The sequence below is a fragment of the Rhipicephalus sanguineus genome, chromosome 2 (genome assembly GCF_013339695.2).
Source record: "Rhipicephalus sanguineus isolate Rsan-2018 chromosome 2, BIME_Rsan_1.4, whole genome shotgun sequence".
NCBI classification, from domain to species: Eukaryota; Metazoa; Arthropoda; class Arachnida; order Ixodida; family Ixodidae; genus Rhipicephalus; species Rhipicephalus sanguineus.
The window spans coordinates 68,624,246-69,191,494 of NC_051177.1; the positions used below are offsets into that span (position 1 = coordinate 68,624,246).

Below are 567,249 nucleotides of genomic sequence, written 5' to 3' on the forward strand. Positions count from 1 at the left end.
AGTGTTGTACCGTCATAGAAATGAAGAAACGCGCCTGATGATAGAAGCATGGCATATCGAGAATAGTGGTAACGCATGCGTGAGCCAACCGTCGATTAACTTGCATAAAGATGAAATCAAATGCCTTAACAGTTATCTTCAACGTAGACCGCCACGCGTGCAGGATTGATAGGTTCGCCTGTTGCATGGGCATGCGCAGATAAGTTTTCGTGCCTTCTTTCTTTTCAGCCGTTGTGCGTCTCTTCAGTTGTTAGTCGGCGTTTGTGGTGTCCTGACTTCTTTCTTGTGTCCTTGTTTGCACGCCCTGTCTTTTTAGAATGAATACTTACCAACTAGCTCAGCTCTCTGTTATTCTAAGCTTCATTTTATAGTGTAGTTGCACGTTTTCTTTTTTCTTTTGAAAAGCCTATGTATGTGTATGGCAAGCTTTTTAGCGGCCGTAGAACAAAATATGCGTTCAAAATATACTCGTTATGCAATTTTTACCTATAGCTTTCTGCACAGGCAATTACTCATTGAAACCAAGATTTAAAATGTTGCTCTTGGCTCGCAGATTTGCGGATGTCTGGTCAAGGTCATCACAAAAAAAAAAATTAGCTGATGGCGTAGAGCGAAGCCATTTCTTCAGACAAGGATCATCATAGCAAATAATTTTCTAATAATTTGCGATGGTATACATACCTCTTCTGTTCAACGCTCTACACAGGTGAAGCCAATCGGGCATGTTGTTCGTATCTTATACTTAAAGGGAACTGCTGCATCCGTCACAAGAGCTTTGAAACGTAGCTTCTGTCTTAGCATAAACAACACTGTTCTCGTATGACGCAGTGAGAAGTGAGAGCCATTTTGCAGCGCCCATAACGAAAATCTCTCTACAAACTATACGAGCACATTCGTATGAGTGAGTGAGAGGCAGAGCCGTGGCAGTTTAAACAGTGTCCCATTGACCATGCCGACTCAAACACTTATTTCCCACTGGGGGGCTTCAAGTTCCGCGACCCCTTTCAATTTCCTGCAGGGAACCAACGTTCGCGCGGAGATACGGGGGACACGATCGCGTGAAGTGTCGCCGCTACCGTCGGCGTCAGGTCCCTAATCCTCGGCAGACGTCCGTGCGCTCCCCAAACGTCGCCGGCTGACAGCGAGCGGTACACAGTGGCGGTGCGGTCCTCGCGGCATCACGTTCTCGAACGTGCGCACGGACGCTGATCCTTCTGCAAGAGAACGACGAAAAAAAAAAAAAGAAAGAAAGAACACGCACATCGCGACGGCACGCGACCTGCTTAGACTGCACCGGAGACAGCGAGAAAGACAGAGTAACATAATCAAAAGGAGCTCCTGCCTGGCAGAAGCGACGTTCCAGGACCCGCCCGGTGTGGCTTTCGCTTCGCTACGCCCTCCACTCTCTGTACGTACATGCGACGCGAAAGAGCGCACACACAAGCGTGCGAGGTCCTGCGTACGGCCGTGCACGCGTTTCCTGCTGCTGCTGTTGCAGTAGCAAGTGTAACTAGCTTGGAGCGCGTTCCTTTTGCCCGGCACCGCCGAAAGCGAGGGGTCGCCGAGGGGATTAGCCGGCATCAGACGACAGCGGCCGCGTGCGGCTCGCTATCGCTCGCTTGCCGTTTCGAAGTATACAGGCAGGCGGGAAGGAAGGAAGGAAGGAAGCAAAGAACGCCTGTGCGAGTAGCGTGGCACTGTCGACCGTCGAGCGGCCGCCGGTCTGCCGCGCCGACCGTTGGCTGCTGCAGGCCCCGCAGAAGCGGTATCTCCCCAACCCCTCCCAATGCCGCACGCGGTTGCAGCAAGTTTCGAGTCCGGATCGCGTCGCGCGCGTCCCCTGTCGCGGGTGCCGCTCGCTGGCTGCTATAGGGGCTGTGTAATTTAGACGTCGCAACCCACCCACCCACCTCTCTTTCCTCCCTCGAGCGCGATCCGCTTTCAGGCAGCACGTGCCCGCGCTGACGACGCCCGCGTTCGCGCGCACATTGTACAATGGCGGTCATTTAAAGATGACTTCCTGCACAACGCTCGCGCGCTTCGGGGTGACGTCAGCTATGTACAGCGAGAATCGCTGGGGGCGCACGTTCGTTCCCTCACGAAGGGGACATCGCTCTCTGCAGGACTCGCTTATCTGCGGCGACGCGGCTTGGCCGGGGTCGCGATCGAGCTCGCCGTTCCCCGGCGCGGACTGCAGCATCCTCTCTCGCGCCTGTCGCAGCCAGATCGCTCGCTTGCACGCCGCCGCGCGCGTCTCTACACCGAGAGACAGCGATCGCAGCCGCGGCAGGTCTTGGCGGAGAAGCGCCGGCAATTTATTGCCTCCTCGCTGTCGTTGACAGGCGATTCCTGCGCCGGCTGCTGCAACCACTGCGCCATCGTTCTCTGCACGCGGGAAAGGGGAGCCGAACGACGCGCGGGGGACAAGCCGATAAATGCGCCGCGCGCGTGACACGCGCATACAGACACTCGGCTCTCTGATTAGCCCTCGTGCCCGGCTGTTGTTGCTGTTGCTCGCCGCGCGTCGTTGTAGAACACCGTTGTAATGGTCTCGCCGCGGCAGCCGCACAATGGCCACTGCCTACGCGCTCGAGCCTCCCGTTTCGGGTTTGCGCACGTATACATACGGCCGACAACGCGGCGCCCACGACGGCATCCCTCGCTTTTCAGCGTCCCCGCGGCCGGCTGTTCTTGACGCGCCCGTGACGCGCACGAAGTCTTCCCCGCCGTGCTCTCTCCCCGCCACCGGTGTAATGTATAACTGCTCCGGGCAACTTTTACAAGGGCCAGAAGCGAGGAGGGAAAGCGGGCGTGGTGGACGCTAATGTTTTGTACCCGGTATTTATCGCTGGCAATTACAGCCACCCAACGCCCCTGTCCTCCGTGGCACCCTCCGTGTAGCTCCCTCCTGCACTCCGTCTTTTCTTTTCGCGCTCAGGCATATCGTTAGGTCGTCGGTGACGGCTTCTATTTGAATGCTAATAGGAGGTGCTGTTCCGACTATAGCTGAAGCTTTCTCGTATGGTGTATGATTTTTGTCCCGACTGCTTGTCTGAATATATGTTCGGTTTTGTGCGCCACCGTGCGGGCGCGCGCGTGCTGGCGCGGCCGTAAAAACGTGCGTCAGCGCCATTAAAGTACACGTGTGAACGTTGTCGAGTATATATAGGTATATTGCCTAAGCAGTACGATCAAATATCGCAGCCTTTCTCCAGCTCTTTAAACGCACTGTGAGGGACGCGTGATGGGAGCCCGCTTTGTTCATTGCATATTTTGCATGTTGTACTGCAGAAGCCCGAAGTCACAAAACACACGACATTATCTATCTATCTATCTATCTATCTATCTATCTATCTATCTATCTATCTATCTATCTATCTATCTATCTATCTATCTATCTATCTATCTATCTATCTATCTATCTATCTATCTATCTATCTATCTATCTATCTATCTATCTATCTATCTATCGTAAATGATGGCTAGCGGCCTTCTTAACGAAGCACTAAATGGCCACACTCTTGTTTTAAAGGACATTACTTGTAAATGATCTACGGTCGTCAGACGCTTCAAGAGAGATATACCAGGATTATCCCACATAGTATTCTTTCTCCGTGGTGTATATAGAGTTTTCATGAGAATTCCGTGACAGCCGAGCTCCTGGACTCATTTTCGTTGATGAACTTTATGTCGAGGCGGGAATACTTCGCTGCTGCTAAAATGACATTGACGCGACTGACCAACTAGAACTTGTTAATTAACTTTCTAATTATTTATTGAGGGCAGTCATTTATATATTAGAAAGTTGTAGTGCGTGCTAATTTACGGCATACCCATTTTTTTTTAGAAATCACGAAAGTTGCACGTAATTCGAGATAGAATTTTAAGGACAATATCTAAACCGAAGCAGGATCAGGTGAGTGAAATCAGCAAGCATTCTGAAATACACGAGTAGACAGCTTTTTTTTAAATTATTGATATGATGTAAAACAATATATTGACGCACAAATAATTCCCCGGCTACTGCTTACCTCTTGAGTCAGTAGTACACGAAAAATAAACACACGAGCCCACATATGTAAAAACACACGCACACATATCAAACAACACCATTGTTGCGTAAAAGAAAATGTCCGGAAGGCAATTAATAATGTGTCTTGTCAACATTGAATTGATTCCGCACATATGGGCAGCATAACAGTCAACATGTCATAGATTTTGGGACATACGTGCAGTAAATATAATATAATAATACATGATAATAAGTAAGACTTTGGGTGCGATGTGCGGCCTGTATCGGTTTCTGAACAGGCGTGAAAAACTATTTGACCTGTCTACAAGAAGAGCCGCATTGGCTGACCCTGAGTTTTATGCTTCAAAGAGAAAGAAGTAAGACTGATATTGTTGTTTTCTAGCGCACAGCTCGAAAAAAAAAAAAAACAGATAGGCACCAAACACCACACGCAGAGGTAAAGGGATGCGATTTCGCAAGTGAGATGACTTGCCGCTTTTCGCGAAAAGATACGACCGCGACGTGCCTTCCCTGAAATTTCGTCACTTCCTTGTCACGTGTAGTTCCGGTCTAACGTAACGGAGTGGTCGCGTTTCGTGCGCACAGGGCGCGATCAGTTTCGATATCGCCCTAAAATTCGATGATAAATATCTCGAATTACGTACAATTTCTTGGTTTCTAAAAAAAATAGGTATGGTATAAATTGACCCGCACTACAACTTTCTGATATAAATGATTGCCCTCAAGTCAATAATTAAAAAATAATTAATTCGCGAGATTCTGTTATGTGTTCCCATCATTGTCATTTTAGCTGCGGCAAAGTATTTCCGCCTCGACGTAGACGACGTGTGCCTTACTGCGATAGGACTTTTACATAAAAAAAAAGAAAACTATTTTCTTTAAAAAACTCTGTATTTCCATAACGATTGTTTCGTCAGAGCTGGCTTCGCCGCAGTGAGATGCTTTGAGGGGAGAAAACCTCCTTGTGTCATTTTCTTTTTGGAATAAACTAGCCGGCTCATTGAAGTGCATGACAATCGACAACGTGGCCTGCATTACTATCATATTCCGAGACACTCTGTACTGTACGTCTCAGAAGAGACAGCTGTATATATGTTTCTTTTTTTTTTTTTACCTTGTAGGAAAGGTGTCAGGACACACGACTCATTCTTCCCACCAGCGTTACACAGCAGCTACCAGGCAAAATGTGGCCCTATTGTCACGAAAATGACGCGATAAAAGCACAGAAGGCATATATATACCTTCACAATATTCCGAACGAATGAAACCGATAGCTCCGATTTCCTACGCATTCCTACAACTAATGTGCCCCGGTTTACTACAAGTAAGTGTTTCTCACTCTCTCTCCATCACTTAAACATCGTTACTTCAGTTCAAAAACAATGTGTACTAACGGCGGTCTTCACTTAACACCGTGGCAGTCTATAGGTCGAATTGAAGCACGATACATAGAATTAACATTGAACACGTTGGTAACGGTTCGTGTTGTCATGAAACACGCTACTTCACGCTACTGTTCAACCCTATCAGTAACCTTCCCGGCGAATATTCTCGCTTTGAATGACAAAAACGGACTTTTGTTTTCGGTATCCCAGCACTGTCGTTATTCTGAGCAAACACGCAAGGCTACAGTATCGCAGTCCCCTTCGCATCCCCAACTTCCTAACAATCAGCGTAATGAATTCAGCAGCTTGCCCTCGCTAACACCAGACATATATACTTCACCTCGCTGCAGCGCCTCCGCTAACTGCCTCCCTGCAACCAAAATCGAATCAGCGGCGCTCTGCCCAACACACGAGATAACGACTCTTCAAACACCTGTAATCGCGACCTGCTTTCTCCCATTGTCGCGCAACTTGTTCCTGGGCGCTATACAGTTTCGCACCGCGTCCACCGTGTGCAAGCCCATTTCACGCCCGACACGCTCATTAATAGCGCGGCCTCTCCCATTCTCCCTGTATCCGGGCAGGTTGATAGACTCGTTACACGGCGCCATTCATATTCTAATCAGCTGTTTTGTGCCTCACGTCGCATTCACCCGCGTCCACACCCCGCATTGGAGGCTGCAGACTTCCGTGTGATGAGACGGGCGCGCACACGTCGCGCATCGAAAGCGTGATAGTTCGCGTATAAGCAGCGTGGCTGGCAGGACCTTTTCTCTATTCAGGGGAGTTTATTCGATCGCGTATAAATCGGGTTAACTCAATAGCTTTCCCTTTCACTATTTCATTTTCTCGTATCACGTCATCTCCTTCTGAGCGGCAGGAACCCGACACCGCGGAAGAACACGAAGTGTGCGCAAACAGCGGCCCGCTATAATCAATGCGATTGCGTAGAGGTGTTCGAAAAACGTGGTCCGGAACCATCTATTCTGAAGCTGAAGCACGCCGTGTGTGCTGCGCGATTAGTTGCGCAAGCTCCTCGTATTATACGTTATACAAAACGGACACGCGTGGCAGGCTCTGACAAGGATGCAAGCAGGAGATGACGTCGTCTCTTGGCGTTCGCCCCCGTGTTCACCCATTGTTCGACACGCATCGGAACACGGTTCAGGCCCTGTCGAGTGGAGAGGAGGAAGGCCATGTCCGGACAAGGGACACGCTATCGTCAGTCCCCCTCACCCGCTTCTTTACGCATTGATTCTACCACCACCCCTTCTGGACTGGGGTCTCATCGGACGCCTCATGTCACTTACTGGTGTTGAAGGTCGTCATACAGATAAAATGACAAAGGGAGGGACTGTCGAAGAGCGAGCAGAGGCGTACACTGGAACTTTATGTAGTAGTTGTGCAAAAGCTGCGCGGAACGGCGGGGGAAGCCGCCCGCCACCCCATCGGCCGGTGACGTTCGACAACACGTTGTCGTGGCAGGGCCAGCAAGAATCATGGCCTATAAGGATAACGCACGCACAGCAACGAAACGCACCGGCACTGCACGGGTCCTCATAACACGCAAGCACTCGCAAACAGACATCGGTGGGGCGGAGGCGTTGAAGACCATTTTGTCGTCTATCTCCCCCTTCACCCCGGCCCGAGCCACCGCCGCCTTCTCCCGGACGCTCGAGCGCTTGCTCCCGCACTGCATCCATATGGATGCGTGCCCGGGGGCCGACGCGAGGCAAGCGAGCAAGGAGCCAGCGCTGGAGGATGGAGCGCTTATATAGTATTCCGCGGGCGCGCGGAGCCGCACCGCAGCGCATAGAAGGACGCGCGCCGCGCGTGAAACAGCGCTCGGCCGCTGCATAATGTGTAGAGATTACGTTGTCGCGGGGGACCGCGCTGGACGCGCCCGGCGACGCCGCCGGGGACACGCGGTTCAGCGCGCTTTCGCACCGGCGAGCCTCCCCTGACCGCGCTACCGCTGCTGTCGGGGTCTGCCTCGACGAGCGTGGAAAAGAGATGTAAAAGAGAGCGCGCGAAGGTGCGACGGTCGTGGTCGCCGCGGGCCCCGCGCCGCTCCTAGCCGTGGCATCGCGCGGACGCCCGCACGATCGGCCCAGATGCAAATCAGCGGGCTCCCGCGATGCAAATCGGCGGCGCGGCCCTCATTTCCATGGGGACCGGGAGACACCGCTTCTCAGCCAGGGTGTGCGCGCGTCGGTCTGCAGCGCGCACGCCCGCTCGCGGCCCTAAAACCAGGTGTGACGCGGCCAGGAGCGATGCGCGTGTGCAGTATACAGCAGCGCGTCGGCAGCATCTGGTGCGCCTGTGCGCGCGCCCAGCGCTCGGCGCTATAAACCGGGGGTTCGATTCCCCCGAGGCTCTCTTTCCTGGGCCTGTATAAGCGGTGCAACAGCGGGTTTGGCTGTACACGGCGCCTCTGTGGTTCGATACCGCGGCACGTGCGTTGCGGCTTGGACCGCAGGGACCGGGCTCGTGTTGCACGTTTATCTCGCCCGCGAACCGCGTGGGGTTACAGGCGTGTGCACCTGTATACCGCAGCTGTTGCGGTGCGATACCGTCCTGGCTCGTTTCTCTGCGGTACGCAGCCCTGCGGGTTGAAGTTCTTGCTGACTTGTAGCAAAGTATGTAGCAATATGCATAGCGTTACCATATTAGGTGCATTAGATGTCGCACGTAAGGTGTCGGCTTGTCATAACGCTGCCTATGTGTTTGCGGCAGTATACTTCAATTCCAGAATGCTACAACTTTATAATATCACGACACTGTGGAGCGTGTGTTCTTGTTCTCCATCAATGAATGAGCTTGGGATAAATGAACGAATGTCCTTGCTTACTTCACTGCATGCAGACCTGGAATGACCGGACGAAAAGAAAAATACAGAAGAATGACACAGCGCTGTGCACTGCTCTTCTGTCTAAACACGCTGTTTTCTGCGTCGAACAGCAACGCATTATAACATACAAGAAAGCTTAATTGCCAGCATTCCTAAACTATAGCTTTTCCTACGGATGAAGGCGATAGAGATTCGTACGGTAGACAAGCTGGCCAATGGAAAATGCAACCGATTATCTCAACTTCCGCTCGTAGCGAACTGGCAAACTGGGCGAAACTGGTTCCCGTCACTGCCTTTCTTTGATTTTTCTCTCTCTTCTCTCCTAGTTTTCTGGTTATAGCTGTCACTTTACCCGGAGTCTGATTAAGAGCGTACCGTGTCTCACACAAGCAACATCTCTCCTCTATTCAACTTTCCTGACGACGACAATCGCGCGGACATACATGTAGAGCACTATACGAGCTTAAAGGCAGTAAACGCACGCCCTCACTGATTCTCGTCTGACTACCGCGGAGAAAACAACCACGATTATTCAAAAAAAAAAAAAAAAAAACACCGAGCAGCGAGCGAGAAGTATGATCACCTGGATATTAACAGCGGTTGTTTCCAGACATACTTTCCTTCACGAAAACGTGAAGAAAAGCCGAAACTTACGAGCTCACTAACGAGCACTCACATTTATAAGCGGGCACAATATCAGCAAATTACGTAACGATCAAACAACCCGTTTTCCAACAGCACAGTGCAGCGCTCGATAAAGCGCGCTCCTCGTCAAAGAAAGCGGAGCATAAAGCGGTTAAGTTCAAAGAACGAAAAAAAAAAAAAAAAAACATTGGTCGAAGAGAGAACACCGCGCAACTACCACGAACACAGCAGCGCAAGATACGGAAAGGAAGGAAGGGGTGGGTGAGGTTCCGGGGCACCAGCCTACATAGCTCTCGTGGCTATATACACATCGCGGCAAAAGATGGCAGCTTGGCGCGGCAAGGGCAGCGGCTTCTACGTAAACCTACACGTAACAAGAGCGAAGATCTCTCCGCCGTTTTATGTATGTATAACACGTGCAAGCGCATACTATATACGATCGCATCGGCGCACGACCCAACCATGGCCTCGGGCGAACGGGGAAGATAAAGGACCGCGGAAGATGACGGAGAAAGAAGCGTCGCTGCGCCGTCGGCAGCAGCATCAACAACAGCGCAATGCAGTCTCGCTACCACGTGGAGAGGAGACGGCGGCGACGGAGGCAGTGCGCTCGCGCAGCATCGGCAACGACGACACAGGCAGCCGCCGCATCCCGCGTCTCTTCATCCTCCTCAGCTTCCGTTCCTTCTTTTTATTCCTCGCGGGGGTTTTCTTCGTTGCCACACACGCACGCGCAGCCCGCCGTCGGCGGCGAGCTCCGCTCGCTGCATGATAAGCGAGCGCTCGGGCGTGATCCTAGCGTTCCTTGCGGCATAAAGCAGCAAAAGGAAGGCGCCCGTGCAGCCACCAGCAGCAATGTACGGTCTTGGAGGCAACCGCCGCTTGCTACTGTCTTCTTGTGAGCGCTTGTACTTTGTCGAAGCAAGCGCCCTCGCGCGCTACCGCGCGCACGCGAACGGCAAGCGTCGGCGGTGACGCCGATGACGTTGGAGCGCCGTGCCGATCTATAGGTTCGTCAGCCTCGTCGGGGTCCCGTTTTATTTTGTCGTTTCTAGCTTTCTGTTCGTTCCATTCTTTCAGTTCCTTGTATACATCTCCTCCTAACGCTTCCTTCTTACTTTTTTGTGTTCGTACATTTTGTGTTTCTTTAGGAATCACCCTCGCTCTACTGTCTTCAATTTCTCCGTTTTACTATACATATATACGTTCTCTTGTGCACAAATTTTGAAACGTTCGCTTTCACGTACACCTCACACTCCAGCGCTGAACGAAGCGCTTCTGTGCATTGGCTCCGCGCGTCGCACCATGCGACGGAGACGACGAAGACTCATTCGCCAATTCATTTCTCCCTTTCGACAACTGCCGCTTTCTTTTCTTTCCCAATCTTTTCGTTTTCCATCCTTCTGCGCTCACAGTCCCCCTGGTTTGAAATTATTGCTTGCATCTCTGTGCGTTTATTTCGGCCTCCTCGCTCGCCAATCTCATACATTCTCAGTGTTGTTACTTCTCCCTGCGTGATTAGGAATTTCTCTAAATTCTCTGTCTCTGTGCTTCATTTGTCCTGTAGTTTAGTTTGTTTGTTTTTTTTTTTCGCACACTTAGGAATCCGGGGACGCTATGTGAGGTACAAGAATATTTCGAAACGGGGGCAAGAGAAAATATATACGATGCGTTACAAAGCCCGTCACAAAAAAATAAATAAAGACGAACAAACAAAAATAGCGGAAAAATAGAAGCGGTTGAGAAAGAAACAAAATGGGCTCGCGAGCGAGCGAGCGAGCGAGTGAGAGCGCCGTTCCGGCAGCAACGTGTATGCATCACTGAGCGGGCCTCGGTCTCTCTCATCCTCGGGCTCATTCTTTTCCTCATCTCGTCGTCGCGTGCGTGCTCGTCGGCGGCTCGCCGAGACAACAGAGAAATGCCCGCGGGATGTGCCGCCGCCGCCATTGAGTGCTCAGACACGCGCGCCTCGTGTCCCACGCAGAGTTTTGTTTGCGAGGAGAACGCTGTCAGCGCCTGTATATATGTGCTCCGTGCCTCCTTTTATATACGGGCCACGCTCAGACACACGCGACGACCGAGAGAGTGGAAAGAGCGTTTCGAAGACGACGCCGACTGTGGGTCATATACAACATCTCTCGAATGACGAGAATGGCTGATGGTTGTGCAATGTTTTGTGTTCTTTCTTTCCTTCTTAATGCGGGCTTCGACAAGTAACACCCTAGAATTTATTATTATTATGATTAGTAGTACTCGTAGTAGCAGTAGTAGTAGTAGTAGTAGTAGTAGTAGTAGTAGTAGTAATAGCAATAGTAGTAGTAGTTGTACTACTACTACTGCTGCTAGATAGATAGATAGATAGATAGATAGATAGATAGATAGATAGATAGATAGATAGATAGATAGATAGATAGATAGATAGATAGATAGATAGATAGATAGATAGATAGATAGATAGATAGATAGATAGATAGATAGATAGATAGATAGGGGGGAATTTGGGATGTTAGCCAGGCAGATCCCAGTTGGCTGTACCCAAAACGATAAAAAATGTTTGTAATCCTCCTAGGGGAACCGAAATATGCGAAGAAGATAAGCTCACAGCTTGTCCGGGGACACAGACAATGCGCGTTATTCGTTCCGTTCATCACAAGCGGTCATATTGGCATGTGCACCTCAATAAACAGAACAGCGCTTCAGCGGTCTTGTGCATATCAGAAGCGCATGGCCATCGTCCCAGGATATTGTGTGCTAAAGGAAGACCGTCATCCAAGTGCTTATAACTCGTACCAAGGGCAAGGCTGTTGTATTTGAATGGCTTCCACCCGTGACAGCGCTTTCTGACACAGCGCCACAATCTTGTCTTCTTAAGGCCCGGTGCGTATACGGTGCGTATTTTCGAGCGACGGTGACGAGCGACAGGATTTGCTGTCGTGGAGGGCCATCCGTCGCCGTCGCTTGTCGCAGCTTTCTGGGAAACTAGAAAAAATCGCTTGTCGCCCGGAAGTGAGCGTGACGATTTCCGGCAACATGGCAGCATCCCTGATCCTCGCTTCGGTTGCAATTTGCTCTTGATGCTTCTAATCGGTGCGTACTTCAAGGAATGCAAGTTATAGCCTATACCTTCTTTACAGACCCATCTCAAACGGAGAGCGAGGCAGCGGTCGTATTTTATCGTTAATTTTGATCGACGGTTCGTTTTGATGTTTCGGTGGTAGCTTGCTGCAATGTCAACATCGTCGTCATGTGAGTGTGCCCTTTTCCTTGCGAGGCAGCGATATGAGGCGCTGGAGCTTTTCTTAAACGTTCCATGACAGCAAGAGGAAACGTTGTCGAGATGCGCCTCGTGGTAGTACTAACCCTAACATAGCGCAGTTTGCAAAGTGCGACGTATAGTAGAGTAGGCGCGTAGGTATAGCGTACGCTTCCGGGCGCCCCCTCGAGATCGCAGCACATACTACTGTCACGGTTAAAAATAAAATTACGAAAAAAGAAAGTCACGAAACGCTTTTATGGCTTCCTTATCTCACACAAGACGATAATCAATTTGGCATGTTTTCATTCAGTTCAGTTCAGTGCAGTTTATTAACCTTAAGGGCTTCCCGAAGGAAGCATTACAAGGGGTGGGTTACAACTTCTCACATGGATATTTCATATTTGATTACTTATACGCTGCTGAAACAGTGATGGGCATGTGATGCCGCGGCAATGTCAACAGGAAGGCCGTTCCAGCCTTTGGAAGTTCGGGGGATGAACGACGCGGAGAAGTGAGCAGTTCGGGCACGTGGGCGCGCGACCTGCTGCGGATGATTGAATCACAATCCACTTTGTAATTCTTTTGTAGCGTTAGCTACACTTGCGTAGCCGGAGCCAATTTCGCGTGGATCCGCATGAGCCGTGCTGCGCATACGCGAGGATCAGTGATGTCACACAGCTGGCTCACCGGAGCCGGCATCTCACGCGCTCTCCGCCCCCACCGCGCGCGACTTGCCGTTGCTGGTCTGCGCATTCGAGAGGAGTGACGTCGTAGTCATGGCAGACACACTGGCGCCGGCGCGAACGCAGCTATTCGCCTTCGCTGTGCAGTCGCCGTCTGACACTGCGCTGGAGCCGCTTGATATTATAGCGCCTCTGACTGGCGTTAGCAGGTGGGTAACGCCATGGAGAAGGAGAGCGCAAAAGATGCTCAACGGCGCAAAAGAGCCGAGAAGCTTATCTCATCGGACCTTGAAGTTGTTGCCTGGGAATTAGCGGTTCAGCGTACGAAGAATGAACAGAATAAGGCTAATATAATCCTAGACAGTCTGGAAAGCTAAGAATAATCAGCTGAACCTTTGCTAACGCTACGTATATCCTGGCATAGCCGAGCTAAGTCAGTGCAATTTTTTTTTTCTAAACACGCTCCAAATGCGGACAGATGATGAAAATTAGTGTCTCGTAGTCACGCATAAGGACAGCTAGCCACTCTCTCGTGGTCGGATATATAATACTCTAAATCTTTTGTCCCTTTTCTTTTCTAAGTGCAAACCGAAAACATAATACCTTGCCAACCGCAACTCATGTAAAACTGAGACATGGAATGTGCCACTCCGTGTCATGCGTTTCGAAGCGTTTCATGCGTTGCGAAACGAAGCTTGTTATGACTCGCAGATTTCGATGGCGCTGCCGTACGCGTAAAACCCGGCGCCGGCGAGCGCACAGAAACGCGGTCGTTCTAGGTGCACCGATCCCGTGCGCGTTGGTATGCGCCGTTTTTCTTTGACTGATGCTCGCTCCAACGTGTGCTTGTCGGCGATCAACCGTTTCATACATGGCATTCCGATCTTTTATCGAGGTCACTTGTAATTTCACGTGGCCACATTTCATACTTGCCTGGATGTGAACGCATGACCGTTGTCGCGACTGGGAGACCGGGAGCTGGGGTGCCGAGGCCACCACAACGGGTAAGGAGACCTTTGAGCGTGGGGGCCGGCATTCAGGAACCATGTGATCTATAAAATCAACTGTATTTACATATATATACAGAACATCTTCAAATGCCGACTGGTGACTGTCGAGTCCAAGCCACGAGTGACCGACTCCGTGACTGCAGTCCTCCTTCCTCCAAGTTGCCCTCCTCCTCTAATGGTCGTGGCCTCTCGCGATTCCGAGCCTGAATGTCCAACGAGACTGAATGTCCAATCTAGACGGAATGTCCAACCGAGACGGAACGTCCAACCGAGACGGAACGCCCAACGAGACTGAATGTCCAACGGGACGGAATGTCCAATTTAGATGAGATAAACGCGCCCTAGTTTAAAATTTCTCAGATAACTCATTCATTGGGTTAAGATATAGAGTACATTATTTTCCTCTTGCTCAGTGAAGGCCCTCTGCACCCTTCGGGCGCGGAAAACTAATCGTGGCTTCGCCCTCGCTTCGCGAGTGCGGCCATTTCGCTAACGCTCAATGGCCGGTTGGCAGGGTCTCCGTCACGCGCTACTGGCCGCTGTCGCGGCAACGCGCTGTTTAGCCCGCGCGCCTTCCCCTTCGGGGCAGGCGCCCGTCCGTGCCAGCCTCCGTGGTGTGCCCTTGTCACTGGGGCGTTCAGATGTAACTGCATAACGGCTCCTATCGTTACGTCTAGACGTAACGCTGGACACTGCCAAACGGAAAAGCGAAATTTGTGACCGAGACGGAATGTCCAACGAGACGGAATGTCCAACCGAGACGGAATGTCCAACCGAGACTGAATGTCCAACGAGACTGAATGTCCAACCGAGACGGAATGTCCAACCGAGACGGAATGTCCAACGAGACGGAATGTACAACGAGACTGTACAACGAGATTCGCGTACAACGAGATTCGCGTAGCACAACGAGATATTCAGGCCGCAAGCGGCCACTCGCGAGGGGGCAAGGAAGCTCGTAACTCTTGTGCGATGCCGTCCAAGCAGCGCCGGGTTGGACGCGGCGCCCACCCCTCTGATCTCGCCGTGGCCACGCGGTTCACACACCAGGCTTCTCCCTCGAAGCTGTCCGTCTTCTAAGAACCGGCGGCGTCGGCCGCTCGAAAGAGGGCGGGGTAGCACGTGTTCGTCGTCGCTTCCGCGCGTGGCCGCCACAGCAGAGGAGAGCACATCTGTGCATCTCCGCTCCGATGTCCGAACTCCGAAGCTCCCCTCGTCCACTCCGAGAAAGGCAGGCACGATCACAACACCGTCGTTGTTGCGTAGCAACTGCGGCGTTGCACTGCTGAGCACATGGATGAAGGTGCAGTTCCCGCATGGAGGAAGGAAACAGTTAAGAGGAAGCATTGCGCAATGAGAAAGAAAGGATAGAAGGAGGGAAAGAAAGAAAGGATAGAAGGAGGGAAAGACAGAAAGAAACAAAGAAGGAAAGAAAGAAAGAAAGAAAGAAAGAAAGAAAGAAAGAAAGAAAAGAAAGAAAGAAAGAAAGAAAGAAGGAAAGAAAGGAGAAGAAAGAAAGGAAAGGAAAGAAGGGGGAAGGAAGAAGGAAAGAAAGAAAGAAAGAAAGAAAGAAAGAAAGAAAGAAAGAGAAAGAAAGAAAGAAAGAAAGAAAGAAAGAAAGAAAGAAAGAAAGAAAGGACAGAAGGTGGGAAGGAAGGAAAGAAAGAAAGGATAGAAGGAGGGAAAGAAAGAAAGGATAGAAGGAAAGAAAGGAAGAAAGAAAGAAAGAAAGAAAGGAAGAGAGAAAGAAAGAAAGAACAGAAGGAGGGAAAGAAAAAGAAAGAAAAAGAAAGAAAGAAAGAAAGAAAGAAAGAAAGAAAGAAAGAAAGAAAGAAAGAAAGAAAGAAAGAAAGAAAGAAAGAAAGAAAGAAAGAAAGAAAGAAAGAAAGAAAGAAAGAAAAAGTAGGCCAGTCACGCAAACTTCAAGCTTCGCTTGCCCCCATTGTCGCGTTCGAGGAAGGGCTCTAGAATTTTTTGTTTTAAATGCAAACGGAAAACGTAACGCCTTGCCTACAGCAGCTCATATAAAACCGATATATAAAATGTGCCACTTCGTGTATTGTGTTTCAGTGCTGTTCTTTTTTCCTTTCCAGGTTCTTCTTCTGGAGGAAGAACCGTTCCATGATATTGGTTTCCCTCGCATTACCCTAAACGGCTGGGCACAACTACATTCTGGTCGAGGCAAACACCGATCACGATATATATATTATAACACTAGCGTTCCTGCTGGGTTGTTTTCTGGTTGATACAGTCAGCGAAACTCGCGTGTGCAAGGGAGTCTAAGGCATTACCACTGCTGTGCTCCTTGTGGTCAGTGTTCGCCTTTAGAATCGATCTTGTTCGTACCTGACTTATGTCACACGGACGGTTTCAAGTACTCCAGAGAGAATGCGGGGAGATGACAGTGCTGAGAATTTAACAGAACGGCGCGACAAGCTAACCTCTTTATAATCGGCTATACCATAAGAATATACACAAGCTCCGTCTCCAGCCATCACTGTCCCACCCAGAGAGAATTTTCGCAGACGTTCCACCCAATCACATTTGCGCATTTCCATGACATCAAGTACTTTTCGAGTGCTTCAGATTTACGGTGTTCCCATACAGACACATGTCCGTGTCGCTGGTTGTAACTTGAAAGCTTGAACGTCCTGGCAAACTTCATCACAGATTCTGTCACTATAGTGCTTAGCCAAAGGTCATATTTCAGGTAGGAACGGGGTACTTTTAACAAAGCAGGAAACTGGGCAAATTGGTACGGCTTCCTCATTACCGGAAAGCGCGCACTCAAGACGAGACACAGAGAAGAACGCACCACATCAAGCGCTCACTTTCTACTGAAGCTTAATAAAGAAGACGGAAGCAGCAGCAGCAGCAGAAACCTTTATTGAAGCAAGTGATGCTATAGATAGCCCTTATCCCCACCGAGCTGGTAGACATTCCTAGTCCGGGACGTCACTGGTCGAAGCCGCCACCCTAGCCCGTTGGACCAAAGTCTGCTTTTCCTCTAGTTCTGAGCTATTGAGCGGGGTCGCTTCCCATAGTCCTGTTTGGTTGGGTTGGGAATCGGGGTTAATTTTGGGTTCACTTGGTCGTCTCCGTCTTGAGTGCGCAATTTCCGGTAATGAGGAATCTTTAGCTTTGTATATGCGCGGTATTTACGTTGGCTCAGAAAAAGTACTTACGGTTCGAAATGAAGCCAGTTTGCACGAGCCTCTTGCACAGGTGATTGACAAGCGCGCCGCGGTTTTGCGGACGGAGCATGTCTATCCTTAGGTGGCAACCGAGTGCAGTGGTGACTGATGAACCATGCCTGATAGGGCGTCTGTGACCGCCTATACCTAAGTGCTGGCTATGGAAGGCTGCTCTTTGCATTTAAACTTCCAACATATATATACTCGTTCATCTTCGCGTAACCACGGTATCGATTAGGAATGGCATGCTCTAAAATATATAGCGCTCTGTGAAAAGTGATGCTGAAACGGGAAGTAAAAACTTCCTTGGCTTGCGTCTCAAAGATCTGTTCATTGTAAGACGGTGTGACTATACGCGCGCAGTTTACACGAAGTACGCAAGCTGGGCTTAAGGTATATAGAAACAACCATCACTTCGAGAACGCATCCCGCAGCCTTCGACGGATACATTGGTCGTTGGCTGTATAGCCCAGCTTAGACATAAAATAATGTGGTGGGAAGGGCACCCTGTTCCCACATATCTACGTATAGGGCATCATTCTAATCGAACTGCAGAAACCAACCAATCTGCGGCTGCGCACTGGGTGGGATTTATCGATTATAATAATATCTGGGGTTTAACGTCCCAAAACCACGACATGATTATGAGAGACGCCGTAGTGGGGGGGGCTCCGGAAATTTCGACCACCTGGGGTTCTTTAACGTGCACCTAAAGCTAAGTACACGGGCCTCAGACATTTTCGCCTCCATCGAAAATGCAGCCACCGCGGCCGGGATTCGATCCCGCGACCTTTGGGTCAGCAGTCGAGCGCCATAACCACTAGACCACCGTGGCGGGGCGGGATTTATCGACCGCCTTCGTATTGCTTTACAAGGTTTGTTTACACTTCTTTCTTTCTTTCTTTCTTTCTTTCTTTCTTTCTTTCTTTCTTTCTTTCTTTCTTTCTTTCTTTCTTTCTTTCTTTCTTTCTTTCTTTCTTTCTTTCTTTCCTTTCTTTTTCTTTCTTCCTTTCTTTCTTTCTTCCTCTCTTTTTTTCTTTCTTTCTTTCTTTCTTTCCTTCTTCCTTTCTTTCTTTCTTTCTTTATTCTTTCTTTCTTTCTTTCTTCCTTTCTTTCTTTCTTTCTTTCTTTCTTTCTTTCTTTCTTTCTTTCTTTCTTTCTTTCTCACAAAAGAAGTTGCCTCTCTCCCTTTGTTGTGCGTCCCCCGAGGCAATGGATTTCGTTCAAAATCAGTCTTCGAACGCGAATGCGCGAAAGCGGAAAATTTCTACCATATATTGCGAACGGCGACGTGCAATTATTATTGTTTTTTTTCTTCTTATACGCAGGGATGACATGCGTCATAACTGCATTGTGTGTGTTCGGGGGACAAAATTGAAGCGACCAATATCTTTCGTGGTCTTCTTCAAGTCACCTTTGCCTATCTCATATCCTGCTTCTGCATATATATAGCGCAAGCGCAGTGATGCTTACGCACGATATTTGTATAGGGAGTGATTGAAGTACACATTGAAGGAAGACGCTTTGCCAGCAGATGCGATCCCTTGTGAACTTGTTATTCAGATGAGCACACCGAATTGCAAAGAGTGGTCCTATAAGAAAGGGACGATACAAGGAGGTTAACTTTTAACTGTGTTGCATTGGAAAACCAACCACTGGACTATGATTCATGGCTCTATGGATCCAACCATACAGTACTGTTGATGTATATTGCGGCAACCGGCCTTAATTTATAAATTTAATTGCGTATGCCGTTAGGCAAACTTTCGAGTTATAAAAAAGAAAAGGAAGAAATGAAGACAAATATAAAATCGCGAAACAATGTGAAAGAAACAAAGTGTTCTGTTTACTTATTTATTCTCGTTACATCAATCCAATGTTGTTTTTTGTTATTTATAGGGGACTGCGGACTGACGCATGCTTATGATACAGACTGCATTGCTTGTGTATACATATTTTTATAAGGATAGCTTTTCACGCAATTTTCATATCAAGTACGCTGCTTAAGGTCGACGTACGTCAGGCACGTAGCCAGGATTTTTTTTCGGGGGGGGGGGGGGGGGGGGCCCAAGGCCTAATTGTTCGCAAGAAAGTCTTTTCATGGCAAAAACAAAAAAAAAAGTTGCCTGGGAATATAGAAGGCTGGAAAAATTTCGGGGGGGGGGGGGCGGGCCCCCCGGGCCCTCCCCTTGCCTACGTGCCTGACGTACGTACATAGTCTGCAACGCACTTAAATTATCCCTATTGTTATTTTCTCGTTACGTATTGAAAGTTTTGGCAACAAGAGAATGTTTCGCCCTCTACATCCCGACGATGAATGCTACTACTACTACTACTACTACTACTACTACTACTACTACTACTACTACTACTCCTCCTCCTCCTACTACTACTACTACTACTACTACTACTACTACTACTACTACTACTACTAATAATAATAATAATAATAATAATAATAATAATAATAATAATAATAATATAATAAATAATACTTACGGAGGAAGCATCTTGGCAGCGTTCATCGTGGCAGCGTTCCTTACTGTTCGCTTTCAAACGAGGTGACTTCCAATAAGGAAGAAGGAAATGCAATGCTATAACGTGTTCAGCATACTCTGAGACTGCAAAAAAAAAAAAGCCTCATTTGTGACGTTAGTGCAGCCGTCTTGACTTGCGGAGGAAAGATGGGACGACAGGCGCGATATAAGGGAAGTGAAAGGGAAAGGGAAAGCTGGTATTCGCATGGACGTTTCGGAGAAATGCAGTAAAAATGAGCAAGGAAGCGATAGAGAGAGAGAGCGGTAGCGTGAAATGAGGCGAACAGTGGGAGTGTTCGATTGCATTTTAACGAGGCCATCGAAACGGGATTAAGGCGCTCCTCGTCCCGCTATACGAGCAAGATGGTGCCGATCGGAGTTAAAGGGACGGTCGACACCCTCCGCTGCTGTGCCTTACCCGGTCGCACGCATCGCTTAGCTGTAGTCCCGCGCCTGTGTACGACTCCCTTCTCCACCATCCTCGTTCGATCGACGCGCCGCATCTTCTGATGTATAGCATGCCTGCTAGATTGTAAAGAAATCCCCGTTGTAGCGTATACAAGAAAGCTGCGCCGATCTGCTCGCGTATGCATGAAGGAAGCTGACGTGCGCATCTGTCAGTGAGAGTCGCGAGGCTGGCGGGAGAAAACAACCGCATCAACACCATGCTGAAAACAAACAAAAATGCGAGTATAAAAACGAACAGGATCTTCGATGCGTGCAGATGACACATGCGCATTTCTCTCAAACCGAGCCAGTTGCGTTCCTTCCTGTTTTCATGCAAGGTCTTTCATTTTCTCTTTTATTTCTAATTTGCCATCATCTTCTGCACTCGATTAGCTAGCTCGCCGCGCGAAATCTCCTCAATCTGCAGGAGGAACAGGATCGATTGAACAGACGCTCTTACTTTTCTATAGTTGTTGAGGCAGCCTGCGAGAAAGAGAATAAACGAAAGAACGAGTGTGGAGGAAGTGGCGTAAAAACATGAAGAACCAAAAGGAGTGTATAACGCGGAAGCATCTGACTAAGGAAACAAAGAAACAAATGACCTCACAGGGATAACGTAAGCAACTTTGATTTCTCGCAAGCTTTAATTTCGCGCTCCCTCGCTGCTGTGTTTGGCGTTTTTCAGTATGCTGTCCACAACACAGCGATTGCTTCCCTGCGCTTGTTGTTGCTTGCATCCACGATCGCGATGCTCAGAAGCTCATCTTCTCTTCGACACCATACCCAACTGCCATGCAGACTGGTCCTAATTTTTTGTTTATAATTTCTTGTTTGTGATGCGTGCCTGCTGAGGCGGCAACGCGAAGGTACAGAACTTTCCCTTCAGCTTTTTTTTAATATTTTTTTTGTTGCGCAGTTTTACCCATGCAAGGTGGGGGAAGAAATGGAGTGAAGATAAGCTAATTGCATAAAAAATCGAACAAATTAAAATCTCGGCCCTGAACGCAGTCGATCGAAGCGAGCTTTTTGGGACTAAGCACAGCATGCATGAGTGGCATGCATATACAGCCACTTGTTTATTTGCTCCTTCGGATTGTAAATGCAGCCTGCAGCTGACAGTGAGGCCTGTTTCTCGCTTAACATGCTTCGGGGTACACAAGAATAATGACAGAAAGAGGTATGGCAGCTTTTCGCGAGTAAATGCTTCCAAACGACTTCCTGAGTTTTTCTTTTCGTTCTTTTTTTTCTGTTCGGGCACCTCTCTTTCGCAATTTTCTTTTTTTTTTTAATTTTCGTCTCACCTCGGCGGAATAAATGGCTGATGATTGTGACAGTTACTGGCCTCGTTCTAACGACAAACCTTTGGCGAAGTTCTTTGCAAACAAAAGTAGAGGTGTGCGAATATTCGAGTTTCGAATTCGAATCGAATAGTGCCTAATCGAATAATTCTATTCTATTTTCGTATAGCTAGTATTCGAAGTTTCGAATAATTTGACAGGACGAATATCTAAAACGCGACAAAGGCCAATGGGGCAACTTGGTTAGGGTATAGGGTGGCTAAAACTAACCCTAAGGTCGCAGTTACACTATCACTGACTCCGCACGTATACACATGATAACTTCACAACTTCGCTCCCGAAACGAACGCACGGACTCCTTGCGTAGTTCGGTCGCATATGCCGCAAGCGCCGTAAAACGACCTGACTTTGAAACCCTCGGTGATTGTCCTTGCATGTAAAAATTTGTTCACGCTGGGCAGTCGCCACTGCCTCCCCGCACCCCTATAGAAACTCCCATCGTTCCGGTGCGCAGTTAAAACGCTGCTGTGGGCTGGCGCCCGAACACTTTTGGAGCCGGAGCACCCGTGGCGATGAAACACAACATTACCGTCGTCAGATGAGCCATGTTACGCGACCATAGGGATCGAACACCTGGGTTTCGAACACCTGGGTTTCTTTAACCTGCACCTAAATCTAACTAAGCACACGGACCTCTAGCATTTTGCCTGCATCGAATCGTGGCCACCGCGGCCGGGATGCGATCCCGCGTCCTTCGAGTCAGCAGTCAAGCGCCATAACCACTAGAACCCCATGACGGGTCTCCTTGAACTTCGAAGGATGGGAAGTGGCCCAAAAGCTGTTCAGGTGTCTTATCACAGCCGCACATGTTGGGCGTTCATATCAGAAAAGAGAATGCATGCATATGTATACGTGCCGCGCTCATGGATTGAAACGAGGCATCAAAACTTTTAGCCTAACGACTTGTATGCACTATTGCTCGAAATAGCTACATCATTGAGCTGAAGTCTGGCCGATATATGTTAGGTTTGATGTAAGTGTTTGAGTCAAAGTTACGCCGGTGCGACACATACTAAAAACGGTGGAAACGAAAGTACACGCATTATTTATCCCTAAACTGTTAAGTTTTAATCTGTGAATACTGCACGTGCCATTCCCAAAACATGCAATTAAATTAGGAAACTTCGCGACTGTAAACACCTGGTGGCAGACAAAATCGCAGGTATGGGTGCACCCGGTGCATTATAGCGTGTATACCTTAACATGGGCAGTTGTTTCCCCAACTGTGTTGTACAAGCCCATGTTTGGTGCAAGCCGTTGTATTCTAATGCAGAAGTGTCATTTGGCTAGCAATGAATGAGCTACGGCTTGTATATATCGAATGAATATCCACTCTCGTGAGCTGGAGATGGCATATGCAAAAAAAAAAAAAATGCATGGGTGGAATGAAAACAAGTATTTTTCTTTATACGCGACAAGCTAAGAAGGTACATCGGAACTCACGCCAAGTAATTTCGCAAGTGCAAATATGCGCGCACATCAACACAGAGCGTCAAGAAACTGAAAGATGCGCGAATTTGCGCCGCATGTGCACCTGCAGCCCGCATGCGAACTTTCTTCTTCTCTTTATTTTTCGCAAGAAATACAGAAATAGCTTTTTCAGTGCACGTCCACCAATTCAGATGTCGGCAATTGCATGAAAATGAAAAAAAAAAACAGCCTATTTAAATACATTAGAGTAAGTTCGAACTTAACAAATAAAATATCTCATATTTTTGTTTCACTCTTTTACGAATTCCGTACACCTGTATTATACGCATTTCCGGTCCGGTGTATACTCAATTTAACAAAATAAAATAAAATCAAAACTCACAACCTATGACAATACAACGCGCACAAAGATAGTATAGTAAACACGTCGAACGTGCGGCAGAACAAGCGACGTACTAGCTTCATTCTTTGTTCTATTTTGCGAGCTTTTTCGCGAATATCAGAGCATGCTTGTTCCGTGTACAAAATGTGTGTAGAGATTAGAAAGAAGTAAGTGTTTAAAAAAATAAAGGAAGATTTGGAGAGAAGTGTGCCGGAGGAGGTTCATGAGGAAGAGGAGAAAGGGAAAGAAATAAAATGGTCCCTAATCGCCCCGTTTCCCATTTTCGCCCACTTTTCCCTGTGCATTTCCCAAATGCTTTCCCGCAAATAACTCGGGAAAGCTAAAAGACGCTGCTGTTCTCCCCGATCCGCAGCAGACATTTTTTTCTTTCTCTCTCCCTCTTTCTTCACATATGCATCGTGAAGTATGTGCCCGCCAGCGCATAGGAGGACAAGTTCTTTACGACCTTCTATTCTCTTTGTTATTACTTTGTTCGCTGCCTTTCAACAACCTTTATTGCGTGCACCACGCAACGACTGTCTTAACACGCGTAACAGAACGAGCCGGCATTCCGCATTTTATTGTTTTCTCTCTCTCTCTTTAGCATAACTGCGTGGAACACTGAGGACGGCGTGAAGCAAGCTATAAGATAGGGGAATATGAAAGAGAGAAACAAAAATATGCAACAAAAAAAAAGGGGGGGGGGGTCCCGTTTCAGAAGCTGCTAAAGAATTGCATAAAAAAAGAAAGAAAGATGGTTGCATTAGGGAGCGGAGGGTGTGAAAGCGGTCCCGGAAAAACAAGGAGAGAAAAAAAACCAACGTGCAAATGAACAAAAAAATGAACGAAGCAGCCGAAAGGCGCTCGAAGAAACGCCCCCTCCGTCCGTTTTTTTTTTTTTTTTTTTTTTTTTTTTTGCGCGTCTCGCGAGCGCGATGATGGATTGATATGGCCCGCAGTGACGATTAATGCTTCAGAGAACAGGCGCCAGATTACGATGGGAAAAAAAGTATCGTAAGATAAAAAAGATAATAGCGTCGCCAGATTGCACTTGAAAAGGATACTGCACGGCCCGACGAACATCTCTCATTTCCTCCTATTCCTCTGTTCTCTGTCCGCTTTCTTTTCTTGCGACGGTTTTAATTTTGTATCATCGTACTGTGTTTCACTTATTCTTTCACTCTTTTGTTTCGTATGTTTTTGTTTTTTTTTAACTATATAGCATCGCTCCCTTTTTCCTTCATTTTTTTAACTACACATCAGGCCTAATGGTTCCATCTCGCACTTTCGCCGCTTTGTCTCTGCGGGCCCTTATTCGTCCCATCTAAAGCTTTTCTAGTGCTTTCGAAATTCTCGGTGTTGTGACTTCTTTTTTTTTTTGCTTGATTTCTCGTCTCTCTCGACGCATGGTTTTAGTCGTTTCAACTGCGAGCCCCGCTCTTCGCTGCGCAGGCTCTTTAAAACGCGAGCTTGCTATTGCCTTGTGCTTGGCGCGACACGCGTTGTACGACACAGTGTGGTGCGAGGCTCGAGAGTGGCGCCATTGTTTCACACGAGGTGCCGGTGAAGGGTTGCGCAAATGAAACACACGGTGGGTGCTAAACGCGCGCCACGCGGCGAATGGGTCATTTGGCGAGTGATTATGCCACGAACGCCGAGCAAGGATCGCGCGCATGCGCATGGTCCATCACTCGTTGTGAAAGGGAGGGCGTTATGTCCTCCTCTCTCCCTCTCTCAAATCCCGAATTCATAGAATTGTCTTGTTCGTTTGCTTTCTATGATTCATTTTCTACTATTTAATTGTTCTTTTTTGCGTCTTTTATTTTTCCTCTCCTCGAGTGACACAAGGACAAAGTATATTACAGTCAGATACAGTTCAAACGGCAACAATTCCGAAACTATAGTTCAGTGTTTTTTTTCCTTTCCAGGTTCGCGTGTATACTTAAACAAACACTTTAAAAAATATTCCATTGTTACAAATTGGCTGCGGAGGAATTACGCGCTGAAATTACGTTAAATTACGTCTGTTTAATGGCGTTCTGGTCTGTTATTTCCTGTTAGCATTAGAATTTAAGTTTGAGGCCCCGACTTAAAGCACTGACAAATACCGTATCTGAAAAGTGTAGCCCACACTTTAGGCACAGGGCAAGACAGACTACATCAACTGTATGATTGTTACGAATGTGCAAACACCACTTGGAGTTGCGCGACCAGAGACAGGTCAACCTGGATGGCAACAATGTACAGCGGAGAAGATAAGTAATTTGAGGAGAAAAACCAGCCCCATGAACATTGTTCTTTGTCACCGGTAAACAATTTGTGAGCTGGCTCTTCATGGCTGATTTCTTTTTTGTTTTCGAGTTTTCTTTTTGTGACAGAGTTATTTGCATATAAAGCTTCGTGTCCCGTCAATGTTATACAGCAAAAAGTTCCTCTAAATGTAAAGGAATCCTGCGGAACGCGTCCTACCTTACAAGGACGGTTGATTTATTCCTGTTATTGGTGCACAGTTTCGGTGCATGATTCCTTTGATCAAATCAGTAATGTGAGCAATGCCTACCACATGTTAATAAAAGGGCTTTTCGGCAACACGTGAGCTCATCGACAACGCATCGTCGAACAATGTAAGTACCACGGCAGGAGACAACGAAAGGGCATGCTCGATATACATAGTTGACGCATGTATAGCCACAAAAAAACTATAGTTGGTTAGAACCTTTTTCAGCTCCGTCTACTCGAAGAAAGCCGTGTTTAGTAATAAAATGTGATAATGTGAATACTCTGCTATGGCAGAGAGCTACAAGCTATCGCTATCCTTACGGTCATCTCAGTTGTGTGTGTTTAGGAATATTGGAGACGATTTAGAGTATGCTGAGAGCTCTTATATGGGAGAGAAATAGGCAGTTCCAAGCGCCAATGTTCGAGTAAATAGTGTGTTTAGAATTAGCAGATAGACGATTAAGAGTACGAAGTACTCTGCTGCATGGACGAGGGATAAACTGTCCCGTAAAATTGGCTCACTTACCGGCTCGTTAGAGTTGCTCAGAGTTATCACTTTCGCTCATTTGCGCGATGTCAATCGCTTTCGCGAAATTAACAACGCTGATTTTATAATACGAAGATGCGTTTATGTCACGTGCTTTTAGGCAGAAAACTTGAACGTTCCGACAAATTTTATCGGAAATTCTGACATTAGTACTAATCCAAACGTAGCATTTTAAACAAAACCAAGGAACTTTTATTTTATGATGTGCTAGTAGACGAGATCGGCGCGCTTCGAAAGAAAGTTCGCTGGCACAGATCTGATCTACAGAGTTGGGCGGCAGCCGCACCGCGTATCTGTGGGTGGACCTTAATTGTTAAGGTGAAAGCCTCACATGCCTCATCCAAGGCCGCTGCCTCATCCCTCATCAAACGTAAAAGGTGACCGTCAGCGTGGGTGGCGTCAAGAAGGATGCAAAATATCCTCATGCGATGTCGCCATCGCCAAAATTTCTGACATCACCATGACGTCATTGTTACGTCACATGATGACGTCACCGCACGATGTCAAAGATGAGCCGATCGTGGAGGCACTGCAAAACTACGTGAGGTGCAGAGACCTTCCGATTCCTCCGATCCCGGAGGCAATGCAAAACCACGTTGGGTGCTGAAAGCTTTAGGGTATTATCAATACAATTGACTGAGAACATAGAGTTTCTTACTATAATACATATATAGAGGGGAATCTGGCGCTAGTGTCTACGCGGGCTCCTTGAGTGGCGCTTTAACCACCATGGGAATGATGGGAAGTACAGGCTTCGGATCTGCTTCGGACGGCTTGCGTTCTTGAGATTCGCGACGCTTGTTTGCTGAGGATAAAACAAAGTGATATCACATTATTTCCTATTAAGATTTGCTTCATTCTTTTGTACGTAAGGCTTACTGGAAAAAGTTCGCTTGACCGTGAGATTGAAGTGAAACCTGGACAAATTCAACCACCAGGGTGTGCATTGCTCTGCAATTGTGTTCCAGATTTGGCATCACCAAATAATGAATTATTTGTTTACAGCACTTGAAAACAAACACGCTCGTTTTTGCATCGAAAGTACGCATTATCTACTTATGGAAATAACAGTACTGTGTTGAGTTAGAAACACTTAACGCATCGTCTGCTGCGATGCCAGGTGCGTCTGTCAAGGTGGTCTGCCTTGACATGCAAACCACCTTGACAGACCTACCCTTGACAGGCAGACAGGCTTGAAGGCTGGCAGCTAACTCTTTTGGACCCGATCTCGCGTAACTCGACAAAACGCTGGTGTAAGAGTATACGGCCGCTCCAGGAAGTGCAGCTGTTTTCGTGCAGTCTCTTCGCATTGAGAGCGCAGCACGTAGAAGGGTATACGAGCCGTTTGGTGATGCCTGCCGAGATAGCGCGCTCGCCAGCGATCGCACCCTTATAATCAAAGTTCACAGTTGCTTAAGAGTATACGTTGTTGGGCTAGTTGGTTCATAATCTTCAAAATTGGCTAGCGCGAAAATTGGCTAGCGTGCCTGTGAGCCAGTGCTGTCTAGCATTCGAATTCTGGGCAGAAGTGGGAATGCGCTGGCCAGAGAACTAATGGAGGCTTATCATATTAAAAAGAAAGACCGTGAATGTATCAGTGACACTTCTGTTGTTCTGCGCAGTAAGGAAAGACTGTTCTTAGACACTTGGTTATAATGCGAATATGTTTTGGTATCCCGGTCCTGATTAGCATGTCGACTGTCATGTGCATTGCGCCTGCTCGCGCCACTCGGCTGTGTATATATGTAAGAAGACGTTTCTGAATAAAGTTTAGTTGCGAGTAGCGCCTGTCCTGTACATCAGTGTTCCTTCTTAGTCCTTGTCGATTTTCGCGCTAGCCAATTTTGAAGATTATTCACAGTTGCTGCTCGAGCTACACAGCCCCGCTCCCCTCCCTCGGCGTCCTACCATGCTCCTTCAAGACGGGCGCGGCGTTCTCTGCTTCCGCCGCGTTCGTCGCCCGCTCGCGCACTTTTACCGACGGTTATACAACGTACGATCCGCGGGGTGATATTATCGATTTGGACTTTATACGTAACATGACGGCGGCGGCAAAAAACGTCGAGAGTGTTCGTATAATTGATATCGCAATAAATAGAGTCAAATGACTATTTTGTTTTTCTTAGAGTACATCGGCTTCCGACAGCATTCTGAAATTTTCGATCGCTCACGGTACGTAGGATGCTATGTAGAAGCTTCTCGTACCTCCTCACGGCGTCGGTTGATCAGTCATCTCTGGCGCGACGGTGTCATGTTGCGATGAGTCGAATGATCTCCGTGTTTCACGCCCGATCGGTTCGAAGCACGAAAACTGTGTCCTTGACGAGATTCATGGCTGCGATATATAAACACGGACAACAGATGAGACGGACAACAGAGAGAAATGGGCTGCAGCCGCTGATGCCCTGCAAAAGAAACATACTCGTATGTCTGAGGCGGAGTTTATAGAACCTCTCCATCTCTCTTTGTTTGGTGCTGCTGTTACCGACAGAGTGGGCGAAAAACAGTGAAGGCGGGGAAGTCAACCACGTCGAACATCGCATGCCTCGGCCTTCTTGACTCGCCGATGGCACAGTACTTTCGCCAGCATAAATTGGATATGCTGCTTGAACTTCGACATAACTTGTAAACAGTGTACGGCGAATGGCAGTATAGCAAGTCCCCATGGTATTAATGGAACCCGTGAGAAATTTAAAATAAATATTGTATGAGATTACATGTTGTGTGCACTGGTAAAAAAAACGGATGTGGGGGGGGGGGGGGATAGTTTTACGCGCAGCATTTATTTGCGTAGAATTGACTGTATATAGGCACGCAAATATACTCACGGCTGCTGAGCGATTCATGGAAAGGCTTCCATATGGGCAACATAAGGAAGATAAGGTAGTTAGAATGCTGTGCTTATAACAATTCCAGGCCTGTATTGCGTAGTTATTACCCCCCCCCCCCCCACACACACAGACACTTACACATACATAATTACAGACAAGGAATAGTCATATTCAGATAAATAATAGTTATACAATTAAGGAATAGTTATTATACAGATAAGAAATAGTTTAGTTATACTGATAAGGTATAGTTAGATGAACAAGCCACATTACCCGTCTTATCTAAAGCATGTCCATGCAAGTAGTACGTGCGAAAGGCATTCGATGCACGGGTGATAAGCATTTCAAGCTATAGTCAAGCCATTGCTTCATGCCGTTAGTCACGGATCCCGTATCAGTCGTGGAACGGATTACAGTGTATAGCTAGATGCGGGGTTCGATTGCGAAGACATCACGAGCAGCGCGTCGAGCGTCAGAAGACAGGCTCAGAGACTGCCACGATGGAACTTCACGAGTGGTTCTCTCTCTCGCCTTGCCTACTTTCTATTCTTTCTTTTTATCATCTGTCACTCGTGCTAGTTCGCGTTTGTCGCGACTCGGGGTCCCGACCGGCAGCTGCCGTGCGACGGGCGACAGCGGCGGCAAGCGCCCAACGCGAACCTCTAGCGCGCTGCTCGGTGCTTCCATATATTCCCTTTTGTTTAATATATTTCTTTTCCAGCGTTTCGGCCGGGAGCTAGCTCGCGGCGTTGGCGGCGGCGGGAGGGAGACGAAGAAGCCAGTGTAGCGGAAGTGAGCGACGCTCCCCCCGCGGCGGCGGCGGCGGCGGCGGCGGCGGGGCCCCGTCTGATGAGAACCAGGCCAAGTGGTGCAGAATTAACGTGATTCGTGGAGGACCCCCGCCGCCGCCTCCTCCCCGTTTTATTCGTCATAAAGATGGCGCGCGCTAGCGAGTCCTCCTTGCCCGGCGATAAGCGGCCGGGTGGATGTTGAAGCCGCCGCACCGTGGCTGCCGGAGAAAAAACGAGGAGGAGGCCGAAGAAACCAGGCATTCGCCCCCGCCCTCGCTGCCAGGCCGATCGAAGAAGAGAGGACCCCGCCCGTCTTGCCGGCGCGGCCGGCCGTTTCATAACGAAGCCGCGGGCCCGGAAAGAACCCTCGGCTTCTTCTCTTCGCAGTCTCGTCTCGCAGTCTGCGCTGTGAGCGTGCTCGGTGAACGTACTGTACGACGGCCGTGAAGACAGCGTGCTAGAGGCGGTCGGGACACCTGGCGCGCGAGCGCGCTCTCCTCTGAATTGAGCACACAGCGCGGCAGTGGATGATACACAGCAGCCAACCTTTCTCCATTCGTTTCACGAACGCGGTGACACACGGTTCTGCTGCGCCATCTATATGACTCGGCTTCCGGCTCTAAAACGGATGACAGCCTCCGGAAGCCACAGAAGTTACACAACGGTGTCGCCAGGCCTCGTGCTGCAGTAGAGTGCACTTGTTATAGGGTGCTCTAAATGAAGACGTGCACTATACCGCGCTTCACTTTTTTCTAATTTCTATCCTCCTTTCAAGAAATGGATTTCGCGCCACAGTCAAGCATACCTAAGCAACAACTCGTCCAAAAAGTTCTTTGGTATACCGCCATTACTAAGGAGTAAAAAACTATGATCCGTTTAGCGTTCATTAGCCTTCGGCATACTAATGAAACGAAGGATACGGTGCTTGCTTTGACGTCAGTGACTGCGATGCTTGAGGCTACTTTCTATAAATTGAGTAGGAGACGCCGTGACGAGCTGGCATTCACGCTGAAGAGACGCGTCCATTCGCTTCACCGTTTTCGTGATTGTCTAACGAAAACTGCACCTTCCCTTTCAGCGCCTCGTCAAACAGTGGGGCGCTGAAGTATTGCCAAACAGAGCATAACGCTTGACTCAGTGAAGAGTCGGGAAACACGTAAGTGGCTACATGTGGCACTGGATTCTATTGTACCAGTGCGAGTAACAACTCCACGACGCAAATTATTATGCAAAAGAGGAGTAGCCGGAGCCACATGTAGGCACCAACCTCTCCTTAAAATCATTTAATAATAATATAAAAAGAAACACGAAAATTACACACTAACGAGCTGATAAGTTTCACGCGTTTAGCCGCTTCCCAAGCCGTTGGAAAAATTGACTTTGGGGCTTGACGTGACAGTCTGTAGGTACGCTGTATGAAGATTAATCTATAAAACTATAATTATAGTTTTCAGCGCGCACACGCAATCACAGCGACGTGGAAAACAACTTAACATCAGACGGTTTCTGTACCGTACCCAGGGCATGGATGCTCACAGTATACTCATTACGTTACTGTTACAGAACTCAGCATGTCCACATCCGTTAGAAGGTTTTTTTTTTTCTCTCTTTGTTTCTATTCTAGTTCAATGACGTTGAAAATACATGGTGCCTGGTAGTTTGTGAGAACAATTGAATAGAACTTGTCTGTGAGGTCCGAATATATGGAGGCGAGACTGCTTCTATACAGCTGCGATGAGATTGCATTACAATAATTCTTACAAATTAGGTGGAATGTTCACTGCCGATGTACGTGTCGCCCAACCATCACTGCAATTTAAACCATGTAATTTCTAGGTTTAGAATAATTTTAAACGCTACACAGTATAGGAGGTATGTTTAACACAATGTAGCAGGTATAGCAGGTTTAACCGATTGAGTCTGTTGAATTACACGCAGTGCGGAGGTTACGTCACTTGCCGGGAGCATTTCTTACAACACGTTCGCTACGGCGAAAAGCGATATATCTACATTCCTTCTTTGTACGCTCGACACGACGAAAGCAGCGTACCGCGAACTACGCCAAGCGTTCAAATATTTGCACAGAAGGTGAAAAAAGACGAGCCCAGCCAGCCAGCCAGCCAGCCAGCCAGCCAGCCAGCCAGCCAGCCAGCCAGCCAGCCAGAAAGCCGGATTGTACATGCATGCAAGGCCCCCCTTAAAGAAAGGTAGAGAAAAGGGTGGGGACGCATTATTACCCGAAAGAAAAGCATTCTCTCGAGCTGTGCGCCGCAGACCATAATAATTAATCGGGCCACGGCACTTCCTTTACGGGCCGCCGGTGTCCTCACTGGCTTTGTGCCGAGCCGCCGCGGTGAGCGCACGAACAATGAGACGACGATGCGATGAGAACGCTGCCCCTTCGCGCTTCCGGCGGCGCTCGCTTCTGCTGCCGTGCTAGGCACGTGTGTATTGCGGCGAAGCGCTTGCTCAGGCAGCCCTCTATCTCGGGGCATGTGCGTGGAGAAGGTTCTCGAGGGCAGCAGCAGCGCGGGCAGTCGCTTCTCCGCGGATCTTCGGCGGCGTATGTAAAGTTAGTTGCTGGCATCTATCTATAAAGCGGTCGTGATCCGCGGTCGTGGCTCAGCGGCTACGTCGTCGCGCTGCTGAGCGTGAGGGAGCGGGTTCGATTCCCAGGTTTGGCGGTCGAATTTCGAGGGGGGGGGGTGGTCAAATGCAAAAGCGTTTGTGTGCTTACATTGAGGTGCATGGGTTAAAGAATCCCATGCGGTCGAAATCAACATGGCGTCCTTCACTACGGCGTGCCCGGCATAATCATATTCTTGTTTTGTCACGTAAATATCAGAATTTATTATTATTATTAGTAGCAGTAGTAGTAGTAGTAGTAATAGTAGTAGTATTTTGAATTTATCGTTGGTTCTTTGTCGCTCTTCTACGAAATAGAGGGCCACGTCAAACAATCCTTCATTTTAACCGAACGAAGACAAAAAAAAAATAAAAAAACGCCGAGTCTCTCAGTCATGTGTAGAGCCGACAAAATGCGATAGCGGACAACGTAAACAGCGCGATCAAAATTCGACAAATGCCTGAAGTCTAGGCTTTTGTCGTCCTTTCAATACCGCATACATTCGTGTGGCTTACGTTCGTAAAACGAGTAGAGTCGGGTTAGCCTAATCGCGTTGCAAAGTTGGAGCAAAAAATGGCTTCTCAAATATTTTAGAATAAAGCAAATGAAATGAAACAGTGTAAAAAAACAAAATTATGATATCACCATATGAGAATAATACACGGGAAGCTAACGATATAGCCAACCGAACGCGTGGCCGTTGACTCAGCTACTTACTTGGTGAAGTAAAAAGAAATTAAACAAAGCGAAGGTCACTATACTATTCCCCGGCTTTAAAACTCATTCTTGCGCACACAATGTGATGTGAGATCCGGTAACTTGAATAAGTCTACTAATTAAGTATTCACGACAAAATCGTTATTTTTCTGTCTTTCATTTTTTTTGTAAGATATGGTCATATTTCCTTGTGGTCGAACAACGAATACCACGCCTTTGTACTTCCCATAAGAAATTCTTTGCCAAGGGACTCCGCTAAAGTTGAGGGGGGTGGGGAATGAGAGAGTTCATAGCTCACGTGTATTATATCACGGCCGCTCGCACGCAAAAGAGGAAAAGTCGATTACATGCACGAAGCCCACGCCCTCCAAAACTTCCTCCGTCTATCTCTTTTGTTCTTGAGCCACAAGAGGAGAACGGGGACGGAGCAGAACAGAGTGGAGAGCAGAGGAGACGGCGGCTCTAGGGCTGACGTTTTGAGCCGGCCTGATAAAGTGTGCCATGCTCCGACGCTTGGGATAATCTGGGATTTGGCGCGCGCTGCGCTGCCGTCTGAACAGCGAGCGACGCTGCAGCCCCCGCGCTCTCCGACGAGAGTTGACGCTTTGTTCTCGCGCCAGCAAGGGCGCGATTTCGCTGCCCCCCTCCTCCACTCCCACGTTGCTGCAGGGCTGCTTCTTCCTTATACCTCTTCTGCAGTTTCCGGATAGCGCTGGCTACTCTTAGCGTCTCGCGTTCTCTCCTCTCTCTCCGCTATTTCGTCTCGTCTTGCGTTGTTTCTGGCTATCATCCGTCCCTCCTCCTTTCCTCTTCTCCCTATTCCAAGCCAGCACTCACACTTTCCACAGCGAACGCCCTTCAGGTTCTCTCTCAATCTGAACGCTTCCTCCCGGCGTTCTGACTTCTGAGCGCCGCTGTTTTTCTGCAACTTAGGGGCGCGCTCTCGACTTTTTCACAGCTTTAGCTGCCAGCTTCTTGCCATCTCGATTTCTATCCCTTCTGTCTTTTCCCGCGCCCTCTAACTCTCTCTCTCCACGCCTCTTTCCACCCCCTCTAATGTGCCTTCGCTTTTATATACTTCCCTATAATACCGTACATACACTTTCCTTCCACATAACCCTCTCTCGTTACACTTCCACTCCACGATTATGTCGCTATCCGCGTTTTTCTTTCCAACTGTCTTCCCTCTCGCTGCTGCGGCTTTTCAGAAACTTCACCGTTTCGTCCTGCGCGAGGTGTTCGCGATTTTTCTTGGGAATTTCAAGACGACGGAGCCTCCCAACGGGTCGGCGTTTACGCTGCGTTTACGTCTTTCGCTGACCTCTCTGTTCATGCTCGACCGCCGAAGTCTTCGTATTTTGTCTTTCTCGTTCTGTCCCCGTTTTTCCTCGCTCTGATCTAGCAGCCTCATATCACGGAGTCGGGAAAGCGCCGTGCCACTACGGCCCGTACTAGGCTTGTTCTGTATATTCGTTTTTTTTTTTTTGCTTTTTATTCGCCAAGCGCTGCGAATTTCAGTCTTTCCTCTCATCAGTGCGCTCAATTTGCCTGTTCAGCCAAACGACGGCAGCAGCAGCAGCTTGCGAGGATTTGAAACTGCTTTTCAAACTTACCCCCATGCATGGCTATCTTCGCTGTACTTTCTTTCCTTTCCTTCGTTTCAACTCAGAAAAAGATCACGACATATACCGACTTCAGAGTCCAAACATGGCTTTACTGAAAATGCCGTAAGCAAATTCGGCAGTTCACGGTTCACCACTCACACTCACGTGAACGGGATTACTGCCTCGGAAACGCTCGACAGCTCTCTATTACCAAGTCTCATACATTCACCCTATAGTGGTTGCGAGCTTTTGGTGTATAAGTTCCAGCTTTTCGGTTTTCGGCGAGCTTGTCCCACGATAGCTTAATGCGTTCTAAGAAGTCTGTAGTCGATATCGCGTGTTTGTATTATAACTATTTTCAGCCACGGAGCTCTACTATTACCGCGGTGTCGTTCATGTAAAGAGAAATATAGAAATGGACGGGAAAGACAAGGCGGTTAATCGTGAAGAAATCTCCAGACTCTGTACTTGGGAAGAAGAAAGGGTTTGCGAAAGAATGAAAGATAATATATAATAATTGTTGAGGTTTTATATCCTAAAACCACGATATGATTATGAGAGACGCCGTAGTGGAGGGCTCCGGAAATTTCGATCACCTGGGTTTCCTTAAAGGGGTCATGAACCACTTTTCCAAGTAATGATCTAATGGCCTCAGTATCGGAGTGTACTGCCTCCCGAATCGATTGCCGCAAAAATTTCTCGAATCCGTCAAGAATCAGCGGAGTTACGGGGGTTTGGCGCACGCTCCCAGCGCTTTCTCTCTTTTCTCGTGCCGGCGAGCGCACTGGAAGCTAGACAGGGAGGGATGGCATGGGGGAAAGAAGTTACGCCAGCGCGCGTCATGAAACGCGATCGCTCTCCCGCTGTGATTCGCTTGCGCGAGTGCGGCTACCGTGTACTGAGGAGTGCGGCGCCGGCAAGTGGCGGCACCCCGCGGCAAGAAGCGCATCTGATCCGAACGCCGCTCTCGATTTACGTCGGCTATCGGCCAATAAGCATGCTATGTCTCTTGCGACGTACAGCGGACAGACGCCCCGCCCACCGACGAGAGTGAGAACCGGCCTCTGTTTGAAAAGAGGGTGCCTGGGGAAACGGCAACTTCGCGCTCCGCTTGTGGCCATTACGCGGCGCGCACGACTGTAATATTTGGCAGAGCAGTTCATAGCCGTGTCAGCTTTCCGCACGATGTGTTTTTTCAATCAGCCCAAGGGGTGCTTCATGACCCCTTTAACGTGCACCTAAATCTAAGTACACGGGCCTCAAACATTTTCGCCTCCACCGAAAATGTGGCCGCCGCGGCCGGGATCCGATCCCGCGACCTTCGGGTTACTATAGTCGAGCACCATAACCACTAGACCACCGTGGCGGGTAAAAGAATCTAACAGAAGACTCGGAAGATTGTATCAATACACCACAAAGTAGTTACGACTGTGTCACGGTCCAGCTAATACACAGAAAAGTTATCAATGCACAGTAGCAATGTGTCGTTTAATCCAGTTTCATATAGATTGTTTTTACATGCAGGATGTCACGTGCCGGCCTTTGCATTTCTCTTCTTTATTTCCTCCTGTGCTAGTGAAAAGTTGCGAGAGACAACTGTTAGCCGGTTGAGCTCTCTCTTGTGTCTGACCGTTACGTGTCCACGTAAATTAATGACAACGCTGTTTGTGAATCGGTAAGCACATTAATTAAGCAGTGCAATCATGGTTGCGCAAGCCGTCTGGTGCGTTTTTAACCTCTCGCAAGCGGGCGGCCCCTCATTTCACAGCAACTGTGTATACCCTCTAAAGTACTAAATTAATATAATGTGAACAGAGATGAGAATCTTCCAAGTCTATTGACCTACGGGTATACTATTGAGAAAACTATTATTTTATCTCCAGCCAAAGTTGTGTAAACACGTAAGAACCCCACGTTTCGGAACCGTACTCTTGCAGCTCTTGCAAGATAATTTGATCTGCCCTCAGCCTTTGTCTGTGTAAGTTCTAGTGCAGCTATATTTGGACTTCACTTCTGTTATACCCAATTCCGGTAAACGGTTTTCAGACTAGCGATGATACTACTTATTTCGCAGATTGTTTTTTTTTTTTTTTGCAATTATTACTGTTCCTGTAAAAGCAGTAGTCGGCACCGTTATGTGTGGCTAGGTTTATTGCCATTATATACATTCAACAAAACAATAATGAAGTTTTGGACCGGTCGGCACGTCACGAAATCGAGAACGAATAGTAATAATAAAGGACGCAAATATGTGAAAGTATAATCATCTCAAAGCTTTTCTCTCTGCCTTGCGAATTCTCGGGCAATAACTTGCATACCCCATGCTGCAGGTATAACTTGGAACATTTTAATTGGGATATGTTCTACCGAGGGCCGCACCCAGGAATCTTTTTCGGGGGGTGTTTGTGTGCAGAATGGCTAACTTTGGCAACTGGTGGTTGCTGTGAAGGCGTGCAAGTATTTTATTGTCACCCGAAAAGTTAAAGCATGAAAAAATTTCGGGGGGTGTCAGAACCCCCTTAACCCCCCCACCCCTTAGTTATGGCCCTGGTTCTACCTATAACTTTGAAAAGCCGTCAAATATTCGTCATATATTACAATAAACGCTTTGATGCTTTGGCGAGGCAGGTATGTGAACGCTACAAGTTCGCTCACTCGCGGTCTCAGTCTTGTACACATCGCTTTCCTGAACCCCCCCCCCCCTACAGCCCCCCCCCCCCCCGCCCCGTCCCCGAACGCTCCCCCAGTTCCTATACGACCCTTGCACCTCACACGGCACAGGCGCAGAAATCTCTCGCATCGCGCGGCTTCCGACAGCTCCCAGACGGAGCGTGGCTCGTCGTGAAATTAATGAGCGCGTCCTGTCTACGACGAGCGGGCCGCCCCTAATGATGGCGGAGGGGGGAGAGGCTCTGGTCGACTCGGTTTCGGCTCCCGACGGCCGACGAGCAAGTAAGAAAAAAAAAAGATAGGCGATGGGGGAAGAGGAAAGTTAACGACTCCGTGACTTACTGAAGGATTTCGTGTTCTTGGCGGCCGCAGTCTGTTGTGATTGTGCGCGACGCTTCTTACTTATACCTTCCCTCTCTTCCACCACTTCTGGTCTGCTCCTCTTCCTTCCCAGCGCAGGACTTCCTCTGGTCGAGCGGCGGCCTCTCCTCTTCTTGACGAGTCTGAGGGAAGAGCTTATGATACGCTCGTTTGCGGATGCGGTGACGGCGTCGGTGAGCCAATTTTGGGGAATCGTGTCAAGGCTCTTATTCTCTGCGTACCGACTCTCTCTCTGTGTCGGCGTCGTCTTGCTTTCTGAAATAACCTTGCATTTTTTTTGTATTTTTGTACAGGAAAACTAAGTAAATACAACCCCTCCTCCAGACCAAGTGGCGGGGTTGATGAACTTTGTCTTCAAGTATACACCAATTCCACAAGGAGGCTGCCATTTTTAAAGCACTCCACCGCCGCAGCGCCGTCTATCGTCTGCGACGTTTCGCCGCCCTTCCGGTGTGTGGGGTTCCGCGGCGGTGTATGCCGCGTATGCGCTCGGTACACAAGGTATTGCTGTTCTTCGCGGTGCACGGGCAAAACAGGGCAACGCTTTTCGAGTGTAAAGGCGCTGATAAATAATCGCTAAGCTTTCAGCTTCAAAACGGCTGAAACAGCAAGCAGCGGCGGCCCACGAGACGTTCCCGCAGCAGCGCCGACGATGAGAATAATGCCAATGCAGTTCTTAAGCAGCATGCGTAAATTGTTAATTGCTTTGTATGTTTTGTTATAGCTGGCCGGGTGAGGTTCTTGGAATAATCACTATAAAGGAGCGTGAACATTTAGGACAACTGTCGAAGTATAATCGGAGAAACGTAAATGGAGACGAGCGAACACGTAGGCCATTATCCGGCTGCGTGCTAGGTGCGCGCATTAGTGTTTAAGATGGCTCCCGGGTTTCCGTGCCGTGATTATTCAAGTTCAACGTAACTCTAATCCCTAACAGACCATTTTGGTTCCGCTTGGCACGTTGCAATACAATGTTCACAGAACGACAGGAGCACAAACACCGATGCCTGTGTTTATTCGTGTCGCCGTCGTAGCTTGTGGCCTCTGATCCTTGCACAGGATAAGGAACAGAAGTACGACGTGTGAGCTCAAAATTCGGCGTTGAAACAACACCGATGATAAAATAAAAATAAGCCTGTTGCACATCTGGAAGCGTGGCATATGGCGTAAGTTCGCTTCGGCGCGAGCCGCCGCCACTAGCGATACGCCGAAAGGGCGCTCGTTTTTGGTAACATTATTGTCAATTTGTTTTCTGGCGAGTATTTCAGAGGCATTACGACGAGCGCACGTGTCCAGGTAACGACCTGGCTTTAACGAACGTGGGCCGATTATTCACGACACCCAGGCTGCCGCGCGAAAAAAAAAAGTGCGGTTGTCATAACGCTAACCCAGTTATCGTCACAAAATTGACAAGTCGAGAAAGAACGTGCTGTCGACGAAACGTTAGAAACGCGTACCTACGCCAAAGAACACATCTCATGCGGGCCTTTCTGTCATGTAGATTGAAAAGTGCTCATTCAATAATCTTGAAATTGCACGCACTAAGATGGAACATTTTCTAGCCGCAGGCATTGTAAATCATGTGCTGTAGCATAGAAATCAGAGAGGTTCATGAGAACAACTCTTGGCCAAACATTTTGTGTATTAATCGTCAGCCTTGACATTGGTTCTCTTTGGTGCAGATGATAAAGTGTACCAGCACCCAAGCACAATCACAAGCTGGTGTGGTGACTTGGAGAAATGACCATAAGTACAGACACCACATATAATAATATACTATTTGTCGGAGAAGAAGGCGTGTGACCTGAGAGAAGCGAAGTCATTTAAAAACATTGTGCACCTCGCATGCCTTGGCTGCCAGTCTTTCAGGCTTCCGTAGCTGTTGCCGCAGCCAAACACAGCGCAGTGGTAGCTTGTCGACCTGTTCTCGTCCGACATTTCGATTTGCGGCAGCACAATTGTTTCAGCGCGTCGAAAAATGGAAACACGCTGACCTGTCACGCACCACGCAGTGCAAAACTCGGGAATCCGCACACACCAGCGGCAGCGGTCGGCCGAGGTGGAGAGAGAGAAAGCGGTGAAAATACACCGGTTCGAGGCTACGCTCCTCCTCTCCGTGAAAACGGTCTATAGCCGGGCCAAAACTTTACTTTCATCGCAAGCTTAGTTGCGACTTTGAGTCGCTTTATCGTAGCACGCTAATTACGCAACGTTTTTTCTTTTTTTTTTTCATAGCGCTCTTCTCTTCTTTCCCTTTCTTGAGTTTTCTATCACGCGTCTCATTTTCTTTAATGAGGTAATGTAACACTTTTCTGGTGGATGTTCAGGCGACTGCGCCATCCTTTTCTTCAGCTTCATCTTCCTATTTTCATTATTACTTCACTTTTACACTTTTTTTCTTCGTTACTTTAATATCGCGGTTGGGATTGATTAAAGTTATGATATTGGAGTAATCGGGTTCCATATGCAACAGTAGGATTTCCACTGTTACGTCACCTTCTCTTTTTAAAAGAAAATGCAAAGAACATTTCGCTTTTAATCAATCTTAACACACAGTGTAGTATGTATTTGTCTTATTTCGCTTTTGTAAATAAAATACGAGGAAGATGCTTATGTTTTACCTTGTTAATAATAAACTACCACGGGTAAATGTGTCGGATTTCTATCGGGAGTGCTCTTAATGCTGCAGATATTTTGCTTCTGTACATGCGAACCTTAGTTTAAATAAATTGCGTTATCTTAAAAAGTTTATAGGTCTTGATCATGCAGGCAAGTCGCCGAAAGTAATGCACGATGTGTAAACAAATTGCGTGTTCTGATTTAACCTTAATGAGAGTTCCTGACATTTTTACTGCCTTTTTTTCATATGGTAAACCACCCTCTTGTTGGGCGCAACTCTTCGGCGTGTACCTTGATGCGAACACTCACGCCGTGTCTCTAAACATAGCTCATTTATTTTGCTGCTTTCTGTGCTATAAAAAAATGCGCATTTCGCGTTAACGTGAAAATACGTGCTTTCTTGCTTTCCTCTTTATTTCTTTGTACCAAGCATTCCATCGCTTGCGTGAGGTTTTTAGTTTATTCTTTAGAACAATTACTTGACCTTTCAAAGTTATGTGTCTTACTATCTCCTTACCACATAACCACGCACCCATCGAGAAGCGCAGTCAACATGTTAAAAAAAATGGTCGAATGTATTTGATCTTATAAAAAACACCTATTTCCTTTGACCTAAATACAAACAAAAATATCTTTGAAAAAATGCTTTGTTTTATTTCTTTGCGACCCTATTGTGCGGGAGTTCAGTATCGTCATGTGTACAGTACGCCTGACGAAACACTTCGGTACCATATGCAAACATATGGATATGTAATACGCGTCCGCGATAATACGAGCGCAGTTGCTTGTATACTTCTACAGCTTAATCTCATGCCGCATAATCTGAGTAAATAAGAATATCTGCACGCATTACCAGGCCACACGGTGATACAAACCAGGTTGATTACCATCTTGAAACAGGTACGCAAAGCAAAAGGAGCGCTACATTTGAGTGCCAATTGGTCCGAGTGAAGTACCTAACGGCAGCAGGGATCACACGCTTGTGAATTAGCAATAAAACTTAAAATAGCACCACAACAGTCTTTGTGACAAAAGCGACACTACCGCAATAAATTCTGCGGTAAATTTGAACACAACCGTTAAACTGAGGAGCAACGTTATAAACCTTTCTTTGTTTTTGTTTTTTTTTCTCTCTTGTGAGCATGTATTTCATGTGAAGACACACAGCCGAACAAATGTGGGCTTCGTTTGTAGACACACCAGCTTGATAAAGGTAGGAAAATTAAAAGCGGTGAGCTCGCGAGAGCCCATAATGAACATTGAATGAACTTCTTTCTTTTGGTAGCGTTAAACGAAATAGAAAAGTAGCAGTGCAAAAAATACAACAAGCGTGACCGCAAACGTCGCTATTCCGACGCTCAACTCTACCCATTTATAGAAAGAAGTAAAAATGCACGATATGCACGAGAACGATATGGAGTCCATTCATTTTGAAGCGCCAGCTGCACTTGGCGCGTAGCAAATCGCGGGAACGGTGAGGCGGCTTCGCGAAGCGCAGTATACAGCGGCTGTTCAGTGTATATACAAAATGATAACAAAAATAAAAAAAAGTCGTTTGTGGAAAAGTGTGGGGGAGATTTTCTAATGAAGGCCACAATAACGTAATGAATCTCTCGTCAACCCATCACGTCACAGTTTCGCAGATATGGAAGCTGACGACGCATGCACAATGAACACAGCCTCCCCCGCCTTTTTTGCTGTTCCCACTCCCCGAGCGGGCTTCCCTGCGCGACGCACATATGCGCGCACGGAAGCGTCAACCCCACGCCGCGCTTTGCAGGCAAGCGTGCATAACCGCATCGCGTAACAGCCCTGCGCCACGTAAATTGAGCTGTGCCTTCTGTGAACACAGAAAGAAATTTCGACGAAATCTAAACTAAAAAAAAAAACTGAAACTTGCTGGCAGGCGCCTCCGTTAAGTGCTGGGCGCAGAGTATGTTTTACAGCGAAACCAAAATTAGTCCATCCTATACGTACGCAAGAAAGCCCAGCGCGCATGTGCGACAAACATTGGGCAGGCTCCACCACTGGTCCACTCAAACATGAAAAAGGGAACACGGGGGACAAGCACCACTTCTGGACAGACGTAACCAATAGCTGATAAAGACATTAACGAACCTTGGGGATTAACCCAGGGATAAGCACCGGGCAAAACTGCAATCCGGCCTAGAACAAATTCATCCTTCACTTACTCACGCAAGACACACAGGGACAAGAAGAGACTTACAAGGACAGGCGCGACGTTTCAGTTTCGCTCGTTAACCATCTGTACGGAGCACTTAAGCAGCGATTCTTTTTTTACGTCTAGGTATAAGATTGTGATATGTGCAAATGTCGAGATGCTCACCCTTCTTGCTGGTTTACGGTCCCCTACTCTGTATTCACATCTGTCTACTATGTCACATACTATAGATAGGCGCATACTAGATAGTATGTGGCATACTAGATGATTCGATTGCACCGTTGCGTGCTAGTATATATGCGCCGTTTTTAACACTTTGCATCGTTGTGGAATTCATCAAGTTTAGCACTTTCTTGTAAGTATGCGTGCAGACTTACTGGGCTGTTTTTCTCTAAAACGTTCTCTCATAGATTTCATTTTAATGCGCGGTGAGAACAGAGAGGGTGTTTAGAGCGGCCTGCTGTCATCGACCGTGCTGCGTGAGATGCGAACGACTGTCTGCTCTCTCGCAAGATACCACTCGCAGCATCTATAGGAGCGATATGTGTACAATATAAGCTGAAACGTTTATCAGGGCCTGGTGTTCGGCGCAGTGACAGTCCCAGCATCACGTGCCCTCATTGGACGATGCACTCATATGAAACCATGAAAGGACAAAGACGCGAGGAACGTTGTGTAAGGAGGCGTGAGTTACGCGAGGGAGCAAGTCGCGAATGACGAGTCTCAAGTACCATTATTATGCATAGATCTTTTCTCCATTGTGCAGTTTCTGTTGCCTCTAGCTTTTCGTGGAAAGTCACTCTTTGTTTTTCGCGATGGGCCGCCAAGGAAAATACTCGTGGGAAGCACACATCTCGGGTCTCCATAAGACAACCAACCAGCATAACGCATGAGCTACGGTATTCGGAAACAAGAAAGAAACTAAACGCACACAAAAAAAAGAAAGACCTTCACCACGCGTGCCGGTCACACGCGACGATGGAGCGTCGAGCGCGTTGCTCAACCCTGCATCGCGGCTCGGTGGTGAAGTGGCAGATGCGGAACGAAACGGCTGGCAGCAGCAGCAGCAGCAGTAGTAGTTCTCCTCTGACGCTGCTGTCGCTGTTGCAGCCAGCAAAGAAAGCAGCAGCAGCGTCAGAAGAGCAGCAAAGGCACAGCAGCTCAGTGCAACGTGCACCGGCTTCCCCTGCGTCGGGAACGCCGCGATACACCCTCCTCCTCTCGCGTCCTCCAGAGCAGCCATTGTTCCTGTGTCGCGCCGCCGCCGCCGGAGGAGCAGGCACGGCGAAGCAGCACTAATCCGGCCGATCTTTTACGCTTTGCGCCGCCGCTGCTGCCGCTAGCGCGCCGTGGGGAAGGAGGGGGGAGAACGAGGCGGCAAGGGGTCTCCATTGCGAGCACAATGCTAGTTAATAAAGCCGGCACCGCTAGAACACTCCCCAAATAAAACGCGCCGGCCGCACCGTTGCCTCCATCTCGGCTTTCACCCGGAGCCTGCGGGAGAACGGCCGGGCGAAGGGACGGGCGGGCGGGGGAGGAACTTTTTAACGAGCTCCTAGTTAGGGCAGCCGGATCCAATTGATTTTGCGGCCGCCGCGGCACGGCGCAGCTTGATCGCGGAATCCGCCGCTGCTGTCTCCGTGGCACTGAACGCCTTTATATAGTCTCTTTTTTCTTTTTTTCGCTTCTGGACTTGTCCTTCTGTTTCGTTTATTGGGCGTGTCTCGGTCACTCTCCTCCACTTTATCGGATGCAGTGAACTGCGCTCCTCATCTGTCGACACTGCCTCCTCTACTTTCCTCCTCACTGAGGAGGAAGCAGAGAGTGCTCCAGGTGTCGTTTCTGTCATCGGATGAAACCGATGGTGAATTACCAGTCAGGCATGCGCATGACCCCGAATGACAGTTTGTTTTCAGCTCTAATAATGCGACTGAAATCGCCGATGTAATAAGAAATGACCTTTTCAATTCAGTCTCCCCGCTATCTTGTAGGCTGCTCTGTGTCTGCTCGTATTGTCTTGCGTGACGCAGCACACACACACACACACACACACACACACACACACACACACACACACACACACACACACACACACACACACACACACACACACACACACACACACACACACACACACACACACACGCACGCACGCACACACACACACACACACACACGCACACACACACGTATGCATACATGCGCGAACACTCATAGATATGAGATGCATGACCGTCGCACGATTCAATGATTACCCTGACACGAACTTTTATAATTGTTTTCTGTTTTCGAACGAAACTATATGTTGTGAAAGTACTGTGAAATTGGGAAGAAACGTTGTCTACTTTCCTTCCTGGCCTCGATAGAACTTTTGCTGAGTTTTATAGTTCAAGGCTTGCTTCCTAGCACTCTGTTTACATTGTTGTTTGGCAGTCTGACGTAAGAAAAAGGCGAATGGCAAGCACGCTATAGCAATATCTTTTTAGAACGAAATTGTAGTGAAATGGAGAAGTGATGCTTTGTGCCGCAACTTTCGTCTTCTTTGGGAGTCCTGTGTCTTTTTATAACGTGGCAGGGTAAATATCATGGCACTTTTATCCTAGCGACAAGAACAACGAGGAAAGGGCTGCCGCTCAATCTGTTTTGCGGTGTACATCGAAAATTGAAATGACGACACGCTATAATTGACAGACGAGTGTTCAAGCGAACTCCTAGTTCACGCGTACTAAGTTTCATTCCCCACTGAAACGACACTGCTACACTTCATGCCTATGTGATCGATATTTTTATTAGCTCTTTTATTTCCTAATACATATTTAGTTTCTTCATTAGCACCTACATCTATACTACAGGTAGTTACTCCTGCAACGTCTCCGCTTTTATCAATCTTTTTCTTGCTTTTTTTCCCCACACCAATACTCTAACCATCTATATCTCATCTCGGACAGTTGGCCATATTAGCACATGCATGCATCCATTTCGAATCCCAGTGCTTCCACGAGGCGCACGTTTCATACAGGCCATATAGTGGACGAATATCTTCGCACTCATTACGATGCAATGAGTTGTCTTCGAACATTTCCTGCAATTTACATGCGCTTCATCCTCCAGTCAGAAAAAACTCACACGGTCCCTTACGCACCTATACGACTCGAAGGCGAAAGCCATCTTCTTTTTATTCTCAGTCGATGTATTGATCCTGCCCCGCCACTCCCCGAAAGATTTCGGCACCTAACGTGGTTTTCCACAGCCTCCACGATCGGTGGCACCTCACCTGGTTTTGCACTGCCTCCGTGATCGGCCCACCGCTGACCAAGTTACGATGTCACGTGATGACGTCACAAATTCTGGCGATCTGTGACGTCATGATGACCAACGTTTATAGAACCTGTTCCTGAAACGTTGTTCTGGAAAGTAGCTCCAGAAACGTTGATGATGACGGCGTCATTAGTGACGCCATGACGTCATGACATTTTTGCCTCATTCGTGTTGACGCCGCCTACGGGAGGCGCCGACGCGGGACGCCGGTCAGTTTTCGCGTTTGATGAGCCATCTAAGGCTTTCGCCTTAATATTTGCTTCGGTATGTTTTCGTCCTCAGTCTTGCTGCAGCTCAACTCTGAAATAGCGAGGCACATGATTTTTACATTATCGCTCTTCCCCGATTTCATTACCCCGTATCTGCAAATCTTCAAAGACACCTTTTTTTAATCCTTTGCACGCATGCAAATGCTCTCTGTTACTCTCACGTTCTTATTGATGACCTCGGGTTGTCTGTTCGATGTTGCACTCATACTGTACTAATCATTCTGTACATAAAAATAAAGGAAGACAGCTCGGCAAGCTGCCCTTCTGGTATGCGCAGAGGTTGATATTCTTGCTTGCTTATGCGTGATTTACCGCGTAAAGTAAGCCCGTTCTCATTAAATTTCAACGTTCTTGTTGCTTCCTCGGATTCGATGGCGTACATATGGGCGATTTCAGACTGCTCCTTCAAACGAGTATTGGTTGATGTTTACTCAAGTTGAGTAGATCCACATTTTATAATGTTATTAGCGCAGTTAAGCTAGCGATTCATGTATCAAGTAGCGCCAACACGTTCATTAATCGCTGAGGAATCTTACGCACGTACAGCACGTTTTAGCACCAAATGACAGTCCTTCTGGGAAGCATGGAAGCTTTTCTGTTTCTATTTTTTTTCCAGCTATCAGTAACAATGCACAAAAACATTTCACCTGCAAGAGAAAGGCAATAGTGCTAGCCATTGGAATCGACACTACTTTCCAGGAACCCGTCTCCAATAGCATGGTAGAGAACCATGCATTTTATTTGTCATATTATTTTTCTTTGCCAGTAACATAATCACACGAAAGGATATCTTATACTTTTTTTCAAAATGCAGTCACTGTTTTACTCACAGATATTTGATTTGAATTTTCGCCTCGGAATTTGGGCACAAGAGGCTTTGTCTGATCGAAGGAGATGCGCCTGCCCGAGATTCTCGCGTTTCTCAGAATAGAAATGTTTCGTACAAGGAGACGAAACAGAAAAATAGATGCAGCAAGAAAGACAGAAAATATTCAACTGTTTAATATTCGTGAGTATGTACATTGTTGAATGTATAAATAAACATCGACATTATACTTAATGCCCGTTTACTTAATGATCGTTTGTCGATCCTATAGTTCACATGGTCGGCAAACTCACTAGTGAGGCGACTCACTCAGACTCAGATCGAGCCGTGAATCTGAGTCACAGTGAGTCTGGGTGAATAGTATTTTGTTGAGCTTGAGCCCGAGTGAGTTCGGTTGAGACAAATTTTAGAAAGTCTGAGTCCGAGTGAGTCCGGTTGAGGCATATTTTGATGAGTGTGAGCCCGAGTGAGCCCTGAGCACAATATATATTTCTTGAGTGAGTCTGAAGCTCCACATTTTTTTGCGGACCTCTGGTGGTAACTACTCAACTTCAGCATTACTATGAGCCTTATGACGGCTCACGTCGATACTCACTTCTACTCACAGATACTTCAACGCACTACAGTGTTCATACTTTAGCTCCATATATTTATTGATGAGAGGTGTGCCTTGACCCCCCGTCCCCCTGCAAAATTTTTCAAAAAAGGTTCTTGATAAGAATATCTCGTGTTAGTCATATCTTTCAATAAAAATGTCGTTACTAGATTGCCGTGACTGATGACTCGTATGTGAAAGTACGAGATCAAAATGCGTATCATAGAGCATCGATTATGCGATATATTGGCGTTTAAGTGCGTTGACATCCTGATCGAAAAAGCTAATTATACGGTAACGGACTCATGAGTCGACTCACTCAGACTCATATTGAGTCGTGAGTCTGAGTGTGAGCGAGTTCGAGTAAGTAGTATTCAGGTGAGTGAGTTCGATTGAGTCCAGTTGAGAAAAATTTCAGTGAGTCTGAGTCCGAGTGAGTCCAGTTGAGGAAAATTTTGGTGAGTCTGAGTCCGAGTGAGCCCTAAGGCCTAAATGTGTTCCATGAGAGAGTCTGAGTGAGCTCCACAATTTTTGCCGACCTATGAACCTTTTGGAAGGACTTGCAATTAAGGATCTAAGGATAGTACTTTCCGATCTGAAGGTATTTATTCTTGCATTTGACCTACACTGTTGCAGATCATGACAAAGGCTGGTTTTCATCTTCTGCACATTATGTTGACGCCCCATCAAATATCTATATGCAGATACTGATAGAGAGAGAGGGGGAAACAACATTTATTGAAAAAAAATGTGGTTCATTGCGGGTGGGGCCTTTCTTCCAAGGCTCCACTCGCTATAGCGGCTCGGCGGGCCTGACTTATGGTTGCCAGTTGGCTTCCCAGAGTCCGTTCAGCGAGTCGCGCCTCCCACGACCACGTGTGTATTGGGTGCGTATGTCCTGTGTCAACTGTAGCCGGTCGCCCGGGACAGCGGTAGGTAATGTGTGTGAGTGTTGGAATATCTCCGCACCACGGGCATGCGTTGGGATATCGCTCTGGGTACATGACGTGAAGCTTATGCAGATTCGGAAAGATATTGGTCTGCAGGCGGCGCCAGTCCCGCGCTTGGTGTCTGTCTAGGTCTTTGTGAGGAGGTGCCCCGATGCGGCGATCTAATCTTTGCTTGTCTAGGATGCCACGCCGTGTCACCCCATCATCTGTGTCCTCTTCAGTGTCGGGTGGTCCCATGGGGCTCGGCCGCTGAGTACTCGAGCTTGGCAATGAACTAGTTCATTGCCATCCTGGCCCGTATGGGCCGGACACCAGACTATCCCGTGATCAAAGAGGAGTTCGCTTCCCAGTAGCTGGATGGCCTTCGTTGGTAATATGCCCTTGAGGTACATTCGACAAGCTGCCTGCGAGTCTGAGACCACGTAGGCAGAGAGTACCTTGTTGGTCTGCCATTCGAATGGCGAGAGCGATAGCAGTTGCCTCGGCTGCCGCGGAGGATGAGGTAAGTATGGTCGCGGAGTTGGCAAGTTTGCCCCGGTTGACTACAGCGAGAGCGTAGGCGGGGGCTTGCCCTTGCTGCTTTGAATAGGGACAAGCGTCTGTATAGTAAACGTCAGGGTGGTCCTTTAGTCGTTGCAGCTTCTGTACTCGAGCTTTGCGGCGTCCTTTATGGTGGTATGGATGCATAGAGAGAAACCAGAAACATTATGAACTCATATTTTCAATTGCTGACATGCCCTTATCTACACGTATATTTAATAAAAGACTGGGCCCTCTACGCAAGCAAAGGGTAGGGCTATGGGGAGTTTTGCAGGAAGGTTCCTTATATGTTCAATGAAACTGTATTCAAATGCAGTTAGTTTTCCAATGCCCACCATGTAGCTATTCGAAAGGTTACAAAGTCCACACTGCGGCAAACGAATGATACGAAAATTCCTGATCTAATTGTCTAACGTTTCTGAACGGCGACAGCGGTACGACTGACTGTTTGCCCCCTCCACAGCCGTCCCCTATCGAAAAATCTCACATGACACGTATGGCACATATACAATAATCTCGTGTGATCATGCGATTCATATGTGTTCATACTAGATTGTTGGATACGAGGCATATGTGTCATATGAGAATTTTCGACAGGGTCAATATATACAGAGAAAATAAGAGATATCGCGGGATACACTGATGGATGTACTTCAGATGGTATCGAAGCCGACTGATGCGGTGGGAACCCTTAAGCATAACAATAGATCCAAGACAGCAGTTTCATCAACTCACAAAAATTTATAGATATGCGCGTTTATATATAACGGTTTCCTTTCGACGTGTAAGTTTGATCACGTTGTAGCATATAGGGACTTCTCCTATGTATCGTTCCACCGAATAAATAAATAAATAAATAAATAAATAAATGACGACACTTCATTCATAGCGAAACAGGAATGATGGGTAAATATTATAACATAAAGCCGTCGCATAAGTTTCTCCTATGTACGCAGTGACGTGTGCGAGGGGCCCTGACGCGGCGCTGACGTAAGTCGAAAGATAAACACGCAAGCTTGCCGTATACGTAATCACCCCGTGTATACGTATAAACGCCTGCGCAAATCCCATTCCACGCGTTCTCCAAATGCGGGCGCACGTTCGTTCTTTTAGTTTACCTTCCAACTGCATGCAGTACCGCGCGACTCCTTCTCCCCTCCTTCCCGTTTGAGGCAGTTGCTTCAAAATGTGGCGACGTCAGCAGCGTCGTCGTTGCCGCTTTTCTTGGCAAACAAAAGGGGCGCGTGATCCAGGCGCCCAGGCCACGGTTCGCACTTTCGCGCGTACACATTTTATGCGCCCTAAAAATGCCGACAACAGCAAAAGTATAGCGCGGCTATATAGCAACACTGGCGGCGATTGACGCTGCGAGTTCGAACGCGTCGAGGTGCAAGTCCCTGATTGAATCGTGCCCAGCGTGCAAAGTTTCAGTCCGTTCTCTACATTATACACGAGCGCCGGATGCGCGTTTGCGCTGCCGCTTGGCGCGCGCCCACGTCAGCCCAGGAGCGGGAAGAGCATAACCGTTTCTGCGAGGTGTTTGCTGCTGAATCTCAATTGACTTCCCCTCTTTCAGGAGTCTTCTTTCTTTATTTCTTTCTTTCTTTCTTTCTTTCTTTCTTTCTTTCTTTCTTTCTTTCTTTCTTTCTTTCTTTCTTTCTTTCTTTCTTTCTTTCTTTCTTTCTTTCTTTCTTTCTTTCTTTCTTTCTTTCTTTCTTTCTTTCTTTCTTTCTTTCTTTCTTTCTTTCTTTCTTTCTTTCTTTCTTTCTTTCTTTCTTTCTTTCTTTCTTTAATATGCCTCAACCACTTCTTCCCTGTGAATAGGGTAGCAAACATGATACGCATATATATGGTTCACAGCAGTCACCAATATGGGCCTCTTTACAAAATTGATCCATCGTGTGCCTTCAATATGCCGCTAGAGCTCAACAGACAAGGGGAAACATGCTTGCACCGCATCAGACTAAACGTCGCCTACACTCATTACTTCAAGAACAAAATCAAGTTGTCGGACTCACCGTTATGCGCTCAATGTAACGAAGACCTAAAACACGTTCTCTGCGAATGCAGGCGATACGCAACAGAAAGACGATCTCTGAAGGCGGCTTTGCACCTTCAACAGGACTCGTGTTTAGAACTGCGGCACATTCTGGGCCCATGGCAAAACAGCACCTGTGCGTTACACGCAACGAAAGCGCTGCTGACTTTCTTGCGGGCCACAAGCCTGACCGCAACTTTGTAAACAGTGTAGTCTTTGTATGTATGTGTGGTTGTCAGTGTATATATCATAATCATCACCCTGGAGCACCTGGAGTAGCATGTCAGGCGAATAGCCAGGCAAACATCTCCAGCTTTTCATTAAAACATTTCTCTCTCTCTTTTCCTTCCCTCTCTCTCCCTCTCTCACACACACACAAAGGCGTGAGCAAGAGAGGTTACATGAAGAGAAACCACAAAACTTATATCAGATAAAGCTCTAATTCACTTCTCTACGTAACGCGAAGATGTCCCTACGAAAAGTGGTTGTGCGTGCATGTGCGTGTGCATGTGTGCGTCTTGCTGGCGTGCCGAGTGACTCAGCGTCAAAGGTTTATGAAGAGTGTCACATATCACATACGCACGCGCGAACTTTCCAGGCAGAAGAAGTATAATACGAATCTTCGGGATCGGTCCGCATTTTATCAAGCAGACTACGCTATATCTGATATTGATCCACGGAGACGCCGGCAGATTCAGTACCGATAACCGGTACTCGAGCATTCACCTCATTAATTAAATCAATGCAAGAGAATGCTTGCGTGTGCGCCCGGGGAAGCATTCGTATGTATGATAACACGATGAAAACATTTAAAAGTGAAGCTACAGCTCTTATGCAACTTTGGAATTCATGACACGTGTGACATGGCCGCTTTACTTAAATGGGAGTTAAGTGCGGTCGGCGTATATATACATTTAACACCGATGGCATGCGCTTTCTCTTGCAAACAGTGAGACAAACACGCGCTGTATCTATACTTGTTTCTGTGTGAAATGCCCCGCGGTCATCGCGCGTGCCTTCCAGCCAGCGTCAGTGTAACGGAACGACGCTTCAGCAACGATAAATTTGTAGAACTGTACGCCAAAGCCACGGCGAAATTTGGCAGTATATATATCGTATAAGTGTATGTGGTGCTGCGGGAAAGGTATAACACATTTCGTTTCAGCGCAAGACCAAAGAGAAAAAAAACCTAAAAGAAGAAAGTTATTCGATCCTGCACGAGTGATCAGAGAGTTGAAGGGTGTTGCGTGGCGCTTGAGAAGATGTAAAAAAATATATATATAGTCCACGGAGGAGGGATATTGGGTCCCACCGCGAGTGGCGAATTTCACTCTTCACGTGCGGCGCCGCTATCGACATATCTCCCCTGCGCACACTCATCGGGCTTGGAAAGCCTGCCGGGCCGTTTTTCTACGCGACACCCTCGTCCCCTGTCGCCAGCTTTCGCTATTAAGATCTAACTTGATATCTCGGTCTGATAAGGAAGAGCGGAAATGTTACGCACAGAAAAGGATCGAGGGACCAGAGGGGAGAGGGCTTCGTTGAGAGCCAGGAATTCTCCTCTCGTTTCTTTTCATTTGCAGTCTCATCATATGTTACACCACTGACAGGTGTTCGTTATCTACTGCGACGTGTATAGCAGCATATGCGACGTGTTGAGCGTGAGTACAGCCGTTCGATATACATCAAACAGAATTAGTTTTCCAGTTGTCCTTGGCAATCACTTACCACTTTTGTGGAGACTCCGCAGTGGGCGCTGAAGTTCTGTGAAAGATACCTATTCTTAACCTACCATTCGGCTTCTGTAGATGTCATGTGCTGCATGTGCTGTGCATTTCGGGTCATTCGGTGGCAGCTAATAACAACAACATTGCTGGCGATTTGAAGCCGTGCTTGGAACAGCAAACAGCTTCGAGGATTGAGAGCTTGCCGGTTAAGTCGACTTATAAACTGGCCACATTTAACTAGCAAAATATCATGTGCGAGCGGCAGATAAATGGTAAGTGAGATGGTGCCAGTGCACGATCACGTGATAGCGTACCCCTTGCTTCTTTGTACGTGATGCAATCCCTAAACTGCGCATCCGAAACCAAACAAAGTTGATTTTGCATTCACAGCGCAAAGATTTCGCCATCAATATTTATTCGTATAGTGGGAAACCCGACAGTATTATGACAATACTGAAAGAGGCGGTCTCGTTCGGGTCTGCATGCGAAGTAAACTTTAACATAAGATATGAGAGGGATATAGAACGCACCGGAAATGAGAGAGAGGAAGAGAGAGTGTGTGAAATACGTTTTATTTACAGGAATCACAAAGAGGAATGCCCCAGCTGGTGCACTGTAGCCTGTTTTCTCTACACTGAAACCGCGAAAGCAAATTAACTTCATAATCGTAGTGCATATGACACACAAGACCGAACAGCTCCGACTCCTCTGTGTCACTTCATCTTGCAAGAAAAGAGGGGAGCAACAAAGATGAAATACGTGCTACTGCGGATGCGTTCAAGCCTGCTTTAAAAGCTTCTCTACCCGGCACCCCAACTTCACCTATATGACACCGCTTTGTCAAAGCCCATAAAAGTGAAAGGATTTAACGGTAGTAATCGCAAGCACTCTACCGTAATAACGTGTCTCAAATCCAGTCCTCCACTTCTAAGCAAACTACATCGAGGGACGAGTGTTTGTTTGTTTGGTCGTCATCTTCTGTACTCGACTCAGCGGCTCACACACACGCTATACTACGACTACGGTGACCTCGGCTCGCCTTTCGTCTCGTAATAAACATGTTCTCCCTGCCAGGAACCCCTCTTTTTCTCCCCAGGGGGAACCTTTTAACCCCCGTGCCTTTCAGCTGTTTCAAAGGCCTCGGCTCGTCCATATATCCCTTGCCGGGTCAACACGCGGCTACTGAGAAAGCCGCAGCAGTACACGTAGTTCGGGCACCCGGAGCTTGCCGAATTAACTCGATAGGCTCCCCCTTATATGGGTCCGGGGCGAGCGAGCCAGCTTGGCCGTCTTTTCCGCCCCCTTCCCTCTTTAGACCTATAACAAATGTGACCGGACCATGCTGCTCCTAAACGGAGAGGCATATACAGATGCAGTATAGGCCCAATACCACTTCCTTCCTTCCTTTTTTTTTTTTTTTTTCTTGGGTGCATCGCGATTGATCGCCGGAGCCGGCCGAAAAGGAAAACACCAAATGCGACAGGCTACTCCAACAGGGAGCTACACTAAACTGCGCCTCGGTCGGCAGCGCGCCGTGTGCGCACACGATCGCTTTTCTCCCTTTCGCTCGCCCTTTCTCGATATAACGCTTTCGCGTCCGAAATAAAAGAATAGAAAGCGCACCGCAGAAGAAGGCGGCGGCAGCAGGGAAAAACGCGGAGCAGCCTTCTTCGGGGGACCACATTGCACCGCGCGCACAATTGACGCCTTTGTGCGCGCCCCGCCATTAGGACCCGCGGCGGCAGAGTGGTGGCTGCGCTCCACTGTGCTGTATACGTGCGCAGTCGCTTAGCAGTCCTCTGCGACCCCCCCCCCCTTTACTTTTCAGAGCTATAGCATAAAACCTCGGACTGGGTGAAAGGAAGCCGCCCTTTTTTTTCTCATTCCTCGCCTCGCTCCGGCAATCATGCCTGCGATGCTGCCGCTCCGCGGCTATTGAGACGTTTATAAGCGGCGACGAGAGGTTCTCCGCAGACACCAAAGGCAATGGCGACGACGTCGCATGCGACGGCGACAACGATGACGACGCCGCGGAGTATTGAGAAGTGCCGCCGGGCCGAGGGGTCGCGGCGAGAATAGGGAGACTTGCGCGAGAGAAGCGTCGATACGGGGGCGCTGCTGCAAAAGAGTGAAACATCGGCCTGAGAGGGCGGGGAGAAAATGCGTAAAAACCTCTTAAGCGGTGCCGACGACGCTTTCTCTCTGGGTTTCTTTTTTTTCAAGCAACATCGAAGCACCCGCCGCAGCCCCCCGAGGACAAATAGCGGAGGCAGCCACGACGGCGGTTTGCGGTCGGTTGACTCTGGTCTAAAGAGCAGCCGCCGGCTGCTTTTTGCTCGCCTTTTACCCCGGATCCACGGAAAAGGGAAGCGAGGAACGATTCTTCCCGATTTTTTTTTTTTTCTTTTCCGCGCGTAGGTTACATAGCATCCGCTTCTTTCGTTCGCGCTCCTCTATTTATTATTATCTTTCTGGCGCGCGTGCAGTACAGATATCGATGCAGTATGCTCCATCTGCCGCGAACTGAGGAACAGAGAGAAGAAATTTTTTTAAACTAAACAAAACGGGGCGAGGAGTTTTAGGGAAAAGTTTCTCGGGGTGTCTAAAGGCGAGCGTGTGTAGTAGAGTCCCGAGTAAACGGGGGAGATGGCAGTGGAAGCGGAGTACACGCGAAGTCTCCGGAAAAACCGACGCTTTTTGCGCTAAAAGGTCGCACTGCGCTGTAACAAAGCAGCACATTGGGAAAAGCACCGCGACACTCTCCATTTTCTTTCCTCGTTATTTTTTTTTTCTATTTGGAGCCCACATTATCAGGCGCCCTTTCCCGAATACCAACAAGGGAACGACAGCTCGGGTCACGCGGACTGTGTACCACATTTGCGGTCTTTGCTTTCGGTCAAAGAAGGAAAGCAGTGCTGTCTTTTTCCTCTTTTATTTTCTTTGTCCAGGAACACTCAATTTTTCTTCATCGGGGATGCGTACAGGGCTAGCGCGTTTGTCCTTTAACGTTAGGGAAGCGGCGATGGCCAGAGGCTCCTGCATGCGGAAATATGCGGCAAGGGGGTATGCGGGGCAGAATCGCGGAACCACTGAAGCGAAATGCCACGCTGGTAAAATGTAGACGACAGTAATGACAAATGCGTACGCATAAACGCGGACGCTTAGCATGGCAAACAGTTTAAAGGCGGGAGGGTAAAATGAGACAAGAGGTGAAAGATGCCGTGGAGGTGAGGATAGTCGAGAGGGGGAAAAAGAGGAAGCTGGTGAGGACAATTGTGGTGAGAGAGGAGGATAGGTTCGCGCTCCAATGTGCTCGTTTCTGGGGCCTCTCTACATTGCGTATAATACGTAGTTCCTATATACGGGGGCGCGTTGTGCTAACGCTCCTGAATCGGCCATGTATAGCGAGCCGGATCGCTATGGTGGCAAGCCAGCGACTCGGAAGGTGACAGAGTGGTTTTGCGGTCTGTTACGCGCACACCGCGTGCTCGATCTTGTTTCACTCTCGACTTTTCTTTTTCGCTACGCAGCCTTTGCATCCATGGCTGTCGCGTAGCCCGACACAGACCCCCTACGTGACCTCAGGCGCTTTTCTATCCTCGACACGAACTCACCGCCACCAATGGTCTTTATATACGTGGCCGGAATAAAAAGGCCGTGTTGTGCGCGTCTCGCTTCTCTTTCGGCTCCCTTTTCTCGCGCCATTGTTTGCGGCGCGCGCGACGCGTTGCTGCGCAGCCGACGTCACGTTGTGGTCTTTTTCGCCCGCTGCGGTTTGCGAATAATGGCCGCATCACGCGGAAAGTAAAATGAACGAAAGGCCAAAAGGGGATGGCGTTGATAGTGGATGAGGGTGGCAAGAGGCAAGCGTATATCGAGGAAGGCTCCAACCGACTTTTCTGTGGCGCCGCCTCATTCATTACAAGCGCACAGTGACTCCGTTTTGGCCACTATGCCCCTGCTGCTCTTGTATATGGACTGCGACGTCGCTGCGTTGAAATAGAGACGTATATATACAGGAAGAAAGGTTGAGAGATGAGGAATAGTGGTGAGGAGGACGGTGCAAACGGAGCGGCGCTTAAAGAATTATTGTTTCGATGGTTTGTGAACTCTATGCGTAACGTGTAGACTCGTTTGTTTACTGGGAGAGCGTCAGTTGCTGGAAAGACAGTCAGTGAGAGAGAAAGAAGAGATGGGTAGGTAAAAAAAGCCGTGCACGTTTGCATGCCAACAACTGAAAAGCTTTAGAACACATGCGTAACACATTTTTGAATGTGGTGCATAGCGAAGGTGTGGTGTGTGCAAAAGCCGTGAACGTGCTGTACACGTAATCGAATTCAGTGTTGACATTGAAAGAGCGAGAGAGAGATCAAACCGCGAGTATGGGATATTTGATGACAGGAAGCTGCGCAAAAGTGCTCGACATATAATTACAGGAAAAAGTAAACAGAAAGGCGAGTTACTGGACATCTGTTCATGCGCGTACGTGAATGTATACTATAGTGCATCCGAATAATTGTCTGGCTGACATATTGGGCGGCTGCGTACATGGAATGCGAAACACACACCGTGGCATGCCGTGTCAGTTACCCTATCGACATTTTCAGTGACTTTTTAAGGACTATACGGGCCTGTGTGAACGCTTGTGAGCGCTTGGGACTATTTTTTACAGTGCCACCGCCACATACGTGTCAGTGCATTTATTGATCATTTTCTTTTTCTTTCGCTCCTCTCTCTTTCTGTCTCTCCCATCTTTCCACTCCCCTTCCCTTTCCCCCGGCGTAGGGTAGCCAACCGGACTGCTGTCTGGTTAACCTCCCTGCCTTCTCCCTTTTGTAGTCCCTTCCTTCCTTCCGGTAGAAGGACATAATATTGTACCTGTATAGAAATGATAGGTGTAACCTTAAGGCAGGTACGTAGCCAGGATTTTTTTTCCGGGGGGAGGGGGGGGGGTATGACCTAATTGTTCGAAAGAAAGTCTTTCCATGGCAAAAAAAAAAAAAGAGTTGCCTGGGAATATAGAAGGCTGGACGAATTTCGAGGGGGGGGGGTGGCCTTCCCCTTGCCTACGTGCCTGCCTTAAGGGACAGGAAGAGAGCAGAGTTGGCCTGGGAGCAAACACGTGTTAAGGACATCTTAGTCGAAATCAAGATGATATGAGCATGGGCAGGGCATGTAGCGCGAAGGCAATAAAGCCGCTGGTCATTAAGAGTAACAGACTGGATTCCAAGAGAAGGCAAGCGTGCGAGGGGGAGGCAGCAGTTTAGGTGGACAGATGTGATTAAGAAGCTTGCGGGGCTAACGTGGCCAAAGCAAATACAGGGCAGCAGTCCAGGGCTGACTTCCTCATCAACCCACGGGTTGAGTGGCGAAACATGGGAGAGGCCTTTGCCCTACAGTGGGTGTAATCACGCTAAGGATGATTACGATGATGATATCCTTTCTTAAATGGAATATATACTTGAATTTTGACCATATGGTACCTTCCACTGTGATTCAATCGACTGTTCTATAACCGCCTCCTTGCAGGACCCACAGCCAACTTCGAAGCTTCGAAATTGGCTCTTTGACACCGTTTCATTCAAAGACCAGATAACTGAAAGTGACAGTATAAGCAGCCATTTAGGCACATTCCGTCTCCTTTCTTGTCCGCCAAGAGGGAATAACAAATTGGCATCGTCGCACTATAGTATTACCCACATCACTACAATTTCATTCATCAAGTTTGCTTCTCACGGTCCCGCTTGCCCGCAGCTTCGGTAAGACAAAAAACGAAGCAAGGCCCCAGCAGTGCGCGGGGTCCGAGAGGTGCAATTTCTCGCCTCTCAGTGCCGCTCGGCCCTCCGATCTCCTGCGTCGTCATCGAGTGGGCAGTGTCGATGGGCGAAACAACCGCTCCTGGTGCACTTCGATAGCCGAGCCGTCGACTTTCTGGGGGCAAGCGAGGACACAGCGGGCAAGAAAGATTGATGCGTGTGCGGTAACGTTACCCACCACCCCGAATCCCCCGACAATACAGAAAGTCGAGGAAGTGAGATGAAGAACGGGAGCCGAGGAGAGTTGCGGGCGTTGTAAGCCAGTGGAGGAACGAATTTGCCGCCAGACGCTGCCCCGCTGTTCGCGCGACTCTGACACTCGATTCTTGATGATGACGGGTCCAGTGTGCCTTTGTGCCTAACGCCTAGTAAGGAAGAAATTCTCGATAATTCCCGTCCGGCTAGCTGGCATTGTCCGCTTTGTATGCATACATCACTTGTTTTTTTTTCCTTTCAGGAAAAGCTGTTGTTTGTGGGGGTCATGTGGTATGCGGCTGGGCTCGCTCATCTCATCTGCCCTGGTGATAGCAATGTGTGGCTCGTCTTCCTCCCGTCCTTGTTTAGAGGCGGGCTTTGTTGTGGCGCGGCTTGCGGTAAACAGGTCATTATGGCCGCCCCCGCGTCATTGCGCGAAGCTCGCTCGGTCGCGTCGCGTCAATGGCCAGCAGTCCGGCGTCAGCGATTTATGGAGTTGCTGAGTTGTTGGGTGTGGCTGTTGTTGTTGACGGCTATGCGACCCGTTAGCGTCCTGAGATTTTCTTGCCATGCTCCGCGGATTATCTTGATGTCGTTTGATTCATAAGTTCGGGGAGCCGAGGCATTAGACGCGTGACGTCTGATTTCGTAGAAAAATTTGCTGTGAATTGTTCTCTATATGTAAGGGGAAATGTTGCAATGCGTGATGTATTGTATTGATTGAGGCAGAGTACTATATACGCGTTATTTTATTACGTTGCTATAAGAGTAATAATATAGCCAACATCAGCCAACAGTTAGCCGACACCGAACAGTTAGTCAGTGCTGGTAATACGTGAGTTAATACTTCCGACTTCCCATAGCAGGCGTCATTCAAACTCACACACTTTTAATTTTCGAGTGCATATTTCATACTGACTGCAGCTTTGTATCATCACGTAGGTGACGGTGAGCTGGTGGGCGCACAGGCAGAAATGGAGGCTACGTCGGCAGTAAACTTAAGGCAAGTTTATTGGGCGAACTTGTGCCCGAATAATTGAAGGAACAACTCGGGGAGGCGAAAAAAAGCGTGGCCGAATGGCGGCCTTCAGACTGACCCAGAATCCAAGTCCATTAGTTAAGCCGTCGTGGGACATTCCATGGCGCACGCTGGCATCTCGAATGTTGGCGTGTCGAATACGTTTCGAACTCAGACGCAGGCTGACGTCCGAAGACGCTGCTCGCAGACAAAATGATAAGCGCGGACGGCAACACAAGAAATAAAAGCGCGCGTAAATATAATTGTTTTCACAGCATAGTGAGAAAAGAAACCAGGGTTGGAGTCGAAATCGAAACCGCGGTATTTTGCTCGGCAGCCAATCAAGTATTCTGGCACAGAGCCATGCCATGCAGTGCTTGAAATTGCTACGGAAAAAGACCCTATACGGGTGTCACGTCGGGCGAGGAGTCATGTTGGCTGTTATATGCAAATATTGCGTGTCAGAAGCGCAGAATCTCGCTAGGCGTCGCACCATTTGAATTGCGTAACGATGAGGAGTTTAAAGCGGCCCACCCATTACAAAGGGCTCAGCTGTAATTCTTCATCGTGATCAGCCACAGCACCAACAAAGTGCGCAGTTTTGTATAGGTGCGTTTAGAAGAAAAAAATGTGTTAACGGTTGAGAGTTCTGCGCACTTTACTATAAGAGAGCTGAATTCAGTTGTTTCTGTACTTTGAAAGTGCTTAGGGGAAAAAAAATGTATATTTCAAGCAATATGTACAAGGGGTGTGTGATTGTCGAATTTGGCACTTCGAAGCAAATTCGGCTAGTGAAAAGCAAGTGCGAACCGAGTAAAATATTTTTCGTATATTTTGGGGTACATGCAAATAGTACATACAACTACTTACTTTTGCAAGCAAAACTAATTTAGTTTGTCACCAACAAGACTTGAAAAAGTAAGTTTGTTGTGCAGCAACTAATATACAGAAAAATTTATGCATTGCACAGCACTGTTGCTTAACAGTACCACATTATGTTGTTATTTAATGTTGGGATGAAGAATGAATAGCTGCTAGGTATGTTCGGGAAGCAGCGACACTGTTGTGCATGTCGCCATTCCTTCGGCAACGAAAACAACCGCTCACTACACGCTAAAGTGCTCATTGGTGTAGCCAGTGGTGGTTGAGGGTGGGTTTAACCCCACCCCTCAACTTTTTACACATACAAAAGTTTTGCGTTCTGTATGTCTATATATTAACGCGCACATTCAAGCACACACATACAAATAGGGTCACCCCCCCCCCACCCCACTCCGAAAATTCGTGCTACGGCCCTGCTAATGCTCACGTGTTCATCTAGTCGTCACCATAAGTCGGCAAACTCATTCATGAGCAGACTCACTGAGACTCTGGTCGGGCCGTGACTCTGAGTCTGAGTGAGTCCGGCTGAGTGATACTTTGGTGAGTTTGAGTCCGAATGAGTCCGGCTGAGAGAGAGAGAGAAATAAACGTTTATTTGTGAAACAGTGTTCCGAGCGATGCTCGGTATCACCCTAAGGTGGGAGGGCTCCCTAGTCCAGGAACCCTCTGGCTTCAACTGCCCTCTTGGCCCTGATGACAAGTTGTCGCTGGTCTTCCAGGTCCTCGAGGGCGAGCTTGGCCTCCCACGTTTCGGTTAGGTGGTCGTCGTTCGTGTTTAATGCTGGATTGACGTCCGTCTCCGGTTGCATACTGAGGTCTACATGACACGGGCATTCCAGGAGCAAATGTGCCAGGGTGTCCGGTACGCCGCAGAGCGGGCACATGTAGCTATGTTTCGTTGGGTAGAGGCGGTGCATTAATATTCCATGTATGTGTGTGTTGCTTTGCAGGCGTCTGATGATCACGCTTTCTTCTTTAGTCAGTTTTGGATGTGGTGGAGGGTACACCCGTCGCTCCAGTCTGTAGTGTTGAAGTAGCGACGAATAGGTGTTCTGTACCGCCTCCACCTCTTCAGCCATGGGTCGGGTATCCTGTGGGTCAAGGACAGCCCGGCTGACGTGCTCGCGGGCAGCGGCATGGGCCGCTTCATTTCCCTGTAGACCCTCATGTCCTGGCACCCATATTATACAGGCGTATGGGAGTGGAGTGCTTCGCCGTTTTATGATGTTAAGTGCATCGGCTGAGATGCGGCCCTTCGCATAATTCCTGCAAGCTGCTTGCGAGTCGGTGAAGATCACCGCGGCGTCTGTACATGTGGTTGTGGCGAGAGCGATTGCCGCTTCTTCCGCTGCTTCTGAGTTGTGTGCCTTGACCGTGGCCGACGCTAACTCTCGGCCTCGAGAGTCTACGGCGCTGACAGCGTACGCGTTTCTGCGCGGATACTTGGCAGCGTCGGTGTAGCGGGCGTCCGGGTCTTCCTTGAACTTTCGTTTAATAGCGTCAGTTCGAGCCTTTCGTCTACCTTTATGGAATGTCGGATGCATGTTGCGCGGAATAGGCGCGATGAAGAGGGACTCTCTAACGTCCAGCGGGATGCGCTTTTTCCGGTCTGCATCGGCGATGTACGTCTCGCTGTACTTGAGGTACCGGAGCACTGACCTCCCGGTAGGCGTGAGCTTTAGTCGTTCCAGCTGGCTGTTCTTGTGAGCTTCGGCGAGCTCTTGCCACGTGTTGTGGACGCCCATTTTAAGAAGACGTGTAGTTGAAGCCATGGGGGGTAGTCCCAGGGCGACTTTGGTTGCCTTTCTTATCATAATATTAAGTTTTTCTATTTCTGCGGTCTTCAGTGTGAGATACGGCGTGCCGTACGTGATGCGGCTGGTGAGCAGAGCTTGCATTATTCGTAGGGTGTCATGTTTCTTGAGCCCGTTTCGTTGGTTTGCGATCCTCTTGATGAGATGCGTGAGTTGCGAGAGTGTCCGTTGGAGTCTCGGTAACGTGGCCGCTCCCGATCCATCCTTGTGGATGTGAAGTGCAAGCACTCGTAGCGTCTCGACTTTTGGAATTGCTGTCCCATTTAGGGTGACGTTAGGGTCGGGTTCTTCGTATATGGGAGGCCTGCCTCTCGTTCTTGCTTTGAGGACAAGGTGCTCGGACTTCTCAGGGGCACAGTGGAGGCCGCAGTTTCGTAGATACCTTTCGATAGTATCTACGGCATCTTGTAAGCAGCTCTCTTGTCTTCCGATGTTCGAAGCCCTGGTCCAGAGCGTGATGTCATCAGCGTACATAGCGTGACGCACATCTGGTATTTTATCGAGAAGTTTTGGCAGATTGATCATGGCCACGTTGAACAGTAGCGGTGAGATGACCGATCCCTGCGGCGTACCTCTTTTTGGTAGTTGAAAGCTTGTGCTGCGGATGTTCCAGATGCCCACAGTTGCCGTACGGTCCGTCAGAAAGTTTCTGACATACGTGTAGGTCCTAGTGCCACAGCCGGTGCCTTCGAGGTTGTTGAGGATCGCGTCATGGCTGACGTTATCGAAGGCCCCCTTGACGTCGACTCCGAGTATTGAGTACTTGCTTCGATGGCTGAGGTGATCAAGGAGGTCTTCTTTGAGGAGTAAAAGCACATCGTGCGTCGAGAGGTGCTGCCTGAAGCCGAACATGGTATCAGGTAGGTGTCCACCATCTTCTAAGTACTGCGTCAATCGGTCATGCACCATGTGTTCGAACAGCTTTCCCACGCACGAGGTGAGGGAAATGGGGCGCAAGTTCTCAATACCGATAGGCTTGTTAGGTTTGGGGATCATGGTGATCTCCGAGTGCTTCCAAACCGCAGGCAGCTCTCCTTTCTCCCAGCAATCGTTGTAGTATCGGAGAAGAGCCGTGGTGGCCTGGTGCGGTAAGTTGCGTAATTGTTTGTTGACTATCCGGTCTTTGCCGGGGCTCGTATTTCTTGTCAACTTCGATAGGGCTGCGTATAGTTCCGCCTGCGTGAAGGGCTGGTCGAGCTCAGGGTTTGGTGTCCCAGTGTATTCTTTGATGTGAGCTGATGCGACAGCAGGGGCATCACCAGAAAGCTTTTTCTGTATTTCTTGTAGGAGATGTTCTTCCGACCCGGCGTAGTTGTGGATAATCTTTTGAAGATGCTGCTTCTGTGCCGCTTTGGATGGTTGCGTGGCTAGAAGAGCGCGTAGCAGGTGCCAGGTCTTTTTGGTGCTCAGTGTCCCCTGTAGCTTGTCACAGAAAGCGTGCCAGTTCTGTCTGGCGAGTTGGTTCGCATATTCTTGAGATTGCTCGGTAAGGATAGCGATGCGTTTTTGTAGCTTCCTGTTAAGTTTTTGTCGCTTCCACCTCTTTAGAAGTCCTCTTCTAGCCTCCCAGAGGTGGAGGAGATGCGCGTCGACTGCGGGTGTATCGGCGTCGAGCTGTATGTCTTTAGTATGACGTTCGGCTGTATCTAGCACATTCCTGAACCACTCGTCAATGTCGGTTATAGTGGTTTCAACATCAAGGTCATCCCTAAAGAATTTCCAGTCCGTTAACCGTGCTATTCCAGTCTTGGTCTGTCTGCGAGTGTGCGCTACGTCAAGCTGGAGGATGTGATGATCGCTACCTAAGGTTTCCGGTAGCACACTCCACTCTGCCCCGGTGACGTTCGCCGTAAAGGTGAGGTCGGGATTGGTGTCTCTGGAGACGCTGTTCCCGATTCTCGTCTTCTGGAGAGGGTCGTTCCAGAGTGTTAGTCTGTGGTGCTGGGCGGCATCGTGCACCCTAGAGCCCTTCTTCGACGTGATATGATAGCCCCATGCCGTGTGCGAGGCGTTGAAGTCTCCCACTATAACGACCTGGTGACCATTCGTGCGCTTCCTGATTTCTCGTACGAAGTGATCGAAGTCCGGTAGCTGGTCTCGAGGGGGGCTGTACACGTTAGCTATGAATAGACTTTGCTGCGTCTTTCGTTCCGGCAGAATCTCTATCAGGGTGTGTTCTGTCTGGGTTTGCTCGATTTCGTGCTTTTGCACTGAAAGCGCTTTCTTGACAAGAATGGCAGTACGTTGGGTTTGTGCGCAGGTCATGTATCCTTGGAGACGGACGTTCTGCGTGTTGGTTTCCTGGAGTGCGATGATGTCGGGTTGGTTAGGCTTGATGAATTCTTGTAGGCTCGTATGTCGAGGGCGGTACGATCGACAGTTCCATTGCCATATTCGTAAAGTTGAATGCTGTTTCTTAGACCTGTGGTTAGGGGTTGCCATCTTCGACTGATTCGATGTCACGCCGGCGATCACGAGTGGGTGAGACTGAGCGAGAGGCGTTGTGGCTGTTCGCCCGCGCCTTCTTCCGAGTCACTTGGCGTGGGTTGCTGAAGCTATCGAACTGTGCTATGGTGACGTAAGTTTTCTTCACGTGTGCGATAAAATTGTTGACTTGTGCAGCGATCCCGTCAATCTTGGCATTTAGCGTGGTGATCTTCTGTTCGAAGGTTGCGGCCGTTTTTTCGATTGCTGATTGGACAACCTTTTCCATCGTGGCATGAATGTTGCTCATAAAAGCTTCTTGAAGTATCTTGCACCTTGCATCCACTATGGCTTGGACATCCGCCTTAGGCAGCGTCTTTCCCGGCTGCGAGCTTGTGTCTTCTAGATCTTGGCGTTGTTGATGCGTATTGTATGAAATTTCTTGCTGTACCTTGCAATTTTCAAGTAGTTTGTCGATGAGCTCTTGTTGTCTTTTCTGACTCTGAAGTAGCTTGTCTATAAGGTTTTGTTGGTTTTGCAGTTGGCTATGCTGATTCTGGAGCTTTCTCTGCTGGTTTTGCAGTGCATCTTCGAGGACCTGTATGGACGCGGTTTCGGCCGACGAGAAGGTCGAGCTGCTGCTACCACTCGAGCCGCTTGCCACGGCGGCGTAGCTCGCGCGTTTGACCGAGCGCGAGCGCGTGCGAGAGCGGGAGTGCGAAGTAGACCGCAATATTGACTTGGATCTGCTGCGCCTGGTGGAGCTGCCGGCGCTGCTACTGCTAGATGTAGCGGCCGATGTGCCAAGGCCGGGGTACTCTTCTCCGCTGCAGCTCCAGTGGTTGTCTATTTCTTGAATCCTGTTGAGACGCTGTTGTCTTATATTGTAGGGTGGTGGGTTTGGCTTTAGTCTCCTTTTGCAATCTTTACTTGCAGTTTCGTGCCCTTCTCCGCAGATCTTGCAGGTGGGTTGACACTCGTGTCCCTGCGTTTGGCCGGCTTTGCCGCATTTGTAGCAGAAATCCGGGATAGGCCTCGGACAGATGTCTTGACGGTGTCCCGTGTTGCCACAGGTACGGCAGTACTGAACTGACTTGCGATATGGTCTGCAGCGGAAGTCTACGCTCTGGAAGATTATGTAGTAGGGAACGTGCGGTCCTTCAAAGAATACGACTGCCGCGGTCGATTGACCCAGCATTCGGGCGTGAAGAACGGTGTATCTTGCCGGTGCGCGGATTCCAGCCATGAGTTCTGCGGTGCTCGTTCCGGGTATCAAGCCACTGATCACGCCTCTGGAGACGTCGTCAGGGGTTGGTACGTTGCCGTTCACATTGTAGAAATTGCCTCCAAGCTGTATTCTCTTGATGCTTACCAACTTCTTTGCGTCTTCCTTGGCGGCGGTGCTCGCGAGGATTAAGTTTTCTGTTCTCTGGACTTGTACGCGTACCTTGTCGTTGAAGTCTTGCTGCGATAGTCCACTCGCTCTTCCGATGGCATGCATGACGGCGACTGTGTTCCATTTGGCGAGTTCAAGACCTGCTTGCGGGCGGTAGACGATCTTAAAGTCGTCGAGAGGCAGGGGTGGCATCTTGGGCCTGCGCTGTTGCTGCGACGGTGATGGCTTCAGCGTCTGCCCTGCGATGGGCGGGTTCCCTGTGGGTGGGTTTTCCGGTGGCCTTGCATTGGCGGTATTCTTCTTCTCTTTCTTGTTTCTTGTGATCCAAGCGCTTTCCGTTTCAATTGTTGGAAAATTTTATTGACTCTGAGTCCGAATGAGTCCGGCTGAGGAAAACTTTAGTTAGTCTGAGTTAGAGTAGGTCCGGTTGAGGAAAATATTGGTGAGTCTGAGTGAGCTCCAATTTTTTTGCCGACCTATATATGCCCGTCATAGATAGTTTAATCCTCTAAGCATGCTTCCTCCACTGAGAGGAGTGATGACAAGTGATCGGAGCGATATTCACTGCAGGAGCTTCATCTTAGAATAACCCATAATAATGCTGGGTTTTCTTATTTTTATACATTTCTTTTTAACTTTGCAAAGGCTCCCTATTGTTTCAATGGTTCAGCATGATTTCGGCACTCTATTGCAACAACGTACGCGGCCTCGTACACAATGGCATGCTCTGGCCACTATACTGGAACAACATTGGCAAAAGGGCGATAGGTGGGGAAGGGGGGGTTGGATGTGGCAATTTAAAGTAATTTATCTATTTGTGCATCACATTTGACGAAAATGAGCACAGGTTTGTCATTATTTGCGGTTACTTAAATGTTTCTTAAGAATTTGTGCGTTGTTCGAATATATCGAATAATAAAAATGCTTCGCAAATCGAATAGAATATTGAACTATTCGAATTGAATATTCGAAGTTTCGAATATTATTTTGATTCTGCGAGTATTATTTGCTTCATAATCAGCATAGGTCGGCAAACTCACGGATGAGTCGACTCACTCAGACTCATTGAGGCTCAGATCGAGTCTCTGAGTTTGAGTGAGTCCGGGTGAATAATATTTTGGTGAGTTTGAGTCCGATCGAGTGAGTCCTGCTGAGAAAAAAGTTTAGTGAACCTGAGCCCAAGTGAGTCCGGTTGAGGAAAATTTTGGTGAGCCTCGGTCCGAGTGAGCCATAAGCGAAGAAAATATTTCGAGAGCGAGTCTGATTGAGCTCCATTTTCATTGCCGACCTATGATTATGAGATAGCAGAAAGCTGTCCCTAGAGACAAAACGGCATCGTTGTTTGGTTGCACTGGCTTACAGGCGCATAGTGGGCAATTCACTACTTCGCAAATTGATGATGAATTATGGCGTAGTGGGTAGCTCGCAACTGTACTATAGCTGTAGGCTCCCTACACTCTAAAAAATACTATGCTTAATGTCACGCTAAACTGTAAATTTAAGCGTGATGCACATGTAAATGAGCCGTGGATGACGTTTCAAGCCCCACGTGACCAATAGTAAGCGTGCGGTTCCTTCAGGTCAGCGTGAGGGCAAGGCTGCGTGCCGTGATTCTGTCATGTGCAAGCGTGGGCCAGCCGTGTACGCGTGTGCAACGGATATCACACGCTTACAATCCCGCGGCGAACACGCGTAAACATTTGCCGTCACGCATATAGAAATCCTAATATGGGAGCCGCGATAAGCGGCGCCGTCTGCCCGAAGGGCGAGCGTTCTCAACGATGAACAGCGGCGAATACGGGACTTTACTTCGGAAGGCTCTCGAAGGGCACGCTTCTGAAAGACTGCGTTTGTTGCGGGTTCTTTGTGTTGTAACACCGTTCAGGCACTGCAAGGCAGAGATTTCTGTCATGTTTACTTCCGTAGACATTCTTGGCGTGCAACGCGGGCGTTGCAAGCGCACGGATTGTGATTGTGCCGAGTTCACGCGAGAAAACCCGCCACGGTCTGATGGTTCTGGAGCAGCCATTCCCCACAGATGGTGTGTATAGTGCGGCCACTCACCTGCGATTCACGGACGGTTGGAGTATATAGGTAAGAACGTTAGTTATCTTTCTGTCGTACTCAATGACAGCAAATATTAAGGATTTGCAACGGTTTCTTGTGTCAGCTTATCACATGGGTTGTGCGAAATGTGCATTTTTTGTTTAATGCCTATCTGCCAACATGTGCCTATTTTGCTTAGCGGGGGGCGAGAACTTCCTATGGGAGCAATAACTGTGTTCGAAACAAAAATTATAATCGTCATCATGCTTTTGTAAACAGTTTCAAGGCGGAACCAGTGAATTCCTCAGAGGTGTGTTTGTTGTGGTCAAGTACCGAACGGAAAAGTAAGAAAACAGCGCGTTAAGGCACTTTATTTCCGAAAACGTGTGCGTTTTTTTTTCTTTGTGTCACTATTGTGTTGCGCACATGTCACTTGCCTCCTCGCTCATTGATATCTGCGATTTTAATAACAAGTTGTCTTTTGGAAGGCAGCACTTAAGGTATCTTTTTCTTTTGTAGTTCGTGCCTTGTCTTATTAGGTTTCACTATGGTATAGCATGCAACAGGCTCAACGTTCCGTCCTGTTCAAGAACCCGACTGTCACGATTGGAACGCGAGGTTATTTGAGAAATTTTTTGCGCAGCACATTATCCTGTTTGCATTTACAGAGGCTATGCTATGTGTCTATGCAGTTCACAAAAATTGATCACTGACGCATCAGACGCTGTCCGGCGATGGAAGTACAACGATCTCGGCAGGTGCATTGCTGAAAAATATCCAGACATGGCGTGGGACGTTTCAAGCCCTGGAACACGTCTTCGGTTCAGTGGAAGGAATAAATGGGTAAGCAATATAGCACACGTATAGAACTGCTCGCAACTTTCGTCTTTTTATCTGCTTTTTAGGGCATGTTTATCCCTCGCCTGTCAGAGGCGAGGCGAGGAATGACGTACAAGCAACGACAGGCCGCGGAGAAACTGAAGCAGCTAAGCACCAAAGCTAGAGCAGAAACGAGAGCTGAAGAGTATTCTTCGGAATCTGCAGTTCTGATTTTGCAGGCAAGTAAAATGGTATAAATGAGGCTGAGTTGCTATAAGCTATATTTGTAATATTTCTAAGACTAATTATGCCTTATTATAATATTTTATATTTTCTTTGTAAAAAGCATTTCAAGAGCTTTTACAACTGCTTGCATGTATCAGTTGCAAGGCAGCGTATGTTTGAGGGGTGTGAAGGCATCCAGTCTCACTCTGGATGCCATTTGTTCTATAGAACAAATGGCTACTACTGTACACAAGTATACTTGTGTACAGTAGTAGCTCGTTATGAGTTACTGGAGTCTGTTATTTTTAGCTCTTTTACCCGTGGAGCAAGTAGTTATTTCAAAGATCAAACACATGCTTTCTCAGCAAACAACGCTATTTAAGAGTAAAGCTTCTAAAGCTAAGTAATTTTAATACGTTTTGGGCAACTTCGTACAATTTTCTTAATTCACAGAAAAAAAAATCAGATTGCAATTTTCCCCTGTTCATTGCAAAAAAGAAATTCCATGGTTTGATGTCCTCTATAGCTGAACGTAGAGGCGCTGAAAATGTGACCTTCACTGTACAACTTTATTGCAGAGGTTCGTTTTGGATTTCCCTTCACTTCTGTTTATATTTTTCTTTAACAGACCTTAGAAAGAGAAGCTGCTTCTGACACAGATATATCCATTGAGCGTATAAAAATGCTGATGAAGGCATCGTTTACCGTCCGACGTCAGGAAGCACTGAGAGTGATGCCCACATATATGCTACACGAAGAATTGGTATGGAAAACATTTATATCGTTTGGGACACCTTATGTAGCCGATATGTGATAGTGTTCACAGCTTGTGATGGGCAGCACGGTACACAGAAAACACATCTCATGTTCGGAATTCATACAAACATTCTGCTTCAGCATGCCACCTAAAACATTTTTCAGGCTTACTGCGGTTTTCGCACATAGCCTATGACAAAATGTAAACGCAATTACTTTTTATTCGTAGCTGATCGTGCCCAGATAAGTGCATGCAGGATAACATTGCGGTCAAATTATAAGTTTCTTTCTATATTGCGTTAAGAACTGAGCATATGTATTTTAGCGCATTCCCGGTTGAAGTGAAAACGTTTTGTTCAATACGTAATACGTGGTCGGTTATGTTTGTACCTTTAACCTCCGTTTTTAAGGCACACATGAACTGAAGTCACAAACTGCTTTTTGTCTCGCCTATACGCATTTCGTGCACTGTTCTTTTCTTTTTCAGGTTGCATTTGAAAGCGAATTGATGTTTGGACGCAGGATTGAAAAAAATGAGCAAAAATCGAAAAGGTTCCTTGAGGTCGCATCAAAAGTACTAAAATTTACTGAGCCATCACACGTCTCTTTAGACACGTAGCTGCGACCAAGGTTTGCGAAGCATGCCCTCATGGCTACGGTGAGTCGAGCTCACTCTCTATACTGGTTACCTTTAAGTGCTTCCGAACTGAAACATTGTCAAAGCAGTTACCAGCAGAAATTCGAGAAACGGATTCAACGTTAATGCGGTCAAAAAAGTTGGCACAGCTTGCACCAAGTCCCGTAAGATTGTGTCATAGCAGAGCTCTTATTATCTTTATTTTTTGTCTGTGTCTTTCTATGTATTTCTCTGTTGTGCCTGAATGCAAACCTCGACCATAACAGCCTTGTGTAAAACTGCTATAGCGCGTATGTGCCACAGATATTGCGGGAATACCTTCCCTCACCGCACTGGTACACTAGAATTTAACCAGGGAACATACGGGCAGCGCAAAGCGATTAGAGGGTGGCTTTGCAGCTTCTCTTATTAAAATTGCTTGGGTGAGGGTTGAGCGCATGCCGGTTCATGATAATTATCGATTTCTGTACGACAGACGGCAAACCTCGACCATAACAGCTCTACCGTGAAACCTAGCGATCAGTAGTTTCATTTACTGCGTAATTGAGATGTGTTTGCCACCTATGAAGCATTATTGTTTGTTTAATGGGATATTTTCTTACAGACATCTCCAAGTGGTTATATTGGACCGTGCATAGTCTGGGGGGAAAGGAGACTCTTTATTTGCGGCAGAGAGAAGGAAACCATTGAAATGAGTAAAGACACGTCTCTAGAGAAGACACTTGTGATGTGCCTTTGTCTTTACTATAAAAGACCTCACATATACAGCTGTGTATGGCCAACTGCTTGGATTCGTCCAATCGATCAGTAAGCCGGGCTGCAGCAAGGAAATGTCATGGGCCAACACAAGATTGAGGAGTTTGTTCACTTCGTTGAAGATATAAGAGAGAGAATAAACGTTTATTAACTGTTCTTAAATTTAACTAAATTGGGTGGTGCCCTTCGTCCAGAGCTTCACTGGCTACAGCGGCTCGCCGGGCCTGGTCCAGGGTTGCCAGTTGGCTTCCCAAGGCCTGATCCGAGAGTCGCGCCTCCCACGACCAGTGTGGTAATGTGTGTGTGTTTTCATGAGTGCAGAGTTCGCCTCAGCAGGACGCGAGGGAGAGCTGTATGTAATATGCATGAGTGTTGGTATCCCTCCGCACCTGGGGCACTCGTCGCGATATTCAGAGAGGTATATCTTCGAAAGTGTGTGTAGGTTGGGGTATGTGCTAGTCTGCAGGCGGCGCCAGTCTCTAAACTGCTCTCTGTTCAGTTTTGGGTGAGGTGGTGCCATGGTGCGTCGCTCGAGCCGTTGATTGCAGATATAAAGAGACGATGTATGCCAACTTCAGCATCCTAAACATTATGAAAATGTTTCAGCGCTCACCTCTAGCTATACTTGAGCCATAGTTTATTTTAGCCATCGTTTCGTTACATCAGATTTTTGGAACAAATAAAAGAATATATATATATATATATATATATATATATATATATATATATATATATATATATATATATATATATATATATATATATATATATATATATATATATGTATATATATATATATATATATATATATATACATTGGTCGCATTTCTTCTGTTGTTCATAACCTTCGCGTTCCTTTGAAGAAAACGCCAGGGAAAAATAATTTCGAAAGGTATTTTTAGTCAAGAACGCGAGAAACTGAATGTTTAATGGGAAAAATGCTGTAATGTCGTCCGAGACATAGTGCGCATGGTTCGCTATCTTTGAACGCGCAGCGTGTCACAGCGTGAACTTGTTTGAGAGGGCATTCGCCCCTTCGGACAAAAAAAAAAAAAAAAGAAAGGTTGGGGCTTGTTCACACCTTATATTGTTTTGCATCCTTCAAATGGACCACCGCTTACCAAAAGCGCTTGTTAGTAAGTTAGTTTCAGCATCCTTCGCGGTATTATCTCGCGCAATTTCTCTGCAGGACATTCAGCACTTGTCAAGTTCACAAGGTGGAGAGGAAAGAACAGCTTTCTGAGCAAAGCTTGCTTCGAAGAAGTGGCCCTCGCCGGCACCGACCGGTGCTTGAAGCAGACCGCAAGGGAGAGACGGGAGAGGGAGTGGCGTCACTCCGCCACTCTGTCTCTTTCCTCCTTTGGCGAGCATAATCGGTGCCGTTTTTAAGCGTGCACAGCCGTCACGCCATGATAAGCGCGGGAAAAGTGGTTCGTATGTCACGCCTGCTATGCGTGAAGAGTATGGCGCTCATCACTCTTAGTAGGCGTGATCGGTAAGCGTGGAGAAATATCACGCATACTTTAGGCGTGTAAAAAAACCTTAAAACACACGCTTAGGTAAGCATGGGATTTTTTAGAGTGTATGTATAATATAGTGCAAAATAGAGCACTGCACGGGCCGCGATTCTCGGCCCGGGCCCGGCCCGGGCCCGGGACTCGTTCAAATTTACCCGCCCGAACCCGGCCCGGTGACTCGAAACGAGACCCGGGCCCGGCCCGAACCCGACAAAAAATTTCGCCTACCCGGCCCGGCCCGGCCCGACCACAGATCAGGCCCGACTGAGGCCCGACCCAGTAATCTAGGTGGTGTTGCCCGAACATGGAATCGACAGCAAGGTGTTTTTAAGTAGCACATATCTACGCTTTGTTGGCGCATGTTTCGCTAATTATTATACTTTAACGTAGTTACGGTAATTTCTTGTAAAAAGGGACTCACGGTGCAAACAGTTGAGCGGACATACTGGATACAATGAATGTTTGTTCGGCAGTGGTATAGCGTGCCCATTTTTTCTGCAAATGCACAGCGGATCATGAAGGGCCTTTTGTAGCAGACATTGTCGCAAGAAAAGTGATTTGCAGCACAAGTTCAGTTTCGATAGGGAGCGCAATAACAACAAAGGATGGATTTATGAATGGATAAACTTTATTATGGTCCGTTGGAACGCGCTCTAGCACGTTGCGGGCCGCTCCGACATCGGAACAGAAAGACCAAGTCTCTCTTCTGCGTCGCGCGCCCGTTGGACTGCCCATATAGCTGTTCTTATAGCGCGTATCTGGTAATAGCAGCCTCCCATTTGGACAGCGTGATGACTTCGCCGCCGCGTAACACGGAGCACTGCCAGAGCATGTGTTCTAGATTGGCTTGGCAGAGAACAAAACGCTCACTTCACTTTGTTTTTATTGCACTCTATAGCCTATTGAAATTTATAACATGCTCTAAACATAATGTCAACCGTGCACCCTTCTCGATATGTAGCACCTGTCTGCACCATTGTATAGTACCTTACCACAACAAGAGAAACAGAGGGAAAAAAAACAAATTTGTGGCCGTTGTTGTAAATACACTAATCTATGTAAAGGTATGGAACCGCGTGCACCACGTGTATGCGTATAGTCAGCCGAAAGGAAGAAAAAAATCACAGCATATCCACGGAGTGAATGATGATGAGTGGGCGAAGCTGCGGAGGTTCATCGGTAAACCGTGAATCTTCCGTGAATTCTGCCCAGTACATCATCACCGACGTGAGATCGGGCGCGTTTATACTAAAGGTTCGATGAGTTATGACGACTTGCAGCTCACTTTAATTTTACATGTACGCTGTGAATTTTCATTGTTTAGAAAACCATTGCTTTAGAAAACATCTGGCGTCTTTCGTTAAGCAGCTGGCGTCTTTTCGTTTTGCTTTAGAAACATCTGGCGCTCTTTCGTTTTGCTTTTACAAAACATCTCGCGTCTTTCGTTGGTTTATTTCATCAATCAACGGCGTTTTGAACAAAAATTTTTATTGTTTAATCACGCACAGGAGAAATCTCACCAGGCACTACCTTGGAGGTAAACAATGGCTGCTAATGGGAATGAGAGACAGAAGAAGTCGGCTTTTAGCTAACACTTACACTTCTACTTCTACTAACGTTTCCTACTGGAACATGCCAATGGCTGCTAATGGGGAATGAGAGACAGAAGAATTCGGCTTTTAGTTAACGCGCACGCTGCGAATTTTTTATTGTTCAACAACGCACAGGAAAAATCTCCCACCTGCACCACCTTGGAGGTCAAAGCGTAAGACTGGTTACGCACTACGACTACTACGACTACGACTACGAGGGACGAACGGGTGCCGCCTTAAGGAGCTTCGCCCCTAAAAAACTATTTGTCATAGCATTATTTTCATATACCACAGCACTGCTAGTATATACAGTCTATAAGTTTCTTATGGCATAGTTTATAGTTTACTTCTTCACATGTTATTGTGCGAAAAATCAAAGTATCAAGAGGTTCCTGCTTTACGCATGCCATGCGCTGTTGCATCACATATCCTGCCGCGCTAAAGCTTCTTGCACTGCTCGCGCTAGCCGCACGGGCGCACCACATCTGCCTTGCCAACTGCGAAGGCGTCGGCAGTCGTTTTTCTTAACTTCAACCACTGGAGCAAATCTAGGATGTCTTTGTGGACCTCTGCAGAATGACCATAGCTGTCCAGCTCATCCATTCACTCCTCTCGTTCCCGAACGTCGTGTTACTCTTAATGTGATCTATAAAACTCCACTTTGAGGGCTTCCGAGTCCTTGCAGTTTTCAGCAGTGTATGTTATGCACGGTTTGCACCGTGCTCGTTTTTTCCATACTATAATGGTTTATGCCTTCCCAGCGATGTTGTACCGGTAGAAGGTGGCCATTGGACAACGCTGTTAAGACTGGCAGGAGGTGGACGACGCGATTTCGATATATTTTCGGGGTTCGTTCGAGTTTTAAATTGGTAATCAAGGCGCGACTAAGCTTCTCGAAGCTTAGTCATTGGATGCATATGGTTCGAGGAAAGGGGACATCACCCGGCACGGAATCTGTCATTGTCATTTTTGAAGCCAGATATTTCGTCAAGCGAATATACTTCACCCCACGCCTTGTTTAATGGACCTATTCTATTCCTGCACATTCCAACGCTGTTGCGGCAGTATCATGTAGCTCTCGCACTATATAGCGTACTATATAGGGCCTCAAACACACGGCTCGCGGACCTCTCGCTAGCTGCCCTCCGCCCGCACATGACTGTCTTCATCCCATTTTTTTTTCTTTATAAGTATGTTCTTGAGATACACAGGCATGACAGATCGAAAGCATATTTTTCGTGAGGCACCCCCTACGGTCACCGTGTGTTGACACATAACCGTGAAACAAAGCTATATTTCAGAATCGGCGTCCAGATTTTAGTCATTATGGGTGATACGAAATGACTGGTTCCCCAGACGTGGAAGAGAGACGTTCGTTTAATGGCAATACTGAAGGCGAACTGCTGCGCCGGCCACGTGCATGTGCACGTGCCCTCGATGACCATCGGTTTCCTGTTCTTCGATATAGAGTCTGGCACGCTCCAAGTTGCTCCGTTCCGCACTATATTGCAACAATGGGTATCGATATGTTGTGGGAATCCTGCCGCCAAATCTCCTTCAGAAGTGATCCCGTATATGACATATGGGAAAGGTCTGCTGTTAAATGATGGTAGTTTTAAAACCTGTTCCCCCTTCCCACGCTCCTACCTTCGCCATTGCCCTAGCCTTTGCGGGAGTAAATTTTCGTGAATGGGGTCCGTTAGCTGAGGTGAGTTTTAGACCCCTGATATGGTGGAACAATACGAAAGCTCAGACATTAACAATGTAGGCACACAAAGCAGGCTGTGCATGTCCATCTCGCGCCACATAACCACTGGGAGCCGTCACAGAGTCACAGAAAAAGAATGTGCCTTTATGGGGACTCTACGAGTATGTATCAAGACTCCGTGCAGTCCTTTCGTTTTAGAGGGGGGCTCTAACTTTCAAGAACGTTTTCCCGCTTTGGAGCTCTGTGATCGCTATTGCGATGACATCTCATAGGTATAATTTTATTATATTACATTTATTACTGCGATTACAGAGTAGCATTTGGGATATAAAATAATAACGAAAGAAAATAAAGCACGGAATAGCGAGATGTTACATATAAGCGGCTGGTCTATTTACTTTTAGCTCGCCCGTTTCAGATAAATCAAGAAGCTCATATGCAAGAAGCAAAAGAAGTTCAGTACTTATCCCTCATAAAACTTCTCCAAAGAGCTTAACCCACATAGAAAAAGCGTTTTTTAGAGATAAAATGTGGGGCTTATATGTATGCACAGCGTAAGCGGAACAAGGCACATTAAAGAGAAAAACGATTTTTCTATTATCAGTAAATTACTCTTTTACCATTCCAAAAGCACCACGCTCGCCGCGACAAGACACTTGGTAAGAATGAAAACCCGCAGGAAAATGCAGGTAACGACGCCAACTTGAAATTCACGCAGCACACGCCGTTACGTCATAGATTCTGACGGCACCTACTGGGCCCTACGTAGTTTATAGTGGGTAAAGATGAAGTACATTGACCTCTGAGGGGGGTCATAGACTTAAACATACCAAGTTTCTGGAAATTTCGTCGAGCCAATGTCCCCAAAATACGACGAATATAGTTTGAAATCCGTGACGTCACGTGCGGAGATTTCAGCGCGAAATTTCAAAATGGAACTTTGACCTTGATTTTCTCCATTATTAATAAACTCATTGATGGTGAAATTAATGACGTTCGAGTTCTCAGAGTACACTTTATAAGTCTAAACCGATTGAGTGTTTCACTTTAGTGACCCTTTAAGAACGGAGCAAAGTCAAAGCCCGGCCCGACCCGAGCCCGCCACCTCAAACCCGGGCCCGGCCCTAAGCCCGGAGCTTCAGGCCCGAGCCCGGCCCGGGCCCGCCGTGAAAACTATTTTGCCCGGCCCGGCCCACGGGCCGGGCCTGGCCCGGGTTCTCGGGTCGGCCCGAGCCCGTGCAGTGCTCTAGTGCACAGTACCCTAAGGGAGTTTACAAAGGGCTCTGAGCATGGGCGTCCGGAGGGGGGTGCAAGGGGGGCAGTTGCTCCTCCCTGGAATTGGGGATAATATTTTTCTATGCAGTAGCAATGAGCTACACAGCTTGATTAGCAACACTCAGGTCCCGACCTTCTCTATTTCCAACCAATTTCGCACGTTGCACACTACTGACTAATCTTGCAGGTCATGTCGCGGCAGTGAAAGCTGTCAGTGCTGGATCTCCCCCCCCCCCCCCCCACTGCACCCCCCTGCAATAAGTTCTGCGGACGCCCTTGGCTCTGAGAAGGCCGCTCCCCCGGCTTACGCTGTGACTCTGCTGCGTGTTCCGCGCAAACGTGGAGCTTTTGTGCCCTAATTTACATGACTACAGTTCTTCCGAAATTTTGTCGGCCGAAACGGGATCTTTATTTCTATGCTGACAAAACAGAAAAAGTCGATCGCAGGAAATTTGAGTTTAATTCCTGCATTTATTCCCATTAAAGGCTCATTCACACCGGCGACTAGCAATGGTCGCGCGACCGTTTGCGACTGGAAGTCAAAAAGCTACTCAAAGCGACCGATGTTCACACCTGCGTGCGACTTATAACAGTCGCCATATAGAATTCACGTCTGCTCGTATACAGCTTGCATTGCCGTTGCCCCGTAAAATAGGCTGACGTCCTGTTCCTGCGCATCTGATTGGTTCAGAGGTTTGCGACTGCAGTCGCGCGACTGAAAAATCGAGCAGCGAGCGACTGAGCCAAAGCAGTCGCTTTGCGACCAAAACGGCCATTTGCGACCGTTTGCGACCAGTCGCTTTGCGACTAACTTAGTCGCGCGACCGTTGCTAGTCGCCGGTGTGAACCAGCCCTAAGGCTCATTCACCCCTGCGGTCGCGCGACCCTTTGCGACTGGCGGTCAAAAAGCGACTCAAAGCGACCGATTTTCACACCTGCGTGCCACATATATAATACGCTGCCACATAGAATTCTGGTCTGCTCTTTTATAGCTCGCATTGCCATTGCCCCATAAAATAAACTGACGTCTTGTTCCTGCGCACGTGATTGGCTCAGAGCTTTGTGACTGCAGTCGAGCGACTGAAAAATCGAGCAATGAGCGACTGAGCCATAGCAGTCGCTATGCGACCAAAACTGCCTTTTGCGACCATTTGCGACTATAACTTAGTCGTGCGACCGTTGCTAGTCACCGGTGTGAACGAGCCTTTACAGCTACAAATCGCGCTCTTAAACCTGCGCCCTTGCGCATGCTTCTTATATCGTCTGAGTTTCGGCGTACCTTCGTTCAACGCAAAAGATAGATCGAAGATATTGTTTCAGTATTCTTCTAAAGGGCCCGTGTTCTTACAGAAGTGATCTTTCGTGTTGGCTCTTGTTTCATTGAGTGGTAAGTTTTCTGAAGGAATACTTATGTGACATCTCAACCATTTCCAGGTGAAGTGTATGTGGTTTGCCGGGGATATATATGTATATAATAAGGCAGAGGTCCCAGGAGCGGGGTCGTTACAGCTTTTATTTGCCATCTTCGGACATGCTATATTTGTGCTGGAAGATTAACAGCTTACTGTTCTCCCATAGTAGAGTACTTAGTACTCTGAATCATTAAATGTGTTAACTTATAGCAGTTATGTCTCGCGTTGTTGTGACGCAGTCTCACTTCTCGCGTTGAGGTCACGCAGGTCCCACGTCCGATACATATAAGCAGAGCATGCTGCACGTCTGGAACGGCCGTGCTTGCTTGCCCGTGAACGCCAGCGTCGTCGAATGGCTAATTCGTCCGTCCGCGCCGGCGAAACGCCAGCGTCCGGAGTTAGACACAGATCTACGGAAGAGAGAAGCGTAAGCTGTAATGAGCTCAAAACGACCGATTCTGGCGGCGATGGCCCCGACGTTTATCAATGCTTTAATCCCGACGGTTTATTGAAGTCTTTCTCAATTACTGGCTGCGTCTCTCCACTGAAACCTTAAGTGATGTTTGCCGCTCATGTGTTCCCTTCATTTTAGATGCGAAACAGCTTTTGAACTGGGCTTTGTCCGTAGTTCCATTAGCGACCGTCCACTTTCTACCACCTAGCATAGCCATCTGTAACATTTGAGCGCGCGCTCGCGCCAAGGAGAAGTCTTCTTCCTCTTGTTCTTCGACCACCTTGATGATGATACGTGCAGAGCACTTTAGGGACCCTGGCTGCCGTATGCTGTAATAGCTTGGCGTAACGCAGACAAAACCTTGTGTGCCGGCACGCGCTAGCGCGTTCGGGCCAGTGTAAGGGGCTGGGTATGACGCTGTGGCCTCTCCCCCTTACAATCTCTCAGCAATCACGTGATGGCGTCGACGAACGAGATTCTGCAGACGCGCGATGAACCCGCGTGGCGTGCTCCAACAAGAGTTCGGGACGAGTAAAACAAACAGCAACTACCGTGAATTCATGGTGTGCTCCACTTGCAAGGACGCATTAACATCGGTCAAGGGGCCCGTGATGAACGGAACTTTAAGTCGACCCATGCGCTCCTTTGCATCCCCACATGGTTCCCTTTAGTGGGAGATGGTGAAATTTTTTTGGTCGACCAACGTTGAGTGAGATTTGCCCAATTTCTATGGCACATAGACTCTACGCGAATTTTTCTGGCGAATTTCGGTTTCGCCTTGCCATGTGAAGCTTCGTTGCAAAAGAAAGGAAAAAGAAGCGGCGTTTGCGTCGCTTCCTCTTTTGCGAAAGCTTGAAACCGAGGTGATGACGACGAAGATGGCGATCCCCTGGCGCAGCAGATGTTAAATTAGTGAAAGATAATTATACGATGATGTGACTTAATTAGGCACCATACAGTCGAGTTTTCCAATGCGACTGCAGCGCCAGAACGCAAAATGGAACGCGATGAGTGGGCGGATCGTGGCCGGGATACACGGGGGACGTGTGCGCGCCTCTGTTTTCTGGGTGCCCCTAATGGCCAATGTCATCGAACTTGGGACGGGCTAGCGCGAGCAACGCAGCTCGCTCTGGTCAGTGGACGGTGCCAACAGGTCGCGTCATCATAGATCGCGTCGCCATATTTTTAAACTCTGACTATAGAGGTAGCTAGGGCACCCTGTATTTTATTCTAAACACACTTGAAATTGTGTACTGTCGTCAAAGCTGTAGAGGCAGCTTGCCGCTCTCTCAGTGTGAGCCTTGCCCCAATTTTTCCCACAATAGCCCTTGTATACTTCAGAAACACATTTAAACTGAAGCAAGTACCCACATAGTACTCTCGCTTGTATGCATAGTTGCTCTGAACACACTAAACATGGACTATTAGCATCCTCCTCATCGTCGGGGCAGCTTACCGCTCACCCATAGTATAGAGTACATAGTTCTTTAAATCACCAACCACTTTTTTAAACCTCATGCAAAGAGCCGAGCAGGTAGCTGTTTTCGAGACAGATTATTGCCTTCCTATAGCAGCCTTTTGGCCTTCAGGCAATGGGGGACTTTAATGAGGAAGCTGCCGTCAAAACAAATGGCAAGGTATAGCCGTCAATGGGAAACTTCAAAAATGCTTTTCTTACTTAAAACAGAGAAGTGTAATGATAAAACTTGCCATATAAGAATACCTATTTATTTGCTTTCGATTGAGGTATAAAGCTGGTTTTTATTTGGTGTGTTCCACGTGGTATAAACTGCGTCTCAATGTGGACCAAGGTCTCGAATTTTCTCAAATTCGAAATTTTTTTTTCTCGTAATATTTACAATTTTCAGGGGTCTGAACATAGATTTAATGCAGTATACACCTTCCGAAGAGTAAGTATTGATTACTCAGACATTCATACATAGCACTATATTACGAGGGAAAAAAATACAAACACAGAATATTTTGCCAAAATTTCTGAAGGCGAATATGGCAGAAAAGTCGCAGTAATATGACTGAGCTTTGAACGCCTTCCGCGAACGCCTTTGCTTAACATATAAATCCAATTTGGGATGAACACAAAAAAGAATACTCTCAGAATAAATTGTCCGACGAACATCACTCAGACCACATTCTGCGAAACTGGGAAGGTTCGCACGCGACCAAAAATTTTTTTCTCTCCGAAATCTTCTAGCAATTCACTGTTTTTCAAAGCGATGCATGAGCGCAATTTTTTTCTTCCAAATACATTTCAAATGGTCGCCGAAAAGGCTGGGACATTTGGCGTGGAACGACTGACCCATGTCGATTCTATGTCAACTAGCTCAATCATCCAGCGTGGTGGAAAGTGAAAGCTTTCTCCCACAGCATGGACAGCGAAGAACGAGGAGGAAACATGTGCAGGTGTGACGATGAAATGCGTTTATTTATTAAACTGCGAGGCACTAGAGCGTTCGCGCCAGAAAGTGCATCACGTTGCTGCAGCACGGGGGAACTTGCTTCACCAGTCTCTTCCGCTCACTCAAAACACACAATCAGCGCGCACACACAAATACGCGCACAAAGAAACGTTCAAGAGTCTCTTGTTCGAACGTCTTTGCACACCTCCGATTCACTGCTTGAGGTATACGCGGCTCTGAAAAAAAAATCATGCGGTTTGACTCTTTTTCACCCTCTGACTCGTCGACTGACACTGTATACAACATCGGGCTGTGCGCTGCGTCAGCAGTTCTCATGCTTCTAGTTGCTGTTCTGCCATTAGATAACGATTTGGATACGTCCCGATAGTGGACATCATTGTAAATAGTCTACATTGACGGCTTTGAAGACAGATTTAAAGGGGTCACGAACCACCCATCGAGCTTGGTGAGAAAACGCGTCCTGCGGATAGCAGGCATTGCTATGAACATCTCAGCCAAATCATGCAGTCGTGCGAGGTAAAAAGAGTTTAGAAGCGGAGCGCGAAGTTGCCGTTTTCTCAGGCGCCCTCGTTTCCTAAAGACGCCTGCGCTCGCTCTCTTCGGTGCTGGCGGCGACTGCTTTTTGACGTCGAACGGCAGATAGCGTGCTATTGGCCAATAGACAACATAAATAAAGAGCCGCGTTTCGATCATTTGCGCGTCTTGCCACGAGGTGCTGTCACGTGCCGGCGCAGCGCTCCATAGTCTGCTAACATTACACAGTGAGTCACACTCGCGCACAGGAATCGCAATGGGAGAAAGCGATCGCGTTTCACTACGCGCGCTCAAGGTCATGATTAGCATGACGTAATTTCTTTCCCCCGTGCCATCCCTCCCTGTGTAGCTTCCAGCGCTTTCGTCGGGACAAGAGAAGAGAGAAGGCGCTTAAAGCGCGCGTCAAACCATTGTAACTCCTCTTTCTCTTGGCAGGTTCGAGGAATTTTTGCGGCAATCGATTCGTGTGGCCTTAAACTCCCGATACTGAGGTCACTCCATTATTACATGGAAAAGTGGTTCATGACCCCTTTAAGTCAAAGCGACGGAGCACACCTGGAGTCACCTGGAAGACGTCTCTATATGCGACGTGACGCCACCTCGCGTCGAAATTTGGATGAAAAAACAAACGAAAAGAACACTTTATCGCCGTGAGCGTGCGAACGTATTAGAAACGGAAATTCGTCTGCATTTGGCGCGTAAGAAATGATGTATATGTTTCCCTGTGAGCTGGCGACCTTCCTATCGATTTTTCGAGCCCTCTGCGCAGCCGCCATCTTGGACAGCATAGAAGTCTGCATATCATTTATTTATTTTTTACTTCGATTCTATCATTTAGAAGCTGCCTCCTTCGTCAGTTTCGTCAGAATTGGAACGAGACTTAAGATGGGCGCTGTCGACTTAGCTGCCTATTCGGCCATCTGTGGCAAATATAAGAACAGAACCTTGGATTGCTTGCAAGCTTGAGCTTTTAGAAGCGCAAACGGAAAATGACATAAGGAAATGCCACATTATAAACACAGGCTCTGTTTGCTATTAGAAGGCTGGCGCAAACAGACGCAAAAACACAAAGTGAAATGAAATGCGGTAAACGCGTGTCTCTTTGCACCTGTCTTCTGTATAAATAGCTACATTTCCCGTCCTGGCACAACAGAAGATCCTTATTTATGTACTACAAGCTGAGGAGCATGCATGGTCATATTGTTTCACGTATGATGTTTTCTGAGGACTCGACTTTTCGTTTCTCACCGCTTAATTCGTTTCTAAGTTCGAACATATTCCTGATCCGCTATGCCGACTGATGAGGAATGACTATACGTGCTTACAAATGTGTTGCACCTATTCACAACCATAGCGGCAATATGTATATTTCTTTGTTCATTCTTCGAATGGAAGGGCATTGCTTGCTAAACAAGTGGTCAGAGCACAGGTTCAGAATTCATATGTTGACAGTTATCCTATACTTTTTACTGGGTCTGCTTTTTCGTGTTTTGATGATCAGGAAACGCTCAATGATATTTCAGAAGACCTATATATGGTCCTAACTGCGTATATCTTTACGAATAAAGTTTCCGCAAAAACAGGACGCCAAGAAGTATATGCTACGAGCGCGAAAGTCTCCACATTCGACTGTCTCGAGTGCCATTAAAATAGCCTTTTAAAAATGTCCTTCATTCAATTATATCGTGCGAACATGTGACAAATCCAGGAATGAAGAGGCTGTTCAATCCTTGTGTTTTTTTTGTTTTGTTTTTTTATATGACTACAAGATTCTCTCGCCATCATTGCGCAATCACGGGCTTCTGAATAAAGTTTATAAAGTGCATCTCCTAACTCTCAATTCTTACTTTCTCTCATCCCGCATCGAGTTCACCGATCACGTCATTAAACCGGCAGCTGAAGCGTCATCCCAGTACGACGTCTCGATGTGCGGTGAGTCGGAGCAGAAAATCGATTCGACGGCTTTCGTCAGACGGATCACAAACGAAAACTGCGCAAAGCACACGCACAATTGTCACTCCGTGGGTTTCTTCGTCGTCGGTCCAATATATATAGTTTCACAGCACAAGGGAGGTTCAGGCGACGAGCACACCCTGCACTGTCCTCATGGTGACGTCTTGCCTGTCCGTGGAATGTCGTAGGCGGCGGATGCCAGTGAGAGCCGCCCAGACTCTGCGGCTTTTACTGTTCGTCCTCTTGAGGCGACGGTGGTTGAACGTGCAAAGATGGCTTGAAGCAAACTTCACGTCCGAGTTGGAGCACAGTTCGGCAGCGCACGGAGGAGAGGATGGGTAAAGGGGGCGGAGGCGGCTGAACGAAAGCGAGGGCCCAAATGTGGTTGGACGGACGCAACGCGGACATATCACACACGTGTGTATAGGCCACGGCGGTTGTGGTTCGATTAGAAGCTCTATACTTTGATTTAGTTGATGACCGAGAAAAAATGAATTGGGAGGGGACGGCTTTTACCTCTTTTTTCACTTATAAGCGCCATTCCTTATTTAACTTTATCTCTCGAAGTCGGCATGGTGGTTCGGTTCACGTGGAAGCCCATGCACAGCATATCTGGCCGACCTCCACAACGTGACTGCACGGTCTTCTCGTTACATGGATGACAACGGATCGAACGTTCAAGTGCAGAAAAATGCGCCACCCCTTACGAATTATTAGGAATTATGAAATATTTCCTTGTCTCGTGCTTCGATATACAAATTGCAAACACAAGCCGTCTTTAAGATTTCGATTTCGAACCGAATGTCTGTTATACCGTGCGAACGGCATTAGTTTTGTTACAGGTGCTGGAGCTGTGCGGAAGCACAGCCATGGCGCAACAAGGCACGCGAAAGCACTTTTCTTTTTTTTTTTTTTTTTGCGCGATATGAGCAGGAAATGACCTCGCCTCCACGAGACGAATGCAGTGCCGAACTGTGCTTCGCTTCCAATTCAGAACTTTCTTTATGCAGGACGACGATGATGATGATCCCGGTGTAGCGTTTTGTAGCGCCCCGGTCATCATCAGAAGTATCCCAGCCGCTGGGGCATGCGTCCGTTCGCCTCTGCCGCAGAGTCAGGCGGCGCCTACTGGATCCGAGGCCAGTAGCTGGACGCCAGGTGGTCGCCGCTGTTGTGGCCGGGCACTTGCACGGGCACCGACACGCCCGGAGAGATGAGCCCTGCGCATGCAGAGAACACCGATGTTTATATCTTATGTATACTCCCGGGAACGCGTGTGTGTTAAGCTCGACAAAGCGAGTTCGATTCCAGGCCTCGTCGGTCGCGTTTAGATCGGGTCGCAACGCCAGAACGATCGTGTACTTATGGTGGTGCATTTAAAGAGCACGCGGTGATCAAAGCTAATTCGGAGTCCCTAACTACGGTGTGCCTCATAATCATATCGTGGTTCTGGCAAATTTATTATTATTATTATTATTATTATTATTATTATTATTATTATTATTATTATTATTATTATTATTATTATTATTATTATTATTATTATTATTATTAAATTTCACATTTAGGAAGCTTTGTTTTATATATATTTCAATCAATCAATCAAAAGAAAATTCTGTATGGTCTTCAGGGCTAAAAGCTGCACTACACTAGGCTGCTCTTGACTGGGTTCCTGAAGACCCTTACACTGGCAGCATGCGACGTTCACAGCACGAATATGCACATCAGATTATAATTACAACATGCGTGAGTAACACTGTAAGAGTTTCAGTAAAGGTCCCATCAAGTAATAAACATAGAATACAGAGAGTTACAGTAGGATACGGGTCAAATGTTTATTACAGCATATAGAACTCCACGGTATAAAGAAAGGAACTGTAACTGCAAGAAAAGAAAAAAGAAATTCCCAAGGATACCCTGGAAAAAACTTGGTAAGGTGCTGCTCCGATGAAACGCGATCACGGCATTCTCTAAAAGACTATTTCTCGGCTCCCAATTAAGCCCTTCAGAGACTGGTCACTCGAGACTATTGGCACTCACCCGTGGATCCGGCTCCGGCCAGCTGAGCGTTGAGATGCGAAGGCCTGGACGGGTAGGGGCCCGTGATCGAGTCGTACGGCGACCTTGCGGCTGTCGCCGCGCCTCCCGACGGGCCCAGCACGCAAGGCGCGTACGGCGACGTGGGCGGTGGTGGCACCGTCGCCGAGCCGTGGTGCGACTGCTGGTGTTGCTGTTGCTGCTGCTGGTGATGCTGTTGTTGCTGCTGAAGGCACGACGCGGCCGCCGCAGCCGCCGCCGCGGCAGCCGCGTAGCCCGTGGCCGGCGAGCCGCTGCCGTACACGTCGGGCACGACGCCGCCGGTGCCCCCTCCGCACCCGGACGGCGCGTGTAGGGACGGGTAGAGCGGGCTTGCATAGCCGGGACTCGGTCGTGGAGGACTACATCCGGTGCCGAGACCGGTCGCGCCGCCGCCGCTGCCTCCATTGCCGTCGCGTCGCTGGCTGCGTAGCTTTTCCTCGCGCCGCCACTTGGCCCGCCGGTTCGAGAACCAGACCTGCGTGCGCAGAGAGGAAAGAAAAAAAAAAAGAACAATAAAGCGGCGTCAATCCTGCGCGGGGATTAACGTTCGACTATGGGCGACGTTTGACTCGGACTCGTTTTTTTGTTCCTCCTCGTCGTGTACAATGGCTTAGCTCGCACTGTTGTTGTTGGAACTGGGTGCATACGCGTACATCCAGCGCTCTGGTACAGGACAACGAACTATGTGATCTTTCCTTTGCTAGTCTTTTTTTTTTTTTCGGACGTACAAGCAAGTGCGGAACATGGAAAAGGGTTAAAGCCGTTGGGGCTGGCGTACAGCTCCGTAGTGCTACAGTTGACAGTAATAACTCATGCTTAAGCGTGCCCTGACCCGTCCACTTTTTTCATGAACAAATTAAGCAAAAATTAAGCCAGTCAGTATGCTAGGGACTAACTCCGCAAGAATTAACGCTGCATTAAATGAGCGCACGAAATGACCTACGAAGTATATCAAGTTAAAGCGTGAACTTACAAGCGCTTACTTGTGGTTCATTGTTTCATATGTGAAACAAACCAGCCGTTGTCTGCTGGTCAACGTTTTTTTGACGTCATGAGAAATGTCACTCATTTTCAGGTTGTCATCTCCAGCACAGAATGGTACACATCTTTTCCAGAAGACATCGGTATCTTAATTCTCAAATCTTAAATTCAAAACTTTCTTTCGTCTCAGCTTTATTTGTGAAATAGCGCCAGCTCGTTCGCCCGGACATGCAAGCAATTGCGGAACATGGAAAAAGGTTAAAGCATTATTCGCAGGAAGTGAGGAAGTAAGTGTTACGAAAAAGTGAGAGAACAAGTTCGTTGAAGGCGGTTAAAGTAGTAAGTGCCAGCATGCGTCTCCGAGAATTCAGCAACGGTAGAGTAAAACGATACATTTAAAAGAAGAATCAAGGATAAATTGCTGCGAGAGAATGAAGGTGGCTTGATGAAGGTTAATCGATTCAAAGAACAACCAAACTCAACTTCGAGACGCGAGGATTGTGTCTTGGCTGCTCACATTCTACGGTTTCGGAACGATGACTAACTCACAAGTCGACATGTATACTTGATACTGTGACATTACGTGCGCCCATCTTGACCTCACAAGCACAATCAGCGATAATCCAGCGAAGTTTACGAACCACGTATACAATGCTTCAAAGCCGGTCTTGCTGCAGCTCGGCCATCAAAACAGCTGCGCACATCCATTCCCTAATGGGCCTTTATAGGTCACGACAATGAAAATACTCAATCTGGACGGGGTAGAAAACGCGTATTGGAAGGAGAAATGAAAAAGAAGAAGAGTGGGTGAAAATCATACACATGTAAAGCATAAGCAGTCCAAACAAACACTCGGTCGATCGCGGGCCACGCGTGGAATAAATCTCCGCGCATATTCAATAAGCGAACCCCCTCGCCCGTTCCTCGCATCGAACGTCTGTCGAGTTCGTCATCGCTATGCCCCGCTTTTCTTTCCTCCATGCGGCGTGGAGCGATCCCGGCTCTTCTGCCGTTCGAAAATGGTTTCCGCCGGCGCGTGCCTTTGTTTGGAGCACGTGCTCGCGTTTCGTCGATGGCTTTCCGCGACAACGAGCACTCCCTGGCACCACCAGCGCCGCCGCATCGCTGCACCAACTCAATGGGCGCGCCATGACGCCCACGTCGAGGAGGGTGTCCCCCCTCTTTCTTCCCGCACGAGCAAGCGATTCGTGCGCGCGCGACTCTCGCGCACGAGTTATGTGTATAGCCTGAGCGTTCTATAGCTTTCTTTTCGCTTTGTTGCGCTTACTTGTCTTTTTTGTTCCGTTTTGACGCTAAAAAAGCGAAGAAGCGTGCTTTTTATGCGCCAGCAGTCATAACTGCGCTCATTAGGCACAGAAATGCGCTCTGGTTCGCACTACTGCGCTTCGGAGGTGATCCTGGCGCGCCGCGCGCCATTGCGTCCTCAAAGAACTCGACTGAAAGAGAAAAAGATAGGGTTGAGCTTCTGCATGCCAGTTGCAAGCTCGATTGTGCGTTCAAAATCAGTGCGCGTGAGTTCATGCGTGTAATGAATAGAGCTGAAGGTCGCCTGCAGCTGAACCCTGTATACGTCCGTTTGCATCGGCTGCATTGATGAGGAATTCACTTTACGTATATATATGCTACCGCATTCGCCTCGAAATCCACATTTGTATACTCTTTGTATAGCGTGTGAAGCGCTTCAAGTACCCGTAAAAATAGGAATAGTCTGCGTTTTTAAGTCTCACTCTCGCTCTCTTTTTTGAGCATGTTGAATCAAACTTGGCGCCTCTGAAAGTTCTCTAGAAAAGCAAGCTGCGAGTTTTAGACATACCAACGAAAGCCCACTTCTGCAGTCTTATAAACAACCTGCAGTCATATAACCAAAACACAAGATTACGTTGTCCCTATGGGACGTTAGCCGCGGGTAATGAAAGATAAACGTATGACCCCGAAAAACGTACACTCTAAGAAAAAAAAAAAGGTTGTCTTTTTACTCTTCCTTTATAATGTGAGAGTCGCTTGTGCAGCACTCTTTTAGAGAGTCACATCGACTATCTTTTGGAATGTCGTGCGTCCCACTATACTCTCCTAAAGGGAGTCAATGTGACTCTCTAAAGAGAGTTATACATTCCACGATCTTTTTTTTCTTTCTTAGAGTGTAGTATGTAAATAGTACCTATGAAATTCCTCGTATGGCGTAAGCAATCGCTATAGTTGGTTGTTGTGGTTTAGATGGCGTCCAGAACGTAGCGTCCCGAAGTCAACGTCGCGAAGTTAACATCCTCTAGATAACGACCTGTAGATAACGTCCCGAAGTTAGCATCGTGATGACAACTTCACGTCCCGAAGACGACGTATAACGTCTATGCGGCTCATCGCAGCGGAGAGCTCTTACTTTCCACCAACTGAAGATCTTTCACTCGACCACACGTGCTCAGCTTACGAGCAATTTTTACAGTCCACAGGCATGGAAATGCGGCCGCTCGTAGCAAGCAGTCGACCCCACCATATTGTGTTCGGCAGAAGAAAACAACATCCAGCCAAACAGCGTATGCGCAAAGGGCGAGAGTGTGATAGCGATAGAGAGAAAGAAGAGAGAGAGAGAGCAGAGGGCTGCAGTGCATGCCGAAGCCTGCAGTGCTCACCTGAATACGTGCCTCGGGCAGGTCGATCTTGGCGGCTAGCCTCTCCCGCGCGAAGACGTCGGGGTAGTGGGTGCGCTCGAATTCTGCACGTGAAGAAAAATAAGCACCATCATATATATATATATATATATATATATATATATATATATATATATATATATATATATATATATATATATATATATCTGGTGTCTTTCTTTTTTTTTTGAGTGGCGCTAACACCGAGTAAAAGTAAAACTGGTACTAAATCGATGGTTGTGGTTCCAGTCAGAAGTTATAATGGATACACATGATATCTGAGCATAACTTGACTAAAGGTAAGGGTCAATTAAGTGACAGGGTAATGAGTGAAAACTAATTTATTCGATTCATTGAAAGATTGTGAGCAGGTGGAATTGTTGCGGCACCTGGCGGAGCAGAGCTCAACCACGCACTTACTTCTGCGTGGCCTCCGAGATCCGCCTCGGCAGCGCGCGAAACGTAAACCCGAGGAATACACCAGGGCACACGAGTGCCGACGTGGACAGATATTTACATGGGCAGATATTTTTCCCAAATTGATATAAGCAGATGACAGGATACTATATGTATGTATGTATATATATATATATATATATATATATATATATATATATATATATATATATATATATATATATATATATATATATATATATATATATATATATATATATATATATATACTCAGTCTGGTTTGCTCTAAGCAGCGTAACCAATCTCTGGGTCAATCCTCCTTTTTTGGGAGAATTAAGTTTTGATCATCATTGCTATATAAAAAGCGCACAATATAACTGGGCGAGAAATTAGAATAATAGTGTTACCCTATAAAAAATGTTTTTCAAGCTTTCAAGTGACACATTTAGGCTGCGGAAAAACTGCGATTTACGAATTGGAGCCTGTTATAATTGAGCTCGCAATGGCGAACCTATGTCATTTATTATTATTTGATTACCTTAAAAACCCCGTTCGAACTATTACAGTGGGACTTCTTAGATGTATACACAAAATCAAGCAGGTGTTAGACGGCGAAATAGAAGTTTGAAAGAGAATTATGAGTGACATAAGTTACGCGATATCCGTTCCTAAAGCGTGCTATGAAAACCTTTATGTCTCGGATTTGACAATGAAAGAGAGTTCAACTTGTATAAATAGCCCTGCAGTCGAAACCCCCGCGATATTTCGTTCAGCAGAGAAAAAAATCACAGCATATCCACGGAGTGAATGATGATGAGTGGGCGAAGCTGCGGAGGTTCATCGGTAAACCGTGAATCTTCCGTGAATTCTGCCCAGTACATCATCACCGACGTGAGATCGGGCGCGTTTATACTAAAGGTTCGATGAGTTATGACGACTTGCAGCTCACTTTAATTTTACATGTACGCTGTGAATTTTCATTGTTTAGAAAACCATTGCTTTAGAAAACATCTGGCGTCTTTCGTTAAGCAGCTGGCGTCTTTTCGTTTTGCTTTAGAAACATCTGGCGTTCTTCCATTTTGCTTTTACAAAACATCTGGCGTCTTTCGTTGGTTTATTTCATCAATCAACGGCGTTTTGAACAAAATTTTTATTGTTTAACCACGCACAGGAGAAATCTCACCAGGCACTACCATGGAGGTAAAGAATAGCTGCTAATGGGAATGAGAGACAGAAGAAGTCGGCTTTTAGCTACCGCTGCGAATTTTTTATTGTTCAACAACGCGCAGGAAAAATCTCCCACCGGCACCACCTTGGAGGTCAAAGCGTAAGACTGGTTACGCACTACGACTACGACTACGAGGGACGAACGGGTGCCGCCTTAAGGAGCTTCGCCCCTAAAAACACCACAGCCACTTCGCCACGGCATTCGAGTGCAACTTCGCCATAACGCCATATTCAGCATTCAACACCATATATCATTCGAGCGGACGCTTACATATAGGGGATGTACTTATATGTAAATGATGTCCCACCTTTCTCTAGCGCCTCTATCTGCTCCATGGAAAAAGAGGTTCGGTTCCGTTGAAGCTTGCGCTTGAGTCGCAAACGTGCCGCCGCATCGTCATCGCCACTCTCTTGGGACTCCGGGTCCAGCTCTGCTGCAGTAGGAAAGAGAAACGAGTTCATTCATTCATTCATTCATTCATTCATTCATTCATTCATTCATTCATTCATTCAACGACTCCTGACTGTCACTATAACCATCCGTTCTCTATACATCGCACTAAATACACCATTTGAGCTAAGAGCAAATATATACTTTGAATGATGAGACCGAAACCACAATTCGCTAGTTGGCCGCTTGTATGTGAAACTGTGCTTGCGGCGCGAACTCCGACACGCTTTATGTGGCGTTGCTAATCGGGATATCTAATTAATAACTATTTGTATCGACTGATATCGTGTAGGTTTTCTTTAAATGTATTAATATAGCTACGGAAGATATTGCAACAGGTATAGTGCAAACAATAGTTTTGCCTCCATCGCGGACTTTGAACGAAATCATAATGAGAGATCGTTGGGATCACAATCAAAAGATTTCGCTTTGCAAAAGCTACGGGCGTGGAGTCTCGTCACGCTGTATATAGAGCGTGCAGGGTAACAAAACTTGCAACAAGCTGAAAATGAAGCAGCACCTAAAGCAAGTGTTTATAATAATAATATCTGGGGTTCTGAAGGGGGTTGTGTACAAGGAAATCAAAGCGAAGCGATTAAAAATGTAATTTACTGCATGTGGAAGAAAATATCTGAGCGGTTGCGCAGAACTGTGCTCCACAAATTATACCAAGTATAATATTTTCATCCATAGAAGTGCCCTATGCAGATGCCAATGCGAATATTTTACGGAAGCCCACTGAGGAGTTAACATGCATATATGTACGATTTGCTCAAGCTTTGCGCAGCTGTCGCGAAGTTGCTCGCAGGATATAGTTAAGACAGTCTTTTCGGGCGCGCCTTTCTGACATACTTAATTTACGAACAATATTAAACCAACAATGCTTCGCTCACTGGAGGACAAGTGCTGCACCATTCTGTGGGTATCCACCCAAACGTGAAACTCAGTGACAGTAATGACTTATGATACCTTGGTACTAACGTAGCTGGTAAAAAATCATGGGCACCCTACCACAGCATGCTTTAGGCTGTTGATCACACCTTCCGTGTGCTGTCGTTGAGCAATTTCACGAATGACTCCCCTTACTGGCCACGTCCACTATTAAGAATGCTTCTGCTATTAATTACTTTGACTTGAGGAGAAGGTATTGAACAAGGACTGTGGCTGAAGCCAACGTTTCGACAAGGAGGCTTGTCTTCACCGCTCTGACAAAGACAAGTTGAACTTCGTATCAATTCTAACTCGCATGAGTTATTAGTTCATACGTTTTGGTAACTGGTACGAGACGCTTCCAGATGTGCATGCGTAACCGAAGGTTCCGAGTGGGTCTCGGTATCTGTGGCCTCGAGGTGATACACTCTGTGTCTTGTATAAAACCCCGTATACACCACAATGAATGCCGCCCGCCAGTCCCAAGCTCGGGCTCGCGCACCGGCGCACTGCGGCGTGGGCCCCCTTCCAGCGATTGCACCCGTGGCGACACGCGACAACCGCAACAGCGACCCGCGCACCCGCTACAACAGCCAACTGCGTATACTGCACACACGTAGAACACAGAAGCGCAGACCCCCCTGTTATAGTTCCAGCACGTAGGCTAGGCCCAAAACATCGAGAAGGGAGGGCACAGACACACACACTGTAGACAGAGAAAGGATGTAGAGGAAACGGGCGTTATCGGCTCGTTCCGCTCCAGCGCGGCCCAGGAGAGCGCCGCGTCCTTTGGCCCAATCTCGCGGGCCGATCCTCTAGCTGCGTGCGTCGGCAACCAAACGCGGCTAGCCGAGCCAAAACTCGGCCCGACCACTGCGGCCGCGGTGCGAGTTGAGCGAACCCCGCACGGCACACACACCAGGGTTGCTGGCGGCTGCGCTTCTCTTATCGGCGGTGCCGCCCGAGAGGAGAAAAACCGCGGAGCCGCGTCGCTCTCGCATCGGCAATGCGGAGGAGAGAGAGAGTTGGCGACGTCGTATACTCATCCGCCTCCTTTCTTCGATAAGGGAGCCAGGGATGCGCACCACTGAACTAGCGCTCTGCGACGTCTTTATAGGGGGATAAAAATGCGAGGTGGGGGGGAGGGTGTACAGTCGGCGCAAGAACACCAGAACGCTGCGCGTGGCGCCCTCGCACGGCAGCCGCTATTGCCGCAACTAGGGCGCAGTCTATACAGTCACCGCAACAGAACGCGACAACTGCGTGAGGAGATGGTTGTTAGTTTTGACCTCGTAATCACGCTTAAACCGTGACTCGTGTTAAATTTGCATAAAGTAATTCCAACTTTATATCGGTAAAAATGATACTTAAGTTAATTTCTTTTATAGGGTGTACTGGATAGTAGACAGCGTAAATCGGGCTAGACATTTGCAGGCGATACCTCACTTTTTTTTTTGTGTGTGTACAGATACATTAATTCCAGCAGAGGAGCAGAGGATGCCTCGCATTTTAAGACCTGAATGAAGCACAACATTCTTTCCAATTCATTTTTAAATTATGAAATGCGCCACTTAACTCTCATATCAGCCCTATCACTATTCTCTTTTCGCTCATTATCATCGTTGACTCACGTCAATGCATTCAACTTGACACTCCTCGTTTTCCAGTCTCCGAGGCCAAGGGGCCGCCGCGCCTTCACCTCCGCTCGAATGGTTTGACGACCACGACTCTTGACAGCGAGGACGACCGGCGGCGAAACTCAATGCGAGGTTATCGCGCTATCGCTTTCCTGTCTCCCAGCGCCCGAGATATTGACGGCCTTCATTCACCTGGTTTGTTTTCCGTGAGTGCGCCTGTATTCGTGCATGTATATATGAACGTGAGTGAGTCACTTTTCGTTTTGTTTTTATCAATGTATATAACTTCCCAGACTTGAAAGAAAAGCTCTTTCCGCGCGTCTCGCGTGGTGTTCTCACGGATATATCTTTAGCCGCTTCCCAAACTGCGCTTGCAGTCGAAAACCGCGCAATGTAAACTGAGTGCTAAGTGTTCTGATAACATACAAACAGCACCGAAAACGGGCAAGATAAGGCTAAATTTGTTTTAAAGTATACATAAGCACATTGTGGAAGGCAGGAACACGGGGAAGGAATTGGGGTTGTGGGGAGAAACACTACATTAGAGAGTTTTAGCAAGTTACGGAAATACGGTACGCAAATACGCTACCGTGTGACGGTACCGCTCCTCCTTTCCAGGTCGTCGACCTTTTGCCGGTGAAGGCACCCATACACCACAAAAGCTTTTTCAAAAATTACTGTGGGGTTGTCACGCCTCATTGTTGCCCGTCAGCCTACGCATTGTTAACGAGACACCTGTCGCTTGGGGTACGCATTGTCACTGGAACGGGGAGCGGCAAAAGCACAACCAGCGGGAAAGGAGGAACGCTACCGTACTGCCTTACCGTATTTGCGTACCGTATTTCCGTAACTTGCTAAAACTCTCTATTGATAAACTCAACTCACCGAAGCTTCTGTGCCTTTGTATAAAACTGCTTGCTGCAGGGTCTTGTGCTTTAAACACAAGTAACATTCCCCAGGCCCTCTACAGCGGTGCACATACCTATACTACTATAAGATGCGCAGTTTTAATACATCACACAGCTCATAAGACGAAGCGGAAAGGTACACACACGGCGCGCAGGCTGGGCACTTGACAACACAAATAGCACAGCTTACTGCAAGGCTATTGAAATGCCGTGCACTTCAGTCTCTTGCCGGCGTGATAACTATACGTAATCTCCACGATGAATGAAACAGTTTCCCCTTAACTGCTCGTGGTGGCGTCGTGCTATCTGACGAATATAAAAAAAAAAAGGATTGCCGGCCAGAAGTGTTGGAGGATAACAGTTCCAGCTATTCCGTGAGCGTCAGAGAATACCAGAGAGTACTCGGTGAGCAGAATCAAAGACTCAACGTAGACGAGAACCACAGAATAACAACAGTCTATAGTGACAAAGGCCAAAGCTGTTTGCGTTCGCCTCGTTGGCTGAGTTGTCCACGTGACATTTCAGTATACTCGTGTGTATGTGTGTTGCAGCTTCCTTGGTGTTCAAACAGTCATTGTCACTCTTTCATGTTTCATTGGTACATTAGTGTATACGACTGGCTGCTTTTCTTTGGCGTGCTTGTCCGCGTAATAGATAGCACGGGTGTGAATGGCATCTACTTGGTCATAACCCTCGCGTATTTGCGTGCACAGTTTTCTATATCTATCCGCTTGTATACACACAAATGCCGAGGCGCCAGCGTGCAGAGTGATTATACATGGCGCACGCAGTTGACAGGTGGGTCGCGGTGTCTCCGATCTGTGACGACCACGACGACCGCGGCGCGGGACACTAGTCGGGACTGGAGGGTCGCGGGGATGGGTGATTTTGACGAGAGCCGAGGGTGCGTCCCGTTTTTTGACGGACGGGCCACCCGGAGGGCCGACGCATCGCGGGAAGAAGCGGCACGCTAGAAGAACGACGCAGTCTCCTTTCATCGCTTGTGCGTCACCTTCCGTGGGAGCCGCGCACACTTGCCGACGCACATCCCGAACACGGGAAAGCAAACAGCCGTACAAAGCGGGTCCGAGGCGACCTCCAACGGCGCATTTGTTCTCCCTTGTCTGATCCGAGAAGCGGAGGACAGTCCTCCGAATAAAGGGAGAAGAAAGACACGCCGACTCCCTCTTTTAATCTGTTTGCGTTTTGCCCGACGTTTTCCTTTTCTTTGTGTTCCTTTTTCACAGTCTTCGTCGTCCAGCCGTTTTCGTGTGGCACCCCCCCTCCCCCCCTCCCCCCTTTACTCCACCTCTCCCGGCCCTCAGTAGCAGCGCGGCTTTGACGTTTCCGACGATCACGCTGTGTGTTCTTCCCCGTGGATTTCTACGACGGGACTGTCGTCGCTTGTGGCGGCGGCAAACATCCACACATCCATGCATGTGGGAGATCGAGATGCTGTATGCACACACACACACACACACACACACACACACACACACACACACACACACACACACACACACACACACACACACACACACACACACACACACACACACACACACACACACACACACACACACACACACACCACACACACACACACACACACACACACACACACACACACACACACTGCGTATAAGGCATCCGCGCACGTGCAGTGCATGGGTGTCTCGCGAACGTTTTGAATCGTGCGTCCTGCCAAATTTGACGCAGCCTCGAAGCTTTCGGCGTCCGTCCGGAAAAATAGCGCTTTCTCAAACGCTCGCGGCGAGTCGCCGCGCACTTTATACTCGCCTCGATTTTAGGAATAAAGGGCGCTCCCAACGCAGGGGAGCCGCAATGACGTCCCGCTGCGAACATTTGTGCGCACCTTGCGAAGTGAAGATGGCGAAAACGGGAAGAATTCTTTTCTGCACTTTACTTCGGTACCTTAGTACCTCTTCTCTCTAAGCAGAGAGAGGTTTACCCTGGGCTTTCGAATGTGGCACGGGAATTGTGGTTTCTTTTTGAAGAGCGCGCGGGGCATTTTGTTTTGTTACGACCCAGGGTGAGCGAAGCGGGGAAGCACACTCGTGATTTGAGAATAAAACGTCCTTGTGTATGCGCTTGAGTGACATTTATGTGTAACCCCGCGGCGCACAGTCAAGCACTCAGACCGCGGCTTTATTATCCGTGAATTGCTCTGCGTGTGTCCTCCGCCGCCTTTCGGGGCACCACGAGTGGTGCGTATATACATACGCGAGGTCAAGCACACGCGTGCACATATATCTGTGCGGACGTCGCAGGTGCGAGTTGCCACATGGAGCTATATAGCGGATCAGAAAGTGAAGCCTTCCCATGCAAATACACGAGGTAGACGAGGTTAAGTGTTGAGCATATTACGAAGTGAACCAGTGCTCAGGAGAGCACATGACCGTGCGCTTCTCTCTGTCGAATGTGCATTGGTTTAATAAGATTCTTGGGTTTTGCGTACCACTTTCACGATATGATTATAACGCACGCCGTAACTTTGAGGGACTGCGGATTATTCTTGAGCAACTGGAGTTCTCAGATACGCATTTAAGCCTAAGTAAGCGGAATCGACTTTAGAATTATTCGTGGAAAGTGTTCTCGCGCGTAATGAGAGTGTAACGATGTGCTCGTTTTGGATTTTTTTTCAACACTTCTCACCCTGTGCCTAGCCAAATATTTCAAATAAAGATGCTTCTAATCTACACCCAACATTATAAGAGTTAGTCCTTAACTTATGCGCCTTCCTTTTATCTTATGGCGGAAAAAGGGTCTTTCCTTACTCTGACATAACTTAAAAACACGCTTTCCGCTTCGGTGTTAGAGAGTGATAATTTAAGAACCGGAAGTTTCTTGGGGTACAACACATGCTGCTACTATCGCAGTCTTGAAACCGTCTATACGGAACAGTGTTTCCCCAATGTTTCCCCTTTCCCAAATGAGCAGGCAGGCGTTGTGCCCCTTTAGGTGGCCGTTGTCAGCCTGTTCCCTCCCTATTTCCTCTGTGTCTTCGTGTTTTCTATGCATCCAAACCAAATAATAATAATAATTCACAGCCAATCGAGTCCGTTGTCTGCTTCCCTTTCATGAGTTCGTCGTTTTTTGCGCTATACTCTTTTAGTGTTCATGCATTGAGCAAAAATGATACACGCTTTCAGTGTTACTCTGTTCATGCATGCAAAAAACAATGTTGCTGCACCATTAAAAACCGATGACGCCAACACCGGAATTTCTGCGAAATGAGCTCTTTACGTTTTTATATATAAAAAAACCTAATGCCTGTTCCTTTGTGCTTGTTTATGTGTGTTCGTCGTGCATCATGTGCATAAGTGCACGGTTAGTGAACTAAGCAAATTTCCTCACACATACAAAAAAAACTGAAAGCTGCTGCAACCTTGGCACGCGTTCTTCTGTGTTATCCGATATAGGGTCCTCAGTTTCGGCGACATCAATGGTCACGCCGGGCCGGTCGTTTTCTATGACTGTCTACGATGCATATAAACCTACATGCGGTTAAGTTGCACTTACAGGAGGGGCCTTTTCGACCAACGCGCGGCTTTTTTATACTCCTATATTTTTTTCCCTTCAAGGTACTTTTGAGGTAAAATAAAAAAGAACACTTATTCCGGATTAAGGTTTCGAAAAGGCCCTCACTATATCTCTTTCAGCGTTTTTTTTTTTTCCTCCACAATAAAGAATGGGCACAACTCAAACACTCGAAGCCGACGTTGTGAGCCGCCGTAAACCTTGTCTAAGTGACCTTCCTGCTTACCGCAAAAAACCGCAAAGCCAAGCAGACTTCGGAACGGTCAAACCGGAAACGACCTGCATATCCTCGGTCGATCGACCACCTATGGTACTACTCTTCAATGGGCGGCTGTAAATACGGCGCATACGTGTTAGTTTCTATAGCGGTGGCTTTAAAAACCGTCGAAAGAATGACCCCCTTCCCGAGACCACCCCAAATGTCCTTTATGGGCGAAGTTATAATCTTTACTTCTAGTTCACTTCTTTTTAGGCCGTTCATAAAGGCTTATACCGTAATCTTTATGTTGTTACTATTGTTGCTTTTGTTGTTACTGATTTTTTTTTTTTTTTTTTTGCTAACTTCTGGTAGGTGAATCTGCCAGAAGAAAGAAATCATAGCAAACTTTATGATGCGCTAAATACATTGTTCGAATGTTCTTAGCGACGAAAGACAACTTTCCACGAGTCGTGCGTATATACGAGTGGCACTTAACTTTTGGCGCTGCACAAGCCATAATGTTGTACCTAACCGGACTGCTCGTTAAGCTATTGGCCGCGAGATCGAGCAGAGTCGCCGCCTGGCGGCTACTGGCTGAAGCGCGCCTAGTGTGGATTGCTCCTTGCGTCGTCTGCTAGCCACGTAGCGATTGCATGTGCACGTACGTCAGGCACGTTCTCAAAGGGCGGCTTGTTCTGTTGTGTTAGCGCGAGTTTAGCTGCTCGTACGTATACCTAACATGGTGTACAGAAGCAAATGGGCTTGCTCGGCTGCATGCGCATTGTAATAAGATCAGTGAGTGTGACTTTCGAGAGGGCTGTTTGTTGGTGTGGTACCCTTCGTTCGCTAGAATCATTTCCGTGTTGGTGCCGCTTTCTGGTTCAAGTGCACCCTAAAGTGCGCTTGGCATAGTCCCAAACATGAGGAGCATTAAACAGTGTGTGAAGGCAGCGTTTTAGCGACTCGTTGATAAACAAACATGAGGCTCTAGGCCATGCACTTTCGCGTTGTTGTTAGGTGTTGTTAGGTGTTAGGTATATAACTGCGGCACTGCAGTAGTTCATCGGTTATGCGACGAGCTTTAGTTGTGTTTAAGATGTCCTTTTATTGTAGGTCGTGGTCCTGCTTCAGCGAAATATTTCTATCAAGTGAAGTCTGCCACTTCGGCATTCAAGCTGTCCCCTAAAAAAACAGACAATGGAATGACACGGCAGTGAAAAAACGGAGTTGCCGCGCGCAATTTTAACTTGGGGCGAAATTTACGCAGAACCACCCGTGTGTTTAGATTTAGGTACGCTTTGAAGAACCCAGATGTTCAAAATTAATCCCGACGGTGTGCCTTACATTTCAGTCGTATAATTTCACGCAAAACCTCATCCTTTTTTTTTTACATTATCTTGAGCTTTCGTGTTGAGTTGTTATAAATTGATGGATGGCGGCGAACATTATTTGTTTAAAAAAAAGACACTTATTCCATAAAATAACCGGACCTTTGTTGCATCACTGTCGTGCATGTAATCAATCGATGAAAGCTCTGTGCTAAACTCTAACCTTTTTATTCTGTTACTGGGGCAAGAACAAGTGCATACGCGTTGAACGTCTCCGTGGCGCTAAAGCGCTGTCGATCACGTAGCTTTCCTGACTAAACTTTTCAACTGTCCTACATTTCATAGAGAACTGAACAACAATAATAAAAAAATGCGTATTCGCGCGAGCAGTGCTCATTGCACAGGAATATGGGCTGGTATGCAAATGAACAAGAAGTAAACATTTAAGTAGTTCAGTCGTGCTACAGCTGTGTACACATAACACAAGCCTAACACGTACAGAGAAAACAACCAAAAACGTCATAAAGTGCGTAAGCGCAGACTGTCATCCAGGGCGAGCATCCCTTTCATCGGCAGATTGCGCTTCTCTCACTAGTAATAGTAACATTGGATGACCTTCGTGCATCGATTCAACCATGAAGAGCGGATATATTACCAGTAAGCTGCAATCAACAGATTTTATTCGCATAGAATCGACTCAAACCGCTCACAACGAAGCGCCGCTGTGTGCATTTCTATACGCGCCTCCGACGGTCTCTCCACACTAACGCGGCGACGGTGCTGCCACTTATAGGTCGATCTCACGGCCAATAGGTGAACAGTGGTGAGGTTTAGCAGCGTATTCGATAATCATAACAATAGTCCATAGGATAATTACATTTAGCGCGAAAGAGGCGGAGAGAGAACGAACGGGGATACAGTGCTTATAGGATTGCTTATGAGAAAAGGGCCATGCTTAACGACAATGCCGCTCTAGAAATAAGTACATGGAGTATATAGTATATAACGCCTTGTCTACTTCTCTAATACTCCTCCATAGTTTTTGCGCTGATCTTGTTGTGAAACATGCGCCCATCCCAAGTTCCCAATCACGCCCATGTCACATTGCAGCTGTACTGAAGAGAGAGCCTTATTGGCCTAAAAGATTAAGGAGTTATGCGCGTTAAACGTGTTAACCGTCCTACATATATGCATGCAAGCCGATGTAGGCCTAAATTGCGGCTGAGAATTTAGGCTTAGAATTTAGGCTTAGCATTTAGGCTTACCAGTTAGACTTGGCATCTAGGCTCACCAGCGATATGAACGCGTTGCCGGCGAAAGAATGACGCAGGCGAAGGGGTCATGAAAACTCTGAAGGCGAGCCGCTCACGCGTATGCCGTTGCCGTTCAGCGTTTCGCCCCGATGTATGAGTGAGCCGTAACGTTCCGCGCACTATACACGGCGTATACAAACGACGCATCTTCCAAGCACTGTCGTGGACAATACTGTCACGCCGTCAAATCTACATGAAATGAACGACATCTCACCGGTGGCTTTGTTATGCTGCACCGCATGCAGCGTGGTCGAGGCTGCTGCGGCCGCCGCCACGGCCGCGGCCAGTGGACCCTGTGGTTGCGTGGGCGTCGGCTGCGCGGGCTGCCACGGACCCCAGCATGCGGCCGCCGCAGAGCTCAGCGGGGAGGCTCCGCTCAGCACGCGCAGCTTGTCGTACACGCCCTGCACGGCCGCCTGCTGCTGCTCCTTTTGCGCCGCCAGGTTGCGAAGCACCCGGTTGATGGAGGATACCTGCACAACAGAGGTGGGAAAATTAATCCATGAGTAATTAAGTTACATTACTACTTACGTTTCTAAACTTATTTAAACGTAACTAAATTACATGACATATTACAGCTGCGCGAAAGTAATGAGTCATGACTTAAATCACTATTACTTTTGAAAAGTAATGAAATTGTTTCAAAATTACTTTAACAAAAGTTCATCATTCATGCGCAACTGAAGAACACTTTATTTACAGCACATACACATCGAAATCTGAGATATCTTTCCACGCTTGAAGTTTGGCACTCAGATTCAGTCGTCTTTGTTATTTTACTTTCCTTTCTTGATCAATTTTTTATGCCATAAGGGACGCCATAACAGAATTTTAGACAAAAGTAATCGGAAAAGTGACGCGCAATTTTTTTGAAATCAAATTATATGCATTACTTAATTACCAACCCACAAAACTAATTCATTACATTGCGCCTCACAGTCAACTTTAATTCAATTAGCGCAGTTTCATTACTGCAATTTTATTATTGTCATGTCTGCTGCTCGGTCACTGTGAACGACACATGTGCGTTATCAAGGACGATATGAAACTGTGTGCTTTACGGAAAACTCAACGTACAGTGGGGATGGAAAGAAACGCGAACATAGCGGTATCGACATTCTCCGCTGTTTCGCATTTCTTTTCAAGCGGCTGTAGCCTGGACGGCAATAAAAAGCCACTATAGAGTCATCCATGGTACAATCAAGAACCATTCTTGCATCTTTTTATTGCCACCAAGGTCAGATCATGAAGAAAACAGCGTGCAGCGCTGTTCGCGTCTCTCTCTCTCTCCCCCCCCCCCCCCCCCCCCCCCCCCCGTACGTGTGGCATTGAAAACGTCTTGAAACTCGCGGCCTGTATCTGTTTCCTGCACCGCCTTCGATCAGTTGGGTTCACTGAAACAGTATGCTAATCCAACGACGCTAACAGTGAGATAACAGTTGAGATACTGATATGTTCTGTCAATTATACCACAGTAATGAGAGCGTTACTAATTTGCCCCGATCCTGGCTCTTCTATAGGTGCAGCACAGCAAAGACTACAGACGGTCTACAAGCGCTGCGCGGATGTTTGTAAACAAGGCGAAAAAGCGCGACCAAAGCTTCGTCTTCATCTCAAATCACAAATGGCTTGCAAGGCAGCCTCCTTTACGACTATACTCTACCAAGGCGTGCTTTTAAAAAAAAAAAATTGGTTCAGGTTTAACTCTTGTAAACCTAGTCATCACAAGCGAAAGGTATGTTTGGCTTGGTTTTGCAGACTTTGCGCGGTGTGTTTCGTTAAACCTTCGCCTGGTCACGTGGTACCGCAGCAACGAGGCTCACAGCGAGCGCAGCTGCAACGCCTCTTCGCAGCGGATCATGTGACGCGACGTCATGCCTGCCCGCACTTGCGATCTGGCGGCACAAGGTCAATGCGACGGGATGAATGACCTTGGGAGACATGGTGTAGTAGAGCTTTCGCTCTAAAAAAGAAGAAAAAAAAAAGAAGAATAAAAGAATTAAACTTTCGGGATAATTGTCTTTCAGATAACGTTCTTTCAGCGTCATGTCTGTCTGTGCGTTTGTTGGGGCGTGCACAGGCGTGCGCAGGGTTCCCCTTCAGGGGGGGGGGCGAAGATTCGTCGCAGCGCCCCCCTCCCAATTATGTCAATGTATGGCGCTGACATTGCGCCCCCCCCTCGAGTCGCAGCGCCCCCCCCCCCTATTACGTCAGTGTGTGGGGCTGACCTTGCGCCCCCCCTCCTAGGTCAATAGGGGGGCGCCCCCCCCCCCTGCCCCCTCTGTGCGCACGCCTATGAGGGCGTGGGTACCTCAGAACTTTTTGTAGGAGCTGAACGCGAGCGCCGCAAGAGGACACTACAGGCCCTCAGCCATCGCAAAGGCTTTCCTTCCTAAGTGCTTTCTTGGTGTTGGACGCTTGACTTCGCTAATATATATGTCTATGTACTTCTCTCTTATACGAACAGTTCCATATAGCGTGCTAACATTTTTACAAATACGGGCCCGGATTTCTTTCGGGTACAAGTGCGTTACTCGCTCTATCGTTCTTGCTTGGTCTGTGAGAGATTCAGTTTGCGTAAGGGAGTTACTTAATCGGAGAATTGGCAACATGCCCTTCACGAACACGGACACTCTCGACTTAACGTATCGAATACCGCGCAGCATCCGCTTCTGTGTGCGTGGGCTATAGACACGTCCGCCGGTGCAAATGATGATGCATAGGGTAGCGTGAGACTCTAGCCGGTTTCAAAGCGAAAATTAACGCCGAAACGACGAGTCGATTGCAGCGTCCGTGCTTTGTCACGAGACGCTGGCTGGTTGCGCAAACTGAGCCGCCCTGCATGTAATTACAACGCCTCCGCCTCACAATGCAATCATCACGCGATAGCTAGGTGAACCTGTTTTGTCTTAGTTTCTTTATGCCCGCAAGAACGGTTCTGTATACGAAGAAAGGGTAGACGACGGCGAGGCGGCAATGGCAGCGGATGTCCGTGAGACATTATTATGCATAATCATTCGAGCGTCTACAGGTAACGTTCACCGCAGCGGTGACGAGAACACGCGCGTCTTGTGAATGTGAGGTATAACATGCAGAAGATATTCTCATGCAGTTATCATTAAAGTAAACTTCATCATCAGCGCTACATCCGTCGCCGTAGCCACCGTTGTCGTCGGTGTAGGGATTACATGCTCAGCAGAACCTTCGGCTACAGATATAGTAACTTATAGGGTCAATGTCGTGGACAAACAGACACAAAGAAAAAAAATGAAAAGCGCCTGTCGGCCGCATTGCCATAAGTTCATTAGCACAGTCTGAAGGCAAGGCAAGCGAGCCTCGAAAGTCAGACCTTTTTAAACATGCAGCAATGCCCAGACAAAAAAAAAAACAAAAAGAACAATCAGATTACTAACACAACAGAAAGTTGGTGCTGATGGCTCCGGAAACACGAGCGCTGCCTCTCGACGATAACAGAATTTGTCAACGAAAAGTTTCCACCTCTGCATCGTCTGCGTTGTGAAAGCACGGCGGGAATAACCAAGACGTGTCTATACACGTGAAAGAAGGAAAACAGGAGAGAGAGGAAAGGCAGGGATGTTAACCAGTTTAGCATAACCGGTGTGCTAACCGGCTCGAGCTTGAGCTGCGCACCTTCTCGGCCCGTGGCAAGACAACGGTTGTGCGATGCGCAACACAAGAGCGCTGTTGGTGTTCTTGAAGAACACTCGACTTAACCAAAGTTTGTGAATGGCTCTTTTGTGTATATATATATGTGCGTTTGTGACTGTACGTATACCATTTGTGTGTATATGTGATCATGGTATATACCATAGTCATCACCCGACACCTGGAGTAGCAAGCCAGGCGACAAACCAGGCTAACATCTCCGCGATTTTCATTAAAGATTATTATCTCTCTCTAACCTGAACTGGTATACCCTCTACGTGAAGGAAGTAAAAAAGTCACAAGGTCCCTTACGCGTTCGATGACTCGAAGGCGACAGCCATCTTCTCTTTCTTTTCATTCGATTGCATAGGTTGGCAAAAAATGTGGAGCTCACTGAGACTCACTGAACAAGTATATTTTGCGCTTAGGGCTCGCTCGGACTCAAAACTCACTAACATTTTCCTCAACCGGACTCACTCAGACTCAGACTCACTAAAAATTTTCTCAACTACTCGTTCGGACTCAGACTCACCAAGTCACTCAGACTCACGGCTCGATCTGAGTCCGAGTGAGTCAACTTATCAGTGAGTTGGCCCACCTATGGTTGATTGTATTGGCCACCCCCCTTCCCCCCCGTCCCACCTCTTCTTCCCCTGAGAAGCTTTCTACACCTCATGCGGTGTTGCACTATATGATGATGAAAACGTTCCTTTAGAGAGGCCCTTTCTTGGCCAAGCGACGATACCATGCGATGACGTCGTCATAGGACGTCATCCTACATGACGTCGGGGTGATGTCATAACGTCACAATATTTTCGATCGTGACGTCATCATGACCTCACCTGTGAACACGGGACTTCTTGCATAGTTCGTGTTCACGTCGGCGGTCACTTCTCGCACTTGATGAGGCATCTAAGGCTCTCGCATTAATATTGTCCTTCGATACAATTTATCCACCTACCGCACTCCGTATGTCATTTCGTTCGTTGTTTTCCTTCGTTTGTTACCAATACCGCTATGGTACAACATATAAAAATCGCGTGTTAACCTGTGTGAATGCCTCGCGCCTCTTATGATTCGCATTAGTTTGAGCCGGTGTATACTTCCAGGGCAGGTTAGTTTGTTAATAGACGCTCCTTTCAATCTTTCTATGTATACGAGTGTGCTTGCAGCCATTTCTCACCCATATTAATTTCACAGCTTACAACCTATGAGCATCAAATACAGCGAGATTCCTTTTCAAGCGAAGCTCGTATTGACTGGCATCTGTCTGTAGGTAGTGGTATTCAAAAAAAAAAAAAAAAGAAAAACCATCCTCACCCACAAAAAACCTTCCGCATCCACAGCTGGCGCGCGAGCACCAAAAAAACAATAAAAACAAAATAAATTTTCTTTCTGGGGCTGGGGTTTGAATCCGGGTCCCCGCTGACCGAAAGCGAGTGCCTTGAACGCTAGACCACGTAACCCTTTTTTTTATTTATTAATTTCCATACGTTGGACACACTTTCCCACCGCACTACTTTCGGCGTGCGGTTGAGATTACAAAGCTTTCATTTTGACCAGAGCATCCATCAATAACGACCCTTCTTCGTCATATTCCAAACTCCGAAACACTTCGCGTATAGTCTGCTCACCAACTCGGGTAAAGTAAGAATTCACTGGTTTCGGATTTATGTCACAGTTTCTTACAGCCATGCGGTTTCTCCAGATACTGTGAAGGCCGAGGAGAAAGAACATGTCATGAGGCACACTGCCTTGACCTGTAGCTAAATAACGAATACCGTGGGGCGTGAGCAGTAATTCTTTTTTAAGGATTCTTTGCATAATATCCCAAAAGAAAACCGGACTTCAACAGTCCACAGACACATGTTCTGTAGATTCAGGTTTCCTGCGAAGTATAATGCTTGCAAGAACTGAAGCATACGAATGCTTTCTACCGATGATGCAAAAAATCGATTGGGAAGCATGTATACACTTGCTGTGGGCGCTTCATTGGAATATTTAGTTTTCGCGGACGAAACATTATCTACTGGACAACGCGTAAGGTCAATATCAGGAATTGCACAGTTCAGGAAAATTCCGACTTCCGAACCGCGTTTCCTCGATCGTGTAATGGTCCTTTCGTTGATCCATTAGGCTGACGAATGCTGGAAAGAACATGAAAGGCGCCACGCCGATTCCGCCCGAAAACAACGTTCCGGGGATGACCGCTACCTACAAAGAAAGAAAGAAAGAAAGAAAGAAAGAAAGAAAGAAAGAAAGAAAGAAAGAAAGAAAGAAAGAAAGAAAGAAAGAAAGAAAGAAAGGAAGAAAGAAAGAAAGGAAGAAAGCAAGCAAGAAAGAAAGAAAGAAAGAAAGAAAGAAAGAAAGAAAGAAAGAAAGAAAGAAAGAAAGAAAGAAAGAAAGAAAGAAAGAAAGAAAGAAAGAAAGAAAGAAAGAAAGAAAGGCAGTACGTCCACGCCAACCCTCGCTTGCCTCCCTTTCTCCGATTGGGGAAGAGCTCCTGCATTTTATTTTCGCCCATATTAATTTCACAGCTCACAACCTATGGACATCAGATACAGCGAAATAAGTAATATGCTTGTCACGTTTTTTTGCAATTTTTTGCATATGCGCACGCTGTAGGTATGTGGTTGAAACGTTTGCTACATATAGCGCATGCAGGAACAAGTACATCCGTGACACATTAATCAGTTTTCTTCGTGAAGCCTCATTCTCTTCATGGAAACCAGCGCTAATAGACAGGACAGGAAAAAAAGTAACTACACGAACAGCACTTTGCTTATGTAGCTTCTTTGATTGCCATATTTTGTGCCCTGATTTTGGGATCATAAACCTAAAGCCCAGCAATTTATATCTTAGTGGAAACACTTTCGCGAGTCGTTTGGGAGCCTATCATTCATGTCGCATGCAGGTATCATCATTACCGTTGTCATGATCGTTATACAAGCGGCGCATAACAACGGATCATTTCTTACAAAAATAAAACTGAACTGTGGTGCTGCAACTTTCAACTCTGTATCGCAGGAGCAATTGGTACAGCATATGTATTTGTATAACCTTTCGTAATTGTGAGCGCCGCCACGGTGGTCTAGTGGTTGTGGCGCTCGACTGCTGACCCGCAGGTCGCGGGATCGAATCCCGGCCGCGGCGGCTGCATTTTCGATGGAGGCGAAAATGTTTCAGGCCCGTGTACTTAGATTTAGGTGCACGTTAAAGATCCCCAGGTGGTCGAAATTTCCGGAGCCCTCCACTACGGCGTCTCTCATAATCATATCTTGGTTTTGGGACGTTAAACCCCAGATATTATTATTTCGTAATTGTGATTTGCATATTTATCATATTCGTGAACATTGCGAACTGTTGCACTTATTGCGCAATACCTCGTTCAAACAAAGCCACGCGGCCGTTTTGAAGTAAGGTGAATTATGTTTACGCGAACTCGCTTGTATGTCCTGCATTTCCATGCTTTCATGGAAATGCGGGACAGTACTTTGATGGAAGATTTTGACGGAGGTGAAATGCTAGAGCTCCATGTACATATATAGGTGCACGTTAAAAGACCCCAGGAGGTCGAAATTTGAGGAACCGTCCACTACGACGTGCCTCATAATCATATCGTGGTTTTAGGACGTAAAATCCCAACAATTATTATACTATTATGCTCGCAGGCCTTTTAAACACCCATATCTCCATGGTTCCCTCCGGTAATTCTTTGCAGAAAATTGCCAGGCGTCGCCGAATGCAACACTCAGCGAGTTCGTCGATTTCACGACACCATATACTACACATTGCTCACAGAATATATAGACGACGTCAGAAGCTCCCTGGCTGATTAGAGTTACTGTGTATTGTTGCTATCCGTATATGTATCGATAGGGTAACCCCAGCTCTCCGTCCTTTGGTAACGCGCGCACGCACCTCAGCGACCGTTGTGACCATTTAAGCGGCATTTCCTGCAGCAGTCCTTAACAAGGCCCGTACAGGCGACAGCAGGCTCGGCGGCGTCGCCCGATCAATCTCCGCACGAGCGACCGGACCGTATTCCCCGAAACGCAACTGCCCTGAAATCCGCCACTCCCGAGCCGCGCTAACGAGGAGAAAACTTGTTACGGACTGTGAGCCAGCTTGTCATAAACAAACCCCTCCTACCTCCATCTAGAAGGGCAATGAGAAGAAACACACACACACACACACACACACACACGCGCACGCATGCACACATGGGAGCGCGCGCGCTGCCGATTTAAATCCTCGACTATCGCCGCAACGCAAGGCGCCAGGCCGCGACGCTCGCAGTAATGCGGAGAGGGCGAGCTTATAATTTATGCTCCGCGTTATGAGTCGGTCGGGGACACGGGCCGGACCATGTTTCGCGCACTCGGCCTCTCTGTACACTGCGGCCTGGACTTAAGGCGGTTGCTCCGAGCGCCCTCGGAACCCGCGCATACGCTGCGCTGTGCCGTAGTTCAGTACAGCGCGTTTATACGGGCTGTACTAAAGTGTATAGCGCCCGCTCGTGTACTGGTAAAGCTCAGGAGCTAATCAGAGTGCACCCACTGAGTGTACGTCCGAACTATGCATGTGTGTATAGTCATGAGCACTGTATGAATGGCAACAACGCGCTCGTTTTCAAGAATACAGCATTTTCAATATGGGGGTTCTATTCTGCATCGTGTTGGAACGCAGCCAGTAGCCTTCCTGTTCAACATTTTTTTTTCTCTCTATGAACATTATGTGTAGGGCAGGTGTCCTTTGCCGCTGGGGCTTTAATGTAATGTGGGTGTTCCCACTCTTTTTTTTTTTTTCTGACTAAGCATATACGAGCCTGCAGCTAGAGCACACATATGATGAGCTTTTCGATAGCATTCATTGTAAAATTCTGACCACAAATGTCGCTAATAATTTGTTCGCAGTTTCTGGAAGCTTGAAGTCTAGTACCGCCAACCACTGTCAAATAAAAGCATGCGCGTACTTACTTCCATGAAATGCTGCGCTTTCGACGCGAGGATTCAGCGGTGTTGATGTCAGCCTACTTTCCTATATACGGGGGATGAGACGATTCGTAGGCGTTTGGATTTACGGAAAATCCGGGTGCTGATTTTTCAACGATGAATTATACTAAAAGAATTTCCGGCGGACCGATGCAACTACTCCGAGTTGTAACCCCACCTCAGTGTATCTTACGAGACTGACACGAACACGGTCCACAGAGGATGTTTTTATTCCAAATATGCGCGATTGCGAAAGCGCGCATTGTTCAAATTACAGCTTTAATGACTCGAAATGAGGATTTGTTTTTCGCAGTGGGTTGACACGCCCTCCGTCTCGTAGCCAGGCTGCCACTAACGCTGCACGCAACTATAGAGCGAGACGGAACGCTGCGGATAGATGGGAGGAAGTGAGGGTGCAGGCGCATGCCAGGGCAGGCATCGAATGACGCGCAGCGCCTGCCACGGCTGCTTTAGCCCCGCCAAGCGAACGCACGCGAGCTAGCTCTCTTTCTCGGCCAACGAAACGAGCGGGGAAACTGCAGCGCGAGCCCGCAGTCCTGTGCCGCCGCGCGACGCCCTGTCGACGTCCAGGGAGCCTGCACCGGCGGCAGCCCTCCCCTCCAGGACTCCCGTCTCTTTCCCTCGTTCCTGCGCCGTCACCGCGTTGGGTCGGGCTGGCGCCACATCGCAACCAATTTTCCGCGCTGCTAAAGACAGGAGCGGATTAACGCTTTGCGTCCGCCGCCGCCACCGAGCTTCTCTTGCTGCCCCGGGGGAGAATTCGTCCGCCGCTGCTGCCGGGAGAAGAAGAGATACGCAAGCAGTGGTATTGGCGGTATTTCCATGCCCTCCTCCTCCACCACTTCTATTCCTCGAGATGGGATGATGCGCGCACGTGCGCGCTTGTGTGTGCGTGCCTTGTGGAGGGAGACGAGCGTTGCAGAGCAGGGCCAACGTGTCTGCGGCTGCCCCCGGGGTGCTTGCTCGCTGCCATCATGAATGGATGGATGGCGGAGGGAACGCTATGATTCGCTCGTTTGCGGCCAAAATGGGGAAGAGAAAGAAGCGGCGGTGGCGTGCCTAGTGCGCTTCTGCCGCTGTTCGCGAAGTTTATATATCGTCAGCTTTTCATTCTTCTCGCTTTTTTAATTTTTTTGCACTGGGATGGTTTCGTTGTTTCGCGTTTCTTTTGCTGGCGTGTCTGCGAATTACGTCAGTGCATGCAACGGTGTTCGTTAAAGCGGCATGTCCGTTCGCATGTCCTAGAAGCGGAATATTGAAATCGGTATAGCCTCTTCGTCGGCAGGGTTGACGACAATGAAGTAGTTATGACTGTCTGGTCGGGCCACCTGTTCATATATGTATAAGGATTGAGAGCTGTACAGATATCAACTACGTCTAATGTAAAAAGCTAAGTATTAAAGAAGTTTTGAAAAATTAGTAATGGGCAAGTAGAGACGGAGAGAAATTATTACGCCTGTACGCCTTATTTATTTATTTATTTATTTATTTATTTATTTATTTATTTATTTATTTATTTATTTATTTATTTATTTATTTTTACGATGAATCACTGTACAAACTAGCTCAGCTATCTGTCGTCCCAGAGTTTGGGCACGTGTTAGTACAGCAGAGCAATAATCTTTTTGCCTAAACGCTCTCTGTGCCTAATATAAAACACAACTTACGAGCTGTAGAGGACTTGCGTGTTGAGGAATATCTTCCCCGTCATGACTCGCCGTGTCACGAATAACCGCAGTGCGAGGCCTTCAGAAGCCCCGAGATGAACATCGATACAAGAACCGTGCGAGCGAACGCGCGCGGCACATTCGATTCTTCTGCTTGAGCAGCTCGCTTCACCGAAGCTTCGCACTGTGGTGCGATGGCGGCGTTCCTTGTCCATGCACCGCGGTCCTGCCCAGGTTTTTACTTTCTGCATAGCCGCGAAGCCACGCCGCCACGACAGTTCCTGAGGGAGCCGAGATAACGCGTCTGCGTGCGTGGCGGGAGCCTGCAGCATGCAGAAGCGACGTGGCCACCCCTGCTTATATGCTTCGAAGATAAGCGAGCCATCTTCCAGCTCCTATAGCGCGGGCAGCCTCCCCCCACCGTCAGTGGACTGTCAGTTACAGGCGAGCAGACAGGAGGTAGAATGTGTATGCATGTTCGGCTTGTGTTCTTTTGGGCATAAAAAATATAAATGGGCCCAATTCAAGCTGGTTTATACACCAACGTAGAACACATAATAGAGATTATTCTGCTATGACGCATGCATATATATATATATATATATATATATATATATACACACGTTAAGGAACGTCGACTCACTCCGCCACTCCCCCCCTTCCCACCGTGGCACGTATTTTCTTCCTTCTATAGAGTTAATTTACGGCTAAAAAAAGAAACGGTGCAACACTTCACAGTGGCTGCGCGTAATCGCGTGTATGGACACAGTTAAGGTCATCATAAACGGAGCGCACACCTGCATGCAAGGACGACATACCTTTCTGATAGGAATATAGACGAATTATGATGTTAATAATATCTGTGATTTTACGCGCCCAAACCACGATATGATTATATAAGGCACGCCGTAGGGGAGGGCTCCAGAAATTTCGACCGTCTGGTGCTCTTTAACGTGCACTGACATCGCGCAGTAGACGGGCTTTTAGCCTTTCGCCTCCTTGGAAATGAAACCGCGGCGGCCCGGATCGAAACCGTGACTTTCGGGTCAGCAGCCGAGCACTGTAACCACTGTATACCGGCGCGGCGGAGAATGGTTACGTGGTTTATCTTTGATAAAGGACAGTTCCCGGTCGAAACGTCAGAATAAATGTTTTTCACTGTAACCTTTATTCATAGATAGATAGATAGATAGATAGATAGATAGATAGATAGATAGATAGATAGATAGATAGATAGATAGATAGATAGATAGATAGATAGATAGATAGATAGATAGATAGATAGATAGATAGATAGATAGATAGATAGATAGATAGATAGATAGATAGATAGGATAAAAGTGCTGAGCAACACTCACACTGGGCACGTTGTCGCCGGAGCACATGCCTTCGGAGAGTAGCCGGTCTCGAATCTCCCAGGCGAAGATGGAGGGGCACTCGCGCTTGAACGCTGCAATCTTGCCCACGACGTCCGGGGTCGCCACGCGCGGCTTGCTGCCACCGATCGCTCGCGGCCGGATAGAGCCCGTCTCGTAGTACCTGCACAGTGTATACCTTGCTATATACACCACCGGACCTTATCGCGAGGCTGAAAGGGTTACCGTATAGAACGCATTATGTATCTCGTCAATCTTTTCGCGATTTTAATTTTTACTTCTCATTTCTAAATTGATTGATTGATTGATTGATTGATTGATTGATTGATTGATTGATTGATTGATTGATTGATTGATTGATTGATTGATTGATTGGTTGATTGATTGATTGATTGATTGACGCCGCTATAGCAAGCACCTATGTTTTTTTCCCTGCAGAGAGGCTCGAGACTTGCTACGCCACAAAGTAATCACAAGTGCCCGCATTGTAGCCACTTTGACGTCGCAATTATTTCGTGCTTTTACATTTTTACCTTTCTCAGTCTTTTCCTCACTTCAGGGTCGCTTAACCTGCCTATACATTTGCTATTTTTCTGTCTGTCTCTTTCTTGACATTCCGGTTTTGCTAATGTAATATCGCTAAGGAAGCACATGCAGCGTCAAGTGCAGTCCTCACCGAGTGGCTTCTAAGAAGTTTCGCTATGCCAGAAACGGAACAAAGAGAACATATTTTAAAATCCGTTTGAACATCTTCCTGGCGTTTACCGATATACTGAGGCTCTGGAGTGAAATTCTAAAACGACTTATCCTGGCAGTGGCGTATACTATGTCATGACTAATAAATGCACGCCGTCCAGTCGTGACGGTTGTCTCTGAACACTGCCTTCATGGACTGTCGCACGATTCGATCAAGCAGCGAAGGTGGGCGTGACGTAAAGAGCGGTGTGCAAACGCCATTGTTGTTTCTATCGCTGTTCACAAATTCGCATTAAGCATGCAAACGGAATATATAGTCCGCGTTACCGCTTAAACATACTTCGACGTGCCTTTTTGTGCCGATGCCGATGTTTTTAAACTGACCTTCCGAGTATCTTGGAGACGCATCCGTTGGAGACTTGGAGGATGCGCGAGATGTCACACGGCCGGGCCCCGGAGTGCGCCAGCTCGACGATCTTCTGTCGCGTCGAGTCCGGCAGTGGCCGCCCGTTGACATACACGCCTCCGAGCTGGTTGACGCCGCTGTGCCCTGCGAACGCGACACGACAAGAGGACACGGACGTTGCATGAAACGAAGCGAATTAATAACGTTGATTCACGTTTATAGAAGATAAGAGAAAGGAACAAACAGCAGCGCAAGAATGCATGCACATGAGAAACCATCTGTCCAAACTAAAAGGCCGATCGTCTTAAATTCTTCCGCCTAATCCGTTAGCCATAAAAGCTGCATGGCGCGATTAAGTTGCATTAATTGTGCACTGCTGTACATACATATGGGTCCACATATGTTCGGCTGATATGCTGAAGTTCGCTTAGTACAATGTTCAGTTAATTAACTAATTTAAGTGTTTAATTGTCGCATATGAGTCTGTACTCGGACTGATGTGCTCAGACGTGTCGTATTTGAGATAGGCTACAAATTTTTTACTCGAAGGTGTAGCCATAGATTTTTAACGAGGGGAGGGGGGGGGGGAGGCTGCCTGACCACCTTCCTAATGGAGCCCACCGTACAAAAAGTTTCGCTAAATCTCGTCAAACACAGCGGCGTGCTTGGACCCTGGGAAGCCAATTGGCAACCCTAAGTCAGGCCCGCCGAGCCGCTATAGCCAGTGGAGCCTTGGAAGAAGGGCCCCATGCACCCGCAATGAACCACTTTTTTTCTTTTTCACTAAATGTTGTTTCTCTCTCTAGCCGGAGTGGTTAGTTCTAAAAGCGATGCATATGCAAACCGATGATAGTTGGTCTGCCATTTTAATGGCAGACCAACCCGTCATAAGCATATTACTCTTCCAACACTAATTGCTTCAAATATTCATTTTTCCCTCTAACCATTTATGATTGGAACTCCCTGAAACGTACCCTAACCGCCGAATCATCTATTAAATTGTTTACAACTGCGATTGAAAGCGAATGGCTTGCCTCACAGAGAGCACTAACGACATTACAACATCAATAAGCCCGCTAAGCGATGAGTCTATGTCATGTTACTAATACATATATTTTCTCTGCTACTTCTATGAAGGTATTATTTTAAGCGACATTTTCTTCTATTAAGTATGTTGTTCATAAAATTTTTTGAATAATTTTTTCATTAGTATTGCGTGCTTGCTGAACATACGCTAAGTTACAAATGTATACCTTATCTTTTTGCAGTTGTTTTTAGCGATAATCTCACCGTTGATTTTGTTACTAAAATTGTCTTATTGCGTGTTCTTCTATCGCAATGTATAATATATGATTTTGTATGTCACTTTTTTTACTTTTTTTGTGATTTTAACCATATATGATTTTGCGTAAACATATATTATTTTTCACGTGCCTTCCCTGCTATAATCTCTGAAGAGATTGGCAGTATTGTTAAATAAATAAATAAATAAATAAATAAATAAATAAATAAATAAATAAATATCATCATGCAGGTCGGACAAAAGAGCATTTCTGCGAAACTTTTGTCTGTTTTGTTCTTGTATGTGATTTGTAAAAAGAGGAGTAAGCTGTATAAGTTATGCTTCGGCTTGTCTCACGGGCTGTATATATAGTATGTACAATCTAGTTAGGTTATCCTGTGAACATAGGAAACGAAGCAAAGGCGACCCGCGCAGAGCGGAAATAATTCACTAGGCGAGAATCAGCACACAGATCACACATTCGATATGAGAAGCTTTTTCTTTATCTCTCTCTCTGAAGAGCAGGTATCACGCGAACTATACGTGTGAATAAAAAAGAGAAAGAAAGGAGAGAACCAATAAGGCAGCTGTTATTTAAACCATGTCTACATACGCTAACCTGTGCCGTGAAACTGACGTAAAGAACAGCTGTGCCTGTTTCGTGGGAACGCACACGCAGACACGAAAGTGTTGACAGACCAGACCCACCCCGCCACATCATTTCAAATATCAACTCCTCGCAATTGAGCCTCATTACTTCTTACCGTTAGCAAGTAATCATCAGGTCGTATGCACAATGGTTCGCGCTCGGCCAAGGCCGATTTGTTACCATTTATTTTTCCCTTTCTTCTCAACCCCTTCCGGTTTTCTTATCTATGTTTTTTTTTTTAGGCATGCGCAATCCAAGGACCTCCCACAACGCCTGACCAGTTATATACAGTTGCACATTTTAACTGGCGTCGCCGTCGCGTCTCGTCCGCAGGTTCACAGATGCTAACTCGTGTGTCGCCAAAAACCGTGCATCCACATAACCAGAAACCGCCGCGTTCTTCGTTCTTCTCCTTGATCTCACGACGCTCACCGCAAGCGGTGGCGGCGACCTCCCGCGGCGTAGCCAAAAGGCTTCTTCTCCGTTCGAGGACCTTAATCTGCTAAGCCCTCTCGAGCGGAGCCATAGAGGCAGACACAGACACACACACACACACCGTGCGTTTTTGTCGTCATTGCTGCAGCCACAGGCCGTCGCCGCATCGTTGTCGGTGTGTACACCCCTGCCTTCCTTCGCGGTCGGCTTCCTTTTTTTAAAAAAAATGTACATTTTGTGTGTTTGTACGCACCCTCACGTATACAACGACGACGCGCCGCTGTAATTGGGGGCCCGACCGTGGCAGCGGGAGACGAAAAATGCGCCGCTTTTGTTGGGCGCTTCTCCCCCTCGATCCTCGACGATCCCGCGGCATGTATGGAGACCCATGCCCCGAGGTCGACCCTGTGACTCGATGATGTCAAACCTTTCGCCCCGCGGCCTGTTTGAGGGTGCGCAGGGAGTGCTTTCGCAGGTGCGGCATCCCTGGGTCGCGAGGTAGTGCTACTACAGAGCCGGAACTGCATTGATGCTCCATGGTGCCCTTCGCAACAACCGGAAGGAGCGAATTTCTTAAAACCTCGATTTTTTTTTTTATTTCGAAAGTTTGCCCAACGGCATGCACAGTTAAATATATATAAATGGAGGCCGGTTTCCGCAATCTTGTGAAGAAAAAAGAGCATAATGAATATAATGTTATACCCACACGGTACTGCGTGTATACACTCGATGGAGTCACTTATTGCAACAGCAACACGATCTCGTAGACAACGCCTGTCTTTTCGAGAACAACTCTGCGATTAGCCGCAACGTCGGGATCACTAAGTGTATATATATATATATATATACAATGAAGTGAACTCTAAGAACGGTGGTGTCTTTTCAGTGGTCGCTGTATGTGCAGCGGTTGCCTCGCAGTGATTGCAGCGATTTGCAATGATCATTTCGATAGACACTGCTATTCTGAGAAGTTGCGTGACGCGTATTTACACTGCAGCGATGAAAGTTGAGAATGTTGCGCGCCATCTCCGCTGTTTACTTGCTTAGTCCCTGAGTGCATAATAAACATTAATTTCCCGAGTTTTGTGCGACAAAGCCACTGTGAGGCATGCCGTAGTGGGGAAACTCAGAATCAAGTTTGCACATCCGTGCTTCTGTAACGTGCACCTCAATCAGTATATACACGTGATCTGCGGACAATTCAATCAAACGCAGCTCATGCGTGTCTCTTTTCCCGAGTCCTTCTCACAGCAGCGGCGGCGTGAAAGGGTCCCCTGGGTCCAGAACGGCAGGGCGACACGAAAAGCTAACAGCACGAAGGCAGCGAATCGAAAAACAAAAAACAAAATAAAAAGGACAAAGAAATAGAGCATGCGGCTGAGAGAAGCCGCACGACCCAAAGCGCCGCTTGCCATTGTGGTTAGCACAATGCTTGGCGGGGGCAGCTTTAATGCCGGGCAACCTCCAAAAGAACCGAAAACCGCGAAGGTGGAGGAGGAGAGACCGCATTGCCGCCTGTATACCTTTGGCCTCACCGAGTACCGCCCACACGGCCATCATTCGATGCGCGCGCGCACACACGCGCTCTACAGCGCCGAACTGGTCTATATACCGTATCAAACGCAGGCCTTCCTGCTCGGTGCGTGTGATCGCCCGTATATGCCTCGATCGTGTGTCTATAGGGCGTCTCAGATGAGGTTAGTACGTTTGCTCGTTCACGTATCTAATTAGTGTTCTTCAATTTATCTGAGAAATTACTACACGAAAGTTTCGCTGAGGGCGGGAGTTGACATGTGATTAAACACCGTGTAGTTCACATGACCGTATATCTGTACCGAGTGTTATTTTAGTTCGGTTAACGTGAACAGAGACATCGCATATACGTTTGTAATGAATATTGCCACGTGGCGATGAAAAATAATTCAACGCTGCTTATACTGCGTGCAAATAAGATATGTAGCCATTCATACGGCGAGCACATGCAGTCGTCGGCTGTCGAATCTGAATTCACAGGTTCAGCATGCGCCCGCTGTCTATGCATGATTTTTTCGTTGATTCCAGAATAAGCGCCGGTGCTTGAATACATCAGAAAATGTTTAAAGCACTATTCGCGACGCGGTCATCATGTGACCAAACGTGCTTCGTTTACCACAGAATTCGCTACAACGTCCAATAAATTTCGAAGGTGTGAAACAGCCATGGTTTGGTGAATTCAAGCACCGACGAAAAGCAAAACACCAGCGTTCATTGCAATATTACCACGTATATTGCGACGCCTTATGAAAGAAAATAGACATGATAGCCACCTTTTTAATGCTAATTTTTAAGCATAAATACACGGTTGCTTCCCGGCAATACCGCAACACCCAGAGGGAACGCCTGACATTGCCGACGGCCTGAGCATGGAGAAAATAGATGTGGATATCATGAAAGTGGGGCATGAGGTGAGAAGCAGGAGGAGGTAAAACTTTATTCGACCAAGGGATTCGGGCACGTACGTCCCAGGGTCCCCGCAGTATGTCGCGAGACTTTGACGATTGCGCTGGTGTAACAAAAGACAACTGTCTCAGAAATAGCGCGCGCGGCGTGGCGCTTCAAGTTATCGCAAGGTGCGCGGCGCATAACTGTTTTAGAGGCATTGAAGCCCCCCCCCCCCCCCCCCCCTTTTTTTACACTTTATTTATCGCTTTACTTACAAAAGTGTGCTGCACAGCAGTTTTCTTTCTTGACACAGAAACTCGGTATCTCACAGTGGTGTGATTTTCTTGAGATTTTTTTTCTTTGTTCGGGACATGAATTCAAAGACTCATGCGCGCAGATTTGTCTTATACGGGGGAATATACGGTATACGTGCGTTTCGAACGTCGCGTATGATACTTCTTTGAGCGTGCGTGTGCGGTGAAAAATACCAGGCTTTTGGTTGTAAGGGGGGATTCGGAAGAGGGATAGAAGCAACGAGAGATTGAGATACAATAGTCGGTTCGCTACAGGAGAAAAAAGCTCTCTTCCAACGTCCTTTTTTTTTTTCCTCTACTTGGACTCCCCCCTCCCCCGATCTACCATTTAGCGGTGTCCGAACAAGCGTCGCCAGAGAAAGGTGCGTTCACATCGCGGACTACAGTGGACGAGGCACGCCAGCTGCGGCTGCACAGCTCCCGTCTTTCGAGTATGTATGACTGCGGCGGTGGGGAGAATGGCGAAGCTCGATGGCAAGCGTGACGAGCGCGCCCCGAGGAAAACGCCCCGTTTAGCGCACTGATTGGCGCTCGTCGAGAGGTTTGCTTTCTTCCCGTTTTTCACTACCCCCTCCCCCCCTAACTTCCAAAGTGCTTCGCGTGGAACTGGGTTTTAGCCACCGCCAGGAGGGCGGGGGGGGGGGGGGGGGTCGTCATCCCTGACAATCATGAATGGCCCCGCGACGCTCAGTGCGCGCAGGCCTGCAGTCAAGAGTTGTAAACCTTTCTCGACGCTCCCGCAGGAGTGTCGAGAAGGTTTACAACACTTGACCATACATGCATGTGCGCGAGCCACCGTTCCGAGTGCTGTTTGTGTGTATATAGTAGGGACATATATGCGGACAAATATAGGGCTAAAGGCTTAGCTCGAAAAACATTTTAACTCCGTAGCAAGGTTCGTATAGCAAGCACTCCTCCGAGAGTTGAATGTCGAAGCAACGGGACTGGGGGAGGGAAAGGAACGGACGTATATGGGAACGTTGTTTTTGGTGCCTTATGAAAGCGCCGTCATTATAATACGTCCCAAGAAAACACCATCGAGAGGGGGGAGAAATGAGGTGATCAGCAGGCTGAAAACAACCAACATCGATTAATCTTCCGAGTTTATTCCTTTTCGCACTTTCGCCGCTTCGTCAGTGCTCGTGGAGCGATGCTCCGACCGCGTTATCGGTGGGATTAGTTATCAATTATTGCAGAACGGGTACACATTTGATAAGAGATAGCACGTAACTGAGCGGAAGGCATCGTTAGAACTGCAGAAGTATGCTGGAGTTCGTTGCAGGGAGTACGTATACGTTTATTGAAATGAAGGAGATCCGCAAGGTATACAACGCTCACCCTTTCGCGGACGAAATACACCGCATAACTGTACAGATGACCGGCCAGCTACGGGTACAGTGGATACCACGGGACACTATTTCTGCTCACATACAAGCTGACACCGCCACCCACAGTGAGCTGCCACCCACTCTGAAAGCACCTTTCCCAAGTGATTCCCGGGGTGATTTCCACCACTGCAAGGAAATTCTCCGCCGCACCACACGAGATTTAATTCCACCGTGTGGTTCAAACCTCCCCGGCGGCCTTACCCGCCAGGAGAAGATGGTGTTGCGGAGACTTCGTGTGGGGGCGGCACGTACTCCGTCGGTCACATATGCCTGGCCACAACATCTCCATGGGCCGTTTCGTGATACTTGCCCATATGTATACAACTGAAGCGTCCGTGGCTACCATCAAGCACTTGTTGTGGGCATGCCCTGGCCTCAACCAGACACGACGGCGCTACCTGATGACAGTGGGCCTTCATCCGACGAGAACCCCGTACTATATGATTTGTGGCTCTATGGGCCCCACCATAGAGCACTGTTGATGTATATAGCGGAAACCGGCCTCTATCTGTATATTTGGGACGAACAGAACAGTTCCGTCTGGAGCGGCTTTACAGGTCAGGGCTACCAGGGTGGACGTTTTCGGGGCTATATCTGTGTCCGCAGCAACGACAAGTTTGTAAGCCTCGGGAAGGGGATCCACCGAAAGAGCAGTTTGCAGCGGCGTAAGGGCGACTTCTGCACGGGAGCAGTCTATGAGGGCACGATGACGCGAAAGGAAGTCCCAGCCGAGAATAACGTCGTGGGAGCACTATGTATGCCGTGGGGCAAACTTTCGCAATTAAAAAAAAATATATATATATACATATAGCTATACAAGGTCGCGGCCATGCGCTGGCGAAGGTTGAAACCGATGTCATTCATGTTGACTACGAGTGCACGGCTGTTAATTTGCCATGGCACATGTATAATACCATAAAAGGCTGAAATGAGAGGTCGCAATAATGGACTTTACTAAGAAACCAACAAAAAATCTAGTATTCAGAAATATAAAGAGAAAGTCGGGATGCCGCGGCAATTTTATTCCAATTCAATTCCTTTTCGCGATTAACCATTTAATGGTCCGAGTGGTGCTCCGCTCACGTTATCAGCGGGAATGCCGCACAACCTCACGTTGATATCGCTTCGTAACAATACCGTTGAGAGAGCGAGAAATGAGGTGATTAGCAGGCTGAAAACAACTAACCGCTGGTCGCGCGAACCATATTTGTTGGCAAGGAATGCATAGAGGCTGAAGCAGAATAAGTCCATATATATATATATATATATATATATATATATATATATATATATATATATATATATATATATATATATATATATATATATATATATATATATATATATATTATGCCCGACAAACGTTGTTACACAGAAATCTCAGAAAGACAACGGCGTATAATTATCTAATACAGGACGTCGTCTGAACCGGTTCTCTTTATATAAAATTAACTGAAGCAGTTGTTCTTCTTCAACGTTTGACGCTCGAAAAGCTACTCGGACCTTGGCCCTAGAAAGCCTCACGTTAGGAGAGAATGTGAAGAAACAAGAATATAAAAAGAAACAGGGATATTAAAAGCCCGGGCACTATAGGTATAACAGGCTTATACCGTCGTGTCATCCTCATATATATAGGACATTAAAAGGGTACGGGTCTGAGCTTCTTGATAAGGCTTCATGGGTTCGAAACAGCGCGAAAATTACGAGGACACAGTAAGAAACAGAAATGACCAAGCGATACCAACAAAGCTTTTCATTTGTCATCTCATGTGAAAAGCGTATTTATTCATGTTCGCACAAATAAAAAGTTTCGCTGGTAGGTAGTTCAGCGCTTGGTCCTGTTCGCTTCTTTCTGTGTCCTCGTATTTTCTGCGCTCTTTCGAACCCATGAATCCTCATAGGAGCAACGCGATGGAAAAGTGTTCGTTAACCAACAAGCGTATACCACTGCCAATACGTGCAGAATAGTTCACAAAAACTACTTCCATATGCAGGGCTGCTACTGCAAGAACTCAATTAACTTTGCTGTAAAAGTAACGCAAAAAGTGCTTTGAAACTTGAGCATTAATGACGCTTTTACGAAGCGACATGCAAGAGAAAGCCGGTTAGCATTTGTATGCAGAATGAATTTCCGGCAGCCGCTGTAAGTGGCAACGGTTGAGCTGTGATGGAAGCTAGAAGAAGATCTCGTTTCCAACTTCCATGCACTCATGATGCACACCCTCGCATAATAATGCCTTCTTACATTAGCTACAAACGTCGAGCCAAGCTCGGCGATTAATTATAACCGTTTAGCAACAAAATACACGCAATTAGGCTTGTAAGCGCTGCATACGTAATGACTAAAATGACGCACGATAATGCGCATCCGGTGTTACACAATGTAAGAATTTCAACACACTGCCTTGCAGCACGTCTGGAAGCTGATCTTGCTACAATCAACTATGTTTTTTTTTTTTTTTTGGCGCTTCGCATCAATTACAGTTACAGGCACGCGATGCGAGTGTGAAACACTTTACACGTATAGTGTTGCGGCTGCGTGCATAGTGATTAGCGACTTGCGCTACAGTCCAAACGCCCCATGAAGACGCGGTTTCTTCTTCTTCTTCCCTCCAGCACTTATAACGCTCAACCCACACACACACACACCACTTAAAAACCAATGCGGCTCCATTTCGTAACTTCTCCTCGCCTTTCTCGCGCGCTTCGAGCGAAGTGAATCGGGAAAGCGCTCGCGGTTTCAGTGAATGGCGCCCCGCGGCTGCATATTATAGTTGGTGCGGTTTTACAGGGCGCCCGCGGGCTAGACGGCACATAAATTACGCCGCAGATAAGGAAGGCGGAGCTTGCAGCGCGATCCTCCGACGCCACGCCAACCGACCGACCAACGCAAAGGCTGCGGCGGAAGAAAGATTAATCCCCGCTCTTGTGGCAATGCCACGGGGATACGTGAAAGGCAAGCGATAGACTGGCGGGAACGAAGAAAGAAAGACCTTCGTTCGTTCTTTATGTACACGTTGCAGGCACTGTAACGGGCTAATTCTGGGCAGCAAACGAAAGTACATATGGGACATGGCTGTACGCCATCCTCGTACGTCCTGATGCACCGCCGAAGTATAACATAGTAACAGCCTTCGCTAACTCCTTCAGTTTACGCTGCATTGCATGGAAATAACCTGGAAAAGCACTGCCTCCAAGCTTCTTCCAAGACAACGGCGATACAAATTACATGCATGAACCATAAGGAAGAGGAGGACACGCGCAGGCACAGAGGTCCCGTTCTTGAGCGCTATAGTCCGGCGCCTTCGCAGCCCGCATAACTGCACCTTTTGTACAAATATTGCAGACTTGTAGCATCAAAACGCACTTCCCTTCAGCAAATTCGAGCTTCATTGAGGAAAGACTGGTGCTCTTCTAAGTGTTCGAGCCCGTTTCTCTTCCTCGGGACCTTAGCTAACATCTTTCTCGGCAATGCACAGAATTAATAAGGGCTGGTGCTTAGTGACGCGGGGGACCAAGCTCGCTAAACTCGCCGCCAACCTTCTTTCCCAACCACCGGCCTCTCTCTACGCTGATCTCTCTCTCTCTCTCTCTCTCTCTCTCTCTCTCTTTGCAACCATTATAATCCTAAGTTTTGTCCCTCTGCCAGGAGGCGTATTCAGCGAGATCAGGGGGGAAGATCCTTTTTTTTTCTCACCTGGTTCAGGAGGTGGAATGGCGAACCCCGACCGCAGCTGGCACACATCTGGGCACGAGGGTAGGCAAGGGGGTGAGGGGGAAGAGAGAGAGACAGCGTATGCGTTGTAGAGGAAGAGGTGGAGACGGGTATAAGCCCACACTCAACAAGCGACAGATTCATGTATGTGAAGTTACACATGCATGAGTGAACGCCATGGAGCAAAGCTAGTACCCAAACCATGTATATTGTATATACATGGCTTGATTGAATCATAGTATTTGATAACGCCTATTAAAAGCAAAAAAAAAATGTTATCCATTTCCGTGCCGCTGTATATATAACTAAGTTGCGTTCAACACTTCGGTCGCTGTGCCCTCACAAAGCAATCACCGTAAAATACCAGCAAGAAACGAGAAAAAAAAAAATAATACCGTTCCCTAATTTATTTCTGTAATTTACCAAGGAAAGAAACACATAATAGACTACATTATCCAGTCAGACGGAGGTTGGTGGCTCAGCTTCTACAAGCGGCAAGTTACATCGTCCACTTACACTTTGAGCTATCTTATAACATCGATACATCAATTAAAACATATATGCAAATAACATTTCGCATGCTTTTATTGGCTTCATTATATCCGGTGGCTTCAAACGGAAGTGTCTTACAAAAACAGGCCTTTCGTCAATTTCTGCTCGTCTGGTTTTCCTTTCTCTAAAGGAGGAATGCGACGCGAGAATTCGAATATGCCTTTAAGATAACCGCTTTATAGAAATTAAAGCGAAACACACGGACGCGTGTGTCTTAAAACGATGGCTTCAGGTTACACCCTAATACCGTAATCTGAACATGATTTACACAGGGGTTAATAAGACTGTGCAGTGTGTAGTTTCGTTTTCTTTTACCACCCTTAAAAAAGCTTGCTCACTTTGAGAACGTGTGTACACATATATACATTTACGTATGCGTAAATATTCCCTGGCATCAAACCAAGCGTTACATTTGGCAAAACAACCCTCCCGTCCTTTCTTATTTCGCCGTCCCTTTTATATCACACAGTCGAATTCACGCATGTCATCTGCAATAACACTGACATTGGTGCATTTGCTCTTTCGTCGCATGTGTCTGTGTCGTATAGGATTTACAAAGCGTTGAACGCTGTCCAATTCGTTCTTTTGGTGACTTTCTCGCGCTTTCCATATTTCAGCGCAGGGTATATAGCAAAGCAGTCATTGCTATCAACTTCCCTACACCTTCTTTCATTACTCTATATTTTAGAACACTCACATTGAGCTCCCTCTTAATATTGAGGACTGTGCGAGACCTTTCCAAATTGCAGAGTAAAACACACGACACTGCGGCATCTTATATATATATTGTCAGAGAGGGAAAGAGAAGAGTTGTGAGGAGTTCATTGCGTCTATAGAAGATAGTGCAGCCACGCTTGAAGGTGCCTGCGTCTATCGATATCCCTCCTCGTATACAGCTATATCACATCGACAAAACGATCCATCTTTACGTGCGCGATTTATTCGGAGTACAACAGCGCGCGGACCATGGTCAAGTTGAGCGTGTGTGCACGGTAATGACAAACCAGAGAGTATCACGTATCTCTTACTTATGAAAGCCGTGCGTCTATACGATATCTACGTTTATACTTCTCACAGTGCACCATTACGAGCCTCCGAGGTCAAAATTGCAGGCGTGTATTTCCTTCTTCGGTATAGTGCTCGCTGCTTTCTTCCAGTGGCAACGATGCTTGCGGACTAGCAAGGCGTGAAGAGAGCGCACTTATAGACGCGATCATCTTGATTGTGTTATAACTTAACGCTTGATTAAAGCAGCGACTCACCCGAAAGAAGTTGAGGAGAGAGAGAGAGAGAGAAAGAAAGAAATGGCTGACTGCATGCTGATAATATAGGAAATGAGAGTGAGAAAAAAGAAGGAGGGGGAAGGATGAGCGGGAAAGATTAGATGGCGCTTATGTATACGTATATGTTGCGCCGATTTATAAGTGGAGCCCGTGCCGCTACATTTCCGCCATATTGATTCCGTATTTGCTCTATTTATAGGGCGGCACCCGCGCGCGCGCGCGCGCTTCTGCGATGGGAGTAATTGCCCAAAAAAGCGAAGCGTCTTATGTATAAACACTTTGCGCACTGCCGCGCTCGGAACTGCTGGCTGCAGTGCGAGGTATAATGGTGCGTTACAAACGAGGGCTTCTATTTAGTACGCTTCCACGAAAGCCGAGCGAAAGGTGCATTGCGATATGGTTGTGTGTGTGTGTGTGTGTGTGTGTGTGTGTGTGTGTGTGTGTGTGTGTGTGTGTGTGTGTGTGTGTGTGTGTGTGTGTGTGTGTGTGTGTGTGTGTGTGTGTGTGTGTGTGTGTGTGTGTGTGTGTGTGTGTGTGTGTGTGTGTGTGTGTGTGTGTGTGTGTGTGTGTGTGTGTGTGTGTGTGTGTAATTAATATCTGGCTGATATGTTGGCTCAATTATGACTATAATTTAGGCCTGTAATGGCTAACATTGGCTCTATTGTTGATAGCTTGCACGTGACGTCGTGGACGCACACCATGGCTCCAACACGACGGCTTAGATGACGCGAAGGCAGCATAATCACGCGGCGATTAACCTGCTTTAGTGTGATAAGTACTATAGAGACCGGATTTTAGGCAAATGTCTATTTTGCTCCTTACGCTCCTATCGCGCCACTTTGATATATGAGCGTGAATTAGAGGCTATAAGGAGGGTTTTTATAGTGTTTTTATAGCGCCTATAAATGCCTATTTTTGGCGTCCGTGCCTATATGCCTATAAGTGCCTATAAATGCCTCTTTTCAAAACTATATGAACACTATTTAACCTCAAGTTTCCCTTCCCGGTGCAGTGTGAGCCCGTTATTCATGTTACCGCGCAAAATTCACTGTTCGGAACTCTATCGGGTTCAACCTTGTCCTCTGGTTCAACCACCTCCCGGAAACAACCTATAGCAGCAATGAAGTGATGCGCGCCGGCGAGAATATATACGCTGCCGCGCTGACATATGGCGCGAGCGGTTGGCGAATGCGAAATTGCGGAAAGCCGTCAGGGGAGAGCAAAAGAACTTTGTGATGTGCAAGTGGCTTTTGTTTAGTTTGTGATTTACTTTTTAAGGTGTTCACCGCCAGGGGAGAAACTGCGATTTGACCTGGCCAATAGAAAGAATCCCCTCCTTCTGGTCTTTTAGCGATCTGGATGTCTTCTCCTGCTCTACCGTTCTCAGTCATGCCGAAAAGAAAGGCACAAAAGTGTGCGTTGATTCGACGGTGGACACTTGACTCACTATGCTACAGAATAAGAGGAGAGACCGTGTTCTGCATAGCGTGCGTGACAGAGGATAATTGCACAGCTACATTCAACTGTTGATGCCTGTGTACCAGCTTAAACAATAAAATTTTCGTTTCTCCTGTCGTAAATAGAGGTCGCGCACGTCTTCCTTTCAAATTATTTGCATTTATGTAAAAATTTATTGTGCCTGTATTTACGATATTGGAGGCCTAAAACATTGTTTTGCCTGCTTATTTTTGGCGCCTAAAACGTGTTTTTTTAATCCGGCCTCTAGTGATAACGACGTCACTGGAACGTTATTGGGCCTCTGTGTGGGAATAACGAAGGAACCAGCATGCGATGTATACTGATAATACTAACTTGACATCACAAAGTTCACGTCCCACCATGTTGGTGCTTAAACATGGCTGTTTCAATGACGTGTTGGCTATATTGGCTGACTAAATATGCCTAAATGATTGCTAGTACAAGCTATTGCTGGCTAAATAATGGTAAGTGTTCGCTAATTTTGACTAATGTATACGCTATCCGCTGTTATAACAGCAACACTGTCTTCATTCAATCTCTATACAATGAAGCTCGCGCATACGCATAAATACAGCACCGTGAGTTGGTGGCTCGTATTTTTTTTTTTTTTTTTTTTGCATATACGTTGCCAAAACACTCGCGAGACGGTTAAACTCAACCTTCGTCGAGGATGTCGGCGTGCAAAGGGGGGCGCTCGAGAATCGAACCACGCACCTCTTCATTTTCCCGCCCATGACAGCTCGCCGGCGCGATAAGGGAGCCGGCGAAAACCGAACACGCGCGCCGCATGCGCTCTTCTTTATTCTATCAAGCTCTATAGAATAGCGGCGAACCCGCGCGGCGAACAACAGGACGCCGATCCATTACGCGGCGTCGGTCTTTCTCAAAAGAACATTCGACGGCGCGCGCGCACGCTCGCGCTGCGGGGAATCGTAGATGAAACAATCGCCACCGAAGCATATCTCGAGACATGGCGGCGCCCCCCGTGTTTCCAGAGATATCGAGGAGCACGCGGTTGCGACAAGCAGGCGCCGATGGCGCCGGCCTGGCTGCCGGCGTGCACGCCCGTGCGCGGGTCGCATGCAGTGGTGCATCTTGCCGTCTATATCGCGTGTCGGCATTATACTTTGAACGAACCACGTATACGTGTTCCGTACCCGTATACGTTTTGCACATCGTCCTGGAGAAAATTGTTGAAGACGACGATTGGATGAGTTTTCTCACTAAGGTTAAAACTAAAGATTGTGCAATGTATAGTGCATGTAGCTTAGAATAACGGAGAGCATGAGCTAGTTGTTAGGAATTCATGTTAAAAAAGCGGGGCGTGCAAACACGGACACAAGAGAAAAGTCAAGACACCATAAACGACGTTTGTGGTGTCTTGATTTCTCTCTTCCCTGTTTGCACGCCCTGTCTTTTTAACATGTACGTAACAGGTCATATATATCATACAGGACAAGGAATGAAAACTTGTCTGCAATGAACTGACAATCAGCGCAGGTAGTTGTGCTGGTTTGTCAAAGTTGACTGGCAGGTTTTCCCATGTGGCACGTCTATATATCTATAGTACCAGGACGCAAGCAAGCAAAACTCACACACAAAACTCCTGTGGTTTATGTTAATTTCTCCTGCGTCCTTGTAATAAAGTTTCTACATAGAAAAAAAAATAAGGCAGCTTCTTACTAGTGGTGCCAAGCCTGAAGGAAGTGCGGAGCTGGGCTGCCTTCTTTGTTTCTCTTTATTTTTCTCTTTCTTCCTTCCTCTCTTTCTTTCTTCTTCTCTCTATTTATTCCATGTCTTTTCTGTCTGTGTTTGCATTTCTATTTCTTTCTTTCTTCCTCTATATATTTAATTCTCTTCCTCGCTCCCTCTTTCTTTCTATCTCTTACTCATTACGTCTTATATTTCTCTTTCTTTCTTTAATTCTCGCTCTTTCTGTCTTTCTTTCTCTTCTCACGTGTATGTTGTTGCCGTCTATGAAGCTGGAGCGATGACCCACTTTAAAGGCCATGAGAAGGTGTGAAGTGGTATGCTTGTTCAGGGCATATACCAGCCCACCCCCTCCGACCCCCCTTTTAAGTATATCAACCAGAAGAGAAGTTCTTGCGGTGATACTGTTCGTAAACCGAGATTTAGGCTAATATTGATATTGGGCAGATTATTCAATATTTAGTCTTGGCGGCCCGTTGCCGGAGCTCTTATACGAAAATATCACAGCATATCCACGTGGTGAATGATGATGAGTGGAGCGAAGCTCCGGAGGGAATCATCGGTAAACCGTGAATCGTCCGTGTAACGGCCAATCAATCATCATATAAAGAGTGAGAAACACTGTGTGTATATTACAAACATCAAACTTTTATTTTTCTTGATTAGATGATGCTTGGCTTGCGTTGTCCCTTCATTATCACGGCGTTATGGTCCGTGAAATGAAGGGATAGCGGTTCCTGTACGGGTTGCAATTTTAAATTTGAAAATACCAGGTTTATATACACGTCCCTCGGATGGTCGTTGGTTTCATATGATCAAAGGACGTGCGCGTGAGAGCATATTTGGCTGCCATATGTTGCATTAACCACTCATTGTTCTTTTCGGTAATATCGACATTCAGGTCACCAATTAACACAAATGGTCTATTCTTGTACTTGTCATAATTACACAATGCCGTGTCAATGAATGTCTTGATATTCCCACTCGACAAATTGGGTGCAACGTACATGGTCATGACGATGCATCCATCAAAATCGATGGCAGCATATTCACCGTTGTGGCTCTGTGTCGTTGGTAGTAGTTTCAGATCTTGTGCCTTTTTTGTTTGTTTGACGTATACGGCCACACCACCTGCAGGACGCTCTGCATCATCGATGCACACGACTGGAACGTATCCTTTGATATACGGTCTTTTGGCATTCCACGTCTCGTTAAGACAGAGAACGTCCACTGCAGTAAGTATGGGGTCCCGTTCCACACGCGTCTATGTGGGCATGCAAAGTTCCAACGAAAGCAGTTTGCTTTCAGCCATTTGTTTGTTCGTTTGTTTGTTTGTTTGCCTTAAGGAAACTATTCAGCCATTTTATTTACATTCCTGCTGCCTTCTTCTACCTCCGCCTTCTCCAACCAATTCCTTTCTCCAACCAAAACTAGCACCATCTAGCGATATTATATGCAATTATATATATATATATATATATATATATATATATATATATATATATATATATATATATATATATATATATATATATATATATATGGAGCGAACGCCACCAACGCCATCTAGTGAGCACTTCACGAACTAGAGGTGGCTTAAATGTAAACATTTCGACAGAAGTCCGTCTGGCTGGGTAGAAGAATTAAGAAGTTGAAATACAAACAAAGAAACGGAGGATGGACAGACCCACGGCATAAGGAGCTTCGCCCCTAAATATGTGTTCCTGAACATGTTCCACACACACACACACACACACACACACACACACACACACACACACACACACACACACACACACACACACACACACACACACACACACACACACACACACACACACACACACACACACACACGCACGCACGCACGCACGCACGCACGCACACACACACACGCACGCACGCACGCACGCACGCACGCGCCTGTACAAAACTCGCTAATACATTGTGCGTAGCAGGAGCTGGTTGTGTTGTGCGTAGACGTACCCTTGTGGGGCATAGTGGCGAGGGCGACGTGAGGCGGTGGCCAGAGTGGCCACCGCGGGGCCTTTCCAGCGCTCGACTTCGGTTTCACGGCCGAGTCGAGCGAGCCCTGCAGGGGAAGAAGACCTCTGCCAGACCGGGCGCCACCGCAGCAGCCTTCGCGGCCTCCTCAGAACCTGCGTGCGACCGCGACAAGCTGCTAACGCAGAACTTGGGGTGTCGTGTTTTCACTTCATAGCTGTGTACATACATATAGCTGTTGGTGCACCTGCCACACGCAGGAGACACGTGACCTCTTCAGATTAGCTGTATAGACGATTTTTGTAAGAAACATGGGCATCGCCACCGTGAGCTGTTAAACGAATGTTTTCTTATCTTTGTATAACGTGAATCGATAGGTCATAAAACGTCGAATGCACCAGCCCAACCGTTTTCATGCATACGTCTATAGCATATCGCTGTTCGTTTAGTTGTTAATGATACAAAACGGCAAGGTTAACAGCCCAGTATGGCGGCACCGAAACCCGTCCGTGAGATAGTCTATATACAGGGTGCCCAAGCTAACTCTAGCCAGCGTTGAAAAACGTGCCGACCCACTCTTTGACGGCCCGAAAAACTGCATGTTGCAGACTATTGGATGGAGAGAGTCACACTATTTTTTGCGTTCTGTTTAATTGCTTATGTAGGCATGCTTAATTAACTGAAGCAACGAAGCTGGGCGAGGAATTTCAAAGATCGGTTTGCAAAACGTCCAATTAGACCGTTTCTAACAATCTATCTATTAGATATTAGAGTTTTTCTGCTTACTAGAGATGCTCGCTAAACAAAGCAATACCACATGCTCGATTGCGTGCCGTGACTGCAGCGCTCGCTAACGTCCCGCGTGCAAAAGGACCGTATCATTTAGCCGGGTGTGCTGCCGCGAACGGGGCAGCAGCGACGATGGAGTTGACTGTGCGATGACGAACCTGTTTCTAGCGGCAGCACAAGCGATAACATCTGCGTCTGCTTATCGCTGTCGTGAACCACGGCAGCGATAAGCAGGCACTTGTACGCGGAAAGTTAGGAAGGGCTGCAATCATGGCGCGCAAGTGGCGCAAGCGGGCACGTCACGCGGTTCTCTCTCTCTCTCTCTCTGGTATTTCGCGGGCATCTTCAGCAAGCAGAAAAAACACTGATACTTAATATTGCAAATTATTTCTAAAGAATCCCGCAAGGTGGCGCAAAGGATAAGAAAGAAAAATTGACATCACGTCTGCAGCACGAAGCCACAAGGAAATCCATGCCGATTTCTCAGAAATAGAGCTTCTTAGTAGCCGACAAATTCATCCTTGTCCCGGGACGAGTCGGCAAGGTGGGGGAAGGGTTCTTAACCCTTCCGCCACCTTGAGGGATAATGCCGAACTCATTCGCAATATTCTTTGTCAATACGCTTCGAGTTGACGATCAATACGACCTCGCGCTGCCAGTTGGTATACCTTCCCGGTTAGCTCAATTGGTGGAGAGACCGCCACGGAAAGGCGTCGGTCCCGGGTTCGATCCCCGGACGAATTTTTTGGCTACTAAAAAGCTTTCTTTCTAAGAAATCGGTATGGATTTCCTTCGTGCTACGGACTGGTGGTTGACAATTTCGCTTTCTTGACACTTAATAGATAGAAAGTTAGAGACTCTCTAATCCGACGCTGAGCAAATCGATCTACAACTTTCCGGTTGAATTTATTCTTTTTTACCCAGCTTCCTTGCCTAAAAAGTTGGTTAATTAATCTTTCCTAATTAAGGGATTAAACGGAACACATAAAAAATGCAGTGACTTACTCTATACCATAGTCAGCAACATGCATTTGATAGTATCGTCATAGAGTGCGTCCGAATATTTTAAAACTCTGGCTATAGGTTTGCAGGGGCACCCTGCGTTTGCAGGGGCACCCACTGATTTTAGTGTTTCAATCCTGCTATGGGCACTATTATTCGTATATTTGATAGTTTATTTTGCAACGCCCAGGGGTTAACTTGTATGCCATAAGAAACTTGTATACTCTGTATGACCACACATTATTATTACATCCTGCTATTACCTTTGTAATGTTACTTGATATGCTACCTTGAAACATTTATGTTGTATACAGGTATACGTACCACCTATATAAGCTAGGAAGACAAGTAAGCAGTAGCCGGTGTCTTAATTGTGCGCCAACATCTCTTTATATCACATCAATAATAATAAAAACAAAACCTTCAGGCGCTAATTAGGATGTACTGCTGATGAATGCGCCGACGATTTATTACAAGGCATTGGACACTTCGTTAGAGGTGAGATGGTAAGTTGCTCCTTTGCGCATACGCTAGTGAGACATGATAAGCGCTGAGTAATTAAATAATAATTAAATTGCAGGGGATCATATTGCGTTTTTGCATAAAAACTATTGAATCGCCGGCTCCTACGTTCAAGAGTGAATTATTGGCTGCAAGTGTTACAAGAGATTAAATATGATTCTTATTTATTGCAGCGAAGCTGCATAGGGCATTTCGTTTGTCAGCGAGAAAGAACGTATGTGCCGCAGAAATTGGACAAACCTCAGTACTGTCCTCTAGTTCACTAAAAACGAATATCGTCCACGATAAGCCAAACACATGTGGCAAGCCAGACAAGACGCCGCACGCCGCGGCATAAAGACGAACGCTTCTCAAATGGGACACTTAAAGGAGCGTATACGCCAAAAGGGTCTTTCTGAGCGGGCATTTCGAATTTAGTTGGAAGGTGTGTGATCGGATATATGGTTCGAAATTCTGCGTGACCTCTGTGTCGTGAGCTAAACAGATTCGCTGGCCACTCGTCTTCACAGAGCGGAATGGCTAATCATTTCTTTGTTTATTGGATGTGCTGTCGTTCCCGACACGCCGAGCATCCATATTCAAACGTGGTGGTGACCGTGGTGTCCATACCAAAGCCGCTAACTTTAATAAGGAAACTGAGAACCGGCCAGAACATGTGAATAGATTCTCTGAGGAAATGTAAATACTGTGAAATATATAGTGACAGAATCGATGCTTTTCTTCTTTTTTTTTCACGATTTGAATAGGATTTGTATTCATAAGTTGCGATTGACAGTAACAAAGACCGGTACGTCGCGGTACCTGGTGCACAAGCTCCATAAATAGCGCTTCCAATTACAATCTGTATGTTATCAGACATGTATACGGGAGGGATGGAAAGAAACGCGAACAGCACGGCGCACTGTTTTCATCACGCTCTGGCCTTGGTGGCAATAGAGATGCTAGAATGGTTCTTGATCGTATCATGGATCACTCTATTGACTTTTTATTACCATCCAGGCTCCAACCGCTTGAAAAGAAATGCGAAACAGAAGAGGATGTAGATGCCGGTCTGTTCGCGTTTCTCTCCATCCCTGCACTGTACATTTTGTGTGTGCGTGTTTGTGTGCACGTACGTGTGTGCGTGCTGTCGCAGGATTGCACGCAGGCAACACTCACACGCGCGGGGTTAAACAACCGAATTCGATCCCCAAATCAAGCCCTGTGGCCTGCGCGGCTTCAGCTCGCTCACAAACATCATTGATTACGGAAGACAAACGGTCGAAAGCCTTCTACACGCCGCGTCTTCGCTTTGCATTACGCGCGCAGGCGCAACGGTACGCGGCCCCATTCACAAACAGTCTATTAACGCCTGGACGCTATTAGATGTGTGCATGTATATGTATACCACAGAGAGAGAGAGAGAGAGAGAGAGAGAGAGAGAGAGAGAGAGAGAGAGAGAGAGAGAGAGAGAGAGAGAGAGGTGCTGCTCCTTCAATATGGGAGGCCGAGAAAATAGCCGAGAAAGAGCCAACGTACACACAGTCCGCAGAGGCTGCAGTGCGTGCACTTATTGCAATGCCAGCTCAGTGCGCACCGTACTCCGCATGAGTGCACCTTCGAACGGCCGCTGCGTGCCGCCACCGTCGCGGATGCGTGCGAGATCGAACGGCACCGAATTCATCTTTGGCTCGTTATCTGAGGGCGCGGCCACGCATGCTTATGCGAATACGAAGCAATCGGGGAGCCCCCTTTTTTTCCAATTAACGCAACTCCGGTCGCGCCACGAGCGGTCCAAATGGGCTTCGTGCCGCGCAGCCGGTCTTCCCGCGTGGTGCACCCTCGATATCCGATGTGGTAATGAGGAGCAATCGAGCGCGCACCGTCAGTGGCTTCTCAAAAAAAAAAAAAAAGTGGGTAGTCGCGGTAGGAAAAAAAAATGCCGATATAAAAAAAGAAAGCTTCAAAATATACATGCAGCTGATAATTAAGCTACGTTCGCAAGTGCGCACAGAAAAAAAGAAAAAGGAGAACCGGTAAGGTAACTGACTGAGTAGAATCGCGGCAAATGTATAAAATACCGGTGGCTATTAAGAACCACTGACGAATCAGCACGTTAAGAAAGAAATCAAATTTGAGAGAGCGAAATGCTGATATAGAAAGGCGACATTAATTATAAGTAAATGCGAATGACGGGCGGTAATAACAGACAAAGAGGGAGCATTTTAATGTTTATTAAACGATTGTAAAATACAGGAAAGGAACGGTATGTATACGTATACCTGTGATTGAAGAGCAATATGGGAATCCGGATAATATGAACGCGATAATCGGTTGTGTTACAGAACGCGGGTTCCACGCTTCTCTTAGTGTCTTTCTCAACTGTTTTTTTTTTTCTTGTTTTGCCATTTTGCATCTTTTTTTTTTCTTTTTCGGGAACTTCGCATGGTGCCGAAGTGTCTTCGATCAAACGTACGTCTTTAATTTCTTGTTTTTTTTTTTCTTTTCTGTCGCTAGTGTACACTGATCATCATTTGCCTTCTTTCAAATTATAATTAAGACTACGCAAAACACTAGGCGTCAGTGCTGCGAGAATGGAAGAGAAAGAAAAAAAAACCAGAGAAGTTTGACACTAAAAATCGCAAACAAAATATGAAGATTAATTACATAAACGAACTAAAACAGGGGCGAGCCTTACCCCCATCGATCTGGAGGAAAAAAAAATAGTAATTTGATACTTTCTTTTTATTATCCCGTGCGGGGAACCTGGCGTTCTATGGAAAAAATAAATACCTATTAAAACTAAAGCGCAAGCAAAATGATAAGAGTAATGAATGGAAAATAGCGTTAATTCTGGCACCGTGGGAGAGCGTAAACAAAGGATTCCGAGATTAATTATTCTCGCAGAAAGTCAATGTCGGCGTGTCGCCCCGTTTGAATTTGCGATTAATGCGTCACGCTTAATGTGTCACGATGTTGTATACGCTCGCAGGCCTTTCTTTTACAACATTAGTTACTTTATTATTTTTTTTCTCTCACTTTTTTATTACGCAGTGTGAGACGCCTTTTCATTACACCCAAAGGCGTGTATTACACGCTCCGCTACCGTTTTTTTTTTTTACACGTTCACGTGCACGATTTGCTAATGATATCGGTGTGTATACGCTCTCCTCTTGTCGTACGCGAATGTTGTAGCCTATCTGTTCAGAACGCCTTATCTCCCCTCATCCCGTAATCAATCACAAAGCCTTTCGCGCAGTTATAACCGCAGCATAGGTCATCTGGATGTATGAGTGCCTATTCAGTGAGCGAATTGCTGCGCGATATCCATTGCTGATACGGAACATATGACGTGATTGCGAGCGTGTTACGCAGATGATTTAATTCTGAGTGCGCGCGCGACGCGGAGATAACTGTGGCTGCCGAATCCAAAGAAGGAGAAAAAAAAATGACCCTGAGATTAAAAAGTAATGTAAACTTGAAAAAAAAAAAAAGAAATTTGCGGGGCTCTTTCTTCCCAGGCCGCTGATGAAAGCTCGGCACTAAGGGGTTTTCATGAAGTGCAGAGCTTTTGAATCATCTCAACCGAAATGTGAATTTCAATCTGATAAAAAAAAAAAAGACAAGAGCGGCTCTATCTCTTCGTAAGGACATTTTCACGTAGGCCTCGCTACCTTCTATATATGTATACGATGTTAGTAGGAACTTTTCTTTTCTCATCAACAAGTTTAGCTTACGGGAAGAGTTTATTGTCAATACTTCATTGCAGGACGAAATTTTTGGGGAGGATAATCAAAAAGAAAGAAAGAAAGAAAGAAAGAAAGAAAGAAAGAAAGAAAGAAAGAAAGAAAGAAAGAAAGAAAGAAAGAAAGAAAGGAAGAAGGGAATAAAGAAAGAAAGAAAGAAAGAAAGAAAGAAAGAAAGAAAGAAAGAAAGAAAGAAAGAAAGAAAGAAAGAAAGAAAGAAAGAAAGAAAGAAAGAAAGAAAGAAAGAAAGAAAGAAAGAAAGAAAGAAGGCGATAACCAATTTACGTTCATCGAACCTAATTAGTGAATGATGGTGTAAGGGGACAAAGCGCATATGTCGTGCTGAGATTCCTGTCTTTACTGTGAAGCTGTTTACCCCTATCCCATGCGCTTCCACGGGGAAGGGGGGGGGGGGGCTGAGGGGTGTACTCTGAGCTACTCGCGTGAGACGGCGCGCCTGGCTCCTCGCGCTCACGCCTGAGGAAAGGAGAGAAATGCAAAGAGTGGGGCGGAAGAAGAAAAAGAAGAAACTTTATCTTTACAAGAAAGTCTGCGTTATGGTGGCTAGAGCATATCTGCGTGGCTCAATCCTGCTTCGGCGTAGCGTGGTGGTGCTGCCGCAGCATGACGTAGAGCACTGCGAGAAACCGGAGAAGCCAAGACGGCGCCGCACGCTACCGTTGGAGGGGAAAAAAAACGGAGAGGCGTCTGCAACAGCAACGCGAATACAGCTTCTGTGGTAATCCGTCCCCATGTGAATGTTGCGGGCCCACAAACCTTTTTTTTGTTGTTGTTTAATGTTGAACGAATTACAAAGGATTCAATAAATGTCACCCTTTAAATGTATACATTCCTTTACATTTAAAGCAGTACTTGGTGTGATATTTACTACCACACATAAAATAATATACAAAAATCATGTGCGAAAAATTCAGCGAAAACAACAAAATCCACAGTGGGCGATAACTGAGACGGCAATGAGTTTCTCTGCACGGAATTCGTACTAATCAGTCGATAATTTAATGATATGCACAAAGTTTCCCGCGAGAAATTACGCGTATGTAGTAATAGCTAACCTTGATTCTGCAATAACAATGTGACCTCTAAAGTGATATTGAAGCAGGTACTTACTAAAAGGTTCCTAATAATAACCTCAGTTCCGAATATAAAACCATGTCCGTTCTAATCTCCGCTGCTGCTAAATAGATACTTCGTCACAAACAACTATCATTTTTCTTTCGAGCCTCCTATATCTATAACCTGTTGTCGCATGGATTCTCACGCAATACGCTCAGTTATCCTGAAGACATTACTCAGCAAAACAAAGCAAAAAGAAAGAAAAAAGCCAGCTCTATATAACCTATAGCAACTGGACGAAAAGTCTTCCACCGCACTTCCGACTATATAAGCGCTCCTCCAATGAAATTCCCAATGACGTCAGTACGAGTGACCAACCACGTGCGATGCAATACAAACGTTACTGTGCCTACACGCAGCCTGGCGGAAGAAGCCGCGAGGAGTCAAGACCTCTTCGCCTGCTTCTAATCGCGGAGGTGCCGGCCCCCGTTGCCTAGGCCTGTGTGCCGAGGACGGGGAGTAGGGGGCCTCCTTTTCTGGCGGAACAATAAAGTTGTTATCATCATCATCATCATCATCATCATCATCTGCCGCACAACTATGCGCCACACAAGTGGGCCCTTATACGCCGGTCCCCATAAACCTGGACTCGTGCATATATTAACTACTTTGCATATGCATATCCACGTGCGTGAAAGACACATAAAAACTGAAAATGTTTAGAAGGGGTTGAAACCCACCAGGCTATATATATACCGTTATGGTTTAGAGGCACATTCCAGCCGTCACAATGCCTTTCATTGTATATGTGCGTTAGCAATGCGAGTCTTGCAAGGCAAGTTAAATAAGAACAACGTCGCCATTTTTCTTGTAATAATGGTTTATTGAGTTAATAGTTTAATATGAGCTTTCCTGTAAGTCGACGTTGTATCGCAGAAAAAGATTAGCAATGCTCATTTGATCTTGCATTCGGTGTAGCACTTTCTTTTTCTCTCTCTTTCTAAATGCTTTTACGAGTGCATATATGCGCTGGCTTCCTTGCACTAAGAACATTCACCCGGCAGATGTAAACGAAACAGTCTGTGTGACCCAAAAAATCGCGAATTCGGTAAGTGTAATCCATACAAAAATATGCGTCATAAGAAGTTTGAAAGCTTAAGCACTAACGGGCATACAATTATATAGGTTGTATGTCCGATTTTTCTTTGCTGCAACGTATAAGTAAAGCTGAACAAAATTTAAATAAGCCATTCGAAAATGTGTTTGTATACACTGTTATAAAACAAAACGTTTTAAAGAATAAATATGTGGCCGGAAATTTATGCGACTGTGCCTAGTGCGGATTCGTTGACAAAATCTCGACAACGCTTTGGCATGCAGATATGCAAAAGCGTTTCGCCACATGGACGGAAAAAGAGGCCGTTCACCAGAATGGCTTTGTTGTTCGCCTATACATCACGTGATATCACATTATGCATCGTTTCCAGAACCACCATACTTTAGCGGATCCAGTTAATATTACACTATAGTGTGTACACTAAAGGGCATCATCCACTCAGTCGTTTGTATAGTATAATTGCGCGAAGACCAGCTTACGAGATATTATTGCACTCTCGCAGATCGAAATAAGCAACATACTCAGCGCTGCCCTCTGTGCTTTAGATATATTACGGCGAAGGCCTATAGATGCCCCATCAAACGCGAAAATTCACCGACGTCCCACGTCGGCGGCATAAACTCATTATCACGTGAGAGAGAGAGAGAGAGAGTACAACTTTATTAGAGTCCAGTGCAGACGCTGAGGTTGCCCCGCGCCACCCGGCTCTCCCACGTGGGGACCGGCAGGTCTAGCATGACGGCCCTGTCGCGGGCGCACTGCAGGGACGGCCAGGATTTGGTCTTGAAAGTTCGGGCTGCGCATACACTCGGCCTTGCTGTAAGTCGGGCCAAGCGACCCACACTCCCAAAGCATGTGTGCTATGTAGCGGTCTGCCCGCAAGCGGTGCAGGCGACGTCGGGAAAGTGGTGTGGATAAATTTCATTTAAGTACACCATACGACGACACCATGACATCACAGATCGCCAAAATTTGTGGCGACATTATGATGTCCTTGTGACGTCACAGTGACGTCACGTGCACTCACGTCACATGATGGCGTCACCACAAGCCATCGTAACTTGGTAAAAGGTGGGCCGATCACGGAGGCAGTGCAAAACCACGTTAGGTGCGGAACGCTTTCGGTGGGTGCGGGGGCGGATCAATACAACGACTGAGAAGAAAAAGATGGTTTTCGCCTTCCAGTCGTCTTAGGTGAGTGCATGAGGGACCCTGTGTGTTTTTCTTTTTTCTCTTTATGCGATCTCGTGGCTTCAATTACAGATACGCCCTTGCAACCGACTTTCCTCCATCGTCATGCCGTACGCACGCCTGCAAGGTATAAAACGATTCGCTTGATATATGCGACTATAGCCTAGATTAAGAAAGATAAAAGAGAGAAATGGCTATACATCCAGAAGAAGAGCGAGGCAGACATTTATATTCGGCTTTTGTCAGCGAGCCGACATTCGTCACGCGTCTGCACAGTGTCACGTCACCCGGAAAGGTCGTCGGCGGTCTGCGGCAAAGCCGCGCTTCGTGCTCGACTATAGGCGTTTCCCATATTATAGCGCGTTGGGCGTTGACGCTCGCTACACCATGCGAATCAGTGTACCTGGACATCTGGGATTACATCGGGGTTTCATATGTCTTCCTGGCTTCTTTTTTTTCCAGTTTCCTTTCTAGCGTTTCAATATATCGTCACTCTTTCCCCGCAGTGAAGGATATATTTTAACCCGGTTAAACAAGATCTATCTATCTATCTATCTATCTATCTATCTATCTATCTATCTATCTATCTATCTATCTATCTATCTATCTATCTATCTATCTATCTATCTATCTATCTATCTATCTATCTATCTATCTATCTATCTATCTATCTGTCTGTCTGTCTGTCTGTCTGTCTGTCTGTCTGTCTGTCTGTCTGTCTGTCTGTCTGTCTGTCTGTCTGTCTGTCTGTCTGTCTGTCTGTCTGTCTCTATCTATCTATCTATCTATCTATCTATCTATCTATCTATCTATCTATCTATCTATCTATCTATCTATCTATCTATCTATCTATCTATCTATCTATCTATCTATCTATCTATCTATCTATCTATCTATCTATCTATCTATCTATCTATTCTAAAATGCATACTGGCAGTGGACGCACTTCTTTTCAGCTTACCGATCTCACCAGATGATCTGCGCATGCGCGAGTTTCCGACAGCGGCACTGCCGCCATCTTAGTTGGAGTTCTCCTGAGCGCTGCTGGTGCAGCTGCTTGCTGCGTGCTTCAGGTATATTGGCGTTTGGCACGAATCCGTGGCATATAAGACGATTGAACGCGGTGGAAAACTGTCTGCGGACCTCTAATGCATGTCATTTTATTTCAGGTTACACTGCATATCCTAGCGTTGAGAAAAAAAAAGCACCGTCGACACTGCTTACATGTGGCCAGGCCGTTTCGGCGTGTTGATGCGCTTGTGTCGCTTCGCTGAGTACATGCATAATAATAAAAAAAAACGAGCAATCACGTTCCTGTTATCATGAGAGCAAGAATCTTATTTAGTGAACGTGAGCACGCGAGCGATACAAGTTACAGTATGCGAAAAATAACTTGCCAAACTTCGTAGAGCTCGTCGCGACTACGAAGACGGGAGAAAAAACAAACTGACGGGACGAAAAAAAAACGTTTTTCGCGCTTCTTTTTTGTCGAAGTAACACTTTCCATGCCATGTACGCTCTGTTATCAACGCAGGCATTCAATCACAGTGATGCGTTAAGCGTGAACGAATATGAAATAGCCGTGAAGCAGGTTAGACGTACGTCCGCGGGACGGCAGCTGGACGTATGCCGTTTGCAAACGTTTAACATCACGAAAATCTTGCGAGTGGCAAAATATTTTCTTCTGCACGAGAGATGGATCAGTCCGTAGATGTTTTGGCGTCACACACAATGTGGCGGATGAGAAGTAGTCCGTTCCGGCCACCGGCGGCGGATTCAGTGGATGGCTGGGCGCCGATGTCGTCGCTAGGCATACCGCTTCGAAACTGCAGTGTACGGTGCGTTAAGACCCACTTAAGCTCATATAAGAAGCTAAGCTTTGGTACCGCTGTTGCCGCTTTACGTAGCCTTCGTGATAATATCGCACATTGAAAAGAATGAGTAAATTCCGGCGGCGGCAGCGATGCTGGCACGGCCGAGTTTTCACCGTGCACTCCATGGCGCGAGCTGTTCACGCACAGTATATGCAGTTGTAAGCTTGGTTTGTGCCACAGGTCTCGTTCAAGCATTACACTTGAAAGTCGTCATCGCTCTTGGTGAGAGGTCGGTTTAGGCATCGATATACTTAAGCGATCACTGTCTTGCCCGGAAAAAGACGTTGCATCCAATCTGCCGCCGCTCGCGGCGATCGCCCGGTCAAAGGGATCGAGCACACACTGAATGAAGTTTTCCTGTCGCTGATCGGCCCGTCGGTCGTGCAGAAAGCTAGTTATGATGCAATAGGGCACTGCTAAACTACCACGCCTTATACACACGGAGTTCACAAACACGTTGAACAACAAGCTGAAAGTGCGCGGTAGTTGCCACTCTGTCCGACTTCGCTGACTGCAGGTCGCACACATTCCTGTCGGAGCTTGACGTGCTTTGAAAACGCATAACATCCCAGTCCTTTTGCTTCAGGCTTCTGTTGTAGCATCCCAGCACACAGCATGTGAACCCAACCATCGCGATTCATCCAAATACGCCGCTAAAACTCGTCAATGCAGCTCGCCGATGCACCAGCAGAACGCAGCTGACCGTACCGAGTACTCCATGTACCGGCATGCACTGCGGCAGCGGTGGCGTAGTGCAACTCGCGGTGAGATCGGTCTATTAGGAAGAAAGCGTGTAAGCATAATAATAAATAAGAGGCTTATATATTTAAGGATCAGTTACCTCAACGATATTTATTCGGCTAAGCCGTTCGCTTAGCGAATATGACGCTGACATTGATCATTGATGATGGATATATACTGGTGAAGAATATGACAGATTAATTTTATATGCTCGCGATATGGGTATCCAATATTACTGACGATTCTTAATAGAATAGGCCACGATAGCGAACCGTGCACTCTCCTCAATTTCTTGTATTCTATTCGGCCCACCAGTTCTTCGGTTACTTGGTAGGTATATAAGCTACAAGCTCCTGAAATGTATGAACGTATGTGCGTCATAGTCATCTTTAATTATTTTTAGGCTTTCTTTTTCCACTCTATATATGTTCAGATTTACTGCCTCGTGTCCTTTATTTTGTGCTCTTCGATCGTGTTATCACAGCTCTTCGTGTGCGTGTTTAGAAGCAATGGTTGACAATTTATAAAAGTTCTATGGGAGAGCAGTAATCAGTCTCGAAAACCATGCTATAGACCGCATACATTTTTCAAAGGAAATGAACGTGTGCGGGATCATACACGGTGAAGGCGACAGCAACAGAAGCTCGCACACAGGTTCTCGCACTCGTTAATCAAAATTTTCAAATAAGTTCTTATCTAAGTAGCACGAAAAGTAACAGTTATTTGAGATTGCGCCAAGTAGCAAATTTCTTTTATCTTAAATCTAAATGGAAGAGGTCTCGTACCTTGAGCTGAGCTTTAAAAAAAAATGCTTTATTTGATTTAATATTGGTCTGGCATGCGTGCCGCACGATCGGAAGTTTCGTACGTATGGCAGAAAGTTCACAGAGCGCTTGCAAAAACGTATTGCGCGGTTATTAGTCACTCACTGTGAAGTGCATATATTTCCTATAGAGCTATACACTTTCCATAGTCATATCATATCGATGCGCAGCTGTCGGAAACTGTGGTTACGTGCCTCTAAAGCAAAGCCTGCGTTCCTTACATATTAAAGAAAAGCACACCGCTTTCACAGTATGGTCGGTACGGTGAGCATTAAACATGTGAAAATCGAGCAAGAACCAGGGTTGAAAAGCGGATTTGAAAAGCTTAGGAACGGTGTACTTTATCTGCAAATATTTAAAAAAATGGCTATTTAGTGTGCCATAACGGAAGTTCAAAAGTAGCCAGAGAGTAGCCGTGGAGCCAACCTGAAATTTTCGTAGCCTGCAGGCGCGGTCGTAAAGAAGCCAAATTCGCGCAAAGCAGCTGCACCCAACGAAAGCCCTGGCAGTAGCCATGTATTTTCTTCTTTCGTAGTGAAAGATGCAGTGTTTGCGAGCTATAACAAGTGCAGGTAAAAGGGCACACATTTTCAAGCGGAATCCTTCCGAAATTTGTGAGGATAACGGTAAGGAACATTTTCAAAAATTCTCTTTCTGCGTAATGCCGCAAGGTGGAGGAAGGGTTATGGAAAGGAGAAATTGCATCTCCCCGTTTGTATCGCAAAGCTATATTATAAGGAAAGCCAAATGAATTTCTCTGACAGAAAGGTTCCATATATTTTTGAAAGAAGTCTCCGGCCGCAGGACGAATTTTTCGCCAAATATAAAAGCCTTCATTTCTGATAAATCTGCGTATAATTCCTTGCTTACAGCGTTGTGCTGAAATCTGGTGGATGCGTATTTTCTCTTTCATAACACAAAGTTATGTAGGCCATACACGGTGGTAATCGGACAATGCCTCACAGCTGCACCTTAGTCACTGTTCGTCATTTTTTAAAACCTCCTTTGTTCGTCATTGCAGCGTTACGTCCATGTTCGTTTTTCTTTCTTCAAACTTTCTCGTGACATCGCACGCCGTCCCACATTTGAGTAATATTGAATGTTTTCCTTTTGAAGCGTGATTGTAATATTTTAAGTGTATCATATGGCGAAAGCCTTATATGCCTCATTCAACGCGAAAACTGACCGTCGTCCCGCGTCGGCGTCTCCCGTGGGCGCCCACGTGAGTGATGCAAAACATAATATCATCACGTGATGACGTCACAATGAGGCGTCATCATGACGTCACAGATCGCCAACTCGTGACGTGACGTCACATGATGACGTCCTCATATGTATCTTAGCTTGGCCAACCGCGGACGGATGACGGAGGTAGTGCAAAACCAGGGCAGGTGCCTCCGATCGCGGAGGCAATGCAAAACCACGCTGTAGGTGCAGGAAGCTTTCGGAGGGTGGCGGGGCAGGATCAATACATCGACCGAGAAGAAAAATAAGATGGCTTTCGCCTTCCAGTCGTCTTATGTAATTGCATAAGGGACCCTGTGAGTTTTTCTCCATGGCACGAGCAACGAGTGACACGCTCGTTTCTCTTCCAGGCACTTCCGGTCAAGCACTTACTTCCGGATTTCCGAATGTTCAGAGAATGAGTTTTTAATAATAAAACTGGTACGAAATCGATCAAGTTAAGAGTTTTATTGGGTATATATGATACGGGAGCGTAGGTTTACTTATATAGAGGTCAATTAACTGTCTGCGTAATCCATGAAAATTAATTGAATTAGTTCAATGAAAACAAAACAGATGTTTTTCTTGCGAGCATCTGGGATCGTTGGGGCACCTGGCGGAGCAGATCTCAACTACGCGCTTCTTTCTACGTGGCCTCCGAGATCCGCTTCGGCAGTGCGACGAAGCACAAAGTTAACCCACGGAATACACCAGAGAACACGAACGCCGAGGTGCGAGTGCCACCTAAGTGAAGGATTAGGGTCGCGTCCCATTTTTTAAATAAGCCCCCTCTCATGGCAACCACGCACCCACCACACACACACACACACACACACACACACACACACACACACACACACATATATATATATATATATATATATATATATATATATATATATATATATATATATATGTGGATAAAGAGAACTTTTACCGTAATAAAAATTGTGAAAAACTTCGTATTACAATGTAGGAAACAAAACAAATATTTATTTTACCCTGACAGTTTCGGCTGGAGGACGAGCCTTCTTCAGAGGAAATAAGTGAAATGAAACGGCCATGGCCGAACCCTCTGCACAAGGGCCGCCCACCCAGTTTGGGGGCCAGACGATACTTTAAAAAAAATCAACAAAGAGAGAAAGAAAATAGAAAAAGAAAGAGAAAACTAACGAAGGAAGCAACAGTGACAAAACGAGGGAGGGAAAGAACAGCGGGAGGAGAGGCGGAGAGCCGCCGGAGGCGGGCGAGGCGGCGGGCTATGCCCGTCTTATCTTCGTACGGTAGGTAAAAAGGTATATATATATATATATATATATATATATATATATATATATATATATATATATATATATATATATATATATATATATATATATATATATATATATATATATATGTATATACATATGAGATCGAGAGGCAATTGAAGACCTTGGCCGATAATATCTGAGATTAGGGCTGAAAACTGATGAGCAGGAGGCAAAAATTTGCGAATAAATATCCGCCATATATAGACCCATTCCACGAGGTAATTTGCGCGTGAGATACGAGTTGGCGCTTCGGGCGCATCCGCGGCCATTTCCTGCCTCAAAAACCCCCACGCTGACTCGTTCAGCGGCAGCTATCGATTTCTTGTCAGTGCGGCCACGTTTTGATAAGCGTGGTACGCAACGAAGCTCCTTTATGGAGTTAGATTAAGTTGCGCGTTAAAGGAAAACAAGCGACCGAGCAGAATATCGACACTTGTACGACAGCCACTCTCGTTGCATGTGTGTGTATTATACCTATTCGTCCACGCCATCGTTGTTGGTGATAGCCGCTGTCTATCATCGACAATGACACAGTGGGTAGTGCGGCGTGGCGCACCTCCTACAATGGATGCTGCCATCGTAAACACAAGACAGCGAAGGCGCGGCAGGCATGGCATAAGCAATGGATGCGTCAACTTGTAATCATAAAGTTTCATAATAGTACACTAGAGGGAAATCTGGCGCTAGTGTCTACGGGAGCTGCAACGCATGGCGCTTCAGCCAGCATGGGAAGTATGATAGTTATAGTACATGGATTTGCCTAAGCTTTTGTTCTTTCGGCTCCGCGTGGTTCCGTGTGGCCTGCAGCCGCCTTGTCGCGAGACGAAGTTCAGCAAAAGTGAAGCAGTCTCACGTCACCACCTTGACCCCTTTTTGTAGGCTGACCCATTCAAGTCACCTGACGAGGTTCACAACGAGTCATTCTTTTATCCGAAACGAAAGCCAAAACACAACAATAAACAAAGCCGAAAGCGCGTCCCAAGCCGCAAGCACGTATATACGGAAATCCATGTACCACCATTCCCGTGGTGGCTGGACGATCGCGGCGCCACAGTTCCCTTCATTAAGTATTCTGTGAAACGTCGCGGTGCACCATAAGAGCGTCTTGAGTAGCGTCTGCGTTCGTCAATACACCGATTGAACCAGCAGCAATTATAAAGAGCAGTAACGCGAAACTCCGGAGATGTATATATTAAAACGAAGCTCGTGTTTAGAGAGTTATTGGTACGTCTGGCTGCGAACCATACAATGCAGCAGTGGAAAGAGTCTTATATGTGAGCAGCATGCGCACAAAAATATTCGCTTTTCTTTGTCAAGTGGTGAGGGCAAATTTATGATGAGGAGCTTCCTGAAAGATGGCAACGGGACGACGACGGCCGCCCGATGATGACGTCATAACGGACGGCGTAGACCAGACTCAGTGAACTGATATTTCGAGACACCGCTGTCGCAGTAATATAAAAAAAGAAAAACAAAAACAGGCACAAACAATTAAGCATAGCGTTTTCCTGTAATACTAAGATTGCTATAGAGATAATTAAACCATGCGCTATGGCTCGTTTCCTTATCATGAAAATGAATGCTTGAATTCCAGTAACATTGTTGATTGATTGGGATGTTTCTTGCTGCGTTATTTATTACGCTTTGTATACCAGTAAATTCCTGAGCAATTTTTCGTCTTTCTTTTTCTACGTGCATGAACACACGTACATATCGTAACGTATAATCACTTGTGAAATGCTCAAATTTAGACGGACGGCAATTGATTGTTGGATATGATCGATTGACAACTCTGGCACGGCCGCTACATAGAAAAAAAAAAAAAAAAAAAACAGGCGCGGCCTGCTGCGTCGCGTCGCGTCGCCGTCAATGGGCGAGCGCGTCTCGGCTGAGTTGACAGTTGCGGCCGCTGATTTTGGTGAGCACGCCGTGCACTGCTCCGGTACGCAAGGCGGACGCCTTCGTTCTACAATGTGGTCGCCTCGGGATTTATGTGCGTTGGTGTGCCTTCTCGTGCGTTTTAGGGGCGAAGCTCCTTATAGCGGCACCCGTTCGTCCCTCGTAGCGTAGTATGTAACCAGTCTTACGCTTTGACCTGCAAGGTGATGCCGGTGGGAGATTTTTCCTGTGCGTTGTTGAACAATAAAAAATTCGCAGCGTTAGCTAAAAGCCGACTTCTTCTGTCTCTCATTCCCATTAGCAGCCATTCTTTACCTCCAAGGTAGTGCCTGGTGAGATTTCTCTGTGCGTGATTAAACAATAAAAATTTTGTTCAAAACGCCGTTGATTGATGAAATAAACCAACAAAAAACGCCAGATGTTTTGTAAAAGCAAAACGAAAGAACGCCAGATGTTTCTAAAGCAAAACGAAAAGACGCCAGCTGCTTAACGAAAGACGCCAGATGTTTTCCAAGCAATGGTTTTCTAAACAATGAAAATTCACAGCGTACATGTAAAATTAAAGTGAGCTGCAAGTCGTCATAACTCATCGAACCTTTAGTATAAACGCGCCCGATCTCACGTCGGTGATGATGTACTGGGCAGAATTCACGCAAGATTCACGGTTTACCGATGAACCTCCGCAGCTTCGCCCACTCATCATCATTCACTCCGTGGATATGCTGTGATTTTTTTTTTTTTTGTGATCGTGAGTGTGAGCAGCTTGCCTCATGTTTCCTGTGCTTGAGTACGGTTTTCACGGTTGCGCGTGTGTGGCAGACGGTTTTTTGTAGCACTGCGATGCCGCGAAGCTGTTTTGTGCCGCTGTGCAACTCGAACGTGAAAAGAGACGCTACTGCGAAGTACCACGAATTCCCCTGCGATCTACAGTGTCGGGAAGCGTGCCTGAAGAATATTTCTCGCCAAGGATCGTCAGGGAAAGGAAACAAGTGGGAGCAAAGCGACAAGTCGCTGGTATGTTCATTACATTTAACTGATAATGACTACAAAATGAACACGAAGATTAGGCTTATACTTCCAGCTGCGGTACGTCCCTACTGTGTTTCCCGGTTGTCCGCACTACATGTAAACAAAGAGCACGCAGCCCAGGAAACGCCGGCGAATGAATGCAGCTGATGACGCAATAGTTTGGGCAAGTGAGTAAGAAAGCTTAAGAGAAAGCCCCAAGATCGAATGCTCCTCGCACCCTGGGAAAGACGAGATCGAAGCACTCGTTCCAAAGTCGGCCTCAGAATCGTGCACAGAACGTTGCTTTCCTGTAGGTCATGACTGCCAAACCACATCAGATCTTGCGCATCTCTCACAACAAAGAAAGCAGTGAACAGATTGAAAAAGAAAGTTGTCGTCAAGGAGAACAGTTGAAAAAATTGCAGGTCAATCGAGACGAAATTAAAAAATGCCTTTTAACTCACGATTATTCGTAATAAAGCACTTTTCATTTCAGGCGAGTCAAGCGGGCAGCCTTCATGGGGAATATTGAGGCGCACTCTACAAAAGATTGGAACTCCTATAGGCAAACTGTTCACATATGTGGGGTAATCGGCACTTCTAATAACGACTTCAGTATGCAGCCTATATGTAATGTGCAACTATAAAACGCGCTATTTACGGCTTGAATAGAGTCACTGTCGCGCGTACCAATGAGTCTGTGGAGGCGCTTCTCCGTGAACGACTGTGCGGAGCAGTGGCGCCAGAGCGGGCGCAAAGAGAACTAAGCCCGAGACGCCGTTTCGGCGCCACGCAGCATGCAGGCCGCACTTGTTTTAGGGGCGAAGCTCCTTAAGGCGGCACTCGTTCGTCCCTCGTAGCCGTAGTCGTAGTAGTCGTAGTGCGTAACCAGTCTTACGCTTTGACCTCCGAGGTGGTGCCGGTGGGAGATTTTTCCTGTGCGTTGTTGAACAATAAAAAATTCGCAGCGTGCGCGTTAACTAAAAGCCGAATTCTTCTGTCTCTCATTCCCCATTAGCACTGAGCAGCCATTGGCATGTTCCAGTAGGAAACGTTAGTAGAAGTAGAAGTGTAAGTGTTAGCTAAAAGCCGACTTCTGTCTCTCATTCCCATCAGCAGCCATTGTTTACCTCCAAGGTAGTGCCTGCCTGTCGCGCGTACCAATGAGTCTGTGGAGGCGCTTCTCCGTGAACGACTGTGCGGAGCAGTGGCGCCAGAGCGGGCGCAAAGAGAACTAAGCCCGAGACGCCGTTTCGGCGCCGCGCAGCATGCAGGCCGCACTTGTTTTAGGGGCGAAGCTCCTTAAGGCGGCACTCGTTCGTCCCTCGTAGCCGTAGTCGTAGTAGTCGTAGTGCGTAATCAGTCTTACGCTTTGACCTCCGAGGTGGTGCCGGTGGGAGATTTTTCCTGTGCGTTGTTGAACAATAAAAAATTCGCAGCGTGCGCGTTAACTAAAAGCCGAATTCTTCTGTCTCTCATTCCCCATTAGCACTGAGCAGCCATTGGCATGTTCCAGTAGGAAACGTTAGTAGAAGTAGAAGTGTAAGTGTTAGCTAAAAGCCGACTTCTGTCTCTCATTCCCATCAGCAGCCACTGTTTACCTCCAAGGTAGTGGCTGGAGAGATTTCTCCTGTGCGTGATTAAACAATAAAAATTTTGTTCAAAACGCTGTTGATTGATGAAATAAACCAACGAAAGACGCCAGATGTTTTGTAAAAGCAAAACGAAAGAACGCCAGATGTTTCTAAAGCAAAACGAAAAGACGCCAGCTGCTTAACGAAAGACGCCAGATGTTTTCTAAAGCAATGGTTTTCTAAACAATGAAAATTCACAGCGTACATGTAAAATTAAAGTGAGCTGCAAGTCGTCATAACTCATCGAACCTTTAGTATAAACGCGCCCGATCTCACGTCGGTGATGATGTACTGGGCAGAATTCACGGAAGATTCACGGTTTACCGATGAACCTCCGCAGCTTCGCCCACTCATCATCATTCACTCCGTGGATATGCTGTGATTTTTTTTTTTTTTTGGTAGCGTGGCCGTGACTCTGGAATATCTATGGTCTGAAGCGAGAAGGCAGCTTAGCAAGTGAATCTGTGGCTTATATATAATCAATTGTCTCATGCTAGCTGAAGCATTGAGCGTTCTGCTTTCACAAACACCGTAAAGCACGTAGCAAGTTAAAAAAAAATAATTTTTCAAAACTCCTCACAAAATAGAAGAAGAAGAAGAAGAAGAAGAAGAAGAAGAATTAGTATATAATGAAATTCATATTGAGCAATCGAGCTGGACTTGAGCCTCGCTCAATGGTTTATATCAAAACATGCACAATGCTAATTTTCACGTTACACAGTATAATGACCGGTGCACCCCGCCACGGTGGTCTATATATATTGCATGGTTATGGCACTCGACTGCTGACCCGAAGGTCGCGGGATCGAATTCCGGCCGCGGCGGCTGCATTTTCTATGTAGGCGAAAATGTGTGAGGCCCGGGGCACGTCAAAGAACCCCAGGTGGTCGAAATTTCCGCAGCCCTCCACTACGGCGTCTCTCATATTCATATCGTGGTTTTGGGACGTTAAACCCCAGATATCATTATTAACCCTTTCGGCCCTGGTGTCCTATAAAAAGGACACGAAGAAAAATTGCTATATACTGTGACATAAACTACTACAAAATTCAAAAATGTGTGTGTGATATCCTCAATACACCTGCGCAAACATAGGTAGTAGTTTTTCTATTATCGTCTTCCTCAGAAGTCTGCAATGTCGAAAACAAGATGGCGGAAGGTGAAAAAGACGACAAACGCCGCAACCAAACACTCACAGCGGCAAGAGAGTGCTAACAACTCTCTTTGCGAGAGTAAACGCTTGTCCCATATTTCACTCCCTTTTCAGGAGTGCTGGGAACTCTCTGCTACATAGGGTAGGCATGCTCTCTCGACAGAGTTCTGGTACTCTGGCTGAACTAGAGTGAACAAGCTCCCTCGCCAGAGTACAGTCACGCTTTTGAAATGGAGTACATAGACTCTCGGCTGGAATTGCGCTACTCCCTCGCAGAGTTTTACAATGCTGGTTGGGCTAGAGTGCATGAACTCCCTCCAAGAGTAGAATCACTCTTGCTGCTAGGACTAACGTTTAAAAAAAAGGGGGAAAAAAAGAAATCCTTCGTACGTTTTCTACAATGTAACAGTGAACCTGGCTGAAATGCCTCAAGCTTACCTCACACATACACAGAACTCACATCCGCACACTCATTCATACACAACACAGCAACACTGAACATATGCACTACTGGCGCTGCGCACAACCATACACCCGGTAACCGGTATATATATCCATGATGTCTGGCCCCCCTTCCAGTGCCAGTGGCAACAGCTCTGCTGTGCGTATTTACACAGCAAATATACATGGAACACGTGTAAATATTTAATGATCTATTGTGATACTGTTGGCACATCGATCTTTTACTATAAAACAGCATAATATTCAACACTGTTTTCATTCGTAAATTCAAAATATCAGCTGGGACTCTATGATATCGGCTCAATGCCGTACAGCCGCTCATGCCCAAATCTGAGAGTTGTAGTCACGCGCTTACAAATACACTTGCGGCGATCTTTTACCAGGGCTGGCTGATGAATACTTTACGACGTTACGATCTGGCGTCCGCTCGGACATGCGGTGCCACGGCAGGCGCGGCACGTACGCCAGAAAATCAACGACGGTCAACATCACCACAATGCAAGCGCATCTCTGGCGATTCTCGCACTTTCGCTCAACCTCGGTTGCATTTTAATGCATTCAAAGCTTTCGACGATAAAATGCGCATTCTTCAACCTTCGTCAGCCACTTGCGCCGAGATCGGTCGCACTCAATATGACCCGTACGACTCCCAGCGAAGGTAGGCCTAGCGCACCTGCCGAGTCCGTGTGTACATGCTGTCGGCGCTTCTGGGTTTAAGGATACGCAATTCCTACGTGTAAAAATGAGTGTACAGTAGAGCTTTAGTATCGGTTAACCTGAATGAACCATTTTTTCTTGCGTACGGTGCTCGTACAAGAAGCGATGGGCATCGTTACGACGCCGCTTTCAGCAAACGCACCCCGGCAGCCACCGAAAGCCGCCGGGCGCACTCGCCGGCACTTCGCAGACACAGACTTGTCAATTAGTACGCCTTGTTGAACTAACATGATGGCATACTTTCTTGCACGTTCAATTTGGTGTTTGGCGATCGGTTATGTATGTAGTTGCACCTATCGATTCAGATGCAAATCAGTACACGGGCGCTGTGCGGGTGTATCGTCGATAGCGCGAGAAAATACAGGTTATTGAATGTCATTCGTGGTCGTCAGCTGTTTTGTGTGTTATGAAGACGCGAATTTTATTTGAAAAGAAAGATCGCGTCTATCTTCAGTATGCGACCCGTAAAGATGAAGTCGAGCGCTGAACTCTGTCTTGACTAGTCTTTTTACGGCAAGAGTGCTGCGTTGGGGCGTGGCGTTCGTCATTGTGTTGCGATAAGAGCATAATTAACATATTAGTTCTTTGTCTGTATTCAATTGCTTTCAAGTGCTATCCTATGTTGAATAAATACCATGAAAGAAAAAAAAATTGGGGCGTGGCGTAGTGGTAGAGACCTCGGCTTGAGAATCTTATGGTGGCAGGTTCGATTCCTCCTGCCGGACGTTTTTTTTTTTTTTTCTCTCACGACTCTTCTTTTATTGCAATAATGCTTTAGTGTCTACCTTATTCCAGTGGCAATTAGTTTGTGTCGTAAACTAAGTTGGCGATGCATTAGAATTTGCCGATGTTCGAGGCTTCGAAGCATGCCTCTGTTGGCGTTTCAGAAACCAAATGTTTACGATCACAACACTTTCTTTTGTTATTACTGAAAGCTATCCTATTAACTTGCTCAATAAAGTGACATCTGTGGCGTCTACGCTCGGAGGATTATGGCTAAGAGACAGTTATATATCGCTGTGCGGCGTCGGCCAGAAGCTAGCGCTAGTTTGTACTCCGTCTGCTTAGGAGGGAGTTCCCGACCCTGTTCACGCTACGTCAGGGAGGGAGTTCCGTGGATTGGGAACTCTATCTGAGTAGCAGAGAGTTCGCGGTCTCTTTTACTCTGCCTTCAAGGAAAGAGCAAGTTCCGCGGCTAACTCTCCACTACTCCTCCACGGCGTTAAAGAACTCTGGCGAGAGTAACACAGTCGCTCTACCCTCGCAGTACTCCCTCTACATCTGTGAGTGAATATTTGATGACATTTTACTGAATAAGTATTTTCTCTGTAGCTATCGTAATTTTCTCTGTTGTTTCTAAAGTGCTTGATGGCCTATTTGCAAAAAGGGCCTCCCCTAACATTTCCGCTTAGGTCGCTGCAATGAAAAATCTTCATGTCCTAAATATAGGAGGGCTTAGTGGTCGTGAGATCTTTGAATGCATTGCATGATGACCAGAGCCGTGGCGCTTGTGTCTGCTTCCAATTTCTTGTTATTCTCCTCGGGAAATCAGCCTGCGTTTCTTGCTAATTTGCAAGGGGGTCCCAACAGCGAGATTATACATAATTGATCCGAATACGTTTGCTGCAGTGTAAGAATGGTGCATGATTGGGCTTGAAGATAACGAGGATGAAGTGCAGTTACATCAGCTTACCCATGCAGGCACGGGCGACAATAATTGCGGCGCGCCAAATGAGGATTGGGCAACTTATTATGATGTTAGATCTTACAAGGCGTCCAATAATGAGATAATGACCATTCAAGTGCATTGAAGAGCACTGTGTCACGTATGCAAAAACTTGCTTTTGGACCTTTGAGACGCAGTAACCCATATATGGTTGCTGGCATGCTAGCTTCAAAACAATTTCAGGTATAAACAGAGTAAAATAAATAGCAATATCGAAATTCACCATATTTCCCTTCACAACCACTAAGCCCTGGTGTCATATATATTTAGGACATGACGCTAGTTTCCTCATAGACTGAGGGGATGCTCAGAAAATATTATTTTCGTGCTCTTGTGGTGATAAAAAAAGCAATATCAAGAAGATAATAATTATCTACCCGTTAAAAAAATTCAGGGCTGAAAGGGTTAATGACCGGTGCGCCACGTGACCGTAAGGAAAGAACAAAGGAAATGCTACGACACGTGTCAAATTGTTCACGCTTGCCCGCATGCAGAAAAAGCAGCAGCGGCACAGAGAGGCAAGAAGGATTACGGCCCTCTCACTATTTACATGTTCCGCTGCTGTATAACAATACGAATAATAAAAAAATCACAGCTCGAGCACTCCGTAAAAATGGTTAACGAGCGAAGCTGTAACGTGCGGCCCCGGTGTTTAGCAATAGCTTTTATCCCGGCGGTTCATATAAAGTCTCTCAATTATCGGCTATGCGTTTGTCCAGAAACCTTAACTGGCGTCTGCCGCCCGTGTGTTCCCTTGTTCATTTTAGTGCACCAGTGGTGAGTAGTGGGGACATGACGGACGAATTTTGGGGTTTCGCCTAGACAACTGTAAAAGTATACTAGTCTAACAGCCTCTCGCGTCTTTATGGAGATATCAAACTGCGCACAGAAGCGCTACAGCCAAAGAAAGTAATTTTAAAACAAATATATAAGAATTTACTCGTATGGAAAAAGCGAGCACATGGCCCTGCTCAGCGCGCGGATGACTCCGACGTGCAAACTAGATGCTTGGGAGCTCACGTATATGCTTCTCTCGTGGCCAATTGCCGTATGCTCTACACAGAAGCTTCACCTGCTCACACAATGGACTCAAGTCCAGAAATTATCAAACGATAGAGACATATACCTCAGTCGTCGTGTTATATATATACTGCAGATGTATACGCCTAGAGTTGAAGCAAAAAATAATAATAAAACAGCAAGTACAACGACAACGTCTGCAGACTTGCTGAACAGGTTTTCTTACATCTTGTCGAGTCACTTGAGTGAACGTTAACGCAGCCCAATGAGCATACATAAACAATGTAGCCGCACGGAATATCAAGTACGGAGTATGCGTTCGACGGTTATCAGGAAGGTTATATAAGACCTTGAAAACTTCGACGTATAAACCGCGTGCAAGGTTCACCGTGTGTATGCAGTGTGCAGCTGAACTTTTTTGTTATTATTTTTATTCTCCGACACTTCCGTAAACTTCTTTTTTTTCCATGCAATTCGCATACAAGTGCAGATAACTATATCAGTTCAGCGGGGTCCCGCAAGGTGAAGGACGGAATTTTTCCCCTGTCGTAAAGAACAGGTATACGATCATTCAGGGCAGTAAATTTTTAGAGCGCAGCTCGCCCGTTCTTGCGTTGAGCGTATAGGCGTGCCTCGTCCGTCGTAGCCAAAACAACGAACACAATGACATACGAAAGCGAACAGGGAGCTCGGAGAGGACAGCCGCCTAGAGGTGGCGCCCTAGTATTTGTAATCTCATCGCATGTACGACGCTGATCGCATGTATCTGGAAGCAAGCGATTGCTCTGAAGCCTTCGACGAGTCACATGCGTATAAGAGCCGACGCGCTTTGTCCCGCAGATGATTTGAGTCAGTTCTGTCCGGTGGAAGCGCTTCGTCTGCCGTGGCTGCTAAAAGAGCTGCCCGAGCAGAGCTGTCTCAGCGGCACCGACATAAGAATCCAGAGGTGCGCGCCGCCGAAGCACAAGCAGGCGGCGAATATTCGGGGGAGCTCTCGTTCCCGCAAATCTACCTCGATGGGGAAAACGGAGTTGTCTCTAACTTAATACACATTTCTCTTTCAAACTGCTTGCCTCAATATATCACACAATAAAAACGCGCTTATTGCAGCGCTTAATTTTCGCATTAGGAAGCATCGTAATCATCGGCACGTGTTTTTACGGACTTTTTTTCTTAGGCTAGCTACAGAGTGATAAAAATTAAGCTTTATGATTTTCTTAAAACTCAGCACGCGAATACTACCTTTGGTAAATAAGTTATGAATACAGATAGGCACAAAATGAGATGATAATTATCGCTGTCAACCACAAAATTAACTAATACTGAATAATGAACTTTCCAGAGACTGCAGTAAGCGGGCACGTTTGTAATGAAAAATTAGGGGCAGTCGTGTTTACACAGTTCCAGTTGACAGAATTGTTCATGCTTCCAGATATCCTACTGCAAAGTTTTAATTGCTGTTCGCATGGTTGCGCATACAGGAAGGTGAAGGCTGGCGCAATGCACGACTATAACATGCCGTGAAAGTTGCGTGCGGCGTTTAATCTGACAGCGGGTCGCGAAGGCATATGCAAATATGATAACGATTACTCTTTTACTACCGACTGGCAATATCATGGAATGACTGCTCGTCACGTCAGCGAGGAACGCTGCGCCACTCCTCACTGCCTTGCATGTGTATAATCACGCGAACCACAGTTAAACAATGCAGCCGGATACGTCGCAGCACGGACATACTAGAAAAATTTTCCCTATATGCTGGAACTTTGTATAAAAGCGACTGCCTCTAATTTTTCCGTACAATCATGCCCGCTTTCGGCAGCCAATAAAAAGTTAATGATTATGCCTTAGTTAATGGGCGGCTGACAGCGATAATTACCATCTCACTTTGGTTCCAGACACACAACTTAGTTGCAGAGGCAGCCTGAATTCACGTGCCTCCCAGTGCCTATAATTTTAAGAAAACCATAAGGCTTAATTTTGGCCACCCGGTATATCTATATAGACGTTATATATGATCAAAATTGCAAATCTGTACGAGAATATATACTGCGTAGCCGAGATATGGTGGTTGTCTATAGACTGCTTGAACTCTCGTTTTATGAAGGCCCAGGGCCGATTTAGGCTCTCACCAATCACATCGAGATGTCAGAGCTGTATAAGCCTCATCCAAATGTTTGATTTCGTACATGCCCCAGACAGCGTTCAACACAGTTTGTCAGCCGTTATTATGAAAAATAGAGCAGGGGAATGATAATCCATCAGTGTAATTTGATTTGGTGTTTCTATTCAGTGTTTCGTTAAGTACCCTTGCCGTTTCGTTCTTTCTTTTCTTTTTTTTTTTTAATCAATTGATTTTTGTCCGGATTTCGTATTTCAATAACCTCACTGCTTTATCATACATCCTATCATAGTATTGTTATCATATTATCATATTAGTATTATCACAGTACTTTATTTACTGGCTCGGAATCTTACACGCATGTTTTGGTCGTCCCCTATATAGCTTCCAAAGGTATCAGCTACACAAACTTGATCCTTCGCTGAATCTGCATGCAGCTATCACGAATTTCTCCGATGCGACATTGTTATGCACCTTTGGATGGGTGTTGCTTTCACAACGGCATGCTCGTTTCGCATCGGTATAGCGGACTCATCTACATGCGACTCCTACGGAACAGAAAAAAAAAAACAAAAAACAAATTGAACATGGCCTGTGCAGCTGTACTCGCTTGACACCCAGCGATATGCCCGCTCCGGCTGCTTTTGGATCAACTGGACTCAAGACCATTTTCTGTAAACAAGATTGTAGGACCATGGACACGTGCGCCGAGGGCGCAGAAGGCAACGAAAGCGCTACTGAAATACCCCAAGTCAACAGATCTGAGCGACCACCTGTAGACTGGATGTGCTCCCCCAAGTGTGCTTGTGATTGTGTCCATCCCTCTTCTCTCCTCTTCCTCTGTCTCTCCCCCTTATCGCTCTCCCCCAGCGCAGGGTAGCAAACCGTACGTGCGTCTGGTTAACGTCCCTGTATTTTCTTGCTTCTCTCTCTGTCTATCATAGTGTAAATATGTATATATAATCGTCGGGATGTGTATACATATATAGTTTATACACCTTTTATATTACCACAGGTGATGTTCATGTAACAATTGTGATAGCATTTTTTGCATTGTATGCCTGATGTAATTGTACTTCTTTGTATTTATGTGTAGGTATGCCCTCCCTGCTATATTCTCGCGTAAGATCAATGTCATTGTTAAATGCAAAAATAAAATAAAGAGAGAGAGAGACGAGAGAAAGGCAGGGAGGTTAACCAGAATTGTAGCATCCGGTTTGCTACCCTACACTTAGGGGAGGGGGAAAGGGAAAGAAAGATGGAAAGGAAAGCGGAGAGAAGAGCAGGCGCGCGATAAAATAAATATAAACAAAAGGAAGCTGTAGAGCGGGAGTACTAAAGCCTATTCAATAGGCCACTGGCACGCAAAAAGTTCAGTAAGGCCTTAAAGGGGTACTGACACAAAAATTTCGGCCTCGCGTTTTTTTTTGCTGCAATGTGTTGCTGGGGGCCTGTCAGTCATAACACGGCACATCGTTTGCTGCAGCGCGCGACAGATAATTAATTACAGGCTCCTCATTACCGACCAGTGTCAGTTTCGGTTTCAAAAACGACAAGCCTCCGGGTGCAACTATCACCACCTAGCGGCTGCAGCACTCGATCACGTCAGCACACAGAAGTGTGACGCACTTCCGCGCTGTTCGCGTCGTCTCCACGCATTCGCACGCTTCCCGCACGTGCTGCGCGATGTCGTCGCCATCATCGTCCTCGTTGTCGTCGTCCTCCTCATCGTCGTCTGTTGGCGACGATTTCCTTGAGACACCAACAGCGCAGCGGCGAGCGCGTCAAAACAAAAATGGCGGCTACGACGTCATCACAACTTGTTGTACCGGCTACAACGGTTACGTAGGGGAAGTAGGGGGGTCACCTCGGGTCACCTCCGAGGGTGTCAATGCAATAGGTGCGCCCTATAATGCTGGATCGCGCGCGCGAACTTCAATATTCATATAAAATACCTTCCAAGCTTTATTCGCTGTCGATATTTCGCAGATGGTACACGCACGTACACGGAAATCGATCCAGCAGGCTATCTCGGCCGCGAAATTTTGTGTCAGTACCCCTTTCAATGATTTTCGCTGTGCAGACAGTTCGGGTCGGCATTCCAGCAGTGACTGTTCAGTTGTGGTATGAGCTCATCGGGGCCAGCATGCCTTCGAACGCTTTGCATAATATGCAAAGATAAACGGGCAGTCGATTTCATATAATCATATTCTTTTCGCGTCGACGTCTTTCATCTGACTTTCTCCTAACGAACCACTTAGAAATCAGTGTCAAAATAACTTAAGTCAAAGGTATAAGTTATATTTAGGCTGTTTAAGAAAGTTGAACCCACTGGTGTATTTTTGTCGAGGAACAATAATTGGCATCTGACTTGCTTGCGTTTCCTTTCTAGAAGACTCCGCGTTCACTGTGATTTTCCATCAAGAACAGCCGCGCGGATAGGCCGCACGCCATTCACTGCCTTAAAGGGCACGCAGCGCTTAAGCAAAAAAAAAAAAAAAAAAAGCAGCCAGAAAATAAATTACAATTATTTCCATGTGATAAAAGTATACAATCCACGATATGTAAAGTGTGCTTAGAGATATAGGGTATACAAAGTGTGGAATTCCATTTACATACCATTAAATCATCACGAACAGGGCATGTATTCAAGGACCAAGCTATATTTCATGGAACAACTCTCATCATCCTAAGAACTGACCTTTGTTATTGTAATAATAATAATTTACGTAGCAATAATACTACATCTTACATTGCTTTTATGCTTTTTATTATCACGCGACATTGCTTGTTCGTGGTAGAAGTCTCCTTTGCCATTTCTGTCCTATACTAAACTGCTTTATGTGTTCTTATTTGTCGCGGTTTTCTTTACCTCTTCAGATTGTCTGTATAGTTACTGTAACCACTGATTAGTGTATATGCCACTTTTTTTCCCATTCATATCACATATAGCAAAAGCCGCTCATAATTACAACCATATACCCGTCTCATTCCCATATCACATGCGACATCCACCGCATGTTACGAGGACTAAAACATGAATTGTGCTTGTTCACCTGGTTCTCAGACAGCACAAAGGAATCAATTTATACATATATCGCTATTGACCCTATCTTGAGTACCAATTAGACCCTCAGTTTCCGCGACGTATCGACACACTCATACATTGCCTAAGACTCGGAACTGCTTACACACATCACTTTTTACTTTGAATTCAGTGTGTGCCATCGTCCTCATGTTCGTGCAGCCATGACGGAGAGGATGTGCATCATCTGTTGCGCGACTGTCCCAAGCACATCGCACATAGACAGCTACTCGAACAGGAACTCCACTCGCTGGACTCAGAGCGAACGTTCTCATTAGCGAAAACACCATGGGTCCATGGCCATCACGAAGACAAAAAAGTAAGAAACAAAAAACAAACAAACAATATATATATATATATATATATATATATATATATATATATATATATATATATATATATATATATATATATATATATATATATATTCTTTTTGTTTCTTACTTTTTTTTATAATAACAACTAAATTGGAAGAGTATAGCCAAGAAATGACAACCTCCTTCCTTTATTTTTATTTCAATAAAAAAAAAAAAGCCCACCTGAATGTATTGAATTTCGGGGCTCCCTGTGTTGACATTCACTGTTGCCAATCTTGTATTGACTGTTATTTAAAACTGATGTCGTTTATGAATAAACTTGAAACTTAAATTTGAAAGACAGACACGCACATCGCAGTATTCAGACAAGTCCACACAAAGACAGATCAAAGAAGATTAAATTGCTAAGCAGTCAATATTAATATATAAAACCACGTTTATAAGAGTATACTTGTTAACGAGGAACTTATCCCGTAAGAAGCCTGCGGCGTCTTCGACAAATAAATCGAGTTTGGGGCGACCGTTAATTTCACCGCATACAAGCGCGGGTTCCTGAGGCGACGAAGACGATCAATAACGGCGGGCGCGTGCATTTTTTAACATAACCCGATAAAAGAGGCGGCGGATATAGAATAAGTATTCCACGTTGAAATGCGATGTGACGATTAGCTTTGCTTGTTAATTATCCGTCGTGGTAGCTGAGCAGGTCTCCCGCTGCTTTGCTCGAGTATGCGGGTTTGATTCCCGGTCACGGCGGTCGCGTTTCAGTGTGGGCGAACTGCAAAAACACTTACATTGACCTGATCGTTGAACAAACCGAGGTAGTCAGAATTATTCCGGAGTCTTTCACTATTGCGTGTCTGACAGTCATATCGTGATTTTGGCACGTCTATAGAAACCGATAAATTGCTATTAATTATTATTAGTGCGCGTTGCTTATTCTGTTAATAAGAAGTATTTCGTAGTTTATATACCGGCCTTATGGATTCGTGTACGCAGGTATGACAAAGGATTATTTTACTGCGATAATACAGCATACAGAAATTCGGTTGCTGCAGGCAAGATAATGGGAAGACTATTACCGCTTGCGCGACAAGGAAACAGAAGCGCAGGAAGCGATAGATGTTAGAGCTAACGGCCATCATATGGTTTACAGTGCAGAATATTCATCTCAATTAACCGGTTCAGATTATCTCCTAATTATTTCTAACTTCTAAGTGCTAATTGCTCTCATCGTGATGACATGCTGACTGAAATAATGGCACGCGCAGAAGTTATAGTATTTCATATGCTACGTCGAAGCAAGAACGTGACATATTGTCGCATATTTTCATAAGTGGCGCATTTTCTTCGGCGTAATCGGGAAAATTTCTTTTTTTTTTCTTTTTCTTCTCAGTGGCATGGCTGCGTTCCATATATAGCATATCAACCCCCTATTACAGTTTCGTCGCATAATGTGCTCGCGTGCATAAGTATATTAAAATAACAGAGAGCTGAGCTAGTTGGTAAGTATATTCATTCTAAAAAGACAGGGCGTGCAAACACGGACACAAGAAAGAAGTCAGGACACCACAAACGCCGTTTGTGGTGTCCTGACTTCTTACTTGTGTCCGTGTTTGCACGCCCTGTCTTTTTAGAATGCATAAACATATGCTGCCTGTCGCAATGAATTGCCAAATGTCAAACTCGAAAACAAAGTCGCCATATATACTTCTTCAAAAGTATACGTTTCTGGTATATATATATATATATATATATATATATATATATATATATATATATATATATATATATATATATATATATATATATATATATATATATATATTTCCAATGTGATCTTACGCGTGGATGTATACATTTGTACAGGTAGCGTTCATACATTCAAATGTATGCCCTCGTTGTTCACGTTACTGCAGACAAAGATATATATAGGCCCATGGACTTGGCACTCTCTCTTAAAATGTGTCATTTTATACGCGTCGCCTCGACACGACACTGCACAGCACTCTTCTCGAAATGCGCGCATTACCAGCATTCAAACCGATACGTTGCATGCTATATATCGGTGCAGCGAGATATACGCCGTATTGATAGAAGCACCCGTAAACATGTTGACGGGAAATGTAGACAGGAAAAATATGAAAAGCGCGTATTTTTATACATGTAATCTTTTATATGCATATATTATATATATCCTTATATAATACTGTATGAGGGAATTGAGGAAACTGAAAAGCATCGAACAAAATCGTGAGATGCGCAAACACGACCAAGTGTGACCGCACATTGAAGCTCAAAATTTCAAGGACGAGCCCCTGCGAGTTATTCTACAATTTATGCAATTGAGCATGTATGAAATATTACAATGACGGAGGTATGCACATGTATGTCCATGAAAAACGTGCATTTGTTCAGAATGAGCCTGGTGTGTCAGTGAGTCTTCTGTTTTACATATCTATCGCTTATAGGGCAAGAGCCCGTTAAGCGACTGTGACACTGGGCCGCGGCGGTGCAAAACCTGCAATTGCTTAGTGTTTATGCTGGAAGCACGTAGGCTATTATTTGTATACACACGACCAGATGAGATAAGCAAACCAACAACAAGAACCACTGCAACACGTGGTGTCGGGACGGGCGCAGCCGTGCGTGAAAAGTTCCGTGCAGTACACACGCATTACGAAGTAGTCCATTGTTTCACCACTCCTATATATTTTGCCGAGATATCACCGGAAGTGCTCCGCTGAAGCGTTACCGTAACAAAGACTTAGCAATATTTGCGGGACTAATCGGAAATGGAGAATCGATCCGTACTGCCAATCCATTTTCCACCTGTCTACGGCTGTGAATATAAGTAAAATGAAAACAGTGTCAGAATCGCACGGAGCTTGCACTCACAACGTGCTTAGCAGTCGAAACGACAATCTTAACTTAAAATGGAACGTATACTGTGAGTCACTTTCTGCCATTGAGTAATGACACTGTCGCGTTATTAACGAAGCTTGTAAACGTCGTTGCGGGAAATGCAACATTATGTCTGTCGTTCATATAGGCCCGAATGTATCGTTTGTTGGGTACCCTGACGTAACATTAGCGCCTGTGCTATTGGCCTTTCGGTCAACGCTTCGAACCCACGTGCTCTCGGTCAAGCCAAGGCCCAATGCAAAACCGGCGTCGTTGATGGAGCGCATATAATCGCTCTCCTTTCCCCGCTAAGACCGTTGAAACAGTCGTTCAGAAAACGGCGGTCACGTGCGTAGCGGCGGCCCGCGCGCTCGGGTTATGCAGTATCCGTGTCCGTGCGTTTTTCCGACGGCCGTCGGTGGACGATCTCGAAACACTCACCGTCCGTATGGCAGTCCCAGTGTCGCATGGCGGTCGGGCCGGGGGTTGCAGGGGCCGAACGGCGCCCGTCGAACGACGCACGCTCCCGGTCGTGACACGCACACACACACGCGCGCTTTTTCGGGCCGCTTTCCTCTCAGCGTCTCCGCTTGGCTGCCATCTTGAAACGCTGCCGCCGCCGCCGCCGGCCGTGCGCTCGACGACGCGGCTCTCTGGTCGCAGTTGTCCCCTCCTCACCCCCTCTTTCCTTCCTCCGGCAACTCTGCGCCCCCCCTACCCATTTGCGCCCTCCTTACGACAACCGACAGGCGTCCCCCCCGCTTCCCCCCTCCCCCCCGCTTCTTACGCAGTGTGAACGAGAGGGAAGGTCGATGGGATGGGATGAGGGTAGGGGGGGACAGCAGATGCAGATCCAACAACGGTATCGGATCCTCGAGGCCTCCGTGGAGCCTGGAAAGCCTTCCCCCCCACAGCATCTCCGCGGAAGGCACCGCCCCTCTTTATCAATGACCACGCCCCCAAATTTTTCTAGGCCCCGCCCAACGTTGCTGCGGCGACGCCCTTCTGGTTACCTGGGGACCGGCCCCACTTTTCTCTTTTTCTTCGGCATATGAGAAAGGGAAGGAGTGGGGTCTGACGGGTTGAGGAGGAATGAGAGAGAGTGCAGTAGTTTGAAGAGAGAGAGAGAGAACGCGGGGGCGAGCTGCTCCTGCGACCGGCGCGGCGCCAGCTGGCGTTCGCGTGCCGGGCCGTACGCGAGGCACCGCCACTGCCACCACCACTGCGGCCCCTGCTGTCTGCCGCTGCTGCCCGGCTGGCTGGTCGGCTCGCTCGCGCGCGTTGAGTCGTGTAAACAATGACGGGCGCGCTGCTGGCTGTACGCCGCCGGTGACGACGACGACACTTCCGTTCCGGATAGATTGGTTTCTTTAACGGATGGAATCCATAAATGGGTGGAGGGATGGGGTGGCTGCGATTTTTGAAGAGCGGAGAGGAGCGTTAAATGTTGGCAACGTCAAGGGAGGGAGAGAGAGCTCGCACGCGATTAGAGAAAGTGGCGAGAGGCGGAGAAAGGGACGCTCTGAGGAAGGCGTAGTCTTTCCCGCGAGTCCACGTGGCGTCCCGTGTTATATGGACGTGGGGCGTTAGTGTTGAATTTGTTCCGCGAGGCAAGGATAGGAAGCCGTTAAACGAGGCTTACCTCACACTGCTACCCGTCAAAGCAGGCGTGTAGATGGGGAGGGGGTACGTATACGCTTACAAAACGATACGCACGGGAAGCCTTGCGGAGGAAGGTGGGGAGTCACGTGATGCGTGAGGCGGCGCGCGCGTCGACGTCAAACCGTTGCGCAACAAACGCTGTGCGGCAGAGATTGAACGGGCCTAGTTGCAGCAACAGCAGCAGGGAACATCGGTGGCAAAAATGAAAGCCATATATAAACGCATGCACGCGCAGTGGAAGCGCGTGTGCTCGCGTACCACGAGCGAAAGTTACACGCGCAGCCGGAGTGTCGCGTTCCGTGCCAGTCTCCCCCCTACTGGCGGAGTTGATGGCGCGTTATGGCATAGTGACGTTTTTCTCGAGAACCAATTAGATGCAGCATATTGGCACCGTACCCAACCTTACGCTAAACAGCCAGTCACCGGCCATCCTTGTGCTGGAGGATTCGTTAGACGTTGCTCCCAGCTGTTCATTTGTGTCGGGGTTCATATGCAATATGAGGCAGGACCTGACTTATTTTTATAAGAGGTTTCCTCTGTCAAAAAACAAGGTAACCTATAAAAAAAAACAAAAAAAAGACGCGTCCTTCTTTTTAGGTTATCTCCCGAGGGATGTCTGGCGTATACACCATAACTTACTGCCAGTATAGTAATTCGTTTCTTTTATTCAGTGGTCATGCATCTTCATGCATCTTAATTTAAGAAGCCTCACCACCACTCAGCACATGCTTCTCAAGGCCTATGTGGGCGCTGCTTCATGACGCTTGAAACCTCTAAACGGTCTGAGCAACAGCCTCTGCATAAAGCTATTTATGCGCTTGAGAACCACCACGTTTTATTTTCTATTGAAGAGTCGGTATAGTTCTATTATAAAGGGGTGTCAAAATGAAAAGGCACGAAACGACACTGTGGGTATAAATTAATACTTTATTCAAAGTATGCACTATGTGTCTGATCGCAATGATCCCATTGATGAACCAGCCGAAGGATTTCTTGTTCCCAGAATTCCTGTCACCGTGACGAGACGCGTTGAAGCGCTTCTCATCCAGGCGTTTTTTCAGGGGACCCAACACATGGAAATCCCATGCGATGAATGGTGGCCGGTTCAACACCTTCCGCTGTCAGAAATCTGATAACGCCCCGCTATACTCCTCAATCGTCAAATTTTGCAATGTGAACGCCATCCTGTAATCACACGCACTGCCACGTCAATTGGACGGCGCGCTTTGTAAGAGTATCTGCTCTCTACTGCGCATGCGGGCGCCCCCGCATGCTCCGATCCACTGCGGAGACTCCAATCGCATGCCATATGTCTCGCTGCATTCTCCCATAGCGGCATAGGCATCTATGTTAACGGTCATGTTGTTACGACGTTTTGTACTTTTTCATTTGAACACGCCTTGTCCATACATAAAGCGCAAAGACAAAGACAACTGAAATGAAAATATTGGGCACCGATCTATTGAAGAAAATGAAGTGATCCGAAACGATGTGGCATAAAACGAGCTAAGAAGAAGAAAAAGAGCTGAAGCATTTTCGAAGGCCTTCAATAAATGCTAAGAACAAGAAAACGCTGCCGACAGTCCAGAATGGCGCGCCTTTTGCCTGGAAGGAACACTCGCTCTACAAGTCTATAGTCATCGCCATTACGCCCATGCAACCAAGGACGACACCGACGAAGCACAATGATGGTATTAGTTTTATCGCTGAATGTTGCTATATATCGTTCATTCGCAGCGATTTAGAGGTCTTTTACGAGCCCAAATGAAATGTTCCAATCTATAAGAGCCAAATACAAATTTTACTTCTGAATACCAACGATAGTGGGCTATATACAGATTTTAGCCGCAATATAGATTTGAGGTATTTTGGTTACATGAGCACATTGCCAAAGCTGCAGCCTTTCCATATTTTCTGTAGCAAAAAACTGCGTTTTTTTTTCAGTTTCACATAAAGTGGACTTGGCTTATCAGAGCCGTTCTATCAGAACGGCTCTGATATGAACATCCTGCATGTGTGTGCATGTTTGCATTTTTGTTTTGTTTTTATTTTATCTCACTCTATCTCTGTCCTCTTTCCGACCCCTATATCCCCACCCCTGTGCAGGGTAGCAAACCGGTTGTTCCTACCAGGTTAACCTCCCCGCCTTTTCCTTTTCAGTTATTTCTCTCTCTCTTAAAAAGAAAAAAAAACGCCACATATATTCTCTCTTTGCTCTGTGCTTATCTTCACGCGAAGACTTTTATGTGTAGGTTGTTCTGCAAATGCAATAGCACTTCGAAGTTATCGGCTGAGACAGTTACCGAAGGAAGTCCACACAATTTTATTAAGCAAGGGAAAATGTATAATGTCATACTGCTGGCCGTTGACAGTGCATGCTCATGTACAAATGAAAGACCGTATACATAAACAAGTAAAACTACAAATATTTTTTCCCCGCACTTTGAAAACAATTTTTTAAATGTGTAAACGTGAATGCACAGCTGATAAGGAAATATGAAACAGAAAAGAAAGAGTATTAGTGAGAACTAACAGGCATTATTGTCTGTTAGTAGATCTCATTAATACTGTGTTTAACAATGAATAACGAGCCCTTAAAAGTCATCTTATTTCCTTCAGGAAAGAGAGAGAGACGTTTACAGTAGAACCGCTCTAACAAGTTTTTCACCTGATCGCGATAAAAACACAGTAGCTGGGAAACGTGAACATGCGGATAAAATTTGGAAATAAACGTTGTTAAAGGAGTCCTGACACAAAAACTTTCGCCCCGCGTTCTTTTGCTGCAATGTGTTGCTGGGGGCATGTTAGTCATAACACGGCACATCGTTTGGTGCAGCGCGCGACAGATAATTAATTACAAGCTCCTCATTACCGACACAGCCTCAGTTTCGGTTTGACAGAGCTCCAAAAACGACAAGCCGCCGGGTGCAACTATCACCACCTAGCGAGTGAAACGCTCGGTCACGTGAGCACACAGAACAGTGACGCATTTCCGCGCGGTTTGTCGTCGTCGGGCTCATCGTCGTCTGATGGCGACGATTTTCTTGCGGCGTGGATCGAAGGAATTTTCGACGTGGCGAATCACTTCAGTTTTGACCCGCTCGCGAGGAGCGATTCGTCGGGAAGCGCGTTAAAACAGAAATGGCAGCTATGACGTCATCGTAACTTGTACCGGGTGCAACGGTTACGTAGGGGAAGTAGGGGGGTCACCTCGGGTCACCTCCGAGGGTGTCAATGCACTATATAGGTGCGGCCTATAATGCTGGATCGCGCTCGCGAACTTCAAAATTCATATAAAATACCTTCCAAGCTTTATTCGCTGTCGATATTTTGCAGATGGTACACGCACGTACACGGGAATCGATCCAGCAGGCTATCTCGGCCGCGAAATTTTGTGTCAGTACCCCTTTAAGCAATAAAACCGAGGCATTGCACACAGCTATACGCAATTAGAATTCATTAATCAGTTTGAGGCTTAAATAACCCCTTCATGGAAGCCTGGCGTTTACTTCGAGCGCATGGATGGCCTTGTGGCAGTACACATAACCCATTGCTCAGTGACATACCTCCTAAACACATTAAGAGCAGCGAAAGTTCGCAACGTAATAAGTGCATAGAACGACGCGTGGGTGTCTGTAGATTCTTTGCTGGGACCGGGCACCAGAGATATTATAGCGGGAAAACGCATGAGCGGGATTCTGTACGTTTTTCACAGATGTTGTCTATGTGTTGGCAGGGCTGCATGCATTTGTGATTCTCCAAGAAATTAGATATAATGCTGACTGTGCATGGAGTGAATAGAAATTGTATAGTACATTCTCTCGAAGTGATCCCTGTGTATGGCGATTGGCTCAGTAATAATATTATTTTTATGCTAATTACTTCTCGCTCGAGATATGTCGCTTGCGGCCGCAATGAAGGACACGCACCGTTCGACATTTGGGATGCAGAGTTCACTTCTGGCGGATCACCAGTCGTGCCGGTATTTTGAAAAAAGATAGCCGACCGATTTTAACTCCTCCCTGAATATGACTTAGTCGTGCACATGAATGCACAAAAATAATTTACGCAAGTTACGTGCACAGGACGCAGCATGTGTGTATATGTAATATCGCGATGAGAAGACATGTGAACATGTAGTGGAAAGCGTGGCTTTCGGCACAGTCGAACTCCGACATGCCTTGACTGTGGGCGAATCCGTCTTTTCAGCTGACGTCACCGTAGCATATAGAATCTTGCTCCGGCTGACGCTATCGCACCGCGTGTGTGTTGCTATCGTCAGGCATGACTGAAAGATTATAAGCACACGCGGTGCGATAGCGCCAGCTGGAGCAAGATATAGTGCCTCTGTGACGCCGACTGAAAGTGACAGTCAAGGCATGTCGGTGTTAAACCAGTTAAATAAACTGTGATGAAAAACCACGCTTTCCGCCGTTCGCGTTTCTTTCGCGTTCTACAGAGTTTTGTCATTCGACGCCGAAGCATGCAAAAACGCCATTGCTGCATCAAGTAGATATATGCTGCTCACCACAGTTTTCCGTAGACGTTACAGCTTACGACAGCACTACGAGTGGATATACAGCCTTAAAACCTCGCTTTGGGCACCACCCGAGAAAGGAGACAGCATCTGCATACTTGCATATCTAAGACATTTCTCTTAAGTACTTTATTATATATAGAATGCCCACAAGCTATCAGCATTGAGTCACATTTCAGGATAAGCCACTTTGACGTGCGGTTTCCATGACGAAAGCATACTTGGCTGATGGACATGGCCGCTAAACCGAGATTTAGACGTGCCTTGAGTGATGTAGTTAACCTCACCCTTTCTTCCCCTTTCCTCTCTCTCTCTTTCTGTATACGTGCCTTGACAGCCGTAGAGAACTTTCTCGTAAATATTCACAAAGAAGTGGGGAGATTTTACGCGCAAAAGCCATGATTACAACGTACATTGCGGCGTGGTATTCAGATTGCTTTAACTGTCTGAGATTAGACCTATAAGTTCGAATATACACGATCGAGCGTTCCTGAATTTTCCTCCTTCAATATCCGCCGCTGTGGCCGCTAAATCGAGCCCGAAGGAGTTCTATACTGGCGGAATGCAACAGCCACTCGTATAAGCCACCGCGTCGGCTGATTTCCTTTTCGACGGGCATCTAATTACTTTTATTTTATTTGTCCATTTTTATTAGATCTATGTAAGTTTAGTCTTTGTTGCGACAACCACGCGAAGAAATACCTTATTGTGCTACACGTCTATATATCAGTGTTTTTTTTTTATTATGATGCACAAATGAATTCACTTCACGAGTATTGGATGCTTATCTGGGATTGGTTTGTTATTTTCTTTCTTTAAATTTATCCTTGTGTGTCTTCTGCGTATACGTGCGTGTTTACATATATACTCAAGGTAATTATCGGTAGCGTGCCCGTTGCAGGGAAGAAAAAGCTACTCCTTCGCCATTGTTGATGGAACTCGGCACGCCGAACTTCCTTTCAGATGCATGGAGGTGGACTGAATAAATCGATTGCGCGTACCAGTAGTCCCTAATGGCTAAATTGAAATGGAGCTAAACTGTGTGAACAAAATCCTCAGATCTGGTGCAGCAAATTGACGTGTCATTTCTTTGACTCCTATCTCTCTTTTGCACGTAATTGACAACTTGCAAAAACGAGTCGTTTACACAAATGTGTATGACTCAGACTCTGTCGTTCTCACAGAACCAGTGTCATTGTCAACGCCCATCTTGCTGTTAGAGTAATTTGCCACAGCAGCTTGACATTACATTTCTATTTAGTACACTTCATTGATCGCAGACTCACTCACTCGCTCACTCACTCACTCACTCACTCACTCACTCACTCACTCACTCACTCACTCACTCACTCACTCACTCACTCACTCACTCACTCACTCACTCACTCACTCACTCACTCACTCACTCACTCACTCACTCACTCACTCACTCACTCACTCACTCACCACTCACTCACTCACTCACTCACTCACTCACTCACTCACTCACTCACTCACTCACTCACTCACTCACTCACTCACTCACTCACTCACTCACTCACTCACTCCCGCACTCACTCACTCGCTCACTCACTCACTCACTCACTCACTCACTCACTCACTCACTCACTCACTCACTCACTCACTCACTCACTCACTCACTCACTCACTCACTCACTCACTCACTCACTCACTAAGCACACATTCCTGATGCTTAGCCGAATCATGGCGATCAGCGTTCACTGGAAACTTCTATCAATGCGATCAAAAATAATAATTAGAGGCTGCCGTCAGGCTGATTTAGAGTCTCTGTATACGTATTCTTTTGCTTTCCTAGTTTGTTTGTTTTTTTGTTTTTTACCTGTACAAACACGCAACCTGTCCCGTCTTTGCGCAGATGTCAGTGATCGTCCAGTTCATTCGCCCCGGTGGCTCAGCATGTGGGCTCGTAATTTTTTTTAATTTCGATCTACAACCGTGTACGTACAATGGACGTTTTCACTCACTGCACACATTCACAAAAAAAAAAAGAACAAAAAAGAAGGGGGGGGGGGTAAGAGAGAAGAAAAGAATGGTTGGCGAGAAAGGCAATTCCACAAGAGGTCCCGGTGCTTCAAATGGGACCTACTGCGTGCCGGAATTGCAAACATGCCGATCAATCCTCTCGAGATGCTTGCGAAAACCGCCGCGGCGTGAAGGACAATCTTGACTTTCACCGCTCCGCCTTCACTCGCTTTCAGCCCCCTTGAACAGACTGGCTCCATACAGTCACCCAGACACTCTTAATTTCAACGAGCTGCGCATTCCCACTCGTGCGAGTTGAAAAAAAGAGAAAATAACGAAGCGAAACCTTCGTTCTCAAAGCGAAAACGATCGAGACGAGAGCGACGGGCGGCCAACAGCGAAGTGGAAACGTCGCGACGCAAACCCCTCACATCTCGGTACACTTCTCTTATAAAACCAGCAGGGATCCCGCCTTGAAGAGCCCGTCTCCCGCCGCGAACCGTTACGACAGGAACCCCGGGTCCTAACCCTCCTGCCTCCATACGTGACATCAAAAGGGAGCCGAGATATCAAATAAAGAAAAACCAAGGGAACACGCGGAGGAGCTAGACAACCCTGGGGCCAGTCAGTCACACGGGCGCAGGGCCGAGTTCCGTTGACATCTCTGCCATAGCAGCGGCGACCATGTATGTATGTGTCTGTCTAGCCGGCCTATCTAGCAGTAGCAGCAGCAGCAGCGCCCCTCGCTTTCGCGCATTCACAAAACGGCAATGGCTGCTGTCCCTCCGCGTACGCTCGTACTCACTGGTCCGTGCTCGAATTAATGGGGGCCGCCGCCACAGTAGCATCGGCATCAGTAGCGGCAAAAGCGCCGCAGGTTGCTTGCTTTATCCTCCCCACCGACCTTCCCGCAGCAGGCGGCCAGGCGCCTTCAATGGCCGACCGGAAGCCAGGACAGCGGGGCGCCATTGAGGCGTCAAGCAGGAGCCGCGGGGGGTTTTTTGCTGAACAGGAGGGGTACGCCGCAGTACTGCCAAGCGCTGCGGAGAAGCAGCGCTCTACCTATCTCTGCAGTCTCGCCTTCGTTTCGTCTTCGGTATAGCACAATCCCGACCTGACGGTCCTTTCTTTTCTCTCCCCCCATCCAATCTTCTTCAGTCCTCACTACACTAGTGTCCGACGTTCCGCTTGTAAACTCGCGCGTTTTTCGCGATCGTGTGTCTCTTTTATCGGCTCCTTCTCTCGCCCGCTCGTTCGCGGCGTTGTCGTTCAATGCACCTCACGCGGCGGCGTTAACGAGATGCCAATTTGGCGTTCCCCGTCGAGGTGTTCCTTCCCCTCTTTCTTTCCTAGTTGACGGACAGCTCATTCGTTCTTTATTTCTTTATGGTTTGCGTGCTCGACGCCTTTCGACGTCGAGAGTGCGTCGCGGCCCCGACCATTGTGGTCTATAGACGCCCGTGCGTGAGAAAGCCGCGTGCACCAGTTTAGATCCGCGTCGCTGCCCACGCGCGCGAACGCCATTCAGCGCCAATATACGATCGCGTCGCGCGGCGTTGGGCAGCTCTCGCTCACACTCCACAATGACGCGTGCACGCACGCGGCGCGAGGACGACGACTACAAATATCGTTCCGCCGGTTCGAACACGAACCCTACCTTCAGCCAACCCCTCCCGCCTCATGCGTGTGCCTCAACGACCGCGTGGAGAGGAGCCCGACGGAAATTTGTAGCGTTGGAAGTCGAAATGAAGTACGCACCAGTGGACCTCTTCTTTTCCACCGAGCGTGATCCCCCGTTTTCTTTCACGCACTGATTCTATTTACGCGGAGCCGTTTACGTTATCTGCGCGCTTTTGACGATGAATTGACTGGCGCGCAGCTATACTGCACCGGAGTGTGTACGAAGCTCTGCTTAGTGTGCATGGACGTGTTGCCGTTGCTAGGGTTGGAACGAGTGACGTGAACCCGAAGTCACAACTGTCAGTCGTACAACGCGTTCGTTCCGCAAGTTCATGGTCTGCGAACGGCACGCTTCCCCGGACCGTCCACCGTGGTAAACATACGTACTTATGCGTAGAGGGATTCGTTATGTAGAAACGCCCTGTGTATAGTACGTGAAATTTTCTTGCGGTTCTAGCTTACGCATATATGTGTAGTAAGTGCGGAACGCTGCGGCGGATCAAACGGATTCAGATGTCCCCTCGATAGTCAACTTGGGCATACAATTATCTGGCGACAGAGAGTGCACTCGTGTCGCGGTAGAAAGAGCTCACTCTTGTACGAGGAAGCCAAGTGAAACGCCGTGCGTAAGGACTCCGAGCAGAGTTAAGTTGTCCCCTTCTATTTTGGGCTGACGGGAACCGCGGCCACTCGAGAACGGACGCTGCGTGTCTTCACCAAGGGAACGGCGGTTCAGAGCAAGGCGGTTCATTTAAGTGCAGTGCGGCCGGCAAAAAGAAAGTTAGGCTAAAAAAAGAAAGAAAGAACGTACTCAAGGACTCTTGTTTATTTATTTCTTTCTTTTTTTTTAACTCCTGACTCTTCTTATGTGTACGCACCGTGACCCTCAGTTCGGAAGGTTTTAGCTCTGTGATGTCGGTAGGGAGGGCCGTTCAATTCTCGTGTTCCTTTAGCCATTCAAATAATTCCTTTGGTAATTGCATCTTTAGTCCTCTGCAGCAAAGTATGCGCTTAATACACCCCCCCCCCCTCTTCTTTTTATTTCTGTTAGTCTCTTAATCATTTCCACTTTCTATATTAAAGCATGTAGATAGTGGGGCTTAGTTTTATTTTATTGTATGCCGGTTTATTTTTTTTCTTTAATATACGGCGTCAAGAAACAAAGGAAAGTCAAATGTCTGAAAAACAATAAAAACAAAGAAATACGAATACACGAAAGCTCACACGACAATCTTTAACAATTGTGGAAACACTGTCATGGTGAGCACTTCTCTATTCCATATCAAGTGTACCTGGTCGTTTTATGACCATCTCCAATTTCGCTGAAAAAAAAGCACGTTGTTACACCTTGACGTGGAAAGCAGTTATTGCATCATCGTTTTTTGGGAAAAAAATTTCTGGGGCCTAGGGGGCGCTTTAAACTTTGCGCTCGGAAGTCAATCTGTGTCGTGCGAAATAATTTGAATAAAATTATTGGTGCGCGGCATTACTAACGCACATTTATTTTCTTATTCTTAATACATTGGTCTTTCATGACTATGATAGTTTGTTCATCTTTGCATGAATTTACATTATTTTTCTGCGTGAGGAAACATTGCGAAAAGCAGCATTTTTAGGAATTTTTTTAAAAAAAGCACAGTTTTTTTTCGTGAGAAATATAAGCACAATATAAGCATAATAGGGACCTATACTAACGACAAAAAATACTACTTCGGCAAACGGAGCTGAAACATAGTGCCTAAATTTCCACAATTGCAATTTTACCCACATTTCGATGTCATTTTTGCAATGTAGTAAAAATCTTAGCTATAAACCATTTTATTGTTCAATTTGTTAATAACTTATACCAAAAGTTTCAAAAGAGTAGATTTTGTTTTAAGCGAGAAAAAAATTTTTGAACGACCACGTATGTATATATATATATATATATATATATTTATTTATTTATTTATTTATGCGTGTGTGTGTTCCTGCGCATTTTTGACGTACCTAAGACAACAAAGTTGCCACCCTATATATACCCTTCTATTTTTTCGCGAGAGCATGTGTATTGTTTTTTTTTTTAATTAGAGCGAATTTGGTGGGCTCTGCGCGTTAACCAACGCATCCTAACACAAGTAGTGTAAGGCGCCGAAACATGAAGATCAACAAACTCGACACAAAAATTAGGACTGCGCAGTGAAGCACTGTAACGAAGAAGTTGTGGCAGATTCCTAGTATTGTGCGAATTCCTTTCATACTAGGCATTCATCGAGTATCTGCTTATGCCGCATGTATATGTTTTTTGTTTTTATTTTTTATTTTTTGCCTTGAGCCAAGTTTAATGAGGCGGATCGATGTCCTTGTGTAATTGGAGTATCGTGGGCTTTATTGCTTCGTCAGAGGTGGCTTTTCCGCAATGGGATGCTTTAATGGGAGGAGCCTCCTCCTGTCATTTACTTTTGAAGATAGCTAAAAGCGCGCGGAAAACACGGACGAAAAAACGCGCACATACAGTACACACACACACACACTGACGCTACTTTCAACAAATTTATTTTTCCGTTATCACATAATCTGACCACATCAAAGCGCACGAGCCCGTATCCACTAATGTTTGACATTTTCAAAATGGCGTTGGCACACCCAGAAAATCAAATTCCTTTTTTTTTTGTCAGAGCAATTGACGGCATGCTTACGCACATTTCCGCTATCTTCTCAATCTCTTGTGTCTCGATGATCTCCGTTCTGGCAATCATCATGCGGGAAATGTGCATGCCGTCGGTTGCTCTTACAAAAAAAAAGGGGGGGGGGGGAATGGGATTTGATTTTCTGGGTGAGCCAACGCCATTTTGAAAGCACTGGCGTAATCAAGGGTGAATGGGGGGCGTTAAGCCCCCCCCCCCTTTCTTCCCCGAAAAAATTATCTGGGTACGTCAAGGGTTGACAGGGTCAACTCTTAGTGGCTTTCGAACAACTATAATTGATAGATGGGCTAACTTTGTTACGTTACGTGCACGCGGTAGATAGTTCTGTTATTTATATAGGCGCTTATAGGCCATCCTGCACAAGCTCTTGATTACAGCAACGTGATTTCCGGCGGTAAAATTACTTAGGAAGATAAAGAGAAGAAATACGTAAAGTTTACCACCTATAGTTTAGGTTTACTCAGGAAAGACGAAATTCTACTGCACAATATATCAAAGCTGAGATGTCTAAAGATAGTCAACCTAATTTGCAGCTTCATATAGCGCCTTAAACACCTGAATAACTGTACATAACCAAATTGCAAGCGCTTCAATAACCTTTTTATAAACTGTTCTGTGTGACACTTGTTGTCTAATGACCTGTTACTTCAAACGAAAAGAGGTTTCTAAAATGTACTTTTGTTTTACACGCGCCAAATGGCCCTTCAGCAAACCCGACTGCGTAATAACCTGCGTTGTGTGCCTTTTATTGTACGCCGTACTTTTCCTACGGTCAATCCCCACCAACTAGTTCGGCCTTCTGTCGTTCTAACCTCGCCACACACACACACACACACACACACACACACACACACACACACACACACACACACACACATATATATATATATATATATATATATATATACATATTGTAGAGGGCGTTTCAGCTAACTTGCGCCTAGCAGGCCCGTAGCTAGTGGAATTTTGGTGAAGTAGTTGTTTTTACCAAAAATAAATAATGAAAATCGGCGTTTTTCTCAAATAGCCAAGGTTTTCAGCAAGTGCCCCCCCTCACCCCCCGGAAAAGTTCGTGGCTTCGGGCCTGGCGCCTAGTATTAAAAACATATGCGCTACGCGTGTCGAATTGGTCCAACAATGTCGTTCTGAGCCGTACGCAGCACGTCAGAATATTTTTTCTCCCAAGCTGTGTAATTAACAAATATCGATTAATTAACTTTATAACTAGTAACTGTAGAGAAAAACCTTCAATACAAAAGTTGCAGAACTTGTTCTGAAACGTCGGAATATTTCATCCATGCTAAGATAACTGCCAATCCGATGAGGTGGGTAATTAACAAATATGGCTTAATTAACCTCTAAAATATTAACTGTAACGAAATAACATTCAATGGAAAAGTTGTAACGTTTGTTCAGCAACGTCGCATTATTTCTTTTAGAAGAACAGAAAGTTGGGCGAGTTTCATCTCGCTAAGATAACTATCCTGTTTATTTTTTTTTTCAGCTTTTCTTTAGAGTGCGGGAGGATCGATGGAGGAATAAATATTCAGAGGCAATTAAGAAAATATACTTGGCGCAAGTTATTTGAAACACCCTGTGTAAGGAAGAAGCGCTCGGAATTATATATATAGGGAAAAAGGAGCCGCGCAGTTTGCTTTTCCTTCCTTCTTTCATCTCTCTCCTTGTTTCCAAGCGAGCGATGTCAAGCGTGCTTTTGGCTCGAGGCACGTCGTATCAGCTCCATATAGAGTCACACAAACGATACGGCCACCGCGCACCCGCATGTCGGCAAACTCGAGGACTCGCGTAGCAGTCGGCACGTGCTGTCTGTTCTGTCGACCGATCCCTCGCCGCCGCCGCGCGCGTGGTCAACAGGGCGGAAAAATCCGCCACGGGATGACGACGACGACGAAGAGAGGGCGACGAGGCACGAACGAAAGGGAGACGAAAGAAAGAAAAATTAAAGTCCACCGCGAAGTCGTTTCCGTGGCCTCGCGAATCGTACGCAATGTCCTCAGTGTCGGATTCGCCGCCCGCAGCGCTCCTTGATGCTACACTATACGGCGAAGATGGCATGCAGTCTTCTTTTTTTGACGTTCTGTGCCATCCGCTTGCATTAACTTAAGCTGCCGTTTTCCCCTGTCCTAATTTATTTGTTTTTTTTTTTCTGTTCTTGCGTGTAGCACACACTCGCACGCCCGTGAGTCGGGGTATGTATACACGATGTTGGGATTAGGCAGAAGAATCGAAATGTGGGGCAGTTGGTTAATGATCTTGCGCTATTGTTCACAATTAAGGGTAAGCGCTTGAATCTCGTGCACTCCGTTCATTCTGACGAATGACGAAGGCGGTTGCACCAGCCGTAAAGTTATTAGGCGGATATTTGAGACATGTCGAACGATAGATAGATAGATAGATAGATAGATAGATAGATAGATAGATAGATAGATAGATAGATAGATAGATAGATAGATAGATAGATAGATAGATAGATAGATAGATAGATAGATAGATAGATAGATAGATAGAAATCTATTTTTTCTCTCACCTTTCATGCTTGACTCCTAATTCGCGTTTCTTTCAATCTTTTCCCTTGCTCACTCGCTTTTTGTGTGTATAATGTACATCCCAACGTACTGCATTTCTTTCTTTCTTTCTTTCTTTCTTTCTTTCTTTCTTTCTTTCTTTCTTTCTTTCTTTCTTTCTTTCTTTCTTTCTTTCTTTCTTTCTTTCTTTCTTTTAGCTATCGCACTCATGAGGTTGTGAGTGCCGGTATGACGGTACCGAGGACGAAGTGATAAGCGTATATAGTGTAGAGGCGGCGCTAAAAAGGAGGCAAAGAAAACTCGGAGAAAAACGATCCGAAATTCTCCGCGCGCGATTCGTCCTCTCTCCGAGAGTTCCACCGCGTATAGTATCTTTAACTCTTTGTTTTCTTTCTTTATTCATTTCTTTCTTCCACTTTCAGTATACTCTTCCCGTTTCCAGCCGTCTCCAAGATTGTCGAAATGGAAACCCACTGAAGTGATGTGCGGAAGAAAGAAAACACCAAGAGAGAGAAAGAGAGCGAACGCGCTAAAAGAAAGAGAGCAACCGCCGTGAAAGAGAAAGGGAGAAAAAGAGGAGGAGGAGGATTGGCGAACAAGCGATGCGAGAGAAACTGCGAAAAGTACGAAACGAAAAAACGAAGACAAAGCAGAACGGGGGCGGACATTTAAAAAGAAAAAAAAAAGTGTTCTTACTTCTTTCTCATGCGTCTGTTTGCTCGCCCTCTTTGACGATGTTCGGCGCAACTTAAAAATTGTAGTAAATGTATAGAGAAATGAGAGAATGTCGGGAGATAAAAGAAGAGACGCCGAAAGTGGAAAGGAATCTTAACGAGTGAAGGAAACAAAAGTAAAAAAAAAGTGAGACCATGAGACGAATAGGCCACGCAGTCGCGACATTCGGCTCTATCAGCCATCCCCTTTTCTCTTTCCCTCCCCCCCCTCGCCCCCCTCCCCCCAATCACCCGCCCTTCGCATCCCTTACGGATATATAGCTCCACTCCCGTCTAGGGCCGTTGCGAATTCCCCTCCGCGTTCTTGGTACGGGTTTTTGACTTGGCTTGACTTGGCCTCCGCACCATGTGTGCGGCTGGCTGTCCGGGTCTTTGTTGTAGCGCTGAGTCACGCCTAGACAATTCTTTTCACGGCGTGAAAACAAAGTCGAAAAAGAAAAATAAAAGCCTGCCGACTTTTTTCGGGGACCATTTTATTTTTCATTACTATCTGTTCTTTTGCTTTCTGTCCTTATTGCCTCATTCTGCTTCAGTGGTCATTTGCTTCTTTTCGCCATTGTGTACAGGAGTGCTGAACACTGCTGGCACCTATTAAATAGAACTCGTTCTCATATATATTTTCTCAACGTTGACTCGAAGTAAGGTTTCTTTAAAACTGTTGGCTGATGTATTTCGCCCTCAATTTCTTTTTTTTTTTTTCGTTTCATGGGTGCTTATCTTGCAGACTCCTTGAAACGTTTCGTATCAAAGTTTTGTACCTTTTTTTTATGTTTTCTTACATCACTCGGCATAGTTTTCCTTCACTGCCATCAATTAGTCGTTTTTTTTTTAGGCTTTATGACTCTTAATTGCAGACCACAGACTCTCTGAACTTCGATATTGCGCCAGTGACAATAGCACTGTTTCTTGCCCGATAACAAAAGCGGAAACTGTAGTGCGCTTTGAATATCAAACTGGCGTTGATCTACAGAATACGCTAGAACTAAAAAGAGAGGGAAAAAAAAGAGAAGGCTTATCCAAGGTCGTGCATGCTTCTGGTATTATTAGAACAAAGATTCTGTTTGGGCAGAACAGGATCCTACCTTCTTCGCGGCACATGCGTAATCGGCTCAGGAATGATCAGGACAATAGGAAAAAGGATTGTTTCCTAAAATCTAATGCAGAGCTATATTATGCACACTATGCTTTCGAGCAAGATATTTCATACTCATGTAATATACAGCAAAGGATCTTCCTCTGTCTGAAATTTATTTACTGAGACCTTGCGCTGATCTGTAGACACATCCACGCTACCTTTGTCTACGACAGCTGCTGCCGCTTTAGAAATGGCTTAGGAGCAAAGTATTCCAGGGGAGATCTGCCGCTAGAGCGCGACTAACGACCTTAAGCCTTTTCCAAGATTGGAATAACGAACGCGCATAACCGCGATAGCGTTCCTCCGCTTTCTTTCACGAATGCCTCAGCCATTTTTGCTTTTATATTATATATATAATTATATAATATATATTTTTGCTTTATATATATATATATATATATATATATATATATATATATATATATATATTGTGCGCAATGCATTTCAGTGTGTAACGCTGCGCCAACAGCAAAGACGAGAAATTCTAAATATTTATTTGCTTATTTATAAGGGCATTAAGACAAGAGATGAGAAACGATTTTTTGAATAAATCTGCTACTAACTAATGGTTCGCTCGCTACTGTGACTAACTACACCTGCGATTATTACTAGCAAGGCGTGGCCAACAATGTCAAGTATGTTTAACTGAACGTGAGCAGAAGCGTGAAGTTAGTATGCGAAGGAAACAACAACTTTATTGAAAGAATTTTCGTCTATAGGAGATACGCGTTTTCAAGTTATAACTCGCATAGACAATGTTTTGCCATGTGTGCGGCATTCATTATTAACCTCATCGGTGTGATTCATTATTGACCTCTTTGGTGAAGTCTGCAATAAGTAGCTATCATTTTCCTATTGTTGTAAAGAATAGGTGAAACGAACCCACAGAAATATTTGGAAGCGGGAGAAGGAACCACCGAGCAATGTTTTCGGTGCTCCTGCTAAGATTGCTTCACCCACGTGCCCTTCAATCTCGGGTGAAGCACGCTTTACACACCCTAAAGCGTTTCTCTCGAAAGCCCGCTCTTCCAAGTAACTGCATTCGTTCCGTAAGTTATACGATTCGGCTCATTTCTGAACGGAACAGTAGATTCATACGGGTATGTTTTGGTGAACTTATTTTGACAAAAATCTAATGTTTGTCTTGTTTTGACAAAACTCTCATGTTCCACGAAACCGTAGATCTCAACGCAGTATACAATTATTCTGCCTGCCAGTAAAGTACCGCAGAGGCCGACGACCTGCAACACAACGTCCGTGGAACTTCTAGATACGTGGCAATATTAATGCACAGATATGGGGATAAACAGAACGTCTGTTGCCCGTACAATTCCTGATATCCCAACCATAGGTCGGCAAACTCACTCATACTCAGTTCGGGCCGTGAGTCTGAGTCCGAGTGAGTCCGAATGAGTTACATTTTGGTGAGTCTGAGTCAGAGTGAGTCCGGGTGAGTTACATTTTGGTGAGTCTGAGTCCGAGTGAGCCCTAAGCGCAATATATATATATATTATATATATATATATATATATATATATATATATATATATATATATATATATATATATATATATATATATATATATATATATATATATATATATATATATTTTTTTTTTTTTTTTTTTTTTTTTTGAAGCTCCACCTTTTGTTGCCGACCTATTATCCCAACAATGACACCCCACAGATATCGAATCTGGACGCCCCTTTTTTTTTGGCTCGCAGGTAAAAAGTTGTCCTCCCAGAAACTTGGCCTTTCATGCAATTTCTACATGAGAAAAGTGCGCTCAAGTTAAGATCCCAAGCTATTATACCTGCAGATTTGTACATCGAATATACTTTGTGCGTTTTCTTTTTCTATTTTTGTATGACACTAGAGCTTTGTGGCTGTCCTAAAAAAAGAAGAAATGAAAAACACTTCCCTGCTTGCGTCGGTGTGCACAAAAGCATACGAACGCGTGATATTGCTCCAACTGCCTGAACAAAAGGCTCTCGTATGTACCCACAAATGTACCCTGCGCATGTCCCGTTGTACTAACTCTCACGCACAAACACAGGATGCTCCACACGACATGGAAAGCGACGCTAAACAACCGTACCGTCCGATAGCACGTGCGCTGGAAGTTTTGACCCATGCCAAGGATTTTCACATTCTTTCAGGATGTCTAGGTAATATTCTCTGCGTGGTCACTGAGAACACGCACATCAGATTTGGTCAAAGTATTTCAATTAGATCACGACAAAAAAAAAATACTCTGTAGTCTAGATGCCAAGTGAATCCGTCCAGTGTTATATACACTAATGCAGGGGCACTTGATTGTCTAGCACACACGCCGGCAACAATTTACAGCGACTCACTCACTCACTCACTCACTCACTCACTCACTCACTCACTCACTCACTCACTCACTCACTCACTCACTCACTCACTCACTCACTCACTCACTCACTCACTCACTCACTCACTCACTCACTCACTCACTCACTCACTCACTCACTCACTCACACTCAAGAAAGAAAGAAAGAAAGAAAGAAAGAAAGAAAGAAAGAAAGAAAGAAAGAAAGAAAAAGAAAATACTACGGTACTTCTAATTACATCGTTGTTTGTAGAATGTGTGCGTAACAAACACACACACACACACACACACACACACACACACACACACACACACACACACACCACACACACACACACACACACACACACACACAGATAAGAAAAAAAAATCACAGGGTCCCTTGTGCAGCCATCTTCTTTTTCTTCTTTGTCGATGTATTAGGGAGCCTACATGAACGGCCGGTCATGTAGGCTCCCTATAGATGTATTTATCCTGCCCCGCCACCTTCCGAAAGTTTTGTGCACCAAGCGTGGTTTCGCACTGCCTCCATGATCAGCCCGCCTTTGACCAAGCTACGATTGACGGTGTAAGCTTATGCCTCAGGAGCGAAGGAACGAGTCGGCTGAACCTGAATCGACGTCAGCAGGGAACAAGCCATGGCTTCACGTGTCACTGCGAAGCGCCGCCCTTATTTTGTTGTCTTGAGGTAGCGCGCTCTTCGGTGTTGTTCGCCGCCCAAAGGAGGGCGCTACAACGGCATTATGTTGCGTTATGTCACATAGCGTCACGCCAGAATTTGTGACGTCATGATGACGTCACAAATGTTTTGCGATCTGTGACGTCATGATGACGTCATCACGTGATGATTTTTTATGCCCCACGCGTCCCCGACGCCGCAGGACGCGAGACGCCGACGGTCAAATTTCGTGTTTGATGATGCATTTAAGGCGTTCTCTTTAAAAAAAGAAACAATACGCAACCGTTTCTGGCCCACCTATTCTTGCAGGAAGCATAATGTTCAGCAGCAGATACCTAACATGAAGACAAAAAAAATCCATAAATGCGAGCGTCATCGTCCCGCGTACAAATATATCTCTACCTTAAACTTCACAAATGCTTATGCATCCCGTACAGCACACTGGTGATAAACCTGGGTGCTCAGCTTTTAGAGTCTGCTGCCTAAAATAAAGCGGCCTCCAAACAACCTGTGGTTGAGAAGTCCGAAAAATCGCATGCTATGCATCGAATGTTTGGAAGTTAGTGAGAAGGGACCTTGAAATAATCAGCAAGAACTCCAGTGGGATTTTTCATTTAATTTAAGCTAGCTTTTGCCATTAAGATCATAATCGTGCGCAGGGTTCCCCATCAGGGGGGGGGGGGGGGGCGAAGGTTCATCGCAGCCCCCCCCCCTACTAAATCAATGTATGGGGCAGATATTGCGCCCCCCCTCTTAGGTGATTACGGGGGGGCGCCCCCCCCCCCCCTGCCCCCCCCCGTGCGCACGCCTATGATTAAGATGTATGCATGTAATATAAATATTGCACTGAATTTGGAAAGTTCCGCACAGAAAGGGCTAAAGACCTATCCAAAAAAAAAAGCTTAACAAGGAACTAGCATGTGGAAGTTTTTCGGAGTTCAAATACAAGAGGTAAATTTCAGTTCCCGGTGAACTGAATCGATTAAACGACCGCAAGATGTGAAAAAATGCGGCATGCGAAATTCATCGCGGCCTCCCGGACTCGTGTCGCCACCAACCGGCTGTTTACAAAACCTGTCCAACGCTGTCGAATCTTGGAGGCCACGTTTAAAAAATCGTTGCTGTTACCGCGAGGTGGCCGATGCCGACATGGCATAACATGTTGAATGGTTGAATGGAGACTGGAGTAAACGATTGCCGGGCCCCTGTGGCCGTTGTTGTGGCCGTAGCAGGCGTGTGGTGGAATTTGCTGTTATTTTCTCACCTGTTTTGCAACAAGTAATCGCGTTTCGTATGTTGTGCACTGGCCGAAGGCTCTGTGCGTTTTATCCGTTCCGAATGTGCGAACAGCGGACCGCTCCTTTGTTGCAGTTACCTCAACGGAGAACTAATCTCGTATGAATCGCCGACTGTTGAGCTTCGAGTGCTCCGGTTACCGTGACTACCTCATCTCAGGCGTGGTTTTAGTTTCGCTTACGGACCCGAACTGTACTCGTCGGTAGAACCAGTGTGGGTGGTTGCTTGATTTAGGCGCGACTTCGCGACTGCACCAAATCGCAGTCATGGGCACATCGTCGGAAGACGTCCTCCTGATGGTGAGCAACGTGCGCTACAAGAAGAATAACGGCACCCTCTATTTGATGGCAGAGCGCATTGCGTGGATGTTGGAAGGCAAGGACTCGTTTTCCGTGAGCCACAAGTATGCGGACATCAAAAGTGAGTATTCGTGTGCATCTTTTCAGGCGAAAGATGTTGCGGTAGCACCAATGACCCGGAACGAGGTTGTTATGAAGCCGTCTATGTGTCTCCACACGTGCGCATATATTACCAACATGTTCACTTTGGTACGCTCGTCGAGTATGACTGTCCGAGCACATGGCACACTCCTGGGTCAATGCTTTAGGAGTTTCAATTCAAACTTTCAGGATGATGTGTACAATCTTCCATGTCGGCTTTACACACTGTGAGCTCCTAGAAGCTCACAGTGTGTAAAGCTTGGTTAAAAGGAGTTGGCGATCAAGTGGTTAGAACTTCAGCCGCGCCCGAATGTATCTATCATGCCATGTGCACAATTTGAAATTCATCACAAGAGTGCCTCCTTGTCTCCAGCGGTTATGTTCGTCCCCTCTTCCCATCTACCCACCTGTCGACGGAAAGCAAAAGATTTGAAAAATCATTCCACCCAACTTTATAACAATATTTGTTCTTTTGTGCGTTTTTTGTCCCCTTTCCTGGATCAGTTGGTTGAGCAACGATTGCCTGGCGAAACACAGTGCAGTAGAGAGCATGCGTATACAAGATTTTCCTTCACTTGGAACAATTGAAACGAAGGTTATCAAAAAAGCCTTTTCCTGAAATGCAGTTTCTTCCCTGTAGCTGGTAAAAAGAAAAAAAAAAGTTTTCATAGACGAGACACATGCAAATACTGTTATTTCCCAAAAGTAAGACAACTGAGAAGCCCTGCTAACTTGCATAGATCTTGAACAACCAACAACCTTTATGGGAAAACCTACGAAGCTTACTGCATGCAAAGAGCCGAGCTCTCTTAAGCTTTAACTGTGGTTGTTGTGCATCGAGGTGAGTGAGGAACCTAACATATAATACCGCTGAGGTTAAGCAGGCCTGCGTTAAAGAGAAACGTAATCATTAGTTTGTTGACAGCCTTAGTTTAGTCTTGCTGAATGTCATGACAGACAGCGAGCTGTGTTAGTTGTAGAAGGTCAGCACAAGGTCAGCTTCATTGTCTGGGGTCATATCATGAGATCGTTAACGCAAGAAATACATAGACATATGTGATATATGTAATGCCATTATTTTTTCAAACGTTTTTCTTGCTGTTGATTTCCGGAAGTGTACATAGTTTTCACATGACGTCACAGACAAGTTCTCTGCGCTAGTACCTCAACATGGCGGCCACCGTGACCATTTTTATCTCATCGGAGGGTGTCAGTGCAGGGCAGGGCACCCAGTTGTTCAGTCCCTGCATTCTCTTGTGCTCTCCCCACTTTCTTCTGTTCGCCAGCCGTGCCGAGGGGGAACGCGAAAGTTTGGGTATGTAAGATGCTTGGGAGCACCGGCACTAATCTGATGGTGAGCCGTCACTGTTTCTTGCTCCGCGCATTCGAGCAAGAGTTTACGCAGCATCTCAACCAGCTAGCATTCCAAGATGTCAACCACGGTGACGTCAGTGAAAACTATGTATAGCTCATGAAATGATTCACAGACAAAGTTCTTGCTTTAGTAGACACCTTCCAACTTAAACGGCTGCCATCATAACCTTAGTTGAAGTTTTGCCAAATATGTTATATGGATAAAGCATTACATGAGCAGTAGTAGTTCCACATCTAAGCATGTATTGATTTTAATTAAAAAGGGGACGCGTAAGTTGTTGTATGAATCTGGAACTCATGGCCATTGGAACTTGGGTGTCACCATCTTCTTCCACACTGATCTCCACTTCCCCATCAAATGATCCTTTGTTAAAAAAAAAAAGTTTTTATTCATTCATTGATGTTGCTAAACAATGAAAGGATTGGTAATAGCAGTGGGAATGTAATTGTATGAAAGATGTTGCCAAAAATTTACGTTCTCTGCAGCAGTGGCTATTGGGTTGTGCTGTTGAGCATGAGTATGCAGGTTTAATCCCAGCCGCATTCCCATGGGCTCAAAATGCAACAGCGCTTGTGCACGGTGAATTAGGTACGCAGAGAACCACAGGTGGTCAATATTAATACACAGCCCTCAAGTGTGGTCTTCCTTGTATAACCTAATTTGTAGCTTTTCAGATGTTAGACACGACAGTTAAAAAAAGAAAAGTTATGCTCTTGAAAACGTTAATTGAATGGCTCACTTGTGATCAAATTGAAGATAACTTTGTCGTCATCAGGCTAATTTCAGTAACATTTGCAGACATGTGACCATATCCTGTAAGTTGCCATGTGAGGCTGTCTTGTCACCCGCCCGCGCCTCATTTCTGTTGTTTTGAATTTGGAAATAACGATGTGTTCCAATTTTCAGCATGTGACCATAGTTCATGATATCCTTCTCACAAGCGAAGGTCATAAATGCAAGAAATTACTCTTCAACGTGGTTTACACTACCAATTTAAATGTTACAAACATGAAAAACTTATTTATTGCCTAAATATCTCAATTAGATGCTGGTGGCAGCATTTCCATGTAAGTGCGGAGAGAGAGAGCTCGCGGTATTTAATAGGCACTCTGCGGATGCTTTCGGTAGTTTATGATAAACAAAACATTGGTCTGGACCGAATTGTTGTCGGCTTTCACAAAAGCTGTTAACAGCAATGCATTTAAACCGCATTTATTCAATTCCAAAGAAATGCAACTTTGTATCCAGCACAAGTAATCTGTATAATTGCTTCAAGTTAACCTTTAAAAGGCAATAACCTAAGATACCCAGCTGGGTACTGTGGGACCGAGCACATTACCATTTTAACATGTAGCTCTTGTCTGCCTTAAGTACATTAATGCCTCTGTGTTTGTGTTTTTTTTTTCCTGCCTTGTACAGTGCAAAAGATATCCCCCGACGGCAAGGCCAAAGTGCAGCTCCAAGTTGTTCTGCATGGTGCCGAGGGCTCCGCAACCACTTTCCATTTTGTCAATCCTCTGGGCACCCAGGCTCAACTGGAAGACAGGAACAGTGTCAAGGAGCTGCTACAGCAGCTGCTGCCTAAGTTCAAAAGGACCCTGAATTCTGACCTTGAAGAAAAAAACAGGTGTGCTGTGACAAAACATTCTTGCCTTGATTCAGTGCTGATTTGATTGTTAGCACATACGTGGTGAAACGAACGTAAGTGATGGGAAATTCATGCTGTGAAAATCCATGAACCACTGCCAGTTAGAAACCATATAAACGGAGCCACTGGGATGTAATGTGAAGCAGGATGGTATTCAAGAGAAAGGAAAAGGGGCTTCTGATGCCACAGGGCACCACTTGCACAGACAAAGATAACTGAGGCAAGAAACACAGCTGTCTGAAGTTCTGGTCTGTCCGGATCCCGTGAGCTGCTTCTCCGTAATGTTCTTTGTCAGTGTGTCTGGTCTTCTAAACAAATAAAATGAATGTTGTTCATAACATCTACAAACTTACTTAGGAATTTGAGCATATAACTAAACAAGGACTATCAGAAGACAGGGACAAGCACATGCCATGTAACTAAACAAGTGTTTGTTTAGTTACATGCTTGAAATCCTAAGTAACATGATTCACCAATTCACCCAATCAGCTGCTCTGTCATCCGCAGATGTTTGCTTCAGCCTAAACTTTGTTGGGCTTACAAACTACACATATCATGTCAACTGTTGCATCATTGTTTCACATTGTGGGCGAAGCTACTGCGTTTACTGGCATAAGCGCCATGCTTTATTTCGTGGAGAATTGGTGTGGAGTTGGAGCGAAGGGGTTCAGGAAGTTGTCAACTTAGGAGCAGTAAATGTGAGAGAAATACTCTGGTATTAACTCTCTCCGGCACGGTAGTCACCCACGGTAATCACCTTTTCTTAATTTTTTTTCTCTTGAAGCAAACGAGCCCCTCGCGTAAGATTTTATACAGCACGTTTCTAAAGGTTTCAACATAGTGACAGAGATGATGCCACTTCGTTTGGTCTTCACTGTTACAGGTTACGTCTGTTTTCATCCGGCTGCCGTCGTCTTCAAGGCGCGCTAAATGATGGACACGAGATATTTTTACAGAAATGAAAGTATGTCTGGTTCTTACTAATGGTGAATTCTATTGGCAGATTCGGAGCACTTCCGGTAGCAGTTTTTCTGCTCCATTCAGAGCAAGTCTGTTCCATTGGCGGATTGATAGTGCTCCCTGTATGTTTCATTGGCAGATCTGGAGCAGCTCCGGCGCCAGATCCATTCGACGGAGCAGCTCTCGCTACTCCGCGAAAAGCGGTGGATTCGACCGGAAGTCGCAAGCTCTCCGCGCGTGCGCAGAGCGTGGCGTACCGCGTGTGCGATGAAATGCGCTGTCCGACTGCGCTCGTTCTCTCCGCTCGCACCCATGAAGGCGAAAACTGCGCGAACCGTGAGGAATGCTGGGCGCTTGGGAAGTAGATGTGCGCTAGCGCCCGCTACCATTTGCTCTGGCGAGGGCGCTTGGGTTCCATTGGCAGATTTCCTTCGGATGCTCTCCACGGAGTGGAGTGCTCCGGCGTAGAGTTAGTCGGCCACTCCGAATCCGCCAATGGAATTCGCCATAAGTTGATAGCTTAGGACAACACGTTGTATAAGTAGCTAATACCAAGGAATAAAGAAATTAAAGGGACCGACAACCAACTTTTGTGGTAACCGTTTTCTTGAGTGCAACGGGAAGCTTACCGGTCAGAGCTTCTAATTACGGAGTGGTAACGTGGAGAACGCCGTAAAACATTTTTAATCAGAGTTTCTCGATCTGCAGCTATTATGCAGTCTTAATATCCCATGCTGTAAACAGTGAGAGGTGAGAGCGATAGCGATTATACGCCAGCAGTGGTGACAAGTTATGCCCTAAGTATAAAAAGGCAATGTTACGTTTGCAAAAGCCTGCGGTGCCGCGGCTACTTCTTTCTAGCCTATTAAATTATTTTACAATATAGTTATATCGTTTTTCTGGAGCTTCTTATAGAAGTACTTTGGCTGTACACAGGTCGCTTTATCACATTTTAGTCAAGCCAAGCCAAGCTAAGCCTTCGAAAACGAAACAAGTGGTAGGATACATCAGCAGTGCTGTTCATGAAGTGGTAGCAATCCTCCACAGAACAGTAAGTCGATGGCATTTTGCGAGCAGAAGCGCAAACTCGCGTGCTACTCTTCAAAAGTCCAATACGGCGAGAGCAGACGAGAGTCGAGCTACGCGGGAAACGCCGCCGGACGCCCCGCGCATGCGCCGCAGCCTCCGTTTCACTGGAAGCCACGAAAGCAGCGCTGCATCTCGTCCTTTACTTCTTTTACCTTAGAAACAAACGGGAATTGACAATAACATACATATTCAAATTTTCAGCCCTCGTTCTGGTGCGTGTAAAAGCATTAGACTACGTACAACAAAGTGCTTAAGACTGCATACGTCTGGTTCATGGCGCTCGCGCTAGGCTGCGCGACATACCGGTTTTTGTTACTTTTAAACGCGATTTAAAAATATAAATCCTACTCAGATCGCGAAAAGTATTCTGGAATCTGCCACTATAATTCACGGCCTTTTCATTTCCACCAGGATCTATTCACCCGTTCTGGCCAGTTGTCGGTCCCTTTAAGAGCTGTACTCAGCAAGTGTCGCTGAAGTTGGTGGTCACCTAGAGTGACCACCATGCATGAAGGGTCTTAGAAGGCTAGTAATATATTATTTTTCTTTTGGTGCTTCGAGGAGAAGTTTTGCAAAATACTTTAATGAGCCTTCAAGATTGAGATAGATGTGTGGTATATACAATGTCCCCGTGCTCCTGCAGGAAAAAAGCACTGTTTTGCAGCCTTCCACCGAAACTGACTGGTAGACCCTTACTGCATGGTAGTCACCTCAGGTGACCACCTCATATCTTTTGAACTAAAGGTGCCAATTTTTTTTTTGCTTGTGAGAAAATAATTTTCTCAAAAAGAATTCACCGTTTTTGCATGAAACTTTGTTTCCTGCCAGAAATGCAGTTCTGTGCATGCAAGAGTTAAGCCAGTTGAAAGGGCACTGGTAGGGTTGAGCAACTTCCAGTTTCAACAGCGTCAGTGGTTATGCAGGTCTTGCACCTTGATGCTGTATCCACTAGATGAGACCGGCGGCAAACTGTCAGCATTGTGAAATCGCACCAGGTGTCTCAACGCACTGGCTTGAATTCTTGAGGAGAGCAGTGACTGATAATTCAACCCAGCGCCTGAATGCGCTCGCTTGTGCATGGAACATTCTTCTGTGCCTGAGGAGGCATGTGCCTTTAACATAGTTTTTAGAGCATCAGGCTTTGTTACTGGAGATCCAGTGTTTTATTCATGTTTATTTATCTATTTAATTATAAGCCCCACTTCATCGCCACCACCCTTTCTGTCCAGCCCCACTTCGCAACTTTGCACATGCTGCTGGCTTCATGTCAACTCAGTAGACAACTTTCTTTAGCCAATGGCCATGTTGATAATGCAATAGTAATGATGTAGGAAAAGATGAACCTTCTAAGGTTCACCTTTTCCCACAGGTTGACGTATGCTGAACATTTTCCCATAGGTGAACCGTCTAGGGCAGTGGTTCTCGGCCATGGATGTTTCGGGGACTCCTTATGGATTGGTAGATGTGATGAGAGACCCCTTGCAGTGAGAAAAAAAGGGGGGGGGGTCATAAATTAACACAGCATGCAGCATGAAATAGATGCCTGTTATTTCTCCTTGGCCAGAATGGTCAAGCTTAAAAGCCACACCAATTCGATCTCAACAGCTTGCCAATAAGTTGTGCAGTCTGCAGCCGCATTCAACCTGTTCCTAGCTATGTTTGCTCCTCAAGTATGCAAACCTGGAAAAAGCGTGCTCGTGTACACATGTCGTAGAAAACTGCAACAAAGGCTTTACAACCATCTAATGGAGAAGGGGAAACATACGTCAGCTCCACTGCAATGCAGTGGTGTTATGTGGTGAAGCATTAAAATATCAAAAGGGGTCGATGTTTCGGGACATACCAGTGAGCCTGCAAAAAATCCGTTATTTTTGCTTTTTTCAGAATGGCTTTTGCGGACCCCCAAAACTGGCTTCGTGGACCCCCATATGAGAACCACTAGTCTGGGGTCGAAGTAGAAAAATGAAGTGACTGTGCGTTGGGGTTCTTGTGCCAGCCACTGCAAGCTCCTTTAAAAAAAATTTTACTTCCAAAGTACGATTACTTTTGTAGCAATAGAGGTTCTACGTAAGCAGGAACTGCAATGGCTCCTTATTCGCAGACACCAACAGAAGCTAGAGTTAGACATTGTGAGACTTTGATGTGGCATTGCTGATGCGCTGCTGCCGTGCTCTATGATTGCCAACCTGGGGAAAACAAGTGTTTCACAAAAATGCTTCCATACCTGCCAAGTCTCCCGGATTACCCGGGAGACTCCCGGATTTTGAACGTTTCTCCCGGTTGTACGGGTCATAGGAAAATCTCCCGGAAATCCACTTATGCCCCATGCGTCCAGTGCTTTGTCTGGACACATGAGCAAAGTTTTCTGGCCACGTAGTAGAAAGGATTCTTCTTTTTTTTTTAACAATTGTAGAAAGGTTCAGCTCAGTTTCATTGCGCATGAAGTAGCTGTGCACTTTGCGCCGCAGTGCTGCCAACGCAAACGTGTCATAGCGATGCCGCCGCGTCTTGCCGGTGACGCGCTTCTCAGTTTGGCCCGAGGAATTCAATTGCTTGCGCTTCGGTGAGGCAAGTGGGGCCCGCAGAGCTTCAGCCTTGATACGCTTAACTGTTCGCTCGCTCACTGCGGTGAGCTCGGCGACAGTCCGGCACACTGCATTTGCAGACAAGTCACGCTGACGGCGCCTCACTCCAGCGTAGACATTGCAGATAACTTGCTCGATCTGTTTTGATAGCCACTTTCTGTCACATTTAGTGTACAGCTTCTTCGGAGAACGACACGGTGAGTTTGCGGCCGCACACGGTTCAGACGACATCGCGGACGCCATGTTTACTGAGAGAGCAGGCGTGAGGAAAACGTGTTGGTGTCCAAGAAATAAAAAAGACAGAAACAAAATTGAAGTTTACAATAACTTTTTTTCACAAACGGCTTCCCATACTCGTTCTATTTGTATAATGAAGAAATCTTTATTTATTCGAGCTAGGTAACTTTTCGAATTAGAAAATAAATATAGGTACTACTTCTTGGCGCGCGCGCATGCAGGCACTCTGGTTCTGTAGCTTTCACAGTGCTTTTACTCGCACGTTAAACAGACGATGCTTAAGTGATGTTATTGGTTTGGACTCTGTAGAGATCAGCAGCGACCGCAAAATCCTGCTGACAGTGTCGCAATTGGTATCGCAGTACCCCCCCCCCCCCCCCCCCCCCCCCCCCCCCCCCCGTTGAGATCTCCCGGATTCCGTTTCTCCAAACTTGGCAGGTTTGTGCTGCATCAATCTGAGGGGTTCCAGTGTTTCGTTTTAATAAGACAGTATATATTTGACATTTAGAAGAGCTCTGTCTTGGCCGAATTGCAAACCTCTTGCGTAGTGCAAAAGTGGTTGTCATTAAACGTTCTGAAAAAAATCTTGTTTCTACACTTTCTGTTCTGTTTTAGTCATATATACAACCAGCAATATCTAGACCTCTCATTTTGTCATGCCCGATTGATCGGGTATTTAACTGGTGCCGTATGTCGTGCAGGATTCTTCAGGAAGACCCACGCCTGTTCGAGCTGTACAGGAACTTGGTTGTCAGTCGTGTTATCACCCCGGAAGAGTTTTGGGCCAACCATGCTCCAGTGAGCCTTGCACTCATTTTATCTTAGCCCTAATTAAAAACTTAGCACAAATATTCAAAAGCCTCTTTCCACATCTCCTTAGTCATCAGTTTCCTCATTTGTCAGTGTAAAAGCCTGTAAAAATTTCTATGCTGATTATGTACCATGAATGCCCCTGTCACACTGACACTTTAAAATATACTCTTGTCATTTCATAGCACACTCAACATTAGTCTGCCTCATCTGAAATCGGTTTTGTGGATTTCAGTAGAAAACAAGGAGAAAATAAGGAATTAGAAATACTAGGGGACTTGTAGTGAGGGGATGCTATTGGTCATGCGTACAAAAGAATCCACAAGTCATGCTACGAAGAAGTTCTTGTATTTAAGTGCACTGACCTTCCGGGGAACTCTATCTGCATGACTTTGCGAATATTCGAAATTTCGAATATTTTTCGAATAGTGTTTGCTATTCGATTCGATTCGCACTGGAATTTTACTATTCGAACTATTTGAACTTCCTAGAGACAAATACAGTGAACATCCGATTGAAAGTGACCCCTTCGAATTTTCAATATGCTTCACCTCATTACACTCTCGCATTCAAAGCTGCTTTTCAAGCTCCGTTACGGTTGAACTTAGCCAAGAGACAGTCAACGCCCCATTGGAAGTGGTCCCTAGATTCTCAATATGCTGCCTTTCAAGCTCCGTTACGGGCGAAAATATATTGACTAAAAAAAAAAAATGCTGGTTCCAACATAGAGATGAAAAATGTGGCAGAGTTGGGGGCTTTATTAATGCTGTTTTGGACCTGAAATTGGGCAGGAAGTCTGAAAAATCGGATGCCGAAGCTTTTAGCATCCAAAATTTCAGATGTTCTTATATATCGACGTCTGCGAGGCAGATTTGGAACTCCGGACTTGAAGGGAGCACACCCTTGTCCACCACATTATTGGGCTTCCACAGAAGTTCAAAGAGGAGGAGAGGCTGAGGAAATGGCATCTCTGCCTATCACGTGTAAAGTGTTGTCGGCAACACTTTGGTTGCACCAAATCATGTACATAAATACAATTTGGCCTCTACGTTGCCTCATTCTTGATAAGAAAACTCTGAAACACCACCCCTCCAGTGCTTCATCAACCTAGCGAAAAGAAACACTTTCATGTTGCTATCTCATAAAAATATGCTTAGGAATCATCTCCAACTTTTTTTTTTCTGCAATTTTGCTTCAAAGTATTCGATAAATATTCTAGAAATATTCGAAAAATATTTGATTCGATTCGCACTTACACTTCATATTCGAATTCACTTCGCACCCGAAATTTTGCTATTCGCACAGCTCTACTTTCTAATCTTGGGCGCACTGACTTTCATAAGTGTGGGGCACCAGGTGCTAAACAAAAGCATCTGTGTTTAACTGTATTATCATACACTGTGCCCATATTTACAAATACAAATGCATTGTTCGGTAATTTTTAGACTGCAGCTTTCTGAGTAGCAGAGGAGAAGTGTGTCCATGTGCCTTAATGTTGTGTGTTGGTCCCATCTCATAAATACAGACGTTTTCACCAAGAATGAAGCTGCGAAATCCATTTCGCTAGAGCATAAAGGAAAGGATATAACTGCTGCACTCGGCATTGGCTTGCTCAAAATGTGTACTTTACAGCTCGCTTGTTATCATAAATTTACCTTACTGTTTCACATACAAATCTAGCTATTCTTAATGCTTGTGAAGTTGGCTGTCTAAGCAAGCAGTTAACCAAGGCTTATAGCAGTGCTTAGCATCGGTTATAAATAAACACCAGTACTAGTTGAGCTGGATCAGAATTGACATGAACCTCGTGTAACAAGGATACTAGTATATAGTTTTCCTCCGTTGTCCAGCACAAGAAATATTTGCCCCTTAGTACACCTGTGTCACTGTTTGGTGTAAGCTGCATGGTTGTTATTGACTAGTACTCATTAGGTGAAACTGCTCAATGTTATATAATTGTGTACTGATGCTCACAGCATCAGTACACAATTATACTTATAAAATTAGACTTCCTGCACAATTATTCTATTAGACCTCCTAAACTTGGCTTCATGGAGTTCACTCGTATTAGGTAGTGCTTCTTGCCTATTGAATAATCTCCATGTACCAAATGCCTCAGTGTGTATTTCAGAGATGCTCATTCAAAGACATCATTTTAAAAAAAGCTGAGAATGCGGGTATATAGTTTACTACTTTGTGAATAGTCTTAACAAGTCCTCATGATAAACAGGTCAATGAACTCTTAGTTACGTGTACACTCAACCACATATATTTGTCATTTATAATTTCAGCTACTTGTGAGGAAGGAAGGTTTTTAACCGAAAGTTGCGTTTTGAAAATCTGTCAAACATGGTAGATACTTAGCGAAGTGTATTTGCGTAGAACTGTGTTGCAGGCTGTCGTAAAGTGGAGTCTCCTTTTTTAAGCAGAAGGTTCTTTTTTTTTTATTGCGACATAGACTTGGAAGGCATAATGTTATATCGACCTGTGGCTGTGTGGTTTTATTTTTTTGCCTATGCTGACAGAATTAGCAAAAACAAGCCGCGTACACTAATGCGTACTTTATGACTGAAGCTATCCGCTTCAGTGTGATACCTACTGTATCATTGTGATCTGATTTTGCATTGGTCGAGGTACATGAGTCTTATAACAGGCTTTGCCTTGGCATTTATTTCTGGTGCACAGAAGAAGGCCGGGAGCACTCAGGTGTCCCCTGCATCACAGCCTGTTGGAGTCTCGGCAGCATTTCTCGTTGACGTCCAGCCGCAGACAGACGGCACAGAGGGCCTCAAGTACAATCTCACAGCTGACATCATCGACTCCATATTTAGGACGTATCCCGCTGGTACGTATAAGTTGTATGCATGCTGGTACATCACCGAGTAGTACATCTTCTGGTTTGCTCACCGATTCATGCTAGAATCACATGCAGGTGAAATGAATCAAGAACTGTAATGTAGCAGAGTATGAACATATGCAAAGTTACACCTTAATTTTGCTAAGTTGGTAAAATCGGGAATTTAATTTGTTTGTGACAAAGTCCGAAGGATATGCACAGATATTGGAACAGGCCGAAGGGTGTTATACAGTCGCCGACCGATTTTTCGGACCTGCCTGAATACCATCCGAACATTGCCATAGCACCATCACCTGCTCCAGTGCATGACACCGACCGAAATTTTGGATGTTTGAGATGCTTTACCTTTGATTTTCTGGACTCTTTCTTTCGACAGCCAGCCAAAGCTACCGAAAACCGCCGAGAACACAAACACTACTGCCATTTTGTCTTTCTGCAGCCTCAAACCCGCGTTGCATGCGTATCATCAGCTGATCTCATCAGTTGCCTACGGTGTCGCATGTGGTCGGTTGGGCTGTTTGCATTGCTGCTTCAACAACCGATCGTGGTTTCATCACCTTGTTGTTACTGATGGCGCCGACGCTGCCTTCCTCGTGTACCTCCTCGACAAGAACATTGAAGCGAAGAAATTACAGCCGATTGGTGATGGAAAAGAAGGCCGCAAGAAGGCCAGTAACTGTGCTGCCGGCTAGTTCTGAACTAATGCGAGCCCTCATGGTGCTTTTTGCTGCTTACAGCAAGAAGGTCATCCTCGCTGACACGCAAGCTTACCTGTTGGTAGGGCAATGTGGCTACCCGCAGAAACAGACTGACCAATTTTTCAAGCCGCTCGTTAAATGAAGTGTCTTTTCGTTTTTCCGAAAATTCGTTTTTCCGGGTGCTACCTCGACCCCTTGAAGGTCCAGTACATCAGTCGGTGGCTGTAATAGCGGTCTAGCGGTCTTAGGAATAGGTGAGGGTACAGAATCTGGTGGTAGACTTTCGTTAGGTTGACCTGCTGAAAATGGTGCAGCTATGAAGGGCTCATGTAAAATCCTAGATGGGGGGAGTTAGGTCCAGGCTCGGAACAGTGGCCTTGTTAAGAGCATGGTAATCACCACACAGATGCCATTCTCCATTGTCGGACCACTGTGGAATGTAGTAGTGTGCTACAGTATCAGGGTTCATGCGCAAGTCTTTGAAACCCTTAAAAAGTAGTGAAATTGAAATGCTCAATTTCAGAGCCTTGGAAGTCCTGAAATTTTTACAAGCCTTTGGGAATGCAGTCAAACCCGCATATATCAAACTCGCACAAATACGGAAATTAGTTCGATATATCATATAATTCGATATAGAACTTTTGAAAAATTTGTTGTATTTTCGTTGCCCAAGTTGGCTTTGTGAAACTGCTTCACGATAATGTAAGGAAGCCGGCTTGGCAGCAATACGCAGGGACCTTTTCTTTAGTGTTTATTTTCCTGTAGTTATATGCAGGGGCATGTTATACACGAGAAAATACAGTATCGATGTAAGCACCGCTTCAACGTCTTCATATGCAGCTGCGCGTATACTCGTCGGGCATTGGAAGCTTCCCCTAGCCCGGCTTGGCCCTTATGTCGGCCTTGTTCTTCATTATAGTGTTCAACGCGCTTCTTATGATGCTGTACGCAGCGGCGACGTCAGACTTCTGTTCACGTTCGATAGTGTTGATCATCGCCAGCTTTGTGGAGAATAGCGTTGCTCCGTTTTCACCACAGCCATCGCGTTAACAAAAGAAGCGGAGAATCGCGGAGAAGCGAATGGCGACCCCAATGACCGCGCACGACAGGCCGATGGGCGCACCAGCGAAGGATCATACGAGAAAGCTCGTGACGGCAGTTTCTACTCGCTCTGCATGGCGCTTTGCCACCTCTTTCTCTCCTGAATGCATGTGGGAAAGTCCCCTTCCATGAGGGAAACTCATCTTTTTGTGAGGAAAAGCCGACTTCCTGGGTCGTTTCACACTTTCTGATGGTCGGTATAGGACGTGTCCCGGCTATTTTTGTTCGATGTAGCCACAGGTTTTCCTATGCTTTGACGTTAATGCATTGTCATGTGTGAAAATATTTTGATATAAAGGATAATTCGTTTTATCCAAGTTCGATATAGTCGGGTTTGACTGTACTATTTGAATTTCTTGCATTTTTATTTCTCGAAAACATACAGTGATCGTATTTGAGAACATATGAATTATCCTAAATTTCTGCTTTGAGTTTGTTGAAAATATTGTGGAAGTGTTGTTGTAAGTCGAGCAAACATGCACCCAGTGGACAGTTGTAAACATCAGGCCTCATTGATACTGGGTTGTCCAGCATTTCTGGTGTTACTTGGCTGCCACTTTGTATGTGCGGCTTGTATGGTCAAATCGTGACATCCCATGTGCTTTTAGTAGGTTTGTGCGAATATTCGAGCACTTTGAATATTCGAACGAATATTAGAGTATACGAATTCACTTCGATTCGAATTTAAATTCTTGGAAATTTCAAAGTATTCGAAATGAACGAATAGCTGTATTATTAGTCCATATGTAAACCTCCTGTAAAGGTGGTTTCACTGCAGTGGCGGGGTGCTGTGCCGTGAGTACACCTTTCCAGGGAAAATCCACACTGCAAGTAGGGCCTCGTTTTTCTGTATTATACACAACTAATGAAATTGGCAGACAATTAAAATTAAGCCAAGGAAAGCATTGGGGACATTATTTGTGGTTGCTTAACTGTAGAGTAACGATTCTCACTTGAATTGAAAGAAATTAAAGTGGACGAAAAATCTCCCTTTCTGTCGGTGGGATCCAAACCAACAAACTTTCGAATGTTGAAGGTTGTGGGTTCGGATCCCACCGACGGAAAGGGTGACTTTTCGTCCACTTTGATTTCTTTCGATTTGAGTGAGAATCGTTACTCTACAGTTAAGAAACCATAAATAATGCCCCCAATGCTTTCCTTGGCATCATTGTCTGCTGATTTCATTAGTTGTGTATAATTTCGTGCACATGTAGCACTGTGTGTGTGTCACTAAACATATGTGCCAACTGATGTCTGCACACATGCACCTACATGCATGCGCTTGCCAAAGGAACCTGCTTTGATCAAAGGCAATGAAATGAATCCCTTTGTTTCATAGCAATGACGTATATGTACAGGTGAGGATACAGTAAAAGCTCGTTAATTCAACACTCGTTAATTCAGAAAATCTAATAATTAGGACGTGTTCTGTGTTCCCGGCAAGCATGTGTATTGTTTAATGGCATCAAACTCTCGTTAATTCCGTCATATTTGGCCACAACCCAGTTAATTCGGACGAACCTCGGAACGCGCCGAGCGTGAATCGCCACAAATATGCAATGCAAAGGAGCGAAAATTGCGCTCGCGGATGGCCAAAATGGCCGCTGGCTTTCAGAAAAGCATGGTCGTCATCGACAATCACATTATTATACGTAATAAGGAATGGGCTCAGAGCACATTTCGGATTAAGACTTGAGGTTCCTGAGCCACATTCACATTGTAAACAAATTCGCAAATGACGAAAAATGCGGCTTTTGCACTGCTCTTATGCAAAATAATTAATGAATTTGCATATTCCTCAAGAAACTGAAAGTGAAATGATGTAATAGACATTTATTTATTCTTTTCTTGATACTTTCGATAATTCGGCATTCGGTTAATTCGGAAGGTTTTCCCACTGCCGTGAAATCTGAATGAACGAGCTTTTACTGTATTAGTTGTGGCACCATCCAGAAACAAAAAGTTACAATCAACACAACGTATTCTCCGCTCACAAAACCAATCGTTAAGCTTAGTATCTCTCATAAACTGATAACCATGCTGGTTCTCTCCTTTGCCTGGATGAGGGCCTCAGAGCTGAAGGTGCACTTGGACCCGGTTTCAGACCTACTGTAGCATGGCATCCTGCATGGTCTCAGCGAAGAATTCTTGATGAGTCACGCACGGCAAAATGGGACTTACCGCCGTATTCACAAACCAACCTCGCCCTTTTCTTTAGTGTTCCTTGCCTTTTGGGCTCCTTGCTGCGTTTCAAGAACAGACCTTGCCCTCAGTGGCCTCCTTTAGCCCAACTTAAAGGGGCCCTGCAACACTTTTTCAGCATGGTCAAAATACGCTGCCGATCGGTAGTCGAGGCTCGTGAGAACGCGCAAGCCAAACATTGTAGCACAGCCCGCGGCCTGGAATTTACAATTAGTTCTCAGTCAGCTAGGCATCGCTCCCTCTTCTCTCAACAAGTGAAGACATATACCCAAATTACTGTGCCATATACCCAAGTCCACGGCAGTTGACTGATTTGAGCATCGTGAGCTGCATAGTTACTGTGTCAGCCGTGGGATGCCACCACGTGCCCGCACGCGCTTGCGATCAAATTGAAAGTAAGCCGTGCATTCGAAGAAAAAATGAAAAAAAAGTGCTCAAGGTCATGACACGCACTGACGAAAGGACGCATCTTCTTGGCCCCTTGTCATGTCCCTCCCTGCGCGGCTTTCAGCGTGCTCGCTGGTATGAAAGGAGAGAAAAAGTGCTTAAAGCGTGCGGCAAATCCCTATAACTCCACTCGTACTTGACAGATTCTAAAATTTTCGTGGCACTCGGTTCATGAGGCAATGAGCTCTTAATGAAGCCATCAGATGATTACTTGGAAAAGTGTTGGAGGGCCCCTTTAAAGGGGCCCTGCAACACTTTTCGAGCATGCTCAAAAAGCGCTGCCGATCGGTAGTCGAGGCTCCCGAGAACACGCGAGCCAAATATTATAGCGATGCGCACGGCCTGGAATTTACAATAAATCCTCAAAGTCAGCTGAAAATCGCTCCCTCTTCTCTCGACAAATGATGTATTAGTCCACAAAATATGACGCGATTGTCGGCAGTTCCACCATTGGCTGATGTTATAATCACGATAACACCCTCATTATTACTTTCGTTGTTAATTTTGAGTTCAATAAGTAGATAATATGTATGTTTATATTATGTTATTGCGTTAAAAACACCGAACAAACATTAATATTAGCACTTCTGGTCTCACCGACAGCTCGTCTGCTCGTAGTTGCGTGGTTCCGTTTTCTTCGCCATGCGCAGTGCCGAAAACGTGAATATTTCTGTGCTTTTGACCATCGCCGGTTGCCGTTGAGAGTGGCAGCCGTTCGAGTGTTGCCTCGTCAGCTGAGAACTGCATCGTCGGCACGTTCTCACGACCGACCGAGGCACGGGCGCAGCGTGTCTCCGATAACAATGCTGGCGTCCGGTAATGGCGGCGCTTCGGGGTCGTCTGCCAGTGCCGTCTTACGAGGCGGTGTATCGGAGTATGGGCCGAAACCGATCTCAGCTGTCATTCGTTCCAAACGAGCGCGCAGGTTTGCTTCTGTGGTTGGCAGAGCGATGAAAACACTACGGCGTTCGAGGTGCACACCCAACATTACCAAACCGACGCGCAGTTTTCAAGCACGCGCGATACACAGTGCGATCGACGCCGCTCGACGAGAACGACGCAAGCCGACCGGAAGTGGCGGCACAGACCACGTGGTTGCGCCCAGACGTCAGAGAGAAAAAAATGAAGAAAAGAACTCCGCCGGCGCTCTTGGGCGGAGCCTCGCTCTGCGCTCCCTCCGTCGACTCGCTGCCTAGCTTTCCGCGCGCTCGCGGCGTTGAGTTGAGGGAGAAAGCTGCGGAACGTGATCTCTATAATTTGGTGACACCACTTAGACTTGACGGATTCGAAAAATTTTTGCGGCATATGACTCATGAAGAGTCATACGTCAATAATGAGACTATTCCAATATAACTAAGAAAGGTCTTGCAGGGCCCCTTTAAGTTCATGAAAAGGGAGCCTCTGTAAGGTAGCTTCTGAAGTACCTTAACTCTTTCAGTACGGCTAGGCTTGTGCGAATATTCGAGCACTTTGAATATTCGAACGAATAATACAGTATTCGAATTCGCTTCGATTCGAATTTAAATTATTGAAAATTTCGAAGTATTCGAAATGAACGAATAGGTGTATATTAGTCCGCTTGTAACCCCCTGTAAAGGTGGTTTCACAGCAGTGGAGCGGTGCTATACCATGAATACACCTTTCCAGGGAAAATCCGTACTGCCACGAAGCCCCACTTCAAGGTTAAATGAACATATTACTCTCACATCGTTTCAGCATTTTTAAGTCTAAAAACTTGTTATACCAGCTTATACGCTCCAAGTGTAATAAATTTTAAAATGTAACATATTTTACAGGTTATCACTTGCATTCTACCGAAAGCCAAATCCTGCTACTATTGAAAGTTGCTTCCACTTCCTTTGAACCAAAATGATATTTGCACATGCCTTGTTACATTATTAAAAATACGTTGTGCAGGTTGGTTGGGTCATGACAAATATGCTCGTTTTTCTTTATATTATGCGATATATACTATTCGAATTCTATTCGAAATTATTCGACCAATATCACTATTCGCTTCGAACCTTAAATTTACTATTTGCACAAGCCTAAGTATGGCGCAATAGGCCATCGGACACGGAGTTCTGATGACTTTGAATCTCCCACAAAATTTAAAACCAGTGCGCTACAGATAACTACCGCCATCTGGCAATCTTACTGAGAAGTACTCTCAGTTTCAGTTTCTTTTTTTTTTTTCGCGTGCGGAGGCGCCGTTGGAAGTGTAACTTTAAACCGAAGGTCTCGTCATGTTTGGCGGAATGGTGTCCCGTCCGCGCCGCGACAGCCGACTCCTGTTGCAAGCACTTCGGCCGCTTCTACTGCTCATTTTGATGATCAAAGCAGCAGTGATGGATCTAGTAACGATGTGGGATCGTCAGATTTCAGCTCTGATGAAGACGTTCCCGCTCAAGTGCCTTGGACGTCAACAGGTGCTCGTAGGTAAGCTTCGTTTCTGACTTCGTGCTGTATTGCTACAAAAACCCGCTTCACATTTGATGACTGCAGTTTTATTTTTGTGTTTAGGGTCTCAACAACCTATGGCCAGGATATTTTGCCGAATACACCACACTGTATCAAGTTTGCACCCACGAGACAACCTGGTGCCTATGTCGGAGCAGCGCCGCAGAGCGACATGCGTCGATTCTCGAGACCGCTGGATTTTTTTCTCTCGCTTTTCACAACAGAAGCAGTAAAGACTTTGTGTGACAACACAAGTAAATATGCGTGGATGCATATTCTGGAATGGCAGACGTACTCTCGAGATGACGGCTCCTGGGAAGAAGTTACTCCACTGGAGATGCTGAGATTGATTGGCATCATCATCTACATGGGAGTTGTTGCAGTGCCACGACTGCACTTGTACTGGAGAGCATCAAGAATATTCAGTGGCCTTCTCCCACGAAATATAATGCCGAGGGACCGTTTCTTCGCGCTGCTGTCTTTCCTGTGTGTAGGGGATCCAGAAGACTTGGCAGCTGCGGCACCGGATGGCAAGACTTGGAGGGTGTCCTGGCTACTGCGCCACATCAATCAGGAAACTGTGAACTTGTTCCAACCATAGCATGACCTCTCTGTTGAGGAGCGCATGGTTAAATCTAAAGCACGATCAGGAATTAGGCAGTACATTCGAGACAAGGTGACAAAATTTGGGTATAAACTCTGGGTGCTGGCGGACTTGAGAACAGGATACACCCTGCAATTTTTTGTGTATACTGGAAAGCATGAGGCACCAAGACCACATGGTCTAGCCTTTGACGTGGTGAACAAGCTTTGCACAGTGTACCTGGACCAAGGATACAAAATTTACATGGACAATTTTTATACTTCAAAAAGACTTTTCGAACACCTCCTCGAACGCAAGAATCTTGCATGCGGGACAACTCACAAAGACCGCCATTGTGTTCCAGTTGAGTTGAAAGACTCTTCATGGGAAAAGAAGGCACAGCGTGGAGATGTTCGATGGATCCGCGATGGTAACATCCTGTACATGCAGTGGAAAGACCGGCGTGCTGTAAACCTCATGAGCACTATGCACACTGCAAATCAGCATGTTCCCGTCAAAGGAAGAGAGAAAAGGGGGGCCCAGTGGGCTCTGAGAGTCATAAAAAACCACTCCTTGTCCATGGATACAATGGTGAAATGTTAGGCATTGACAAATTCGACCAAATAATTGCCACGTACAACATGCTTAGGAAATGCATGCGCTGTTGGAAGACACTGTTCTTTCACTGTGTGGACATTGTGTGTGTGAACAGTTTTATACTATTCCAGGAGCACCGAAAAGAAAACTCAGCGGCGCCCGAGCTTTCTCGAAGCACTTACTTCGACCAGCTTGCATTTAGGGAAGAATTAATTCAGCAGATTTTTGAATGCGACGAAGTCGCACATGCTCGTGCTCCCCCCACCCCCCCCCTTCTCACCCTTGGACCCCGTTCGGCACCAACCAAAAAGAATGAAGAGGAAAAATTGCAAGATTCGCTATGAAAAAACAAAGGAACAGAACAGAACAAATGTCTTCTGCTCCACTTGAAACGTATGTATCCCTTTGCTTTCTGCCCTCACGCGACTGCTTTGCTGAATGGCACAGCCTTCAACGCTGCTAGATTGACGGGTCCCGAAAAATGCACAACATGGTGTACGGAATTGGTGTACAGTCGACGTCCCATTTCCCGGACCCTCAAGGGACCGTGAAAACGTCCGGAAAATCGGGCAGTCCAGAAAAATGAATGCACGTGAAAACGCACATTTTGGTAGATATTTTTCGCTGATGGAGAGGGTCACGGCCGGAGTACAAGATTCCCATTGCAATTCAGCCAATGCATCGTTTAGGTGGCTCTGAAAAGAGCCTTTATAAAAAAAACAAAAAAAAAAACGACTTGGCCGGTGCTACCTCATAGGTCAGCACTCGGGCGCAAAGAAGTCGCTTATTTTCTTTTGCACGGTCCGCTTGCCCGCGATCATGTCTGCCTCAATTTCAGTCAACGTCATGGTGCCGCTGTACACCGATGACAGTGTCATCAGTCCTCGCGTCAACTCTGAGCTCGTTGGCTGTGTAGGAGCTGGCTCTTCGTTCTCGGTGTCGCAATCGTCGGAATCCTCCGTAACTTGACGAATGATTTCGTCATCGGTCAACTCCGCACATAGCTCGAGGTCTTTGTCAGCGTCGGCGAAGCCCTCAAAGGTTATCCCGGCTGGAATCGACACGCTGGCAGCGTGCAGGTCGTCGAAGGCAACGTCCGCGGATGGCTGTTCGTCACACACGCTGTCCACTTGGGGCGAGACGGCTGTCTCGGCGTCGAGTGTGAAGCCCGCGTGTCGAAAACAGTTCCGCAGAGTCTCTTGCGTAACCGCCTTCCACGATTCCGCTAGCATGCCGACGGCAGACCTGAGGTCAACAGCGTAGCTTTTCCCGCTGTCGGAGCAGAGCACCATGCGGCTAAGCACGCGTGATTTGTAATGATGCTTCAAGTTACAAATCACACCTTGGTCCATCGGCTGCAGGATTGCTGTGGTGTTTGGCGGCAGAAATTCAATCTATACAGCCTTGAAGTCCTTGATGTGGCCATGCGCAGCGCAGTTATCCACAAACAGCAGAACTCTTCGATTTTGCTGCTCGAACCTTCTGTCCAGCTTGCTCACGTACGCTTCGAATAGCTGCTGCGTTACCCACGCCTTCTTGTTAGCTTCATAGAGAACAGGCAGAGTTACTGCCCCCTTGAAACATCTTGGATGCTTCGACTTGCCTATTACAAGTAACGGAAGCTTCTCGCTGCCTGACATGTTGCTGCCAACGAGGACAGTGTGCCGCTCCTTGCTGTGCTTGCCGCCGTGGCAGGGGTCACCAGCAAATGCAAGCGTTTTCTCTGGCAACAGCTTGTAAAACAGTCCAGTTTCGTCGCAGTTGAAAATATCATTAGGTGGAAACTGCTGAAGCAAGGACTGCAGCTTTCCATCCCGATATTCGGCGACAACGGAATCGCCGACGGCGCCGCTTTCTCCGCACATCTTCTTGAACTTCAAGTCATTGCGGCTCTTGAAATTGCGAAACCATCCATCGCTGAACTTGGAGTCCTTCACGTTCATCTGAAGCGCGAAAACCTCCGCCTTCTGCTTCAGGATGTCGCCTGACACCGGGATTTTCTTAGCGATCATGGCACTGAGCCACACGAGGAGCGCTTCCTCGAGCTACGGGTAAACACCCTGACTCGCATTCTTCTTTCCAGCCCCGGTTGATATGGCAGCCACTTCCAAGATCTTCGCCTTGTTTCTGATGAAGTCCGAAACAGTTTGCTTCGAAATTCCGAACTCCCTTCCCACCTCTGTCTGCGATCGACCACTTTGGACTTGTTCAATGATGGCGGCTTTCTTCTCCATCGTAAGCTTTGTGCGCTTCGAAGGCGCGGACGAAGACGAAGGAGCAGTCGGTGCCATGCTGTAAACGGCGAATCCGCTTGACGAAAAGCGCAGCACGAAACAGCTAGGAACTCGGTGGATGCTGGAGGTCGGGAAACTTGATCACTGAAGATAGCGTGCAGCAGCAAACGATCAACCGCAGACACGACCGCAGAGCTGGCAGAGCTGACAAAACAACACGTGAACGAACACAGTGAGGTTTGGCTTGGCTAAGCTACGGCTGGCAATGGATTGACACGTGCGGTTTCGAGGTTACGGCAGCCGCGGCACGGTGTGGTGGTGCTGCTGGCCACACCTGCGATGCGAGTATGGTGGGTTCGAGGATAGGAAAACAACCAAAATGGCGGCGTCGGTGGTGACTTTGGGTCGGCGGTTAACAGTAAAAAGTCCGGGAAATCGGATGGCAAAGGCTATAAGCGTTCGTAATTTCGGACTTTTTAATACATTGACTCTATGGGGAACTTGACGGTGGCACAGATGAGTCCGGGAAATCAGGCATGTTCGGAATTTCGGACGTCCGGGAAATCGGACGTCGACTGTATATGGAAAGCACAGCTAAGGGGACTGTCAACATTTTCTATAGTTCAGAATTACGAAAATAATTTTGTAGCCGAGTACATTCACTTATTTCTGTCTGTTTATACCTTTCATTGCATTTATTTTGTTTATTTGACAAATAAAATCTTAATAATTGTAAACCTGACAGCATTTCCATTTTTTATATAAAAAGCGTCACCAATAAGCTACAATTTCATGTATTCTAATGTTAAATGCGTTTAGTTGTTCAAGAGAAAAAAAGATGTTTTCTGGAAGCACTGTAAATTGGTCAATTTTATGCTGTAATGAAAGAGTTAAGGGCTGCTTACCTAACCCAACATGGCAACATGTCTGCTTGCGTTCAAGAGCACGACATTGCCCCGCCACGGTGGTTTAGTGGTTATGGTGCTCGACTGTTGACCCGAAAGTCGCGGGATCGAATCCCGGCTGCGGCAGCTGCATTTTCGATGTAGGCGAAAATGTTTTAGGCCCGTGTGTTTAGATGTAGGTGCACGTTAAAGAACCCCCAGGTGGTTGAAATTTCCGGAGCCCTTCACTACGGCGTCTCTCATAATCATATCGTGGTTTTGATACATTAAACCCCAGATATTATTATTATTATTATTATTATTATTATTATTATTATTATTATTATTATTATTATTATTATTATTAAGAGTACGACGTCCACAAAATAATTTTAAAAAGCCTCGAATCATTGTGCTGGCAATCACACGTGTCATATTTCATAGAGGCAACAACACATCATCACTTTCCATGTATCTAACAACTCCTGCCTAATGCACAACATGGTTTCTGGCGTGGATTCAGTACCATCATCCAGCTGGCAGAATTCACTCATGATATATCTCGAGCTCTTGACTTAGGTCTTCTTCAGGTGGATGCATTATTCATAGACTTTTCGAAAGCCTTTGACACTGTTAATCATTCAAAACTACTACATAAGCTCAATCTCTTACTAAACCCTTTCCTTGTTGACTGGATTAGTAGTTTTCTTTCCAACAGTCACCATTGCATACATTTGAACACTTTCCATTCGTATGAAGTGCGCATGTCTTCCGGAGTGCCCCAGGGATCAGTGCTAGGGTCCTTACTTTTTTGTTATATATTAATGGCCTACCAGGCGTAGTTTCCACTCAACCAAAGTGGACGATTGGGCCAGTTGGTGATTCATGATCGATGTAACAGCGCGGTAGAGAACACGGATGACAAATAGACTGGGACAAGCTCAGACTATCAACTGAAGGTTTTTTTATCACATGCCACATGTATAAGACTGAAACAGGAAAAAAAAAAGAAAAGTTGGCTGTTAACAAACAATGGAAAATAATATTTGTACTCCCGATGCATGAGGCAGAAGAGTAGATCCATTGGCCACGTGCGCCATTTGCACTCAAATTCGTCTTCACACTGATGATTGCATTCTGTATCACGTAATCAAATCACCTTGTGATCATCATAGCATGTTACGCTATCTCTGTAAAACGATTTGCCTGTTGCATATTCTGTTCTAAGCTTTTCAGTTCTTTTTGAAGTTGAATTATACATATGCTTTATTTTTCCATAAGCATAGTTATGATGTTTATATATGAATGCATAATAGTCTTTATAGCGTATGCAAATTTTGTATATCTCATTGTGTGCATTTCCATTATTGTGCATTATTTCTGCTTCCGTGATGCACTGTTTTTCATTTTTAACATCTTTTGTTTGCTCAAACAAAGCATGTACTTCACAATTGTCATGTATTAATTTCGCTGTAATTCTTTACTTATGGCACGAAAGTGTTTTATGTCGGGGTCCACCAAGACTTTTATGACTTATTTCCATCACGGAAATACGTCAGCAAAATGAATGCCATCAAATGGCAAAGAAAAAAACTATAAGAAAAGGTTCCATTGACAGGAGTCGAACCCATGACCTCTCGGTCCGCGACGATAGCTGGCGGTCGTTTAGCCCACAGAGCTACCGCCAAACACATGACGGCGGCTGCACGAACGCGCCTTTTATCTTTCACACTTTCCTGTCGCAGTGCTCTTGGATGGATGGATGAATGCTGTGAGCGTCCCCTTTATAACGGGACGGTGACATGTGTGCCACCAGGCTCAAAAAACAAACATGCCGTTGCTACGACCGTCCCATTCAGTGCATTTCCAATAGAAGTGTAATTTCGTCAACACTTTAACACACCGCGAGGTGCTGCCTTTAGCCCCAGGCTCGCTCATGGCATCTATTCATATAGAAAAATAGCTCTCTGACGCCCGCCTGGCTGTCGCATGGCGTTCCCCGCTCGCCTTGTGAGAATTAATGGCCGGTCTAGAGGCATAGCTAGAGGGAAGACACGACGCGCGTAGCGTTTCTCTTCACGTTTCGCGACGCGTTGAAGGAGTGCATACCGAGTATCAGTGTTTATTACGTGCTTGTTGATGCCATATTTGCTCGGCATTCATCATATGCGGTGTCCACGTATATGTTAAGAACTTCAGCTACCGCAAGGGTTAAACCATGATCATGGGCGTTAGTCGTCGGTACGGAGATGTGCCATAGGCGTCAGCACGAGTGCATCCACATCAAGCGGTGCTATATCTGCCAAACAACAGTAGACATTGTAGAAGCTCTCGTGTAGAAATGCACTGTAAACAATCAACTACTTCTGTGACGACACGTTTCACTTTCGTGTTATACCGATTCCTATGACAGAGGGATCTTTTGTTAACTACTCTGCTAGATATGAGAACCAAAAATGTTTAGTAGAAATGTAGCACTAGAGATGTTTAGATACATGGTACGTTGTTTTTTCGTTGTCAATAATTGGGGCAAGGACCTTTATCAAGCTGCTAGATAGCAGCTTTTTGTTCTTGTCCTCGTGTTCATTAATTTTCTGTAATGAATGCCAAATAAAATTGATTGATTGATTGATAGTACACTCAGCAGTTCATTCTTAAACTTTTGCAGGTAGTGTCTAAATTGGCAGATGAACATTAACTTTCAAAAGACAACTGCCATGTGTTTCAGCAGGCAGAAAACTCCATAAATGTTTAATTATTCATTTAACATTATGTAGTGCAGCGTGTCTCACAATATAAGTACCTCGGCGTCCTTTTCACCTCAAACTTATCTTGGTCTAATCAAATCGACATAACTTGCAAAAAAGCCCTAAAAAAACTTGGATATTTGAATCGTTCGTTACATTTAACTCCAAAGGAAACAAAGCTGTAAACATTGAAAACACTCGTATGACCGATCTTTGAGTACGGTGCCACTGTATGGTACCCTTACAAAATCGGTGACATAAAACACATCGAATCCATCCGGGAAAAAGCCATGCGTTTTGTTTACAGGCGCTATGATTTTCATTTCTCACCATCATCCCATGTAACGCACCTTGCTTCAACTTCACTTTCTAAACGACGCGACGTTGAGTCTCTGAAACTTTTTCACTGTTTCTTTAATTTGCCACAATATTCATTGCGCAACAGCTATATAACACCTGCCAAAGTAACATCCACCAGAAACATCCATGCACTTAACATATCTGTGTTTCGTCCTCACATTGACTTCTTCGAATGCACATTTTCGCCCCAGTGTATTGAAATGTGGAAATACGTACCAGGTCACATTCATTCTTTACAGAAAGACGGATTTTTGAAGGCACTAAAAGACTGTATACCCTAATCTTCGCTTCTTGTTTTACATTGTTTGTATAATTCTGTCTATGTGATTTTTGCATTTCTTTGACCTGTAATGGTTTGTTTGTATCCCACATTTTTGGTTTTCATTATTTCTTGCATTGTACCAACTCCTGCGAAAGCCCTGTAACTGGGCTGCAGTATCTGAAAATAACTAAATACATAAATAAATAAATAAATTTCGCGGCATGGTGATGGAGCTGACATGGCTGAGCCACAATTTTAACACACATCATGGAACCTCACTGTTGGCATAATTTCGCTGTTTTCACTGCATGAAAGTAGCAAGTAGCGAAAACGGAGGAGAGAGAACCTGTCGTGAACGCTTCGTTCGAGCAGTCAGCCTTCCCTTTTGTTTGAAATTATCCCAACAAGGCGACAGCTGGACCTCAGTGTGCAAATCTGATGGCAGAAGTGCTAACAACGGCCAAAGTAAACACACATAGGGTAAGCAGAAAACCGTAAATATTTATGAGAAGAAAACTGAATTAGAAATCATTCAAAAGGAGGTAATATTCCCCATACAAGCACACACATTGCTCAGTCACAATCACTTCAGTTCGCTTGTTTCGCATGCACTGTCACTTTCTCTGCCACCGTCGCACATGCAGCGCTCACTCTTTGATGGCCGCCAGAACCCAGCCACAGAACACAGAACAGTAGCCACACAGGGGCATTCCGGGAATCAAGCCTTGAGACACCCTCTTTTCCCTTGAAGACGCTTGTCACATGGAGGAAAAAGGGCACACCTCACAAGACTCATTCACCCCTGGGCTCAACCTGTGGAACGCACTCAACACCCTTCACTCTCGCTTACCAAATCAAATGGAACGATGTCAATTTTGGCAAGCATGTTATTGACAGCTATTCGACCAGCAGAGTGTTCGCTTGCTGCATTCACACATCTGCCACTTTGCTTGAAAGCGTGGGGAGCTTCGGCTAGGCTTCAACACGGCTTCGACTGGAAACTGGATTTTAGCTGCAGGCATGTGGTTCCTTCTGTGTCAGCTTTTGGCCGACAGCGAGTTTCATGTTTGGCTTGCATGTTTTTGCTCTGCCTCAGAGTGTGGGTAACGCCGGATCCGTTCACCTTTAAGTTGGAGGACGGAAACGACCAGTCGAAGATGTCATTAGCGTGTGATGGCTTGTCGCCAGAGTAGTACAGCTTCCACGTGCACCAACAGTTTGTCCGCTGCCTACTGCTTCGAGTGCGATGGCACTGACCACCAAGGCGCGACATTCGCTCGTCGACGTCATTGCCTTTCTGCGGCACTGCGATAAGTGCCACAGACAGGCAACAACGTTGGCCAGCGAATGTTGCGCCTTGGTGGCGCTGGTGGAGCGAGACACATGCGAGCGGGAAGCGGAACAGCCTTTGCACGTTCACAGCTCAAGCTATGAACCTCTGCCTCCCGCATTCATGAAGCACAGTGTGATAGTGTATGCATGAGCACAGGTGTAGGTTACCCTGAAATTGAGAATTGGACGAAATATGATTTTGTTGGGATGTATTGGCATGGTAGAAATAAAAACACTGAACGCCGACCAATAACATTTCGGCTTCCACACATAAGCCTTGTTCGCTAAGCTGGGAGGCCGAAGCTTTCAGCTAAATCCGCGTAAATAATCGCTTCATTCTACCGCCTACATAGGCAAGATGCTTGAAGTGATTATTGATGCGGATTTAAGCTGAAAGCTTTGGCCTCCCAGCTTAGTGAACAAGGCTTCCGTGTGGAAGCTGAAACGTTATTATATTTTGACAAAACCTTTTTGATCAACAGTGTGTCTTGATTTCTACCATGTAGGTTAGTTACCCTATTAGTGGGGAGTACACACCTTGCCGTTTCTCTCCTCAATTGACGGCGCTTTGAAGGAGTGCATATTGAGTACAAGCATCTATTATGAGCTTGTTCATGCTGTCTTTGTGCGGGATTCACTATATGCTGTGTCCAGGTATATGTCAGCAACTTCAGCTACCTCATGCTTAAATCATCATCATGGGTGTTAGTCGTCGGGATGGAGATTTGCCACTAGGTGTCAACGTGGGTGCATCCGCGTCAAACGGTGCTATAGCTGCCAAACACCAATAGACATTGTGCAAGCTCTCATATATCAATGTGCAATAAACAATCAACTACTTCTGTGAAGACACATCTCACTTTTGTGTTATACAGATTCCTACGATGGAGGGATCAGCCATGTTTTTTTGACCAATTCTCTTTATTTCTGGCCTCCATCTCCCTTTGAACTGAACATTTGTTCTAATTGGGTTTGTAATGGACAATGTGGTCCTTGAAGATTCACACACAGTCCTTGAAAACCCTTGAATTTCTGCCATATAAACCAGCATGAACCCTGCAGTATATTCAAAAAGTGTTGAGGGTTTTTTTAACACAGTCTCTACTGTATGTGATTGTTTGGTTACATTCTTTTTAAAAAGTAGGTGCTATCTAATGGTTTTCAAGAATCTGTGAAGTAATATTTACTGCTGAAGTGCTAATGATTTGGCAACATTAATTTAGTTTGTTGATCATTGCTTAAACCGAATGTTCCGGTCAATGCCTATGCATTTCTACGGACCCAAACTTTCATTAAATCGATCCTGAAATTGACCTTTATTGGATAACTCAAATTTCACTGATAATCGCACATGTCCCTGACTCATATGATCAACAGACTAATGACTGCTTTAGTAGCAGCATCTGTCTTAGCAAAGCTCGAAGAAGTACTGACACAAAATTTTAAAGGCGAGATAACATGTTGCATAGACTCGCGTGGACACACATGCATCATCTGCAACATATCAATGGACAATATAGCCTAGAACATATTCAAAATTAATTTTAAAGTGCATGTGGCGCCACTGCATATGAAATGCACTTTTGGTTGTCATGTAAACGACCAACCACCACCTGCATCACGAGTTTGTGTTCGCTGCCACGATCCTTGCTAGCGCTTTCTCCTAGCAGACCTTTTCAAATGAAAGAGGGGGGAGACTTACGCGGGAGCACAAAGGCTGATGTCCTTGCCTCGCCAGTTCCTTTTTGGGGGGGATCACGCATATTTACAACGTCTGAGAGGATTACAGCAGCACCCAGGAAGCCTTTGTTGAAAAGAGTTGTCAATGGGGTGCTCATGGGCACGCGGTTTCATGTGCTCATGTAGCCAGCTATGTTTACATGAAAACCACTCCGGGTCCAGCCTCACTCGGCGCTTTCTGAAACTGAAACTGTGACTGAGCGCTATAAAACCGTCTCCAAATCATTAACCGTTGCAAGCAAACGAGCTTTCCAGCCTTGATAAGTGGGTCACTAGTTACTTATTGCGACCGAAAAAACAAGATGCAAAATTTTTGTGTCACTGCTCCTTTAATGGGCCCCTCACCGGTGTGTCCTGTTTTGTGATGACTTTCACCTCCTTTCCGTCTATTTCTATTCTGCTCCGTAATACATTTGCAGCTGTGGCATTGCACTCTGCAATGGCCAATAAGCTGAAGTAATGTGCCATAGTAACCATCATTCAAAGAAGAGTTAGTGCGTGTGACTTTTAACTGTCACTCGAAGCACAGCTTGCTCAAGAAGAAAGGCACATGCTTTTCCATTAGAAATCTAGATAATTTTTTTTGACACAGAGCCTCTTCATGCTTTGCAAACGCAATAGCCACAGCCTGATCATGTGCCACATTTTTTCGCAGTGCTCAAACCAGGTGAGAGGACATTTCAGGGATATTAAGCACACTTAACGCAACATTCCTTGCCAACAACAGAAGGAACTTGCATAGAAAGCGAGAGAACTATCAAAAACTCACTTATTAAAGCCGGCTATTGCTGTCTGATAATCATATTGTATGCTGGGCAGTTTTTGAAGGGAATGATGCTTTGTGATGTGGGCTGTCTGATGGATAGAGATGCATTCCTGCACTATTTAAAAATGTCTTTATTGTCAACTAGTCAAACTAGATACCCTTGTGAATAACGCAAACTTAACATTATGTGTCAAATTGCATGCAACATGTAGCGTAATGTTTGGAGATCAACATGCTGGGCCAATTGTGACATAGCTAGAGCCACATAAACAGGGTATGCTACAATGGTAGAGGCTGTTATTTAGGAGTTGGTTGCTTTGTCAGATGCCCATGTCGTACTGGCTTGCAGCAAAAACATGCAACAATACCTTCATGGAAACATCAGCACTTCACTGCCAATTTCCTCGTGAAGCTGGTATAAGCTTTCATGACAAGAATTTTAATGCTTTTTTACAGTTCAGTGATATCATAAGTGATCTTATGAAACTTTGATTGATAACAATAATTGCCGTGTTGTGAATATTGCTATGGGCGCTGTGAAGTAATTCATAGCTCCATGATATGTGAATAACTAGAACACCCATTCATGTAGAAGAGCTTGTGTGGGATAGCTTTGTTGGCACTGAATGTTCATTATTTATTTATTATACTATTCAGCTTGGCATTAGTCATGTCAGGAGTTTTCTTTTTTCTCATAGTGGCTAGTGCAGTTGTATGTCTCAGGAACAAAAGCTTGCAGGAATGCTTTAGTGCATGCATTTTATGCAAGTTAGAAGTCTACAAGTCACTATGTAAGTTACAAGGGTTGCGTTCCTGCCAAAACTTCAAGAGCATAAGGTTGAATAAGAAATATTCTTGTCACTCTGTGTAGTTCAGGGGTCTCAAACAGGCGGCTTGCGGACCTTTTGCTAGCGGCCCATGGCTTCACAAGGAATAAACTTTTGTGACTTTGCTAAGTGGTATTCGCATTATTTTCTCGCCTATTACGATTAAGAATGCTTTGTTCGGGTAAGCTACAGAGAGGGGACTGGTCTCTATTTTGGAATTTTAGTCATTCTGCAGATCGGTATCGATATATTTCTCGAAACCTGACGTCAAATCCTGTTCAGATATGACCCATCTATGAGATATGGGAAAGGCGTTCTTTCAAATTGCAATGTTAGCTGACATTTTGTTCAAATTTCTAGCACCCCACCCGCTCCCTCCGACTTTCTTTCAGTGTGCCAGCCCTTGTTGGACTAAATTTCATGACTGTGGCCCGCTAGCTGAGATGAGTCCCCTGGTGAGATGAGATGAGACCCCTGGTGTAGTATATGAGCACGTTCAATTCTGCAGAACATGTGACACACATTGTGATGAACACCTTGAAAAGCAATAAGTGTAAAGAAATTTAGCCGTTCTAGATGAAGTCGGGGGAAGAGTAAGGTTTGCACAGGTTACCTTTGGTTAGGGAAACTTATCCTTCGTGCTTGCGGGAAGATTGACGAGGCATTCAAACTAATCATATATTTCCTACTGTGCATAGAAAAGCCTTGCTGCTAAGCTCGAGGGCATGGGTTTGTGGCGACACACTGCGCACAAACCGGCGCAGCCTCCGCCTCGTCACTCGCTAGCCCAGCGTGACACGGCTGCATGCTACACCACGTCTCCGATGAGGGACAGCGCCACCGCAGCGTCACGGGAGGCTTACGTCATCGACGGTGGCTTTAAAACCAAGCTGCCAAGCTTGGAAGTTATCATTCCTTCGCTACCCGACTGAGCGCAGCGTCGCTATGCTCGCACCGCTGCTGCTACTACGCTATTAAACAGTCGTTATGTTTTATGTTGGGATGCGTCCTTCCATCGACACGGCATCCCACATCTGGTGACCCAGATGTGATGCTTTGGCTGGCCTACGAGGAAATCAACCCGTCGCGTGGACACCGACGTTAGCGAAAACGTTCGAGGAATGCAAAGCCGCCCTCTGCACCGCCACGCTTCTCAACCATCCCGTGCCAGACGCTCCCTTGGGACTCTTCACGGACGCATCTGGCTTCGCCATCGGCGCCGCACTCATGCAACGCGTGGACAACACCTGGCATCCCTTGGCGTTCTTTTCCAAGAAACTCACAGCTCGGAAAACGACCCCTTCAACCACCAGTTCCGCCGACGAAACCACGACCGCCGCCCCGACAACTTTGCCAGCCTACTACAGAGAACTTCTGGCAATATACGAAGCAGTACAACACTTTCGCCATGTTCTCGAAGCACAGAACTGCACCATCTATACCGACCACAAGCCTCTTACCTATGCCTTCTGTCAACGTCGCGACAAGCTCCCGCCTGTACAGCAGAACCAACTCTCGTTCATTGTGCAGTTCACCACCGACATCCAACATGTCAGCGGGAAAGACAACGTGGTCGCCGACGCGCTTTCACGTGCAGCAGCCATCAGCTCTGTGCAGATAACAGCGGACGTCCTCGCCGAGGCTCATACTATGAACGCCGAACTGCAGGAACTTCTCAAGGGCAGGTCCTCACTACAGTTGCAACAAGTCCCCATTCCAGGGTCTACAACCACAATCTGTTGCGACATGTTGACAGGACGAAGCAGGCCCTATGTACCCCTGTCCCATCGCCGTGGTCTTTTCAACCAGCTCCACAACCTCAGCCATCTCGGTATACGCGCCTCTACACGCCTCGTGGCTGACCGCTATGTCTGGCCCTCCATGCAGCGGGATTGTCGCACCTGGGCGTGCTCCTGCATTCAATGCCAACGCGCTAAAGTCACCAGGCACGTGACGTCACCACTCGGAACATTCCCTCAGCCCTCCGGTCGGTTCGAGCACGTCCACCTCGACATCATAGGACCCTTTCCCCCGGCTGGACCCTATCGCTACTGCCTCACCGCCATCGATTGGTACACTGATGGCCCGAGGCATGGCCTCTCGAGGGAATCACCGCGGAAGACGTCGCCTCGGCCTTCTTCACCGGCTGGATCGCTCGTTTCGGCGCCCCCCGCCATGTAACCACCGATCAAGGATGACAGTTTGAGTCGCACCTTTTCAAGCTACTCGGGCTGACCATCGGTTTCGAACGCTTGAGGACCACCAGTTACCACCCCTGCACCAACGGAATGATCGAGCGTTTCCACCGACAGTTCAAAGCAGCCATTATGTGCCACGCGGACTCAACCTGGCTCGAGGCCATCCCAGCCGTCATCCTCGGTCTTCGCGCCACCTTCAAGCCGGACATCCATGCTACACCAGCAGAGCTCATCTACGGGGAACCACTCCGTCTCCCAGGTGAATTCCTCGCTGCACTGCCATCCAGCGCTACGACGTCAGATCCCACCGACTTCGTCGCCCGACTCTGACGCACCATGGCTGCCTTACGCCCGTCACCTGCAGCCCACCATTGCAAGCCTACACATTTCGTGTTCAAGGAGCTAGCATCGTGTACGCACGCTTTCCTCCGCAATGACACCGTCCGCAGGCCTTTCCAGCCACCTTACAGTGGACCCTACCTGGTTGTCTATCGCGACTACAAAAACTTCACTCTGCGCCTGAACGGGAACGGCGTCCGCGTCTCGATTGACCGGCTCAAGCCCGCATACATCGCCTCGCACGAACCGGGCAGTACCACTCCTTCCACAGGCATCTATCCACAGCCGCCGCCAACGCTGCAGCCCGCTCCGGTCACGACACGCTCTGGACGTCTGGTACACCTCCCAGATTTCTACAGACCCTGATGGCTCTGCACTCCGCGGGGGGGGGGGTGATGTGCCGACACACTGCGCACAAACCGGCGCAGCCTCCGCCTTGTCACTCGCTAGCCCAGCGTGACACGGCTGCATGCTACACCACGTCTCCGATAAGGGACAGCGCCACCGCAGCGTCACGGGAGGCTTATGTCATCGACGGTGGCTTTAAAACCAAGCTGTGAAGCTCGGAAGTTATCATTCTTTTGCTACCCGACTGAGCGCAGTGTCGCTATGCTCGCACCGCTGCTGCTACTACGCTATTAAACAGTCGTTATGTTTTATGTTGGGATGCGTCCTTCCATCGACGCAGCATCCCACAGGTTCAATTTCCGGCCACGGCAGCCACATTATGATGGTACACAATGCAGGAACTCCCATGTACTTAAGTAGGCTTAGGTGCTGGTTAAGAACCCCAGGTGGTCAAAGTGAATCCAAAGAGTCCTCCTCTACAACGGGCCTCATAATCATATTGTTTTTTTCTGACAACCATGATATGATCATGAGGTTTTACAAGCCGCATGTAAAGCCCCAGAAATTATTATTGTGCCTGGAAAAGTGGCATATGGGTTTGGTGCTCTGCTTTTGAAGATGCCCTGCTTGGCCACTTGGCTAAGCTATGCAAGATGTACAACTCCTACTATTCGATCATAACATGCTATCCAACTTTTTTGCAACTATCTAGAGTTATCACAAGTACTGTATGGCTGAAGCATTTAGTACTGCATGTTTTGGAAACCACATTTTCTTTTGCTCAAGAAGCAGTACTATGGTTTTTCAGCAAATTCTGACGGAAACGTTTTGGAAAAGTCTGCATAACACGTAAAAATGAATAAGCCTAGTGTGCAAAGTTTCATCCATGTTGTCTTGTAACTTGTCTTTTACATCTAGCCCCCAAAGGAAACTATATTACAACTCATTGAGTGGTGCAGTGTCTCTTTATTTAGAAACCGCTGTTTTGCCTCACCCCAGATAACAGTGCTATGGGCTGCTGCTGAATTTTTACTGAAACAGTCAGGCAAAAGCTGGTATAGTTAAAGGATATGACAGTGCCATTTTGCTGGGCTTTGTAGCATATCATGGAATTATATGCTTAGCAGCTTAGCTTCACCTAACCTAACCTAGCATAGATTAGCATAATGAAGGTGGATTTCTGCATCACTGCATCCAAGTAATGTGGGACGTAATGTAAAAGAAATAATCAAGACGTATAAGCTAGCTGGCACCGGTATTGTTTTTCTGAGCTCCAATTCTGTTCTCCGTCATACCTAACCGTTAAAAATAGACAGTGGACAGTCCTTGCAACCCAGACTAAAAATAGTAAAGAGGAGGGGTGAGGATTGACATGTTTACTGTTTGAAAGACAAACACAAGGACTAAGAAATGATGAAATGGGTGGTAACATTTCACTGTTATATTCATGAAGCAAATCTATGAAGTTAGACAAAGGATTGACATACGCCTGTCATAACCATAAAGACTGACATCATTGACAAAGGCAACAAAGGCCTGTTTGGAATTGCTCATTTGTTAGTCATTTAGCATTGTTTTAACTTGTGCAACAGGATTCTTTGTATCTAAGTATTTGCTCGTCTGTGTCCTGGAGAAAATAGTTGAAAGTTGTCACACTGTTGATTACCTTGCTAGCCTTTGTGTTCATCCATCTAGCGGTAAACCATGTTTCCTTTTTTTTACTTGTTGCTAGTGCAACATCATCAGGTTTGTTACCTGGCGTGAAGTGCAGTTAGAGCGCCTGAAATTTCTCCTACGCTTTCACGAGTTCCATAGCAGCGGAGGCATCTCTGATTGGACTGTGCATGCATCGTGATTATCAAGCTCTGGATTCTATGATGGGACGGTTAGACAGCAGACATACTTGACCCATGGGGTTGGATTCAATGGCCACCCTTGTTGGTCTGCCTGGTGTTCTTTTGCCATTCTTAGCGCTTGCACCATTAGGCCTCATATGTCAATATCTGTGCTGTGATTTGGGTGTTGCTTGTTTTTTTGGGTACATATTAGATTCTTATCTCACACTTCTCGCTCTTTATGTCACACGAGCCCTCGATAAATTACCCTTTCATGCATTTGACAGTGTGACTCACATTGTTGATTGTTTTAATAGCCTCTGTGTTATTGGATAGATGGGCCAGGAAGACATTCAAAGGTGAAGGAAGTGTGGCAGTTTAGGAAAATTCATCCTAGTTCCAGACCAGAATGAAGTTTTTTCTCAGTTGCAGAGCTTTCTTTCTTAGAAGCTTCTTCTTAGCGCTCGTCCTGTGCACTCTGTGTTCCTTTCGTCTTCATCTTTAGTGCTGCTTCAATCATGCATGCATTGCAACTAGCCCGACTTTACATTCTACTGCCTTCTTAGAAAGCTTCCTCCATCTCGTGGGCTTTTGCATAACTGGTTTGCCACTATCAGATGATGTCCGTGCGCTTGAAGTGGTTGATTAAATGACTTACATAATGCAATCCACAAGCCTCCTGGTTAGGTCAAATGGTAGAGCGATCATAATGGAAAGGCGTTTGCCTCAGGTTCTATTTGGGCTCTTGGATGTATTTTTTCTGAACTGCAAAGTTTTATTTTTCGGATACTGGTACTGATTTTCTCGTAGCTTCGTGTTATTAATGGGTGTCCCGTCGATGAAGAGAAGGGGCCCCACTCAAGCGTCTTCCCTCCTCACACTCTCCTTCCCCTTTCCATTCGTACAAAGGTCCTTTAAAATCTCCACACTGCCACATACGAAGTATAACCCCCCCTGAAGAAGGAATCGAATGGCTTTTGCAACCTCGGGCTAATAAATTTTCTTTTGTGGTTGGAGGCACTGGCAAAGCTCTATTAGTTTTTTTTTCGTAAACATTACTCCAACGTGTGGGCATTCAGTTGACTGGTGTGCCAATCTCCTTTCCTATTTTCATTGTGTGTTATAAAAAAGTGCTCAACAGTGAAGTGGGCTATATTGTATATCTCATATTTTGTGTACCTAGTTTCATTGTGAGCATTGTCACGCAGGGAAATGAGTGTCAATCTTTTGCATAAGCCTCAGCCAGAAAATCGTCTAATCTCTCTAGGACATATATTGGGTGTGAAGCAAGAAAAGAGTGCCTTATATTGAAAGTAGCGGGGGGGAACTGATACGAAGGGCATGGCAAAATGGTGCAACATTTATTTAACAAGGTATAAGCGCAGCTGCGCTATTGCTGTGCTGTTTTTGTTGCCTGCTGCTGTTCTTGGACGGAGTCAATTTGTTTGTGCACCTTTTGACAAAATTGACAGGTGCACAGCATGTTGAAGTGTATGTATCAATAAAAACAGTAGGGTAGGCTGTAATCATTTTGGGCCTGGCACCAAAACCGATAGCAGCGCCGCCGCACCTATATGACGTCACGTGACGCAGCATCACCTTAATTAACATATTAGCTAGTGAAACACTCACATTTGAGTCCATGACGCTCACTTTGCCTCCTTTCACTTTTCCACCCTCCTACCTACTACCTGCTACTAGCTAAGACAGAGTGAAGTCGGCCTTCAGAGTCCTATTTCGGGCAATTTTTCCTTTGGATGACCGATAATATCTTTCCTAGTTAAGTTTGCGTGCAGCCGCGCACGTTATGTTGTCACGCGTCGTTTATGCGGAACCCGGATATTTAAATTGCTACCTGTCAACGCATGGGGATCCGTACGACAGCGTCGGTTCGAATTACCGACCGCACGTACGCCGGCGCATTCGATAGCACGTATTAAGTAACGTTCCGCGGCCCTTTGTGATTCCGCGCACGCACGCTAGCTACTGCTGCCGTCGGTGCTTCCGCACTCCTTATATATTTATTCATTCGCGCGTGCAAGAAAGCCTGGCATCAAACGTAAAGCCGCGTCGGACGCTCTGCCGGCGCGGCCTTGAGTGCTGTCTGGCTCGGGAAAGGTTGTCGCAGCACATGACGGTGGAAGAGCGGCCGAGAATGAAACAGTTAAAATAGTACTTAAGGAGGAGGGAAGAGGCAAGAGACACGGCCAGGCGAGCCGGAATGCCGTGTGTACGGCGTCTCGCGACATCGCTCGCTCACATCGGCAGCGAAAAACCGACCGGATCACGTATGTATTCGTTCCACCAGAGTCTGGTACTACTACCGCTCCGCGCTTGGCGGAGCTTCAAATATCGCCCGCGCCGCACTGGCCGATGCATAAACGATCGGCTCCCCCGGCGAGCGCTTCTAACGGTGTCGCTCGCGCAGTTCGAGGCGCGTCGCCGCGACTGTGGCTGCAAACCCGCCTTCAGTAACTGCAGGATTATGTGTTAGGAAGTGCGGCCCAGCGCTCGCGGCGTTCGAAAGGTCAGCTGCGCCGCAGTGCACCCCGCGCGCAAAACCCCGGAATCCCACCCAGTCGTCTTGTTATCTGCCCGTCTTATCAGAGGACGCGCGCGGAGTCTCTCGGCCCGGCTGGGCGAGGTTGCTATTCCTGTTTATGCATATCTGTTTCGTTGACTTTTTCTTCTTAATTGTGTTATCTTGTTTTCGAGGGTCTGGCCTACGCGGCTCGAGCGGCATTGCAGAGAGCGCGTCGGTGTAGCGGCTGAGCGTTGTGTGCGCGAGTTTCGGCTCCGCATCTGCGGGAATATTTGCGCGATTTCTAGAGCTGCTTTTCGAGTAGTGCAAGAAACCTGCGTGGCGCTTCGTTTGCCTCTCACTGTGACGTAGCAAGCTGCAAAATTACCTTGATATTCACTACCGCTTTTGAGTGCCTCCAGGTGAGAGAATTAATACGATTTTCGTAATGTTTGCTTGGGCCGCACAGATCTTTGGTATATGACTTGTCTTTGTAATTATTTTGTATTTGGCTGTTTTAAGTTTTAATTTTTTTTTTCCAGTGAAGCGGAAACATCTGGAAAATGTTCCCGAGCGCATGACCGAATCGGAATTTTGGACGCGGTTCTTCCAGTCCCATTACTTTCACCGAGACCGGCTACACACGAGCACACGGGACCTGTTTTCTGACTGTGCTCGCAGTGACGATAAAGGTGGGCCCTTCCACCTGTTTTTGTTTTCTATACTGGAAGATAATGCTTGCACAGGTTGAATATTCTTACTGAAGCACGTTAATCTACAAGAATGTCTGTTCTTGCATAGTTTAACAATTAGTGAGTTTTCGAGAAAACATTAGATAGGCAACAAAAAGGATACAAGCATTTACGAGGGGTCATAGGTGAGATTTGGTCATTTTGTTATATTCCACTATATGAGTAAACAAGACGTATTTGTTAATCACCAGATATTCTTTCAGATAGAAACAGTACAAGTAGACAATTTCTTGTTCACTACTTTGTGTGCGAGACTGTTTCTTCTGAGAGACCCTTAAAGGCACACTAAAGAGCAAAATGATTTTTCTCGCATTAGTAAAGTAGTCTTCCACGATACCAAAAACACCACGCTTGCCACGAGAAGACGCTTAATAATCGAGAAAATGTGCAAAAAGAAAATACAGGTGGCGAAGCCACCTGGGAATTCCCGCACCATTTGCCGTGACGTCACATATTTTTGACGGCGCCTACTTGGGCCTACTACGTAGTTCCTAATAGGTTAAATCAAGTACATTGTCTTCTGAGGGGGCCAGAGACTTGACATAACGAGTTTGTGGACATTTCGTCGAGCCAGTGGCGCCAAAATATGTTAAATGCTCTTTGAAGTCTTTTACGTCACGAGTTACAAAGTGCGGCGCGAAATTTAAAAAAGAAACTTTGAACTTTGTTTTCTCCTCTAATAATAAACCTATGGTGGTGAAATAAACTACACAAGAGTTCTCCGAGCACGCTTTATCAATCTAAACCAATTCATTGTTTCTCTTTAGTGTCCCTTTAAATTAGAGGCATTAGGTTTGTGGCATTAAGTAGAGGCATTAAGTATGTGTTCAGAAAATTATTAAAGCTACTGGAAAAATTGGTGTCTCCCTAAAAATAGCATAGATTTACAGATGTAAAACGACCTGCCAATCTATCTCTGATATGTGTTGCATTATGCAAATGTTCATCAATGTGTGCATATTATCTTTCGCATTACTGACAGTTGGGCATGTGGTCATTATTTAAAACTTTTCTTTTCTTTTTACACAGGTTGGTTCTGATCACTGTTTGCTATTTGTGTATTGCTGTTCTAGATATACAGGAGGCTATTGCAAAAGGATTCCGTGATCCCTTTGTTGACATCTCATCTTTCCAAGACATAGAATCATTTAATGTAAGTCTGTATATTGTGTCTGTGTTGCAGTGTGTAAAGGCTTGCTTAGTACATACTACAAATGCAGTTATAAAGTACATAAGTTCAGTTTGTTTTTCTGCTGGCAGGTACATATGATAAGTAAGACTTCACTGTTCTTATGAAGAAAGAGCACTGTTATATTCTAGGTGAATGTTGTCTTTCAAACATAATTACTGCATTGTTTGTCTATAGGCCACATTAAGATATTGGTTGCATAGATGAATGTTGTTTTAAAAGCTTGGGGGAGCTCAGTGTTATGTTAAGTGTATACATTTATGTAGATTTCTTTACCTCTTTTGACACTTCACTGCGGCAATATCGTTTTCTATTTTGGCATCATATATGTTTTAGAAAATTGATGTTATGCCTTTTTCTTTAATGGTGTTGCATTCACAATTGACTGTTGATATGTTGAGGGTGATTGATAACGTTGCCTTGTAGAACTGTTTATTCAGTAACAAGCTGTGCAAGTAGTTTTGATATTGATATCAAAGCATTGTCATGCTTTTAAAACGCAGATGGTATGGTTTTAAAACATGCAAAATGGTAGCTTTGAAAATTGGTGTCAGTACCCCTTCAAGGTCTTTCATTTTTGTGTCTTTTTTTGGCTCCCAAAGTTGCTCTTTACAATACAATAAGAAAGTGTTCTTTATTTTTTTTTGGCATTATAGAAAGGTGACATGTAGGTCCCCCCTCCGCCTTTTTTTTTTTTGCTGTTGGTACATTGAAGTAGGGAAATAAACAGCAAGTGCACTGACTGACTGCTTTTAAATCTGCTCTGCATGTGTGCCAGGAACGGGACCTGCCAGGTTCAGTGGCATCTGCGGGGAGTGTCGCGAATCACTCTATGATTCGTAGATTCAACCATCATTCAATGATGGTCCTACGAGCCTGCGGTAATGACAAGGACGCCCCTATGGAGCCTTCTTCCCAAGAAGAAAATCCTCTTGCTATAAAGCATGTGAGTTAGTGCATGCAGACATTGCTGAATGTGGTGGTGGTAGGGGTGGTGGCGGTGGTAGTAGTAGTAGTAGTAGTAGTAGTAGTAGTAGTAGTAGTAATAGTAGTAGTAGCAGTAGTAGTAGTAGCAGTAGCAGTAGCAGTAGTAGTAGTAGTAGTAGTAGTAGTAGTAGTAGTAGTAGTAGTAGTAGTAGTAGTAGTAGTAGTAGTGTTAGCAGTATGTTAAAGTAGTAGTACTAGTACCTTTATTTCTTTCTTGCATTCGTGCACAGGAAGAGGTATAGAAGCAAAACTCGTCTCATAAGCCTCACAAAAGCTTCTGTACACGTATTTCACAACAGATATGCATTTCCATAAGCAGAAAAGAAAAATTTTTAAAAATACACATTTGACGCATTGCAGAACAGCACGACCAATAATATAACAAGTTATATTTTCACCCATCTAAAGAAAAATAGCAAACACGCACGTGCGATAATACAAAACACAAAATACTGGGTAATCCCACTATAACTGCTATGCAATATTTAAATGTTAACAGCTCATTTGCTTCTCCTATGAAATTTTCTTAGCATGTTTTCTAAAAGCCTTTAAACACGAAGATCCTCATATGCCACATCAAGGCTGCTAGAGATGGGGTCCTTGATCCGCAATGAGAAATGAGGATAAAGAAAACCGAGGAGATCAGTTTTTGCTAGTACTGAACCAACTACGTGGAACCATTAGGCAATTACACCAAGGAGAGCATAGGAATTTCCCCTATGTTCTTTATATGGCTTGCTTCCTCATTATCTCCTTTTATCCCTTTCAGGCCAAAGTGTGGGAGAAGACACAGCTGGAGGACCTAGTGGGTAACAACGGGAGTGGCAGTGGATTCCCGGTGCGACTGGGCCAGGGTGAGCGGCACCAGCGGGGACCCACGGCTGGCGACAGTTCGGCAACGCCCGAGGCTCACGTGGCACCCAGCATCCTGCAACGAGAGCTCTCGAATTGGACGCCCTCGGGGCAAGGAGTAAGGAAGCGTGACCTGGGTGGTCTCCATTGTGTTCTTCAACGTGTGCTTGTAATGCAAATCATTGCATAGTTATCCCAGAGAAAAATTTAGCTTCTCGTGGCACGTATCTGAGTATTGCATCCAGGGCTACAGCTGCTTGAAAACTGCATCGTCATTGTTTGCTCACACACCTGGTTTCTTTCGTTAAGTCATATAGTTGCAGCGAGGGTAGACTTCTGACCTTGTTAGTGCGACATATTCATTGTTAAGTGTAGAACATATATGACTGGACGGAACAAGAAGGAACAAATACGAATTTACCAATGAATGAGCAGCGCTCATTTTATTGGTAAAGAAGAATCGTGTGGCCTTTATACTTGACCAATGGAGCTACGTAATTGAACTCTGGAGTAGGGCTGCTTGCACATTCACAAAAGAACAGCACAATCAAAAGAACACTAGTGTAGTAAATGCATAGGGGAATGACAGTAAAGCTCTTCAGAGTGCTAGACCTTAATTCCTTCCGTTCCATGGACAAGCTATATTACTGTATTTACTCGAATGTAATGCGATCACGATTGTAACGCAAGGGATGACTTTTCAGTGCCAAAAAAAAAAAACACGATTGTAACGCGAGTAAAGAGGGGGAATAAGTACCTTTATTTGCTGCACATGGTAGTGGCAAAGACATCCCATTTTCTAAATATAAAGTGAGTTTTGTTCATTCGTCGCTTTCATCGCCATCATCGCCGGTGGTCCAGCGCTCTTTGTCACTTTCTTCCTCCCTGATGAGCTCATCCTCCGTGCCATCCATATAGTTCGATATACAGCACTTTTTAAACGCGCGAACTATCATGTCGTGCGGCAGGCCGTACCAAGCGGCGGACACCCACTCGGCAATCTTCGCGGCGCTAGGTCACTTTATCCTACTCGTAGGTGTCAAAGCCCGATCTTCTCGCATCCATTCTCCGTACAGCTGCCGCATTCTATCCTTAAATGGTTTGTTCAGGCAGACGTCCAATGGCTGCAGCACGGACGTCATACCTCCGGGAATAACAGCGAGCTGCGTCTGAGTTTCCCGCATCAGCTTCTTCACTTCGGGCGCCAGGTGACCGCGAAATGAGTCGAGAACTAGGATGGAGGTGGGGTGGAGGAGCGCACCTGGCCGTCGGCACCACACAGTCTTGACCCAGTCAAGCATAAGCGGAGTGTCCATCTAACCTTTTTCTTGGCAGCGGACAATCACATCCCTGGGGAACGGGAGTGGATATTCGCCCGGCATCCGGCTGAATTGCGCGAGCGGAACTTGGCCGGCAGTGTCTCCTCATTGGCCGGCTGTAGTCACGTGGTTGATGCCGGCATCCTGTGGCAGAAAGCGCTTTGCCAGCACAGGTATTTGCCGAGTTTCATTTCGCGAGCTGCCGTCAAGCGACGAGCGCCGGCACTTGGCGCGGAGACAATTATATGCCGGTCGTTTGACTCCACGCCGTCGCCACTTCTGAAAACGCACGCCGTGACGGCAACAGTTGTCCGGTTCTGGTTTGACCGGCAGTTTGCTTTCGCGGCCGGCCATCAAGCGACGAGCGCCGGCACTTAGTGCACGGGTATTTGTTTGCCGAGTTTCATTTCGCGAGTGGCCGTCAAGTGAAGAGTGCCGGCACTTAGTGCGGGAACAATTATATGCCGGTAGTTTGACTTACCCACGCCGTCGCCACGTCTGCAAACGCACGCCGTGACAGCAACAGTTGTCCGGTTCAGGTTTGACCAGCAGTTTGCTTTCGCGGCCGGCCGTTAAGTGCCGGCACTTAGCACGGAGACAATTATTTGTTGATAGTTTTACTTATCCATGGTATAGCCTCCCCTAAAAACATGCTGTGACTACTACAACGGCACAAGTCGTCCGGTTGTGGTTTGACCGGCGGTTTGCTTTCGTGAGCGGCCGGCCGTCAAGCGACGAGCGCCGGCACTTAGCGCGGAGACATTATTTGGCGGTACATGTCAAGGCAGTGTGACGGAGTCCCGTCACGTGCATTTATGTGCATATTTTCTATGTTAAAGTTGTAAACTGAGACGTGCTACTTTTTTATATCCCCTAACGTTACGTTTTGTGTAGAGTTTGACCTCTACTGATTGCCGTTAATATACCCTTCCACCTGATTTGAGGCAGCCAAAGAAGAAACTGTGCAATGTTCCCACTGCGGGTGACTTTTGACAATATTTATATGCATATTTTCCATGTTAAAATTGTGTAAACTAAGACTTGTGTTGCCTTTTATAACGCCTAAAATTACTTTTTGTGTACCGTGCAACAAGAAAAAAAAAAAGCAAAGTGAGTGTGTTGGAGACATTCAAAGACAAATTCAGGATAAGGTGGAAGCTTGCAGAGATGAAAAAAATCCTTGAAAAGGCGTGTTGCTGGAGCCAATATTTCGACAGATGGACTTGTTATCATCAAGGCTGCCCTGACAAAGCAGGCCCATTTGTCGAAATGTTGGCTCCAGAAACATTCCCTGGCCAAGGAATTTTTCATCTCATAGAAATGCACAAGATGTTCAGTAGTGCCTGATATCATAGCCCTTCTATATGTCATCAGAGGCAGCCAAAAAACAAAAATATGTAACTTTCGTGTGAGTATTGTGCATTTCAGAATTTTTCGTAACCTTTAAATGTTTGACATTAATTTTGGCAACATGGAAATAAAAAAATTGAAACACGACACCCCCCCCTTTTTTCTCTCCAGTGTGCATTGTGAAAGGCAACGGTACACTTGCGAAGTTCGCAGGGCATTGTAAGTGGAGGATATACCGATAGCAGGTTCTGACTGAGTTAAACGAAGTAACAGCGCAAATGACCGTCAAACCACAACCGGAGGACTTGTGCCGTCGTAGTAGTCACAGCATGTTTTCAGGGGAGGCCATACCATAGATAAGTAAAACTACCGGCAAATAATTGTCTCCGCGTTAAGTGCCGGCGCTCGTCGCTTGACGGCCGGCCGCGAAAGCAAACTGCCGGTCAAACTAGAACCGGACAACTGTTGCCGTCACGGCGTGCGTTTTCAGACGTGGCGACGGCGTGGGTAAGTCAAACTACCAGCATATACTAATTGTTCCTGCACTAAGTGCCGGCACTCTTCGCTTGACAGCCTGCTTGCGAAATGAAACTCGGCAAATACCCGTGCGCTAAGTGCTGGTGCTCATCGTTTGACGGCAGCTCGCGAAGTGAAACTCAGCAAATACCCGTGCCGGCAAAGCGCTTTCGGCCCCAGGATGCCGGCATTAACCACGTGACTACAGCCGGCCAGTGAGGAGACACTGCCGGCCAAGTTCTGCTTGCGCAATTCAGCCGGATGCCGGGCGAATATCCACTCCCCTGGGGAACAGCTCCTTCGGGATGGTTTTGCGCCGGAAAATGATGTATGGCGGCAACTTGCGCCCATCCGCCAAGCAGGCTAGCATCACGGTTAGCCGCGTCTTCTCGTTGCCTGTTGTCCTTATGCGAACTTGGGGGGCACCTGTTTCGCTGACAGTGCTTGACATAGGCATGTCCAAGAAAACAGGAGTCTGGTCTGCGTTGCCAATGTGCCCCAACGGCATTTGCGACGAGCGGTGCAGGTTGAGTACATAGCGCTGAAACTCCACTAGCTTCGCTTCGCAATCTGCTGGTAGCTTCTGCGTTATCGACGTTGTTCACCGGAGGGAAATCTATTTCTTCGCATGAACTTTTGTGCCCTTCCACGTGAAGCCTTAAAGTTCTCCCGCGGGATCCCCATCTCTCGAGCTACGTCTCGGGCTTTCCACTGAATCAGCTCAACGTTGACCCCCAATAGGCGATTTCGCTGCTCAATCACAAACTCCGCCACTTTTTTTTCGAGTTCTGTGTTACGGCCACAACGAGGTCCACAGAAGCCTTTTCGGCCGGGCTCACTCTTGAAGAGCGCTTCACGCTGGAGCCTCCACCCACGGATAGTAGATTCCGCCACATCTAGCCGTCGAGCCGCGGCTGAGTTCCCGATTTCCTCAGCCATCAGTATTGCACTTCTCTTAAAGCAGGCATCGTACTGAACTCGTCGCGCTGCCATTTGCTCGAGCTGAAGTCGCGGAAGCACAAAGGAAATGAACCGCCCGCAAAACACGTCGTGAACAATAGGATTGGATTGGATTGGATTCGATGTTGCCAGCGTGCATATGTTGCCAGCACAAGGTTGAAAGATCGCTAGGTTTGTCGTAGCCATTTTAAGAAACCAGTGGGGCGGCACCGCCAAGGCACGATTTGAGGTGCTTCGATTATAACGCGGACCCCCAAATCACCTCAAAGAGATTTTGAAAAAAACTTGCGTTGCATTCGAGTAAATACGGTAGTCTCCATTTTTCTGGTAAAAACTGCTGAGTATGAGCACAGGTCGTCGACAGTACCTTACGTCTTCCCACGGTGCTGTAGGCAAACTACACACAACCTAATAAAGCCAAGGAAAGCATAGGGGTGTTATTTTTAGCTTTTAGCTGACTTGTAACACTAAATAGGACATAAAGGAAAAAACGAATTAAAGTGGCCGAAAAGACTACTCACTGCCAATGGGGACCGAACCCGCAACTTTCCCTTTAAAATAATTGTGCGATGCTCTACCAACTGAGCTACAGCATTTCGACTGAGCTATGGCTCTTTGCTCGTCCACTTTATCAGGTGTTCCTGTTCACATAAACCTGGAAGTATTAGCTAGCACCGCTCATGGCCATGGCTTGGTGAATGTGGGACATTCTTTTTGCCATCTGGCGTCAGGTAGCACGTTATCTTTCCGAGCTGCCAGCGGGCCCTTTGTGTCATAATCATTGCGCTTCAGTTAAAAACTACAAATAACGCCCCTATGCTTTTCGTGGCTTCTTGTTATGTTGTGCCATGCGTGCAGGTATGACAAATGCCTTGTGCTCTTTCGTTGTGCAGATATTGCCTGCCTCAGCCGCCCTGTCGGTCTTGGGTGAATTATCTCCCGGTGGCGCTCTCATGAAGAATGCACAGCAGGTGCCCCTCAAAGGCAAGCTTTGCACTGTTTGTCCAGCGAAGTGTGCACTCGGAATTAGCGAACAGTATGTGGGACAGGAAGAAGCAGGTCAAACTACACAGGCTTAAGCATCTTTTTCTCATAGATGCACAGTTAAAACTTTGTAACGAAGTTGATGAAGTTGGCAATTTACTTTATTGCACTGAAACTTTGTCAACCACCTTTTATGTATGTTCGTGTGCATATTTGTATGTGCGTGTACATTTACGCATGCAAAATTAAACATTTATGGGAGGGGGCGTTGAACCCCTCCGCCCCTCCTCCTGGCTACACCATTATTGTAACCTTACCAGAAATGAAGGTAATTGTTGAGCCATTGCAGTGGCCCAATAGTTATGATGCTTGGCTGCTGATCTGAAAGACACGGGTTCTATTTTGGCCACAGCGGTTGCACTTTGATGGAGGCGACATGCTAGAGGCTCGTGTGCTGTCTGATGTCAGTGCATGTTACAGCACCCTAGGTGGCTGAAATTATTCAGAGCCGGAGCCCTGCACTGCGGCTTCTTTCAAGCCTGAGTCTTTTGGGACTTTAAATCCCCAAAACAAACCAAGTAACTTTTGAGCTGGCTCTGTTTTTCATTTCTTCCTGCATTTTGTGCCAGATGTGCACCATGACAGTGGTGAACAGTTATCCAACCCCGAGTGATATTTTTTTAACTTTGGCCAACGTAGCTGACAGTTTGGGTGAAACAACGAGATGTTTTTTGACGCCCTGCTGTTTTAACAGACACAGTGAGCTTGGACGTGCAGCGAGATCTTCGCAGCATCTACACAGCCCAGTTCGAGCTTCTGCGGCACTTTTGGACATGCTTCCCCAGCACCAGTGCGCAGCTCGAAGAAAAGGTGAGAGTGCCCAGTCACTTGGCTGGACAGCACCCACTTCTGGTCTCTGGTACATTGTCATCCCGTGCACGAGATACACGTTTGTAAAGCATTGTGATGTTAAAAGCGGCCCTACTTGAATAATTAACATTGGTGCTGTTTGAACAGTGAACCTTTGGGGAACAGCCTGAAAAGTAATGTTGCAGTTAACACATTCACCGTGTCATGGGTCAGCGGTGGGTCATGTCTATTGCATGTCAAATAATATGCAGCGAATGTGTTGTTATACTACGTTGCAGGAACTATGCAGCAAACGGGAGAGTTGGGCTAGTTGGTTGGGGTTCATATTGAACAGCGCAAAAAACGAGACACAAAGAAGAGACTCAAAGAAGAGACAAAGAAGAAACCGGCGCTCGTGTTGTGCAGTCTCTTCTTTGTGTCTCGTTTCTTGCGCTGTTCAATATGAATAGGAACTACGCGTTGGTAATTAATCTAGCCAAAGCAAAAAAAAAATTTTAATCCCATTGTATCGTTGTGGAAGAGAAGACAGGTCAGAAAGAAACCTTGGCAACTTTACGTTACCTTGCAGAATAGTGTCCCATACTGTAGCAGAACAAAACTTTCCAATAGCAAGAGGCCCTGCTACAGCATCCAAGTGTTGTCCTGTCAAAAATGTGTGTTCCGTTCGCGTGGAAGTTTTTCACAGCTCTCAAGTGCTCTCCTCTTGTTCTCCCGCACCATTTTTCTGCACTGAGCCAGAGCTGTTGCGTTGGGGCTGGTGATCTTAATTGGGCAACTGGTGATCATCAGTGATAGCGCGAGGCCTATTAATGGGGTAGCCCAATATGAGGAAGGCTGAGCAAATCCAGCAGTAAAAAGCTTAACAGTTATTTGGGTTAAGGTTGGTCTCTAAATCCGGACAGACAAGATGAAAAAAGAAAGCAGTGTCTTTCCATTTCACTGCTGGGAGACGCAACGTCCCCAAATGAATACTGCGAGGTTATTTACCGACATCTGCAAATGTTGGTTGCACTGAATATACCACCACAGACTCCTAGTCTTAATGTGCATTATGATTCGACGGCTTATTTGTCAATGCTTTGGTTAAGGATGATACAAACTTTTCCGCTGACTTTCTTACTTCCTCAACTCGAGGGCTGAGTAGACTCGCATGGAAAAACTACAGTGGACTCCTCTTAAATGGAACTCGAAGGGGTTCCACAAAATTGTTCCATTTATCAGAAGTTTCATTTAAGCGAGGTACACATACTATTTCATGAACCAAAAACTTTATTTCATTTGCACCAACCCTAGCTTACTTATTGGGATGAGTCGGAGAAAGAAAGGAGTGAAGTGTGGTTTGCTTGGCATGCTTGAGCTGCTTCTTCACAAAGTAAGCACCCATGCCTGACAAGCTAGACAGAAATACCATACAACCCTCATGCTCAAAATACAGTATAACCTCGTTACAACAGACCTTCATAGTGAAGAGCATTTTGGTCTGTTGTAAAGGGAGTATGTAAAATCCAAGTACTGTTACAACAGACTTTCATGTAAACACTGAATGGGTCTGTTATAACCGGAGAGAATTACGAGTCACAAACATAGTCTTATTTTTAACGGGGGACCAAAAAAAAAATGCGATTTATGGAAAATCGCATTTTCAGTTTCTGTAGCCCATTTCTATCTGATTCCAAAATATCTTCAATGAAAACTACGTAGAAGTGCTATAAAAAATTTGTTTTGCGTCTGCCGACTTGGCGAAAATTGCGGAAATATAAAAAAAAAAGCGTTTTTCAAAATTATAGCTCGGCAACGGCGTAACTGGGCGCCACCATTTTGGGCTCGTCGTAAGGAGCATTTCTCCGCGTTCAAGTTCTCCGTTTCAGCTGGCTCCTCCATTCAGTAACAAGCGTACGAAAAACCCGTTTTGGCTGCTTCTGCTGTATTACCGCAGAAGCAGCCAAAACGTGTTAATGCTCGCTTCGGGATCGTCGTCTGCTGCTTGTGCGTCGCGAGGTCGTGGCTGTCGAAAATTGCGCTACTTAGTGGCGCGTTCGCACTCGTTCTGTGTTTACGGGTCGACGATAATTTGGAACGCTCTAGTTGGGCAGCTGCAAGCGGAAGCTCAATCATCAGATTACGATAGCGCGCCGCACTCGTCGCGAACATCGCAGACGTGCGACTAATAGCGTTGACTCGTTGGACCCGCTGTTCGAGGTTCTTCTTATCAGCACTTCGAAGCTTATGACGAAGACCACCGCGGGACAACTCCTTGTACTCGCAATCGAGCATGACGTACTTTGAAACATCGGGCACTGCGGCCACGCACATCGCAACCGAGCTTTCTACTAGATGTCGTGGTTAGGCCTAACTCCGTTCACGATGCCGATGTACGAGCCAAATCCGAACTTTGCGGGCAAGAACATCGCGCCAGCGGACATGCGAAAGCGAAGAAGCCGTAATGTCCTTCGTCTCAAGCAACGAATCGCATTGCCCGCTGGCTCCTCAGAACCGCGGATGGGCATTTTGCGCATCGGCAGCGGACCCCCCGGCCAAGCTCGCCGCGCAGCGACCGCGCGGAGAAGCGGTGGCAACGGCTCGCAATTTCGCGTGTCAGCGTCCCAAACGCAACACCAAGCACGCTGCGCGCCGTTTTTTTGTCGCTACAGCTAGGCATAGCTGATCATTGACAGACCGGGAATCGGCGGCCTTCGTTCTTAAATCGGTACGTCGATATCCGCGGTGCGCTGCTCCCGTCCCGAAAGTATGCTAAGCGATGTTTGAAGTCGGAAGTTAATGACCGTGGTAGAAAAGTCCGCTCTAAGGGAGTCCTGACCACCTTGCTGGCCTGAAGTTTTAGTCAATTATATCCGAATGTCCGTTGTACCAGAATCCGTTGTAAACGAAGATCAATCAATGGAACTAATACGGAGGTCGGCATAACGCCGCAAATTGGTATGTAATATCCGAATGTCTGTTGTAAACAGATCCGTTGTAACGAGGTTATACTGTAGCGCTGCAAAAGTTCAACAGCCTCCTTAGCTGCACTGTCCGGTGGCACCGCTGCACTGGCAATGATGTCATCACATTCATCGCTGGAGGAAGGTCGATCGTCACCTTGCACTTCGGCAATCAGTTCCTCAAGCGTCTCCTCACGACAGGTTTGAACACTTTAATCAGTCGTCTCATAGTCCTGTCGTGTGAAAGGGGCAGAGGGTACAGCCTGATTAAATACTGCGTCAGCAGGGCTTTCCTCTTCATGATGTACTGGTTCTCGAGCTTGAAAGCCCGCATGGTGGAAGCACCTCTGTATCGTTGTTGCCTGTACTTGCTCCCAGGCGTGGACCAAAATGTGAATGGCAGCCAACAAATCTACGTTATAGCATTTGTCGGTGTCTGCACAAAGCAGCATTCGGTGGAGAAGCTGTCTACAGTAATGAAGTTTTATGTTCTGGATTACCCTTTGATCCATTGGCTGTATCACTGCAGTTACATTGGCTGGCAAGGACTCGAGACTGATGGACTTGAGTCCTTCAACCTGGCCATGGGTAGTACAATTATCCACGATCAAGACAACCTTCCTGCCTTGCCTCGTAAATGTTGCATCTTCCTCCCGTAGCCAATTCGCAAAAATTGCCATAGTCATCCAGGCCCTTCCGTTATCATTGTACGTAATGGGAAGGTGTCGCACGCCCTTGAAGCAGCGTGGGTGCTTCGACTTTCCTGTTACTAAAAGCTTCAATTTTTCATCACCTGCCATGTTGGCACCCACCAGCACAGTTATGCGATCCTTACTGTGCTTTCCACCGCTACAGGCTTCGCCTTTGAAGGCGAGAGTCTTGGACGGAAGCACCTTATAAAAAAGGCCCATCTCATCGACGTTGAAGATGTCCCGCGGCTCATAGTTGACCAAAATTTCCTTAAGCCGCCCCTGTTGCCAGTCGGTGCAAATGTCTCTATTCATTGCAGCACTCTCACCTGAGATTGCCTTGAAAACAAGGCCGTGGCGTTTCTTGAAGCGACTGAGCCATCCGTCGCTTAAGGCGAAGTTCTCAACACCCATTTGCAGGGCAATCTCTCGTGCCTTCTGCTCCAGAATGGGTCCGCTTATTGGAAAATTTCAATTCCGCGCACGTTTGAACCAAACAAAAAGACCTTTTTCGAGTTCTTTGTAAGGCGTCGTCCGCATCCGCTTAGAGGTGGAAGGTTCCATTTTTGACGGCTCCTTCAATTGTGTCTTTGTTCTTCAATATCTGTGACAGCGTCGACTTCGGGATGTTGAACTTTTTCGCCACCTCTGTCTTGGTCAGGCTGCTTCCGTCGAGCTCCTTAAGAATTTCGATCTTCTTTGCAAGCGAGAGTGCCTGATGCGGCCGCTTCTTCGTACTCTCCATCGTGCCGAAATATCTACGTGTAGTCACGCAAGTAGGCCTAACGCACCTAACAGGAACAGCTCTACAAACCAGTAAAACCAGTAAGGCTACTGGATTGGCTTGTCTGGCTATGGCGTTGGCTATACATTCCATGGTTGTGAGACTACTTTTGGTATGGGCAAGTCTGTGTTGTGTAGCGTTTGTGCCATTTAACCGTAGGTGACCAACAAATAGTGTTTCGATTAACCGAGGAATTTTACTGTGCCAGACATATAACTCCAGTCAAATGATCCTATTTAATTCCGTTAATAAGGCATTTTCGTTTAACCGAGTTTCGTTTATTGGGAGTCCACTGTACATGTATCCTGCTGCAGTTTCTGCTCAGCCTGCTGTTTTTTGCTGTACTATTGCCACTGAAGCATAGTAAAACTCCTTGTGAAATCGGTTGGTCACCAGTTGTCGAGGTGATGTGCGCTGTAGTTGTAAGACACACTACCGTTTGTATCCAAGCAGGCTTGAATATAATCTGTGCACCTGCCAATGTGTATCGAGGCAACTGATTGTCATTCGTTTTGTTATTTTGCATTGCAGGCAATTAATATGAGGTCTACCCTGGAACGCTTCCAGTATGCTCAACTTCAGCCCTTCCGAGACAAGCTGCTTCGCGAGCATCATGCTCCTGATGTGGGTAGTCTCAAGCCACGCGCCATTCCAATCTTTGGCATGGTTTACCAATCTCTGTTGTCTAAAGCATTGCCACAAAGTGTGTGCTGTGCTTGTAAAACATTGAAGTTATAATGCCGTAAAGGGCAGAATTCTTGCGGGTAAGTACACTGATCTTGTGCAAAGCTCGCACTGATAAAATGCCCTTCAGCAATACCAAAAATACCACTCTTGCCATGTGAAGGCACTTGGTAGGGCAAGAAAGATGCACAAATAAATTATGGATGGTGATGTTACCTTGAAGTTTCTGCACCAGCTTGCCATGATGTCATAGATTTTGATAGTGTCTTCTACGGCTCATGCAATTGATACATTGAAGTGTAGTTCATGTTGGGGAAGAAACTTCATTATATTGCAACCATTGTTGCATAGAGGTTCTTGGTATCTCAGTTGCATTAGTAAATTATGCCACACATGTTTAAAGCCTTTTCATTCCACTACATTTTGCTACTGCCGAAGAGTATCGCAAGCTCCACGTAAAGCTGCAGCGACTTCTGCGAAGCTGATGCTTTCCGAGTGTGAAACCAAAATCTATCGACGCTGCCCGTTATTCATGTAAAGCGACCTTGTAAACAGTCACTTGCTGACAGGCTGATAAGACTAGACTTGCATGCAAAAAACTGCCGCAGAATAGTGGATCATGACATACTGTCGACTATGTGATTGTTGCTGGGTTGCATTGTGACGAGATGAACACGTTATCTCAAGTGCTCTTAAAAAAAAACAATGTACCTTAAAGCTTATCTCTCATGTAAAATTGGAAGTTTTCGAAACGATGCAGACTTGTATGCTTATCATCATACCTTCTGATAAAGTAAGGCTTTGAGCAAGCATGGATTTTGCATCGCACTGGTGCTTTAGAACATTTTTCTCATGGCTTTCAACACACAAACAGCTTAAACATGGCGAGAATAACCTACCAGTTTTTATATGCCATCTTTTATAGTAGGTCTTTTAAAGGAACAAGATTTGTCTAAATTCGCTGAACTTTCTTTTTGTGCTTGAAACCTTGGAAGAAAACTAATTCATTAAATCAAGGGAAAAAGCACATACATTCTGTTAGAAGCAAGAAATGGTAACGAAAAAAGTTTTTTATATTGCATTGAACTGTTACATCAAGGTTCAAGTGCTAGATTCTTCATTAGTAAAAACGGATTACATTGTGACTTTAATGTGTTCTTGGTGCCTTGGCAGCGACTGCTGTTCACAAATATTCAGGTAAAGGAATTTCAGAACCTCTGAAGACAGATATTCCAAGTTCTTTTTCCGTTTTTTTTTTTATCGTGATAGTTTCTGTACTTATAGGCAGAATAAAATCATTTGCTGTCACTGCTTACATGTTAAGTAAAATGCATTGCGAATGGTCCTTCCAGTCTGTAACGTAAAAATAATTTCAAATTGTGTGGAGTGCAAATTGTGCAGCGAAAGTTTTTCGCTAGCTAAGTTTCTCATAGGTGCAACTTTGTGCTGTGTGTGTGCTTATTACGTTTCGCTGTGGTGATTTCATCAGCTATACAGTGAAGCTTGCTCCAAATTAGCGTTATTCTCTTTAAAACATCCCTTGTTGCTATACGTCAATTGCAGACTGCAAAGGCTAAAACAGTTTTCAAGCAAAATTTGGCTAAGTATTGCGTGTCAGATGGTACAGCAGTTTTTTTTTCTTTTTTGATAGTGGTATACCTTAATATTGCTTTGCACAAGCACCTTTCTCAATGATTTTTTTGTGCCACTTTCAGTTTAAAGAAATTCATCCGTAACTGTGATGTAGCCGTGCCTTGTTGCTGCTGGCAAAACCAACAGAGGTGCGGGTCTGCAGAGACAACGTATTAGTAGAGCGCTACCATCCGTTCTTCAGTAAATACACTTTTCATTAAGTGTACGCTTTGCACAATGCGCAGCAAGTCGAATCTGTTTCCTGTAAAATATAGATTTTACAACATGTTAAACTTCTGCGCACTTGGCTTTTTGAGACAAGTTGTCTCCAGCTACACCTTCCCACAAAACAGGGGATAAACATATGCCAGCTCAACTATTCAGTGGGAAAATTTTATACTTCTCGACGACAGGTTTCGATCACTATCGCGGTTAGCACCGAGTGTGTCCTCCTCCCAAGTGGTTTTCCGGGGACTCCACTTACATCTTATTCATACGTGTTGAAGCTGCCCCGAGCAGTTGTGTTAGCTTCAGATCAAGTTGGCACCAGACCAATTGGGCGTCTTGAGTGCCAAGAGCATTTATCGGGACACCTTGTTTGATTATTCTGGGAAATCCAATGTACACGCACTTTAACGTTTATATTTGACGCTCAAGGTTGACTGGCTGACAGAGCACTGCGTGCACAGCAAAGTTTTGAAGATTTTTTTAGGAAAGCACTACGGTACTCTGCACTGTGATTTGTAGGTCGATAGGATCGAATAAGTTTTATGGCACTGATTCAGTTTATTTACGTTATGCGACATGATGGACGTAGTAACATAGATGCACAGAGCTCAGCTTAACCATCGCAGAAGGAAACTGATTTCTGTATGATCATTTTCACTTTTCGTAAAGCACAGATTGAATAAGCAGCTTCGAGTCGTATTATGAAAACCATATTTGCAATTTCATCTGTAATACTCTCGTTACTGCCTACACAAGCTGTATTGTAGTAATGATTTGTGTTTCTACACAGCGAAATGATGTTTTGCAAGTCTACAAGGTGAACACATCAGCACTAGTGTGTTTAGTGAGCAGCTGTTTTCGTTATCTGGAGGAATGTTGACATGCTTCGCTGCTTCCCAAACACACCTAGCACCTATCCATCCTTCATGACATTAAATAACAGCAGATGTGTTACAGTCAAGCAGTAGTGTTGTACAGTGCATAAATTTCCTGTATATTATGTGCTGTATCACAAACTTACTTTTTTTTGCTTCAGTCAGTATTTGTGCTATTCGTATTAAAAAAATATATATTCGATTCGCACTTAGCTTTCATTAGTTGAAAATTAATCTTCTTTGAAGTTGAAAATTTGATATTCACACACCCCTACTACAAATGTAATTGGTGTAGCAATGGATGCTTTCTAATAAAATTAGTAAATACACTATAACGATATACTATCGTAAACACCACTCATACGTGCTTAAATAGGGTACAAGCAGTTAAAGATGTGCCTTATGATTGCAGAATTGACCCTTGACCATGAGAACGATTGAAAAGAAAGTTTATTGAACTACTGTCATTTGTTCATATTGCATTTGTTAAATTTTTTTCTCAGGATATCCCTACATGCAGTCCTAATGGTTGTGTTGCACGTTTTGTTGTTCACACAGTTGGCGGGCCATCTGGATGACCTTCTGCAGGCTGCCTACACGAAATTTAGCAGCTGGCAGTCTCGGCGTTTATCGCTCGGGCGAAGGTGACCGACAGCACAGCTATGGGACGTCGTATAAAAAAAAAACACAAAGAAAATAAAAACAAGTCGGGAACCTCTTTTGCAGTCTCGTGTAGTCATTTGATTCACTAAGCGGCTCGGCGAACCGCCGATGGTCTCAATATCTGCATGACGAAGCGCACGATCTTCTCGTAAGCGACGAACATGAGAGCCGCTGTCAGAACAGTCTGCCAGAGCTTGGCCTCGAGACCCCTGTAGAGACCGGGGAGTCCCTGCGTTCGAGCGATGTGCATCAGAATTCCGAGCAGGTTCTTGTTGGCTAGCTCCGGAGGGCATCCGTAGCGCAGCTTTGCTTGCACAAGTTGCAGCGGGTAAGTGGCCATCGTAGATATAACCTTGGACACCGCTCCGATGAGGAAAACCACGGCGCCGTTGAGGGGCACGCCGGCGCTGCCTGCGCGCCGCTTGAGCGCCTCGTAAACCATGAACTGCACCGAGGGGCTGGAGACGAGCACGAGCGAAGGTAAGGTGCTCGCCCACAGGGCCGACAAGCCCTCGGTGCGGGCGATCTGCACGAGACCGTGCCAGAGACCCTCGTAGCGCGGGTGCTTCCGGAGAGACTCTCGATCGCCGGCGGCTAGCTTGGCTCCCTGCATCTTTATACGCGTGTTCACGACCCACAGCGGCGTGGTCGTGAGGACGTTCACGACACCGGCGACGGCAGCCAGCAACAGGTCCGACAGGGCTCCGTGCCGTCGTGCGTCCCCCGCGGAGACGACCGCCCGGAGACCGTGGAACGAGTAGAAGTAGACGAAGTTCGAGCACCACAGCGACGTCAGCACGGGTCCCAAGCCCCGGTACACACCGTTGGGTCCTTCGTCGCGCAGGATCTCACGCAGGAGGGCCAGGGTGCTCTTGGATTCGCGGTGCTGCTCGACTTGAAGACGGGAGCGGACCGTGTCGAGAGGAAAGAACACAGTCATGGCCACCGCACTGCCTGCGGCCCCTCCGACGGCGTGTACGAGGGTGTCGTACGTGAACAGGTTGTCCCATCGAATGTGCTTCGCCATGGTGAAGCCGGGAGCCTGGCGGTGCGCCTCTCGGAGCCGCACTCGGCTGCCTCCCGCTGTCTTGAAGCAGCGGCGGCCTCAGCTGATCACGACTGACGGCCCTGCAGCTTCACGTAGCTGCAAGTCTCAAATCTTGAGCGGTCGCCAACTACTACCGCTACTACTGCTGACGACACACGACGCGGCCAACCCGACACCAACGAGCGATACACGATATTTTCCTGGTATGCGCTACTGGCAGCCGTTAGAGACGCCACGGGCGTTAACGTCGCATCCACAGGTGCATCGCTAGCGCAGACAGCGCCAGTGCAAAATGGCGGGACATTTGAAAGCTTAAAAATGCTTTTACAGCGGAAATTAGTTGCGCCACGCTGAATACAGGACACTCTTGCCAACACAACCCCGCTTTGTATTCGGCGAAGCCTCTTGAGTAGTTTATATTCATCAGGTGCAATTCAGCCTGTTATTACTACTTGCTGGCGTCCGTCGCTGCCGTCAAAATAGAGTAAAATTTGCTAAGAACTCTGGAATCAAACCGATGCCGTCGAGGCCTGTAGTTTGTAATATGTACTGACAGATCCAAATACTGAGTTATCACAAGTGTGCTGACGACTGCTGTTTCTTTAGGCGCACTCGATGTTCGCGACGTTGGCTACAAGTTATGCGCTGATGCATAGGCGGAGAATTTTCATTTTACCGGAGGGGTCGGGGCCCGACTTGCTCTTCCACATTTCTCTTTCACTCTCCCCATATATATATATATATATATATATATATATATATATATATATATATATATATATATATATATATATATATAGGGAGAGAGAGGGAGGGGAGGGGGTCCAACTTCCAGATTGAAGAATTTAATGTAAGTTTAGTCTCTTAGGTGCCGACACCGCGATATCATTATGAAGATCAGTAAGTGGGAGACTCCGGATTTATTTTTCATTTTACACAATGACATCGATCCATCTCGTAACTCTTGGCTCAAAGCGAAAAAGGCTGCATAGGCTGCTACTCGTTGACTGCATCGCGTAAAATCGATTCCCGCAATGCGTGGGATCTTTCGAATTTTTACTTTGTTAAAACATGCACCAATCAGGAGAGCTAACGCTGGCACGGGAAGCTTTAATTATTCCAGTGAATTCAATTCAAGATGGCCGAAAGTAATTCTCAGATGGTATAGCAAATACCATTTGCTACCACGCGAAGCTGCGGTTACGAATCTTTGCGCCAATGGTTGTTTTCTGGACGAGTAATGGAGTTGCTCATTGGTGACCGAACTTGTAGCAAAACCCTTTACTGATAAATCAAAAGTGCGTACCATCTTTTCTCGGCACGTTTATAGGCGGGCATGTGGAAGCGTACCAATTTGTAGGCAGCCAAGAAGTTACCCGTTTTTTATTGGCGAGTAAGTTTGGGGGAAACATTCATTGACTGACTGTGTCGGGATTGCTTTGTATTCTCAGTAGCATTTTTGTGTTCTCAAAACCATTCGCTACCTGGTTAAAGACAATTAGAGCGCAGCTATTAGGCGTCCGTTCTTGCGTTGAGCGGCATCGCCGTTGGCGTCGGCAGCGTAACCGATAGCGCGAACGAGGACGAAAGAGAGCGAACGTGGAGCCTGTCTTTATCACGAGATACTGACCTCTAACCTCGCTTTCTTCCTCCGTCGCGCGCGCTGGCCCCTCGGTCGTAGCTCGTGCGCATGCAGGGCTAGCACGTGCCCTGCGGCTGGCTTCGCTTGTCGTAACGGGGCTGTCGGCGTTTCACTTGGTTCGCGACGCCTGCAATGCAGAGAGTCGTGCGTAGCACTCGAGCGCTGGCAGTTTCTGTGGCAATATGTAACGAATGTTACATTGCTACAACTGCGGATAGTCAAAACTTCAAACACAGTTGACGTTGCCCGAACACGAAGCTGCGCTCAGCGAATTAGGCAGTATCGTAATCGTCGGTGAATTTTTTAACTTGTCATAGCTTAAGTCGTCGCTTCAGTTGTTCATCAACACAACCTATTCTGCAAGTAAAAATCCTTTTGAGGGGCATTTTCCACTGAATGTTTGATTTGTCACTGGTCCATGAGCCGAACTTTAAAAGCCTGAAATGAAAAAGAAGCTGGCATAAACAGCCTCCTGTGAAATAACTGCCAGACAGGACGGCCAACATGTTGTCAATGGACGGGGACCTAAGCCAAGCTCTTAAAAATTATCCTGGGCCGGTGCCAGTGGGGGTTCTGCCCCCGCATGACGCAGTCCGGGGGGTGGGGGGCAAGCCTCCCAGCCCCCCCCCCCCTGTACTCTCCGCCTATGCGCTGATGGCTGGCCTAGCCGAGATATACTTACAGTGGTGCGACTTAACGCTTGTGCGAGTTCATTTCTGTCCTGAAGAGAAGGTCCCTAATGGTATTATGCAAAAATAGCATTATAACTGATTCTCACTCACCGTTATGCAGCGTCTCGAATGCGCTTGCTATTGAAACTGGCTGCAATGTCTCCGGAAAGATCACTCCACCTCTACACTCTTGAAAAAGAGGGCGTATTTAGGGTGCCTTTCTGTCCCACAACAATGATGGTCACGTGGCTTGCCTTCACTTCCTTCACTGAGCACCTGACACTTTGCTATCAAGAATGCCATGCCACACTGATAGCACGTACGACTTTCGTTATAGGGAAGTACCGGGATAACGCGTGGAAAGGCACGCAAGATAGATTACTATTGTTGTCGGACAGAAAGGCGCCACAAGTACACGGTACGCCCTTTGTGTTTAAAGGTGTAGTCAACACGAAGGCACTGCTTATTGGAAGTGGGCGACAATCGGAGCAAAATTCTAAGGTCGCGTCAAACCATCGTTACCACTACACCACTACCGCCGAGGTCACGGTCGTCACGCTGATTTATCAACATGACCGTCGAACGAACGAGCCGGCGTATGTGACGTGGCATGTAAGCTATGTGTAGAACGAACGATATGCAAATTTTCCAGTACGCGATACTGGCGTTGCATGTGCTTGTACTATAGTATACAGACATTGGAAATGTATTCACATAGCACGCATTTCGCACGCACATTCGCATACACAGCGTGTACGTGTTCTAATTCCAATTGCACCAGGCTCGGCTCCTCCGGGCAAAGCTGCCTAAAATTCTTTTGGGAGGGCCAACAGATCACGTTGTCTAGCAGCGAAACGACGTCTGAAGCGCGTCACTATTCGTGACCTTTGCGATAAACGAGGGCCACCGTAGGCATTACGTTCTTGGGCGTGCACTTAAAAGAACGACAGCAACGAAAAAACAAAGACCACGTCTCGCTCGCAATAACAGCGCCCAAGAGGATAATGAATGGTATATATAGATTCTCTCTTACGGCTTCTCTAAATCTTCGCGAATCGCACGCGGATCCTTGTCGGCACTGGAACAAGGATGCCGATCTTGTTCTTTCGAAAAGAAAAGAAATGAGCAGAGAGGGGTGGCCGCTCTATTGGACAACCTCTGGCTACAACTTGGAGGGTTTCGTCGCGGCGCCGCGGCATAGCACTGCGGCCGCAGGAAATGAGGGAATAACTAGAAAGGCCGGCCGGGCGTTGCTTACGGCCGCGGCTAGCATATAAGCGCGCAGCTCGGTGCCCCGTTATGACCAGAAATCTCTGGGACAGCGAACCAGCCAGTTGTACACCTCCTCTGCGCCTCCACGGGACAAGTGTATCTCACTTCGTAGCCGCCGACTTGAGCCGACGATCAACTTCTGTAGGGTGAGTAATGTACGAGCAAATCTAATCGTTTGTTAAGGCGAATAGACGTACTGAGGAGTTCGCGTACAGAAGTGCGGCAGCTGCTGTTTAGAAAAGCTTTGTAGCCTCATTAGTAAAGTAACACAGTTCGTAGTGTCAACGTACCAGCTTGTTCTTATAGCGAAAGCAGCTGTCTGTCGACTTGGTTAAACTACAACACAATGTTCTCCATGGCTGCCATTGTTGTCCGAAGTAGTTACAGCAAGCGAGAGATCAGTTCCCTGAAAACGCTTGCTGAAAAGTTTGGATTCGATAACCATGCAGCGACCAGGCTACACTGCGGCCGTGGGCACTGAAAGTGGCATGCCTGCAACCTTCGATGGAGAACATGCGTAGAGCTTAGACAAACAGAACTAGATCGCTTTCGAGAGAGGTTATTACGTGCGACTCTAAAGGAGCCTCTATATAGATAAGATCGGCGATGAGGAGGGCGGCAGATATGGTGGGCATTGTTTACAAACTCTATCTCCGTATGCTGCGATAAAGTGTGGATTGACACGGTTCGACCGGGTGGTATTCATGTATCTTCAAGCGCGACGGTGCCGATGAGACAATGAATGCTGGTTGTATAACGCGTTCACTTTGTTTCGCCCTTTGGTCATAGCGTGTCGTGTGAAGAGGACAGTGCCGATGCGCCCGTTGTGTTGAGGTAATGTTTGAAGTTCCGCGTGCTGGACCGTTAGAGCTTGGTTGTAGTTCTCGAGCAATTTATGTAGCTGCGAGCGAAGTTTAGTCTTCGGAGAGTCCCGCAAACTCGGGTATCATTTACCTCGTGGCCTTTAGCGGCCAGGCATGACTGAAAGGAGGCGGTACAAGACGTCCATTATATTGCTTTTTTGCTTGCATCGCCACCGTCTTTTTGAGTGCTTCCGAAAGAAGGCGCTGGGCGATCATTGGACGCTTACAAAACTATGTACAGTTTTATGTACAAGATTGTGTACAGTCAAAGAACATTACAGCATACGAAAAGAGAAAGACCAGCGATATAGGGTTTAATGCAACGGCTCCTGCTCCCAGCCGGCCAGAGGGGGATGGTAGTCCCAAAAGTGGCGGAAAGCAAAAAAAAAAAAAACGCTTAGGCTACAGGCGTGACGGTGCTTTTTAGAGCCCCTCGTATGCAGTTCCGCACCTCCCATTGGTTGGACTTGGTGTCATCCGTCGGCGACCTCATTGGTGGATGGTGACATCAGGACGCCCGGGCTGCCATCGAGTTGCTCACGGTCGACGACATCGGCTGCGTACACGGAGGGATTCCGCGAAGAATGGGGGACATAAATGCAGAAACACGGTGGCCTTGCTTGCAGTTTATGACCCGGCCGCGGGCAGAGCAGTTCCGCGGAGAAGGGGTTTACTTAGGAACACGATGACCCGTCGAAAGTTCGGGTGCGCGGTGGCACTGGGAATCGAACACAGTGCCTCCCGCATTGGATAGACGCCTTCAACGTGGTAGGTATCCGGTTCGATTCCTAGTGCTGCCGGGAATCCAACAGTTTTTCTTATGGGGAGAAATGTATTCCGGCCTGGCGTTATGTGGTGATATAGTGGGTTGAGGATATGAAAGAGGCTTATTCCTGCAAGCCACAAGGGGAGCATGTCAGCGTCGTTGGAGCAAGGCGGAAAGTGAATGAAAGCAGAGAACGGAAAACGAGACGCTGTTTCTGCAGCCTGAGTTGGCAGCACAGCTCAACGTGTGCAGGGGAATGGGGAAGGGGACGGAAAAGACGAGAGCAAGGAATTAGGAGGACCCTCCTCCATTGAAGCTACATCGTGCTTCCTTATCTGTTGCAGAAATAATCGTTTTTCCTAACCTGAAACCACTGTTTCAAACTGGGGCCACTAGGTGCAACCTTACATGCCTTGTGAGCTATTGTGCTTCGTCGAGTTGCTTGCAGTCGACGACACCGGCAGTTGGAAGAGAGCACACAGTTCTTCGAAGAAGAGGCCAAGTGTATACGAACACGATGGATCGTCGAAAGCTCAAGCGAGGGTCGCCTGTAGCCTGTAGGCGTGACCATATATATACATGGAAAGCTAGACCAACCAGCGTAGATCCATTTGTAAAACAGTGCTGAAGTGGGAAACGTTGAGTAGACAGGTTCGATCAGGGTGAGCAAATATGTGAATCTAGCCTTGTGTATCACGTCACAAAAATCGCAGATATTCACGAGATGATTTGACTTTTGCCTGAAATCCACGAGCGAAAACGTTTCGTTCATTTTCGACTCATCATTTCTTTTTATCCAGTTCGTTCCAGTTTCCCGATTGTGGCTCCATGTCGCAAATCCATGTCTGTAAAACGTGACAATTCAAATAGTGCGCGCAGCAGTCGTAATGGAAAACGTACATGCGGGACCACTCACGCACGAAAAGCTTTGTGAATTAACTCGGACCCAAATTCAAAACAGCGTTTTCTTTCGTTGTTGTGTCCAGGGTCCAACCATGACGGCTTTGTCAGCTACGTCCTTCGCCTTGGTGCTGCTGTTGGGAGCGTTTTTTCGGGAGTCAAGCGCCGACGAAGGCTTCTTCAGGAATCGCGGTCCGGTAAGCCGTCGCTCGACAAACCACCGCAAAGATATGTTAGGCTGCCTGATACGCATGTGTCGTTCAAGCTTGAACCTTTAAAAAAAGCGCCAGCGGATGCATGAACAATATTAATTATAGGCTCATTCGGGCCTGTGTCGGTCAGGAAGTCCGGTTAGTGTGCGGGATCCCGCCGCTCGACCAAACAATCCGTGACCCCGGAACATTCGAAATTAATAGTTAGCTGTTGTACTGCCTGAGCATTATGCTGCAGGGTCTCATAATAGAGCAGCTCCAGTAAGCTCCTAGAGTTACATATTTTTGAATGATTTATGCGTTAGCAGTAACCGCTAGGATCAGTTATACGCAGTGTTGTATGAGTTACCGAAAAAAAGTAACTAAATACGTTACTCGTTACGCTAACAAAAAAGGAATGTGTTACAGCCCCGCGTTACCCATAAAAAACGTTAACGCGTTACCGTTACCGTTACTGAAAAAAAAGTAACGGACGTTACTTTTGCCGTTACTCCATAATCAGAAATTTTAATCATTGCATCTTCGCTGCAGCAACCCACAATAAGAATTTTATAAAGCCCAGAGTACTGATATAACGAGAATAATTTGCACAAATGTGCCGTTCCTTCGCAATACTGTATATAGTGGCCTGAAGTAGCCAGTACAGTTTTATATTTGATGGCTTCTAACTCTGTGGCACATGGTAAGGCCATTTTTCTCAATGTGACATTAAATAAAAGACCATCGATGTCACCGTCAACGCTCTCCGCAAAGAAAACATCACTGAACAAGCTTGCAGTATTTATAACGGCGTGCTTCTACTAACAAAATTGATGCGCAAACTTGTAGCAAGAAAAAGTGCTTAAAATGGCATGAATCCGGCAAAAAGTGTTTGCTCGCAATTTTTCAATTTAACCTGCATAATTACTGCAAAAATGGCGACTGTGTATGTGAAGCTATTCAGGGCCAGCCTCGCTTCCTCAGGAATTCAATAGCCAGAGAGCTAATAACAGCTGTAGATAGCAAAACGCAAAACTAATTTTGGAAACGAAGTTTATAAGCAGTGTCAAAGTATTGCACAAACAACTTCCTAATGCAACTGCAAGTTTCTGAATTTAAGAAGCAGCTGCATTTCAAAGCTGTCATCGGACAGCTTGCCTCGTTTCTTGGTGAATACGTCCGCACCTACGCTAAATAGCAGGGGCGTTGCCAAGGGGGGGGGGGGGGGGGGGGGGGGGTTGGAGGGGTTCAACCCCCCCCCCCCACGAAATTTTTCAATTTTGCTTGCGTATATAGGCACGCACACATGCAAACGCACGCACGAACATACATAAAGTATGGTTGAACCCCCCCCCCCCCCCCCGAAAAAAATTTCTGGCTACGCCCCTGCTAAATAGGCCCTCGACAGACACGCTTGTGGTACTCATGTATTCACTTTCAGAAAAAGCTGGTGAACGCGCGGATTTTCCTTGAACCCACTCAGTGCGATGTAATGATGCACCAAAGGTACCGAGACAGTCGTTCATCTACACTCTTAAAAAAAAGTTTGTAAAAAGGTTGTAACTGCAAGCAAATATGTAGTAACTGCAGCGGTTACTAACTGTTTTGGACCGTTACTAACCTTTTGCTACCTGTTTACTACCTACCTTAGTAAACAGTTACTACCTGCGACCGTTGCTAACTTTTTCCTGCCTGTTTACTACCTACGTTAGTAACTGCAAGCAAATGGGTAGTAACTGCAGCCGTTACTAACTTTCATGGACCGTTACTACCTTTTTCCTACCCGGCCGTTAACTACTTAATCTAAAATTGTAGTTAATACCTACTGTGTTAACTTATAACTGGAATCGCCTCGACACATCATTTTTAATCGAAAACTGGTGAAAAAAATGCCTATGGATCAAGAAAAAAATACAAGTTCTCTTTTTAAAATTACGCAACCGCGATTTCTAAGCATCGTTCTGCTATTCTGAAAACGGAGGCGCAAAAGTTAATTCACTGTAAGCAAGTGCTATACGCGTTTTAGTACACAATATCAATTCCAACAAACTAACATGACAGGTGGATGCGAAAGAACCACAGGTGGTCAAAATTAATCGGCGGTCTATACGGTGCGTCTCATAATCATATTGTGGTTTTGGCACGTAAGATCCCAGAAATTATAATTAGCTTTTTACTGTCTATGTACTAGCACAGGAATTCATTGAAATGCACTGAGGCTATGTTAGTGGATTAGTACCTTGTCTCGGCCGCTGTACATAATGCTTTTTTGCGGCAGTTTTATAGCAAATAGACAGGACACATTGTTTATTTTAATGCGGTTGATTAAAAGTCTTGTGCTACGTCCCCAAGCACACATAATCCGGCAGTAGGGTATGGTACTGTAGTGTGCCATTTTTTGATAATTCATCGTGAAACACAGGTGCTCACCGCTACCAGTCGTGTATCTCGAATGTATGGGCTATAAATACCCCGGGAGTCGCGTAGTAAGTACTGTCGCGTAGTGAACTTGTTGTTGCATCTGTGTATTCTTCTAGTTCATGACACTCCGCGGAAGATTACCCGAAGTTGTATCGTAGTGTGACATTATGAATTTGATCACTGTTAATAATGTGGCAAAATGAACACGTTAGTATCGGTTACTACCTTTTTTTTACTTTTATTTTACTACCTATGGTTAGTAACGGCTGGGTAGTAACAGTTACTAATTGCTGTTAGTAACGGCAAAGGTTGTAATAGTTACCACCCTTGCCGTTACTAGCTGCACTTACTAACAGGGTTGTAACATATGTGACAAGCCGTTACAACCCCAAAGTTAGCAAGCACTACTACCTTTTTTTTAAGAGTGTACACTTGGCGATGTTATTGAGAATGCTTTTCCGAAGAAGTCATCGTTGAACTAAGGCAGTCCGCTATACCCCAAGTAAAATATTCTAGTACACTCTACACCGAGTCTTGATCTCTGCAGGTCAAGAAAATCTCAACAGCTCGCTTTTGGCGGTTCCGAGGACCGCATTTCGCTTCGATTTATCGACGATCAACGACACCTTGAACCTCGATAGCACGGTAGCCGAAACTAACAGATCCATTTAAGAAATTTCGAAAATTCGCTCCCAAATGCAATCTTCCCAGCGCAAAAAAAGGACCCCGCGCGTGGTCGCTTTGTCAATGGTTGATGGGCCGACAGCACTGCGACAAAATAACATCTGGGAAAGTAGCTCCTACGAGACGAAAAAATTTTTGTATAAAGTTCTTGAGATCATTGGCATAAAAAGTAACGAGTAACGTCACACCTCGCGTTACTGAAAAATGGTAACGTAAGTACGTTACCCGTTACAGTTCCGAAATAGTAACGAGTACGGTACTAAGTTACTGAAAAAAAGTAAAGCGTTACCGGTAACGCCGTTACTTATAACGCGTTACCGCCAACTCTGGTTATACGTGGCTCATTTATTCCTCGCTCTGCGCCTTGCTCGCGCATGCGCAGATGCCGGAATCGCTGCAGGCACTGCTGCACAGCGAAGGCGACACACAGGTGCTGGGTAAAGTCGACTCGTTCAAGACGTCGGGTGGTTCAGTCAACGCCGGTGCTGCCACCGTCGCCGGTGAACTCGAACTTCCGGCGCTGGCAGCACTCCCTCAACACGACTGCCACATCGAAGTGCAAGTGGTGAGCAGGACCGACTGATTATTGCCCACCTGTCAGGTTGCACGAGCGTGGCTTATGTTCAGAGTACTATATACACGCTGATCTGTATAAGCGGCTTGCATTGGAGTCGCTGATACCGCCATGTTGATACCGCCATTTGTGTCGGATGAATAGAAAAACGCATGGCCTTATCAAGTGAAACCATGTCACACGGCTTGTACGTGTGTGCATGCGCGCGCGTGTGTTTGTGTGAGAGAGAGACCATCTTTATTTTCAGACCGATATTACGTTGAACAGTGGCCACTTCTTACGGGCGCCTGGAGGTCATGAAGAAAAGCAGTCGCCGAAGAAGGTCTTTTTTTTCTTTCTTCTAAATTATGATTTCCAAAGCTTGCCCTTAGGCATAGTGGAACAGGGGGTCAAAGATACACTTGTAATGAATTTGATTCATGCAGGATATCTAAGAGTGGGCGCTTAAATGGCCCACGAACCCGACGTATCAAACACATTGCGTGGTCATATATAGTTGAGCAAGATGGCGACGCCTTGACCGGGTTCTCTTTCGTATATCTCGCCTGCACTGTCAGGTGGCATGCGTCTCCAATTTTCCTTTCATGACGTACGTACATTATGCGGGTGCTTGCCAGTTGAAGGGTTTTTTTTTTCTCCACTTAGCGGCCCTTTCTGCGTGGACGGGGAGCTAAGAAGCTTCTTACACAATTCTTATATTCGGCACACGACGCCTACTGTGCTCCTACTGCACTTGTCGCAAGGAAAAGAAATAAAGAAAATGTGAGTGTCAGGGAATAGTATGAAAGCGACGCAAAGCTCGTGGAGTTAGCCATCTGAGAAATGCGCAAACAGACCAGCATTACAAGTAGCACCGGACACAAAATTAGCATGTAATTCCTCGACTAACGACTTTGCCTGTGCTTGTGATGCGTGTGATGGGTGATGTGTTGATGCAATGATGAAGCCCTTGTCGTCAATGCTGTTATACATTTCCAACGTTGCGATCGTAACGTCTGGTTAAATCTAATCTTCTTAACTCGAACCGCAGTATATGCCTCTATACGTATTCTTCTCCAGCATCGGCCTTTCGTCTTCGTGCTTCACATATTCAGCTTTGATGTGTCTCCAAAAGTAAACGTCTGAAAAGGAGTTTCCTCAAACATGCGACAGATATGGTTGTATATTTCGCAAGATTGCTGGAGTCGCATGGGATATCGCGGTCATGCAACAGGAAAAGCGTCACTTCTTATTCGACGGTTGCTCTCTTTCTCCCCGCCCCCCTCCCCCATGTTTCGCATGTCTTTGCCCAGACGGAGCGTGTCCGCGGTCACTGCTCCGCCCTGACGTTGCTGGGCAAGAGCTTCCCGGTGTGCAAGAATGGAGACAGGATCTCGGTCAACAACCACGAGTGCGCACACATGGCTGCCTGACCGCAACGATGCCAGTGACAGCTGCTGCGTCTCGCGTTGTTTCCGCTTTGTTGTGACGGCCAAACTGAGATTGAAATAAAATAATTGTTCCACGAAAGCATACGCTCTTATCTTAAGAACTGTTGCCTACCGGATACAGTTCTCTGATACAGTTCTTCAGAACTGCATCAAAGTATTTTAAGAACGGTTGCATAACGGCAGTGCTAAGTTAAGGTAACCGGCGTGCTATGTAGTATATGGTCAGGGGTGTAGCCAGAAATTTTTTCGGGGAGGGGGGTTTAGACCACCCCTTGTGTATGTTCGTTAGTTTGCTTGTGTGTGCGCGCATGGGCGTCCGCAGGAAGTGCAAAAGGGGCACTTGCGTCCTCCCAAGCCACACCAGCGCCCCCTCCCTCCCCCACCACGACGCAACAGGGGTTTGCACCCCCAAGACAAAATCCTGCCGACGGCCATGAGCATGCGTGTATATAAACACAGGCAAAACTGAAAAATTTCGGGGCGAGGGTTGTAGCTCCCTCCCCTGAGCAGGGGCGTAGCCAGAAATTTTTTTCGGGGGGGGGGAGGGTTCAATCATACTTTATGTATGTTCGTGCGTGCGTTTGCGTGTGTGCGTAATATATATATATATATATATATATATATATATATATATATATATATATATATATATATATATATATATATATATATATATATATATATATATACGCAAGCAAAATTGAAAATTTTCGGGGGGGGGGGGGGTGGAACCCCCCAACCGCCCCCCCCCTGGCTACGCCCTTGACCCTGAGTATGCCACTGAATATGGTACAAGAGGTGAAATCATGAAGGCCTTGCGGTGGCACATTAAGAAAGTTTCGTTTTCTACCTTGTGGTAACGCATCAAAGACATGGACATACAGGAAAAGAACCATCTGACGACACAGAGGTGTGTTGGCTGTGTCAGACGTTCCTTTTTTTCGTCTGCCTTTGCCGCTCTACAACAAAGGAAATATGACGTCACAGGAAGCCCATTTAGCCACCATTATCGAGTTTCGCTTCGTTTTCCTTTGCTGATGGCCCCACGAAAGTCTCCGCGAACTTCTTTCTCTCCTTTCCCGCACGCAAAGTAAACAGGTACATCGCGTCTGCGCCGGCGACTGAGCGTCATCTTTCTGTTTTTCCCACCAGCCGCTTCCTTTAGTAAACCAGTTTGTTGCTAGACAGTACGCATGATCCAGTCTGGCTGCTTCTAAATGAAGTTGCCGGCCGTGGTTCACAGCGCACGCTTCATTTTGGAATAGAAGAGAACCCAAGCTCAAGTTTGGGCGCGACGCACGCGTTACTGAGCTATGCGTTACTGGGGGCAGACGCTGCCCGCAAAGGCGGTTTCTCGCCGGATTTGCCAGCAGCGGCGGCAAGGGCGCGTGCGCGCATGCGCTCTTCATTAGGCCCGAGCACTGCTAATCAACAGTCGTTACATTGTGACGCACCATAGATGCAATCCGAGAGCTCCGTTCGTGCGCGGAAGCGGGAGCGGCAGTGTTGTGGCCCTGGATGATCGCACTTGCGATAAGAACAGTGACGCTGCGCTCGACGTTGCTTTGGAAGCCTATTGGCGGCGAGATCGACCCATAGGTGGCAGCATCGCCCCTGCGTTTGTGTGGATCGTCGGCCGTGTGCTGTGTGTAAGTTACGGGGCTGCAGTTTCTGTGTCGTCATTCTGCGCTCCGTAAGTATCAAAAACCTCTCAATTACCGAGCGGAAGTATTGTTCGGTTCCGCAGTGCCACACATAATGCACAGAACCAGAGATCTAAGCTTTCATTCTTATCCCGGCGACGCGCAACAACACCGAGAGTGGCTTGTCAGGCGTCGGAACAGCAAGGCGCTTTGCGATGGCGCGTAGCAAGCACTTCGATCACGGTGGGTTGAAGCGTTCGCTGACGAAAAGTGTCGATGCTCAGTCAAATACGCTAACGCGTTTCTCACTATCAATCGACGGATTGATAGTGAGAAACGCGTTCATGCTTCATATGTTCATATGTGCATTCATGCTTGCTCTATGCGTAATTTCTGCGCGCTACGCGCGTGAACACTGTTGTTGCAGTCCGCAAAAGATCGTGGCGGCTTGGCCAGGGCTCACAGACATGATTTACTTGCGCTTTTTCGTACTTCCGCAAGTAGATAAGTTGATTCTCCAAGTATGAAATGCGGCCTACATCTTCCGTGCTCCACCTTCGCATTGAATGCAAGGTTTGTTGACGCTAGCTGCGAGTCCTTATAAGCGAGCGTCACCTAGCCTTACCTACTGTTGGTTGCGCGTCTTCCGTCGCGCTTACTCAACTACGAGAACCGTTCTCAGTGTTCCGAAGTAGAAATATATAAGCGCCGAAACTCGCCAAGTTTGTGAGTTTGTGCATGAACTTGTGCATAGTAAAAAAAAAATATTGTTTCGCGAGCCAGAAACGGACGGACCATATATGAACGAGTATCCGAAAGCGAGCTGATAACCTCAGCTCATGCTTACATATTAGCTTTTTTTTTTAATCTTTTAAACCGATTTTCCAGTAATGATTGAGGCCTGATATAGTACCAAAGTTGAAGTTACCGCAGCGCGTATTTGATTTGCATAAACTGCCTCGCAAGGGGCGATTCAACAAATTGCGTGACGAACTATATCCGAACATTGTTTTCTCGATGGGAACTTTTTTTTTTGGTCTTTTTTAAGCCCGGAAGGCTGGAGGACAAGCGTATGCGGCTAAAAGTGACACGCGTATGTTGTGTCGTCGCATTAAACGAATGCTTTTCGCATCGCTACTTAGAACAAGAAAAGCGACTGGCTCTGCGAGCTTCCATTACAAAAAGGAAAGAATGAGTACTGAACGTCGACCAAATCGTCCCCGTTGCAACTTCCATCGCGAATTCTCCAGCGAGAAACAAAAGACACACAGCTGCTGGAGCGGCGGCGGGCCACCCGCATCCACACTTCGGCGCTTCGTGCGTTAGCCGCTAGGTGCCGGCTTCGTTTGATCTCGCGGCCATATTGGTCGTAAGCTCGCTTAGCGTAAACACGGGAGCGCATGCCGCACGGTGCTATCAGCGACGCCTATTTACGTCAACACGAAGCTCGGCGCATGCGCAGTGTGCTGGCGGCGGGGTTATTTTTTATTATCACGCACATCGCGTCATCGGTGAGTGCCTTCGAGGAAGGTGCGCTCAGATGACGTAGTGTACGCGATGGAGAAATAGTCTCGCCACCTACGCACTGCGCATGCGCCTAGTCCCGCCGGCACGTGCGCAGTAGCACCGTGCGGCACGCGCTCCGCTCCCGCGTGCTCACTACTTACATCTGTGAAAGAGTAACATTGCTCCTTTTCTTGTTTTTATAAAGATAGTAAAAAAGCGGCTTAATTTATACATGAACAAAAGAAGGAATTGTGATATGGGTGTGAAGAAAGTAAAGTGGACGAAAATACAACTTGCCGCCGGCAGGGACCGAATCTGCAACCAGAGCTGCAACCTTCGGCTTCATTATCTGCTGGTTTTCATTAAGGTTAATTTATACATTGGCACGTGGAGATGTTACAGCAGGCGTTCTTGGCCTGTAGCGACTGCCTGCCGGATTTCACCAGGAACAGCGATACCCGCGCGTTGTATCAAGGGGTGTGTACCACCGGTGGTCCCGTAATGTAGCACCGAGCCGCCAATCTGACGTGCTATTTTGTTAGCATCCCGACTTTCCTCAATCCTTGGTAGCGAGGCAGCGACCTCCCACTCAAATGCATTTGCCCCGCAGTGGGCGGTCTTCTTTGTTACTCTTTAATAAACGCCACTCTGTTCTCGGCTCTCGAGCTGTCAACATGCGCATTTCTCGCCTCTGCGAGAATCCTTGCCTCTGCTGAACCGATCTCACAGCGCACCTGTACACCTCGCTCCTGACTTGTATATAATACATGCCGATATTAAGGCGTTTAACTGAATGTAGCTGTACGAAGGCGCAGGGGCGTAGCCAGGTGTTTATTTCGTATAGAGTCAACTTCGTGTATGTTCGCGCGTGTTTTTATTTATTTATTTATTTTATTTATTTACGGTATACTGTCAACCCCAAATGGGGTTTTTACAGGAGTGGGTACACTTAGAGTTTGTTTAAGATATGGGATTTCGGATGGGCCAACAGCAAGATGATCTGCTGTCCGCCGGCCACCCCCGCTTTGGAAAGTGGAATGTGCCTGGCAATCTCGCTGTCGGCGTGCTCGTGAACAATAGCGCCGCGTGTCGCAATTTTGCGGCTCCGGCCACCGTTCACTTGCGCTAATCTTTTTCCGTTGAGACTGTATGCATAAACAAACGCGTCATGATCGAAGGTATCGATAAACTGATTATCGACTAAAAATGGGCAATCTTCTCGCCAAGCGACGTTACATAGCGAGTCCTTAACCCAGACGTTTGGCTCATCACTCGATTGCCAATACCACGCCTTTCACGGACCTAGGCGACTCCGTCGGACTCGTCGTAGCAGGTGAAAGTGCCGTCTCTGTGAAAGTGGATCCCCCTGACAACGGTGTCCAGGAGACGCAAAATCACCAGGAAAGAAACGCCGAGATAGATTCCGTTGATGCGTCCAAAATTGTTGAGCACGCTGTTTCCCTGCGCAGGAAAAGAAGGTGACCGATAAAGGTATAGTGCATCCGCCACTAGGACTGTGTTTTCTAGCTTATAGTTAAACAAGACAAAAGATGTGCAATCGAAGCAGCAGAAACATTAATGGAAACAACTTTATTAAACTTTTTTTTTTTATCTGAGTCTCCGGTTAGCAGACGCGACTCTGCGAAATATAGTTACTCGCCAAAGAGAACAGCAGGCAATCTTTTTTTTTTTTGCATGCAAATATGCACGTATAATATATTTTCATTTGTCGTCGCCCTATGTGAGAGCATAGCAGAGAGAGAGAGAGAGAGAAAGAGGCTGCTCCCGGCTTAACTTCCATGACAAGCAGTAGCTGATGCAAATCCTCCGATGTGAACTAGGCCATAAATAGGAGCGTTCCGACGGAAACGAGTGATTCAGGGCAATGATCATGCCGTGTGTTTTCGTGTATTCTATGGTAAGCAGTGTGCGCACGTTAAAATTTCGATTTATCCATCTCTGTGAGCCATACCGACTCGCTCAATTTTAGATGGCAATGCGTGAGCGCGTCAATGGTATTTACGTACGTCGTACAGGGGAACCGCGAAGGCGTTCTCAGATGTGAAGGTGTGGTAGTACACAGTCACCTTGGCAAGGAGCCTGAAACGGAAAGTACAAAGCTGTGAGTAGATAGAGCCGAGAGAGATAAGAGTTTCCGCGGGGATAAGAGTGGGAAGGCACGGTGATGAGTGACGACGCTGGCAGAAGTGCCATAGAAAACATGCTCACTGTGCACTCTTTGTCACATCCTATGCTTGCCCTGTTGCTTACATTTAAAGTAAATAAAGAGTACTGCACATTTCGTTATTTAATCGGTTCACCCATACAGTACCGTTTTCGCACAAATTGGCCTGTATTGAAAACACGTAGGAAAGAGACTGATCGCCTCACCTCTTACGCACGGCTTCGTGTTTGTCCATGAACTGAAAATAAAATAAACAAAGTTATTCAGGGAAATAACAGTACTAAGTTACTATTTACAGGAGTAAATTTTTTGCTGTTAATAAATTGAGAAAATACAAAGCCTCCTATATATAGTTATGGGGTGCAATCTCGACGACGATGACGACAACAACGACAATGTAACGTTGGTCAGTCACGTCCCAATGCGGCACCACTATTCGGTAAACCAAGAGTGATGACGTATGGTGAATAGTTGTTTAAAAATAGGTTCGGGTGCTATGAATTTGGTCACGAATGAGCCAATTTTCAAATTGAATTACCATATAGTAAAAATGGTTGTTAAGTGAACGTGAAACGCGCGTACTGTGCATGTTTTCCTTTCGTTTGTTGTTCACTCGAACTCTGATTTCAAGACATGGAGAAATATTATTTTTTTACGAAGGCAATTCTTATGATACTGCAGCGATATTAACAGCCCTGCACAGACGAGAATATTTGTAACATTGCTGTTTTTCGGTTGCTTGGCCGAAGAATGTTGTTGGCAGTCGTAATTTATCTTTAAAATGCCGTTTAAATAAGGTTTGACGGTGCGCAGTGGAAATAGGATCCTGATGTTGCAGCAACTCTACTTATATACTCTTCCCGTTCGTGACACATCAATGGCCCGAAGAATGCCCCATATTTGTTATCACCACAGTTAACCGGTCGATTAGTCATGTCTGGTTCCTACGGGGTCCTTTACACAAGCCTCCGGATAGCTATGAACAAAGGGGAAGGGGTTGCATAGATGGTGGAGAGTTGTAAGAAGAGAGTGCCGCGCATAACCTTTTGCATGGTTATGTGAAAACCCGGGCAGCATCCAGCCCCTCCTTTCAGTGTGAATCTGGGGCCTATGTGCTCCACCGCTCGTTAGAAAGGTTGGTGCTTTACGCCAAGACAAGGAAAGGCTGGATGGCTTTGGTGTACAGTGCCGGTAGGCCTGAAGGAAACCGGAAATCATAGAGCATCGCTGTGCGTATAGGTTAGGACAGTGCAACGCAAGCACCACGGTCATCGTGCATTGTACACTGAATATTGTGAGCAGAGAAATATCGCTGGAGACCGTACGGTACATATATATACTTACGTTAGCAAGTGTGCTTTTCGATATCTCTTTGTAGTACTCTCTGTCCCTAAAGAGAAAAAGGAGGTGTGTGTACTCAAAGCAAAGAGAGTTGATTGTTAATGCGACAAAAGTAGAAAGCAAATAGCCGATATTATTGTTTTCTGTATGAACACATCCTCGTTCAAGTGAAACATTCGATGAAGTTCAGTTAAATATAATATTACAATTGAAGCAACGTTCATGTTTACTTAACACGTAATTTCCACGTGGCTAGTGACGAGTAAAGTACGAAATAAACACTCAGAATAACTATACGGGGCGGCATATCGCAACGATGGCCATGTTTGTCGTGCATTCTAAACCTGAGTTGGTTTCGACGTGGAATGCTTTAACGTTAAACGGTATCACGTGCACTAAAATGTGTTTCTCATCGTAAAAATGGTATATGTCTTACGTGCATGTCGGATGGCATTTGCACGATGTTTCAGTCGTAGAAAGGTCCATGATGGCCCGTGTGTTCGCCATGCAAGCGTCGTTCTCGTAGTCGGCTTGTAAATAGGCAAATAAAAGAGAGAGAAAGAAAGAGAAGTCGAGGAAAGAGCCTGCTAGTTTGAGTGCTAGGTACAAAAAATAAGATGTGGCGTTTTTCTCTTTTTCTAAAAGAGCCAAATCCAGAAACCGAAACTAGGCTAAATTTCACGGGAGTGTAAGGCGCGTCTAACTGTCTTTCACTTTTAAAACAATTGTAAGCAAAATGGGTCAATCCCTCATTAAATAATTAATTAATACCTGGGGTTTAACGTCCCAAAACCACGTTATGATTATGAGAGACGCCGTAGAGGAGGGCTCCGAAAATTTCGACCACCCGGGGTTTTTTAACGTGCACATAAATCTAAGTACACGGGCCTCAAACATTTTCGCCTCCATCGAAAATGCAGCCGCTGCGGCCGGGATTCGATCCCGCGACCTTCGCGGTCAGCAGCCGAACGCCATAACCACTAGACCACCGTGGCGAGGCGACAATCCCTGATTGTAACGTGAACTCAAAAAATGTTGCTGCGAATAAAAAAATGAGCCAAATCTCTGCATCTGTTTGAATCAAGCTGAGCCAGATCCACAAAATCAGCACTGCGTCCACAATCGTGACCAAAACAACCAGCATGGCCGCATCCAATCTGTTCCACTTGTGTCCTAGTTGCTTTCCTGTCGTGCTTTCGTTCCGCAATAATTTTTTCTTAAGGGAGTTAGTGCTTACTGAAGAACATGATGTTGTAGGGCAAGACTCGGATATAAAGAGTGAGAGGCCGGCGTCCCTGCTTCTCTCTGCCTCTCAGTGTTTCTTTTCGAGTTTTGCACTACAGTATCATGTCCTTGTTTCGCTCCAAGATGGCATATTTGAAATAGAAGACAACTGAACTGAAGATATTGGGCACCGATCTATTCCTCGAAGAAGAAGAAGTGATCCCAAACGGCGCGGCATAAAACGAGCTAAATAGAAGAAGAAGAGCTGAAGCATTTTTTGAAGGCCTTCAATAGATGCCAAGAACAAGAAAACGCTGCCGACAGTCCAGAGTGGTGCGTCTTTTGCGTAGAAGGACCACTCCCTCTTCAAGTCTAGTCATCGCCATTATGCCCATGCATCAAAGTACGGCACCGACGGAAGCACAAGGATGGTGTTAATTTAATTGCAAAATATTGCTATGTCGTTCATTCGCTGTGACTCAGACTCCTTTTACGAGCTAATTCAAGCCCAAATGAAATGTTCCAGTCTGTGAGAGCCAAATCCAAATTCTACTCCTGAATACCGACGATAGTGGACTATATATAGATTTTAGCCGCAGTTTAGATTTGAGGTATTCTGGTGACATGAGCACACTGGCAAAAAATTGTTCGAGCAGGGCCGGCCATATTGTCAGTAGCAAAAAAAAAAAACGTGTTTTTTTCACTTTCAGTTAAATTGGACTTGGCTCTTTTGAAAAAAAAAAAAAAAACGCCACCAATGTACACTTGACCTACCGAATTATTGAATCTAGCTGCCTGGCTGCCATAGGCCTGCGCTATAGAAAGTGTTTGCGAAGCGTGTTTCCACGTCCTAAAAAGCGAAACAGCGTAGCTTAGAGGGAACGTTACGCATGACGTCACGACGCAGGTTACTGGCACCCCAGGGACGGGGGCCAACCACTGGCACTGGCGAAATAGCGACACTTATGTAACGCCAGGCAGAACCTTTTCTTTCGTTCAAATTTTAAGGCAATGGTATGACGCCATACGCGCTTTTTAAGATATGGAAAAACGCATCTAAGAAGCATGAATGAAGAACCTCTGATAAACCATAAATTTTGCGTTGCCAGTATACAGTAAGGTACACTGTTAAAGGGAAAGCTCAAATGTGCGCCTGTCATATAGCTGGTACCATATGAGGTGCAGACGGCGTCCATGCACTGCATAGGTGTGTCGGAAGGAGTCTTAACCGACAGCCACGAGTCATCTGCTGCTAATCTAGGTGACTGTGCTCTTGTGAGAAAGAAAATGCGGTCCCACCCTACACGCAAGTGTTCCCTTCAGCAGTGAAACCCATGTACTCAATGTTTTTACGATCGTAGTAGTAATATGAAGAAAAATAACACAGACGTAACGAAAGAAAGAAAGAAAGAAAGAAAGAAAGAGAGAAAGAAAGAAAGAAAGAAAGAAAGAAGGAAAGAAAGAAAGAAAGAAAGAAAGAAAGAAAGAAAGAAAGAAAGAAAGAAAGAAAGAAAGAAAGAAAGAAAGAAAGAAAGAAAGAAAGAAAGAAAGAAAGAAAGAAAGAAAGACATCGTGCAGCTTGCTTGGAAGCACCAAACGCAACATGAATGCAGACTTTGATAATGACATGCTATCTTACATTCGCAGATTGGATATGCGTATTCATCTGGTGACTGATAAATGTTTGTTGTGTCGCTTGATTCGCACTTGCAACGTTCCCGGAGCATGTCCTGCAGGCATATGCTGAGGCAGTCCTGAAATCGCCAAAGAAGTTTAGAAATATGAAATGAAATAACAGCTTACTGAATTGACTTCGGTCGATATGCTTTCGTTTGTGTTTTGCTTCGACTCACGCGAATGCTCAACCTAGTGCTTGTAAGGTGTTTGTGAAGCATAACATTTTAGTGAGCGGGGACTGAGAGAAAATTTAACGTTGAAAGTTAGGAAGTATTTTTCCCACAAAGGGCGCAAGCCTGTTCTGTCCGTATCGTGCATCTGTTGGTATCTCCTATTCGATGGTTCTTGTAAGAGGACGCTATGCTCTTTTTTTCAGTCATACCGAGTTCACCTCCGTTGCGTCAAACACACTGACATACTAATTGACATCTAACACGCTACCGAGCCTGAAGAGTTTTACGCGTACTGATCAATTACGCAAGGTGCGAGATCGACTTCTTATAGAAAAGGTTTCTGCTATGATTACTAATATCTCACTCACTCACTCACTCACTCACTCACTCACTCACTCACTCACTCACTCACTCACTCACTCACTCACTCACTCACTCACTCACTCACTCACTCACTCACTCACTCACTCACTCACTCACTCACTCACTCACTCACTCACTCACTCACTCACTCACTCACTCACTCACTCCTCACTCACTCACTCACTCACTCCTCACTCACTCACTCATCCTCACTCACGTCCTCACTCCCTCACTCACGCACTCACTCCTCACTCACTCACTCACTCACTCACTCACTCACTCACTCACTCCACTCAATCACTCACTCACCTCACTCACTCACTCACTCACTCACTCCACTCACCACTCACTCACTCACCTCACTCACTCACTCACTCACTCACTCACTCACTCACTCACTCACTCACTCACTCACTCACTCACTCACTCACTCACTCACTCACTCACTCACTCACTCACTCACTCACTCACTCACTCACTCTATATTGCCGAGAGACATATGCACTCAGAGCATGAGACACTAGTTTAAAAATGCGACATTTATAGACTTAAAACAGACAAAAGAGATGTTATGTGTTTACAAGCCTGGGCCGTAGCTTTCGTCTTCTAATTATGTTACCAATGTTCTTGTCCAATATTCACAAAATGAGTATTTCCCCAGGGCTGCTCCTAAGATCAGACGCTAGTCAATAATGATGTCGGACGTATTACGAAGTACAGTCGGCCAATGGCAGACACTGCCGCGCGCGAGAGAAAGGAACTGCGTGTTCGGACCCTTTGAAATGTTCACAGGAAATTAACAAGGAAGTTAAAAAGGTTGGAAGCGAAAGTGTGGCTCTTAATTGGCAATGAACGAGAAGAATGAGCCCAAATTTCATTACTCACAATCACACACGAACACAACGGACAAAGCTAATGGAAAACGTATTTCACGGTTTCAGAGTTACTTCTAATAGTGGCGCAACGCGCGTATGCAACAGACCTCTTTCGTGTACGTAGTGCCATTCACGATCAGCCTTTCCAGATGTGGTGGCCAGTCGCTTTGACATGGGTGCTCGTACGGCTCGGGAAGCGACAAACGTTTGGTCTGAGGCATGGAGCGAAAAAAAAAAAAGAGAAGAGAAGACAGCAAGCGTGCACCGTGAATACAATAGAAGGGCACTTTATGAAGGCGAAAGTTTAGATGCCTCATCAAACGCGAAAAGTCAATAGGCGTCAATGCGAGTGATGCAACAAATCATCACGAGATGACGTCACCGCATGACGCCGTCACATGATTTTTGTCATATGGTGATATGATGACGTCATATGGGCATGGCGTCACCATTTGACGTCAGGTTTCCGCAATGTTTCACTCACCTTCAAAGCGAGTGATAGGAGGATAGGGTGAATGCAATCTACTTGAAAGAAAAGAAGCAGATAGCTTTCGCCTACGAGTCGTCTTAGGCAAATGCATAAGTGACTGCGAAACTTCTTCGGATAATGCACACTTAGGTATGCAGATGGCGAGATCCGCTCTCTTCGATCACAGAAATTTAAAGGAAAAACGAGTGAAAAAAATATCAGGAGGCGCCTGGCCTTGTACGATCTCAGTCTACTGTGCGCCCAACCTGATTTCTTTTTCTCGAGCAGCTCCAATAAGAACTTTTTGTTTACAGTAAGCGCAAATAAGACGATGGGATCTCTAAAACCAGCAGAAGGACGCATAGTTAAATTATTACTGGCGAAGATTGTAAACAGGGCAGAATTTTGTAGGTACTAAATGATAGAAAACGCCTGTCGACAGCAGAACCGTAAAGCTTTATTTTCCTATGCAATCAAAGGTTCTCTCTAGCATCTCTAATTAGCTGATTTAGGGGATTTAAGAACAAAGAACGGACATGGCAAAACACGAGTGAGCTCTCGATGCTGCCACTGTTTATGAAAGAGAGAGACGCACCAGGTGTATACCGATGTACGTGGCGTAGCCAGGCTCAATAAAGTCCCCGTCGCTACAAGGGTCTGGGCTGTACTCATGACCATGTACCATGACGAAGAAGCCCATTTCCGTGGACGTGGGGAGGTACTGGTTCGCTTGCACGTCCAGCACCAACACGAGGCCTGAGCACCAATTACGACATCGTCACCAGCATGACTACGCCCACGGTAGGGCAAGGGCCTTTCCACGTTTTGCCAACGAACCCGGCCCTGTTTGCCGCGGCCGCGTTATCACCTCAGACGTCTTAATCGACTAAGATGTCCTTAACTGCTCTACGAGCCCCCCCCCCCCCCCCCCTCCCCCAATACTTGACTTCGATTGAAACAAAAACCGGTTGTATAGAGCAGCTTAACGGGTGTACGGTGTCGCACTGCTAACATCCAGGACGCGGGTTCGATTCCTGGGGGACAAATGTGAAAACGTCCGGGTACTTGTAGATTTAGGTGCACGTTAAAGAACCCAAGGTGGTCAAAATTGACCCGGATTCTCCCTCTATGGCGTGCCTCATAATGATATCGTGGTTTTAGCCAGTAAAACCTTATACTCGGATAAAATTGTATATGCTGTTTGGCTGCTTTACTTACGTCACGTGTCAACGTACGAAACACGTTTGTGTTTATATGACAGGTAGACACGTCAGCGTTAAAACGTGATACGTTCGGTTATCTGCGCGTGCGCATCTTAGACCGGTGTTGTGACCGGGCGGACATTCCTCGAAAAAGGAGGAGGGAGAACGACCTGCACGGTTGTCCATCCTCGGTGGCTGCGTCCGCGCGTGAACAAACACAGAGGCGTCCTCCCACGCACTCCTTCGACCATGCCGCTACCACGAAGGCTCATGAAGCGTAGCTGACGAGGACCCTATCGTGTGGACGCTTGGGGTAATTAACGAAAGCATGACTGGCTCTCGCAGTCATGACCATACAACGTTAAAAAGTTGAAAAAATTGGCCGCGTATCTGGGTGCTACGCTGCAAATATCGTCGAAAGATACTCTTCTGCCGGCCGTTTCTGCGCCTTTTCAGCGCAGGCTAAGAAAAACTTGGGTCTTTAGAATTACGTATCTATGTATTTTCTAGTAAAGGAACACACCACCTAATACTTACGTATTGGCGCCTTAGATATGCGTAATATTTCCTTTTTGATCGACAATGTTCGCAAGTATGAACGCAGCTGCCAGTTCAAGATGGCTGGGCGTTCAGCAAGTGCTTAAACTTTGGCCGGGTGGCTGAATCGTGTGACAGACAGACAGACAGACAGACAGACAGACAGACAGACAGACAGACAGACAGACAGACAGACAGACAGACAGACAGACAGACAGACAGACAGACAGACAGACAGACAGACAGACAGACAGACAGACAGAAGAAAGAAAGAAAGAAAGAAAGAAAGAAAGAAAGAAAGAAAGAAAGAAAGAAAGAAAGAAAGAAAGAAAGAAAGAAAGACCAAAGTTTAAGTTCCCCAAGAAAGACTATCGTCTTTAAAACCCCTTCGCCTGGTAGTGAGGCGTTGCTGTGTTCGACATGGTACAATGATGACATCAGGAGATTTCGCCTTTTTATACCGTGCGTTTTTTAAATCACTCGGCGCCATCACTATCGTTAAGAAATCGTCATCATAATAATGATTCCGGGTGAAAGTGATGACGCATGGTTGTGAAGGGCGAAGTCTCCCTCGACAAGGCGGATAAGCCGCAGAAAATTGTTTTCACTTTGTTTGTTAATAATGGATACACCTTATATTCGAACAGGATAAACTAAACCCGTTTGGTACAGATTTATAAAAACCTGGTAAGACAAAGAATCTGCTACGTGATGACGAGCAGGACGTGCAGCTTTCTGAACTCATTCGTAGAACCTTCGTCGGCTGCCTAATTTAATAAGTGAAATCTGCCCTGCGTCGCACAATGCGCTCGTTATAAGCTACAGTGCAAGTTAATAACCATGGTGTATCGCAAACCTTGCGTCAACCACAGAATGAAGGAGCACGTAAACAATTGGAACAAGGGCACGAATGCGCATCTTTCTGCGCATTGCAAAGCCTGCGCATGCGCTCCAAGGTTTCACGATGTGAAGAGCCTGGTACGAGTAAAGAAAGAATGGCACGTTAGCTTTTAGAGCTTTTAGAAGAGCTTTTTTTTTATCAAAGAAAATAGTAGTGATTGTGTAAGTGAGACGTCTGTTGCCTTGTTTGCCGCGCGACCTGCCTTTTTTCGGCATTTCTTTTGATTTGTTATCCCTGCCTAGCGCCCCCTGTAGCCTGCCGGATGTCACTTGCGCACCTGCGCGTTTAGAGCAGTATATATTCCGTTTCTCGTCAATTGTCCATTAAAGTTGCAAGTAGCGCCTGTGGTATGTGTTTCTGTGTCTTTGCGCTACAATGATTATTAGCAGACACCAACTAGCCCAAGAACAAGTCCTGAACAACGCAAGTACTACGTGTTTTGTCAGGCTTCACTCACCATTGTCAGGGCTGGATGTGCTGTCGTAGTTGTAGAAATCGTCTTCTTCTTTGCTGGCGTTGCAGTTGAAGCACAGGCAGTTGCCGTAGCGGTTCATGAAAATCGGAGTGAAGAACCTATGCATGCACCGGATCAGACTCGACGTTGCGTACACAAACTATTTCAAACATGAAGTTGGACAGTCGGACTCTTCAATGTGCACGACATGTAATACTCGGGAAGATTTAAAACACATTTTTTTTGCGATTGTTCTCGATATACATTTGCAACGCTCGTTCAGTTTGGAACAGCGGCACAAAAAAAGAAAGAAAGAAGAGGCTTAAGTTAATATTCTAAGGACTGATATAGTGGCAACGACAAAAACCTGTGCTAGCATGTTAACGGGATGCATATACAAAATTAAACGTAAACATAAATGTACATGCAAAATCACGGCGACGCCAACAGCGACAGTGAAAATTCGTCGGTTGAGCCGTGCAAAGGAAATGATTGACAGAAATCACACAGTATTCATCTTGCGGGTGACTTGCAGATGTACACGAACGCATTATCGCCACAGAAATGTCGATATGACGTGTAATGACGCGTACACTCATTCTTACTTGCGATTAGTGCAGTTCCTGCGCCCGTACGAGCAACTGACGATCATATCCTCAAATTTGGTGGTCAGCGTTTCCAGTCGGCGATAGCGAGAACTGCTCAGTTGCGCCATCCACGCGGTGAGCTGCATTTGCGTCGCTGCGTCTTCAGGGTTAGGCTGTATAGAGAACGTTCCACACTATCATGAGATGCTATATTTTCCTGAATTCTGCAATTTAACACCCCCATATATATATATATATATATATATATATATATATATATATATATATATATATATATATATATATATATATATATATATATTCGAGGAAAGGTGTCGCCGGATCCGGGAGTAATAGCAGAAGCAAGGTGTTGACGCACAAGTGAAAAGAAGCTTTATTTGACGTTTCGGCCGTGGGCCCGTCCTTCTGACGAAGGCCGGGCCCACGGCCGAAACGTCAAATAAAGCTTCTTTTCACTTGTGCGTCAACACCTTGCTTCTGCTATATATATATATATATATATATATATATATATATATATATATATATATATATATATATATATATATATATATATATATATATATATATATATGCGGGTATATAGTATTTTGCGGGTGTTTGTGGTTTGTGTGTGCGTCCTTTCTCTAAGGAAAGTTCATGGCATTGAACGCGCGGGCGGGTATCGCCACGGCAATCTAGGCAATGTGCGAAGGAGTTTTGTGAACACAATGTATATGAAAAAGAAACAGCTCCGAAGGTGCTGCAGACATGCTTATTTAGATTACCACTAAGAAACTGCATCAAACGTATTCGTAAAATGGGAATTTATGACATGTAGGAAGAAAGAAGGACCCCGGAAAGAATTATATTACGCATGTTTCTCATTTCTCACCGACTTGTAATGCTGTTTGTGGACGAAAGGCGACGCCGCACTGTCATTCACTCACTGCACTGTCATTCACTCCCCAAGGGGAGCGTTGGGAGCCATGTGATGTGACTCCTATGTTGTACCTTAAAATATCACGACTTCAGATGGCGAGAAAAGCCTGCAGATATTCGTGGAAAGCACACAGCGGGAGCAATGAAACTATAAAAATAAGTTTTCCAGACCGTTGACGCTATACTGGACAAAGAAAGCTTTACATGATTACCATTGCTCGCAGCCATCCTGCTCGCCCTGTAAATGCCTCCTCGTCTGTGTGTGTGTGTGTGTGTGTGTGTGTGTGTGTGTGTGTGTGTGTGTGTGCGTGCGTGCGTGCGTGCGTGCGTGCGTGCGTGCGTGTAACCAAACAGTAACGATAATCAGCGCCTAAAGGCCAAGCTTACTTCGTAAAATATTGTGTCGTTTCCGCACAATCTTCGGCGGAGCTGCTCGGGCATATCTTGCGAAGAAGTCAGTTGCGATTTGCACAGCGCGGCCTTCTTCAAGGGGTTCACGTTGCACACCGTGACCGCGGGGAAATGCAGCGAATTCTCCTCCTCGTAGCTGTAGTCGAACGAGACGGGATATCTTCCGTATTCCAGGAAGACCTGCGCACAGCGCGGGAAAAGTGCTGCGTCGGAATTCAGTGCGTCACGTGAATGCTGTCATTGGCACGTTGTGGTCAACTATCATTGCAGTAAGCTCATGTTTTAACGAATGTTAGCGCTGTTGCTTTTCGTGTCAGGAAGGATAAGCGGTAGAAGAAAAAAAAAACTCACAGTTTCACCGCAAAGGCGAAGCAATGAATGCGATAGCAACAAATTGTAGTGTTACACGAAGTGAGGCTGGCAGCTAACTGTTTTGTAGCCGATCTCGCGTAACTACAACACGCTGGTGTAAGAGAATACGGCCGCTCCAGGAGGCGATGCTCTTCGCATAGTCACTTCGCGTTGAGAGCGCAGTACGTAGAAGGGTATACGGCAGGCCTCTCGAGCGGGTTGATGTTATCGCATGCACCCTTCGAGCGACGGAAACGGGACGGCTCGTTTGATCTCTGCTTCGGCCGCGTTCGTCGCCCCGGCTAGCGCGCTTTTAGCCACGGTAGAACATACGCGATGCGCAGGGGGATTTTATCGATTTGGACTTCATACCGGAAGGACATGACGGCGACGGCGACGGCGACGGCGACGGCGACGGCGACGGCAACGGCAACGGCGACGGAAAAAAACCCGTCGAGACTGTCTATGTGATTGCTATCGCAATGAAAGAAGCTGGGGGAAAGAGCCGCACCAACTCATAACTGTTGTCACTGCGGTGCTGGGGTCCTTATATGCGTTCCTTAAAGGGGTACTGATACGAAAATTTTTAGTTGTCGTTTTTTTGCGTCAAATGGAAGGCGAGGCCCTCAAGAGCCTAGAAAAGTTAGTGCTAAGCACGAGTACACCCCGAAAGAGTAATAACAGTATGTTTTTAAAAGTTAGTTTCGGTTCCTACTGTAGCCTGACGTCACAACACGGTATGAGCTTCTTGTCACGTGCTCGCACATTATATAGTGATGTTTCTATGGCCGCTCCGTACCGTGGTTCCGTTGGTGACTCACAAGCGGCCATCTTGGAAGTTTTGGTAACTGACGTCGTCACAACTAGCCAGACTGCTGCGTGAAGTCACCAGAATTAGTACTGTAGCCTGACGTCAAGATAGTGTCGATGTCGATTGGTGCGCCATAGAAATATTGACTTTAATATCAAAATAAAATATGGTATCAGCATTTGCTGAGCTTCACACTTGCTCAGAGCCGTCTCTGCATACAGGAGATTTGTATGGCAGAGTAAACTCGCCTTCTAAGAAAGGTGTCAGTAACCCTTTAATGATTGATTTTAAGTTAGTTAACGTAAGTATTATCACGTCATAATGTCAATAATAAGCAGTGCACGGCGGCGAGATGTTTAGTACAGGCTAACCGAGGCGTCGGCAGAACATCTGATAACGTGGTTGGTGCAAAATGCTCATGGGAGCCTACGCTTCAGCGAGAATATCGAAGCTCGAACCAGAGTTGTTCTTTGGCTGAAGCCACTGAGGCTGAAACGTGCCGGTAGGTGCTGAACATTCGTATTCAAGAACCCGCTGCACGCTCCGGATTCGACGGGTCCCCAACGCACGAACCAATCCAGATTCTAGCCTTGGTGCGTCCGTCCGGGTGCCCATTGTGAATGCGAAGGACCACTCCAGAACACTTAAGTACTCCAAGTGATACGCATGGTACTTGCGCCGGTTATCACTTCCGTTCATCGCAATACGTTAGGCATATTTCAACGCTTTACATCACCGTGTCGCGGCGAAGCTATCACGAACTGCCTGCAAGTGTCCTGTGTGTTGTGTTACAGGCTATCGCGTTAGCACCGTTGTGATCGAACGCTTGGCTATGCTGTTAGATGGTGAATATAGAAATGTCACGCAAAAAACTGGCAGGCCTCTTCTCAGAGTCTACACGGAGAAGGACAGGTTACAGCCTTGAACACAATCCCACAGTGCTGCAATTTGAAGGTCAGGTGCGGTGGTAGTTTCGTGTATACCGGCGCTGCCATAGGCGATTAATGTAGTAAATAGGCATTCCATGCCAATGATAACTTCCTTAAGATGAATGACAGATACCAATCTTCGAGTGTTATTGGCGAAAAATCGCGTGGCGTGCGCTGTGAGAGGTTCTCTGTGGAACTAACGGTGAAACTCCTGAAGTCTAAATCTGTAGCCGCAAGTAGTTGAAAACCCGCCACGGTGGTCTAGTGGTTATGGTGCTCAACTGCTGACCCGCAGGCGGCCGCATTTTCGATGGAAGCGAAAATGTTGCAGGCCCGTGTACTTAGATTTAGGTGCACGTTGAAGAACCCCAGGTGGTCGAAATTTCCGGAGCCCTCCACTATGGCATCTCTCATAATTCTATTGTGGTTTTGGGATGTTAAACCTCAACAATTATTATTATTGTATTATAACTAGTTGGAATATTGAAAAAAAATTAATTGGTTATTTGAGACACATGAACTCCGACGAAATTCTTAAATTGTGATGACAACATGTTTGTCAAATGTGTCATATGCATCGGCACATCACTGTCTGCTTCAAGGCTACAAAAACACGGTAAAACAACACAACAGCTACTTACTGCAAAGGAGGTGCGCTAGAGAAATGACAGCAGGTGCGACGGGAAAAAATGTTACCCGCTTTTTGCCACATACACTTTAGTGCTTGTAATCACATGAGCCATTTTCAGAGTTCCTCACCGGCTGGAAATAGACGCAAACGCTTCGATCAAAGTTCACCTCATGTGGTGACACATACCTGGATGCACTCTTGCAGCGTCAGTGACAACAGTGTCGCGAGAACTATGGCCCAGGCTGCCTTGCGGAAGCCGCCACCCCGCTTACCGCACAGCACGTCGCATCCGGGCACTCCAGAATCGGCAATGAAGTCGCGCAGCCGGCCGATGGTCCTCAGTATGGGAAAGGCGAAAGAACATAAAAGGTAACTCCAATAGGTAAATTTAATGTGTCCACTGGCGACCAATTTGTGCGCGAGATGAAGTAGCCATTAGGTGACAAAGTAATAATTATCTTCTCGAAACATCAAAAGAAACTGATAACATTGCTAATATATTCTGTTGAATGTGCAAAGTGCACAGCCACACCTTTACCTCGAAAGGAATTGAGAAGACGGTGTCACTGTAACTGTTCTAGGAACTGTCACCAAGGATTTCAACAGCGGTATGAGAGCGCTTAGAAGCTTGTGTTCTTTGGTCAATACACAACGCGGTTTCAGACTAGCAGACTACTGCTCCAAGGACATTGCCAATTTCCACAAGAGTTACCGTGTTTAAACTTTAACGAAGTTTTTAGTAAACACTGTCAAGTCAATGCTTACGCTTTGAGAATGAAACAGATTTGTAAATTTTTCAGTAAACTACCTAACAAAGTTGCAGAGACAAGAATGCCGTCAATGTAAGATTGCACATGCCTTATTTGCATACGAAGTGCGTATAAATTATGCAGCAGTGTCGGATGTGTTTCTTCAATTTGAGCGTCTTAAATTCAGTTCTGTTTAACAGGTACACGAAGGTGAACATCTCTTGTACTAAAACATTCATGAAAATCAGCTAGTCATAGTACTGCCAAGCAAATATGAATGCTTGCACTCACATCTTCAGCGTACGTACTAGCAGAGTCCGAAGAAATCTACCGAGTCGCGAATGATTCAATGATTGCGCTTCAGTGCGCAGTAAGGGCTGTGTCAACAACTCCGAACATTAATTTGCTTTTCTCTTCGGGACCGTTTGAATAAAAAAATTTACTAAGTACGTCATGCTCACTTAATTTTATCGAATAGAAACGTAAATGTACGCTCTGAGAAAAGTGCATTCTTTCTGCCTTTAGCATTTTTATGTCGACAGAAAGCTTTATTGCACCACTGATTGCTTGAATTTTGGCTCCGCCCTCCACGTAGCATGAAGTCTCACTTTGATTGCCGCACATACGGCGCGTGTTAGTACTGAGAAAGCACACAAAAGCGAGGCTTCCATTAGCGCGGCACATTTTATCGATGACGGCGCCCGTAAGAACCTTGAAACATTTCGGAAGTAACAGTGGTCGAAGAAGGAGAAAAAATGCGCTTAGCTAATGCACTGAGCTTTTTAATGAAAATCACATAACCCCTATTTCTGTCTGCGCAACGTGTGGCATTATAGACCTTGAAAGCGTAGAACAATGAGTCCGTAGCTGGCGACCAACGCCGAAGAAGGATAAACCGCAGCAAAGACGAAAGAAACAAAATCAATACGAGTGTCTTTTGATAAATGTTTATTCGAATGCATTCTGATGGAACGCGTTCATAGGATGTCCATATAAACAAACATCATACAAAAGAAACATTCTGCGCGAAAGACACATTCATTTTATTTGTGTTTGTCCTTGTGTGCAAACACAAACAAGAAAATATAAGCCAGTTCCATCCCAAGTGAAAGCCGTAAGAACTGCATTGATTCGCCTGTGTTTCCCTTGTGTTTCTTTTGTGTTCATCTGCTCTGTTCTGTTCTGTTCTTCTGTTTTATTTTCTTGTGTTTATGTGCTCTTTGCTGCTCTTTTCTTTTCCTTCCTTGCGTTTATCTGACTTGTATTGCGATTATCTATTTTATGTTCTATGGTGTCCATTCTACTGTTTTTAGACTGTTTGCAGCTCCGAGCTCGGTGCGTCTAACTTCCGGTGCTGGCGTTTCGCCCCCGCTTCTCTCTTTCGTACACGTGCACCTAACTCCCAACGCTGACACTTTCGCTGGCTCGCTGACAACTACGCCACCAAAATGGGTTCTTGTTATGATCTTACAACAACTTTAAGGGTGCAGGGTAGCTCCATACGCCCCATGCATTTTCCTCCGTTTTGAGGTACCGTTTTCTCAGTGACAAGGGATATCTACATAATGCATATACCATTTTCTTCCAAATTTTCCGCTCTTTTAAGCGAAGGAAATTTATTTAAGTTTGACTAATATTAGAATTGTGGTAAATTTTTTACCACTAGAACCTAAATTTTGAGTTAATTTGCATCTTTGAAAATTTGTAACACGAAAACTGTAAAGTGCACAATTTCAATTCTGCTTCAGTAGTTGTATGCATTTATGCAGAATATAAGAAAAAAATTGCCAAGCCTGCGCGGAAAGCGCAGCACAGTCACAGCGAAAGCTCGAAGAGCGGCATTTCTAGAGCCCGTTATAAACTCTCTTGTGGCTAGTATTACAAGTACACTAGCAACGTTCCCACTACGCCACAAATCATAATTTTTGTGAAGTTGGGTAGCACCCACCACGACATTCCTCGTCATTCTGCGGAGAAGCGAGGTACCATCTGTAAGGCATTATGAGCAGTTTCTTGATGCGACGGCTGATGAGGATGAAGAGTAATGACTGAGCCTTTTGTAGTGGGTTGGAAGCTTTAAAGGACCCACTAGTTACTTAATTCGCAGTGTGTGACGCCCGGTCGTTATGTCACTCTCCCACCACGCTTTACAACATACGCTAACGCGAGAAAGAGATAGAGAGAGGGAGTTAACTTTATTGAAACCCTGAGGAAATGGATAATGGGAGCCTTACGGGCTTGCTTGGCAGAAGTGCAATTGCGAGGAACCCACTACGCTATAAATCATCATAATTTTTGTGAAGTAGAGAAGCAGCCACTATGCAATTTTTCGTCATTCTGCGGAGAACCGTAGTACCTGCTAAACACCTGTAAGGCATTATGTGCACTTTGTTGATGCTGTGACTGATGACGATGAAGAATAATGGCAGAGCCCTTTGTAATGGGTTGGAAGCATTCAACAACCCACTTGTTGCGCAATTTACATTGTGTGACGCCTGGTTACAGAATTCGCGTTGTGTGACGCTTGGTTGTTATTTTACTCTTCTACCACGCTACATTACATGTGTTAATGTGGTTCCTTCCCGACATGAAGCCTGTATAGGGTCTTTTTGCAAAGCGGTTTCTAGCACCGGCATGGCTCTGAGATAGGATACTTGGCTCCCACGCAGAGGGCCCTGGTTCGAACCTCGTTCCATCCTGGAAATTTTTTTCTTATTTCGTTTTTTTTCTTATTTCGAGCGATAGTGGTTACGGACACCGGCGGCGGCGGCGGACAACTACGGCGCCAAAAACGGCCCTTGTTGTGATCTCATAACAGCTTTCACTGTAAAACTAATGAACTGGTTATCTTGGAATACATAGGAAATAATGGCACCTAAGTAATAAAAAACATGGTTTCGAGATAATCGAGTTCAAAGTTAGAAAACAGCCGAAAAGCAAGCATATCTTGCCACAAACGCCGTTCAACTATTTTATTTAGTAGCTACAAGCTTGGCAATCATTGCCAAAGTAAATTTTTCACTTAGGAGCCTCTCGCCTTCCTTGCCTTGCTTCTTTTGTGAGCTGTCGTGCAGCTCTATCCGCAATGTCTCGTCGATTGTGGTCAATTTTTCCCAAGAAATTGACTGTATTTGGCCAGGATTCAATCCTAATTATTCCAGAATTTTGGCTTGTGCGATGCTGCCATCACTAAGCGAAAGAGCAACATACAATGTCGCAATCCTGAAGAATTTGAAGCGTAAACAAAGACAGCAGAAATTCTGCAACGCAATTCTCATTAGCTCAACACTTGCGCCGCGCAGTTTGCACGCGCAATTCGGTCTAATTGCATCACAACTAATATTCGTGTCCATTAGAGCATACCCGTTGTCACCTTTCACGCGATTCGTCTCAAAGGACACTGAAGAGGCTGAGAAGTTCAACGATGAAGAGCTCACTGGTTCAGCGTTCAGCACCTCAGTACGTCGCTGGCATTTATTCGCACTTACAAGAGAACTGTATTGGTTGCCACAAAATTTACGCTTGCTGAAGACCTTCTTTACCCTCACCATCTCAACTTATCGACAGGCACGAGAGGCGCTAGGTGTAATAAAGCTAGGAGCTGAAAGTGTTCGAATAGACGCGCTCCGAAGAACAAGTGCGAGTAAAAAGGCGCACAGCGTCTTCGGGCTGCCTTAGAAGTTATACTCGACAATTTCCTATATACAGCTGACTCCATACAAGTGTTTCGGCTTTCGTACACGAAGTTTTTTTTTTTTTTTTTAGAAAAAATGGACCGTAAGCATGGAGCGCATACGAGGGGCTGGTCCTAGTGTGCGTGTTCACTCACTACTTGCTTTCGAAAAAACTTGTTTTCAGCCATAAATGACACTTAAAAAAAAAAGGCACGAGTGTGGCAAATATGCACAAACGAACACCCATCCAAATTGCAAAAAAAAAAAGGTTTTTCTTTTCGAATTTTGTCCTACCCTGCGCCTTTATTTGAGCACCAGTACTATCATTATCAACAGCAGCCACAACATTAGTGCGGATATTGCCTTACATACGCGTAGTGGGCACTTCGCAACCGCAGTAGGTGCCTTATGAGCGGCCAATGTAACGATCACAGGCGTTCGTTCCCTCACAGCACGATTCAGTTGTTCACCGAGAAGCGAAGCATGGTAAGCGAATGAGGCGGCGATGCCAAGTGGGCCCGATAACGCTATCGTCTTGCACTCATAAAGACAAACCGTAAGCGTCCTTCAGTTTTATTTTTTTGCTTCCTTTAGCCATTACAGCACAGCCTCTGCATGCCCTCATTTCTTGAATGCACACCAGGGTCGCGAGCGGCTGCCATAATTTCATTGCTGGTCAGAGAGCGATTGGTTGGTTGGTTGTTTCCTCCGTGACCTAGGGCAACCCACTCTGGTGGATCGGTCATGAATGGGGCGGAACAACAAAATTGGCTAAATTCGAAACTTTGGGAAAAATGTCAAATTTTACACATTGAATGTCTGTGGTAATTACAACAGGAAAGCAACTTTTTAGCAATGACGAAAAGTATAATTTCTAACGCGCAGCTGAGCATCCACAATGCCATCGCGGCTAAGATCTAGTACGGCAGCACCAAAGCAAAAGGACCACCGAGAGTGTGTCAAAATCAGGACCATCCTTCGCAACAGTTCCAAGACACTTTACATCGAAGCTGTGTATGGCTAGCGCATGCACGTCGTCCGCGGGCACAAAAACGTATGTGCTACAGAAATTGAACAAACGCCACCACTCACTACTGGCTCATTATAAATGGTGAATGGAGTACACGGGCGGCAAACACCAATTAAGATTGCGCAGGAAATATCAGGCGCATGCGGCAAAAAGACGCATGCTGCTCAAATGGAAACATTTAAAGGACCATGCGTTAAAATCAGGAGGGACTTTCTGGAGATACATTTCAGATTTAGTTGTACGGTGGCCATCCACCTTCAGAATGGAATGGCTCATTTTGCTACGGAGGGACAGTGTAATTTTTAGAACCGTTAAAGAAATTATGAAAACAGAAAGCAAAGCCATGCAAAATTGCGAAAAATTAATATTGTTTCATAAACGGCCATGGTATACCTTTAGTCATTGTTAAGAGTGGCTTGGTGCGACCTCTAATTGAGCTTTAATCCTAGGGACACTTCACATCGACCCGTGGTCGACAGGAACTGTGTGGTTGTGTATGTCATTGTGAGCGTCACGTTTATAAGGAGGTAGAAAAGTACATTGACATGTATTACATAAACGACTATTACCGAATAAAAGCACGCGAACCCGTCCAACTCTACACAGAGACAAGACTACGCTCACGCATTGGGAATTATTCTGGTAAAAAAAAAAAACGATTTCCTGGAATACAAGAATCGTTAGCAAGAAGCACAACACAGGGTTGCTCGCAAGGGAGCTGGTTGATTGTGTCAATAAGGAAAAAAAAAGAAAGTTGGGGGACCGAAATTTCTCATTTTCATTACTGCTTCCGAGAGGAGCATAAATTGACGCGACAAAACACTTCGCAAAGAACACGGGGTTCCGATTTCAAGCGCTAGTTCACAGGTCCCGTGACAAAATTAGCTGTATTTCAATGGCGTTCATAAGGTGCTGGCACAAGACTAATCGTCACGGCAGTGTCACAATAAAACAAAAAGCGCTAGGAAAGTATTCTGCGCACTACTGCGAACGGTACTTTTAGAGCGACTGACAACGCTCAGAGGCGTTTACTCCTGCGGCTTCCTGGCTGCACTGAAAAGCCTCCGCGAACTCGGGCACATGTTGCGCGAAGATATTGCATTCGTCTTCCTGCCCTCTGTGGCTTCCGGGACACAGGACGAAGCACGACGAGAGGAAGAGAAGTTGCATGTCGCTGTACTTCTCGAGTCCCTCCAGTACCCAAGCCGTGCGGGAAGCCTGTCTGAAAGCGTCCACAAGGGCACTGTAGCCGATCGCGCCCGCCACGTCTTCTTTGGAGTACTCTTCTTTGCCCGATGGCCCTCGCATCAGGCATCTGAAGAGGTAGTCAGTTGCGTTGCTGTAGGCTTGGTAAGACCCAACAAGGATGGTGCCGAGGGCGGCGACCACTTCGCTTCCGAAGCCTCCGAAGTTTATGGAAGTGGGCAGTTTCGAGTCGAAGAACGGGAAGGAAAGAGTGTATGGCATCAGATGGAAATCCTGCTCTCCCCAAGACGTTGACTGCAACCACAGGTGTCGAACCGCGTACGATAGTTCGGCGACTTCCCTCGTGTTATTGAGAAACACCGAATGCTGCCAGTTGGCCACAAAGGAATCTGTCATGTCCGGCACATCGTTGGTCGCTCTGTGGTCAGTTCTTCCTTCGTCGTATTCGAAGTCACGGAAGGCTGAGTCGAGCGAGTTCCAGTTCGCGACGACCGTTACGTTTGGATTGTAGTGCGACCACTTGGAAAGACGTCGCGAGAAGGCCAGGCGTATAGAGAGCACCATTTCTTTTGCGACGGCGCCCGCTTTACTGTAGAAGTCGTTGCCGCTGTACCTCGCGATGAGTGACGGCGAAAAGAATAGGGCTTTGCTGACGCAGAACGCCCTGTAGTAGAGCTTCGCCCTATCGGGAATCTGGCCGTAGTAGTTGAGGATGAGACCTCGGTTCGCGTAAAGGGCGGCCACTTGCACTGTGCACCACGATACGAACAGGTGGAAATGGTCTTCGCCGTATTTCTCCCACAGCGCCAGCAGCGTTTCGAGGAATCCGCGATCATCGCTGAATATGCGCAAGCCGTCGACCATGTTGACGTTGACTCGGCGCAGGGTTTCTATCCAGCGAGATTCTGTGAGACCCGCGCTTGACGAATTCGCGAACCAGTCGGCAGGTTTCAACGCAGCTTGTGAGACGCCACTGAAAGGCAGCAGGGCGTCCATGGCCGGTGCTGCGATGTCCCACGTTTCGTTGTACGTCACCGCATTGCCGATTATCGTGCCGTTTTCGCCGGCGGCAAACTGGCTCCTAATGAATTCGAAGTGGGCATGCTGTACTGTCGTCGCCCTCTCTTGCGCGTACCATTCCCGCAGTGTGTCGAAAGATCTACCTTGGCTTACGACTAGCTCGTCAACCGGTTCGCCGGGGCGTGGGGCAACACGAAACCATAGGACGGCTTCCCAGCCCAGCTTGAGCGAACTGTAGAGCATCGCGAAGAGAGCGTCCGCTCCTTTTGATGGTAGCGGCCAGATGATGCCCGCTGTTGCCAGAGCCTCTTTGACTGAGGCCAACTCATCGCTTTTACCTTGGAACACGTCGTAGCAGCTGCGGTAGAGTGCGGCCGCGCGCTGCTCGTCGTTCTGTCCTTTTGCTGGAACGTGGATGTTACTCAGCGTGGTGTGCAGCGGGTTCATGAAGAGCAGAAAGCGCTCCTCCCAAACGTCCAGGTTCTGGCGCCGCTGCCAACCGTCGCAGACAAAGTGCGTGAAGCTTACGCACGGATTCACCGACTGGTTGATGGACGAGGAGAGTCGGCGAGAGTAGGCGCGGCAGGCGTGTGTTACGCAAAGATTGATGGTTGAACTCGATGGCGCCAGCGCGATCTTTGTTACCGCGAAGACCAGCAGGAACACCAGCAGGAGGCAAGACACGAAGCCGACGATGAGTTCAGACTTTAGCAGTGTCTGTGCAGATGAGTGAGCGAAAAGAGAGAGAAAATATTTAAGAGAATTATAAACTGTGTTAGAATGACAGGACTTGAAAAATGTTTTCACAGCCGATTTTGAATTTGTGAACTATGAAATGTATTAATTGTTATTTTTCGTCTTCTATAACTTCTTTTTGCTTTAGTGCCTGACCCGAAGAAGCCTTCCGTTCAGCAAAACTAGAAGAATGACGGGAAATCTGTGCAATGACGGGGCGCGTGTGATTGTTTCATCAGTTCGCTAAGAACGAATACTCTAGAATGTATATAGCTTTCGAGAAGTACTGAGCATTTCTGTTCTCGTGCTGGAAATTGTAATCACAGACAACAGACTCTTAGGCCAGCTGGTAATTCATAAAGGTACCATCACGACAGTGGTAGGGTAAAAGATGTAGGCCGCCAAAAGGCGCCGCTTCGCTAAGCTCTTGAGCGCTTCACGACCTATCTCGGCTAAGAGTGGACATGTTTAACCCGTCAAGTAATATCCATCATAAGTAAGCTTCATACACGGGTAAACAGATTGACAGCATATGAATATACGTACAAAGTTTTCAATAAATTACAGTTTCTTCAATGTGTACTGCCAAAAACCCTAAAAATCGCAGCGAAACTGCAAACTATGGCCTAGTGTTCACACCATCGAAACTTCCTGTCTCGTTGTTAATACAAATAGCCGCAGACAGCCAGAAATTTCCATCCTAAATTTTACGTTGCGCAAATTTTACATAATCTTGCCAGGTTTATTTAAATTTAGGCCGCTGTATTACCATCGTACCGAGTAAAGAGGAATAAGCGCATGCATAGGATGTACAAGGTCAGAAAAGCAGAAACTTTCTCGGCTTTTCTCAGCGAAGTGCTTTGATGAATGTTCTTTACAAACTACTGCTGAATCACGAATGCCTAAAAGACGGTTTCTGAAAAAAGGGAGGCTTGTCCTGATCCAACGTTATTGATTGTGGGAGGACAATCCTTCTGGTCGAGGTTGTCGGTGTTCGCCCGCAGCTCACCAATCACAACAGAAAAAAGCTTTTGCACTGTACTCTGAAGAAATGGAAGCTAAACAAACCAATCGGTGCTTACACGCTCCTTGCCGATGACCGTACTGGCTAGTGCAGTAGGGGTTCCGGTTATCGGATCATAATAGTTAAGAACAGGCTTCCCAGTGCCTGGACTCCGACAGACTGCTGATGGCCTGCTGCCTGCTCTTGAGCGGAACTCCCTGGTCGCAGTCGAGAACCTCCTTTTGAGCGCAGCGAGAACGTTACCCGCGTTCCTTCCCTGGACAGCCTGACCACGTTCAGCTGCTGCGGCTGGTGCTGCTGTACCGACAGCTGGTGTTCCCGAAGTGTCTCTCGGCAGGATGCCTCCTTGGTCGGCATCTATAGCTGTCGACGCCGCCTTGTGGTCGGCAGGAGCAATAATGGGGCGGCCACCAGCTGTGCCTGCGGGCAGAGAACACAGAGTGAGGGAGTTCAAAAAGGCGAACAGCACAAACAGCACAAACAAGGGAAAACAGCAAGTGTAACAGGGGTATTGCGAAGCGAAGCGTGTGCACATACCGAGTCCAGGAATTCAATATACCTCGCTCCGCTATGCAGTGCAAAATGTGGAAGTGTAAAGGTGTAATAAATAAAGTAAAACCAAGAAACAACTCTTCCTTTATTATTTTTTCAAGAGCTGATCCAAGAGATTTGAAAGAAAAAAGCTTGGAAGACGCTTAACCTTTGACTTTACGAGTGCAGCGCGTTAGCGTTATTAGGCCCCGTTCGCAGCACCTATTCGCTGATCGTGCTTCGCGTAAACTCTCCTAGGATACCTACTGTAGTTACAGCTCCGAAGTACCCACAGCGCGTCTGTAAGGCAACATGCGCACCTACGTAGCTTCATATTCTGTCACTACAACGCCTCCTCTGTTCTTTAGAGCGAAAGCTGTTAAGAGATCATTTCACCGGCCGTTTTTGGTGCCGTAGTTGTCCGCCACCGCCGCCGCCGCCGGTGTCCGTAACCGGTATCGCTCGAAAAAAAAAAAAACAAAATAAGAAAAAAAAATGATAGGATGGAACGAGGTTCGAACCTGGGCCCTCTGCGTGGGAGCCCAGTATTCAACCTCTGAGCCATGCCGGTGCTTGAAACTGCTTTGCAAAACGGTCCTATACAGGCTTCATGTCGGGAAGGAACCATATTAGCATATGCAATATAGCGTGGTAGAAGAGTAAAATAAGCACCAAGCGTCGCACAACGCGAATTCTGTAACCAAGCGTCAAACAATGCGAATTGCGCAACGAGTAGGTTGTTGAATGCTTCTAATTCAATACAAAGGACTCTGCCATAATTCTTCATCGTCATCAGGCACAGCATCAACAAAGTGCGCATAATGCCTTACATGCGTTTAGCAGGTACCATGGCTCTCTGTAGAATGACGAAAAATGGCACAGTGCCTGCTGCCCTACTTCTCAAAAATTACAGTGATTTATAGCGTAGTGGGTTCCTCGCAAGTGCACTTGTATTGGTTGCCAAAGAAGCCCATAAGCGCATGATCAATTTCGTCGGGGTCTCAGTAAAATTACAATGATTTATAGCGTAGTGGGTTCTTCGCAAGTGCACTTGTATTGGTTGCCAAGGAAGCCCATAAGAGCATGATCCATTTCCTCGGGGTCTCAGTAAAAATCTTCGCTCCCCCCCTTCTCTCTCCCACGTCAACGTATGTTATACAGCATGACGGGAGAGGGAAATAGCGACCGGGCGTCACCGAATGTAAATTACATAATTGGTGGGCCGTTTAAAGCTTCCAACCCATTACAAAGGGCTGAGCCATAATTCTTCATCGTCATCAGTCGTCACGTCAACAAAGTGCACATAATGCCTTACAAACCTGTAGCTGGTGCCTCGCTTCTCCGCCGAATGACGAATAATGGCTTAGTAGGTGCTTCCCAACTTCACAAAAATTGTGATTTATGGCGTAGTGGGTACCTTTCTAGTGTACTTGTATTGTAGCCCCAAGAGAGCTTACAACGGGCTCTAGAAACGCCGCTCTTCCAGCTTTCGCTGTGACTGTGCTGCGGTTTCAGTGCAGGCCTGGCGTTTCTTTTTTGCTTTTTTTTTCGCGTAGGCGCTGGTTAGTGTAGGGCCTCCTTTATACGGCGGCAGTGAACTGTAGTATGTTCGTGGTTAGTTCTCGTAAGAACCGAAAACAAACAGACGGTTATTGCTTCCGACGATTGCTAGCAGTCGCGTATGCAGCTTCGGTGTCCTTGACGTATCTCCTTTCTCCTGTCCTACGATTGGCTACAACTGCGTAACAAATTTCTTGCGTAGCCCTATAACGGGTTTCTTCTCCATGCAGAGCCCCCAGAGCTTATTATTGGGAAAAAATTTGAATGAAGGATTTTGTTTAATGTTCACAAAAGCGAAACATTAATGCTGCAAAGATTAGTGATTAATCATAGGAAAATGGAAAAGTGGTTAATGTGACAGGTAACAATCTCGGCTAACAAATGACAGGTAAAAATCTCGACAGTTGAACCATAGAGTTTCTTACAATATTTACTAGAGAGAATTGTGACGCTGCGATCATTCAGCCGCCGCGGGAACGATGGTTAGTACATGGATTGGCCTACTTTTCGTGCTTGCGGCTTCGCATGCACTTGTGGCTTTGTTCATTGTTGTGCTTTGGCTTTTGTTTCCGATAATGGAATGACTCGTTGTGAACCTCCTGAGCTGATTTGAATTGGTCAGCCAAAAAGGGTCAAGCTGCCGAAGCGGGACTGCTGAACATTTGCTGAACTTCACCTTGTGACAAATCGTTTGCAGGCCACACGGAGCCGCACCGAGCCGAAAGAACGAAGCTTAGGCAAATTCATGTACTACTCATTACCTGCTGGCTGGAACGCCATGCATTGCAGCTTTCATAGAAACTAGCGCCAGATTACCCTCTAGTGTATTATGAAACTCTTGGTAGCAAACCGGAGGTTTCCTCTGGTTAACCTCCATGTCTTTCCTCCATCTTTCTCTCTCTCTCTCTCTGACCCCAACCGCAACAAACAGAAAAAGGGGAATTTCACAGGAAATGAAAAAGGGAAAGTTACCAAGATGCTCTAATTCATTACCTATCTTAACTGGACGAGGGGACGACTGCAGCGTGCGGGGCATCCTTTCTGCGGAAGAAGGTGTGGCGTTGCTAAGTCCAACAGTCGGTGTGCGGCTGTGGCTCCTGCTGGGTGAAGACACGGCCTTACGCTCCCGCCTGGCCAGGGTCTTCTTGAACTTGGGACTTGGCAAAGGCGAAGCTACGCTGCCGCTCGCCGCCGTACGACTTGCGCTGGGACTTGCTGCGGGACTGCCGCTGCTGCTCAACGCGGGACTTTTGCTGCGAGACGAATGCCTTGCGGATCTGGCTGGCGAAGCGTCTGCAGCATTAGGACTTCGGATTCCTCGCTGGAGCTTGCGACGTGGTGAACGCGGCGTATGATGGCCGGATTTGTCGCCTTTCGTCTTGCCGATCTGTTGCGCTGGCACCTGCGGCTTCTTCGTCGCTGCAGACAGCGGCGGCGAGGCGGTAGCGTCGTTCGGCTGCTCCATACCAAGGGGACTCCGCAAGGGAGGCAGTATAGACGAATCTGAAACGGAACGGTACAGAAACGGCCTTCAATGGGCGCTTGTCGAATTCTTCTTGGAGCGTGCCTCGCCCTGGAACGCGCGCCACATGCACGAGAAAAGGAAGCCGTTGCTGGCAATGCTGCTGCCTCAGCCACCGTATTTTTATAGAAATGGGCTTGTATGCCCTAAGGGTCATATTTCGAGAAACTCGGCATGTTATAGAGCAGCTCTAAACAAAAATCTCAAATCTTCATAAAGATAACCGACTAATTATCAAAAGCAGGGAGCCGAATTAACAAACGTTTTCGTTTGCAAGTGTCCTTTGCTGGCTTGCTTGTTTGCTGCGTAGTTAATAGCGCTTATCCCCTGCGGGGGACTAGCCAAGAACCCGGCGATTAAAGTAAACAGAAAGTTAGAAACGGAAGTTAGCGCTAGAAAAATTATTCCCCCTCTTTAAAAATACAATAATGTTGCATACTGAAGGTTTGGTAACTATAAGTCTGTTCATATTACGAAAGTTTAGCGGTAGCGAAATGATTTGCAATACAAGATAAACAAATCGATGGTTTTCTGAATCAGTGGATTATTGACTCTGACTAACTATCAATACATCCTTCTTGGCCGTATAGGAATTCGCACAGGGCCGCACAGATGTTCCTGCTGCTGAAGTCCATTGAAAAAGCCCCGAATAAAAGAACTTCAATAACATTTCAGGGCTACCCTTCATTGCTACCCTTCAAAAGAATATTTACGTGTAAAAGGAGTATACAGACCACACCTGTGTACATTAAACCTAACGGAGGGATACGACATTGTAACCTTGTCAACAATATTTCCTATTTACGTGTGGGACATTTATTATCCCACGTGATATACAAATGACTAAATGATTTATTAAATGCGAATGAGAACTAACAGACAGCAATGTCAAGGAAAGTATAGGGGGTGTTATTTGTTATAATTGGAATATAAATTGTGAAGAAAGTAAAGTGGACGAAAAGATAACTTGCCGCCGGTAGGGACCGAACCTGTGACCTTCGAATAACGCGTCCGATGCTCTGCCACTGAAGTACGGCGGCGGCCATCCCGTTGTCCACTTTATAGGGTATGTATGTGCATTTAAACCTATGAGTGTTAGTCAGCGCCAGTCGCAGCCATGGCGGCGAGTGTGGAACACTCTTTTTCTGCTTTTTGGCGTCACGTAGCACGTGATCTTTTTAGGAGCTGGCAGCTGACCAATAATCCCTCGCATACTACCTGAAGGCATCAGGTCTCACAGAACGAGACCCTCGCTATGAATGAAGGAAAGAAGATCACTTTTAAGGGCTCCTTTTTCTTTGTTAGACACAATATTAATGAGAACTAACAGACAAAAGTGCCGAGGAAAGTATAGGGGGTGTTATTTGTTATAATTGGAATATGAAATGTGAAGAAAGTTGGAGGGATTGAAGTCACGGCGTAACCGCGATTTCACGCTTCACCGGCTCCTCGGAAACAAATGAAGAAAAAAAAAACACAGGGTCCCTTATTCATTCCCCCAAGACGATTAGAAGGTGAGAGTCATCTTTTTTTTTTCGTATGTATGCATTCTTGGCTACTTCCAATAATCATGCCGTTAGCAGTGAGCACCCGTCCTCGTGTTTTTCTTTTCTTCGTCCCGTGTTTGCGCTGTTGATTCCTTCTTTGAGAAAGCCCAGATGGTAGTCTGACTGTTTGCTCGTGAAGCATTTTCATTCATTCAATGTTTAATTTCAATCTAAATTTCCAGTTTCCTTTAGCTTCATAGATCTTTACCTTAAACACCCTGTCGCACGCTTCCTGGCCCATCCCCATTTCCCAGGTAGCACAAAACGGATAATTGACGTTTTATAAACGTTTATCCGAGACGATAAAAACGTTTAGAAAACGTCACGGAATAGAAGCTAAAGGTAGAGTGTACTAGAACAGGGGAGTGCTCGGAACGCCCGCAGCACCAATGAATAGAAAGTGAAGCCCAAACAGGGTCAATCCACCTGCGACGCTTCTATCGGTAGTCTGTAGTGTGTCGTCGTTTAAGAGTTGCGCGCGGCTCCGTCAAAGTGGTGCAGGGGTAGAATGCCCGCTTCCCACTCCAAAGGTCCGGGTTCGAATCGCAGCTGCAGATGGTGGGCTTTTATTCTTAGTGTCACATTTTATAACTATGTTGGTTTGCCTTTGTTTCTTAAAACTAGCTTCTGTTGCTACGTATTGCTACAAAAAGTAACGTAAAATGTGAAATCTCGTTTCGAATCTCGTATTCGCGAAAATCTCGGAGGCCATAGTTAAGTTTTTGTTCAATTCCGGGCGGTGGTGCTGCAAATAATTGCACTCACTGTCAGATTTCTTCTATATTTTATTTCACATTTTGCTTTTTGAACCAACACGTAGCATGAAGTAAACCAACAGGCCCAACTCGCCATCTGGCTCCAACACAGCATTCTAAGCAGGAAAGAAGGCATGCATCAAGCACTTGGTGTGGACTCCCTTCGTTTCAAAAGAATCGTTCAGTAGCGCTACTTAAGACGACACTAGTGGAAATCGAATCAAATGTGCTGAAATCACTAATAACAAAACAAAACTGCAAAATAATATATTTGGCCCACCCAGCCAAGAATACGTAATAAAAAAGGAACGTAAATTGCTTACGAAATCACTGTTGCTGAAGTATATTGCTCACAAAATGGAACTTTTAGAAACTTTCTTACAACATATGCCTCTGTTGGAATATTTCTCACTGGAAAAAATGTTGGCAAGAACTCTGGCATCATTACAGAAGTAAGACTAGATGTTCTGAACAAAAGGCGCCATTTTAGACGTTAGCTAAAAATATTTGTGGATGCAGCATCCATGTTTCAAATTGCGCCCACTACAGAAGTAACGGTTTCAGGCTTCGAAATGCAGCGTACAAAACTCATCACAGGAATTATGGTCTGACATCCCTAGAGAGTACACAGTTAACTTTAAATGTGCCATGGTTAGCATAAAATATCAACACTAAATTACAGCAACATATAACAAAAAGTAGAACTAAACCTAGTGTAGCGCGAAAACAAAATGTATGAACAGAAAACTAATGGAAACGACCACAGAAATTACAGTGACTGGGCCAGTTACTAAAATGAATAAATAAAATTTATGAAAATATCAGCCTGATAAAAAAAGCTAACTTTCTTTTATGATGCCCAGCATTAAAAAATGTCAGGCTAAAAGAAGAAATATAACAAAACACATCAGCTAAAGAAACTGTGACTCTTCCACATTTTTTACTCAATAAGCACACAGCTATAAACTCAGTATTGTCAGAGGCAGGTCAGGGTATTGCACTTCGTACATCGCGTTGCTCAGTGTCAAAATATCACAATATGTGGCAAGTCAGTCTGAACACATGGCTTCATAACAGGTACTTGATGGAAATCACTAGGCACTTCCAGAAGTCTGCTAAGAACACTACAAATGGCATACGCACGAAAGTTGTTGTGCCATTAGCAGCATGAGGCAGCGTTCCACGTCAAACATATTTTAGCACAATAGTCCTAGTGCGGTTTCTTGAAGATGCCGACAAACACAAAGGATCAAAAAAGTTGACTGCTTTACAAACTGGTACCTTTTGTTTTTTTTAAAGTTCCCAAGGAAGAGAGAAAAATATTAATCTCTTGACATTCATCTTTTTTTCATGCTAAAACCTATCAGTCAGCCCATCAAAAAGAAGGAAGGAAGGAAAACGGGGAACCAGTTTGGCATATCCGGTATGCTACCCTGTACAGGGGGAAGGGATGGGGGAGATTGAAAGAAGAGTAAAGAAAGAGAGAAAGAGAGGGGAACACACACGCACACACATAACTTCACAGCGCAGAGCGGCAGTCTTGTGCGGTATGCGGCATCATTAAAAAGTCTACAGACGCTCGTGTAAGTCTGTTGTCCTTAGGAATTTGAGCAATGCCTTGGTTGCTTGAATTCTCTATGACTTATCAGGATGACATTGCAGAATTGTTTCTAGTGTCAACCGTCTGTTGTGAAGACGAGCGAAAGCGAATATCAGGGATCGTCTCTGCGCAGCGTAGCGAGGACAGTCGCAGAAGATATGCTGCAATGTCTCCTCGGTGCCGCAGGCGTCGCAAAGAGCATTGTCGGCCATCCCTATTGGAAACGAATATGACTCCGTGAAAGCCACTCTTAGCCATAAGCGGCATAGCAGAGTGGCCTCTCTTCGGCGGAGTCCAGATGGTATTTGAAGTCGCCGCAACTCGTTTAGGTGGTGTTGCCGATAGTTTTGGCTTCTTGAGGTATTCAGTGTTGAGTGCGAAATATTCTTTGCGATCCTTTGAGGCATGGCAGCAGCATCAGACCTTGAAAGGGGTATAGCCTCTTCCTTGTCGCCTTGCAAAGCTGACCGAGCAGCATTATCGGCATGTTCGTTGCCAAGCACGCCGCAGTAACTTGGCACTTGATTGAAATGTCACTTGGTGTCCCTTCTAGAATGACGTATGAATGAGGTGTCTTATCTCGAATACCAGTTGTTCATATGGTCCACGCCGCAGGGCTGACAAGAGAGATTGTAGGGCTGCTTTGGAGTCACTAAAAATTGACCATCGCTGCGGTTGTTCGCGATTGATAACACAAAATGCAGCGCGAAGAGCTGTCAGTTCAGCAGCCGTTGATGTTGTTGGGTGGTCGGTCTTAAAGCTAACAGTTACACCTTTCGCTGGGACAACTACTGCTCCGAACGAATCACGGATGGTCGTTGAGCCGTCGGTGTAAGTATGTATGTGGTCGGTGTATTTCTCGTACAGTAGAAGCAGAGATAGCTGTTTCAGGACAGGCGATGACAAATCAGATTTTTTCTTGATTCCTGGTACACTGAGATGCACTGCAGGACGAACCAAACACCAAGGTGGAATCGATGGTTTGGATGCGGGGCTGAAGCCTGACGGTAGGTTGGCGGAGTAGCTCCTGATTGTTGCGCAGTATGATGCTAGCGGTCTTTCTGAGGGCAGTGTTGCCAGGTGGTGGTTAGGAGCTCGAACAAAATGCCTGATGTGAGCTCTCAAGGCTTCTAACGCAAAGTGCGTTTGTATCGGTAGATCCTTGGCGATGGCAATAGTCGCCTCTGTTGGCGCACATTTGAGCAGACCTAGGCAAACTCTGAGTGCCAGAGCTTGTGCAGCCTGTAGAACGCGAACATTTGTCTTGCAGGTGTTGGTTAGTACAGGCAGACTATGTCTCAGAAACCCAAGAAAGAGTGCTCTGTATAATTACAACATTGCATCTACTGACATGCCCCAGGTTTTCCCTCTCAGGAACATGAGCAGCTGGGCAATGGCCGTCAGGCGCTTCTTCAAATAGGCCACGTGTGGGCTCCAATTGAGGTTTCTGTCAATAATTATGCCGAGAAATTTGTAGGTTCTGGCATAAGAAATCGACTGCCCGTCAATAGAAATGGCATATGGTGTCATTGGTTTGCGCGTGAACGCCACCAATGCACATTTCTCCGGGGATATTCTGAGGCCTTGTTTGCTAAGGTAGTGCGCTGTCAATGTTGCAGCCGTTTGAAGTCTTGCACGTATTTGAAGTCGTGTAACAGCTGAGGTCCAGACACATATGTCGTCTGCGTATATAGAGATGATCGTACTTGGCAGGGATTCGAGAAGTTGAATGAGGGCGAGATTGAATAGTATGGGACTGAGTACTCCGCCTTGAGGAACGCCTCGGCAGGTATAGCGTATAGTGTGGTGGGGCCGTCTTCGGTGGACACAAAGAATGACCTTGCAGACAGATAGCTACCAATCCATCGAAGAACTCGACCACCAAGGCCAACCACATCAAGTGCATCGATAATAGCCTCGTGTAGAACATTATCATAAGCGCCTTTCACATCCAAAAACAACGCTGCAGATAGTCGCTTACGTGATCTGTGCTGTTGAACGTGCGTAACGAGATCAAGAACATTGTCTATGCATGAACGGTCACGTCGGAAACCAGCCATGGAGTTTGGATAGATCTTGTAGTGTTGGAGATACCACTCCAGGCGGCCATATATCATTCGTTCCATTATCTTCCCCACGCAGCTGGCCAATGCAATAGGGCGATACGAGGCAAGTTGAAGTGGGGACTTGCCTTGCTTCAGGAGTGGTACTAATCGGCTTGTCTTCCATTCGTCGGGAACGTTGCCCTCTTACCACGAGTTGTAGAGTCGCAGTTGTTCCCCCCGCGCGGCCTCACCAAGATTGCACAAGGATCGGTACGATATGCCATCTGGCCCCGGAGATGAAGAACGCCTGCGTGAAGCCAGTGCGGCCTCGAGTTCCTCCACTGTAAAAGGAAGGTCCATTCGGCTATCACGGGAACAGGGGATGGCACATCCGGCAACGGGATCTGGACGAACCGCTTGGTTGGCGATCCTCGCGCAAAAATTTTCTGCAACTTCAATGTCTTGTCGCTTTTGAGAAAGCGCCAATGCCTTGAAGGGAAAGCGCTGTTCAGGATGACAGCGCAAACCACGCACCGTCCTCCAGATTCGAGAAAGGGGCTTGCGAGGGTCTAATGTCTGGCAAAACGTTGTCCGCCGTTGAGAGGCCAATCTGTCCATACGACGCTGGATTTTCTTTTGCATTCGCCTGGCTGTCCTAAGGTCATGTATGGACTTGGTACGCCGATATCGTCGTTCCGCACGACGGCGAAGCGCTCGAAGTCCTTCCAATTCTGTATCGAAATCGTTTCGCTTAGGAGGAATCACGATCGGGCGCGTTGCGTCTTGTATTGTGCTCTTGATTGCTTGCTGTAGCCCAGTGGGCAGGCCCGCTTGGCAAACATGTTCCATATCAGACTGGAAAGTGGTCCAGTTAGTCATTCTGATGGTCTTCTGTAGACAAGACTTGGATAGCCCTTTGATGTGAAGATAGGTAGGAATGTGATCACTTCCGTGTGTCTCAATATCCGAGAACCACTTAACACATCTGGTGAAGGAGCTGGAGACGAAAGTAAGATCAAGGCAGCTACCGTACGTCACACCTCGAAGAAACGTTGGGCTGCCATCATTCAGGAGAGAAAGGCCATGATTCGAGGCGAAACTTGCCAATCGTCGTCCTCTTGCGTTTGTCCTTGTGATTCCCCACGCCAGATGATGCGCATTAAAATTTCCTGTAATGACCCATGGAGCAGGACATACAGTCAATATATGTTCTAATCTTCGTGAATTAAAAGTACTCGAAGGTGATATATAAACGCCTATTAAAGTAAGCATGAGTTTGTTCTTTTTAACAGTCAAACACACATACTGATTGTCGTCATCAGGCGCAGTTGGCTGTAGCAAATAAGTGAGTTCACGCCGAACATAAACGATGATTTTGCTGCATGCCCCATTTGTCGAGGACATGACAGCTTCGTACCATCAAAAAGAAGAAAGTAATAATTTAGCTGGTGTAGCCTTTGTTTGTAAACATCTAGGGCAAGTGCCACCTGCAATAAATAGGAGAAAAGATCATTTCATTATTTGCTATTATACCTAAAATAGGACGGTGTGAAAAGTTGAAAACTCGATAACACCGTACAGCGACAGAGAGCGAGCCTGCTATATTTAACCAGGCACAAGAGACGCGCAAAATAACTTTTTGGTTCTGCTAATAGCTGCCGGCTTTACCGAGAAAGGAGGAGGTTAACAGAGTAGAGGAGACATAAATCGTATTGAGATAGTCAAAGCAGCACTGAGAAATTACAGCACTGAGAAAAAATGCTGAACTCCTCCCCGCGAAATACGTCTTTGACTCTCATGCCCTCAGCAATTCGCAACTAATAGAAAAGCGTGCCCAGCCTCTCGTTACATGCAGGTAGTACTGTGGAAGAATCCATGAACCAGTGCGCTGTCGCTGCTAAGATTCTCTCATCCACAAACTTCAGTGACGCAATAAAACAGATTACACATGCCGTAACTGCCAACAATGCAGTTTTAAAATTGGGTGTGGAAAGCTTTGCGTTAGCGTTCATCGCCATTGCGCATGCGTTATACGCTACGTACGCAACAAACGATATCCTTGCGTATCCCATTGTAAAACTGCCTACTGCGTATGCGTCGTACGCCATCCTCTTGCGTACTCACGTTAAGTGGCGGAAATAGCATCTGCGCCCAACGAACGCTATCTCTGCGTACTCTATTCTAAAACTGCTTCTTACACGGCACACGTAGCTTAAGCTAATATCTTGAAAGTACCTCATCAAGCGGCCAAGAAAAAACATAGTCATTTTACTGAAATTAGGTTAACAAATATAAATACGGTTTTCGCTCATGTTCGTTCGAACATGAACGGAAACCATGACCTGCATTTACGTTTCGACAGCTTTATCATATATGCTGAATAAATTCTGCAATCACGTACTGCTGAAACATGTCGCACATGCAGCCCGTGATGCAATGGAATATGCTTTTTCAATTGTCATAGTTGTCAAATACCGAGCGCAAATGCAATAAAAATGAACTTACCTTCGAAAATGACAGAAGCCCGTGGTTTACAGTATCCGCAAATCCGCAGAAAACTAATCGCACATCAAAGTAACCACGCCCGTCCCTCGAGCATAGAAGAAAGGAAGTTGCGAGAGCGTCCCGCGCGCAAGCTGATGAGTGAATTTTTCCGCAGAGAATGTTACGGGACTCTAACCGTCAGTCAGCGTAACAGTCGCTCCACAGAGACATACTTGCATTCGGGTCCACAAGTTTAACACGCAGCGAAGTATAGTTTCTTCACAGCTGCGTCTACAGCCTCCACGAATCACGACACATGCACGAAATATAGCAAAAGGGTGCATGACCGGTGAGCTCGACCGCCCATGCTAAATCGGCGAGGTTAACTGACATTTCAGAAGCAGCAGCCGCGCGGATGGATACAGTCAGGGCTAAGGCCTTCTTGAAGAAGTTAGACGGTTATCGCTGCGAGTAAATTACAGTAAATTACGTAAAGTTTATTGGTTAAGCAATTTTGAAGTCTTCATTATTGCTGATGCAATGTAGACACCACACGCCTTTCTCATTTTGCGCTTTACTTTCTTTATCGCAATGAGAGATGGCGTGCGCAGGCTCGAGTTCAAATTTCAATTCGCGGTGGTTCATGCATGTCCATGCATGCACGGGCCAAGTGGCGCGCGATCCGCCGCTCGGCGAGAAAACGTCTTATAAAGTGCGTCTTCTAGACGTCACAAACAAGTCGTTTTTAAAACGTCTACATTGGTATAGAATCGAACAAACGTCTTGAAATATGCGTTCCAGACCAAAATGGTCCTAAAAATACTTTTGCTAGACTTTATCAAAAACGAATGAAATACTGATTTTCTGTGACGTTTTCAAAACGTCGAAATTGGTTTAGAAGCGAACATACGTCTAGAAATATACATTGCAGACCAAAATGGTATTAAAAAATGCGTTTTCTAGACGTTATCAAAGACGGATATAATACAGATTTTCTGTGACGTTTTTAAAACGTCGAAATTGGTTTGGAATCCGTTTTATCCCATTTATCCTTAAAAAATCGTTTTCTAGACCATGTGTGCTACCTGGGAATGGTCTTAAAAATATGTTTTCTAGACGTTATCAAAAACGGATATAATGCGGATTTTCTGTGACGTTTTTAAAACGTCGAAATTGGTTTAGAATCTGTTTTATCCCATTTATCCCTAAAAAAAACGTTTTCTAGACCATGTGTGCTACCTGGGTATCCATCCATCCATCCATCCATCCATCCATCCATCCGTCCGTCCGTCCGTCCGTCCATCCATCCATTCATCCATCCATCCATCCATCCATCCATCCATCCATCCATCCGCCTACGTCTGGGCGCTCTCCAAGTCGTCTCCATAACTTGTAATATACCAAAATTGGCATAGCAGGGGATCAGTGTATGATGAACACGATCCACTGGTCATGACATGAATAACGCAAAAAAATCGGGAGATCCCACGCGTTGTGGGAATCGGTTTCATGCGAAGCAGCCAGCGAGTACTTCTATGCTGTATGTTATAGCTCTGAGCCAAGCGTTACGAGGTGGATTGATATGTTTTTGTAAGTGTAGTAACTGTGCGCACATCGTGGCCATGCCAGGTACGTCGACAACACTGGCGTTCAAAGGGTAACTTATGGTGCGACGTAACGTCAGCCATGCCACGAATGCGGCTGCGCACCCTTCTTCAGTGACACAATGATTTTATCGCATCATAAAGAGCAGGTAGCAAGGGAAGTGATCGAGGCCTTCCACATTAGAAGAAAAGGAGAAAAGTGTGTTAGCATGCCATCGATTTCGCTGAGTGACGCAGAATTTTCGTACCTTTGCAGCACCTGCAGACTATGATACCTGTTTTTTTTTTTTTTGCTTTTACTTGCTTGAGACTTGTTTAGGTCTTGCGTGTTTTGCGTGTTTTTTCCTAATAAACTTTAGTTGCGAGTCAGCGCCTGTCCTGTGCCTTCTTTTACTTCGTCGTCGTCTAGTGAGCGCTGTTTCTACAAAGATGAACGCATACCAACTCGCTCAAGCTTCCATTCTTATACATACGTCACTATTATCGAAACTAAATGCACTTTATGGTGCAATCATGTGAATCTCATACGTAACTTTAGTTATCGTATTCCTCCGTGGTAGAGCAATGCTTTAATATAGCTTGCTGAATCACAGGAACAGAAATGCAATGTTTATTAGATTGCTATAAAAGTGGCGCCAACACTGGAACCACAGGCGTTAATCTGATATGACGCCTGCATCGTAGGAGCATATATGTAGTGTTTATTGCTTTCCTGTAAAATTAGATAGCCAGCACCACAACCACAATTGATGCTGCATCGATATTACGCCTGCATATGCTGTTTTTCCAAGCCAGTTTACACACCTGGCGTGGCTCTGTGGTAGAATACTTGTTTGCCATGCAGAATGCTTGGGTTCGATTCCTGCTTTGATCCTAATCTTTATTCTTTCAATTCGTCGGGTCAACGCTGCCGATGTCGATTTTTCTTAACGCTCTCACATTTAAATTACCAATATCTGTTCTCGCCGTTCGTGGGTAGATATGAACTGTCAATCACCTGTGGCGCATACCCTTACACCGCGGCCCGTGGTAAACGGGTATGTGCCACACGTGTCTGGAGGAAAGGGTTTGACGACGTACGCGACCGGAATTTCACTTTATTCATGTCATGACCAGACAATCATATTCGTCAAATCCTCTTACCTTACCATGCCAATTTTAGTCTACACCAAGTTAAGGAGGCGATCATGAGAGCACCCAGACGTAGGCGGCTAGATAGATAGATACGTAGATAGAAACGCTCAAAGTGCCAAAGGTTCGCTAAGAAACGCTTCGCATTTAATACCTGTCGCGTACCTCATGAAACCCTTTCTCTTAATCACGTGTGCACATACCCGCATACCAGAGTTCATGTTTTGCGGGTATGTACCACAGTCTCAACCAACACAGTAACCGCGAACACACACACATTGACACGCAAGGAAAGTGATATTAATTCTTGGGGTTTTATGTCCCAAAACCATGATATGATTATGAGAGACGCCGTTGCGAAGGGCTCCGGAAATTTTGACCATTTGGTATTCTTTAACGTGTACCGAGATCGCACAGTACACGGGCATCTAGCCTCCATCGAAATTCGACCGCCGCGGCCGGGATCGAACCCGCGACCTTCGGTTCAGCAGCCGAGCACCGTAACCGCTACACCACCGCGGCGGACGCAAGGAAAGTGAGGAAGCTGAAGACAGAACAGCGCTGGAAGACGCTCAACTGCCATCCACTCGTCCACGTGGTCCGCAACGTGGACCACGTGGATTACGCGAAAACCAGGATCAATGCTTCCTACAATAAATCTACCGAGAGAACCAGGCGCCTCATCATTACCGGTGACTTCAAGATTGATTTATCAAGAGCCAACAACGCCTGGTCCCTGCATGAAAGATGGCTTGGATATTGACAGGGCATCAAAAGACCTCGCCGCCACGTCCAGGACAAGATGCATCATAGATAATTTCATCGTAAGAGGCATCCAGGATTTCCACCAGCTGTACTACACCTCGCACTTCACTGCACCTAGACTCCTCGTAGCCGCGATCATGAACGGATCTAAATAACAAGCCCGGTCCAGCTGCTGGGGCTCACTGATCACGGTGATAATGACCGTGTTCAAGAACTATCAAGAGCCCCTTCCACACATGCACGTGGGTTCGTACGTTTGTGCGTTCGTGCGTTCGTTCTCCGTGCGTGCGTGCGTTCTCCGTCATAACGGACAAGTATAAGCATAACAACTGTAACAACTGCAACTGTGACTGTAACGTACGTGCAGTGCGCCTGCACGTACCTCTCGGCTGTGTATATATCTAGGGCAACTTTCCTGAATGAAGCTTAGTTGGAGTAACGCCTGTCCTGCCCATCTGTGTTCCTTCTTTGTCTTGTTCGGATTCGAGCGATCCAGTATTGAAGAATATAAGCACTACATATCGGCTTACCGCGTCTGGCACTGGTAACACACATGTTGCTGTTGGGATCGTTACGCAACTGTAAACAACTGGTTATATAATACATATGCAACTCTTCAACATATGAGTGTGCGTGTACCACTTCAACATTTCTCTAGCGTCATTCCGTAACGTTTCGCTCAGTGTGAAAAATTACGCCACCGTCACCATCCCACGCATGCTTCGCATAATAACACCGATTCCCACGGTACGTGGAGTCTGCCGAATTGTTTGTTATAATCGGTTGTTATTAATCTGTTGCCCTTAATACGATTCCGGCTATCTTTTTTCGTGACTTTTTGGTTCCTATTTCGAGCCTCTACTTCTAAACTGTACTACTACCTACGCCTCTAACGACTCTAGGTTTATCATTCTTTTCCCGTTTTTTTTCTACCAATGCTCTTAGTCTGTAGCTTATTCCGACCGCCGACTAGTCATTACTTTCATTCGCTTTCAATCACAGCGCCTCTGTAAACTGGTGGAGCGAATGACACACGCAAGTTCGTCGCTATGCTTTAGTTCTACGTATACCATGTATGCCGATACACTCTAAGAAAAGATCGAGTAAAAAGGGCGTCTTTTTGTCCCACAACAATAATCGTCATCTGGCTTGCTTGCGTTTCCTTTCTTGAAAACTCGGCGCTGGCCACTTTCCTACCAAGAATGCTATGTCACGCTGATAGCGCGCATGTCGTTCGTGACCAGAAAGTGCCGGGCGCGCGGCGATAGTGCAAGGAAAGGAAGGCAAAATAAATGACGATTATTGTTGTGGGACAAAAAGACGCCCTTTTTACTCGATCTTTTCTTAGAGTGTACGACAGCAAGCTCTCGTGCAACGTGGGGGAGGGCAAACAGTGCACTTTGAAAGTTTGGGTTGTATCTCTTATTGCTGACACAACTGTCATGCGCAAATCACGCATGTGCGGAGGCATACCAATCGTACGAATAATAGTGCAGGGAAGGAATGCGCCTTAGCACATGGTCGAAGCAGATTCGACAAACTGGGCTTATGGTCTGATCACTTATTATTAGGAATTGTCGATGGTGCTTATAATCTGTAAATATTTGAAGACGCGGACTTCTGGTAGAGGGCTTCCTCGTCAAACATTACCAAGGTTCTCTGCAAAAAAAAAAAAGAAAAAAAGAAAAGAAGTAAGGAAAGCGTGTTATTATTTTTAAATGGGAAACACAATCTTGGCGAATCATAATGCACTTATACATTGCCGTATGTTGGGCATGGTTGTAACCTAAATTGGATAACATTTATTAGCGCCAGCACATTTATACAATCAGGCGCAGTGACTTCACATCCGCGCCAACTGTTAAAGGGGCCCTGCAACACTTTTCGAGCATGCTCAAAAAGCGCTGCCGATCGGTAGTCGAGGCTCCCGAGAACACGCGAGCCAAATATTATAGCGGTGCGCACGGCCTGGAATTTACAATAAATTGTCAAAGTCAGCTGAAAATCGCTCCCTCTTCTCTCGACAAATGATGTATTAGTCCGCAAAATATGACGCGATTGTTGGCAGTTCCACCATTGGCTGATGTTATATTCACGATAACACCCTCATTATTACTTTCGTTGTTAATTTTGAGTTCAATAAGTAGATAATATGTATGTTTATATTATGTTATCGCGTTAAAAACACCGAACAAACATTAATATTAGCACTTCCGGTCTCACCGACAGCTCGTCTGCTCGTAGTTGCGTGGTTCCGTTTTCTTCGCCATGCGCAGTGCCGAAAACGTGAATATTTCTGTGCTTTTGACCATCGCCGGTTGCCGTTGAGAGTGGCAGCCGTTCGAGTGTTGCCTCGTGAGCTGAGAACTGCATCGTCGGCACGTTCTCACGACCGACCGAGGCACGGGCGCAGCGTGTCTCCGATAACAATGCTGGCGTCCGGTAATGGCGGCGCTTCGGGGTCGTCTGCCAGTGCCGTCTTACGAGGCGGTGTATCGGAGTATGGGCCGAAACCGATCTCAGCTGTCATTCGTTCCAAACGAGCGCGCAGGTTTGCTTCCATGGTTGGCAGAGCGATGAAAACACTACGGCGTTCGAGGTGCACACCCAACATTACCAAATCGACGCGCAGTTTTCAAGCACGCGCGATACACAGAGCGATCGACTCCGCTCGACGAGAACGACGCAAGCCGACCGGAAGTGGCGGCACAGACCACGTGGTTGCGCCCAGACGTCAGGGAGAAAAAAATGAAGAAAAAAAAACCCGCATTTCCCCGAAGGGGAGTATGAGGAAGTGCGAAGCACGGGGTGATGCTATGAGGGGGCGCGCGCGACTAAACTGCAGAGCCGAGCGAAGGATACGGCAGCGAGAGAGCACGCGCCAGCCGACCCACGGAGGTCTGGCCGTTTTTAAGTGCAAAGCACTTTTACTGATGATGATGATCTGTCTTCCGAACTCGTTCCAAAGAACCCGTAACGCGTTCAACTTGTTGGCGGCGTTGCGTACGCCCGAGATGGGGCTCAGGTTGTTGTCGAACCACAGTCGATCGCACACCGCGCAGCTATATCCGAAGCTGCGGTACAGGAAGTCTCGCTTGAAGCGCGCGTCCGGCCGATCGAATTCGAGGGCCCGCGCTCGCTCACGCATCGCGCGTCCCCGCGCCAGATCGGCTTCGGAGTGCTCGGCTCGCTTCGCACGCTTTCGTTCGGCGTCTCGCCGCCGGCCTTCATCACCACAGGCAATGCACGGGGCGCGCGCAGCCACGGAGCGGAGGGCGGAGCGCGCGCAGTCACGTGGGGCGTGACGTCGCTGCGGCGTTGCTACAGACGCTCCTCTCCGCTCCTCGCGCCGTTGCTATGGGACGGCGGATTCAGGGTCGCTTATAAAGTGCATTCGCACTTAAAACTCCGCCGGCGCTCTTGGGCGGAGCCTCGCTCCTCTGCGCTCCCTCCGTCGACTCGCCCGCGCGCTCGCGGCGTTGAGTTGAGGGAGAAAGCTGCGGAACGTGATCTCTATAATTTGGTAACACCACTTAGACTTGACGGATTCGAAAAATTTTTGCGGCATATGACTCGTGAAGAGTCATGCGTCAATAATGAGACTATTCCAATATAACTAAGAAAGGTGTTGCAGGGCCCCTTTAAACTGAACTTTGCCAATTATAGACTCAATACCATCTTCAGAGGTGAGGATATTTAGACAATTGTCTTATTTTGCTGGACCAGAAAAAGAAAGCAATAAGACCATTGTTACAGCTGCGCAATACAAGTGGCTGCGTCTTGTGCGAACCACCTACTTTTTTCTGTATCCTTTTTTTTTTCTTCTCTTTTAGTCCCTGCGTTCCGATTACCAGCAGAAAAAGGTATAGAAAATGGCTAACTTCATTGTGGTTCCTTTATTTCTTATCTCCCCATTTGCTTATCTGTTCTACAGTGTTTCTAGAGGTAACACGCGTAACACATGTCGCAACGTCGTCTCTTCGTCATTTGTGACGCCAGTTATGACGCATGGATGATTTTTGTTACTTTTACTGTACCATATACACTGACAACTGGCCCCTTTCCTAAACCACGGAAAAAACCGAGTCACAGAGAGGAAAAGCGACGTACCGTTCTTTATTTTCCCCAAGATTGGGTAGAGGACCATGGAAAGGACGACGCAGGAGAATATGCAGACGATCACGATGGCACAGGCGACCGAGGTGAACGTCTTGTTGGCCGCCATGCTTCGTAATCTGCGCGCGTATGAAGGATGCTATGTTTAGGGGATTCAATAATTCTATCTCTATCTCGTTTGCTCTGTGTTTATGTTCCCAGCAGTCCATGAATGTAGAGCTGCATGACCTTCGAAACGACAGTGAATGTGGCCTTGAGAAGTAATTGATGTTACTCGCACACACGAGATAGGTTGTATACGTGTTGCTTGGCAAACATGTGACATGGTATGAAGAAAGATAACACTGCACACGGTTGCGGAGGCATACAATTTAATATCCGTGCTACACTGGTGGTGTTGATGAGATCGTGTTCCGTTGCTTTGTCTATCTCATTTCTCCGTGTTTACTGAATGATGTGTTCAAGGCCGTCTGCGTGCACACACAGAACGGATTGCATTTTGCCGGTCCATTACGTCATGTGTGGTTGCGACGCGCACTTAGGGCTGCTGCCCGTGCTGCTAGACCTCAATTTTTGTGCAAAGGAGACCAGTAGTGTGGCAGGTTTGGGAATGTTGTTGCGACCTACTGGTGAATTGCCGTGCAGAAAAAACACACGGACTCAATAAATGAGAAATCAGACGCTTGTCTCTCCTTTCTTTTCTTCTGTACCACTCTCTTTCTGCGCCGCAATTCACCAATACAACGAAAAGCTTCTACAAGTATTGTAGCAGTTCATCGCTTGATGAAGGGGAGATCTCTCATTGCTTTTCAAGAACATGCTTTTGATGGACGTGCGCATGCACGCAGATATGTGCGCTATATGCGGGGCTTTACCATCTGTCCTTACTGGCAAGAAAATGCTCTGACTAACGAACTCCTGTTTCCGTGACCTGAAAGCAAGTGATCTGCGCTGCAGCGACGTACCTCGGGTCGACCTCATAGTCGAAGGGCACGGGAGGCTCGACGTCGTCAATGCGCTCGGTGTACGCACGACTTTGCTCCATTGCGTTCGGCTTCTTCTTTCTTCCGGGCAGGTGACGAGAAACACTCTTCTTTAAATCTTGCGAGTTTATGTGTAAAGGCTAAACATTTCATTTCAGCGTTTTCCTTCACTAAGTGAATTAGTTTCCTAAGCAAAGCACCGTCCGCTTCATGGCCTATCCCCCGCAGTGGGTTGAGCCAAAGTACTGAGGAACCAACCAACCAACACTCGCAGGTTTGGTGTGCCGCTGTCGCCTTTAGGCCTCTACTGCAATGAGAGTGAATCTCTGCATAATTTATTTTTAACATGCCGAAGGTTCACAAATCAACGAAAAATATTACTAGAAGAAACCCTCCAAAATGCGGGCTTATATATGTTATATGTTTTGGCTTACATCTTTCCGTTGGTACTGCCGTACTGGGTTTTAGCCACAGGAGCGTCTATGATGCCGTATGTGATTTCCTACGTCAGTTTGTTGACCACAATGGTTTATTATTATTTCCGTTTCTTTGATCATATCGTGAAGGCGTTATTGTGTAAATTATTCATTTCTAAACCAATTCAGAGTATAAAGCAATTTAATTTCTAAAACAGGGTACCGCCCGTCTCATGGACGATTCCAGGTTACTGAGGAACAACAGACGAGCCAGAGTAATATTGCCACATGCATAACATATGATGTGAGATCATGCCCGTGGTGATATGGCTATTGGCTTGTGATTGAAACGAACAATTCAATTGGGCCCAGCAAAACTGTTCGAGGATGTAATGCGGCTTAACCCATTCGCTTTATGATGGTTGCATTGATTAATTGTGCGAGATAGATAGATAAATTCTTTTATTAACGAAAGGGAGGGCCGAAAGTCACTGATGAGAAGATCGGAGGCGGGGGAGGGGTTGTAGGCACACACTAAATCACGCGCGCCAAGCCGCTACCAACTCCGAAGTAGGCTATGTGAGCAGCTAATGAGGGTGCTCGAGTACGTCCTTTTGTACAGCTTCCAAATCGAGATGTAAAAAATTTCACCATCTCTCACTAAAGGGAACCATGTGGGGATGCGAAGCAGCTCATGGGTCGACTTAAAGTTCCGTTCATTACGGGCACCTTGCCCGGTGTTAACGCGTCCTTGCAAGTGGAGCACACGATGAATTCGCTGTAATTGCTGTTGCTCGTCCCGAACTCTTGTTGGAGCACGCCACGCGAGTTCATCGCGCGTCTGCAGAATCTCGTTCCCCGACGCCAGCATATGATTGCTGAGAGAGTGTAAGGGGGAGAGGCCACAGCGTCTTACCCAGCCCCTTACACAGGCCCGAACGCGCTAGCGCGTGCCAGCACACATGATTTTGTCTGGACAGCATACGGCAGCCCGGGTCCCTAAAGTGCTCTGCACGTATCATCATCAAGGTGGTCGAAGAACAAGAGGAAGAAGACTTCTCCTTGGCGCGAGGGCGCGCTCAGATGGCTATGCTATGTGGGACGGTCGCCAATGAAACTACGGACACAGCCCAGCGCAAAAGCTGCTTCGCATCTAAAAAATCGCGTTGTTCTTTCAATGATAATGCGGAACCCGCGCGTTGCACTAAGGCACAGTATTCTTCAGCACTCATGACACTGCGAATGCCATATTTGAGTGAGTTTGTGAGTGAGTGAGTGAGTGAGTGAGTGAGTGAGTGAGTGAGTGAGTGAGTGAGTGAGTGAGTGAGTGAGTGAGTGAGTGAGTGAGTGAGTGAGTGAGTGAGTGAGTGAGTGAGTGAAAACCTTCATTTGTAAAAGAGGGAAGTAGAAAACTCGGGTTGGATCGGTGGTTCCCTCAGTTTAGGACTCAGCTGGTCTGTGCGGCTCGCTTCTCAGCCGTCTATCAATGTCAGCATCTGCCACCGATCTACGTATAGTCCTCTTTCCACTTGGAGATCATGTCGATTTTGCTCGAGATCACTTGAAGATCATGTCGATTGATTGGTTGATTGGTTGTCCTTTGGGGAATAGGCGCAATCCACTCAAGTGAATCGGCCATGCAATGGCATTCGTAGCCTTACGTTGAGCTGTACTTGGAGGACGCTTGAACTTCGCCTTCAAGAGTAGAACGCAATAGCGTTCTACCCTTGAAGGCGAAGCGACATCTCGCGACACCTCAACCGTGTCGCGATGAAAGCAACTTTTCGCAGTTTTAAACTCCCCTAGAATGCCTACTGCAAATACAGTTGCCAAGTGCCCATCACATAACAAGTCATCATTTTGCGAATAGGCGAAGTACCCACTACGCGTTCATAAGATGCCACGCGCACCTGCTCACCGGCAGACTTTGTTGATGCTGTTACTGATAACTGTGATTAATTATGCCTGGGCGCTTTGAAATGCCTGGGCCTTTAAAACAGCGACTCGTGGCGCAATCCACATTATTTGACGTCTTCTGCGATTCTACGCTTCTGCCACGCAATATTGCATGCGTTCATATACTGTTTATTTTAATAACATTCAAGCAATGGTGCAGTTCTGTGGTCCAATGCCTACATCCAGGCAGAAAGCCTGGGTTTGATTCTCACTCGAACTGAAGATTTTAACACGAAAGTGTTTAATGTCGGGGTCCACCAAGTTTTTCATGACGTATTTCCGTCACGAAAATACGTCAGCAAAATGAACGCCACCAAATGGCAAAGAAAAAAAGAACTATAAGAAAAAGTTCCGCCGACAGCACTCGAACCCATGACCTGTCGGTCTGCGACGATGGCTGGCGGTCATTTAGCCCAGTGAGCTACCGCCAAACACATGCGGAGGCTGCATGAACGCGTCTTTTCTCTTTCACATTTTCCTCTCGCAATGCTCTTGCATGGACTGATGGATGAATGCGATGAGCGTCCCCTTTATAACGGGGTGGTGACATGTGTTTTTTTTTCGAGCCACTAGGCCCGAAAAAAAAAAAAACCCGTCCCATTCGGCGCGTTTCCAATAGAAGTCTAATTTCGTTCAACACACCGAGAGGTGGTGGCTTTAGCCCAAGCCTCGCTCATAGCATCCATCCATATTGAAAAACAGCTGTCCGACGCTCGCCTGGCTGTCGCACCGCGTTCCCCGCTCGGCCGGTGAGAATTAACTGCCAGGACAGAAGGAAGACACAACGAGCGTTGCGTTTCTCTTCGCGTTTCACGACGCTTTGGAGGAGTGCATATCGAGTATTAGTGTTTATTATGGGCTTTTTTATGCCATATTTGCATGGGCGTTAGTCGTCGGTACGGAGACATGCCACTAGGCGTCAACGTGAGTGCGTCCACATCCGGCGGTGCTACATCTGCCAAACAACAATAGACATTATACAAGATCTGATATACCAATGCACTAAAGCAATCAACTACTTCTGTGACGACACTTTTCGCTTTCGTGTTATACCGATTCGTATGACAGAGGGATAAAACATCTTTTTTATTATTTAATTTACTCGAATCTTTCTGGGATTTTTGCTCACGGAAAACGCAGATTTTTCGCTCACAACCAACGACGCCACCACCGGAGTTGTTGCGAAACGAGCCCTTTAACGCAAACGCGTTAAAAACTATGCGATACTTGGCTATGCTATGCTTCACCCTGTCCCCTCCTCTTTTCTCTCCTCCTCGCCCTCGCATCACTCTTACCGCCACTTCCCTTTCCTGCCCCACTGCTATACCATACTATACATGGCTGTATTCTACTTTACTCTCTCCCCTCTTCCTTTTCATTCTCCTCACCCTCACATCACTGTTGTTCACCCTAACTTCCTTTTCCCACCTCTTTGCTATACTATGCATTGCTATGCTATACTAGGGGCTGCTTGGCACATATCCGCCAAAGCCACGCGGAGTTTTGCCGAGCTTAAACAGCTCAGCTGTTTTTACTTACGGCTCGAGCGGAAACCAGTTGGTCCGACTGTTATTCACAGGCGTAGGGCAGGCGCGCCGGGGTTCTGTGGGCGCAGCTAGCCACCCCAGAGAGCTGCTATTTTTTCTTACGTTGCCGCTCCACTGAAGCAGCACTTCAAGTGGAGCGAAAGCGGAACCGCGAGCTCGCGCCATCATCATCGACAAACAAACGCAGGCGCCGCCGCAGAGGTATCCATGGAAACCAGACCATCTGCGATAGCTCTCCGTCGACAACATTTTTTTTCTTTCCTCCATGGTCGACAAGGTCGGAAACGCCGTGCGCGGAAGCACCGTTGCAGCGTTGCAACCTTGGCAGCCGCGTCGAGAGCCGGTATTTCCGTCTCGCTTCTTTCACGTGCGCGTTCGTTGGGCCGCTCGGTCGTGACCTCGCCGGGGCTGTCGGCCGGGATTACGCTGTTTTGACGCGGGTTCCTTGGCCGCCTCAGCGTCGCGTTGATTTTGTTATTCGTTGCCTGAAGTGCTGTCGGTATATCTTGGTATACCAGTGCTACAGTGTGCCGCCGGCTTGCTCCTCGTCTATTCATTCGCCGCATCTTGCGATGTGGGCGACCAGCGGGCGTGGTCACTTCGTCAAGCCGGACCACTTGGTGCCAGGCGCCGCCGACTACGTGGCCAAACACAGCGGTCCGCTTCATCCCGTGCTCGCGAAGCTCTGCCAGGTAAGTCGGCCCTGTGGGCTAAAAAATCGAGTTTAAACGTGTCTCTGTGTTGCGGCGCCAAGATGATGTGGCATTAGTAGTTGGTTGTTCGTTAAATGCGAATCATTGATACGGCTATACTAAGGTCAGGTTTGTGTTTCTTTTTGGTTTGCCGTTATGTGGCACTCCTTATGGTGTCTTTTATATTGCGCTGAATTAGTTAACTATATATATATATATACAAGATCAATTATTGGAAATCTGTAATATTCACTTTAGGGCCGAGTGCGTTTCGTTACGATTTGGAGAGCATTCCAAAACGGCCAATCGAATTTTTTTGTGGCGTTGCGTGGTGATTTTTTCCGGCGCTTCAAGAAAGCCCGCGAGATATGAAATAAAACCACGTGACTCCACTAGAGCGTTGCTTTGCTATTAACCGCGCGCTATCAACCGTGCTTCGAGCGAAAGAGCCATGCGCGCGGACCATGGCAAAATTAGCGGCCCCGGTTCTAGGCATCAGCTTCGCAGGGCGTCAACATTTTTTAACGGCGGCACAGGGCAAGGAAGATCCGTCGTCCCGGATAAGCGATAGGTTGACGGTTCGCGCGCACGGTTCTTGGTAGCGTGGTAATAGTGCCCTAATGCAAAAAGCATAGAGCTTCCTATAGATTCACTAGAGGGAACTCTGGCGCTAGTGTCTGTGGGAGCTGCAACGCATGGTGCTTCATCTAGTATGAGAATGATGGGTAGTTCACGGATTTGTGTAAACTTGGTTCTTTCGACTCCGTTTGGCTCCGCGTCGCCTGCATCCTCTCTGTCGCAAAATGAAGTTCAGCAAGAGTCAGCAGTGCCACTTCGCCACTTTAACCTTTTTTTTTTAGACTCACCAATTCAAATCTAGTCCCGATGTTCACAACAGTCCATTCTTTATACGAAACGAACGTCAAAGCGCAGCAATAAACAAAGGCACAAGTGCGTTCGAAAAGCCGTAAGCACGAAGACTAGGCAAATCTGCGTGCTACCCATCATTCCCATGGTGGCTGAACGATCGCTGCGCCAGAGTTCCCTCTATCCGCCTCGTGCATCGGTATGGTGGCGCCACCGCTCGGCTGAGGCGGTTGTACCCTCTCCCAACCCCCCATAGGATCCCATGCGCAAAAACAAACTAGCGCCATCTCTCGACAATACGCCACACCGACGACGCAACACTTCCTCTTGCTCCTAGGTGCCCCTCTCTCCACTTTCTTTTATTTCTTTCGGTGGCCGTGAGAGCGCGCGCTGTGCACTGTGCTGTAGCGCACCCGACAAGACCGGCTGGGCTCGTCGCTTTCGTCGCGTCTTCCTTGAACGTTGCAACGTTAATATTGTGTTAAGGCGGTGGCCACAAGTCGGACGATGAGCCCTGATTTCGTTCAGCTGCCATCTCATCAACGGCAATGTTTCAGACGCCTCAGTTGTGTACTTTTGTCCGTTGGCTGCGGGACAAGATGGCCTCCTGCAAGACCGCGTTTTTCCAAGTCAGCTGTGTGCGTAGTTCTCGGCGTCGTAGCAGTTTGATGACGCGAGGACGTCAACTGGTGCTACATCGTGGGAACCGCTGAAGTGACTGCAAGCCTGACGACATTGTGCCAGAATATTCTAGCGTACTGTACGCGCACGATTGTGCTACACTTAAAACACCGCGCTTGGCCTCGAGCGTCAACCTGGTACGCCTGTGTGCAACAAGCGTCTTGTTATCGTTGTTGCGTCGGTTAATATTGAATTGCAATTGGAATACCGTTTTTGCAAAGGTAAGTGAAGCTGTAAGTAGTTTTCCTGCTATATGCTCGCTACTCCACGAACATTACTTCTAGAATCGCATTTTATTTTGAGCTGCACGTACCAAAGGAGAATCTAGCATACGAGATACATTGCGCGCGTGCGCATTTCCTATATAAATCTGAGTAATGCCACGCGTGCGCATTTCCTATATAAATCTGAGTAATGCCACGCGTGCGCATTTCCTATATAAGTCTGAGTAATGCCATGCTCAATTTAAAGCGCATGTGTTAGAGGATTGTGGCTTCAATGGTGAAAGTGATTAGATATTCCGAAATATGTGATTGCAATGCAGTTAGAACTTTCTCACATGTTAACACGGTCTGTGAACAAAAAAAAAAACGCTGTGTGAATGTTTGTTGGTCATTTGCTAAAGTACTTTCACGCATTATTATGCAGCTGTGTGACGGCTGTTAAAACGTTCAGCAAGTTAGATTTTGGTTTTCTTGGCCTAGTTGAGTGCTACGAGTGTTGGGCGAAGATAAAATCGCGTGTCTTTTGTGCGTTTCTTAAGCAGGAATACAGCCGTAATAGTCATTGTTGTTGTACTGTTTGGGGTGTTCAATAAAACAAGAATGCTGTTTTGTACTGGAACAGTTTTTATTTCATCTGTGTTAACAGATCACGCAAACAACTTGGACACATGCACGTAAGAAACGTACGCAGTGCATCGCGCGCACGCATAAAAAAACGGGCCTGTCATTTTGAAACAAATAATATAGAACAATCGACGTAACAGACGGCATGGTTGTCTAGTGGAGCAGCGTCGGCAGTACAAATATCAAACCAGAATGAAACATGAATAGAAAAACGGAGAGTAACAGGCGCTTTGCCCACGGCTTCTATGAGCCGCGCATATCCACCTATCGCCACCGTCCGCCGTTGGTGGCGCCACCAGTACCACTGAAAGCAGCAACGCACGAGGCGGATAGGTAATTGTAGGAAACTCTTGGCAAAACGTTCTTTTGTTGCTTTTTACTAAGCGTTCAGGTTTGCACACGTTACCAGAAACGCTGCATGGTGACGATAAGGAAAGCTTATTGTGTGACAAATACTGTAAAATAACAAATTCCGGAGTTGCACGTGCCAAATCCGCAATGTGAATATTGGACAAGGCGCGTTCGGATACTGATAGCTTGCACGTGACGTCATGGACGCACAACATGGCTCCAACATGGCGGCTTAGATGACGTCAAGGCAGTTTGATCACGCGGGGATTAATCTGCTACAGTGTGATGACGACGTCGCTGGAACGTTATTGGGCCTCTCTGCATGAATGACGCAGGAACCAGCACGCGATGTGCTGATAACACTACAGCGTGACATCACACAGTTCGCGTCCCGCCATCTTGGTGCTCCAAAGTGGCGGCTGTTTCAATGACGTCAGTGCAAGCAATATATACTTCAGACTGATTTAGATCGATCATCGATAATATATATATATATATATATATATATATATATATATATATATATATATATATATATATATATATATATATATATATATATATATATATAAGAGAACCCCAGGTGGTCGAAATTTCCGGAGTCCTCCACTACGGCGTCTCTCATAATCATATCTATATCTTGGTTTTGGGACGTTAAACCCCAGATATTATGATATATATATATATATATATATATATATATATATATATATATATATATATATATATATATATATATATATATATATATATATATATATGAGGCGTTTTTTCTCGAAATGGGTCAAATCCATCCAAAGAGAATTTGAGAAAACGGCAAAAATTTGCTATGCAAACTAAATACAACGCTGTCAAAGCTATTCTATGATATGTTTTACATGTCGGCTAGGGGAAGTTTCTGGCCACAATCAATTAAAAAATATGCAGCGGATTTCACAATTATTAGCATGATAACTTTGGATTTGGCTCATTTCGAATTGAGACATGGAATTCAATGCGGTGTTCTTGAAAAAACTTTATTGAAATTCGGGCAGTGGTACATTCTTGCTTCTGTTCACGATGTCGTCGACGTATCGGGACCGATCTCTCGCCGATCTCTTCACTTGCATCAGAATCCATGATAATCCAGCTCTGAAAGGGCAAAAAAAAAAAAAAAATTGCACAAACACCCAGAAAACAGGCAGAGTAGTCAGGCTAGGCGGGAAATCACACGGAGGCTTCCACGTTCGCCGAATCACGCGATCGCTGAAGCGCTCTACTATCGGCATACTGGATTTGACTCATTTCGATCCATACAGTGCATAGATCTGGCTCAATTTCGTTTTGAAACGGGATCTCTGAGCACACGTAGCTGTCGGTATTTGACTCATTTCGTTCCGATCTCTCTTTTAGAGGAAAGTTGAGAGAATGTACTTGCCAATGGAGCAATATTTGAGCTAGTTTCGGTTTCTGGATTTAGCCCATTTCGAAAAAAAAAACGCTATATATATATATATATATATATATATATATATATATATATATATATATATATATATATATGTATATAATCTTCTTCCTTTCTTTGCATTTGCCTCCATTTAAATGCAGCCGTCTTGGCCAGGAATCGAACCTATGTCCTCGAGCTTAGCGGCGCAACACCTTAGCAGTAAGGCTACCATGCCAGGTGATAATAAGCGTATTAGTAACAGGTGACAATAAGTGCATAATAAGTGACGTACAGGTGATAAGTGTAAGTGTATAAGTGTATGTCATGTGATAATAACTGGCAGGTGGTGATAACTGTAGACCATAGGCCCTGTAAATACCTGTCCAGCGATGTTGCATATTTTTTTTCCACTGTTCTTACCACCTTTTCTTTCTATGTGTGTTCACCTTTACAGGTGACCCAGGAGCAGCTCTATCCTGGAATGATGAGCGACACGGCGCAGCTTCAGCTTTTCGACATCCTCCTCAAAACCACTGGAGCCAGGCATTACCTGGAAATTGGCGAGTTACTTACCACTGTGAAAGTATAAGACTAGCAAACCGATAATAATAGTAATTGTTGGGAACTAACGTCCCAAAGACTAGCAAACCAAAAGAACGCCTGGTCCACTGGAAGCGGACGCAGGCTTTCCAATACTTACTACTATTCATTTGGCATTCAGTTATCCATAATGATTCCCCATGGTTGTATTTATTTATTTATTTATTTATTTATTTATTTATTTATTTATTTATTTATTTATTTATTTACACTGCAATCTCGAAGAGATTATAACAGGTGTTAAAAAAAGACCCAGTCATGTATACACAGGAAGTAGGTGAAACGCACAAATAATGTGCATAAATGTCAATTATAAAACCAAGGACGTGAACAAAAAACACGAATGAATTTTAAAAAATAAAGACGGAAAGCACATGTGAAATGCAAAATGTGGTTATGATGACTCGTCCGAGTTTTCTGGGCAGCAAAATGGTAAATTATCCTCCAAGGAGATTATGGTTGTTCAAGGGCCACTGCAGTGGTTATACGGTGCTCGGTTTCCGACCGGAAAGACGCGGGTTCGATCCCGGCAGCGGCGGCGGAATTTCTATGCAGGTGAGAATGCCAGAGGCCTGTGCGCTGTGCGATGCCAGTGCACGTTAAAAAACCGCAGTCGGTAGGAATAATCCGCAGCACTCCACTACGGCGTGCCTCGTAATCATATTTCGGCTTTGGCACGAGAAACCCCAGAAATTGTAGTTAAGATCGTTTTTTTTTTTCCAGAGAAACAGTGCTAGACCTCTACGTACCTGCGAGGACTCGTTTATAAGTTACACGAGCAAACTCGAGCTTGCAGCTCTTGTGTTAAGCTCGATCCGACTGCGAAAGACCGCTGGCAGCACGCACGTACACAAGGACACAAATAAAAAAAAGCACTTCCTCGGCGTCGTAGTGTTGATGCGAAAAAAAAAAATGAAATGAATAAGCACCATCACCCTTCTTTCCCCATTCTCGTAATCATCGCATGGATATTTTTCACCACAAGGAATGTGTATGAAGCAATTCGAGATTTCCATCTAAAAATAGAAAACACGTGGTTGAATGTTGTTTAACTCTAGACCACGTGTTTTAAGAGTTAGGAAACGGATGGCCGAAGAAAATATGTCCTTTTCATCCACTATCCGTTTTCTAACTATTGCGCTCTGTTATTCCACGTAGAACACATTATTCCCTGATCGGCGAAGTTTACTAGCATATATATTAGTAGATGCACATGACTTGACCTTCAGTTCGCTTAATGCTAAATATAATTAATTTTTATTTTTCCAAAACAGTCTTAAGACGGATTACATGGCTAAAAGCTACGTTCTGTGTTTGACATCATGGGTGCCCAGCTTGCAAGTACATACGAAACCCGAACAGAAATATAGTAGTGTGCAGCATCCAGGCTCTTCCGCTAGGCCCCGCGACATACCTTTTTTTTTTCAACTTTTAAACAGAATGTAAAGATATAATCTGCTCAAATCGCGAAAAGCATGCTTAAATCTGTCACTATAATTCACGGCCTTCTTATTTCCACCAAGATCTAATCGCAGGTTGTGGCCAGTTGTGGGTCCCTTTAAGTCATACTGGTGCTAAACGCAGTTACAAAACAAGGTACACGAAGAGTTGACAGGAAGACGGGAGGCGCAATTTCTTAGCACTTTCTTGATGCCCTTGGCTTATACGAGTGCGCTTCGTACAAATATATGACTGCATTCGACGGCAGCCTATTGGAGTTGCTATCAATGCTAACCAATAGAATGCGGTGCACCTGTATGCACTGGATGATCAGAGTGCTTTACATCCGGGATCCGGTCAATGCACTACTGCCCAGGCAGCGCATATAGGCTTGTGGACTCTCCAAAAAACACGTACACTCTTCGAGAAAGAGAAAGACACAATGTAATTGATGGGAATCAGTGTCTTTCTCATGATGAGATTACTATTCAGCAATGAAGTGTTTAATATGCGGCTTCTTTTTTTTTTTTATACAGGCGTTTTCACTGGCGTGAGCGCACTGGCAGCCGCCCTCGCGCTTCCACCAGACGGTCGGGTCACTGGACTGGAGGTCAACGCAGAAACTGTTAACGTCGGGAGGCCATTCTGGAAAGAGGTAGGCGAGTCTCTCTTCTATAGACTTGGTCATTTGATGCACACGATTCCTTTCTTGCAATTTCGCGTCGTGGTTTTCTCTCTTCCTCTCTCTCCGCAGGAACCTTATCCAAGATCTTAGCCGAGATCTTATCCGAGCCGAGATCTTATCCAAAGAAGCAGTGCTGACCGCTCGCTGTGCGGTCAGACATTGCAATCATTCCTCGTCCCGCAATACGAGGAAATTTTGTTCGTGGTTCGGCTCCTTGATTGTTTGAATAACGCCACAAGCATTTACGTAGAACAAAAATAAAAAAGTGCGAACAATACAAGGCAGTGCCTGCATACCTTTTTTGTCCTCTTTTTTTGCGCTGTTTCTGTTCTATATACTTTGTACCAAGTCGCCCAACCACAAACATTCCTGAATGAGCCAGTAACACTTGTGCTGAAACGTCCAATGTTCTCAGTAATGGCAAAATTAACATTGAGGACATTTCTCTGTTAATTCCAGCTATCGGAAGCTGGAAGTCGTGGTAAAAGTTACTGCGTCGTATATCGCGTCGTCGCGTATGTTTTGCATCGAATAACTCTGGGCAAAATTTTTGCGCAAGAAGCGTTGGGCTTAAGTATAACCGTGTCGAAGGAAAGGCCTCGCGCAGCGAAGGTACTCATTTAACGCGACTTATCAAAAACAAATTGTAAGCAGGCTATTATTTTACTCGGTTGTAGACGGCAGTTATCGCAGGCAAATTGTGGGGAAGATGCGAAGAATGCTTTTCTTTGAAAGCTTCGGTCTTATTCTGAATTCCTGCAGCAACGCTCCTATTAAGTGTTGCATTGCACTGCAGTGCATCCTGTGTTTCCGTATAGCCATCGTTATGCATTCTCATAGCAGGTGTGTTGTGCCTTTCGTTATGCTCACCTGAATCTAAGGAAATGGTCTCGTGACAATGGCGATTATGAGGTGCATTTAGTTTTTGAAATGCACAGTTCCTAAGGACGTACGCGTTGTCTATACACGATGCAGAAAGGGGTTCCGGAAACTTTTCTTTTTTTTACTTGCAGGCTGGCGTCGATGACAAGATTAACATTATAATTGGTGACGCGAAGAAGTCCCTGGGCAAGTTAATATATTCTCATGTTCTCTTTCCAGTGTTTTTTAAATGTAAGATTGTGGTTCTTTGGCTTGCAATATGAATTACGGATGAGCGAACGATTCTGCTTTCAGTGTGACGTCACCTACGCATAAGTTTTTTTTTTATTATTTGAGTTCGGGCTACGCCGGTGTTAAGTTGTAACTAAAGTCCCTAGATTTTTCCCTCTTCCTTTTTAAGTACCGACAACCATTGAAGCGCCGCCGACGAATCTCATTCGCTAACGCTCGTTTTCGGTAGCCATGTTCTTCCTAACGCTTTTCCAGCACCTGGTGAAACGCGTCCCCCGCTCACTAGTCACTAATGACGGGGGGTGGCGGGAGGAGGAAGGCGCGTCACGCCAGCATACTGTCCGCTCAAAGATGCGTGGCTAATGTACTTAGACGTACGTGGCTTTGTAAATGAAGGAAATGGCGGCAGACGCCGGCTGCCCTTGTGAGAAAGCCGGGAAAGGAGGCAGTTGTCGGTACTTGGGTAAAAGGAAAAAATCTAGGGACTTTAGTTGTAACCAGGCTAAAGGAAGCTTTTTCACAGCCGCTCACAGCGACTTTCTAAGGAAATGGTCTTTACCCAAGTACCGTTCCTTCGGTACTTGGGTAAAAGGAAAAAAATCTAGGGACTTTAGTTGTGACCAGGCTAAAGGAAGCTTTTGGACAGCCGCTCACAGCGACTTTCACTCGCGTGTTCTTTTCATTTCGCAGATGAGCTGATCGCCCGAGGCAAATCAAACTCCTTCGACTTCATTTTCATCGACGCCGACAAGAAGTCCATCGACGATTACTACGAGAGGAGTCTGCAGCTGGTCAAACACAACGGCATCATCGCTGTCGACAACGTGAGTTGCTCGTTGCCTTCACGTGAGCTGAGGGTAGTCGACTCGAATAAAAATGTGTCAATCATTTAGCGTACTTATAGCGATGCCTCTGACACCCTGACTAACAAAGTTCCTTTTGATGTATACCTCCGCGCACTGCGTAAAAGGACCACTTAGGAAAAGGAGTTTTGCTGTGTACTTTGCACGTATTTAGTAAGCGCCACAGCAAAACGGAACACGCTGTTTGTGCAAACTAAAACTGTCAAAACGCACAGAAATTGTGCTTCGAGTCCATGCAAAAAGTAATGATAAACAAAAATAATAAAACACATGAGCTTATGGGTGCACGGTACTGGGGACATATTTCATTAGGACTGTACGTTACATGGCGAAGAGCACGCGCGCTGCACCATTGAAACTGTAAACACGTGATGACAAAGCCAAGAAGCTGCCGAATGAGTATACGATAATGCGAAAGGGGCGAAGGTAACAATATACAGGGCGGGGTCGTTTTCACGACCTTTTGTATGGTTGCAGTAGTTCGCTGCGAGATAAACTGCACGTCTGCACTGCCTGGAAGGAGCATTTTTGGAAGCAATAAAATTGTTACCGGAAATACGAAGAGTTTGAAAAGCTTTCCTATTGTGATGAATTGATTGGTCACGAGGTTGCTCTTTTACGTCCATGCATCATTAAAGTGGCTCTGATATCCCTTCTGCGAGGAACCCTCACGGGAAATTATATACTCTTTGTCGTGTGTTAGCTCGTGCGAACGCCTTTCTGGTAGATGTCCGCAGCTGAATGGATTTAGAGCACCCGGGTATAAAACAGTATTAATTTCAGCGCACGACGAAGACGCTGCCACGAGTGTGTTATAGAATACAAACCGTGTAATAAGTTCATAGTCTTTTTGTTTTCTTTATACCCACCGAGTCAAGTGGCTATAGCGTACGCTGTACGGCTGAGAACGAAAATGCAGTTTGGATCGTTGCCACGGCGGCTGAATTCCGGTAAGGAACGTATGCATTAACACTCGTGTGCCATGCAAATTCGTTGCGCATTATAGTACTCCAGTTTGTCAAAGCTTCAAATTTATCCGATGCTCTTGTCTGTACAGACTCACAACCCGCGGTTGAGTTGCAGGATGTTAAACCTCGTCATTTTATTTAAATATTAGTTTTCCCTTGACATGCCCATGTGCATCACTTTTATAAGCATAGCGCTATTCGGCGCAGGTTAATGGGCTGGGTTCTCATCTCCTGCAGTCAAGCTTAGCCACCTTATTAATGTTTTTTCGGATTGCGTCTGAAAGTTTGATACGTAGCTGACGGTTGTCTTCAATTAACCCTACGACAGTACCGAATCAGCTCTTACGAAAGAAATGCTCTGCGGATTCGTCCCAATTCCGTGCTTTGACCACGGGCATTTATAAGTGCGCCCCCTCGCAGACCGTCTACCTGAGGGCGCTGCTACGTTGCAATCGCAGCGCCGTCTATCTTCTGGGCGCATTTCGCTGGTATGCGTCAGTGCGCGGAGCTGCTCAGCGTACGCGTTCTTGGTGATGGATTTCAAATACGCTAGGATTACCCTAATAGGCGTAGTTTTCACAACCGCGCAAAGCCGCCGCTGGCACACACGGCCTTCCACATAATGTGCGAAGTGCGAGATATATCACCTGACCAGGGCAAATATTTCTGATTAAACTTTTTATGATAGGCTTAAAGAATGTCACGTGCCGCTCCCTCCTAGTTTTTTTTTATTCCTCCATGGATGCTAAGCACGTTCGAACTTATATCCCGCTTTTAAATGAGGTGGAAACCGCGCAGTAGAGAACATGGAGCATCACGTGGTGTACAACGTCAAAACGTGAACGCCTGAATATTTCGCTTGTGGAGAGTTTGATTCGGCGGAGGCGAGAAATGTACTTCTTCACAGCTGAATGGCGGAGCGTGTATGTGCCTGGAGTTTATTGACAATGTGAAAACAGTTCCGCCGAGTGTGGCAGAAAAGACGCTCGAGTCTTGGAAGAGCGAGCGAAAGGAGAGGCAGTGGGTTACACAACGAAAATGAAGTACGGACCAAAAGCGGGGGCGCTGCTGCCTAAGCATGTATTCAGTTGCTGTATATGCTATACTGTATATATTTCCCAAGGGTAACATATACAGTAACTTTAAAACTCGCGGATCGTGGTGCCGCAGGGACCGCCGGCGTACCTCACTTGCCGCCAGGCCACGGGGGAACTAGCGTTTTTTAGACCGTCCGGTATTCCGCTATCCCAAAGGCGTAGCGTAATACCGTATAGCGTGTGCCATAGCTGCCGCCACGTCAAGTGGCGCCAGCTATGGAGAATAAAAAGAAACAACAACTTGAAAACGGCCTAATTTATGTCCTCCGAGATTCCGGAAGCGCCCATCGCAACTCGCTAAACCTACAGCATCGATTATTTGAGTATGGCTCTCGAAAACGGTGCCGAATCGACACGTATAATTTGCTGTCGAAGCTTAAGGACAACAATCAAAAGCAAATAAATGCATCAGTTGAGAGCTAACGAGCTACAGAGAGCACGACGGCCGCCACTTGATACATTCTAGGTGGACTGCAACCGCTTTCGGCGGTGCGGCCATTTTTTTTCTGCAGTTCACACCCGTTTTTTTTTTTTTTTTGGCGCAGTTCACACCCGGTATTCCGCTGTACGAAGAGGATTTTGCGTATAACGGAATACCGGACAGACTAAAACGCTCTTTGGTGGGCAGTCGCTGCCTGCTTTTTTTTCTGCATCAATGCATGAGATCAAATGCGTGAGATCCCTCAACACGCCCTCTCATACTTTTCCTCTCTCAAAATTTGGTCAAAGCGATTATGCGTGTGGAACAGGGTACGTCAATCTGGTTCGCATGTATATTGCTTAACAATGACGTAGAGGAAATCGTTCGCGTAATTATGTATATATCCCCGTTCACGTGCTTGTACGCAGGTTCTATGGCACGCGAGGACATTCAACCCGACCGCCAACGACCTTGACACAGAGGCCATCCGGCGGCTGAACCAAAAGCTGGCGACCGACGAGCGAGTACAGATCAGCATGGTCACCGTGGCCGACGGTGTCACCTTCGTGCTCAAGAAGTGAACGCCCGAAGCAAATGAACGCCGATTTGAACCCGTTTATTTGTATAGGCATCCAGCCCGAGATCGACCGTACGGCCGCACTAGGGCCTCTTCCAACTATCGCATTCGAAGGTCACCTGCGTGCAAGAACACCGCTGCGACGCAGTGGCTGAAACATGTGTTCTTCATTGCCACTACAGCAGCCGTTGTGGCTTAACTGCTGTGCCGCTGCGCTGCGATGCACGAGGTCGTGCAGTCGATTGCCGGCCACGCCGGCCGCATTTTTGTAAGGACCAAATGCAAAAACACTCATAATCATGTTGTGGGTTCAGCGTGTAGAATGTCAAAATAAATTTCTCTGCAACAGCAATAATAGCGCGATTAGAATTTCTTTTCCCCCCAGCGTAGAAACTGCAACAGAGGCGTTCATTGCTCGTGCGGTACACGAAGCCGGCGATTTGTTCTGTTTGTTTTGGTCGCTGCTCTTGCCTGTTCTGTTCTATTGTTGCATTTTTTTGCCTCGTCATTCAATGTAGTTGAAGCTGCAACTTCGATAGAAATCGTTCATTTGCATGCCTTTATATAGGTAAAGGAGATAGGGCACTATTTGTATACTGCAAAATTTAATAGTGGGGAGATTTATTGACGGGAGTCCAAGGTTGTGTAATGGGACGCAATAGGTCCTGAGTAACACGAGAGCGCGAATGGGAGTTCGGGATCTTGCGCACGCTGGGCCGCTTCGGTAAGCTATTTCCAATGCTTCCCAATTTTGTTACTGAACTAAATGCGTAGAATGTGATGCTGGCGGTTCTCTGCTCCTGAAGTATAAAGGCAAAAAGAGGAATGAAACAATCAAGAACGCAGCGAGGGCGATGTACGAAACGCAGTTGACGTAGGCTCCATGTCATTAGTTCATAAACACTGACGTCAGTTAAGCTATTCGCATGCGCTACCGCTGTCGTATCCTGATCAGCACAACGGCGGCGGCGCACTTGCAACTAGAACGGAATTATAGAGCAAGTTATTGTAAATATACATCGAGCTTCACCCTTTCTGTCGCAGTGCGGCAAGTAAAAGCAGCCTTAACGCTAAAGACAATGCCATATATTTTTTTCTAACTTTCGTAACTTTACAACATAGTCCCTGACATAGGCGAACAATGCGTGGTGTCTAAGTACGGTATCCGTGACGTATTTCCAGCTCGAAAAATTAAATTGGGCACCTATAGTGTAAAAAAAGCAGAGCCTCCGAGAATCGTGGCTGTGACTGGGAGATAACTGTCGCTTGGGGCGTGAGGCTATAAACATACCTCCTGCATACTTGCTAGATTCAGTGATTACCTTTCCAATAACACACGATCGTTTTAATTTCTCGCTAATTTGTCGCTGATTAACCATTTATCGCGTTGAATGAGTGAGCGTGTTCCCTTGCAGGGGATAGGTGGTACCTCTTCATGCAGCAGTATTGCTTGGCGAGGAATGCGTCGCTTTCTATACCCGTTTTTCGCAGCGTTTTTGTTTGACTATTTGTGTACATATATTGCAGCTATACTTCGTGCTAAGCACTTGTGGCGACCAACGCATTTAGTGCGACGCATTCGGGTGCTGTGGCGTTTGTCAAGGGAGTATATGCGCACTCTATAGACACAAATACAGAATAAACTGAGCCCAGCATGCGAGAACGAGAAGACCAGAAGGCGAAGCACGTAGGAGACAAGAAGGCGCTCCGTTGTTTACCGAGTGTAGACGACAAAATATACTTGCAAGAAATGCACAGCACTCAAAGTCCATCGTTAATTAATAAACCTACGCTACATCACTCGTAAAGGTGATGACATTCTGAGAATATTTCGGGAAATTTTCGATCAGACACTTTATTTATACAGTTTACACTTATGTGTCTTGGCAAAAATCATCACATGACAGTCGCCCAGGAAGTTAGGGCGATGGCGTTCACTTTTTCAAGGCTAAAGTGACTCCGTCGCTCACGGTGAGCATGCTGATCTCGACGCGGTCGTCGGACGCCATCTTGCGGCTTAGACGTCGCACGGACTCCGTGACGGAATCGTCGTACTCCGGGTTGAACGCTCTCCCTTGCCAAAACACCTGCGGAAAAGGCAATCCACGTGATGGCTACAGAATGAGCTCGCTAGATCGGAGTATAGTAGGACGCAACTTAAGAAGGCATGAAAGGCCCCCCCCAGATGACCGAAGCGTGGAAGCCAATTTCCCCCCGCGACTAAAGACAGTCTCTTCATGTACAACACTTGGCTATACCCTCCGAGGGAGGGGTCACCAACCATACGGATTACGACGTCAGTATAGATCAACGTTTCTTGCATTGCCAACTTGCGTTGCGTTACCATCTTGCGTTGCGTAACCAACTAGCTCACTGTGAAATTTTCCGTCAGTATAGATCTTGCTTTCATTGCTGCAGGCTGGTGTACATCCTCCTTTCAGGTGAAAATGTCCCTGCCTGATAGAGTTGTACCCGACTATTCATTTTTGGACGTGCGTGCGGCCACGTTTCACCGAATATACAGTTCAATATGACGGAAAGCGCGAACAGCCGGAGTTTTTATTTGCTAAAGTTTTTTATTTGAAATAGACACGCATACTTCAAGGTGGGCACATGTTAAGCGACATCCAGTTACAACACTGAAAAAACATGGCTGATCCCTCTGTCATAGGAATCGGTATAACACGAAAGTGAAACGTGTCTTCACAGACGTAGTTGAGCGTTTGTTGCGCATTCTTTCGCCCCAAGGGTGAAGGAATGAATGCTAAAGCAACAAATTGTAATGTCACGCGAAGAACGGCAAGCAGCTCGAAACTTGCAACGCGCTGCTCAAGCAGAAAGAACGCACGGAACGACCATATACACAGGATGAGAGCGAACTGTCACATTTGTAAAATTTCTGCGTGAGCACCGCGCTCCGTTCGCAAAACCGGCCACTGCAGTACGCCAAGTGACCTTCGTGCTCTCGGCGCGAGACGTACAAACCACCGCGATCACGAGATTAGCGCACGCACAAGCGACCACGCCCTGTAGACGCGGGCGCTCGTCTCAACGGTGACGACCTTTCAAGAGCGCTCTTCGACCCCTTCGCGCCATCTCGCTAGTGATAACGAAAACACGCTGTAACACAGATCTCTGAGTACAGCCACCGGCAAATGGTGTATATAAATAGTTCGCCCTTAGCCTTGCGAAGAACGTGCCGTCCGTGGCCGAATGGTTTCGCGCTGCGGAGCGAGGGGTCGTAAGTTCGATTCCCGGTGACGGAACTTTTTCTTCTGGTTTTTTTCTTTGCCCACTGTTAGTCTTTATATTTTACAACGTCATATCCGTGACGGAAATACGTCAGTGGAGCTGTAGTGGACCCCGGCATAAAACACTTTCGTTTTAAAAGTTAAAACCTACGAGATAGGATACTATCAACCATTACTCATGAACTACATCGATATACCTTATCTCACAATGGTACGAAGTCGCAGAAACGGGGTTCAGCGGGCTAATGGAGCGTCGCTTGACGTGCCCGCCTCCCCATCCCGTTTGAAGTATATACGTCAATTTCCAATAAGAAATCAATATATGCCAGTTTAAAATAAACGCATGGCGGTCAACACGTTTATTGTCCTGATGCACACAAGTCGCCCAACTTTCAGTCCACAGAGAGAGCGCCCTTAAAGGAAAACTGCCGCGAACTTTCACTTTGACTAAATCCGTTATAAACGAATAACGGACGCAGATTTAAACAATTCGCCAGGCCCCCGAGCCGGCAACCGTCAATTGTTGTTGTCATTATTCCTCTATGTAATTGGCAGCCTTTAAATAGCGTCTCATCAGACAACTCCGGCGCCAGCAGGTGGTTAGCGGATATGACGCAAATCTCGGTGCATTACTTTGACCACTCTGCGGATGCCGCGGTAATTCGGAGGTTATGCTCAAGCACAGAATTGGTTTTGAACGTACCAGGTTCGTCGGCGGGAACGTACCAGGTTCAGGTCGGCGAGCGATAAATGACGAGTGCGTTTGCATGACTTTTGATATCAAGAAAGGTCGCTTTCGGCACTAAACTATATGGTATAATAAATGCATAGGTTTATAAAATTATGAAATAATTTCACTTCTAATGAACCCCAAAGTCTGAGTCATCGCACGTGCATGCCATCCCTAGCCTATTTTTTAATATAAGCCTCCGTTTCTGCAAAAATATAAACTTGGAGTATTGATTAGCTGTCGAAGGAAATCGCGAAAACATGCATGTGCCATTTTCAAGGAAAACAAGCGTTTACCCATAGTCAGCTCGAGGCACACAGGTCTGCAATGATTATTTAGCAGAAATGTTGAGGTTGGTTGCATGATAAGTACCGTGAGAAATAGTACAACGCTCCTACAGTGAACGTACAGTCGCGCTCAATATGACTTGCAACATGGGAGCGCGTGGCCTCACGAATTCAAAGACTGCTTATGGCTTCAACTAGCCCTTATTTCCATAACTAAATGCTGTTCTCGCACTCGGGGATGATTCCAAATAAGAAAATATCGATTAGTTACTGAAATGAAACCAAATTGAACCCATGAGCAATCTTTGAAGTCATGAGGCCACGAGCTCTCGTGTTGCAAGTCATATTGAGCGCGACTGTACATGTACACAATGGGAAAACATATATTAATAACTCATAGGGCATTCGTGATTGGAAGTACAACGCCCGCTGCACACTTGGGAATCCATTAAGTTTCACAGTCGGGGACCAGGCTTCTTTCAAGGCATAACGAGCCGCAGTGTGAGGGACACGCATTAAATTGCCTACAGATTCTCAAATCAGTGAGGTGCAGGAATCCTGAAGCCTTCTGCGAATCACGTATAATGCTGCACGACCTTCGGGATCGGTGCACCTTTGACGAAGCGACGATGCCATGTGATGATGTCATCACGCGACGTCACGACGACGGTACATATGCGTTCTTTGGCGTCATTATGACGTCACAACTTGACGTCATCAGTTACGCAGGTCACGTAGGGTTTTTGCACCACTCCATTCAGCTGCCGTATTTTGTTCAAGGGGACGCTCAACGAGACACCTAAGGCTTTCGCCTTAAAATATAACTGCGCCATCTTGTGTGTGTGAAGTGCTGCAAAATAGGATGCTTCCGGAATCGTCACTGCCGACAATACGCTGATACTCTGGAGATGTATTTTATTAGTACGTCTCGGCACGAATAGACGGCTAGCTCAACTTTGAAACTGTCTTGCATATGATACGCAGTACATTGTTAATATGCAGAATGTGTCGCACATTTACTCTATATGTCTGTATGACTCACATTGTCGACGGCGATGATGCCGTGGCGCCTGACGAGCTGAAGGCCTTTCTCGTAGTACTCTTCTATGGAGCTTTTGTCGGCGTCGATGAATACGAAGTCAAAGTGGTTTGATTTGCCTTGAGCGATCAGATCATCTGCGAGGCGTAGAGACCACAGTTGCTGCGTAAAAGCTCCCTTCAGAATGTGCACTAACATGATCAGGATGTTTTCAGAATAACGACTTGACATACACGTAGTGTGTACCCTACAAACCACCTTGCACAATTAAAGATGTCCTGAACCACCCCTCGCGCTTGGTGAAAAGGCACATACTCTGGAAATCGGACGCTGCTGTGAACGGCTCAACCAAATCCTGCAATCGTGAGCGGCAAGGAGAGTTTACAAGCGGAGCGTGAAGTGTCACTTGCTCAAGCACCATTTCTTCATAGAGAGGCCCGTCCTCACTCTCTTCGGAAGGCCGACGCCAGCTTTATTTCGCCAGAGAGCAGATTGTTACCATTGGCCGATAGCTGACATAAACCAAGAGCGGCGTTCGGATCCGACGCGCTTCATACCACGGGTTGCCGCCACGTGCCGGCGCCGCGGTCTACAACGTGCTGAAATAGACAGCAGCAACACTAGCACGCACCGGAACCACACATGAGAGACCAATCGCGTTTCGTGAAACGTGCTCGAGTTTGTGACCCGCGCTGACGTAGAGTCTTGCCCCTTTGTCATCTACCCCTTTGTAGCTTGCAGTGCGCACGTCGGGACGAAGGAGCTGAGAATGCGTTCAAAGCGCGCGGCAAATTCCTGTAACAGTGTGGTTGACTGGGCTGGTTGGTGCATTATGAAATAGAATAAAACAGCGCTTTGGACAGGACGAAGTGAAGACGGCAGACACGCCGCGTCTGTTGTCTGCGCTTCGTCCTCTCCCGAGCGCTGTTTTTGTTCCATTTCAAATCCCCGTCTCTACGCTTGTTCTCGACAGATTTGACATTTTTTTTTTTTGCAGCGATCGATTTACGAGGCAATGCATTCCGATATTGAGGTGATTCGATGATTATTTGTAAGAGTGGTTCCTTTAAAGGTAGTTTCGACCACCCAAAACGCTCTTTTCACAAACAAGAATTTGCAAAAATGGGGTGTAAAGCTGTTTTGCTTCCACGAGTAGCCTTTCGGTTTGCGTAAGCTAAATGTTTTACCTAAGACACCCTTTAGGAGTTAAGGGTCTTATGAGTTGTGGAAACACCCATGGCCTATACGACAGAATACCAGTTGATAATTGGAATTAGCTCATTTAGAAGCGTCGAATATTAGATGAGCTTAGATTAATATAGTATATGTCTGTTATAGGGCTATCTTCAAGTCCGCCATAAATTTACGCGTACTCCGTGAATGTTTATTGTTTAATGATGTATAACAGGAATATTCCCACGAGCACTGAACGGCAGGTGAATATATGTCTATATATACCAGTTGATCGATGCATGACTGCAGTGCGAGTGGTCTATCTCTGAGGTGTTTTAAGCTGCTGCGTTTGTATGTATGGTTGCGTATGTGCAGTGTGCTAGCCTTCGATGCTAATGTGATCGGTTGATCCCTGTTAGTACTGATTTATTGATCTTTTCACTTCCTGTGGTAAGGGTATTTGGACGATTGGAAGCCCACATGGTATGCGTGTTTTGACTCGTGAAAATGCCATGTTTCTAGGATGTAAAGGTGTTAGTTATAGAGGTGTTAAAACCTCCTTATTGGTGTAATGTGCTTTACTGTGTATGAGTGTACGCATGCGTGCGTGGTTGCGTGCGTCTGTGCGTGGTATGAGAGAACACCGCACCGCTTACGGGCAGCTAGTCGCAATTTCTAACCGCCAAGTGGTATGTTAAAGATCGCGCTGCAAATTGATTATTTCAAAGACATCGAAAGTCGAATGTTTACGCCTGTATGCCAAGACTGCTTGGCAAACCAGTGGTTATTTCTTCTGATGTTAGTTAATTTTGAATCCTAGTCAAGTCCTCTGCGTACTACGACATTTAAAATATCTTTGTAGAGAACAACAGCGGTACGTTCGCGCGCAGTTGAGCTTATTCGAAAAAAAAAGACAGTCACCTGAGCCACTGCCGCAGCAGCGTCATTTACGAAGTTTTGGTCTAACGTTAAAGGAAAAAAAATACACAACTAAAAGGGCATTTCACGGCAATGCTCTAAATTTCATATTTCCTGCTGGATACAGACTGCATACGTTCGGCCCTGTTTCGTTGTGAGTAGTTGTAACAAGCAGCCTTTCCGGCGACGGAAAACAGTTTTCATACGGTGCGCATCCGGTTTTGTAACGACGAAAAAAAAGAAAGCGAGAACCTCTCTCACTGGCCAGATGCATTTCAGTTTTTCACTCGAAGTGATTGTTTGAGGGAGGCATGCTTCATTTTATAGCCCCACTAAAAAAAAAAAATTCTAAGCTTTTGACGTTTTCAGCCTGAATCGTACGCAGCTGCCCTCCATGAATCACGACAGTAAAGGCAAGGGGTAGCTGTCCCGAAAAAGAAAATAAGAAAAAAAGAAAGGGAAGATCTACTACCTAAGAGCTGAAATAACGAACGCGTTTCGTGCACCTCTAAATAGAACGCGCGTTTGCGTGAGGCGTTACTTTTGTTGTTGTGTTTTTTTCTTTTTAATGACGAGGCAGGATGCAGTGACAGGATGCGTGGCCTGACGCAGAACGTAATCATCTGGCCAGGAGTGATTAACGGCGGTACAGAGAGAAAGAGTTTTACCGCAGCGTCAGGGAAATTCGTTATTCTGCTCCGGAGTTGATCACATATAACCTCGATCTGCCTGTGAACTCCTTTGAAAGCACTCGGTGCAAATTTTAGTGCTCTTTTTTTAATAGTGAGTACGATGGTCTAAAAACCTGACGACCTGAGCTAGAATAAAGTTGGTCTGAAATTGCGTTTCACCCTGTCTCATTCCTCGTCAGAGGCTGGGTCCGAGCTAGTTGGTACATTGACATTATGAAACCGTTAAGCGCACAAAGACGGGATAGATAGATAGATAGATAGATAGATAGATAGATAGATAGATAGATAGATAGATAGATAGATAGATAGATAGATAGATAGATAGATAGATAGATAGATAGATAGATAGATAGATAGATAGATAGATAGATAGATAGATAGATAGATAGATAGATAGATAGATAGATAGATAGATAGAAAAAAAGAAAGAAAGAAAGAAAGAAGCGGTCTAAGTGCCTTTAGTCGGCGAAGGAATGCTTCGCATTTAAAACACTGACATATTCTCCCAGCAAACATCAACCGGTGTGCTCGGTGGCAAATTGTAGTTCCATACAATGCGAATGTCTACTACGAGACCATCGATTGCTGATCTCGCAGTCTATCCGCTAGTACATTACATCGGCCTTAGGTGATCACACACGAAGTCTGCGAGTACGTTTATTGCTGATCACATGTCAGTCACGAAAGTATATTCCTTATAATGAAAGAAGTTACCCGTCATATTTGTTTTAAGGAGGCTATTGCGCAGCATATGTTCTGCTACTGTTTCGCACTGCTGTAAAGATATGCGTCACATTAAGTGAGCATCAAGTGTTGAGAAAATGCAGAATTGAACTTGCCCAGAGACTTTTTGGCGTCGCCAGTAATAATGTCAATCTTGCCCTCGACACCCGCCTGCAAGGAATGCGTGGAGATTATTTTTACTTATCACCGGAGGCCGGACTTATAGGCACTAAAAAAGCTCGTTTTAGGCGCCAAAAATAGGCAGGCAAAACAACGTTTTAGGCTTCCAAAATAGTAAATATAGGCACATTAAATTTTCACATAAATGCAAATAATTTGAAACGAAGACGTGCGCGAGTTTTATCTACGAAAGGAAAACAAAAATGTTATTGCTTAAGATGGCGCAAAGGCGTTAAACAGTTGAACATAGCCGTGCAATGTGCTGTGTCCCGTACGGTTCGCAGAACACGGTCTCTCCCGTGTTCTGCACTGTGAGTCAAGATTTCACTGTGAGTCAAGATTCCACTGTCGAATAAGCACACTCCTGAGTGTCTTCTCGGCATGACTTAGAAGTGCAGAGCACGAGCAGAGAGCCAGATCGCTAAAATACCAAAAGGGTGGGATTCCTTTTATTGGCCGGGCCGATTTCTGCCCTGCCAGTGAATCACTGGCGTAGCCAGTGGGGAGAGGAGGGTTCAACAGCCCCCCGCCCCCGAAACTTTTCAGTTTGGCATGTGTATATATGCACGCATGCATACAAGCGCACTCACGAATGTATACATAGAGTATGGTTGAAACCCCCCCCCCCCCACTACCTTCAGAAAAAGATGTCTGGGTACGCTAACGCAGTCAACACCTCACAAATCAGAAAAACAAAAGCCGCGTGCACGTCACATTTTTCTTTCTTTCTTTCTTTGCTCTTCACTCTCCTTTCTGCTGACGGCTCTCCACGCTCTTGCATTCGCTAACCGCGCACGCCATGTCTCTGCGGAGGCGAATGTGCGTGTCCCACTTCACGGCTGCTAGCAGTTGCTTCCGGGAATTGGTTGAACTAGAGAACTAGGTTGAACCCCATAGTTCCGAACAGTCAGTGTTGCGCGGTAGCATGAATAACGGTCTCAAACTGCTCCCGGGAGCGAAATTTGAGGCTAAATAGTGTTATTACAAGCACCAATTTTGAAAATAGGCATTTATAGGTATTTGTGAGCATTTAGGCACAAACGCTAATAATATGCGTTTATAGGCACAATGAAAACACTATAAAAGCCCTTTTTAACCTCTAAGTTATGCTCATATATGAATGTCGCATGATAGGAGCGCAAGGAACAAAATAGGCATTTGCCTAAAGTCCGGTCTCTACTTATCTCTAACGACGGAACTCGGTTATTCGTGGAACACCTCGAATATCCAGGAAGTGCCTTCTAGCACCCCAGTGGGTTGTAGACTAATATTTTTCCTTGCCTATTCTCACGAGCACCTTTTCACGAGCACAGTATTCGCAACGAATATCTGTGCTAGACTTGTTTGTAAAAGCAAATGCTAACCATTTTTGATATTTAAGGTGTTATATTATTGAAGGTGAAAGGCCAATGGCAAGTATTATTAAGAATCAAGCATTTGTGAAACTAACATAATAGTGCTTATGCTCATAAAAATCGCCAGTGTATTCGATACATGTGTTTCATTACAGGTGCACGCGTATGTAAAGTCGTGGTAATGAGCACATGCAATAGTCAGAAGCCCGTAGGTGTGTAGCAGTATGCAAGAGGGCTGGTGCATCGTGGTTTCATGAGTGCAGATTGTTCTCAAGATAGTTAATTCGGCGAGTCGGCACGTCTGCATCTTCCCTCACAGCGCGAACGAAACAACAAGGACGCTAGAAGAAGAACGATTCAACACGAGCTCTGCACTCATGACTGAAGGTTTTGTTCACGCAAAAACCAAATACATCGAAAAAAAAAAGACGCATGAGTGCACCAGAACTCGAACAGTGGTTTCTATTGCTTATTGTGCGCGAGGTCACGCGAGTTTTTGTACCGAACGCCGCGAGCTCAAGGCCAGTGTCTCATGAGGCACCTAACGCTATCGCTTTAGAGAACCTAACCCACTGAAGACACCTGCATCTATTTTCCATCTGAAATATATCTTGACCAAGGCCGGCGGAACATCCTGGCGATCATCCTGTGAGTCAAGATGTACAGAAGACGTCTTCCAGACATCTTCACAACAGGCCTAAAGCTGATTGTGTTCGCCATTTCGCACTTTGTCTGCTGTCTTAAAACGTATCGTGCAACGGGCGCTCGAAGTTCGGCTGTGTGCGTTGCCCTACTTAGGATATACTTGCAAGACCTCCGGTAGACGTTTCACAGCCACCCTTGTAAACTATTGGCCTTGTCGGCCACACAAAAAATGAACTAAATGAAAGAAAGAAACACGTAAGGATAAAAACAACTTCACCTCTTTCCAGAAGGGTCTACCAACTTTGACGATCTCCTCGTCAATCTCAAGACCAACGACTCTGCCATCTGGTGGAAGCGCGAGGGCAGCTGCCAGTGCGCTTACACCCGTAAATACGCCTACAGTGAAGAAAAAAATGCATGAAGACGCCTTCCGATTGTGTAGCACATCTGTCGTAAGCACTGGCGAAATACAAAAGCACGTGCAGACTAACAGACACATGAATCAAAGCTATGTACGTTTATACAATGCAAAACAAGATTATATGAAATAACGAAAGCGAGCTAAATACACAAAACAACAACAAAAAATCCGGCAGATCCCACGCACTGTGGGAATCGATGCAATGCGAAGCAGCCAGCAAAGAGCTGCATACATCGCCTTGTTTGTCTTTGAGCCAAATGAAATCATTCATGCCATGGCATCTAGTTCACCATATATGGCATGTTTGCCATACACGTATGTATGCAGAATCTGGTATATGTACCATGCTTATGAAACGTATCTTCTGGTATATACATGCATGACCTGTCATTTATGTTCATCAAACACTCGTGTCATGCCATACACTTTTTTGGTATATATCCAGTTAACGAAACGCCCGGAAGCGCATCATGACAGTGTCATGTGAATGATACCGTACATGACATGCATATAACATGATTCGCATGTTAGGACCGGTCACTTATGTTCGTCATACAGTCACATCGAGCAATACCAATTTTGGTGTGTACAAACGAGCGAAATGGCCGCAAGTGCACCATGAGTGTGGCATGTAAATCATGCCATACATGACATGCATGTCATGGTTTTCATGTTACCACCTGTAACTTATGTTCGTCATAGAGTCGGGTCCCGCAATACCAATTTTGGTGTATATCAAGCTAGCGAAACGGCCGCGAATGCACCATAAGCGTGGCATGTAAATCATGACATACATGACATGCATGTCATGGTTTTCATGTTACCACCTGTAATTCATGTTCTTCACACAGTCAAAGCGCGCAAGACAAATTTTGGTGTATATCAATCTAGCGAAACGGCCGCAAGCGCACCATGAGCGTGGCTTGTAAATCATGTCGTACATGACTTGCATATGACGGTTTCTATGTTACCACTCTCATTTACGTTCGTCATACAGTCGCGTCGCGCAATACCAATTTTGGTTTATATCAAGCTAGCGAAACGGCCGCGAATGCACCATGAGCATGGCATGTAAATTATGACATACATGACATGCATGTCATGGTTTTCATGTTACCACCTGTTATTCATGTTCTCCATACAGTCACATCGCGCAATGCCAATTTTGGTTTGTATCAAGCTATAGCGAAACGGCCGCGAATGCACCATGAGCGTGGCATGTAAATTATGACATACATGACATGCATGTCATGGTTTTCATGTTACCACCTGTTATTCATGTTCTTCATACAGTCACATCGCGAAATGCCAATTTTGGTGTATATAAATCTTGCGAAACGGCCGCGAGTGCGCCATGAGTGTAGCATGTAAATCATGTCGTACATGACATGAATGTCATGATTTTCAAGTTACCACGTGTCAGTTACGTTCGTCATACAGAAATGTCCCGTCATACCAGTTTTAGAATATATCCATTCATTTAAACGGCAGCTAGCGCCCCGAGACCATGTCAGGTAAATCATGCTGCACATGACATGCGTGTCTTGATTTGCACGTTAGGACCTGTCATTATGTTCGTCATGAACTCTTGTCACGCCATACCAATTTTAGTATATATGAAATTGACGGAACGGCCGCAAGAGCCCCAAGGCCGTGGAATGTAAAGCATGCTGTTCATGACATGCGTGTCATGATTTTCATGATATGACTTGTCATTTATGTTCGTAATACGGTCATGTTATGCCATACCAATTTTGGTATACATCCGTTTAACGAAACGGCCAGGAGAGCACAATGTCGTAGGCGGCTAGATAGATAGATGATAGATAGATAGATAGATAGATAGATAGATAGATAGATAGATAGATAGATAGATAGATAGATAGATAGATAGATAGATAGATAGATAGATAGATAGATAGATAGATAGATAGATAGATAGATAGATAGATAGATAGATAGATAGATAGATACGCTCAAATTCGAAGAAGTTCGCTAAGAAACGCTTCGCATTTAAAAACACAAAAAAACAAGATACTTAGGAAAAAATGAAAAATAAGTAGAGATAGAAAATTGACTAATGTAAACATAAATCAAGGGCACTAACAAATACAGTATACAATAAAAAAAAAACTAAAACGAAGTCATGATCGTAAGATACACAAGTTTGCGATTAACACATAAATTAATACGAATCAAGCGTGTACAATAGTCTTGAAAGTCGTTAACAAATGATCACAACAAGAAAATTAAACACTGATGCACATATGAAGAAGCCTAAAAAGAGTACGCGTGGTGGATATCTAAGCGGAAATGTTTAGTAAAAGTTCTTGAAATGTTGTGAAATCTGTTTGAGTGGCAATGTGGGATGGCAGGTTATTCCATGAAACTGTTGTTCGGGGAATGAAAAAATTAGCATAATGAGCTGAGCGACAAGTTATACGTTTTATCTTGAAGATATGCAGTGCGTGGAAAGATGGCTGTTGGTGTTCCGAAGATGTGGTGAAGGTATGGGTGATAGAGTTTGTGGAGAAGCGAAAGGCGGGCAGTTCTGCGGCGATGAGGCAAGTCGTCAAGCCGAACGCGAATTTTAATTCTGAAATGCTAGTATAGGGTGAACAATCAGAAAAGATGAAACGGGCTGCACGGTTTTGAAGAGATTCGATTTCTTGGGTGATGTAGATTTGTGAGGGATCCCAGATAGCTGATGCGTATTCGATTTTAGGGCGTATTAGTGTGATGTATGCTAGTCTACGGAGATTATCTGGAGCATGCTTGAGGTTGCGTTTGAGTAGACCTAATGAGCGGTTAGCTGATGCCAACGTCAGGCGGATGTGATGATGCCACGTAAGGTCAGACTGTAAGTGAACACCTAGGTAGTTATACGAAGTTATACGATGTACTTATAACGATCGCTGTTGTTCGCGCTATCTTGTAAGGGTTCCGCTCAAACCCTTGAATCAGCTTTACAACGCACTTTACTTGTTGACGTGGATAAAAATTTACTCTAGAGTATGTAGACAGGACAGGAGAAGTGTCAATGCACAGCGCTTGTCCATTTCCGAAATTATCGGATAGTGGCTGTAATGGTATAAGACAGGTTAAACGAACCGTGTACGTCGGTAGGGTAGGAAAGCGCTTGTAAATTAACAGAAGCAATAAAGACACATTCGCAAGGGAAGACGAGCGCTGAAATATCTATCTATCTATCTATCTATCTATCTATCTATCTATCTATCTATCTATCTATCTATCTATCTATCTATCTATCTATCTATCTATCTATCTATCTATCTATCTATCTATCTATCTATCTATCTATCTATCTATCTATCTATCTATCTATCTATCTATCTATCTATCTATCTATCTATCTATCTATCTATCTATCTATCTATCTATCTATCTATCTATCTATCTATCTATCTATCTATCTATGAATTGTGGTAAATGCGAATGACAAACGCTCCACTGTCAGAAGGCGACGATAGCGGAAGACGACGATAGACATAGAGTTTCTTACAATAATACCTAGATGGGAATCTGGCGCTAGTGTCTACGCGGGCTCATTGAGCGGCGCTTCAACCACCATGGGAATGATGGGAAGTACAGGCTTCGGGTTTGCTTCAGATGAATTAGGTTCTTGAGATTCGCGACGCTTGTTTGCCGAGTGTAAAACAAAGCTATATGAAGTTATTTCCAATTAAAACTTGCTTCATTCTTTTGTACGTAAAACTTATTGCAAAAAGTTTGCGTGACCGTGGGATAGAACTGAAACCTGGTCAAGTTCAACCACCAGGGTATGCATTGCTCTGTCATTGTGTTCCAGATTTGGCGTCACAAAATAATGAACCATTTTCTTTACAACACCTAAAACAAACGCGCTAGTCTTTCCCTCGAAAGTACGCATTATCTATTTATGGAAATAACAGTACCGTATTGAGTGAGAAACACGTATCATCTGCTGCGATGCCATATGCGTCCGTCCAAGTGGCCTGCCCCCAACGCATCTCTCGTTTTGTTGTGAAGTCGAGTCAGAGGAGCGTGACGGTGCATCTACTTAGCTTCGCCATCGTTTTGCAGTCGATTTAAAAGAGTTTTGACAAGTAACGCATATCACAAAACGTGAACTCTATGCAATTTCCTGCACTGGCATGGGACGCTACATCTATGCGCAGCGGTGAGTGCACGACGCTTTGCTAAAACTGTCAGATACAACCTGTAAAGCTGCAACGTCGCAGCAAATCAAGAAATCTGGCGATCTTCAGCCTCTTTGAACAACAAAGGCACTGATTGAGTGCTTTGCAACGCACCCCACTGCCCACGCCTCGCAAAGAACGAAACTGAAACTGCAGAAAAAGATCCGTAGACAGTTCGTTAGCTAACGAAATCCAATCCGAAGCCTGTACTTTCCATCATTCCCATGGTGGTCGAACGATCGCAGCGCCAGTTTCCTCTCTAGGTTATTGTAGGAAACTCTATGACGATAGGTGGTTCTGATAGACGTATATTGCGCCAAGTAACTGAGGAACAAACAAACGCCCTCGCTCGCGGTAGCCAGACCTGTCTGTTAAAAGTCTTCCGTAAAGCAACGTCCAGACTATATATATATATATATATATATATATATATATATATATATATATATATATATATATATATATATATATATATATATATATATATATATATATATATATGTAGAGAGAGAGAGAGAGAGAGAATTGCGAATGTGGACACGCGAAAAGCTCACCTACGTCCAAGTAATGTCTTGCCTTTGTAGCCTTGAGCAGTATCTGGAAGAGCTGTAACTGAGACGTGTCGCTCATCCTATCAGCATGGGGTTGCTTCTGGGTTTCCTTTCATGCAGAGGTACATGCGTGTGGTGAAGGAAATAATAATTAATGAAAAACAATAACGAAGGGAAACATTAATTATTAAGGTAGTCTTTTTTTAGACCATGCAGAATTTCTATAAAAATGATATGACAGTCTGTCTCCAGTCATCTTCGCAGACGAAGACGACACACCACGAATCGTCGACGAGGAAATACTTTGCCGCAGCTAAAGCGACATTGAAGTGACAAATTAAAAGAAACTGGTAAAACCACAATACGATTGTGAGGCATGCCGTAGTGGAGGACTCGGGCTTAATTTTGGCCACCTGGGGTTCTTTATAGTACACCCAGATATAAGTCTACGGACTGTTCTTGCATTTCGGCCCCATAGAAATACTCTACCAGCTGCGGCGTTTCGTAAGCAAATGTCTGTGGCAAGCGCATAAGCCGAAGATCGCAAGTAGCACGCGCAATAACAATAGAACTACACGGGGACATGCCTTCTGGAATTTAAAGAGACATAAGTCTACGAATTTCACCTTGACTAGAGGAGATGACAGTTACGGAGGAGCAGGATAGAAATGGGCGATCTCCCCCCTTACTGTCCACCTGCATGCCTTAGCAGTGCTGCTCCGTTTTGTTCTAGACATGCGGTACAATTCTGGAATGAACCGTGCACAAGAATACCAATGTTCCAAATTTTGATGGCGACAATGTCGCATTTATTTCGTGTATCTGACTTCTCTCTCTCTCAATACGCGAGTAGTCAGCTTTTACTACTCCCCCCCCCCCCCCCCCTCTCCCGCCATGCACTCGAAGAAAACAACAGTATGTGCGACTCCTTTCGGAGAGTCCTGACTAGCCAAGAAGCACGTTAACTCCCTTGTGGGTCAAATGACTCTCCGAAAAGAGTATATAATGACCTGCAAAGAGAGTGTACGTGCCTCATTAAAGGGTCATATACGTGACGAGTCAGAACTCTCCGAAAAGAGTCAAAGGACTCTTTTTTTTCTGGTCACATAGGAAACCCCGCTTCAGTTGAATGGCATACGCGTAGGCAGCCTGAATTTCTTGCAACATCGGCGTCTCATGTTGCTACGCGCTACAGTGTCATTTCCACAACTCAGCGGCCTCTTTAAAAAAAATGTACTAATTGTGAAACTGCTGGTGGAACAACAGAGAATAGTTCTTCGAAACTGCGCTTGCCAACAGACGCGACAAGGTCAGATTGCCAAATGGCAGTGCAGTAGCAGCTGGCGTGATGGGCTGCAACTCAGAGGCAGCCGTGAAGTTTGCTTTCTCGCAAAAAAGGTTGCTTTCTTCACACGTGAATCCGTTTGTTGAATAGAGGCGCGTTCACTGAAACGCGCAACTCTGCTCCTCAAAGGAAGCATTCACAGTTTATAACGCCACCTGGCATGGTCTTTATCAGGGGCGTAGCCAAGGGGGAGGTTGGGGGGGTTCAACCCCCCCCCCTTCCCCCCCGAAATTTTTCAGTTTTGCTTGCTTATATAGGCATGCACATATACAAACGCACGCACGAACATACATAAAGTATGGTTGAACCCAAAATTTCTGGCTACGCCCCTGGTCTTTATTTCTACGGTAAACCACCCAAGGCGCGGTTTCATAAACGGCAGAGAGTCGAGAATTCTGTTTCAGTGTGTGAAAATGGCAGCTTAGAAAATCGTTTACCTGCGGGGCTGCGACGGAATACGTGAGGACTAAACGTTGATGTAGATGCCTAAATTTGCCCTTGATGTTCTATCTTGATTCCCCTCTTTTTATACCATTTCTGGATACCTTTGCTGCAAGAAGGCTCCTTACAATCACTGCGCGCGGGTGTCAAATTGGTGGTGACACAGCAGCCATAAAATTAAAATTCCGGTCACTTTACAATCGGAGTGTGTCTATAACAGAACGCACAAGCACACTGAGTGGCGTCACATATTGAGCTAAAACGAGCGGAGCGCGAGATTTTCATGCTAAGGAAAGAGAGAATGTTTTATGCAATTCCATCGGAATACACACGAAAAACTCCACTGTATAGTGGTTACCATAGTGCACCGGTTGACATCAGCTCACGTCCGCCGCCGTGGTACAGTGGTTACGATACACGGCTGCTGACACGAAGGTCGCAGGTTCGATCCCGGCCGCGGCAGTCGCATTGCGATGGAGGCGAAATGTTAAAGGCCCGTGTACTGTGCCATGTCAGTGCACGTTAAAGAACACCAGACGGTCGAAATTTCCGGAACCCTTAGCTAAAGCATGCGTAATAATCATGTCGTGGTTTTGGCATGTAAAACCCCAGTTGTTATTGACATAGCACTAAACAAATGTCGCTTTCATTAAAATGCTTGCCTTGTTTTCCAAGAAAATTATAACATTTCCCATTGATGAAACTGATGAAGTCAGTGCGCATTCGCGGTAGGCGAACAAAGGACATAGAGTTATCTTACTTGGCAGAGCTTTGCGAGAGTCGGGTGCAGCGGGCCGCTGTGATTGGCCACATATTCGGCGAGACTAGGCTCGAGGTGGTACGGCTTGACGAAGTGACCGTGACCGCGGGTTTCAGCCATCGGAAATACGGAGTAAGTATAGCAACGTGCAAGCAAACTCTCGAATGGAAGAGGTGAGGGAGGCGGAGCGGGTACCAAGCGATGTAGTCGACACTGAAGCAGCGAACGCAGAACCATCTAAATACATGCGGCGGGAGATCCTCGACAACCAGCTGCGCAAAGCGGCCGCTAATGCATAGTACAGGTGGAACGGCGGCGTGGGAGAGCACGTAATGCTCGCGGGAACTTGCTGCAAAGTTTGTGTGTTTATAAAAACAAGTTTATTGCAAAGTGTAACGATACGAACATTGAGTCACGACGACGGCATGATGTTACCACAGGATGATAACACCGACAAAAAGCTGTAGAAAAGTGCACAGTATGCACGGCATATTCCACAGGAACATCCATGGGCCGGGGTGACGCTTGAATTATTCATCTTGGGGTAGGAGGAGGGGTGGGGGGCACATATATAGTCGAAGGGGTATATATTGTCGCGTGTTATAAAACACAGGGGCTTTATTTAGAAAGGCGTACGGCGTGTCGTACTCCAAGATAGTTGGTTGGTTGGTTGGTTCCTCAGTACTTTGGCTCAACCCACTGCGGGGGATAGGCCATGAAGCGGACGGTGCTTTGCTTAGGAAACTAATTCACTTCGTGAAGGAAGAAGCTGAAATGAAATGTTTAGCCTTTACATATAAACTCGCAAGATTTAAAGAAGAGAAAAAAGAAAAAAAAAACGCCTATATAGAAACAACAACAAGAACAATAAAAAAATATATATATATATACAGTTGCATATAAGACAACTGAGGCTACACTCAACATTCAATTCTTTTGGATTCTCGTAAAAAATTAGAGACAGCGTTGAAAACGCTCCTGTGGCTAAAACCAAATATGGTTGCCCCAAATGAAAGAATCACCGGAAGTGACAAATTCAAGCCCAACTTCCGCAGGGGTTCTTCTAGTAGTCTTTTTCTTTGTGTTTTAAATCTTCGGCACGTCAAAAAGAAGTGCTCCAGAGATTCCCTCTCATTACAGTGGAGGCATAACGGTGACTGAGCCAGACCCGACCTGTGAAGGTAAAAGTTCAGTGGTGGGACTCGACAGCGTAGCCTTGTAATTTGTATTTCTTCCTTCCTAGATGAACACCATCTGCTCTTCCAAGGAAACTTTAGCTGTGGGAAATCTGATGAAAACAAAGGAGATTTATCGAAGTTATTGGCCGTGGTACGCTTTTCAAATCTCGCTGCTGTGACATACGCTGACGTGGGCAATACAGACAAAATAGGGCCATCATGGGATGATATTGCCAGTGCATCCGCATATTCATTGAGTGCTAGCCCTCTATGGCCTGGTACCCACACTAATCGAACCAGCCGTACATGCCTGGGAATCATCGAATAGAACGTCTGTATGGTACTCGATAAATTAGGTGCACTTAACGCAGAACAGACAGAGAGGCAGTCTGTTAGTACAACCACTGCTGATAGACACTGGGGCAATTTACTCAAATAGCGCTGAAAGCGTGCAGCCGCCAAGAACGTCTTCTTTTTCAGTCATTCCCGCTGCGCCTCTCGAGCGCACCGGTTGTCTTCCTTGTCGTCGCCAGCGTATAGACAGACACAAATATTGACGCGGCATTATGTGCCCACTGGCGTAAATAGGGGGGGGGGGGGGGGCAAGGGGGCACTGACTCCTTTGTGTTGAGGCTGGGCGAGACATCCCTTGCAAGTACCCCTCCCTGATATTTATCTTTCTAACGTCATATTTAATTTGCTTGAGAGTTAAGTATAGCACACTCTCCATAAAACAAACTCTGAATCCTGAAGCCCCTCAAAAGTGCAGGCACGTAGCAGAAGAGTGAAAGTCACTTTTCCTTCCAAAGGGCACTGTAGAGCACGAGCTTTCTGAACTGCTACGGATTGACGCGCCGCAAATGTTTTATTATGCTGGGCTTTAAGTTGCGAAGCCAATGAAGAATTCCCGAGCATCTACCGTTATTTATTTAGGTCGACGCTGAGGTGGATTGCATTAACAATGAAGTATAAATCCGACAGCTCGACTACGATTATGGTGCTTAAAAATAATGCTCATTTTTATTTTAGTTCGAAGTGCGATTTTAATTTTTGTATGATTACAAATAAAACCAATATTTATAAAAAAAAACAAAATGGCTGCCATTACAAGATGTGTTCCCCCATGTGATTTGTTTGGATTTACGCCACTGTATGTGCCTGTACTATAAGAGACGTAGAGATCTCTTAAAAATTGACAGGGAGATAGAAAACACGTTTTTTACTGAAATAACGAGAATTTTAGAGGTTATCTATAGACGCTGATCGGCTACTCTGGATAAGGAATGAGTATGCAGGGCAAAAATATAAAAAGGGGGGGGGGGAGGCGAGGTCCGAGAGCCAGATGGCGGGTAGGGAGGAAAATATAATTACGGTCGTCGTACCTTCAAATCGGATAAATATAATGATTAGGAAAAAGACAGGGTCCACTTCGAGGTGGTGTTTATAATTAGTACGCCATGTTCTCAGTTCTCTTTATTATCCTATTTTGTGATACCGCCATTGACACTATCCCTGCTTGGATCACTGCGTCATCCCTGGCATTAAAATTCATTCTCTCTCTCCCTTGCTCAGAATCATGGGTTAATAAGCAAGAAAAATACTGCACAGATTTTTAAAAAGCGAAGTTGTTTGAGCTGTCGGTAACTTGTGCTCCTTCATAAAGAACTATCGTCATCATGAACCAGCACGCGCCCCCTTCATTCCCTATGGAGTGAAGCTGTTTAGGCTGTAGGTAACTTGTGCTCAGTCGTGAAAAACTGCCCAAGTGGCTCTCCTGGACCAGGCGCGGCGGGCTGCTGAGGCCAGTGGAGCCCTGGACTAGGGGCCCCACCCACCTGCTTCTCAAACCCCTCTTCTTTTTTAATAAACGTTTTTCAATTCAATTCAATTCCTCAGGTGGGTATGCGCCACAGGAATTGGGCAAGCCCCACTACCGTGTACAGATGGCGCGAGTGTCAAACCAAAAAGAACACGTCAAAAGAGAGGGAGAGAGAAAAAGAGGTAGAAAATAGAGAGAAAGAAAGAGATAAATAGAAAGAGAGAGAGAGAGAAAGAAAGCGGTAGAAAGAAAAATAAAGAGAAAAGTATAGAGAAATAAAGAAAATAAAGGCATGAAAAGGTAAGACGACATAGACAAAGAAAGAATGAAAGAAAGAAAGAAAGAAAGAAAGAAAGAAAGAAAGAAAGAAAGAAAGAAAGAAAGAAAGAAAGAAAGAAAGAAAGAAAGAAAGAAAGAAAGAAAGAAAGCGATAGAAAGAAAGAGGAAGAGAGAAATAGACAGAAATAAAGAGCATAAACACATAAAAAGATAAAAAGACAGAAACATATGGGCAGAGAGAGAAACAGAGATAAAAAATGCAGAGAGAGAAAGAGAAAGACCGACAGAAAGAAACAAAGAAAGAAAGCAAGAAAGAAAAGAGAAGAAAAGAAAGGAAGAAAAGGAAGAAAGAAAGCGAGAAAGAGATAGATAGAGTGAGAAAGAAAAATATAGAAAGAAACAGATTAAAAAAAAAGAGATGCAAGAAACAGAGAGAAAGAAGAAAATAAATAAAAATAAAGAGATACAAGAAAGGCCCCCGCCCCCAGCTCCGCTCTTCCTTCAGACATGGCACCACTGTAGTGCGGAGCTGCCATAAGTTTTTTAGAGCGGTAAATTTACTGCGGTTTATTTTTAAACGAGAATGAGTTAGGAAGGTAGCGAGTTACAACATTGGGTTCATGCAGCGATGGTTCATCGACTCGTATCGAGTTGACAGTTTAACGCGAACAGAATAAATGAGGCATGTCGGCCCTGAACCCCTACAGCTCAGTGTGCACCTGTGCAGCTAGAAATGGCCGGAAGAGCAGCTTTATTGCCCGGACTTGAGCGTAACTTGCAAACGCATTGACGCATGCAGGCCAGATCGTTCAAGCGTAGAACAAATAAAAATGATTTTCTACATCTAGTGAGCGAATTCAGAATCATTTTTACGACGACGCTGTACATGGCCAGGCGAAATCAAAATTCATCCGTCCTATGCACGCGGAAACTCTTACTGCGCATGTGCCACAGAAATTGGGCAAATACCACTGCTCACCACTGGTCCACTAAAATGAAGAAGGGATGTATGTCTTCATCTACAAATCTACAATCACATTCGGGAGATTCAGTGCGGCCAATCCTGTGCAAAAAAGTGCTTGGTGTAGGCAGTGCATCACCTCGTCCTAGAATGCCTACACCACGACACACCAAGATGCCGACAAAAATCAGCGCTAATGGCGTTAGACCGCCGACCACTCAGTTTATGGAAACATTTGGACCCGCCCCGCCACGGTGGTCTAGTGGTTATGGCACTCGACTGCTGACCCGAAGGTCGCGGGAACGAATCCCGGCTGCGGCGGCTGCATTTTTGATGGAGGCGAGAATGTTTGAGGCCCGTGTACTTGGATTTAGGTGCACGTTAAAGAACCACAGGTGGTCGAAATTTCCGGAGCCCTCCACTACGGCGTCTCTAATAATCATATCGTGGTTTTGGGACGTTAAACCCCAGATATTAAACTTTTGGGCCCGTGGCCAACAAGAGATTTGCAGGAAGGTGCTTTAAGAACATTCATAGTTTGCCGTGAAGATAGTGGAATCCTGGGGCCGTTAATAACGCATTTAAGGGTTTTTTTTGTTTTTTTTAATGTCACAGCGTTTACCTTAACTATTTTTGGCTTGAAGGTCATGTTATCTATGTTACGTTTCATTTTACCATAACCGCGTACATGCATATATGCGATTGTTGACTATGTTGTCTTGACTGTTATGCTATGTATAGATAGTAATTCAGCTACATGATGTATGTAGATAATAATTATGTAGATAATAATTCAGCTACATGATGTATGACTTCAGAACTTCATATAACGCGACGTTATTCCTTCTATTTTCGACACGTCATAGTGTCGTAGTGCTCAAGTTATTATTGTATGTGCTGCGATTTTGTTACGTTCGGAAATTTTGCACCCTGTGTGCTCCGACCCCTTTAGGAGCTAAGGAGTAGCCGTCGCCATATTTGTGCTCGAATATTTTATATCATGTCAATAAAAAAAAGAGAAGGGAACACACGCGTGGCAAACACTAATTAAGATTTATCGATAGACGCAACCAATAACCGAGGAAGACTTTAATGAACCGTCGGGATTAACGCAGTGATAAAACACCAGGTCTTCAAGTTTCAGCTTCGCTGGTTCCCAATTTGTACGGAATGCTTGGGCGACGAATTTTCGCTCATTCTATCGATAAGCAGGGTCCTTTTTAAAGTACCCTGGTATAAGTCACAACTTTCACCCGTTTTTGTATAGATTTGTGGCTGAGGTGTAGGACTGCTAAACTCTATAGGACGCGGGTTCGACTCCCGGCATCATTTAGGTGGAGGCAAATGGAAAACCGTTTGCTTTAATTTATGCGCACGTGAAAGAACGCCCTTTGATAAAATATGTGTATAGACGAAAGTCCTGACTACTGTGTACCTGCCTCACTATCTCATGGGACTGGCACGTAAAACCCTGGAATATGAAGCTTTCATTGCAAAGTATTGGAACGGCTAGAAACGGCCCAGACAGGAAACATCATATACATTGTCGTAGAATTGAGTGTTCCGACATCAAACGACATTCGTCGAGGCGTGCGCAATGCAAGCGCAAAATTTTACCGAGGGCATTGAAATATGTTGGAAGGCACGTTTCTAGCATAGGATGTTGCGCATACTTTACTGCCTTTTTAAAGAACGCATTTAAAAAAAAATAAGCGACGCAGTCGACAGCGTGTGGGACGGTCAAAAGGATAGATTTTTAGCGCCGTGACACGACACGTCGTTTTCCAGCAAGTCTCTTTTTTTACTACGTTAAATTACCATTAGCACAATTCGCCAAATTCTCGGTTTCCGCAGGGATCGGTCATCTCACCGCTACTGTTCAACGTGGCCATGATCAATCTTCCAAAACTTCTCGATGAAATACCAGATGTGCGGCACGCGATGTACGCTGATAACATCACGCTCTGGACCAGGGCTTCGAACATCGGAAGACAAGAGAGCTGCTTACAAGATGCCGTGATACTATCGAAAGGTATCTCCGAAACTGCGGCCTCCACTGTGCCCCTGAGAAGTCCGAGCACCTTGTCCTCAAAGCAAGAACGAGAGGCAGGCCTCCCATATACGAAGAGCCCGACCCTAACGTCACCCTAAATGGGACAGTAATTCCAGAAGGTGAGACGCTACGAGTGCTTGGACTTCACATCCACAAGGATGGATCGGGAGCGGCCACGTTACCGAGACTCTAACGGACACTCTCGCAACTCACGCATCTCATCAAGAGGAAGGAAGGAAACAGAAAAAGGAGAAGGCAGGGAGGTTAACCAGAAAGACTTCCGGTTGGCTACCCTACACTGGGGGGTCGGGGAAGGGGAATAGAAAGACGAGAAATAGAAGGGAGGAAAGAGAAAAAAAAATAAGAGAGAGAGAGAGAGAAGAGATGCAGTGCATTCACTACAGCGTGCGGGATTGCACCACAAGTCAGAGGCGTTCGCATAAGCCCGTCGTTCTCAAAAAACACAAGAGTGCTTTCACTGCCTTGTGGGCCGCCGAGAGATGTGGACGGTGCTGTAGTAGCACCTGCACGGAAATTGGCCTATCATCCAGTCGCCGCAGTGCGTTGGACAGTACTTGTCGCTCCGAGGAAAAACGAGGACAGTGGCACAGCAGGTGTTCGATGTCTTCTTCGGTGCCGCAAACATCACACGCCGCGCTGTCCGTCATTCCGATTAACGTTGTATATGCCTTCGTAAAAGCAACTCCCAACCAAAGGCGATAGAGAAGCGAAGCTTCGCGTCGATGAAGGCCGGATGGAGGTTGGAGTTGCAGTGAAAGGTTCAGTTGATGTAGTCTGGTATGTCTGATGCTTGGTGCGTTCCACTCCGTAAGTGTGAGACTGCGGGCCAGTTGTCGGATCTGCCTTGCAGCGTCTGTCCTTGAAAGCGGAATTGGGACAATGTTTGCTTCCTGGTGTGATGCGCGAGCAGCGTGATCGGCGGAATCATTTCCACTGATTCCACAGTGGCCAGGTAACCACTGGAAGTCAATATCGTGGCCTTTTTGAATTACGTGGTGGTGAAGTTTTACGGTTTCATACGTCAACTGTTCGTGGCATCCTCGTCGGAGAACTGACCGCAGGCACTGTAACGCCGGTTTTGAATCAGAAAACACAGCCCATTTACTTGGTCTTTCAGTATCAATAAATTCTAGTGCGCTGCGCAGAGCCGCGAGTTCTGCCGCCGTAGACGTCGTCGCATGTGAAGTTTTAAGACGCAGAGTTATCCCTTGTGATGGTATAACCACCGCACCACCAGAACTGGACGACGTAGTCGAGCCATCCGTATAGATGTGGACGTGGTTACCGTAGTTTTCGTAGAGTAGGAGTAGGCTCAATTGTTTCAGTGCATGTGTCGGTAGGTTTGACTTCTTCCGCACTCCCGGAACCGTTAGGTGAACTCGTGGGCGGCTCAAGCACCACGGAGGGAACACTGGCTTTGACGCAGGTGCGTACCCCGCAGTAAATGACGAGCGATGTTTGCCGACAGTGGCACTATATGTCGTGCGGGGCCTTTCAGCAGCGAGGCTCGCCAGATGGTGGGAAGGGGTCCTGGCATAATGCCTGAGGTACGTACGCATTGTCTCGGTGATAATGTGTGTCGTGATTGAGTAGTCTTGCGCGATGGCAATGGTTTCAGCCGTTGACGCGCTGCGGGGTAACCCAAGGCATATCTTAAGAGCTTGGGCTTGAATGCTCTGAATCGCGCGCAGGTTAGTCTTGCCGGTGTTCGATATTGCAGGCAAACTGTACCGTAGGAATCCAATAAACAGAACCCTGTACAGTTGTAACATAGATGGTATCGGCACTCCCCATTTTTTTCCTGCAAGGAATCTGAACATGTGACATATAGCAGTCAGCCGCTTCTTCAAGTAGTTCACGTGTGGAGTCCAAGACAGGTTTCTGTCAATTATGACTCCCAAGAACCTGTGGCTTCTGCTGAATGATATCAGGTCTCCGTTAATTGATATACCATAGGCAGACATTGGCTTCCTCGTGAATGCTACCACTGCACATTTCCCGCAAGACACTTCCAGGCCTTGTTTACGAAGGTAGCAGGACGTCATTGTGGCTGCCTTCTGAAGGCGTGCGCGAAGCTGAAGCCGTGTCACACCTGAAGTCCAAATGCAGATGTCGTCAGCGTAGATAGAAAGCTTTACGGTGCTTGGCAGGCTTTCGACCAGTCCAATGAGGGTTAGATTGAAAAGCGTAGGGCTTAGAACTCCTCCTTGAGGGACTCCTCGGCTACTGTAATACTCAGTTGTCGGGCCATTCTCCGTGGTGACGTAGAACGACCTTCTCTGCAAGTAGCTGCACACCCACATATATACCTTGCCACCAAGACCTACTGTTTCTAATGCACTCAGGATGGCTTCATGGGAGACATTATCATAAGCCCCCTTGACGTCTAGAAACAGAGCAGCACACAGTCTCTTACAGGTCTTCTGGTGTTCGACATATGTCACCAGATCAACAACGTTGTCTGTTGCCGATCGGCCGCGCCTGAATCCGGCCATGGCATCTGGATAGATTTCATAGTGCTCCAAGTACCATTCCAGTCGTGTTAGAATCATTCTTTCCATTGTTTTTCCCACGCAACTGGCAAGCGCGATAGGACGGTATGAGGAAATGTCCAGCGGCGACTTGCCAGCTTTGAGAAGCGGAATGAGGCGACTTGACTTCCATGCTTGGGGAACTGTACCAGTCTGCCAGGAGTCGTTGTATAGGTGCAGGAGTGCCTTCCGAGCTTCGTCTCCAAGGTTACAAAGAGCACGATATGTAATGCCGTCAGGTCCTGGCGCCGAAGAACGTCTGCACAATGCCAGTGCAGCTTCTAGCTCATCCATAGAAAACGGGCACTCCATGCGGTGATCACGTGAGAGAAATGGGAGGCCGAGCTCCACCGTCCTTGTATCTGTGAAATTTGAGTCGCCGGCAATCCTTCTACAGAAGGATTCTGCGACGTCAATCTCGTTACACTGCAAGTGAAGTGCCAGAGATTTAAACGGGTGTCGCTGACTAAAGGTTGTGCGAAGACCACGGACAGTTCTCCATATAAGCGATAAAGGCTTTCGCGGATCCAACGACTCGCAGAAGGATGCCCATCGTCGCGAAGCCAGTTTATCCATGTGACGCTGTATTTTCTTCTGAGTGCGTCGAGCCAGTCTCAAATCATCCTTGCACTTTGTGCGTCTATATCTTCGTTCTGCGCGACGGCGCATTGCACGAAGCTTCTCAAGTTCGATGTCGAAATCGGTGCGTGTGGAACTCGTGTAACTCGTCAAAAGCGAATGCGTGGAGTTCTGCAGGGCATCCTTTATCGCGGCCTCTAGGTTATAGGATGAGCCGTCGCTACAACAGTCTTCCATTATCGTCTTGAATTTCGGCCAATCGGTGCATTGGAGGGCTCTGGAGGACTTGGAGCTGGTCAAACCTTCTATCCTCAGATAAGTTGGAATGTGGTCACTACCCCGCGTTTCCAAATCTGAAAACCAGTGCACTCTTCTCGTGAACGAGCGTGAAACAAGAGTGAGGTCCAGGCAGCTGCTGTAGGCTGATCCACGTAGATATGTAGGGCTTCCATCATTAGAAACACTGAGTTCGTGTTCCGAGGCAAATGACACCAACTTTCTTCCTCTAGAGTTGACCTTTGAGCTTCCCCATAGAGTATGGTGGGCATTAAAATCACCAGTAATCACCCACGGGTGTGGAGTCGATGTCAAAATATCGCGTAAGCGCTCGCAATCTAGGCGGCTTGATGGGGATACATAAGCTCCGAGAATTGTGAAAGTGACCTTATTCTTCTTCACAGTAAGGCAAACATATTGATTCTCTTCGTCAGGTGGGACAGGGTGATGAATATAAGTCAGGTCACGGCGCATGAACACAACAACTTTGCTGCACTCTCCTTGGGTGGAGGACATACAGCACTCGTAGCCTGACAATCTGACGGAAGCAGACAGATTGGGCTCGCATATCACAATGATGGGGAATCGGTTCGTAAATACAAACTGTCTAAAGTCGGACATGCGCGACTTAAGACCTCTGGCGTTCCACTGAAAGACAGATGCATTCTTGACTTCCTCTCGAAACGATGGTACCTCGAGGGCCGTGGTTTTACCCTAAAGCTGCAAGCACCGGACTCAGGGTGTCCAGCACCTGCAGTGCGCTCTGCGCAGACGGGGTCTTCATGTTGCTCAGTAGAACGCGCATGGCGCTAATCAGCGACTGCAGCAAGTTTACGACCTGTCGATCTTCAGTCGTCGCATCAGTGGTTCGTTGGGTCGTTGAGGGTGGTGGGATTCGATGTGACGCCGTAGCAGGTTGAGCTTGCGGAAGCGAGGGCCACTCTTCGGAAGGTGCGACTGCTGTCTCTGCCTTTGATTTCGCAGTGTCCGTCTTCGAGGAGTTCGGTGTTCGTAAGGCAGCCGCTTTGATGGAGGATGACATCTCGCTATCGGCAGAGCATTCTTTTCGTGATGTTCCTCGGTGTCGACGCCGTCGTCGCCGAAGTGTAGCGGCCGCCTCTCTGTGCGTTGAATTGTCCCGCACCATACGCTTGAGTACCGCGTGCTCGTTCCTCAAGCGCGGGCAATCTTTGGATGAGGCTTCATGAGCGCCGTGGCAGTTGGGACACCTTAACACAGTTGCACCGCAGGCTCGCAAACCAACGAAACGGGCTCAAGAAACATGACACCCTACGAATAATGCAAGCTCTGCTCACCAGCCGCATCACGTACGGCACGCAGTATCTCACATTGAAGATCGCAGAAATAGAAAAACGTAATATTATGATAAGAAAGGCAACCAAAGTCGCCCTGGGACTACCCTCCGCCCCCCCCCCCCCCCCCATGGCTTCTACTACACGTATTCTTAAAATGGGCGTCCACAACACGTGGCAAGAGCTCGCCGAAGCTCACAAGAACAGCCAGCTGGAACGACTAAAGCTCACGCCCACCGGGAGGTCAGTGCTCCGGTACCTCAAGTACAGCGAGACGTACATCGCCGATGCAGACCGGAAAAAGCGCATCCCGCTGAACGTTAGTGAGTCCCTCTTCATCGCGCCTATTCCGCGCAACATGCATCCGACATTCCACAAAAGTAGACGAAAGGCTCGAACTGACGCTATTAAACGAAAGTTCAAGAGACCCGGACGCCCGCTACACCGACGCTGCCAAGTATCCGCGCAGGAACGCGCACGCTGTCAGCGTCGTAGACTCTCGAGGCCGAGAGTTAGCGTCGGCCACGGTCAAGGCACACAACTCAGAAGCAGCGGATGAAGCGGCAATCGCTCTCGCCACAACTACATGTACAGACGCCGCGGTGATCTTCCCCGACTCGCAAGAAGCTTGCAGGAATTATGCGAAGGGCCGCATCTCAGCCGATGCACTTAACATCATAAAATGGCGAAGCACTCCACTCCCATACACCTGTATAATATGGGTGCCAGGACACGAGGGTCTACAGGGAAATGAAACGGCCCATGCCGCTGCCCGCGAGCACGTCAGCCGGGCTGTCCTGGACCCACAGGATACCCGACCCATGGCTGAAGAGGTGGAGGCTGTACAGAACTCCTATTCGTCGCTACTTCAACACTACAGACTGGAGCGACGGGTGTACCCTCCACCACATCCAAAACTGACTAAAGAAGAAAGCGTGATCATCAGACGCCTGCAAAGCAACACACACATACATGGAATATTAATGCACCGCCTCTACCCAACGAAACATAGCTTCATGTGCCCGCTCTGCAGCGTACCGGACACCCTGGCACATTTGTTCCTGGAATGCCCGTGTCATGTAGACCTCAATATGCAACCGGAGACGGACGTCAATCCAGCAGTAAACACGAACGACGACCACCTAACCGAAACGTGGGAGGCCAAGCTCGCCCTCGAGGACCTGGAAGCCCAGCGACAACTTGTCATCAGGGCCAAGAGGGCAGTTGAGGCCAGAGGGTTCCTGGATTAGGGAGCCCTCCCAACTTAGGGTGATACCGAGCATCGCTCGGAACACTGTTTCACAAATAAAAGTTTATTTCTCTCTCTCTATCTCTCGGTTTCTCTTTGTAGGTATGTGCCTCGCGGGAAGAGAGAACGAGTATGGTATTTCGCCCAAAGGTGTCCTACACTTGCTTACGGTGCGCTGCTGCATGGTTGCAGTACTGTCACCCTTCACTGCACTATCGGCAACCTCCTGGTTTATATCAATGTGGCGTGTTTTAGGGGCGAAGCTCCTTGAGGCGGCACCCGTTCGTCCCTCGTAGTCGTAGTCGTAGTAGTCGTAGTGCGTAACCAGTCTTACGCTTTGACCTCCAAGGTGGTGCCCCATTAGCAGCCATTGGCATGTTCCACTAGGAAACGTTAGTAGAAGTAGAAGTGTAAGTGTTAGCTAAAAGCCAACTTGTTCTGTCTCTCATTCCCATTAGCAGCCATTGTTTACCTCCAAGGTAGTGCCTGGTGAGATTTCTCCTGTGCGTGATTAAACAATATAAATTTTGTTCAAAACGCCGTTGATTGATGAAATAAACCAACGAAAGACGCCAGATGTTTTGTAAAAGCAAAACGAAAGAACGCCAGATGTTTCTAAAGCAAAACGAAAAGACGCCGGCTGCTTAACGAAAGACGCCAGATGTTTTCTAAAGCAATGGTTTTCTAAACAATGAAAATTCACAGCGTACATGTAAAATTAAAGTGAGCTGCAAGTCGTCATAACTCATCGAACCTTTAGTATAAACGCGCCCGATCTCACGTCGGTGATGATGTACTGGGCAGAATTCACGGAAGATTCACGGTTTACCGATGAACCTCCGCAGCTTCGCCCACTCATCATCATTCACTCCGTGGATATGCTGTGATTTTTTTCTCTTTCGCGTGCCCTTACCTTTTACAAGCATCTGCTTTTACCGTCGACTGTTATCGTAATTATCTGGGACGTCGAGACCGCCACACACATTCTTTTTAGAGACACTAGCTTACGGTGTGTTCCGAGAATAAAAAAAAAAGCAGAACGGTGTACGACCTACAATACAGAATTGCAGCCTAAGTTCCAGCGATGCTGACGCCGAATTTAGAAAGCAATTATCTTTGAGATTGTGCTTGATTGGGCTGGTTGGTGCTGCATAGTAGACGAAGAATAAAAACAGCGCTAAACACGGGACGATAACAGGACGCATACATTGCGCTGGACTAACAACCAATGTTTATTGCAAAAACAAGTGCAATATATAGGACACAGGTGTTTGCGCAGAAACACGGAACATAAGCCAAAGTGCACAGCCATGTGATAAAGGCCAAACTGCAAACATTATCAAGAACCTGTCAAATCAGTGGACCTCAGATATCTAATTTCACAGCCATGAAGCGAAATTGAGGGTACGCTAACACAAGAAACATCGTGCTGTTGAATGTGAAAGGCTTCGTTAATCTCGCGTTCGCTCTGCTTGCTATAGCGCTTCATGACCACTCACTTATCGAGAATTGGCTGACAACCACAATTTTTACAGTGGTCAGCCAGGTGGCTGGGGACAGAGCCTTTCAGAGAATAAGAGTGCTCCCTCAGCCGATCATTTACGCATCGGCCTGTTTGGCCGATATAACAGCGCCCACAAGTGAATGGTATTTTATACACGATTGCTGAAACACAATATACATAGCGCGTAGCATGTTTATTAGTGCATGCTTGTTTCTTAGGTCCATCACTGTTAACCCTGCGGCACAACCCGGCCAGCTTAGAAAACAACTCTTACACCAATTTTGCCTGCAACTTTTTTAGCCTGTGCGAAATCACATTTACGTAGGGAATAACAGCAGTGCTAGAGTGAGGCGTGATACGTTGGCTATGGCTTTGTCTATTATTGGGCACCCTTAGCGACTTAAGGAGAGTCTCGGCGATGGAGGTGTTGGTGGTACGAGTCACGGTCAAAGAAAAGCCTTCTTTCTTTCACGTCCGCGCATTCCAAATTGGTCAAGCGAAGCATCGCTCATTCCTGCCTAAAGGCAGCCTTAACTCGCTCTTGTCACCACCAAGTCGACAGCAGTTTTAAGCAACAAGTGCACAGTCTTCAACAAGAGGCTTCCCTGTGCCCATGCTAACCTCCGTCGCCGAGACTCTCCTTAAGTCGCTAAGGGTGCCAAATAACAGACAAAGCCATAGCCAACGTATCACGCCTCACTCTAGCACTGCTGTTATTCCCTACGTACATGAGGTTTCGCACAGGCTAAAGAAAGTTGCAGGCAAAATTGGTGTAAGAGTTGTTTTCCGCGCACGCGGCAAGCTGGCCGGGCTGTGCCACAGGGTTAACAGTGATGGACCTAAGAAACAATCATGCACTAAGAAACACGCTACGCGCTGTGTGGAATATGTTTCAGCTATCGTGTATAAAATACCATTCACTTGTGGGCGCTGTTATATCGGCCAAGCAGGCCGTTGCGTACATAGGCGTATCTACCGGGGGGGCAAGGGGGGCGCTAGCCCCCCCCCCCCCCCCACTTTCGACAGTGGTCATTGGCGGTTGCTGGGCTGCAGAATGGGAAACTAACAAGTGAGGCAAAGTTTTACTTGAACGCAGCAATACCGTAATTATGTAAAAAAATGTTTCCTACAGTTCTGCTGTGACGACTGTTCTCCGTGTGCCATGACCACGCATTGTAGGCTCTCTGGGGTGCTGGCTGCCTAATCCACGCTTTCGCGCCTTGCACTCGAGCATTGCAGAGGAGGCTGCCGCTCAGCAGGGGCTCTATAAGATTACAGCAATCTGTCATGATTTTACTTTGTTCGGCCTGGCCTGAAATTAGATGAGATTGTCATGTCAATAATATTACTTCAACGGCACTTAAGCGGCTCTTTTTCTTAAGCGACGCCTTCGTCAAGCGCCCCGTGAGACTAAATTACTAGCTTATAATACACTCGTTAGATCAGTCTTAGAATATGCTACTCCGGCATGGTTTCCATCGACTATTAAATTAATTACCATTATAGAGGGTCTGCAAGGAAAAGCAATAATATTCATCTTCAATAAATATATCAACTCACGGACTCTCCAAGTGTTTTAATCAAATCGGCCGGATTACTCAGAATTAAAGACCGCGCTGCGCTCGCCCGATTGAAAATGCTTCATCAATTATTTCATTACAAGTTAAATGTTAATAGTTCTAAGGTACATCTCTATTCCAGACACAAGAATAACACTACGAAAGCGCTCATACACCCTAAATGAATATCGATTTCATAAAAATTGTTTTAAGTACTCTTTGTTCCCGCTAGCGATACGACAGTGGAACGACTTAGCTTCCACTATTACCAATACCTCCTCACTAACTACGTTTCTATCACTACTAGAAAATTACTTACATGATACATAGACATAAAACTACAAATATTCGCACCTTTCCTTAGTGATGTATATTACTATTAGTATTTATCATGCTACCCACATTTCGCTACCTATCCTTAGAATGTATGCTTTTTTTTTTGTAAAGCTTACGTACCTATGTGCGACTGATTTTATAATCACCATTATATTGATATGATATGATGTGTCAGCGTTATACAGTTAGATTTCACAGTTGTGCATAGATGTTTCGCATATGTGAATTTTTCTACTGATCTTTACATTGCCATTCACGCACAAAAAAGGAAAGAAAAGTTATGTTATTTTGCATGATTTTTTTCTTTATATAGTTATAGTTAGTGTCCTTCCTGCAATAATCCCTAAAGCGATTGGCAGTATGTACGAGATAAAAAAAGTAATTGGCGACGCAAATAAGGGCGTGAACCGATAAACGATTTATAGCCCGATCAAACGGTCTCCTTTTTCAGGAAGTTTAGTTTCTTTCAAAACGAATAGCATCGCCACTGCTTCATATCCACGCTGCTGTGAGATGAGTGTGCAGAAGTGTCGAGTATTTTAGTTCTGCCGATTCAGGAGAGCTAAAAAAAATGCCAGGCCTGCGCGGAACGCACAGCACAGTCACAGGGAAAGCTGAAAGAGCGGCATTTCTAGAGCCCGTTGTAAACTATATTGGGGCTACTAATAAAAGTACACTAGCAAGGTACCCACTACGCCATAAATCATAATATTTGTGAAGTTGGGATGCCCCTACAAGGCCATTATTCGTCATCGTGCGCAGAAGCGAAGTTCCAGCTACACATATGTAAGGCATTATGTGCACTTTGTTTACGTGGCGACTGACGACGATGAAGAATTGAGGCTCAGCCCTTTGTAATGGGTTGGAAGCTTTAAACGGCTCACCAGATACGTAATTCGCTTTGTGTGACGCCCGGCCGCTATTTCACTCTCCCACTATGCAATATAACATACGTTTACGTGAGAAAGAGAGACAGAGAGAGGGGAGAAAACTAAGACCCTGAGGAAATTAAGACCCTGAGGAAATGGATGATGGGCTTATGGGCTTCCTTGGCAACCAATGCAAGTACACTTGCGAGGAACCCACTACACTATAAATCATAATTTCTCTGAAATAGGGAAGCAGCCACTCTGCCATTTTTCGTCATTCAACGGAGAGCCGTGGTACCCGCTAAAAACATGTAAGGCATTATGCGCACTTTGTTGGTGTTGTGCCTGATGACGATGAAGAATTATTGCAGAGCCCCTTGTAATGGGTTGGAAGCATCCAACAACCACTCGTTGCGCAATTCGCATTGTGTGACGCCTGGTTACAGAATTCGCGTTGTGTGGTGCGTGTTTGTTAGTTCACTCTTCTACCACACTAAATTACATATGTTAATGTGGTTGCTTCCGGACATGAAGCCTGTATAGCGTCTTTTTGCAAGGCAGTTCCTAGCACCGGCATGGCTCCGAGGTACAACACTGGGATCCCACGCAAAGGGCCGAGGTTCGAACCCCGTTTCATCCTGGAAATTTTTTATTATTTCGTTTTTTTTTCTTATTTCGAGCGATTGTGTTTACGGACACCTGCGGCGGCGGCGGCGGCGGCGGACAACTACGGCGCCAAAAACAGCCGTTGAAATGATCTCATAACAACTTTCGCTGTAAAAGATTCCTACTTTAGTCTTCGATTAGCCTGCTTCACAAGTTGCTTATAATATGGTAGCCTGCAGCGGTCGCGGCGGCTCGTAACAAGGCAGTGGACTTAGCACATTGAGAAGCCCAGCTTTCAAATTTGCCCTGCAACTTGATCTACCTCACCAGGGAGATGATCAGCGTCTATGGTTTTGCTGGACTAAGACGGCTGCCCACCTGCGAAGGATTGCGTCTGTTTCTGATAATGTTTATTTCTCTCTCTACCTCTCTGTCAGCAATGATGTGTTCACAGAGAGTTGTATGCGCGCAATAACAGCTCAACGTCGTTATATTACAACTGAATGTATCTGCTATACACATATGAATCCATCTCGCCCGCTGCTATAAGTAGCCATTGCCAAAGTGATTGGTGGGCAGCCTTCTTGAATTACGTTAAGAATGAGACGCTATCTGGCTATCAAAAAAAAATACTCATTGTTCAGCACAGTAATGCGCTGCTTATTGTGCACACTTCATTTTAACGCCGCGAGTTTTCGCAGACACTTGACGTCGCGTAACAAGGAGGCGATTTTATGGCACCGAAAAATTTTGACGAATAGCGAAGAAACGTGTTCAGCACAGTAATAATCAACTCTGATATCATTTTAGACCTGTTGCGACACTGAGAAACGGCGCATAACAGCTCAACAACGCTTTTGAGCACTTAGCTCACTTAGCGGAAACTTGGACCCTGGGCTAAGGCGACAGGTAAGTTATTTCCCCCTGCCCAGGATCTTTAGTGCGTTCACACATCAGCCATCAACATTAATGCTCAGTATATGGTTACCAGCATGTTTTACGAACAACGCGCCCCGAAATTTCTGTGACTGTCACTGAAATTGAATTATCCGTGTATTTAACAGCGCGCTGTCAATGGCTAGGATTCGGAATTTCGTTCTCACGTTGAAGCTCGGTTCGCCAAACCCAATAGCGAGATAAGACGCATGGACCGCAGCGGCGTCGAACCGTGCCACACACATGACCATGAAGGTAACACACTTGAACACCTTTATAAGACACATTGACGTAGGAGACAATGCCTACATTAAAATAAGGGTTGATCAGAAAATTAGAACGTGGTACCTTGTTTGAGAGACGCCTCATATAAGGGACAACTGCTCCCCAGTGCGTACCTTGTAATAATGGTTGGGATTTTACGTCCCGAAATCACGATGCATGATCATGAGAGCTCCGGAAATTTCGACAACCTGGGCTTCTTCAACGTGCACCTTGTTCTAAGCACACGGGCCTCTAGCAATTTGCCTCCATCTAAATGCGGCCGCCGCGGCCGGGATTCGATCCCGCGACAATCGGGTCAGCAGTCGAGCACCATAACCCCTCGTACGGCGCGGTGGATTTGGCCATGAAGATGATGCGCTTCAATGGTCGTGCGTAGACACTGGCCAATAACCTAACCAGCGTCGTCCCGGGGCCATTGGCGGTGCATCACAGTGACCACATTGCCATTATCACTTGCGTGACAAAATAAGAGAAACGAAAAGATACAAAATTTGCTCACTCTGTATTTACAAAAACTATATACATGATAATCGCATGGTTACGTGAATTACATATCGCGTAATTGCAAAATATAGACCAGAAGCACGAACAACCACCACAGCAGCTACGCAGGTCAACCACCCTCACGGAATGGAATAGGCGATATTTAAATTTTATGTGGTCATGAACATCCAAGGCCATGAAGGGCAGCTCTGAGCAATTGTACAGCCAGTGCAAAGCGGAATTTTCTTCTAGGCGTTATAGGTTTGCGAGTATAGTAGAGGACGGGGGGGTGGCATACTTGTTATGACAATTCCTGTGGAGCGGTGTTTTATCGCGTTTACTATAACGCTATACAAATATCACGCTTTTGCTTATTCAGCGCTAAAAAACTCCGCAAATTGAAAAAGTGATAATAGTATATGCGCGTATTTACGCAGGCAAAAAGTCGCAAAAGCAAACAATTTGTTTGCATTCCATCGTTGTAATTTTCGGTAATTTAAAACGTAGAAGTGCGGGGCCCAAGTAAACATCGAATTTGAGGCGATGTGAATGAGAGGAGAGAGGCCCGTCGCTTGCGTCTCGGCATCTACACGGGCTCTGAACTGAAGTGGCGGGAACAGCGTCGGCAGCTGCTGTTGCGCCTGGAAAAAAAAAATCGCAATTGTGAAATCCGGTTAAAGCCATAAAAGGCAGCTGTAGCGGTAGAACTAACTGGCGCTTTTGAATTGTAAAACGCTACTCTACTCGACATTTCACATCTACCTAAAAAATTGCACTTCGGCTTTCCTCAACTCGATTTACGTTCAATTTCGGATATTCAGTTTCGATTTAAACTAGCGTCAACCGCCTGTGTTCAAGGTGTTCGCTTTCCCCGAAATATTAGCAAGAATTGTTTAACCAGACATTCACACGGATAACTAAGAGCTTCATGAGGCACAATATTACTTGCTGTGAATAATTAGCTAGTCTTTTACAACCAAGAATTTGAGTTGTTCTATTCAATACTACCGCTCTCCTCTCTAATGCGCTCTGGCCTTGAAGGTATAAATAAATTGAAAAAATAAAGAGAGTAGTACAGAAAGTGTTTCGCTAACTGCTGCAGAAAGCTTTCCAGCGGCGTTCGTAAGACTAGTCGAATATTCGAAGTCGCATCAAGAATATGGCCTACCAGCGATTCCACATTCTGTATATTACACTACCTGCTGAAGCCCAGTTCCTATCATAGATGGAAGCTAGAATGTTATCAGCACTCATTTATCGCTATGTTCGCATTGCCCGTTCTCAAGCCTGCGTATGCAGCCTATACTCCCCCCCCCCCTTTTTTTTCTTCGTAGTTCATATTAGCAAGTTTTAAGGAGCCCTGTGAAATTGTTGTGCCGTAGAGAAACATCGTAATGACGGCGAAATTGTCTTCAATTCTAAGGCCAAGTTTCATATGCTCAAGTTCAACGACCTCTGTAATGTGCAGATACTGGTATTAATCTTTCCGCAATAACATCTATACTAAGTAATATAAGTTTCAAAACAAGTATTGCACATTGCGAGCTAGCTCGCCTGGACGTAAAACACACGATGAGTGCACTTCCAGGAATTTAAGTCGGCGTATACCGTTCACTGTGGAGAGCCGGGTTCCTCCGGAGTCGGCAGATGGTAGCGCACTTGGGGCACCTCGATTTCGTTGCCGTCTAAGTCGGTGCACATCAGCTGAAACATCAAGAAGCGCTTGCCCGGGTCGATCTTCTGCTTGGACACGTCCTCCACCACTTCGCTCATGCTGCGAATAAGAAATGACACGAAGTCGCAAATGCATCGAACGAGTGAAGGTGTCAAACGTGCAAGCGAATCAATGCGAGGAAAACCTTCAGATTCAAAGAGGTCATTCCGAATTGGCTGGGCACATTTGATAATATTAAAGCAAAGCATTCTATGTCTCACTGATTCGTCCGTGGACGCCGAAAACTCACTGCAGGAAAGCCGACTTACACAATCGAACTATCTTGCTCATCTGCGCACACAATATGCGCGTGTGGTTTATTCTTTGACTGCGTACCCACAAAAAAGGTTCTAGCTTGGAACGGTGGCAAGACGACGATATTATTGCTTCTCCGAGAGCGCCACATATTTCCGTTGCCCCAAGGAAGTGTGGCCGCGCAGTGAAGCGGACTTACGGACCCGTGCCCAGGCACGCCGCGAGCGCTCAACACAAATTTTCGTTTCTCGCCTAAAACTAAAATCGCTCCGATTAAACTTTCACAAATAAATCTCCTTTGTTTACTCTTCCAAATGAGACCTAGCGTGCATTTTCACTTGAAGCGCATCACCACTCTACATGTGCCTGAACATGGCGCATTTCACACATATTTTAATGTTTGCGCCCCCTCCACTTCGAAACTACTCGGTCATCGACTTCAATACTTTTTTGACACGCTTACTGCCAACTATACAGCCACGTGATATAGCCTATTGTGTCTGTAATATTCGTAGAATTAAAAAAAAAATCGAAGTGGGCGCAGAATTGCAACATTGCTTCAGCACAAAGCACATCGTGAGCCATAGTAGTGGTCGTCAATCGGTGATAAGACAGTGCTATTCCATTTCAAGCAAATCGTCGATATTTGAGACGTTCCGTGAAGTATTGTATTTTTTAGAGTATTTTTTCGCAACCTAGGTTTCACCCAATACGGCAAAATTCAAATCACTGTAATAGACCAAAAATTTTGTTTCCCCAAAAAATACTTTTCGAGGACAAATAGTGCACTAATATGAACGTCCACAATTTTTTACAATACAATTGGAGAGGGTCGAGCGCAATGTTTGGGACGTTTGGCATGGAATGACGACTTCATTACAACGAGACGTTGACCGCCACGGCAGTCAACCCATTGTGCCTGGCAACCCATTTTGTTGTTTGTTAAGGTGACTATTCAATGCCAGTAGAATATGTGTAAGATTGTTCATAGTATGCTTGTTTACCTTTTTTAAACAATCCAAATATATGACAGATTATTGGTTCTGATCCTCCTGAGGTCATGAATAAGTTTATGCTTAGCACTTTTGATCAGCCGTTGCCTATATTCTTTCTGGAAAAACAGAGAAATATGCACAGGGGCGCCGAAAATGCCAGAAACATGTCGACGCGATTTGTGCATTGTTTCAATGCAGTTAACAGGTCAGAGCTGTCATACAGACTTTGATGGCGATACTGTTTAGGTTCCTTCATCAATCCTGATTCTTAAAACATCCCAGATTCAGAATCAAGAATTTTAAAGGTGCGTGTATGGCCCACAAACCTTTAAACCTATTTACTTATTTACTAGGTTCGGCTATCACAATAATGTATACGAGTTGGTAGAGACAGAACTTACTTCATCTTAAGACGCTTGGCCGACGGAGGCATGAAGTTCGCATACAACATGCGTGCACCCTCGGAGAGTATGACGATGTCAACTTCAAACTCTTCCTGGGGAAAAAGAATAAATTCGGACGACATGTATATTACCACTGTTCGCCTGAAAAAGGCACGTAGGAAAGCTAGACATGTATGAAAAAAAGGCTAGGTGGCCTGGAACACCCCTCCGTTACTTCTGCGTCCCATCAGTAACCCAAACATCGATCGCGAAGGCGTGGAAGTATAGCAAACTCGCTGATACCGGCTTGGAATCCCGGAATATGACGAACATTTCCTCATTTATAGAGCTTCATGTCTGAGAAATCCGCATGGATTTCCTTTGTGGCTCAGTGCTACGAATGGATCAATGAGAGTTCTTTCACTTCCGTGGACTTTTCTCCAGCTTACAGAGTCCAGCACGGTTCATCATAAACAACATGGAACTGCAATTTACGTTGCTATCACTGGCAAATATTCAAGTTATTGCTTGAACAGTACGCTAACCAGATTATCATTACTGTTTCATTGAAAATAGAAATGGTGATTGGACAACGATGGAGATCACCGAACTATCGAAATGGCAGAGTTCGTACAATAACGCAACACTTGCGCCAGTGTTCCGATTCCATCGTCGTTACAGATCGATATTAGGCATGTATAAACGTACGTGTCAACGTCAATAACATCGATGAGGTTGCGCTTGTTTGCAGGGTTAACGTTGCCTTCGATAGTGGAACACTTGCATTATGGTCGAAGAAGAAAAATGAAACGTCTGGTAAACCGACTGAACGATCGATGCACACTTACCTTGAAGTGTTGGACGAAGTCCTCCAGGCTCATCTCGCCTTCAATGTCGATGCTTGTCCACAAGGTGTACTCCTGGTCGCGAAACTGTTGCAGAAGAATTGAGGTGAAAAAAAAAAAAAGATTACGTTAAGCTGAGTTGTTTACAACGAATACGCTGCGCACGCATCCTTTTTATACAGGCACGTGGCTAACGTAACACTTGTAGCGTTTCGGTAAAGCGTTTGTCGACATTGGGCACTGTCCACAGCCGATGCAGCGTCGTAACGTGGGCTGCTTAGATTTTGTAAGGGATGAATAAATGAGTACAGTGCAAGGAACGACATCTTGTATTTCGGTACAGTATAACTATATGCTCGTGTCTGACACGCGTACTTTTTTTTATTATCGACTTCGAACTGTCTACTCCGGCTTGCCGGAACCTCGTAAAAGGGAGTGGCGTATGAAGCCTTTCGACCAGAATTCGCGAAGCCTTTCATGTGGTGTTGCGGACTCCCACTAACAGGCTGTCGTCTGCAATAAATATTTAGCTTCATATTTCCTTGGCAACTGCTCACACTGCCAATAACAGCATTAAAGACTATTTTCGTAGTCCTGTCCCACATCGCTACAACGACGATCTGTTTGCAGAACAAAGAATGGCCTCGAACGAGTACATCTGGAGAAGCATAATCAATATTACACGTATCTCCATCCTGATTAAACTCAACGACCAACGGTAACGCAGAAACAAAATCTTTACCTTGCTCTTAAGGCTTGAGTTTTACCGAGGACGCATGAAGGAACCATAACTCACCCTTTTCTTTTCTGGGGCAATCGGTTCAGAAAAGCCGAAGAAAGGCAACGCCAGGTTGACGAAGCCGTTCTTGTACAGCTCCAACTTCTCGTGATTCTGCGCCAGCTGTTCGAAAGACACGATTGAGAAATTTAGTGCATTAATGGAGCCATATAAAGCATCTCTAGGCCGGGAGAAAGCAATGTAGCATTTTACGCACTGGTAGTACAAGTATATCACGCAACACGTAATACAAAAGACGAGGAAAATTCACAGACACAGTTCTGTAGCACAGCCATGTGTGTGCATGCGCATGAATGAATAACCAGTGTAACCGTGCTCAATAATTCGTGTAGCAGCTCTGTTGCTTTTTGTCTTCGTATATCTGCACAACAACTGTTGCCATAGGCCGGCAAAGTCACTCATGAGTCGGCTCACTCATTCTCACTAAGACTCAGATCGAGCCGCGAGTCAGTCTGGGTGAGCAATATTTCGGTGAGCTTCAGTCCGAATGAGTCCAGTTGAGAAACATTTGGGTGAGTGAGTCAGAGTGAGTCCTGTTGAAAAAAACTTTAGTGAGTCTGAGTCAGAGTGATCCGTAAGCGCAAAATATATTTCTTGAGTGAGTCTGAGCGAGCTCCACATTTCTTTCCGACCTATGACTGATAATATCATCTGGGGTTTCACCAGCCGAAACCACGACATCATTATGAGGCACGCCGTAGTGAAGGGCTCCGGAAATTTCGATCATCTGGTGTTCTTTGACATGCACTGACGTCGCACAGTACACGGGCATCCAGCATTTCGCCTCATAGAAATGCGACCGCTGCGGCCGCGATCGAACCCGCGGTCAGCATCCAAGCACCGTAGCCACCTTACCGCCGTGGCGGACGCCGACCTACGACTGTTGCTCATGTATATTTGTGTAGTGAAGCTCAGATGAAGGTCGGCATTCATCCTCTCTGCCTTGCTGTAGGATCGTGCTTATTAATAAGCACCGATAAAATCATGTGCCTTCTAACGAATGTGCCTCTTGTTTCCCATGACAAGTGCTATATAGCGCGAACTCAGGGCAAAGACCAAAGATACACGAAGACGAGCTACCAACTAGCCCAAGCCGCCACCCTTCTTGTTTCCCGCTTAGGACAAGTATCGCAGCAAAGTAACTTCGCAAAAATTTTCCATGTCTAATAATGAAGCTTATTAGGAATCGTGCACGTTTGCTGCTTTAGATAGAGCGTGGTTTATATACAACGTTATACGAACGAAGAAGAAGAAGACATAGCATGGAACAAAGCGTTGAACTATTTACTATCGTTAAGAAAGTCCAACTTTTTCTGTCCCATCATGTTCCGAGTGCTTTGAATTTTCTTTATAGACCTATATTTGTTCGATACACTGTAGTGGAGCGATTAATTCAATATTTAACGCTCAAACGTTCTCTTCAGTGCCAAGTAAGTTCTGGGGTTTAATGTGCCAAGACGCCAGTATGATTATGACGCAGACGCATATGTTGGAAACTATGGATTACTTTAGACCATTTGGGGATCTTTAATGTGCACCGCGATTCGAGCACACGATCGTTTCTGCATTTAGCTCCTACGATCTGACTGCGTCCGCCGTGGCAGAAAATCGAGTTCGCAACCAAGCTTAGCGGTGCAACTCCAAGTCCGCTACGCCGTCATGGCGGATAGCATCGTGTTTCAATCAGTTAACGCATACCATATGTTTAGTGCCCTCGGTTACACGCGTGGCATATGGTCAGCCTTTAGCGTTAACGTGTTTCCGCGTAAGTAGGCATCGAAATGTGCGCGGTGACGTCACCTTGTACAACTCGAGGCAGGCGAGACCTGCGACGAGCGATGTGGTGGTGGCAATGGCCGGGATGATCTTGCCCGCGATGAGCTTGCTCTTGAGCCGGTCGGCCGGCTCGATGTCGTAGTTGGCGGCACGCAGGTTGGAGGCTGCCACGATGAAGTCCATGTGGAAGTTTGCGTCATCGTCCTTCTCAAAATCCAGTGTCATAAGGTGCACGTCCTCGAGCTCATCCCGTTCCGGCAGTTCGTCCAGTAGGTCGTCTAAGCGCTCTAAGTCTGTACGTGAGAGATAGAAAAGTTCAGGCGGATCTAACTAGAGCCGTTGTCTACTTATATATGCGAACACAACACACCATTGGATCCAGAGCGAATGAATGATACGAACTGACAGCTTATATTAGGCAACGATAGTCAGTATGTGGTAACACCAGCCGACATTCGTCAATCGGAAGCGACCACTAGCCAATATTGGGCAATCATTTATCCAGCATTAGACGAAAGCAGCCAGAACTAGGCAATGTTGGTAGTGTGCGAGTGAATACGGTAAGAGAAGGACACCAGCCAGCGCTCTCCAATAACCGCGAGGTGGTTAGCAAAGACACACTCTCGCAGTAGAAAGGGAAACAAGCGTTAAGCTGCCACTTGAGCTACACTGTAATACGTTAGCATTCACACGTCTCCATAGACGGCATTTTATATGAGACGGCACCTTTTATCTTTTATCAACTTTTTCATTGCATCATCGACATTACGCATGCACGTGATCAGATCACTGATTAATCCCATAATCGCTGCACCCTGGCCGTACTTGTTTAGGGGGCCTCATGCTCGCGACAGCATTGCGATGCACCGCGGCGCCTTATCTGATCATGGACATCGCTTTCGGATGACAGCCAGTACGCAAGACGTATTGAGATCGCTTGTTTCCATACTATTTCAGCAATTAAACTGAAACCACTGCTCACGTTCTTTATGCTTTTGTTGTCTTCACTATCTCGGCTTCAACAGGATGCGCTATATTGTTGAATTGCGAACATTCAAAGGCAAAATGGCGTAGCAACTTAAACACGCACCGTTCTGCGGCACTGCAATGTTGGCGTTGTCGGCGGCGTTGTTCGGGTCAGGGTTTGGTTGGGGATCGAATGCTGGAACTTCGACTTCCTTGAGCATTTCGGCGATTGCCTCACGGTCCGTATTGTGCAGAATTCCAAACATCGTAGCTCTCAGGTTCGCTGCAGCCACGATGTAGTCCATGTGCAGGGTCTGCGACAGAACGCGAAGGCAACGTTGCTAGTCACACATGCACCACGAGCGTTGTGTTGTAATATGAGCAATAAGAGTGCCCTATGGCACAAGAAAAATCCAAGGAATACAGATGCATTCATGGTGTGGTTTGTGTGTGTGGACGAGGAGAAAAAAAAACAAGTGTGCTGGCTCATAGCATAGCAGCGAGAGGTGATCAAGGTTTTTCTTATCCCCCCCAATAAAAGGGGGGGGGGGGAGGGGAGCGCAGTTAACGGTTATTCCGGTTATGGGAGAACGAATGGCAATTCTTGATCAGCGCCTGCCGCGAGCTTGATTATACGCAGTGCATTTTTTTCTTTTTTTGCCCGAAAATTTGCTACTTTTAGAGGTTCACACATGTTATTAATTACGGCTCGGACTCTTTATTCTTTCCCCGAATAAAATTTAATCGAGGATCAGCCTATTTCTCCTTCGTCTATCGATCTTCCTTTCCACGAAATTTGCACAAACCACATAATGAACCGACCCCAACAAGCTCAATTCTCTATATCAGCGCAGACGCGCCAAACACATGTGAAAACACAAATACACAGAACGAAAGAAGACAATTTTAAGGGCTCGTTTTTCTTATCTAGAAACAACGTTAATTAGAACTAGCAGGCAAGAACGCCCAGGAAAGTATAGGGGATGTTATTTGAAGCCTTTATGCTGTAAATGTGAAGAAAGTAAAGTGGACGAAAAGATAACTTGCCGTCGGCAAGGATGGAACCTGTGACCTTCCAATAATGCGTCCAATGCTCTATCACTGAAATACGGCGGCGGTCCTCCTCCCTTCCACTTTATGGACCCTTAAAAGTAATCTTTCCTTCATTCATAGCGAGGGTCTCGTTGGCAGACTGGATGCCTTAAGGTAGTATGCGAGGGATTATTGGCCAGCTGCCAGCTCGCAAAAAGATCACGTGCTTCGCGACTCCAGGAGGCCGAGATAGTGTGTTTCACACTCGTCGTCATGACTACTAGCGGCGCTGACTAACACTCCCGAATTTAATGCACATATATACTTCATAAAGTGGACGGGGGGATGACCGCGGCTGTAGCTCAGTTGGTAGAGCACTGAACGCGTAATTCGAAGGTCGCAGGTTGGGTACCAGCTGGCGGCAAGTTATCTTTTCGTCCACTTTACTTTCGTCACATTTACATCATAATTGCTACACATATCACCCCTGTACTTTCCTGGGCTTTGTTGTTAGTTCTAATTAATGTTGTGTCTAGAAAATACACACAAAGAAACACAGAAACAATTGCACGACTTCTATACGCTATACTCTTACGTTGTTGGGGTCAAATTCGATGGGGTGAGGGCACCGTTTGAAGCCAGACCAGAATGGAGCACCGGAGCTCGTGATCTGCGAGGAAGAGCAGTTGCGAAAGGTACACAGCCCGCTCGTTAATTCATAACTTACTTCAATATCGGTCGACAGACAAACGCGCGAACTCGTAGGGGACAATGATTGAGAACTATTCGAAACGTTTTGCTCAACGTTTTGCAGCTTCCAACGTCCTATGTTCCTGTAAAACCCAACGCGACGATTTCACCAGCAACGTCACTCTCTTCGTGTACTTCAGGTCAGTTACGTGAACGTAACAAGAGCGTCGTATGTATCAACGTAGGCTAAGTCACCGTTCCCGGCATCTCTTCAGAATTTACGTGGTAGCCCCGCGTCTCCGTCAATGTTGCTTGCACTGCCCGCGAAATGAGAGCCCTTACGTGATCCTCGGGATATTTGCGGAGCAGCTGTCTTATCTCGTTGTTGTACTGTTCCTGGAACCGCAGTCGGGCGAAGGCAACGCAGTCGTCGAAGACGGTTGCTCTCTCGTCGACGAGAATTTTCTTCATTTCCTCCAACATCACCACCTGCGGCAAAAATGAAAAAAGATAAACGTATTAACTCACCTCGCTCCAAATTAGGGGTTTGTTTGCGAAGTATCCTTTGCGCGCGCTAATGCCGGACAACTTCCAAATTATTCGTCGACTGCAACAAAAATGAAGGAAAAAACAGTTTCTTACTTGCTGGTTGAGTTGTAGCCTTTGCGTCATGTTGGGCAGAAACTCGGGGTCACTGTAATGGTCAGCGAATAAAAGAAACATCAGTTCACCTGTTGCATTCTTTGTGATGCGATCACGACACCAACTAGGGGGCTTAGCTGAAACCAAAATGAATATGCCGCGTCACGGGACAATGAAGGCACGAACGCAAAGAAGCCACAGTGACCAGCAAGCTCGACCGCAACAGCAAGACAGGGGGCTAAGTGTATGCCAATAATTCCGAGAAGACGGTGCTTCTCAGGTCTGCGGCTAAATGTAATCAGCTTTACCTCCCAAGGCCATTTAGTAGCAGACTATAGGAGACATCGGGAGGTTTGGATATTTTATTGCGATAACAATTATATGGGCAGTCTCGGCTGGTTTTTGCCGTCCCCGTCGCCGCCGTCATGCACCGTATTTTGTGACATTGCTACTGCAAAAAGGTGCTTACGGGATTGCAACCCATAGCAATAGCTCTGACATCAAGTCCCGCTAAAACGCAGTTTTGACTCTTTATTTGGTGCTACGTGAGCAGAACTCACGTTCCGAAAAATGTTGGTGCTTTCAGCTTCTGTAGCCGCGACGATTTCCGCGACAGCTGGCAGCTACGTGATGAGAGATCTCTGACAAACCCAATGGAAACCCTATGGAACCCACCGAATCCCCACAAAGGACACAACAGGTGTCTCCTTCGTATTTCCCAGAGGAAGCACTGGTAAACGGTGCATCTCCATTGAGTGGCCAACACGAGGTCTCTTGTCGTTCGTTCTCCGACAAACACTGGGCCAGGAAGGCACAATCTTAGACCAAGCACACGAAGTTGACTTGAACATGGTTATGTCGAATTGAAGACTATGCTGGAGCTTACGGAGAGCTGGATAGCTAACGTACGGCGCGTAGACCCCATGATATCGGCGATCAAGTCCTTTTCGGTTGGAATATGAATTCAAAATTGTACAAGCCATGTGGATTTGGGAATCAGCGGATGTGCGACGAAACCAGAGCCCTTTTTGTTGTCGAATGCGACCGATCTACACAGGCATCGGAAGGATAGAGGAGTGTGGGATGTTAATTCAAAACGCCGATGGTATCGCCAAGCTATCACCATTGGGCAGCGTGAATAAACCGAAGACGCTCCCTCTCCCCTGTGTTTTGATCGAATATCGGCCAAAATATGTATCGCTTGCGATGCTACATTCTTGCTTGACAGTGTTCAACTTTCAGAAACGGTCGTTCGCGCAAGAGCCCATAAAAATTATGGTCAACGAGGATTACATTTGAAAATTGTAACTTTAGCTCATGGGGGCTTTGCACAAAGCCGATCAATCACGCCACTTGTCATCAATACGTTTTAAAGAGGTTGTAAGAAAATTCTACCAATGGCAAGCCGACGCATTGCCACGCCGATAGACAAGCCGGTACTATCGAAATTCGCAAGCTGACAATCAGTTCTCATCCTTTGAAACTGCAAGGAGCACAACGGAACGTCTTTGTACATTCTTTTTTATTTGACCATTATTCCACACCACTGGATTCAGCAGATTTACCCCTATTCTCCGATATTTGGAAGGTGACTTTTTATATCTCTCCATGTTAATGTTCAGCATCACATGGCGCTTGTACTTGAACAGGACCGTCATACACGGAGAGATGTGAAACACGATGTCTAAGTTTTTCACTGCTCTAACATCGTCTGTAGACATTGGAACGTTAGCAAAAAACGCCAGGCCTGCGCGGAAACCGCAGCACAGTCACAGCGAAAGCTGGAAGAGCGGAATTTCCCGAGCCCGTTATAAACTCTATTGTGGCTACTAATACAAGTACACTAGCAACGTACCCACTACGCCACAAATCATAATTTTTGTGAGGTTGGGAAGCACCCACCACGACATTATTCGTCATTCTGCGGAGAAGCGAGGTAGTACTGCAAGGCATTATGTGCACTTTGTTGATGCGACGGTTGATGACGATTAAGAATTATGGCTGAGCCCTCTGCAATGGGTTGGAAGCTTTAAACGACCCATTAGTTACGTAATTCGCATTGTGTGACGGCCGGTCGTTAACTCTTCCAGCACGCTTTATAACATACGTTAACGTGAAAAAGAGAGAGAGAGAGGGAAATAACTTTATTGAGACCCTGAGGAAATTGATGATGGAGATATCATGAGCTTCCTTGGCAACCAATAGAAGTAACCCCCTACGCTATACTCGAGTAACCCCTTACGCTAGAAATTACCATAATTTTTGTGAAGTAGGGAAGCAGCCACTATGCAATTTTTCGTCATTCTGCGGAGAACCGTGCTACCCGCTAAACACCTGTAAGGCATAATATGCACTTTGTTGATGCTGTGGCTGATGACGATGAAGAATTATGGCAGGAGCCTTTGTAATGGGTTTGAAGCATTCAACAACCCCATCGTTGCGCAAATCGCATTGTGTGACGCCAGGTTACAGAATTCGTGTTGTGTGACGCCAGGTTGTTATTTTACACTATTACCACGCTACATTACATATGTTAATGTGGTTCCTTCCCGACATGAAGCCTGTATAGGGTCTTTTTGCAGAGCTGTGTCAAGCACCGGCATGGCTCAGAGGTTGAATACTGGTCTCCCACGCAGAGGGCCCAGGTTCGAACCTCGTTCCATCATAAAATTTTTTATTTAGTTTTTTTTTTCTTATTTCGAGCGATAGTGGTTACGGACACCGGTGGCGGCGGCGGCGGCGGCGGCGGACAACTACGGCGCCAAAAACGGCCCTTGTGATCTCATAACAAAAAAATCTACCCTGTTTGTTCGCGACCATTTTGCGGTGCAGCTAGAGGTCACAGTCTACACTGCTTCTGCTAAATTTCTTCGGCCTGCAGTTTACACTGAAGCTAAAAAAGGCATTAACAGCTGTAGCAAACCTGTATTCGCTTATAAGTAAACTCGATGCGAGCGAATTCGGAAAAAAAATTAATTCTCACCGCCACGAATCCAACATCTGTGAACTACGGCGTTGTTTCACGACTCTGAAAGTGAGTAGCCTACCTCTCTTCAATAAAACATGCCATTTCTTACGTTAGGTGAGGTATAGCTGGCAACCCAAAAACGTTCCTTCTGATATTCCCCAATTTCGGATTTTGTAGCCGTCGCTTTTGAACCTCTTCAACGTGTCATGTATTACAAGCATTGGTGCGCATGTGCACCATTATACTGACATTCCTTGATCTCGAGAGATGCTTAAGAAAATAATACATCGATGAAAAACAGTGTTTCCGCATAATACCGTGCCTGAGAAACACACAAATTTACGTAAATGTTAAACGATCGTCAGCTGCGCGCATCATCGAATAAATAGGAAGACAACTGCGAAGAAAAAAAAAGCTCCTGTTTTGTTTTGTTTTTTTTTTAAGTTGAAGCGCACAGTTTGCTTTACTTTCCGACACAGTAATTACAAGAAAGATGAAGAAATTGCGAAAAGAGTGTAAATATTTTAAAGGACTATAATGCCAAAATTATTGAGCGCGAGAAAAACAAAACACCAGAGGATGTTATACACGGGACAAACGCTAAATCAATATTAGGAAATTTGGGGGGGGGGGGGGGGGGAGGTGGTCCATTTGAGAGGAAAGCTTTAAGAAACGGCTAAGGAAAAATAGCTCATGATTTACTTGTTGCAGTTCCTCGTGAACTTCAGATTTTCCTGACATCGTAAGGAAACATTGTCTGCAGTAGATGTCATACCGTGAGTAGTCGCCCGAATTCGCTTTCGCTCTGCATTTTATACTCACGTGAGGTACTGGACAGCGTTCGCGGCCGCCTGCTTGAAGAGACCCTCGAATTCATCTCGGGCCCACTGGAAAGAAAATTTTCGGGTACTTTTTTATTATGTATTTTTAACACAAAAACATCCGAGTTTAAACAGTGTTGCGATAAAGACGGTATGTTATGTGTAATTGCTCTCAATACGCAAAAGCCTTTGGAACGTATATTTAGGATTGACCGCCCACCTTTTCCCCTTACGAAATATAAATGTAAATTAAAGTCTTTCCTATTGCTTCGTTTTTTCGCCGAATGTGCTCTGCAGGTTACGCAAACAATGCAATAACACTGATTTGAGTTCACGGCAGGCAAGTTAGCAGACTTAGGATCACGCCCTCGGTTACCCAAAATATCAGAATCCAGAGTACAAGCCTGAGAGCCCATGCTGGCGCCAAGACAAGCGGCCAAATTGAGTTCAAGGAAGTCGCAATGGCAACGCCGCTATTGAGAAAAACCCAAACACAGGATCCGTATTCGCAAAGGCTCACTGCGCTTGCACCGTTCGTAAAGGAAAATGTTATCAAATCGTAATGCTGAATAAATTGTTACCGGATCGCTGCCAGCCAATGGCAAGAACAGGTGCATACAAAAAGCTTTGTTAATTGGGCCCTGCTCTAAACGAAGCGGCTCAAAAATGTAATGCCGTAAATCCTATTTCCGAAGTTTGAACAAAGCCATTCCTGTGCGCTGCCAGGCAGACATCAAAGCTAGGCTGTTCACAACAAAAACTTGGACTGAAAATGGAAACATGAATTACGAGAAGCTCTTTGGCAGGTCCTAGGTTTTCAGACCACAGGTATGCGTTTCTGTCGGTGGTGATTGCACATGAGATGTGGTGCTGTGGGACATCCGGCGGAGCTCGGAGCAATAGTCTCACAACTGACTTTGAACTTTGCGACGATGTCGTGCTAACCCCGCATCCCTGAGGCGAAGAACCTGCTCATAGAAACTGTCACTCATGAGCTCGGGGGAAGACCTACGCAAAGCATTAAACAGACATACCTTTCGTCATGGATTATCACCCCTAGTTTTAACTCATGAGTTACATCTAACAGAAGCTTACGCTTTCTTGACATCAATCTTTTATTATGCGACCAACGTGTTTACTGGAAATTTGAGCCGCGCGCGATTAAACCGTTGCTCCCGTATCCCTCGGCACACTCGAAGCTGGTAAAAAGGGGTATTGCGAAGTTATGTCTGTCCATTGCTTTGCGTAGGTCTGAGTGACAGTTTCTATGAGCAGGTTCTTCGCCTCAGGGACGCGGGGTTTCCCTCGCATGTACTCGTTAGCGTTGCTGAAGGCCTTCTTAACCATATGGCACCGAAAAGAACCATTTCTCCGCCTTCCAAAAGTAAAGTAGCAGTTATTCCGTACATTCACAATTTTTCATACCGTCTAAAACGTATCGGTGAACGTGCAAGCGTTAGAGTTGTTTTTCCTGCACCACATAAACTGCAATCTTTGTGCAGATTGACTAGCATGTGTGCCCCCAAGAATAGTCAGTGTGATAAGAGGCATAAAACTTCTTTCGTTGACTGCGCAAAAGGCACAGTTTATAAACTGCCTTTGACTTGTGGTAGCTATTATGTTGGCCAAAGTGGACGATGCCTTAATGATAGGCTCCGGGAGCATCGTTACAACGTATCCGAGATGAGAGGGGGGTTTCTAGATGCGCACTGTAGATCTTGCACTGTTATGACCACGTGTGACGCGTCTTACGACGAGTGTTCAGTTGTGAGCAGAAATAGAAATCGGCTAACCCGCGAGATCATTGAGGCGGAGTTAATTGATAGATTAGAGGACATTTGTGTATCAAAACCGTCTATTGCTCTTTTTAGGAAAGAGTTATGTTTCTTGTGTCGTGAGACGAATTTTGTGCCGACAGCGCACACGTGATGTGTCACGGCTTTTGAGCTATATATGTGGTTGCTTGGTTCCGAATAAAATACTGCAGTAAGTCAGCGCTCGTGTGTGTCAAGCTTCTTCGCTGTCTTCGTCTTTTGCGCTTTCAACCTGTGTCAGGCCAAACCAACAAGCCCAAACAGCTACACTAGTGATACCTTACATGCTCTTCGGCTGTAGTTTCGATCTTCATTTCCGCTGCATTGGTGCGGCCAATCTCTGCGAAGCTGTCGGCAAAACAGTGGCGATACTGCTCGATGAGTCGGTCGAGTTTCTCACGGTGCTCAGGTGTGACGCTTGGGCCCGTTTTGACGTTCGCGCTCGCCGTTGAACATGGTTGCGTGGCACCACGGCTTGATTTCACGTCCTGCATCGGCTCTTCATCGAGGCAGCATACCTCCGCCCGCGCGTTGAGTTCCTGGTACGATGTTGAGTTCCTGGTACGAAACGTTCATCGCAGGAATGCACATCTCGTTCGCCGCATCTACGTTGACGACCCAACGCGGTATGCAATGTTCACACCCCTCTTGGCACCTGAGTTGGGCGTTCACGAAAACATCCGCGTTGGGTTCGCTGCCCGTAACGCAGAGCTTGACAAATCCAACTTAGTTCGGCAGAACCACTGACTCTTTGGCCCAAAGGCACACCGAGCGCCTCGGAAGATCCGGAATTCCGATGGACTGTAGCGTGTCGTCACCTTCGTCCACACTTTCTCCTCCTCAAAGATGCGCACGGTGTTCCCTTGCCTCACAATCGTAAAATGAGGTTGCTTGGTGAAGGGCTGTCCCCCGATGACAGGAATCGCCTGTGACTCGTTCGGCACGCTCAGCACGGGGACGTCGGCTGTTGCTTGGTCGACTGTGAGGTTAACGTTCGCCTCACCACACGGCGTCACACGTCCTGAACCGTAGCCCCCGATGGTCAGCGGCCTCCCTATCAATGAGTATTTGATCCCGATCTGATCTGCATCCTCACGCCGAATAGTGACACACTGACTGCCGAGGTCAACGTACGCTTTCAGATCGCTCCCGTTAACTTTAGCCGGCATGAAGTACTTTTCGTTGGTCGCGTCCGCTGCACGGATGTTAATGTCCACCAGGCTTTCAAAGACGCGCGGCCCACTTTCCCTTTCCCTGCGATTACAAATGTTGCACCTCGCCCTCCGCTGCAGACTTGGGCAGTTGAGAGAGATGACCGTACTTGTTGCAGTTAAAACAGCGCAGCCCTCTTTCCCCCCCCCCCCCCGGAAGGGGGGGTTTTCCTCCTCGGTCCGGACGGTTCGGTCTCCCTCCTCGGTTCAGAGTTTTCTTGATTTTGTTGACTCTCGTTCAAGGCCGTTTCCGCGGCTCGGTTTTCCTTGTTGCCGTGGCCCGCAAGATTCTGAAATTCGCGCGCCTTCGAATGTTTTACGTCCCGGGAGCCGACGGTTCCGACGCGCTCTTCGAGACGCTTGAGGCAACACAGAAGCTCCTCCGGAGAGTCGTACGTGCGGGTGCTGATGGCTCGAATGGTGTCCCGATTGTTTAGGCCGGTGATCTAATATTCGATACACGCCCCATCGCTCAGGTTGCAACGACGTGCTTTTGCCAATTTGTCATAATAGTAGCACTCCATGGGCTCACCTCGCTTGTAGATTCGGTCCTCCATTTCCCGGTGAAGCCTCTGCCTTCCTGCTGTCGTGGGGAAGGCACGCTTGAGTTCCACCTTCCACTCGGGCCAAGTTTTGTTAACAGACAGGAGGGAGTCGTACCACATCTTCGCCGGTCCGTGCAACTTTGCGAGCGCATGGCAAGATGTTACTCTGTCGGTCCAACGGCAGACTTCCGCTAGGTCGTCCACACTTCCAATCCACGCGTCGAGGGTTGGCGAGTCCGACGTAGTTGGGTCGAACAAAGGGGCCAGGCGCGATGTCTCTCCCGCGCCGATTACAGGCATGGCTGCTGTCTGTTGCGACTGGAGCTGCGCAATCCCGTTGATGGCTTCCCTCACTGCTGCTTGTACGGTGGCTTGAAGGATTGCCGCCATGTCGAACGCTGGTGCGGGTGTCGGAGTGAACTCCATTGAAGTTCAGCGCAGGTTGCAGCAGCATAGCTCATTGCCTGCAGCTGCGGTGGTGCCGGCTGAGCAAGACCCAGTGACTGTTGGATTTTCTCGCGTACAACGTCCGCAATTGACGTGACTTCGGCCTGTGCAAAAGGTGCGAGATTTTGCAGCGCCTCTCGCACGATGGCTCGGATCGTTTCGCGCAAGTCGTCGAAGCCGAGGGCATGAAATGCTGCGCTTTCTTGAAATGCGCGGCGATTGTACTGCCACGTGCGCATCTCGAGCGTCTTCTCGATCGTTGTTGCCTCCGAGAGGAATTCTTGGATGGTCTTGAGTGGGTTTCTCATCAGTCCCGCGAACAGCTCCTGCTTGACTCCTCGCGCGAGGAAGCAAACTTTCTTTTCCTCGGGCATGTCAGGGTCAGCATGGCGGAACATTCGGTTCATCTCTTCCGTGTAGAGCACCACGTTTTCGTTTGGAAGCTGCACACGGGTTTTCAGCGCAGCTTCGGCCCTCTCCTTGCGGACGACGCTCGTGAATGTGGCGAGGAACCTGATGGGAAAAATGTCCCACGTTGTCAGAGTTCACTCTTGGTTCTCGAACCAGGTCCGAGCGGCGTCTTCCAAGGCGAAGTAGACGTGCCGTAGCTTGTGCTTACTGGTTCAATTATTGAAGACGGCGACGCGGTCGTACGCTTCTAGCCAGCTTCCCGGGTCTTCAAATGACGATCCGCGGAACGTTGGCGGCTCCTCGCGTTGTTGTAGTACGACTGTCGCGGGCGATGGCACAGGGTTTGTCATCGTTGCCGCCGTCGTCGTCATGGCCTGTGTCTTCCGGGTCTTATCAGGTAGAAGGCCGTACTCTGGTGCTAGACCTCGTTGTCTGCGGCTGGCTCGCTGGTTGGGGTTGTTGTCGACGTCTTCTATATGACTTGGACTGGGTTCACGGCTTGACGGGAGGTTCGGAACATGAAGGAAAAGCACCTCAACCCGTTTCACAAGAGGGCATTAAGATTTTCGTTATTTTACGTTTCAGTGATGAATGGCGCCCAATGCTTAGATTTTTTCTTTTGTTGCTGCGTTAGTGCAGAGTATCGACACCTCGTGATCTGTAACAAAATTTGTACATGCAGAGTGGTTCTCGAAAACTTTAACGACAAACGCAGAGAGGAATGAATGCCATTTGGACGAATATTGTTGGACTGTATCAACAAAACAGAGACGTGACTACTTTCGTTACACATTTTAACATTTTCTAAGAGGTGGGTCGAAAAAAACCCGAGAGAAGTGGATGATTTGGCAGGACATTGAGGGAACGGCGGTAGCTTGAGGACAGGTTCCCATGGAATATTTGGCACTGAGGGAGACCGCTCGGATGACCTCACCTGCTCTCGATATCAACAGTTCATTCGCCCTCCTCGATTAGTGAAAGAAACAATACGTACCTGCAGTGTGTGCTCGATGTTGTTGGGAAAATGCTTGATGGTGCAGACAGGTATCGATTTTTCTGGCGGGTCGTGGGACGACGAGTAGGACTCGGTCATGTCGGGCTTCACGACCTGCACGTTGCCCTTGGTTCCCATAGTGCCAGACTCGAGCAGGGGCTTCCGGTAGTACACGCAGCGTTTATCCATGTACTGGCCTGCACGATGTATTTCAATCAGCCAAGCTCGAACGCACTCGCTGCGACACAGCGCTAATTATTACGCACGATAAATAATTCGAGATGCGCCACGGGCAGGCATCGTCGCATTTAAACTCCGTTATTATTAATAGCGGAACGCGAGAGCATTTCCGAACCACGTTCGCATTGCCTCCTTATTCGCTTGCCAGCTTGTCATGCATCGCTTCCCGGTGCACACTTCAGCCCTGCAGTGAGGGAAGGAATGTCCGTGCGCGCGACGTTAGCCGTTGTAAAGTTTCTTAAGGTGCTAACTGCAAATACGTGCGCGAAGTACTCACTGCGCTATAATTTGTCGTAGGAACTAGTGAAGTAACCACCACACGTCTGTAAGGCAATACGCACACATACGTAGCTGCGCACTTTGTCGATGCCGTGGACGATGATGATGAGCTATTGCTGAGCACTCCGTAACGCATGGGCTTCAAACCACCTATTCGTTACGTGATTTACATGGCGTGATACCCAGCGCGATTCCATACTTCTGCCATGAAATATTAACGCACTAGCGGTAAAGAGCTCGCTCCGCTAATTCCAGTGTCGTTGTCGGAGGCGGCGTCTTCGGTTGTGAAAAAAAAATCTGCGCTGTCCGTGAGCGAAATTTTGAGGTAGATGTAAATAAAGAAATAATAAATCTTCGCTTCGAGTGCGACTGGGGATTCGAACCTGTGACCCATTGCTCCGTGGCACGAGCGATGTGCTTAGCCGTTCGGCCACCACGCATACAACCTCAACTATTCTAGCGGCCAGCTATTCATATACACCCTTTAGCGTTGGTGGTGCGCACATCTCGGAGGTTCTTCAGCGGCTTCATTCAACACCCGCGGGATGGCGCATAGGGCCCGCGGCTGCGCTTTTCAACGGCGTCACCCCGTTGTGTGGCTGTGTTTCATCGCGCCGCATGCATGGATATTGGACCCAGAGGGCGTACACACCAACGTTACTAGAACAAACTCAGTTTCAAAGCTCCGTATCTCCGCCAGCGGAGGAGGGTGGTCCGAACGGCGGTCGCGAGAACTAGCGGCGCTGCAGTTCCGTCTTGCGCCACTATCGGCGCGTCGTCTGCTTCCACGGCATAACGCTGCGGTCCGCCGCGCAGTTGCTCGCGGCAACTGCGCGGCAACTTTCTTATTGTACTAGTTAGGTGGATACTTAGGTGGATATGCATAAGGTCGTCTTTATGCATTGGCCCGCGTGCGTTGTTCATTGATTGGCTAAGAATCGATGTTCGGTCTATATTTCCACGCCCACTTCTTGTTTTATTTTGATGTATTCGGGTTTGACCAGCAAGGACGGTTATCAACGCTCGACGCTGTCCGCGAAGCAGGGTTCGCGAAGCTTCGCGATTGTAGTAGATCGTTTTGGTAAGATTGCGCGCTGCACTCGAATGTTCCAGCTTTGTCGAGAGATAACGCCACCACCAGCGATATCGCTGGCAAGTTCGACAGCGCCTGTATAAATGCCGACGCGCTTGACCGCTTGTCAGTTGATCGACGGTCGACGCTCTGTTCGCCGCTATCAGTGTATTGCTGTAGTTTGACTTTCAGTTTCCCGGCCACAAGTTCGGCCAAATCAAGAGTTTCATCTCGGACCTGCTGACTGCTGCCTTCGTCGAAGTCACGACCCTGTGACATTATTTGAGCTGTCTACATTGCGCTTAACTTCCAAGCATAGGGGTTTCTAAGTGAATGAGGGTTTTCAGCGTAATTTTTATAACTACCACCACAATTTTAGCCGCTGCCGTCTTATCTAGACCAAGAACAACCCAACACGTTTATAAAAGCCTTTATAGTGTACAAAGAAGCGTACTTACTCGAGATACAAAAACGTCCAAGAAAAACAGTACTCATGTTTCTACAATTTATTGAAAAAAACTTTCTCGAAAAACATCACCAATGCTTTGCAATGTTTACAAGACACGTTTTCGCGACGGTTAAAGGGATACTGACCCAAAATCGAAACATTTTACGAGAACTCGGTAAATGAAATCTCAGTGTGCGATTACATCGAATAGATGTCGTCTCTGAGCAATTTTTTCAGCAGATAGTTGTATTTTCGGTGTCGCATTTTTCTACGTCGCATTCATCTACGGTGAATTAAAAATTCGAACAGATCCGCCGTGATGTGAGCACCGAGCAGTTATTCGCGCGTACTCTGTCACTAAAAGAGTCGTCAGTATTCAACTTCAGTTTTTCAACTTCACCGAGCACATGTTCCATGCCCGCAGCACTTCTTACACTGCACGACAGCCGTTTGCGTTTCGTGCTGTAGCCGTTCACTACGCAGTTAAACTGCTCGTCAACTACAATGATCTTTTGCGCAAGTAAGTCTCCGTTCCCGAAGCAAAGTGTGGGATTGGGCTAGTTGGTATTCCATTATTAAAATGCTCAGCGCAAAAAATTTGACACGGTACACATAGATGTACCGTGTCAAATTTTTGCGCTGAGCAGCCCGTTCTCGAGCCGGCAAGTGTAAAATATTCCGCACATCTTGTTCTATACCTCGTTGTAAAATCTCTCGAAAATCCACTGCTGTGAAGGCATAGCGACAGCTGACAACTGATTGAATGTCGGTGTGATGCAACTCTCAGTCTCGGTAGCGTATATGGGTAATCGACTGCCTTTCGTTTTGCTGTTCTACTTCTGGCGGCTCCTCCAACTGGGCACTGGGCTTTCGCGGGACGCTGTGGGTTTTGGGGGGGATTTGCGCCTAAACCCCGAACATTTTGGTTTTGAAATGTGGGGTGGAAGTGCTGGGAAGAAGCGCGGCACGGAACCCGGGCGCGAGTTCCCACTTTCCACGTGGGATCAAAACTTCTCGTCCCGCAACGACACGACGATAGTGCTTTACAATGTCGTCACTCTCAAAATGAACGTCACAGACCTTGCATTTCGCAGTAAGCTTTCTATCTTTGCGATGCAAAGCTTGAATGGCGTAGGGTCTTTTGGAGGTCCGAAGAAGTGTCGTGAAGCGAAGTCGTCGTTGCGGTAGCCGCTCTTGCAGCCCGGCGCAAAGCAAGTCGGCATACCGCACTGTGAATCTGTTCGCCCTCGTTACGCTTCGTACATCATGCACGTGTCTTCGTACAAGACGCTAAGCCTGGTCAAGAACAGTCGCAAAAATGGCGAGCTAACAAAGCGCAGACGACGCTGTAACCAACGTGCGCTCGTACATCGGCGGCGCCGATCACAAGCGCCAGCCACGCCAGCCGCGGGAGCTAGACGTGACTGCAGCGCCACTAGTTCTCACGACCGCCACGCGGACCGCCTCTCCGGCGGAGCTTTTAAACTGAGTTTGTTCTAGTAACGTTGGTACACACTTTGGCTTTCCTTGGGGCGCGGTTTAGGTCTCCACGGAGAAGCGAAGCTGGGATAGCGATTGGGAAGGCGATTACGAACACGGTCCGACTAGGCTATCGCGTTCTACTCTTAAAAGCGAAGCTCAAGCGTCCTCCAAGTTTTTACATCTATTAACCCAACTTCACCGACATGACCACTGCATACAAGGTATTTTCGGACGCACTTTCAAGAGCTGGCTCTCTGGTAGGATGCTTAACTGCCACGGAGATTGGCTGCATTCGATTCCCGCTCGAACCCCGATTTTCATTCTTTGCATCCGTCGCGATTTTTCGCACACGGCACCACGTTTTCTGCGAAACGGGCTGTTACAAGTTATCGCGTTTCACATCAGCATCACCTTTCACGAATACGTGGTTTTAGTCGCACTTGAAAGCTAGGAAACAATAATGAAACCGATGAGAAAGCACCGCGAGCATAAAAAAAAGTTTCGCCGCAAGGCCGAAACAATGAATGCGATAGCAACAAATTGGAATGTCACGCGAAGGACGGCAAGCAGCTGGAAACTTGCAGCGCGCTGAACAAGCACAAAAGACGCACGAAAAGAACATACACAGGACGAGCGCTAACTAACAACTATCAAAGCTCGACACTCATAGCGCGCTGCTCAAACACAAAGAAGGACTCATGAAACGAACGCACAGGTATACGCAGGACAAGCACGAACAACTGTCCCAGTTGTTACTTCTTTGTGTTTGGGCAGCGCGCTCCTTCGCAAACGCGGCCGCTGCACGAGCGAAATGACGTTCGCGGTAACTTCAACGCAAGCTTTCCGGTAGAAGCACAAAGCGAGCAAACCGCCCCCATCACGAGATAAGCGCGCGTGCGCGGCCGACTACGCCCTCTATAGGGTAAAGTACAGTGGAACGCGCGCATCGCAACAAGCCGGCGACGTCCTTTAAAGCGCGCGCGCCCTTCGCGCCATCTCGCTGGTAATGCAGAGAACACGCTGAAATGCCCTCGAGATCTGCGTACCGCCAGCGGTAAGTGGTGTATATAAATAGCTCGCCATTAGTATACTGAGGAAAGAACGTTTCGAGGCCTAGCCGTCTAACGCCGCGTGCTGCGGAGCGAGGGGTCGCCCGCTCGTATCCGTGCGTCGGAAAGCTCTTTCTGAATTATTTTCGATATATACATACATATAGTACATATACAGGACATGACGGCGACGCCGACGGCAAAAACCAGCCGAGAGTGTCCATATAATTACTATCGCTAATAAAAAATCGCTACTAACAGCGACAAATACTTGTCACTGATGCTTGGTTTTAAGCGGCCGTTAAAGAAAGTTTACTACCGCAGCAATTCAAGCCTAGTGAAACAAGGATGATTAGTGCAATAGGTCATATTCGTCCAGGCAATTTTCAAGATGGCCGCACACTCACGTGCGTCCACGTTGTCCAGCGCATTGGCCACACCATCCAGCGATTCGAAGAAGTCGTCGTTGTAGACGTTCTCCGTCTCCGGACCCACCCTGTCTTCGTGGACGGCGATGTTGATCTCGGGGTTCATTTCACAGACAGCACTTGCGGCCGTCGTCGACTTCATTCGCTGCGTGTGACGTCAAACACGTGGACCAGACCGATCGCCGTAACAGCTATAGGGCTAAAAGCCCCGTGAGAATAAGTAAATGCCTATAGCGCATGCGCAACAAAGACGCAATTATGCAGTTCAGCATCGCGATCGCTTAGACGAAGGGGCTGCTTTAAGGAAACATTTCATTTCAAAGTGTATTCTGCAATACCCGCCTTGTTTTGCGGGTAAAGTGTTGCGCTGCTAAAAATGATGGAGAGGATTCGATTCCGGACCACGGTGGCTGCGATAGCGGCGAAATGCAAAAAACACCCCCCCATGTTCTTATCGAATTAGGTACACCATAAAGAATCCCAGATGCTTGAAGTTAGTGAGAAGTCCTCCCTAACGGCGGTTCCGCATAGTCTAATAGCGGTTTTGACACGTAAAAGCACATTTAAAGACGTGCGCTGAGGCTCTCCCATTGGCAGGTCATATTCGTCCATGTATGCCCAACCTAGGTATCGTCTTTTCTTCTTAGTAACAATACTGGCGTAAGAGCTTTTTGTACATGCGGCCCTTTGACGCGTACTCGCAAAAGCCTTTTACTCTTAGATTTCTTCGTATGATCACAAATTTCTCCCATTTCGTCCACGAGTGGCTTGGTGATGTGTTTTGTATTATCACAGGCGTAGATGTCCGGACGGAGGAACAGTAAACTCGCGTTTTCATCCTTTTTTCATTGGGTCACAGCATGTTCGTTCGATGTGTCTGTATTCCAGGCCTGGCACGTGATTTAATCCGGGCTCATGTATACAAAGCTCGCGCGAGCGTGACTTTTAAAATAGACGAATGCATGGTTTCGTGTGCAAGATAGCGTTCATTCTAAAGCACGACGTGCAGGAGAGGTGGGCAGGGGCCATAGAAACTGCAGTGAAGAGCGCGTACGCATCGGTGATAAATGATCAGAAGTTCTTTGGCCCGAGAGTCAGATCGTCAAGAAGAAAAAAAAACAGCCTTTTTGAGCAAAACCACATAAAGAAATAAAATAGTTAGGGTCCACGACTGTCAGAATGGGCACACGAGTGCGTGGCACCACGACGCTCCCGCAATGCGCCTCGCAGAACACGGAACCACGCGCTCACATCTGTACATTACGCTTCCTCCCTGAATGTTCTACAAAAAAGGAACGAGCATCCAAAATAGGATGAACTAGATGTATGACTCACGCCAACGTCTTCGGGTCGGAACAGGAACTGCCTGTTGAGGTTGGAGCGCTCGATGACATCCATGTCGGTCACGTGGATGAGGCCGTCGTTTCCCCCGAGGCCCATCATGGCGAAGTTCTTGAGAAGCTCGCAGCCGATGGCTCCAGCGCCGACCTTCGCGTGTAGCATAAAGTGGCATTGGTGATATTAGTACATCTTATTCAGGAAGACTCACAACGTGTTCAAATGGAATAAAAGCCAGGAGCCGAATTTCCGCCATAGGGCAGACACCTTGGCTAATATAATATGTCTAACCTCGAGCTCATCATAATAAAAAGTAGCACGAATACGAGAAAAGATAACAGGAAAACACGGTGTTTGTGCTGCCCTGTTATCTTCTTTTGCATGCCCGTTTACACGCCTTACCTTCTTTTATTATGAATCCTTACCAACAAGCTGAATTTTCTGTCTTTCTGACATCGGGATTGGCGGAAGTTTTTATCTTACGGAGACATCCAGCGTTACAGTTTATTGTTCACAGTGATACTATCAGAATAACAAGCGGATGCTACAGGTATGCGGATATGCGTTATAAATTAAGCTTTCTTTGTTGTCTATTGTTATGTCTACTCCATCACTTTCGAAGACATCCTTTTTTTGTCTGTGCTTGGAAAAAAAATCGCGAAGATTGAGAGTACTCAAGTGCTCTGCCGTAGGAGCGCGGTAAGCTGTTCACGGACACAACCCTAGAACTAATCTTGGGAGTTTAGGTATTCCTTCACTTGTTCCTCCCATGCTATGTGACGGGGCGAGATTAATAGTTCTGATCGAATTCAGCTACGACTAAATGCTAGCAGCACTGGTGTTAGGTAGTGTTTGCCGAATGATGGTGTTAGGTAGTGTTAGGTAGTGGGGTTAGGTAGTGTTTGCCAAATGATGGCTGAATATTATCTGATGTGGGCTACTGTGTTGACTAACTACTTGCAGATATCGGCTCTGCTTCTAAGCAATGGCTAGTGTCGGCTTAGTGGTGGTAAACATCGGCGAGTGTACACTAACTTTCAGCATCAGCGATATCGTCGTTCTTTAATCTTATTTCATTCACTTTTAAGAGTTTCAGTTAACATCTCTCTCCATATTTTTGATGCCGAATTCATTTATCTGTAGCCGATCTATTCAGTTTCCTGTCGGCTTTGACGGCTTTGACTTGTCGGCTTTCACGCCCGGCCAGTGGACCATTACTCATTCGGGAAGGATGAAATATGCTCGAATACCCTGCCGTACTTAACCGTTTTTGTAGGCACATGCCTGTCAGCTACCATTTAACTACCGATCAGCTACCCGTCAGCTAGACATCTGTTTATATTTGGACCCACTTCTATAATCCAATCGGCAAGACAGCAACAGCTAACACCAGCAACATAGGGGGAAGACGCACGCAAAAAAAAAAGCTTCGCTCGAAAATCTGCTATCCGCAACCGGACAATTTGCCCGGTTGGTTCATTTGTCCATCATGGACAAGTAACTACATGAACAGTTAGTCCATGGAAAATATGACAAAAGATTGGATCAGCAACAGTTCAAGAGTATAGCATGTAATTTCTTACCACAAAGTAATTCTGGGACATCAGCTGGTCTTGCACGTCGGTCCCGAAAACCCTGGCCTGCCCAGCGTAACGGGTGTGTTCCTGCGCAGCGTTGAAAGGAGCTAAATGAAAGCACCAGAACCTGATTTTAAAGAAATTTGCATAGGCTTCGAAAGTCTGGAGGGGTTCATTGCATATGTGACAAATAACCAGATTTCGTAGCTTATAATAGTTTTTTTTTTCTTTTTTAGGAAGCTCACCATTGCATTCGCGCTTGCTTCCGACACGTCCGCGTCCTGTGGGAGGCACTCGAAAGCGTCGAAATAGAACCATTGCTGGATGGGCCCGAACTTCCCACTGCACGCCTGTGAGGAAACAAAACGCAAGATTAACGGGAGACGAGTCAGCCGACAGTGCGATGCGGCTGTGTATTTGGATCCCTATATACTGGTTAAGACCAGTGATTTGCACTTTGAACAAGCAGCACACGTTCCCTATTAAGCCTCACACATTTTTTTCCGATGACGACGTGCAGCACTGCAACCTTGCATTGCGCGTATGCATAAGATGTCAAGGAGCGCGGATCGGGCCGCATTTGCGTGTTCTACGTGCTTTCATACCTATCTACAGGCACATGAGCATGAGCACATGAGCATAACAGCCTCGCCGCTACGTGATTCTAGTAAATGCTTTAACCAAAGAAGGGGAATTTCAAGCGCTCATTTTTGCTTGTTAGAGACAACCTTAATGAAAACCAGGAGGCAATGAATCGAAGGAAGCTATCGGGGACCTTATATTTAGTGTTTTAACTGTATTGTAGTAATTATGATATAAATGTGAAGAAAGTAACGTGGATGAAAAGACAACTTGCTGCCGACAGGGGCCGAACCTGAAACCTTCGGATAACGCGTCCAATGCCCTACCAATAAATTAGGCGGAGGTCGCCCTCGTGTCCACTTTATCAGGTATTTCTGTGCATGTAAACCTGGGAGCCGGACCAAAACGCTTGTAATACAGTATCTACACAAGTAGAATAACTTGCCGTATTTACATAATAGCAACTCGACTCGAATGTAGGTCGACCCCCTTAAGATCGCACGGCAAAAAAAAAAGAGAAAAAGAAAGAAAGTGAGAGCGCATTCAATAAAGGAAACTTAATTCCGATGTCGACGAAGAAAAAGAAAAAAATTCGAATTCCGGTGTGACAAAAGTGGCTTTACCGCAGTGCTGCAAAGCTATTTAAAAAAGCAAGTTTCGCGGCAAGGGATTGTCTTTACAAAATCTTTCGCGAATAGTTGCTGAGTGTGCGGGCTGTACGCGAGATAATACAGTATACGTTACAGGTAGAGCCGGAACGTAAACATAATGTAACCATGCCACGTGCCTGATATCTTGTTTGTTTCGGTCCTGGTTTCACTTCGTGTTTCAAATATCAAACTCCGGATTTCAAGTTTATATACAATGGGTCGACCTACAATCGTGTAAATAAGCTTTGTGGAGCCTATATTGTCCCATATGCACATCTATGTCACAATATGTCACCCGGAAATCGCAAGAAAAACCACATTGAATTAGTCAAAAATACATCGGGAACTAATAATATTCAGATTCCATCGAGTATAAGTCACAAATGCCTCATCTAGGCCATCAGCCAGCATGCAACACGGATTCTTATTTGACCCCACTACTAAGAAATGCTAGAAGTTGGCTGTTCGTGGCGCAGCCTTTTGGACGTTAATGCGGAAGGGGCGAGTAGCCAGCAACCCACCTTCATGACTTCCTGTGCGGCGATGCTTCCTATCACTGCCTGCATGGGACACAGCGAGCCGGACGACACGTACGAGAGCGTCGTAATCACCGTTTCGTCCACATTGTCCAGTGGTGTGGCCAGCTTGGCGTTCTTTTCTTTGGCCAATCGGACAACCTCTTCTGCATCTTCCTGCAATATACACATACGCTAAGAGAATGGGCCTCACGGCGAAGAAGCGAGATGACCTCATAGACACCAATGTGGCACTATAATAACTGGAGGAGCGCAGAGCAGAAGACCACAGAAGTCGATAGACATAGCGCTGGCTTTGAATAATTACTGCGAAGGAGTGAGTGAGTGAGTGAGTGAGTGAGTGAGTGAGTGAGTGAGTGAGTGAGTGAGTGAGTGAGTGAGTGAGTGAGTGAGTGAGTGAGTGAGTGAGTGAGTGAGTGAGTGAGTGAGTGAGAGTCCCGTGAACGCAACCAAACAACGAAAAATGGTGAGGGTGACGTTTCGGGTACGGGTATGGTCAGTTAAAACTTGTGGAAGAGATCAATGCGTGGCCATATTGAGCTTTTGATTGGCCATGCACTCATTAGCTTTAAGGTTTCCAAGTAACGTAGTGTCCTTTGTAAACATAAGCTTTATATGTATTACATGTCATTACCTTCGCAACTAATTCTACAATACGTTTCGGTTTCATCTAGAGCACTTGGGCGGTCTTGCACTGCATTCATGTAGTTAAATAACCACTTATGGCGATACCTTAGACCTTATGCTTAGCACTCGAGTTGTGTTTTCTGTTGTGTTCCATTGAAGCACTTCGCGTTGCCACTATGTAACACCAACGAGACCAAACCTCGGCATTGACCGTGTACCTTGTTCCAAGGGCGAGGAAGCCGCGAGTGCAGACGCTGGAATTCGTGGAGGGCCTGGAAACCAAGATGAAGTTGCGGAGGACGGCTCATTTTGGCGAAGTCGGACATAACGAAGTCGGGCTCGGCCACTGACTCCTGGAATGATTTCTGAAAAGAGACGGGCAAGCATACGACAAACGCTCACTTCTAGTGAAGAAGTCACCATACGGAGAGATTATGGAAGCACATAGCAAAGTCACTCAAGCTGTACTCTATATATACGCTCTATGTAACAAAGGAATGAGGAACTCACAAACTTGACGTCTTTTGGCATTTTTACTTGAGTTGCGACGCCGCCAAGGGTGTAATCACCAAACTGCGTTGTGTCGCCCACGGAGAATGTGTCTGGTCCTTGATGAGCGTAAAACAGGTGGAAAATTGATTAGCAATGTACAGCTAGCTAAGGCACACGCTTGCACAGGCTTAAGAAGGGTTCACACGAAGGATCAAAATCGGCGGACAGGTGTGAGGTAAATTAACCTCAACAAGCTGCGCACCGCCGTTCACTCATTTTTTTGCTTCTTACGTAACGGCGCGATTGAAAATAAAACCCTATCATGCCACGCTCATTCCCAAACTTTGATATGTGTCGAATTAATCATGCTTTATTAGCAGAGACATCTGCCGCCGAAAGATACAGCTTGCTATAAAGTGACGTCACAGCTGTCACCACTTACCGAGCACTTTAACTTTCATCGGCGGGCAGTTGTTGATCTCGCTCATGCCCTTGACTTCGGAAAATGTGACGTAGTCACCGTCCTCGAAACCGTGCCTCATTTCGTCCAAGCAGGTCACTACGCCTTCGGTGTCCTTTACCGGCAAGATGGGTAAAAATATGCCAACATCACGTTGTAAGAGGAAGTTAGTAATAATTCGTGAACATAACTTGAGGGCAAAGCTGGGCGTTGATTTTTGTGCGCCTACACTTGTCGCCTCATAAGCTGTTCTTATTTAAGTCTCTCACTTTTAGGTCACATTTCTGGGACATGTGTTCGAAGGTCTAAATTGAAGTTGTGCTCGCATTGATAAATTCTAAGTTTCCATTTTATGATCGAAGAATGATCACAATCCGCGATCGCTTCGGGCCCTTAAGTACTGTATAAAATGTATCTGAATAGAAGGAAAAAACAGGAAGATAATAGTTAGCTACACTGACAGCGCATGGGGGAAGTTTGAAGGACCTAAGAGTAACACTGGACCAGGCAGTACTCGCATTTTGGACATTTATTAGCATTTCAAATACTCAATTTTATCACAAATGACCTCTGAGAATAGCTGAGAAATACATCGTAAAAATTGCCTGTAAGATACAAAAGGAGTGTGTTGATGATACGAAGGAGCTGTTCTAGCATGACAGGAAGAACTTGATTGCTTCTTATTCCCAATAATTACGCATGTAGGCACATGTGCATTCTTTTCTGATAGTACCCTCCAAGTTTTAACGTACAGTTACTTTAAGATGTGCGACACCGTAGTGAGGCTGATGAATGCAAGGAGGATGTCTGAAGCAGTGGCAGAGTTCCAAATACATTGGAACCTTGCGAAGCCCCATCCATCGCGTTGGTTTCAAAAAGTGACCGAGACAAGGAGTCCTTAAAACACACCTTGGAGATAGAGGCGATTAAAACTGACAGCGGTTCCTCTCCGTTTGGGTCGAGCACTCGGAAGTTTTCACCGAAGTCGCAGAATATCTGCCTGCAGTGCAACAGGACAAAAAACAGTGACACAAACGTCTCTTTACATGAAACACGTTTTAGCCTAGCCCAACCCCCATCCTCACTCGCCATAATCAACGGTGATGGTGGTTTGTTCTAGCCTACCGTATCGAATATCATACTATTAGCACTGGTTAGCACTGGTTATGGTTGACTAAATATGGCTAAGTGAGCGTTAACGTGGGCTATTGTTGATTAATTATGGTTAATGACCATTATAGCCTTGGTTGAATGGCGGTAAACGTTGGCTAATATTGATTTATGTCGGCTATCTGCTGTTATACACCTATATTAGCTTTAATGTGATTTCAGTTATGCTCTCGCGTACACACAAACAACAAGCTGACTTGATTCTGACTGAATTCTTTATGGAGCGTTTGAGAAGATACTGCGCTCTAGAATACGTGAAAGCTGTTCTCGTCTGCAGAACTCACCCAGCCAGGCCCCGGGTGTCGGCCACAATCAGGGAGATGTTGTTCTCGCGGGCAAAGGCGGCGATATCTTCTTGCTCGTCTAGCGGAGTCTCCGTCAACACCACCACCTGGGAGGACACAACAGCTCGGTGATAACACTAGCGTAGCGTTCGCCGCCAAAGCATATACATAGCGCGTCGCGCAAGTGCAGTATAAAGGTGAACAAGCACAGTTGATCGGATGTTAAGTATAAATTCACAGGTTGTTTACTTGCATCTGTCATGTAGGGCCCCGGTTAAGTGAAATCCCAAAAGTGCAATAATTTTCCCCCGTAGCGTCCTTAAGAACCGATCAAAGCTACATTGAGTATCCCCCAGGAGTTAGCTCAAAACAATGTCACTTACGCTGAACTGCTTCAGGAACTCTTTGCTCAGGGGCTCCGTATGGGCCTCCACACGCACGTACTGGTTCAGTCGCCCCAGTGATGCCTCGGAAGCTGCGGCTCTGTTCTCGCCCAGGCTTTCCTCCCTTAGGTAGTACTAGAAAAATGTACAAGGCATCCCAATGCAAACAGTGCAAAGATTACACGCAGCAATGCATTATCTTGTAGGGGCACGTAGAAGTAATCTTAAATGAGCTTCAAATGATACGAGGTCCCTAAGTCGTCAGCCGATCCCTCGGCGACATTACTTTAACTCTGATTGAAAATACTTCTACCCACTACACACTTCGGCAGTTCTGTCGAGCAGATGTACGCCACCATATTCGGAGCTGCACAGTCGAATAATGAAGCACAGAAAACCATGACGACACGCGGTAGTGAAAGTGGCCCGTTTCGAGTGGTGTAGGATAGGTCGACTGGCTCGTACGAAAGCGAGCACACTGAACATGTGCCGAAGCGAAGTCCACATAAGAGGAAACAGCAAAGAGTGGATATGCTACTTCCTTACCTAAGTTCCAATAGCGACGGACAGCCACCACTTCATCAAAATAAAGATATTAATTCATTCATTCCATCATTACTACATTCGGGTTCCCCGGTCCAATGCTTCATCTTTCCGAATGAAAAAGATTGAGGCGGGCTCACACCAAGCATTAAGATTTCCATTAATGCAACAAAAAGCACTTTGTTTAGTGCTGCTCTCAAGAGCGAACTCCAGCCAATCGTGGTGATGGATAATCACTAGCGAAGGCGGTCGTGCATTGGCAACAAGCACGTGTAAAAGCAAAGTCATTGCACATTAAGGCGCTGGCCACCTTGGAGCAAATAGGAGTAATAATGCTAAATGAGTGGGGAATTATTATTAATTGCACGTGTAATAAACACAGATCCAATGATTCTAACAGTTACTTCGTCAAAGAAAGATCACTAATGGTAGAGTTAGGTAGAATATCCAGCTCGGAATCGTACGGCTATGCCACTACGGCAAGAATAAGAAAAATTAAGCGTTCTCACTTGCGAGGACAGGTCAAGCCTCGTGCACACGGCCTCGTCGTGAAGGGTGACCGACTTGACGCCGCCCAGGATGATGTTCTTGGCAATCTCCACGCCCAGTCCTCCCATTCCGCAAATCAGAACGTCCGACTGCGCCATGCGTAACATGGCGTCTCGTCCGAGCACGTATCTGTGAAAGACGTACCACGTTTTTTTTTCTTTTTTTTTTCACAGAGACGCCTAACTGAAAAGTAAGTCAGTCCTTTAAGATATTGGGCCACGACCGAATATCTTAAAGAGCGAATTGCAGCCAACTTTAGTGTCAATCTTTGTGAAAGTTCTGATCTTGGAGGAAGCTAGTGGCGCATCAAGATAATGAAGGCGAGCTTGTGCTTCCTATGTGACCATCAAGGATGATAAGAATAAAAATACAGCAGTATCTGGATAGACAACGGAACAGAGGAAACGAGCGATTGGAAAATCTAAATAATACTTTGCTTCAAAAGGACAATAGATTTTATTACGCGCCCAGAAATTAGGTTATGATATTGTCACTGATTCGCTGCGCTAGCTGACAAAATCAATAAATGCAGGTAAGTGATAGCCGAAAGCGACGACAAGTCCATACGAACTTCAAGTAGAAAGAGCGTTCTCTTAAAATATGAACGAAAAAGAGACGCGACGCGTCGTTTTGATAAGCTCCCTATACACCCTGTTCCACAGTGTGACACGGTGACAGGCCAGATTACAAGTGGGCGCTCTTTGGACAAACGAGGCCTCGCGCCAGTAAGCACCACGTATAATGAACTTACAGTTGTCTCGAGTAGAGGCTCTCATCGATGTCAGGCGGGTTCTGTCGTGACGATTCAGTCGGGGCCTGCGGTCCCTACGTGCACAGGACAAATGTTGACGTCGCAGGCAGTAAAACGCACGGTAAGTTCCGAAGCCATGTTAACACTTTATTATGCTACATAAGTAAAAAGGCAATGACATCATCATAATTAAATAAGTTGAACCTCGTATTTCAAAGCACAGGTATTGGTTTTCCTTGGTTTTAGGAGTTAATGGAGCAGTGCACGCACAGGCACGTTTATGATTACTGGTTTGCATTATGTACTTTTTGCTTGCAGCACATATTTCGATTTCACGGTTCAACGTGAACCGTCCGTCGGAATATCCTTCGTTATGACACCATTAACCTTGAATGGGCGGCATCGATCGCAGCACCGGTTACCAATTACATCGTTTCACAATTAATGTGCGTTCATTTCGCTTGAACACTGTGATGCGCTGATGTTAAACCGTGATATGCACGGTTGTCTATCTATGTATGCTTCTGGCACTGTTTATTTTCTACATGCGTCATTGTGTTCATTTTTATTACCCACCTCCTCTCTGACTCCCTTCCGGGCTCATTATAAATCAATCATACATGTAAGCAAATAAACCATGAGCCTAGTGAGACAAGTGAAACGTTGAACTACCTAGTGGGTGCTTAGGTTAATAAATCTATAACGCTAAATGGACGTCTACAGGGGACGCTTACAAGACAGGCTTTAGGCGCCCTTCCTGTCGCACACGAGTTCTCTGCCCGCATCCATTCTGAATCACGGAATACGAGAAGTATGAACAACTTGAAGCAGAACGAAAAAGAAGTAATAAAAGAGGACAAAGAAGGAACACTCCCAAGAGGACGAGCGCTCGTTCTGTTCTTTGTGTGCCTTCTTTGTCCCCTTTTTACAGCGAAAGCTGTTATGAGATCATTTCACCGGCCGTTTTTGGCGCCGTAGTTGTCCGCCGCCGCCGGTGTCCGTAACCAGTATCGCTCGAAATAAGAAAAAATTCCAGGATGGAACGAGGTTCGAACCTGGGCCCTCTGCGTGTGAGCCCAGTATTCAACCTCTGAGCCATGCCGGTGGTTGAAACCGCTTTGCAAAAAGGTCCTATACAGGCTTCGTGTCGGGAACGAACCACATTAGCATATGCAATATAGCGTGGTAGAAGAGTAAAATAAGCACCAAGCGTCGCACAACGCGAATTCTATAACCAGGCGTCACACAATGCGAATTGCGCAACGAGTAGGTTGTTGATTGCTTCCAACCCATTACAAAGGTCTCTGCCATAATTCTTCGTCGTCATCAGGCACAGCATCAACAAAGTGCGCATAATGCCTTGCATGCGTTTAGCAGATAGCACGGCTCTCCGTAGAATGACAAAAATGGCACAGTGCCTGCTGCCCTACTTCTCAAAAACTACAATGATTTATAGCGTAGTGGGTTCCTCGCAAGTGCACTTGTATTGGTTGCCAAGGAAGCCCATAAGCGCATGATCCATTTCCTCGGGGTCTCAGTAAAGTTCTTCGCACCCCTCCCCCGTCTCTCTCCCACGTCAGCGTATGTTATACAGCATGACGGCAGAGGGAAATAGCGACCGGGCTTCACCCAGTGCAAATTACATAACTGGTGGGCCGTTTAAAGCTTCCAACCCATTACAAAGGGCTGAGCCGTAATTCTTCATCGTCATCAGTCGTCGCGTCAACAAAAGTGCACATAATCCCTTACAGACGTGTAGCTGGTGCCTCGCTTCTCCGCAGAATGACGAATAATGGCTTAGTAGGCGCTTCCCAACTTCACGAAAATTTGATTTATGGCGTAGTGGGTACCTTTCTAGTGTACTTGTATTGTAGCCCCAAGAGAGCTTACAACGGGCTCTTGAAACGCCGCTCTTCCAGCTTTCGCTGTGACTGTGCTGCGGTTTCAGCGCAGGCCTGGCGTTTTTTTTTTTTTTCGCTCTGCTGCAAGTTATTCGTAAGATGAACCGACTCGCTAAAAAAAAATGTTTTCGCTATCACAGAAGTATAAAATAAATTCTGAAGGAAATGTGTGCGACACACGATACATAGGCTCGCACAAGTTGACCTTGGACGTAACCTTTAATTACTCCTTCCTAGCTAGGCCGGTAGCAGCTAGGTCCGCGTGATATGACACAGAGACAGGTCACGATAAGGTTAGTCGGGCAACTTTGAAGTCGCCCATGCATGGAGGCTAGACGTTCCCGTCCAGTTGCCTCACGCTAGTCCGTCCTCGACACCGCAACGTCGCATGGTTTCCATAGCCCTTATCAACAGCGGCTATGCGTTTGAACACGCTATAACCGTTCCTACGAGGTTAAAAGGTGAAGCCTCGTCACTTAAGCCCCGTCTACATGCGCTAACAAGCTAAGCATCGTGCGTGCACTCACGTTCGATTCTCCGGACTCGTCGTGGCTGGGACCATCGTCAGTCCTGCGTTTCTTCGCTGGAGGGGTGGGGTCGTTATCTTCCTCGTCAACCGTCATCGGCTCATCGAACTGAACGTGACGTGGCTCAGACATTTCGGCGACGTGGGAAGACGACGTGGCCGAACGGCTTCTCCCGTTTGCACGCCTCCTTCGCCTCCGGTGTCCGCGCACGGCCTTCGCTGACAGTCCAGCGGGTCTTACGACTGCTGCGGACCCGGGAGCGGCGGCGCACGGCAGGGCCCCGGCGATGAACGCGGCTCGGCAGCAAACGCGAATGCGCCGTCCTCTTCGTTTCTTCGCGTGCAGTGCGTGACGCGTGCTCATTCTTCTTGACGATGATGATGAGAACAAACGGGTTAATTCATTATTCATAAACATGGGATATCTGTGTTTCATCAATAAAAGCAAAATCGGCTTTTGGGGACCCTGCTATATCACCGCCGTATCACGAACTGATCATTACTTCGCAAGTTTTGTTCCAGTGCGCTTCCCCACACAATTTACATTCTACTACATTCACGCACATCTCTGCGCGCAGGCCACCCACTGAATAAATCTCGCCCATGTACACGCGCTGTAGCCGCTCAATTTTTGTGTTAATTGTACAGCGAAGGGCTGCGACGGGCATCGTCGCCCCATCGATGCCGTAACCTGCTTCTTGGACGAAATAACAAGTCCTGTGCAAGAAACCAGTGTCACGAATAACTTTCGTACTATATTTCTTGCACCCAGCTCTCTATAGCCGTTTATTGCCTCCCGGATCGATTGCCGAGGAAATTTTTCGAAGCCGTGAAGTGCGAGGGCAGTTACAAGGGTTTGTAGCACGTTTCGAGTGTTTTCTCTCTCCTTTCCTCCCAACAAGCGCGCTGAAAGCTACATGGAGGGGGGAGGGGGGCTTGACCAAAGGGCAAGAAGCCACGTGAGCGCACGTCTTGACATTGAGTACTTTCTTTGTTTCTTTAAACCCATCGGCTCGCTTCCGGCGTGATCACGAGCCCGATAGTATTCCAACCACAACAAGAATAATAATAATAATAATAATAATAATAATAATAATAATAATAATAATAATAATAATAATAATAATAATAATAATTGCTGGGGATTTCACGCGCAAAACCACGATATGATTATGCGGCACGCCATAATGGGGAATTATGGATTCATTTCGACTACCTGAGATTCTTTAACGTGCGCGCGCTAGTATTCTATAAGTACTTTATATTGGGCGCGAAGCCCACCACAGGATACACCGGCGCCACCGTCGACAAGACGCATTTGACAGGATCACGGGGCCTCAGCGGCCGCGTCGGCTGCTGTTGGCGCGCTGCCGCGTGCTTTGAAAAGAAGTTTCAAGTTCTAGCTGCGCTGCGGTCCGTTGAAAAGCGGAGGTTTTCTCTCATTTTGAACACAATTGAACCCATTGTAATGAGAGTGGCTGCCTCCGAAGGCGACGAACATGCTGCTCTACTGCTCGGTGCCGCAGTGCCAGACGTACGCAACGGAGCCCGGTGTCAGCCTGCAACGGTACCCGAGGGACAAGAAAGTGGTTGAAGCGTGAATCGTGAAGCTAAGAACAGGCAAGTAGCAATCGGCTGCGGGTCGGTAGTGCGACAAGCAATTCCGCGACGAAGACTTCCGCTGCTGCGTCGGGGCTGCGACGTTCGGCGAGTAGCAGCGGAAAGTGCGAACTGAGACGATCGCTCGCGTGCGCTTCCCGCCGGCTAATGGTGCTTACCTCCCGCAGGATGGAAAAGGAGTTACCTTCTACCATGTGCGATACCATCTCAGAACCTTCCCGTGCGACCTCTTTATCGTCGACCCTGTACTCAGCGTCCACAAAACCGGCTGTAGGTACTTAAGTCATTACAGTAAAACCTCGGTGATACGATCACGACACGTACGAATTTCGGGGTGATACGAATTTGTCTGTGGTCCCGACCAAGGCCCATTAGCATGCAATGTATTGGCGTACGGTTGTTGCGAACCGATTTGCACCACGCGACGTTTGATACGAACGTACGCTAGCGCACACGTGCGAAAAGGTGCTGCCAGTGCGGTCGCGGAAGACGCGGCAGTCGCGCGCGGGCGCAGGAATGCGCGCTGCGCGACCATAAACGGTGCGTCGTTGCCTCCGAGATAATGCGCGCGAACCTTGGAGGCCTTTATGCGCCTTCGCGTTTAGATTGCAGATGACGTTGACGTCGCGCTTTTTTTTCCGACACGTTGACGCGTGCTCCCGTGCTCGAGGTAGCAGCGTCTTTTTACTGTGTTAACACGTGCCTGCCACGTCGGTTGTATGAAACAAGACTAAAACTTGTGCTGCGGGTCCGTCATGAAGTCCCATGAAAGGTGGACGAAGACCCCAAGAGACGAAGCGGATGGTCTTGGCGAAACAGCTTGGCCTCTATCGCGTGCAAAGCGCTTCTTAAGTCAGTTTCACCGCAGTGCTTTGGTATCATGCAAAAAAGCGTAGTTAGATTATTAAGGGGCTACTAGCGGTCATAGGGCGCAACACATCGGGTTCATTAATATACGCGCGCATGCATCGTATATTTACGAGTACAACTATGATCGTTAACGTCTAAAAACCATACTGGCAAGCATTCAGAGCTGTTCATGACGTCGCGGAGGCCCTGAGAAACACTAAATCAAAACGAATGCCAACTTTCTTTTGTCGCATACTAATTTTCCATGTTTTCTGGTGATACGAATTTCGGATGATACGAATATTTTTGGTAACCCCACGAGATTCGTATCACCGAGGTTTTACTGTATTTAGATTCGTTGGATTAAAGAACTCACAGGGTCCCTTACGCCTTCCCCTAAGATGACTGGAAGGCGAAAGCCATCTTCTTCTTCTTGTCAGTCGATGTGTTGAGTCTCCCCCGCCCCCGTCCAAAGGCTTTCTGCACATAACGCGGTTTACACTGCCTCCGTGAGTGGTCCACCGATCACGAAGGCTGTGCAGAGCGACCATGTCGCGTGAATACGTCATCATGTGACATCAAGTTATGTGGCGTCATGGTGACGTCATAATGACGTCACAGATCGCCCATGATGACGTCATATCGTGACGGCGTCACGTGGTAATTTTTTTGCATCACTCGTGTTGACGGCGCCGACGCGAGACGCCGACGGTCAATCTTCCCGTTTGATGGGGCGTCTAAGGCTTTCGCCTTCATAAGCTACACGACGTTTGCTGGTGAATGCACATAGCTAGCAAGTCAAATACTGCGGCTGATGTGTGCTGCATTTATGTTGGCAATAACATTCCTTCAGTCAAGCTTGCGTTCTCCTGACGCAAACACGACGTGCTTTTAAAGGAACCGGCAACTGCCCAGAATATGAAATGAGTTGACTCCACTGATGTAGAGATTGTCCGTTGCACTGACTCAAACCAACCCTGTTTTTTTCGTGAGAGATGGATTTATATTTTTATTTCTTAATTGAAAGTCGCGAAAAATGACCTGTGGCGCCTCTGGCGGCAAAAAAATGAATTATCCGATGAAGACGGCCACGTGACCGTTGATTGCTGTACGCGGTCGACGATTTTTTTGTTAGTATTCAAATATTGTTCGTTTCTTTATATTAAAAGGTATTACTCCATAATAATGTACATATAGGTATGCGTTAAGTAGTATGCATTAAAGTGGCGCTGCTTTCGCGTGACGTAATGATCCCATGCTCGTCAGCGCGTCTTGAGCAACTTTTCAGCGTACTTATGCAACCGTGCACGCAGTTTCCAGGTCGCTAAGATTTTGGAGCGACACACAGTTTTGCGACCTACACTTCGTCTCAGAAATGACGCGCGCTGCTACTCGGTGCGGCCGTGCATATGCACGGTTACGTTTTCGATTACTTGTCTTGGCTCGCGTTTCGAGAGAGTAACGACGCCGGGGCCAGCCATCCATGACACAGGCGCAGCCAACCTTGGGCGCAGGCGCACACAGCGCTGTACAAATACCGGGAAGGTGTATAAAGCTACACATCTCATTGTAACAGCTTGCTATTTTCAAAAATGGTTGGAAAGCTTAAAATAAAGGTGGTTAAGCATAGTTACAGTAACTCTTGCGAAAGGAGAACAACGACAGCTTTCACAAGGGCTAGCGGCATCGCTATCAATTCTCAGCGTTGCTGGAGCAAGCCTCCATGCGTGTTTGGAGCCTTTCAGATCGAAAATTACTGCTTATGAAATAACTACGTGCTTTTCGCATAAACCACTGCAGCTACAAACGCTACGAAGGGTGAGCTTCCTGTCGTGCCGTAAAAAACTGGGTCGAGAAAAATCAGTTGTCGGTCCCTTTAAAAAGCCCAAATTTATCTGTGCCACTCTCAAACTCAAGTTTGGCCTCTCCAAGCCCATGTATTTTCGTGGAGCTTATTTGCCTGGGAAAGTCCACTGGAATGCAAAGGCAACGATAATAAGGAGAATATTAAAAAAGGCATCGCATTTTCTCACGCTTTCATGTGAGCACCAAATAAAACGAACACCCTGAAATAAGAAACAGAAGCAGCAGCAATTGCTTGCTGAGAAGACCGATCAATATACAGCGCGAGGCACCTTGTCAATTCACATTGAAACGTGCACGAACTTAGACCGAAAAAATGGCATTGAATCGTCGGGACGGCACATCACAAGTTGCCCATAGACGCGCCAAAGTCGTAGTTGTGAAGAAATCGTTTCTGAGCTGCTCTGATAGCGTCCGCGCAACGATGGTTGTTTGTGTACTCCCAAATTCTCATATTTGCGGCCTAACGTTCACAGCGCGGTGCCAAAACGCGCTCGTAGCGAAAGCGAAACCATCAGTACGAACGTACATTTTTATTCTATTGTTGAAGTGTTAGCATCTGTATTCTGTATTGAAATATTGTATTCTCCTCGCCACCAATTGTAACTCCTCGCTCCCAAAAGTTCGTACTTCTAGCAGTAAATGGGGGGGGGGGGGGGGGTAAGGTGGATGGAAATTAAATGGAAGTGGCAGTGCGCTATTAATCAGGTCCTGCTTAAAGTGCTTCCGATGGAGGAAGCTGAAAAAGACGACAAACGCCACAACCAAATATTTGATGGCATTTTCCTGAATAACTATTTTCTCTGTAGCTATCGTAATTTTCTCTGTTGTTTCTAAAGTGCTTGAAGGCCTATTTACAAAAGGGCCCTTCCCTAACATTTCCGCTTAGGCCGCTGCAATGAATAATCTTCACGTCCTAAATATAGGACACCAGGGCTCAGTGGTTGTGAGATCTTTGAATGCACTGCATCATGACCCGAGCCCTAGCGCTTGTGTCTGCTTCCAATTTCTTGTTATTCTCCTCGGGAAATCAGCCTGCATTTCTTGCTAATTTACAAGGGGGCCCAACAGCGAGATTGTACGTAATCGATCCGAATACGTTTGCTGCAGTGTAAGAATGGTGCATGAGAGAGCTTGAAGATAATGAGGGTGAAGTGCAGTTCTATCAGCTTACCCATGCAGGAACGGGCGACAATAATTGCGGCGCACCAAAGGAGGTTTCGGCGACCTATTATGATTTTAGATCTTACAAGGCGTCCAATAATTAGATATTGGCCATTCAAGTGCATTGAAGAGCACTATGTCACGAGTGCAAAAACTTGCTTTTGGACCTTTGAGGCGCAGTAGCTCATATATCGTTGCTGGCATGCTAGCTTCACAACAATTTTAGGTGTAAACAGAGTAAAATAAATAGCAATATTGAAATTCACCATATTTCCCTTCACAACTACTAAGCCCTGGTGTCCTATATTTAGGACATGGCGCTATTTTTTTCATACACTGATGGGATGCTCAGAAAACATTATTTTCGTGCTCTTGAGGTGATAAAAAAAATAAATATCAAGAAGAAGAAATTATCTACCCGTTAAAAAAATTCAGGGCTGAAAGGGTTAAAAAGGCGTTGCACTACCCGTTTAACAGCGCCTGTTTTAATTTTTTCATACCTCAATGTATCGCCTGGCGAATTGTGCCCTTTGCGTTAGCCTTGCTGGATGACAGGAGGTCCATGATTTACAGCGACTCGAGATCGGCGGTCAGAGCATTTGCCAAGGGCACCATCTCGGAACCGTCCTATCCTTCGGGACAAGAACATCGAGCCACACACACTCGTCTGGCGTCCAGCCCACATGGGACTGATCGGGGAGCCCCGCCCAATTTCAATGAGTCTGCCTACATAGATGCGCGAGGAGTAGCAGAGCGCGTAGCTACCGGGGGGCGTGGCGCTGACGTTTTGGGGGATCCGAACCCTGCCACCTCGTATAATGAACTCACGAAACATTTTTACCTGGGGCGGAGACAGTACCATCCACCATATAGAAAATTAAGCAGACCGCAGGCTCTGACACTCTACTACTTCAGGTCGGGGTGTACCGTAACCCCGCGCCATTGTACAAGCTTTATCCAGAAATATAGCCAACTAATGCATGTTCATTATGCACGGATATAGCCAATCAACATATGCTCTGGCGGCGCCCCGCGTTACGCGGTGGTGAAGTCATCACGCCGTCCAAATGGGACTGTACTCAAAGAACAGCTATGGGCAGTCCAACGGGCCCAGCAGAGAGACTGGCCCTTTCTGTTACGACGTGGGAATGGCCCGAAACGTGCTAGAGCGCGTTCCGAGGGACAATAATAAAGTTTTTCTATGCATACACAGCTTAATGTAGCCATGGCGAAGTAATACATGAGTAGTTATAGTTCACAGTGGTCATACTGATGTAGAACATGGAGGAGAGTGGAGCAGTGACTGAAGCTTTGCATAGAGACTGATAGAAATAATTCAGGATGGCAGATCGTTCCAGTATTTGTCCTTGTTTAAAGCTAAGGCTTAATGAGGTCTCAGAAAACTTCGCACAAGCAGCACTGAATAAGCCCGTAGTTTTTTTTTTTTATCCTGGTTGTGAACCCTGCTGCCGTATTAATCCAGCGACAATTATTTCTTGATCGCGACAACATGCTACCCTGCTGTAGTGGGCGGCTACAAATATTAAGCTTTCTCCCGAAATACCCTGTCATAGTGTCGCGCGACAATGCGAAATGATCTCTACTTTACTAGGGTGTTTAGCATCGAAATCTTCAAATGAGTTGGTTCGGGTTCACTCCACCGAATTACATACGGTGTGAACAATTGTGATAAGGAGAATTGTCGAATAATTTCTGAAAAAAAAAAATCTACCTAGAAGAACCCTTTCCGCGCGCTGGCCGTATCTCTGTATCCCGTATTTTACGTTTGGCTGGAACCAGCGGGGACCGTGTCTGAAGGAAAGTCTCAATTTGGTCCATTATTGCATCTCTGCCATAGAGAGCATGGCAGGTTGAACTCCCTTTTCCTTAATATTACGTCACATAGAAGTCCAGTTTCTTTTTTTTATTCAGCGGTTCCATCGAAAATAGGCGCGCTCACTGTTCAATTATTTTTGTCAAAATTTTCGGAATATTGTAAATGCATAGCGTAGGCTCAGCGCCATAAGGCATTTCGTTTCGCATGCACAAGAAAGCTTGGCAAGTCTCCCACGTACGAGTCATAAGCAGAAAAAAAATAACTAGATCAACAAAAAGAGCAGATTTTAAGAAATCTCAATTTTTTCTGCGTACAACCATATATACAAACAAAAATTTCTGTCTGTTTAATAAGCAGTCTCGCAATGTCATCTTTAATGCACAATTTCTAATATGTGGATAGCACTATTAACATTTATAACGCTTAATATAACCACCTGAACCGTGGCCAATTCTCTACAATGTGTGAGCTGACTACACTCCGTTTAACGCGCGCCCAATGTTGTCGAGACTATGGCGAGACTTTTCTCACTTTATGCGTTCGTACCAAGTAATATTTTCCTGTTTTTACCATCCATAACTTAATTTATGTTTCCTTTATTTAGGTTGAGTAACAAATGAAAGTGTCTTGTGCCTTAGAAATGAAGTGCGTTATGATGGCTTTGAATAAGTTGTTCTTGATCACACTGCAGTTCGCTGTTTCTGTTTTCTGGCTTTTCTTGTAGGAAGTGTCAAGCGTTACGTCTAGACGTAACGGTAGGAGCCGTTGTAGTTACGTCTGGACGAAAGAATAATGAGTCTTAAAAGTTACGTCCAGCGTGACGATACAAATACAGCCCGTTAGACCTACCGCACCGATTGGCCTCAGTGGCGCAGCGGCTAGCGTGTCGTGCTCGGAACTGCGAGGGCGCTGGTTCCAACCTCGCTGCGGGTGAATTTTTTTTTTCTTTTTTTGTCTCAGGTGTTGCTGAAGTTTGTTGCCAGAGAAGCACGACGCGGCTCGTCGGTTACGTGCGCCTCCGCCTGCCCCGAAGGGGCAGGCGCGCGGGCTAAACAGCGCGTGGCCGCGACAGCGGCCAGTAGCGCGTGACCGTGACCCTGCCAACCGGTCATTGAGCGATAGCGAAATGGACGCACTCGCGAAGCGAGGGCGAAGCCACGATTAGGTTTCCGCGCCCGAAGGGCGCAGAGGGCCTTCACTGAGCAACAGGAGAATAATGTACTCACGTCTGTGGAAAACCACATCTGAACTAAAGTCCCTAGGTTTTTCCCTGATCTTCAACAGGGAAAAATCTAGGGACTTTAATCTGGACGTAACGATAGCGGTGACTACAGTTACGTCTGGACGTAACCCTAGCAACACCCTTTCTTGTATAGCCCGTCGCGGGGCCTCACGCACTGGCTTGTGCTCGGCTCGCACGAGAATTTAAAAGAAGGTCACGCACTTTGGGATTTAACAACAGGTATGTATTTGATGCCCTTATTCCAGGCAAAACATGCATTCAATTTTAATTGCTACTTTCATAAAAATTATAATAAAGATAAACATATTTTTTGTGTTCAGTTCCTGTATCACTATATTAATGTGTTCTGTTTAAGTTAACAGTTGAATTGTACGTTCCTGTTTCGCAATTCCACAGTACATAGTGTCTTCTGGACATCCTTTAACAGGGAAGCTGTTAAAGCTCATAGTAAGACGTCCGTTAACAAAAAAACCCCTGCTGCGCCGTTGCCATAGCAACCGGCACAGCAGCGCCACTTGTGCTAAAAATAGCCAAGCCGCCGCCGCGCCGAGGGGCAGCCACCGCCGAGACGTCGCCATAGCAACCGCCACAGTTCCTTACACCGTGGCTCAGAGACAGCGATTTCAACACATTTAGAGTGGCAAGCTTTGCGCATATTCCGAATCCGCTTGTCGCCGTCTCTTGGATGCCGCTTCTTCGGCCAAGCACGCTGCATGCAATCACCGCCGGCGTTGTGATTCCCGTGCTGCAGCACTGCGAGCTGAAGATCAACCAGCTTCGCTGTGCCAAGCTTTGCGCAACTTAGAGCAAACTTCTCGCATTCTTGTCTTTCCATTTGTTTATACTCATGTAATATTTCAGAACAATAACTGTAAGTTCAGATGGCAAATTCTTGTCCAGTCTCCCAGAGTGGGTACGTGCCATAATTGAGGATCATGATCATCGTCATCATCGCGAGCGCGGACCCAGTCGCGGAGGAAGACAGCGCCAGGCTATTCGAAGAGCCGGTCGACCGAGGTGACAACACTCCAGGTCGAGTACTATGGCGACTGCTAATGACGAAGAAGCCACCCCTCCGGCTAAGCGACGAAGGACCGACGATGGTACAGACGTCGATTCGTCCGAAAAGGAAACTGTGAGTGCACACGTTTCGCTCACAAGCTCGACAAGGGCCCAACTCTTTCGGCTCGGTAAACCTGCCTAACGAGTGAGACATTAGGCTAGATTATATTAAGGCGAACGCCTTAGATGCCTCATCAAGCGCGAAAAGGGACCGTCGGCAACGTCGACACGAGTACTGCAAAAAAAAAATAATGTGATGACGTCACCCTATGACGTCATCATGACGTCACATAACGTGACGTCGAATGATGACGTCACCACATGACGACGTCGCTTCAATACAATTGATAATACAATTGACTAAGAAAAAAGAGGAAGATGTCTTTCGCCTTGGAGCCGTTTTCGGCAAATGCATCAGGGACCATGCAAGTTTTGTCTAAAACGTATAATTGGGCTAAATTTCTCAGACATGAGAAAAAACGAAACGACGCAAAAAAGACAGAATACACAGAAAGACGCGCAGATACAGCGCTGTGTCAGTTTGTCTTTCTCTGTGTTTTGTCTGTTTTTTTTACACTGTTTTATCTTTCCTAGATTATACGGTACCTCACAGAAACAGCGGCGAGACACGAGGACCGAGAGGTATATTCAACGCTCTTTGTACAAGTGCGTGGGAAAGGAGTTGGAAGTTTCGCTTTACTGGAGGAGTAACAAAACGTACAACGATTATCGCCGAAGCAAAACTCATATGTCTCTCGCACTATCGTCACCTTCAGCCTCAAAAAAGGAGAGTTTAGAAAGTGCAAGTTATATGTGTACATTGTAACGTACTCGACCAGCTCTATTCAACAGTAACATAACGCCGTTTTCAAGGAAGAGCTGAAGATGGCATAGATTGCGAGTATAAGACACGAAGCTGAATCCGAAGAAAGTTAGTAGTGCCCCGAGTGCATGCGGACATATTCAGCACGGTGTGAGAACATCGAGCGGGAGAAAACCGAGCTTGTTGGCATGGATGATTCATTGCAGGAAATTTCAAGGCGGGCAGAAAAGGACAAAAGAGAACGGAGACCCTTCTTTTCTATCGCTGTCTGAGTGTTTCTCTTTGCTTCGCTTTTCTTACATACGCGTCTCCATGCTTTACCTTTTTCTATGGCGAAAAGAATCCCGAATCAAAACGTAAGCTAAGGTATATTGTTGCTAACATTTCTTTTGTTAACCTATTTTATTTGTTTACTTTTTGTTTCCTGTGGTAGGTAATTGACGTTCTGTGATTATGCTTCCGGTTCCAGGAAACCTCACCTTTTTTTTCTGCGCAGGACCGGGAAAACAAGTCCGACTCCGCTGGACAGAAGCCGCCCTATATCGACGAGAGCTTGTATTCCAGACAACTGTGAGTCAATTCGCCGCCACTACGTATGGCTCGTGTGCCTATGACACTCATTAGGTGGAAATAAGGCAGCGTATTCGAAGCGATATTGTTTAGTTTCTGTCGACGGAGATAAAAACGGACTAACACTGCATGGAACCAGCGCAGTCGAAGGTGTGGATGGGTCATTCTACCGGAGAGAGAGAGAGAGAGTGATTCGTGAAAGAAATGAAAAGGGGCGCTATTTTCTGCCTCCCGTCGTGGGGCTGATAATTCTGCCCTCTTTGCACATGTCTCCGGGGTGGGAGGGGGAGGGGATGGCGTAGGCCTTTTTAGTTATGCAGGTGCAAAACTACCAGCGTCATCATCATGCCGAAGTGCCAGGGAATATCACCAGAGAGCCATATACCATATTCGCAACAAGCTATGGCAGCAGTGCTCTGAAAACTGCCGCAATTTCTGCAATATAGCTGCAGGGGTGTGCCGAATGTATATCGGGCGTCATCGGAGAAACCTTCCCCACCGAGAGCCTTAGGTTCTATTGCAGCATAAAGCGTTCTGGCGTTGTTACCGCCGAAGGTTTCGTCAACAAAATCTAGGATCTATGCACATTTTCTTTTTTACATGTACCCTTGTTCCTCACTTTTTGGTCCGATGTCTAAACACGTAAAGAAACTTCACTCACAAAGAGACTGATGCACTTCGGATAGAAAAGCGGACGTACACTGGGGACAGTGTGTGGTGGGACCGGTGTTGACGACCGTGCATGGTAAGCACAATGTATCGGACCAAGACGTACCCCAGTCCCATAACTGTACGACAGGGCACCGTCTCGGGAGCTGAACATCTTCAATACGGCCCTGGTGCAAAACTGCCGACAATGCCCGTTTATATTTTTTTATAAGCCTATCGTATCTTATCGTCGTCATGATGAAATGTCAGATTATGACTAGACAGCTACGCCATTTGCCAGTAAGCTATGGCAATCGTGCACTTAAAGCTCCCGCTAACAGTCATTTCTGCAAAGTAGTTGCAATGTACGGAGTTGTCGCAAAGACACGGTCAGTACCATTTTCGCGTTTTTGGTATTAGCATGCAATCACGGCGGTTTCGGGTTCGAGTGATTTCTGCTCGTCTATACCCCGTTTTTGATCCCTAAAAATATGGGCTGAAAACTTTAAAGCTTGCGTTATTACATAACCTCAAAACAATGACAAAGATTGCTTCGGAATTACGGCACTCGAAATATTAGTGAACTGAGGCTAAAACCAACTTTCCATTACAGCTACGTGCTCGGGCGCGACGCTGTGGTGCGGATGGCGCAATCGGACGTGCTCATTTCAGGCCTGGGTGGCCTAGGAGTTGAGGTGGCCAAGAACATCATTCTGGCTGGAGTGAGGTCGGTTACCCTTCACGACGAAGTGGTATGCACCAGAGTCGATCTCTCATCTCAGGTGAGAAAACGCAATTCTTTCTAACGCATCCTAACACGAGCGCCGGCAACAAATGTGCCCATTGGCTTTGCGGATGATCAGAATTCGATTTGCCAATTTTCACAAGTGGCCATTTTCCGCCGAAAGTTACGTGTCTGAGCGCGGTAATAAATACCATCTACCTGTTATTACAGTATACAGTGGTTAACACTTCAAAGACATACCTACGTGTACATCTTCGGTCATCCGCAAGTAATACGTTTCCTTAAAAACGAAAAAGTCACACGGTCTCTTATGCATTTGCCTAAGACGACTCGGAAGCCTTCATCTTCATCTTCTTCGTCTTTTGCTTCTTCTTAGCCGATTGTGTTGATCCATCCCTCCTTCCACCGAAAGCTTTCTGCCCCTAACGTGGTTCAGCAGCACTGCCTCCGAGATCGGCCGGCCTTTTACCAATAGACTATGTCGTGTGAGAACGTCATTATGTGACGCTGTAGTGACGTCACCAATTGTGGTGACGTGTGACATCATATGATGACGTCATCGCATGATTTTTTTTTGCCTCACTTCGCGTTTACGCCGACGCCGCCGATGGTTACTTTTCGTGTTTGATGGGGCTTCTAAGGCTTTCGCCTTAATAAATACATCCTCGCTCGAAACAGACGACCAGAAAAGTAATACGCGTAGACAGGACAGACGTAGTGTGTGGCCCACCGAACAGGGGCATGTCCTGTATCTACATGGGCATACCTACTGTGACAGTCTGTTTCTCGCAACAATCTAATGGTTCACATTATTTCTGCAAGCCCCGTTGCGAGCGGCATCGACCGTACTCACCTGTGCACGCGTCTTTCCAGTACTATCTAAATGAAGAAAACGTGGGGCAGAATCGTGCCGAGGCTTGCGAGGATCCGCTGGCACGACTCAACGAGTACGTCCGAGTCACGGCCCACACCGAGCCACTGAACGAAGAATTCTTGAAGCGGTTTAACGTGAGTGATCTTCAGGTGTTACTTTCTGTAGTACACTCTAAGAAAAAGTCGAGTATTTGGGGAGTATTTCTGCCACACAACAATAATAGCCATCCACCGCGCGTACGTTCCTTGCGTTATCACTGCGCTCCCGGCACTTCCCAGTCACGAACGGCGCGCGCGTTATCAGCGTGACATAGCATTCTTGATAGGAAAGTGACGAGAGCCGGGTTTTCAAGAAAGGAAACGCGAGCAAGCCAGATGACGATTACTGTTTCGTGACAGGAATACTCCCCAAATACTCGATTTTTTTAGAGTGTATATCGAGTGAAGTCGCATACCATAAAAAAGAAAGGCTATAGCGGACACCGTGTTCAACAAAGCGAGGTCTCGAGCTTAGTAAGCCCTTCTTGGCGAACTCCACGCAATACTGAACTTTCTCGAAATATCAATATTATTGCGTGAAACCACTGGCCCCTTGGTTTGACGCCCGCCTCCACTTCGTGATGATGTTGGTTAAGAACCACGCTTTCGCGGGTTAATCACCGGTTACTCAAATGAACACATATGTCCCACTGTCTGACAACCGGCTTTCTTTAGTCGGTAACGGTCCTGGTGAAGGCGCGCCCTAGGCGCAAACATGGACACAGGCAATGTTTGGCCCTGTGGGCACAAAAACTTTAAAGCGACTTGTACTGAAGAATTATAAAGGGAGTTTTTAAGCAGTACTGGTTTCCAAGATAAACTGGTACCAATTAAAGTTTAAAGTAGTCCCGATGTTTCTGGGCCGAATCGGTCCCTCCCTCAGGGGATGACCGAATGGTGTGGAAGAAACAGCGTATGTTATGCATGAAATTATGTATCAGTAGTACTAGACTAGTATGCCATGTATGCATATTCTGCCGGCTGGTAGAGTTTATCGCACAGCAGCAAGGTGGAAAGCTGGATTAGCTATTTGGTACATGACTGCAGTTGAAGAGTTTGTGTATTAGCTTGTTTATTCATCTTTGGAAGCTTCCTCTTGCTTTCCTTGACTCTTTAATAACATTTTGCGCTTCGTCTTACAGGTGGTGGTGTTGACAGAGACGTCGTTGGCTGAGCAAATGTCCATCTCTCTCATCGCTCGTCGGAACAACGTAGCTCTCATCGTCGCCGACACCCGCGGACTCGCTGGGTGCGTAATCGCAACAGAGTTGTTTCTAACACAGCTAAGGCGGCGTCCCTGAATGGAATCGTTATACCACGGATGTGCGTGCATCTTTACCGTCTTGCAGGCAGATCTTCTGCGACTTCGGCGACAACTTCCGCGTGACCGACCCCAATGGAGAGCAGGCACTGTCTGTTCCGATCGGCTCCATCACGAAGGTATACAGCTAAAGCTACGTTCATGGACCACACTAAAGTGTGGTTTAGATTGGAAAGTGTTCGTGGCTCACAGTTTGATTTGTGGCGTTGTGCGTGGCTCTATGACGGGTGTTACAGTATTGTAACTTGTTGCTGCTTAATTAATGAACGCTTCAAAGTCACCATTCTTGGATGACGTGGATGGAGCAGCTTCCTAGGAGGATTGCTTTCAAATTATTATGGTTAGTATAACAGTACAGATTCATCCATCAATTCAGTGCAAGTGCTTCCAAAAACCTATATTCTGATGAGAACAGCCACCTCCACATACGCTGTGTTGTTCCTAGTGTGCTATTCCCGGCGAGATCGACCTATAGGTGGCAGCACCGTCACCCTGCTAGTGTGGATACTGGTTTCGTGTGGTGTGTGTAGAAGTGCACGGGGCTTCTGTTTTCACATCGTGATTTTGTGTTCCGTACCCGCAGAAAACCCTTCGTTATCGATGGTGAGGTTTTGTTCGGTGCCACAATGCCGCACATACTGCACAGAGCCAGGGATAAGCTTCCATTTTTATCCCACCGACGCGGAACTTCGCCGACTGTGGCTCGTTAGGCTTCGTAACGGCAGGGCGCCTTCCAAGTACGCGATGGTGTGCAGCAAGCACTTCGACGACTGTGCATTCGCATTCGCAGACGAGAAAGAATGGTGAGTAGTCAGCGATAACTTCGCTAATGTGTGCATTTATATGCTTGTTGCTGCTGTGCACTACGAGCGTGAAGGCGGTCGCAGTAAGCGAACGCTCGGGGAAGCTTCCCTGTGCCTTGATTTTTCGTACACTTCCGCAGGAAAATTAAGCGAGAATCAATCGAGAAAGAAGAAAATTAATTCATGGAATTTATTCTTTTGTCATTCAAGTACCGTCTGCGCTGTGAATGCAAAGTTTGTTCGCACTCGGCTATGAGTCTGTTTAAACGAGAGTCCCCGAGCCCTTTTGTAGTTTACGCGTGTTCCATTGTGTTTATACGGCCGCGAGAACCGTTCTCAGTATTCCGCAGGGCAAGTACGTGCACCGAAACGCGGCAAGTGTGTATGCATGATCTGGTGCATAGTAAACGGTATCGTTTTATGAGCCCTCACTCGCCACGTAAGCGATGAAAATGCGCGAGCGAGTTTATAGCCACTGCTGATCTTGATGAATATATTTTTCTCGCTCGCTCTCTTTTTTTTAAAGGGTTTTCGCAGAAGAGATTGAGGCCTGACGCACTTCCGACACTGAACTTGCCAAAGCGCAAATTTGACAGACATAAGCTATCCTCGCAAGTACACGGGTGTCTTTGTATACATTTCGCCACAAGTTATAATTGCGCAAGGCAACTCAGTTTTGCGATTTCCGTGTCATTCCATTTTCTGTTCTGTTTAGGGGACATTTTAAGTACCGAAGTGTCAGACGTGACTTGACAGAAATATTTCTCTGCAGTGGAACCAGGACCGTACACAACTAAAGCTCATCGCGTAACCTATAAACGACAGTCCCGAAGTTATACGCCTAACCACAACGCGCAAGTGCATGAGAGCCTTTTTTTTAACCACCGAGCCGCTAAAAGGCTATATTCACATGATATTTAATACTTCTCATCTTTAGGACAACGCCAAGTGCACTTTGCAATGCGCTTGAACCACAGAGCGGCACCTCCGCTGACATGACTCTCGTGAACGGACGGTACGACGACCACACACAACACTCTCGACAAGTGCACTCACTGATCTTATTACAGTACATATACAGCCGATCAAGGCCAAATGCTTCTTTACATCGTGTTAGGCATGGTGAGTAGTCAGCGATAACTTCGCTAATGTGTGCATTTATATGCTTATATGTGTGCATTTGACGCGAGATCGAGCGGAGTCGCCGCCTGGCGGCTACTGGCTGAAGCGCGCCTAGTGTGGATTGCTACCTGCGTCGTCTGCTAGCCACGTCGTGTTTGCATGTGCGCGTACGTCCTGCACGTTCTCAAAGGGCGGTTTGTTCTGTTATGTAAACGCGAATGTAACTGCTCGTACGTATACCTAACATGGTGTACAGAAGAAAATGAGCTTGCTCGGCTGCATGCGCATTGTAATAAGACTAGTGGGTGCGACTTTCGAGAGGGCTGTGTAATGATGTCGTGCCCTTCGTTCGCCAAAATCATTTCAGTGTTGGTGCCGCTTTCTGGTTCAAGCACACCCTAAAGTGCGCTTGACATAGTCCCAAACATGAGGAACATTAAATATTGTGTGAATGCAGCGTTTCAGCGACTCGGTGGTAAACAAAAACGAGGCTCATGCACTTTCGCGCTGTTGTATAGGTGTACAACCGCGACACTCCAGTTCATGGTGAGCTTTAGTTGTGCTTAAAATGTCCTTTTATTTTACGGTCGTGGTCCCGCTACAGCGAAATATTTCTATCAAGTGAAGTCTGAGACTTCGGTACTCAAACTGTCCCTAAAAAAAGAAAAGAAAAACAGACAATGGAATGACACGGCAGTGATAAAACGGAGTTGCCGCGCAAAATTTTAACTTGGGGTGAAATTTATGCAGAACCACACGTGTGCTTAGATTTAGGTACGCTTTGAAGGAGTGCGTAGTACACGAAACACAAGCTAAACACGTACAGACAAAAACAACAAAAAACGTCATATAGTGCGTAAGCGCAGGCTGTCATCGAGGGCGAACATCCTTTTCATCGGCAGATTGCGCTTCTCTCACTAGTAATAGTAACGTTGGATGATCTTCGTGCATCGATTCAACAATGAAGAGCGTATATATTACCAGTAAGCTGCAATCAACGCATTTTATTCGCCGACAATCGGCTCAAACCGCTCACAACGAAGCGCCGCCGTGTGCATTTGTATACGCGCCTCCGACCGCCTCTCCACACTAACGCGGCGACGGTGCTGCCACCTATAGGTCGATCTCGCGGCCAATTGTGCTATCTGTACATTTTACCGCGGGGATTTTGTCGTGTTGGTCCAAAGTTTACACAACTGTCATCGCGACGTGATATTCATATAGGACCGTCCATTAATCAGCGACTCGTTTGAAGTATTTATTATTGCTGCAGTGATAGAAATCGACGCAGCGCCGATGCTCACGCTATAGAAAAGAAAATGCGTTAAAGTCGTTTTTACGAAGCATGCCCGATGCCCATTCACTGGTGCTCCAAAGCCTTCGTTGACACGAGTAGAGTGATTCATTAACATGTTGCAAATCACTCAAAGGTGAAAATTCCGGCAACTCGCAGCATACTTTGGCTTGTCCTCGAATATGTCTTGAATTTATAAAGTTTGAACATTTCAAACCTACGTCTTCCTAAAATGCCAACTACATAATGAAATTTCAAATATGCGAAGTAAGAATGAAAAATGTAAAAAGACAACGAGGATAGTATCAACAAGCCCTATACACAAACACAAGTCGTGTGGCATGCAAAGAAACTGGGTCCCCGCGGGAACCAGTGCCGTATAGTAGAGGGACGGTGACCTTCCCAGAGGAGAAGAGAGTCCACGCAACAGCTTTATTGCATACACGAGAATGTCCGTGAAAGAGCTATAGGCAATGTATAAAAGTACGCCGAAGCACTCTACAGGAGCCCGAAGCTAAACTTACATGTTGATGCCAGTTGTGCGAAGAAAGTCGTACTACCTTTTGTTTGTTAGCCTGCATAATTGCGTAGTTAGTCAAGATTGCTCGGCCAAACTTGCAAATAAAAGCTGTGCAGCAAAAGTTTCATTGTGAAAGTAAAAGAAAATTTATAATAGCACATAGTGTTTTACATTCCAAAACTTTCTTTAACGTGCGCCTGAAATCACACGGGCCTCTAAAGTTTCATCTGCTTCGAAATGCGACCGCCGCGGCCGCGGAATCGAACCCCCGACTATCGGGTCAGCAGCCGAGCGCCATGACCATTGCAACACCGCGGTGGTTGATAGAGAATTGATGGAATCTAGTTTAATAATCTTCTAACCCCCTAGTGATTAAGCAATCTGTTCCTACGTGCTGGAGAAAGCCCGCGAAGTATGAAAAAAAAAAAGGTCGGTGTCTGCTTCATAGGAATCGGTTATAACACTAAAGCGAACCATGCCTTCGTAGAAGTAGTTGATACTTTGTTGGGCGCTAAGAAATACTAGAGCATAAATCCAGTGAGCGTAATATGACAGATTTTACGGCATGGTTTTTATTATATGGCTTTGAGCGCGCTATGGAATAGAGGAAACTTCCTTGCGATGAACACTGACCTAAATTGTCTAGCTCAGGTTCCTCGCCTGAAGCATTCTCAGCGCTAAGCTTGCCGAAATTGACAAGTCACAGCCAGTGGTAGTACATTGGTTATATTTCCGCCTGGAATGTTACAAAGCTTCAGATAAAAGTCATAAGCAGTGGTCGAAACGCTTCTCAAAGAGCTGATAAAAATGAAACAGGATAAATAACTATAAGTAAGATGCTAACGAAATGAACAAGTGTGCTTTCTGAGGGATATTTTATTATTTAGTGGTAGATTCCGCGGCTCTAGTCGGCATTTGTTTGAGTAAGAAACGCATGATGGTACGGACGGCATACCGCCCTCCTGTAGTAGAGTACGCAAAGTCATTCTCACTTGTTCTAAACACACAAAACTCATCCGCTAGTTCTTCGCACATCCATACGTAGTAGCGTAGGAAGCAGTCTAAATCTCGAGCATTTTAAAGCCAAGCTTATACGAGTTCGATTTCGGTAACGGCAGCGGCGGCTTGGTTACAGTGAACTAGACATTGTAGCTTGGCTGCGCACTATGCCACCGCCACCACCAACGTTGCTAGACTAGGTTGGCCACCTCATAGCTCGTGTGTGTACACAACTAGGCCCTCGAAGGTGGGCCAGTCGCATGCGTGTTTGTATGCGCTGTCTCCCAATAACTGATGCTCTTTCAATCGTAGGCTTGTTGGTGTTCACCCGTTCTGATACGGAAATATGGTCATTGTCGGGGATATCGAGGTGACTTGTCATTTCTTGTTGCACATTTCATTCTTGCCTGGTTATGAACGCATGGCCGTCGTTGTTGCATGCAGTAACAAGTATTGCGCTGCTAAACACGTGGATGAGTGCCCGATTCCCAGCATGAAGGAAGGAAGCAGTTGGGAGGGAGCATTGCACAATTAGAAGCAAAGAAAGAAATGAAGGAAGAAAGGAGGGTAGTAGGCATGCACACCCAGCAGAAGGTTGTCAGGAACGCACCCGCCAAACTTCGCTTGCCCCTCATTTTCCCAATAAGGCTAGGGCTCTTGTATATTTAACACGAATATGTTTTATGCCGGGGTCCACTAAGATTTCACTGATGTCATTTCCGTCACGCGGGATGAGTAACGCGGGAGACGAATTACGGCTCATGATTACTTAACTGGATACGGAAAGTAGAAGAGTAGGTATGAAAATTAATATGCATAAAACTAAAGTAATGTGGAACACTCTTGGCAGAGAACAGCGCTTTGCGATAGGTGGCGAGACACTGGAAGTTGTAAAGGAGTACGTCTACTTAGGACAGGTAGTAACCGCGGAGCCGAACCATGAGAGTGAAATAACTAGAAGAATAAGGATGGGTTGGGGCTCATTCGGCAAGCATTATCAAATCATGAATGGTAATCTACCACTATCCCTCAAGAGGAAGGTATATAACAGCTGCATCTTACCGGTACTTACCTACGGAGCAGAAACCTGGAGACTTACAAAGAGGGTTTAACTTAAACTGAGGACGACGCAGCGAGCGATGGAAAGGAAAATGATAGGTGTAACCTTAAGAGACAGGAAGAGAGCAGAGTGGGTCAGGGAACAAACGGGGGTTAAGGACATCATAGTTGAAATCAAGAAGAAGAAATGGATATGGGCCAGTCACGTAGCACGTCGGCAGGACAACCGGTGGTCATTAAGGGTAACTGACTGGACTCCAAGAGATGGCAAACGCGTGGGGGGGAGACAGAAAATTAGGTGGGTAGATGAGATTAAGAAGTTTGCAGGTATAACGTGGCAGCAGAAAGCACAGGACCGGGTTGATTGGCGGAACATGGGAGAGGCCTTTGCCCTGCAGTGGGCGTAGACAGGCTGATGATGATGATGATGATTTCCGTCACGAAAGTGACGTCGGGAAAATGCGCAGGAACAAATGACGAATATAGCAGCCGGTCCAAGGTGGATGTGCGCTGTCTAAGACGCCTCACTGTAACCGCTCCTCTCGCAAGGTGGTCTTGGCCGGGACACTTTCGTACCCAGCCGACAACCAGCGCGTTGCCTCTCTCAAATTACAGCCCGACTAGAGCCAAGGCCGCCTATTTGTCTAGGTGGTGTTGCTAGAGCGGAGACGCGACGCGCGTCTCTTAGTCGTATCACAGATTGAGTGACGCAGCAAAGAAATAAAAGCACGATACGTCCGCTTGCACACTAGGATTGCTGTGCTTTCCTAATGTACCGCTTTGAACGAGCAGGTTCCTAGTGAACTCTAATAATGCGGTCGGGTGAGGGCTCGTGCTATTGTATGGTTGGGTTGGGTGTTGGTAGGAGAGTAGATGCCGGCACTCGCTCACGTACAAGAGTGTTGATACTCCCGCTCAAACTATTTGGGAGTCACCCTGTTCAGACACACATTCGTTCAAACACAGCATCGCTCTGTTTATTTCGTAATCGTCCAATCACACCCTTCCTCACTCACTATGACGCCTTATCCCACGCCTTTGACATCACTGCGGAGGGTGTACAAGTTGTTGTAATCTCGGGTTTAGTGCTTCTACCTACAGTTCTGATCGAACGTGACATCGATAAAAGTGCCGAACGCAGCTTGATCTTTTTCCCAGAAGCATCAAGCATCGCTTTAGCACATAGCAGCGAAAATTCGTTCAACGGGGAATGTCGCTGGAGCCGAAGTTTCGACAAAAGGACTTCTCTTCATCAGGACAGCAACCACGCATACTTTAGAATACATTCTATGGGAGATTGCCTGTTACTCTTTAAAGATACATGCTAAATACTCTTTTGAAGAGTTGTGCCTCTCACGACTTTCCAAAAGGAAAGTTAACGTGCATCTATAAATTAATGTGTAACTTTAAAGACATATGTCTTTAAAGATGTCTTTAAAGACATATATTCGTCTGTCTCTTTCGTTCCTTCTTTGTGTCCCGTTTGCCGCGCAGTTTGCTAGAAGATGAAACCTTACCAACTCGCCCAGCTTTCGACGCTTGTTACACATATGTGAGAAGTCAGGTCTCGCCAATAAGAGTAACAGGTAATCTGCTTTTTTTATTTTTTGCTTACAGTGTATAATGGTTTGTGCGGCCATTTTTTCTTCCCATTCACTCACCGGGCTTACACGTGCTTCCCTACGCGTGTCTCCATAGGAACAACAAGGCATAGTTTCCTGCCCAGAGGAAACGCGGCACGGTCTCGAAGACGGGGACTACGTCACCTTCTCCGAAGTCAAAGGCATGAACGAGATCAACAGCAGCCCACCAATGAAAATCAAGGTGCTAAGTAAGTGGTGTCTGTCACCTATAGCCGCGTTTCTTGTTTCCTGTAAAGTACGATTTATAATGGGTTTCAGTGGCCTATGCGCACGTTGCTACCAAATTTCTGCCTTTTCTAATCTGCTCTGCGTTGATTTCCTAGGCCCGACCGAATTCTCTGTGGGTGACACGACGCAGTTCAGTGATTACACCTCAGGCGGCTTCGCAACGCAAGTTAAAATGCCGAATGACATAAAGTTCGTGAGTATAGCTGATAACAAGCACGCATTGTTTTTGGCGAGGTGTCGAGAGGAAAGCGTGTGTGGGTGTTTGTGTAACAGCGTGTGAAGGTAACAAAAGCAGTTGGCGCAGTAAGAAAGCAGAACAGTAGAGCTGCTACAACAAGTAACTATACCATGTAGTCGGCGCAGAAACAAAGTAAGCCGCCGTAGTTGCCGCAATAAATAAGTATATAATAGAGCTGGTGCAGAAAGAAAGCAGGATAACACAGTTGCAGCTACAAGTAACTGACATACAGCTGGCGAAGAAAAAAGCGTAGGCTGGTACAGTAATCACTCAATAAATAAAAAACGTAGTGCGAAAAAATACATTATAAATTTGGCTATTACTTTCTACTAACCTCATAACTAACTCCACATGATTGTTACGCATATGATACTTACGCTATTTTTGCCAATCCTCCAGTAGGCAATTTCTGCTCCAGCTTTTTTGTTTGTATTAGACTTACAACTTGGCTTGCGCCCGCGTATCGCACAAGCTCTCATGTGACGCAGCAAGGAGATTTTCGCGCGAATATGTTTTGTGCGCTTGCAGAAGCCTTTCAAGGAGTCCATGATGAACCCAGACTTCATTGTGTCAGACTTCGCGAAGGTGAATCGCCCTGCGCAACTTCACTTGGGGTTTCAAGCGCTTCATGCCTTTGAAAGGTTCTATTCACGCCTTCCAAGGCCATGGAACAAGGTACGTAACGTAATCGTTAAAGACCGAGAGGATACCATAATAGAGTTGCAGATGGCGCTGCGTCTGCCACACTCACGAGAGGTGGACAGCGAAATGAACAGCGCGTTTAAGAGTACATCACCGACATAGGCGTGCGCACGGGGGGGGGGGGGGGGGGCAAAGCCAGCCCCACACATTGATATAATAGGGAGGGGAGGGCCGCTGCGACGAACTTTCGCCCCCCCCCCCCCCCCGAAGGGGAACCCTGCGCACGCCTATGATCACCGATATGATATATATTGTGTCAATAGAGCAATATTAGAAAGTTTCGGCCGTAGCTTCACTTTAACATAAGGACCAAAGATTTCAATTTTCTATATTTCACCTCTAAGATTGCGTACCAGGAGTGTTTCATCTCGAAGCTTTAATTTACCCTATAGTAATGAATGCATACGGAAAGCGTCTATTGCAGGTTTTTTTCTTTTTGAGAGAAAGGGTGGGGGCATGGGTGAAGGGAGATAAAAAGTTTGGAATGGGCTTCTAGTTCATATAAAGAAGCTGCTTATTTCCGTAACCTATACGGATATATCATGATAGTAAAAATCGAAGACATTTGCTGTTTTTTTTTCAGTTAGCACTCATAACGACACAATGAATGTGTGCCACTATTTGTACTCATAAGTATTGTGTTAAGATGTCTCCTTAATATATCAGTTTGGCTCACAGGTGTGCGCTTTTTCTCTTTCATATCCAGCTAAACTATTTTTCGAACCAACTCAACTTTTAAAATAGTTAAGCAGTTTTTTTGCTACGCCATGCTGTCTTGCAAAATATGCATGCCTAGATATGCGCGTCTGCATATTACGTATATTTACATTTAGTTTCACTGGCACGAACTACATGTATATAGACAACCTAGCCACTAGCTATGTGCTTAAACAAATGTAATGTATTTCAAGTAATGAAAAAGAAAGATAACAGTATACTTGAAGCGGATTGATATGTGGGCAATTTGGAGCTGGAAGTTGAAAGAAACTAATTATGCAAAGCCAACTTAAGTTGCCATTCGGGAGCTCGTTCGGCGCGTTTGAAGAAGTGGCTGTTTGTGGCAGTAGCTTTTCGCAAGTGTCCTTGAAGACGCTCCTCTTACCACCGTGTTCTGCCTATACACAAGAGAGCAAAAGGGTAGTACGGGTGCCACATTCTTATGGACTAGTTTGGACTCCACTCAGCGTTAACGGTGTGGAACCTGGACGGTGTGCGAGACTTGGAGAAGAGACCATCGCTGTTTGTCACCATTGTAAGAAAGGACTAGGCGCATATAGCCTGACGTCTTTACTTCCCGCTCTGATCGAAGGTGGTGAGGAGGAGGAGAAGAGTGAACGAAATTAGGAAAGAAAGTTAGCTCTGCAATACTCGAATAGAGCATGGCTCGGCGTCAGTGGGTGTCGAAATGGTGAAGGAAACGATGACAAATTGTAGAGAGGAGAAGGATGTGTAGAGCAGCGCTTCCAGTCTGGGCTACGTCACCTGGGCCTGGTCCAAGTCTAAGGGGTGTTGGTGCGGGACCTGGTGAGGAGCAGGAGGTTTCTAGAGGCCGGCTATCCAGCTCGGTGTCCTCAAGGTAGTGAAGGATTGCCTAAGAAATCCGTCTCCGCGGACGAGCAGGATTAGTGTACAACGTGGTGTGGTACGCCACAGGTCCTCATCAGCGTCGCTAATGTGTGTGCACGCAAACATATATACCACCTAGGGAAGCCAGAAAGTTGCCCTTGCTCCGGCAAGGTGAACTGAGCAGAACGCGATGTTTCATTCGTCTGACCTGGTAGAAAAATTTTGCTCCCAAATGGTCTGCACGTGTCCGAAGGCTTTTCAACCATCTATGTGCTTGCCGCGCATGTCATGTGACTACAATGGCAGAACAGTTCGACGGCCGTGGTTCCGAAGCCGATGGCACTAAGGCACCCCTAGTCGTAATAATAGTTTAGGTTGAGGAAGCGTTGCGGGAAGCAGCGAGGGACGCCTAAGGTAAAACTTGCTATGCTCCCGAAACTAAATCTCTCTACAGTTTGTGGGGCCCCCAAGCGTTGCGGCCCACCTAACTCTTTGCGTTCATTTGCACTCTCATTGCGTTCTTTTGATCGCCCAGTGCTTTGAGTCCTCCGACACTTGACGCCCCCCATCACACAAATTTGTAATGATGTTACTTTCACGAGCGGACTTTATCCATCTATGTGTGAACGGGTTAGATTCCCGCAGGGCTATACATTTGCGCTATTAAAACAATATCTTCCCGGGCCTCAACTTTCACCCACCCTCTGTAAGGGAAGGATGATTTCCGATAACAATAATTTCTGATCAAATTGAACTACTGTATTTACTCGCGTACAACCAGCGCTGCCTGGGGTTGGCGATACGATGTTATAACAGCCGCGTTGTGTTCATGCTGTCTCAATCCAGTACCTGAGTTGTTTACCAACATTTAAAACTGCGTCCATCAGTTCATGTGCATACATGGTGCATGTACATCTAATATGGTGCTCGTATAGGTGTTAGATGCGTGGCTGCTAAGTTAATGGCAGTGCGACGTTAACGAAATCAATGAAGTCGCTGCACAGCGGCGCATCCGTTATCAGAAATTGTCAATTCCGTACTGAAAGAATCAAGAAAGGCACCTAGAACAACTACGCAGGTTATATATCGAGAGACATCTCTTTATTGAATGGAGTGATGCTTGACTCGTCAATACGCCGTTGTTCGTTACGCTGCATATTGCTTGAAACAATTTACCTTGTCGTACCGGACGGCTTACTGCTGCACTTTAGTAGGATACGTATAGCACCTCAAATCGTTAACCATTTCTTCGACACATATCTTGCAGTTTGAAATACGAATGCTTAACTGCACAGTGACACAAGAAGACAGAGACAAGTCCATGTATCCTTGTGCAGTTACGCGCTCGTATTTCGACTATATTGAATCACCAACTCGCCCAAGCAGCCATTGTGGTATCTTGCAGGTTGTGACCTTCGTAAGGGGCAGCTACATACAATTCTCCCGAAGTAGAGTACGTTCTACTCTGAATCATTCACAATTTGCTGTAAACACAAACACACGGATATGAACTGTTTGGGATTGCCTCTTCATGCCACAATAAGAGAGAGCCTACTGCTCTTCGATAGTAAAGTACTTAGTACTCAAGATCATTTCCCTTTCTTTTAAACACAAAATATGTACTCCTTGTGTTCATAGGGACAGCGCCACCCGGCTCTGTCATAGCAGGGTACACAGTGCTCTAAACCATCGGTGTCCAAATTACAACAAGACTAACTTGTTGGGTGTTGGCCCTCGTTGTATTCATTTCATGTACCTTCGCCTTTTTTTTCGCGCCATATCATTCTCGAATGTCATTGGAATATAGGCTACTTGCTGTTATTTAGGCCGTTGTCGTTCGCTGAACACGACTGAATAAAAAAAACAGGGATAAGGAGATGTTTCCTTTTTTTTAAGCGTTTGTCAGGTTCGCACGAGACAAGTGAAATGAATGAAAAAAAAAACGGGCGGATAACAATAATCTTTTTTTTTTCATAAACTTTTTGCCATCTAGAGTGCTTCCGCAGAATTTATTTGCCAGAAAGAGGTGCAAATAAAAATAACAGCGTATATTTCCTTCATCAAGTATAGCGTTCCTACAACAACTGCAGCGATTACTAGAGGCGATTACGCGTTAGATTAGCAACTATGTCTGGAATTACTGCAGCGATTACTCGAAGGTTAAAGGAACCGCAATGTAGTCTGCAAATAAGCCTTCAGCGTTGTCCGGACAGGTCTTTCTATCTCTCTCTCTTTCTTGCTCCGTCATATTGTGCTGCGCCGAGTAAAACTGGGTGAAATACTTACGTCACGAAGAAATACAATGGACGAGGGCAGAGATTGTATTTTGCGTATTAAATATTCGTTCCCAAATTCAATTAGCGCAGCACAAGATCAAGAAAGGCAAACTATTCCAGAAACGCTACGAGTGTCTGGTGCAGGACGACCTTCCTACGCCCCTTTTCGTTTGGTCTTCTCTGACATTAAGCAGGTCCCCTGAGGTATTTCTATAATCGTCAGAACAAAGGCTATAATGAAATAGCCGCCATGCATGCACACAGACATTTTTTATCAACCCATCTAAACTGCATGAACTAAATATAGCTAGACAGCTTTGTAAGCGGAGCCTGTCATCGCAGGAAGACGCTGAAACTGTGGTTAAGTTGGCCAAGAAACTCAACACAACGATGGCCGCACCGGTGGAAGCCGTGGACGATGAACTAATCACGAAGCTATCCTGCGTATCTGCCGGCTCCCTGTGTCCGATGCAGGCGGTTATCGGAAGCATTGCAGCGCAAGAGGTTCTGAAGGTAAGCATCTGGCGCGTCGTTCGGCTTCCTGTACAGGCTTCCAAAGCAACGTCGAGCGGCGCCACTGCTCTTATCGCAACTAGGGGCATCCACGACCAGAACACTGCCGCCCCCTCTTCCGCGCAAGCGCAGAGCTCTCGGATTGCATCTGTGGTGCGTCACAATGTAACTGCTGCTGTGACTAGCAGTGCTCTGGGCCGAATGAGGAGCGCATGCGCGCACATGTTCTTGTCGCCGCCGCTGCCAAATCCGGCGACAAACCACCCTCGCGGGCAGCGTATGCCCCCAGTGACGCATAGCTGAGCCGCGCGAGTGTCGCGCCCAAACTTGAGCTTGGGTTCCCTATATCGTTTGCGCATATCGCGGTGACACCGCGCACAGTCGACTTATCTTGGCGTTACTCATGCACGCATGTTATAAGGTTCAAGAAAAATTGTAGTACTAGAATAGTTGCTTTCAATTGAACAATTCTTTCAACTTATCATATCTGTACACACACCAAGTCAGCGAACACATTTCTGAATATGCCCTGCTCATAGTCAGCGCCGCCTTCGTTTTTCTTCCCAGCAACGCCAAGCATTACTACGCAATTTCTTGCGACCCTTTACTGAAGATTTGTTTTTTTTCTATCGGCTGAACTTTGCTATTTATATCACGACTTATCGCACATACTTCGTTAATCGCGGACGTGGATGCTTCAATTTTACTGAACCTCGATTCAATAGCATCGAGCCTCTTCGGCGTGGTTTTGTGTCCAGTTAAAACCACTGCCAAAACTTTTACGGTGGTAGGGCCCGGATTAGCTTCAATGTCAACACAAAGCATCAGTGAAGTGCAAGCGAGCTGTGTAGGAGAAAAAAGGATTGTGTAAACACCACGTGAGCAGTTCTGGTGGATTAAACAGCAACTGATAAAGTTAAGACACAAAGTTACTGACCTGCAAGAAGACGACCCAACGAATTTGGCATTGTGCGGTCCGAAGGCCAGCTGATGCGTGCACTGAAGAACATTGTTCGAGGCTTGCTATATATGCCCCAGTCCGGTGAAGTAAATCACGGTACAAGTGAACATATCCCGACGAATGCGGCCGCACGACGGTTTATCTGCATGCTCGTCAATGCCTTTATCATGTGCGAGGATACGCCATGTTCCTTGAGGGATTTCGGCCTGTGACGTCACGCCGAAAAGAAGCAACTGCGGGAAGAAGGCGACCGTATTTGACATCGTGCGGTCCGAAGGCCAGCTGAAATGGCCATAGCGGGAAATTAACGGTAAAAAGTTTATTCCTGGCCCGGCATGCATATTAGGCCACTCGTATACGAAATGTACAATACTAAAGTCGTCGGTTTCAGATACTAACTGGGGGCACTTTGTGTCACTGCTATAGGTAACCCTGCGCAATAACGTTGCATACAAGTCTGTACTCAAGATTTAGCGCGTGTAGCAATGTAATTATTATAAATAAGCTTTGTCGAAGTGTGATCACACCCGCCAAGGTAGCTTACCCGGCTGCGGTGTCACGCTGGGGTCGAGGGTTCGAATCCCGGCCACGGCGACCGCATTTCGATAGCGGATAAATGCAAGAACACCCGTATACTAAACTTTAGGTGTAGGTTAATGAACCCCAAACGGTAAAAATTAATCCGGAACCCCTTCAACGGCGTGCCTCATCACCATGTTGTGGGTTTGGCACGTAAAAACCCAGCGATTAGTGATAAGTGTCGCCACCCTGTTGTCTCTTGACAGGCGTGCAGTGGCAAGTTCAACCCCATCCAACAGTGGTTCTACTTCGACGCTTTCGAGTGCCTCCCGCAAGATGCAGACGTAGATGAATCGGACGCCAATGCCATGGTGAGCTCATTAAGGCAGAAGTTATTAATGATTAACGACGGTGGGAAATGGCACTTGCCATTTCATGCAGACATGTATGGCGGTACTTCAGCGATCACCGTGTTTGTACGGTGAACATTTTTGGCGGTACCCGTCACAATGTCGCTGTCATGGCGCCGGAAAGTTCGCAATCTGATTAAGGGCAAGATCGAGTTCCGGCGTGTACTCTCATGTCAATGGGACGCGAATACGCTCCTGTAACATGACTTTGTAATAACGCCTGGGCATCTTTTCAAAACGAGCACGAAAGGAAAGAGAAACTAGACACGACACGCGCTGTGCTTGTCTATTTTAAAAGAACTTGTTGTTGGGCTAGTTGGTAGATCATTTTCAAAAGTTAATTAGAGCGCAACCACACGACACATTCACACACCCACACACCCACAACCCAGACATCAACCACGCACAGCGCGTCTGGGTTGTGGGTGTGTGGGTGTGTGAATGTGTCGTGTGGTTGCGCTCTAATTAACTTTTGAAATTGTCTATTTTATTTCCTCATCGTAATTTGCAACCTTGCGATAGGCGGCCGTAATGATTGCTACGTCACAGAGAGAGAAAGAGAGAGGGAGGGAGGGAGCGTGCTTACAGGCAGCTGCAGACCTGTCTGCTTTTATCTGATGTTATTACGTCTTTATCATAGTGAGGGCAAAATGAATTCTGCTCTTGTTCGTCGCTCTGCATCCGCAAAGACAAATAAACACCAAGTTTGAGTGAAAGCGTCATTTTTTAACATGGTCTTGCCACGTGCGTGTTCCTTTTGCAGGAATACTCCAGATACGCTGGGCAAGCCCGTGTCTTCGGCGTAAACGTGCAGGAATTACTGATGACTCAGACATATTTTGTGGTGAGTTATGATGTGCCGAACTCATCGCAGAAGCAAGCTCATCTTAGCGCTAGCAGTAGGTGAACGTTGAGGTGAACCCTGTTACGGCGAACTTTCAGATGTAAAGGCCTAGATATAGTCCGGCGTAGCGTGCACGCGCGACCACGCGCGATTAAGCTACGCCGGCCAAAACCGGTCTGCCGTCACGGCGTAGCTGGCGCGCCCGGCAACATTCGGCGCGCTCGTCGTGGCCGACGCGGAAATAGAGCGTGTTCCTATTTCACGCGCTCCACGCGGCTGGCGTTAGACCACAATGCAATGCGCGCGGCAGCGGCGGTCGGCAAAATGGCGGCTTGTGGTCCGCGTTCAGAAACTGCGGCCGTGTTTTACTCCGCATTGATCGACGATGACACGATTGCGCGCCTACTGGAAGGGATTATAAATCACATGTGTGTGTAGACCAGCAACAGCATGGACTGCTCCGACACGGAGGGGAAAACGAACGCCTGGGAAGCCTGTGGAATCCGTTCTGGCATGTGTACGTACGTACAGTACGGTCCACTCTTAGAGGGAACACGCGAGCGCGCGGCCATCGTAAACTTTAGGCCATCATAAAGCCCCTAGTCCGCGGAGCGCTAACTGCTGGCGAGATCTGGAAACGCGGAGCATGCGCGTAGAACATGCGTAGAATCACAAGGGTGCTTCGTGTCCCGCGTCGTCTGCTACTTCTTCGCCCCAGCGCTCGGCGCGCGCTAGCGAAATTTTATATTTCTACGTTTGGAAGGACAAGCTCGCTATGATCTCTGCATCGGGCATAAATTTCTTTGTCTCTTATAAAAAGCGGCCGGCTGGTGCGAGCAGCATGTTGAAAGCTTACGACTAACGTATCGGTGAGCACTTACAAGAATAGACTGTTGAGCTAGTTGGTAATTCATTATGAGGGAAACTGCGCAAAAAAACAACGTCGACAAAGGGAAAACAGAATAGCACAAGCGCATGTGCTTGTGCACAAGCGCATGCGCTTGTGCTGTTCTGTTCTCCTTTGTCGACGTTGTTTGTTTTGTTTCTTTCGCAGTGCCCCTCATAATGAGCACTTACACTAGGTTACGCAAGTGACAGGCTTCGTTATCACTTTCACAGCATTGCACAGCTGGGGGCCCCAGTCGAAATTCGGCCGCTGGGGTCGCGAATGGCGTCGCAACAAAAGTGGCGAGAAACGAGAACAACAAACCACACCTTTCTTTTCTGCCTGCTGATTACGCAACGAGGTGCAGGTAAAGTGGCGACTACATGAATCGCACTGCTGAAAAACGGAAGCGCTGTCCAGCGCTCGCCAAGCACAGGGGCGGAAAGTAGCAGACGAACAGCGGCAAACGCCACCCTTACGCCTTTATGCGCGTGCGCCGCGTTTACAAATCTCGCCGCCAGTTTGCGCCACGCGGGCCGCCGGCCACGCGATCGCGTGTTCCCTCTAAGAGTGGACCGTACTGTATATACATGATCCGCTTCTGTTCCTGATGCAACCAATGTAGCTATTTTATGGCTCCCAGAGCGTTGAATGCAATGCTTGTGAGGAAAGTCGTTTCCGATGTAAAGTCAAACAGTGAACATATCGAGAAAAAACACGCGTGTCAGCCAAAAAGCACATGTAGGGAAGCAGAGAGCGAGAAAAGTGTGTACGCGTCAACCGTGCCGAAGAACGCGGAACCGCGGACACGTTCGACGAAAAGAGTGCGCATGCACTAGTAGGACTATTGCTATCTTCTGGCTCTGAAGACGAGTTAATGCCATGCCACCAAGGGAGCCGTTTTCGAAGAACACTCGAACAATGCAATGAGCGCGGAAAAGCGCGCGCGAAAACCAAAAACAGCGGGCCGGCGGGGCCTCGGCCCCGCCGGTGGAAACTGCGCATGCGCCACTGAATCAGCTGGTTGCCGCAGTTGTCAAAGTGAGCGAGTTTTCAAGCAGATGGCGTTTTCAAGCAGAGTGCAAAATCACGGAGCAGGCTGCCGTAGCCATCGTCGTGTAGTGGACCTCGTCGCGCTCGACTTTGTGCGCTGAGCGCGCCGGACTATATCTAGGCCTTAAGGAACAATACATCAACGTTTGGTTGTGTGTTTCGAATCAGTGAGGTCAGCGAGAAGTGATCGGTGAGGAGCCTTGACCTGATCGCAAGATTTGGAAGAGGAGCCCGTGCTGCTTCTTTGTCTTTTAAAGAGCTATGTCCACGTGGTCGATGACGTGTAAGCTTGCAGGAGTGACCACATGCATACACAGGAATAGGAGTATAGCCAGGGGATGACACACCGGGCACGTGCCCATGTAGAAACTTATTTCTGCCATAGAATACCCCCAATAAAACGGGCTTTGAAACATCTAGCTCCTGCCCGCTCCCGCCTTACTCTCAAGGGTATGGCCCCTCTGACGAGTATTACTGGCTAGGTCAATGTATAGAAACAATTATTGCGGGCGGGCTCTTGATAATTCGCCTACGGGCTATATCTCCGTGATGAAGGAACTACGCAGCAGCTAAATGAATCAGCTATTATCCCATGTGATTATTCTAATGACCTCAATACTACGTCTAATTTTCGTTTCAGCAAATAGAAAACAGTGAAGAATTGTGTTTAGGCGTACGGGCGTGCGTGCGCGTGTAGTGATCTGAAACACCTCCACATTTTCATGCTTAAAATATATTATCACAGCAAAAGGTGTTTCTCCTGCCTCGCTTGTAGGTGGGTGCTGGAGCCATCGGCTGCGAGCTCCTAAAGAACTTCGCCATGATGGGCATTGGAGTGGACGATGGCTGCATATATGTCTCCGATAAGGTCTCCGTTCAGCGATCAGACCTCAACACGCAGTTCCTACTGCGGTCCCAAGACGTCGGCGTGAGTGTTTCTTAGGCTTTTCCCGCTCATGCATCGCACTCAAGACACTGTGGTACAAGCAATGGAAAAAAAGTCACAGTTTCGCCGCAACGGCGAAGCAATGAATGCGATAGCAATAAATTGGAATGTAACGCGAAGAACGGAAACCAGCTCGAAATTGCCAGCGCGTCGCTCGAGCCCAAAGGACGTACGAAAAGAACGCACACAGTACGAGCGCGAACTATCATGCGTCACAGCTCGACACTGGAAGCGCACTGCTCAAACATAAAGCAGGACGCACGAAATGAACGAACAAGTACACACAGGACGAGCGCGAACTGTCCCAGTCGTTACTTATTTCTGTTTGAACAGCGCGCCCCTTTCGCAAACGCAGCCACTGCAGCGTCGAAGCGACCTTCGTACGCTCCGTGACTTCAGCGCACACATCGCGGGGAAAGCACAAGACATACAACTCCCCGCTCGCCCCCCCCCCCCCGCCAGCCGCCCCTTTCTTTCCTCGAGATAAGCTCACGAAGGCGACCACGCCCTGTAGGGCGAAGAGCAACGGCGTTCGCAGGAACGGGGCGACGATCTTTAAAGCGCGCCACGCGTGCGCACATCACGCCATCTATGTGGTAACTCAGAAAGCATGCTGATGTAAGTGGTGTATATAAATAGCTCGCCGTTAGCAGGCTGAAGGACGGTGTTGTTCGTGGCCTAACGTCTAACGCGGCGGGCTGCAAAGCGGGAGGTCACCCGTTCGATTCCGCGCGTCGGAAAGTATTTCTTAATTATTTTTCTTTGTGGCTTTTCTATATATATACATACTTATACATATACGGTGAATGACGGCGACGGGGACGGACATTTTCCAGCCAGGACTGTCCATATAATTGCTATCGCAATAAAATGTGGCTAATATGGTATATCCTTAATGAAAACCAGCCGATAATGACGCGCAGGAAGGTATAGGGTACGGTACAATTAACGTCCTCTATAACTTCCTTGGCTTCATTAAACGCTGGTTTTCGTTAAGGTTGTGTCATGGTATATGTGATGCCTGAGCGAACGACTCTGGCAGCCAGCATCAAAGCACAGGATATCACACCATATGCCTATTTTGGTGAGATTCCACACCAAGTAACCTAACGAACTCGCTATGAAAAGAAGCGCGAACAGCGAAAAGCGTGGCATTTAGCGCAGTCAGCGCAGCCTAGCGTTGGTCGGCTAGCCCGAGAGTACGTTTCCAACTTCGATATGCCTTAGTTTATCGTTAATCCAATCTGTGCTTTCAGTCGGCATCAGCGACGCGCGAGAATCTTGCTCCAGTTGGCACTATCGCATCGCGTGTGCCTATCATCTGCCAGTTATGCCTAGCGCCAGCCCGGGACAAGTTTCTAGCGCTGAAAGCACAGATTCGCCTAACGATAAAACCCGGGCATATCGGAGTTGGACTCGTACATTCGGACTATGACTGTGCCGAAAGCCACGCTTTCCGCTGTTCGCGTTTCTTTTTATAGTGGTAGTACGTTCTTGAAGCATTGGCGAAATTGAACGTGGTCAGGAAAGCAACGTCGACTACGAGAGACACGGATAATTCGATGAACTTAAGAAGCACAAAGAGGTGAACTTCTAAAGCGAAATAAGCGGGAAAATAAATCGTACTCCTATGACCTCAGCCATGGTAAGGTAATTAACTCGGTTTTTTAGAGCCCAATTATTAGGTGTACCCGTTCCTGTGTTGAGCGTCGTCCCTTGCTGTATCCTGAACGAGCACAGCGATGAAAGCAAACACCAAGCGCGGACAGTATAGCGATATTGTGAAGAGGAAAGCGGAGTTGCACACGTGAGTGCGAGGTTGCGCCGTAGTATTTGCAATCGGCGCCGACAAAGCACAAGCTAATAACTTTTGCTGTCGGGCTAGTTGGTGCATAGCTGAACTTCAATTGATGGCGCAAATGTTAAGACATGTGCGCTCGTCCGTGTCTTACGTGTCTTCGTTCCTTTCTTAGCATTTGCGCCATCAACTGAAGTTCAGCAAAGCACAAGCTAATCGCCGCCACTGCTAGGAGGACGCTGCAGTTCACGCCGTCGAAAGAGAAGCTGAGCGCCGCCGCCGTATTAATGGCTCATAATAAACGGGATAGTGGGCTTGGCTGTCTATTGCAAACGACTGACAACGATTTACAATGACTGACACTGAATGACAATAAGCTTGATGGTAAGCCCTGTCGTCGCCTTCATTTGCGCCTACTGATGGCTCCTGGCTCGTTTCGTGTATTTACTTTCTTTTCTTTTTTCATTGCTCAAGGTCATTCCGACGAGATGAATGGCCTTGCGAGGCATGGAGTACTAGTGCTTTCGCTCTAAAAGAGTGACAGGTCATCATTTTTTCTTAGAGTGAATGATTCAGTTGTCTACCCATTGTATGCGCGGACGCTACCATTCGTACTCCTCGCACATAGGTGCATCTTCTACGATTAATTCCTGCAAATTAGACCAACTTTCTAATCTTTCAGATATGTCACATACTTCGCATTGATCGTCTAATTTTTGCCGTAGTGAGCCTATAGTAATGCAGGTGGGGCGTAAATAAAGCCATCACCATTTTATTAATGTGTCTGTCGTAATATATGTCGGAGTCTGTATGTTATGTATGTACAGTATGGTCCATTGTTAAAGGGAACACTCAAATGAGCACCTTTCATATTGCTGGCCCTCTAGCAGCTAGTGCATGGGGAAACATTGTTCATACACTGCACTAGTTTGTCAAAAGAACTCAGAACTGTCAACCACCAGTAATCTTATGGAAATTTAAGCCACTATGCTTTTGCAAGAGAGCGAAATCCAAACATGTCATGCGCGCAAGTGTTCCCTTTAACAGTGGACCCGTCTGTACATACACATAAACCTGAGTTCGTTCTGCTTGAATGTATCTCTCCTATTCTTTTTCCCCCTTACGCCGCGCAGGCTTTGAAGTCTGTCATGGCCGGGCAAAGCATTGTCGAACTTAATCAAGATATCAACATCGCCGTCGGAGTAGACGAAGTGGGTCCGGAAACAAATATAATCAGCGATGACTTCTTCGAGTCTTTAGACGGCGTGGCCATTGCAGTTGACAACGCTGAGACGCGTAAGTGCCCGCTTCAATCTCATACAGCGTGAGCTATACATATGCACGCGCAAGAAGAGTGTGATGCAACGTAAAACACGGGAAATAGTAATAAACCTTGCCCGTTTAATTGAAATGCCAAACGTCTTGCGAAAGGAAAAGACAAAGGCGTGCGCCATACCCATATCTTCCGGGTTACTCGCGCAGTGTTCTGTACAGAGGTCGCAGTCCTCGCTTGCGATTTGTTCAGTATTCGCGGGCGTGCAATTCGTGGTAGCCAACGGGAGTTGGTCCTGTATTGCTTTCCTATCTTTCATTTATCGTTTTTTTTACTTCTTGTGCAGATACGTGCGCTAGATCTACATTTGATTATGATGGTGGTCTGTACTTTCAGCCCTTTGAAACGTGCGGTGATTATGGCAAACGAGTGACCCCCAACCTCTATGTTATAATCGCAGGTTATTGCATCGGTTGTATACGTCTGTCACTCTTGTTATCTCTTTTTAATCTTTTTTCCTGCGCATTCAAGCCTTTATTTCGACATTGCACTGCTACCTATGTCTGTAACGACTCCTGATGTACAGTTCCCTGCTTTTTCTCTCTTTAGAAAGCAATGCTTTAAAAGTACGTCGCTTATCTCTACCACTGACCTCTGCACTTCAATCCGCACTGAATACCGGACTCTTTCTACAAGCATTGCTTGTAGAAACGGTCCGGCATTCCATTACAACGGCTGAGTAGTTTCCGGACTATTGTTGTCGCAGGCGCACGCCTCTTCCTGTTGCGAATATTTTGCACCCGTTTTATTTTTGTCCTCGGGCAGCCAGCTCGCTCCTCAAAGAGCAATGCACTGCTACTTGTGTTGTCACGAATATTCTCTCCCAATTTCATTTATTATGCCATTTGTAAACGTGCACAAAGGGTACTTTTTCCTTCCTTTGTTTCAATTCTTCACATTTATTTTGGTGAGTTAGCCAACGTCCTTCGCAGCTACCGTTGATCGAAGGAAGGGAATTATGAGGGCACGTTTCTTTGTTTGACATAACTTTTTTCAGATAATGAAGGCAAGGAGGGTATAGGGGGCGTTAATTGTATTCTTTTAAATGTATTGTAGCGATTGTGATATCGATGTGAAAAAAGTAAAGTGGACGAAAGGACAACTTGCCCTGCCGGCGGCAAGTTGTCTTTTCGTCCACTTTACTTTGTTCGCATCTCTACCACAACTACTACAATACACTTAAGTTAACGTCCACTTTACCACCTTTGGCTTCATTATCTGCCGGTTTCCATTAAGGTCGCAGCTATCATGTGGCATGTGGAACAACCCTTCAAATAAACTTAGGAGAAGAAAATTGAAACTTTGCTTTTCACGGCGTTACCTTTATTCAGCAAGGTTACCGAGTGACTGTAACAAAATTATTGAGCAATGCAAAAACTCTGCATGACCGCGGTGCCAGCTGTTGTACTTTTCTACAACGATGCAGCCGGTGGTAGTAGTGTGTTGTTCATGAATGGGTCGGAGGCTCATCGTACGGTGTTGGGGCGTGCAGGTCACTACATGGACCGGTGCTGCGTACACTATGGGAAGCCGCTCATCGATTCCGGCATCATGGGCACAAAAGGGAGCGTGCAGGTGGTTGTACCACACATAACCGAGAACTACTCGGCTTCTCAGGACCCGCCTGAAGAGTCGGTACCAGCTGATACCATCAAGTACTTTCCCAGCAATATCGAGCACATCTTGCTGGTACGTCTCGCTACTTGCATTTGAGAGCCCCTTCTATAGGTGAACACGCTGCGAAGAGCTGAACGCAGTGCGCAGGGTTCCCTATTAGGGGGATGGGGGAGGGGGGGGGAGGCAAAGCCTAATCGCAGTTGCACGTTCGCCCCGCTGTGTTTATGTCTTTGTTCGTCCGACCACGTATGCATTCCTTAGAAGACTGCGTGGTTTCACGTTATCATAGTTCAGCAAACACAGAAGACAGCTAGCTGTACGCGGACTTGTTAGTATGATGCTATATTGCTTTTTTAAATGTTATTTTTGTGGTAACCCCGATATCTACTGTTACTAAATAGACTCGCGCAAATTTTATATTTGTTCTTTTTACAAATGATTAAATGTTCCATACTCAGTTTCAAATTAGGGGGCCCATTTTTTTTTTGTCATGTACACTCCTGAATGGTTTGATTCGGAAATCTATTTTCCCTGGAGATTTACCTAATCCTCTTTGCAGTGGGCCCGTGAAGAATTTAAGGTCCTGTTCGAGCAGAGTGCTGCAAATGCTGACCGGTATATAAGGTGAGTGCAATGCTGTATCTAGAAATATCCCTGCGTGAGCGTAGAATCATGTATGTACAAACGCGTCGCTTCTGTCACAGTGACGTGTGTGTGTGTGTGTGTGTGTGTGTGTGTGTGTGTGTGTGTGTGTGTGTGTGTGTGTGTGTGTGTGTGTGTGTGTGTGTGTGTGTGTGTGTGTGCGTGCGTGCGTGCGTGCGTGCGTGCGTGCGTGCGTGCGTGCGTGCGTGCGTGCGCGCGCGCTACTCTAATGCGGCTGACTCTCCTGTTATGTTGTCTTCAAATGTAAGATATACTCGTCACATCCGTAACTCGTGCTAAAGCTTCATCTTATTTACCAAAATGTCAATTCACTTACGATACACGTGGAGCAAAACTATAACAGCGAATACACATACGGGCCCGGCATCCCGCATCGGTGGTCCATTTCGAACATCCATTATTTTCCTGTCGTTGTTTCGCGTACGGATGAGGCAGAGTGACAGTGCAGAGACAGTTCCTTCGGCCAACCTGTCTGCTTTTCTCGCACTAGGGATATCTATCTATCTATCTATCTATCTATCTATCTATCTATCTATCTATCTATCTATCTATCTATCTATCTATCTATCTATCTATCTATCTATCTATCTATCTATCTATCTATCTATCTATCTATCTATCTATCTATCTATCTATCTATCTATCTATCTATCTATCTATCTATCTATCTATCTATCTATCTATCTATCTGCCCTTAAATCAAAACGCGTAAGTATATATTGATGAAATTATGCGCCATTTCAGAGATCCTGATTTCATTCCAAGGGTTCTGGAAAAGTTGCAGCTCAAAGAAAAGGTAATTTTTAATGCACAATTGCTTCTGCGATACCGATATGCTTCACGACCGCTTCATGTTAATCGTGGAGAAAGCAGCTGATAACTCCGTTTCAGCAACGCAGCAACCGTGCAGCATGCAGACAACGGAGCACGTGTTGTGTAGTTCTGCATCCGTGGGCAATTTGCAAAACAGAACAAGAAAGCACTAATTCTTTAGGGCGGGCAGCGTTTATTCGTTATCCCTACTGCTTCTGGTTTTATATGCTCGCTCTTTAACTTGTGAAATGTAAAAATACTATGATATATATGTAGCGATATGCGGTAGACATATTAGTAGAGCCGCTGAACGTATTTAATGTTTTAAAAAGAAAGCATACTAAGAGTAGCTCTTCCTGCGTTGTTTTTGTACAATAGTCATATAAGCGTGATAGTGTTAAATCATTACACGTCATCCAGGATTCCGCTTCAGGTCTCAGGGGAAAAAGCGAGGCGGGGGGGGGGGGGTAGGAATGTCATCTGAGTTTAATTTACACATCGCACGTCGAATGAGTATAAACACTTGGTATGAACGATTGATTGATTAGCATTCCTGTTAATCGATGAATGGCCTAAGCACGAACGTACCTTTTGTTGAATTTTTATATTAAGTCACATGCGCCCAGTCAGGCAGAGGTCGGCACTTATGACTTCTACACTGAGCAATAAAAGTCTTACTGCAAAGGATTTATATATCCAGGGCAATGACTCCCTACGCGGTATTGCTACGGCATCGCGCTGCTAAGCTCGGGGAAGCGGGTTCGGTTTCCGGCCACGGCGGCCGCATTCCGACGGGGGAGAAATAAAGAAAAAAAACTCCGTTGTACTTAGATAAAAGAGTACGTAAAAGAACCCCGTGTATTCAGAGTTAATCCGGTGTCCCCCACTTGACTGCTGACCCGAAGGTCGCGGGATCGAATCCCGGCCGCGGCGGCCGCATTTTCGATGGAGGCGAAAATGCTTGAGTCCCGTGTACCTAGATTTGGGTTCACGTTAAAGAACCCCATGTGGTCAAAATTTCCGGAGCCCTCCACTACAGCGGCCCGTATAATCATATCGTGGTTTTGGGACGTTAAACCCCAACAATTATTATTATTGTCCCCCACTACGGCATGTCTTGTAATCGTACTGTTGTTTTTGCATGTGAAACGTCGGACTGTTTTTTGATTGGCTCCTAGTAGGAAGCTTCGTCAAAGCACAGTAATGATGCGTCGAAAAACAAAATTATTGCGGTGAAGCGTATTAGCTGCGCGGAAAAGTCGTTGGCTGCAACAGCAGCCAACAGCGACACCATCCCTTACGCACTTTTTCGCGGCAATAAGCCAGCCGTCGACCAGTGCTGATTCTTTGAAATTCCTTTCGAGAATGCTGTTGCCGCTCTCGCGAGGGGCACGGATGTGAGCTCGCTTTCCAACTTTGTTCGCTTTTCGCGCCACAAATTTTAAACGCAGAAAAAAAGTTAGGATTGACGTAGCTGGCGGAAAATTTTTTAGAGTGGTATATCGAAATGTGACGTCGAAATGTTCGCGGTTATGCAAGAAATGAATATTTATGTATTTTCTTCGAATGATCTAAGCGTTGACAGCAGCAATGATTCACCAGTAGGCACAACACGACATTGGTCACAACGTGTGAGGCGGCCCGAGGGAGTTTCCTACGGGCTCTAGCCTATAAGGCTGTTCCGCCAGCTTACGCTAGTTGCGTGTTTCGCGTCGGCCTGGCGTTCTATACCTGCGAGGCCCGAGTTAACTGGGACACGTTCCATCTGAATATACAATTTCGTTGGGCCGTGCTGCACTTACAGGTGGCGCTGTTGAAAGAAATAAAGGCAATCCTAGTAGACGAGCGGGCGTCTGGTTTCGGCGACTGCGTCTCTTTCGCCAGGCTACGCTTCCAGGAGCAGTACAACGACCAGATACGGCAACTGCTACGCTCCCACCCCGAAAATCAGGTGAGGCTTTGGCTTCTCTGAAGGCTGTGTCAAAATCTGTCGGACGAGTGTAATACTGCCATCTTAACTCGCAGATAACGACGTCTGGCGCTCCTTTCTGGTCCGGCCACAAGCGATGTCCCCACCCAATTCAGTTCGACCCCAAGAACGTAAGTATAAAATGGGCGCGAAACTTTTGATTGATTGATTGATTGATTGATTGATTGATTGATTGATTGATTGATTGATTGATTGATTGATTGATTGATTGATTGATTGATTGAGTTGTATATCTGAACCAGGGCTTTTCCTTTCCGAAACAGACGCTGCACATGGACTACATCGTGGCGGCGGCGAACTTGCGGGCAGCAATGTACGGCCTTGCACACAATACCGACCGCGAAGAGATCGCCGATATGCTCGAAAGTGTGGAGGTTCCGGCACTGGGCCCGCAAAATGAAGGCGTGCAAGAGGCCGCCATTGACGCGAACCCACCACAAACCGACGTCCCACAACCCGATGGTACATGCATGTTTGCCTTTTCGCCGTTATCATGCGAGTATTTAGCTCCTCACCAATAAATTCTGGTTGCAAAAATTAGAATCTCTTAAACTGCTGGTTGCAAGCCGCCTATTTAGATCACCTTAATGTCATAGGTTATTCGTCTCCATACAAGCCCAAGCCGAAAATGTGGGACGAGCAGCAGGCGACTGCATATGTCATGTCATCATTGCGTTATAGTTCCGCAATTCAACAATATGCAGAATACTGATTGCACCTTAGCTTCTGCAGCTACTGCTTCTACCTGAATATGCTTACAGATCATGTCGGTGTGTAAACTGGAACAGAGGCGATAAAGAACATACAAGCGGCCATAGTTAGACTCAACGGTCATTGGCCTATTTTGTTGTTCTTATATCCGCAATGGAACTGCCTATTACGTTAGGGCGAACAATTTAAACTACTTACTCCGACTGTCTTCATGCGCTTCTTTACAACCACGTGACAATGTTATTCTTGTAATGCACATCAGTACCGTAGCCAAAAATAGTATTTTCGGGGAGGTTCAACCGTGTACTTTATGCATGTTCGTGCGTGCGTTTGTATGTGTGCGTGCATATATAGAAATGCAAATTTAAAAATTTTAGAGGTGGGAGCATTAGAATCCCCAGTCTTCCCTCCCTCCCCCCCCCCCCCCATCGGCTACGCCAGTGATGGCACAGGTTAATTATACTGCTCATACACTGCCGAATCTTTGTCCTCAACTGACCCATAAAGCTAATACAAACTATTTATCTCAGATAGCGAGCTTTCAACTATAGCGTTTGATCGATAAAATGTCACTGTTTCGCCACAAGGGCGAAGCAATGAGTGCAATAACAACTAATTGGAATGACACGCGAACAATGGCAAGCAGCTCGAAACTTGCAGCGTGCTGCTCAAGCACAAAGGAAGCACGAAAATAACACACACAGGTCGAACGCAAACTAACAATTGTCACAGCTCGACATTTGCAGCGCACTACTCAAACACAAAGAAGGAGGCCCGAAACTACCGCACAGGTATACACAGGACGAGCGAGAACTAACAACTGTCGCAGTTGTTATTTCTTTGTGTTTGAGCAGCGCGCTGCAAACGTCGACTGTGCACAACCCACTGCCCCTACTTTGGCTCTTCTAGCTAGTAGCTCGCTCCTTTCGCAAGCGCGGCCGCTGCAGCGAGTGAAGTGACCTTCGTGCGCTCTGTAACTTGGACGCAAACGTTACGGTGAAAGTACAAGACGTACAAACTGCCCCCCTCACGAGGTAAGCGCGCGCGCACGGGCGACCACGCCCTGTAGGGCAGCGTACAGGTGGTACAGGTAGGGGGTGCGCGCGCATCGCAACTCCGGTGAAAAACGAGAGGAGCGAAAAACGAGGTGCTAAGAGTACCACACCTTTCGAATGTGGTACTCTTAGCATCGACAAATGTGGTACTCTTAGCATCGCGCACACACACACGGCCAGAGAGTGCTCTAGGCGTTAAAACGCAGTTGCTTTCTGTCTCATTTTCGTTTTGTTGATATGCTCAACACATCTGCCTGCACTGACCACGACATCACCGTAAATAATGTCGATTGATCATGAGCAATAATCACTCAATTTAAACTCAACTTAAGGAACGAGAACCAAGCAGAGAAATGGTCCGAGCTCGGTAATTATTACAATGTGCACAGGAAGCAGAAGACAAAGAATGCGATGATAATAAGAAAGACGTCAATTTTATATAGCCTACTTATCAGGCGCGTTACTCTTATTCCTTAGAGAGTTAACAGAATAGCGCTGTACGAGGCTTTAGTCTTTGCAGTTGACTCTCTCAAGTCAGCCACGCACGAATGATGCATGCTATTGCAGAAACGCAGTTAACCATCAACATGACAGTGCTGCTTTACCATTACCTATTTATTTTCGGTTTGTGTAGATGACAACGCGCTTGCAAAACTTCTGGAGGAGCTGCCCCATCCAAAGCGCCTCGTTGACGTGCCTCTCAGCAAGATGGAGTTCAATACAGAAGACGACAAGAACTTTCACGTGGACTTCATTGTGGCTGCCGCCAACCTGCGCGCCTCCAGCTATAACATTGAGCCGGCAGACCAGCTTAAGAGCAAGCTTATCGCGGCCAAGATCATGCCGGCTATCGTCACCACCGCGTCGCTCGTCGCGGGCCTCGCCTCCCTCGAGCTTTACAAGGTTTTACGCTACTTTACATGTTTTTTATCTTTTTGTCGGTTTGTTTTTATCGCTCCGTCTTTGTGTTATTAACTTCACGAACAGGGTAAAGTGTTTCCGTTCAAAATTCAAAAGCTGGAACGAGTGAGCTTTCAAGCAACAGTTCACTATACGACCGTTTCAATGGCTGTTATACATTGCGTATCGACATGGTGCAGTGTTCCACAAATGTTTGCGGACCACGCAAGCGCGTGGCCAAGAACCTCTTCGCGACATTTCCACTACGTCAGCGGCAATCAACAGCAGCGCTACGCCAAAGACGCATCCCTCCCTTAATCAATGGCTTGTCTGTTTTCTCACTGAGCGCAGATATTTTCTACCTTTCACTTTTTAAAGGGCCCCTCAACAGCCTCTAAAAATACAAAAAGAAACGATCGCGTTATTCTCTCCTGACGTTTCTCGTCTTTCTGGCGCACTTCGTGACGCAAGAACGGGGATTCACGTGACGTCATTACGTAACATACTCTCGACTGGTCCATACAAGCGGAATATTTGTGAATTGTCTTCTACACTGATTCGCCATGAAGGCGCCCACCCGTTCTTCCTTGTCTCGCATGACTATCGTGCACGATCAACTGACTTCCCTTCATTTTGTGCGTTTCCGACTACGCAAGCGGTGATAACAGCATGTAGCCGACAAGCGCGAAATCCTGATAGGCTCAACGCTTATAGTGCTAAAGTTGCACACGCGCTTTTAAGAAATAAGTGGCGAGGAGGAGATATCGCCTGTAGGAAGGGTAGCGAAGGCGAGAAAGAATCCACTCCCTCGTCTTTGAACGCGGGGTGGTTAGGGGGGCCTTTAACGCGACGCGCTCTTCGGCAGCCGCGGCTACGTGCTACTTTTTTCGGAGCAGTATATCAGTATAACTGTTATTAGGGTCGCAATCTTCCTCGCAAAGTGATATCGAACGGGCACATTGTTCGAGGCACGCCGTGATAGCTTTATTTCTGCCATCAAAGAAGTGTGACCCACGTACTGCAGATAAGCGATTTGTGTTGAATACTGCGAACAATGCGCTGCGCGGCAGTAGAAAATTGAAAGGCCAGGATCTATCTCTGCGGTCGACGGCAGGTGGCGCACCACTAGGTGGCACGGACAAGCAGTTTAGCACGCGCTCGCGTGGTAAGTAAACTTTTGTGGTTGACTGTACATGCAGCAACACTAGATTGACGTTTCGCGTCATCTGCGAAACTTAAGCAAATTCAAGTTAATATTTTCAAAACCAAGCATGACAGGAACATTAAGAAACGCTTAATAGCTGCTACGCGGCCTTCATTGAGTTGGGAGAGAAACAATTAAGAGCCAGAAGTTTGTACTTTAGCCACGACAGCGAAGGGAAAGAGAGATGCTGCATTAATGAAGCACGGAGTGTTATGGGGATGCACTAGGTACGAGGTGCTTAGATGTTTGTGGAAAGGTGTGATGATTCGAGGGCTTACATGTGGTAATTGTGTGCGTGAAGTCAGGCGTGTAATCAAGACTGGACGCGAATCAAAGGACTGTGGGACGCCTCGCATTGGGTGCTTACGGGATGACGACACATGAGGCTGTAAAATGCGATATGATATGGACAAGTTTTGAGGTGATAGAAGCTCAAAACAAAAGGAGGTTCGAATAGAGGCTAAGGAATATGGAGGACAGTGGATGGGCAGAGAAAGTGTTCCGGTATTTGCATAGGAAGAGCGTTGAACGACAGTGGAGAAAAATAACTAAGAAACTCACCAGCAAGTACAAGGCTAGCAGTGTGCGCGATATGGTAACGAAGAGCGTTAAGCGAAAAGTCAGAGGGGCGGAGAGGATTTATTTTATAGTAACGATGGAGAAAATACCGACCCTGAGTTACTACCGAAAGTGTAAAGACGAAATAGGGAGGGAAGCTTATTGGGATAATTCAAAGGGAAGAGTTTTACTGTTCGAAGCGAATTCGGATTGCCTTAGAACGCGTAGTTACATAGCGAGATTTAGTGAAGAAGACTCATCTACTTGCTTAGGGAAAAGGAAACGGCAGGGGACGTTTCAATGGAATGTGAAGATATCCAAACGGGTGTATGCTTGGGCAGTAGTTTACATGAATCCTTGGGTTTTAGGAACAGCACTGGAAAAGTAAACAGGTCCACGGTGAAAAAAAAGTGAAAGACGTTTGGAGGACTCGTGGCGGAAAAGGAGAAAGGATAAAAAAAATTATGGAAAAACTAAAATTACTCTGCCTTAAGGCACAGAATGCTGGGCTGTGAATTTATGAGCTTTTTTCTTTCTATGGGAAGGGAAATTTTAATTGCGCAGACAAGGCGTTAGGTCCAATTAAAAAATAGTAATGAAGTTTTTTTCCGAGCTTGGTGTCGCACAGCTCACCGCCGCTTTATAAAGGGGAGGCTCGTAGCATCCATCCACTCATCCATCCTTTCAGTTAAATTGTCTTTGTATATTTTTATGTAACCGGTCCGTTACACGTATAACCACTTCCTTGCGCAAACAGCGCCAGAGTTCCTGGGAAGCTTCCAGATTATTTTAGAATCTTCTGATAAGCTTGAGCGCGCAACGAGAACAGCAGAGTTTATTCTGGAACTAACGTGGCCACCAACGATAACGCTGGAATCTCCGATGCCGTATGTATAAATGCCGACGCACCTTACAGCGGATCAGATTACCGACGACAGCACTCGCCGCTATCAGTGTACCGTCTATCGCTTGTACGTCATCCTTTCATTTCTTGAGCACAAGTTCACCCGAATAATGAGTTTCGCCCTGAACACGCCGACTACTGCCTTCTTCAACGTCACGAGCACGTGACAATATTTTAACTTGATTTGTCATGAACATCGTTAGATTTTCATGACTAGTAATGGAATGTAATATCTTGCGAGATGATGACTGAAATGGCTCTTCGCCAAATGCATCCTTTTTTTTTGCAGGTCGCTCAAAGACATGACGAGCCTAAGCTATTCAAGAATGGGTTTGTCAACTTGGCACTGCCTTTCTTCAGCTTTGCGGAACCCGTTGCGCCCATAAAGAAAAAAGGTATGCCGTTATCGTTTTTATGCGCAATAGTCATAATGTGTATACTTTACTGTATAGTAGTTTACTGTATACTTAACTGTATCAGAGTATAGAAGTCGCTATTCGATCATGCATGGGATCCATGAACACATCGCGCCGTTTTCGCGCCACATCCATGACGCAATCGAACCTAAATTTTAGATGCAGCTGCACGGTCAGGGAGGCATAGCTCGGCAGCAGGGCCCGTATTCCCAAAAGGCGACAATCGCAAAAGTATCGCCTTTGGTGCGCGCTGATTGGCTATTGAGCAAACCGGAAAAGTTAGGGCGCCATCTGGTAATTCCGCCGACGTCAATTTTGCGTCATGGTGCTCGACGGTGCTCTCGACATATTTGCAATAAGCGAAGGCACCGTCAACCGTCGGTTCGTGGTGAAGTCTAGCATTTCAGTGACGTAGGCGGTAGCTTCTAGTATTCAATCCTCGGCGGATATACGCAGCATTTTTTACGCTGAAGCTTTCATCGAGCATTACCTTGGGGTGTCATCAGCACTCGTTCTTTGCCAGCGCGTGTTTTTTCGTGGTTTGAACGTCCCAGGAGCATGAACCGTGCGTTGCTCGCGTGGCTTATCGCGAGCCGGCAACATGTTGAGATCTTGAGACGATGTCGCTGCGGCGGCACGCTACAGCTGAACTCTCCGAGTACGCCGTGTTAAACTCTCAACGAAAATACGTTTCACGCAAAGTTGCATTCTTTAAATATTATACTGTGCATTAAATAATCGAACAAAAAAACGTTGAAAGCACTTTCAACACGTCTTACACTTCAAGTAGGCACAGCCAAGCCGGCCAAGCCTGGCCACTGCGTAGAAGCAGCAGCGCACGCTCGAAAACGCCGTACTCGGGTTCTGCACTCGTACAGTGCGCTCACTCCCGTGTTGTGAGACATTCGTACTACCAACGGCCAGTTGCAACAATGACGTCACGGGCAAGTCTTTTTTTTACTTATTGAACGCATCAAATTCTACGTCACCAAACGCGATACTATCGCCTTTCGCGATCGTTTGAGAATACGGGCCCAGATTTATCGATCCGATAGGCATCGGTCGCGCCTGAAAGAGCTCATTCAGCCAGATAAGGTATAACTATTGAAACTCAAAGCTTCTCTCATCAGGAACTATAAGGCTTACCGGTATCCATATATGTTTTACGAAATTTTCCCACTTACTCGGCTACTAAGCTGTTTGGTTAAAAGAATGAAATGATTATTATGCTAATCAGAAACATTCTACCACCGGTACCCGAGTGTGCGTGACCGTGCTGACACAACGAGCAACTACTGCACTTTTAAAAAAGGACATTCCTTCGGCCATCGTATACTGATAGCTATGAACAAATGTACATACACTGCATGACGCAGTGACTGCGACACGCATGGCTTCGGCCTCACTTATAGCGCTGTGCTGAAGCATTATGGAATGCATTCTCGACGCACTCGATGCGTGATTTTTCTCCACAGTATAACGACCAGGAATTCACGGTCTGGGACTATCTCGATGTTGAAGGGGAGCTTACCCTGCGGGAGTTTCTCGAATATTTCCAGGTGGGTGGTGTTCTTTCGATGTAACCGGATTCACCTTTAAACATTCCGATAAATACGTTTGCGCTATAAGAAACACGTCTTGTATTCGTAGTTCTCTGGGCAGCTGAATATATCGCTTTGGCGAGACTAATCTGTAATAAGCATGGAATCGCTGTCACAATCGTGTAATTAATTTAGAGACTTCGTGGGAAGAAAGGACGCGCTTCTGTCACAATCAGTAACTTAGGTATGCTGCTTTCCTCATACATGGGAAAGCAATTAGAACAGGAAGCACTCTCATTGCTTGAAGGCGTAAGACAGCCTTAGAGGCGAAGTGATTCGCTGGAAAAGTGTATCGCATCTGTTTTGCTTGTGCCGGCGTTCCTGAGCGCGCTATCCATTTCTTGGCGTCGGTCAAGTGGCCCCTCCGCACCTATAGAAACATTCCAAGTAGAGTCTGTGCCAGCTGATGCTAGAAAGTGTTTTAATTGTGACAGTGCGTGCTTATTTGTGCTCAATATAACGCACCAGCGTATATCTTCAGCTACAGTTTTCTCATTCACCTCATTTGTAGAAGCCCCCGTGAGAGATGAGTCGCGTGACGACACCAAATCGCACTGGCAATATGCAACTCATCGGTCGTAAGAAATCTAAACACCTGTTCTGGAGTCTGCCTTATACAGTGAAACCTAACGAGGGTCGCAATTAAGAAACATTATGCATGCCTCTGTAGGTCTCGCAAACGCTGTATGAAGAATTTGTTTGCCCTATTCGGCGTAAACTATTAGAAGTGAATCCTTTGGATCCACAGCGTGAGCGTGATTAATAAAATCGTAGAAATAACACGCCTAAGACGAGCTGAAGCTCTGGTGATTCGGCAGTGGTTGATATCGATAAGCTGCACGAGACGCAAAGTGACAAGAAGGGACAACGCAGACGAGACGAGTCGTCCTTATCGTCTAGGTATGCATTTAGCGACGCGCCTTCGCCTGCTATAATTCAGTGAAAATTTCAAATTTACATTCCTTGAAAAACTGAAGCACCACTTAAGTGTTTCGGAGGGGGCCAATGGGGGCGCTCGACTTAGAGGAAATTCTATTCCGGAAATTATTTCTTTTGTTCACACATTCCGAGAAAAGTTTTTGTTCCTCACAGAATTCGTAATTTTCGCTTATCATGTTGTTTGCACAGAATAACCACAAGGTCAATATCGTCGAGCTATCCGAAGGATCCCGAACGCTCTACGCCACCTCTCTGCCGTCGTCCGCGAGTCGCCTCGAACTATCGTGAGTGCAATGACCTTTATTCACCTAAAAACGGACACGTCTATTGAGAACTGTCGCGTTCAGAGGTGAGAAGTGCACGTGCAGTAATGAAGTTGCTACATGCGCATCAACGCATTAACCTTGATTAAGGCGGGGTCTAGCAAAGCTCGGTTGGTTTCGCTGTCCTAAAAGATTGCGGTTTAAATCAACGATGCATTCTCAGACACTCTACACATATAGAGGGGATGAACAGAAGAGGTAAGGTGAACCAATGTCGTTATTGCTGAAGAATGTGTTGCTGGGAAAGTTGGTGTTGGCTGAGCGACATATTGCAGCACACTGACAAAAGAAGAAACACGGAGAAGATGGGACTAAAGCCTGTCCAGTCTTCTTTGTGTTTCGCCTTTTGTGAGTGTTCCTCAGCGCTATAACATGTCAGTTAGTAAATATCGTTATGTTACGAATTCAGTATTGGGAAGGAATCCTTGGTCTAGACCACCTGATTCTTTTCATCAAAAGATGAACTACGCCGCCAAAGAGAACCAAACGTTTCGTATTGTGTTGGGATGCGTTCCTGGAACGTGCTCGTGTTCCATCCATCCCTCTCGCATCTAGTTCGTGAAAAAGACCACTCAGGATCCGTCATAACGGCTCCGCGTTTGCGGAGTTTATTTATTTATTTTTGAAATTCCGAGGGTGTATTCCGGAGTTTTTTTTTTTTTTTGGCCGAAATTCGACGTTTATCGGAGTTTATGTTTCCTAAATCCCCACTTCTCCGAAATTGGGTGTTTAATATTGCGCTATTCTCAATACTACAGTATCTTAAATGAAATGATATCTGAACACGAAAACATCACAGCACACAAAGCGCATTTTTGTCGTAGGAAAGGTTTGAACGCACAAACGCGTATACACACAAGCACAAACAGTAGAAAAGAAGACACCTACGTTTGTGCGTATTACAACCTTAAAGCTTGTTGTGATAGACGGAAGCACAGTTTGCGAGGTCCGTATGTTCGATGTCGTCTATAGACCCGCCACGGTGGTCTGGTGGCTGCGCTGCTCGACTGCTGACCCAGAGGTCAAATAGCGCAAATACCGGTCGTGGTGGCCGCATTTTCGATAACAGGTGGAGGTGCTTGAGGCCCGTGTACTTAGATATAGATGCACGTTAAAGAACCCCAGGTGGTCGAAATTTCCGTAGCCCTTCACTACGGCGTCCCCCATAATTAAAACGTGGTTTTGAGACGTTAAACCCAACACTCATTATCGATGTCGTCTGGCGCGCCCCATGCCGCTAGGGGACCGCATATCAAGAGTCTCGCGCGCTCCCGAAGGCCCTACATACGCCTTTCACTCCGTGCGTGACAAGCGGTTTGTTAAATGTACGATGGGTGCGGTCTACGAGATACTGTTGAGGTGAGGTAATCTTTATATCGGCCAAACCGGCCGATGTATCAATGACGGCTTAGAATATGCCCTTTCGTTAAAGAACGGAACAGTGTCATATTGACCCTTAAAATCGGGGTTTGTCGGACAAATCCGCATTGTCAAATATTTTTATGGCGAGTGTTTATTGGAGTGTTTATTGGATATTTGGATCGTGTTTTCGGATTTATCCGAAAACACGAAGCCCTAGTCATAATCAAGCGACTAGTCATCGCGTAGCGAGAAATTTTTTTTCGGGGGGGGGGGGGGGGGGGGGGTGTTTAACCACCCTTTCTGTATGAAATCGAGGCTTTGGCGGACACCCGTCTAGTCGGGAAGAATTAGTGAATAACAGACGAGTACGCCGACCACAAGAGGATAAACAATGTATTGACGTTTCAACACTCATAACGGGAGCCTTGTTCACAATAAAAGCGAAGGAAGGGGCGTTTAAATAGGCTGACGCACGTGACCAAAACATCTTGCGTATGCGGGGGGGGGGGGGGGGGGGGGGGGGGGGGGGGCAGATTCCCGTCCGTGCGGTTAAGCGTGCTTTTTTTTGTTTGTAACATCAGAGATTCCCGATACAACCTGGAGGTGAGGTCTTTCTCGGTGGCGACGACACGTGCCTTGCCCCAGTCTGCCTCATGATTTGAAGCTTAATTGTGCATGCACGGCGAGGTCAGTACATTGTTGCTTTTTTTCATCCTCTGGTCGGCGTCCTCGTCTTTTATTCAACCTTATATGTGTGTTCGTCGTTTGTACGCACGAACACATATGCAAAACACATGCGAAAGTGAAAAATTTCGCCTAGCTGCATGGGCCAGAGCGACTAGCCCTCTAGTAAATATTCGTGACACCTGGCTTCGCAACACTACGTTGAACTGGCATGCCTATCCACCTTTAAAGTACTGTCTTAAGACGGTCATAAATTGTCGTGCCCATGCTAGTTAAATGAGGCCTTTGCTCTGTAGCCCTTGGCGTTCCCGTTTCATCTCCGCAGCATGAGCGAATTGGTCGAGGCGGTGTCCCAACAAGAGATCGATCCGGACAAGCGCTTCCTGGTGTTTGACCTCAAGTGTAGAGACGTGAATGGTCGGGACGTCGAGCTTCCACGAGTACGCTACGAGCTGTCAAGGTAACCAACGCCGTCTCGTGCGCGAAAAACGTACGTCTCTGTTTTAGGCACGCTCTGCGATCCATCGCAGTTTTGCGCATACCGAAGGCAGTTAGTGAGTTTATAGTGATTATGCATAAACAGTATAAAATTGCTTGTAAGCAAGTAAACGGAATAAATGCACATTCCTTCCGTTTCTTCGCGCGTTTTTTTTATTGTTGTTATTATGAAACCACTAATTTTCATCCCTGTCGCAGCCCTCATACATCTTTTCGCTCATAATTTTTTTTTAAATATTAAAACATAAGTGTCAGTGTGAGTGGGAATATTATGTGTCCGACAATGATACATAGCTTAAGCTTTAAAGGGGTACTGACAACAATTCTGGCCGCGCGCTTTTTTTTTTTTTTTTTGCTGCAATGTGTTGCTGGGGGCCTGTTAGTCATAACACGGCACATCGTTAGCTGCAGCGCGCGAAAGATAATTATTACAGGCTCCTCATTATCGACCGAGTGGAAGTTTCGGCTTTAAAAACGACAAGCCTCCGGGGGCCACTATCACCACCTAGCGGGTGCAGCGCTCGATCACGTCGGCACACAGATCTGTGACGCAGGCACGTAGCCAGGATTTTTTTTTTTCGGAGGGGGGGGGGGGGGGGGGGGCAAGGCCTAATTGTTCGAAAGAAAGTCTTTCCACGGCAAAAAAGAAAACAAGTTGCCCGGCAATATAGAGGGCTGGACGAATTCCGGGGGGGGGGGGTGCCGTGCCCCCCTGGCCCACCCCCTTGCCTACGTGCCTGCTGTGACGCACTTCCGCGCGGTTCGCGAGCAGCCGCCGAGAAGTAGGCTGCTGGAGCGAACGCGGCAAGAAACATGGCGGCCTGTGACGTCATCATAACTTGTGAGGAAGCCTGACAGGTTTTCTACGAACAGTTGGAACAAAGCGTGGCAATGGCTTTCTAACAAGGTCAAGATTTCTTTTAAAAAAAAAAACGACGACCATAGCGTGCGAGTGTTGTGCTTGCGCGACAACGCCACCTCAGCGTAAAGTTTTTAGGTATCACGTTACAAATACTACTTCCAGAACATCCAGCCTTCATTTTCTACCTCGGTCAGTCTAGCGGTCAGCGCTGTCAACAAGCAGCAGCAATAGTTGTGAATAGGACATATCTGTTGCGTCCTATACGTGAGCAAATCAGTTACGAACAGACAGCACTAGAACAAAAAAATTGAATTATGGCAGAAAATTACTTTGAAAGTATGTGTGGAGAAATGTGTCACTATTTAGCAAAACAGCAACTACAAGTAAAGATAGCTTCCAAAGTAAGTACGGCGTTTTCGCTTATCTCGCCGTTTGCTAAAACGTACTGTTTAACGGTTCAATGGGTGTCATAACTGTCACACGAGGGTCTTGTTGCTGGTTTATGCAAAAGGTGCAAACATATCCCTTGCCCCCACCGTGGTAGCTTAACTGACAAAGTGTTGCGCTGTTAAGCTCGAAAGTGTGGGTTTTCCATTCCCGGTCACGGCGGCCACATTTCTATTGCAGCGAAAAGCTAGAAGACTCGTATACTCAGATATAGGTGCACGTTAAAAAACCTAAGGGGGTCAAAATTAATCGGGATTCTCACTGAGTAGTCGTTGGCAATGATGACGTGATTTTTTTTCAATAATGCCTCGTAGTTTATTTTAAAATTCTTAATGGTCTCCTTGCTTTTCAGAAACGAAGATGACCGGGATGCGAAGATGGCGGATGGCCGGGAGCAGGAGTAACTGACTACATGGCACCAGCGACAGGGCCGTGGTCTTACACGGTCCACTTCTTAATTACGAACCTACTACTCAACTAAATTCACGTGACTTAAACCGGCGAAATCTTAATACGAGATCGCTATTGAACAAGCGATGGTGGTTATTCGCACATGTCTTTTTTTTTTTCAGTTTTTCTCTGAATCACGGAAGCTGTGTTGTTACGACGTAATTCCCGCGACCTAAGCCATGCTGACGACAAGTAACCTCAGTCGCGCTGCATAATGATAGCTGTCGACCGGTAGTATATTTGAATCGTACGTATACATCCAGAGAGACGCTGTCGTATAGTAATATTAAACGGGTACATGAAATGCTATTCTGGTCAGTGCTTAGAGCCACAAGCCCACAACACAATAGACTCCGAGCATGTTTCCTCGTATCCGCTTTTGTCGCCGTGCTGATAGCATATTCAGATATATAAATCGCGAGTATGCGCCTGAATAGTATACGCGATACGTTATCTGCTAAATCTCTAGAAAGGCGTGACCAAGCCTCTTATTTACATTTCAACTATAAGTTCGTCTACCCACTAGTAGCCAATTGTGGCGTTTTTTTTTTTTTTTTCGAAAAGAGCCGAATCTAGAAACCGAAACTGAGCTAAATTTCACGGAGGCGTAAAACGCGTCTAAGTATTTTGTTTAAAACAATTGTATTAAAAAGGGGAAAATTGCTGATTGTAACGTGAACTCAAAAAGGCAATCGAATAAGCCAAGTCCTGCACCTCTTTCAATCAAACTGAGCCACATTCATTAAACCAGCGCTGCGGCAACAATCGTGACCAAAACAACCAACATGGACCCATGTAATGCTTCGTTAGTGTCCTGGAGTTGCTTTGCTGTCGTGTTTGCGTTCCTGCAGTAAGTTTTTCTTGGGCGAGTTGGTACTTACTGAACGACATGATGCTCTAGGGCAAAACTCGTATATAAAGAGTGAGTGGCCGAATTTCCTACTTCTTTCCGCATCTCAGCGTTTCTTTTCGAGTTTTGCGCTACAGTATCATGTCCTTCTTTCGCTCCAAGACGGCATATTTGAAATATAAGACAACTGAAACGAAGAGACTGGGCACTGATCTATTCATTGAAGGAGGACTGATCCCAAACGGCGCGGCATAAAACGAGCTAAAAAGAAGAAGAGCTGACGCATTGTTTGAACGCCTTCAATAGATGCCAAGAAAGAGAAAACGCTGCTGACAGTCCAGAATGGTGCGCCTTTTGAGTAGAAGGACCACTCGCTACAAGTCTAGTCATGGCCATTACGCCCATGCAACAAAGGACGGCACCGACGGAAGCACGAGGATGGTGTTAATTTATTGCAAAATATTGCTATATCGTTCATTTTATCGCGATTTAGGACTTCTTTTACGAGCTAATTCAAGCCCAATTGAAATGTTCTAGTCTGTAAGAGCTAAATCCAAATTTTGCACCTGAATACCGACGATAGTGGACTATACAGATTTTAGATGCAATATATATTTGAGGTGCTTTGGTGACATGAGCACACTGGCAAAAAAATTGTTGGAGCACGCCCTACCATATTGTGGCAGTAGCAAAAACCGAAGTTTTTTTTTTCTTTCGGTTTTAGTTAAAGTTAAAGAAAAAAAGACGTCTCAATTTGGCGGGCTGAAAGAACCAACCAAGAAAGAGCGGCCAGAAAATAGCGAGGAACGTCTCCAGAACGTCTTCAGGGTTTTGCATTTCACGGGCTAAAGTGATAGGCTCGAGGAATTTCGATGTCATTACCGCCAGACCAATTGTTCCATTTGTGTGTAATTTCAAGGCATACTGCTGCGCTCGATATTTTCTTTATGTATTCCATTCCGTAATAAGGAAATGCAAGCACTAGTCTTGCATATAACAAAACACAAAAGTACATGAAGTCTCTTTTATTATATTCACGTTTCTGTCTTTTTGGTGTGCTGTTAGTCACATACATGATGTGGCCAATCTCCTTCGGACGTATGCGCCATAAACTGTGGCTACACCAACAACAAGAAAGACGCTTAAGGTTACAACCATCAAAGGCTAATTGATTCTGTATTTCAAGTAAAGTACGTTACAGTATGATACTTTCGCAAACATTAAATTTCTACACCAGCTACGTCACAGGTGGGCGAGGGTGTCACATATGCAAATGTGTTGATATCACTATGCACCATGTATGTTGCTAGTATTTGTAGTCCTTGCGTATGAACGAGTCAAGCAGGCAGTACATTTTTGTCCTTTCTGATTCAACTGCTTGGCCAGCAGCATTTCTAAAACAAGGCAACGCCCGTTTCATGGCCGATCCCTCGCGGTGGGTTGCGCCAGGTTATCAAGGAACAACCAATCAACCCACTTCCGTCTTTGATCAAAAGGGCGTGGTCACGCGCTATCTCGACAGACATCACTCGGGCGGCTCATACTCTTGTATGTATACGTGTTGTGATGTCGTCGCTTACTGCGCCTTGAGGCGGCAGACAGAATGAAAACCACTTCACTCCATGTAACGGCCCAATTTTCTTACACCACCGTTAGAGTTACGCGAGTACGGGTCTTAAAGGAGTCAGCTGCTAGCCTTATTTTGTATAACATTCCAATTTGTAGCTATCGCATTGATTGCTTCGAAAGTCGGTTTCGCCCGTGCGGCGAAACTGACTCTTTGTCACAGGCCCACGTCTGTAACTTCAAGTGCATATTCTTTGGCTTCATTCTCGCAACAACAATGCACTTAAATATAAAGAAGAATGTATTCATGAGGTATAATTTTGATCAGCTATCTAAGCAGTGCAATTTTCGCAAAAATGTGTTCATCCGTGCAGGTAATCCGCTTCAATAGGCTTAATTGGGGTATGTGTTTGAGACGATCTTTTTAATGAGCTAAAGCTACACAAAGCTGCAATATGCTTTCAAAGTTGGGTGTATATAACATATAACATCTCCATTACGGCAACTGCTTTGTCTGTTTGAACTAAGGAGGTGGGTACTTTTTCGAGCCGTGCTCAGGGCTAGCTCCCACTCATTTTCCTTCATTTATTGAACAGAAAATGAACAGAAAAGCAAAGTACGAAAAAAGAGACCGTTGCCCAGGCCGTTATATGAAATCTGAAGAGTGCGGAATGTAATATACTCGCAGCACGGATAGACGCTGCTCACCTATCGCGGCATTGGTTTGCCGAGTGAATTCGCCTTCTGATGCAGGCAACACGCTTCGCAGTCGATACTCGGCATTCACAGTGCATAAAGAGCGCTCCAGAACTTTACAGGAAATATGTTACAGGCAAGAACTTAGTTCTAAAGAAAAGAAAAAAAAACTTTCATGGATTAATGGTTCATCTTCGACGTAAGTTGTGGTACCCAGAACAGCTAATAGATTAAACTGCATGCTTCGAAACCATTCGAGAATTCCGGAAGTTCATCGGGCCATTTCCTGCGTTAACCAGCGAAGCCACGTGTACGGACAAAAAAAAAGAATGAGTGCATGAGATCAATAACTTTTTGTCTTTATTACCAACCGCGAAAGCTCAAATCAAAGCGAGAACTGGGTCGGTCGCAGAACAGACACAGTTAAAAACCAATCATTCAACAGAAGCCTCCTTGAACAGGCCCAAAAGTTTGTGGCCATGATAATGACTTTTCAGTTAATCGCAAGGCTTGTGAAATCCTCCGCTCAACCATTACCGCGGCTTTAAAAGCAGTTATGGTTTTCGCATGCGAAGGTTTATTTTATACGGGGACATTAATTTTTTCTTTTCTTGTGGCCTTGGGTATCGTCCTACTTAACGGGCCACCTCTGACGCTCTAACAGTATGGTTTTGGCCGTGGTTGCCTTGAAGACGTCATCTTGAAGTAAACGGCTGTAATCGTCGCGCTGTATATTTTGCGTTGCCGGCAAGACAAGGTGGGTTCGGTTTCATTTTCGATTGTTTTTCTTTTTTTTTTTTGCTGCGTACTTTTTCTGAAGCAGTTGTTCGTAGGCGGACGACCATTCGCAGCTGTTCCAACACAACGTAAGACAGAAAGGAAGCGCAAGGTTTTGGCAACCAACTCTTGACTACCATTCCACACGACATACACATATATAATGCTACTAGTTCTAGAGGCATTAATGGGGCTTCGTAATTGTTTAACTCCATATTTTGTATGCTCAGCATTGGAAAGCGAAGCATCACAAATGGTATCAGTTGCCGTGGTTTATTATGAACGCAGAATTTACAAGACGAACCTCTCCCATCGCCATTTCGATTGGAAGTTCCATAAAAATAGGATCAGATACGATCGTCATTTAAAGATAACCTGACTCTGTTTGCGCCAGGATGGGGTTCTTGGCGCAACATTTACAGATTTATTTATTTACGGTACCATACAGGGGCCTAAATGAAGCACAGGGTAAGGTAGGTTACGTGATTGAAAATTTTGATGACGAGTGCACCAAGAAAAAGTCATAATTTCGACAGAAGCGTGAATCAGTGAATGCAATAGAAACGAATTAGCATGTTGTATGAAGTGAGGCTAGTAGCTCGCTCCTCTAACATCCGTCCTGGCGTAACTGAACAAAACGCTGGCGTCAGCTGAACGCGGCCACTGCAGTGAGCGAAGTGACCTTCATGCTGTCTATGGCTTCAACACAAATATTACGATGAGAAAGCACGAAAAAAAATATTATTTTTGTCTCCTATTTTTTATCCTAACTATGTGAAAAGGGGTAGCCGTCAGCAAGCAATGGTGACAACATCTCCTTCATTTATTTTCTATTTCAATAGAATTTCAATAGAATTTCCAATTTTCTATTTCAATTTCCTCTTCGCTTCAGCCGCGATTGTCTGCAGCCATCGCACGCTTTCATTCGCTCATACAGCATACGACGCTCGGGGCAACGTTATTGATTTGGACTTCATACGAAACCTCATTGGGACGGCGACGGCAAGAAATGCGCCTGAGGTGTCCATGTAGTTTGTATCGCAATAAATGTGCGATTAATAAAAACAGTAAAAGATATCAAAAGCAGGGAAAGAACGCAAAGCATACGCACGCGAAAGCATTGTGTAACGTCACAATGTAAAACGCTGATAATATCCGTAAACCGTGGGATAACTGCGCAATGTAATAAATAGAGTGAAAGGAGACAGATTTGCGCACAAACGAGCGGAATAGTAAAACGAACACAGTAAGCAAGTATAAAAAAACCAAAACTCGCAATACAGAATCGCAGATTCGGTTACCGAATCGTTGGGGTACGCAAGATTGTGGAACTTCCGCGTTCTTTTGTGTTTTCTTTGGGTTCTTTCGTATATGTGCTTCTCGTAACGTCAGGGATGCCTTGACATAAATCTTTTTTTATAAACCAACCGCCTTGAAAATGGCGCGTGATTTGAGGTGGTTCAATCACTTCCCAGCTTTATTCTTGCGTGTTTCTGCAGCGGAAATGCCATCATCTGTAAATGGAGGCGAAGCCAGCCGCGACAGCCTATGGCGAACGTGCGGGCAAGTCTATGGCGAGCTTGCTATGGACGCCGGTCTCCCGGGTGCAGAAGCCTTAGTCAAGGGTGGAGTCCTGCGCCGCCTGCTCTGGACCGGCGCGCTTCTGACACTGGTGTACTACAGCGCCTCCGAGATGTGCGCCACCTTCAGCGAGTACTTCGCGTACAGCGTAGCCATCGCATTCGAGTACAACACCAACGAGTCCTTCCAGATGCCTGACGTCACCGTGTGCAACTTGAACCCGCTTCGAAGGTCGAGGTATTGCGCCCTGCATGCCTCGGAGCGGGTGATGAACTCTGAGCTGAACAGACGCATCTGCGGCAAAAAATGGGATTTCAAGGAAGTATGCATTTGAAACATTGATTCGCTGAACGTTTTGATGTTGAATGTTGACTCGGTAGTTAGGTCGGCCAGCCTCCTTAGGCCGCAAGCGTTCCACTCACTCACTCACTCACTCACTCACTCACTCACTCACTCACTCACTCACTCACTCACTCACTCACTCACTCACTCACTCACTCACTCACTCACTCACTCACTCACTCACTCACTCAATCAATCAATCAATCAATCAATCAATCAATCAATCAATCAATCAATCAATCAATCAATCAATCAATCGCACAATGTTGGTTGCTTAATTGGTTAGTTCACTCTCCCGATTAGAAGAACCGGTGGTTGCCCGACGGCACTGGGAAACGAACCCAATGCGGGAGTTAGTTCAATTTGAAGTGTCTCCGGACACCTGCTGGCACTTCTAATGCGAGGAGATGTGCTCCGTGCTGGAGGCCTGAGTTGATGTCGAGAACGTGGCCTCCACTTTCCGCGCTCTTCTATCTATCACTCCCCTTTCAAGCAAGGTCGCCAAAGAAGTCTAGATGTGTTGTAGTAGCCTGAGGTACAAAGGCACCGCTACTGACTTCGCCGAGGACGGGTTTTAACCCCCGGTATGACATGCTCGAGGTACAAGGCGTCGTTCCTCGTGACGCTATATAATCGTCACGAGAGCGAATCATCACAGCGGGTACTTCGTCTCTGTGCAGGCCAATCTGGGAGACCTAAGGCTGCAGCAGCACATATGGGACTGGTTATCGTACCACAAGGCGAAGAACCGTGCATGGCTCAGAACCCTCGGCCATCAGTTTGCCGACACCTTCGTCAATTGCAGTTACCACGGTTGGGACTGCAGAGACGCGACGTGAGTCACGGCCCGGGAGATTGACGTTCTATTCCGCGAAAGTGAGACAGCATGCGATCCACGATATCATTATATTTAAGCTTACGTGCCTCGCAAACGCAATGCCGATTTCTTCAGCGGGCCGTAGAACTTATGTTACACAATTTGGCTGTGCAGATTAGTATTGTGCCGATCTGTGTGCAACTAAATGCGAAGGAGAGCTTAGCAAACCTTTCTGTCACTTCTTGTGTGCACAGTGTCTAGAAGAAGAGAGCGCAAACCAGGTTGCACACGGTTTGCTACCGTACACTGCGCAGGGAAGGGGCGGGGGGGGGGCTCACACACAACGTCATAGTCAGTCAGTGAGTCTTGTGCGGTATGAAATATCATTACTAGTTTACAGTCGTCTTTGGTAGTATGTTGTCTTTAAAAACGTTCACAATCCCTTCGTCACCTTCATTTGCGATGACGTTTGAGAACGAGTTTCCAGAATGGTTGCTGCCGACATCGGTCTAAGGTCGAATCGAGCTAGATTCTGGGAGTGATCATCTCTGCACATTGTAGCGAAGACAGTCGCGTATCACGAAATAAATCACGAAAGCCTACCAATTGCAGAATATTTCATTCTGGTCCGGGACTCGAACCTGGGACCAGTGCCTTCTCGAGGTGATCGTTACCAGGAGGCTAGGAAATGGAAGCGCAAGGGCGCACTAACCGACGTATGGAAGCACAGTGACATTGAATATGGCTAATACTCTTCAGAAGCCTGCAGATTGGAGGAATGGTGAATAGAAGGGAAAAACTGTTAATACACCCGTTCTTAACGCAAAGAAACAAAGCAGTGCCCCCTTTGTGCCTTGCGAGATTCTGCGTAACCAATTTGTTAATGCTACCATGACAGATACACGCGGCTGTATGTCACAAAAAATCGTTGAAATCTAAAAAAGAAGAAATTAGAAATCTTCAAAATGTCGAGGAGGCTGAAAACTGGCCGCATATAATGTACTGTATTTTTAGCTCTGTCTTTCAAGCACCTTCAATAACTCTCGAGAAGTAGTTAAACATGATATTTTGTTGAATTTTTGTTGAATAAAGTGTTTCGAAACGATGACTGTCTCGGTCAGGGCAGTGGCTGCCCTTGGCTCCCGCGACACTCTGTCCAACGATTTCTCAAAAGTTACTGAAGGTGCTGCAAAGACAGAGCTGCGTATGCAATATACCATAAGCATCCGGTGCTCCCTTGACGAAAACAGGACCTCTAATCGAAACATTAGCTCCAACGACATTCCCTACTCACGAATTTATCATCGTTTAAGGCCTTGATGCTTCCCTGAACATATGTCTTGTTCGAACTTCCATAAATCTCGAAGATAGAACTACACAAATCGTCTGGACGAAATTACCGCGACACCTGCATGTTCTAACGTCACTGTCTCGCTCCGCGCACTTAGCTGTCGCAGAGTGCGGGGGTGCAAATAAAGAAGTGACAGTCTGTCTCGCACCGAACTGAAACGAAGGCGCGCAGTGACTGCTGCTTTGTGTCTCGCAGGCTCTACCGCAACGTCACCGACTTGATGTACAACAACTGCTTCTGTTTCCTCTGTGACCACAAGCCGCGAGTAGACTACACCACCATGTCGTCACCTTACGACGGTAATGACGCGACTTTGTCGAAACGGCGAAACAGTATGCTTACAGATGCGATGTCGCCACAGGCATTGCCGTCCTCTTTAGCGACGTTCAGAGCATGTACCTTGAGTAACTCGGGTAATGCATGAAAAATGCTCGAAGAAGGGGTGTCGCTTGTATTTGTCAAGGCAGCTGGCAAAGGCGATGCTGCCTTGACAAAGACAAGTCTGCTTGTCGATACTATGGCTCCAGCGACAGCCGTTGTTCCAGGATATTTCACCTCTTCGAGCCTTGAACCTCTTCCATATTTCCTTGAACTTCTGCCCATGTGGATTTTTAGGTAACGTTATGATTGCAGTCGAAATCTGAAAACAATTTGCAAGTTTAGTGTTTAACCACTCCGTAACTATTTCATTCGTGTTAGTAGAGAGAAAGCGCCTGTACGGAGCTGTTCAAGCCTAGGTCCCTAGCTGTTCAAGCCTAAGTGCTCAGAGACTGCGCACATTAAACTTCTGGGCGCGGTCGCGAGCGCGCTCTCTTGACAGGGATCAGCAGACGGCTCGTGCTTTTGTATGCACTGCGTTTCCACCGCTCAGTCTGAATTGAAGCAATAGACACCACGAAGGTCCTTTCGCTCACTGCAGCGGCCGCTTTTCGTCACGCCAGCGTTTTTAAAGTTACGCCACGTCGGATGATAGAGGAGTCAGCTGATAACCTTGCTTCATATAACACTCCAATGTGTTGCTACCGCATTCATTGCTTCGTCCTTTCGGCATAACTGTGATTTCTTTTTTTTCCTTCTTTACATAAAGAAACCATTTCATCGACCAGTTATAACGTGGCCGAAAGATCTATAATAAATGACCTTCGGTAGTCGTGATGTGTTCAGTTTCCGTGCTACTAATGGGACGTTCTAAACCACACGGAAATTCCGTGCTTCCCTGTTCCTACCGCACCTTTTTCGGTGTCACGCAGGGCTGGTGGTCACGCTGAATCCGCAGCTGAACGAGTACCTGCCCACTTCCTACCAGGCAGGCTTCATCGCCATGGTCCACTTACACGGTACCAGGTGAGCGTGCTATAGAGACATTGAAAAGGTCAGCGGAAGCAGGTTGAATTCATTGAATGCGCATTCAGTGAGCACCGTTAGCAAATTATGATTCAGATGTGATGTAAAAAGCTCACTCTTTTTGTTAGATTAAGGCCTATAAGAAAAAAACGTTTATACCAAAGAAAGGACGTCACGTTGATGACCCCGTACCAACTTCGTGTGCCGTTGCAGGACTTAATCCGGCTTTAAGGTAAAAAAAAACGCCAACATTTTATACGAAAAAAGCAGCCAGCAAAGAGCTGCATAAATCGCCTGGCTTGTCTTTGAGTCAAATGAAATCATTCATGCCATGGCATCTATTTCATCATATATCGCATGTTTACCATGCACGCATGCATGCACAATCTGGTATATATTGTACCAATGAAACGTATATTCTGGTATATACAATGCATGACCTGTCATTTCTGTTCATCACGCACTCGTGTCATGCCATACCAATTTTGGTATATATCCAGCTAACAATGCGGCCGGAAGCGCACCATGACAGTGTCATGTAACTCATACCGTACATGATATGCATAACATGATTCGCATGTTAAGACCTGTCATTTATGTTCGTCATACAGTCACATCGCGCAATACCAATTTTGGCATATATCAAACCAGCGAAATGACCGCGAGTGCACCATGAGTATGGCATGTAAATCATGCCATACATGACATGTATATCATGGTTTTCATGTTACCACCCGTCAATTATGTTCGTCATACAGTCACATCACGCATACCAATATTGGTGTACATCAAGCGAGCGAAACAGCCGCGATCGGACAATGAGTGTGGCATGTAAATCATACCGTAAATGATATGCATATCATGATTTTCAAGTTACCACCTGTCATTTATGTTTGTCATACAGTCACGTCACGCAATACCAACTTTGGTGTATATCAAGCTAGCGAAACGGCCGCGAATGCATCATGAGCATGGCATGAAAATTATGTCGTACGAGTCTTGCATGTCATGATTTTCACGTTACCACATCTCATTTACGTTCGTCATACAGTCGCGTCGCGCAATATCAACTTTGGTGTATATCAAGCTAGCGAAACAGCCGCGAATGTACCATGAGCGTGGCATGTAAATTATGTCGTACATGACTTACATGTCATGATTTTCATGTTAACACCTCTCATTTACCTTCGCCATACAGTCGCGTCGCGCAATACGAGTTTTGGTGTATATCAAGCTAGCGAAGCGGCCGCGAATACATCATGAGCGTGGCATGTAAATCATGACATGCATGTCATGGTTTTCATGTTACCAACTGTTATTCATGTTCTTCATACAGTCACTTCGCGCAGTACCAATTTTGGTGTTTATCAATCTAGTGAAACGGCCGCGAGCGCACCATGAGCGTGGAATCTAAATCATGTCATATATGACTTGCATGTCATGATTTTTATGTTACCACCTCTCATTTACGTTCTTCGTACAGTGGTGTCGCGCAATACCAATTTTGGTGTGTATAAAGCAAGCAAAACGGCCGCGAATGCACCATGAGCGTGGTATGTAAATCATGACATACATGACATGCATGTCATGGTTTTCATGTTACCACCTGTTATTCATGTTCTTCATACAGTCACATCGCACAATACCAATTTTGGTGCATATCAATCTAGCGAAACGGCCGCGAGTTCGCCATGAGCGTGGCATGTAAATCATGTCGTACATGACATGCATGTGATGATTTTAATGTTACCACGCGTCAGTTATGTTCGTTATACAGAAATGTCTTGCCATACCAGTTTTCGCATATAACTATTCATTTAAACAGCCGCGAGCGCCCCGAGACCATGTCATGTAAATCATGCTGCACATGACATGCGTGTCATGATTTGCACGTTAGGACCTGTCGTTATGTTCGACATAAACTCTTGTCACGCCATACCAATTTTGGCATATATGAAATTAATGGAATGGCCGCAAGAGCTCCAAGGCCGTGGAATGTAAATCATGCTGTTCATGACATGCATGTCCTGATTTTCGTGTTATGACGTGTTATTTATGTTCGTATTAAGGTCATGTTATGCCACACCAATTTTGGTATACATCAAATTAACGAAACGGCCAGGAGAGCACAAAGTCGTAGGCGGCTAGATAGACAGATAGATAGATACGCTCAAAGTCGCAGAAGTTCGCTAAGAAATGTTTCGCATTTTAAAAAAATCTGCCCGCCCGCTTATTTTAGCACGTAAGGTGTCGTGTTGTTAAGCTCGAAGGGCGCAGGTTCGATTCCAGGACTGGCGACCGCATTTTGATGGGCCGAGCTGCAGAGAACACCGGTGTGCCTCACTTTAGGTTCCCGTTAACAAACCCCAGGTTGTCGAAATTAAACTGGAGTACCACACAGTGGCGTGCCTCATAATTATATCGTGGTTTCGGCATGTAAAGCCCTAGCAATTATCATTATTCATTTAAAAAGGAAAACACTTTTAAATTCGAAAAGGAAAGCAAATGGTGTATTATAATGCGTATTTCTGGGACAGCAATATATCATTGCTTTACTTCTATTCTTAATGTGTATTGCTGAGATAACGATATCTCATTGCTTAACTTCTATGGCGGAGGCGAAAGTGCGGGCGAACTACAATTACCGGTGTCATTCCCGAGTATGCCTCTAAACATCAATTGCTGCCGGCGTTGAGTTCCGTTCGCCTGCGTACTGTATTGCACAACACAGCATTGAGAATGCACATGTGTTGAGAAGAAGCGAGACACAGCGTACTCCATGCCAGGCTCATTTCCCATTCAAACTCTATTTGCCTGTGTTATGAAATCCAGTGTGCAACATGTACCGTCTAGTGAGTGAGTCAGAACTTTATTGTGGTCCAAAAGTGGCAGAAGCTGAACGCGACTGGAGGTCCGTCTACGTTGCACTTCTTTCATACTTCTTTCGTCACAGAGAATTAAACCCAGAGAACTTGCGTTTCGCCGAGCCAGAACTTCGATACGAAAGAAAGCTCGTCGAAGGAGGAAAGGCTGCATTGTGACAGTACTAAAGGCAACGATTTACATCGCACAATGAATGGAAAATCATACTCGAGACTTATTTTTGTTAGTTCATGCGTGTTAGCGTGCGTAATCTTTAAAGGTATTTGACGATGCTTATTGAGCGTACACGCAGATGCATTGCCCTTAACTCTCTCGATGCAGGTACTCCATATGCGAAGATGGCGTCTTCCTGACTCCAGGCCACACGACGTACGTCGGCCTGAATTTGGTAATGGGTTATTATCCACAACCAACACATTCTACTTTCACTCTTTCATTTGCAAGACTTGAGAAATGTTGTGACTTACTTTACACTAGTAGCGAAGCACACAACAGGCACCAAGCATAAAAAAAAAGCTTCACATCTCGCACTTATCACGATTCACATCAGATTCGAACAATAATTACAATCATGAACTTAAGGCTTTGTCAGGCATATTTGTGCGAAGACAGGGCGCAAAAATTTAGTACACTGAGGTGCGAAGCTGTAGATTTGTCCTACGTGTTGTCTTACGTGAGAGTAAGAAGACGGAAATCTGAAAGCATCAGCACAAAACTGGCTGGAGTAGCACCCAGTTTTTACAGCGAAAGCTGTTATGAGATCATTTCAACGGCCGTTTTTGGCGCCGTAGTTGTCCGCCGCCGCTGCCGCCCCCGCTGCCGGTGTCCGCAACCACTATCGCGCGAAATAAGAAAAAAAAACGAAACAAGAAAAAATTTCTTTGATGAAACGGGGTTCGAACCTGGGCCCTCTGCGTGGGAGCCCAGTCTTCTACCTCAGAGCCATGCCGGTGCTTGAAACTGCCTTGCAAATAGACGCTATAGCGGCTTCATGTCCGGAAGGAACCACATTAGCATATGTAATTGAGTGTCGTAGAAGAGTGAAATAACCACGCATCACACAACGCGAATTCTGTAACCAGGCGTCACACAATGCGAATTGCGTAACGAGTGGGCTGGTGGATGCTTTCAACCCATTACAGCGGGCTCTGCAATAATTCTTCATCGTAATCAGGCACAACATCAACAAAGTGCGCGTAATGCCTTACATGTTTTTAGCGGGTAACACGGCTCTCCGTTGAATGACGAAAATGGCATAGTGGACGCTTCCCTACTTCACCGAAATTATGATGATTTATAGCGTAGTGGGTTCCTTGCAAGTGCACTTGTATTGGTTGCCAAAGAAGCCCATAAGCCCATGATCCATTTCCTCACCGTCTCAATAAAGTTCTTCCCCCCTCTCTCTGTCTCTCTTTCTCACGTCAACGTATGTTATATTGCATGGTGAGAAAGTGAAATAGCGACCGGGCGTCACACAATGCGAATTACGTAACTGGTGAGTCGTTTAAAGCTTCCAACCCATTACAAAGGGCTGAGCCACAATTCTTCATCGTTAACAGTCGTCACGTAAACAAAGTGCACATAATGCCTTACAGATGTGAAACTAGAACCTAGCTTCTGCGCAGAATGACGAATAATGGCGTTGTAGGTGCTTCCCAACTTCACAAATATTGTGATTTATGGCGTAGTGGGTACCTTGCTAGTGTACTCGTATTAGTAGCCTCAGGAGAGTTTACAAAGGGCTCTAGAAATGCCGCTCTTCCAGCTTTCGCTGTGACTGTGCTGCGCTTTCCGCGTAGGCCTGGCGTTTTTTTTTTTTTCGTATGTTTAGTTTGGCGAAAAGATATTTACGGTATTAACACTCCATGAAGCTGCGTGCGTCTAGAAGTGTTACCTTTTCCCGTCAATGATGTCAACGCCATACCGCATTTTTTGTGTTACCGCAGCCAACATTTAGGTAACGGTATAACATTACCGGTAGTTTGCCGGTTAAGTAAGTTCTGGCGAGCAATAGCCGACGCTCCTGCGATCGCTGACGAGCAAAGCTGCTCTATCACCTCTTAATGTGGACCCAAGTTTCGACATATTTGAGAAGGGCTCTCGTGCAAGCGTCTTACATGATCCGATAATGTCAGTGCGGAAAAAAAACGCCAACGGACGAAAACCGGAATTGTGAACTCTGGCATCTGCCAGCAAATCACAGACTCATCCGTCGGAATCCAGAACAGAAGCCACATCTCTTACGCAATCTAAGCAGAAAAAGGAGCCCTTTTACTCTTTTTTTGTGTGTGTTGTGACTTCCCACGTGTACGACCCTCTTTAAATAGAGACGCGAACTCCCTTAAGAAGTAACTGCACTCTCTTCAGAGAGTTGCGAGACCCAAGAGAGAGTTCACGTTTCGCTTTAAAGATAGTCTCATACGTGGCAAGTCAGGAATTCGCCGAAAAGATTAACGCGTAGATAGTTTTTTTTTTTTTTTTACCTTAGAATGTAGACTAAGCCCGTAGTATGTCTTCCTTTCAACATCATCGCAAATGCACTGGTGTTATTGAAGTCACAGCACTGCTAATTTACTTGGTTCCGGAAATAGCGGAAAATAGCGGTAACGTAAACAGCTTCCCAACATTGCACATAATGTCTGCTTAAGTGTAGACACATGCGACAAACCACAATCTACTGATACTATTACATACTTCACCTTTATATATCATCATGTGTTGTTATTCTATTTTTTGTGTTGTGCTAAGTTCTTGCCACTGACATCTGTACGTCTTTGTAGTCTTTGCATTCCTCGTAGATTTGTGTAACGCATATGCCGCAAAATGAAACGCGTGGAAGTGAATTTCACTCATTGTTTTCGTTCTGCGTAGGTCTGCCTTTTTTTTTTACTTTCTTTGTTTTCTCTCTCGCTCGCTCTCTTTTGTTTTGCTTTCTTGTGAATACAGATGCTATATGTATGATGTTCTCTGATGCTGCCTGCTGTAGAAGGTGTGAGACGTTAGTAGTGATGCAGAACTATCGATAGTAATATCGATACTATCCATAGCTGAGTCACTATCAAACTATCGATGGTGAAAAATACTATCGACAGCGCTATCGATAGTAAAAAATTCGATGGTACTATCGATAGTATAAAATCAACAGCGCAGACTCACTCCAGAATAAACTTGGTTCCCCGTGCGCGTGGTACATAGTGGAGCCGGAGGAGCAGGCTGAAGGGCAAGAAAGTTGACCTGCTTGTGTTCTTCACCAGAGTGCTTTGCTGACACATGATCATAAAGTCAAACTGTTCAGCTGTAGCGGAAAGGAAGCCTTTACATGTGGTGGGACTGCGCGAGGCTTCACATTGATATTGCATTTTATGATTTCAAAATTTAAAAAAAATATCAAACAGTTAATTGTAAGGTGTAACTGGTTGCTTTTGGATACGAATTTATTGATGGATACATTCTGCCATTTTCACTGCGGAAATAATTATTTCTCTGCCATAAATTGCTCATATGATAAGCGAAGCTGGTAGTAGGCTATCGCAAATATTTTGGCAATATGGCCGGCCAGCAACTGTATCATTATTCACACCACTATCGATAGTATTGTCACGTGGTTGTGACGGTGAGGAATGCTGCAGCAAGACTGGGAAATACGGAGCTTTTTATTTGGGCGAACTTGTGCCCAGAAAATCAAAACTCCAAATACAAGCGATACATGCTGCGCACTGATAGCGTGGGAGCAGCCGTCAGCCGTTGAGTTCTCTGATCATCGGTGGAACGCGTCGTCCTTTATACACCAGTCATCAAACCTTCCAGCGTTATCGCTGGTGCTCACGTAAGCTCTCTAATAAACTTGACTATTCGCGTCCGGCGCGTAATCTTAATTAACAGAATGGTCTCAAACAATTGTGAAACGTCTGAAATATTACGGCGCGGTCTGCGTCAAACGTTGCTGACAGTATTTGTGGGTGAAAGCCGAATACGTCAAAACAAAGCAATAAACACGCGTGGCAGTAATATCGCTATAGTAATATTAACGATGGTACTACCGATTGCACTATCGATAGTTTCAAAAAAACTGTCGATACTATCGATAGTCAGTTTACCGATAGTTGTGCATCACTAGACGTTCAAGCTCAAGCCTTCCTCACCTTTAGTCTCACCACTGCCATCAAGCCTAATCGTATTGATGGGAAATTATTATTATTATTAAAGGTAATCGTAGCTAACTCTGATGTCCATTTACCCATCTAACTGTGGCACGCCTAGCGCGATTATAAATTCAGCGAATTCACCCGTAGCTCACAAAAAGACACGAGGACGCGTGCGAGTGTTATCGCTTCCTGCTTGATTGATATCGCACACCAATGTTGACTGTTGGGAACTTAGCAAGCGTTCAGCTTCGACCTTGCTTGATATTTTCAGCAAAGTCTTTTATAAACTTCTTTTTCTAAAAAATCTACGCTAAACGGTGGGCAGAAATACGGTTGCTATAATTTTACAAAAACTCTAAATTTACACGCGCATGCTAGGCAGACACAAAATATTGTAGCAACTTTTGGAGGGGTTTGATGAGTGAATAACACAAGATGTGCAAGCAACGGAACTCACTTGGGATAACAATCAAACTGCAAGCTCTCCCACTGACTTGGCAGGTATTTAGAGTTTAATATCGCACGAATAAGCTGCATATAAATGTCACCGATCTCGGAGGCGTGTGCGCTGGAGATAGATTGAGAAGGCGCAGGTAGGCACAGCAAACATAATTTAATTACACACAAGAAAAACTATAAGAAAACACTCAAAATAACTAACAGAGAAAATCTTATAAACACAAAAGAAATAGGCGAAAGTTAACAAACACACTTCTCAGTACTTTGACACCTACGACTAGCGTCGTTACTGGAGTGTCTGGCCACGTAGGCCTCGCCGTCGAGTCGTAGTCTGGATGGAACGCGCTTACTTGGTTCCGTCAAACTCCCTGAGTCCCGCCTCCGTGGGGTTGGATCCGCAATCGATGCATCCGACGATCCTCTTCAATTGTCGGTCCGATACGCGACGGTTGGCCACGCTGCCGTAAGCCGCTTCCCGGACGCTGACGTGGCAGGCGTCGCTGTCGCTTAGGCCTAAGTACGAGCTCGGCCCCTGCTGTACCCGATGACGTGGCGTCCCGGGGATTGTTGCTGGCCGAAGTTTGAAGGGGGACTGCTGCTGGTGCGTCCGGGATTGCCGTAAGGGGCTGCAGCACCTCCGAGGAGCCTCGCCCGAGCGTCGTCGAGGTCAACGGCCACGCCACGGAGTGCCAGCGTCACGGCCTCCGGAATCGAACGCTCGCTGCCTTCCCGTTGACAGAACGTAGCTGCCAATGCGACCTTCTTCTTCAGTAGCCACGCAAACAATGCCAGCTCATCGAACTGCTGCCTTCGTTTACGGCTCGTGTCACGCGCATCGCGCCGTGTGCTACCCTGCACGCGCTCGTGCCTGTTCCGCGTGCTTCTCCTCCTACTTCGTCGTCTTCGTCGTCCATACGTCCTCTCCTTACTCATGACATAGGCCCCTTTTTTCCGAAAGTTTTTTTTTCTAAAAAAAAACTTTACTCTTCTTTCTTTTGTCGTAATGCCTGTCTTCTTGTCAACTCACAGGCCTTTCCGCTTGACACTTCACCACATACTTGTCACACACACACTTCGCTGGTCACTTCACAACACTGCTATATAAGTCAATCGTCCCTATCGCACTATATATGCACCACACACATCAATACATCAATACATCACCATGTATGTTGCACAATTTCATCCTCTTAGTGCTATCAAGCTTTGCTTTTCCCTGTTTTACCTTCTACACCTATTTGGGCCGCTCAACAACTTCTACTCATAAAATTGGCCCCCACATTTTCTCTCCCTTTAATATATTCTACACTAAATGATTATTCTTGCAGTGCAAGACTCCCTCTCATTACTCTTTCATTTGTCAACTTCGCCTTGTTTATGAACTCTACCGGTTGATGATCCGTCTGCACTTTGAATTTCTTTCCGAACAAATAAATGTGGAACCTTTTGACAGCCCATACTAACGCCAAGCCCTCCTTTTCCACGGTCGAATAATTTCTTTCTGCCTACTCTCCCTTTTGGTACTGTGCGCTGACACACATCACAAGATTTCACGTACCTTTTAACTTCTGACTGAATCCCAGGCCAAAAGAATTCTTCTGTAATTCTAGTCAGCGTGTTCTTAACTCCCTGATGCCCTGCCATGGCACTGTCATGTCCCAAGGTAAGTATCGCTTTCCTGTAAGCTTTGGGTACCATCAGCTGTAGTACTTCCCTTCCTGAACTAAATTGGCATCTCCTATACAAGAGTCCATCATGTATTTGGAACTCAAATACATTCCTGCTTCGCTGTTTCTTGAATGGTTCCCCTACCTTATGAAAACAACCCTTCAACGATTCATCCCTTTTCTGCTCTTCTCGGAACTCCATAGGGGTTATATCTATACTCTGCATGGTCGCCACCTTCAATCTTGTGGCCTCTGCTTCTCTCTTTGCCGCCGCTCTCGTAATTGCTGCCAATGCCACTTCTGCTATTGGCGTCTGCACTTCTCTTACTCTGTCGTGGCATGATTCCTCTTTACCACTCTCCTTTGGTTCCGCTACTCTACCACTGGTTGCATTCTGTTCATCTACCACGTCCCTGTTGTTTTCCCAGTTCGTATCAGGCTCATCTACTTTCCTGACTCCCGGCACATTACCCAAAATCAGGTCATACATGGGCTTCTCCAAGCACTTCGCTGTCACCCAACCTGTGTAATATGGACCTGCAACTTTTATCCGAGCTTCTGGAAGCCTTCTCACCGAACTATCCACCAAAATGACTGTTGCGTACTCTCCTGTTAGATTCGACTCGTCTACTAAGCTCCTTTTCACCAAAACAATATTTGTGCCTGTATCTCTCAAAACTTTCACCCTTTGTCCATGCACCTCTCCGTCTACGACCGGTAACCCTTCTCCTTGAGAGTACAGCTTACTTTCGTTCTTACACGACTCTTCTTTCTGTGCCTGTTGCCCTTCTTCCACGCTATCCCTCTGTGAGTCCACTATACAAGCTACTTTGTCTTTAGTCCCAACTTCTCTTGTGCTACCATCCTGGGAGTCCACTATACAGGCTACTTTGTCTGTAGTCCCTGACCTCCACTCGTTCGCTCGGTGTCCCCTTCTGTTGCACAACTGACACACCACTACTTGTGAACGACCATCTCCAGTTCGACAATTCATAGCTCGGTGCCCAATGCGGTTACACAGGAAACACCTGAGTGGTCGCTGTGACGTGTTCGGTACCCCCTGAGGTCTACCCTTTGTCTCATCTGTTCTTGCTTTGTCACAGCCTTCATTTGCCTTCCCTAGGTTTCTAAATCCCTGGGCCTCCAAATACTGATCCGCATGCTCTGCTACATTATCAAGTGAGGCTACCTTTCGTTCTTTCAGGAAAACACTTAACTTGTTACTGCAACAATTCAAGAATTGCTCCACGACCATGCAATCACGTACGCCTTCATATGTTTTTTCTACATTCGCCATCTCCATCCATCTTTCAAAATAATTTGACAAGCGGCACACAAACTGCTTCGCTGTCTCTGCATTCTCTGGCTTGCACCCACGAAACCGCTCCCGGAAGCCTTCCGCCGTCAACCTAAATCTTTGCAACAGTGTTTTCTTGACTTTATCATAATCCATGGAGTCATCGGCGGGCATTCGGCCAAAAACACTTAAGGCTTCTCCTACCAGACAAAGGCTGAGTGCTGTTGCCCACTCCCTTCTGTCCCAACCTTGACCCCTGGCAATCCGTTCAAATCTGTGTAAATAGGCATCCAAGTCATCACGTCTTTCATCGAACGGAGCCATTAACTTTCTCGGACATATGCGGGTAGTTTTGGGTGACTGCGAGCAAGAGGATGCTGATGTGACACTCTGGTCGTCTTGCGGAACACTATTAAGTTGCGCTAGTCTCAACTTCAATTCGAGAAGCTCTTTTTCGCGTTCAAATTCGCGCTCCTGTTTCTCTCGTTCATACTCGCGTTCCCTCTCCTTCAGTGCTATCTGCTTATCCTGTTCTATTTGGGCATTTTCAAAAAACTTCAAAGTCTCCTCTTTAGTCATACCTAGATCTTTAGCTACCGCCGTCAAGCGCTCCCAATCCATCTCCGCACCAACTTATTACCAACTGAGAATCGGTGACTGGGCCGGATTGAATCCTGGAATCTTCTATCCTGGACTCTTAGGATCCTGGCAGGCTCGCCAATTGTTTTGTCACCGATCTCGGAGGCGTGTGCGCTGGAGATAGATTGAGAAGGCGCAGGTAGGCACAGCAAACATAATTTAATTACACACAAGAAAAACTATAAGAAAACACTCAAAATAACTAACAGAGAAAATCTTATAAACACAAAAGAAATAGGCGAAAGTTAACAAACACACTTCTCAGTACTTTGACACCTACGACTAGCGTCGTTACTGGAGTGTCTGGCCACGTAGGCCTCGCCGTCGAGTCGTAGTCTGGATGGAACGCGCTTACTTGGTTCCGTCAAACTCCCTGAGTCCCGCCTCCGTGGGGTTGGATCCGCAATCGATGCATCCGACGATCCTCTTCAATTGTCGGTCCGATACGCGACGGTTGGCCACGCTGCCGTAAGCCGCTTCCCGGACGCTGACGTGGCAGGCGTCGCTATCGCTTAGGCCTAAGTACGAGCTCGGCCCCTGCTGTACCCGATGACGTGGCGTCCCGGGGATTGTTGCTGGCCGAAGTTTGAAGGGGGACTGCTGCTGGTGCGTCCGGGATTGCCGTAAGGGGCTGCAGCACCTCCGAGGAGCCTCGCCCGAGCGTCGTCGAGGTCAACGGCCACGCCACGGAGTGCCAGCGTCACGGCCTCCGGAATCGAACGCTCGCTGCCTTCCCGTTGACAGAACGTAGCTGCCAATGCGACCTTCTTCTTCAGTAGCCACGCAAACAATGCCAGCTCATCGAACTGCTGCCTTCGTTTACGGCTCGTGTCACGCGCATCGCGCCGTGTGCTACCCCGCACGCGCTCGTGCCTGTTCCGCGTGCTTCTCCTCCTACTTCGTCGTCTTCGTCGTCCATACGTCCTCTCCTTACTCATGACAATAAAAGAGTTTGTTCTCAAGTGAGAACCTCGTGGTCGCAGTTGGCGCAGACGGGGCTGCCGGAGCCGTACGCCAATCCCTGCCGCTCCACGTGGCCACCTCGACTGATGGTCCACATGGACCAAATGTACGGTGTCTACACACGAGAGGTAAGCGCACGCGCGTACAATGATGTTCGCTGTACGCTGAAGAGCTGAAAAAAAAAAATAAGCTACTTCGTCGCGCCCTGCTGGACCTAATAAAAGTTTTCATTCATTCATTCATTCCCTTCGTGCTAACCGCTTCAGTCACCAATATTATTTGGGCGTTTTTGCACCCTTCATATTTATACATTAAAAAAACGCAAAATAAGAGAATAATAATTAGAGACATTCAGTTTCCACGAGCAATATATTAAATCATAAAATTAATCGACATATTTGTTACGACTTGGTGCACTGTTTCGTCAGTGCACCAAGGACAGTGATTAAGAGCTGTGATTCAGAGCAACACGTTAGACTCCTCGTTGTACCGGATAGGGCACCTCTTAAAAAACGCGTTTTTTCTTGCCAATTATTCTCCGTACTAAGACATATTATATGTTTTTTTTGTTACTTATTTACTCGTTTTGTTTCGGACAATATAGCAGACAATTTTAAGCAGGAGAGGGTGCACAAGGAAAAAAAAAGAAAACATGTATGCTAATAGATCACAACTCAGTAAGCAGCAAGGGCAAAATTAATTGTAGTAATTCCCACTCGTAATAGTTCGGGAAGGATGACTATTTACATCAATAATTTCTTGCAAATACATATTTGCTGTGATGACTGTGTTTGTGACGTGAGGTTGGACCGGTGTGCTTCTCGAAGTCGTGAGGTTCTATTCTCAGTTTACCAAAATAAAGAGAAGCTAGGAAGTTTCAACTTGCTATCAGATGGTTATCAGATGGTCTCGCTTACATTCAACGCCGTGTCCTCTTGCGTATGAAATATTCAGTTAGTAAGATGACTCTATACATGGAGGCAACATGGCTGCAAGGGCTAATCTCGGTTTTCGCTTTAGCTTCAGTACCATTAGAGTGGTTACTTTGGCACTTTGAGCGTTTCTATCTATCTATCTATCTATCTATCTATCTATCTATCTATCTAGCCGCCTACGTCTGGGTGCTCTCATGATCGCCTCCTTAACCTTATGTAGACCAAAATTGACATGGGAGGGCAAGAGGATCTGACGAATATGACTGTCGGGTCATGACATGAATAACGTGAAAATCTTGTCGCCCACGTCGTCAGACCCTTTCCTCCAGACCTGTGTGGCACATACCCGTTTACCACGGGCCGCGGTGTACGGGTATGCGCCACACGTGATCGACAGTTTATATCTACCCAGGAACGGCGAGAACAGACATTGGTAATTTAAATGCGAGAGCGTAGAGGAAAACCGACATCGCCAGCGTTGATCCGACGAATGGAAAGAATAATAATTAGGAAAGAATAATAATTAGGATCCTAGCAGGAATCGAACCCCAGCATTCTGCGTGGCAATCGGGTATTATACCACAGAGCCACGTTTGCAAAAACAGCATATGCAGGCGTAATGTCGGTGCAACGTCAACTGTGGTTGTGGTGCTGGCTATCTAATTTTACAAGAAAGCAATAAAAACACTAGATATTTACTCCTACGATACAGGCGTCATATCAGATTAACATCTGTGGTTCCAGTGTTGGCTCGACTTTTATAGCACTCTAAAAAACATTACATGTGTATTCCTATGGTTCAGCAAGCTATATTGAAGCATCGCTCGACCCCGGCGGAATACATTAACGGAAGTTACGTGCGATATTCACATGACTGCACCATAAAGTGCGCTTCGTTTCGATAATACTGATGTATGTACTCTAACGTGAAGGCTGACGTTACGTCGCACCATAAGTTGCCCTTTAAACGCCAGTGTTGTCGACGTGCCTGGTAAGCCCACAATGTGCACACAGCTACTACACTTACAAAAACACGTCGATCCACCTCGTAACGCTTGGCTCAAAGCCATAAAGTACAGCATAGAAGTACACGCTGACTGCTTCGTATGAAACCGATTCCCACAACGAGTGGGATCTGCCGATTTTTTTTCATAACTACAGCCAATTTTATAGACAAATAAAGAAAGTATTCACGAATACGGAAATCAGTCGGCATCTATACTTTGTGGCTGCAAATGATGCAGGACGATGCATTTTTCACATCCACCTTTCTTATGCCCCCGTGCGCAGGACTGCCTGGTCATGTGTCTCCAGGTGAAAGTCGTGGAGGCGTGCGAATGTTTGTTGGTATACCTGCCTCAGATCTTCACGCTGGCCCAGCGATATGACACCTGTGCAGACAAGGGTGGGTAAAAACTGCGCTACGCGTGATCTCTGAGTTCCAGCGCTTCAATGCTCTATATTACGCTGGCGTATAGTAATATTCGATAGATCTGTGGTTGAATTCAGCCAAGCCTAGCGCCGATGACACGTACAAGCACAGAGGTCTACGATCGCATTATTTATTTAATTCCGATACCTCAAAGTCTCCCAGAGGCGTTTTACATGAGGGGTGGGCGCGTACCTTTTATTTGACACAATGCTAGTTCTTCGATGATGAGTCTAAAATGAAGGGGGTTCTCACGAAGCACAGTCCAGTCTCTTGGTGTTCGAACCAAGAACTGGTGTTCGAACCAAGAACTTGGTGTTCGAACCAAGAACCAAGAACCAAGAAGATGACTAGTGTTTTGGGTTGGAGGAGGATACACGACCTTGTCGTGGTTGGTGCGGTCGAAACGGTGGAAGGCTGGCAAAATGTTGAATGTCCGGGGAAATGCATCTATGAACTTGCGCTATAGTGAAAGACGGACAGCTTTTTGGCGAACTACAAGGTTAGGTAGGTCAGCTCGCGACTTTAGAACTGTGGTACTCGTGGTTAGGAATCATCAGGAGTTTGGTGCCTGTGTGCGCGCGTCTGAAGTTGGCATTCGCAGTCGAATTGCTTCTATCTTTTGTGTTGTACCTATTCTTCCGGTTCAACAAAATTATACGGGCAGAAATCTAATATACGTAAGCAACGATGGAAGGCTACTGCTGAAGCTGAGAAGCCGTAGGCATTTCTGCGTTTGTGGAAGATGACAGCGCAATCTCCCAGCCTAAAGCACATATTTTCATTCTCGTTCCCGCTGTCGATTCCATTATCGCTCTACTGCAGTCACGGCATTTGCAGCCATGTAATAAAAGGGTTTCGTTTTGTTGTATCTCAGTTGAAGCCGTGAAATATGTAAAGAAGCAAAAGAAATCGCTTGCAAAAACACAACTTCACGCGCCGCACTGCTTGCCTAACTTCCGAAAAGTACGGGAGCACATTGCGTATTAACCACACGGTATCATTATGTTGTGGGTAATGGGCCTTGTAGACAAGCTCTCTGACTCTATCTCACTCATCTGTGGCATCGCTGAGGTAGCCCGAAGTTTCTCCTATTTATTTATTTATTTATTTATTTATTTATTTATTTATTTATTTATTTATTTATTTATTTATTTATTTATTCCTTCATATGGCTTGTCGGTCGGTTAATACACCATCTAAGGCCATTTCCGCCTGCGTAGGATCTAGAAAAACTCAAATGAACTGGAACTGAACACACTGTGCAATAAGCAATTGAAGCAATACGCAGAATATAAAAGTACATAAGAACAGAACCAAGGAATAATTATATATAAATGCTGCAACTAAGTGATGCTTCGCGAATAAGTTTCGTCAGCTTTTTTCATGCAGCCAGCCGCTAATATGGGCATTTAAACTCCTGCTCTCTTGATGGTTTCGTAGGTGATTTGTCTGTGGCGAGCGCAGTTACCACAGCCACAAATTTTGAAAGAATGTTTAAAGAACTAGCACGCAATGTTGCCACAACGTCGAAGCAACTTCCTCAATGTGGTGGAAACGTTGTATCAACATTTGGTGCTACTAGGTTCTCGTGTTTGCGACGCATGGCTGTCACCGCAACCGCAAATGTACAGTGAACTGTTGGACGTGAGGTCTCTTAATTACAATCATACATACCCTTGATATCTGAGAAGTATTGCGTCTTCGTTATGTCTTGTTTAGATGTGCAGCAGTGGCACGTGCTTAAAATTTATTATTCTGGTCGCAGCGTACTCAACACTGGTGCTGGTTCGAATCATGCTTATTCATGCTCTATTACAGAGCTCGAGTGTGCGATGCACGTTTCAAAAAGCCAAACTCCCTATATGCTCGAGCAGGAGTGCAATTGCATTCGCGCCTGCAAGTAAGTGGTTCGCAGTCTTAATGTCTTATGAGACTTGATGTCCTTGACGTCTTCGTAAAAACAATAGAGAGTTTGAGAATTGGGTACCCAAGACGGTGGGTCCCCAAGCTGCGTTGGGTAGGCTGCTCTTACGTTCGGAGGAGCAGCAGAGTTTGAGAATTGGGTCGAACGCACGGGGCGCCACACGTGGCGGACATTAAAATCATGCGAGACGCGGGCCATACTGCGTCGTGGCCCACTCTGCGTCTACGTCTTCTCGCTGGCGACCCAAGACGCCTTGGGGTTTCACGCTAGTTTTCGGTTTTCGAGTCTTGGGTCAACGCAAGCGCAAGAGCCCAACAGTAGTTTGGGCTCTTGCCCAAACTACTGTTGCAACAGCCTGTGCATGCACCCTGGCGGATCGCGAACTTCATGGGTCCCCAAGATCCTTGGGGCCCCAATTCTCAAGCTCTCTAATGTTTCCCATTCCAAAACAGAAACCTGAGCAGTATCGGGGACTTCGATGCCTTATGGCTACATATATTTCGAATGGAGTTTAGCCGACGATTACAGTAACGAGCAGTCATTGGTTTGCTTCCTGGGAGGGGAGGGGAGGGGAGGGGAGGGGAGGGGAGGGGAGGGGGGGGGGGGGTCGACTCGACATCGTAGCCTTGTAATTGTTATTTCTGCCCTTCTGGAGGAACACCGTCTATTTTTCCGAGGATATTTCAGTTGTGGAAAATTAAATGAAAAGCAACGAGGTTTGTCAAAGTTATTGGTTGTGGTAAGCTTTTTGAATCGCCCTGCTGCGACTTACACCGACGTCGGCAATATAGACATAAGAGGACCGCGTATTGTTTTTCACTATTGGACGCTTCCACTTTCTCTTTCTTGTTCATTCTTTCCATGAAATTTTCATTTATTTCGACAGACATTACGCCCATTGTTTTGTGTTTTCGGATGGCATATTCAGCAAATCTACGGGGTGGTTCATATAGAACTAACATATTTCATTGAGCTGTACTTTTGTTACAAATTAACCGATTTTATTGCAGCTCGCGGCAAAAGATTCAAGAAAGAAGAAAATTTAATGTACTGGTCTGGTTTTTTTTATGTGCGATGTCGAAAATAAAAATAAATAGGAAATACCCAAAACCGTGACATTCTGCAAAATTCCATACAATAATGGACTGCATACTGTTGAAGTCAGAACAGTTTGACGTTTCAATTGGTCATTTCAATATCTGCTGTAGTGTAAACTTTAAAACCTTTTCTAGTCACGTTTGGCATGCCGCATGGTATTCAGACTTCTTAGCGTTTTATAGGCGCAAGCCATACATCCTTCTATTGCATTTCTCGGTTTTCGTTATTTCTTATTGATTTTTGTTTCTTTGCGTTGTGCATCGAAAAACGGAAGATTTCATTAAATGTTCATTCTTCCTGAATGTTTTGCCGCAAACCGCGTTAAAACCGGATACTATGTAACAAAACTACAGCCTAGTGAAATAGGTCAGCTCTGAAAGAATCAGCCGGTATAACAGATGAAAACCTGCTATGAAAAATAATTAACCAGACGCTGTGGTTTCGTTCACTGCTGCGATTACGATAGGGGTGAAAAGCAAATATGTCCCTGTACTTTGATTTAGTGGCAGGAAAAAGAAGCTCTGGTGTCCAAAATCAATCTGTACTGCTACACTACAGCGCGAAAAATGACACGAAAAAGCCTACAATCATAAAACTTATGCGGAATCGTAAAGCGATCTGTCTCTTTTTTTTTCACAGTCATTTTCTTTTCTGTCGTTACAGTGCGCAATCAGGTTCACCAAGAAGCCCCATAAAATTGTTTTTTTTTTAACACGAAAGTGTTTTATGCCGGTGTCCACCATGGTCTACTGACGTATTTCCGTCACGGATATGACGTTGTAAAATATAAAGACTAACAGATGAATATAAAGATAACAGAGAAGAAGAAAACTAGTAGAAAAAAATTGGCCGCGTATCTGCATGCTTCGCTGCAAATGTCGTCTAAAGACGATAGAAGAGGCGCTGCGTGATATATGAACGCCATCTGGCAATACGTCGGGAAACGTGAATGCTGTGTTGCGGGCTGGTAGTCCCGGCGCAGCAGCAGGCAAGACCGGCGGTGAGCAACGCGACCGGCGGGGACGCCAGCCAGCCCGAACACGCGGTTTGACGCGAAGCGCCGAAGCAGAAGAAACGTGCCGCACTCAACGAGCACTCTCCACACACTCTTTTATATTCACGTCGCCTGGGTAAAGCAGGAATGCCAGAGCGGCGCCCCATGGCACTCGTACAGTGCAATACTGAACTGAAACCGAAACACAACAATGAGCTCGCGCAGAGGGCACTGAGGAAGCCAAGTTCCGGCGCAGTCGCATTTTCAGCGCAGCTTAAGAAACTAGGGTCTCTAGAATTACGTATCTATGTATTTTCTATTAAAGGAACACACCACCTAATACTTGCCTAGTGATGTTGCGCCTCAGATATGCGTAATGTTTGCTGTTTGATCAACCATGTACACAAGTATGAACCTAGTGAGCCGTTCACGATGGCTGGCCCTTGTGCAAGTGGTTCAAGTTTAGCCGAGTGGCTGAATCGAGGGACGTGCCGACAAACAGAAAGACAGACAGAAAGACAGACCAAAATTTCTGCGTTTAAGTTCCCCAAGAAAGACTCTCGTCTTTAAAAGTACCGTCACCGGGAGTCAAACTTACAACCCCTCGCTCAAGAGCGCGCAGCGCGAGACGATTACGCCACAGACGGCACGTTCTACGCCATGCTAACGGCGAGCTATATATGTAGTACACCATTTGCCGGTGGCGGTACTGAGAGATCGGCGGTACATCAGCATGTTTTCGTCATCACTAGCGAGATTGCGCGAAGGGCTCGAAGAGCGCGCTTGAAAGGTCGTCGCTCCCGCGTCGCGTTGAGCGCGCGCCTCTACAGTGCGTGGTCGCTCGTGCGCGCGCTTATATTGTGATGGCGGTGGTTTGTACGTCTTGTGCTCTCACCGCAAGTTTGCGTTGAGAGCACGAAGTTCGCTTTGCTCACTGCAGCGACCGCTTTTCCTAAAGGAGCGCGCTGCTGACATAAATAAGTTACAACTCTGACAGTTAGTTCGCGCTCATCCTGTGTATGTTCGTTCCGTGCGTCCCTTCTGCTTGAGCAGTGCGTTGCGAGTTTCGTGCTGCTTGCCGTTCTTCGCGTGACATTACAATTTTTGCTATAGCATTCATTCCCTCACTCTTGAGGCGAAAATATGCCCAACAAACGCTCGACTACGTCTGTGAAGACACGTTTCACTTTCGTGTTATCCCGATTCCTATGACAGAGGGATCAGCCATGATTTTTTTTTTTTAATCCCAAGTCTACAGTTATCAAGAACGCCGTAAGATACGCCCTTCTATTTAAATTTCCATTGAGTGCGCATGTGCGCACATGTATAGTAGGTTTTAGTATGCAGTAGGGATCTTTTTGCGTGCGGTTCAACCATGAAACCTGCCAGCAGCGCAATCGCAGCACAGCTGAGGCAGGAGTAATGAGGTACAAGTATTGAAACGAGACGAAAAACTTACGTACTGTCGGCCGCAAAAGATTGTGGGATCTGCAGCGCGTGGTGGAGCGACGGAAAACTGCATTGCTGCGTCACGGTAGGTGACGCAGCAATGCACTTTTCCGTCGCTCCGCCACGCGCTTCAGATCCCGTAAACTTTCGCGGCCGACAGTACGTGATGCAGATGACAAACAGTCAAGTGATTAATACTCAAAACGGCATTGCGAGCACAATAAGAATCGACTATGCAAGCGGTGTGACATGTGTTACCAAATCTTTCCTTGAGCATGTGTTCAATTAGGAGCCATCTGGGGATTCGCGATATCGACACTCCTTTAGTTCTGACAACAATAAAACTAACTGGACGCCAACTACAATCGCCACGAACGCAAACAAACATGTATAAACAGTTCTGACAGGTCTGCAAGTGGTCGTAAAAATTTGCTGAATAATGCGGAAATTCAGCTAGTATCATTTCGCAGTGTTTGTAAAAAACTTAGATGACGCTTCGGCTTCGCTCTCAAGAGTAGAACGCGACAGCGTAATCGGACCGTGTTCGTATCGCCTTCCCAATCGCTAGCCTTGTTTTGCTTCTCGATGGAGACGTAAACCGTGTCGCAAGGAAAGTCAAAGTGCGGACGCCCTCCGGCTACAATATCCATGCATGCGGCGCGACGGCGAGACGATGCCGTTTTAAAGCACGCCCCCGTGGGCCCTTTGCGCCATCTCGCGGGTGATAATCAAGCCGCTAAAGAACCATCGAGATGTGCGACCACCAACGTGAAATTATGTATATAAATAGCTCGTCGTTAGTATGATAGAGTATGGATGCGTGGTGGCCGAGCGGTTAAACGCATCGCGACACGGATCGAGGGGTCACTGGTTCTAATCCTCTGTCCCACTCGAACAGAAGATTTTTTATTGTTTCTTCATTGGCCACGGGTCAGCCCGATGTTGCTTTTATCCAGTGCTTCGTGCTCATTTTTCTCCTCCTCGCTGACTTGTATCAATATCACTTCACAAAGTACAAGTGCACTTTCAATTACATTATAGAGACGACATACTTGTCACATATGTATAATCGGACCTGATTCAAAACAGTTATTCTTCTCCGCAGGGACATCAGTTATAAGCGTGATGTGACCGTGACGAAGCTGAGAGGGGTAAGCGCTCGTTCAAATAGAGTAGTCCAGAATTGACATTTTGCATTAGACATATCAGAAGTGGTAAAATCTGTTCATAGTTTGAGGCGACGTGTGTGAACCAGACTGCAGTTCTTTTAAACCTGTGGGAAGTGTCGAAGTGGACGCTTGCCGAGAGATAAAGAGAGATAACAATTCTACTTGTTCTAAGACCCCAGTCTTCGTTCATGAGACAAAATAATAGGTCACATTGAAAGGAGTGAGTAGGTGTCTAGGCCAAACATTTTAAAGTGATTTAGCACGAAAATTTGTGCGTCTAAAGGGACTTGCGAGAGCCCACCCTCTAGTCTGATCGAGTGTCAGCCAGGAAAACTCTATAAAGGAACAGCAACCCACCTTTGTCACAGTTTTGCTTACCGACACTGGCTTCTTGCTGTATCGGATAAGAAGCGATATTTGCCCCGCTATCGCAAACTGTAATTGCATCTCGCTTTCGGCGCCGAACACAAGCGGCCGGACAACAAGGTATGCACTGAGGTCGAGATTAGGGCTTGCCGGGCCGTTGGGACTATACAGGCTGTCCTATTTTCCTGACACCATAAAGAATGCACAGCATTGATGTTTGTACTGTGCTCATTTCCTCCAGTTCTTGCAGTATACGACAACACCTAGAAATGTAATTCATTAAACATTTGTGTACGGTGCATGCAGCATGTCTTCTTTCAGACTGGGGTTTCATGTGCCATCTACACATCTTCACCTTATCTCTTTTTTTAATGCAGGATCTTGCGGGACCAACAAATGAAGACGGGTATGTAGCACGATCAGCGCAATGGCGTTATTTATGACGCAGTTCCATGACGTTCGATGAACCACAGAAGCGTTTCTACAATTTCTACAGTTTTTCTAAATCGTGTGCTGCGTACACTCGAGGTGCATGCGAACAACGCGAGGCTTTTCTCGATATTTCCGCACGTCACTAGAATGTTGTAGTAATTGAAGCAGTAGTTTTGCTGAGTCACAGAGAAATGTACTGGTGTTTGCAGCATGTTAACAGTATTCGCACTGTGGCGCAACCGTGCAACGCAGTTGACACCTTTTAGCAATATAGAAGACATTTAGAGTATGAGCGCGGAGGTCGTTAAACTGTGCTACAGAATTTCTCGATGTTTGCAACAGCCAGAGCTTCTGCATAAGATCATCGGAGTTCACTCGATATCAGGTATATTTACGTGACAGTTTGTTTGGTTAAGTAACGCCGCGGTAAGATTAATCGGCGGTTCTCGCAATTTCGGTACACCGGGTAATGTAAAGAGCGTGAACATTCCAAGTTCAGCAGCACTTCTACGATACAACAAGCTGTATGCCTTACTTTCTCTCTATTTTTTTATGCTTTTAGGACCTTAAACCCAATAATTATTATTGCTTTCTTTTTTTTTTTTTTTTTGCTGCCCTAGGCCACCGGCCCGCCTCGTCGTGTATTTCAAGTCACTCACCTACGATCATACACTGTCGGTGCCAAAGTACGATGTGAGTGCCACGGACAATCCAACACTGTAACCTTACATACAACCCTTGGAAAGGTGTGAACTGGACAGGGGCATCAATCGTGCACTGGTGTCCTACATCTAACCCTGAGAACTAGAGAAATGTGAAGGCTAAATGCATTCATTTTCTTTAGTTCGTCTATAACGTACGGGGAAACCGGATAGCGCTAGAAAGATAAGCACGGAAAGATTGGTTGGCTGGTAAAAACTTCTATTGAGTGTCCTGCAGTTTGATGATCCGGGCTCAGGACTCCCACGTCGGTACATCCAGGCCTTGCCTAGCGACTACTTCATGGGCCTGCTGGACGACCCAGATTTGGTTGCCGAGCTCTGAGCTCTGCAGGATGTCGGCCCACCTCGCCGAGTCAACATCCGAATTATTGCCTTAAGCATTTGCCTCACATTCCCAGAGCATGTGTTTGAGTATAGCAGGTTCTATACCGCAGATGTCGCAGGATCTGTCGAGATAAATCTCAGGGTACAATCTATGGAACGCTAGCGCGTTTGGATAAGAGTCAGTCTGTAGCTGCAGCCAGGCGTATCTTGGGCTCTGCATAACTTGCTAGGCGGAGTGAAGTCCGTCGGGCCAAATAGAAAGCCTTAGTTATTTCATTGTAGGTCGTTACCCTGTACTTGTGTGTGTCAATCGCGAGGGTTGAGTGGCACCATGTTTTATCCTACGTCACGTCTGTACCCTGTACTATCTTTAGCTCAACCCATTCTTCAACTGCGTACCTGCTGCAATTCTATCGAGGGCGTCAAACTATGCAGTGTCCATCTTGACGCCACCCGTGAGGTTTCACGCGCAGATTTGCAATTGCGTGCAGGAAACCAACGTGCTGGGAAACCTGGGCGGCATCATCGGCATGTACCTTGGCTTGTCCTTCCTCATTATGTTCCAAGTCCTCGACGTCCTGGTCGTCGGCACGCTGCGACTCTGGAAGATGCTACGCTGAAATGCGCTCAAGTGCCGCCTGGTGGCCCTGGGGCCTGAATGGGCCCAATCCAAGACCGCTATACACAACTGCTGGATGTCAACTTCAGTGGTGTCCTCACGTTCATGTTCTTCTCATAACTTACACGACGCGAAGCTCCGATGCAGCATAAAGATATTCGATGCAATTTATCCTCTGTTACAGCTTCAACTATTCGGTTCTCGTTTGCAGTTTCTTTACGTTCAGTCACCACGTAGTGCTAAACAGGTACAGCGCACCAAGCACAAAAAAAAGAAAGAATAGAGAGCAAAGCCAGCCAAAATAAATAATTAAACAAAGCTATCTGTTCCTTCTTTTGGCCATCTCGGCTGTCTTTTCCTTTTTAAGCACGAAATGCTATTATCTCCTGCTGTCGGCAGCTTCAAGAGACCTTGAGCCAAATGACAGCGCCGTTATCCCGGCGCTTAAAATGAAACATCCGGGCAATTAGCCCAAGAATGTTTTAAATTTTGGTCTTTGGCAGTCAGCCCTTTACTGTATGCCCTAGCTACGGTCCAAACAAATTAGAAAATATATTGATTCAGAGTTCTTCGTGTTCTTTCGCACCATCACTGAAGCTGTAACTTCTTGTACGCTGAAATGTTACTTACGTTCCAAAGGCCGATAAGACACCATACACTCGCCCTTATAAACGCAAGCGCCAAGCCTGTGCTCTCTTGAACGCCAGCGGTGGGCGCGTAAACGGCGCGCTGCCAGAGGTAATCTTGGAGGCAGCGGTTTCGCGGCGCGAGTTGCCGCATTCTTCGATAGATAGAGCCACGCTGCGTGGGGCGCACCAGCCTACTGTCGCGCCGTGGCCGCATCGACCGTATGCGCTAGACAAAGCACAAGATTTATCTTACACGGTGACAGCTAACAATGGCGTCCATATGGACGAGTGCACAGTGTAGTGTTGTGTAATTTGGTGGGGTGTGCCCTTGCGAACATGCACAGGACAGTGGCTAGTACAATATCCAATCGATCTACGTTGCCGCTAGACATTCCATGATGATATCTACTCTCGATTACGGGACAGCCAGGCATTTATCTTAAAGGGACAGTAAAGAGCAAAACGATTTTTCTCGCATTAGTAAAGTAGTCTTCCACGATACAAAAAACAACACGCTTGCTGCGAGAAGACGTTTAATAAGCGAGAAAACGCGCAAAAAGAAAATGCAGGTGGCGACGCCACCTTGGAATTCCCGCCCCATTTGCCGTGACGTCACATATTTTTGACGGCGCCTGCTTGGGCCTACGTAGTTCCTAATAGGTTAAATCGAAATACATTGTCCTCTGAGGGGGCCAGAGACTTGACATAACGATTTTGTGGAAATTTCGTCGAGCCAGTGGCGCCAAAATACGTTAAATGTTCTTTGAAGTCTTTTACGTCACGAATTACAAAGTTTGGCACGAAATTTAAAAATGAAACTTTGAACTTGGTTTTCTATAAACCTATGGTGTCTTCGGCTCGCCAACTCGCTGTCTTCGGCTCGCCGACGTCGCTTCGCAGCCGTTTTGGGCTAACTGTTGCCTCCTTCCTTTTTAGTGGAAGTTGTGCGTAGTGGGATTTACCCAATTTCTGTGGCGCATACCCGTTTATGATGATGATAGTTTTTTGATACGGGGTGAAGAACGAACTATTTGCTAAACAGTTTCTCTGCTTCAAAAATTCAGGGGTGCGACTGTTTTCGTTGAATAAAAGCAAAGTTGTGGCTTGTTTCTCACCGACAGACGCAACTGTCTTTTACACAAGTTTTGCAAGGCGATACCGGCCGAGATACATGCGGCCGAAAAATACCAAAGTGCGTTCATGAAACCCACTCCGACTCTTCTGCAAGTGACACTCCGCTTGCGTCGCTTAGATTTGGTAAAGCGCACTTTAAACGAAGTGTACTTTCTGTAAGTACACTTGCCCACTTGACACAGGCACTAATACTTACGCAGCTTAGACAGCTCTATTTACTGCAAATAAGTGTATATATATTCACTCGCGCATGTTTTTTTCTGTTTGCATTGCTTGGCGTGCTTGATCGTGAAGGCTATTCATATGTGAGTGCGTCCGGGTGCTGTTACTGTTGTTCACACTGTGGAGACTGTGCACGATTTTTGTGGAGTTTTGTTTTATCACGCAAGTCTGGCACAAGAAAGTCGCCGACAAAACGGACATTATGAAACTCTTCTCGTTCCAATTCTCTCAGGTTCCTAAATGCATGATTAATTGCGACTTTTGCTTTTTCAAACGCAAATTATCTGAGCCAAAAACAGCTTTTTGCGTCTTGAATTTTCGTAGCATCCATAAATTGTGACGAATCTGCGAAAAACATTTGCGGTGTAAGTGAAATACTGTCAAATATGCGGAACGTCCTTTCCTCATCCAGAAACGTCAGTGAATAATGCAATGGAAGGAGTCAGTTTCACCGTAAGGGTGAAGTAAGGAATGCGATAGCATCAAATTAAAGTGGTATATACGAAGTAAGGCTAGCAACTCGCTTATTTAGCATGCGATCTGGCGTAGCAGAACAAAACGGTCGCGTAAGGAAACGTCGCCGTTGCAGCGAGCGAAGCGACCTTCGTACTATTTATGGCTTCAGCGCGAACCTTGCGATGGTAACTCAGCATGGACGAAGGCATCAGCCGTCTGCCGGTCCTCTCCAACGATTCGGCTCGCGCGACCACACATGATCGGCCACGCCCAGCAGGTCAAAGTACGCGCTTCCTTTCCAAGTTGGATGGATGGATGGATGGAAATAACTTTATTCATACGTCCTGTACAGGGTGTTGCCACCTGCCTGGCTACTCCCACGTCGGGACTGGGAGGTCAAGCCTCCCAGCCCTGTCATGGGCGTACTGGACAGCCAGGACTTGGGGAATATGGTCGTGAGACTTTATCATCCCTGTAAACCGTTCCCCGGGAAATGCCAGGGCCAAGCGACCCACACTCCCAGAGCATATTGGTTGGTTGGACCTTCGCAACCTGGCGCAACCCACTGCGGGGGATCGGCCATGAAACGGGCGGCACCTTATTTTTGAGATACAATTGTTTTACATTTCAAATATGTTTGTAAAAAGGATATGTAAGGAAGAACTCACACTAATATTCAAGGCTAGAAAAACATTAGAAAATATATATATATATATATATATATATATATATATATTGTGACGAAGAAACAAGAGACAACGCCCGTTCGTGGGCCGGCTGTTCTTATTCTGAACCTCGTTCTCCTCTTCTTCGCGCATCCTGCTCTCGCGCCAGAGCCCCGGTGTCGTTCTTCGTCATTACACTCGGCCACGACTGCGAGCGGCCGCAGCTGCCGACAGTGTCTCTGGTGGGCGGCACTGGCTACATCTAGGTGGCCGATCTCGGCCACGCAGTGACGTGGTTTGATGAGGTGTGAAACGTAGTTCAGGCGGGCGGCATTGACTGTGTCGTGGTGGTCGGTGTTGTATACGCCGCGACTTGTCCTGCCGAGCTGCCGAGCATTCCGGAGGGCGACATTGGCTGTGTCGGGGTGGTCGTTGAAGGCCTTGGTCACGCTGTGACTTAACAGGCTGAGCGGCAGGAAATGACGCTAGTGGATGACCCTTGTTGCGCGACCTTGGGAGAAGGTTCAGCGCTGCCGAGTCATCAGTGTCCATAACTTTAGCGTCGCACAGAGGTGACAGATGTGTATGCAAGGAAACGTCTTGCGCTGGCGTCGCGGGAGCGTAACACTTAGATAGCAGAGGCATGTCTTCAATGTCTGCAGCTGTGTTGGTCTCCCTGGCCTCCATGGGCCTCCCGGCCTCCGGGGGGTCTCCCCTGTTCCCACTCGGCGCAAGGTGACCATCTGCTGTCATGGGCTCGTTCGGCTTGTGCACTGCACGCGTGTCAGGCATTAGAAGAGCGGGAGTCTCCACGTTTCCAAGTGATGATGAGCTTGGGGTCCCCGTCATCGGCTTCGGTGGCCCGCAGGTGGTCTTGGTCTGGAGCAAGGTATGTCGTAAGGTGTGTCCAGGCGCGGAGTCTGAGGTCTGGACTGCGATGCCCGCCTTGCGGATTGCGTCAGTGTCTGTGGTGGTGCGTTCCGCAAAGCTTGCTGTGAATGAGGTACAGGACACAGCTGTACCATCGCCGCAGTTCTCTTCAGGAACTCGGTACATGAGAGTGAGCACGTCGGTGCAGGGCTCACCTGCACCGTCGGGATGATGCCCTTCAGGATCTCGGTCATTGAGGCAGGGCAGGGTGGTAGAGGCTTGAGGTGCACTGTCTAGGCTGTGGGTCTGACAGCTCCCATCCGGGCCTGACAGTGGACCTTGAGCTAGGTGGTCGCAGGCATGAGATAGCGGGCGAAAAAGACTCCACAACTTGGCTGACCATTCCGGCCAAGATCCTTGCCGGACGCCTTCGTAGGCATGCCATGCCTTGGCGGCATCGCGAAGGTGATCGATGGCCACCCACCATTTCTGCTGGTCTGTCCAGGCTTCGCGTGCTCCCACAGCGTTGATGGTAGCCACCCAATTTCCGACGTGGTCCTGAAAGCCGCGGAACTTCGGTATTTCGCAGGCAGCCGGCGATGGTAACATGCCAGGTGAAAATCCAGAGTGAGCCGACGCTAAGCAGGCCAATTGGTAAGAGAGCTGCGTGAGAGCATACCGCAGCTCTCTGCGGCTCTCGGGTGAGCTCTCTTCATGGTCTTGCGAGGCGGCGGCGGCCAACGCGGCATTGAGCGAGTGCAGTGCTGGCAAGGCGGTAGGACACAGCACGGAGATTGACGCTGCCATGGCGTTCACCGTGACTCGGAGTCGCGCGATGGTGGCGGTAAGCTCGGCGGCGCTCTCGGGCGATCCGCGCGTAGAGCCAGTGGTGACGTCCGAGGAGTTGGACACAATCGGTGTACTCACAGAGGAGGGACCCCTGTCCGAGGGAGCTTGGACAGCACCCCTAAGCGGCTCGGGTGCATGCCGATGGAGCACCGAGTAAGCCGTTGTCGCTGCGGGAAGCGTGGATGGCATTCCCAGGCAACGGTAGGCCGTGTACTGTCGTGGCGGCGCCGGGAAAAGCCTGCCCTTGAGCCACTGAAGAGGCCTGGACGCCGTCCTTGAATGGTGGCACAGGTGCTTCCGGCAGAAGTAGCGAGACGGGCTGCATAATTGTTCCTTGGAGGGAAGGTCCGCAGCGCCGATGAGCCACGAGGACGCACTTACGGTTGATAGTTCGTAGACTGCGCCATTGTGACGAAGAAACAAGAGACAACGCCCGTTCGTGGGCCGGCTGTTCTTATTCTGAACCTCGTTCTCCTCTTCTTCGCGCATCCTGCTCTATATATATATATATATATATATGTATATATATATATATATATATATATATATATATATATAATTTTTTTGAAGCCAGTATGAATGAAAAATAAAATGAAATTAAATAACCTAATAAGCAATTCGCTTTGTCTCCCGTAGAAAATCGCATACGGCTTCGAAAACGTTCCTGTGGCTGTGGTCCAATTCAATTGCCCCAAAGGAAAGAACCATCGGAAGGGATAAATTTAATCCCATCCTTCGGAGGGGTTCCTCCAGCAGTCTTTTTCTTTGATTTTTGTACAATCTGCATGTTATAAAGAAATGGTGCAGAGATTCACTCTCGTTGCAGTGGTGGCATAAATGTGTCTGAGACAGACCAGACCTGTGCAGGTAAAAGTTCAGTGGGGGAACTCGGCATCGTAGTCTGGTGATAGATATTTCTGCCCTTCTGCTGGAGCACCATCGATTTTTCCACGAAAAGTCAAGGTGAAGGAATTCGGATGTTGACAAAGGAGATTTACCAATGTCAACCGACGTGGCAAACTTTTCAAATCGCGCCGCAGAGACAAAGGACAACGTCGGTAAAATAGAAATTACGGGACCATCGCGTGATGCAACTGCAAGCGCGTCCGCACATTCATTGAGGGTTAAACCTTTGTGACCTGGTACCCACACCAAGCGAATAAAACGTAAATGTCTTGGGACAAGAGAATAAAATACTTCTAAGGTACATGACATGTTAGGTGCCGTCAATGAAGAACAGACAGACAGAGAGTCTGTTAAAATGACTACTTCTGTTATAGATAAGGGCAATTTACGTAAAGCTAGGATGATTGCAAGTAATTCCGCTTGATAGCATATGCTCAAGCGTGCATACTTCTTTCTTGCATGCCTTGCAAACAGAATCCATATCTTTTATATCGTACCATGCTTTTGCCTGTGCTGGTGAGTAATAAGACTGTGTCTGTAATTGTCTAAGTGTAACCGCTTGTGCTCTGTGTAGTCTACTGTGAGGGGGTGGAAACTCTCTCCTCCCCAAGTAGTAATGTTTAGTAATTTCATTATATGTCGTGGGCGTATCCCGTTGTTGATTTTCGAATCCAGCAGAATCAAATCCATATGTAAAAGCGGCCCGGTCCGTAAGTTCGCGGGCAACGCTGTTGGCCGATTCATTTGGATTCATGGGAATGTCATCGAGTGATCCAAGGTGCGCTGGGAACCAATATATGTAACGTGTATCAATGGCCTGTTTACTATTAATAATTCGAACTGCTTGTGGTGCGATCCTGCCCCTGCTGAAGGCTCTGATGGCTGGTTTTGAGTCACTGTATATCTCGGTGTATCGATCATCCGTCAGGGCCAACGCGATGGCAACCTGTTCAGCGATTTGATAGAACGTTGAGGGCTCGAAGGCATTTTAGCCCGGACGGTTTGTGTTGGTCTATATTACAGAGTTAGGGAGGCTTGAATTGTCGAGAAATCGTTGGCATCGAGCCGCAATCGAACGCAGAGATAATCCGTAGCAGTCAAGTATTCTACCACAGAGCTACGCCAGTGCTTGAAACTGCTTTGGAAAAATACCCTCTAGAGCCGTCATGTCAGCAGAGGAGTGACATTTGCAGCCGTGTAATACAGCGTATCAGAAACGTAGAATCGCATCAGCTGTCACACCATGTGAATTGCGTAACGAGCGGTGGCTTAAAACTGCCGACCAATTATAAAGGGCTCAGCCATAATTAATCGTCATCATACGCCACGGCATCAACAAAGTGTGCAGCAATGTGGGTGCGCAAACAGCCTTACAGACGCGAAGTGTGTAGTTCGCTACTTCGAAAAAGATGGTTGGTTGATCCCTCCGTCATAGGAATCGACATAACACGAAAGTGAAACGTGCCGTCACAGAAGTAGTTTATTGTTTATAGTGCATTAGTATATGAGAGCTTGTACAATATCTACTGTTGTTTCGCTGATATAGCACCGCTTGATGTGGACGCATCGCACTCACGTTGACGCCTAGTGGCATATCTCCGTACCGACGACAAACGCCCATGATCATGATTTAACCCTTACGGTAGCTGAAGATCTTAACATATACGTGGACTCCGCATATGGTGAATCCCGCGCAAAGATGTCATCAACAAGCACATAATAAACACTAATACTCGATATGCACTCCTTGAAAGCGTCGTGAAATGCGAAGAGAAACGCTAGACGCGTCGTGTCTTTCCTCTAGCCTGGCCGTTACTTCTCACAGGGCGAGTCTCGCCAACCCCGAAGAAAAATGGCTTCACTGGCAGAAGATGATCTCCAGCTGTTCGTATCAAGATCAACTACGGGCTCTCCAGAGGGTTCACGATGGCGCCCTAAGGCTCGGCCTAACGGTGCCGACGTGAACGCGGCCCGCCTCGGTCTGAAGAGACCGGGCTTCAGGACTCCTAATAAAGTTTTGTGAATGAATGAATGAATGAGCAGGGAACGCTGTGCGACAGCCAGGCAAGCGTCGGATAGTTATCTGTCGATATGGGGTGCTATGCAGGATGGCCCGAGCTTCTCGGGCACACGAGTTTGCTCCGAGCTCGCATTACGGCGGTCATGACAGGAAGACAGTGCGGAGTACGCGATAGCAGCCTTGATAAAAAGGGCTACAAGAACGAGCGTGGCGTCACATGCGCGCATGTGCGGCATTTGGGTCGGTTTTCAAAGGAACACCGCGTGCTAACGCGTCAGCGCCGTCACTCAGTCAACATTTTGACAGTGCAGCGACGTCAGCGTGATTTTCGCGCTATCTTTTTGCCAGCTGATCATCGCGCCTCCCATGGGCGTGTTCGTGGGCGTTTGTCCTCTTTCGGAGAATTCTTTCGTTCAACCTGCAGCATGAAATTTTCCACTCTCGAAGGCAACAAGGGCGCACACGCACCACTCTGGTGCAGCTCGTTTCGCTTTTCTGGAATATTACAGATAAATGAATGGACAGGTTACTGCTATACTTGCATTACACGTCTGAAGATTTTTCTGTAGCAACGAATCGGTAGAAACAATGTCTTCACAAACAAGTAAATAATAAGATTTCTCGCCGCAAATCCAACCAGGGGCGCTTGCTTCGTGGCTGTGAGTGGTACATCGTGAGCGCGGTGAAGTTGAATGCGAGACATCGTAGCCACGTGATGATATAACCTTTAGTTGTTCGTGCATGTGTGCATAGTCTGTGCGATAAGGCTGATAGATTTATCGTGCCGCTCGCTGGCGTTGCGCCGTGAGCACTGCTCCTCCGCAAGAGCAAACGCGGTGGGCGGACCCGATCTTCGCCGCGGGCGTCTGTCAATCATACTGATTGACGCGCGAACTCGGGCACAAGCTCGTTGATTCTCAAAAGGCCCCAGTTCAACTCGAGACTGTCATAGTGCCAGTGTGCCTGTCAAGTGTTTCATGCAGTGGACGCTACTCAGCAGCTTCTTTGCATATAAAATAATTTGGTCAGCTTGCACTTGTAAGGGTACTTGCTTGAGCCAGTTGGTATACATTGTTACTTATTGCGCACCACTTTCAGGACAAAGACTGAACCACACCCCAGCTTGCACTACTTGTGCAAGGCTGGGGCCATCGGGGAAGCTTGTAGTCACCTAGCTTCTTCGAGCTTATTACGTGGCTCGTCTGCTCAGTATGCTTGGCCTGCTTCAGAGTAATGACGTGACAGTTCGGTCTCAATATTCGCGCTATTGATTAGCTAGGCCTTAATTAACGGGGCAGTGAATAGTTATGTCCTAATTAGTAATGGTTTAATTAACACGGTAATAATTATTCAAATTTAATTAGCAAGGTCCTCATTAGCATGAATGTATTTAACACAATGCTAATTAGAGTGATCATAATTACCGCATACTTGGCGAAGAAGTTCCTAATTAGCTTGGTTTGAATTAGCGTGCTCCTAATCAGCGTCGTGTTAATTAGCATGACCCTAATTAGCTTGGTCTTAACTAATATGATACTGAATAGTCCTGTCTTGATTGCCCATGTTTTAATTACCACTACATTATTAACACAGGTTTAATTCGTAAGGTCCTGATTAGTAGACAGGTAATTAGCATAGTCCTATTAGCACTATAATAATTAGCACGATCTCGGTGAGTAAGGTCCTGGTTATCTTGGTTTTATTTACACGCTCCTAATTAGCGTCGTGTTAATTAGCATGGTATTAATTAGTTTGTTCTTAGCATTACACGGTTCATTAGCATGGTCTCAGTAAGATGTGGCTTAATTAGCTTTGCCTTAGCATGATTTGGCTTAATCAGCTTCGCCATAGCATGTCCTGACTTAGCTAGGTATACCGCCCAGCCAATTAGCTAATCAGCCGGCCGCACCTGCTCGGGGAGCGAGCAGACGATTAATAAGAGGATGGAGAGGGCGCGCGCCGGCCGAGCAACGCGCTAGAATGTAGAGGCCGACCATGGTGATTATTGGCCTCGAGGAGTTATGGAGTCGCCCTCTATCGGACGCGCCTCGATTGCGTGCTAGGCAGGATACCGCCGGCGCGCTCCCCATAGGTTTTGCTGTCGGCGCTCTACAAAAACACCTCGCGGAAGCTCTCCAGGGCATTTCTGTAAGTACTTTCGAAATGAACTGTGTTATTTAATGTCAAAATAATCATTTTCGACGAACTGAAAGCACAAGATAGTCTACAGTCGCTGTCTGTCTGCAGAAAACCGAGCACCCGCTTCACGCGGTCACCGCGTTGGAGACCCCTGAACCGGCTTCTTGCGTGAAAGGTAGCCACTCGCTGAGTGCAAACTATGTGAAATATCTCGTTAGAGTAGACTGCCTGTATAACCAAACGGAGCATAACAGAAAGAAGCCTCAAGCCAGCGATCGCACGGGTTCGCGACGACTGACGGTGCCTCTGCATGTATGAGCGTCTGCATGTATGTTCGTACTGATGGTTTCGCTTTTGCTACGAGCGCGTTTTGGCACCGCGCTGTGAACTTTAGGCCGCCAAATATGAGGATTTGTGAGTAAGCAAACAACTACTGTTGCGCGGACGCTATCAGAGCAGTTCAAAAACAATTTCCTTACAACTGCGGCTTCGGTGCGCATGGCAACTTTGTGATCTGCCGTCCCGACGATTCATTGTTTTTTTCTCTTTTTCGGTCTAAATTCGGGTACGTTTCAATGTCACTTGACAAGTTGTCTCGCACTACGTATTGATCGGTCTTCTATGCGGGCAAATGCCACTGCTTCTGTTTCTTTATTCAGCGCACTCGTTTCGTTTGGTGCTCACACAAAACGTGAGCAAATGCGACGCCTTTTTTTAATGCTCCTTAATTAACGTTCCGTTTGCATTCCAGTGAACTTGCCACTCTCTGTCATCAACAAATTCATAGACCAAAGCTTTACGATTTCGAGATTGCTGGTGGAAGAAGAACCAGTCTACGAGACCGAGCATGTAGTAGCATGCGACGCCTAGGAAAAGAAAGAAAATACAGTAACGTTTGCCTGACTTGTTCTGCAAACGTCGGCTGTGAACTAGGACCCACATGAACTTGAAATAGCGGTGAATAAAATAGAAGTTATTGCAGCAACCAGCAGCCGCAAAACAGGATAGTAATTATTTGGCGAGTACCCCAGCAATTTTGGCAGCAGTGTCGTGTCTAACGCCAACAGGGTGGCATCTTTCCCACGTAAATAAATGAGGCTCCAAGAAAATACATGGGGTTGGCCGGTGGGCCTATCACGGAGGCAATGCAAAATGTATGTAGCTTATGAAGCAATGCATGCCTCATCAAATGGGAAGGTTGCCCGTTGGCGTCCCGCGTCGGCGGCGTCAACACGAGTGTTGCAAAAAATAATCGTCACGTGATGGTGTCACCATATGACGTCATCATGACGTCACAGATCGCCGAAATATGTAGCGTCATTATGACGTAACAGAACGTGACGTCACATGATGACGTATTACGTCATGGTCGCTTTGCATTGCCTCCGTGATCGGTCACGGAGGCCGTGCAAAACCGCGTTAGGCGCAGAACGCTTTTCGAGGGGGGCGCGGGAGAATCAGTACATTGACTGACAAGAAGAAGATGGCTTTCGCCTTCTCGTCATCTTGAACGAATGCATAAGGGACCCTGTGCGTTTTTTAATTGAACGTATCTAAACGATGACTTGCGCATCAGCAGCCGATTTTGTGGACGCTGAGCACGGGGCCGACGATTAAGAGGTCGCATTGGAGGGTTCTGAGATGGCATCGCACGTGGTAAAACGTAGCGCTTTTACCATCCTGTGGCAGATAAGTATCATTTGCCGGCGGGAAGTGCGCGCAAGTCATCGTCTCAGTGCGCGCTGTCTGCTACTCACCGAACATTGCAGGCCCGACGCAGTAACAAAAGTCTTCGTCGCGGAAGTGCTTGTTGCACACAAGACTCGTAGCGGATGGCTACTTGCCAGTTCTTAGCTTTACAACCCATGCTTCACGCTGTTTCTTGTCCCGCGGTTACCAGTGCAGGCTGACACTGGGCTCTTTGCGTAAGCGCGGCACTGCGGCACCGAGCGGTAGAGCTCCATGTTCGTCGCCTTCGGAGGCAGCCACTCTATTACAATGGTTTCAATTGAGTAGAAAATGAGAGAAAACATCCGAATTTGAGCAGACCGCAGCGCGTGTGGGACTTGAAACTCGTTTTCAAAGCAGGCGGCAGTGCGCCACAAGCAGCCGACGCGGCCGCTGAGATCACGTGATCCTGCCAAGCACGTCACGCCGACGGTGGCGCCGGCGTTTCCAGTGGTGGGCCTCGAGGCCAATACCCGTGGCCTCGGCGATTAGCTCTAGCCGCGGAGTTGTAAGGCGCTCGGTCCGAACTAATCTCGGAGGCCACGGTGCTGATTATTCTAAAGGATACTTAGTGCAGACATTAAACGCTTGAAAATGAATTCAAACGGCCCGCGAAAACCATAAAAAATATAGTAAGTAGAACTTTCTGTTATTTTTCTTGCATGGGTGCACTTCTGACTTAGTGGAACGACAAACAAATGAAAGAAGGTGCCTCTAGTTCGAAGACACCACCCAACCTTCTCGACCGCCCTTGACGTGACGCCGCGTTCCATCGTAACCAATGGAATGGAGCGCGCGCTGAGGGATGGATTTCACCTTCGCGTACTGTTAGCTCGTTCAAAAGGGGGTGTCGTCAGAGCTCGGAAAGATCCGTTTCGCCAAACTCGGGCCATCCTGCATAGCACCCATGGATGGATGCTATGAGCGAGGAGGCTTGCGCTAAAACTGCCACCTCACGGTGTGTTAAAAGCGTTGACGAAATGAAACTTCTATTGGAAACGCGCCGAATGGGACGGTCGTTGCAACGGCGCGGTTTTTTTTTTGCTTTTTTTTCGAGCCTGGTGGCACAGATGTCACCGCCCCGTTATAAAGGGGACGCTCATGGCGTCCATCCATCCAAGATCACGGTGAGAGGCAAGTGTGAAAGATAAAAGGCACGCTCATGTCGGCTCCGTAATGTGTTTGGCGGTAGCTCAGAAGTCTAAACGCCCGCCAGCCATCGTTGCGGACCGAGAGGTCATGGGTTCGATTCCCGTCAACGGAACTTTTCCTTATAGTTTTTCTTTGCCATCTGATGGCATTCATTTTGCTGACGTACTTCCGTGACGGAAATACGTCATGAAAGTCTTGGTGGACCCTGGCATAAAACACTTTCGTGTTAAAATGGTTGCGACGGTGCTGCGTGTTATGCGCAGGCCTAGAGCTTTTTTTTATTGCGATAGCGACTATATGGACAGGAAGCGCATTTTTGCTGTCAACGTTGGCGATGTCGGCGACGCCGTGAGGTTCCGTATAAAGTCGAAAGGCGGTAACATCGTCCAGCGCGTCGTGATCTATGTGCGAGTGAAAGCGCGCGAGTGCGTCCCATGATCGCGGCTCAAGCGGGCAAAAGCGGGCAAGCCGTCCTCCGTCACACGAAAGGCCCACTGGGGGCCCGGAGTGGGGCTGCTTGGCTCCGGTAGGAAATGCGCACTTTGATCAACCGGCAGCAGTCGCGCGGGCCCTACCTGGACAGAGATTAGCAGACGGCTCGCACATTTGTACGTGTAGTGCTCAGTTTGCGTTAAAGCGATAGAATAGCACGCTGCAGCGGGCTCGTTTCCTTACGCTGATGTAACTGTGCCAGGTCGGACGGTAAAGAAGCTAGATGCTAGCCTTACTTGGTATAACATTCCAATATGTTACTTTCGCAGTGACTGATTCGCCCTTGCGGCTAAACTGTGACATTTTCGTCACAAGCCAACATGTATCACTTCAAACACATGTTGTTGGCCTCATCGCAATAGCAATGCGTATTCTAAGATATAAAGATTAATGTGTTTATTTGACATATCTTAATCAACTGTCTTAACATTGAAATTTTCGTGAAAAGAGCATTTATCACTACAGGTAATCAGCTTGAACCTTCTTAAATGGTATATATTTTCATGCGAATTTTAATCTGCGTAAACTAAGTGAAGATTCATAATTTGTTCGAAGTTGACTGTATATGACATATGACGTTTATGTTACAACTCCTTTGTATGCTTAAACTAAGGACGCGGGTGCTTTTTCAAGCCGTTATCAGAGCTGCCCCCCCCCCCCCCCGCACCACTTCTTTTATTGAAGCAAAAATAAAGTGCAAAGTAAAAGAAAGTAGGTAAAGGAGACCAGGGCCTATAGGCCGTTATATGAAACCTGAAGAGTACGGCATGTGATATACTAGCAGGATGGATAAATGCAGCTCGTTAATCATGGTACAGCTTGGCTGCATGAATTCCCGCTCAGATGCGGGCAACATATTGGTTCGCGGTCGATACTGCGCATTCACAGCGCATCAATTGCTTTTCTGCAGCTTGACAGTAAAAATATTACAGATAAGAAGCTCGTTAAAAAAGAAAAAAAAACATAAAGGATTTTATAAAGTCATGGTTGATCTTTGACGTAGGTGGCCGTGCCCAGAAAAGCTTATTCATCGCAATGCATGCTTCGGGTCCATTCACGAATTCCGGCAGCAGATTGGGCCACTTCCTGCGTTCACCTACGAAGCCACGTATGCAGACAAATGAAAAATTGTGCGCGTGAACAATATTTTCCGCTCTTTCTTATGCGCAGCGAAAGCTGAAATCAAGGCTAGACATTGGTTGCTCGAAGAACAAAAATAAACAGAAACCAATCATTCAGTCAAGGCCTTTTTGAACGGGTCGAAGAATTTCTCGCCATGATAATGGCTTTTTCGGGAGAATCGAAAGGTGCGTGAAAGCCGGCACTCAGACCTTACAGTGCCTCTAAAAGCAGTTAAGGTTTTTGTAAGCGAAGGAATATTTTGTACGGGGGCAATTATTGACTTCTTTTCATACAAGCTTGGATAGCGTTCCGCTGACCGCGTCGCCTGCGGCGCTTCAGTAGAATGGTTTCGGCCGTAGTTGCCGTGAAGGCGTCAGCTTCTACACGGCTGTAAGCATCGGACTGTATTTCCTGCATTGCTGGCAAGAAAAGGTGGGTTACGTTTTGTTTTTTGTCTTTTGGGGCTTTTTCATTAAGGGCACAGGGTAGGTCCTATACCCCCCATGTATCCTAAGGCTTCGTTAGGACCTATCTTCTCGAAAACTACTATACGTAAAACGTTCGGTTTTGTTTCATTTTATTTGTCGGCGTCACTTCTTCCAATGGAACTAGAATTACAATTGTATTTCAAGTGTTGACATTTCTGCGATTTTTTTAGCAAAGCAAGTAATTTTTGTAGTTATACTTTATAAAACACTGACAAAAAATGCGAAAACTATTCCACATATGTACACCATTCTAGTTCGGTAGCTTGGCATTGATGTTTGGTTTATTGTGGTAAAAAATCAGCCTTCCGCCTTTTCAATTTATTTTGATAATGGGGCAAATGTAACAAAAAAATTGATTTCGAGATATTGAGAGTTAAAGAGGAAAAACAAGTTTATTTCATGTTTTTAATAAAGAGAAGATGTACTGAACAATTTAAATAATAGCAACGTGCCATACAGTCAATACACGAATCAGCTTTTCGCTTCTTTTCTTTTTTTCTTGGTTCCCTGGCTTGTTTTGTCATCTCTTCCGTCTCTTTAATGGCCAAATACTGTCGATGGCGGCCGACCTCACCCAACCATATGACGGTGTTGTGCCTCGGTGATATGCCAAACGGCCTTGAAAACGTTTACTCGGGCCACGCAGGTCTTTTTGAAAGTTAGCACGGTTTCAAAGGTGGCAGTTCTGAGGCTTCCCATTCCAAAGAACACAATCCATTGTGTTCTCCACGAGTGCCACGGTTCCTCCGCATTCTGTGCAGACACCGTTACCCGTAATCACAGTTTGTAGACGCTCCACAACAATCAAAGTGTTGCCATTGTCACTACAGGTAACATTTCGTCCCTGCGGCGACGAGGAATGAGGACAAAGCTTACTTGCTGAAGTGCTCGCACAAGTGCTCCCGGTCTCGTTTCTGTTGGTAGCCGAAGCATGTCGATTTCCAAATATACAGCGCTTTCTAAACAGTCTCTTTGATTCGTCCACACGAGGATATCTTTTGCTGTCGCGATAAAATCAACGAAGGCGCAGCTAAGCTCAAAATAAATGCACAGAACCGCGTCTCCGTGCGCGTCTCGCACACACAAGGCAAGTGGACTCGGTAAATGCCACGCGTGTTCAAAAAAATCTGCACCGTGTGTTTTTAAGTAGCCGGAATACTTTTTTTTTCAAAACCTGCCAAGCTCAGCGAAACTACCCATTTCGATTTTTAAAAAGTTCACTTGAGGCAGAAAGCTCAGGTTGTGCACCGTCTGTGAAAAAGGGGCTTGGCTGCTCGTCAATAGGTCTCGAAGACCAAGTCTTCCTGGTTCAGTCAAAGCGCGCAAAAATGTGTGGGTCACTGGATATTGCTAACGAAGGCCTTATCATTCGAAGCATGCAAAAAACCAAATTTCGATTTTTTTAAATTTTATCCTACCCTGTTTCCTTAAGGCAGTCCTGTTGTCGCGCAGGGTGATTCGGCACTCTTGCGACCCGATATAAGATACAAAAGAAGCGGAAAGTCCTTGCAATTATCTCGGACTTCCACTACACTGGAAGATATAGCAGAGCTATATAACAGAACTAGTTGTAGGCACGTTAATCTGGTTTAGAACATTTCTTTTAAACTCGATATTTCTTGTCTGCTGCATCGGAAAGCGCAGCATCTGAAATGATGTCAATCGCAGAGGTTCATTTGTTATTGCCGTATTATTTAACTTGTCCATATTTTCGATCGGTGCCTCCGTCAGAACACGCCCACATACCATCATCATATCACGATAACTTGCCTCTGTTTGCGTTTCTTGTGCAGAGCGCAGGTATCTAACGTAATGAGTAGTTGTAGAGACATCAATCCGATTTCGTACTCTCCATTAACATATTTCTTATCCGCTCGATTAGAAGCGCACCATGTATTGGACTGGAACGCCAGGCATGCTTATGAGCGCGTGTTCTCCGTTGCAGCTGCAGCTGGATATCCTTGTGTATGCCCTGCTCTAAATTGAAGATGTATACACGTGCTTCATCTTTCACATCTCCTATTATTTATTTATTTATTTATTTATTTATTTACATGCAGTGCTTTACAGGCTCTTCAATGGAGCCCGGTGTAAGGGATGCTGCGTGATTGGAAATTTTGATAGCGTGTACAGTAAGAAAAAGTGGGATTCATAAATACAGCGATATAGTGAATCTCATCCAAAAACTGGGAAATAATGGAATGCGAGGCACTGTAATAAATAGAGTGACAGAAGATGAACAAACAGGACAATACAGCGAGTATAGGGTAATGAACATGGCGAGAAATTCAGTCTCGTTGGTGTTGCTGGCGCTACGTGTTGCGTCCATCCTTTTCGTCCTTGTGTTGCTTAGCGCGGAGTATCGTTAGGGTAAGGAAGGGAAGCATTAAACGTGAAAAAAAAAAACGATCAAACAGGGAAGCTTGTGGCCTTCCCTTCGGCAGGCTAACGCATTTCTATATTCTGCGAGCTTTTCAGGTATGTTGTATCGCCGCTCTTATTAAACACCCTTTGTTAGGCTGTGAGGTAGTGTTATATTTTTATTGCATCTTGACCTTACCACTTTTTATACACCGGTTTACAAAGAAGCTAGTGGACCAGCGGTGAGTAGTGGGATTTACCCAATTTCTGTGGCACACACCCGTTTATGATTATGACAGTTTTCTTATAGGCCGAACAGTGGCACATACCCGTTTGATGACGAGTTTTCTTCTACATTTTAGTTAACCAGTGGTGAGTAGTGGAATTTACCCAATTTCTGTGGCACGTACCCCTTTATGATGATGATAGTTTTGTGATAGGCCGAACAGTGGTAAGTGGCGTTTGTTAGCATATTCCTGTGGGGACGTGCCAACGACAGATTTTAGCTTGCCGAGTCATAGAATTACATGAGAAACGTTTATTGCATTACCATAAAGCGGATAGGCAGCACTACAGCTACAATTGACATTAGACAAGCACCACCAACGCAACTGATATTAGGCGGCCGTTGGTATGGATGGTATGATGAACATTATTCGGGTCCTGAAGATCAACCCTTAGGTTGACGCAGGCGGCTCACACTCCGGGGCAGTAAGGTTTTAACCTTACCGCCGTATCGTGGGCCTTCTGGACGGCCTGTATTTGATCTGAAAGAGCTCCACTGTGAAGGACTCTTTGCCACCAGTCTCTTTCCTTGACACAGTCCGTGAAAGCCACAGGACACTGCCAAAGCACATGATCCAGAGTAATGATGTCATTGCAATTCTCGCAATTGATTTGTAACTGTCTTTCTCGATATATCTTGCTAATAAAGCTTGAATTCGGGTGCCTGTCTGTAACAATCTCCGAGTCACCGCTTGAGCTCTATTGAGCTTAGCGTGAAGCACTGAGAATTTTCTTCTGTTCATATAGTAATGCCTCGTCGCTTCATTATATGTGACTAATCGGTCCCTGTTCTCCTCCTGCATATTATCGGGATCCTAGTCGCGTAGTGCACGGATAGTAAGTTGTTGTAATACATTTATTTACGACCTGTACCGCGTGGTTGATTGCTGAGATCCTGGCAGCACCTATGTCAGCGTGTGTCTGCTACATTAACATCACCAGTTATAACAAACGGTGTCTTGTTTAAATTCCGCAAAGCGTCTTACAAGTTTTCCAGCGTCTATTCTCACAGTTTCTGGGTTGATATAGCGAGTGATAGAGAAGCGAGTTGGGTTAGTTCGTGCGTATTGACTACAGACATAACTAATTAGCGCAAAAAACACCGGACAAGTTAAAAACGTGTCGGGTTTTGCGGCTGCGGTTAGCCCTGAATCCTTGATAGATGAGGCCGAGACACAAAGGGGTACATCTTTACTGCATCGAGCCACGGCCGCAACTGCCCGCTGCCAGCGGTTGCCGCGTGACACGAGCGCACATGCGATCGTTGTTTTCTTCTAGGCGCTCACAGCCGCCGAACGCCCCCATACTGCCCCCTCCCCTCGGAAAAAAGTGAGCGAGAAGTACGCGGGCAACTTCACAAGGGTAGCGCGCGCAAGTGTCCTGTCCTGGCTATCCTTGGCCACGGCGGACTGCACGTGGCACACACGACCACATGCCGGCGCTGTCAGCCCACAACTCCCTGTGGGACCTCATGGGCTGCCGGTCACGAGAACTGCTGACGCGCGCAGCAGAGGCAACTCTGCTGCCGCCCGAAGACGGAGGCGCACCGGACTCGCTCAGGTTGACGACCACGGTCATCAGCATGACCACGGTCGAGAGCAGGACGGAATGCCGATGCTCCTGGTGCAGCACTGGCCCCACCGAGCTAGCGGGCACAGTAGACCTCCTGGCGCTGACGTTGCCTGGTGCCGTTGTCGTAGCCGTTTCGCTGTTTTGCCATTGTAGCCGCCCGGATTATTCGCGTGTGGGTGGCGGCCACTCCTTCACATGGTAGTCGTCGAACACTGGCGGCCTAGGCAGCCGTGGAGGTGCAACGTCCCCATAGAAGACTTCGCTGCGTGCGCCTTCGACGGTCCCTCTTCGGGCCTCGCTGATGTTGGTAGAAGGGCGACTTTGAGACATCTGCACCTTGACATAGTTTCGGTCTGCCTCTTCGTCCTTGTACTTGCCGCTGTTAAACCGCTCAGCGTACACTGGTGTCGGTTCAGCCATGGTCAAAAGCATTGTCTCCGACGGAGACGGTCCATTGTACGGTTCGAGCACTGACGTTGCGAATTCCTCATTCGGCTTTTTGGGTCTCGCCCTGTCACTTTTCTCGGATATCTAAGAGGTCTCGGGATTTCTCGGCCCTGTTGTCCGAAGCTTCTTAAACGGGTTTCTCCTCAACACCTGCGGCATCGTTCACGTAATCGTCGTTGTCTGCGTCGCCGGCGTCCACGCACTTCGTTTTCTCGTCCCACTCGCCATCGCGGACCATGCCCGCCTCGTAATATTCTACTTCCTCCGCATCCTCTTCGACTTCACCATCCGCGCAGCTGGCTGCTGCCTCCCAGCCACCAGTACCGTCGTCACCCCCTGTATTCTCCTCGGCTCTTCCTTCTTCAGCGACGTCGGCTTCACCATGTCGGAACTCCTCGATCTCTTCGTCACCACTTTGCCACTCCCTGACCTCTTTAACGACCTCGGCTACATTCCGTTCGCCACGTCGAGACTTCTTGGCCTCCGCAGAGTCTTTGTGCTTTCGAGTTTCCTCGTCACCATGCGGCAATTCATCTGCGGTTTTGCTCCCGTCCCTGTTTTTGTTTTCCTTCCTTTTCCGCCTCTTCTTCCTCATCTTTTCCCTTTTCTTCACGGCCGCCGCGTTGTCATCCCGGAACTTTCTGACCTGTGCTTCAAGGTCGTCGCAGTCACCGGCCGTGTCCCCAACAAACGCGTCGTCCAACGCCGTATTCGCCTCACCGTTCCTGGACGCTGCACCCTCGCTGGCGGACGATGCGTCGCCACCGCGTCGCTGGTCGTCCCGCGGTGCCGGCCCGCCGCACGAGCCCGCACGAGCTTCGACGCCGACCTCGTCAGCGCACGCATCGACGCCGCCTTCGTCGTCAGCCCCAGGTGTCACCTCGCCCCACGTTGGGTGCCAAATGTCGGGTTTTGCGGATGCGGTTAGCCCTGAACCCTTAAGAGATGAGGCCGAGACACAAGGGGGCACATCTTTACTGCATCGAGCCTCGGCCGCAACTGCCCGCTGCCAGCCGCTGCCGCGTGACACGAGCGCACATGCGATCGTTGTTTTCTTCTACGCGCTCACAGCCACCGAGCGCCCCCATAAACGACAGGACACTATGCCCTGTCGTCTTTACCTTGTCCGTTGTTTCTTCCGCTAATTAGTTATGTCTGCAGTCTACAGACAGTGAATCACCTTTGGCTCATAACCGCATACCAAGGGCCATGGTATGCCAGTGTGTGCCACACGTTACTGGGGAAGAGGATTTCATGACGCAAGTGATAGGCCTGTCACTTTATCCGTGTTTTATACTTGCTTACTCTACCTGCGAATCGCACAGCGATGTTATCCGATGGAAATTTTAGCCTATACCAAGTTAGGAAGACGAACACGTGAGCGCAGTAGATAGATAGATAGATAGATAGATAGATAGATAGATAGATAGATAGATAGATAGATAGATAGATAGATAGATAGATAGATAGATAGATAGATAGATAGATAGATAGATAGATAGATAGATAGATAGATAGATAGATAGGTAGATAGATAGATAGATAGATAGATAGATAGATAGATAGATAGATAGATAGATAGATAGATAGATAGATAGATAGATAGATAGATAGATAGATAGATAGATAGATAGATAGATAGATAGATAGATAGATAGATACGGTAAAATTCTTTCGCACTTAGAGCACAGAGGAACGCCAAGGTTCTGCAATGAAGCTTGCGTACTTCAACGCTTGGGTAGATGCCATATTACGAGTTTTGGCTTTTAACAGCGAAGCTATTCTTAGTTGAGACTTTCATGTCCGGGGGCCGTGGTATAACGCTGATCGTAAACGGGTATGTGCCACAGAAATTGGGCAAATCCCACTACTCACCACTGGTTCACTAAAAATGACGCACAAAAATCGTCATCAAACGGGTATGTGCCACTGTGCGGCCTATCAGAAAAATATCGACATCATAAACGGGTATGTGCCACAGAAATTGGGTAAGTCCCACTACTCACCACTGGTTCTGTAAAAATGGAGAAAGCGAACATAGGAAGGCAGCGAAATCAGTTTTCTTTATTGCAGTATCTTCCAGACAAATCCATTGTTTCTATTGTTGCGGCCTCTTGAAGTGGTACTTGAGCTGGCTAAGTGCTGCTCGCAACACTTTTTTTTGCTTGAAAATGTACTCGTAAAAGTTCTCGCTCTACACACGGAAGTTCAGCCAATGTGTCTAAAGCCCCGCGCAGCCAGCGCTTGCCGCCGCAGCATTGCTTCGTGCGGGCGATTCGTGCGAACTTCGTCTTCCGTATACCGCGACGCGCGTTGTTGGGCGTTGTTGGCGTTGTTGGGGATGGATGGATGGAAGAACTTTATTGTTTGTCCGGCAGATTAACGGCCCGGGCTCAGGTCTCCCATGTCGGGACGTCAAGGCCTTGCCTCTCCGCCGCTTCACGGGCCTGACATAAATATTTCTAACTGGACGGTCCGGAACAAATCCGGAACTGTCGCTACAGGGACGACGCGGGATCGTAGCGCGATTGCCTCGCTAACCGGGAGACCACGGAAGGCAGCGCGTGGGCGCGTTCCACAACCGCCGACGCAAGACGGCGCGCGCTACTATGGCGCCGTGGGTGGCCGCCGCGGAACCTGTCGTTTCGTCACTGTCGTTCCCTCGTCCTCGCACTCTATCACCGTCTTTCATCCTCTGCTGCGCTCCGCGTTCTCTCTCTTTCGTCTTCATTCGCTCTGCCGGTTATGACGGCAGCAATGCCGCTCAAAGCAGGAACGGGTGCCTAAGAGCTGCGCTCTAAAAATGAAGTATAAATGGGGTATGCAAATAGTTATGGCGATAGCAAGATTAGTCGCTTTTCAGTAAGGTACTGTCGACCACAAAAGTTTGCGGACCATACGAGCGCGTGCCAAACTGCCTGTCCGCGCCACCTACCATCGACCGCAGCACGTGGCCGGAAACTGGTCTTCTTTTTATTCACGTGCATATCAATTCTCTACTGACGAGCAGAACACTGCTCGTTTTTTCAACCAAAGCGCTAATTGGTATGAGCGTCACACTTCTACTTTGATAGCGGAATCAAAGTTAACGCGGCGTGCTTCGAACGGTATGCCGTTGGGTAGATATGACTTTAGGAGGATTGCGACTGATAACAGTTATGCTGATAGACTGCTCTCGAGACAGAAGCAACAGAAGCGCGTAACCGCGCCTGCCGAATAGCGCGCAGCGTTAAGAAAATTGCACGATCTCCCACTAAAGGAGACCATGTGGGGATGCGAGGCAGCGCAGGGTGTTCACTTGTGTTTCCATTTGTATGTTTCATACCGCTTATCGGTACACAACATCGATTAAGGGATGAAGCCATCGATTAAGGGATGAATGCGTCTTGGATGAACGCTGTCCGTAAAGTGTACATACCGAATTAAATTTAAAGCCCCTGTTTCACTTGTGTCAGAGGAGCTGTTCGGTGTCGAGGTGTAACCGTCACTACAGTCGAACTCTTCAACCCCTGCACGAAGCGGCTTTGCAGTTGCCGTTATCTCAGTGCTATACATCATACACCTTCCTACAGTGCACACCATCGCACGCAGCGCTTCTTTGAAGAGCAGATTAACCCACACCGCTTCGGCGTAATGTACGGTTCTGCTTACAATGTAAGCACCAGGACGTCTCCGAAACCAACCTGGGAGCCCCTCTGGCACTGGCGGTGATTTAAAGCTCAAATGTCGACTGTGGTTCGTGGAAGAACTCTACAAACGTCAACTAAGAATTTCTCTTCACCGCCTCCCATATCTATTTCCAAGTGTTCAATCTTTTTGGCAATATTACTGGTGAGAGGCAAAGGACTATGATGACGATATGTACTTTCCGTTATCGATAACTTGCGGGCACATCTTGTTTAGAGAAGCAAGTTCGTTGGTGGGCTGGTTGTACGTCACCAACCATTGTTCTGGAAAGTGACAGGCAAGCGAGTTGGGTTAGTTGGTGCGTATTGACTACAAATATAACAAATTAGCGCAAACAACAATGGCACTGTGAAGACAACAAACAGGAAAATGTGTCATGTCTGTTGTCTTTACCTTGTCCGTTGTTTCATTGCGCTAATTAGTTATGTCTGTAGTCTATACACTTCGTTTCAATAAAATTTACGCTTGTGCTGTAACGTGAGTGCCGACGTTACGTCGGACAAGCTACCCTCCAGACGTCAGTGTACTTCATGTGCGTGGTAAGCACACGATACGCACACAACTACTCAATTTACTCAAGGATATCGACCCGCCTCGTCAGACTTGGTTCAAAGCAAAAATATGTGGCATACACAGCTTCGCTGACTGACTCGCATGAAATCAATTCACATGTTGCGTGAGATCTGCCGGAATTTTTCTTCGCGTTGTTTTGTACGCCCGGAGCTTTGCGTCTCGTACAGCTAGGGGCACCCTAACCTAAATTTTTCATGGTGATAAGCAATCATATGGAGACTCCAGGCGTAGGTGCATTTTTGCCGTCACCGTCGCCGTCATGTTCCGCATGAAGTTCAAATCGATGAGAACGCCCCGCACATCGTATGTTCTATGTGCGAGCAAAAGCTTGCGAAAGCTACGGACAGGTGCGACATTCAAGCCGAGATGAAAGGCGCCGGCCGGCTCCGTCGGGCAAAGGAGCATAAAGGGTGGGGTGCCAGGGGGGTAGGGGAGGGCTGCGTCGCTTGGGCGGCCCCTGCGAACTGTGATCAAAATATCGCGGCCGCGCGCCTCATCTCTACGGACATCAGCATACGACTCGTCTACCTTTGTACGGGCTGTGCTCTCACCGCTTACTTAGCGTTCAGGCGACACGCTGCACGAAAACCGCTTCGCTCAATGGAGCCGCCTTATTCCCTTACGCCAGGGTTTTGTAGAGTTGCCCGGAGATCGAATGCTGATGAGTTAGCTGCTAGCCTTACTTCGTACGACATTCCAATTCGTCGCTATAGCACTCATTGATTCGCCCTTCCGGTGAATCTGTGAATTATTTATTAACAAACCGCCTTGTAAATAACGCGTGATTTAAAGTGCTTCAACCACTTGCTGCATTGATTTTCATGCCTTATTCCAGCGTAAATGCCATCATCTGAAAGTGGAGGCGGAACCAGCCGCCACAGCGTGTGGCGAACGTGCGGGCAAGTCTACGGCAAGCTGGCGCTGGACTCTGGCCTCCCGGGTGCAGAAGCCTTCGTTGAGGGTGGAGGCGTGCGCCGCCTGCTCTGGGCCGGTGCACTTCTGACGCTGTTGTACTACAGCACCTCCGAGACTCTCGCCATCCTGAGCGAGTATTTCACGTACAGCGTGGCCGTCGCGTTCGAGTACAACACCAACGAGTCCTTTGAACTACCAGACGTCACCGTGTGCAACGTCAACCCGCTGCGTAGATCTAAATTATGCGCCCTCGACTCCTCGGAACGGGGGATGAGCTCCGAGCTGGAGACACGCATCTGCGGCAAAGGACAGGCGCTTCAAGAAGTATGCATTCATGACCAAAATCATTGGTTGGCTGAGCGTTTTAATGTAAAATGTTCGATCGGTATTTCGGTCGATCAGCGATGAGCCAGCAACTCGCTCACTCTCTCTCACTGACTTGCTCTTTTAATCTTAATCTCTTACTTACTCCACTTTCTCTCCCACTCACGGACCCGATCGATAAATCAATCAATAAGTCAATCGCACAGGTTTGATTATTTAATTGTTTAGTTGACTATCCCTATTAGAAGAACCAGTGGGTTTATGGCGGTACCGAACTCAGTGCAGCAGATATTTTGTCCGATTTCTAGTGCCGCCGTCACCCAGTGGTTCTTAAATGCGAAGCATTTCTTAGCGAACCAAATGCACTTTGACAGCTTCTATCTATCTATCTATCTATCTATCTATCTATCTATCTATCTATCTATCTATCTATCTATCTATCTATCTATCTATCTATCTATCTATCTATCTATCTATCTATCTATCCGCCTACGTCTTGACACTCTAGTCGTCTACGCCTTTACTTCATCATCATCATCAGCAGCAGCAGCAGCAGCAGCAGCAGCAGCAGCAGCAGCAGCAGCAGCAGCAGCAGCCTGTCTGCGCCCACTGCAGGGCAAAGGCCTCTCCCATGTTACGCCAATCAACCCGGTCCTGTGCTTTCTGCTGCCACGTTATACCTACAAACTTCTTAATCCCATCTACCCACCTCATTTTATGCCTCCCCCTCACGCGTTTGCCATCTCTTGGAATCCGGTCAGTTACCCTTAATGACCACCGGTTATCCTGCCGACGTGCTACGTGCCCGGCCCATATCCCTTTCTTCTTCTTGATTTCAACTATGATATCCTTAACCCCCGTTTGTTCCCTGACCCACTCTGCTCTCTTCCTGTCTCTTAAGGTTACACCTATCATTTTCCTTTCCATCGCTTACTGCGTCGTCCTCAATTTAAGTTGAACCCTCTTTGTAAGTCTCCAGGTTTCTGCTCCGTAGGTAGGTACCGGTAAGATGCAGCTGTTATATACCTTCCTCTTGAGGGATAGTGGTAGACTACCATTCATGATTTGATAATGCTTGCCAAATGAGCCCCATCCCATCCTTATTCTTCTAGTTATTTCACTCTCATGGTTCGGCTCCGCGGTTACTACCTGTCCTAAGTAGGCCTTTACTTGGTAGATATCAAAACTGACATAAAAGGACGTGAGTGTATGAAAACACGATTCACAGGTCATGACATGAATAACACAGACGACTTCCTTGTCGCGGACGTCATGAAATTCTTTCCGCCAGTAACGTGTTGCACATACCCTTTGCACCGTGGCCCGTGATATGTGGGTATGCGTCATAGTCTATATGAACCCCTACATTAGAAACAATAACGCGACAGCATGAAGGAGCCAGTGTCACGGAAAATGTGAGGACGGCGTCGGCGGGGTTATCGATGGACGAAATATCGCGATGGAAGGAGAGGATGAAAAACAGCTCGGAATCGAAGCCAGGAATTCTGCATGACAGCCAAGTATTCTACCACAAAGCCACGTCAGTGTTTCAAACTGCTGGGGAAACGGCCCTGTACAAGCGTCAAGTCAAGCAATTCGCTTGACTTGATTCGCGAACAATGTCAAGAGATTCGCTGACGATATTACATTAATGAGTAACTAAGGGGACGAATTGCAACTCATGATTACTGAATTGGACAAGACAAGCAGAACGGCAAGTCTGAAAATTATTATGCAGAAAATGAAAGTAATGTGCAACAGTTTCGGAAGGGAACAGCGCTTTGCGATAGGTAGCGAGGCACTGTAACTTGTAAATAAATACGTCTACTTAGGACAGTTAGTGGTCGCGGGGCCGAACCATGAGACTGAAGTAACTAGAATAAGAATGGGGTGGAGCACATTCTGCAAGCATTCTCACATCATAAATGGTAATTTGCCACTATCCCGCAAGAGGAACGTATATAACAGCTGCATCTTACCGGTACTCACCTACGGAGCAGGTACCTAGAGGCTTACAAAAAGGGTTCAGCTTAAATTGAAGACGACGCGACGAACAATGGAAAGGAAAATGATAGGTGTAACCTTAAGGGAGCAGAGTCGGTCAGGAAACAAACGGGTGTTAAGGGCATCTTAGCCGAAATCAAGAAGAAATGGACATGGGTGGGGCACGTAGCACGTAGGCGAGATAACCGCTGGTCATTAAGAGAAACAGACTGGATTCCAAGAGAAGGGAAACGTGCGAGGAGGAGACAGAGAGTTAGGTGGGCAGATGAGATTAAGAAGTTTGCGGGCTTAACGTGGCCTTAGCAAGCACAGGACAGGGTTGATTGGCGGGACATGGGAGATGCATTTGCCCTGCAGTGAGCGTAGTCAGGCCGATAATGATGATGATGATGACAGCGTCACGTCAGGACAACAGCAACTATGATTGTAATATTGGCTACAAGCTTTTATATCAGTTTAATAAAGATTAAAGATGTACACCTATTACTGCGCAAGCTATAGTCAAGCATTGCGCGAATACGCCTACGACCGCTAGGCATGGTGTGCACATCACCACCGTAGCGTGCACTGTGCGGCGATGAAACGCACATCCCTACCCTAACTTGAGTGCCGACGTTACGTCGGATCATGAGCTATCCTTTACACGACATTGTACTCGGTGTGCTTGGTAAGTCAACGATAGGCGCATAACTGCTTATTTGACACAATTACGACGATGCACATCGTAACGCTTGGCTCAAAGCATAAAATCTGGCATAGGCTGGTACTCGCTGACTGCTCCGCGTGAAATTGATTCACACAATGCGTGGGACCCGCCTCATTTTTCTAATTAGAAATGTACCACAACCTCGCGCCCGGTGGCGTCGGTGCTCAACTCAAGATGGCCTCTACTTTCCGTTCTCTTCGGTCTTTCACTCCTTTTGGAACCAGTGTCTCTAAGGAAGTTACATGCGCTGTAATTATGCGAAGTCCATGGGCCAAGGACGCGTCTTAGCCCAAGGTACGAGAGACTTGAGGAACCAGAAGTCATTTTCCTCGTGACACTAATAATTGTAACGAGGCCGAGCCATAGTAACGTGTGCTTCGTCTCTATGCAGGCCAATCCAGACGACCTAAGACTGCAGCAGCAAATATCGGACTGGATTGCGCACCACAAGGCGAAGAACCGTGAATGGCTAAGAACCCTCGGTCATCAGTTTGCCGACACCTTCGTCGACTGCACTTACCACGAACAGGGCTGCAGAGACGCGACGTGAGTCATGGCCCTGGAGATTGACCTTTCTGTTCCGCGAAAGTGCAACAGTATGCGATCCACAACATCGCAATATTTAAACTTACGTCTCGCACAAACACGATGCCGATTTACTCGCGCTGTCCTTGGAACCGGGCCCCCCGATAGGAGAGGCAGTGACCTCCTATAACGAACTTACAAATATGTATAAAGATGACAGGAGATTATATCCTATACCGCACAGCAACCTCACGAGAGCGCAGGCCACTATCCTCCGCCGAATTCAAACGAACACCCTAACCATTCCTCACCGCTTAGCGATATTCACAGGCGGAGAGGTCGACTCAACATGCAAAAATTGCGACAGAAATGCCATAGCAAACCAGTCACATCGTCTGGGAAGTCGAGGGCATTCCCCCACCCAGAGAGCTTCTGCCAGCTCCCTCCGAAACGACATGGGAGACCTTCACACGGTCCCCCGACGAAAAACTGCAGAAAGCAGTCACTGCATGGGCAGAAGAGGTCGCCGCAGACAAGCGGCCAGCTTCAAACCCATGAAATTTCTTTTAATAAAGTTGTACCCTCCTCCTTCTCGGCAGGCGCTAGAACCTTCTTTGCGCAATTTGTCTCTGCAGGTGTTTTATCGACCTGTGAACCATGAAATGCGAACGAGAGTTTTGCTGAGCTCTCTGAACCTTGGTGGCACTGTGTCAAGGAGGAGGGAGAGAAAACTAGGCTTCACTCTCATTTCAATGTAGGGTAGCATACCAGGTTGCACCAGGTTTGCTATCCTACACTGACGAAGGGAAAAGAAGGAAAGACAGTGTAGAGAATGCGTTATTGTGCCCACCACTCGCGTGTTCTACTTCAGACATTCCAGATATTGTTATTTTCTTAACCATAAGAAAAAAAGTCATTATTTCGAAGTCAGATCCCAGTCTTGCCAAAATATAGATAGCTGTACATTCCGGAGTAGAGAACTATGTCAAACACCCATTTCTAACGCCATTCTACAAAGGAAAAGATACGGGATACTCGTGGGAAGCAAGCCATGCGACAGCAGAACTCTTACTCCAAGTCGCGAATATGAACCTGGAACCAACATCTTCTCGGTACGATCGTAACCGGGTGGCTAGCAAATCGCAGCGAAAGGGCGAATATATTGATATCTTGAAGCAAGGAGAGAATGAAAAAACTGGGGAGGTGCGACAAGGGTGTTTCAGCTCCACTAACGTCGTCGGCTATTTGTTGGGCTAACTGTTGACTCCTTCATTTTTAGTGGACCGGTGGCGAGTAGTGGGATTTGCCCAATTTTTGTGGCGCATACCCATTCTGTGATGGACCGTGACTACATGACATACCGTGGCGACATTAGACGCCGACAAGCCGAGCCCCTAAGGTGCTTCGCGCCTAAAACTTGGAGGACGCTTGAGCTTCGCCTTCAAGAGTAGAACGCGATAGCGTAATCGGGACCCTTGCGCATCGCCTTCTCAACAGCTAGCCTAGCTTCGGTTCTCGGTGCGTGCCTCAACCGTGCCGCAAAAAAACGAACGTCTTTGCGCGTAACATTGGCCGTTTCAGACTATCCTAGAATGCCTAGTGCAAGTACAGTTGCACAGTGCCCATTACGCCATATATTTATCCCTTTTGCGAATCAGCGAAGGGCCCACTTCGCGTCTGTACGGCAACACGCGAACGTACGCAGCTTCTCACTTTGTTGTTGCTTTTGCTGCTGATAATGATTAAATATGTCTGAGCGCTTTGTATTGGGTGGGCCTCTACAATACGTTGTGCAATTCACATGTTTTGACACCTGGCGCAATTCTACGCTTCTGCCACACAATATTACGCGCGTCAAGAAGATCATCCCACTACACAAGATATTCGTATGATGATGATGATGATGATGCAAACTTTATTGGGGTCCAGAGAAGACGCAGGGGAGACCCGCATAGTGTTTTTTTTTTTTTTCGAAGCTCTTTCAAGCAATGGCGTGGCTGTGTGGCAGAACACCTGCTTGCCACGCAGAAGGACTGGGTCCGATTCTCACTCGAACGAAAGATCTTATTATTTTATTTTATTTGCATCTTTCTCGGTTTTTCGGTCACGGACAACGCTGATTTTTCGCTCACAACCAACGACGCCGATACCGACGCCGACAGCGGAATTTCGGCTAAACGTGCTCTTTGACGCTATCGCGTTGAAATATCACGTCAATTCTTCAGAAGCCATCCAAGTGGAGGAATGGGGAATACAAGGGTAAAGTTGTTAGGGCAGCCGTTTTTAACACAAAGCTGCAAAGCAGTACTCCCTTTGTCACCTTGTGGACCTCCGCGCAGCTTATTTGTCAATTCCGCTATGACAGTAACACGCGGCTGATAGAAAGCTCGCTTAAAATTATAAAGAAAACCACGAATTCCCATAATGTCAGCGAGACAGAATATATACGCTAGTGTATACGCAGCTCTGTCTTTGAAACACCTTCAGTAAAGTTTGAGAACTTGTAAACTTGGCATGTTTTCGGAAACAACGTTTTGACAAGAAGACCCGTCTTCGTGCAGGGCTGGGACTGCTCTTGTCTTTAGCAACATTCCCTGTCCAAGGATTTGTCAAGAGTTACCAACGGTGCTACAAAGACAGAGCTGGGTATATAGTATACTATATGCATCCGATGCTGCGCTGACGCAGACAACTCCTCCTGTCGAACCTGAAATTCTGTCTTGTTTGAACTTACGCAGCTCTGTAAGATAGAACGACAGAAACCGCCAAGACGAAATGCTTCTGCGACTCCTGCACGTTCTCATGTCACGACCTCATTCCACGCACTTCTGTCGCAATGCGCAGGACTACCAATAAGGAAGTCACACTTCACGTTTGTTTCACGTACACTGGACAGAAAGGAATGCGTGCAGTGACGGACTGGTGCTTTGGATTTCGCAGGCTCTTCCGCAACATCACCAACGTGCTGTACGGCAACTGCTTCTGCTTCCTCTGTGACCACGATCAGCGTGTGGACTACAGCGCCCTGTCGTCACCATACGATGGTAATGGCGCGAGTATGTCAAAACAGCGAAACAGATGTACTTACACATATGATGTTTCGTTAACAGAGCGTCGTTCTACTACACGTAAATTTCGTGCCTCCTCGTTCCTACAGCGCCTTTTTCGGTGTCACGCAGGGCTTGTGGTCACGCTGAATCCGCAGCTGAACGAGTATCTTCCCACTTCCTACCAGGCAGGCTTCATCGCCATGGTCCATGCACACGGTACCAGGTGAGTGCTCAAGCTATATTTCAAGGGTCAGAGGGTCAGAAGAAGTAGGTTAACTCCATCGATTGCGCATTAAGTGGGCACTATTAGCAAGTTAAGATTGAGATGTCATGTATAAAGCTCACTCTTGTTGTAGAATGGAGCCTTCTAAAAAAAACGCCTACACCAAAGGGCGTCACGTTGATCACTACACACCAGTTTCTTGTGACGCAGGATTTTCTCAAATCCATGACGTCACAGCAACGTAACTACGTGTACGTAAACTTTAAAGGTATTTGACATGACGGTTCGTGAGCGAAGGCGCACGTGCATTGTCCTTAACTCTCTCGACGCAGGTTCTCGGTGTGCCAAGATGGCGTCTACCTCTCTCCAGGCTACACTACGTACGTCGGCCTAAATTTGGTAAAGTGTCATCCACAGTCAACACAAGTTTTTTTTTTCTACGTTTCAGTTTGGAAGACTAAAGAAATATTGTGACTTACTTTCACTAGTAGCAAAGTAGACCATAGACACTATAAGAGCACAAAAATGTTTGACATCTCACTTGTACCACATCAAGAACTGCACGCACAAATTACAACTTGGAGCTCTTTGAAACATATTTCCGACGAAACAGTGCGCAATGATTTAGTCCAACGCGGTGTGCTGCTGCAGATTCGCGCATGCTATCTCGCCTTAGTAAGAAACCGCAACTCTGAAAAGCATCAGCACGAGACGGGTGAAAATGCACATGGCTTATATCTCTAGCGCGGCCAAAACGAACTTACACTGTTAATGATCCATGCTCAGGCTACACATTCTTAGAAATCTTCTTCAGTTACTGTTGCTGTCATACCATGTTTCTGTGTTACTATATGCAACGTTTTGTTAGCAGTAACATTACCGATATTCCACATGCTCTCGTGAGAAATAGTCGATTTTGCTGCGAGAACCAATCAGTAGAGACCGGATTTTAGGCAAATGCCTATTTTGTTCCTTGCGGCCTATCGCCCCACTTTGATATATGAGCATGAATTAGAGGTTAAGAACGGTTTTTATAGTGTTTTTTATAGTGCTTATAAATGCCTATCGTTAGGCGTTTGTGCCTAAATGCCTGTAAGTGCCTATAAATGCCTATATTCAAAATCGCCGCCTATATGAACAGTTTTAGTCAGACGTCTTTCGAGTGCAGTTTGAGACCATCATTCACGTTACCGGGCAACACTGACTGTTCGGAACTCTATGGAGTTCAACTCCATAGAGTTCCGAAAAGACAACTTGCCGGCGACAAGTTGTCTTTTCGTCCACTTTACTTTCTTCACATCTATATCACAATGGTTACAGTACACTTAACGTACCCTAAAACTTCCTTGGCTTCATTATCTGCTAGTTTTCATTAAGGTACCTGTATTATGTAATTTATGTTTGTCACTTTTCCCGTTAAAGGGGAGGCAATCGCCGGGCAGATTCCAAGGGCTGACGCATCGGCCCCCCGAAACGCACCACGAAAGCGCGGACAATTTAGAGTTGGTCCTTTTAGTGCGCCAGCGAACGCCGGTTGTGGTCCAAAGACCGAGTCAGAGCCGAGAGTTGATAACGCAAACAAAATATATTCTCAGTTAAGACAGTACAAGCATTAGCCAAACATGCACACTCGGCTGGTATCGATTACACCTCACAATATAACTTAGGTGGTGTTAACACAACGGGAACAGAACAACCAGATCGTGCGCTACAAATGCAATCTCATGCAATACAACCTATTCAAGAACACTTAAAGTCCTGAATATTCACAAACGTATCCAGTCCACAATTCTTTGACGTAACTTGATTGCTTCTCTTCCAGGGAACACTCACGCAAACTCCAGCGCTGATCGTCGTTGGTTCCTCCCGTCGTTTCTCTTCCAGGAAACACTCCCGTAACTTGTCACTGCTCACACGGCGTCATCATCCGATTCTTCCAGATCGATGATCGATTGACCGCACAACATCATGAACACGTCTTCTTTGGCCGACGGAACCACACATAACGTAACTGCACCATCTCCGGACCGACTGACTGCTCTCGTCGTCGGTGCACGCTTATATTTCCTGGCTCACGGGTTCCAGAAGCGCCTAGTGTGTTCTTCGACGTGCAGCACAGCCAAGGCTAGGGAAAGGGCGAGACTCTTCTCGACGGTTCCGATGGCGGCGGCGTCGCTCGGCGTTGCATCATCTTCGCGATCTTTCGAGACCGTGCCGGGCGTTTGATCTGGCTGTCTGCGGCTGTTATGAGTGGGTGAGGAGGTGCGGCGCGTCGGCGTTTTTTGATACTTTTTATCTTTGCGCGCGCTTGTTGAGCGAGCGGCTGCGCCGTGGTTTCCTGCTGTCGTCTGAAAGCGGCGGCGCACGCGCCTTATTAACGCGCTCGTTTGTGACAGTATATGCAATCAATAAACTGAAACTGAAGCTGTGGCACGCCTTGCACGCGTGAGAACGTCCCGCCCTTTTAATTAACAGCAAAGGCACGACTCACGAAAACACGTAAGCATACGCACTAGCGTTGTCACTTTCTGCTTGGTATCGCTCATCAATGTCGGAACATAGCAACTGTTCAGCTTCGATTCACTTCGATTCAGCGCAGACGTCCATGCTTCCTTTTTGATCAAGATACTGCGCTAAACACTGAGGCGTGACTAGATTCGGCTGCTGAGAATTCGGTCACGAGCTCCAAATTTACGTGTGCATGTATACGCTGACGCAAATCAATGGATCAACTTCGAGAGGAGCTGCATTGACTAAATAAGGAAAAAATAAATAGCGTACAAGGGTAAACATCAAGCCCTCTTCTCTCCTACTGTGTCGATACTTGATATTTGACTAGAGCAATGCCGCGTCTAGAAACTGCATATGGAACCGTTTGTTCCTGATTGAGCACTGGCGTGGTCGCAGTTGGCGCAGACGGGGCTGCCGGAGCCATACGCCAATCCCTGTCGCTCCACGTGGCCTCCCCGACTGCTGGTTCACATGGACCGCATGTACGGTGTCTACACACGAGAGGTAAGCGCATAATGCCTGAGGTCACCATGCCTCCGTATTCCATACTTACATCCGAACGTTTTCACAAATCGGCTGCCATCCTGATCTATCAGCCTCCAATGAATGGCGCACTGCTTGGCGAATTGCTTTACTAGCGGCGTCCATCGCAAAAGTGCTCCCTCATGTATTCGTGGGGCCTCGTATGCTTTGTCCATGCGATGCCGAGTACCATCCCAAGAATAAATACATGCCCTCAAGCTCCACAAACGACCTCTTGTGACATCAGTGACAAACTGCTGTGTCATTATGCACTCTAGGATGAAGCAGCATTCTTCGTTCTCTCTCCTTCGCTTCATTTTATGCTCCATTCCATTTCCTCCAGTGCAGGGTAGCAAACCTGACAAGCGTCTGGTTTCCCTCGTTGTCTTTCATTTTCATCATCTCTCCTCTCTCACTTTCTATCTCACTGTACGCTGACGAAGAAAAAAATTAGCTACCTCTCTTTCCTGCTAACCCCTTCAGTCACCAGTTTAATTAAGTGTTTAATTAAATGAGAAGCATAAGCTTGTGCAAACTTGCTCTTCTCCTCTTCGTTTAGTTTTGAGGTTGGGGTAGAGTGAGCATAAGGCTTAAACAAAAATTATACTAAGGAAGACATATATTCTATAGCACTTGTTGTCAGGCTACTTTGTGCATCTTTAGTATAAATAGTAATCTTAAACGCCAAAAACACGACTACGCAAGAAGACATAGACAGGACGGGCGCTTAAGCGCCAAAAACACGAGTACGCAAGAACACATGGACAGGACGTGCGCCCGTCCTGTCCATGTGTTCTTGCGTACTCGTGTTTTTGGCTCCTAAGTCAAGTATTTATACAAAAAAAAATCACAGCATATCCACGTGGTGAATGATGATGAGTGGGGCGAAGCTCCGGAAGATATCATCGGTAAACCGTGAATCTTCTGTGTAACGCCCCATCAATCGTCATATAAAGAGTGAGAAACACTGTGTGTATATTACAAACATCAAACTTTTATTTTTCTTAATTAGATGATGCTCGGCTTGCGTTGTCCCTTCATTATTACGGCTTTATGGTCCGTGAAATGAAGGGATAGCGGTTCCTGTACGGGTTGCAATTGGAAATTTGAAAATACCAAGTCAATACGCGTCCCTCGGATGGTCGTTGGTTTCATATAATCAAAGGACGTGCACGCGAGAGCATATTTGGCTGCCATATGTTGTATTAACCACTCATTGTTCTTTTCGGTAATATCGACATACAGGTCACCAACTAACACAAATGGTCTATTCTTGTACTTCTCATAATTACACGATGCCGTGTCAATGAATGTCTTGACATTCCCACTCGACAGATTGGGTGCAAGGTACATGGTCATAATGATGCATCCATCAAAATCGATGGCAGCATATTCACCGTTGTGGCTCTGCGTCATTGGTAGTAGTTTCAGATCTTGTGCCTTTTCTGTTTGTTTGACGTATACGGCCACACCACCTGCAGGACGCTCTGTATCATTGATGCGCACGACTGGAACGTATCGTTTGATATACGGTCTTTTGGCGTTCCACGTCTCGGTAAGATAGAGAACGTCCACCGCAGTAAGTATGGGGTCCCGTTCCACATTGTCTACAAGCCTGACATAAAACCAGCTAGGCTTACATGGTAGGCGGGAAACTACAGAAGGCAACAAGAAAACTTAAGATAACGGCTATCTTTTGCAAAGACGTTCGACCACTGCAAAGTTAACGGCTATCTCGTGGGTGGGTCTCTGTAGCCTTATCTTCCATCGAAAGAAAAAGCGCGCCAAGAGGGAGCCTCATGGCGCGTTACTTCTGAAATGTTGTCTTCAGGCGTCGTTGAAAATACGAGACGTAGTGAAGAAGAAAGAACGCCACACAGGCGAACACGCACGAGAGTCTCGCTCGTCAAAGTCGTCTTCTTTTTCTAGTGCATGCCAGAACGCGCGCTTCTCACGAACTAGAGGTGGCTACTACGTACAAACAAACGAACAAATGGAGGTTGGACAGACCCACGGCATAAGGAGCTTCACCCCTAAAAAAGAGAAGCGCTGCCTTAACGAGGTCAAGCCCTCTTGTCGAAACCTTGGTTTCAGCGACATTCCCCGCGAAACGATTTCTCATCAATTTCCCAACAGTGAGTTCCTGGCTTACTTTTTATTTTTAAAGTCTTCATTTTCCATTCGACTTATTTTTTGTCGGGTTAAGCTACGTTTTCCGACAACACAGCCATGGGTAGGCAAAAAAAAAAGAAAAAGAAGTGGAGCTCACGCAGACTCAAGTATGTGTGAATAGACGTTAGTACACACGCAAGCCGACCTAAGTCTGATAGTAGCGCTGAAGTTCAGTAGATAGGACCATAGGTCGGCAAAAAAAAAAAGAAGTGGAACTCACTCAGGTTCACCCAAGAAATATATTTCGCTTTTAAGGCTCGCTCATTCTGACTCCAGACTCACCAAAATTTTCCTCAACCGGACACACTCGAACTATGGCTCCCTTAAATTTGCTTCAACCGGATTCACTCGGATTCAGACTCACGGCTCGATGCAAGTCTGAGCGGGTCTGAGTGAGTTGCCTCATGAATGAATTTATCGACATACGGACAGCACGAGTAGAAGTCACGCAAAGAGCGCTGCATGCATCTAATGAAACATGCTCAAATGGCCTATATAGTTGGGCAAGCGGGGGCCGAGGAAGCGTGAGTCGGTCTTTGAAGCGACCAAAGAACGTCGAGACCGCGTTACACTTCTCGAGTGGGACTATCGTTAACCACGTGCTAATCGCACGACTATCAATTATTATTCGTTCCTTCAGTGCTCGTCGAGCCGCCAGTTCAAGTCACGCAGTTTTTGCTCAGAAATCAAATAGACCTTTACAGCAAAGCTGTTACACGCTAGTTTCCAGCGAATCGCTGCGCGAATAGACCGACCTCGCAGACCAACAGCAGTGGTTGCCGTCTCGCCATTGGCCGCTGCGGCTGCGTCCCTGTCGCGGCCGCTGCCCGTTGTTATTGTATGGTGTACTGGTGGTGGCACAAAAACCATCTGCAGGACAACATGTAAAGCCGACATGAATAATTTCGCGCACCAGGGAAATTCTAACTACGAAAATTTCATAGCAATCATGCGTTTTGCCGAGCGCTCTTTATGGGGCCGCTCAAGATGCTGGCGAACGCTAAAAAGAAAACGCAATGCCGATGCCGGCCGAAAGCAGCATTCTAGGGAACGTAGGCCGCAGTTTACAATAAAACTCTAAGTTTACGCATTCGTTTGACAACTTTGAAAGGAGACCTTTTGCGCCCGTCACCTTCGCTGGTCACACACCTTCCCCAAGTGGAATGGTCTCTAATTGTTTTTACAACGAAGATGTAAGTATACCTCTACCCCCGAACGGTTTCATCTCCGTGGGCAAAAAACGAACGCTCCGTGTCAAGGGTGCAGTTTCTAAATAGACGTTCTAAACGCCGCTCCACGTACGCGCTTAGCGTAAGCGACGAAAGTACAATGCTATCAACCGCTTCAAGGGCGCAGATTCTGAGTTTAATAGACGTTCTTCTCCAGAGTCCGCTCTACGAATTCAACAACATTCGCTTTAACCCACATACTTTCGAACGCCTCCCGGACGAAGGGGAGATATACGAAGACGAGGCCGAGAGGCTGATGGACGTTGACGACTCGGATGACCCAAAGCAATGCGTCATGGCTATGGACGCGTCGAGTCAGACGCTTGTGTACGATGAAACATGTACGGCCGGTCTGCAATAACAGACGCACTTCTTGGCTATCACTCCCAGTGAAGGTCAGACGTCAATCTCGCTCTTGTACGATTCTAATGCGGAAGACCATTCAAGCGTCGTCGCAATGGGTAATCGTTCTGGGTATCGTTTACAGTTTCGCTGTCCAACCACCTTCGCAGCGTGGACTGGAGCCGTAATTTCTCGTATTGACATTTATAACCAATTTTATGTACAAACAAACGAAGAGTGTTCATGAATGCGGAAGTCGGTCGGTATTTGTGCTATGTGCCCATGGGTAATGAAAGAGAACCCCATTTTTACGCGCCGCCTCTATTACGTCTTTTCTGCGCAGGACTGCCTGACCTTTTGTCTCCAGGTGAAAATCGTGGAGACGTGCGAATGTCTCTCAGCACAGTTGCCGCAGCTTTTGACGCTGGCACAACGGTATGGGACCTGCGTAGACAAGAGTGGGTAACAGCAGCACTACGCATGTTCTCCCAGTTTCAGCGCTTCAGTGATGCATGTTGCGCTTGCGAAAGAGTACGTGAAAGACCTGTGGTTTGATTGATCAAGGCAAAACACTGACGAAGTGAACAATGACATACGTTTATGAGGACTTATAGAGGACATTTACTCGCCACGGTGGTCTAGTAGTCCCGGTGCTCGACGGCTGACCCGAAGGTCGTGGAATCGAATCCGAGCCGCGGTGGTCCCATATTGATGGAGGCATATGCTGGAGGCCGGTCTTCGACATAGGTGCACGTTAAAGAACAGCACATTATCAAAATTTCTGAAGCCCTCCACTGTGGCGTCCCTCATAATCACATCGTGGTTTCGGGACGTAAAACCCCAATAATTATTATTGTAGACGACATTGGGTGCATGTGTTTGTGTTGTTAAGGGTGGCATGCGCAAGATCATTATTTTGATGTCCTGGTACATATTGTCCCGACTCGGTAAAAGCGTAAATTCAGAACCCAAATAACAATTGAAGCCGACGGTCAATTAAGGTTGCGTCCTACGATTGCGGAAAGTGAGGGCGGAATCTTCTAGCCTAAACCACAGTTTTCAATTCTCGTTCTCTCTGTTCATTTTGCCATCACTGCACTGCAGTGACGGCATTTGCGTCGACGTAATTACAATATCTCTTGATGTTGAGAGAGAGAGAGAAAGTTTTTTTAGAGCATAATGGTTAGCTAGCGTATATCCGCTTATATTCTATTTTGCAGTGGATGGGAGGGAGGGGAGAAAAGGGCTCTAGGCGAATGTGGGCATGAACAAGTGTAAAGAAATAAAAGAAAAAAGAAATATCAATTAACAAAAATGCCGGTCTTGTAATAGGTGATCTGGGCGATGAAGACTGGGAGTATGGACACTTAACGTAAAATATGACAAGAATGACAAGAATGAAAAGGCTGCCTACTGATTTTTGTCATTCAAAACTAGTGCAAAGGTCAATTGCCACAACACGCTTCACTGATGCTCTAAAGAAGTCATGTCCCCACTTAATTTCTGAGAACTTTAGTAAACAGCTGGAACGTCTCAAGGCAGCAGGGTATCCGCTAGATCTGTTAATTTGCCTTTTGATTCTGATATTTTTATTTCCTTTTGCAAACTTTGTTATTTTCCTTGCTTTTTTTTCTTCCTTTTTTTCTTTTTCTTCCTTTCTTTCGTTTTTCCTATTTTACTCTGACTCTCTGTGAAACATCTTTGAAGGCGAGAGCGACGCGGCAAGAAGCACTTTCGAATTTCGACGTTAGTTTAACTCATCTCCTGACGAAGGGAGGACCCCTCTCGAAACTGTTGAGAAATAACTATTTATACCACTGTTGACAACACCTCCATGAATACACCAATTATACCACTGTTGACATACCACTGTTGACAACTCCCACATGAATACACCAATTAACCCTCGGCCCTCAGTCCCCAGCGGCTGCGAAGCAACTGACCAAGGCGGCGGTCAGACCTGCGACGCAGCAGAGGGTGCTAAGAATCTCTGGGTACGGACAGGCCGCCATTGGAACCTAAATTTGGCTACGTATAACGCTAGAACTTTATCTAGTGAGGCGAGTCTAGCTGTACTATTCGAGGAATTAGAGGGTGTTAAATGGGATGTAATAGGGCTCAGTGAGGTTAGGAGGCCACAGGAGGCTTATACAGTGCTGAAGAACGGACACGTCCTATGCTATCGTGGCTTAGCTGACAGAAGAGAACTAGGAGTGGGGTTCCTTATTCATAAAGATATAGCTGGCAATATAGAGGAATACTATAGCATTAATGAGAGGGTGATATGTATCGTAATTAGGTTTAATAAGAGGTACAAGATGAAGGTGGTACAGGCCTACGCGCCTACATCCAGCCATGAGGATCAAATGGTTGAACGCTTCTACGAAGACGTAGAATCAGCAATGAGTAAGGTAAAGACACAGTATACTGTACTGATGGGCGACTTTAATGCAAAGGTAGGCAAGAAGCAGGCTGGAGATCATGCAGTTGGGGAATATGGCATCGGCTCTAGAAACGCCAGAGGGGAGTTACTAGTAGAGTTTGCAGAACGCAATAATTTACGCATCTTGAATACCTTCTACAGAAAACGGGCTACTCGTAAGTGGGCGTGGAGGAGTCCTAATGGCGAAACTAAAAATGAAATAGACTTCATAATGTGCGGCCACCCGGGCATTGTTCAGGATGTGGAAGTAGTTAACAAGATCCGATGCAGTGACCATAGAATGGTAAGATCTAGAATTCAACTTGACGTGAGGAAGGAACGGCAGAAACTGATACGCAAGAAGCCGATTAATGAACTAGCTCTGAGAGGGAAAGTTCAGGAATTCAGAGTTTCACTTCAGAATAGGTACGCGGCTTTAACCGAGGAAACCGACCTTAGCGTTGACGCAATAAATGATAATCTGACTAGTATCATCAAGGAGTGTGCAGTGGAAGTCGGGGGTACAGTCGTTAGACAGGACACTGGTAAGCTATCCCAAGAGACGAAAAACCTCATTAAGAAACGTCGAGCTATGAAAGCCTCAAATGCAACAGACAAAATAGAGCTGGCGGAGCTTTCGAAGTTAATCAATAGGCGTAAAGTAGCCGACATAAGAAAGTATAATATGGAGAGAATTGAGCATGCTCTAAAGAACGGAAGAAGCCTCAAAGCTATGAAGACAAAACTGTGCATAGGCAAAAATCAGATGTATGCAATAAGGGACAAGGAAGGCAAGGTCACAAACAATATGGATAGAATAGTTGAGGTAGTGGAAGAGTTCTACAGGGATCTGTACAGCAGCCGAGGCATTCAGGATGATAACGTAAGAAGAAGTAATAGCGCAGAGGAATCTGACATCCCACCAGTATTGACAGGAGAAGTAAAGAAAGCCCTAAAGGGAATGCAAAGAGGCAAAGCAGCTGGTGAGGATCAGGTAACATCAGACCTGTTGAAAGACGGTGGAGAGATTATGTTAGAGAAACTGGCCACCCTGTATACGAAGTGCCTCTCGACGGGGAGGATACCAGAATCTTGGAAGAATGCCAACATCATCTTGGTCCATAAGAAAGGGGACGTCAAGGACCTGAAAAATTACAGGCCCATAAGCTTACTGTCCGTTGTCTACAAGCTATTTACAAAAGTAATTGCTAACAGAATTAACACAACATTAGAGTTCAATCAACCAAGAGACCAGGCAGGATTTCGTACAGGATTCTCAACAATAGACCATATTCATACTATCAATCAGGTGATAGAGAAATGCGCGGAATACAACCAACCCCTATACATAGCCTTCATAGATTACGAGAAGGCATTTGATTCGGTGGAGACATCAGCAGTCATGCAGGCACTGCGGAATCAAGGCATCGACGAAGCCTATATAAACATAATGGAAGAAATCTACAGCGGATCCACAGCCACTATAGTCCTCCATAAAGAAAGCGACAGAATCCCAATAAAGAAGGGCGTACGGCAGGGAGACACGATCTCTCCAATGTTATTCACCGCGTGTTTACAGGAGGTTTTCAGGGCCCTAGATTGGGAAGAGTTAGGGATAAGAGTTAATGGAGAGTATCTCAGTAACCTACGATTCGCTGACGACATTGCATTGATGAGTAACGCGGGAGACGAATTGCAGCTCATGATTACTGAACTGGATACGGAAAGTAGAAGAGTAGGTCTGAAAATTAATATGCAAAAAACTAAAGTAATGTGGAACAATCTTGGCAGAGAACATCGCTTTGCGATAGGTGGCGAGACACTGGAAGTTGTAAAGGAGTACGTCTACTTAGGACAGGTAGTAACCGCGGAGCCGAACCATGAGAGTGAAATAACTAGAAGAATAAGGATGGGTTGGGGCTCATTCGGCAAGCATTATCAAATCATGAATGGTAATCTACCACTATCCCTCAAGAGGAAGGTATATCACAGCTGCATCTTACCGGTACTTACCTACGGAGCAGAAACCTGGAGACTTACAAAGAGGGTTCAACTTAAATTGAGGACGACGCAGCGAGCGATGGAAAGGAAAATGATAGGTGTAACCTTAAGAGACAGGAAGAGAGCAGAGTGGGTCAGGGAACAAACGGGCGTTAAGGACATCATAGTTGAAATCAAGAAGAAGAAATGGATATGGGCCGGGCACGTAGCACGTCGGCAGGATAACCGGTGGTCATTAAGGGTAACTGACTGGATTCCAAGAGATGGCAAACGCGTGAGGGGGAGACAGAAAATTAGGTGGGTAGATGAGATTAAGAAGTTTGCAGGTATTACGTGGCAGCAGAAAGCACAGGACCGGGTTGATTGGCGGAACATGGGAGAGGCCTTTGCCCTGCAGTGGGCGTAGACAGGCTGATGATGATGATGACAACACCTTCGTTTTGTTATATATATTGTTACGATGGGGTGTGTTTATTTACGAATGAATAGATGAAAGGGACGAAGGGTTGCCGCGTGGACCCCGAGTTGCTTCAAAGACAGACTTCTTCTCTTCCTTTGTCTCAGTTGTCGCTTCAGCGTAACAATATATATAAGACTGCCGTCTTCGTTATGTCTTGTTTTGAAGTGAAGTACATGTATCATGTTAACGCGTGTTCTATCACAGAGCTGGAGTGTGCGGAACATGTCGCCGCAATCCAGACCAGCATTACGCTCGAGCTGGAGTGCAATTGCATTCACGCCTGCAGGTAAGTGGTCCGCAGACCCTCGATATCGTTGTCGTCTTAGTAAAAACGATGTTTTCTACTCCAAAAGAGGAACCTAACAGTGTCGCAGACTTCGATGCCTCATAGCCATAGGTCGGCAAGCATGAGTCGACTCACTGAGTCTCAGGTCGAGCCATGAGAGAGTGAGTCCGGGTGAGTAATGTTTTGGTGAGCTTGAGTCCGAGTGAGTCCGGTTGAGAAAAATTTTCGTGAGTCTGAGTCCTAGTGAGCTAAGGGCAAAATATATTTCATGAGTGAGTCTGAGTGAGCTCCGCATTTTTTGCCGACCTATGCTCATAGCTGCTTGAAAGTTGTACGCATGCACTTCGTATGGAGTTTAGCCGACGATCACAACAGGCAGTCATCGGTTTGCTTCTAAATGTACTGTTTGCCTAAAAGAGGACTAGCCGGTATCACGCAGGACGTTACTTTTCTATAAACACAAATGCATCTTTTAATGACAGGCAGTTTCAGGAGCAAGCAGTCTGAAACCGAGGAGACAACAAAATGTGATAAGGGCTTTGGCAACGGATGGCTGAAGATGGCCCCTTATTTTCCGTCTTTAGGTCATTGTATTCCTTATTGAACTCTTCAACCTTCTCTTTCCTGTTCATTCTTTCCGTAACGATTTCATTTACTTAGACAGCCATTACGCCCACTCATTCTGTGTTTTCGTTTCGCGAATTCCCAAATTTATAACAGATGGAAACCTGCCGAGATAAATTAATTATCACGGAGTCGAAATGCTAAGCCACAGGACGTGGTTTCGATCACTGCTGCGACAGTAGTTTAGATGGGGGTGAAAAAGTAGGCGGTTCTTCTGAAAAATTCGGCGTGGCTCTGCTATCGCAAACACCAATGACCAACAGAGCTGCGGTGACTTAGCAAATCATTCCAAAAAGCGACTTTTTGCAAAGTCACACTGAATTTTTAGTACCTAACTGCTAGTGTGCTATGTCTTAGTGATCGCCTTCGGACCGTAACTACCCGGGTTAAATTGCCATCTCGCCAAGAAAGATTACTTTTTTTTTTCTTTAGGTCTCTCTTTCTCTTTCTTTCTTTCTTTCTTTCTTACTTTCTTTATATCTTTCTTTCTCTCGTTCTTTCTTTCTCTCTCCATTCTTCTATCTATCTTCTATTTCTCTCTTTCTTTCAGTATCTCTCTCTTTTTCTTCCTCTTTTTTCCTCTCTCTCTTTGTTTTCTATATCTATTTCTTCCTCTATTTCTTCCTTTCTTTCCCTTTTTTTTTCTCTCTCTCTCGCTCTCATTTGCCCTTTCTCTCGCCTATTAGGATGTTCCCCATGGAACCCATCCAGCAACGCAATCGCGAGCTTCCCATAAATGCGTGTCCTGTAATCGCGGGTGCATGGCCTAGCGGTTACGACGCTCGCCTTCGGAATGTGGGCACTAGGGTTCGAATCCAGCCTCGCTATGATAGTTGCTTCATTAAACATTTGTGTATTGTGGCTCAAGCATTTCTTTCTCTCTTTGTCTCTTTCTCCTCTCCTCCTTCTTCTTTCTCCTCTCCACTTCGCTGCGCGGAGTTTTCTGTTAACGTTCGCCACGTTAAACTTTAAAGGTAGGGGCCGTTCATGATGATGATAGTCCGAAGGTAGAGGCGGTGCATGATGATGACAGTTTTCTGTTAACGTTCGGCATGGCCAGAGGTCAAGCTTAAACAGCTCTGCTCTTGAAAACCGGGAGATGTCATAAAGATCTCTTGAATACGGAAAGTCGAGTAGCGCAATTTGGCAGTGCTTACAAAAACAATATATTTATCTCCCATGCAGTATGTGCACTCTTTAAATGCATTATTGCGCCGAACTAACCAATACTGAAGATAAGACGTTACTTGAATTCAAACGGTTTATCCTCATGAATGCCTCTGCCAGCAGACCAATTAACGATGTCTTCAGAGCTGTTTGTGCTTGCGGTGACAAAGCATTCACTTCCGTGGAAGATCGCTGGGATTTAAATGTTGTGTGGGAGGTGGTCTGGCCGACTGGCAGCCGAATGTGGTGCCTGCCCGGTGCTTCGTGCTCATTTGTCTCCTTTTCACTGACTCGCCGGTAATATTCATTCCATGAAATATAAAGAGAGATTCGCTCAGCATAGAGACGATTTACTGATCACAGATGCATGGGCGGACGTAATTCATAGACAAGCTGTTGTCATTCTCCACAGGGACATCAGTTATACGCGTGATGTGACCATGACGGAGCTGAGAGAGGTAAGGGCCCATTCAAATAAAGTAGTCCAGATTTAACATTTTGCAGTAGAGAGATTTTTTTAGGTGGAAAGCCTGTTCAGAGTTTGTTGCGGCGTGTGGGAACGAGATGCCAGTTCCCTAAAGCCAGTGGGGAGTGTCGGGGAGGACATTTCTGGACAAACGAAGAGGGAGAAAGAATTATTCCATCAGTTTTAAGACCTCAGTCCAGGTCCATGAGACCGAATAACGGGTCACGTAGAAGAAAGGCAGTAAGAGTCTAGGCCAAACATTTCAATGAGCTATTGCACGACGCGTAGGGCGTCTAATAAGAGGCGCGAATGCCAGTCAGGTTAAGTGCCAATCAACAAATCTCGACAAAAAAGCAGCAACCTACCTCTGTCAAAGTTTTGCTTACCGACACTGACCTCCAGCTGCAGTATCGGATGCGAAGTAATATTTACCCCGCAATCAGCAAAGTGTGTAATTTCAGCTTTATGTCGGCACCAAGAACAAACGACCGGACTACAAGTTATGCACTGAGGGCGATAGTGGGGCTTGCGGAGCGGCTGAGACTGCGCAGGCTTTGTTACTTTCCTCCCACTAGAAAGAATCCGCAGCATTCATGTTTACCCTGCGTTTACTCCTTCCAGTTCATAGTGTGTACGACAGCACCTAGAAAAATGATTCGTTAAACATTTGTGTATTGTGCATGCAGCATGTCTTATATAGATTTGGAGTTTCATGCGTCATTCCATGCGTCACCATTGCATGTTGTCCCTCACCTATTCTGTACTCTCGTTACAGGACGTTGCGGGACCGGTCAATGAAAACGGGTATGTAGCAGGATTAGGGCAATGATCTCGTTTATAGTTATTTTCACCAGGCGAGCGTTTCTACAAAAGGTACAATTTTTCCTACAATCGTGCGCCGCGTACATTTGTGCTGCAGGCGTATAACACTAGATTTTTCTCAGCATTCCCGCACGTCACTTGAATGTTCCGAGATGAAGCAATGATATTGCCACGGGGTCGTGACGTTGACGAAGGCCGCAGTCGGTGTGTCCAAGAAGAAACTCTTTATTTGGCCGAATTTACGGCCGGAAACGGAAAGTCAAACTGCAGCAATACACACAGTGACAGAGGCGAACAGAGCATCGGCCGTCGATAAACTGATCATCGCTGGCACATGCGGTCCTTTATACATCACGCTTTTAAATTTCCAGCCTTATCACTGGTGGTCGAGCAAGCTCTGGAATGATCTTGACTATTCGCGTCCTGCGCGCAATCGTAACAAAGCGATCTACTACAATCGCGAAGCCTCTCAAGCAATGCGGCGCCGTCTGCGTCGAGCGTTGCTGACCGTCCTTGCGGGTCAAACCCGAATACATCAAAATAAAAAAGAACCGGGCGTGGCAATATACGGCAACATATAATGATTAAAACAGTAGTCCTTATGCGTGATTGAAAATTGCAGTAAAGAGAAATTACAATTTGTTTGCCGCCCGTCAACGATCATCGCACTGTGGCGCAACCGTGGAACGCAGTTACTGAGAACTTTTACTAATATGAAAAACAACACTGACGTGAAGCCTTAAGGTCGTTAACCGGTGCTACCGAATTTCTTAATGTTTGCAACAACCAGAGCTTATACGTAAGGTCATCAAAGCTCACTCAAAAGGAGGAATATTTACTTGACAATTCCTCGGTTTAAATAACGTTGCGGTAGTCCTGAGTGGAAGTTCTCAAAATTTCGGAACACTATGTAACGTAAACAGCGTGCACATTCCAAGTAAATTCAGCAGTATTTCTACAATAGGGCAAAATTCATACGGTTCTTTCTTTTTTGTTTGCTGCCACAGGCCACCGGCTCGCCTTGTCCTGTACTTCAACTCACTCACCTACGAGCATGTAAGGTCGGTGCCGAAGTACGATGTAAGTAGCACGGACAAATTAACACTGTAGAGTTATACACAACACTTCTAAGAGTGTAAACGAGATACGGGCACGAACCGTACACCGGCGACCTGCAGATAATACTGAGAACTAGTCAAAAAATATGAAGGCTAAAGGCATTTATTTAGTTTAGTTGGCCTATCGTACGGGAAAAGTGGATAACGCTAGAAGAATAAGCAAGGACATGATGTAGCACCGTGTTTTATTGAAGCGAAGCATGTTATGTGCTACAGATTTCGGTTGCGGAGCTGTCGTACGCAAAAAAACTCGTCGCCGGCATCGTATAGAAATGCCTCTCTCAAAGGCGTGCCGCTGTCGCGTACGTGTTTGTACGCGCCGTTTTCGAATATTTGATGCTCTCGCTATTGTGGGCCTGCCGGCGTTCAGCCGTTTCTCATACAGCAATCTGATATTTTATGGAGGTTGCTTGTAATTTCACGTTGCCACGTTTCATTGCTCCCTGGATATGAACGCATGACCTCACGTTCCGGCGCCGGCGCCGGAACGCCAGTCATCAGGCACGACGCCAACTTCGTAGGCGCGCCCTGACGCCACGACAGCAGCCAATCAGAGCCGTTTCGCTTCCACCGGGGATAGAAAGAAATACAGTAAGGAACAATGATAGAAAGAAAGAAACAAAGTGATAGGTCAGGTTACCACTTTTCTTTCTTTATTTGTATTGGTTTCTTTTGTTTTTCTTTTATTTTTTTAGTAGGGAAAAGTACGAGGTCAGATAGGTAGGCTTGGCAAACTTCGCTTGGCCCCATTTTCCCGATGGGGGAAGGGTTCCTGCATGCTTTCCACGTTACGGCTGTCCTTGTCCTTTAGCTCTACCCATTTTTTTTTACCTGTATACGTATCTGCTACAATATTATCGATACGGTCGAACCTTTGAGTCTCTTGCGATGCCAGCCTTTGAGCTTCTCGCGAAAAGTTGTGTACGTTGCAGGAAACCCACGTGATGGGAAACCTGGGCGGCATCATCGGCATGTACCTTGGTCTGTCCTTCTTTGTTATCTTTCAAGTCCTGGACATCCTAGTGGTTGGGACGCTGCGGCTGAAGAAGATGCTACGCTGAAATGCATTCGAGTGCCGCCTGATGGCGCTCCTACCTGCACGGACCCAATCCAGGACCTCAGTACAAAGCCTAGTCGATCACCTTCACGCTCTCTTCATCGCTTACACTACAGAGCTAAGCTTCTATGCGGCGGAGATATTCGATACAATTTGTTCTTTTACGTTTTAAACTACTCGCGCCATTGCTGCGTCCTCCCGTTTAGTCAGAACGCTCTGATTTTTGTTTATTTACACGTTATTCATGCAACACGCCTTGGGCGTCTCCCGTGCAGAAAGGATATTAGTACCGCCCGTGCGGTGAATGGATCGGGCCCCACTGTGTCCTCCGCTTTTCTGAGATGATCGCTCCTGAAATTGAACTACATGCTAGCATGACCCTAATCAGACACCGGAAATGTGGACATAATCCTCAGAACCAGCGTCCCGTATTAAAAAAAATGTTCTTACGCTAAAATTTCTGTTAGGAGAAAATTCCATTAAATTCAGGCTTTGTGCGTGTTTTTTAGTGAAGACGACCCGCCAGCGGCAGTGAGGATTTCGGAAAAGAAAGCTTTGTGAGTTCTACCTTTAAAAAATACGACGGACGAAACAGCGTGCGAGAAAATCCGACACTACAGCCAGGCTTCGCCTTCAACACTAAGGCTGAAATGTCCACCGTTGAGAGTCGCTGTAGAACCAAGTACGAAGCCCTCCTGGTACGGTCGACAACCTACGCGCCTGTCTCTCAAGTGTTCAGCCAACACTACGCATGCGCCGCACTTTATGAATAAACATCTTTTATTCAATCAATCACTTGGTCACACCGGTTCCTGTTTCCAGCCTAAGGTTTCTTGTGACAGAGACGGCCTGACTCTGATGCTTCCCCCTAGAAAGGGACACTAAAGAGCAAAACGATTTTTCTCGCATTGTAAAGTAGTCTTCCACGATACCAAAAACACAATGCTTGCTGCGAGAAGACGCTTAATAAGTGAGAAAACGCGCAAAAAGAAAATGCAGGTGGCGATGCCACCTTGGAATTCCCGCACCATTTGCCGTGACGTCACATATTTTTGACGGTGCCTGCTTGGGCCTACGTGGTTCCTAATCGGTTAAATCGAAATAAATTGTCCTCGAGGGGGCCAGAGACTTCAAATAACGAGTTTATGGAAATTTTGTCGAGCCAGTGGCGCCAAAATACGTTAAATGCTCTTTGAAACCTTTTGCGTCATGAAGTACGAAGTTCGGCGCGAAATTTAAGAATGAGACTTTCAACTTGGTTTTATCCTCTAATAATAAACCTATGGTGGTGAAATAAACTACACAAGAGTTCTCCGAGCACGCTTTAACAATCTAAACGAATACATTGTTTCTCTTTAGTGTCCCTTTAAACGGCAGTTCATGGAAGAGGTGTGTAGCTATGAATTACTTTTCGGGCTGCTGATTCTGTGGCAAAAAGCTGCTAATACATGGACGAAAGTAAACGAAATAAAAATAGACTGGCTTCTGGCGGCATCATAAGGTATTGACAGGTGCTGACTGTGAAATTCATCCCAGTGATCTGTCTCACATGCACTGGCGAATATAAAGGGCGCCGGTGCTTGATGATAGCGATAAGCAGGCTGAAGAACCTGTAATCCGGTTGTAAATAAATAAATTATCCAATTACAAAGAATACGATAAATAGTGGAACTTCCTCCATAGTGTGGACAATACGCATTTAAAATGACAAAGAGCTGAGCTAGTTGGTACGTATTCATTTTAAAAGACGGTGCGTGCAAACAGATACAAGAGAGAAGTCAAGTCAAGATGGCGTTTGTGGTGTCTTGACTTCTCTCTTGAGCCCGTGCTTGCATGTCCTGTCTTTAACCATGAATGCGCATTTAGCAGCGTTTTCACATAGTGCACGGGCCTGTAAAACATCCGCTAATGTTACTGGAGACACGAGCTAACTGTAAGTTGCAGTACAGCTACACTCTGACGCAAAAGTTTTAAGACCACGGCATTATAAAAAATTGGAGTTCTCATTGTACACTCATGCAGCGTGGATTTGTGCAAGTGATTTTCATTTGTTGAATACGCAGACGACTGGTGTAAAAAATGATTTGAGACTGCCGTGCTTAGACTACGGAAAAAATGTACGATTATTTCTGCAGCGTCTACGGTCATCGAACTTTTGCTCGTGATTGGACACATGAACACGAGGCCAAACAATACGACAATGCGCGTCGGTTGTCAACCCACATAAAAAAATAAGTACGTACGTCAGCCTTCCCTTTCACAAAACTATACAGGATTTACGTCGTAGACGATGTGGTCGAAGGCTCGATATGACCTACTGGTGGGCCAGCTAGTTAGTTACGATGGGATATGGCAGTGCACGTCGGAACGTGAACGACACTGAAACACTCGTGTTTTTCTGTTCTTCAGTGTCACCCATGTTTCGATGTGCATATCCAGACTTTACATTACTGTTAAGGCGAAAGCCTCAGATGCCTCATCAAACGCGAAAATTGACCGTCGGCGTCCCGCGGCGTCGGAGAAGAGTGATGCAAGCAGTCATCACCACGTGATGACTCCATCATGTGACGTCCTTATGACGTCACCGATAACCGAAATGTGGAACGTCCATTATGACATCAGGACGTCACGTGACGTAACGTCATCTCATGACATCGTAGCTTGGTCAAAGGTGGGTCGATCACGGAGGCATTGCAAAACCACTTTAGGTGCAGAAATCTTTCGGAAGGTGGCGATCAACAGAGAAGAAAAAGAAGATGGCTTGCGCCTTCGAGTCGTCTTAGGTGAATGCATAAGGGACCCTGTGAGTTTCCTTTTTTACTTCATACAGTATACGTTTAAAGCAACACTCGTCCATTTTTAACCACGAAATATAGCTGACCTTAGACGCTGAAGTAGCGCAGGTAGGCTGCGAGAAAACAAATTAAGTGTTGACGTTTTACGTCGCAAAACCACGATATAATTATGAGAGACGCCACTGTAGAGGGCTACGGAAATCTCGACCGCCCGGGGATATTTAACGTGCACCTAAATCTAAGTACACGGCCCTCTAGCATTTTGCCTCCATCTAAACGCGGCCGCCGTGGCCGGGATTCGATCCAGCGACCTTAGGGGTCAGCAGTCGAACATCATAAGAACTAGAACACCACTGCAGGAGTTAGAGAACAAATTAAAGGGACCTGAGTAATTGTAAGCAAGTATCTGTCACCAGAATAAGCAAGCTTCGAGGTGTCTCACGAAATGAAAAAAAAAAATATATTGCCATCCACAGAAGGTAGCGTGAAGCTACAGGGATCTCTAGGATACAGGGATCCAAGATGTCAAAGGCACGTATGAAGTTGGCTCCAGGTTCTAGCAGTGGTATACTCGTATGCTAATTTGGACAATTGTGTAGAATGGGAGGGTTATATAGAAATGTTAGTTATGGCTTCGCGTACCCTAAATTCCTTGCTAACACGGCTGCCTTCGTACGACGATCTTCAACGCTGACAATCGTTACACGAGCACCAGTGCTGTGGCGCCATCGAAAAGTATGTTCTCGTATGCTACTCTGTGAATACGTAAAAGCGTACATTCATGCCTTACTCTAACATTATAGTGCGCCCTGTGGGTGAAAAGTTTCGACGGTGGGTAAGTCCCGTGACTGTTGCTTACAATGCCGAAAGGCCTAGAGCAGCGTGACGGGCCGAGGCAATCACAGCGATCACTGTTTTAAAGACGATAGTCTTTCTTGGGGAACTTAAACGCAGAAATTTTGGTCTGTCTTTCTGTTTGTCGGCACGTCACCCGATACAGCCACCCGGCCAAAGTTGAACCACTTGCTTAGTGCCCACCCCATCTTGAACTGGTACGGCTGTTCATACTTGTGAACGTTGTCAATCAAAAAGTAAATATTACGCATATCTGAGGCGCAACATCATTAGGTAAGTATTAGGTGGTGTGTTTCTTTAATAGAAAATACATAGATACGCAATTTTAAAGACCCTAGTTTTTTAAGCTGCGCTGAAAATACGACTGCGCTGAAACTTGTCTTCCTCCGTGCCCTCTGCACAAGCTCATGTTGTGTTTCGGGTTCGGTTCAGTATTGCATTGTACGAATGACAGGGGGCGCCGCTCTGGCATTCCTGTTTTACCCAGGCGACGTGTAAATAAGAGTTTGTGGAGAGTACTCGTTGAGTGCGGACGTTTCTTCTCCTTCGGCGCATCGCGCCAAACAGCGTGTTCGGGCTGGCCGGCGTCCCCACCGGTCGCGTTGGTCACCGCCGGTCTTCGCCTGCCGCTGTGCCGGGACTACCAGCCCGCAACACAGCACTCATGTTTCCCGACGTATTGCCAGATGGCGTCCATATCTCACGCAGCGACTCTTCTATCGTCTTTAGACGACATTTGCAGCGAAGCACGCAGATACGCGGCCAATTTTTTAAATCGAGCTTTTCCACATAAGCATCATTAGCGAGGAAAAGCCGACTTCTGCTAATGCTCGCGCTCATTTTTTTTTTTTTCGATAACAGTTCTGTGTATGATGAAGTTGAGTTCAAGTCACTGCGATCAGCACTGTCGTTGGCGTTGTCGAGTTGTCGTGGTAACAGCGCGCATGCGCTGACCATGCGACGAAGGTAAGGCCTCCCAGAGAACTGTAGCGGGTCCAGCTACAGAGGCGGCGAAGCCACGTGTATATATGGCAGCAAACTACGCTCATTCGGCTTTGCTGAAGTCAGGGCATTGTTACGGCTTGCAGGATTGCATGAGCGCGGTGCAAACACACATTGCACTTCCTGCTGAGCAAGACGTGTGTTAAGCACACGTCGGATCATACTGTAGTGTTAACAGAATGCACAATAAACACTGAGGTGAATATAATTTGTTCAGGCAATGACGAATAGCGATGGTTTTCCACCGGCTTCAGCTGGTTCACCACCGAAATGCGACGCGTGCAGCATTCCGAGGTGTCTCCAGTGAAACGCGAAACCTTTTTATCACTTTCAGGCGAAATAGCAAATTTTTTTTTCGATGAAAGAGAAGGATACGCGAGAAGGATGGGGGAAGGGAACACTTTTGCTTAGCGCACACTTCTTGCATAAGCTCTGAATCACCAGTTACGATCAGGTGCCCAGGTGTTCGCAGGAGATGTCGAGTCGAAAGTGACCATATTTTAACGATTTCTAACTCCCTCTTTGCCCTCCACGCCCCCTCCCTCCCATTTAATTTCTTAATATCAGGAACTCGATACTGTGACTGGTTCTTTCAACTACCAGCAAACCTCCTTACGTTCATTTTTAATCAAGCGCCAGAAATCAGTTCCAGATTTCTGCACGATACCAGTATTTCGTACGCAGCTAGTTAGGCAGACCTCGAATCTCTCTATGTGCCGTTTCACGCACTTCATACCCAGAGTGCAGCGCTGTAGAAGCTATACGCAAGTAGTCCGATTGTCAAAACGCATAACTCCGTGCGTTTCGTGCTCAGCTTTCGTGGTTGCAAACCTTCCTGCAAGCCGATAAACAAGGCTGCGCTTGACGCGCCGCGAAGGGCTGAAAATTCAAAAAAAATGAAATAAAGAAAGCAACGATGCGCAAATTTATCCAAAGCAACGTATTAGCAGGAGTTTTCCACAGTTTTTCATTTTCAAAAAGCTAGACATTTTCATAGATTACTGGAAATAAATAAAAAACATCGTGAAGTAACAACTACTAAAAACACCAAACTATTTCTTGGTGTGACCGCATCAACTGCAAAAATTTTGCGTGGCTTTAACCGACTTAAACTCGTAAACGCCAAAGGACAGCGCAGCGGAGGGGAAGCCTCAGCGATGAAGTTCGAAGTAAAGCAAAGCTCTGAGGACATCACTGACGTCACACCATCTGCGCACGGCCCGAATGCACACTGCCTTTCTCCCACGCCTGACTACGTCCTGCCACCTGCGCCGCCGCTCCCCATCTCCGCTTGACCACCTGCATCTGGTGGTTCAGGTGCGTTCTGCACCTTCATAACCTGCATCTCCGCTTGACCACCCGCTAAGCTATGCTATACCCTCCCTCCTCCTCGCTATACTACACTACACATGGCTATGATCAACACCTTCTAGACTTCAAGGGCTGAAGACTTACCGCCGTGACGTCACGAAACGACGGCGGCGGCTGCTCGCCACCGAGCAGTGAAGAAGAGCGTAGTAGCGTCTGCAATGCGCATGCCGTGTTTTAATTGCGGAGCATTTCTTAGTCGCACCTGCGGCGTCGGCCGCCGTCCACACCCCCCACTGCGCATGCTCGGATCGTCTCGTGCCGGCAGCTAGCCTCTCCTCTCCCTCCCTCGCATGCTCACAAAGCGAACTGCTCTTTTTTGAATCATTTCCAGTTTATCGATATTCGTTCTATTTGCGGGTACCAGATAATAGCAGCGTAGTCTAACCTAGGCAGAATAACAGATTTATATGCAAGGACACGTAGTGTGGGGGCAGATAGTTTCAGTGCCCTGCGAAGAAAAAAAAGCCGGCAGATCCCACGCATTGTGGGAATCGATGTAATGCGAAGCAGCCAGCAACACCATGAGCGTGGCACGTAAGTCATGCTGTACATGACATGCGCATCATGATTTTCATGTTAACTCGTCTTATTTATGTTCGTCACACAGTCACGTCGCAAGATACCAATTTCGGTGTATATCAAGCTAGCGAAACGGCCGCCAGCGCCCCATGAGCGTAGCACGTAAGTCATGCTGTACATGACATGCGTGTCATGATTTTCATGTTAACTCGTGTTATTTATGTTCGTCACACAGTAACGTCGCAAGATACCAATTTTGGTGTATATCAACCTAGCGAAACGGCCGCCAGCACCCCATGAGCGTGGCACGCAAGTCATGCTGTACATGACATGCGTATCATGATTTTCACGTTAACTCGTGTTATTTATGTTCGTCACACAGTCACGTCGCAAGATACCAATTTCGGTGTAGATCAAGCTAGCGATACGGCCGCCAGCGCTCCATGAGCGTGGCACGTAAGTCATGCTGTACATGACATGCTTGTCATAATTTTCACGTTAACTCGTGTTATTTATGTTCGTTACACAGTCACGTTGCAAGATACTAATTTTGTTGTATATAAATCTAGCGAAACGGCCGCCAGCGCCCCATGAGCGTAGCACGTAATTCATGCTGTAAATGACATGTATGTCATGATTTTCATGTTAACTTGTGTTACTTATGTTCGTTACACAGTCACGTCGCAAGATACCAATTTTGGTGTATATAAAGCTAGCGAAACGGCCGCCAGCGCCCCATGACCGTGGCATGTAAGTCATGCTGTACGTGACATGCGTGTCATGATTTTCATGTTAACTCATGTTATTTATGTTCGTCACACAGTCACGTCGCAAGATACCAATTTTGGTGTATATCAAGCTAGCGAAACGGCCGCCAGCGCACCATGAGCGTGGCATGTAAATCATGCTGTGCATGACATGCGTGTCATGATTTTCATGTTATGACTTGTCATTTATGTTCGTCACACAGTGATGTTACGCCATACCGATTTTGGTGTACATTCAACTAACCAAGCGACCAGGAGAGCAAAAAGTCGTAGGCGGATAGATAGATAGATAGATAGATAGATAGATAGATAGATAGATAGATAGATAGATAGATAGATAGATAGATAGATAGATAGATAGATAGATAGATAGATAGATAGATAGATAGATAGATAGATAGATAGATAGATAGATAGATAGATAGATAGATAGATAGATAGATAGATACGCTCAAAGTCGCAGAAGTTCGCTAAGAAATGCTTCGCATTTAAAAGTTCTTCGCGTTGTGTGTGAGCTATGACTTGGCTGACGTTTATTCCACTGGAGATCACTTGTACTCGGTTACGTCAATTGTTGTAGCCGTAATGCTAAATAAGGAGCTTTTTCTTGGAATTGTCATTGCTACTGTTTTTTCAACATTAAGAGACACCTGCCAATTTTCACACCATGACACAACCTCCTCAAATGCTCTGTTTAGGAGCAGCTGACCAGAACCGTACGCACTTTCTCGAACGCCAGCACAAATACACCTGTGCTAAATTCTTTACTGATGCTTCGAAGTCTCAGACCGGTGTGTCCTGTACAGCAGTCTCAGTCCATCTTTTTCGGATGTCGGTATTCTGCACCCTCATATAATCATCTTCACAGCAGAGGCTTATGCGATATTTGCAGCCAGTCAAACACATAAGAGAATTAAAACTACCAAGTGCAGTGATATACAGCGATTCTCTAAGCGTGGCAAAAGCTTTAAAAACCCTGAAAAAACATACAAATCCTGTCCTTGTCTCGCTGTACTCACTCTTATGCACGATTTACACATTCAAACAGCATGTTGTGGTGCACTGGGTGCCAAGGCACCGCAAGATCCAAGGAAACGTGTTGGCGGACCAGCTAGCTGCATCCGTCCACAAAAACGCTGCCGATACATCCATAGCTGTCTCTGCACTAGACCTAAAACCTTTCCAAAAACGAAACTTCGGGGCTTATTGGCGGCTCTTATGGGTTAGGCAAACACAAAATAAACTACATGTTATCAAGCGGCATGTTGCGAATTGGCCGCCAGTATGAAAGTCACGCCGCACAAAAATAACACTCACCAGGCTAAGAACAGGACACGCACACAGCACACATGCACACCTTTTGTCTGGTGGTGATCCAACCATGTGTAAGGAAGGAAGGAAGGAAGGAACAAGCGGAAAGACAGGGAGCTTAGCCAGTTCTTAGACCGGCTGGCTACCCTGTGCTGGGGGAAGGGGTAAGGGGGATAAAAGATGATAGAAGAGAGATGTTGCAAAAAAAGGAGAGCAAGAAAAGGAAAAAGAAAAAGAGAGGGGAAAAAAGGAAACGAGAATATGGCACTACTTAGAGTCTGTCTCTAAGACCAGTTGTCCGCAAGAAGCGCAATAATGCTTTTAAAGCCTTCTGTGCTGACAATGGACTCGGCCAGGGTCCCAAAACCCTTTGTTCCGACAAAGGGCGATTGTCAAGTTTATCTAGCGCATTGGAAAGTTCTTGTATTGGCGCAATGAAACGGGGACACTCACAGAGAAGATGGGAGATCGTTTTTTCGCAGCTGCAGTAATTGCATGTGGAGTTGTTGGCCATTCCAATCATACAGGAGTAGGCATTCGTGAAGGCCACGCAAAGCCACAGGCGGCACAGAAGCGTCTCCTCAGCTCGCGATATTCCTGACGGAAGACGGAGCTGGAGATTGGGATCCAAGCTGTGTAGACGAGCGTTGATGAATTCAGCCGAGTTCCACTGTGCAAGTGTGAGTTCACGTGCCAGCGAACGAAGTCTTGTAGCTGCGTCGGTTCTGGAGAACGGTATATCTGCGTAGTGGTCACTGTCATGTGCAGATCGGGCGGCCTCATCGGCACGGTCGTTACCGTATATACCACAATGACCCGGTATCCGCTGATACGCTATGTTGTGCTGTTTCTCGACTGCATGGTGGTGGAGGAGCCTTATAGCAGCGACTGACTGCTCATTAGGTCCATAACGAAATGGCGACATAAGACATTGAAAAGCTGCCTTGGAGTCAGAGAAGATGGACCAAGCTTGCGAAGGTTCTTCAATTACAAATTCTAGTGCTGCATGGATGGCGGCGAGTTCTGCGGTCGTTGATGATGTCGAATGCGTTGTTTTGAATTTTATGGTGATTGACTTCGCGGGAATAAATACTGCCCCTGCTGAGCTTGCAGAAGAGACAGAACAGTCTGTGTGAATGTGAAGGCGTCCGCTGTGTTTCCCGTGCAGGTACAGTAGTGTGGCTTGTTGTTGGGCTAAATATGACGACTGTTTCTTCTTTCGGATTCCGGGAATGGTGAGTAGGGCTTCGAGTGGGTGTAGGCACCACAATGGTAACGGCGGTCTTTCTGCATGCGTGAAGATCGAGGGAATCGCTGCTCGATGTGATGCTACAGTACCGCTGAACGCAGAGTGCGGCCTAGATGTAGGAACTGAGGCGAGGTGGTGCGACGGAATCCGAGCGAAATGTCTGATGTGCATTCTCAAAGCATCGACGCGTATGTATGTAGTGATTGGATGGTCACGCGCGATGACGACAGTCGCGGCTGTAGATGTGCATCTCGGAAGGCCAAGGCATATTTTCAGTGCTTGAGCTTGAAGCGACTGGAGGACACGTACGTTCGTCCTTCGGGTTTTACAAAGTACAGGTAGGCTGTAGCGCATGAAACCGAGGAACAGAACGGTGTAAAGTTGAAGCATCGCTCGCACAGATGCACCCCACGATTTTCCAGCAAGAAACCTTAAGACGTGGGTGATCATGGTCAGTTTCTTCTTCATGTAGGTGATGTGAGGGCTCCAGGACAGGTCGCGATCGATTAAGACCCCCAGAAAGCGGTGGGTCTTCTCATAAGTGATAGCATGACCGTTGATTTTAATTACATACGGGCCCATCGCCTTGCGCGTGAAGGCAACAAGGGAGCACTTTTCTGATGACAGCTCCAGCCCCCGTCCTTGAAGGTACTTTGTCGTCAGTGTAGCCGCTCTCTGAAGCCTGGCACGTACGTGAAGACGCGTCACCCCCGAAGCCCAGATGCAGATGTCATCGGCATATATTGATAGATGAACAGACCGTGGAAGTGCATCAACCAGGCCGAGAAGCGCTAAGTTAAAAAGTGTGGGGTTCAGAACTCCACCTTGAGGCACGTCGCGACAGGTGTAATGGTGCGTGGTTGGACCATCTTCAGTCTGTACAAAGAAGGTCCTGGCCTTCAAATAGCTGCCAATCCATTCGTAAACACGGCCCGCCCCTAATCCAATACTTCCCAAGACATCCAGAATGGCTTCATGCGATACGTTGTCGTAGGCGCCTTTCACGTCCAAGAACATCGCCGCAGTTAATCTTTTTAGGTTTTTTTGCTGTTGCACCGACGAAACCAGGTCGATAACGTTATCGATGGACGACCAGTCCACGCCGAAAGCCAGTCATAGCCTCAGGGTATATCTTATAGTGCTCCAGGTACCACTCTGGGCGAGTCAATACCATCCTCTCCATCACTTTTCCAAAACAGCTGGCAAGTGCGATGGGGCGATATGAGGTCAAGCCTAAAGGAGATTTACCTGGCTTAAGCGGAGGAACGAGGCGGCTGGATTTCCACGAAGAAGGGACCAGTTCGTTGCACCATGAGTCATTGTACACGGCCAGAAGGGCACGCCGAGCTGCTTGGCCGAGGTTGCAAATTGCCAGATAGGTGATCCCATCTGGTCCAGGTGATGAAGATCGCTTGCATGCAGTCAAGGCTGCCTGAAGTTCCTCTGGAGAGAACAGATTGTCCATTCTTGAATCTTTTGAACCTGGCGCGCTTCCTAGGTAACGCGTGGTGGCCGCGGACACCTGACCGGCAACCTTCACGCAGAAATCTTCTGCGACTTCAATTTCGCGGCGACCTTGGTGGAGAGCAAGGCATTTGAAGGGGCGATGTTGGTGCGGCGATGTTCGTAGGCCGCGAACAATCCTCCATATTTGCGATAGAGGCTTGTGTGGATCAAGCGACTCGCACAAAGATTTCCATCTGAATGACTGGGGTGAGTTGATTCAACGCTGAATCTTCTTCTGCAGACGTCTTGCCTCCCTCAAGTCGTAAATGCATTTTGTGCGCCTATAGCGTCGTTCGGCACGGCGACGGATAGCTCTGAGCCGCTCCAATTCCGCTTCATACTCGCAAAATTTCGATGAAGGTTCAAAATTATAAGTAGCTTCGTGAGCAGCATCTCTGATCATACCCTCCAGATTTTCGAGAGGACGAGCTTCATTTTCCTGACACCGCTCTTCTGTTAGCGACCTCAACTTTGGCTAGTCGATGCGAGGCGAAGTGGTGAAATTTTGTAATTTGCTCAGGCCCTTGATTTTTTGAATAGGTCGGAATGTGGTCACTCCCATGGGTCTCATTATCTGCAAACCACTGCACCTTGCGAGTGAGGCTTCGTGACACAAACGTGAGGTCGAGGCAGCTGCTGTATGACGATAAACGTAGGACTGCCGTCGTTTATGCAGCGCAGCTCTTGATCCGACGCAAAGGAGACAACTTGTCTTCCACGACGATCCATCTTCAGACTTCCCCATAGTGGGTGGTGAGCGTTGAAATCACCGGTAACAATCCACGGTCCAGGAGTCGCTGATAAAATTGCGCTTAGTCTTGCAGAGTCAAAACGGCTTGAAGGTGAAATATATGCACCTACTACAGTGAAAGTGAAGTCCCTGCGTTTTACTGTCAGGTAGACATACTGCCTGACATCATCACCTGATATCATCACCCAGTAACACCTGATATCATCAGGTGTTACTGGGTGTTCGATATAGGTAAGCTCGCATCTAATATAAACGATGACTTTACTCTGCTCGTTGCAGGTAGCCGACTTGAAGGCTTCGTACCTAGATAACCGCATTGCATTGTGAAGCCGTGACTCGCAAAGGACGAATGTGTAAGAAATGTGGTGAACCACTTACCGTCCTTCACATTCTCATCCAATGCAATGACCTAGATGCTATTAGAAAAAAGCACTTCCCATTAGCTTACCGAGAGCAAATTCCACTGCATCTCATGATTTTCATAGACAGGGAACTGCTTTTAAATGCGAAGCATTTCTTAGTGAACCTTTGACACTTTGAGCATTTCTATCTCCGCATCTATCTAGCCGCCTACGTCTGTGTGCTCTCATGATCGCCTCCTTGACTTGGTGTACACTATAATTGGCATGGGAGGGTAAGAGGTTTTGACGAATATGACTTTCGGGTCATGACATGAATAACGAGAAAATCCTGTCGCGTACGTCGTCAAACCCTTTCCTCCAGATACGTATGGCACATAACCGTTTACCACGGGCCGCGGTGTAGGTGTACGCGCCACAGTTAAGATTGACAGTTTATATCTACACAGGAACGGCGAGGCCAGACATTGGTAATTTAAATGCGAAAGCGTTAAGAAATACAGTCATCGGCAGCGTTGAGCCGACAAATGGAAAGAATAAAAATTAAGATCCCAGCAGGAATCAAGCCCAAGCATTCTGCATGGCAGTCAGGTATTCTACCGCAGAGCCACGCCATGCCTTGAAACTACTTCGGAAAAAGAACCAGTGCAGGCGTAATGCCGGCGCAGCGTCAATCGCGGTCGCAGTGCTGGCTATCTAATTTTATAACAAAGCAATAAACATTGTATATGTACTCCTGTGATACATGAGTCATGCCGGGTTAACGTCAGTTGTGGTTCCAGTGTTTGCTACGATTTTATAAGAGTCTAATAAATATTACATTTGTATTCCAATGATTCAGTAAGCTATATTGAAGCATTGCTCGACCCTGGAAGAATACATTAACGAAAGTTACGTATGATATTCACATCACTGCACCATAAAGTGCACTTAGTTTAATAATACTGACGTATGTACTCTAACGTGAGGGCCAGTGTTACGTCGCACCATAAATTACCCTTTAAACGCCAGTGCTGTCGACGTTCTTGGTATGCCCACGATGTGCACACACCTAGTACACATACAAAAACATGTTGATCGACCTCGTAACGCTTGGCGTTACGAGGTCGATCACAATACGCCATAGGAGTACTCACTGACTGCTTCGCATGAAACCGATTCCCACAACGGGTGGGACCTGCTGAATTTAAATACGAGTCGTGGTTCGCATTTTTAAAGGATGCTCGTAGCTTTCACGTGATATTCCCAGGCAATCCATAGCCCGACCTCTGAACAGAGGTTGCTGCTGCTGTAGCTACATGAGAGAAAGCATCTGCCTTTGGCTCAAATGCCTCGAGGAGGCAATCGTGCTATTTACCATCTCTCACTTGTAGAAATCATGCTCACTGGTCATTCATCTCACATTCATACATCACATTACGTCTGACTGCCATCATTTTATACTCTATAGTACATGTCTTTTACACTTCTATATAGTGTGTGATTTTGGGCCTAGCCATAATACATCCTGCCATCATATTCATTGGTCATCACTAATACTGCATAAAAAGACATGGCGCTCTTTAGCCACACCTGGCCCTTGTGCCACAAAAATCCACTAATCAATCAGACGGGTTTTTTACCTTGCAGAATTTTCATGTTTCTCAAAATAAGAATTTATGACTGATCTAATTTGAGGCCCATATATCTTGGCATCTAGAGCAGGTACAACAATAATTCATTTTGCAATGGAAACACAATTACGCTGAGAATCCAAGTAAGAGGCAGAGTTTTGAGCACAGTCTTTTTAATTAATTGTCAAAATTGTAACTTGAATACATATTGATTGAAACAAAGTTACATTGCCATGTCTTGCAAAGTTAAATTGCCATTGCCATGTCTGCAGCATGTCTTGCTGCAGTATGACGCTGCAGCTTCTCACGGCACGTAACGGTCCTTGGCGGGATCCTCGCAAGCCCTCTCGATGAACTGTCTCTGGACTAGAGAATCCAATCTCTTTTGAAAGGCCGTAGGACTAATTGTGTATTTACTTGCAAGTTCTTTGTTTACTTCGCACAGTAGTTCATTCTGTGCCATTCGCCGTTGTGCTTTCATGACTCTTACAATAGTGGCTTCCACTTGAAAGATCCGCTGCTTATCAATGCAGTGATGCGGTTCAGTGCTCTTCATTAAAAACTTGGTCTCTGCAGGTACTTTTTTAAAGTCTGCTAATTCATGGGACATGAACTCCTCATTTATAATAAAAAAATCATCATAATTTACATACTCTGATGAGGGGCTTTTGAAGAGCAAAGATTTGGAGCTGCTCCTTTCTTCAATGAGTGACTTCAGGGCACAAATGAGTGTTGCTTTAGGTATGTTTGTTCTATCAGCTATGTTGCGAAAGGACATTTTGTTGCAGTCATTGAACAGCAGCAAGATGCACATTTGATGTGTTGTAACACATAAAGCACATTTCCGCGGTGACTGAGGCCCGTGGAAAAGAGCACTCATGCTCGCCGATCCAAGGTTAGGCTGAAGGATGAGTTGCCTTTTAATGTACCTTTCGGAATAGAAGTTCTTGAATGCCCTGAACTCTTTCCATGAATCTTGGGCGATTTTTGTTTTTTGAGTCTCATAAGGTATGGGCAATAACCCCGGCTGAACAGTGGACACATTTATGGTCGCAGAGGGATGCAACTTTCTCAATTCCAGCACAATGCTTTTTGATGTATGCAGCTCTTTGTCCAAAGCTTGCATCCACGACACGAACTCTTCACTGAAATGGCTTCGTAGCTTTACAGCTGATGACTTTTCAGTTTCTTTGGAACTTTCATCATTGCGCATTAGTAGCTTCTTGGCCCAGAAGAACTGGCAGTACATCTCAAAAATTTCCTTATCCACTTTTAAGATTCTGCGGCACTCTTCGACGTCGGTCAACAGCTGCCCTTCAAAATTTGTCATACTCTTCTCCATAGTGTCAACGACAAACGCAGCTAGGTGACTTGGCATTTCACTGTTTATGAGAATAATGTGTGTGAAATCCTTTGAGAACACCTCTTTCACCCTGTCACAGAAGTGTCCGGTCACCTAGAGCGGCCCGAGGGCCCATCGTCGTCCTGCTTCCGCTTCCCCCCACACACACCCCCTCACATGATTCTTTCACGAATCAATAAAGTTGTTTACCTACCTACCCTGTCATCACTGTCAAAACACTGTTCTGCAATGTGATCAAGGTATTTTTTCATGCCAATGACAGCAGCTACATTCTGAGTATTGCTGTGACAACTAACAATAGCCTCGCCCATCTCCCGTGTGTGCTTGCTTATCGTATTAACCAACATGGCAATGCCATTGTGAATGGGTCCGCACATAGTAACAATATGTGCCAGCTCTCCGGTGTTTTGGTCAGACAAAATGCAACGCATGAGGGAGTCTTTTTTCAGCACCAGTTCGTCCATAAGAACACTGATTAATACATCAATCGTTGAATCCCTGAAACAGGACTTTGACAACACTGATTCCTTTTCAACAAGCACCTTCACTTGTGAGATGTAGTTCGAGTTCTCCTTCAGTCACGGTCAAGTGTAGTGTAGAACTCGGCTGGCTCCCTCAGTAACTGTCTCTCAAACACTTGCTCATACAGTGTGTTCCAGTCTGTGTCTACAGCTGCTAACATGTCACATGCTTCTTTCAAAATAGCCCTGTTCACAGGCCTGCTGCCTTTCCGATCCTCCTTCACCAGGCTGAGCATTGTATCGCAGAGCTTTGCCTGCACGTCTCTGCAGCGCACCACTTCGTCACGGAAAATCTCAACGCTCTTCTTTCTTAAAAAATCTAGCTGGCTCTGCGGGACAAATACTTGCTCCAGGTACTCCACAACATCCCAAACCATTCTCGCTCTTTCACGATATTCTCTCCAGGCCTGGTTCATTATCTCGATAAACCTATCGTCCACTTCGTCCAAAACGGAGGCCCGCACTTTCCTTAACCGCGTGATTAATGCGTGGCAAACCGAGTTGTAAATCTGATCCCCCTCCTTTCTCCCAACCAAATTATAAACGGAGCGCTGCATCTCTTCCAACATGTTGGTTCTTGTTCCTTTTTGTAAAATGTCATCAAATTCTAATTGCAGCTCTACAAGGTAGCTTTCAGTGCTTCTCGCTGTTGCTTCAGTGCTACAAACTTTGATGTCGCAGGGCTCCATAGCAGTCGTCACCTGCAGAGTCAAGTGAAGTAAACCCATGAGCTTTTGGCACACACTCACATTGAGGGAATGGCAAAAAACTGGTTAGTTTCAAAGGATATCATTATTTTAGATCGTTTTCTTCATTACAAAAAACAAAAATAAACAAAATTTAAAAATATTTTAGATAAACAGACAAATATAGATTTAATTTATGAAATGAAATTTGAAACCAAAAATAAAGCATTTTGGAACACAGCAAAATACGGAGTAAATATTGATTCTGTAGCCTAAATCTCTCAACCTGAAAGGCGCTCCTGCAAGGCATCAGAAACCTTTCCGTCGCCGTGTGCAAGGGATGAAACCCCCCAAAAAAGTAAGCTTGGTACGTCTAAATCCAATCTAAACAGGCAGAAGACTGCATTTAAAGTAAATTTGTGCAAGGTAGAATATCTTTTACAATAAATAAGAAAATGCTCTTTTGTGTCCTGGATTCGACAGAAAGAACAACTGGAAGAAGATGCCCGAGCAGCTCTGTAAATAAAAATTTAGATGCGCAATTTTACAACGTAATCTAGTGACTGCAACTTCAATTGCTCGTGCGACATAATTCACTATCCTAACGATGTTTCCAGTACTTAAATTCTAAAATGTTCATTAGTGAAAGCGCACAAATAGAATGTCAAATCAACCTGACAATGCTAGTCTCAAGAGTTTTCGTGGAGGACCAGGACGCTGTCTTGATTAGGCAAATCGTCTGGAGATGATAAGGTGGTTTCATATCTCTTTTAAGCACTGGTGTATGCAGGGCAATTCCATAGCACATATAAATAAGAACAAGAGTTGCTACTTCATTGCATTCACAGATATGTACCAGATTTTTAAAAAATTACACATCTCCCCCAACGGGCAACCATGGTGGGATGCGAAAGCATCGCGGGGGGTGAGATCGAGTTTCCGTTTTTCTTATGTGACTTATGAGACGGTGGTTGTCAAGGCGTTTGAATTACCGCTTGCCGACGCTGACGTTCGGCTTCCCGAGCCTTCCTCTGCTGGAGCTGCGTTAACATGCTTTGGTAGCCTTATTTGGATTAATTGCAACGGTTGGGTTCATGGTTCACGTGCTGCATGCTGGGATGCTACAACAGCAGCCTGAAACAAAACAGGAATTTGTACAGGTTTCAAAAGAGAAAATTCAAGGATATTCAAGACATTTCAAGGGCCTATCACACATTTTTCAAGGACTAAAAAACGTCATCCAAATTAGGATTTTTTTTGCTGTAACAATGTTTCAAATTCTGACTAAATTTATCGCACTTATACATATACAGTTGAAACTCAATTTTAGAAAGTCATCACCATGCTCAAATTACTTTGTTAAAGGGGCCCTGCAACACTTTTTCAACATGGTCAGAAAACGCTGCCGATCAGTAGTTGAGGCTCCTGAGAACACGCCAGCCAAACATTACAGCTAGAGCTTCATGCTTTCGCAGTTTATTTTTGTGGCGGAAATTAGGCGTTAACCGGAGTTTATTTTTTGTAAATCTAATTTTCCGAAATTATTTAGAGCTTAATTTTGCATCATTCTCACACTTCATGAAGTATCTCAGATCAAATGATATCTAAAAACGAAAACATCAGAACACACTAAGCGTATTTTAGTTGTCCGGAAAGTTTCAACGCACAAACACATATACGCAAGCACAATACTTTAAGAAAAAAAAACCCTATGTCTGTGCGTATTACAACCTGTAAGCTTGTTGTAAGAGACGGAAGCATACTTTGCGAGGCCCGTATATTCAATGCCGTCTGAACTGGCCACGGTGGTCTAGTGCTTACGGTGCTCGACTGCTGGCCCGAAAGTCGCGGGATCTAATCCCGGCCGCGGGGGCCGCCTTTTCGGTGGACGCGAAAATGCTTGAGGCCCGAGTACTTAGGTGCATATTAAAGAACCCCAGGTGGTCGAAATTTCTGGCGCCCTCCACTAGGACGTCCCTCATAATCATATAGTGGTTTTGGGAGGTTAAAGCCCAACAGTCATTATTGATGTCGTCTGGCGCGCCCCAGTCCCGCCAGGGCTCTCTCCCTCCCGAGGGCCCTGCACATGTCTCTTGCTCCGTGCGCGACAAGCCGTTTTTTTTTTTTCAAATGTGCGATGGGTGCGGTCGATGAGATACTGTAGAGTCCCCACAGGGGCGATGCGCAAGCAGGCGCTTGGTGTGTAGCGACACTACGGACCCGAGATAACGGGGGTTTTCGACCCCTCCCACGCCTCGCCGTACGTGGCGTTGCCGTGTCCGGGGAAAAGGGGATCCTGGGGGTTGAGCCGACGTCGGGTGTTTGAACCTTTAAGCCCCCCCGGCAGAGGCAACACACCTCTTTGGCCCCGGCTTCGCGTAGACGGCACCCCTGGGCTGACCCACCCAGGGGAAGCTGACAGTCCCCTTTTCCTGTCTCCCTCTCTCCCCTCACCTTCGTCTTTCTCTCTTTCAATCTTTCCTGTCATCTCCTCCCTTCTTTTTACTTCCGATTTTTCCTGGCGGCGAGGGTTAACCTTGTGTAGTTGGATAGTTATATTAGGTTATAGCAGCGATGCATGGCTGGAGTCTCCAAGCGTTATTCAACCTTGTAGCGTCCCCTTGTTAGGCTCGGCGGTGGGTGGCCACCATCGCTGCCGAAACTTTCACGTCTTATACGGCAAATGTTGTCCCTTCACCAACTGATCGCTTCCTCAAACGGTGGCGCATCGATGAAATGCTAACGTTAACTCTGCAACAGAAACAATCATTTCCCAAATACCATGTCATACACAGTCAACATGAAACTAGATCAGCACGAGGGGTGTCGCCATTCCTCGTTGCGAAATGTCTCAGGGAAACTATTGGAACTGGTTACAAGGTCCAAAGAATGGCAGCTGGCGATTTACTCCTAGAAGTACAAGATACGCAGCAGTATGACAAACTGGCCCACCTTGTTGCTTTCGGTAATTTCCCAATCTCTGTGAGTGCACACCCGAGCATGAACAATGTCAAAGGTGTAGTGTCCGATGAGGACCTGATTGGCCTCAGCGAGGAAGAACTACTAGATGGATGGAAAGACTCAAATGTCACTCATGTCCAACGAATCAAGATAAGGCGCAACAGCACCGAAATACCGATCAAGCATTTGATATTTACTTTTGCCTGCAACACACTACCCGAGAACATAGAAACCGGCTACGTCAAACTTCCTGTAAGGCCTTCCATTCCAAACTCGCGGCGATGCTTTAAATGCGTTTAATCGCGCGTCTCAGCTGCCGAGGGCAGCTTACCTGTGCAAAATGCGGAACGACGGGTCATTTTGTTGAGCGCTGGCGATCACCCTGCGTACTCCAGGGCTTGCCCGGCCTGGAAGAAAGTATCGAAGACTCATGTATGTTAGATACTATCATAATCTTTGGGTATCTTGTACCTGTATCGCGATACGTCTCGCAAAACGCGTATCTGTATCTGTATTTCCGATACATTCAATAATGTATCGTGTATCTTAATATACAAGATACTGCTACATAAACACCACCGTGCGAAACAAGAAGCGCTGGCTGAACTCCGCTTCTTAAGCTGACACTGCTGCCAGTAAGCCACCAGAATAAAACCAAACGCTGCGACATTCTTTTATCTTTCCGCCAGAGTGCTCTAGTAAGCACAGGCGATTAGGTATACACGTCCCCATTGGTGGAGCGGTGTCACGTGATGGCGCTCGAGCCACTCGACAAAAACAAGCGCGCGAACGTCTACGCGCAGCCAACCTTTCATGTTCTCGATGTTTTTTCCCTTTTTAGTTGTGTCAGTGTGGCGTCATTTCTTCATTGCGAGGGCACTTTGTTGCGTACTCCGATGCGTGCGGTGTCTTCCGCTCAAATTCTGTTTGTCTCACGTGGTGCTTTGATGCAGTCTCAAGAATGCAAGAATGGGGTTGCTTTGCGTCTCGCTGCTTTCACACTTCAGAGATCTGAATGATCTCGTGGATGTAAGCTTCACTTACATACGACGAGATTCACTTATATGCAAATAAGATTCTTACAACCGCCGAACCACCGGTATTTATGCTAGATGCAATAGAACAAGCATTCACGGAACAGAAGATATTTGGGCGTACTGTACCTTTGTTCTTGCTGCTAAATTACTAAAGAAGTTATTTTAATGACTTGTTAGCACAGGTGCTGTCTATGCTGCCGTCCGTTTGCATCCCACACATTACCTGGGCTTCTGTATAGTGTTTGCTCGTCTGTTTACTGTAATATGTCTTTTGTAACCTGCTCCTAAATTCCTTCTCTGCTTTATTCTTATTTTTTAACTGTCTGCGTCATTGCTACTATTCACATATCGACATTCCATGTGAGTTTACCGTTATGTCAGGGTGATGTTGAGGACAAAGGTAAAATAAGCTGAGCATGCCTAGAGTATACCGTAACAAAGATAAAGCTTACGATTTAGCAAAATGGCGAAATTGAGCATTAGAATAATGGAAATTATAATAAAAAATTTTAAAGATGTTAGGAAGGGGATTTGAGAAACAGAACACCATGTACTCCGTTTTTCTTATGAGCATCCCCACGAGCCCTTTTATGCTCTTTTCCATAGGCAATGAGTTTTCTATTGTCTGACCTTAGCATCTAAGTTGACGATACATCATGCTCTATTGTGATAGGTTTTAGGGGTGCCGCCTCAATCATGTTTATACAGGGTGTTTCACTTAACTGGAACCAAATACTTTTAAAAGAAGTGGTCACCTCAACTGAATGAAACCTACGACATGGTTTACCGTCACGTGGCTCTAGTTACGATACTTTTATATATCACTTACTTAACTAAGATGAATTATGCGACATTTCTGATATTCACATTAGGGCCAAATGCGTTTCGTTACACTGTAGAGGGCATTCCAAAAGAACCGATCCATTTTTTAATGGAAACCTACATGCCGCGTCGTGATTTTTTCCGGCTTTCTTTAAAAGCCGGAGAAATGTGACCACATTACTGCCCTCGTGCGCTACCGTACTGCAGCGCTCTCAAATGTGCTTCCAGCGCAACAACCGGCGCGTGGACTGTGGCGAAATGAGTGGCCGCTGCTCTAGGCGTAGGCTCCACAGTGCGTCCACATTTCTGACTGCCGCACACGGCAAGTAAACGCCGTCGTCCATGAGAAGCGATAGGATTACGGTTCGCGCGCCGGTTGTTTCACTCGAAGACTGTTTGTGAGCGCTGCATTACGGTACGGGAGAGCAGTGAGGTGGTTTGATTTGATATTTTATGGGCGTCTTTTAAAAGCCAAAATATATTCACCACGCACCATCCACGTTGCAAAAAAAACTGGATTAGTCGTTTTTAAATGCGCTCAATGGCGTGACGAAGCGCACTTGGCCCTAAAGTGAATATTAAAATCGTTGCATAATTGTCCTTAGTTCATTAACCAATTAACCAACAAAAGATACTACAACGAGCGCCACATAACAGTAAGCCATATGCCGTTGGTTTCATTCAATCGCGGTTAACCGCTTGTTTTTTTAAATATTGGTTCTACTTACGTGAAACAACCTGCATACTTATTCACAGTATTTTTTTAATACGGAAGCGCCCTGCTATTTGACTTATGCTAACTGTTTTCCTTTTATTGCGATAGCAATTATATGGACAATCTCGACGGGTTTTTGCCGTCGCCGTCATATCCCTCCGCTATGAAGTCCAAATTGATAAAATCCCCCGTGCATCGTATGTTCTATCGCGGGTAAAAGTGTGCGAGAGGGGGCGACGAACGCGGCCGAAGCAGAGATCAAACGAGCCGTCCCATTTCCGTCGCTCGGAGGGTGCATGCGATAACATCACCCCGCTCGGGAGGCCTGCCGTTTAAGCAGACAGGAAACACCCCGCCCGTTTTTAACAACCATGAAAAGATGCCTGGGGGAGGGGGGGGAGGGTCCCGCGAGCAACTTTGAATCTAAGGGCGCGGTCGCGATCGCTGGCGCGCGCGCTATCTCGAAAGCCATCACACCGGGCGGCTCGTATACCCTTCCACGTGCTGCGCTCTCAACGCAAAGTGACTATGAGGAGAGCATCGCGTCCGTATTCTCTTACACCAGCGTTTTGTAGTTACACGAGATGGGATATAAAACAGTTAGCTGCCAGCCTCACTTCGTATCACAATCATTGCTTCACCTTTGTGGTGAAATTGACTTTTTTGAGGTCATCGTAAAGTTTTTTTTTTATTGTTACAAATCAGCAGAGAGCTAGAAGTGGCAACAGTGCGAATAGCAGTCATATACTGCGACGCTTTGTGTCACTATGATACGGCTGAGACGTTTCTGGACGGCACAACTCCTCTCGGAGAAGGAATGGTAGATTCACGTTATTGAACATGTTGCTACGGAACGCTTTACGACAGCAGATAAGTAGAATATGAAAAATCATTGCAGTTTCATGTCCTCAATGAACTGTGAGCGCTGACTCTAGACATCGTCTTCACACGATGCATCAAAAAAGATATTGCTACCAGCGTTGTTGCTGCTCTACACCTGTAGGGTGATGCCTCATTACGAAAAAGGTAGTACGATTATGGACAAGGTAAGACTGCACAGCGGCCTTTGCGCCATCGTGCGGAGGCTTCTTCATGACGTTCAACCCGCTAGCTGGTGGCCAAGTATAGCAGCGACGCTGATCACTTACGAAAGTGTCAAGCAAAAACCGCTAACAGCGCAGCTGTCATACTAAGCAGCCAAAGAAATCCCCAAAAGTTGATTCGGAATGAAACTAGTGTGCTTTGAGCACTCAGAAAGACAGAACTTTCGGGATACACACATGTATTTCATTAATGTTAAACAAAGCTTGTCGCACTTAAGAAATTTTAAAGTGAACACTTTTATACATAGGTCTTCGCTGCTTCGTTATATGTATCTAAATAGCAAATTTGTCAATGTATCGAAGGATCTTAAGATACAATTGGGAAGTATCGTATAGGATACAATTCCGGAAGTATCTTGTATCTGTATCACAAATACCTGTATCTAGGCCTGAGTATCTAGTATCGTATCGCGATACAATTTCAAAGTATCTTTTCCCAGCCCTGGCGATGTCCTATGGGAGATAAAGAGAATTTAATTTAAAGGTTATCTAACTTCGGTTGCCTTTTTTAATCACGTCAATTATTTTCTTGTTCTCGTTTTCATCACTAATTAGTAATATTGTGAACTGCTCATGTTCAATTCTATATATTTTCTGGAACCGCTTACTTTCCACAACAATGGTTGGTGAGGTACAACCAGCCAACCAACCAACTTGCTTCTCTAAACAAGATGTCGGGGGCGTAGCCAGGGGGGGGTGAACCCCCCCCCCCCCCGAAATTTAGTGCGAAGCTCCTTAGGGTGTAGGTCGTTCCCTCCTCTGTAGTAGTAGTAGTATGTAGCCACCTCGCCCGATCGGCAACGGGCGAGCGCCGATCGTTAAAGTCCCCCCTACCCCTCTCGCGCTTCGCGACGCCGACGCTCCGCGCTCGCTGCGTTGCAGATGCGTGCTCTAGTCCACCCCCCCCCCCCCTTCTCACCTCACGAGGCCGGCGCAGGCAGCGTCTGCTAGGGAGTTTCTTGATTGAAAAAACCGACTGCTCGCGCCGCACAACCGTTCGCTAGCCTCCCCGTATCTATAGGCACTGGATTTTGACCTCCAAGGTAGTGCCTGTGTGAGATTTCTCCTGTGCGTGATTAAACAAAATAAAAATTCACAGCGTGCACGTAAAATTAAAGTGAGCTGCAAGTCGCCATGACTCTCATCGACCCTTTAGTGTATTGATGATGTGCTGGGCAGAATTCACGGAAGATTCACATATGGCGCGTGTCATTGGTAGAAGGCAATCGTTCGATTTAGTGCGGCGACGTACGCTAGGGGGACCGTTGTAATAAAATCCGCTCGCTGTTGGCGCGCTTTCACTTTCGCTCGGAGTATTCACGGTTTACCGATGATTTCCTCCGGAGCTTCGCCCCACTCATCATCATTCACCGCGTGGATATGCTGTGGATTTTTTCAGTTTTGCTTGCGTATATATACACGCACACATACAAACGCATGCACGAACATACATAAAGTATGGTTGAACCCCCCCCCCGAAAAAAATTTCTGGCAACGCCCCTGCAAGATGTGTTTGGAAAGATATCGATAACGGACAGTACATATCGTCATCATAGTCCTTTCCCTCTCACCAGTAATATTGCCAAAAACATAGAACACTTGGAAATAGATATGGGAGGCGGTGAAGAGAAATCCTTAGTTGACGTTTGTAGAGTTCTTCCACGAATCATTGTCGACCGACATTTGAGCTTTACATCACCGCCGGTGCCAGAGGGGCTCCCAAGTTGATTTCGGAGACGTCCTGGTGCTCACATTGTAAGCAGAACCGTACACTACGCCGAAGCGGTGTGGGTTAATCTGCTCTTCAAGAAAGCGCCACGTGCATTGTGCAATTGCGCGCACTGTCCGACGGTGTATGATGTATAGCACTGAGATAACGGCAACTGCAAAGCCGCTTCGTGCAGGGGTTGAAGCGTTTGACTGTAGTCGCGGTTGCGCCTTGACACCAAAGGCTCCTCTGACACAAGTGAAACAGGCGTTTTAATTTTAGTCCGGTATGTACAGTCAACCACTCTCATGAGTATATTAACTCGAGTGCGAAATATGGAGATGACAGGAAAAAGGACTACGATAAAAGAGCGTGTCTCTAATTAAGAAATATATAATAAAGAAAGAAGACGGGATATGAAAGAAAGGATTGAGAAAAGAACGTAAAGAAGAAGAAGTAAGAAACGGGCCCAAGAGGCGACGCGGCGTTTGCTTACCTACAAATTATCTGTTTAGAATTATCCTTTTTTTTTCATTCACAAATCCTACTGCCGCACGATTCGTGGCCGATCCCCCGTGGTGGGTCGTGACATTCCTCTAGGAACAACCAACCAACCGGGAGAGAGAAGGGCAAAGGAGAAAGCGCTTGAAACGAGGAGAGGCGCGGCCGAGCGGTAGTAGCGACACGGCGTTCGCCCGAAGACCGTTTGCAGAGATTCTGGCAAGGACCTGCCCCTGCCTTCGCAGCAACGCCCTGTGAGCTGCGGGGCGTGACCAGGAGTCGAGCTTGGTCCAGCAACATCATCCTCGTGAGGACGCGCCAGATGTCCTGCGGCTACGCTCCGTAGGCTGCGCACAAGCACGAGCGGTACAGTCGCTGCGGGGACCTGACACTTCGGGGACCCGACGGTACAGCTGACGGCCGTGTACCAGCGACGCGACGAACTTCGCGGACGCGATGAGCCTTCTTACGACTCGACAACGGAGCCGCGGCTACGGCAAGGACATGCACCGGTGATGCACTGCAAATACGACGTTCTAGTGTTATAGTATATTTTGCGTGTCTTTTGCTACTTTGGTTTTGGATATTTGAGTTTTACAGTTATAAAGAATTTTTCGTGCTCCGCATCGTTCCTGTGACGTGTTTCATCATCTATAGAGGCCACCACAACCACAAAAGTTTACGGATTCTGTGACATTATACAGTTCTACCAAAAGTCGAGGCGCAGATTTCCACCACCTAGCTCCAAATTAGACATTTCTGAGCAGGTTGACTGGAGGCGACTTCAAAGCAGAACATTTCCCAACCCGATGCACCGAAATCGCATCTATCCCGAGCTATACCGAGATGACTCGTGTAAATTATGTAGCATAAAACTCGCCACCCTAGAACACATTTTATGGGAATGCGCACATATACAGGATGAAAGTGCAGTCTCTTCCGAACAGCTTGGGGCGCGGTGGAAAGCCGCGCTGATCAGCTCAGATCGTCGACATCACATATGGGCCATCCAGCGAGCACGGGAGGCAGCTGGAAGACAGGGTCTCTCCACCGCCCCTGGCGCGGCCTAAGCCCAGGCCACAATCCGCTGGTTTGAATAAAGTTGTTCACACACACGCGCGATCGTGTGGCCAAGAGCCTCTTCGCGACATTTGCCGCTGCGTAAGCGGCGATCGACAGAAGCGCTATGCCCAAGACGCATTCATCCCTTAATCGATAGCCTGGTTATTTTCCCACTGGGCACAAATATTTTCACCTTTCACTTTCTAACGCGACGCGCTCTCCGGCAGCTTTGGCAACGTGCTTCTGTCGAGAGCAGCCAGTCAGCATAACTGCTATCAGTCGCAACCTTTCTCACAAAGTGATATCTGGCCAAGGGCACACCGTTCGAAGCATCCCGTGATAGCGTTGATGCTGATCTCAAAGTAGAATTGTCACGCTCAAACCGCAGATAGGCGCTGTGTGTGAAAACAACGAACTAGCAATGTTTTGCGCGGCATTCGAAAATGGATATACCAGTGAATAAAAAGACCCGTCTCCGGCCCAGCGCTTGCCGTCTACGGTGGATGACGCACCGCTTTCCGCGAAAACAACGAACTAACAGTTTTCTGCTCAGCAGTATAAAATTGATATGCACGTGAACAAAAAGACCCGTTTCCGGCCACACGGTCGACGGGAGATGGCGCACCGCTGGGTGGCGCGGACAGGCAGTTTGTCACGCGCTCGTATGGTCAGTAAACGTTTGTGGTTGACTGTACTTTAGTGAAAAGTGACCAAGCTTGCTATCACCATTGATATTTGTATTCTATATTTCTACTTTATTTTAAAGCACAGATCTTAGGTGCCTGTTCAAGCGTTAAGCGGCGTCGCCTTCGTCGTAACTTGCAGAGTGAATGAGGACGAAAGAGAGCGAACGCGGAGCGCGGCAGAGGATGAAAGACGGTGATAGCGAGGAGAGCGCGAAAACGAGGGAACGACAGTGGCGAAACGACAGGTTCCGCGATGCCACAGTAGTGCCGCCGTCGTGCGTCGGCGGTTGTGGAACGCGCCCACGCGCTGCCTTCCGCGGTCTCCCCGTTACTCTCCGCCTGCAGCGGTCGATGTAACACGGGCTGCACGAAACTGTTCGCGCCAGTCGTGCTACTCACGTCGTTCTCTTATTAATGTAAACCGTGTAGCTATATTGTGAGCGTGAAAAGTGAATGACTCTTCCTCCTCTTTACATATCATCATCACTTGTGCATCTTCGTCACCTCTATATATCATCATCAATGTGACTTCGGCTCGAGCACGGCTGGATAAAGCGGTTCCTCATAAGTGGTGGACGGTGCTTTTCGATCCTCATGTCCTCTCGCCCGTTCTCGCTGGAGCTTCGCTCGGGTCGTCGCGTCATACCACCTGCCATGCCCGGTCAAGAAAATCCTGGCTCGTCAGACACCGCCGGCCCTCTCCAGCCTCCACCGCCCGCTCTGGCCATAACCAACCGCCTGCGTGATCCACCTGTGTTATCTGGTCTTCGAGGGGATGATGTAGAAGATTGGATCCAAAACTACGACCTCGTCAGTGACTTGAACAGGTGGGACAACCCACAGAAGTTGCGCAACGTCCCTTTCTACCTGTCTGACGTCGCGAAAACCTGGTACTGGAACCATCAACCAGATCTTCCCGACTGGGACACGTTCGCGCAGCACCTTCGGCAAATCTTCGGTGTCCCCACAGTTCGATCTGAAGCAGCTAAGAAGCTCGCTGAACGCATTCAGCTACCCGGTGAGTCATACACCTCGCACATTGAGGATGTCCTTGCCTTGTGCAAGCGTGTAAATGCCACCATGTCCCCGACCGACCAAATACGCCACATTATTAAAGGCATCAACACCGTCGCCTTTAACGCACTGGCTACGCAAAATCCTGTCACCACTCAGGATGTAATCACCATTTGCCAGCGACTCGAGGAACTCCAGACTCTTCGCCAGTGCTACGATGCCACCGACATTCGTCTTCCTGCGACCCTCGATTTGCGTACGCTGATTCGCGACATCGTTCGTGAAGAGCTTCACGGGCGCTGCTCTTCCTGCGCTCCGGAAACTACTCTACCTTCTGCACAAACCGGCTTGCGAGACATCATTCGGCAAGAGATCGCGGCCGCATCGCGTCTGACGTGTTCCGACGGCCCCTGCGCTCGCCAGGCGCCAACGTACGCTGAAGTTGCGGCGCTCTCTGCTGCCACCACCGTCCCTGGGCCTACACCAGGAGACCATGCGCCTGTGGCTTCGTTATCCCCGCCGGCGCGTGCACAGCCTTACTACACCGCTCCGCGCCCTCCTCGGCCCATATGTTACTACTGTGGCTATCGAGGACACATATCCCGCTCTTGTCGAAGGTGCCAACAGGACGAGCAACGCGGCTACGTTCCCGACGAACGCCCAGGCATCCGACTGACCACCAGCTACCAACGGACGACCTACCGCTCTTCCTACCATCGTTCGCCTTCTCCTCCCTACCGTCCTGATATGGCTGTGAATTCACGCGAGTCTCGGCGCAGGTCACCTTCTCCAGGTCGCCGTTCAGTGTCGCCTCTGCGACCCGCCTCCCACGTCACGAACGCCCACTCGGAAAACTCCCCTATGTAGTTTTAGGAGGGGAAACTGCATTCACCGGACAGCCAACAATTCCTCCAGAGCGACCATCAAATATGTTAGTAGTGTTTGTAGAAGGTGTACGCGTCGAGGCTCTCGTGAACACTGGCGCTGCCGTTTCGATTATTCGTGCTGATTTTTGTTCCCGCTTTCGCAAAGTGACCGCGCCTTAGTGCAGCCCACCTCTCCGTGCAGCGACCAACTCCAATTCGTCCATTGGCACAGTGCACGGTTCGTGTCTGCATAGATGGCATTCGTCATCACATTGTGTTTGCGGTTTTTCGTGAGTGCACCCACGAACTCATTTTGGGGTGGGGTGTTTGCGGTTTTTCGTGAGTGCACCCACGAACTCATTTTGGGGTGGGATTTCTTTCTTCTGCGTCTGCTTCCATATCTTGTGATCAGTGCCTCATACGTCTGAATGCCACTGACTCTTCTTCGCCTGAACACGAAGGGCGCATTCGCCTTGTCGCCAGCTCAGATTATGTTCTTCGACCATCTATAGAAGAGATTATAAGCGTTAATTCCAATGACATTGTGGATGGTGATGTCCTCATTCTTCCTTACGGCCATACCCTGTCTCGAGGCATGTCTTGATTCCAGGCCTTATTCGCTTCTCTCACGGGTCTGCCTTCCTTACCGCTTTAAATCAAACCCCCGAATCTTTACTGCTGCCCCGTGGATCAACCGTCACTGGCGAGGTCGACACTCATCCCGTTGCGATTGTTGCCCTTGCGGGCCAAGAACTACCAGAGTCAACTTCGCCGCCACTCAATGCCTCTTCCACACCTTTGTTGGCAACCATAAGCCCTGATCTAACACCTGCACAGAGTCAAGATTTGCTCGCCCTATTGAACCGACATCGTTCTTTGTTTGACGTGAATTCGCCCGTCCTCAGCATAACTACCGCCGCTACCCACAGCATTCAGACTGACGGCTCCCGTATTATTCACCGGCGCCCATATCGCGTGTCTCTCGCAGAGCGCAAGATCATCGAGGAAAACGTCTCAGACATGCTACGACGAAACATGTAAGTCCTTCCTCGAGTCCCTGGTCATCCCCAGTTGTTCTAGTACAAAAGAAAGATGGAACAGTTCGCTTCTGCGTCGATTACCGTGCACTAAACAAAATAACGCGCAAAGATGTTTATCTTCTGCCACGGATCGGCGACGCACTGGATTCGTTACATGGCGCCGAGTATTTTTCTAGCCTTGACCTCAGATCAGGCTACTGGCAAATACCGATGTCGGAGTCTGACAAAGAGAAGACCGCCTTTTCCACCCCAGATGGCCTCTACGAGTTTAATGTGATGCCTTTTGGGCTTTGTAATGCGCCCGCTACCTTCGAACGCATGATAGACAGTGTATTGCGTGGTCTGAAATGGAAAACATGTCTCTGCTATCTCGACGACATAGTAGTGTTTTCATCCACATTCTCGCAACATCTGCGACGTCTTGAGGAAATCCTCACCTGCCTCGCAAAAGCCGGCACGAAAGCCCAATACGAAAAAATGTAGCTTTGCAAGCAAGACAATTAAGGTTCTCGGCCACTTAGTCAGCAAAGAAGGCATTCGGCCGGACCCTGAGAAGCTTGCCGCCGTTCTCAACTTTCCCCGGCCACAGCGTCAAAAAGACCTGCGCAGCTTTCTTGGGTTGGCTTCTTACTTCCGGCGCTTCATACGGGACTTCGCAGCACTTGCGTCTCCACTCTATCAACTCCTCGCAAGTAACGCGCCCTTCGTTTGGTCCGAAGACTGCGAGAGTTCTTTCCTGGCGTTAAAGCAAGCCCTTACGTCCGATCCGGTACTGTGCCACTTCGATCCCGACGCACCCACCATCCTTCAAACTGACGCGAGCAGTCGTGGTTTAGGTGCAGTTCTCCTGCAGCGTGACAACATCTCGCGCGAACGCGTCGTTGCTTACGCTAGTCGTGCTCTTACCGTTGCAGAAAAAAACTGCACCATCACTGAGCAGGAGTGCCTTGCTGTTGTTTGGGCAGTACAAAAATTTCGCCCATATCTCCACGGCCGCCACTTTACAGTCGTTACCGACCACAACGCACTGCGCTGGCTTTCGTCACTGAAAAACTTATCGGGTCGCCTTGGTCGCTGGGTGCTTCGCTTGCAGGAGTAAGATTTCGTTGTCACCTACAGGTCTGGAAAGAAGCACCAAGACGCCGATGCCTTAACACGCTGCCCTCTGCCCAGCGAAGATAACCAACCATCGTCGTTCCCAACCGACACCGCCTTTCCAGTCGCAACGCTAAGTTGGCTATCATCCGGCACCCCATCCGTCCTCGTTTCGCACCAACGTGTCGACCCTTACTGCCGCACTATCGTTGAACGCATCAACGGCTCTTCTCCTCCTCCAAACGCCCGACTCCGTCGACAACTCCGACAATTCAAGCTTAACGGTGGTGCTTTATATCGCTATGTTTACCACCCCGATGGAAACAAATGGGTCCCAGTCGTACCACGTTCTCTCCAACGTGAGGTTCTGGAAGCATTTCACGATGATCCAACTGCCAGTCATCTAGGCTGTCATAAAACTTACAACAAAATACGAAGTCGCTGCTCCTGGCCTGGCCTTTCTTCAGCCGTAGCCAAGTATGTCGCCTCCTGTGTCCATTGCCAACGGCGAAAGCGACCAACGACTGCACCTGCTGACTTAATACAACCACTTCCCTGTCCCACCTTGCCTTTTGAAGTCGTCGGAATAAATAGACTTGTACGGCCCTCTTCCTACATCGAATGGGAATCGTTGGATTGTCACGGCCGTTGACCATCTGACCCGCTACGCGGAAACAGCCTCTCTACAATCTTCGACTGCCACTGAAGTCACCGATTTCTTTCTGTGCAACATCTTTTTACGCCACGGAGCCCCACGCGTTCTCTTCAGCGATCGCAGCAAAGTCTTTCTGTCTTCCATTGTTGACCAAGTTTTGCGTGCCTCCAACACCATTCACAAGACAGCTTCTAGTTACCATCCGCAGACAAACGGATTGACAGAACGCTTTCATCGGACACTCTCGGACATGATCTCAATGTACATCCACCCCGCCCACACGAACTGGGATGCAATCCTGTCCTTCGTGACATTCGCTTACAATACGGCGCCGCAACGCACTACCGGCTTTTCTCCATTTTTCCTCGTCCACGGCCGCTCCCCGAGTTTCGCTCTGGACGTTTCGTTCCTTTCGGCACCTGCAACCTCAAAAGCTCCTTTCACTGAACAATTTTTGTCTCGCCTCGCACACTGCCGTCACCTGGCCCGTGTTAACACCGGCCTTTCTCAGGAAACTCGAAAGTCTCGCTATGACTCGTCTCGGCGTGTTGCGACTTTTTCCCCTGGAGACGAAGTTCTTATCTGGACTCCACTGCGCCTTCCCGGCTTATGCGACAAGTTCACCAGTCGTTTTATCGGACCGTACACGGTCGTCGAACAGACATCCCCTGTTAATTACCGCGTATGCCCTCTTAGCACTCCATCTGATCACCGTTGCCATGGGACAGAGATAGTGCATGTATCTCGTTTAAAGCCATATACCCGACGTATTTCCTAGTACTCTCAGGTGGCCAGGCGGCCGCTTCCATCGCGCGAGGGAATTAGTGTGAGCGAGAAAAGTGAATGACTCTTCCTCCTCTTTACATAAAATAGTCTCGGCTAGTTCTTTCTGAACAATGAGCGACGCAACGTGTGGAAGTGCGTCGTCTGCCGCTGCTGCTAAACGAGCTATAGCTGTCCGAGCAGAGGCTCAACGCCGCCGACGCCAGAATCCAGAGGTGCGCGCCGCCGAAGCAGAAGCCCATTTGGCTGAACTTACCGCAAAACGAAAACGCCTAAACAGCTGCGCTCAGAAATCGCATTAGGCAGTATAGTAATTATTGGCGATTTTTTAGTTGATTTTGTAACACCCGTCACCGCTAATCCTGTACGTAGCCATGTGTTCATACTTTTAATTTTACAGGCATGTAGGAACACTATGGGGCTCTGAAACTCGTCAAGATGCGGTTTTACAGCGAAAGCTATTATGAGATCACAACAGCAGCCGTTTTTGGCGCCGTAGTTGTCCGCCGCCGCCACCGGTGTCTGTAACCGCTATCGCGCGAAATAAGAAAAAATATCCAAGATGGCACGGGGTTCGAATCTTGGCCCTCTCCGTGGCAGCCCAATATTCTACCACAGGCCATGCCGGTGCTTGAAACTCCGTTGCAAAGGAGCTTCATGTCGGGAAGGCACCAATTCACATATGTAATAAGCGTGGTAGAGCAACAAAAAAAAGTCGCACTTTCTTTTCATTTTCGAAAGTCTGCCTGTTGTGTCGACGCGGCCGTACAGGACGCCGACGAAGAACAAAGGGCCCGGCACCCGGAGCGCCGGCCGGGAAGAAGAAAGAGCAGCAGCCGAGACCCAGGCGGAACTCTATATTGCCATCATGGCGTGCCCTTATATGCAGCAATACAGCGTCCCCTAAGGGCAGCATTCCTATGTGTGAAACCGAAAACGAAACTGACCCCGACACCACACCATCCCCCGTTGCTTGAGAGAGGGCATGCGGGGTTCTACATCCTTATACAATTCTTAATACACCATCACAACAGGCATACGTGGTTCATACATCCTTATATAATCCTTAATGAACAGCACCGTAACACCCCCCCCCCCCCTTATTGACAAAGTTCGTAAAGAATGAGCCACAGAGACAGCATCCGTTCCTGGGCCGGGTGTTCTATATTCTACTTCGTCTTTCTTTACCTCGCCATGGCCGCCCACGCGCCAGAGCCTCGGTGCCGCTTTCCGTCATCACTCGGCCATGACTGCGACTCGCGGACCAGCCGACAATGTATCCGGTGGGCGGTGTTGGCTGCATCGCGGTGGTCGGTTCCGACCACGCTGCAACTTGTTTGGGAAGCCTGCCCGAAGTGCCTCTGGGGGGCGACACTGGTCTAATCGCTGTGGCCGGTCTCGACCATGCTGGGGCTTAGCCTGAAACTTCGCCAACGCTGTCTTTCAAGGGTGGTCTCGGCCATGCTGTGACATTGCACGGGAAGCTGGCTCGTTTGTCTCTGGTGGACGAAATTGGCTGCTCCGGCATGATCGTAAGACCGGCAGGCGCTTGCCCCGTCATGATGCTCCGAGCAGTAGCACATATTCTTGCGGAGTGGTCGACGACACTGAAAGCCTGCGACAGCAGCGTGACGATCTGATGAGTGGTTGGATGCATCTTTAATGGCCTTGCGCTTCAGTTTCATCTTCGGGGTGCAGACGGCGCGGAAGACGTGGCGAACAACCCTGGTCGCACTGGTGGACCGTGACGACGGGGCGAGCCTCGGCTTTGGTTTGCGACGTTTCCAACACGCTGTAGTGGCTGTCGCCGTAGCAGGCCCGTAGCCAGAAATTCTTTTTCGGGGACCATCTGAGAAAAACACCTATTTTTATTGTTTATATTTGGTAAAAAACACATACTTCAAAATTTCGGGGGAGGGGGGCCGGGCCCCTAGCCCCCTGGCTACGGGCCTGCGCCGTAGGCATACATATGGGGCTTGCACCGGTGGATGTTGACCGACGGATGGCCATAAAATAGTCATCCTGCTCAGCACCCATGGCTCTGGAGAGAGACTTGGGCTGTGCGGGCAAGTCTTTCATGATAATTACGCCCGTCACTTGAGTTTTCTTGTAAGGCATAGTGCTCCATAGCAGGTCACTCGCTGTGCGTTCACGTGGTGACTGCTCTGCCAGCGAGGACTGTGTGACTGC

The 567,249-nt window shown here is 46.6% G+C and overlaps 11 protein-coding genes across 11 annotated transcripts; 6 read left to right on the forward strand and 5 right to left on the reverse strand.

The window, feature by feature from the left end:
• Positions 1-82,106: 82,106 nt before the first annotated feature.
• On the reverse strand, positions 82,107-166,416 carry LOC119383129 (paired box protein Pax-6-like). The gene is made up of 8 exons (XM_049412425.1): positions 166,252-166,416; positions 115,111-115,276; positions 114,013-114,193; positions 102,521-102,779; positions 92,288-92,413; positions 90,318-90,400; positions 86,650-87,163; positions 82,107-85,829 (listed from the first exon to the last, which is right to left on the reverse strand). Exons 1-8 carry the CDS (start codon positions 166,277-166,279, stop codon positions 85,735-85,737), a joined length of 1,452 nt encoding a protein of 483 aa, XP_049268382.1. The 5' UTR covers positions 166,280-166,416; the 3' UTR covers positions 82,107-85,734.
• A 20,572-nt stretch (positions 166,417-186,988) lies between these two features.
• On the forward strand, positions 186,989-243,916 carry LOC119383126 (general transcription factor IIH subunit 1). Its single transcript, XM_037651133.2, has 12 exons — positions 186,989-187,526; positions 190,341-190,548; positions 196,142-196,238; positions 198,936-199,095; positions 226,131-226,280; positions 227,414-227,493; positions 228,308-228,475; positions 229,286-229,486; positions 234,407-234,497; positions 235,252-235,367; positions 240,314-240,406; positions 243,760-243,916. The coding sequence occupies exons 1-12, from the start codon at positions 187,373-187,375 to the stop codon at positions 243,847-243,849; spliced, it is 1,608 nt and encodes a 535-aa protein (XP_037507061.1). The 5' UTR covers positions 186,989-187,372; the 3' UTR covers positions 243,850-243,916.
• On the reverse strand, positions 243,634-426,178 carry LOC119383131 (peroxisomal membrane protein PMP34). Its single transcript, XM_037651137.2, has 2 exons — positions 426,169-426,178; positions 243,634-245,051 (listed from the first exon to the last, which is right to left on the reverse strand). The coding sequence occupies exon 2, from the start codon at positions 244,889-244,891 to the stop codon at positions 243,950-243,952; it is 942 nt and encodes a 313-aa protein (XP_037507065.1). The 5' UTR covers positions 244,892-245,051; positions 426,169-426,178; the 3' UTR covers positions 243,634-243,949.
• On the forward strand, positions 248,531-256,408 carry LOC119383133 (uncharacterized). The gene is made up of 4 exons (XM_037651139.1): positions 248,531-248,643; positions 251,113-251,223; positions 254,705-254,887; positions 256,189-256,408. The coding sequence occupies exons 2-4, from the start codon at positions 251,122-251,124 to the stop codon at positions 256,306-256,308; spliced, it is 405 nt and encodes a 134-aa protein (XP_037507067.1). The 5' UTR covers positions 248,531-248,643; positions 251,113-251,121; the 3' UTR covers positions 256,309-256,408.
• Positions 309,828-322,525, forward strand: LOC119383132 (probable caffeoyl-CoA O-methyltransferase 2). The gene is made up of 6 exons (XM_037651138.2): positions 309,828-310,230; positions 314,861-314,966; positions 316,983-317,101; positions 318,145-318,199; positions 318,935-319,068; positions 322,022-322,525. Exons 1-6 carry the CDS (start codon positions 310,111-310,113, stop codon positions 322,172-322,174), a joined length of 687 nt encoding a protein of 228 aa, XP_037507066.1. The 5' UTR covers positions 309,828-310,110; the 3' UTR covers positions 322,175-322,525.
• LOC119381197 (catechol O-methyltransferase domain-containing protein 1) lies at positions 324,103-338,437 on the reverse strand. The gene is made up of 5 exons (XM_037649149.2): positions 338,338-338,437; positions 333,441-333,559; positions 331,100-331,154; positions 327,481-327,614; positions 324,103-324,257 (listed from the first exon to the last, which is right to left on the reverse strand). Exons 1-5 carry the CDS (start codon positions 338,411-338,413, stop codon positions 324,105-324,107), a joined length of 537 nt encoding a protein of 178 aa, XP_037505077.1. The 5' UTR covers positions 338,414-338,437; the 3' UTR covers positions 324,103-324,104.
• LOC119383135 (ubiquitin-like modifier-activating enzyme 1) lies at positions 360,122-396,723 on the reverse strand. The gene is made up of 27 exons (XM_049412853.1): positions 396,394-396,723; positions 393,966-394,030; positions 393,175-393,343; positions 392,123-392,257; positions 391,740-391,846; positions 391,195-391,285; positions 390,268-390,400; positions 389,844-389,941; positions 389,552-389,698; positions 388,692-388,862; positions 387,184-387,288; positions 386,945-387,025; positions 385,359-385,511; positions 384,003-384,168; positions 379,026-379,222; positions 377,161-377,497; positions 376,166-376,612; positions 369,815-369,951; positions 369,515-369,661; positions 369,078-369,152; positions 367,575-367,764; positions 366,509-366,777; positions 364,706-364,810; positions 363,913-363,996; positions 363,083-363,177; positions 361,326-361,491; positions 360,122-360,358 (listed from the first exon to the last, which is right to left on the reverse strand). Exons 1-26 carry the CDS (start codon positions 396,523-396,525, stop codon positions 361,329-361,331), a joined length of 3,999 nt encoding a protein of 1,332 aa, XP_049268810.1. The 5' UTR covers positions 396,526-396,723; the 3' UTR covers positions 360,122-360,358; positions 361,326-361,328.
• Positions 405,904-448,966, forward strand: LOC119381647 (ubiquitin-like modifier-activating enzyme 1). Its single transcript, XM_049412854.1, has 26 exons — positions 405,904-406,071; positions 407,350-407,423; positions 408,685-408,853; positions 409,690-409,824; positions 410,871-410,977; positions 411,078-411,168; positions 418,545-418,677; positions 418,813-418,910; positions 419,484-419,630; positions 423,842-424,012; positions 425,759-425,863; positions 426,666-426,746; positions 429,461-429,613; positions 432,563-432,725; positions 434,255-434,451; positions 434,939-435,003; positions 435,787-435,838; positions 437,660-437,806; positions 437,881-437,955; positions 438,109-438,307; positions 440,246-440,514; positions 443,467-443,572; positions 443,959-443,963; positions 445,069-445,152; positions 446,323-446,417; positions 448,828-448,966. Exons 1-26 carry the CDS (start codon positions 405,904-405,906, stop codon positions 448,964-448,966), a joined length of 3,228 nt encoding a protein of 1,075 aa, XP_049268811.1.
• Positions 448,967-456,152: 7,186 nt separating this feature from the next.
• Positions 456,153-483,601, forward strand: LOC119381648 (acid-sensing ion channel 2-like). Its single transcript, XM_037649422.1, has 10 exons — positions 456,153-456,551; positions 457,252-457,406; positions 458,935-459,038; positions 459,990-460,083; positions 463,288-463,354; positions 472,157-472,264; positions 474,362-474,476; positions 476,322-476,403; positions 482,556-482,628; positions 483,473-483,601. The coding sequence occupies exons 1-10, from the start codon at positions 456,153-456,155 to the stop codon at positions 483,599-483,601; spliced, it is 1,326 nt and encodes a 441-aa protein (XP_037505350.1).
• Positions 483,602-503,264: 19,663 nt separating this feature from the next.
• LOC119381649 (uncharacterized protein DDB_G0283697-like) lies at positions 503,265-508,092 on the reverse strand. Its single transcript, XM_037649423.1, has 2 exons — positions 508,081-508,092; positions 503,265-504,074 (listed from the first exon to the last, which is right to left on the reverse strand). The coding sequence occupies exons 1-2, from the start codon at positions 508,090-508,092 to the stop codon at positions 503,265-503,267; spliced, it is 822 nt and encodes a 273-aa protein (XP_037505351.1).
• Positions 508,093-508,237: 145 nt separating this feature from the next.
• LOC119381650 (acid-sensing ion channel 4) lies at positions 508,238-532,401 on the forward strand. Its single transcript, XM_037649424.2, has 12 exons — positions 508,238-508,636; positions 511,738-511,892; positions 514,812-514,915; positions 515,051-515,144; positions 515,477-515,543; positions 518,052-518,159; positions 522,264-522,378; positions 527,008-527,089; positions 529,293-529,338; positions 530,122-530,150; positions 531,176-531,248; positions 532,219-532,401. The coding sequence occupies exons 1-12, from the start codon at positions 508,238-508,240 to the stop codon at positions 532,345-532,347; spliced, it is 1,401 nt and encodes a 466-aa protein (XP_037505352.1). The 3' UTR covers positions 532,348-532,401.
• The last annotated feature ends 34,848 nt before the right edge of the window (positions 532,402-567,249 follow it).

Coding starts and splice junctions, on each gene's coding strand:
- LOC119383133 (XM_037651139.1), top strand. CDS start 251,122: ATGACGGCTTTGTCAGCTACGTCCTTCGCCTTGGTGCTGCTGTTGGGA. Junction 251,224..254,704: donor TCTTCAGGAATCGCGGTCCG/GTAAGCCGTCGC, acceptor GCGCATGCGCAG/ATGCCGGAATCGCTGCAGGC. Junction 254,888..256,188: donor GCCACATCGAAGTGCAAGTG/GTGAGCAGGACC, acceptor GTCTTTGCCCAG/ACGGAGCGTGTCCGCGGTCA.
- LOC119381648 (XM_037649422.1), top strand. CDS start 456,153: ATGCCATCATCTGTAAATGGAGGCGAAGCCAGCCGCGACAGCCTATGG. Junction 463,355..472,156: donor CGTACGTCGGCCTGAATTTG/GTAATGGGTTAT, acceptor TCGTGGTCGCAG/TTGGCGCAGACGGGGCTGCC. Junction 482,629..483,472: donor TGTCGGTGCCAAAGTACGAT/GTGAGTGCCACG, acceptor AATTGCGTGCAG/GAAACCAACGTGCTGGGAAA.
- LOC119381650 (XM_037649424.2), top strand. CDS start 508,238: ATGCCATCATCTGAAAGTGGAGGCGGAACCAGCCGCCACAGCGTGTGG. Junction 511,893..514,811: donor CAGGGCTGCAGAGACGCGAC/GTGAGTCATGGC, acceptor TGGATTTCGCAG/GCTCTTCCGCAACATCACCA. Junction 527,090..529,292: donor AATTGCATTCACGCCTGCAG/GTAAGTGGTCCG, acceptor CATTCTCCACAG/GGACATCAGTTATACGCGTG.
- LOC119383129 (XM_049412425.1), bottom strand. CDS start 166,279: ATGCGACACTGGGACTGCCATACGGACG. Junction 114,194..115,110: donor GTCTCCAAGATACTCGGAAG/GTCAGTTTAAAA, acceptor TACACTGTGCAG/GTACTACGAGACGGGCTCTA. Junction 90,401..92,287: donor GATAGAGGCGCTAGAGAAAG/GTGGGACATCAT, acceptor CTTCACGTGCAG/AATTCGAGCGCACCCACTAC.
- LOC119383126 (XM_037651133.2), top strand. CDS start 187,373: ATGGGCACATCGTCGGAAGACGTCCTCCTGATGGTGAGCAACGTGCGC. Junction 229,487..234,406: donor GGACGCCCTCGGGGCAAGGA/GTAAGGAAGCGT, acceptor TTCGTTGTGCAG/ATATTGCCTGCCTCAGCCGC. Junction 234,498..235,251: donor ACAGCAGGTGCCCCTCAAAG/GCAAGCTTTGCA, acceptor CTGTTTTAACAG/ACACAGTGAGCTTGGACGTG.
- LOC119381647 (XM_049412854.1), top strand. CDS start 405,904: ATGATCATCGTCATCATCGCGAGCGCGGACCCAGTCGCGGAGGAAGAC. Junction 410,978..411,077: donor GACACCCGCGGACTCGCTGG/GTGCGTAATCGC, acceptor ACCGTCTTGCAG/GCAGATCTTCTGCGACTTCG. Junction 445,153..446,322: donor AGTTTCTCGAATATTTCCAG/GTGGGTGGTGTT, acceptor TTGTTTGCACAG/AATAACCACAAGGTCAATAT.
- LOC119383131 (XM_037651137.2), bottom strand. CDS start 244,891: ATGGCGAAGCACATTCGATGGGACAACCTGTTCACGTACGACACCCTC.
- LOC119383135 (XM_049412853.1), bottom strand. CDS start 396,525: ATGTCTGAGCCACGTCACGTTCAGTTCGATGAGCCGATGACGGTTGAC. Junction 367,765..369,077: donor TCGAATTTGACCCCAACAAC/GTAAGAGTATAG, acceptor GTTCTGTCGCAG/ACCCTGCACATGGACTACAT. Junction 361,492..363,082: donor GCCAAGCGTCTTAAGATGAA/GTAAGTTCTGTC, acceptor TCTTATTCGCAG/CATGAGCGAAGTGGTGGAGG.
- LOC119383132 (XM_037651138.2), top strand. CDS start 310,111: ATGTGGGCGACCAGCGGGCGTGGTCACTTCGTCAAGCCGGACCACTTG. Junction 318,200..318,934: donor TGACGCGAAGAAGTCCCTGG/GCAAGTTAATAT, acceptor TTCATTTCGCAG/ATGAGCTGATCGCCCGAGGC. Junction 319,069..322,021: donor GCATCATCGCTGTCGACAAC/GTGAGTTGCTCG, acceptor GCTTGTACGCAG/GTTCTATGGCACGCGAGGAC.
- LOC119381197 (XM_037649149.2), bottom strand. CDS start 338,413: ATGAGCGACACGTCTCAGTTACAGCTCTTCCAGATACTGCTCAAGGCT. Junction 331,155..333,440: donor GTAGACCCTTCTGGAAAGAG/GTGAAGTTGTTT, acceptor CATTCCTTGCAG/GCGGGTGTCGAGGGCAAGAT. Junction 327,615..331,099: donor CGACGCCAAAAAGTCTCTGG/GCAAGTTCAATT, acceptor TACGCCTCGCAG/ATGATCTGATCGCTCAAGGC.